This window comes from Hippichthys cyanospilos, chromosome 2 (genome assembly GCF_059441005.1).
Source record: "Hippichthys cyanospilos isolate Australia breed blue-spotted pipefish chromosome 2, RoL_Hcya_1.0, whole genome shotgun sequence".
NCBI lineage: Eukaryota > Metazoa > Chordata > Actinopteri > Syngnathiformes > Syngnathidae > Hippichthys > Hippichthys cyanospilos.
The window spans coordinates 30,564,359-31,099,707 of record NC_142370.1 but is presented as its reverse complement, the minus strand read 5'-3'; the positions used below and the strand labels follow the sequence as shown (position 1 = coordinate 31,099,707).

At 39.3% G+C, this 535,349-nt stretch overlaps 19 protein-coding genes across 37 annotated transcripts; 17 read left to right on the top strand and 2 right to left on the bottom strand.

Moving 5' to 3' along the window:
- The first annotated feature begins 3,886 nt into the window (after positions 1 to 3,886).
- On the top strand, positions 3,887 to 12,676 carry borcs6 (BLOC-1 related complex subunit 6). 4 transcript variants are annotated; one of them, XM_088408877.1, is made up of 8 exons: positions 3,887 to 4,451; positions 5,714 to 5,783; positions 6,570 to 7,108; positions 7,890 to 8,079; positions 8,156 to 8,338; positions 10,497 to 10,660; positions 10,746 to 10,829; positions 11,672 to 12,676. In XM_088408877.1, the coding sequence occupies exons 3-8, from the start codon at positions 6,581 to 6,583 to the stop codon at positions 11,795 to 11,797; spliced, it is 1,275 nt and encodes a 424-aa protein (XP_088265003.1). In that variant the 5' UTR covers positions 3,887 to 4,451; positions 5,714 to 5,783; positions 6,570 to 6,580; the 3' UTR covers positions 11,798 to 12,676. The 4 variants fall into 4 exon arrangements, with proteins under 4 accessions (XP_088265003.1, XP_088265002.1, XP_088265005.1 ...); XM_088408876.1 differs by lacking the exon at positions 3,887 to 4,451 and adding an exon at positions 4,462 to 4,835; XM_088408879.1 differs by lacking the exon at positions 3,887 to 4,451 and adding an exon at positions 4,880 to 5,245 and having other exon boundaries at positions 5,714 to 5,779.
- A 575-nt stretch (positions 12,677 to 13,251) lies between these two features.
- Positions 13,252 to 28,252, bottom strand: LOC148428243 (hyaluronidase-2). Of its 4 annotated transcripts, none has more exons than XM_088436903.1 (7): positions 27,934 to 28,252; positions 20,926 to 21,613; positions 17,804 to 18,052; positions 17,473 to 17,619; positions 16,367 to 16,453; positions 15,604 to 15,786; positions 13,252 to 14,137 (listed from the first exon to the last, which is right to left on the bottom strand). In XM_088436903.1, exons 2-7 carry the CDS (start codon positions 21,520 to 21,522, stop codon positions 13,934 to 13,936), a joined length of 1,467 nt encoding a protein of 488 aa, XP_088293029.1. In that variant the 5' UTR covers positions 21,523 to 21,613; positions 27,934 to 28,252; the 3' UTR covers positions 13,252 to 13,933. The 4 variants fall into 4 exon arrangements, with proteins under 4 accessions (XP_088293029.1, XP_088293006.1, XP_088293013.1 ...); XM_088436880.1 differs by having other exon boundaries at positions 13,259 to 14,141; XM_088436887.1 differs by having other exon boundaries at positions 13,259 to 14,141; positions 20,926 to 21,579.
- Positions 28,253 to 77,361: 49,109 nt separating this feature from the next.
- Positions 77,362 to 85,479, top strand: xpc (xeroderma pigmentosum, complementation group C). Its single transcript, XM_088409132.1, has 14 exons — positions 77,362 to 77,655; positions 78,253 to 78,489; positions 78,882 to 78,978; positions 79,504 to 79,588; positions 79,678 to 79,835; positions 79,991 to 80,111; positions 80,207 to 80,296; positions 80,947 to 81,771; positions 81,864 to 82,024; positions 82,620 to 82,701; positions 83,368 to 83,499; positions 83,650 to 83,819; positions 84,589 to 84,682; positions 84,766 to 85,479. Exons 1-14 carry the CDS (start codon positions 77,544 to 77,546, stop codon positions 85,099 to 85,101), a joined length of 2,700 nt encoding a protein of 899 aa, XP_088265258.1. The 5' UTR covers positions 77,362 to 77,543; the 3' UTR covers positions 85,102 to 85,479.
- Positions 85,480 to 86,424: 945 nt separating this feature from the next.
- arih2 (ariadne homolog 2 (Drosophila)) lies at positions 86,425 to 99,364 on the top strand. Its single transcript, XM_088408476.1, has 15 exons — positions 86,425 to 86,570; positions 89,596 to 90,117; positions 91,679 to 91,746; positions 92,094 to 92,166; positions 92,368 to 92,509; positions 93,536 to 93,657; positions 93,847 to 93,956; positions 94,063 to 94,180; positions 94,260 to 94,310; positions 94,450 to 94,471; positions 95,548 to 95,699; positions 96,360 to 96,503; positions 96,798 to 96,863; positions 97,278 to 97,403; positions 97,762 to 99,364. Exons 2-15 carry the CDS (start codon positions 89,851 to 89,853, stop codon positions 97,831 to 97,833), a joined length of 1,533 nt encoding a protein of 510 aa, XP_088264602.1. The 5' UTR covers positions 86,425 to 86,570; positions 89,596 to 89,850; the 3' UTR covers positions 97,834 to 99,364.
- A 1,002-nt stretch (positions 99,365 to 100,366) lies between these two features.
- On the top strand, positions 100,367 to 111,728 carry impdh2 (IMP (inosine 5'-monophosphate) dehydrogenase 2). The gene is made up of 14 exons (XM_088408623.1): positions 100,367 to 100,685; positions 102,701 to 102,749; positions 103,525 to 103,626; positions 103,763 to 103,837; positions 104,470 to 104,676; positions 105,326 to 105,413; positions 105,669 to 105,868; positions 106,473 to 106,563; positions 106,807 to 106,902; positions 107,246 to 107,389; positions 107,926 to 108,070; positions 109,123 to 109,266; positions 111,119 to 111,202; positions 111,406 to 111,728. The coding sequence occupies exons 1-14, from the start codon at positions 100,585 to 100,587 to the stop codon at positions 111,425 to 111,427; spliced, it is 1,548 nt and encodes a 515-aa protein (XP_088264749.1). The 5' UTR covers positions 100,367 to 100,584; the 3' UTR covers positions 111,428 to 111,728.
- Positions 111,729 to 118,236: 6,508 nt separating this feature from the next.
- dalrd3 (DALR anticodon binding domain containing 3) lies at positions 118,237 to 127,969 on the top strand. The gene is made up of 13 exons (XM_088409102.1): positions 118,237 to 118,683; positions 121,793 to 122,100; positions 123,056 to 123,369; positions 124,202 to 124,260; positions 124,360 to 124,461; positions 124,543 to 124,607; positions 124,779 to 124,837; positions 124,913 to 124,995; positions 125,168 to 125,294; positions 125,987 to 126,045; positions 126,138 to 126,254; positions 126,348 to 126,416; positions 127,725 to 127,969. Exons 1-13 carry the CDS (start codon positions 118,441 to 118,443, stop codon positions 127,842 to 127,844), a joined length of 1,725 nt encoding a protein of 574 aa, XP_088265228.1. The 5' UTR covers positions 118,237 to 118,440; the 3' UTR covers positions 127,845 to 127,969.
- A 21,055-nt stretch (positions 127,970 to 149,024) lies between these two features.
- Positions 149,025 to 223,496, top strand: celsr3 (cadherin, EGF LAG seven-pass G-type receptor 3). Its single transcript, XM_088407514.1, has 37 exons — positions 149,025 to 154,465; positions 167,991 to 168,334; positions 169,114 to 169,402; positions 179,791 to 180,013; positions 183,393 to 183,508; positions 184,160 to 184,248; positions 184,505 to 184,519; positions 186,257 to 186,414; positions 188,733 to 188,896; positions 189,366 to 189,491; positions 191,817 to 191,986; positions 192,077 to 192,262; positions 193,028 to 193,138; positions 193,236 to 193,404; positions 198,055 to 198,196; positions 200,308 to 200,428; positions 200,698 to 200,881; positions 201,064 to 201,165; positions 201,268 to 201,362; positions 201,667 to 201,876; positions 206,141 to 206,336; positions 207,160 to 207,345; positions 207,413 to 207,587; positions 208,528 to 208,695; positions 209,146 to 209,272; positions 209,481 to 209,687; positions 211,520 to 211,694; positions 214,425 to 214,537; positions 214,672 to 214,751; positions 215,730 to 215,856; positions 215,932 to 216,051; positions 218,084 to 218,181; positions 218,585 to 218,676; positions 219,140 to 219,313; positions 220,590 to 220,784; positions 220,932 to 221,973; positions 222,986 to 223,496. Exons 1-37 carry the CDS (start codon positions 149,380 to 149,382, stop codon positions 223,011 to 223,013), a joined length of 11,403 nt encoding a protein of 3,800 aa, XP_088263640.1. The 5' UTR covers positions 149,025 to 149,379; the 3' UTR covers positions 223,014 to 223,496.
- A 4,068-nt stretch (positions 223,497 to 227,564) lies between these two features.
- LOC148428237 (uncharacterized) lies at positions 227,565 to 231,523 on the bottom strand. Its single transcript, XM_088407520.1, has 4 exons — positions 231,229 to 231,523; positions 229,827 to 229,879; positions 229,577 to 229,745; positions 227,565 to 228,325 (listed from the first exon to the last, which is right to left on the bottom strand). Exons 1-4 carry the CDS (start codon positions 231,431 to 231,433, stop codon positions 228,006 to 228,008), a joined length of 747 nt encoding a protein of 248 aa, XP_088263646.1. The 5' UTR covers positions 231,434 to 231,523; the 3' UTR covers positions 227,565 to 228,005.
- A 506-nt stretch (positions 231,524 to 232,029) lies between these two features.
- Positions 232,030 to 239,662, top strand: wdr6 (WD repeat domain 6). Its single transcript, XM_088407515.1, is given in 8 exon segments — positions 232,030 to 232,062; positions 232,120 to 232,208; positions 232,465 to 232,617; positions 233,639 to 236,306; positions 237,045 to 237,122; positions 237,258 to 237,374; positions 238,410 to 239,301; positions 239,303 to 239,662. Coding segments are annotated over 7 exon segments (4,098 nt in total). The 5' UTR covers positions 232,030 to 232,062; positions 232,120 to 232,138; the 3' UTR covers positions 239,423 to 239,662.
- Positions 239,663 to 240,877: 1,215 nt separating this feature from the next.
- LOC148428235 (uncharacterized) lies at positions 240,878 to 242,669 on the top strand. The gene is made up of 3 exons (XM_088436323.1): positions 240,878 to 240,971; positions 241,074 to 241,319; positions 242,294 to 242,669. The coding sequence occupies exons 1-3, from the start codon at positions 240,878 to 240,880 to the stop codon at positions 242,500 to 242,502; spliced, it is 549 nt and encodes a 182-aa protein (XP_088292449.1). The 3' UTR covers positions 242,503 to 242,669.
- A 987-nt stretch (positions 242,670 to 243,656) lies between these two features.
- On the top strand, positions 243,657 to 255,017 carry slc26a6.1 (solute carrier family 26 member 6, tandem duplicate 1). Its single transcript, XM_088407516.1, is given in 20 exon segments — positions 243,657 to 243,862; positions 244,281 to 244,414; positions 244,489 to 244,628; positions 245,417 to 245,527; positions 246,242 to 246,375; positions 246,590 to 246,754; positions 247,213 to 247,365; positions 247,630 to 247,712; positions 248,183 to 248,330; positions 249,401 to 249,514; positions 249,652 to 249,729; positions 250,705 to 250,800; positions 250,907 to 251,013; positions 251,655 to 251,724; positions 251,972 to 252,061; positions 252,129 to 252,281; positions 253,768 to 253,800; positions 253,803 to 253,824; positions 254,047 to 254,171; positions 254,592 to 255,017. Coding segments are annotated over 19 exon segments (1,980 nt in total). The 5' UTR covers positions 243,657 to 243,862; the 3' UTR covers positions 254,616 to 255,017.
- Positions 255,018 to 256,445: 1,428 nt separating this feature from the next.
- slc26a6.2 (solute carrier family 26 member 6, tandem duplicate 2) lies at positions 256,446 to 270,104 on the top strand. The gene is made up of 19 exons (XM_088407517.1): positions 256,446 to 256,588; positions 257,756 to 257,910; positions 258,001 to 258,111; positions 259,047 to 259,222; positions 259,290 to 259,454; positions 260,372 to 260,524; positions 260,617 to 260,699; positions 260,788 to 260,935; positions 261,005 to 261,118; positions 262,238 to 262,315; positions 263,431 to 263,526; positions 264,612 to 264,718; positions 265,664 to 265,733; positions 265,797 to 265,889; positions 266,427 to 266,516; positions 266,839 to 266,982; positions 267,819 to 267,873; positions 267,993 to 268,114; positions 269,178 to 270,104. Exons 1-19 carry the CDS (start codon positions 256,470 to 256,472, stop codon positions 269,199 to 269,201), a joined length of 2,103 nt encoding a protein of 700 aa, XP_088263643.1. The 5' UTR covers positions 256,446 to 256,469; the 3' UTR covers positions 269,202 to 270,104.
- Positions 270,105 to 295,053: 24,949 nt separating this feature from the next.
- mgll (monoglyceride lipase) lies at positions 295,054 to 322,832 on the top strand. 2 transcript variants are annotated; one of them, XM_088407519.1, is made up of 8 exons: positions 295,054 to 295,180; positions 299,108 to 299,246; positions 306,420 to 306,526; positions 309,719 to 309,855; positions 313,861 to 313,971; positions 314,849 to 314,938; positions 317,313 to 317,528; positions 318,819 to 322,832. In XM_088407519.1, exons 2-8 carry the CDS (start codon positions 299,119 to 299,121, stop codon positions 318,939 to 318,941), a joined length of 912 nt encoding a protein of 303 aa, XP_088263645.1. In that variant the 5' UTR covers positions 295,054 to 295,180; positions 299,108 to 299,118; the 3' UTR covers positions 318,942 to 322,832. The 2 variants fall into 2 exon arrangements, with proteins under 2 accessions (XP_088263645.1, XP_088263644.1); XM_088407518.1 differs by lacking the exon at positions 295,054 to 295,180 and having other exon boundaries at positions 298,846 to 299,246.
- Positions 322,833 to 325,922: 3,090 nt separating this feature from the next.
- On the top strand, positions 325,923 to 351,580 carry prkar2aa (protein kinase, cAMP-dependent, regulatory, type II, alpha A). Its single transcript, XM_088407928.1, has 11 exons — positions 325,923 to 326,541; positions 327,289 to 327,572; positions 340,827 to 340,862; positions 344,125 to 344,261; positions 344,836 to 344,942; positions 346,936 to 347,077; positions 347,393 to 347,494; positions 348,097 to 348,171; positions 348,423 to 348,488; positions 349,049 to 349,187; positions 350,126 to 351,580. The coding sequence occupies exons 2-11, from the start codon at positions 327,326 to 327,328 to the stop codon at positions 350,248 to 350,250; spliced, it is 1,176 nt and encodes a 391-aa protein (XP_088264054.1). The 5' UTR covers positions 325,923 to 326,541; positions 327,289 to 327,325; the 3' UTR covers positions 350,251 to 351,580.
- A 272-nt stretch (positions 351,581 to 351,852) lies between these two features.
- naa80 (N-alpha-acetyltransferase 80, NatH catalytic subunit) lies at positions 351,853 to 353,985 on the top strand. 4 transcript variants are annotated; one of them, XM_088408131.1, is made up of 3 exons: positions 351,904 to 351,996; positions 352,645 to 352,707; positions 352,853 to 353,985. In XM_088408131.1, exon 3 carries the CDS (start codon positions 352,866 to 352,868, stop codon positions 353,607 to 353,609), a length of 744 nt encoding a protein of 247 aa, XP_088264257.1. In that variant the 5' UTR covers positions 351,904 to 351,996; positions 352,645 to 352,707; positions 352,853 to 352,865; the 3' UTR covers positions 353,610 to 353,985. The 4 variants fall into 4 exon arrangements, with proteins under 4 accessions (XP_088264255.1, XP_088264257.1, XP_088264256.1 ...); XM_088408130.1 differs by lacking the exon at positions 351,904 to 351,996 and adding an exon at positions 352,027 to 352,329; XM_088408129.1 differs by lacking the exon at positions 352,645 to 352,707 and having other exon boundaries at positions 351,853 to 351,996.
- Positions 353,986 to 354,799: 814 nt separating this feature from the next.
- lamb2 (laminin, beta 2 (laminin S)) lies at positions 354,800 to 394,303 on the top strand. 3 transcript variants are annotated; one of them, XM_088408126.1, is made up of 36 exons: positions 354,800 to 354,891; positions 355,108 to 355,160; positions 366,166 to 366,335; positions 366,933 to 367,068; positions 368,567 to 368,640; positions 368,710 to 368,898; positions 369,161 to 369,224; positions 371,480 to 371,682; positions 371,758 to 371,878; positions 372,654 to 372,842; positions 373,902 to 374,081; positions 375,059 to 375,171; positions 375,825 to 375,904; positions 377,036 to 377,171; positions 377,251 to 377,409; positions 378,241 to 378,368; positions 379,361 to 379,493; positions 379,571 to 379,763; positions 379,997 to 380,140; positions 381,079 to 381,310; positions 382,536 to 382,705; positions 382,906 to 382,935; positions 384,299 to 384,523; positions 384,602 to 384,819; positions 385,459 to 385,555; positions 386,049 to 386,230; positions 387,081 to 387,271; positions 388,211 to 388,395; positions 388,657 to 388,898; positions 388,994 to 389,197; positions 390,936 to 391,080; positions 391,159 to 391,366; positions 392,207 to 392,348; positions 392,799 to 392,975; positions 393,050 to 393,209; positions 393,286 to 394,303. In XM_088408126.1, the coding sequence occupies exons 2-36, from the start codon at positions 355,130 to 355,132 to the stop codon at positions 393,420 to 393,422; spliced, it is 5,388 nt and encodes a 1,795-aa protein (XP_088264252.1). In that variant the 5' UTR covers positions 354,800 to 354,891; positions 355,108 to 355,129; the 3' UTR covers positions 393,423 to 394,303. The 3 variants fall into 3 exon arrangements, with proteins under 3 accessions (XP_088264252.1, XP_088264251.1, XP_088264253.1); XM_088408125.1 differs by having other exon boundaries at positions 382,906 to 382,941; XM_088408127.1 differs by lacking the exon at positions 382,906 to 382,935 and having other exon boundaries at positions 354,801 to 354,891.
- Positions 394,304 to 394,760: 457 nt separating this feature from the next.
- On the top strand, positions 394,761 to 412,735 carry usp19 (ubiquitin specific peptidase 19). Of its 5 annotated transcripts, none has more exons than XM_088408246.1 (26): positions 394,761 to 395,120; positions 396,523 to 396,851; positions 399,343 to 399,471; positions 399,936 to 400,072; positions 400,179 to 400,721; positions 401,354 to 401,741; positions 401,827 to 401,995; positions 402,081 to 402,152; positions 403,035 to 403,150; positions 403,912 to 404,150; positions 404,256 to 404,445; positions 404,646 to 404,779; positions 404,857 to 405,015; positions 405,133 to 405,243; positions 405,324 to 405,434; positions 405,514 to 405,615; positions 405,703 to 405,843; positions 405,926 to 406,044; positions 406,138 to 406,281; positions 406,634 to 407,013; positions 407,109 to 407,219; positions 407,321 to 407,537; positions 407,844 to 407,996; positions 408,081 to 408,247; positions 408,331 to 408,506; positions 410,073 to 410,965. In XM_088408246.1, exons 2-26 carry the CDS (start codon positions 396,647 to 396,649, stop codon positions 410,340 to 410,342), a joined length of 4,683 nt encoding a protein of 1,560 aa, XP_088264372.1. In that variant the 5' UTR covers positions 394,761 to 395,120; positions 396,523 to 396,646; the 3' UTR covers positions 410,343 to 410,965. The 5 variants fall into 5 exon arrangements, with proteins under 5 accessions (XP_088264372.1, XP_088264373.1, XP_088264371.1 ...); XM_088408247.1 differs by having other exon boundaries at positions 396,482 to 396,851; positions 403,918 to 404,150; XM_088408245.1 differs by having other exon boundaries at positions 396,482 to 396,851.
- A 703-nt stretch (positions 412,736 to 413,438) lies between these two features.
- LOC148428227 (uncharacterized) lies at positions 413,439 to 420,229 on the top strand. Its single transcript, XM_088407867.1, has 6 exons — positions 413,439 to 413,785; positions 414,506 to 414,678; positions 415,005 to 415,223; positions 416,337 to 416,497; positions 416,582 to 416,714; positions 418,052 to 420,229. The coding sequence occupies exons 1-6, from the start codon at positions 413,521 to 413,523 to the stop codon at positions 418,226 to 418,228; spliced, it is 1,128 nt and encodes a 375-aa protein (XP_088263993.1). The 5' UTR covers positions 413,439 to 413,520; the 3' UTR covers positions 418,229 to 420,229.
- Positions 420,230 to 459,273: 39,044 nt separating this feature from the next.
- klhdc8b (kelch domain containing 8B) lies at positions 459,274 to 534,000 on the top strand. 3 transcript variants are annotated; one of them, XR_015868153.1, is made up of 9 exons: positions 459,274 to 459,420; positions 477,685 to 477,785; positions 477,894 to 478,131; positions 479,299 to 479,732; positions 510,109 to 510,273; positions 513,475 to 513,699; positions 526,667 to 526,768; positions 529,589 to 533,872; positions 533,906 to 533,965. XR_015868153.1 is itself a non-coding variant. In XM_088436605.1 (8 exons), the coding sequence occupies exons 4-8, from the start codon at positions 479,342 to 479,344 to the stop codon at positions 529,783 to 529,785; spliced, it is 1,080 nt and encodes a 359-aa protein (XP_088292731.1). In that variant the 5' UTR covers positions 459,274 to 459,420; positions 477,685 to 477,785; positions 477,894 to 478,131; positions 479,299 to 479,341; the 3' UTR covers positions 529,786 to 534,000. The 3 variants fall into 3 exon arrangements, 2 of the variants coding, with proteins under 2 accessions (XP_088292731.1, XP_088292743.1); XM_088436605.1 differs by having other exon boundaries at positions 529,589 to 534,000; XM_088436617.1 differs by lacking the exons at positions 526,667 to 526,768; positions 529,589 to 533,872; positions 533,906 to 533,965 and adding an exon at positions 515,735 to 515,977.
- Positions 534,001 to 535,349: the final 1,349 nt, after the last annotated feature.

Genomic DNA, 535,349 nt, shown 5'->3' with positions numbered 1-535,349 from the left:
GGAAAAGCAAACAAAAAAACACTAGGAGGCTAAAATAGTGCAAAGATTGTCAAAACACGACGACTTTCAAAATGCCACGCTGCTGTCCCTTCGAAATGAAACGGGAGGTGTCAAATTTTGCCCATGTTGGGCTCATTTACTGCCATTCAAAATTGGAAATGTTGTCAATATTGGACATATTGAAAACCTGATGTTTTATTATGCATTTCCCCCTATTTTTGCAGCCTTTCAACGGCAACTCGCAAACGAAATGGCGCAATAGAAATATTTGTGTTGACACCCCAAAATAACCAAAAATGGGTGCCGCTTATGACGTTTGCTTACTTATGACATTTGCAAGCCTTTCATGACTTCAATGATCGGCTTAGCCTGGACTCCCGTAATGCAAAAGTCTTCAAACATCCTAATAGTCTTATTATGGCATAATAAATATTCAGATGCTAATTTCATAAATATATATATATATATATATATAAGTAAACAATATGGCTTCTTTTTCTATGATCACATTTTTAGAATTTTTTTTTAGAACCCCTCCCACACTCAAAAGAAAAAAAAATATGTATGGATAGGACTGATGTCACAGAACATTTTGAGGGGTTGAAAATAAATATATATTCATATTTGACGATGTTATGACCCTAGTGAGAAATCCCTGGACACCCAGGGGTTAAACGTACTAAATGTTTAAAATTTCAACAAAAAAGGAACATTTGAGAGCTTGGAAAGATGAGATAATTCAGCGAGTCATACCATCACATGCAAGTGCAGGGTGCCTCCACGGAACTGAATGGATCTGTAAAGAGAAGCATTTGTGCTGCGCCTCTCTAAAAGCGCTTTTGTGCATGTTGACACATGAATGTTGAAAGCCTCCGAAATGAAAATGGTCTTGTGAAGTGTGTTTTATAAATGAGGCTGTGATCAAATACTTCCACACAAAAGACGCCCGTCAACTGTCCACAGCAGGGGTCAGGCCAATATGACCAACGGGCCACACATGGCTCGCATTGGCCCTATAGTGTTTGCTGCTCTTATTTAGCTCGTTTCTCATTATTTACTTTATTGAAATACCAGCACAGTATTTTGATACAGGACAGTTTAGGTTTGTCCTGTGACAAACATTGAACTAACTCCAGGTGGTATTTGAGATGTTAAATAAAAGAAACATGCAAAAATCCTTTGAAAATAATTATTGAATTAATTAGATGTTTCAGGAACATATAAGTTAAAAAACAAATGATGTTCAGTAGGTTATTCAATTTAATTATTGTAAAAAGTTAGATTCTTCCCCACACTGGAATGGTTGGACCCAACTTGTCACGTGCCGCCTCTCGTTACCTGTCACAAAACAACCCCATTGATGAAGCAAGAAATTCCACTAATACACCTTTTGAGGCCAGAGTGTGCGGGGAAAACCATCAAAAAATGACTACCTCTTCATGCTTATGTTAATTCACCATTTTTTTTTTTTTTTGGTTCGTAATGTCACGTGCTCATTCATAGTTTTGATGCCTTAAATGAGAATCCCCAGTCATGAAGGTGTGTCCAAACTTTGGGTTTGTACTGTACCTCTGGATTTAAGTGTACGTATCCTCATGTACCACAACCTAGTGGACATTTATTTTTGTCCGTAGCTTATCACTCATATACCATACTAAGTCCTAGTGTGCTCAGTAGAGGCCTTTCAAGTGATGTCTCATATGTTCGGTTGTTATGAAATTAACTTTGCAGTCCTGCTGAGACAAAATGGACACCGCAGTGACATATAACGTGGATGAAAGCCTTTTGAGGCCTTCCCAAAAGCTGCTGACTGGTCAGACTGGCCACCAAGTGATTTTTTTTTTTTTTTTTTCAAAGGGGAACTGTGAAAACGATTGAGTGAACCTATTGGAGTGTTGTAATTGTGTTTGGTTAATTGTCGCGGTCTTTGAGGCTTGTCAGAGGACTGGAAAGGGAGCAAATGGGATCAAGTGGTTGCTCTCCCACTGACAACGAGCCAGCTACAAAAAAGAGGGAGCAGCTGGGCCGCATTAGACTCCTTCAGATGATCCTTTCATGTGGTGACGGGACGTCCTCCTCCTCGTCTTCCCCGAGGAGCCGCAATGGCGCTCTGTCCATGTACGCCGAATTTCCACTCATTTAAATGATGTCAAGCGCCATTCCATTAAAGGGCTCACCGAGCAGGGACAAGTTTGGGTGATTTGTGGTGCGCACACATGTAACTTATTTCAAGAGGATGAAAATGGCACCGCTACTCTCATTTTGTGCTTCTTATTTATGTCATTAATTTTACTGTCAGCACAAATGACATACACGTCTTTTCATAGATTTTAATGAGACGTGCATGTGTGGGCGTGGTTTAAATGTCAAATTGACAAGTTTTAATGGGGTCATATTGTGGATATTTTTCTTTAACCGAATTAGTTGAGAGCACGTCTGCCTCACTGTTCTGAGAACGGGCGAGAATCTTGGCTTGCGGCTTACTTCCTGTGTGTGCTTTAATAATGGGATAATGAAGCTTCATGAAATCCTCTGGTAATTTATTTTCAGACCTCAAGATGGTGCTCAAGATGGTCGTGGTCAGCAAACGAAGCCTCATTAATGACCTTCAATATATTTTTGTTCTTGTTTTGAAAATAATGGCTAATGCAAGGAAATTGCATTCATTTTTCACTGCATCTTCAAACCAAGTGCCATCGAGAACAGGAGAGTCAAACCCATTTTTATTGTGGGCCACGTTGTCGTAATTTTAAGTGGGTTTTTACTCACATAGCTAGTTTTGAAATTAGAGGCCATCAAAAACTGTTCAACTTTGACAATACTGCCACACTGTGGTCAAAGTTGAACATATCACGGCTGACGAGGAGACAGGCTGGGTACACCTGACGTCTGGGCTGACCGTCACAAATCAATTGTTGCCCATTTATATTGAGAATGTGGTTAGCATGTACATTTCCACACAGGAAGGCTGTTTTCCCCCAGTGTGTAATCTCATGTGTATTTCAAGATCGAAAGAATCTTTTGCCGCTAAGTGAGCAACGAAAGGGGTTTCCCTTTATGTGTTTGCATGTGTTTTTTCTCTATGATTTTACTGTACGATAAAATTTCCACCAGGAATGTTGCAGCCGTATTCTTTTTTGTCTACATGTAAGAGATGCTTAAATTTAATTGCACTGCTAGTTTTTACCAGACGAGGTCACTGTTACTGAGGTTTCAGATACAACCAATTGTCGGCTTGGTTGTAAAATCGATCTCTGGGATTCTTTCACTTGCGAAGCCCTTTGATACTCTATTTTGATTAAAGGCTATGTAAATATATTTGATTTGATAACTTAAACCAAGAGTGTCATATAGAGGACCAAATAATGTTTTTGCTAATAGTGCGTTTTATTTGTCTGCGACGTATTTAATCTCCGTGTGTTTTTTGGTTCTCTTTTGCGCTTGTTTTTCTTGCAAGTTTGCTTCCATTTCGTTTTTGTGATTACACCTATCTTTTGTTTATTGCATTTTTGTATGTCTTTGCATTTTTTTGCAGTTGTTTTTGCAGTTTTTTTTGCCAATTCCCTGTGTCGGTAGTGTTTTGCGGTTATAGCAATCATAACCCCGTCGCCCCCGTAAAAAAAAGAGGCTTCAATATGAACTGCAGTGTGAGTTCCTGACAGTAAAGATCAGTTATAGAAGCTTCATAAACTAAACCCGTTTTCAAATAAATTATCTTGTTGCTTCACTTTTGCCCACCACATTTCGAGCTACTGTATAGTTGCTCTAACCTGTATTTAATATTGTGGCGGACACTAGGACCAGGTCTCTCACCCAGTAGGCATGATGCTATGATCCTTTGATGCTTTGAACCTGTTGGCTTTGTCTTTGCTGTTTTGGACTTTGTTGTACCAGTTTTGTGATGGCATGCGAAGAGTAAAGATCTCCACTAGCACAGCGACGTGTGGTTTCTTCGCCTCGCCACATTGGTGACCCCGGACGTTAGAGTGGGTGACCCCGGATGGGTCATCTTGCCATATTATTATCCCAGACGTTAGAAAGTTTCGTCAGGCTGTCGGAGATGTAGTTTCGCCACATGGGTGACCCCGGACGTCAGAATGTTTCAGCGAGGAATCGCCGCAGACGTCCCACTTCGTGGCATCCCTCCACCAGCCTACTATACGTCAGGTAATGCAGCAAGCTGGTACCACGTCAGCCAGCCAGCACCCCGACAAGGGTCCTCTCACACGTCGCCCAGTCCCTTGGCGCACCAGGGATCGAGCCAGCCAGCAACAGGCTGGTACGGGCGCCGGTGAGAACGGCTGTGCATTCCAATTTCGGAGTCCCTGGCCGTCGACCGGGATCTTCCAGCCGGGCGGCCTCATCTACTACCGATGTCCGTCCGGCCTCAGCAGTAGGCCTCCGGCCACCATCATTCAGCCAGCCGCCCCTCCGATTCACCATGCCTGCAGGTATGGTCCGAGTATACATCGGAGCGGGTCAGCTGGTGTTGGTGCCGCAGCAGGTTCACGCCCAGGCACAGACTGGGACGCAGCCGCGACCGGCCGTCCCTCGGAAGCCCACTGTGCCTGCCGGCATGCGGGTCAGCACTGCCACTCCGGCTCCTGCGGAACTTCAGAACGTCCCTTTGCCAACGCTACCTCATGGTTTTCACGCTGAGCGTCTCACCCTTACTCCCGTCGCACCTGGGGCCCTGGTGTCACATACACCGCCCAGGACCGGACTGAGACTCAGGGTGCCAGACTGGTGAATACCCTGTGGGGTTTTCCGTTATGCCTTTCTGGGTGTTCGGGGGGGAGCTGTGTGGCGGACACTAGGACCAGGTCTCTCACCCAGTAGGCATGATGCTATGATCCTTTGATGCTTTGAACCTGTTGGCTTTGTCTTTGCTGTTTTGGACTTTGTTGTACCAGTTTTGTGATGGCATGCGAAGAGTAAAGATCTCCACTAGCACAGCGACGCGTGGTTCCTTCGCTTCGCCACAATATCTTATTTTTTAATTTATTTTATCTTAAATAGTAGGTTCGTTTTATTTATGCTTTAGTGCAAGTACCCACAGACGCGGCTATCACGCGGAAAAAAAATACAGGGCGGAACGACGAGTGTCGTCTTTTTTCTAGGCGGAAACCAAACCGTTTCTCCTGTGGGGAAGGATTTTCCAGACGGACTTAGTTTTACATCTGTTTTCATGACAGCTTAAAATAGCAGCGTGATTGTTGACATCATCAAGTTAAGCCTCGTTTTGGTATGTGAACAAATTTCAATGTTGTTATAAAGATGATGTGGAATGCAAGTTTCACGCAACTGTATGCAGTTGTCGTTGTGTAGCAGAGGCCTTAGCATCTCTTGATAGCCGCTCGATGCTAACTAAGACCATTGTATTGAGCGACACTTTGTGTTGACAGGTTAGCTAGCAGGGCGGCTAAATGACAGTATTTTATTTTATCTTTCAATGTCAGAATTCAAACTGCCGAAATGCTATCATATTTTCGTTTATTTGCTTTTCACGGCACCATTGGTGATAGTGTCTATGATATGATGTCATGTGATTCTATGTTCGTGTTTTTTAACTTGAGCTTGATCTCGACATTTGCTAAGTTGAACAATGCAACAAAGCTGCTGCCAGATCGATAGCTTGTTTTGATTGAACTCTTAAGAAATGCTCTGTCTAATGACAAATGCATTAACATAATTTCGTTCACTCATGATTTAGGCTGCAGGGGGGGAGTCTGAATTTACGACCGAGTTCTGTTCCTGCTGCAGCAACGTATCCAGATTTGTACGTAAGTAGTACTCCGTACCGTAGTTCCCCATTTTTTGGCTAGCTGGGCTCACATTTTTCCCTAGAAGGCCCTCACAACATACCCCCAAACAAAAATGTCATATCACAACATATCCCCTAAACAAAAATGTCACATTAGCACATTTACCAATGGCTCTCAGCCTGTTAAACAGTTTGAATATGAATGAAAAGTCAATTTATTTCACAAAGTTGCTTCAAAAAGGGGAGCGTGTATGTTGTTTTAGTTCACCTCACACGAAGTGAAATACAGTATGTCAAGGCTTTATTTGTTTCAGTTTTGATTATCAGACCAGAAAGAAGAACAAAAAAAGTATTTTGTAATATTATGAGTGTTTCATGTGACCAACAAAAAGGACTTTCAACTTTTTTTTTCAGAATAATGCCGTGTTGTTTATATTGAGAATCAAAAGCATTGTTTGCCGTAGAGACTATACGACATGTTGTCCCATGACACGCTGCTGGTCTACAACTTCAAAATAAAAGTGTTCCAAGACATTTGTGACCATAGATTATTTGATATACTATGTTTTATTTTGAAGTTGGCCCTCTCGCCACATTTCTGGTGTGCAGATCATTAACAGTTATCGCCACGACATAATTTTGTAATTTTTTTCTGGCGTGTACATTAATAAGTGGGTATCCTAGGCAAGAAAACAATGCCCCGAGCATTTTTTTTGAACCAAGGTACTCCCGATTGCTCGATTACTTGCCCTGGTCAGATTTTAAAAATAAATCATTAAATTTGACATGTTTTTGTCCTCTCCAGCAGGTGGAGGGATGAGTCGCTCCCCTGTGATTGACACAGATGTGCCGGAAATGGCAAACGGGTTAGCGACACCTCCTTCGGAAAACAGTCCGCATATTGCAGGCTCGTTGAATTGCCATCGACGTAAAGAGGACTTTCCCCAGGAGGGGCCAGAAGAGGACTCCCACAAACACACGGACAACCACGTGGGTGAAGAAAGTAGAGTTCGCGATGACCACTGTTTGGATACTGAAACGGGCGACGATGTGAGAACGGGGCATTTTTCTTCACCCCCCTCTCACGATTTGGACCTCTCCCCTTCCGAGGACCCCTTCATCGCACACACCGACTACGCCGTAGTCTGTCCTGCGGTCTCGGATGCTGCGCAGCCTCAGCAGCAGGACTGGTCAGGGAAAGCGCTGTCCCAACAGTCGTCTTGGAGAGGACAGCCGGTTGCCGCAGACATGGACAGTGGAGATGAGGAGAAAGAAAAACAGGATGAGGAGGAGGATGAGAAGAAGTGGCGGAAAGAGTCTGCAGGGGACAGAAAGGAAGTTGAGGTGAGCTTGTTTACATTTATTGTATTGCAATCAAGCTGATCCTCGGCGATATTAACATTTAAAGGGCCAACTACCTTACATGTCAAATCAAGCTCTTTGTCATCCTACCACCAGGGGGCAATGTTTCCCACATGTTTGCATGACAAACACGTCTGCTTTTATCGTCCTAATTTATTATTTACCAGCGTGAAATGGTGTTGTTTCTCACCTGATTCCTAATATATACAGTGCGAGCTGATAATTGAGACCCATTTTGAAAAATTAGCAAACAATTGACCGAACATGACATTTTGACTGCTAAATGATTAAAATGTGCTTAAATGTAAACAATGTGCTTGATTCTAAGAGGGCTTCATTTTTTTTCATTGGTTTGCACTCAGCAAATAAGTTAATTATTTATTTTAGTTTATTATTTTGTGTAGGTGTCAAGCCTTGAAGCCTCGTTTATATACTGCTTGTTTTAAAAAAGGGCAATAAATAGACATGTTTGAACAAACATGATGAATAATTGTGGATAAAAATAATCTTGATTTCAATATTGACGTAAAATAATCGCGACTATTATTTTGGGCATAATTGTACAGCCCAATTGCCACTACCAGTAATTGTTTTTGAGTAGTTTAGCATGACTTTACCTGTCCGGCCCGCCTGAAAATAGATATTGCTCCATGCAGTTCCTGAGCTAAAATGAGTTTGACACCCCCGCTTACGGTATTTGCCCTTCACTAGTCTGACTTTTAACTAATTGAACTCGTTCTGCTTCTTCTCACCTACATGGCAGTCTTTACGTCATTACTCCTCCTCGGCGCCAGGCCCCAGCACTTCCTCCTCCTCTCCCCCGCCGGAAGCAGCTCTTCTCCCGTCTGACGACGCCCCCTGCCCCCCTCACGTCATGGCCCAGGTGTGGGTGCGCAACGTGCGAGGGATGCAGGACAGCAAGAGCCTGGATGAGATCAGCCAAGCGTGCGGAGGTAGAACCAGGATTTCCAAACAACCCTGAACCTTTTTCACGTGAAAACCGAATGTGCTGGTCTCTCATCGCCACAGGGGGAGCGGGGCTCCGCGGAGCGGGCAGAGGGGGCCAATCCGAGGGTCGGCGGGCAACCATCTCCTCGGCCTTGGAGCTGGAGGGCACCGTCAGCCATGAGGGAGACCTCACCAATTTCATCACCAAGAACCTGGAGCAGAAGATTAAGATGAGCTCAAAGCCCAGCCTGGATTGCAGTGACTGTGAGTACTACATTGTAACAAAGGCATATGGCCTCAGCAGTATATTCAAAGAGCTCTGCACTTTCCATGGATTTAAGTCAACACAATGCCAGGTTTGAAAAATACGAGCAAATCGATTTTCTATTTAAATAAAGAACTGCGAAAATGTGTTTGCAGAAGTGTGCACGAGTCTTATTGAGACTGGCTGCGTTCACAATGAAGGAATCGCAAACTACAAGTCAGAGCAATAATCGCAAATTTTACAATCAAAACATTTACAATATGACAGAAAATGACATCATACTATCAAATCATTAAAGGCTATTACTCTTAATAATGCAAGGACACTAAAGAGGTTTTGTGAGTGAGGCAGTAAGGCAAGTAAGGCTGCAACTTGCCGTCATGTATGTATGTCAAATAGTGTTTGTAAAAATAACATTTGATTTTAGATGGTATGAAATCCCCTGCACCCACATTTTTTGCTTTTGATTAATTGATTAAACAGAACGAGGCTCTTGAAAAACGATTTTCAAGCATTAATTGAACCTTTTGGTCCTATCATTATGGTAACAGTAAAAGTATCAAAAATCACATGGGTGTTTATGATTGCATTATTTAGGTCTGATAAGATGAATATTTTTAAAAGGGTCAGAAAGTATCCTTCATCCTTCTCTCTGCTTCTTTTCATTGAAATTTTGCAGGATGACGGAAACATTGCTTTTTCTTTTCTCCAAAATGATAGATCGTTCTGTCCTAGCAGGAGCAGCAAGAATTTAGCCGCCAGATGAATTTAGAGGGAACACTATTCTTATTGAGGATGTGGTTATGTTCAGAGCGGATGAATCACGTTCAAAGTCAACTGATGTTACATGAGTCAGCACACACTGGCCGCTACGATCGAGCTTCTGATCAACCTCAATTCATTTCAGCCAATCTCGGAGGCTTTTCATAAATATATTTTTTTCCAGCCTGGGGTTTTGTAATAATATTAACTGCTGTTTCAGACTTTTATACAGATGGTTTGGCTTTGCTCAAATAGAACATTTAACCTCTAAAACTAAATGTTCTGTTCCGGAATACAAGTCAGTAAATATAATTTGACTCAACAGATAGGGATTTTTTTTATTTTATTTTATTTTAGGTCGATGATCATTTTTGGCCAAAAAATACAGATTACAATTAATTGGCTGCTTAAAAAAATAAAAAATAGCATTTGTTACCTCGCAATGCATTTCAGTATTTGTAAATAATGTGTGGATTTTTATTATTTGGCTTGTTGTTTCCTCGGAATAATATTGTTTCAAGAAAAAGAATCCATCTAAAAACAAAAACATCACACCTTGCTCTGGGCACAGATAACAACCAATCACAGCTTACCTGTTTTTGGTCATGTGACGTTCACAAAGTGAGCCATGATTGGTTTCTACCTGAGGCCGTAGCAACTGTGATTTTATTCTCAGTTGACAGCTACAATTCATTTATAGAACAAATGTACATTTATATTTATTCATTTATAAAATGATCCAAATATCCCCCCCCCCCCCCCCCCCCCCCATCTGGTGTTGTGACTTTTCCCCCCATGTATGGGTCTTGGCTGAATAATTAAACGTGTTGAAGCATCCCGCCCTCTCCTACTTTCCTGACGTTTCCGCTTCATTAAAGCAGCAGCTGCCCTTCATTCAAGACACAAATCCCGTTGGATTTATTCTGCCAATGCAATTAAGATGGCTGACTCACAGCTTGTTTACGATGGAAGGCGTGAAAACAGCCACTGCTCATATTTTGATAGTGTTGACTTTTTTTAGATATAGCAGCACAATCTAACGATCGACCAAATAATTTATAGCATTTTAGCTATATCTAGCGTGAATTAGAGCTAACACTTAAGTGCTCCATATAGGCTGGCGTGATAGATGGAAATAGACAGCAGACTGAACTTTGTTTTTTTCCCCCTTTTTTATAGTTTGTTTCTTTTGTTGAACAAAATAAATCATAGAAAATTCAAAGAAAATTGCAAGCAAAATCACAAGGTAAACCTGCAGTTGAAAATGAAAATTTGTGATAAAATAATGCCACAATAACCGAAGCGCATTCATCAAAATGTCAAATATCGACACGTTAAACCGACATGTCACGTTTTATTTTTTTTCTAATGTCAGCAATGCGAAATTCCTGTCAGCCGATTGTTCAGGTCCCATCTACCGAAGCCGAGGGACGCCACGGCGACCGGCCGATATCCCGCCCATTGATCCCGCCGTCCTCGTGGACCTGCAGAGGCACACGCAGGAAGTGGCCCACAGTGTGGAGATGATGATGCGCAGCCTCAACGGAACCATCCAGAATGTGAGCAGTCGCCATTCGCGGCGACGTGTCGTTTCGTTTTTTTTTCACCGCCAAACAATCCGCCTCTCTTTGCGGCTCTAACCAGATGACGGCTCTGAGCGTGGGCTACATCCAGACATACAGAGACTCAGTGGACAGCCTGGGCGAGTCTGTGGACATGAGTATCAAGGTGAAACAAACATAAACACGGAAGACCAAAAAACACATGAAAGATCATTTAAAAAAAATAAAATTGGACAAGGTTTTCAGAATTATAAACTGGGATTTTAGACAACTCTTTCACTGTAGATAATGGTCAACTAAATGAAGTATGCATTTGCGTCAGCCTGGTTTGTTCAAAAGTGATCAGTATGAACGGCAACGATCAGGCTGTCAGTATGAACACGAGTTATTTGCGTCTATTAAAGCTCCTGTTATGTTTGATTGTAAGGAACAACAATAATATCCTTGGGTCACTTTGACTCTGCGCATATTCAGTCACACAAAATGTCTGAAATGTGTAAAATATAAATATTTGTGAATATTTATCCAAAAGTGTCAGAAACGTTTTATTTTTTTTAAATTGTAGACACCCTCAAAATGTCATAAAGACAATTAGGGTTGTGATCGGAAAATGCGGAAATAACTTCCGACAAGTTCAATAAATTTCTTCACTTTACGCTGTATAAAATCATTTTCCGCTATCCCTGTTTCCATATATTTAGCAAAGTCTAAAATGCCTCTACCTAACTCTAAATTGAGCTACAATCAATTCATGAAAAACCGCGAGAGTAATAACATAATTAACTAAATAGAGAAATAATTATATATAGAAATATAAGATCATTGTATTTAGAGAAATAACTATCAAACTGGAATACATTCGCATTGCAACAGCCTTTATTTTTAAACCAAGAGCACCATCTAGAGGACTGAAAGAAAATAAACAAAGTGGTCCACGAAGCTTCATTTTCCCATCACTAGCTATGACGTAATCGTGTTTGCCAAACATATGCTTGACGCCCCCCGCAGGGCATGTACACGCTGATGGCGCGATGCGAGGAGCTGGACCGCTCCATGCAGCCTATCAACATCCTGGCGGCGCAGATCCGAGACATCAAGCGGACGCTGGACGCGCTAGAGGCCATCTGCAAGTAACTCCAGCCGCCTTCTGCGCACCGACGCCAAGCACACCCCACTGCAAGTCGTCCCACCTTCCTGCACTCTTTCCTACCGAGGTCATTTTTTGGCGGTATCAGGCATGCTGGATTATTTGGCCCTTGTTGGTTATTTAATGAAGACCACGTTCGTATATTTTACTCGAGTCGCTCGACTGCTCCGTTCCAAGACTTTTGAAGACGCGGGTGTTAACCTCCACGTTGAGGAGAAAAGGTATCCGTCCGCTAAGCTTTGTTCAGGTTGCACTAACCTCTCTTCCCCACCGGGGGGCGATGTTTCCCTCTTTTTGCTACAAGGACAATGACCCTTTTTTTTTCTAACTCAAGATAGTCTAGTTTGAATAAAATGCAATAAAGGCACACACATCCTTCACTGCGGGCCAATTGGGGGAAGGTGAGCATCGCGGATAGCTTCTTGTATTTATCTTTATTTATTTCATTACGTTACAAACTTGCGAGTACAGTAAATTGTGACTGAGATGCCAAAGCGCCATTTAATTAAAAAATTGTGATTGATGTTACACTGCCCACTATGTCGGATCTTTTTTCTTAAACTAGTACCCTTAATATCACAGCTGCCTGCCTGCAATTGTTTGGCCTTTTTTATTTTTTATTTTATTTCGGGCAGCCAAGGACATGTCCGCGATTCCTGTTTGGAGGTAATGCCATTAAAGTCTTTGAAGGACATTTCTGTGATGCTTCGATATTTCGAATAGACTACAATCCCAAACCACTACAAAAGTGGATTCACATTTGGATTTTGCTGTTAATCGTCTAAAAAAAACACCTTAAAGTGGTTTCCTGTGATGGAGCATCATATCCTGTATATCATATTTCATTCAATAAATTTTACTTTGGTTATTGACTCACAATTGATGTGATGATTACATTCAGCAGGCGGAATTTTATTCAGCACTTATGTAGAAAGGATCATTTGATATGTAAACTACTTTCAGAGATTAATATTGCATATTTGTTTTTTATCTGGTTACGATAAATCATTAACCTGATTTATATGTTAATGGAGGACTGCCATTATTAATGATAACAGAAGTGGAAGTAATTTGATTTTTTTTTTTTGCCATTAATGTTTATCAAGTAGTGATGGGCAAATGAAGCCTCATGAACCACTTGTGATTTTTTTGGTGCAAGTGCTTCATGAGGCTTCGTTTGCCCATCTGTAGTTAGGATTACAATTTATGGTTAGGGTTTAATGTTAAGGATGAATTTAGTGATTGGGTTTCAACATATGGTCCATTTATCTTACACACTAACCCTTTAAACTATCTATTTTTTTCATCACTATACTGATTGTCTTCATTTGCATATTATGACAAAATTCAGCGATGAATACGCAAACTTATTCACGGAAATAGATGACGTAATTCAAATGTTGCTTAGGCTCAATTGAGGCACTTATTTGTACATTAAAAACAACGAGTCATGATAATAGACTTTTCATGAACTATATCCAAATTTGACTTGTGCCTATTTTTACGGAAGAGGTTGATATGACATTGACGCATCCAAACATTATTTGCAAACACTTGTGAAATAAAAACAAGAGAAGTATAAACTGCTTTTTATTTATTTGGAATCAGTTTAATTGGCAGTGGTTTGATGTCCTTTTTTATTAGTAGTGATGGGAAAATGAAGCCTCATGAACCACGTGAGTTTTTTTAGTCCTCTAGTCTAGATGATGCTCTTGGTTAAAAAAAAAAAATAAAAAGGCCATTGCAATGGAAATGCATTCATTTTCATCTTCAAACCAAGAGTGCCATCTAGAGGATGAAAAAAAAATAATCAAAAGTGGTTAGTGAGGCTTCAATTGCCCTTTACTATTATTAGTTGCACACAAGCAGTTTTCCGGCGGTGGTAAACGTCACAGTCCCGCTGTGCTTTGGCACATTCATAGAACGTTTTCTGCAAATGTTTGCAGTCTCCCTGAAAGGCACTTGGCTTCAGTCCTCAAGTTCAACTTGGCTTCAGTTCACACACAGACAAGCAGTCACCAGCGACAACAAACCGGTGCAAAGGTTCCAGGCCAACGGCGGGGAAGCGCTCGCACCGGGCTCCGCCGTGGAGGCACCTTTAGTTATGGAGTTTGTCGTAAAGGTCACCGAAGTCCCTCCGAGCTCCCCGGACATTTGCTCAAGCGTCCCGCCGACAGAGGTTCCGTCTTTGGGGGACTGCTGATCCGACACGTCCACATCTGTCGTCTTGTACCACTGACACTGGAAGTCTTTCTTCCACATCTCAGCCGGGTCCGGTTCGGCCGCCTTCGCCATGGGATCGGGCTCGTCCGTGGCTTTGGCGGCCTCTGCCTGCCGGGAGAAAATGTTCAGCGGTGGGACTTGAATTCATTACAATTCATTACTTCAGGATCAGATGGTTAAAATATTTAAGATATTGGTGTTAATCAATTTACAATATTATCCATTCTTTTTTTTTTCCAGCATCAAACGGATTCATTGGTCAAAAATGCTCTAGTTTGAATAAGGATTAAGATTGTTTTTCATTTCGGGCACGTTAAAGTATTTTGAGCTTTTTTTTTCAGATTCAGAATAAGATGTTACCTGTGTAAACTAAAGCTAAAAGTTGCTGTAAGTTTATGTTTATGATTTCTTAAAAGAATCAATGGGGAAGAAAACACTAGGGAGCTGAAATTTCCAGGAGATGATTAAAACATAAAATTTCAAAATGCAACGATTCTGACGTTTCTATATGATTGCAGCTGGACGTGTGAGATTTTGTGTACAGAAATCATCATTGTCCAAATGTTGGACCATATAAGACCATTATACGATAATTGCAATTTTTGAGATGCATTTTAATAGGATTTATTGCGTTGATTTTTTATGCAACATTCTGTTGAGCGGCGGTCAAATCATGTCCGCAAACAGAAAATTCTTTGTTGACTTGTGCTTCACCTCAAGACAGTAGGTGGCGGTAGAGACCAGTTAATGCCTATGTCTGTGTTATTGTCACTTCACAGGCTCCAAAGACAGACTATAGCATTTTTCATTTTTTTTTGTGTGTGTTAATAAACTTAACCTAAATCTGTATGGCTAGAATGGAAGCCACTGAAAATTTTGAGTGGTTGGAGGAAAAAATATATTCTTAACAACTTTAATCATGACACCTTGAAAAGCATTTACAAAATTAAAAAAAATGCAATGTGTATAGTTTGCAAAGTGTGTTAATGCCTTTTTTTCTTTTGTTAATGTTAAAAAGTGATACAAGTCTAGGTATACTTATGAAACATTCATTGATAATGATCTCAGTTATAGTCACGGCAACAAGCGGGGGGGGGGGGGGCGTGAAATGTCTTCTCTTTGGGGCTTTGCAAAAACTAATTGAGAAGCACTTTTGAATCTTATGGATGCAATCATTTTTAATGTTAAAAATACATCGCGTGCACAAAGAGTCACAGCAACAACTGCTACGAGCTTTTTTGAGGTAATCGGAATTAGCGATGGAAAAACGAAGCCCCGTGAAACACTTGTGAATGTTATACCGTCCTCTAGCTGGGGCTCGTAGTTTCAAAACAAAGGCTAATGTAATGGAAATGCATTCAATTTCCAATGCGTGTTTAAACCGAGAGTACCATCTAGAGGAACATAAAAATATCAAAAGTGGTTCATGAGGCACCATTTGCCCATCACCGCTCAGTCAAAACCCCAACGCGTTAATGGCGCGTTGTCAACGAGGACGTCATCGTCCTCGTCCATCAAATGCATTGTGTGTGCAACACACATAATAATAATCAATCAGCGCTTCTGTCACCTTCTCCATCATGTCAGGGGACGCCGGAAGGTGGAGATAGGCGGAGCTGTCCGGATTCTGTCGGACGCATCTGCCTTTTCCCTCACAAAGGGATGCTGAGCAGAGCCCGGTTGCCGTGGTGACGTTAATGGAGTACGGTCCCAAAACCTTGCGGACAAACTCTGCCAGGTCCTGACATTCTCTCTGCATATAGACAACAAACCAAAACATTCATGTGTATGTGCACTTTCATTTCCTTATTGTGTTGTTTTATTGAAAATATGTTCATTTTCATTCCGATGATGAAACTGCAGGACTCTGATTGATATAGTTCATATTTCGTTCGAAAACATAAAAGTGGGAACCAGTGATTTGAAAATCAAGCCTCAAGAATCACATTTTTTTTTTTTAAGTGCTCTAGATGGTGCTCTCGGTTTAAAAATAAAGGGTTGTTCTTTGGAAATGATTGACATTTCCACAGGTGTCAAATCTAAGGCCCTGGGGCCAAATCTGGCCGCCACCATTTAACGTGGCCCGCAAAATGCTATTTATGACTTCAAAGTTGTCAATAAAATATCAAATTTGCAAGTTGTCTTCACCTTGAAAAGGTTTTTAGGGAAACAACAAGCGTTTTTTTGTCGCAAATCTCAAACCTAGAAAAACAATCATACTTAAATTGATTTGACTTCACGGTCATTGACAAATCTACTTTTCATTTTGAAATGGTGGAAACATTTTAAAAGTCCTGCTCTTCATCAATCTACTTCCTGAAACAAGGCCTTACCTCTGTCCTAATCTCACTTCTCTGCCAGATGACCACTCCAGCCGTTCCCATGGCAGCGCTCTCACCAATGCTGGTGACCAGGTCTGCCTGGAGGAGAAACGAGAAGCGAAGATACTCTCAAAATATTTCTCATCTTGTATGACAACATTCTTTCTCAACATTCTACTCTTTCTGAAATACCCTAAAATTCCACAAGATGACTACAAAGCCTTGGCTAGAGAAAAACTAGAGCTACGGCGCCATTGGTTACTGAGGATATTTTGAAGTGAGAGGCGGAGCTTCTTGCAGACAGACCATAGCAATGGCTTGTATAAAAGTAGAGCTTTGGTGCAATTTTGTTGATCTATTTGCAATAATGAACATTGTTTTTGTCTTCTTTTCCCTTTTACTTACATTGTCACTATTTTTTTGACCCCTAAACGGTGTAAGTGCGCCAGTACACAACAGTACGTAGTACCAATACTTCTAATATATTTCTATTTTAGCCTTGAATGTTCGGTATAATACATCAGGACTTCACATGAGCCCAAATAATGCCAGTTCATCTGAATATTTGATATTCAATGACGAACAATTGTAAACACAGAAGACCAAATAACACGCCCATTTAAGAATGAATGACCAAATTTGATCAACTACAATAACTTAAACTGAAACAGTGATATTTAGAGACATATCTGGTATGGTCAAAAGTGATCAGTAGCAACTGCAACCGTGTCAGGATGTCAGCAACGAAGTGTGCAGATTTGAATAAGTTTATTCGACTGCTTCTGAAAAGTAATCCGACTGCTCTCAAGGGCACTCATGCACTGCTAGCGGCTAAACTATGCTACATGCTACTATGCTAAATGCGGGGAAACAGGTGCTGTATGTGCTGTGCACGGGATAAGAAATCTCATAGCGTTTTTGTATGGCGAGTCGTATTACTATGATACCAATTTGTTATTTAAATATTTAACTTTATGGTCTGTTTTTACCTTCATTTATCCGACAACAGTTGTTTATTCCCGCTTCAAACACAGCCCTTAACTTTCTTTTAGACAACCTAGCATAACACATTTCTGCTTACGAAAATGTTTTTCAACTGAATATCGCGTATATCTCACCTGAGATAGGAATGTGTTGGTGGAGGCGTACACACTGTTGACAAGTGGAAAAACAGGAAGATCGAAGGATGCTCCGGTCAGAGAAGAAACTCGCAGCGCCTCTTGGAGCAGACTAGACAAATAAAGCTTCCCTCCAGGTGTTCCACCCTGTGTGAAAGTCATCAAATTGATACATTCTAAGATGCGGACAGGTAGAAAACTCCAAAAGATAACACGAACGACATTGGGGAATATCAATAAAGGTTGTGTAAAATTCTCAGCACGCAAGAAGGAAAAGCAGATCGAAACAAGGCTACAAAAATCATTTCGGACCCAAAAGGACATCGCTCACCTGTAATTTCTCCAGGGTGAGAAGAGGGTAAAGGGCAGAGCTTCGTCTCCACAGCCACACAAGCTCGTCATTCAGGGCCTTTTCGGCAGGTGGGCACTGACCGCTGTAATTGGCCGCTGCGGTTTGGGCGGGATCGCCGTTGGAGCAGCTCGGGTAGGGAGAGATGCCCCATAATGCTTTGGGTCGTAGCCGTCTGAGCTCTCTGAGGGTTTCCAATATGACTGACTGGGCAGCTGCCTCAAAGTCCACCTGGCACAAGCGTATCGAAAAAATTGTGCAGTCCAGAGATTAAATCGGTTGATGTTTGGCAGGTTCACTTAGTAGACATTTATTAAATGTGGCTCACAAAGAAAGAGAGAAGGCAAATTATTACCAGCTCATGCATGAGGAGAACGAAGGAGGACCGCACAGAATGCGATTCAATGAATTAAGCTTGCTAATTACCCTCCCACCCGCAACAGAAGCATATCAGGTTATGCCAAACACAAAGAGAGCCAATCAGCAACCACTTCAGGGTGTGATGGACTGTTTTGCAACCCACAACAACTCAAGCACAAGAAGTATACAGCAGAATAAAGTTGAGATTAAAAATTAAACTAGGAATTATTTGATGAACAATTATTCATCTGGAACTTTGACACCTAAGAAAAATGTCAGATTTGGTCTGTTTTTTATTTTTATCCAAATTTGGTATTCATAGTTTACGTTTTTTACCTATTATATAAATAACAAGAACATAAAATTTACAAATGCTCATAGTGTAATATATGCGCTATTACACTAATCTTTTTTTCCAATTAATTTGGTCTGGCTCCCCGATTGAAATGGGAAAAAAAAGTATCCTATCCCCGATTTACAGCTTTCTCACATAAAATGAATTTTTATCTAGCCTTGAGCACACTGGAACACGTTGTTCCAAAAAAGACCCTAAATAATGACTTGTCTGACAACAGTACACGCTTCTATTTTGTGATGATCCATCAGAGTTGCATCTGGACTCAGAGGGAGGTCCACAACAATATTTCACTCTTTTTTTATGTTTCATCTGACCATTAACCCTGCTGAAAAAAAAAATGCTTTTACATTGCTTGGGTCTTTGATGCATTTCCATCTTAGTTTCCATTTTATAATGAAATCTCACACATTTCTCTGCAAAGCTAAATGGAATAGCTGCATTTTGACAGTATTAATAAAATAAAAAAAAAAAGTCCAGTTGACAATAGATTCATTATTATGGTAGAGTAAAAAAATATCTTTTGGTCTGAACTTTTTCTTATCCCTTCTGTTCCAGTGACCTCACATTGAGTTGTGTAGCAGCACGTGGAGCTCATCAGATAACGAGGATCAGTTTGGATTACTCTGCAAGGTGCCAGCAGTACAGAAAGATAGACTTTTCTTGAAATCCCCACAGTGGGTGGACTTTATATACACATACAGTATATAAAGAGTGGATATAAAATGTCTACACACCCCTGTTCACATGCCAGGTTCTGCAAAGTGTCTAGCATCTTCAGAGCCGTGCAAAGCCTTAAAAGAAGATCCTGATGATTATGGAGCGGTTTCTTCTACTGGATATGCTGTGAGGTATGCGGCCGTTCGATAAAGTCATTCAAAGCCAGGGACATCTTTTTTTTTTTTTTTTTAAGAGCCCAGACATTCAAACCCAGACAACTCATTCAATGCCAGGGACGTATTTTTACGTTTTTTTTTTTAAAAGGCACTTAAGTATTTGGGATGGAATGTTTGGACTCTTAAAATACGTCCCTGGCATTGAATGAGTTAAGAATGTTTTAGTTTCCTTTTGAAATAAAATAAAATAAAATAAAATAAAATAAAATAAAATAAAATAAAATAAAATAAAATAAAATAAAATAAAATAAAATTCAGTGCTCCATACCTTAGGTCAAGAATAGGCAACAAAAAACAGTGATGGGCAATTGAAGCCTCAAAAACAACTTTTGGTATATTTTTTTGGTTCCTCTAGCTCAGAGGTGTCAAACTCATTTTTGTCGCCGGCCATTTTGTAGCGAGAACTTCCTTCATTGGGCCGATATGTTGAGGAAACCAAGTCGATTTTAAATTGTCTCATAGTATAATTACTGTACACAACAAATTGATGGTTTAGTTGTTTTGAAATCAGAAGTAAAACAGCCTAGTTTGTTCCCTTATTGTTTACATTACTGTAACAGAACAAACCAAAAAATCTCAACTTTATTTCTCATGATACACGACAAGCTAATGTTTAGCAAGGGTCAGGGAAACTTACAAGATTTGCTTTCGCGGGCCACATAAAATGATGTGGCGGGCTGGATTTGGCCCCCGGGCCTTGAGTTTGACACCCGTGCTCTAGCTGGTACTCTTGGTTTAAAGCCTGCATTTGGATTACGCCGGCCCACAGGTGTCAAACTCAAGGCCCAGGGGCCAGATCCGGCCCGTCATTTTATGTGGCCTTCAAAATGCTGATTTGACTTCAAGTTTCTGGCAAGTTTAAAAAAAAAAACAAAAAAAACACAAGCATTTTTTGCTCCCAATTTCTCTTTTGCACAGAATTTAGCAGCCTCTGATCAAAACTAGGTAAATGTCTGACAACTGAAAAGCTCACAAGTGGTTAATTTTTCCATTCCTACTAGTAAGTAAGAAAAATCTAAATATATGTAAATGGGCATGGGCCAATGGGAGAGGTCCACTTGGTGAAAATTCAAATTTTAACATGGTGTGAAGAAGCCATGTCGAAGACAGTCAAGCAGCGTCGATTCAATTTCCTTTTTTTCTACAAAATTCACAGTTTGAAGTGTCAAATACAGAATATCGCTGAATATTACACCGCGAAACTAACGAAACCCCATGCAAGCCCAGGGGAACCTGCAAAGGTCTCACAGGTGGGTTAGAGCCCGAATTCGAACCCCCGACCTTAGAACTGCGACTGACGTGCTAAATGCCGGCCTACTCTTCCACCTTTCTATACTCATACGCTTTGAATTTTTTCAAGGGTTCTAAGAAGTATGAAATCTATATTGCAGAGAAGTATCACACTGTATCCAATTTTTCCAATTTCTCTCCCACTGCTTCTGTGGCTGCTCTATTATTTGTTTCACAGCTGCCACATTTTCTCCTTTACTCACCCGTGACCACTTCTCCACCTCTTCCGGCGTCCAGCTAGGGAAGAAGGCTCTCAGCAAGTTCCTGGACGCCTCCTGATACACGGCCTTTTTCTCTCCATTTCTCAACCACTGCGGCAGCCACTCGGCCCAGCGCAGCACCCCCAGCCCGAGGTACCTGGGCGTGGGCAAAGCCGCATCTAAGTCCAGCTGGGTTTTCTGAAGGTGTCCGTCCAAGCGGGTGTGCTGCGGAAGACCTCCGTTCACCCTCGTGTCTTTATCGATAAAATAGGGGTAACTTCCCAGCGTGTCCTCATAGAAGACCGCCACGCGGCCCTCGCGCTCCATCCCGAAAGAAGCGGGATCCGGCCGATCGGCGCAGGAGGAGTCGGGGATGCCCCAGAAGATGATGAAAGGCTGTCCGGATAGGAGAGGCGGTCGAGCCGGCTGCGGCGGGGCGGCCGCGCCGAGGCCAGCTAGCAGTAAGACCAGGAGGGTCTGCGGAACCGTCGTGGGTCCCCCGAGGACGGCTGAGCAGCGAGAGGGGACCGAGGGCTTAGTCCTGACTCGAAACAGGGGCCGTTTTGGCTTTAGATTGAGACCTGGCTTGTTCCATGCCATTGGAAGCGCTCGCTGTCGGTCGATCACTCTTTCGGGCTCCGGCCGCCGACCATGTTTCTGAAAAACGGGCGTCAAAAGCGTCAGAGCTGTTCTGAAAAAGAAAATTAATTATAAATCAATATTTGTCCACAGGAAAATAATAAACATAAAGAGTCTGTTTAGGGATTGCAGTCGACGTCTCTCCGCAACAATAAACCAGTTACTTAATTATTAATAAATATTTGTCCCCCCCCAAAAAATAATCAACATAAATTGTCAGACCTGTACTCAAAATAATTATAAATAAATATTTTTCTTTGGAAAAATGTGCTATTTTGGGATCATGGTAGAGATGTGTTCACAAAAATAAATCATTAACTTGACAGGTAACGAGAGGTGGCGCAGTTGGGTCCGACTATTTTAGTAAGGGGGGACTCTGACTTTTTACAATCATGAAATTGAATAACCTACTGACCATAAAAATTGTTTGATTAACTTTTATTTTCATGAAACAATTCATTCAATAATTATTTTTTAAAGATTTTTGCATGTACCCCGAGTACCCCCTGAAGTTTCTTCAGGTACCCCCCAGGGGTACTGGTACCCCCATTTGAGAACCACTGATCCAGCACTGAAAAAAAACATGTACCTCATTTTGAAACAACCTTACTGTTGCACAACCACCAGTAGATGGCAACAATTCCCCATTTTGATATGAGAACAACACAGTTTGAGAGTCCGCAGGGAGAAATTAGAAAAACTTTTTTCTAAAGCTGATTATAAACGAACAGAAAGTGGCAGAAAAGAAAGAGTCAATGCTTTCATTTAGTAGATTTGGAACCAAAACAAAACAGGAAAAAAAAGTGACCTAATGATGTGAAAAGAACCTTTTTTCAAAAATAAATTTCACATATTTTCTTACAGTCCCGTTAAGCTTGTAGGCTAAAGTCAGTTGTAGTCCATTCCGGAATATTCATAATGTCGTGTTCGGGTTTTGGTGTGTCACATGCAATCTTTGAGATCAGGTGCATAAGAAGAATAAGCAGAAGTGTGTTACATTTGGATGGACTCTGATTGGTTGTAAGGTGCGGATTATTAGCAGATGATTTGCCCCAGTGAAATTCATTACGCTCACGACATTATCCCTTAAAATCACCCCCCCAGAAATGACTTTGGACACACAACCTGCTTTTTGCCAATAATGGAGCTTGAATCTCATCCACTTGCATGATTTGGGGTTTCGGGGCCTTCTGCGCTTTCGTGGCGATACGCTCTCGATGAATATGATGAATATGTCGTTTTTATGCCTTGCTGTTTCAACAGGTCTGAAATAAATAGGTGACTGATTGCATAGGATTAACAGATGGCAAAATAAAATATTAATTTTTTTCTTTGGGATCCACACAGTAGTTCTTTTCTTGTTCTTTTATTCGTTTCAAAATACTCACCTAAGCTTCAGTTCCCTTTTTGAGATTTAACATTACCAGGATTCACAAGCATTGAAACATCATTTTCAAATTTGTGAGCGTACCTTTTTTTTCTTTCTTCATTTTACTTGTATCTTGAGGATCGTTATATTTAAAAACAAGTGCAAGGGGAGCGTTTCATTAGTATTGTGCTGAGACAGGAAGGCAAAATTACACATACACACGCATATACACACAAGAGAGTTTTTCTATCGTAGTGGAGACTTCTCATTTTAATAATGCGTTTTCAATCCTAAATCCTAACCTTAACCATCACAACACATTGCCTAACCCAGTGTTTCTCAACTATATTTTGCCAGGCCCCCCCTTGAAAAGAGAAAACTTTTTGCCCCCCCCCCCCAGTCAATGCACTGACTATAAATAAGATTATTATTGATGAAGATAGTTTAAGTATACCTACACATATATCCGTTTTAACATTAACAGAAAAACGCAATATAAATCAACTTTCAACAACTGTTAATTATTTTGATCGCGTTTATACGGGTTACAGCTAAGTCTAAAACGGAAAAAAAGAAGCAAGTGCACCAAAGGGCCTGAAACTAAAAGAAAATGATGAAAATGATTACTTTATTGCAATTACATTCCACATGACAAAAACAAAGCCTTTTTCCTGGGATCACCCCCCCCCCCCCCACACACACACACACACACACACACTGCTTAAGAAGCACTGGCCTAACCTAACCTCAAACAAAATCCAACTTCAACATATACTCTAAAAGATCCCCTCAAAAAGAGGTCTGAACTTGTGGGGTACACTAAAATGGTCCCAAGATCTTCAAGATGTCCTCACAAAGATAGTAAAACCTAGTACCCTAACATGTTTCAAAGACTGAGGGGACACACACACACACACACCTACACACACATGTTTGTACGGCTGTACTTGTGAGGACATCCGTCGACATATGATTGCCTCCTTCACCTAACCTCAACCCTAACCTAGTTCAAGCTCTAAAAGCAAGACTTGACCCTCAAAAAAAGATGTGAACAAGTGAGGATCGGCCTATGTCCGCACCTGTCCAAAACGTCCTCACTATGTCGGTCGAAATTCCAACTCGGTTCTCACAAGTACAACTTTATAGGAACACACACACGCATGTCACCCTGCACTGAAGAATGCTCTCTCCTTGTCCAATATATGCATCACTCTTAAGAAAGGAGAAATTTACCTTTAAACTCTGTTGCAAAATAATCCATATCACACCCCGCACAGAGGAAAAAAAAAAGATCAACTGCTTTTCTTCCTACTTACACTGACGGGTTTTACTTGCAAATGCGAACGGGGGCAACAAAACTGACTGAACATGTCAGTAAAAATGCATCTTTTATTCAGCCCTGAGAGGTTTGATGGAGCATGTAAATGAAAACAGATGAGTGGGAGCGCCGCAGCGCAAGAAAAGACAAGATACAATATCTGAGCTCTATGTGAGTTTGAGTTCATTTCTTCTCATTTCAACAAGCCACGGAGACACTGATGAATCACATCCATTAAAACCCCCATAAGCCTCTGGTACTATTTTTTTTCTACTGGAAAGCCTCCAAAAGTTGCTTTTTCTCTTTGAACTTTTTCAAGTTGCTCCCCATGCTGGGTGGGTTTTGGGGATGCTCTAGCTCACGCTCGCATTCCAAAAAATGAATGCTAAATTCATTGAAGACTCGAAATAGAAATCGCATTTTGCTAGCCTCATTGTTTTGTCCTACTTTTATGTAGGTCCCACCCAGGTGTTCCGTTTCTCCTGGTTTTTGTTTTTCCTTTTGTTCTGCTAGTTAGCCAAGTGTTTGGGATGTATCTGTGTGTGTGTGTGTGTGTGTGTGTGTGTTGCAATCACATAGGTTCTCTAGTTGTAATAGTGATTTATATGACACGCTAATGAAAAACTAATTTTGCTATTGAATTATTGCTTGTTTAATTTACCATTCATGTTTGTATCATACTGGACCTAGAACTATTTTCTGCTTCCATGTCTGAATATATAAATGAAAGAATGATTATATTTTGAACATATGAATGCAGTATATAAATAATGTATAGTTAGTGCATACTACAGAAGAGCTAAAATTGAAAATAAAGCCACCATATTAACAAAAACAAAACATTCCGTTTGAAAAGGAGATTTTTCCCTTTTTATTCCCTTTTTATTATATTTTAGTATTCTTGCATTAATATATTTTATTCTAATATTGCCACACATACATATACAAATGCATGGTAAATGATTATGTATAAATACCTTATATAAATATACATATATAGTGGAGATGCACAATTAATCTAATTTTAATCACGAACACGATATTGGCTGCGATGATTAATTAAGGTGATACTTGGCGATATTATCATTTGAAAATCCCACACGACATGTCAAATCAAGCACTTTATCATACTACCACCAGGGGGCAATGTTTTCACACATATTTGCTTGACAAAAGCTTCTGCTTTTCTCACCCAAATACATTATTTACCAGTGTGAAATGGCATGGAGTATCTCACCTGGTTCCTAATCTATACAGTGATAGCTGTTAAAAGAGACCCATTTTGAAAAATCTGATTGGCAAAAAATTGGAATAAATTCGGTTTGAAATGAGTGAAAATGACATTCGGACTGTTAATTGGTTAAAAATTGCTTAAGAGTAAATAAAGTGCTTGGTTCTAAGGGGGCTTATTTTTGTTTTTCATTGGTTCGCACTCAGCAAGTAAGTTAGCTGTGTTACCCTGTGTGTTTTCCCCATAATAATAATTTAATTAATTCATTTTTGTTTATTGTTGTTATTTGTAAGTATCAAGCCTTGAAGCCTTGTTTATATACTACTTGTTTAAAAAAAGAGCAATAAATAGACATGGTTGACCACACATGATGAATAATCATGATTAATAATCATGATTTAAATTATTGACCAAAATAATAATAAAAAAAAAGTAGTTAATTGATATGATCAATAGGTCCATAGAGAAGCAACTCAAATAGTCAACGCACATTTTGGGTGTGGATCCGAGCTCTAGTATTTAATGAACTGGATCATGTTAACCACGGTGACTCACAGAACAGATGAATAATCTCCCAGATCGCATCCTTGCTAATGCTAAGAGGGTTAAAAGGTCAAAGAATGCATAGTATACTCTAAGTAAAGGTTTTTTTTTTTATCCTAGTGTATATGTAGCAGACAGAGGAGCCCTCCAGACTTTGTGTTCAATCTGCACAAATAATAATAATTTGCCACTTTGAGTTAACTTGGCAGATTAAAAAGAAAAAAAAATCTATTAATCACATTACTTGCATTGTATATTGTACTTGTGTTGTATGTGACTCACACAGTAGAGCTGTACTTGAAAAGCATTATGTAAAGTTCTAAATTTGTAAATATTCACTCGTAAACGCTGTCAAACTTTTCCTGGTGATCTTTAACTGTCAGTTAAAGTCTTTGGAAGCTGCTGTCTTTCGGGCAGTCACTCACGCTACGTCTGAGGTGAAAGGCCAGCGTGATGGCGGCTTAATCTGTTGAGACAAAGCTGCTGGTCTGTGTTTACAAGTCTGTCTGGACTGAAGCTCATCTTGAGACCACCTTCTCCAGTTCAACAAAAAAAATGAATGCATGCAAACATCTCCATATCGGCAACTGCAAATCATAAACTAAAAGCAGCCAGTTAGAAATGGACATTACCGCCGCTGTGGGTGTGTACATAGTTGAGTAGTAAACATTTGTTGGCATGCAGCCCATTTAAATAACTTATGAATATTTGAGTTTTTCTTTTAAAAATCATTTTAGGTTCAACAATGGCTCTGACTGATTACTCAATGATTAAAATACTTGTGGATTAAGTTGAAAATCCACTCCTTTTCGATTAATCGATGAATTTTGACAGCTGTACCGTCTCCTGAAAATGACGTCACAGTTGCTCGGAACAATCACAGCTCAACTTACAAATGTTAGATAGCCTAACTCACAAAAGAGGTGAGCTGTGATTGGTCGAAACCTCAGTCTTGAGCACCCGTGATGTCATTTTCAGGCGACAGCCTGTGACAAAATGGCTGCCCCTAAAACGGATAAAAACAGGGGATTTTGCTGCTTAAAATCATATTCCACAAACACAATATTAATCAGAATTCCATGTTTAGACTAGTGGAGTCGCATAGAATAAAAATATCAAAAAAGCTTCTCTGAATATCATGTCACACAGTGGTGCACAAAGGAGTGATATGTAATTGTCGAGAAGAATGTTTGGGATTGGCTGTTACTTTTTTCATTTTAATTACAAGGGCATATTGTTTTAATATTCTTTTGGACATACGCCTCAAGCACATATTTTCATAGTTGTCACGTGTGAAATGCGCCAAATGCTACCTTTGATAACAGGGTACAATGCATTATGCATGTAGCCAGCTAACCTGAGATTAGCGTTAGCCATTAGCCTAAATATTTGACCGACATAGCCTCAGTTTCAAAGTTCCTTCGGCCTATTCATCCTTGTGGATGTTACTACAATTTCTGGTGGACATTATTCTTCTTCTTAAAAGCCCTTGTTTGTGGGTGGAGTTAATAATTGCAAGATGGATTGCGTTCTCTTGAAGTACGCTAACACACTGACACTTTATGTGGCATTATGTCTGACTCCGACCTGGCCATTTTTTGTTGTTGTTTTTGCTGCTTTTATTATTTTTTTTTCAAATCAAGAAACACATATTTGTAACCAAGCCTTGATGCTTACTATCTCACATGATAAATATAATTGATGGTGTTTCATTTTTTCAGTTTGCTGCTCCCAAGACATAATTGCCCCGAAACTACTTCTGCAAAATTCTAAAAAACTCAGATGACTCCTACTTTGTATGACCAAAATTGTTTTGTTTTTATATATACTTATCCAAATTCACTTGCACAGCGTTACCTTAAATTTAACCACAAAATCCTTTTGGCCAATGTCGGGAGGTTGTAAACTTACCAAATCCAAAGTTGGGTTCTCCTCAAAATTTTGGACATTGTTTCAGCGTGTCTTCACCTGAATTTCCAACATAGTCCTCTTTAGAAAAATCCAAACACACGCCTGGATTAGTGAAGACATGAAAAAAGACGCAGCGGAAGTAGCCTAACACCCAGAAGAGAGCGAGGCGGAAAGGCTGAAGAGTCAGGAATAGCCAAGTGAGATGGATCTCGACGAAACCCGGGAAAAGAAGGACTGGAGCTGGCAAAATTCGCAGGGGTTGTGATAAGCTACGTGGAAAGATGCGTGGGTAGGAATGTGTGTGTGCCAGGCTAAGCCTTCTTCCTGCGAGATGCTAAACAAGTTTAGCAATGACCACACCGGTTCACATGACCATCGACACCGGCTGTAATCCCATAATCCTCTGCTCCACTGCTGCTAGCCTTGTCCAAACAAACACTTGACATGTTGGATTATCTCACCTGGCTTCCTCTACCTGGATATACTCACTTCCTCTTTGACTTCCGCCCTTTGTCTTCTGTAAAGACGTGGATGTGGAACATCTTTTTTTATTCAAATCCATTAAAGGGCCACTTACATTGGCAAATGTAATTATTCGTTAATATAAATGATTTGTGGACAAATTAACTCATTCACTGCCAATGACGTCTATAGACGTCAAAGATTCATTTTTACTAGGCCGGCAGTGAATAAGTTAATTATTCTATTGTCATTTGACATATATCAAAGAATAATAATGCATTCCTTGAAACAAACAACAATCATTTCGCAGATGAACATTTAACTCATTCACTGCCAGTGGCGTCCATAGATACATTTTTACTGGGCTGGCAGTAAATGTGTTAAGGGTAAAAAATCAAAAACAAACAAACATAAAATTTTGCCCCTCGGTTTGGCTAGGGAGGGCCACCATGTAGCTCCACCCCTTGATCTTGATTGAATTTTGTGCTTCACAAAGTCTGATGGTGTAAACAGTGCAATAAATTTTGACAGTAAAACAATTAACCCCGCCATCAGATCGTCCCTATTTTCTCCATCTGCTGTATTCATTCCCTCATTCAACGCTTCTTTCATTGTTTGTGCCTCATTCCATTGGCTCTCATCCCATAATTCCACAGTATTTTCGATTTCATCTCCTTCCTGTCCGTCACTGCATTACTTATCTGATTAGCATCGCACTTGCCATCAGTTTTTCCTATATATCCCACATCGCAGCTCCTTTAAATCTTCACTCAAAATCAATGAACGCAGTGTGTCAGAGGAAAAAAAAATCTACATATTCTTTGTGCGCATTGACTGCTGATGATTCTTATCAGACTGACAAACTTTGAAATGAGCGTTTCCTCTGTCATAGTTCAGCCTCTCAGTTTATTCCCTCATGCTCCTAAGTGCATCACAGCCCCGCAGGAAGTTCAAGATAAAAGAACATGTGGCATGCTAATAGTCTTTCATTGGAATAATAAATATCTCGGGGCTTCTGTGTTACCCTTCCTGCCTCAATGTTTACTGTTATATATGAATGATTGTGTTCAAGGTGACCTTGACTCTGCTGCAGTTGGTTTATTTTGTTACTTTTGTTTGTAGGTGTTTTGGTTTAGTATATATATATATATATATATATATATATATATATATATATATATATATATATATATATATATATATATATATATATATATATATATATATATATATATATATATATATATATATATATATATATATATATATATATATATATTAGAGATATATATTAGAGATATTAGAGATTTTTCAGTACCGAGGCCGAGAGCTGATATTTGCAGTAAAAGTGTAGAAATTGCCGCTAAAAAAAGAATAATGCAAACAACTGAACTTCAGTGAAATGCCTAAAGCATGTTTATTGAACCACAAAACTAGAAAATAATAGCTCAAACACAGAAACTGAAAAGCGTCATCGGCAAAATCGGACGTACTTCTATTGGTAATATATACCTTAATATCAATACTCATATGTTTGAAATATAATAAAATGAAAGGCCTCCAATATTGGAAATAATTGTAAAAAATGTGCAAAAGTAGAACACTATTTGGGCTGCATAACCAAATAAGAGTACACTAATGATTTCAATTGTGATCTGGCTGAATGAGAGCGCTCTCTAATGGCAAAGAGAGAAAAAAGGGACATGCAACGATAGCTACAAGTGAGCAGTTTTAAAGTTTGGCTGATGCTGCGGCTGTGAGCTAAAAGATTTGCTGTGTGAAAGCTCCTCTTTTGTGTTCTCCTGGTGTGACAGTATCCAAATGGAATGCGCCGCTTGCTAAGGCGGCCCAGAGGCAAAGCTGCTTGTCTTGCTGTGCATACGGTGTGATTACAGGCAGATAAAGATTGATTCACATGTAGGACGGGCAATCAAATTATTCAACATTTATTAGCCTGAAATCGAATGCTAGAAAAAAAAAAGATGGTTTACGTCCATGTATCGTACAATAAATTCAATACAGTCATGAATTAAAGAGGAAAAGTCTGTGTTTTGTGTTGTAATTGCCTTTTTTTTGTACATGAGGTTAGTGTGAGCTTCTTCATTGTCAAGAAAGGGAGCAAAGCACTCTGAACAGGATTTGAGGCAGTCCGCTAATCCTCAGGGCTCTTCAGGTGGCTTTCCCCCCATGGGAGTTGTGTGTGTGCAAAATTGGGGGCTCACTGGATTTGAAAGGAAGGGGATGTAGTGGACAGACCATAGAAGCAGAGGACAACTCAGAAGCAATTTAAAAAAAAAAATTGTGCGTTTTGTTTGCTTGAACATTATATATACGTTATATAATAATCCTCTGTTCAAATTTCTAAATTCTGTCAATGGATTTCAACATGTACAGAACACAATGGTGCATTGACATGCAAATTTTGAGCTACAATCCATCGCTTGGCCCATTTTTTTTTTAAACTTACCATAAAGTAAAATATTGGTATACACTTCAGATACCCGCAGGCTTTATTGTGCCAGTAAACCTCACAACATCTGGCTACCATCAATTCACGCTAGTTTCCTAGCAGCGGAAGGACACTAACATTTGGTGGTGATAATGTGCCATTAAGATGATTTGCCAACTGCCAGGAGACAGAAGTTGAAGTACCACTTTTTGTGTGTGAGTGTGTGTGTGTGATGTGTCCTGAAACGGAATGAATGCATTTTTATACATTTCAATGGCGAAAGATGATTTGCAAAATGAGTTTGGTAACATAACAAATGTGAACAAATTTGAGGCATTGGTAATAAAACAAACAGAAATACAACTTACATATTTATCCATTTTCTCACATGCTCATCCTCACTGGGGTCGCAAGTGTACTGGAGCCTATCTAAGCTGTCATTGGGCAGTACTCGGGGTACACTCTGAATTGTTTCCCAGCCAATCATAATCACACCTAACTCGTGTCCGACATACTTACCAAGCATGTTTTTGGAGCGTGGGAGGAAACTGAACCACCCATGAAGGCATGGGGAGGACATGCAAACACCACACAGGAAAGCCAGAGCCGGAATCGAACCAACGACCTCCACATGTGAGCCGGACGTGCTAATTTAATTTCATTACATTTCTAACCTCTAACAGGCCCATTTTATTAATTAAAAAAACATTTGTTTTACAATTTCATTCAACTTTGTTACTGTTGTAGAACTAATAGAAATGGATCAAAACGTGACATGAGGATTGCTGCTTTGGATTGTGTGATTGAAAAACTATTTAGCAGGGGCAAAACTACTAATGTTTCAGAACTTCTTCAGAAGATGACGCCAAGTTATGATTGCCCATTAGAGGCGCGTTAGGTCATTGCTATTAATATCTGTTTACTGCATCTTTCTCAATTGTTTTTGCAGATTCTATTTACTTCAACTTGCAAACCAAAGTTAGAAGGAAATGCTGGACTCTGATTGGCTGCAGTCACACACACGTCTGCTGTTTCTGAAGCAGTAAATGGTCCATCAGTTGATGATGGGACTTTTGACTCTTTGAAAGGAAGCATTCATTCACAAACTGTTCACTGAAAAGAGCCGTTCAAAAAACTGGCACTTTTGTGTTTTTTTTTGTTAACTTTAACACATATATGTTTTGTGTGGGAATTGTGTCGAACATAGCTTCATTTTTACACATAGGACAAGTCCAAAAAATAAACATTCAAAAACGCTGCATTCTCTTTAGAACATAAGTAAATATAAGCATGCGGAATACGCAACGTCTTGCAACGTCCCTGCGAGACTTTTTTTGTACTTGTTCCAGAGCGAACAATGAGAAAAGTGCAGAAAGGCTTCTAACTCAAACCCTATTGTTTACATTGAAGAGCCGTTCAAAAGCCCCGCGTCATTCGGGAATGTCACATCGCCACAATTAATCCAATGGTGTGGAAAATGGATGCTGGTGCCATGTTCAAAATGGAAACACCTGCTTATCGGTACATGACTTCTTCGATTATCATTCCTGGACCAGGAAATCGTCTCGTGACAACAAGTATGAAACGATAGTTACTGTATATAAAGTCGATACACTCAGCAGTTCCTCAAAGTTCACGGAGAAGCGTGTGCCTGCATGTGTGTGTGTGTTGAAGAAAGTTTTGATGGATGTACCCTGAGCCCAGCAAGCATGTCGATGGTTGGACAGAATAATGTAGTTGTAAAGGTGGTTTAAAAAAAAGGAGGCTCAAAGGAAAAAAAAAACTGTGCCTCAGGAATTTACAGATGAAAAGAGAATGTTTTTCTCTTAATGCGATTAAATTATTCCATTTCACTGCTTCCCTAGCCGCCAGTTTGAGCTCCTTCAGAGCTCACAGTGGCAACACAACACTGTTTTCAAGACAAGATGGCAGGGGGCGAGAAGGGAGGGGTAAGAGTATTGTAGGACGAGAGGTAATGGCAAGAGAGAACGTGCACACAAGGAGACCGGAATAAATGTATATTTCATAATCCATTGCCACTTTTTCATCTGACAAATTGCTCCGAGAGCAGCAAATTCATGCTCAAATGAGACTGCCTCATATCCTTAGTGTCAATGGTTACATTTGCTTGTTAAACCATGTAAATTATACGCATATTCACAGTTTAGAATTGCATTCAAGCACATTATCATTTCCTTTTATTTTAGGTTTGGTCATTTTTTCGAGATGCATAAATACGTTTGTCCTCCCGTCTCATCTGTCGTTTGTTCATTCTTTAAGTTTTGCTCATGGTAACATATTGTAAATACAGTTTTATGAACTGAAATTAGCGGCGCACCAAGCAATGTATACTGCAGGCCATGTCATGTCCCTAATAAAGATGCATGTGTTTGCAATGTGGGAGGAGTCACGAGCATGGGGAGAACATGCAAACTGCACAGGATGGCCGGCTGGAATTGAACTTGGGACCCCTGAACCGTGAGGCAGTTATACGGTAAACAGCATTTTGAATTCAATCACTGAAATCAAATGCTTTCTGTAGGTATCAGTGAGACTTTTTCACCTATGAACAGATCTTTTTGGAACGCTCCTAGTGAACTAACTGCTCCAGCTGTGTGGTTTCTAGGGCGCATCCTCCAGATGGTATATTATAGCTTCTTCCAGAGAGAGATGAGAGAAGTCCAATGTTTTACTGTTGGTCCATTCTTGAACATTTTAGAAGACATACGACCTGCAGCGAGGACCAAGTTTTGTAAAACTGGGCAGCACGTTTCTCTCCAAATGCCTTGATAGTCTTGAGAGTTCATTGTACCCTGCTCAAGACTCAAGACATCGTGTTCCAGATGTAGCAAAGCAGCCCCAGAGCATAAGAGAGCCACCTCTATATTTGACAGTAGGAACAGTGTTTTTTTTTCTTATGCTTTATGTTTGCATCTTTAAGTATAGAACGAATTCTCCGAACAACTCAAGTTTGGACTCATCCGTCTAAAGTACGTACTCTCAAGCAGCTTTGTGGATTTATGATTTGGCTATATGTGGAAAAAAAATGCTCACCTTTACCCCTTGAGCAGTATTTTGACCATTTTTTGGGTCATTTTCTTCCACATCATTTTCACAGTATTTTAGCCAAGGGATGAGACATTTTTGGTAGTGTTTTATCTAAGCCGTGTGCCATGTTGAACTTTGATGTGTTGTCACCATATGGGTGAAATTTCAGCTCCCTGATGCCTTTCTTTCAACGCTTTCCATTTGATGTGAAATGCCTTTGATGTAAAGATCAAATAATTCGATAAAATACTACACAAGCGATACTAAATGAAGATTTACGGTTTGTTCCCTATCAAATTGTGTCTGCTGTAAAAGTGATTTGTGGATCTGCAAATCTTTCCGGAACAGTTCCTCCATGGCTCATGCCATGGCGGTAGTACCTAAAAGGAAGTGTAAATAACGCAGTAGGGAATAAAATCACTCACTCATTCCTTAATCCAGCTTTAATGATTGAGGAGCATTTTTGCTTTTAAGAATTGAATCTGACACAGGTTTTCAGCATCAGTGCCATCTTTCTTTATTAAATGAACCATTTCACCCTCCCTGCATGAGCGCCTCTTGTAGTGTGATTCCAGCAGCGTAGACACAAGAGTTTGAGCTCATTGTGTTGCTGAATAGAACATGGCTCTCCATTCCCAACCTTATTAAAATCCACTTTTGGTGGTCAGCAGAAAAAGCTTAGCGCTACTCTGCTTGTACGAGCGACTTTGGCCACTTTTCCCCGGCAGTGCTGCCTTTTGCAGTTTTGGCTTCTGAGTCTACCGCTGCTTCAAGATCGAAGCCATTTATCTGTCAACTACAGTATATTGCTATGTTTAATAGGCAAAAGGGAACCTGGGAAATCCCACAAATTTTCACTTTTCTAGCAGTGACCAGACATTTTCTGTTGGTAAAATACTCCAAATAACAGCAGCTTCACTTTATCTCGGAGCATTTGTCACATTTAGTAGTTTATATGAAAAAAGGAGCAGTTTTCGTTTCTTCTAAAAATGTTCAATATAGACAACAATTACAGCTTCAGGCAGATCTTTTTAGTCGACCTATTTTTTTAGTCGACTACCTGACTTAGTCGTGTAAAGTTGTATACACAAAAATACATTGTAACTACGGCAAGCATCAGAAAACAGAACAAGTAGACTCGGAAACTAAACTCTTAGAAAGAAACTCACTTTGGAGCTAAACTTGAAAACTAGAAACTAATAAAAGATCACGAGACTATAGCTTGAGAGATCGAGTTATCGTTCTGACCCTTTGTCACTGAGAATTTAGATATTAAATACTGTTATGACAATACAAAGCTAACGAAAGGGCCTTAGCAACTTCGCAGAAACAGAAATATCAAAGAACAACCATGTCACAACCTCGCGTTGAACTTTTTGTTAAGGAAAATAAATTGATTTTACTCCTCCTTAGTTCTATCTTCGTGTTTCGTAGCACTTGGGTCCACCACAGTCCATCATGCAATGATGATGAAATAAAATTTCATTAATACTTGGCTTCCGTAATGGGCAGTCAATCTGCACTTATCGTGCAACCTGAGTGTGATGCGGCTCCACCACAGAGATGGGGAAATTTTACGTTCAATTGTGAAGTACATGGGCTGAACGCGCGACGTTTGGCACAAACGCTAGCGTGAGTGACTTCCATCTTGTAGCAGTAGCAGCAAATGTTGTCCGGGAGTTTGGCAGCTCTCTAAAGATTGGATGCTCTTTGCAGCTCGGCGCACAGTGCCCAGTCCTCACTCTGAGGCGCAATCCTCTAATTACAAACAGTCTTGTTTGGTGCCAGAATGCTCTGGCACTCTTCATGCTAATCAGTGTAAGCGCCCACACTTTGGCCTTTGTAGCATCACGCAGCTGCTACAAAGTATTAGCTACAACGTCCTGCTCTTTTTGGATGTTGTTCAGAAACTTCAGTCTCCGCGAGGAGGAAAACACATCTTCGCCGCCAGCCGAGTGTGTACGTTGTTGTGAAATGTTAGCGCGTCTGCTCCCTCGCGTTCGCATCTCTGCAACTGTTGAAACAACTGAATACAAAGCACAGTTTCACCTCACCGAACTGCAAGAAGGGAGAGAAGTAACATTAGCAAACATTTTCAACCTTTACTGGGCCATTGCGTAATAAACAATCAGTGGGGGAAAAAATGCACGAGCAGTCAAAATGGTTAATCGAAAAAATATAATAGAAAATTTAATAGAAAACGAAAATGCAAAAATTCTTTAAAAATCATTATTGAATTAATTGTTTCAGGAAAATATAAGTTCAAACAAATTTTAGGTTCAATTTCATTATTGTAAAAAGCCAGATTCTCCCCTATACTAGGAGAATGGTTCGACCCAATTTGTCATGTGCCACCTCTCGTTACCTGTCAAGTTAATGATTTATTTTTGTGACCACATCTCTACTAAGATCCCAATTAGAAGACACTTTAATTGGAATATTTTTCTGTAGACATATTTATTTAAAATTATTTCTGTTTGACAACAGGTCTGACACTTTATGTTGAATATTTTTAGGGGGACAAATATTTTTTAATAACTATTTTTACAGTCTGAAAAAATTTTTCACAGGGGGTACATCACTGAAAAAAACACTGAGAACCAACGTTCTATGTCATACTCCCCAATGCTTACCAAAACCATTATTATAAGGTTTGTTTTTTCAGGATAGGGAAATCCTTTCTGGTGTGCGACACGGCAAAGTAAACAATTCCCCAGCAGTCAAATCGCTCTTGAGTTACTCTATGTCGTTATTGTCACGAAAAGAGAAATTGTTCTCTCCGCATAATGCAATCTCGCAGTCAAGGATGTACACGCGCACTTTTTCTTTTTTTTTCTTACACAGCACTTGCATCTTTGAGTGATTTATGGCACTCAGATGCACAACACGTCTCATTACCTCATGGAGATCGGCCTCGGTCGGCTCTCGCTGTCAGCATGAGAACATTTTAGGCAGCGCCGACTCAAAAGTGGCCTTTTCAAATAGTTCCACGCCGCCTTTGTACGCTTCCTTATTGTCTGGCTTTTCCGCACCTGCTGTTTTGCATGCACTGGAGCGCCGCAGCCGGCCACTGAGCCAATAAAGCAGCAAGCCGCCGACTTTGCTCGCCTTCTCTTTTCTCTCCATCCGAAAGACAGTGGAGGAGGCAGGCTAATGGTTTATGCTCTGCTCTCCAAGGCTGAAATGAACGGGAATGTTGTTTGCCTCCAGCGCAGCGGGCCATCGCAAAGAGCAACAGATAAAAACAGACACAATCTCCACTATGGGATTCAGGTAATTTTCTTCAAGGGTTAGACACGCCGGGGTAAAAATAATCTCATTGCATCATTCAGATGAAAAATGCTTTATTTCACGCCGGCAAAACAAAACCTGACCAAGTGTGACAGCATCAAAAATAGATTCTGATATAATTCAGGGCACGTTATCTTGGTGTTGTCTTTGGCGCCAAGCAAGACAAGAAATAAACAAACCGTAGATGCTTCATAAATCTACGTGGGATACCTTGTAAAATATTTTTCGCAGGAAGCATGGCACAGTAACTACAAACAGAACAATTAAAAGATTCAAGACTTTTATTGTCTCTGGATTTTTTTATTGTAGTTGGATTGGATTGTCATTTGCATAGTAACACTATGCAGTGAAATTCTTCTTCCATTCACTTCCCTGAGACCTACATAATAGAGCAAATAATAAAGTAGGCAATAAAAACCAGCAATAGGCCAATAGTGATAAACTGGAATGGAGATATTCCAGTTATTTAGCCATTTTCAGCAGTAAAAAGTGAATGTTTTCTCCATAATGCACAGGAATGGACCTTTGAAATCTATGGCTGTCAACGGCACTGAATGTGTTAAATGAAACTGAACTGCTGCCATCAGGCAGACGCTACAGGAGCCTGAGGGTCAGGACTGTCAGGCTGGCAAACATCTTTATTCGCAGGCCGTCCGGATTCTCAACAAATCCCTTACGCACGAATCTGCCTCATCACCAGTCACTTTACTGCATGCACACATGCACCTTACAAACCCTGCACAGTGCAGGAATGCTGCTAAATACATCATATTTTGTTCAAGGCACAGGTGATGACCAATCATGCCTCAACTGTTGGTCACGTGACCTTCACAAGGTGGTTGATTTCACACCTTTCAGTGCTTGATGTCATTTTCAGTCAAGACGAAGTAAGAAGGAAAAAAAATGATATTAAAAGTATTGAGTGTACTTGAGAAATTTAGTAATGAAATGAATTATAGACAAAATATAAGCTTTTTACTTCTATAAAAAAAGATTGGAGGAGAATACTATCCTTTAAATAACACAACTCAGTAGTAACTCGTTTTAAACATGGCTTGTAAACCACTTATCTAATTCTGCCACTTTTGCAAAATCTCAATTTCGTGATACAAAAAATTGACAAAAAAAAAAGGCAAATTCATCTTAGACAACTGGTTTTCAATGGTGTTCATTTGATAACCTTCACCCCAAATTTTAAAATCATTTTTTTCCATATTATTGCCTGAAATCGACATCACCTGTGCTCAAGGCTCGGGTAACAACCAATCACGGCTCACCTGATCACATGACTTTCACAAACACTTGTGATGTCATTTTCAATCCACAGCAAGAGGCAAAAAGAGTCTTAAACATATTTATTTGACATGAAACATAATTGTAATCAAATATAGTATAGGCATACATTTTTACTGCCGAAATTGGCTAAATAAGTCGACTATTCCTTTACGTCAGTTCTATCGACTTGATAATCGCCCAACTGTGACACTGATAGATTTCTTTTCTTTCCAGCCATGGATGGTGGGGGAGTGTGACATTTTGACTCCAGTTGATTTCTCTTCTACTTCACAGTGTTAGAATCTATCAAGCCATTATTTCTTTGTAAAAGCGCTTTGGGCACCATATGGCGTAAATAAAAACGCTGTGTAAGTACACTCTAAAGATGGTAACTACAGTGCATATGAAAAATGTACTCACTTTTTCAAATTGTGGTATAAAAAAATGAGACCAAGATTTTTCATTTCAAAACTGCTTTAAGGCAATTATAATTGTGAGTCAGAATGGACGAGAGTTCGAATGTAGTTCGGTCAAAATTGTGTTTCCTTGATAGACAAAGTTTCTATGAGAATTACACGTTACACAAGAGTCTTTTAGCAAGGTCCAATGGTGAAGATATTTAGCTTTTACGTCAGTGCTTCGGAACCAGGTGACATCATGAAAAATACTTGATTTTCTAATTACTACCAAAGCGACTAACAGTCGAAAACGAAGCCTCATGAACCACTTACTGTATGGTTTTTTTTCCTCCAGTCCTCTAGATCAATGAACAAACTTTTTTTTAGTGTCGTACCTCCTGTGTGATATGTTTTCAGCCAAATAACTAATCAGTGAAAAACGTTTTTCTTTCAAAAAAAGAAATTCAGACTGCACAGATCTACTTTGTTTACAGTTGTATGCTTGAAAGAAATAAATGTTATTTATTTGTTTTAAAATAATGTTAAATGTGTGCACATAGTTGTCAATGGTATGTGGCTCCTGAAAAAGAATAAATTAAATTTGTCTATTTCATTAATTTACTTGTTTTTTTTTCAGTCATTGTGATCCAATGTATCGCAATTTGCTGTATCGCAATATATCACAATTCACTTTTAAGACGCAACACTACTTTGACGCAAAGATCAAAGAATCGGGGAAAAATAAACTTGCTTTGCCGAACCTGAGTGAAAAATGTTGCACTTACTATAATGAAGGAAAGTAGAATAACGCTTTGGTGGTCGAGTAGAGGCAAAAAGCGATAGGTAGAACTCACTTAGTAACCTTCATGCAACCCCTCCTGTTATTTTCATGAATTTATGACCTTTCATAAAAACATTTTCAATATGTGCTTTTGCCCCAAGCCATGATGTTAGTTTAGATGAGCTGATTTTTCATGGTGCAAAATGAGCATGCTGAGAACATTTATTAACTTGATTCCCTCCACTTGTTGACTGACAGGTCATCATCGGGGTCATCAAGGACTTTTTTAACTGCATCATTCCAGCCCCTCAAAAATCAGTCTCACCTCTTTATAGTTCTCCAAGTTATCACTGTTTGTGGCACTCTGGACTACAACAACAGATTGTTGCCTCTGGGTTATGCATTTGTACGCACACATCAGCGCATTTCCACAAACCCGGTCGGAAACTAACCACGTGCAGTTTGGACAGATGGACTGGCAAGCCTGGAATAGTAACATGCAGGGAGAGGCGGTCAGGGCAGGCAAGGGGGGCAGAGGCTCCCTGCCCCCTCCCCTGTCCATGAACTTTCTTTTTCAATCCGATTACGTCAATGATTTCATCATTACATTAGCAGAATTTGTGTATTTCCTGTTTAAATATCATGCTTCTCTTGCCTCAAAGGACAGCACACATCAACGTCACACACATATACAGTGATCCCTCCTACTTCACTGTTAATGAGGGGTGTCAACCCCCCGCGAAGTCTGAAACCCGTGAAGTAGGGTATCAGTTCCTAGATTTATATGCACGCCCTAATATAGCCGCAGTAACCATAAACAATCCTTTTTTTTTTGGTATTTTTTGCGTATTTTATTTCTTTTATCCTATTATTGAAAATTACATTATCCTTATTAACATTATTGTATATTCAATAAATAAATAATATGACTTAGTTTGTTGAGAATTTGTTCTTAGGACTGGTTATCTGCACCAAGACTCCGGTGAGCGATTACTCAAGTCATCACGTTGAACTTCACATCCGTAGTGTTGAATAATAAATCAACAACAATCTTAAAGTCGGTAAACTAACATATAAACGCTTGCCGAACTTTAATTTATGAATTTACTGTATTTTTAGCCGACATTAGCGGGTTAGCAACAACTAACAACAACTACAAACTATAAAGTGCAATCTCTACACAAACAAACACATAAACAGATTAAACAGTCATCGCTTACTAAACATAGGCAGTAGCGTGCGTTATCAACATAAATGATAATAAACGATAAATATGAACTTACGTTGTCATTCACTACATCACCTTAACGAGCCGAATGACGCGCAGAGAACGTAAAACAAGAAACGGAAATGCAACGCGACCCGACAAATTCAAAGCATGCATTTCAAAATAAGATAAAAACGTCACGAACTCCAACGCTTTAAGAATTCTTAACATAGTTATTAACTACTTAGTTGTTTGATGAATACAGTACTGTATAATGTATTTTTTACTTTTTTAAACTTTTTTCCATTTTTGCACATTTTTTAAATTATTTTTTATTTTATTTTATTTTATTTTTTATTTTTCCTGGAAAAACCCTCAAAGTACTGAGACCGTGATACCAGAGACCGAGAAGTAGGAGGGATCACTGTACGTTATATCACAAAACCACAAAGTAACATCAATATTTTGAAAGTGACGAGTAGATTTTTTTTTCTCCAAAACTTTTTGGGAGTACTGTATGTCTTTTGACTACACCAGCCTATTTAGCACATCACATAATTTCTATTTATAGATACAAAAACAAAGCGTAGAGAGAAAACAGCCACCTACTCATTATCTATCACGGTGAAGGGCATACTGCTGCAAGATTTTGCTACCTTCCGGATACACATTCAGAACAGTTGGAAGAGTGCCTGAGAGGGAACCCCCAGATCAACCTTCAACATTCATTAAATCATCAACTTAACCTTTTAGAATAAATGTTGTGGTGTCCTTGCTGGTCAACTAAATATAATGTGTATTACAGAAGAGCTCCCATGGTCATTTCAGGGTTAAAACTACCAAATGTAACGGCGTGAAAGCTATTATAGCCTCAAAATGCAAATGTGACCATGTTGGCGAAGTCCCAAGGTAACTCTGACATTAGCAAATCTTTTGGAATAAAATTAGCATATCTTCTTTTAACCTCTTTGTTGAATTGGCTGCAAATTGCTGAGCGGGATATTAACGCATGAGCACTTTTCTCATGCTGATTATTACCGTAGTGTGAACGTTACAAATTGGATTTATTTTGAGTAAATGTCGATGTTTGTGAGAGCTGTCTTAAAGCTCGAAAGGTTCTATATGCATCTGTTGACCTCCGGCTATTCAGTTTTAACTCAACAATAGTAAGTATAATAGGGTAATATTTTTCCGTGGACACATATTTATTCATAATTATTTTATATTAGAACAGGTCTGACACTTTATATTGATTATTTTTGGGAAAAAAAACTATGAATTAATTTATAAACTATGTTTCATAACTAATAAACTATGAACAAATTTATTCTATGATCCAAAAGAGGACATTTTAGGTTGATTATTGTTTTGTGGACCTTTCATTTTATTAAACCCCAAAATTTAACTCATTCAATGCCAGGGACATATATTCACGTTTTTTTTTAAGTTTGTACATTCAATCCCAGATACTTAAGTATTGATTTAATACTCAAGTATCTGGAAATTAATGTCCTTATAGTACTTGAGATTCAATTTAATACTTAAGTATCTGGGATTTAATGTCCAAACTCTTAAAAAACGTGAAAATCCATCCCTGGCATTTAATGAGTTAAGGGATACATGACTGAAAAGGTATTTCACAGGGGGTAAATCGCTTAAAACACCCAACCTGAAGGACAGGTATTACACATGCATGTGAAAAATCACTTTAACTTAAAATAATGTGTATATTGTATGATATTTTTGCTTCAAAAGATTTATTTGAGCTGACACCTGCCTGGATTTGTTCATGGGCCACTTGCAAAAAAATATGGATGATTTTTGGTTAGTAAAATGCAACACAGCAATGAACAACCCGCTCATTTCTGTGCTAAACACAGACGGATACACGCACACAAAGACAAAAACACACAGCCAGTCACCCGCTTCAGTTGCGTCATAGTTGCCTTTGTTACCCCTCCTCGCTTAATGAACCTAGTTGGTCAAGTAACACTCAACGCAAACAAAACAGCGCGCTGTCACAGACACCGCATGCTGACAATTTTTTTTTAGCCCTTGAAGGATACTAAGAGTAGTAAAGAGCCTACAGTCATTCTGACATGCACACATACACGCACATACACACACACACACACACACACACACACACACCTCTTACCCCCTGAAGAGCAGACACTCACGCCCCTCTGCGACTCACAACAGGACTCATCTGTCATCATGCACACACATACAACATGGGGATAGAAAATAATGATTAAGTTCAGAGTGTGCTCATGCGTGTGTGTGTGTGTGTGTGTGTGCCCATATTGGAGTGTGCATGTGCATATACACAGGCAAACGACATGCACATTCCTTGAGCCGCTGACCCGGGCTCTGTAAGTTACCATGACAACCATTTCTTCACCATGGTTACTAGAGTCCCACTCCTACTTCTTGATCTTTAACACCCCCCCCATACACACACTCACAAACACACACTTTTCCCCTTTTGTATTTCCCCTCTGTCTGCATGATAGTAAACAAACAAATACAATAACTGGTCAAACTTAGATTTGTTTGTTTTTTTAAGCATATTCTCATTGTGATGCAGTTATTTTCTGTATAAAAGAAACACTCTCACCGTCTTAAACACCGCACAGTTTTCGCTACTTCTTATTTTCCTTTATTTGGTTAAATGTACTTGGACTGCTCACCCCAAACTGTCGTAGTTGATGGTTTGTCGGGAAAACTAATAGTAGACACTCTTCACTGCCTCCTATTGTCTGGGAGCATATCAACAAAGCAGCAGGGCCCATTTGCAGAGAACAATAGCATGCATGGATGGATGGATGGATGGAACTATGGCCATTAAGTGGTCTCTACCGCCGCTGAGTGCCTTAAGGTGAAACACAAGTCAACAAAGAATTTTCTGTTTGCGGACATAGTTTGAAAGCCGCTCACATGAATGTTGTAGAAATCGCTGGAAAATCAATGTAATTAATCCTATTAAAATGCATCTCAAAAATTGTAGTTATAATGGTTTCATATGGTCCAAAATTTGGACAATGATTATTTTTCGTACACAAAATCTCACACGGCCAGCTGCAATCACATAGAAATGTCGGAATTGTTGCATTTTGAGATTTGACATGTTTTCATCATCTGCTGGAATTTTTTTTTTTCCCATTTCTTCTTTTATGCTACCAAAAAAAATAAAATAAAAGAATTTCCATAATTTGTCACATAGTGCCACAAGGGTTAAAGCGACAGTCAAAGATGGATGTTCACATAGTTACACTTAAAAAAGTTGCTCAACGGCTCATTGGAAAAAAAAAATACAGTTTAAAAAATGTATTAGTTGTACATCTTTGTCATAGTCTTTTTCTGTTGAATGGTTAAGGAAACATTTTAAAAGCATCAAAAAAACTTTACAACATCCTTCTGTTCAGATATTTATATATGATGATTTTATGTTAAATCTAAACTTATTCAAGTAAATTCCTGTGACACATCAAACTATCTACTTTTCATGTCTTCTTTTAAGGATATTTGGTTTGGTTGGTGTGAATTTTAGGATGTATCACCGGAGTCCCTAATGATAACAATGTTGTGGTTGTGACATCAGGCTTCCCTTTCCACTATGTTCCAATTAATATTAATATGCATTCTGTGACCGATTAGTGATGAGCCCAGATTTCTAATGGACCTCCAACCAAACTCAGGACAGGTTCCAGCTCCATATTCTGTAGAAGATAAGTGAAATGAGCTGATGGATGGCTGGCCGGTTTGGCTTAACTGGGTCACCTTGGATGTAACATTGCGGATGAGCTGATTTACTGAAGTTGTTTACAGTAACGTCAAATAACCAAAGTTTTGTCTGACTTTCTTCTCCAAATTTTGTTTTTATAAGTCCACAAGTTTCCCTGCGAGTTTCCCAGAATGCAGGTGACTGCAAAGTGTTTTAATCAGCGGGAGGATGTTGCGGCTCTCAATTTACCCAGCTGATGAAATTTGTCTTTGGCATAATGGATTCAGCGGTTTATTTTTTCTGACAGGTAATCAGTAACATTAATTTCGGTCTTTTTTGGTGGAGAAGACACTTGCGCTGTTTTTACACCCAAATTTTCCACCAATAAAGCAACAATAAGAATACTTTTGATATCATGGGGAAAAGCTTCGGTATGTGAATGTTTTTATTTTTGGTCTTCTTCGTCTCAGCGCGGCTTGGGACGGGATCGTCCGAGGGGCGGATCGCGGTAAAGATCGGACAGCTAGTTGAAAGTCATGTGATCAAGCACGTGATGGCGCAGTTAACAAGGAGGCTTGGCAAAAGTTAAATGAATGGGGACTAAGAGATGTCTTTCATCAGCTGTCCTCTAAATTGAATTGTTGAGAAGAGTGATGAGCTATTCCTTTGTGTCTGCAGAGGAGGACACCTTCTCTCCTCACCCGCTGTTCGCTGTGCTTTCAAAAAGTCAATTTTTCTGAAATGGAGAAAGGCAGGCTCATTTTAAGATTGATGGCCATGGATCTTTGAAATCTCATTAAAGATAGCGAATGGATTCTGGGGCCCCCAGGGGCACAAAACTTGCTGTAGCTATAAAATAGCCCCCCCACAAAACATCCAAGTTTAAAAAAAATATCAGAGTGATGAAGTTTGTTTCTCATGGCCAGGAGAAAGCAACCTAAGCTCGTACATGTAAAAAAAAAAAATGACTGTCACGTCGTTTAATTCTAACATGATAATCTGCGAATCATAACTGTGAATATCTATGATTTATGGTGGCTGTTTTGATTTCATTGTATTTTCAACTCTCAGTGGCGTACTGTGCAGACATGAACATGTCTCTTGCTACGTTTGTTCTGCAGATGGCCTGGGTGGCCATGCCTTATGTCCTAACTGTCCTCACCAGTCCACACTTCACATCTGTTGTTGCGCCTATTTTTTGTGGCAATATTGTTGCTCTCACGATTATGTGTGAATCCATCAAGTTCAAATTTTAGTGAGGCATCTACTATAAGGGTGGTGATAGCACAATCTAATAGAGGTCTCAAAATTAATTGATTAACCAACAAAGAGTCAATTATCAAGATTCAATATTCAAGAGTTTTACTGTCATATGCATCGTAATACTACACAATGGATTTCTAATTCCGTTCACTTCCCTGAGCATGTGACGTTCCTTAATTGAGCAAATATTAAGGAGGCAATAAAACAAAATTTAAAAAAAGTAATAGAGCAATACATAATTCTGAGTATATTATGGAGTAGATGGAGTGGAAGAAACTATGTACAGATGAGGATGATAGTGCAAAATATTATGGATTTAGCAGCTTTCCTGCACTATGCAGGGTTTGTAAGGCGCATGTGTGCATGCGGTAAACTGTAAATTAATCAATAACTTTTTAAATAACTGGGTTATCGTTTAGAATCGTTGTTAAACTCAAAATTGTCTAAATCCATGCGCTTAATCAAAATTGGACATTTGCAAACATCAATATTTTACTTTTTAAAAGCAATCAGGAAGTAAACTGATTTTAAAAAATGTTGGTGACTAACATCAGTTCCTCTCATGTGATATTGCTAACTAGTTGTCTTTATCACTAAACAAGACCAATAAATAACCATAACTGGTTATTAAACAGTACTTGAGGGAAAATGGCTTTGTATTACACTTTAATGTTATATGCAATTGTATTATCAATTGATGAAAATAAAATAAAAATAAATATAAAATAGTATATAAAATAAATAAATATAAAATAAATAAATATAAAATAAATAAATACAAATATTCAATAGTAATAAAAAATAAATAAATACTAAATAAAGAAAATAAAAAAATAATTAAAATAAATAAATAAATAAATACAAAATTAATCTTCACAAAAGTGTCTGGTTAAAAATAGTTTTATCTTAAAAACATGTATGTTACATGACATACGGAGGAAAAATAATCAACTTTGGTAAGTCCACCACAAATAAAAGGTGATACATATTTTTAGTTCCTCGAGATGGTACTTGAGGAAATGTAATGTATTTCAATTGCGCAAGTCTTCATTTTAAAACTAAGAGCACCATCTAGAGCGCTGAAAAATACTTACAAGTGCTTCATGAGGCTTCATTTTCCTGTCATTTGTGGATTCTTCCCCTCAGGGTGGAATGACCAAAAAGTGTCAAGGGGTGAAATCTGGTGTCACACTTGTTGGATTACAATAACTTTTACACAAGCAGCTCTAAAGTCACAAGTCTTTGAGAGGCTTTTTGTCATGTCCAAAGTCATGTAGAATTCTTGTAAAGAATAGTCTGCGGGATCACCTCTGACTGACTTGCATCCAGCTGCGATTTAATTGCAACGAGCAAATCAAATGAGGAAATAATAGCGGGGTGAGGCTTGGAACAAAGGCGGCTTTGTCAGACTTGTGTCAAGAAATTAAGCTTGTTGTCCGAATGGATGTGAAATTAGATCCTTTTCGGCCCTGTTCACCACGTTGCCCTTGATGAGAGAGGATGTCATGTTCTCCGGCATTTGTGCCACTCATATTGTCCTCATAGATGTTTGCCCTTGAGAGTAAATGAGGAAACAAGCTACTGAACGTGGCTAATTCGCCCCTTGACTCTGGTTCTTTTTCTGCTTTGTTTCCAATCATTTGAAATCATTTTGTTAATGTTGGTGTCTTAAAAAGTCAATGTTTTAGGTCAATAGGATTTTCTTGTGACGTAGGACACTGCTAGGAAATAGACGATTACGGATGCCAATTAAAACACTGAGATGACTGAGATAGAACATCTCCAGAGGAGGTCTTATGCAAAGCAAAACATGCATGGATGGAGGGGTCTTTCATTTGGTATTTTAGCTAGTAATGAGCAAATAGAGCCTCATGAATCACTTTTGAGTTATTATTTTGTGTTTCTCTAGATTGGTTTCAAAATGCAGTGGAAATTTAATGCATTTCCTGTGCACTAACCTTTATTCTTGAACAAAGAGCACTATCTCGAGCAGTGGTTCTCAAAGTGGGGGGTCCGCGGCCTGACAGATGGATGTCCATGAAATAATTTGAGTGTTTTGGAACTGATTTGGTTCATCTTTTAATAGTTGTGCCTCGTTTGACTCAGTCTTTGTTTTTTAGCGCCGCTTCCGGCCGCTGTTGGTAGTGCATTGATCGTGCGCTGTCTTTCCATCTAAGATCTAGGAAAGACACATTGGGTTATTCATCAAAAAAAAAAAAAAAAAAAAAAAAAAAAAAAAAATATATATATATATATATATATATGTTCATTTCATTTTAATGTATATTAAATTGTGAAAGTATTCACGACTCTTCAATAAAGCAACCAATTCAACCAGTTTAATATACTGTATTTTTGAAAATGTAATAATTTTGAAATTTGTCAAAAATGCGTTTTGTGTCTACTATTATGAGGGAATGAAGCCAGCAAAGATAATGCTGTTTTTGACTAAATAATTGGCTGCAACCTTTTAGGGGGAAATTGACCTGGTCTGTTATAAGGAGGCAAGCAATTTGCATTTTTTTTTTCTAAACTTCAATATAGCTTCAGTTTGGCGAAAAAGTTAAAAATATACTTGTTGTCAAATTGAATATGTTGCTGAATAAAAAGATCTCTTATGTTTGGCTTTTTTTTTCCCCGCAAACGTTTCCTAGGAAATTTGCTGTCTAAATGGGGACCCAAACTCCAAAAAGTTTGAGAACCCCTGATCTCGAGAACAGTAAAAAAATCACAAGTGCTTCACGAAGCTTCATTTTGCCATGACTAATTTTAACTGAGTTAGAAAATGGACATCTGCGCCATTGTGAGTGTGTGCATAATTGAGTAGTTTCCTGGCTGATAAAACAGGGTCCTCTCATTCCATTATAAAATCAGTGCATGAGTGGCACATAGATTTAATATTTGCAGAAGCGAAAATAGATTCTCTGGAGTAAATATGGACACAAAATAAAATTTTAACAAATACTAGCCAATACTTATGGATCTTTTGCTGTGTTGCAGCCAAGGGGGATGACTGTTGACTGGTCATTACGGTGAAACATTGAAGAGCAATTTTTCTGGAAGATACTTGGTATAAAAAGTTTGACTATCACTGCTCTTTTAGGAGTACTTTTTGCCAACAACAAAGACATTTTCGAATTAGATAAAATAAATTTTGAGGTTTGGAAACAGCATATGCTGTCTTACATAAATATTGCACCACACCGCAGGCGCCTTAATCTTCCACCGCTGTTGATGATACTTGCGTATTTTTCTTTCATGTTGTCACATTCACTCCGCATCTGCTTTCGCCGTCCCCGTGTTCATCCGATGCCATTTCGCTCCTCATCACCTCCTTTCTTCTTCTCCTGTCAGATGAGCTCCGAGAGCTGTTTGATCCCCAGACCAACTCCCCATTCATATCCTCCTCTGGCAGCCTTTTTTTTTTGGTTTCTTCTTTTTTTTTATCATCCCCTTACACGTCCTCGTCTTCCTCTGATTTTTCACAGGATCTCCTCTTTCATGTCGATTTTTTCTGGCACGTTTTATCAACCTATCTACTGTACCTTTAAGTTACAAAGATCTTCTCTCTGTCACCATAAATATGGCTTCCTAAAGTCTTGTTTTGTATACAAATTCAATTTCTTAAAAAGACAGAAAAATATCGCTTAGGTTTCCCTAATCGCTGGCTCAGGACCGTGGATAAATTTGATATTGGTTCAGGGAAAGGAAAAATATGAATTTATGTTTATGATTTCATCCAAATTATTTTTCAGACTCTTTAATTAGAAAAAAATGACCATTTAGAGTCTCCCAAACTACACAAATACAATAACATCAATGGAACTTTTGGTAAAGCATGTTTGTAAGTGAACAGCATCACGTTATTGTTTGTGTTTTCAGCACGCAGTACTTCTGAATATTTGTTTCCGTGTCTTCATGAGCGTATTATAAATAATTAGTGCATTATATTTAAATATATTATTGATATACTCTCCATAACAGTGGTTCTCAAATGGGGGTACAGGCATCCCTGGGGGTACTTGAAGGAACTCCAGGGAACTTGAGGTTTTAAATAAAACAAACAAACATGCACAAATCCTTTATAAATAATTACTTTATTAATTAAATGTTTCAGGAAAATATAAGTTCATGAAACAAATTTCACGTTCACTTAGTTATTCAAGATTTTATAAAACCAAATTCTACTAGAATGGTTCAACCCAACTTGTCACGTGCCACCTCTCGTTACCTGTCAAACTAATGATTTATTACTAAGCCTTTTTTTTTTTTAACCCAAAAATGCTTAAGCGATACTTGGCTGTAAACTTATTTCACAAGTGGTACATGACTGAAAAAAGGTTGGGAAGCACTGCTTTATAACATGAACAGAGTGGTATTTTCCTTAATGACAAGCACTGCATTGCATTCATTTAAATGGGGAAAGAATATGAATATTCATTGAAAAAATGATTATAAATTAAGTTTGTTTGTCAAGGCATCACTATAATGTATTTTATAGGTAACGAGGCTTTGTAAAGGTAACTCAAGGGAAAGTAGAAGGCGTCATACATTATCTGGTAGAGTTATCATTATCTATTATAAAAGCCTCTTTTGTATTTTGTCTCTTCAGGGCAAACAGTGTTTATTTCTTTCTTTTGTTGTCTGCAGTCATTAGCTCATTGTTTTGTCTCCTCATACCTATTAGTTTTCTTTCATGCTTTTTGATCTTCCTCTTTCTTCATTGTATACATTTCCACTTTCGTTCTACTTCTTCCCGTTTTGTGTAACGTTGAAATTTCTCTTTCTTTTTTGTTTGCGCGTCTCTAGGCCTCTTCACCTTCTCCCAGTCTCCTTGCCTTCCATCCTCCTGCTCCTCAATTACACACACACTGACACACACATACGCACTATTCTCTCCTCATTCATATTCCACCTGTGTCAGTCTCCTTGGGATTGTCAGAGTGAATCAAATCCTCCTTCAAATTCATCTTTTATTGGTCTTTTTACTCAACTGCTGCAGGTTTGCTCAATGCAATGTTTTTTTTTTAAGGTGTTGTTTATACAATGGCAAAATAGTCTGTTCAGGCACAATCGCTAGACAGGGGATGGCATTTCTACATGACATAAAATTGTGTTAGGTGTCTGACGATATCTTTTTATAGGGAGATGCAGCAGCAGACGGGGCCAAGGAGACGTGTGAGAGAAGGAGAACAAACAGAAGAAAAATCCCTTTTGTTTTGTGCTGAGGACAGTCAAGGATGCTTGCAGTTTCCTTGCAGACTAGCTAGTAATGTAAAAAAAACATTTCAGGCGTTATCTGTAGGCTGTTTTTGTCGATGGGTGTAAAATTTTACTTTGCGTAAAAATCTGGGGCTTCTCAGTTTATGTGCAGGGAAGGGGGGAGTGCTGCAAGTCCAGTTGTTATGTCTGACAGACTATGCTGTGCTTTGCAAGGGGGTTATCCTACACATGTCCCAGGCATATCTGACAATTTGGTGACAGAAAGTAGACTTTAATTTAAATATATGGCGAACCACAACATCTACTAGCTCGAAACAGATCTGCGCTATATTTGTTTACAGAATAACCGTGGGAATGAGAGCATAGTGATGTGCAGTGTTGGGAGTAATGCATTACAAAAGTGATGTACTTAATTATTGTAATGCATTGCTTTTTACTGTAACGCCGTAATGTAATATATTACACAGAAAAAATATAATCATTGCACTTGTTACAAATGAGAGGAAAGTAATGTATTACAATGCATTTTCACCCAGAAAGCGGTGTTTTTCTGCCCCCAAATTTGCCAAAAACACCACGAGATCTAAGGAGAAAAGTACACAGCAAAATGTTTACTTGGTCTACCGCAGCTGAGATGAAATGAACAGCTCCTTAAAGACTCTTGGCCTATCTCTCAGTGAAGAGCCATTAAATGACGTTCAACTGTGACAGCTCGCATGCAATTTCAAAATTTGATGGGCGGGACGTGCGCATGCTTCCGTTGACGTGGATTGGGTTTTAAAATGAGCAAATGCGCGTGGACTCGGATCCCACTCCCGCCCATCCTGCCTCTAACAGGCCCCTTCGTCTCCTGGTGAGAGCTGACCTTTCTCCTGAAGGAGAGAGGGAGACGGCCGGCAACCCAAGCGAGAGAAGGAACCATGTGTGGAAATGGGTCAATGACAACTTACTGGAACAGAAAGATGGGTCTGGTGGTGCATGTGAAGATGTGTTTTGGTAGCAGCAGGTGGGTGACGTGGAGCATCAGCGTGTCTATTGATTGCATGTTGATGCCTGTTATCGGGCTCACTGATAATTGCAAGTGGAAAAAGGGTGTGTGTGTGTGTGTGTATAGGAGCGATGTTTATAGAGATACAGTAGACCCCGTCTTCATGTGGTAACCATGACAACATCACTCGATGGGCGAGGCTGTATGTCTCTGTAAATTATGACATCGATGTTACATGCACACATAGACACATGGTGCATTCAGACTACATACTCTCAGTGAATGCAGCTGGTAAACACGGAGCACACAGTTGCTCCTGGTTACACAAAAAGGCATTTACATGGAAATACTGACACAATGCCGAACGGCAGGTGTGCGGCTCTCCAAGTCTCAAGAGGCAAAACATGACCAGCTCTTGTCCTTACACACATACACACACAAAAATATACCGTATTTTTCGGACTACTGTGGAAGCCGTGACTTTTTTCTCATGTTTTGAGCCCTGCGGCTTATAGTCCAGTGCGGCTTATCTGTGATTTTTGTTGTTGTCTTTTGTTTGTTTTGTTTTAGGTTTTTTTTTGCTAGCCACCAGCAAGCAAATGTGTGTATCTGTTCGAGGTGTCACTTTATGGAACAACTATTAGATAGAACTGAAAAGATGTGAATCAATGGCTGTGCTCAAAAAGTTAAAACAATATATTATTAAAAAATTATATGTCTAAATTGAATAAGGGAATGTATAAAATTTTGGGTAAATTTGTGTAAATTATATATGCAGTAAACAGTATATATGATTTTATTTATGTATTTATGATTGTATATGAATTATGTAGAATGTGTTATTATGGTCACTAAAATATACTATCAAACAAAGTAAGACAAAAAAAGATGCTATTGAAGTATTGATTTTGATTTTGAACTGCTATTTAACTAACAGATATCAATCCATTTTCTATAAATATGTTGGGACTAAACATGTGGGCATGTTCAGTCTGTTAAAGAGACAATTACAAAAAATTAAATAATTGAAAAAATGTATAAACTTCATCTTTTTGCGTAAAGATCTGATGTAATTACCTGCGGCTTATTGTCCAATGCGGCTTATCCTTAACAAAAATCATTTTTTCGCTCATAGTTTGCGGCGGCTTATATACCGGCGCACCTTATAGTCCTGAAAATATGGTACTTTCTTCCAGAAAGTCTTCGTTTATCAACACTTTTATTGGATTTCTTTATAACTGTCAAAACATTGCATGCAGAGCAATGTTTTAGGATAGCACTAGTTTAACGCAGCAGCTGACTATTTATATTTCCATGGGAAAAATCTGGCTCACCTAAGGGCCAGGAAAGCACAGCGTTCAACCTCGGACCAGCTATTGTATTACATTGGTGCCTCGTGCTACAAAATGTGTTATATTCTCATGAGGTTAATGGAAAAGTTGGGATTTGTAAAAGGTGTTAAACGGCTGAGAGATTGCAAAATCCATCAGGCGCGGAGACACACGGACAAAAAGTTAATTACAGACCGTGGAATCTATCGTTCGTGGGGGTTGTGAAAAGTGAATCAAAGGAAAACAAAGCATGAACATCTCAGATTGATCATATCGAACGGAGGAGGGAAACGGCAAAGATTTTTTTCTCCCTCCTGTGATGACATTGAGTTAGTCGTGTTTCCAAATACGATCCATCGCCACGATTGTGTGTGCGTGTAACACTGGGAGAATGTGAAGAAGGCAGAGCAAGAGTGAATCATTCCCGGAACAGACCACCTTGGCAGCGTAATATCAGATGCATTATTTGATGATTGGATCGCTTGCTACAAAAGCTGATAGATCGCTGCCTGAAATTGATTTCTGTCTGGATGTGATACACACACACACACACACACACAGACGCAGCGGCTATGAGACAGACAGCCAGGAGAAACTAATTACTAGTTCACAGGCTGTCAGAGAAGCGGACCACAATGAAAACACCTGAAGGACTGGCAGGCTGGCAAGCAGAGACAAAATAAATTGGGAAATTAATGTTCCATTATTGAGCCAAGAGTGTATGCGCGCTGGAATTTTCAAAGATGGATGATTTGATTGCCTGTGGGGGTCACGGCTCTGTCATTTCCAGGGGCAGTGAATATTGAACAGTGTCAGAGGTTAACATCTGTGTAATAAAATAGCAAATTATAACCCGCAACAAGCTCATTTAGGCTCTGCTCTTGAGTAGACTGTAATTTTGCCTCTCTAAATATGGAATATGGAGGCAGAGAATTTATTCATTAGATGTAAATGGCATGTAATGTAGTAGAGTCCTTCTCTATAGTTTCAATTTGATTATAATTAATGCTTTCAGGAGATTTTAAAAAACGGGGAGATTTTCAATGATGATAATGATGATTTTGAAAATATTCAAGGAGAACCCTCAACCAGTTTTTTTTTTTTTTTTCATTTGGATACAATGTAATCCTCTGGCTGATCTGAAGATAGATATATGACAACAAAAAAGACAAAAACAGCAAAAAACAGTCATATATTTACTTCAACGTTCTTAAAGTTGTCACCTTTTCCTTTGTGATGTAGTCCCTAGTGCTGGCTCCAATCTTAAGGTTTGAGGAATGGTGCTGTTTTCTTTTATGAATTGTGAAATAATTAAAAGAAAAACCAACCTTAAAATAAAATGTTGTAGAGTGTTCTCGAGTTTTATTTGGCAAAGACCTACATTAGCATTTTTGTTGGTTTTGAAGCTGCAGTCATAGCTGGGTGCTTTGCATTGATGTAGTAAGCCAAAACTTGAGCTGCTTTTGGGGATTTAAGTTGGCTTTTTTAAAGTTAAATGTAGAATTTATCGGTCTGACGATTCTCAGATGCTCTTCCATTTTCATGTCTTCCTTCTGCTTTGAACTTCAAGTGATCTCAAACACAAGGACAGCCAACCAATGTCCAATTCATTGTGTAAGTGAGGTTTTTTTTTTACCCACCAGCAACAAACACATTTTATTCTGCTGAGTATGAAATGGCTGATCAAAGCAGTCTTTTTTTATTTTTTTTAAATAACTACATTTGTCAATACCTACGCTAACTACTAGGCCAGGTGTGCTCAATGCATTGCCTGTGGTTAACCATTTGACCAACTTGTATTTTGGCTGCCTGCATGACATTGCATAATTAAAAAAAAAAAAAAAAAAAAAAGATTGAAAAACAAAAACTTCAGTCATCCCTTGATTTTTTTTTTTTTTTTTTTGGCACCCTGAATTGACCCTGTGAATGTGGTTTCAGAACAGCACCATGTTGTTCTCATTTCTCACCCTGGGAAGCAAATATGATCAAGTTGGTTGAGTGTTGCTAAAAGCGTTCCATAAGTAGAGTTTATTTTGAAGGATGGCTGGCTATGACTGACCCCTCCATGCTAGGCTAAAACCCTGGATGTGTGTTTGCCGTTACAGTCTGTGTGCATTGGTGGCAGATCCACTTGATAGATTTGTGACGGGGTAAATGCTTGGCCAGTAGTTAGTCCAGTTTCTGCCCTCTTGCCTCATTTGAGCTGTGATAGGCTCCGCCCCCCAGACATGCCCTCAAAGAATCCACAGTAGATGATATTTTTGGTCTACAAGTACATACAGCATGCTGAATAGGAGCACCTGATTGAACATTTTCACGTATGGTGAACTTTATTTACAGTTATTTAATATTGATGAACAAACTTTTTACTTCTGTTTTAGCTAATGGAATGTTTTTTTTAGTCCCAGCCTTGAGTTAAAAAGAAGCTCAGGAGAACCCTCTGCCATATTCTTGCATCTGTCGTGTAAAGCGGTGACACTAGTGGTCATGGCAATGTTGTTTCTGGTGCGTGTGTGTGTTTCAGGTTAGGGCGGGGTGGTGGGTGTTACCTCTCTGTCAGAACTCCTCTGTCACACTCGGTAATGATCAAAGCTCTCACGGGGACCCCCTACCGTACGCACTCACACAAGCAGCCAACTGGACAAGAATTGCTCAGCCATGCAGCCCTCGCTCCACACGGCTCATGCGGGATCTCGCTCACTCTCACTCTCACACACTCACACGTTATACGGTGCACGTTACTGCTTGGTGGCTCCCATCCCACCATCTATTCATTTCTTCCTTTTATATACTCCTGGCCAGGGGTGTCAAACTCATTTTAAATCCAGTACATCAGAGGGCCGGTTGTGAATATTTGTAGGATGGGACTTATTCGAAAAAATGTGTCACTCTAACGTTTGTTTGTGCTTGTGTGAATGATGTAAATTACATAAAATTGATAGCATAATAATATTACTCTACAATGGGGTGCAGTTTTGTGACATTTAATTTTTAATTTTATTGCTCCTATTAGCACAGATTTTTATTTTCAGGTTCAGATTTATTCAAACGGCTTCATTCAAAACAAAACCAGATGATACAGCAAAAGAAAAGAAAAACAAAGGCATAGGATGAAGGTATAGCATATTAAGCTTACACCTTTTTTATACAACCAAACAAATTCCAGTTAAGAAAAACAGCCATAAACTCCATTGCAGATTGATTTTCTCACAGAAGAACAAAAAAGTAAAACAAATAAAATAAAATAATAAGGAGGACACGCACCCTCATCAAGGACAAGACACACCCACAAAACGATTTGTTTGAACTGCTGCCATCGGGTAGACGCTTACAGGAGCCTGAGGGCCAGGACTGCCAGGCTGGCAAACAGCTTCTACCCACAAACTATCCGGTTTCTCAACAAATCCCAAGCACTAATCTGCTTCTTGCTGTGTGCATAAATAATATTTTGCACTACATGATATGTGCACTGTATTATTAGCGCCATTGTTTCTGTTGTTGTTTTATTGTTATTTATTGCTATTTTAATTCCTATTTATTTATTCCTCGATTATGGAATGTAGTCTGCTGCTCAGGTAAGTGAACAGAATAAGAATTTCATTGTGTGGTATGATAATACTATACTGTATATATATGACAATAAATCTTGACAATAAATCTTGAATTATGTTCATACTTGGTTTTCAGACAGTACTTTGAGTTTAAGCATTCTTTTCAATGCATTGAATGAAGCACACATATTCCAGTCATTTACAAACCCATTCTATATATTTACACCTTTGACAAAGGCACATATTTGCTTTATGTTTAGATCAAATCAGATCAGATAGACCTTATTTGTCGTTCTAGTACGCACAAGTGTGTACAGAATGAAATACTGTTACATTGGACCCACACAGCATTTAAAAGAAATAAAATAAATAAGATATGAACAGAACAGAGAAAAATACTACTGTTAATGATAAATATTGCATTATTAGTCCCCCCCCAAGTTAAAACAAGTATCTCTACTTTCAAACAACATTTGGATTCTCTAAGTAAATTTTCACATACTTTATACATTCTTCGAAAGTAGAACTTCTCTAAATCTAAAACTTCAACGTATTTACTCTATAGATTCATAAACTATAGTTTTTAATTAATGTTGGTTCCATATATTCAGCTCGGCTAATAATTCTCATAGCGCTTTTCCCTAGGCTGATAATAGGGTTTTTGTTTTGTAATTATTGCCCCAGGACTCAATGCTGAATTATACTGTAAATTGGACCAATAACTTTTAGTTTTAACTATCTATATGTAGCTTACAACAACGCTTGGCATCAATGATCGTGCTATGCTAGATTGAAGTCATATAGCAATAGTACGGTCCTGCAGCTGAGGAAACATAAATGTAGCACTTTGTCATTATATGCATCATTAAGCTTCTGTTCTATCATTTGACTAAGAAAATCCTAATATTGTTTGACTGACCCTTTAACCCAGACTTAGCTAAATGCAATTAACTACACTCTAAAAGTGAAATTGATTTTGCTCCCCCATGCATATCTGTGGATGGTATTTGTGAGTGCTTGCCTACAGTATGTGCTATGAGGTTGTCACACGAAGCATTTTATGAGTGCAAAAACAGCGTTTCCCCCCCGAGGGGATTTGTAAAAGCTTTCTTTTTCTCAGTCCTGCAGTAACATCGACTTGTCATGTTTTTAGGCGTGTCTATGGAATTGCTTACAGATTCACAGGAATCAGGCACGAGTCTCTTCTCATTAATCTGCGAATTTTTCTACATTAATCTTGTACCGAGCAGCCAATTCAGACACATGTATAACACAATATAATGGTTGTCATCATATTTTTCCTCTTTGCCATCTCCTCCATGGTGACATCATAGAAAAAGCCTGAATTACACAGAAGTAAATCCATATCACAATTTTTGAGTTCATCTTTAGAATATCCATCCATCCATCCATGCTAGGACTAACCCTAACCCCAATTTCAGGGCACACAAAGATAAAAAAGCACTCACACCCACAATCAGACCAAAGGACAATTGCTTCTCAATTATTTTTTGAAAGGAAGAACAAAAAAAGATTCAAGGAAAGCAAAGAAAAAAGGAAAGAAAAGATAAGAAGGAAAAAGGAAAGAAAGGAAAGAAATTAGATTCCCCCCTTTTATTTAGTGGGATATAAATAAATAAAATAAAACTATAAATAAAATCATTATTTATGAAAATTGGATCAAGATACCTAAAGTTGTATCCTGTTTAACATAAACAAAAGGAAAAAAGCCATTTAAGGGGATCTGTGTAGTTTTTTTTTCTTTTTTTTTTTTGCATGCTGCATTTAGGGGCATTACGGTGAATGCAGCATTACACACCCTCTTCTGGCTGTCTGTAGCTATAATAGACATGGCGACAGATTCTGGTGTGATAGCCCCCATGTAATATAATTTTATGATAATGAGACCTGCCTTGTTCGGAACACATTCATTTGCAAGTTTTTCACATTTAAAATCATTTTATTTATTTATTTTTTATGAAAAACAGTCTAAATCTTACACAGTATCACTTTAAATCACTTTTCAGGGAATGTCAGCAATACTTTTTACAGGGGTTTACACAGGTTACAGCTTATTCTGAATCTGAAAAAAAAAATAGCTTAATTAGTTCCCGAAATAAAAAAAGTCATCACCTCATCATTAATGTTATTAAAAAAAAACACACACATCCCCTGCACAAATTTTGAAAATGAGAGTGCCACAGCACCACTTAGAGTTGTAGATGTGCAATTACACTACACAGCACAAAGTCAACCCCCACCCCTTCCCACTCACACTATTTGAGAAAAACTGCTTTAGATGCCCACTGAATAGGAATCTATAAAGATAAAATAACATCTCACACGGACTCCAAACAGTATGATTAAAGAAGCATTGGACTTTGCTCCACTTGATGTGCTATTCGTCTGCCTTCTTCCCAGCCCCCAACAGCTGTCCTTGCCTCCTCCGAGCTTCAACTACTGCATTTGGTTTGATTAATTTTTCACAGTTCTTGAATATTTTGCATCCCAGCATGAAACCCAGCCTGGAAACCGTCTTCAGAGGCAGATGCTTAATCATCGCTTTTCCAAAGGCATTGAAAGATTCATCACGCCGCCGCCAAGTCGTCTCAGGGTTTCGTCAAGTTGAGATATCCACCTAAAAGCCAATGGCGTTTTAATTGTTTTGACTGCGGTTAGTGGAGTCGTTTATCCCCACGCCGCGCTTGTGATGAGCCGCCGATTCATGATTCATGTCTCCTTCCAATGTAAAGGAGAGCATGCCTCTCCTCTCATTTCATCTCCTCTCCGACATACATCCCCTCCTCCAAGCAAACGTCCAAGGCACAAAGAGACTGAAAATGGAGCACGGAGACACCGCGGCCCAGCGTGAGACAGGAAACAAATGGGGCTTCCTGGCGCTTTAATGTGTCAGCGTGTGTGTACATGTTGCCTAACTATGGGTGTTGACCCAGAAATGTAGAAATGTTTCGCTACTTTACTAACAATTCGCCCCGTTAATACATGTTCGCTCTTCTGCTAGCTTCACAGCTTTGCCTTCAACATTTAGTACAAGCGATCCAAATCACGCATCAGGTGATAGCGGTGTCTCCGAAATCATCGCTTTGCATCTTGAAAGACAGCAAACCATTTTCGATGTTTTCGATAGGTCAATTTATGAAAATGACACCCACAAATTCCAACACTTCCTGAAGGTTTTCGATATCTAAAGTACTGGTTGCCTGGGACATTGGAAAGAGGATATTCAAAAAATACTGAAAAATGATTTAGGCAATTATGCTATTTGGCCAATGATAATTCCCTTCAAGATCGATTTTCTTATACAATAATACAAAAGATCCTTTACCTTAATTGTTTATATAGGAGTGTAGTGTATCTGTGAATGTCAATCTATCAATCAATCAAATTTTATTTGTATAGCCATAAATCACCAAAGTCTGAAAGGGCTTCACAGATGAAAAGAGGTCATGTGGAGACCTCTTTCGAAAAAAGAAGTCACACAGAGACATCTTTTCAGTGTAAGGTACACAACAGCATCCCCTGTCAAAGCTCCTGGAAGGGGAAGGAAAAACTCAAAAACCCCAATTAGGGGAAAATCAGAAACCTCCAGAAGGGACCGCAGGTGGGAGGAGCCCCCTTCCAGGCCCACAGGTTGAAGTGGATGCTGCATGTACCAGAGACAGAAAAAATATAAAATTACAGAAAACATATTGTGCTATATAGTGCAGTGATGTCTTGACAGCAGGCAAAGCCATTGGGCAGGAACCATCCCACATTCCAACCAAGTGGACCGCAGACGGCCGATCTCCAAACCCGCCATGGTCGATCAGCGCAGGACCAAATGGAGGCGGTCAAGTCAACCCTCACCATCTAGCTGGCCCCCTCTCTGAGCCGGAAGAGGGGGGCAGGAAAAAGGAAAAAAGAAGAAAGCTGCAGACAGGCTCAACTAACTAAATGCTTTTGAATATAAATGTGTTTTTAGTCGGGATTTAAAGATTTCTACTCTCAATATAATGACTCAATGACATGCACCGCACTGCTGCATTAAATGACAAGTGGATTTCATGACATTTTGTGTATTTTAGTGAATTTCATATGTTTTCAAAAATGTATACCATTAGTCGGTCTACACATTTGGGTGTTATTAATTTTACTTTCCAATAATTGGCAATGGACAAAAGAAACCAGCACTGTTCCTTTGTTAAACAGAATAATTGACTGAGGACACTTTTTTTCTTGTGTGAAAGTGCAAACATGCCAAACCGGATGCATACTATATCAAATAGGTAAATATAATCATTTTAAGGCAATTTCACATTCAAATTAAAGTTATTCGAACAAAGATATGTGGAAAAAAATTGGTCTGCTTTAAGTTATGCGGGCATCAGTCGACCACACCAATATGGGGGTTGAAAACGAGGAAAAAAATCAACTGGTACATAGAGAAATGCAGGAAATTAGAAAAAAGACAGCTCTTCATTATTATTATTTTTTAAATCTTAAGAGACTCTGTCTAATATTGCAAGCATTAAAAATAAATGGACGGGGTCAAAGTTCGCATTAATTTAAGTGATGTTATTCCACAATAGGCAGTGATCCACCTGTAAAACATGTCGATTCCCGATCGTAATGATAATACGTCTAGAATTCTCGATCCTTGGGGCGTTGTGACAAAAACGTACATATTTGTGTCGGTAAGACGCAGAGGAACTGTTTTGTATGACAATAAATGCATAAGAAATGTTATGTGAAAAAACATTAGTAAAATGTCAAATGCGCTTTTCCATTTTTCATTGGACGCCTTTATTATATTCCATCACTGAGGCCCACAACATTCACGGTCATAAAAACAGAATGTTTTTTTTTCTCGGTGAAAAAAAAGTATATTTTCATGATATCCATCTCCACAAAACATTATGTTCATAATCTAAAGTATTCATTTACTGTGTATGGCTTTATTTGCTTTTATAACAATAAGGACATCAAAGATCCTTTCATTGCAAATAATGGCAGCTCGAAATTGTCCCTTGCACACTAAGCAATTTTCTCCAGGATGGAAGCGGGTCTTCTAAAATGTTTCTTTCAAATATGTTGTCTCATAAAAATAATATCACTATAATCTGTGGACCTGTCATCTCATAGAACTTCTGGAGGGAGGGAATTTAAAGCTCATTGTGCGCTAAATCTATTTTTGCTGCACTTTTCCAGACACCGGAAATAGGTGCATCCCTCTGCCCTCAGGCACTGCCAACCCACCCGAAGGAATCTCATTAGAGGCGGATTCAGCTGAACTTGACTAATGTCTGACAGTCGACATGCCGTTTCAGAGGCTTCTCCACGCCGCTGATTTGAAGGGAGCTGCTGTGTGGTTAAAACGAGGATAAGTATGGATTTTAGACTCAACAAAAATAGCATTGTCTACAAAAAGCCGAGCTTTTTACGCCCATTAAGCGAGACAAAAAGGTGAAAATGTAAAGTGCCCACATCAGCTATAATGAGCTTCAGCACATGCTCCGCAGTCGGCACAAGAGCCTGCATTGCTATAACTTGGTGGGGCTGACAAAGCATATAGGCGCAGACAGCACAGACGCACGGGATAAAGAGAGAGGGGACAATTAAAAAAAAAAAGAAAAAAGAAAAAACTAGTAGTCATCGGCTCTGTGGAGCTGAAATCCCCTCTCTCAGCTCTCTGGCTGTAGAACAAGCAGGGGGCCACAATAGCCAGCAGATTCCCCCGGATTTGGAACACAAAGGGTGGGCAGTGGTCCACCCAATAATCCCGAAAATGCCATCTCTACCTAGCCACAAGCACTCCATCCACACAAACCATGGCCCGGGCTTGCTATCGCAACAGATTTCACAAAAACACCGGATTGAGAAAAATACGATTGTCAGAAAACGGCTGCCTGCAATAGCTTCGTATTTACCTTTTGCTAAGGATTTTCTCTTTTTCTGAATTTGCTTATTTTGCTTGCAGTCTTAAATAAATGAATGGTTACCTGTAACCGACACCCACAGGAGTAAGAGATGGAGTCATGAAAAGTCAACTTTTTGGAGCTTTTAATCATGTAACAAAATTGATTTCTTACCCTGAACGCCTCCGAAGTGTTATTTTCCTTCACTGATGCATTTCTAAGCGTTCCTTGCTTATTCTGCGCTCTGATCCTGCCCAAGCAGATAAATATGACTTGAAAAACTCTTATGATGACAGAAGAATTTTATAAATACCCTACATCAGTGGTTCTCAACCTTTTTCGGTAATGTAGGCCCTGTGATATGTTTTCATCTAAATACCACTTAACCAGTGCAAAGCATTTTTAGGTTAAAAAAAAAAGAAAAAAAACATAGTTAAAACAAATGATCAACATAAAGTGTCAGACCTGCTCTCGAAAAGAAATAATTATAAATAAATACTTGTCCACAGAAAAATATTAAAGAAAGTGGCAGAGGTGGAGCAGAGCTGCGGAAGATATCGCATAGACGTGAGTGGCTACAGACTAGATTTGATAGAAAAAAATATTTCAGGTGAAGTGCACATATGTATATTAGCCAGTGTGTGTAAAATATGTGCGAAAAAGAATAAGACATTTATTGACTGTATAGTTTTTGTACTTAGCTTGTACAATATTTTAGGAAAAGACAAGTATGCCATGAATTGCAATGTATCATTAATTCCAGTGTGGTGTTTTGAAATAAACTCAAAAACATAAAAGATCCAGTCCTTTAAACAGCTCTTTTTAGTGAATAAACCATTCCCTTTAGAGTTCCATTACTAGCGTAAAATGTTGATATTTCTGATATTTTATACAGCTAACTATCGTACGGCCAAATTAACCCCTGAGTGAAAATACATACATCATGTTAATGATATGTTTACCCATTTGAACACATTAAACTAGGAAAACTCATGAAATATTTAAACAAAATTAGAGATGTTACCATCGGATGGGGCAAATTGGCTGCAATGATTGTATGAGTATTAAGCTGTTTGTAGGCTAAAAATGCTAATTCCAAAAACAGGACTAACAATGAAAAAATGTGTTTTATGTAATATTTGCTCCTTGTGTTATTTGCGTCTTTACCAAAAACTTCAAAACAGATGCACGCTCATAACTCCCTGTGGGCTCATGGGTTATAAAATTATTCGTGTTTTAATCTTCCTTTGATTGATAGTTACGAACAGTTTAAAACATCCATTAGGATTTGAGTGGATCAGCGCCAACACGAACATAACATCTAGCACTCAAGCCATAGCTGCAAATTGTAGTGTTTGCATTATCCAATCATGTCCATTTCATTTGTGTGTGTGTGTGTGAGCGTGTGTGTATCATATTTAACTCACGCTTGGATAATTTCTTTACAAGAAAATTCAGTCCTCAGTCCATTAAAAGTTACCTGTGGGTGTGACATGACCCTGACCCATTTCAAGTCCACTTAAGGAACTATGAAAGTTTGCCACATCCAGGTGTTTTGCACACTTGAATTTGATAAGATCATTAGGTTACTCACAGTCAATTAAACAATAAGATAATTAAGCTGAATTAATGTCTAGTGTCCCAGGAACGGCAATGCTGGTGCCTGAAGCAAATTTACGGAGATGGCAGCAGGTGGCTGAGTGGTGCTGCTTAGCCAAGTTATAACGATTACTTCGGTTCTTCTGTGTGCGTGTGTGTTTTGTGCGTGCATGCGTGTGTGTACGTGTCAAGGAGTCGCAGACTGATTCTCATCACTCTGATTGTTCCACTTGTGTTTGCCATGACTGATAGTAATTGCAACAGCATTTGGCTCCAGTGCAAATGGAAGTGTGATGAGCTTTCAGCGGTCACTGAGGGCGTTTGGCCATTGAAAGATCTTTAATACAGATATTATGTGCAACAGGAATGTAATGAATGTTTTTGTTATATTTTTTGATTCACCTGGAAAGGGACTGTGAATTGTTCAACAATATCGTTCACCATCAAGTAAAAAAGTCACAAAATTGCCTGTCGCTCATTTGCTATGGATCGGCTTTTGGGCAGACATCTTGGACTTGATTTCAATGGTGTCAGGTTGAGGCAACCTAAAACAAATAACCAACAAACATGAAGGAAGACATGAGCCTTTTATTCACGAGGAGAGCGGACAGAAATCTGCTCCTTCACAGAGTTTCTTCCAGTCAATTATACTTTCTGTCCGCCCCTCCTTTATTTGTGAAAGTTGGCCCTAGCTACAAAACCACTTGCTGCCCTAAAAGGTTAGGGGAGACATTAAGGTAGCAATCAGTTTCTGATAGTGGGGTACATAGGTGAAAGTCCATGTACACTATTAGTCCATGCAATCACCGCTATCGTCTTTCCCAGGAACTTGGCTTTCGACCCCATACTGTTCCATCCTGTGAATAGGTCATCGTGACTGTGATTAGGTCATTGTGCCTGTGATTAGATCATTACGTCATCATGCCAGTGATTCATTACAGCTGCGGGATACATAACAATTCCAACAGAAAAGATCCATGTCTACTAATTTATATGTTGCAGAAATAAATATGGGATAACCTATATACAATTTTTCTAACAGATAGTTGTCAGGCTCAGGCCACCGAACATTTAATTAACAGCACACATAAAAGGAAGACAAGCGCCTTTTGATTCTTTTTGCTCACGAGGAGAACAGACAGAGAGGTGTTCCGCAGTTACAGATCTCCTACCGCTCTGGCAACCCTATCTTGCTGAGCCCTCTCTATTTATTGATTCGAATAGCCCTAGTTATATACACACTGTACATTGCCGCTCTAAAGGATTTGGGGGGAGGATTCACAGGGCAACGCTACAAAATACCATAGAGGTATGTGTGTGTGTGTGTGTGGGGGGGGGGGGGGGGGTATACTATTAGTTATCCATTCACAGAGTGGCAAATATCTTTTTCCCCAAGATTATAACTGCCATCCACAGACCATTCTGCCATGTGATGAGGTCACGGTGTCTCTTTTCCTCTTATGCTTGCTGCTTCCACAGACAACTATCTCTTTCACAATTCAAACTAGGTTATAGCACTGAATAAACACTTTGCTATACAATGAGAGTAAATATGGGATAACGCATGTAGATTTATTCCAACAGTTGTGTTTTGTCAGTCAGTGGGGTCCGAATTTAATCCGAAAGCTGTAATTGAAAATCTGTTGTTGTTTTAGCCCAAGGGTGCTCAATGTATCAACTACGGTCGACCGGTTGCCCGCCCAGGTGGTGTCAGTGGACCGCATGACATTGCGCTTAATGGAGGAAACAAGTCAGCCAAAAACAAGAACGTCAATCGAAAAAAGAAAAAAAAAAAAACACTGCCTTGTTTACATTGAGACCTTCTCTGGGAGGAAAAGATGATCAAGTTGACCATTGTCACAACAATGCCTCCAAGACAAACTTCAAAATAAAAGTGTAACAAGGCTATTCCTGTCATTAATTACTAGTTATGGTACAGTTTAATTCGTAACAATGACGTGCTTTCTCACGTTTGGCTGCTTTACTATAATGGAGAATATAGGCAGTAGTGCCCCCCCCCCCCCCCCCCCCCCCGTGTTTTTCATTGCGCTTATGGCCCTTTTATCATAGTTCCTGTCCAGTAAATGCATCTAGCATGCCTGAGTCCATTGTGACCCAAACTTGTTCAAAAACAGTTCTGGGGTATATTTAGCCTACCAAATGTGATCAAAATTTAGTTTGAAAGTTGTTGTTGAATTGTGTGTGGTGTTTAGCCCATGCAAGGAAGCCCAAATTTTGTAAAAAATGTTTTGAAAATTAAGTAGTGCTTAGCTCATTAAATGAGGTCAAAATTTACTTCAAAACCAGTTTAAAGTTCATCTGATATAATGAAGAGCCAGTGCTTCTCATTGAGAAAATGAAATGTATTAATACCGAGTTTTGAGTTCAACAAAAACAGATCTTAGATGTATGTTGATATGTGCCCTGCCTGCCACTTTTTTTTTTTTTTGCAGCTGGATTCTCCAGTGTTTAAGTGTAGACCACTGATTTTGAAAACAGGGGACTAGGATTCTGTTTCCAGTCAGGGCATACGGTTCTATCCAGTTGAGTCCTTAGACAAGACCCTTCAGGTCAACTAAACAGGACATTCTGCTGTGCATTGGGACACTGGAACAACAATGTGAGTGAAAAGATATCTTTTCAACAAGTTTACACATATATCTGTATTTCCACTTAAACATCACATGTGTGACTACTTTTCCATTCTCTTGACTAATAGCATTTTAAAAATGCTTTTGTGTGCAAATAAAGGCCTCCCACACATCAGACTTTGCATTTTCCCTAGCAGCTAAATAAAAAAGGAGGAGTTCGACATGAAAATGCAATAACTTCTCTATGGTGAGTGGTACATTTTTGTTTGACCTCAAGGCAAAATTATACACATTCGATTGTTATATTTTAACCCTTGTGCAGTAATTTGATCATTTATGGGTCATTTTCATTTTTCACAGTATTCTATCCAAGGGGATGACACACTCCTGGTATTGTGATAACTAATTGGTGGTGCCATTTGGAATTTGACATCTTGTCACCATCTGGGTGAAATTTCAGCCCCCTAGTATCTTCTTTTCTCTTTTGATGTAAAATGCCTTTGATGTAAATATCAAAGTATTGGACAAAATATCACGAAAGGCTTAAATCCACTGTGGAAGCATGTAATATAAATGAAAACTTATCACTAAAAATCAAATATTGTGTATAATTCTTGGGTGAGCAAGTAAGTTTTTGATTGGCAATCCAGCTCACGCATAACTTACCAGAGCACAGATGCTCATTTTCACTCAGATTTTATATACACCCATTTCACGCTGCTCCAAAATATTAAACAGTACCGCACTCACTCTTGCGTTCAGAAATGTCACGTGATTTATTTTTACTGTGATATTATCCGTCAAAAAGTGAAAGGATACCACCTATTTACGGGCATTTTTAACATCACTCCAGACTCCCAACTTTTTCTTTTTTTTTTTTTTATGGCACTTCCTTTCAAGGCCGTATAAATACGGAGGGTCCTTTCAGTTTCTCATTCATCACAGTTGAGGAAGCAAGCAAAGGATCAGAGGCTCAGCAGAGCCACAAATTTAAAAATCAGATTTTCTGCTCTGGTGTAAACGTTCTCAGCGACTCCCAGCGTATGGGTTTGAGAGCTGGATCCCATTTCTAAACACTTTCTGGGCAGCTGACCAATGCTATCAAAGAAAAAAAAAGCAGTTTAATTCCCATGGCATGTTTATTGATCATAACACTGCCTTTTGATATGTGCTGCTAGAAGGAGCGCTCTCCCTGAATATCAATGAAGTCCCACTGACAGGCAGATAGAGCGGGAATATTGCCAAGGCCTTGTTTGTATCACGCATTTTTTATTACAGCCTTTTTGCTCGTGTTCTGTTTTGTCTCGCACCATTCATTATACGCTGTTTTATTTTTTCCTGCCAATTTGTCACAACCTCGTCTCTCAGTCCTGTAATATTTTGCGTATAATCACATCACAATCACCCAGAGACGTCAAAGTCCTTTTTCTCCTTGTGCTATTTCAAAATGCTCCAATGCTGACAGCAACGTAACGCCTTGTTTCAGTGCAAAATCATTTTTTAAGCGCGCAAAGGAACACTGCCATGTAAACGTATCAGATGATGTCGCCATGCGCGGTTTTTGTTTCTTGTTTCACCAAATGAATGCACCAGCAAAGCAGGCAAACTTAAGTGAATTTAGATACACATATAAAATATATATATTTACAATATGCAATGGGTGCGCAGCGCTCCTCAAAAGATGATTCTGTAGCTGTTTTAATACAAAAGATGTGATTTTTTTTTTTAATGAAATGATGTTTTTGTTACACCCCAACAATAAACTGAATAGTTTATTAGACAGGGATAATGCAGTCAAACACTACATTTAAAAGCACTTCATAAAACTTTGATAAATTGATTTGAATTAAATGGATACATTTATTTAAACGTGATTTCACATTGCTTAAACATGGGTTGAGAAGTAGGTTTTAGGTCTCGGGACCACAAGAACATTTGAAATGCACAAGAAACTTGAGAGGACTTGGAATTAAAGGTTTTACAACATTATGTAAAAATAAACAAAGGATAGTTTTATATAAAAATATACTGTCTTCCTTTTTTTTTTCAAATTTTGCGTTTTATTACAACCTTATTTGTACAGAATATCTAAACCAACAATTCCAGGAAATCTACTGTATTGTATTTTTTGTTTTTGTTTTGTTTGTTTATTTTTTTCATATATATATATATATATATATATATATATATATATATATATATATATATATATATATATATATATATATATATATATATATATATATATATATATATATATATATATAAGAAATAAAATACACACTTGTCCATGTACACACACACACTAGGTTTCACATTTTTACGACATTGGCTCCCAGAGTTAAACCAATGTTTAGAGTCCCTCTTACTTGGACTGTTGGTGTATGCTGTTATGCTGTTACTTGTCAATGATTGGGATGTGAAGGAAAAATACTACATTGACTTTCAGTCATGTCCTATACAATTCACCCACCCTGTCTTTACATGTAAATCAATAGAGACCATTTGCCATACATGTGCTGTGTTCTCCTCTGAGCACCAGAGAAACCGTTTTTGACCAACTGGACACATCCTTTAGCATTTAAATGGCGTTAAACCAACGTAATTCTACTCATTTCTGTGTGCTACAGCATTCTTATGCAGAAGCTACTATTAGGAAAAAAAGTGTCTTCAACTTATTACACCACACAGCAGTTTCTCCTCATTGAAATATCTGAGCATGGCTGGGATGTCAATGTTTGTGTTGCATTTCATGGTCATTGTTTTATTAATTGAAGTGTATACTGAACGCAATTTTGTTCAATGTGTCCAATGTACAGTCCTATAAAGTAAAATGAGATGGTTAGAATTAAGCATTAAGAGTTTTTTGTGTTATTTTTGCATTTTAAATGTGATTTGAATGAATAAATCGCTTGCAAATAAAAAAGTGATGGTTATAATTAAGTATTAAGAGATTTTTGTGTTATTTTTGCATGTTAAATACGATATGAATGAATAAATCACTTGCAAATCATTGAGCAAAGCATTCTGAGATGCCGTTACATGAGCAATGGGGTGCCAGCATTCAAGTAACATGGTTACTTTGCAAAGTAATCAAATCACTGTGATTGTCTGTTAGCAAGGTAATGCAAGATAGAAATGTTGAAATTCCCCCAAACCAGGACAAATCATTTAATCTGTATTGTTTTGTGTACCTTTAAAGACAAGAAACATAATCTTTTTTGAGTATTTTAATCCCTTCATAATTTTGCTTCACAGCATAGTGATGCATTGGTTATGCTGTAGGCAAAAACAGTTAGTGCATTTCACAATTTCAATGTTAATATTCAAATTTAAGAGCAGTTGGCTAGATTACAGTCGAATCTTTAGCAGCTAGCCTACATCATTGTTAAGGTTTTTAACGTGCTGTTAGCAGTTATAACCTTGGTTAGTGCTAAACGAATGAAAGAAACTCGCATCTGAGGTCAACAGTTTTAATGAGCGAACAGACCTCCAATGTGGCTTGTGACTTCCATATATTTCAAGTTAAACTGTCCCAGTGTTAAATGTGTCGGACCTCCTGCTCCTTTTCCCAACTGGCTTCTCCATGGTTATCAACCTGCCTGCGTGAGCACGGCGCCAGAGAAGACGAAGACATGCTGGGTCGCTGACTGAGAGCACAAAACTTTGTGTGTGTGTGTGCAAGAGTGTGCGTGTGTGTGTATGTGTCACGTTTGCTACAATAGAGTCAAGCGGCGTGCAAGCTGATGAATCATATTCATATTTTGGAGTTGAATAAAGTTTTGTCTCTTTAAAAAAATTTTCATTAGTCCTACATCAAATCCTCATAGTCACACAGGGATTTTGAAACAAAATGTACAAAACGGTTAAGCTCTTGAGCGTGTGAAATTGACAAAGTGGAACCTTGGCAGTTACACACAATGCGTTCCATGAGTCACAAACTGTATTTTTTCAAATAGAAGTCTTTATTACAATGGGCCTGTTAGAGCTCAGCTATATCCCCTTAAAAAATAAATCTGTGATTTTTTTTTTCCAATTACCATGTAGCAAATATTGAGTGAATTAGAAGCACATACCACAGGTCAAACCTTTCAAACATTTCCTTGAACCATTTCGTTAGCATCATATGCGCAAAGTGCCTCTGACAATACAGTTGTACACATGATTGAATTTGTGATTGCTTATTGCATATTATCATGTAAAAAACATGTGAAAATTACTTAAAAAGAAAATCTGTTTCCCAGTTGTAATAAAACTTGCATCACTTTTTGAAAAAGTAATTACTCGAGGGATGTGATCATTTGCTAAAAATAGCAACCAATTCATCAACAAAAAAAAGGTGTTTTTCTAAACCAGCTCCTCTTTTTTGCAGCCATGAAAGCACTGCGGGTTAGCTTGATCAGAAAATATCATAAAAAAGATCTTGGTAAATAAATTCTGATTCACTGTCCACTAAATGACTCTTGAATGCAGCTTGAGCAGGAAGGCAAAGCTGGAGTGCACTCAAAGTAATTTATTGCAATGAAAATAAAAAGGTAAAAATGGTACTTGGGTGCATCAAGAGTACGGAAAGTCCAAAATAACAAGGTAAAAATATGCATGTGTGAAAAGACTAGATTTGGAAAGAGATAAACAACAAGAATAACATCTACAGCTCATAAAAACGGTAAACTCAACTAGAAGCAGCAACTAAGTAGACAACAAGGAACAGTCAGCTGTTCTAATCCCGCTATTTCCAAGTCATGCCACTGCACTCGCCTTGCCTCCTATGGTTGGCTGGAGGTGTAACATGGTAGCCACCCCTCCAAAAGATGCACATCAGTGTAACGCAAAGCAGTCTACTTTCTGGGACAAAATTGTCAGTCAGAAACCTAATGTGCGCCCGAAATGCGCAGACAGGTCCAACATGTCCTTCTCAATGGCAACTTGAATATTGCAATATGGAGTCTGAATTAAGCAGGAAAATCCACCGGATTTTATCCATCTCAGGAGGCGGCCATCTTGCCACTTGCTATCAACTGAAAATGACATCACAGTTGCTCATCATCTTCCCCCTGAGTCCTGTGATATCATTGTCATTGGCTAAATGACCATTGGTTTATAGTGTGTATGTGCACGATGAATTAACTTTCAATGGAATGAAAGGGACGTACTGTATTTTCCCATTTTTTTAGGAGACCAGACATTCAAACCCAGATACTTACCTGATTCAATGCCAGAGACGTATTTTCACGTTTTTTTTTTTTTTAAGATTCCAGACATTCAATCCCAAATGCTTAAAAAAACGTAAAAATACTTTGCAGCCATTGACTGAGTTCAGCACCTGGGATTGAATGTCAGGATTCGTAAAAAAACGTGAAAATACATCCCTGGCACTAAATGAGTTAAGCAGGAAAATCCACGTGATTTGATCCATTTCAGGGGGCGGAACGTGGATGGTGTAGGGTAGCTACAAATTTCTTCTGTCTTCTTGAGTTTTTTCCCCGTCATATCTACCTGCTTGGGCGGGGCCAATGTGAGTGTAGAATAAGCAAAATATCCTAAGAAAAGGAAAATAACACTTTGAGGTTGTGTAAGGTGAGGAATTAACATTGCAGCATGGTTAAAATCTCCAAAAATGTGACTTTTCATGATAGAGGACCCTTTAAACTTTTACCCAGACAAAAAAGCAGCAGCTAGTAAGGCTCTATCTTCCATTTACATCTTCACATGCATCTGTATCATACATTTACCACTGGATATTGAGTCCATCCAGTTTCCTTGGTACTTATGTGGCCGCGTGGTAAAAAGGCTGGACTACGCCCTTAACTGGTCGCCAGTCAATCAAAAGACATATATAGAGACAGACGACCTCTTAGTGGGGAGCCAAGCCGCCCGCACCAAAGTCCAGCAAGTCAGTGACTCACGCGGAATCTTTCAAATTTATTAAAGCAGACCGGCTAAACCAAATCGTTTGATTCTTTAGTAAAAAAAAAAAAAAAATCCTCTGTATCTTTAATGTTTGCAAAAACGGACCAGAAGGAGTAGGGGTGGCTGGGAAGGGGCAGTCGCTTTTCATCTCCTCTCCTCTTCATCCTTGGTTTCACATTTTGCTCCACTTCCTTCTTTGCCTCCACCTTTACCTTTGTCTTGTCTATCTTTCCATTTCCGTCTCCTTTCTCCCTGCATTTCTCACCCTCTGCTCCTCTCTCATCCCCAGCCACCCCTCCTTCTCCCACCCGGCATGACGTGGGATCACATCAAGGAACTGTTGCTGGGAGTTACGGGGATTGAGAGAGACGCTTTGGAATGCAACTCCAGCGGAGCCCCTGAGAGCATTTGGCGTAGGGAGAGGAGGAGGCTGTCGACTATTTCCACTTCATGCCTCTCAAGTGTTTCACCTCAGTGGTCTGACTGCTCTCTCTCTCTCTCTCTCTCTCTTTAACTTTTTTTTTATCTTCCCTGTCATACCTCCATCCTTTAAGGGCATCCTCAGTGCCTTGCACCTCTTCTTTGCCCTTTTGCTTGACTTTTGGGCTCTTTATTGGTCCTCTGTCAGGCTGTCCAAGCAAGCTGCCTGTTTGTCTATAAGCAATGTAAATGCCAGCTAAACAGACAGTGGCAGAGGCAAGAGAGGGCAAACACATGGAGATGCAAATGCGCACACGCACACACCGTGGCCAAACACACATTCTCTCTCATCAGCAGAATGAAAGTGCTTTCTAGTGTTATTTGAATGAGACAGAAAAGATCCCTATTCAGCCCCTCTAGCCAGCTTTTATTAACACGGTGAGGCGACATGAGCGCCCCCCCCCCCCCATCCTCTGCCCGGCCTCACATCACACACACACACACGCACACACACACGCAGTGAGATTGGTTTCCTACACAGGTACGATCCCATCTCTCCTTTAGTCCCCCCCACTCTTTTGTAACCCCCAACCTCTCTCTCTCTCTCTCGCTCTCCCTCTCTCCCTTTCTCTCTCTCTCCCTCTGCGTAAAGGGACGCTCAAACTCCCGCACATATCCACCACCAGTGGCTGAAGCAGCAGCAGCGGCGGCAACAGTGTTTCTTTGGAGTGGACCAGAAAACAGGACAAGCGTTCTTTCAGTGCAGCATCACGATGGAGTGACATGTGGACTCAGACGGACTTGTCAGAACCCTGCCAGAGGATGGACCACCCGGGTTCTCATGCATGGATGCTCATCTGTTTTTTTTTTTCTCCCCATTTTTTGGTGCAACAAACATCACGGAGAAGCCCGTGTGGGTGGTAGTTTTTTTTGTTTGTATTTAATGACAATGTTGTTTGTATGTTTTGAAAACTAGAATTGAAATGTTTTCATTAATTGTCTTTTTTGAGGTTGGTTTGCAGCTATGATAGTCTAGCAGAAGTTTTTCAATAAGCCTGAGATAGCTGGGTAGTACTGGATTTATTTCCAATCCACTTGACATTGAAGTTGACATGAATAAGTTTAACCAATATAAATGCAAAATGACAATTGCCTGACTTGATGCAAAACCATTGAGCAATTGAGAAATGTGTTTGTTTTCCCGAAAAACAAATCTGCCTTAATTTTCATCAAGTTCACCTTCTGGTCGGAACGTTGCCACAAGTAGCAAATGGAGTCATCAAGTCTTTGTTTAAGCATGGTGTTATTTTTTTATTTATTTACTTATTTATTTCTTGATTAAAAACAACCATTTTTGTTTTGTTTGCAACATGTGCTGCTTTCACAATGTGGGAGCCACTGATGTCATTCATGGCAGAATTGGCCCCTCCTACTTGAAAGAAGACTCCTCACTTTGATCAAATGGTGGCACAATGTTATTCTTTTAACTTACATTTAGTATGGTACTAGCGAATTAGGTCACTTTGTTTTTATTTTAGTCTTGAGGGAGAACTATTTTAGAGGTTAACTCTGAAATAGTAGTTATAACGACAACTTGAAATCATGAAAAATTGGAATACGCAATAGTTCTTTTTTTCCAATTAATATTTTGTGACAACTATATCCATACATTTTTGACAGTAAAAAAAAAAAAAGGTAAAATAATTGAGCAACATTGTGCAGTTTGATTGCTATGTATATATGTGTGTAATTGTAGGTTTTCAACACCTCAAGGAAATACATCCTACTTATTAAAATGATAAGTAGGTCGACCTGGTAACAGAAGTGAATGAAATGTATGAGGTACAAAATGGGCATCACATTGTACATACCATTTTCATGAGTATACCTTCTTATTTGTTTTTTTTTTTCATTTTATTCATGTTCCTCTTTTTTTGTATGCATGCGGGCCTATACTTGGCCAGACAATTCTGTCTCCCCAATGCCCAGTGCGCTTTATGGCTTTTTATTCCTATCTGACTCTACTGATGGTTCATATAGGGATGGAAGCCATGCATCGCGCTGGAAGCACACACAACACACCGGAACATACCCATACATGCACAAATCTGTCATTTGTGTGGAGTATGGATTCACGGGTTCAGGAGAAGAGCTGTCACAGAAAGTGAAATATGGATATACTCTCACATTTATGGTGAATTGTGAACCTCTGAAGCACTTCCTCGCTGCAGATCTGCCACCAAACCGGAAACAAAATTGATATTGATCTCAACAAAGAGAACAAGTGGACTCTGATGAATCCGATCAATTTGAACCTGAGAAGCAGAACTCTTTCCAGGGGACTTGTCACCAAGATAACTCAATGAAGATTCATTTGATTACCAATGAGTGCTTACTCTTGGTCGTTGTAGTATGTTTATAAATAGTGGACAAGATAATTTAATTACTCAAATTCAGATGGGATCAGTCCTTTTTTTGTTATCAACTTATTGTTAACTGAAAGTGGAGTTTAAAACTATTACTTACATGAAAATTAGAGCGACTGTTACGTGGTCCGATACACACTAAGTGGAACAATAGACATATAGTATACTTTGACATATATAAAGAAGCACACAATGTCACAGTCCACTGCAGTGCAAAAGCGCTTTACAGAGGGATCTCACCTACAACATTCCACCACTTAATTCATGCAAGAGACTGGCTTCCAACTGTCAAATAGGCGTCAGCCACTAGTTAATGTTGCCTGGGAACATTGTGTGTATGTATGCAGATAGATAGATAGATAGAAAGATATATATATATATATATATATATATATATATATATATATATATATATATATATATATATATATATATATATATATATATATATATATATATATATATATATATATATATATATATATATATATAAATGGAGGGAATTATTAGGAAATAATGTTATCACTGGCAATGTTGACGCAAACTGCTTTGTAATAATATTTCCATGATAGTTCATTTTATCATCCTTGTCATGTTTTTGTTAAAAATATTAAATGAATAAAGAGAATCATTGTCACATGCTGCCAACTGCATGAATGAAATCGTAAAAATCGCTACTGTATTTTTGTTAGATGTTCTCCTTGTATAGTGCATTGGAAAATGTAAATTTTCATTGTAATTATGAAACTAAACAAGTGCAAAAGCAGTGCCGGTTGTGCTTGTTTTTTGGCGCAAACAATAAACTTTTACCACAACGATGTTAAAACTATAATTGCCTTTTCGTTGCAGAGGGCACATGTTCATATAACTTGAAAGTATTAAACACGATCATACAGCATCGTTGGTCGTAATGGACATTTGTGGTCCTGAGAGACAATCCTCTGGCGCTACCCTCTGGAGAAACTGCGCAATTTAACTCAGTTAATACCATCCTTGGTAGTCACGTGAACAACAGAATCTCCGCTTGATGTGTACCTGTATTTTTTTTGTATTTATTTATTTATTTATTTATTTATTTATTTATTATTGAGAGAAAATGCACAGAAAATATATCGGAAGAGAAAATATATGTTTCCCCCCACAACAGAACTAGAGAGGGATTGACGCGTATTTTTATTTTTATTTTTTGACGGAAATTGTGTTCGTTGGTTAGTTGGTTTCTCAGTAAGAAAAAAAAATAGTCCTATCAACATTACGCACTGAGGAATATACCCGTCATGTTTCAGTGAAAGCTGTTTCAAATGTTCCTTCTGTTTTCTTCCAGTCTGTATAACGACGTTTAATAAAACTTTCATTTATAGTCCTGCACAAAAAATAATTAACAATCATCTCCCCTTAATGAACAGTGCAGTAAAAATCGTCCGTGGTCACGCTTTCGCCTGAGCGATGGGAAGTTCATGACATAGCCTGCAACTCTCTTGTTTATACACTAAGCGGCAATATTCACTCTAAAGTAGACGCGTGTCCGCCAAAATGCCGAGAAGAAAAAGAAGTTAACCGGACGTGACGTAACAGCGCGCTTCCTTCATGAATGCTATGTTATCAAAGAGGGTTAGGGATGTTTAGATAACTTTTTTTTTATGACATCCCGAAGGGCGTGGGTCCACGCGGGCAGTTGTGAGACTTGCCTGGTAAAATCATATTTGATTAAAAACAAAAACAGAAAAATAAATATATTAGCGACGGCAACATAGCATGGCAAAGCGCGGTGGATGTAAAAAGGCAGATGTCAATACAAAGAAGCTGAAGCAGGTGCTGAAGGCAAAGGACGGCGGACCAAAAGACAGAGCGAAGAGGAAAGATGCAGGTAAAATAAAAAAAATAAAAATAAACACTGCATTGCTGTATGAGAACGAACAACAGTTTACAGAACTCGTATGGTTTAGTATCTAATGCAATGTGTATAGTAAGTAAAGTTAACATTCTACTAATCGTTCATTCTTACAAAGCTCTTTATCGCTACACATAGCCCTTATTTATGATTGTTTATTTCCTATTCTGACCTCTTGGTTAAATTCTCTCACTACGTCTCGCACTTTTATGTTCTGTCCGGTCCTACTGTCCACTCGTTGCAATTATTCCTCACAGGGTGCAGCACTGCAAGCCCACGAACAATACCTTCTCAACCGCTTGCCCAAATACTGCACAATTATTGTACTGTTTTTACGCTGTCTGCAAACCCTTCTGTCTGACGGTTAAATATCCATCGCAATAGAAATAATAAAAGGGACATACCTACCTAACTCTCCTGTTGCACAATAATACTGTCTGACATAAATAGATATACAGCATACATCAACATTATGCATTACCAAGCATGCAAAACAGAAATGGTTGAGAAAGTACCTAAGCAATGCATTATTACTAAACTGATTGGTCTCAATTATTTCTTGCTGTCTTCAAGGTGATATCAAGGCAAAAGAGGAGGAGATACTTAGGAGAAGGGTCATCCAGAAGCCGCGTTGCTCAGCAGGAATCATCACCAGCAAACACTTTGGGTCACCTGTGAAGATGGAAGACACGTGTAACAACAATAATGATGATGAGGAAAAGATGAGCTCAATCATTCCGATGACAGACAATGTAAAGGAAGAAGAGGAAGAGAGTGATGAAGAGGAGGATGATTGGGAGGAAGTGGAAGGTGAGTTAAGGAAGATAACATATTCTGGTTACTCGCTACAGGTGATGCAGTGGTTAGCACGTTCGCCTCACAGTTCAAGGCCCGAGTTCAATTGCATGTTCTCCGCCAGCCCGTGTGGGTTCTCCCTGGGCACTCCGGCTTCCTCCAATATTCCAAACACATGCAGGGCAGGTGTATTGGACATACTAAATTGTCCTTAGGTGTGATCGTGTGCGTGAATGGTTGTTTGTCTCTGTTTGCTCTGCAAGAAGTTCAGGGTGTCCCCCGCCTACTGCCCGAAGTCAGCTGGGATAGGCACCAGTAAGCTTATGACCCTTGTAAGGATAAGCGGCTCTAGAAAATGGATGAAAGGTTACTTGCTTTTTAATTAACATGTGTTTGTGTTTTGTGAGAACTGGCTGAGCCTCCGGGTCCAGCAAAAACCCCAGAACCAGTCCTGCCCGCTCAGCCTGTAGAGATAGAAATTGAGACCCCAGAAGTCAGGAAAAAGTAAGTGATCATCACTTGGCATCGTTTTAATTAAGTATAATTGTATAATTAAGTTCCAAACTATTTTAAATGTCAGTTAATGAATGTGATGAGGAAATGAAGCCCCGTTAACCACTTTTGATTTGCTTGTAGTGTCTTAGATAGTGCTGATTTAAAAATGCACTGGATCTTTAGATCATGAGCGCCATCTAGAGGGACAAAAAAATATCAAAGTAGTTCATGAGGCTCCATTTGCCCATCACTAGGCAATAATTGTTCTATTGATTATTCTGCGGATTAACCAAATTATCGGGTAAAATTTAGTTTAATTCGAAAGTGTAATCCAATTTTTTTTTCTTAGTGTTTATTTACAAATTGTCAGTGTTTTATTTGGTGTTGTTGAGTGATGTAAAAAAAAATCAGCTAAACAACAACTAAACAAACGAAAGAGATCGATGTACTCTCCAACCTTTTTGAAGCTGATTCAATTACTGGATCTGTCATTGTTTTCAAAGTAAAAGCAAGTCATCATTTGTTATTATCCAGACAGAAGAAAAAGGCAGAGTTTGAGATGTACCTGAAACGGATGATGAACCGTTACAAGAAGGACTTGCTGATTGACACACATAAGGTGAACAGACATGCAAATGCACTTCTGTGGCTAGAATCATTCCACACTCTTTTTTAGCAGTAATGAGATTGTATTTATACTCTTGTCAGGTGCACCTCCTGTGTCTCTTAGCCAGCGGAATGTTCCGCAACCGCCTGTGCAGTGAACCCGACCTGCTGGCTGTCACGCTGTCGATGCTGCCCCCTCATTATAGCTCGGTCGCCAAGGAACGTAGAGACCAGAACTACCTCTCTGGGTTGCTCAAATGGTGTGCACACACTAGCAATCACAACCTTTAGATTATTGCCTGGTTCCTAAGAATACTTGCGTGGATAGGTGTTTGGAATAAACACTTAAGTAATTTCAGCAATTAACCATAAAACCTCTAAAGGCAAATACACCTGCATTTGACATCTTTTGAAGGTTTCAAGCAACTTTCACCCTCAATCCCAGTCTTCCATCTGAAGAGCGTCCAGACCCCCGCACGCTACTGGAGAAACGTCTCGCAAGCCTGTCTGGAAAGAACCATCAGGAGATGACGCATGTCAGTTGTTCCACCTCCGCTCGTGGAACGGAATGACTCGAAATAATGATGATGTTGATGTGGTTACCGTTATTTTCTGTTTGTGTTTGTTGTAGCTGTTTATGCTCGTCTTGAGGTCTCTGCAGCTTTTTTGCCGGTTGGTCCTTTCTCTGCAGCCCATTCCACTCAAACCTCCGCCAGCCAAGGTAACATCACAATTTCAAACGTTATACTGTATATACTGTGGGTACAGGGTGTGGCGGACGAGGTGGAATTTGTAATGGCAAAGCACAACATTTAAAATTTGCGTTATTTGTAAATATAACGATGACATTTGGGGACTTCCTGCAGTCACACAATCTGATGTGACAGAATGCATCCTGCATTTTTTGGGGGAAAATGTTATTGAAGCTTTGGAGTTTATCTCAGCACTTTTCCTTTTAGCTGATACAAACTGAAAATTTTGTAATGACTGTACTTCTTTGCATTCTTGAAAATGTTATGATATCACTCCAACGAGAATATTGAATGTGGTCCCCTTATTAGGTGTTATATAATGTAAAATAAGGTCCCCTTATTAGGTGTTATATAATGTAAAGTTTAGATACTTTAGTGAGTAATACAGTGTTAGTAATCAGGTGATTTTCTGTATTTTGTTATTGTGTTATCGTGCCTGTTAAAGATGTGCATCTGCAGTTAGTTTTTATCCCTGTTGTTTGCCTGACTCTCAAGACTTTTTTTTTTTTTTTTGCACGAAATCTAGCAATGCGACTTTCACGATTTACCCATTGAGATCCGCTGATATAAAGTATTCATTTTCAATACTTCTTGCTATAATACAATAAATTGTCTCCAGGGCAAAGGGGCCACAACGGCAAAGCCAAACCGAAACCAGGAAGCATCAAAGACCAGCTCACCTGAAGAGAAAGTCTCTCCAGGCTGTAAAAGGCCAGCTGGAGGAGGAAAGAATGCCCGAGACAGGGGTGGGAAAAAAGCAAAGATGACATCAGTAAAGGAAGAGGAAGAAGAGAGGGTTGAGAAGATTGTGTCGCCAGGAGGCCCAAAACCAAAGAACTCTAAACGGCGTAGCATTGCGTCAAAGGTCAGCTACAAAGAAGACAGCAACAGTGAGGGTGAGGAGGAACTTAGTGATGAAGAGTTCCAAGTGTCCAGTGAGGAGGATAGTGAAGATTCCGAGACTGGGACCAAATCTGCCAAGATAGTAAAGGGTAAAGAGAGAAGCAAAAGCAAATCTACAAATAACAGAAATAATACAACACAGAAGAAAGGGAGTGTTGCAAAGAAAGATGAGGAGAATCATGAGGATGCAGAAAAGGGACTTGCGGACAGCAAAGCAAAGCAACGGAGCTTGAGAAAGAACAATGAGGTCGGAGCAGACGAATGGTTGGAGGTGTTTGTCGAAAAATCATCATCTTGGGTGTGTGTGGATGTGGAGCATGGAGTAGGGGCACCTCACCTCTGCTCTCAAAATGCAACGCGGCCAATTACGTACGTGGTGGGTGTGGACGAAGACGGCTTTGTGAAAGACCTGGGCCGGAAGTATGACCCCACTTGGATGACGTCCACCAGGAAGAGGCGGGTGGAGGAAGACTGGTGGGAGGAGACGCTGCAGCCATTCCAGAGACGAGAAGATGAGCGGGGCATGAAAGAGGACAAAGAGGTGAGCTATTATTATCAGATCCAAATTAAAAAAAAAAAAACATACTAAAGTTGTTGAACATATGCTAATACTTTGTTTTATTGTCCCCTCAGATGCAGAAGAAGCTGCTGAACAAGCCCTTGCCCATCTCCATCACAGAGTACAAGAACCACCCGCTGTACGCCTTGAAGAGACACCTGCTCAAGTATGAAGCCATCTATCCCGACACGGCTGCCGTACTCGGATACTGCAGAGGAGAGCCAGTGTACTCCAGGTCAGTCAAACACTCATGATACTTTGTGAGGGACCGTCAAGAACATTACTCAGGATGACCTTTCACGCTATTATTGAAAAGCTCTGAAAGGCTTCTGAAATGCTCTAAAAACAGGACAAGATTTCTCCCGCTGCTGAAAGGGAATTCAGCATTTCCCAAAGAAATGATATTCTGTCAAACTCTTGAGTCAGATTAAATGAGAGCATTTTAATAAAAACATGTGAGAGAGAATTCTGAATTATTTGCACAATGAGCCCTCACAGTTTTCCCTAATCCTCATAGATAACCTTCAGAGAGTCAGATCACAGGCTATTTTACTAAATGTGAGTCTGGCAATAATATGAAAGTTTTGACAGGTTTGAGGAAATGTAGATACTCTGCTTCTTTCTGATGTTTTGTATCTTAATTTATTTTTGTTTAAGTTATGTGTGTGAAATGAGCAATATTGATCTCTTGTTTGCAATTTTTTTTTATTGGAATGTGATTTATTAATATAGTCTTTTTGTTATCATTTTAGATAAGCAAGTAATGCAGTGTCCAATTGTTGGGGTGAATATTATTATTACATGTATGTATTTTTTTTCTTTTCTGCTAGAGATTGTGTGCACACTCTACACTCCAAAGACACATGGCTGAAAGAAGCACGGACAGTCAGAATTGGTGAAGTACCCTACAAAGTGAGACCTTGACTGGTATAGACCAGTATTTTTAATTTTGTTATAGTTTAGGTACAGAGTTTAACAAATGTATCGTATCCATTTATTCAATTTAATCCACAGCAGGTCTACACAAATAGCATTGTTTTTTTCTCGTATAATTAATAAACCTTGATGTAGAAATTCTTAAGATGGAAATCTATCTATCTATCTATCTATCTATCTATCTATCTATCTATCTATCTATCTATCTATCTATCTATCTATCTATCTATCTATCTATCTATCTATCTATCTATCTATCTATCTATCTATCTATCTATCTATCTATCTCTATCTGTCTGTCTGTCTGTCTGTCTGTGTATTTATCTATCTGTATGCATGCATACATTTAAAAATAAATGCTTGGATGGATTGAACAGAGATTAAACAAAGTCTGGAAAGGATGAGCACCACACGGAACTAAATTAAGCACTTTTTTGCATGACTTCTCTGAGCATGGTGATTTTAAATTGGCAAAACACAGAGAGGTCAATAAAGTTGAAAGAGTTTGCAAACTACTTTGTGAGACTGTATGTTGTTTAGTGGACGAATAGTACCTAATTTAGTTCCATGTGGTGCTCATCCTTTCCAGACTTTGTTCAATTCACTGAATGATGGTTTAATGTCATTGTGTGCACATTTCAGATGGTGAAGGGCTTCTCTAATCGTTCCCGTAAAGCTCGGATGATGACCGAACAGAAGGATGAAAATGACCTAGCTCTGTTTGGAGAATGGCAGACAGAGGTGTATCAACCTCCCATAGCTGTGAATGGAAAGGTATTCTCCGATCATTTTTTCCTTTTATTGAAATGCAAGTTACCTATCCGGGTTATAAATGTTGAAAATACATTTTAAAGGATCTATTTGATTATTGTTTATTTTATTTACCCAGTGCTGTATCATTTAAAACTTGTTTGTTGCCTTCAGGTGCCCCGCAACGACTATGGCAATGTCTACTTGTTTAAAGCCTGTATGCTGCCGGTGGGCTGTGTCCACCTCAGGCTACCCAACCTGCACCGCGTGGCCAAGAAGTTGGACATGGACGCTGCCCCCGCAGTCACTGGCTTTGATTTCCATGGGGGATATTCCCACGCAGTGTAAACCTTCAAATTTTTTGTTTTTACATTTTTAAAGGGATATTCCGCTTATTAGTACACATTTCGCTGCTTGCGCTTGACCGAAAATGACATCACGGATGCTGGAAGCTCAGGTTCCTACCACAGTTCAGCTTGTGAATGTCAAATGACCAACAGATGAGCCATGAAAGATAATTTAGTTATCAAATTAATTATTTTTTTACTGCTGAAAATTGCTTCATAAGTGCAATACCTATTTAACTCTAGGCAATTCTACTGAAAAGAATGTTGAGTAATTTTCTAAAAAGGCCACAGTGGCTCCTAACCTAAAATTTTAGAAGCATCAGTAGATTTAGAAATACATACTTTAAGTTGACATGCTATTTTGCCGTATTTTCACTGTTACTTATTAAGGGCTGAAGTGCTAAGCAGAATTTTGCCAATAAAAAATGTTCAGGACTACAAAAAAATCTACAGAAAGCAAAAAAATGAAAATTGTAGTGGCACTGCCACATTCTAGGCGGAAAATGCCAACACTTAGCAGCAGTCCAGAGCACGTAACATGAATTATATAAACAGAATATTCTTGTACAATATGCATGAAAACAGCATGCTTTCACAAAAATCATCAGATAAATCAGTTATATCCCAGCTGGAAAGGAACACACTTGACTGGTCGCCAATCAACCCATCATTTGAGCAAGCCACGATATTAGGGCCTTAATAATTATTAGTACAGGAAAATAGTGCAGTTTATTTGCTATTAACCTGATTCCGTTGTATGCTCCAGGACTGATGGCTACATTGTGTGCGAAGAGCACGAGGAGATCCTCAGAGCTGCCTGGGAGGAAGAACAAGAGCTTCAAAAACAGAGGGAGAAAGAAGTGCGTGGGTGTCTCCTTGTGGGAGTGCCAATGAAAGGTTCTTTATTGTTCGGGTCAATGAACCTTTGCTTTTCATTTTGCAGAAACGAGAAAAGAGGGTGATCTCCAACTGGACTCTGCTTGTGAAGGGCCTTCTGATCAGAGAGCGTCTGAAGCAGCGCTACGGCAAGAAGGGCCATTCCGCCGGGGGCCTTGCTGCTCCTACTGATGGAGACAAATGTGATGGACTTTCATCAGATGAGGGGGGTGTCGGGGAGGAGGAACATTCCGGAGCTAAAACTGCATTGGAGACACTGGCTATGTCTTGGCCTCAAAACAGGCAAGCAGAAAAGGAGAAAGGGGGAAGTTTCAGCGGACAAAAGACGAAGCGGGAAAGGAGAGGCAATGAGAAACATTTGTTCCCCTTTGAGAAAGTGTAATGCTGCAACACTGATACTGTCACTTGGTTTCTGTTCACTCCTTGTTACTCTATACACACTGTGTATGTATACGGTTCAGTTGTGTGGTTTTATGGATTGGTAAATAAAAGCAAATTAATAAAACATTTTTCTTGGAATGTTTTGACTGAATGGAAACAAAGTTTTTGTAATCGTATTTTTGACATAACCACACAACTTCAATTCGTCTGTACAAAAAAGGACACACGCAGCCTCCAATCTTTTTCTCTGTTGTTTCTATAGTGCATGTTTTTTGTTTGTTTTTTACAACGCCGGTGGCACTTGCATTTACATTCTTTTATGATAATAATTTACATAATTATTGGAAAGCAACAAAAATAAATTCTGTTGAAATTAGAAGTCTGTGTGGTCATAACTGCCCAGCGCAAAACATTCCAAGAGCTGAGGTTTAAGGGACAATGTGTAAGATAATAATAATTTTTCATTAAAAATGAATAAATTAAATGACTACAAATTTCAAAAACTTACACGTCACTGTGTTTGTATGTTTTAAATACAATCGTGGGTCTAGTTATCGTTAAATTATATTACGTAGGGGATGGAATTTCTCTGGAGGCTGCCATGTTTGTTATAGGTACGGACAATGGTAAATGCAGCGCCTCCTGCTGTCCGTAATGAAAAACTGTCAAATCTTTCACAGCGCTCAGCCAGTTGCAATTTTCAGCCTGATTTCTTCACCAGTCACAACCCTCAGCAGATCAAAGCTTGTTTGGGGATTACGCAATGATATTTTCCGTTTATAAAGAATTAAAAAAAAAAAAAAACATGTCTTTTATTACTAATGCGCGGAAGGAACACTGCAGGTTACAGTAACCTAATTAATGACGTAGTCAACTAAATTGCCAAAAAATTCTCCAGGCCAAGACAAAAACGTTCTTGAAAAAAAAAACGTTGTTTTTCTAAGAATATAATAATAGAAATTATGTTAACGTAAGATTCACAACATAAGGTGGTCAGGTGGCGTTTACGTTGGACATAAGGTTTTATTTTTTTTAAAAGACGTTTATTTATGGGCCATCATATTTGCCAGTCGACCTACATTTTCATATTGTGTCGTTTTTGGAAAAAAGTTGGCTCAGGGCTAAGTTATTTGATTACAAATGTAGCATTACACAGCACTAGTATTTTACAATTTCACTCTTTACTACACACCTCCAGATGTAGATTGAATTTAAATTTGTTTTACACCCTTTTTCAAAACGAAAACAAAAACAGTTATTTATGTAGTTACACTTCTGTCAAGTGTGTCCAGTCAAGGGTACGTTTCACTCCCCATTTGTACCTCGATAGGGAAGTTAAAAATCCCGACTCCCTTTATGAACATGGAACGCATCATATCGTCCGCCTACCAGCTAACGCACGTAGCGGCTTTGTAGTATAAAACAGACTTTTGTATGTCATCGTGAGCCGAACTGGCGCCGCACTAAGAGGTAATTATGTCTTGACTCACTATAGAACCCATCGATACGTTTGTCGTTCATTGTGTTCGTTTGTTCTCGAGTTACTGGCGGCCTTGTTTACATCTCAATCCACTGGTTTGGGTGGGCTAGAGGCGTATCATAACGATATCACATGCTAACAGGGAGCTAGCAAGTGCGTTAATATCAATGCCGTGAACTCGTATAAAATTGACCTGTCTTGACTTTTGGTCGTTTTATTTCGAAAGGCTTTTTGAAACCTTGTGAGCTTTTGCTTTGTATCGTTGTATGACTCCCATGTAAATGTTTCGAAGCTAATCCAGCTAAGTTAAATTGCCTAGCCGAGAACTGAGCTGGACCTGTGTGGCACATTTGCTAAACAATGGAAGTAAATAAATGACGACGTTCTGTAGAATCGAAGCATGAAATATTTGTTTCACCTCGTCCAGAATATTACAGCCCCTTCCCCCCCATCTACCACATTATGAAACTGTGCTGAGTCGCTGTGATACATTAGCTTAGCAAGATGTGTGTCACCTAGTTTAAAGAGCCTATTTTTAGCTTGGACTAGAAGCGTTTGGCAGGCACCAGAAACACCTAACAGGTTCTTCATGGCGTTTCTCTACCCGTTCCAGGTAGATGTTAATTTTTGAGTAATACTTACGGGCAAGTCACCTTTAAATTTTGAAAATAGATTTTTGCACTTAATTTTGGAGCATAGAGATAACAAAGTGGCTACTTTCCAATGTCACAGGGTCATTCATGGTAATGCATGGCCACTTGTGAGAATTTTCCAAAAATCTGCGATTTTTAATTGGTAGGTTAGGGTCTAAAAGGTAAAAGAGTCAGGGGTCACTGATAGGCAATAAAAAATTGCAGGGTCTTCCGTTTATGACAGGACTGAGTCAATATGCAGTACACAGTGAGATTACAGATGGTTTAACACGTTCTCATGCTGTACAATAAGGCACACTTTATGGCAAAAAATCCCATCGGCATTGTTTGTTGTGTTTCTGTCAGATAATGCACCACTTCTACTTGAAAATGGAGCAACTCCACCTGTTTGTTTTTATTGAAATACAACTATAAATGAAGAGGAAAAAAGCCAATTCCTATTATTCCACACAACTCCAAAAAATAGACCGAATAAGACTTTTTTGTTGTTGTCGTCACATCACTTTTTTTTTTTTTAATTTATGAAATGCCACCGTTTACGCTGAAGTCTTATTGGCAAACAGAGAAACCGTTTACACAAGAGGCACCGTTTTGTCAGTTATTGGGAATTTGTTCAAGTTTGCAGTATCAGACAATGAGCAACAAACAGCCTGCCCTCAAGTGTATTAAAGTCTATTGAAACGTACCCAAGAATGATGATGACAAACAGCCGGTAGGCAATCACAAATTAGATTGTGCTGAACATTGTCAAAGACATGCTGCCATCTTACAACAGTAGTCATTTAGCCACAGACCACTTCAATGGCGGTTGCAGCTGTTATGATAAAATATATGCAATCTGTAATCTAGTGTATCCAAATTCATTACACACTTCATTGAGGTTTATTACCATCAAGTCTCGGGGTATTGATTTTACCCTACCACTTCCGGTTTTGTCACTTCAGAGTAAGGCCATTTGGAAATTCACTCAACAATAAAACATCTTAAAATTCACTTGTCACTGCTAAATTTAAAAAGAAAAGGCTGGAAATACCAACGTGCCACATTTGAAACTGTTGTAACACAAGTATCAAGTTACACAGTTTATACAATGAATCAAGCCCTGTGTTCATGTAATCAATCTGTGCGCAACGGCCCTCTGTTTTCTACTTTAATCGGTTGTGTTACTATTACATAATCCGTTTCTGGCTATTATTTGGGCTTTTGAAAAAAAACAGCAAAAGAAATAATCATTTACGGGGTCAATCTGTCATAATATAAAGTGTAAACAATTTGAGTGCATCCAAAATCATGCATGTTAACTGTCTGCACTATTAAAAGGTGCTTGGCACATTTCTTTTGATAATATCAATTTTCATACTGTAAAAACGTTGCCTACTTTACTATTGTACATCAATAACAATACAGCACAACCAGGCACACAGGTAAAGGCAAACACATGCACAGTTAATGCTTTGATACTAGTTGTGAGTTTGCCCTTTCAACAAGTTTTGTGCAACCTCAAGGCATACTAGGCTAAATATTTTAAACCTCTCCGAGTGATTTGGTCCCACGATCCACACTACTGAAACTTATTCACAGTTGTTGTTTGTTAGCACTTATACAGCCTGGACTGGTCGGGACTTGGCAGCCACCTGCATGTCACAAATATAGAGTGACATACAGTCAAACCGATATTAACACTGTCACTCAGTCAGGCGAGTAAGTTTTCAACTGCTGTCATGGCAACATCTCAAATGCACAGCATTTGTGATGCAGTTTTTGTATTAGATGTCATAGAGCCATAAGCCTAACCCTGTTGCAAATGTAGGGTTACCAATCGGTATATTTCTTAAGACAGTTCAGCTAGACTAATTGGTTTTCTAACCATTTTGGCTGTGGGTGTCCACAAGTGTGAGTCTTCTTATGTCACCCTTGAAAGCTTAAGCATGTTTCAACTAATCCTCTCAAGTCCAGATAGTAAGGCTCAACAGATGTCCTAAGCTCAACACAACATTATTAAGATAATAACAGTAGAAAGTTGTAATTAGGATTGCTATGGTTACACTTGCTCTGGGCATCTTCGTGACAGAATTAGTTTTAAAATTTAACCAATTTTTATGTATTTTTTTCCTTCAAGATTGCACTCATGGTTTAATGTCGTAGTGGAAATTAAATTATTTTACTGTACATTGCAGTGGGCTTTATCTTTAACGAATAAAACTATGGAAAAGCTGCAAATAGGTTAGCTTTTCTGCAACAGGCTGAGAATAGGTTCCCCTGAATGAACGAATGTGTATAGATGGGGCTCACCTGTACTTTATTGTCTTTTCCACATCACATATCTGTCATTGATTTCCCGTTTGACATGCTTGCTCCCCAGTCTCTTTCGTTTTCCCGGATCACCCTCAAACCGGCCTTCCAAATGAGTGACGGGGAGTGTGACTTCTTCTGTTTCTTTCGCTGCTGCTGAGCACGCCCTCCACGCGGCTCAGACACGCTGGACTGCAGGCTGTCTCTGGACAGCGACACACGCTCACGAACTCCGAGGACGGAGAGAGACCATTCTATAGAACCACACAGATCCGACAGGTAGGCGTGCAGTCTACCTGTCCGGGTGGTTGATTCCGTCGACTGGATGTCTGTTGACATGAACAGCCAGGCCTCTGACAGCAATGAGGAAGACTTTGGGGTAAACTCTGAAGAAGAGGAGGATGATGATGATGGAGGGGATGAGGAAGATCAAGGGGATATTGAAACCTACTATGACGGTGTGGCCAGCGACGTTGAGCAACAGGGCGCTGACTCCTTCGACCCAGAGGAGTATCAGTTCACTTGTCTGACGTACAAGGAGAGCCAAAGGGTTCTCAACGAGGAGGTGAACCTTGTGGCAGCTGCACTGAAGGTGGGTCTGTTTTACTCTGCATCTGGTTTACTCCTGCTTTTACACAAATGTTACATGTTATTATCAATTTGAATTCCTAGTCCATTGCTTAATCAGAGTACAAAAGGGGATCGCTTCCCACTTTACAGTCAGCTTTTCAAAACTTAAAAAACGCCCTATTGAGATCACGTCTGACTGGATGGACTGGTGGTCTATATTTCATTTAATCCGTGTGAGTCAGGACCAACTAATGAAGAGTCGTACCAAATGAACCATAACCATTAGTCAACATTGAATATATGATATGTTTTTTGCAGTCAGTGTTAGTGTGCCTCGTAAACTAAAAGTTAGTAAATTTGTCATTTGAGTCACCGCTACAATGCTAGGCATTCTATAGGCCTATAGGGAATTTGCACTAACAAGGTATCCGAAGATAAGTCCCAGGATCTTTGTCGTATTTGTGTTTTTCTTGACATTTTGACTTGTTTATTGCAGTCATACTGATTGTGTGCCTCACGAGCTGCATACAAGCTCATTGAGCTTTAATTGGTGGCTTGAGTGGCAATTTAGAACCCTATGAAAACAGTTAATATTTTTAATATTTTATACCAGACATGCAAATACATTCATTAAAAGTGTCCGTTTGTCTTAATGTTGTTTTCAAAAAGTGGGTAACTGTCAAACATGGCAACACAGAGTGCTCCCCCTCTGTGTTCCATCTTATCTGTGTTAGCAGTGCACACCACAGTGTGATCTTGCTGTGACTGGGAGCTTGCGTCATTCGATAACGTCTTATACACTGGACACAAAACGTATCCGTTTATTTTCTCATTGATAAACGACCAAAACCTGATAGGAAGATACACAGTCTTGAAAGTTACAGTGACAGCAACGAGTCTTGAAGGAGCAACAAAACCAAATGAACTTGAAATGTCTGAGGTGTAGTCACTAGCGTGTCTTCCCCCTTGACTTTGCTCTGCTATTGTGGCTCCTGCGTAGAAAAAAAAAATGGTGAGGATCACTGCGTGATTGTAATACCCACAGTAGTGCTGGCAGCTAACAGCTATCTGGGGAGTACTCCAATATATTTGTTCTGAAACGTTTTAGCCTCCTAATGCGTCACACTACTTTCATGTTTTAATAAGACATTCAAGTAGGTCATTTTCAGGCTTCCTCTGTCGTCCATGCGTGCACTAAGTCGAATTGTGTAGTTTGTTTATCTAGTACGGATTCTGACTAAGTAATTATATAGGGCAGATAGTGATTCACGCTGTTCGGAAAAGGCAACGCAATCCTCTACCTATGTTGTGGATTAACATGTTTACTGGATGCACATATAGAATTTAGTACCCGGTCTTTTTTTAAATCAACACAGTGCTTCTGATGTATTAGAAGCATCTCAACTGTCAATGCGTACCAGAGGCAAATGTCAACAATGTATTATTTTTATCGGATGTCTGTTACTAGTTTGGCCTGTAATACAAGGTGATTTCATCATGTGACATCTCTAGCTTCCTGCCTAACCTCTTGTTTAGAAAAATGAGCTTCATTTCTCTCTCTTGCGTTCTCTTTCTCTGTTCAGGTTTTACCAGCCGTTGCAAAGCTGATCCTTGTGCATTTTCACTGGCACGTTTCACAAATACTGGACAGGTATACCCCTCCCCGGGTTGTTGTTTTAGATTCAATATTTCCCTTTCAGTGTGAAAAATACTTGAACAGCTAGAAAGTTAGTTAATTATGACATTTCACTTCCTATCAAATTATTTGAGGACTTTGAAAGACTGAAATCGGAACCAATGAAGACAAAAATGATTCCCCGTTTTTGCTTTTAAATCATCCTAGGAACCACTGCTAAAAAGTCCTGTAACATTTTGAAAGTGCTTGGATCTGACCTTAGGAAGATCGCTAGAGCTCTTTATTCATATTAATCTGTCTATGTTTTTCTTCACCACAAATGTTAACTTTTCAGTCTCTGTTTTTCTCCTTGTTGTGTGCAGAAATAAGTCTAGTTCGTCTCTGGTGTTGTCAGATGCGCTGGTTCAGCCTAGCAGTACCTGCAGGACAGTCATTGTGAGTAACAAATGGACTAGATACAATTGGAGATTTTTTTTTAATGCTGCTGGATGTCAGTTTAAGATAAAAAAAATTCCTTCTGCATTTCAAAGCAGATCTTTTCAATGTGGGTTTCCATTGTTCAGGATTTTGATATCTGTAAATGAATTCACTTTTGGACACCTTTAATTGAACTTAATCTGCATTTGTGTGTTTTAGGCCACTCAGTCCCCACAATGTGGTGTGTGTCTCCAAGTCGTACGGAGAGACTCCCTGCTGGCACTGCCCTGCCAGCACTCATTCTGCAAAACATGCTGGGAGCAGCACTGCACTGTACTGGTCAAAGACGGTATAGGAGTGGGTAGGTCAATATCTTTTACATACACTTGTAGCTGTTTTCAAAAACAAAATCTTATTTAACAAATACGCTGTTCGCAGAAGTCTTGTTTTCCCTGCTAGCCAGAGCTACTTCATATTTGCTCGGACAAGATTTTAGGCCTTCGTGATGAAGTTTTATGAGTTTTTGCGAAGCGTTATTTCCATAGCAACACACTATTTACAGATTTTCCTAAAATTGTAGATGTTTTATCACAAGATTACAAATGAAAGCTTTTTCATTGGTCAGTTGCTTTTGCTGTGGCGATACGCTGTTTGCCAAGAATGAACACTGATTTTGATGGTCTCAACATTTATGAAATCGTATAAATGTTTGCACACATCAGACTTTATAAAATATCTATATTTTTATAGACTTTTTTGTGATTTTTATTTTTGTGTCTCATTATCTAGACTAATGTATGAGATGTCATATACTTCATTAAAAAAAGAAATCTAATTATTCCATTAACCCACATCCCAATACTTCAGCATGGCCAAAGTTATGAAGGTGCTTTATAGCTGCCCTAGTATTTATGTTTCTTTAATACATCTTCCAGTGTACAATGTGTATATGGGATAGTGTATTTCAACTACCGTATATAAAGTATTTAGGTGTATCGAATGTAGTTTCTTATAATAGAAGACCTTGGTTAATAGTGCCTTTGCCACTTGCCAGTTAATGTTTGCGTGTCTGGGCATGCAGCCAGATCAGATAAAATACTTTTTTTTTTTCAATGCACCACGTGTGAGAAGAATGTTTTCATTATGTGCCATTTGCATGCTCATTTTTGGATGTGAGTGTCTGGGCATGTGTATAAATGGCGATTAAGATATAACAGCAACTAGAAACTTTTTTTCTTTCTCCATTAAGGAACTAAGGGCTTTTTTTGTTCTGCCTAATGCAACAGATTCTGTCTATGATTCAGGCGCAATTGATCACATGTATTTTGAGTAATAATGTAAAAATTACTTTTTTTTTTTTTGGGCCTTTGCGCTTGTCTCTTTTCAGGCATCTCGTGCATGGCTCAGGATTGTTCCCTGCAAATGCCAGAAGATTTTGTCCTGCCTCTGCTGCCAGGAGAGGAGCTGAAGGACAAGTACAGACGCTACCTCTTCAGAGACTATGTCGAGGTGTGTGTTTGCCTGACCTTCTCTCATCCACAATTGATTTTGAAAAGATTAATTTTAAACCGCATGATCTTTATTTAAAAATCCACTTTGGCCAAGTTTTGAGCCACCAAGATGGGAATTAATTTGATGTCCCAATTGTTCAGGGATTTGATTGTATGTTCTACATGATCGTCATTTGTCTGGCAACAGAGTCACTTCCAACTGCAACTATGTCCGGGTGCCGACTGTCCCATCGTCATTAAAGTGCAGGAGCCACGGGCGCGCAGGGTGCAGTGCAGTCGCTGCAGTGAGGTCTTCTGGTAGGTCCACGGCACATACACATTTAAAATATGAATGCCCCAAGTACTTATACATTTAAAAACTTAATTGCTGAATCTCTCCTCTTTTGTCCCATGTCACTCTTAGTTTCAAATGCCGTCAGATGTATCATGCACCCACAGACTGCGCAACTATCCGGAAATGGCTCACAAAATGTGCCGATGACTCAGAGACAGCCAACTATATTAGTGCACACACTAAAGATGTATGAGCCTCCACGTGATTTCTATCTCATAACTTTCAAAAATGCTTGAACTATTAAACAACTGTGTGTCACATTCCAGTGTCCTAAGTGCAATATCTGCATCGAGAAGAATGGAGGATGCAATCACATGGTAAGTCACAGCCAAATGGGAAGCGCTCGTTTATTTGTGTCCACAACACTGATTTTATACCAAATCACTTCTCTTTGCATCTGTACTGTTTGTTTGCTTAAGTGAACATTATTAATTTTATAATGTTTGTTTATTCCAGCAATGCTCCAAGTGCAAACACGGTAAGTGTTTGCCCTCTCTAGTTCAATTCGGTACATAGAATGTCATGTTCAGGCATTATGCTATACAAAACTGAAATATTTCTGAAAGAATTTTAACTGCGGGGAAAAAAAGTGCTGTACATGTTTCTATTTTCACTGCACCACAGTCAGTCATACTGCCGTGATTGTGTATGCCCAGTGGTTTATATGATGAAGCATGAATGTACTGGTAATTTGACGTAACTGTTTCAAATATATGAGAAGTCATCACATGAGAAAAGAATGCTGTTATACTGGAATTTAAATAACACCAGTATCTTTTAAGAGCTACATTTAGACTAAATTCATGTGGCATAGTTTTTTTGTTTTTGTTTTTTTTGCGCTCACCAGTGGCACAATTTCCTATGTGTGTCATGGCAGCATAGAGATGGAAAAAAAATTAATGGAAGCATGTATTTTGATGTTTCCTCGGATGAGAATCAGTTGTTTCCTCATGTTGATGAAAATCTGATATAGTATGCCAATATGAGTGCATTGTAAATAATTTGGGTATACTGTGACATTGTGAGCATGATGTCAATAAAGTACTGTACATTGATTGGTGACATACACAACCACGCCTGCCCAAAACTCACATAGAAATGAACTCTCAATCCAAACTAATAAATTGTGAACATTGTAAATCTACAAGCAAAATAAGTGCCGCCAGCAGTCGGATGAATAATACCAAGGTCATCCTGACATGGATCTGATAGGGCCAACTAAACTCTTTAACAATTTAAAATTTGTATTGTCTTCGAATCGTTTCCTTCCGTGTTGTTGCTGCCTTTTGTAAACATTTGAAATGTTCCTTTGAGCATAATACAGTCAAGCACGTACGTTTTCCTTTGAAATGTACAGAAAAAAAATATATATAAACACTTCAAATTAAGCACTTTACCATCTTTGTCATCTTAAAATTGAAAGACGGAATATAGCTTCTTTTGAAAATGAACTATATTCTCCGACCATTAAGACGTGTGCTCACAACTAGCGTAAACATTTTACCCGAACACTTTGAATTTAAAAAGGCTCATAATCGAAGTTTGCTTTTTCAGACTTTTGCTGGATGTGTCTCGGTGACTGGAAGACTCATGGCAGTGAATACTACGAGTGCAGTCGCTACAAAGAAAACCCCGATATAGTCAACCAGAGCCAGCAGGCTCAGGCCAGAGAGGCTCTCAAGAAATATCTCTTCTACTTTGAGAGGGTGAGCACGTTTGAGCAGGGAAGAAAGCAGTGAGCGAGTGTGTGAGCAAGTGAATGTAAAAACAAATGTATATTTTTTTTCTCTAATTACTAATACATATTTAACATACTTGTATATACATATGCAACCACTTATATATATATATATATATATATATATATATATATATATATATATATATATATCATTAAAGTAATGACATAACAATTTTGCATTCAATTGAGTTATAAAGTGTAGTTTGTCATTATAATATGGCTCCAAGGGTGCAAAAATGGCTATTGCAGCCAGTACTAGTGTCGTCTGCCATTTGTGTGTGCAGTACTTTGAAAGAAAGCCTGGTATGACCCGATCGCAATACTACATTCGCAGAAAACTAGGAATGGTTGCGTTTTAGTTCTAAGAGCACATTTTTCTGAGAGAATGTAGTGCAGAATATCGTTCAATAGTAAAGATGACACTTCTTGACATATTCGATGTATATTACATATTTCAGAATTTAGAAACCATAATTGATTAAATCCCTTACTAGGTGCAACAACCATGATTGCATTTTGTTGATTTGGCTACGTACCAATGTTTAAGACCAGAAAAAATTCTGTAGATGTCAAGTGAGATTTATTGTGGACTATACAAATGGCTTTGATTTGTTTCCTGCACCAGTGGGAGAACCATAACAAGTCACTGCAGTTGGAAGCTCAGACATACCAGAGGATCCAGGAGAAGATCCAGGAGAGAGTGATGAACAACCTGGGGACCTGGATTGACTGGCAGTATCTTCACAACGCTGCAAAGCTTCTCGCTAAGGTATTGTGTCCTTGTTTAGAGTGTTTTTTTTTGTTTTTTGTGAGGCACACTAATACCAAAGTAATACCTTCAAATTATTTGGATGCTACACTTGTCTCCTAATAAGGATTATAACATCTTATGGGAAGACTGCCGTCTTGTATTTTGTTTTTAATGGAACAGCCAGAATTAGTGCTAGCATTACTGTTCAAAGTTGATTCCAGTGCTTGTACAAACAAGCATTTTTTTCATGTCCAATTTCTGTCCAAATATCCATTTTCACTGACTTTTCTTCTCTGTTGTCTTTGCTTTCAGTGTCGCTACACATTGCAGTATACGTATCCCTATGCCTATTACATGTCTGGCCCACGCAAAAAATTGGTGAGAAAGTGTTCTCTTGTTGCCTGATCCACGAACTTCATTGTCATTTGCCCAAAAAACATACCAAAAAAAAAAGTTGCTATCTGTGGTCTCGATCACATTTTTTGTGACTTTTTTTAGTCATGTGGTGTGTATGGTAGGCCAGTGTTACAATTTGAAAAAGAAAAGGGGATAGAAAATGAAACGAGGGACAACAAAGAGCAACAGTAAAGGACATCATCATCAGCGACAATGTGGTTGCATAGATGAGATTTTTTTTTTTCCCCCAAAGTTTTGAACCCTGTGGCTTTTAATGTGCTATGGTTTATTTATGAAATTTGTTTTTTTCCCTACGGTTTGTTTAGATAGTGGGCAAATGGGAAGAAGAGGTACAAAAGGGCAAGCTTGTGTTAATGTGGTTATCCTTTTCTGCAGTTTGAGTACCAGCAGGCTCAGCTGGAGGCAGAGATCGAGAACCTGTCATGGAAAGTGGAGCGGGTGGACAGCTACGAGAGGGCAGTGGTGGGAGGCGAGGTGGATCTCAGTGCCAGCGACAGAGGGGTGAGACGTGATTATTACAGTAATAGGAACCGGGCTCAATTGTGTTACGTAAGGCCACAAGTGTCGCATGCATGTCATATTCTAACAAAGAAAGCAGTAGCAGTATGACAGTACTGTATTCTGTGTTAGCGTTTGCAGTTTTGTTATTATTCGAGAGTTAGTTAATGGTATTTGTGTACCGTATATAAATAATTTTCAGACTTGTTGTAATGATGTCAAACATTGGTGAATTTGTGAAAAAATAATTGATAGGGGTGTTGCTGTAATATACGGTGGTATTCCGTTTTGGGCAATATGTTGAGTTGCGGAAATCCAAAGTCGACAAAAGTTTACAAATTGTTTTTGTCAATGTGACCAGGAGCTGGAGAATCAGATGCACATTGCTGAGCAGAGGCGACGCACGCTGCTGAAAGATTTCCATGACACCTGAAGCGCCATTTAGACTGACCAGCACCAGCATCTCTTTCCTTCTTTTCCTCTCTTTCCTTCCTTTCCTACCTAGCTTCCTTCCTTCCTTTTCCCTTATGTTCCCTCACCCCACTATTGCTTAATTCAGTGACCAGGCGTTCACTTGCTTTCTTCCCCCTTCCGTCCCTTCCTCTTTTTATCTCACTCCTGAAATGCTGCAGGGTCACGGAATGGCACGATTGTATTTCCCCCTCCTCCTCATGTTCTTTCACCATGTTTTGGCTTTAACATCACCTGAATTAAATCTCTTGATCAGAGCACACCTTATGATCAAATGTGTGTTTCAAATATCTCTTCTCACTGTCCGATGTCATACTGGTGACATTAAGAAAAAGAGAAATTATAAAAGGTCAAAGCAGTTCCTAGTTTTCTCTACAAAGATTATGCTATTAATGCTAAGACCATAAAGCCTATGGACACTTTGCGGCCGTTGTATTGCTCACCTTTACATATTACGTGAATTTGTGTTTTCATTTAGTTAGCTAATTTAATTTATAAGTGCAGTCGTCAAAGGTATCTGCACCCTTCTTTAATGACTTGGACAAAATGCAGCATTTCTATGTGCATGATGAGTGTTTACATACGTACACAGCATACTGATACACTTTCCACGGGAGTTTTTTTTTTTTTCTTTGACCACATCTGCCAGTAAAATGCTGCTAGTTCTATGACCTCAGAAAGACTAGTTTGCTCTTAATGTGACTTAAAACAGGATGGGCAACATCCAGACGATGGTGTGCCGCTTGAGAACATTTGATCTGGCCTGCTTTGAAATTGTGCAAACAAAATAGGATCTCAGACGCGGTGTCATAAAACACCCCCAAAAATGAAATTCACAAATTTTCAAAATAAATGTTCTTTTTCAAAATGTTATAAATCCATTTTAAGACTCCTCTGAAAAAATGGCTTGAGTTAACAATCCACAGACCAGCAATTTACAAATTGCTCAGTCTGAACATGAAAAAAAAAAAAAGAAAAACAGTATAGAGTCTGTCCACTAAAGAATGGCATAGCAGAAGATTTCCTTCCTGATAGTGTTTCTCATTTTGGGGAAATAACTTTTCACTATATCGCACACACTTGTCATTTATTGTATATTTTTCCCTAAATCTACAATCGGTTCTCACAGGACATTAACGTTTCACTAAAAGGAATCAGGGTCCCCACCTGTTTGAAAGTTCGATGTTGGCCAAAGCGAATAAATTCTGGCCTTCGTGCTATTAACTGATCTTAGCCATACAACGACATTACAACCGCCTGACATTAGACGGACATGATGCATTCTGTTCTTCTCCCCTCATTTTGGGCCTTTGTTTTCCTCCTCGCTTCCTTGTTCATATTGTTCACATTTCTTCTGGGGGAAAATGGCTGTTGATGTAAAGTTAAAGAAAAAAAAAAGAATAAAGAAAAAGCTACCAAAAAAGTGCTGTAATTTTTCAACAGTTGTACATTAATACAGAAAATAGACTTGCTCAGAGTTTTTAAAACTGAAACCTTGTCTTGTGTGTTCTTTGCAATGTTGTATCACATGCACAGTTCAAATAACTGAAAGTGTCAGAGCCCCGTGTCACCTCTGACTTTTTTCCCACACTTGGCACTTCATAACACAGAGGGCCAAAATGACACCACAGCCAAATGTTTTATTTACTGCTCTGCCAAGACGGAATTAACTGCCCGGTCGGGTTTTATTGTTGTGACCCACTTTCATCCTACAATACAGAAAAGCGTGAATTAATGGTTGTTTAGTTCAAAGGGAATCCCTCTCTCTTATACAAAATTTTAAATACAACATACACCCGGAGGCAAGCAAAGTATAAACTTCAGAACCCGGTCAACTGACTATTTTTACCAGAGACTTCAAATTTTTGCTTGTAGTTCTTATTTTCTACTACACGTGATTACTTTAAATGTTTTATACTTTAACTGACTTTTTTATCAATAGTGAATTGACTAAAAATATTCATAAAACAAATTTGTGTACATTTAACATTTGTGTTTAAAAAAAAATGACATAAGTGTCCTATTATTTTCCATATAACGTCTATGATTTTAAAAGGATATGCTAAAATTGGAACAAACAAATATTTGTTTGTTTGCATATCTGGCAGCAGAGTAATTCACATGAGTGTTATGTTTTGGCACAGAATATATAATTATTAATACCACGTGTCTGCTTTTTTTAAAACTGTATGGCGACCTCCCACCCTTTGACCCTGGATGTCATTCAGGACGTCATCGCGCAAAACAGGTGCCTAACCACATCATATTCCCTTTTCTTTCAAAATAAAAACCTTAAAAAGAAACATACAGGTAAAATAAAACCATACCCTTTCAGTAACCCTCGATGTAAAAAATATAACGAAACGAAATGTGTGAGAGAATCAATAATCGAATAAACAAAATAGTTAATGCGGTTATATATATATATTTTTTAAATGACAATGTCTTAGTTTTGACAGTTTAGTTGGCGGACATGACGTCACTGCAAGCTGTCAGGCAGGAAGCACATGGCGGATTGAGTTCGAACGTCTGCGAGGGCTTGGCCACATTTCTGCATGTCCACTCGGAACCAGTTTGACACTCGGACCTCGCTTAAAGGGAACGCGAAGAAAATTCTAGTTTTATTTCCCTCCCGGTCTTTGTCTACACGTCGACAATAGCCTCCTCGTTTTCTGTTAGCAAAAAACTGTGACAGGTGGTGTCATTGGATCTCATGGCAGAAAACGTTTTTAGCGGGCAGATCGGCGATAGCGTTCCAGAGGACGGACTGACGGGACAGCAGTTGGTCAACGGGGGAGATGGACTCACATACAAGTAAGTTCGTGAGTAGACTCCTGACTAAATCTTCTATCATGCCTAATTTGGTAGAAACACGTTAGAGCAAGACCCTCTATTGCCACAGTGCGTTTATAAAGCAAGGTTCATGAAGACATTATTGGATGAGTTTTGTGTTGGAAAAAAAAAAGTGCTCAGGCCTAAACATAAACAACTCCCACATTTAGGATAAAGAAACGTGAATCAGTTGTAAGTGTGTTTTGAGAATTACTGAAAAAAATGTTCTAAAACAAGTTGCATTGATGGCCACTGTTAATTCTCAAACAGGTCTATTAAATGATCATGTTACCCCAATGTTCTCGTGAATGCTGTAATCACGTGACGTTCATCCTGTATTGAATGAAATAGAATTCTTATGTTCTTCAGGATGAAAATGTCACCACCAGAAAACCTTTGAACCACAAGTGTGAGGATGCTGGCATGTGCACCATGTTGCCACTTGAAACCAAGATACGAGCTAATATTTTCCATTAGCCGTTGTATTAAGTTTGATACATTTTTAAACATAATTTCCCCACCTTTTCTCATTTTTCTGCGTTATTCACAATCAAATAACTCATTATAAACGATCAAAGCTCTATATTGGTTCTGAATTTGTAAAAAAAAAAAAAGATTACGCTTACTTATGTTGTACAAAGTGTAGGCCAGGATGGTACTTGGTGTGAACTTAATTAAGAAATGGCTGCCATCTTGCAGTCGTGGTTGATATTACAATTTAAAACTATTGGCAATGCATAGTTACAATTTAGCGCCCACAAAATCACATATTTTTAATTTCCATCCAATATTTTTCATATTGTTTTTTTGGGGTTTTCTTCTCATTTACTTCCACTTTTAATTGACAAATTATTTGTGTTTTGTAGCAAGGAAAAAAAATATATATTTTTTTCCCAAATCAAGGGTTAGGGCTAGGCAATTATGGCCAGAAAATAGCATTTTGAAGTTTTTTTTCTGTACGATCACAGTTTTATTTTTTAATCAAATGATTATACCCATCACACATTTATTTGAAGGTTTGATTTATTGTAAAAAAAAACAAATCCTGTACAGAATATTCAGACATTTTAGTACACACTTAACATCCATAGCTTGTAGAAAAAAAAGAGCTATTCAAAGCTTTTGTGAATATCTTGCTGAAAACAAAATAATTTTGCTAAAATGGCTAAATAAGTGATTCTCTCTTTAAATGCCACATGAACGTTAATAGTAACCAAGTGCAAACATGTTTTTAAACATTCAACATTCTGGCACTTTTACAAAATCTCAATTTCACAATTTACTTCATTTTCAAATCTTCCACTCTTAAAATGACGAATTCATCTAATTACTGTAATGTCATTTATTGCTGAGCCATCTCTAGGGGCAACTCTCTGTGCTCAGAGGTTGATTGTCTCTAACTTTGAATTTTATAGTAACTCAACCAACCATATTCTATTGCTTGTTTTATGACTGAGTTAATTAGTATGGATGAAAGTGGATCACACCTTCAAAACAGTCTGAGTCATATGCTTTAGCATGCCATTGTGGGCATCATTTCTGTTTTTAGTCTTGCTGTCATCGGGCATCCATGCCACTTCCACTTGGGGCTGCGTGCTTTGAAAGAAGACACAAGGATTGCTGTTCTTTTTTTTTGTTTGTTTTTAATCTCTTAAGTTCCAGTCACAATTTTGTGGCTTTTCTCCTCCATTCCAGCAGGAAACTGTTTAGAATTCAACAGATCCACACTCCAACTATCATATTAATGCTCAAGGCTAGATTAACATTGTTGATTCTCATTCAAGTAGAACGATATGTTAAGTATGGTACATGGTTAACAAATCTATGGTATATGACTCCTGCTTAAAGTGAGGATAAGAGATGCAGAAAATGGCTTGAACTGCTGGCATGTCAGAAGCTTGAACGTTGTGAGTGGAACCACTTTGAGGTGTTCCACTTTGGAAAACTCCACCATAGATTGCTAAGAGCTAATATCCTCCTTGTGTTCTCGCTTTCAGTGACTTCCTCATTCTGCCGGGCTACATTGATTTCACTGCAGATCAAGTGGTAAGTCGAGATGGATAATGATTGGATGTTTACCGACACGGCAAATCTGATTCATGCAATGTGGTGGTATTAAACTGCAATAAGCTGGGTATGAGAGGATGCTTGGCAAGGGAGTGCAGGATTACAAATATCCTCTGACTAAGACTGACTGTGAATGATTCATTACACACTGCAGCTGTTGCAATCTAAAAAAAAATCAAGTTTGATCATTGTGATCGTGTTCTGATTGCGAGGCGAGGCGATGTCAGGGGCAGCGCTGATGACCCTCAGGGGAAATGCTTTGTTTTTTGCCATGTGAAGTGTAATTGCAGTAAAATGAGGATAGCCACTCCCCCGCCCCCAGGCACTTTGATGTGCGTGGTTATTTTTTTCTGTTTTAGACTAATCTGTAACCTCTATAAATGCTGTAAAGGTAAACAGTTCAAAGTTGACTCATTTTGAAAATTATACCGTTTTAGGTATAATCATAGAAATTTTGTAGGTAATAGTTGATTGATTGATTGATAAACTAAATGGGAGAAAAAAATGTGTATTGGGTATTAGGGCTGGAACAAATGACTCTGTCCTTATTAAGGACTACAGAAATCAATTGACTCTTAAGGGGCTGTAATTCTGAAGATTTGTCCAAATTTAAATAAAAATCTGTAAACATTCAATAATCAAATATTTAGCATTTATTTTGAGAATTGATTAGTTGTTGGTTAATCAATTACTCATCGCACCTTTAATAGACATGCAAAGTAAGCGCACATGTCATTTTTCCTTCTGTCCATAGGACCTGACCTCGGCGCTCACCAAACAAATCACAATGAAAACTCCCTTTGTGTCTTCTCCCATGGACACAGTCACTGAGGCCAGCATGGCCATCGCTATGGCAGTAAGCATGACGCCCAACACCTCGAACACTCATAAGTGTTCACCAGCCTATGTCGCATATTCTGTTTTTAAAAGAGAAATTACTTCGACTTACTCTGAATATTGTCTCATTTTCAAGTCGTATGCTCTTCTCCAAGTTAACAGGCGGCATCGGCTTCATCCACCACAACTGCACTCCTGAGTTCCAGGCCAACGAAGTCCGTAAAGTCAAGGTATGAAATTGTGACAGATTTCCATTATTCTTAGACTTGCCACCCAGAGTATTTTTTTTCAAGCATCACACACACATTGTAATGGAAAATAAGTATTAGTATAACTTTTTGTCGTTCACTGACCACCTGGCTTTGTTTGAACAAAGACCCTTTTACTTAACAAACATGAGAACTCTGTTTAGCTAGAATGAGACGACCTTGACGGATAAGTGAGCTCAACGCAGACATATTTTATTTTACGGTATTTGTCTCCCTTCTTGTTGCAATTAATTCTACTCTGCTGACCGATAAGTTGAACAGAGGGATGTTTCTTTGTGTTGAGTGCTGGCTTTCATCTTGTAGGAGTGAATAAGAATCTTTCACTTGTCCCTTCAGAGTCTCACACTTGTGTCTTTGAAGCTTCAAATAAAAGAAACACAATTTGCTTTCATACTGTTTTACAGATCTCGCCTAAATCCTAAAACTTCCACAACAATATACGCATACGCTCACTTACTCATTCACGCCTTATGTTCATGATGTATTGTTTCTTCCCATTGTTTTACCAATCGTTGTTAGTTGTGCACTTAGATATATATCAAGATATACCTTGTCATCCCTTTCCCAACCATGTTTTTCCTCCTCGCTTGCAGAGGTATGAGCAGGGCTTCATCACAGACCCGGTTGTAATGAGTCCTCAGCACCTCGTCCGGGACGTCTTTCAGGCCAAGGCCCGCCATGGCTTCTGTGGCATTCCCATCACGGAGGACGGAAAAATGGGAAGCAAGCTGGTCGGCATCATTTCTTCGCGAGACATCGATTTTCTCAAGGCGGAGGAACACAGCCTGCCTCTCAGTGAGGTGAGAGATATTTCATTCGTTATTCATATTTCATTGAAGATGGGAACAAGTGATGCAGTTTGGGTGAAAGTTGACAGAAAAAAATTGGTGTCCTTACATTAATGAGAACGGTGTGTGTGTAAGAGTGGGGTGGAAGTCGAAAATGACAGAAAACGGAGGCTAGAATATTCCAAAAATGCAAATTGACAAGTTGCAAAGCTTCTTCTTCTTCTTGTGGTATTTGACCCTCACAGTGTTACAAAAAAATAGAATACTAACAAAATAAAGTAACACAATATTTTATACGTATACAATGATAAATATTGTACGCTTACAAGGTACTATGCAACACTGCAAAAGGAAAAATCCAAAATGAACTAGCCATTTAAAAGTATCTGACATTAAGTTACATCATGTCACTGCTTACGATTGCACTAATATTCTCTGATATCCATCAAGTAGCATAGGTTTTTCATCGCAACGCTTCATGAGCACCTGCATACATAAACACACTCTTATTAGTGTGACTAGATTTATTTATTTTATTGTATTTTATTTATTTGTACGATTTGAAATGTGATCTGCTCGGGAGGTGGACAGCGTAAGAATTTCACTGTGTAGTTTTCTGCTATGCATGTGAAGGATTTTTAATTGTGTGTGACCTTGACAGGTAATGACAAAACGAGAGGACCTCGTAATCGCTCCCGCTGGCGTGACTCTGAAAGAAGCCAACGAAATCCTGCAACGGAGTAAAAAAGGTGAATACGATTTGGGGCTTTCTTACGTGTTTCTCGTGTTTTACATACTGCTGCAGCATCCGAACCAGATTTTGTCATTCGGTACGTCAGTGTTGCAACTCTAACGGACACCGGAGCTGCATAGTTATATTACTTTGCTAGAGAAGCATTACAAGCACGGAACAGTTCTGGGTTCGGACATCGTTGTCTTAACTGAACTTGCGTTCTTCGTTTTCATGGAAACCAAAAACAAATGAATCCATGTTCCTCGTCCAGGCAAACTCCCCATCGTCAATGAAGATGGGTGCCTGGTGTCCATCATCGCCCGAACTGACCTGAAGAAGAACAGAGACTTTCCTCTGGCCTCCAAAGACTCCCGTAAACAGCTGCTATGCGGTGCCGCCATTGGCACACACAGTGATGATAAATACCGTCTAGACCTGCTGGTGCAGAGTGAGGTGGATGTGATTGTACTGGTGAGAAAGAAGATACTTGAAGCACATATTATTTTTGCCACGATTACTCTTTTCCACTACTACGGACTTACTCAGTTTGACATGCTTCTACTGGTTTGATTTTCAGCTGAAATGTGAGGTAGAACTCTTTCAATACAAACGTTTTAAGAATTTTAAAAAATCTAGACCTGAAAATTCTGCGGTCAGCATGCACACAGATGAAGAATTCACTTGCAAATGACATCATTTAGCGATGTAACTTTTGACTTTAAAGGAGCCATTCACAGACATCAATGTTTTACTTGTAAAATAAACTCTTGAGATTAGCGATAAATCGGAATTCATGCCCTACTTTAAGTGCTGAAGTGATGGGACATTTAATACATATTCTACTCGGTTGCCATTCTTAAGCCCCCACCTCCACCTTCTTAAAAAAAAAATGCAGTTTTCTTTCTTTGCCTGTCCATATAAGCTGCCCCAAACCAAGGTATAAAGCAGGGGTGATAGCATGCAATCAAAAAAACGCATAAGAGCCTCGAGTTAACGTGCCTGTGCTTTATTATTCTTTTCTTGTTCCCATTTAGAAAGTGTAAGTAATGAATTATGTTACACCCTCCATTTACAGGATTCTTCTCAGGGTAACTCAATATTCCAGATCAACATGATCAAATATATAAAAGAGAAGTACCCAAATCTGCAGGTCATTGGTGGCAATGGTAAGTACACACATATTTCTGTATTCACTAAAAATACATACTATATATTTTGATTATTTTTCTCTGATAAGTATCAAAGCGAGAGAATAGATTTTAAACTCATTACTCGAATCAAAACGAAATGATGATCTCATTGTAAAAAACTAAAACATATAATGGCATTACTGTATTTCAATTATTTAGAAATTGTCATCCACTTAACACACTGTATTTGTCCACCATTTTTTTTGTCCGGTCTTGCAGTGGTGACGACTGCTCAAGCTAAAAACTTGATCGACGCAGGAGTGGACGGACTGAGAGTCGGAATGGGGAGCGGGTCTATTTGCATTACACAAGAAGGTGAGTGAGTGGACAGTGAGGTAGTGGGAAAATGGAGCCTCGTGAATCGCTTGTGTTATTTTTTTTCTGTGCTCTGTATGGTGTTCTTAGTTTAAAAATAAAGACTAGTAGGAAGCGTTACATCACTGCATCTTTAAAACAATTGCGGTGTTGATGAACAAAAAGAAATAAAAGTGGTCCATGAGGCGCCATTTACCCATCACTACCGCAAGGTCAACAAACCACCGTCCGCAATTTGACGAGTAATTCACATGTCAAAAGCAATAAACACAGTCTTAGTGAGACAAGACTTGATGTTTTCCCTCTATAGCTAAATGCTCCTTCGTTTTTATCTTCCTGACAGTACTGGCCTGCGGCAGACCTCAGGCCACAGCAGTCTATAAAGTGTCCGAATACGCCAGACGCTTTGGTGTGCCCGTCATTGCAGATGGGGGCATTCAGACAGTCGGACACATCGCCAAAGCCCTGGCACTTGGCGCATCCACAGGTTAGTGTCTGATAGACCTCCAGAATTGCCTTCTCTGTGTTCGATGGGTGCTCGGCCTTATTCCCACCTTCAAAAAAACGACGAATGGATGGATATGCCTAATGACCGGTTGGATGGATGATGTGGCTAATGACGATGGATGAATGCACGATGCAACGGCTAATGACAGGGTGATGGGTGGATGAAGGGAGGGAAATCCAGTCGCATGAAAAATAAGCTTACCTCTTTATTGTTTGAACAAGGAAACAATAAACATGCTCAAATTTAATGAAGTATGATGAGGGCATAATTAAGATCCCTAATGTGCCACGTGTATTAATGCTTTTTTTTTTTTAACATGAACAAGAACGAAAGTGTGAAATCAATAAATCCCACTTTGAGTCGCTCACAGTTGTTTGTTGTAATTGTTCAAACAAATACAGCGAATGAGGTATTACATTAGGTTTCTCATTTCTGGCATATCGGAAATCTTATGTGTGTTTACAAATGTTTTTTTTTTTCTCTCATGATGTCTAATTTCCCTATCCTTTATGTAGTCATGATGGGATCTCTGCTCGCTGCCACCAACGAAGCTCCCGGTGAATATTTCTTCTCAGATGGCATCAGGCTAAAGAAGTACCGCGGCATGGGCTCTCTGGATGCCATGGACAAAAATCTGGGGTCCCAGACAAGATACTTCAGGTGTGAAAACATACTGAACAGCCTTTTAGTGCAGTTTACAGAGGATATCACTTGGTGGCAGTAATCATCCTTTGCACTCACTCCAAGTGTGCCCATAAAATGGATTCGCTTAATCCAAGATTCTCGTTCATCAGAATCAATCCACAATTGTCATAAAATGTCCCAAAATTGCTTTTATAAATTAAAAAAACAACTAAGAAATCACAAGTCAATTATGCTGTCTTTGTAGCACATCTCCAGCATTAGCATTGGCTCTTATTACTGATATTTGTTTATAGACCTTAGGGCTTTCTGTGTGTTAGTATCTTTTTTCAATATGATAGTTTTTCAGCAATAAACTTTAAAAACTTTAGCTGAGGAGAAAAAAAAAATGCAAATTGTACATTTGTAACGAGATATTTGAGAAAAGGTGGAGGTTCGGTTTATATATTCACTTATGGTTGCAATTCGCTAAGCTCCAAAACCATTAACGTACCCATAAAAAAAAAAAAAATCTTGCTTGAATTATAACATCGCCCCAGATTACCAATTTAACTTGCTTAAAAAGCATTTAATGCACTGGCATTAATTTCAAATGATAATAAAAAATAAAAAGTTGACTAAGCAATGTAACCTGTGTTTATCTGGATGCAAATTTACTGTCCTCAAAAAAACATGAAACTATTGATTTTTATGAGACTCACTCAAAAGTGTGTGTGCTAAATTAAAACTACTGGCTAGCGGAAAAAAAAGGGGAAAACATTTGGACTTTCAGTTTGGGGGTGACACAATGCCCATACAATAAGGAAGTGGCAGTCATATGGTACTTCTCGTTGTCCAAGGCAATTAATAGATATGCTCACAAGACATTTTCATTTTCATTTCAAAATAACAAACGTTGTTTGAAATTGCTTGGTGCAGAAACAGGAGATTCATACAAGCACATTTCGTTGAATGCTCGTCCTTACTCTGAGACATCATCCTTCAACTAGTACTCACTTAAATCCTATCATTGTTTGATTTTTAAGACAACTAACTCTTTCGTGTGCGCTTATGTGTTTTTGCGGCCACAGTGAAAGTGACAAGATCAAAGTGGCGCAGGGTGTTTCAGGAGCTGTGCAGGACAAAGGTTCTATCCACAAGTTTGTTCCCTACCTGCTGGCTGGCATTCAACACTCCTGTCAGGATATCGGCACCAAGAGTCTCACTCAGCTCAGGTACGCGCTCGACGGCGCCACGAGCTGGGTGTGCGCTGTCACGGCGCCACTTTGTGGCATTGCTAGAAACTACGCTTCAGCTTTCTTACTTGTACAAAAGCTTAGAGGAGTTTCCAACATGTGGCATTTCAAGTTTAAAGTGTCATGCAATGAGCTAGTTTGTGCAGTGGAGTAAGAAAATGCCATCATTTATAGAAATTGCATTGCACGGTGCTATGGGGGCGGTATGGCGCTGCGAGGTCCTTCCTCCTACCTGTGATGTACCAAGTAAACGAGATCGTTATTATCTGCTCAGGCGGGGCGGATGCTGATAGCGGAATAAGCAAGGAATGTTCATAACGCGGTTAAGAGTGAGCTATTAAAATTGAAACATGGTTATGGGGGGATTGGTATTTGAGCTCACCTTTAACGCCAATTTAAACTTGTTTTTTTTTGCCGCAAGCCAGGCCCATCTGGGAGCGATGGGAGACAATGACACCTGAAGTATGTTGCTTATATCCTCAATTTCGACTCCATTTAGTTTTTGGCGCGGTCATCGCAGAAAACCTGGATGTCAGGAATCTCGAACTTATTTATAAGGTCGCCGTAATTCACAATCTGCAGCAGTTTGTCATCTTCTTGCACAGCCATGCTAGATTCACCTGGTTTGGCTCGAAAGTAGCGCTTGAATTCCTAAAGCATTTTTTCATGTAGTACTCCCGGTATTGCCTGTTAAAAGCTTTCTTTTTCTTCAAAGTGGTCGGCTCGTCTCCTGTCATTTTTCTGGGTCTTTTCCCCTTCCCATAGACAATTTTTAAAGACGTCTTACTCATTTTGCAATACTCTGTGGGTGAGAGTTTGGCTGTCAAGTAATTGAAACCAATCGAAGCGAATCCGGTTGGTTTAAAAACAAATCTCAAAAGGACTGATAGATCAAATTTTAATCGCAATCACGATATTGGCTGCCCCGATTAATTAAGCTGATCCTCAGCGATATTAACATATAAAAAGTCAAGCACATGTTTTGATTACAAGTCAAATCAAGGACTTTGTCATCCTACCACCAGGGGGCAATGTTTCCCACGTGTTCGCTTGTCAAAAATCTCTGCTTTTCTCACCCTAATATATAATTTACCTGTGTGAAATGGCGTTGTTTCTCATCTGATTCCTTATATAAACAGTGCTAGCTGCCAATTGAGACCCATTTTGAAAAGTCCGATGAACAAAAAATTGGAATGAATTTGGTTTGAAGTGATGGAAAATGACATTTTGACTGCTAATTGATTAATTGATTATTTTTTTCGTTGTTTTACACTGAGCAAGTAGGTTAGCCGTGTTGCCCTGTGTGCCATATTTTTGCCATGAATTATTATTTACTTTATTTTAGTTTATTATTTGTAAGTATCAAGCCTTGAAGCCTTGTTTATCTACTGGTTGTTTAAAAAAAATGGAGGGGGGCACTAAATAAGACATGTTTGACCAAACATGATGAATAATCGTGATTTTAATATTGACCAAAATAATCGTGATTATTATTTTGGCCATTATCGTGCAGCCCTAGACTCAAATAATACATGAATTGGAAATCGTTATTTCTGGCGTGGCCTGGTACCGGTTGATCCACAGACCGGTACCAGGCCCCAAACTGGTGGTTGGGGACCCCTGGTGTGGTGACCGAAAACATTTTTGGTCTGATACGAAATATATGGACACCTCCAGTTATCTGGGAGATCTATCAACCTGTAGATGCATTTTCTAATCCACAGCCTTTTTGTATCATTACCACTAGTGTGCTCCTCAAATCAGCCTCTTGAAATTAATCCCATTGTCTCACTCCGCTGCAACTGTGTGCTGATGTGTCACCTTTTGTCAGAGACATGATGTACAGCGGGGACCTGAGATTTGAAAAGAGAACGGCATCGGCTCAAATGGAGGGTGGCGTCCACAGCCTGCACAGGTAGGCACTTGCACGGGACCACACCCGCAAGCCATTTCGCAAGAGGTCTCCGATATTTGGGCACAGTACAGGTTTTTCATTTCAACGGTTGCTCAGGCTTCCTCTTTAAATAAACACTGGAGACATCTTTTTTTTTGGGGGGGGGGGGGGGCAGGAAATGCCACTATCAGTCCTGTGATTTGTATCTTTTCTTTTCATGACAGTTATGAGAAACGTCTGTTTTGAAGAAGGATATTCAGCTGGGTCATGATGCCAAAACTCTCCAGGTTTTCCTGTTCACATTATTCTATTGCTGATTTTATACACATATGAACATGCATGATCTCAGAGAATTTCTATTCATTAAGTCTTCCACTTACTTATTTAGCGTTTTCTATGCATCCTCCAATAACGTGTGAAGGACATCCAAGCCTTATCATTAACAGTCAGTTCACATGTGACTGTGCACACTTTGCCTTCCATGTCATTGCCTGCTGTACAGCTGTATTTGCTTTTAAAAAAAAAATAAAAGATTGACTTTTTTCAATTTTTTCTCTTTTGTAATGATGGATGGATGGATGGATGGATGTCGTTGTTTTGCGTAATAATAGAATCCAAATACCGTACTGGACACTTTCCTTCTTTGAATTATATTTGATAACTCAAAGAAGGAAGCCAAATAAACCAACATTTCATATATATGGTTCATTATTGTCATACTTGACATACTGTGTAGCGATATGGAGCAATTTTTACAGAACACTCAGTCGATCTTTAAACTCCCAAAAATGCTTTACAGATTACAGCTAAGCAATTGTTTATCATAGTAAGAATGTTGTGATTCAGTTCAATATAAAAGGATGAAATGAATGTTAGTATACAATAATCAATCCTGCCACAGTTCCCGAAAACGTTTTGAAAGTAGGGACACTGCACAATCTAAGGAGCGAAGGTATCTTTAAAATATAACGCTGTAAAGATATGTTATAAACCCAAGAAATTACACAAAACCCTTCCTTCTATGGCCGTTGGGTACATGTTTTAATGGCAGAAATAATGTTTTATTCACCCTTGTATGAATAACTCGTATCTATAATATGATTTTAAATATTTTTTAGTGAACGATTGTGCAGGATTATTTAAATGTTGTGCTTCTTCCTACTCGAAATTGTGCGAAACCATTATATATTGATAGTTCGTTGATCTTGATTAAATTTGTGTTCATATGGTCAATAAATAAATCAGTCCAACCTTCATGCCGTTGAGTTTTGAATGTGTCAGTGATCCACAGACATAACGTTTGAGGCAGGTGAGACTAACAGAGTGTGACGACTACAAATCCCACAGTTCTTCCGACAGTTCTTCCTCGTGTTAGGCCTGGAAAGTCCGGTGGATTGTCGAGTTACCTGATCCTCCCTGGAGACCATCTGCAGGTGAGTGGACTTTGCACAATCAACCAACCTTCTTTTGCCCAAGTAAACACGCCACCGTGACCATTTATTTGATTTGAAAATTTTTCTTGTGATTTTTTTTTTTCTTGTGATTTTTTTGTTATTAATACTGATTCAGTCTCTTCGAATATGAAGAAATTAGCTTGTCTCATTGGACAGTTTGCAATCTGTGTAATTGACAGCTTTGATGTGGTGTGAAAAATAAGTCTTTATATTCTCAGCAGTTTTATCAGAAAACCTGGATGTAATATTTTTTATTAAATAAATACTTATTGGAATTTTGTATATACTTGTTTGATTGTACAGTGTTGAACTGATCCAATCCTAAAGATATTTATATGCTTTCGAAGTCCAAACATTCATTCCTAAGTAATTTATATTTCATTTTTAAAAGTGTTTGGCAAAAGGAGTGACAAAAAAGCAAATTTTCACAGTTCTACTTTAGGTGATTAACTGCTAAAGTAACTTTATTACTTTAGTTGACCCAAGTAATCAACTAGTTTAGCTTACTATGATATCGTTCAGATCATAAACACTGGATTATAAACCATAACAACAAAAATTAAACAGAAATTCTATTTATGTCCAGTATAGGCCACACCAGACTATAAACCGCAGGTGTAACACCAGACATTAATGCAGAAAGATAGTACATGGAAGTATTTTGTATTTATTTTTAAATAAACGGCCTGTTTAAAAAAAAAATCCATGCCAAAACACAATGAACATGCCTACACATTTAGAAATAAGAGCAGTGCCAACATATTTACAACACCAATACCCTCAGGTTGTTAGAAGACTGCACCAACACGACAGTAACATTCCTGCTTGTGTTTATTTGTAGAGGGTGCCCTCTGGTGGTGAGTAAAATTGCAGTTCAAACTCAAGATCATACTTTGATAGCCTCCTTTTGTTTATCAGGAAATGGTTCCCGTGGTGGCCAGTAAGAAAAATAATCTGCAGTTAAGATGCACTTATTAAATGGTAAATGGACTTTCACTTATGTAGTGCTTTTCTACCATTAGTATTCAAAGCACTTTACATAAACTAATTGAGAAAACAAAGCATGAGAAAAAAATAACAGCTCATAACACAAATTTTAGGGCAAGTACTAAAGCTGCAATGATGAATGAAGTAATACTAGTACTTTAGGGCTCTGAGTACTAAGGTAAATGATTACTTTAGGTATTTAATTTAGGTAAGACTAGCATTTTATTACTTAGTGCAGTACCAACTATTTTTAGACCCTACTTTGGCCTCACAGTTAAAAAAAAACATTGAATGTGTTAAGTCAAAGCAAAAGAATAATAATTAATCAATGAATATGGCCGCCGATGTTTCTATTTTTCTGGATTCTGTTCTACCATGTGCTTGGATGAGTTAGTATTACTCCAGCTGGGAGTGGAATCAGGGAGGAGTTTTGCCTTGTGAAATGAAAGTGAAATGAATGTGGAGGGTTTATAAAGAGGAAGTTGTGTGACAAGACGCCACTGCGCGAGGAGGATGAGCAGATAAGGGACGCTGCAATGCCGGTGAGACGCACTACACACACTTACAAGTAGGCTTTCACACAACTTCATCGGCGTGTGTGTGTGAGTGTCATTTAGTCTTTTGTGTGCGACTTATATTCGAGCTTTTAAATCCACACTATCCTTATTTGTTCCTCATCGGCATCCGAGTGAGAAACGCAAATGTACGAGTGACTCCATGCGCTCGGGACTTCCTGCTTCCAGCCTGGAGCCGGCAAAAGCTTCTGTCGAGACTCGCCCTCCATTTGAGTCTTTCCGCTGACCTCCAGTGACCCAATTGAGTTTTACTTTCCTTTCTGAGGCAACAGGTTTTTCAAGACAACGCCACTCCTCTAACCGTATGTCCCCAAAAGAGACATCAGCATAATCTTCAGGCACATCTCTGTTGGGTGTGTGGGTAGGTTACGTGTTGCGTTTATGGCGGATTGGGCGTTTGCATTTCGGCTGGCTGAAAATTCATGTCTTGAAGACTCTGAGGCATGGGCGTCAATTTTTTTTTTCTCCAGAGATAAATGTCCAATTATCTGAGGGCCACATTCCTCACATACGAATTTATTTCTTTCGCTTCAACCAGGGGTGTCCAAACTATGGCCCCGGGGCCGTTTGTGGCCCTCCGTTCACATTTTAGCTGCCTGCAGCCAATCCTACAAAATACATTTTGTCATGGCCTGCAATGGTAATGAAAAAGTTAAGAAAGTTCGATCATTGCCTGTGGCCCGCAAAATGCTAACTCTGACTAAAGTATCAAATTTGCAAGTTGTCTTCAACTTAAAAAAAAACATTTTAGGGGTAACAGCAATCATTTTTTGACACCAATCCCTCTTTGGAAGATTTTTTTTTTTTACTGCCCTCTGATCTCAAAACTAGGTAAATATGTAACTCATATTTCAATTTGATTTGACTTCGCAGTCATAATGGCCCACGAGGTACAATTTGGTTCAGGATTAAATTGGGGTTGACACCTCTGATGCGGTCTGTAATTTTAGTTTATTTTTGTGTCCTCAAAGGACATCCCTGTCTTAAACCAATCTATCATTGTCAATATGACAGTTTGACCTACAACATAACAGGATGGTTCAATGCGGAACAGGAAATGTTGAACATAGGGATTTTTATTATTTCTTTGTTTTTTATGAAAAGAAGAAAAAAAGAACATATCAGATAAAATGGCATCTGTACACTTTTTTTGGTCATTTTGAAATTATTTACACTTTTTTTTTTTTTTTTACAGTTAAGCGAAATGCAGGTGAATATGACTCACATGTATTATTGCTTTCCCTGAGGGGGAATAAAGGGTTTGGTAAGATTTGTTGGTTAGTTGGACAACATACACAAAAAAATTGAGCATACTTACGGGGTCCTTTTATCGGATATGTTTCTTATATGCGAGGTCTTTGTACCAAAAACAATCGCTAAAAATAAATGTTCAACATTTACTATACCATTTAAACGAGTCAGCTTGACCTATAACATAATAGGAGAGTTAAATACAGTCATATATTGATTGAAACCGGTTGATGTACTCCGAGGGCCACAAACTGCAAAATAAAAAAGGGATGCAAAGGCTCCTTCGAAAAAAAATGACGAATAATTACGCTTTGTCTTTAGAATGTAGTTATGTTGACAAAAAAAAAATTCGCTAAGGTTTTTTGTTAAAGGTGATGGCTAGATGTGTCCAAACTTTTTGCTTGTACCGTATACGTTCATAAAACAACAACTAGGTGGAAAATGGAAGATTTTCCAGGATTTGAGAATGTCCAAGACCCTGTAAGCAGTAGTCAAATCTCTACATTGTGAACCAAAACAAGAACAATCTGTACTCAGATGACCTTGACACACAGCTGAACGTGGAACAGACCATCGCAATTCACGCTATTTTCTTCTTAAACCACATTTTTCATCGACGACTCAAAACTAATCCCTGCCATGCACGTCTGTTTTTGTAAAAACGCATCACATGATTGGTTACTTGATTGACTAAAACAGTCAATTTGAGTTCATTTAATATGTAGAGACAGCCACTTCGTATTCATGTCTCTGAAGTTCATGCTCCCCAATCCCGGAAAATTTAACAGCCGTGCACATTTTTGGTGACTTGCCTGGGACGCATGACTTGGGGGCTAGGCTGGGTGAATGTTCAGCTGGAGTCCACAACTCCACTTAAATATTATCATGTCATAATGTGGAGTTACTGAGGGCTTAAGCCAGATTTGTTTTGAATTGCGACAGATGTCTCCTATTTCTATTTAAAGTAATGTACATATCAACTATAGGTGTAAATTATATATTCATATTACAATTATGGAGTTTGTCTTTTCAAATGCAGTTCTGTATTTCCTTCCTTTCAGGGATGCTGTCAGACAAAATGCCAATCTGGACTGGGAACTATATTATAGTGAGTGGGATTGTAACGGAACCCATAATGCAGCTGTGATTGTGACCTCCAGCTGGTTACGGGCTCCGTTTCCATCCCACCATGCATGACGCATCTCTACACTTAAATTACCCACAATCCTTTGCTTGAAAAGGGTTATCTTGGATGATAGTTCACCATGAACCAACGTTTTTGTTTTGTTTTGCTTTTTGTAGTAAAAACAGTCATTTCTATCGATGTTTGAGATGTCCTACTGTGTGATTCGTCATTGAATGTCTCATGAGTGAACACATTACGCACTTAAGATCGTCAAAGGTGAAGACTTTATTTTCTCAGAGGCTTCCTCATTAACTGGAAATCAGTTGGCGCGACATACCTCGCTGTCCCACGTTAAGAGTGCGCAGCCAGAAATCTTTGCTTGCTAAGGTGTGACTTCATTTCCCATGATTCATCAACACGGAAGCAGGAAATAGTTTTTGTTCTGGCATGAGGTGTGCATGAAAGCAAAGTTGAAATTCTTTTTTAATTGGTTTATTGTATGAATTGTTATGTCAGACAGAAAAAATCTCTAAAAATGGAGACAAGCCATTGGGACTGCCTACCCTGTAAAAATTCCAACATTTTTTTTTTCTTGACAAAGATTAATGGGTGATGTTCCTAAATGACACGTTTTCTCCCGGATTGCTTAGTCAACAAAACGCAACCGGGAATTCCGTGTCAGACAGGAATGACACCGATTCAAAGCATTGTTTGGATGGAATGAAATTAAATTGCAATTTGTTGTCTTTGTGTAGGTTCTTACACTTCCTATCAGGATGAAACACGACAGTGACTGGATGAATAATAATTGTAAAGACTTTTACTAACTTGACTAATTTGTCAGTAGATGTAAATGTGAGTTGTATTTATCATCACTGTTGTCATGGAATCCTTGGTTAATTTATATTATTTTTCTTGTTTGCCTGAAAAGCATGAAGTGTTGTGAAGACCCCTTGAAAATGTGAAACCTTGTATTTCATGCCAAGGGGTTTATCAACTTAATAAATAAAATGAAATGAAAAGCATGTTTAGGTTTTGTCTTTTCCTGGTGATAATTTCCTTGGTGCGATTATTAGAGAAAAAGAGCATTATGTGCAACCTTGACATAAACTGTTAAGCAATTATAAAACTTCTATTCCATTGTTTTTTTGTTGTTGTTTTTTATTTTTAAGGTTGTATTATAAGGCATTACGCTCAATTATATTTTCTGTTTGTACTTCTCAGTTATTATCAGAGAACCTTGACATTACATTTTATGCAATTATAAGACTTATTTATGTGTTATTTTTTTATTACATTATTAGTTCTTAGCTATGTAAAACAGTTTATAGTAATGCTTATGTGACATTTATAATTTATTTTCTAATAATTATCATTATCATTATTATTGAGGCAGTTGGTTGGCGACCCCTGAAGGGAAAGACAAAAGGAGAAGCTTATTATATTAATTATAATTATGATTTTTGGTTATTTATTTGATTATATTATGATTATTATTGTGCTTTCAGAGTGAAGCATAAAGCAGCCATTTTACGTTTGCAGATAAATTTTAAAAAGCTAAATTACCTAGACATTCGCAAAACGGTGATTTTTGCTTCATTCCAACGGAAAAACACATCCGACAAGGAACGCAAATTCAACTTTTGGTTCCGTGTGTGAAAACGCAAAACAGTCAACGCTAATGCAGTAATGCACCCTGTCCACTTTAGCCACTATCCGACATTGACGACTCCTCGATTTTTCGTGCTATCCGTCGTCCGCGTCCACGCTTGAATGGACCCGGATCGCCACTCTCCACGACCGCCTATGTATTAGCATGGCGCGGATGCGCTTCTAGCTTGAACCGTTCGCGTTGCTGTCATAACGATGGAGAAGACCGAGGAGTCGTGTGCGCCCCTCCGGATCACTCCCACGGTCCGGGCGCTGAGCTCCGCACTGCGGGCCAAGCGGGCTCATGCCCACGACACCTCGCGAAGGGACGGCGAAAGGACGTCGCCGGAACCCGAGAGGGAGAAGCTGTGGTTCAAGGAGAGCAGCGCCAAGAACCTCCGAAGCCGAGACTTCTTATCGCCGAGTTCCATGCTCAACACGCTCTATGCGGATGGACAGGTTGGCTGCTGGTTCACTTACCCGAAATGAAAATCATACACACCCCAAAACAGTGGGATTTTGTAAAATGCAAATATACTCCGCTGTTAAAACACAACATTTCGTAATTATCTCTTATTATTGTTTTTTAAGCATTTGTGAGTAAAATGTTGTGCTCTATAAATAAATAAAACGCGCTAACGCAGTTATATCGACGCAACATTACAAGTAATTTTATGATTTATTGATTCAATGAGATCTGTAATATCCATCAGTTTAAGAAGTATCTTTGAAAACAAAATACAAGCAAATTTACACCTAATCAAAAATATTGAGTTTTACCACTGATAATTGAATTGTACAAAATTTATAGTTAATTCCCTACTGTTTTCTATTAAAATCTACTAAACAATACATCCATATTTTGAATTAATATTTACCCAAAACCAACATTTATTCACTTCCAAGCATAGTGAAATTTAATGAACTATCCCAAAGACATATTTTAAATGTCTGGAAATTAATTCCTTTTTCACAATCAATATTTTTTACAAGTGTTTGGCTGAAGGCGGGTCTAAAATGGTTTTAAATTAATTAAGTAATAAAGTGGTACATTTCTTAAGTAATTAAGTACTAAAATAATTCATTACTTTAAGTAATCAATGACTAAAATATTGCTTACTTTAGGTTATCAAGTTTCATAATATAATCATAATTACTTATTAATCAGTTACTTTGGGGTTAGTAATTGATAACTTTAGTTTTCAAGTACTTTTAAGTACTAAAGGTAGTCGATTGCTTGATAAAATAATCAAGTAATTTACCACCTAAGTAGATATAATAATTGATTACTCACCCCAAAATTATTGATTGCATCAGTACTTAAGTACCTTTAGTAATCCTTTTAGTACCTAAAGTAATCACTTTAGTTCTTATTTGTCCAAACCCCTCCAGTAATTTAGCATTTTAGCAATTTATTATCTAAAGTAAATAAGTATAAAAGTAATTATTTTTGTCATTAACTACCTAAAATATGTACCTTGAGAAATCAGTTACATTAGATTACTTAAGTACTAAATAATTGCATACTTTAATTCATTTATCACCAGCCGGTTTTAGACTTTCCTTTGGCCAAGCACTTGAAAAAGAAAATTGGAAAATTGCCTGGACTCTACTCACACTATGTGGGTTCCCAAAAATGAAACAAAGAACTGGTTTCAACATGAGTAAGGCTTGGAGTTTGAATACTGCACATCAGTAGGAAGGGCAAAAAAAAAGACAAGGTTATATTGACCAGACCATTACGCTTGAGGCAATAATCGTGAACCCATGAGCAGCACATCACAATATAGGTCAGACAGTCACGCAACACTGTGTAGGCTACATATCCATAGTCAGAGTAAAAAAAAAAAAAAAATTGTCACTTAAAAGTAAAGATAAGTCATTTTTGCTACATACTTTTCCCTAAATAAATTGCACATAACCATGCCATATATATGTGTGCATACGCATGTGTACAAATCCCAAAGCACAAGTTTTGAGATGTTGCAAGATTAACCCTTTACTAGGCACAGTAGTCTATAACAGTCTAAACAGGCAAAAACGACCTTTTAGGTACACGTTTTTCTATTTTTCTGCCTGTTTCACAGTAATTTTCGGACTTACATTTTCTGGATTTTAGAGAGAAATTTAGGGGTACGTTAGAATTTAAGCAATGGCTGTTATGGTAGCTTTTGGCTGACAATTGGCTGAAAGCGGCCGCGATGCCCAGTACTGTAAACGGTTAAAAATGGCATGAAATTTCCTGTGCACAGCATAAGACTTTTTTTTTTTTTTTGCTTTGCTTTACTTTCATGCAGCGTTTTCTGCATGGCAGTAAAACACGCTACCAAATGTTGTGAGAAGGCCAGCCAACACTTCAAAATACACCTTACCAAATAATGACATAAGGACGCAAACGGCTTGGTACGCTTTTATTTTAAAGTTTTTCCTGGAAGCATGCTGCAATAATTCTTCTGCGCAATCTGTTCCTCCCTCCCGGAATGAATTTTGAGTCGCGACTGCCGATACAAACAACATGATGTTCTGAAATCAAGGTCAATAGCTGGTTTAGGGAATTAAAAAACAACTTAAATACCGTGACGTTTTATTGCACACTTTGATGCTGACATCCTGACATGGTTACGGTAGCTACTGATCACTCTTGAATATGACAGGCTAGTCAAATGTGTTTTTTGTGGGTCTGACGTTGCGTTCTATCATCGAAAAAAAATCACAAGAGCTGTCTCAACTCTAAACATTTACCATAATTCCCCAAATATAAGACACATTTACGGTACTTAAAGATATATTTTTTTAAATGTATCCAACATTGTTCGAAGAAGACTGATCTGTCAGCCACATAAGCTGAGTTTTGAGGCACAGTTGTTTTTAAATACTGTAATGATTACAGTAAGTATTTTAAGTAAAAAACAGTGGGCTGTTCCTGTTGCAGCTATCAGCAGCTTGTGTTAGTGGAGGTTGTTACAGTTATTTTCAATAAAAGAAGCGAACAGACTGAACCACTGTCCGAGTCCAATTCAATTAAGAGTGAACTAGTTAGATAACACGGAAAGTTCTTCTATTTGACCCCTTTATTAATTGTAATTTTTTGGCAAATACACATAGTCATCAACTTTTTGGTACACGGATCGTGCGCAACATTGCGTATTTATGGCAAAATTATCTCAAGCTGGATTGCGAGAAGGAAAAACAACTGCTTGGTGCGCACTCAAGTGGCGCAGCATTTAGGGAACGCTCACAATACGGGAAATCTGAAACACTCTTAACTTAGTCCACAATAAATACATAACTTATGGATATGAACACAAGAAAATATGATAAACTTAAAAATGTGAGATTTATTCTGTTTTGTTATAGTTTTTACATTGTGGCCAAACTGTTGGTGCCTTCTATACACGGTAACACAAAAAAATACCACAATTTGACCCTATCCCGTTCCTACAAACTATCCATTTTCTGTATGCAGCCTATTCCAGCTGACTGGGTGAAAGGGTCCCTTCAAAGATGTCTTTCAAGCACCAAATCACTTTTGCAACATTAGCAGTTTAAAGTTTTTGTTTCCACTCAGGTCCCTCCTGCGGTGATGTCCAGGATCCTAACCGTCCGAGGCCGCGGGGTTCTCCCCGTGGCGGGCGGAGAGGTGATGGATGAAGGCTTGAGGGTGAGGGTGGACCGAGCCGCCGCCTTCAAGGCAGTCCTGGAAGGCGGAGCCACTGAGTACCTGGCACCAGCTGCTCGGAGGCAGGGACGCGTGGTGCTCAACTGTCCGGCGTTGCACCCGAGACCCGAACCCCCGACACCTGATTGTCTCACTTTGGGACAACTCAGGACTGTTCTCTTGGCTGACCACATGGGGGCGCTGCTCAGAGGGCAAGGGTGAGTACCTTTTTAAGATTCCTCACATCAGCTTTTTTTTTTAAACAATAGTTTTCATTTGTTGTTTTAAATACCTTTCTTTCTGGCACTGTTATAAATTATGTTCCTTTTAGGGTTGTTAGTATCAAATATTTTTAGAATTGATTGATTTATCAAATAATTGGATTGCACTAAAATCTATTGCAAAACTATTTCCCCTATTTCAACCCCAGCAACACATTGTTTCCCTTGTAGTGTACGTGACAGATGAAATCTAGACAAAATTCGACAGATGTTAATGAAACCATTTTCTGTGGTTGTTGGGGAGGAAGTTATGAATGAGAACCGACATCCACCATTTGAGAGTCATGTAAAGCATAATTAATTGCACTCTTGGCCCCTGTGTTAAACATGTTAGTGTATTGTAGCCTACTAGAGGGTAAACCCCTTAGCTGGCTTTGTTTTCATGTTACACTTGCAGTATAACTTTAGAACCACAGACATGATGTTAACTTTTAAGTGTAAATGCTAAAACAGAAAAAAAAAAAAATATTAGTATGAGTGCAGTCAGAAGTAGACCAGTGCTTAACAAATGACAGACAAAAAAATAACGTAAAATGTCGCCCTCTGGTGGTGGCGGAAAGTTGGGCAAAAATACAGGACTGATAGACCAACAATTGCAATTTCGTCTGACTTGAAATAATGACGGACCAACTATGACAAAAGGGGGCGGGGCTCTGACAAATGGTGAATGTCGAACCAGCAAAAAAATTTAAGTTGTCCATCTCTAGTTTGAACACATAAGATATGTTGTAAATCTTTCACGAAAGACTGCAGAAATCAGAAGATTTTAAGTTAAACGACAGCACTGAAGGATTGTATGAATTTGATTGATATGATTTTGACAGCTCTGGTTCCTTTAAATTAGATAACTATGCCATTTGAAACAAGCTGTCCATTTTGCCACCTGTCTCAGATTTACAGTGTCCCTGTGCCCCCTGCTGCCCGAGGACAGCAGCATTTTTAACTTCCTGCGCACTCTGGGCATCGACTGGCCGACATTCCCCGCCAACTGGACCAATCAAGAGCGAGAGGAAAAGATTCAGGAAGCGCTGGAAAAGTCGTCCTACAGAGAGAGGGAAATTGGGAGGGACAGAAGGACGAGCGGCGGGCCGGGCAGGAAGAAGGCCGACAAGGGCGAGAACGAAGGAGGAGTCTGGATCAACTTGAAACGAGTGTTCCAGGATGAGGGGCTGCATGGATATGATCCCAGCCTGGGAACCTGCACAGGTAGAGTTTGGCCAAATCGCATCAATGGTCCTTCTTAAACTTTAAGAAGACCCATCAAGACTTGAAAATCAAGGCTTGATTTTCCCATTACTAATTACAGGTAATAACAATCACAGGGCGCAAATGTACAAAATAGGGCCAGATAATTAATGGGTCAATAATGCTTAAAGTAAGCGGTCAAATGGATACTGTATTATTTTAACCCTGAACTAATGATTATTTTGCTTAATGATGAAACGATTAATTGTGATATTAACATTTAAAAAGTACAAGTTAAATGAAGCACTTTGTCGTCTCACCACCAGGGGGCATTGTTTCTCACGTTTGCAAGTTTTTGCCATGTCTAGTGAAATAGTTTTATTAGTTAATTTATTTTAGTTTATTATTATTATTATGTGTAGGTAACAAGCCTTGAAGCCGTGTTTATAAACTGCTTGTCTAAACAAAGATGGCACTAAATGGACACGTTTGACCAAACATGATGATTAATCGCCATTTCAATATTGACCGAAATAATCGTGATTATTATTTTGCATCCCGAATTCACGGGGTTATGTTCACAACTCTTTCACTGCCAGCGAAGGCTATAGATATGAATGGTCCATTTTTACTGGGTGGCTCAGTAGTGAAAAATACAATGTTTGTCGATCTTTTAATTACTCTGACGCTTTTGTATTTATGTACAGTATACACCCTGATGCTATGTATTTTGGAAGTGTCTCGCCGATGACTTGTTGATTCGGATGGAACTAGGGGGTCTGACCCTAACCCCGGATCGACGAGTTCATTAAACATTTTGCTGCTAACAGATTATTGGTGCATGTGCGTTCAGTCCACAGAGACAGCGTTTCCCACCTGGCACAATTGGACCTCGCCACAGCCGACTGCACCGTAAGAACGCGATCGCGGGCGCACACCGCTTGTTAAACGGAATGAGCCGCAACGGGGCAATGAATGAGATATCCCAACACATTTGGTAACGTTTCGCAGGTTGCCAAGGCAACCGCCTTGCACGTGACTTCCTGCCAGGATGAGTTCCGCCAGCAGCAAATAGCCATGCTGTGGAGAGCCAGCGGGGCCACGCACACGCAGGTAAGCACGCGCACGCACGTGCGTGTGCGCGCGCGCTCGCTCGCGTTACTATTTTTGTCTGCGCTTCTCGGGTGTTTGCAGAGACATCTGGTGTGTGGGCCTGTCAAGACACCTTCTTCTCAACTCTCTTCTGCACAGTACCTTCAGTAAGATAACCCGCCATCTTCAAAACACTTTTTTTTTCCTCCTCATCACACATTCTCTCCTTTTTTTCTCCTTTCTGCAGTAATATGCACATGCTGGAAACTCCTTTTACATCATTTTTACTTTTCTACATAAAGATTGTGTTTTATCTAATATGTTTGTCCTACCGAAAGGCTTAGAAGAGGTCAAATGAAGGAGGCCTCGGAGATGAAGTATGGAGATCAAGTAGAAGGTGTGTGTGTCTGACTGATAGCGTTCGTCATTAACCCTCGCTGCAGTAAATGAATATTTCCTTCACCTCTTGTAGGTCAGACATGGGATGACATCATCAGGGTCATGAGCTCCGCTACAATCAGATTTGAGCTTCTCTCGACAGTCCACACTAGTCCGGTGAGCCTGCATATTACATTTCATATATATATATATATATATATATATATATATATATATATATATATATATATATATATATATATATATATATATATATATATATATATATATATATATATATATATATATATATATATATATTTTTTTTTTATTTTATTTTTTTTCCCAGGTCACTTTGGATGTGCAGAGAGAAGGCAGCGTATCCACCAAAGGACCAAGAGGCGGCGTGTTTGTGATGTACAACTGCGCCAGACTGCACACGCTGTTCAACAGCTACGACCGAGGAGTGGAGAAAGGTGACAGTCCAGAATTGGAACGAACATAACAATTCACAAAGGTCAGAGAGGTAGCAATACGTGTGATACAAAATCTGTGGCGGCAAGAGAATCCATAAAACTTAACAATGTCGGGCTAGCTGAGCTGTACTTTAAATAACGCTCTACGTTTTATGAGAAGAAACGAGCAAAACTTCCTTAAAGGGATTGTCCATTTTGCCATCAGTAACAAGTTAATATTTTGTCCATTATTCATTTTATAACAAAATGGTCCTTCTAAATTATTATAATCATTTACAATTAATACATTTTTCGACTTGCCGCCAATCGAAAATCGACCAATCATGACTCAGCTCTTGGTCATATGATGTTCATAAGCCGATGATTAGTTGGTGTGTACCTGAGTCTTCAGAATATTTGATGTCATTTTCAGTCATATGTTTTTTCAATGTATTAATTGTATGTTTAGTTACGCATCGATAAATTGTTAACTTTTTACTGCTAAAAATGGTGCACTGTCCCTTTAAATGCCACGGCGAAGTAGTTAGTACCTAGCTTAAATATCTCATGTTAGCAAAATCTCAATTTCACAAATTAGCCTTTTTCTGTTTTTTTTTTAAATCTCTAAAATGAGAAATTAATCAAGTTAACTCAGCCCTAAAGCACCGCAGAAAATGTCTTTTTCCATTTGAATGTTTTTTTCCTGTTTGCAGGTTTGTACCCAGAAATCCCCGACGGCTCGGAACTGGACTTCTCTGCCCTCAAAGAAGAGGTACCCCTTATGAAATTTTTATTGATGAAGTCTAATTTTCGGATTCCTTTGAGGCCACGGAAAGATTGCATTCTGATCGTTTGGATTTGCAGGGGGAGTGGCTCCTCCTCTTCAATTACCTCATTCCCTTCTCCGAGCTGCTGGACCAATCAGGACAAGTGTTGGACTGTGATGGTGGAGGGGCTCGAGTCAATCTTAAAACTGAGCAGGTCAGGGGTCACCGGTGATGACATTTTGCGTAGAATGTCGAGCCATTTACTTCACTCCTGTTTTTTTCTTTATTTATTCATTCCCACGCTCAGATTTGTAAGTTTCTGGTGTCTCTCAGTAAAGACTTCAGCTCGTACTACAACAGAGTCCACGTCCTGGGGGTGAGGCCATATTTGGAGTTTTTAAGTCATCATTTATGCTTGCGTAGTAAAACCGCGAAGGTTCGAAAACGGTGGATCGCAAACTTTTTTCAATCATGTAATCCCTGTGAATGAATGAATGTTTTCAGCCAAGGACCCCTTAACCAGTGCAAAGCATTTTGGGGTTTAAAAAAAAAAAAACTTTACAACCCTTCAAACTTCATTTCTATTGGTCCACAAAAAATAATCAACATTAAGTGTCCTCTTTTGAGAAATAAAAGAGATCTGTTAAAATAACTTTTAGTAAATATTCGTCCACAATAAAATATTAATCATAAAGTGTAATGTTTTGGGATTACAGTAGAGATCTGTTCACAAAAATACGTAATGAACTTAATTATTGATAAATATTTGTCCACAAAAAATAATCAACATCAAGTGTCAGACCTGTTCTCAAATCAAAGTATTATAAATAAATATTTGTCCACAGAAAAATATTAAGTTTTGGGCATCACAGTAGAGATCTGTTTACAAAAATAAATCATTAACTTAATTATTTATTTTTATTAACTTATTTGTCCACAAAAAATAATCAACATCAAGTGTCAGACTTGTTCTCAAAAAGAAAGAATTATAAATAAATATTGGTCATCAGAAAAATATTCAAATTTTGGAATCATAGCAGAGATCTGTTCACAAATATAAATCATGAACTTGACAGGTAACGAGTGGTGGCACGTGACAAGTTGGGTCAAACCATTCTAGCATGGGGAGAATCTGGCTTTTCAAATGAATGAAATTGAATAACCTACTGAACATAAAAAAAAATTTATGAGCTCATATTTTCACTTTTAAAGGCTTTTTACATGTTTGTTTTATTTAAAATCTTGAATACCCTCCGGAGTTCCTTCAAGTAGCCACTTGTGGGTTTTTTTCTCTCCTCTAAATTGTGCTCTTGTTTTGAAAATAAAAGCTAGCGTAGTGGATATATATTCAATTTCAACCGCATCATTCAACTAAGAGTGCCATCTAGAGGACCAAAAATATCAAAAAATGCGTCACTATCAAACCCCTCATTTGCACATTCACCAAAGAAATGAGCAAAGATCTCAGAGGGAAGTCTGCGCCATCCTGGGAGTGATCACAGTCAAGTTCAATTACAGACAAGCAAAGCAATTCCTCTCATTCCTAGTGCTACTTTTTTAGGCTTCCTCTGCAAAAATCTTACTATATGTTGCGCAGAGAATTTTACGATTGGGACCGTACCACCTGAGGGTCCTTCGGCATAGCAGCTTCCACTGTCTGATTTTTTTTTTTTTTTCCACCCAGGAGCCATTGCCTCATCTCTTCAACCAGATGTTCTGCCGCCTGTATTTGTTGAGAGCCTTACGGGAGCTTTACCACAGCGCTCTGGAAACCCTCAACCTTCCCCCCATTCGCCAACTATAGCGTCCACGTCGCGCACATCGCTCAGCCCCGCCTCCCACCCGCCCGTAGCCTCGGATATTACCGTGACAAAATATGGCAACTTTTTCTTTTTTTAAAAGATCAAATAAAAGAGTTTTTTAAACATTTTTTTGTCTCAGCACACCTGAAAACCAAAATATTTGATTTATTGTGTTGCCAAAAGTTATCGTTTTACATGTGCCATGTAGATTGTCTATTCATTCGTTGTCTCAACACAACACCGAAATCTGCTTTTAATGAGCCGTGTCCCAAATTCATGTGATTTACCCACCTTGTGTTTATGAATGCCATATAAAATATATATTTAAAAAAAGTGTACAGATTAGCTATTTAACACAGTATGATCTTAATAACGGTTGCCATATGATTTCTAATGGTCTAGTCAGGCCATTAAACTAATGCACGAAATTGCATGAATAGATTGTATATGAAAAATTTTGTTTTGCAAAATATTTTATTTCTAAATGTTAGGCAGGGAAACGTTGTTATTCATTATTGATCCTCCAGTATTACCAAGTGATTGTGTTGCTTTTTTACCACGTGCCATCACTTGTTTTCAAGCCTAAACTGCAATCAAAATGTCACTTCTCGCTGCATGAAACTAAATGTTGATTGTCCCTACTTGTTCACGCCATCTTTGTTTTTTAAAATGACCTTTTCCTGTTTGTGAGTGGAGGGATGGAAGCAGCGAGGGAATTGACCAAAAAAAAGCGGATTCTTTCACTCTTACTGTTGACTGTGCTCATATTATTAAAACAAGAAATTAATACCGATGCTTCTCTTTTAATTCCACACTAATTTATTAGAACGTATTCTTTTTAATGATCGTGAATGCGCCATATTTTTGGTCTGCTCACAAACGGGAAGTTGCGCTTAACTGCAGTGTACGATATTCAACACGAGGGGGCGACGTGTAATCAAGCGGATGGCTCCAAACTGTAAAGCAATTATGTCCTTACACTGTCCTAGTATGAGTGCGCAGCATTAGTGCTAATGACTGACATGACATCTGTTGATAAATTAGAATTATTTGGTGTAGTTAACAATGGTAGGAACATTGGAAAACAACCGCAAAACAAAAGACTAATGTTACGTTCAAGAACGCACCGGGTTATTTGAACGCCTCTTCACTGTGAACGATAGAGCCGTTCAAACTTTTCCAAACTTCTCACCACGTATATTTTGACATAAATTGAAATGCATCACAATGAACGGTTTCCTCTCAGGTAAAAAAAGTCCCATCACTACAAAGAGAAATTCCACTGGAGGTGGGCGACGTTAAAAAAAATCATACAGGAAATACAACTAAGCCACAGGAAGTAGGCAATTGATAGAGAGGTAGCACCTGTTCGGAGGAAGAAAAAAAAAGCAAGTGAGGGCAGCTTAGCCTTGTGTATTCAAGAGTGAGCGAAGTCAGTAACAATTACCAAGAAAAAAATGAGCCAAAACACAATATTCCGAGACAGAAAACCTGCACGTGTTGTTGGTTGACAGCATCCCGGATGACAGCTGTGTGGAGCACTCACTTTCCGATCCTTGGATCAATTCGTGGCTGTTACCTTGCATGGTGAGAAAAAAAACATTGCTTCCTTAATTACTTTGAACATCCCCCAATCTTCACAATGCTCCCATATTACCATACTCTTTCCTGAATACTCTACATTGACCCACAAATATCTAGTTGAAGGAAAATGCCCCAATCAAAATATTTGCTAGTACAACTTTTTTTCAAGGAGTACAGTGATGTGCAAAGAAAATGTACCCACGTAACAACACATAAGCCGAGAAGTAGAAAAGTCATGATGTCGCGGCAAATATGTAAATGTTGTATGCTAACTACTGAGGTGTAAATAAACAAATACAAGATCAAAATGTCTGGTAACGGGCTAGACGGCAACCCCCGCCCATTGTTCATCTCTTCTGGGCGATCGAAGGATATTAGCTGCGCTTATTAACACAACAAAGGTAATTTGAACACAAATGAAGTGTAACTGCACTTATTAACACAGCGAATGAAGTGTTCGACATTTCGTCTCTTTGACGCGAGTGTTAACTGATCTCTTCCACTTGAAAGTTGCACTGCTCCTCTGGACATTGCTTTTAAAAGTAAGATTTTATTCTGTCTATGGATTATGGACAAAATGGGCTTCATGTTCTTCACAAAATAATTTTGCGGGCCAAATTAAACCTCCCCGCAGGGCCGAATCTGGCCCCCGGGCCGTATGATTTACACCAGTCCTGAATGTCCTCAACCACCAACATAAAATTAAAAAAAATCCTGTTCTTGCCTGTCAGTCTCTCCCCCTCTGGCGATAGGTTGGAGCGCAACAAAAGGGGGAGGGGTGCAAGTGAAAGGGAGAACAAAACGGGGATAAAGATGTGGTGCTTGTGGGGGGTCTGTGAAAGTGGCAGGAATAAAAGACAAAGACAAGGAGATAGTGGAGCATGTGGAGTAATAGTCGATACAGTGTCGTGAAGAGAGATGAATGAATGAGGTCAGGGACGCCCCTGAGAATAAACGCGATGTGGTGGTGCCCGTGCTTGTGTTGTTGTAGAAAGAAAACGAGAGAAAAGAATGAGGGAAAGAGAAATTCCAAGCTCCTAACCTTTTCATCAACTTTTTTTTTTGTTGGATGATGTCATGTGTCAAGGAAACATGAAAAACAGACGTTATCTGCACAGCTATTTTTTTCCAAAAATATGGATATTATATATGATGAAATATGGTTTGGATATTATGGGCAATATGGATATTTTCTTCTTGTGAAGGATCCCTTGAAGATATTTTTCATTGCTTATGGACTTTCCCTGCTCTAACGAAATATAGAGAGATGTTTATAACATTATTTCTGATCTACATAATCCAAAACGTCTTATTTGCAATTATAAGTTAACTTTCTAACTTGCTATCATTTTTCTTTCATCTTTTCTATCACGCAGTTGTATTATTATATTATAGTATATTGTATTATGTAATGTTATGTTATATCATATCATAGCTTGTTAGGTTAAGTTGCCACACTACTTATGCCACAATATACAGCTGTTTTATTTTTTCATGTATGTGCATACACATATATATATATATATATATATATATATATATATATATATATATATATATATATATATATATATATATATATATATATAGCTACTAAAAAGTGATGCGACAGTGTGATTTTCTTGGAATGCTGCAAAACATAATCTAAAAAAAAAAAAAATGTGAACAGTGGCAGAGATTTATAGAAATGGCGCGCTACATATTGATAGTTCTCTGTTTTCTAATATTTTTGTCAGAACCACGATCAGTCCCTCCATATAAAAGAATGTTGATTTATTTTTTTAAATAACAGAAAATAATAGTAGCATCATCGAAGATCATTTGAGCAAATTTGTTATTTTCAGACTCGCGTATGAAACCGGAGGCCCATTGTAATAATCGATACTCAGGAAGTAGCTGTCAGTTAGAAAAAGGTCGCTGACCCCTGCTGTACATCATCTGGATGGCGGAGACAAGGAGAAGAAAAAATTGGGGCCGAGGGGCTGAGGATAGTGTGAGATGGGGGCGTTTGGGGAGTGGAAACAAAGCCCGTGTTCTTCATTCACCGAATAAATTGAATTCAATTAAGTCATTTGAATGAATGTGTGTATTTTTAATTGCAATGGACTGCTGTGTTGGGTTCAAGGCCTGGCAGCAGAGGCTTATTCTCCGCCCTTGGGAGGAATTAGCCTGCAATTATTATTTTTTTTTTTACAGACATCATGATGACATGATGTGTATTTCACTTACTTTTGAAATATAAAATTTGATTCATAGAATAAAAGAGCCGAGACTAGGAAATCAATTTATTTGCGACTAATATCGGACTGCAGGTCTGGCAGTCTGTTTGGTTTTTGTAACTGCCCTAACCCTCCCCGGCCTAATCTTCAGCAGATGTTCCGCTGTACACACACACACACACACACACACACACACACTGGCATCATCAGCCAAATTTAACACAGCACTCATGACAGCAGCACAAACAAATACAGGATCAGGCGCACTCCCTTGTTCTGTCCACCAGTCCGTTTTGATACCTTTTTGACCCATAAGCCGCTTTATACTCTTTTTGCTAGTGACTGTTTGGAATCAAAACTAGTTGCAATCAATGTGCGCTGAGAGTTGTATCACTTGCAGTCAATCTGAGAAGGAAATCAATGACAGTAGACCGCAGGGCGACCTTTCATGACTGATGGTTACGGGAAGGATGCAGGGTTGCAAAGTGTGACGACCACTTTATTTTATTTGTTTATTTTTTTTCAAAATGTCAAGTGATGGGAAAATGAAGCCTTGTGATTTTTTTGTGTACTCTAGATGTTGCTCTTTGTTTAAAAATAAAGGCTAGATGGATGGTGATACATTTAAAGGGATAGTGTGTAAGATTTAGGCTGTTTTCATTATGGACAGCAGGGGGTGCTGCAGGTGCTGCATTTCCCATTTTTCATAACTATAATATACAAACCCGCCTCCGGAGAGTGCCACCCCCCCATGTAATATAATTTCATGATGTCTTTAAGAAAACATTCATTTGCAGGTTTTTGACATTTAAAATCATTTAATTTGTCCTTTTTAATGAAAATCGTACACACTGTCCCTTTAATGGATGGATGGATGGATGGATGGATGGATGGATGGATGGATGGATGGATGGATGGATGGATGGATATAATAACTGAATTTCAGAGCAAATTCACTGTGGAGTGGGTGAATTCTGGAAGAAGAGCAAACTTAGCAACTGTGTTTGTTAAAGTAGAATCAAGTACAAGAAGTGTGATTGTGTATCTGGATCCCTTTGAGGGCACTGGCAGCGATGGTTACATTTTATGGAAACTAAAATCTACTTTATTTAGAAGCTGTCATCCAAGCTTCCTTTTTTTTTAGTTTTTTTATTCCGACCACTATTTGCACCCTCAACTCTCTCTCTGCCACTCATTCCACAGCGTTTCTCCTCAGCAGACCTCCGTGTGTACCGGTGCATGTCTTTCTTACAAAATGACATTTCTTTGTTTTGCTTTGGAAGTTGCACGTAAATAGCTGTCTTCAACCTGCTGGCTTATTGTGCTTATGAACAGGCTTGGCGGTATCTGTCAAGTTTGGCTGTCATGACGTGCATATTTATAGACGGGTTGTTGGCGATACGACTTAGGCTTTAAAAAATAGAGGCTATTACAGAATACGGACTTTTTGAGATGCCAAAAAGTCCAAGGGAACCTGCCTATCTCAGTTTGCCTGCATATGCTTTTTCTACTTCCATAAACATGAAAGGTTCATCGAAGACCCCAAATTCTCCATGGGTGTAAATTAAATGAGATGCTGAAAATTTAAATTTGGCTTTTTAACACACGGTTTCGAATATTATTCGGATTTTCAACTTAATATAATGCATATTATATATATAAATATATATACCATATTTTCCGCACTATAAGGCGCACCGGATTATAAGGCGCACCCTCAATTAATGACATATTTTTAAACTTTTTCATATATAAGGCGCACCCTCAATTAATGACATATTTGAAACCTTTTTCAATCACAATATAGTAATACTCAAAGCAATAACAATAATAACTCAAATAATATCTCTAAACTCTCAATAACATAGCTCAATGTCAATATGAGCAACCTTGTTCAACTGTAAACACGCAAAATAAACAGGTAAAGCTTACTTTATCACTTCATTCCCCATCTACGAATCCCAATCTCAATATTGATCCATATATAAGGCGCACCTGATAATAAGGCGCACCTTCAGCTTTTTTTTTTTTTTAAATTAGGCTTTTAGGCCTTTAGGTGCGCCTTATTTCAGAAAATATGATATATATATATATATATATATATATATATATATATATATATATATATATGTATATATATATATGTGTGTATATATATGTATATATATATATGTGTGTATATATATATATATATATATATATATATATATATATATATATATATATATATATATATATCATATTTTCTGAAATAAGGCGCACCTAAAGGCCTAAAAGCCTAATGTGTATATATATATATATATATACATATATATATATATATATATATATATATATATAATATATATATATATATATATATATATATGTGTATATATATATATATATGTGTTTATATAAGGTATGTGTGAGCATCTATGGTTGTAGTTTGTAACGCTTTATTCTTTATCTATAAAATATAGTTTCTTGATTTAATAAATGAGTTTTTCAGAGTTGACTATCTTTTCTTCCACGCCCCAGTGAAATTAATTTCAGGATGGTGTCTTTGAAGGCACATTAATATGTCCGACGTGACTCCGACTGAGAAGTCTTTTTGAATCCCTCGCAGAAAATAGTCAGAGTTTTGTCAGCTATGCAATTTCCATAAGCGGTTTGCGGAAGTGTTTCCATACTGCTGGCCTAAATGAGAAATTATTAACCAACTTTTCTGCTCTTCTCACTTTGTTGAATTACCGTTTGCATTAGCCTAGTTTTGCTCTCTCCGGTCAGATGACCGTCACCGTGAAAAGTAGTCACATTACATGCACTTGAAGGATAAATGGTTTTTTAAATTAACTTTATTAGCACTGTGAGTTCAATATAACTGTAGCTGTGTAATTTGAGGCATTAGGTCCTTTGCAACAGCCATCTCGCTGTTCAGCCCGCAATTTTCCATTTTATAGAAAATGGGTGGTTGGGTTAAAATAAAACATAACTTCATAAGCATTTAACTCATTCAATCCCAAAGATGTATTTACACGTCTTTACAGTCCAGACATTTGATCTGAAGTACTAATTTACAGATTTTTTTCAAATATTTAGGTAAAAAAAAGGTCTCAACATAGTTTTCCGTATAAATAAATAAATAGAAAGATCTACATATAAATATTTGATTTTTTGCCCAGCTACAAGCAGAACGCCACAACTAGTCAATCAATTTCCAACAGGATATTGTGGAACTTGTACATTTATTCAAAAAACGATGATGGACTTTACAGCCACATCCAGGACAGAACACATTAGCGTAGCAGTTTATCTAAATGTCCTGTGTCAATAGTGCGGCACACTCGTGGAAGCGCTCAATTTTAAAGTGAAAGTAAAGGTTTCTAACAGTAATGCAGTCTTCTATCAAATCATCTCCACACACTTTCTGACAAATAGCAACGTCTGAGATAGATAGCGCATGGTTATTCATAGAAAGTGGTAAACCGCTGATAATTGAGGCTTCCTTTTCTCCGCGTTGCATTCGAGGTACATAATCACCTTCCTTAAAAGGCTTTTGACGATAACGTGATAATCCTTTTTGGACGCTCACCATTCCCGCCGACTGCACTTATGATAAGTGGCGTCAGGCTGGAATGTAAATGCGGAAATGTAAATGTGGCGGAACGCTTGTCTGTCTGCAGATATCCGTAAGGAATACAAGACGGGAACGTTACTCAAACACGTCTCAAGGCCGCGTTCACTATTTTAGCGATTACGTTCAGAGGTCTCGTACGCCGCTGAGCGACTGCTGGGATTAACTCCAATTACGCTGTCAAACCCGGGCTTGTCTTGAATCTTACAGTACTTTAACTGACTGCTTCGAGTGCTTTAATAGGCTGAAGTTTGCATTAAAGTGTTTCATTCCCAAAAAGAGAAGCTGAAGGTCGCAGGGCCTTTTACTGTAACAATGATGTTATTATCCAACGCAGTGCTAGTACTGTCATCCTTTGTTCGGTCCTTGCACTGCTGTATATATATATATATATATATATATATATATATATATATATATATATATATATATATATATATATATATATATATATATATACCGTATGGCGGGCAATCCAAACCTATATTAAATAGCTATTGCGTTTAGAACCCCAGGTAAAAACATCAAAATTGTACATACATTAAAAATTGGTACCAAAACAGTATAGTTAGTGCTAAGTATATTTAACGTACATGTATATAATCAGAAAACATCATAAATAAAAAATATAGAAAGGGTTTATTTACCTTTGAGGGTCCCTTTTTATACTCATATTCCCCAATAGGGGTAGCCTAGGCTAAGCTAGCTACATATTTCTTGATTATCTCCAGCTTCGTTCATCCATCATCTTCTTACTTCTCTCTTTAACATCACTAGTAATCTTGGGACCCATGGCTAACCCATTCAAGTTTGAATTAAGCAATAAAATGTTTTGTAACCACTCGCAATAGAACAAAGCTTTAGCTTTCCGCCATTTTGAAACGAGTGAGGCTGACCAATATCAAACCAGCATCTCCGTGAGGAGACGCCGACCAATAGCAGACCAGCATTGTAGTGATGGTTGCATGGAGGCACTGACTGCAACAGAAACTAAGTGCAATTACCTAAAAACGCCTGCAGATGGAGACAAAACAACACAAATACAGTCAACCCCCTAGGATCATGACAATTGGCGGGGAAAATACCTTAAAGAGAGGATATCTATCTATCTATCTAGCTATCTATCTATCTATCTATCTATCTATCTATCTATCTATCTATCTATCTATCTATCTATCTATCTATCTATCTATCTATCTATCTATCTATCTATCTATCTATCTATCTATCTATCTATCTATTTAATCAAATTTACAAGTTGAATTGTCTATTCAATCAAATTTACAAGTTGAATTGTCATAGTAAATAAGAGCATTTTCCTCCTGCTGGCCCCAATTTTGATCCAATGTGTGAATTCAGACTTGCGCGGTGCCAAGCAGACAGACTGCGTGACAGCCGAGGCTGCCTTCAAACAAAGATGTGCTTTTTGAACATGAATGCAGTTTGACTTGAGTCCAAATCGAGAGAGACATCTCAACTGGATTCAGTCATGAATGTCATCAAATCCCAGGTTCAAGTTTAGAGCTTGATTACCAGTTTTCGTTTTTCGTTTTTTTTCCTTATTTTAATTCACAGGTGCATTTAGTTCACTTCTCAGATTTAACCGGCAGAGGTGCTGTTGAATCACTCTTTGCTCTTTGCAGATTCACAGGGACATAGAACAAAAAAAAAAAAAAATGTACTGGCCATCAGTCTGAAAGAAGTTTTAATTTAATATGCGACGCCAATAAAACAGTGGACATGCATCAATGTATTCATTTATTGATTTAAAAATAAATGTACTTTTGCATGAGAAGGTTAATGCAGAAATATACCTTAATGTTCATTTGCCATCACAAATGAGAAAAAATAAACAGCTGTATCAAGTTTGCAGTGCAATTAAAATAACATAAGTTTATTTTGATGGACAGTTGCTGAAATTTAAAATATTGTGCTTTTTTTGCTGTTTTCATTTTAATCACAGTAATGATGAGGATTTTTTTTCTGCATAGTGGCTGATTGATGCAGATCAAAATGATCAGATGAAATCCGCAATGAATTCAAAATGAGTTGGTTTCATGTTCAAGTTGATTCATTAATTCTCTTCTTTCTTTACATTGATATTTTGATGCAGTATATTGTGTCTGTTATGGATAATTGATGGCTAATTAGCTTCAATTTTAAAGATATGTTTTTTTAATGTCTTTACAGTCCACACATTCATAGGCACTAGTTTGCTATATTTTTTTTTTCCAAAAATGAGTGAAAAGGAGAATTTGAAAATAGCTGGCCCTGAATTATTTAATGTATTGTGAAATCCTGTCTCTTTCTGATCAAATCTTGCGTTTTCATAACTGCAATGGTAACTATGAGCTTCCCACTCTTACTCTGATAAAGGACAAAAATGTGTATTTTGTTGAAGTTTCAGAGAAATGTAAAAGAGGCTAACAAGCTCCGATATTTATACCCGGATAGCTGCATAATTTCTGCTCCACTAAAATCCTCCACCCCATTTAGCCCACAGCTAAGTGTTTGTTCTTCTTTCTTCAGTCTTTTTTTTTTTCCAATTCCTCCCCCTTTCTTCCACGCTGCTCTTATTCTTACCCGAGTCGGAGTTGATCTGCTCACCCCATCATCCCCTTTCACACTCGGGCTTTTTCAACCTCTCGTTGGCTTTTATTCTGTGATTTAGGTCAGCGGCTGAGTAAAAGACGACACACATCTGGCCTATAAAGCGCTCGGCCCTCTTTCCCACCCTTGCCCTCGTTCAAAGTAGTCAGTTCTGGGTGTGTTTACTTTGGACCAGGGTGTGACCGGGGCTCTCTTTTTTTTTTTTTAATCCTCATGGCTGAAAGCTATATTAATCTTTTTTTTTATGGCGTTATAACAATGGAGCATAAAAAAGTCACAAATGTCTTCCAGGATGCTGGTTGAGTTTTGAAGCAATTAATTCCAGCAGAATTTGATTAAGCCAGACTGGGTGTGGGTGGCCTGGGAGGGCATGTGCTTCCAACATCTGCCCAAATTTGATCTGTAAAAAAAAAAAAAAAAGGCACTGACCTCAGGCCCCGTTTTATGCCTTTGATTTGGATTTTCATTTATTGGCATTGTTCAAACAATTGTACAACAAAATTAGAAGTGATACACAAGAAACCAGCGGACCCGAGGGAAAGGAACCAATCAGAGACTGCGCCTCATAAATCATCAAGTCTGATTGCTTGTTTTTCCATGGGCCCTGAGGTTTTTTCTTTATCAAATTAGAAACAAAAGATTGGGCCAAAGATGCTGCCGATATTTTCATAGGTAGTCTTAATCAGGTGCTTCTGACATATATATATATATATATATATATACATGGTATAATAATACATATATACATTATTAGAGATACATTTTTTATTGTCACTTTCCCATTTTAACCCATTCAATCCCAAAGACGTATTTATACGTCTTTACTATCCTGACAGTCAATCCCAGGTACTCATTTACAGTTTTTTTTTTTCCAAATATTACATGTTTTATGTCAAATATGTTCTGTGTGCCCCCACTATTCAAAACACGACATTACGATTAATATTGTTTTTTGTGAAATATTAATGTAGCAGAAAAATCCACCTGTTTATTCCCATCGCTGATGTTTTGCTACTTGCTGTCAATTGAAAATGACATCACAGTAGCTTGAGGCACAAGTAACAACCAATCCCAGCTCAGCTTGCAAATGTCACATGATTAAACTCAAAAAGGGGCGGAGCCATGATGGCTCACCACCTGAGACTTGAGTTACTTTGATGTTGTTTTTAGTGGACCAAAGTGTGGCAAAAACACATTAAAATAGTTGGATTTTGCTGCTCTATTCTTCTTAGACAAACACAATATTAACTCATTTTTTTGCCAGCCATTTGAGACCCTCCTTTCCCCCTTCACTTCATATAAATAAATAAAGTACATAATAAATTCTTAGGATTGAATGTCTGAACTCTGAAAAGACGTAAAAATACATATTCAGGATTGAATGAGTTGACATTCATTCATTATAGAGTGAAATATTAAAATGGATAACAATACAATAACGACAAGAAAAAAATATCCATGGTGGAAATGATTTTGCCTGGTGTTAACCAACAAAGAAACAAAACCAGTTGACTTTTGCATGGCGAATAATATTTGCAAGACATGAATGCGTTTAATTGCATTTGCAGGCATGCTCTCCAATCTAAATCTAATCAAGTGGCCACAAGGAAGAGCAGGCATTGACATGTTCTACAGGCCAAGTTTAATCGCATAATCTCAAATCCCCCAAATAATTAATGACATCATTTTGGGCTGAAGCTGTTACAATGTTAGCCAATTGGGCGCCAGGAGTAATGAGCGAGAGCGAGGGAGAAAGAGAGAGAGAGAGATGTGGAACAAAGAGAATGTGACCGTTTAAAACACACACACACACACACACACACACACAGACGATGATGACAATTCATAGAACTAGAAAAAGGAAAATATTGCATATTCCAAAAACATGTTCATTTTCCAATATTTTAGCCTCAACGTTCCCTTGACTGATGTGTTTTTTTTTCAAGCTTTTCCTGGAACAGAACACAAGACAAAATTAAGCAGAATGGTTCTCCTTACTCATGTTTTTTTCCAAAACTTTTCCTGGAACAGAACATTCGATAAAAATGAGCAGAATAGACTAAAAAAGCATAAATTGCTTAGAAACACAAAGATTTGAAATACTTCATGAAAACTCAATTTCAATGTGTACGTTTTGCAGATCATTTTTAATTTGAGTAAACTTTTTGGAAATTCAAACAAGTTTGACATCCTTCCTAGAAACTAGTGATGGGAAAATGAAGCCTCGTGATTTTTTTTTCAGTTCTTTAGATCAGTGGTTCTCAAATGGGGGTACGGGTACCCCTGGGGTACTTGACAAAACTCCAGGGGGTACTCGAGATTTTAAATAAAATGAACAAAATAAAACAATCAAAAATGCCTTAAAAATAATCATTGAATTAATTCAGGAAAAGATCATTCAGGGAAATATACATTCATAAAACAAATTTCATGTTGTCGGGTCTTCAATTTCGTTATTTTAAAAAGCCAGATTCTTTTGGCGATTTATGTTCAATGTTTTTCTGTGGAGTATTTATTTATAATGAATAAAAAGTGTGCATGGCGGGCCACAAATGGCCCCCAGCCCGTAGACACGTTAGAAACACGTGTTTGTGGCATTTAGACTAAATATGACAAAAACTTGGACATAGAAAAATAAACTCCAATCAATCATAATACTGCAATAAAACTAAAAGAAACAAATCAAAATCCGAGAGTGAAATACTACTTCCATCAATCAAAATGAACACTTAGATCATTGGACTTTCGGACTTTTTTTTTCTTCTCCATCATTCTTCCGAGGTGAAGCTTCCAATTTCGACTATCGCGGCACGCGCCGTCCTGCTGCCGGCGCCATATGTCGCCCTTACACTGAGTGGCTGCATGCAGAGAGGGGCCGAGGTTGGGAGGGGTGGGGGCTTGGGGGGCGCTTTTCCTAGCAAGTGGTTCTTCTGTCAATGACTGCTCCTCCGAATGGAAAGGGAGGGGTGTCTGACGTTCACTCAAACACACACACGCACAAGTGGGTTTTTCTTCCGTAATGGGGACATCTCATTGGCAATAATGTATTAACCTTGACCCTTATAACAGATTGTTAGGCAATAACCTTTGTCGTAACATCAACGCAAATCCAATTCAAAAATCTACTCTAAAAGAATGTCTTGAAGCTCAAAAATGAGCAGAACTTGTGGCGTCCACTGCAATGGTCCCCACCTTGTGGCAAAAACAAACACACACGCACACTCTGTTTGAATATGCATCGCTTAGAAAGCGGACAGATGAGCAGCAGGCCAGTGACCACCTGCTGGCCTGCCGCTCACCATCTCCCCGGGCTTTTCGGGGTGGGTGTCAGGAGGGGGTATCAGGGTTACAGACAGCCCGTGGCAGCGTGTCCCTTCACATCCCCCCTCCATCACTCAGGCTTTTCCCCCGAACCCCACCCACCACCCGGCGGAATGGAGCAACAGAGGGGCAATTAAAAAGGGCGACTACATGCACGCGCAGGGGGCACGCTATCAAAACAGAAGTGTGTGTTGGTGTGTGTGTGTTTCGCTGTGAACTCCCTCACAACATTTGTACTCGTTCTCCATCTTTCGAATCTTAACGCACATTCACACACACTCAGTAGTGGCCATAATCCACCAGCTCCAGTGTACCCCCTTAAACACACACACTTGCACTATCTCTGTTACCATGGAAACCGACGGAACGCACACAGGCCCGTGCCTGCTAGGCTCAAGACAACAAGGAGACTTCCTGTATAAGGAGTCAGCCAGTTATTGATCTTCCTAGTGCACAAGGCCAGATGAGTAGACATGTATACATGAATGCTCTAACACATTGAGAGAAAGCATATTTTGACGTAAAAAAAGCTTCCACTGCAGACCTTTTCGTTCAAATGCAATTTTATTCACAGTAGATGACTCAAAAGTGGAGCTGAAATGTGAATTGCAGTCAACGAAGTTTGCGTGATTTTGTGTATGGTGGGATTGGACACGAAAGGTGACGCAAGATAAACGGAAATATAGCGTGGCCTTCCAAATTAAAAGCACGTATTTTAAAGTAAGATAAAAGTGAACATTAAAAATGACGGCGCTTGAAGAATTCATAACACAAAATGAATGTCATCGTAATGCTCCTGTGGTGAACGAGGATGGACTCAAACATTGGGTCATTCTGCTTGTTTTTTTTCTTGAAACCAAGAACATTTCAAACTTTGCAAACATAAACACCGCAAACAGAGAACAAGAAATAGTGCAGAAAAATGAGATATTTCAAAATAAGATAACACAGGTAAATAAACAACACAAACTGGAGCGCTTCATGTTTTCTTAACATTGAATAAATCTCATAAATATCCCTATTTGTGAATTCGGATGGATTGAGACGTTGGTTTGGTCTGCTTGCTTCTTTTAATGAAAGTGGTACTAATGTGGTACACAAAAGCTATCCACACACACACATATATATATATATATATATATATATATATATATATATATATATATATATATATATATATATATATATATATATATAATGTATCCATCCATCCATTTTCTATAGCCGCTTATCCCCACAGGGGTCGCAGGCTTGCTGGCGCCTATCTCAGCTGGGTTCGGGCAGTAGGCGGGGGACACCCTGGACTGGTTGCCAGCCAATCGCAGGGCACAAACGACAAATCACAAATCAGGAGACAAACGACCAATCACGCGCCCAATCACACCTAAGGACAATTTAGTATGTCCAATTCACCTGCCATGCATGGTTTTGGGGAGCGGGAGGAAGCCGGCGTGCCCGGAGAAAACCCACGCGGGCTCGGGGAGAACATGCAAACTCCACACAGGAAGGCTGGAGCCAGGTGGATTTGAACCTGGACCTTTGAACTGTGATGCGGACGTGCTCTTACAAGTGAGGGAGAAACACAGTGCACACTATTACAAATTCAGAACTCCATCCAGAATAATTCCCAAGTTAAGAGTTAAACCAACCCAGAAGACTTCTTGCTCTGTGCTGTCATCAAGCTGCCACGGCATCCAGTCTCACTTAATACTCCATTCACACTTGCTGTCCCTGGCCTCCACGCTACATTGAAGAGATTGCAATGTTAGCAATGACAGCGCGCATCATCCAGAGCCTTGACATATCCTGGTTCTACCCCACGGTCAATTGGGTCCCTTCCACTCAACGGTTTTGTAACTACCTCTGCAAGTGTAGCTCAAGCCTGTCTGCTTCCACTAAAACACTCGACAGATCAACACTCATTAAAAGATGAAGTTTCCTCTTTAGTAATCTCTCTTTTCAAAAGTGTACCGATAAATGGATTGTGATGCAGACCGCAGCTGAGCGGATCGGCAGCAGACAGGATCCAGCGGCACCACATAACCACGGCGAGACCGAGAATATGATTTGCTCTTTAAAATCATCCGCTCGTGTCTGATTATGACGCACACGCGCGGTCATCAGTTTAATTGCAGTTCTAAGTTCGTATCTTATGATAAGCTTATAGAATGAAATTTCTGAATCTTTGAATGAAATAAGAAGAAACATAAGGGCTTGTCTACACGTAAATATTTAAAACCGGATCATTCTCAGCTCAAAATCAGTCCATAAAGTTGTTTTTTCGAAAATATTTGCCGCTACACAGATCTGCATTGTGCTGGTTTTATTCGTTCACAATCATGCCAAGCCACTCGGCGGAAGTCGTTTACCTAAATTCTGTCTGCTCTATCAAATCTTCGGCGGGAAATAGAATAATGAGGTGAAATTCCGGTTTATTATCGCTACATGCAAATCTGGAGACTTTGGCGTATCTCCTCTTTGCTTGGAATTTTTAGGACCTTTGATTTGAATCAAAAACATAAATGAAAACGAAAATAGGGCAAACCGGAGACATTTATCATTCGTTTGCAAGAACCCCAGTTATGTGTGGCCTAAATCAACAAAATTATGAGTAACGTCTTTTTATAACGCTTCGTTTATTGAAAATATAACCTCAGCTAACACGAGCGACTGTTACTGTAACGGATTAACCTGACCTTCCCCCCAAAAATGCTCCACAAAATTAGAACGTCGCTCCTCAAATGAAGTCAATGATTCACAAATCTGCTCGGCAAAAAAATAAATAAAAACTTTGAGCCTTGATTTGATTGTCTGACATTTGTACCCGCCCCCTTTTCCTGCTCCATTATTAAGGAGTCCTTCTCTGATGTACACGCCCCACGGGGTCTTCTCCTGACTGTCAGTCAGTCACTTTCGTTTAGTGTTTGTAGTCCGCGGAGTGGCTCTGATCCATTATAAATAGCTCCAAGTGGCACAACATAGTCTCAGCGCTGTCACTCAGCACCTCCTGTTAGATTCTCCTACTTGTTATCCTGACCAGGTTCTCAGAGTTGAAATGAAGATTGACAATGAAACATTTTCTATGAGTAACACTTTTGTGTGCCATTGCGGATTTAAAATGAGCCCGTTCTCATCATGTGTTTTCACAGTGCAATTATGGAACAGGAAAATTTCCAAAATGGATATTTTTCAGGCAAAGACCATCGCGAAATTGCTTTGGTTCCTCAGTTAAAATTCTCAGGCCATGGATGTTCTCACACTCAAAAACCCATAGAATTTTATTTATCTGTCTCTATAAAATTTTCATTTGATAGACCATGAGTGGGACCTGCAAAAATGTTATTTAATATTTTTATTATGTTTTTTTTAAATTAATTTATTGTTTGTTTTTTTTCAGGAATTAAAATCTAGATTTTTCTGGAACCAAAATCAAACGGAAAAAACATAATTGGAATTTTCCAACCTAATCAGTCTGTAAATATTTAATTCCGTTTTCGATACATGGGGTGTGAAATGATTAGTTCAATTTTAGTTTTATTTATTTATGTATTTATTTACGTATTTATTTATTTATTATTTTATTTATTTATTATGCTTTTATGCATCTATTTTGTAAAACTGTTCAACTATCAATCGTCGTAATGATGACAATTTGAGTGGAATGGATTATTTTCCGTCATGTTATTTCCAATGGAGAATTAGTTTTGAAATTAGAACGACATCACATCACAAACATTGTGTTCCACTTTAAAAATAACCCCTTTTTTTTTGTTTTTTTTTTTGTTTTAATGAGTTCTGGTGACATAGAAATTATTCTAATCTCACTGAGCTCGTCTGATAGTTAATGAGCACACCATTAAAGGAACGTTAATTACTAATTTATTGCCTTCACCAAAACATTATGCATGTTCATTTTCCATTTTTTTCATGTAAGTTTGAGTTAGCACTTTTTACTTCTCACTTCTGAGGTTTTGGCGTTCAAATTTCAACTCCAGCTTTCTCGTGTGGAGTTTGCTTGCTTCGCTTGTGCTTGCCCTGGCACACGCTAGAAACAGTTGCGTCAAAAATAACCCAATTATGGATCAAATAAGGACCGACTTGATATTTGGGTAAATTTGACCCAATTTTACGTGTTCTTCTCTACAAAACAACCCAATTTTTCAGGTGCAATTTTTCAGGTGCAATTTTTTTGTGCAGAAAAACCCATGATCAATTTGACTGAAATATTGAACGGGTCCTTTTTGGACTCATAATTTGATTATTTGAATCCGTTTCTTCTCAATCATATTCTGCAAAGGTTTGAAAGTTCCTGTCCGCTTTCCTCGCATGAAAAAGTTTGTTGTCTTCTCTCTGTTTCGTTGCTTATTAAATGTTCTAGGTTGCTTGAAGCTAACAGTATTAAAGTGCCTGAATTAATAAAATAACAATATGTGCCCTGGCTGGCATCACCTCACGCCACCACTATTTGAGAAGGACCGTTAAAAATCCAACTGGTTGTTTATCCACCTTTGCTCTGTGTTGACCAATCAATCTCTCAATTTCAGCTGAATGAGGACACAAAATGGATAGATGGAATTTCCTGGAAAAAAAGAACACTTTCCGCACATCTTGAAGAATTCCGGTCCATGCGTCTCTCCCGAGCAAGTCAGTCTTGATGAAACGACCTCATGCGTGACATTGAATGTTGGCGGTGAAAAAAAGGGGGGTAATTCATCCTTCGACTTTACTCACCGTGCGTGGCGGCGTTGAGCAAAAATGGCTTCCTCTGCGAGTTTGAACTTTTTCGTTTCCTCGTTTTCTTGTCTAAACGGCAGTCCGTGGCGTTTGGGTCCGAGGTATTGATTTTTTCGTCAATTTGTTTCGAGTAAAAACCTCAATCAATCAGTGTCTATTTGAATATGCAGGATATGTGTACGTGTGTGATAAGAAGCAACACTGTCTGCCACACTGCATTTTATTCTACACACTGCCTTGTCACACAACTTGACTAGACATCCTCCGACGTGCTCCCCCGACACGCACCCATTCCAAATCCTATTAAGGGCACCAGCCAGTGCCAAGTAACCTACATTCCACTGTAATCACACTGTGTGACCGAGGCGTCCGATGTTATTGCACCCACATCGGGGGAAAAAAAAAATGACAACAAATCCTGTTGGCAAAGCCAAGGGCTGCAGGCATCCTAACGCCCCGAGGAGGAGAACATTATCTTTTGTGTGTTCGAATCGTCTTTAGAAATGGAATATGTGCTTTTGGAAGGACCGTATCATTATGGATATGCTCCAAGTTTCTATTAGCGTTAGCAGAGGAGAGTAAAAGGGAGGCACTTTATCCTTGGTCAATGTTAACTTTGAACTAGTGCTGTCAAGAGAGTAAAGAAGAGAGATTAATTAGGATTGAATTTTAGCCCCAAAAATTCTGAGAAACGAACCCAAACAGATGTTTTTTTTTTATTTTATTGTCGGCCCAAAACATTGATATACAATGGTTTCCTTTTTAAAGATGTATTTATTTATTTTTTTGTTTTAATAGATTCAGTTGTGATGATTTACCTTCTGCTGTATTTGAGACTACTCTTAAGCGCTGCCTGCAACTCTTAGTCTTGACCATCAGAAGGAATTTTTATGTCAACTGTCAAATAATTAGATAATGTCACGATCGCTCTGCATGTTGGTGATGGTTGTGGGAAAGGTAGCTCCAAAATGCAGGAAAGCCATTTTGAGCTGTTCACAACAGAAAACACTAGTAGAGCAAGAATTATTATTTCAAAATATTCTGCCACTTATAATAAACTCTAGGGCTCACCATAAATTCTCATTCTTACTCACGTTTGGTTGCTGCTTGAGTTCTTTTGCGGCTGGCACGCCTTGTATGTTTTCTTCCATCACCCACACAAGAAATCATACACAATTCCACCCGTGTCCCATTAGGGGGAAAAAAAAAAAAAATCCTGCCCACACAGCCGGAAGCATAAATTGCTCTTGACTGTGGGATGGTAAACGATTTCCAGCAGAAAATATGCAGTCTGTGTAATTTGCATATAATATGATTTCATCCCCTTTCCCCAACAGTCAAGAATGGAATCTGCCTATTTAGCCATTGGTTTGCTGTTGAATTGATATATTGCGTGCAGGTACTAAACTGAAAACAGTGACAAACAAATATCTATCTATCTATCTATCTATCTATCTATCTATCTATCTATCTATCTATCTATCTATCTATCTATCTATCTATCTATCTATCTATCTATCTATCTATCTATCTATCTATCTATCTATCTATCTATCTATCTATCTATCTATCTATCTATCTATCTATCTATCTATCTATCGATCGATCGATCGATCGATCGATCGATCGATCGATCGATCGATCGATCTATCTATCTATCTATCTATCTATCTATCTATCTATCTATCTATCTATCTATCTATCTATCTATCTATCTATCTATCTATCTATCTATCTATCTATCTATCTATCTATCTATCTATCTATCTATCTATCTATCTATCTATCTATCTATCTATCTATCTATCTATCTATCTATCTATCTATCTATCTATCTATCTATCTATCTATCTATCTATCTATCTATCTATCTATCTATCTATCTATCTATCTATCTATCTATCTATCTATCTATCTATCTATCTATCTATCTATCTATCTATCTATCTATCTATCTATCTATCTATCTATCTATCTATCTATCTATCTATCTATCTATCTATCTATCTATCTCCATCCATCCATCCATCTATCCATCTATCCATCTATCCATCTATCCTATCTATCTATCTATCTATCTATCTATCTATCTATCTATCTATCTATCTATCTATCTATCTATCTATCTATCTATCTCTCTCTCTCTCTCTCTCTCTCTATCTATCTATCTATCTATCTATCTATCTATCTATCTATCTATCTATCTATCTATCTATCTATCTATCTATCTATCTATCTATCTATCTATCTATCTATATCTATCTATCTATCTATCTATCTATCTATCTATCTATCTATCTATCTATCTATCTATCTATCTATCTATCTATCTATCTATCTATCTATCCATCCATCCATCCATCGTCCGCCTGTATCATCTTCACTCATGGCCAATAACCTACAGACGGTGACGTCACTCTGAGCTGCCTGACATCTCAGAGGTTACGTCACCCTACTGGAATTCACGCTGTGGGTTTCCTGACATCAGGAGGCACATGATATTTCAACGAATCGTGGACGATATGGAAATTGGGTTCATTATATGCGCGGACGCGCCGGGGCGCAGACGAACAGACCACACAAACACACACGTCTTGTGTCTTCTATCATAGGGCAGCTGAACATTCGGATAATTTCAATTTTAGGAAAAATATATGCACATTAAATGAATGAAAGAAATGATAAAACATGAAACGCTCCATAATTTTGAAAGAAAAGGATATCATGAGTAAGATAAAAGTCAAAGAATCCTGCTAACATCCTACCCCGATGAATAAAATAAGCAACAATAACAAATAATAATGATAATTATAATAAAAGTTTCATCAAACCACTGAATAAACTTTTAAAACATTATAAAAGCATCAAGCGGCTTTAGAAAATGGATGGATGGGTGGCTGTCCCTCAAATTTGTTTATTTCAAAATTATTATTATTTATCATATTTAATTTTCTCCTCCAATTGAAAGAAAGGTGCAGGTTGTTGCAAGGCTTTAAGATGCTTTTGGCTAAACGTTCTCATCAGTTTTGCCGGGACCGATAAGGGGGAGGGGAGACACGGGAAAGAGGAGGAGAGTTTGATTGTGTGTGTGTGCGGATGCTGGAGGCGTGCGCGGACGCCAGGGGTGTGCGTGCGCGTGTGTGTTCGTGAGAGAGGCAACCAGTGAGAGCGTGAGCCATGTTGGATGTGAGTGAAGGTGTGGAAAGATGCTGCCGCCGCCGCTGCCGCCGCGCAGCTCCTGACGCACACATCCCGAGCATCGCGCACCACAGCGGGTAGATGCCAACTCTCCAGGCTGAGGAGGAGACGGGGGAGCCTGGGGGAAGGGTTCGGGCGGTGCCGGCGCTCCTGAAAGTAGCGAGGAGGAAAGAGAAGTGACCGGGGAAGAAGGAAAGACGAGAGATAGGTGGAGGAGGAAAAAGGAGGGGAGAGCTCCGGAAAGGAAGAGACTAAATGGCTACACGGCTCCCGGGCTTCACCCCGCTCTCGCCTCTGGGTCTTCACCTGCTTCTCTTCCTCGGCTCTTTGTTCGCCTTTACCCCGCGGACGGTGAATGCAGCGGGGGCTTCCGACCTGGGCCGGCCGTCCCCCCGCCAGAGGGATGCCGGTAAAGCGAGCGAGCGGCGCGAGCGAGGATGGGAGCCGCCGGGAGACAGCGGGACGCAGCCGGAGGGAGGAGAACCATCACCAGCAGCAGGAGGGATGCCGGGGCCACGAGGGGAGGCACGCGAAGGAGTCGGGACGTTTTGGAGGAGCGGGGACGAGCCGCCGATTCCACCTCCTCCTTACGTCCCCCCCGGTGTGACACGCAGCAGCGGCTCTGGATGGGGGTGGCGGAAGGGCGTTGCTCCGCTTTGCACATCGGCCGCCGACACATCTTCGCCGGTTCGGAGCGGTAAAAAACGGACAGTACAAAGGACTACCGGAGCGTGCGCGCTGCCACGGCCACACCTAACGCAACGTGGCGCAGCCTTTGTGCGAGCGTTTGGCCTGCGCGACGCACCCGGAAGTGGAGGAAGGAGTGGCGAAGGGCTGTGGGAGAGGGCTCGTGAGGTGAGGGGACTCGCTGGCCCCTCCGCCTTTCACAAACCGGCACCGGACCCCGTGCCTTGTCGCATCCTCTCTCATTTTGGATACAATCCAACGTGGCTTGAGATTTCTGATCATTCACCAGAGTCACACTCTTGTTTTTGCAACAATCCACTTTGGAGCCATGCATCAAATTTGGGTGACATTTTAAATTCTCTTGCATTCGGTGTTTTCCAGCACCAAAAGGCATGTGATGATGATGATGAAGATGATGATGATGAGGGTGGTGGTGGCACCATGGTCAGGACGAGAGCTGGTAATTGTTCTCATTTGGGCAGGCACTGCGTTATCGACCCGAGCAGCATCCGAGCGGGGGCTGTGGGGGGCTCCTGGACCAAGCACGTTAGGGGGGAGGAAGAGGGCAGATGTAGCGCACCGGCAACGTTTAGGTGCCGAGCCATGGATGAGAGGCGGGCTGGGAGAGACAGAGGAGGGGTAAGCCAACGCAACAAATGCATTAACTCATCTAATTATGCAGATAATGATTTGGCTTTTGTGAGTCTGACTCAACAGCGTAGGGCTGATAATGAGGGAAAAGCTGCAGCTACAACTGGGGGACGAAGCGGTGAAGTCCAGGTAGACAAGAGGGAGGCTACTAGTGGTTATTTTCGCTATTTGAATAGACTAGGACGGTGTTGTGAATTGTCTGCTGCGTTTACGGGCCTCGGGGGAGGGATAACTCAGGGGAATCCCGTCCTCCAATTTAAACTCGGCAACATCAGAGAAACGCAAGGTCAGTCTTTTATATGTAACAAAACGCATCAGGGCTTACAAGCAGGCTGCGATGCCAAAATTGAACCTACTGAACTTTTCCGTATGCCTCCTGAAAAAGTTAAGGCAACTTCAGAGGCAGCTGTGCCAGCATTTTCTATGCAAGACATGTTTGCTGCTCACTCAACCAAGCTGAGTCATTTTTTGCTACATGATTTCGTTTTGGCAAAGCAACCTCCTTTCCGTTCTCAAATGAACCTGACCACTTGGTCTTGTGAATTTCCGATTGTTCCCCTGTCTGCAAGGGACGAGTTTATTTCAGCACTTCGGACAGCTCCCTTGAATGTTGCCGCGTTTCCGTGGCGGAGATACAACATTAACAGTAATAATAACAATGAAGAAGAAAAGAGAGCGAAGGCAACACGCGGTTTTGGTGAATCGGAAATGACTATGTCCAATGAGCATTCGTTAGATGATGTCAGACCATCTAAAAGGCGCCAGATGGGGGTAAAGGGAGGAGAGAGGAGGGAGGGCGAGGCTGAGAGGGACGGGCTGGAGGGCCCTGCTAGGGGAAGAAAATTACAGGTGGGGGAGGGCGAGTTAATGGGAGAGAGAGGACCGTGGGGAGAAGGGGAGGATGAGAGGCAAAGCGAGAGGGGCACAACAAAGCCAGGCCAAGCTGAGGAAAAAGAGGTAGAGGGAGGGAAGGGTCAGGATAGGTTCAGTAGCGCTGCCACCATCAGACAGTCAGATATGGAGAGATGGAAGAAAGAGAGCCCGGCTGATGAAAGCCACGAGGGTGAGAGGGAGCCGGAGGGGGAAGCCGAGGAGAGGCGCAGTTCAAGGGGAGAGAGGAGCCTGGAAAGCCTGATAATAAAGGCAGATGATAAAACCTTGCTGGAAGAAAAGGCGGACAAGGTTTTGATACCGTGGCCTCGCTCTCGACGGGCAGCTAACAAACATCCTCATTTCTCCCTGTATAACTACCAAGTCCAAGTAGCTGAGAATCAGCCACCTGGGACCTCTGTTATTGTCATGTCGGCCACAGACCCCGACGCAGGGGAAGCGGGCAGGGTCAGCTACAGCATGGCTCCACTGATGAACAGCCGGTCATCTGACTATTTCCACATCCACCCCGATACTGGCTTGATCACCTCCACGCAGATTTTAGACAGAGAACACATGGATCTGCATTATTTCCGAATCACGGGAACCGATCACGGCTCCCCTCGTCTCTCGGGCACCACGATGGTAGCCATAACCGTTGCAGATCGCAACGATCACTCACCTATTTTTGAGCAAACAGAATACCGCGAGACCATCAGGGAGAATGTAGAGGAAGGCTATCCTATCCTTCAGCTGAGAGCGACTGATTTGGACTCCCCGGCCAACGCTAATATCCGTTACCGCTTTGTCGGCGACTCCGCCACAATTGGGAGAGCTGCCTTTGAGATAGACCCACGTTCCGGGCTGATAACAACCCGCGGAGTTGTCGACCGGGAAACTAACGAGCACTACACGCTGCAGGTGGAGGCTAGCGACCAGGGCAAGGAACCGGGCGCCCGCTCAGCCACGGTTAAGGTGTTCATCACCGTGTTGGATGAAAATGACAACGTGCCTCAGTTTAGTGAGAAGCGTTATGTGGTGGCGGTCAAGGAGGACGTGAGACCTCACTCGGAGATCCTTCGCGTGTGCGCCACAGACCAGGACAAGGACAGCAACGCTGCGGTTCACTATAACATCATCAGTGGGAACAGTCGCGGCCAGTTTTCCATCGACAGTGTCACGGGGGAGATCCAGGTGGTGGCCCCTCTGGATTACGAGGCCGAGCGGGAGTACACGCTCCGTGTCCGTGCGCAAGACAACGGGCGACCGCCGCTTTCCAACAACACCGGCATCGTAAGCGTCCAGGTGACAGACGTCAACGACAACCCTCCTATCTTTGTCTCCACGCCGTTTCAAGCATCCGTACTTGAAAGTTCACCGGTTGGAAGCTCCATCCTCCACATCCAAGCCATCGATACCGACGCCGGCGACAACGCGCGCCTGGAATACAGATTAACCGGCACCAGTTCCGACACACCGTTCGTCATCAACTCTGCGACGGGCTGGGTCACTGTCAAATCCATTCTTGACAGAGAATCCGTCGAACACTATTTCTTCGGTGTGGAAGCCAGGGATTATGGGATGCCACCTCTATCTGCCACAGCAAGTGTGACAATAACAGTTATGGATGTTAACGATAACCACCCGGAGTTTTTGCAAAAAGAATATTATGCCCGTCTGAATGAGGACGCCGTGGTCGGAACGAGCGTGGTGACTGTCACGGCTATGGATCGAGATGTCAACAGTGCTGTGACATATCAAATAACGGGTGGGAACACGAGGAACCGCTTTGCTATTAGCACCGCAGGGGGTGCTGGGCTGCTCTCCTTAGCCCTCCCACTGGACTACAAACAGGAGAGGCGCTATGTTCTAACCGTCACTGCCTCAGACCGCACGCTCCATGACACCTGTCAGGTGCACATCAACATCACTGATGCCAACACGCACCGGCCTGTATTCCAGAGCGCGCACTACTCTGTTAGTGTGGATGAGGACCGACCAGCCGGGAGCACTGTGGTTGTCATCAGCGCAACGGATGACGATGTCGGTGAAAATGCCCGTATCACATACTTTCTGGAGGACAATATACCTCAGTTTCGCATTGATCCTGCATCAGGCGCTATCACGTTGCAGACAGAGCTCGATTATGAGGACCAAATGACCTACACTTTGGCTATAACAGCCAAAGACAACGGTATACCACAGAAATCAGATACGACATACGTGGAGGTGAACGTCAACGACGTCAATGACAATGCGCCTCAATTCCTCAGCCCCAGATACCAGGGAACCGTCAGCGAAGATGCCCCTCCCTTCACCAGTGTCCTCCAAATCTCAGCCACCGATCGGGATGCGCACGCCAATGGCCGTGTCCAGTACACTTTCCAAAATGGCGAAGACGGAGATGGGGACTTTACCATCGAACCGACATCCGGCATTGTGCGAACTGTTCGCCGCTTGGACCGCGAGAGTGTGCCATTTTACGAGCTGACGGCATATGCCGTTGACCGAGGCGTACCCCCGCAGCGAACACCCGTCCACATCCAAGTGACCGTTCTTGACGTTAATGATAACGCCCCGGTCTTCCCCGCTGATGACTTTGAGGTTCTCGTGAGGGAAAACAGTGCTGTGGGCTCTGTGGTGGCCCAGATTACAGCCACAGACCCAGACGAGGGCGCCAATGCCCAAATTATGTACCAAATAGTAGAGGGCAACATCCCGGAGATATTCCAGATGGACATCTTCTCAGGGGAGCTGACGTCACTTATTGATCTCGACTACGAGGCTCGCAACGAGTACGTCATCGTGGTCCAGGCCACTTCGGCTCCTCTCGTCAGCCGGGCTACCGTGCGGATCAAATTGGTGGACCAGAATGACAACAAACCAACACTGCAGGACTTCCAAATTATTTTCAACAACTTTGTGTCAAACCGATCAAACAGTTTCCCCAACGGGATAATCGGGAGGGTTCCCGCCAACGATCCTGATGTATCTGACCGGCTCTACTACACGATTGACAGGGGGAACGAGCTTCACCTGCTGCTGCTCAATCACACCAGCGGGGAGATCCGACTGAGCCGTAAACTGGATAATAACAGGCCGCTGGTGGCTCCCATGCTGATCACTGTCACAGGTAAGAGCCCACAAACGGGGACACGGAAGGGAAGTGGGTCTGGGAGGCGTACAAGTCGTAGAAGATAACCGACTACTCCACAGGTTTGTTAGCATGGGGCTGAAAGGCTTACAAAGCTTTTTTTTTTTCCTCTCACCTTTTGGATTGAGGAACGGTGAGTGAACAAGCCAGGGAACAATTTCATGAATTGCGTGAAGGTGTAAATGTCAATGTTCATGTAGTTAAACAACTTTCAAACTATGTGCTTCAAAAAAAAAAAAAGAGAAAGGAAAAAAGGATTCTTCGATGAGTTGCTTGGAGTTATCTGAAGTACAGAGTGTGTGCGTGCATTGCGTGTGTTTACAGAACATTCAACTTGCTAATTAAATTCCATTGCTTTTGTACCGGGATCAATGGTGACAACATCCATTTATAAATCCACTATTCATTTTGCTGTGGTTTGAGGAGAGAATAGAGCTGGAAACTCAATGGGTTGGATAGTCAATGAAAAATAACGAGGTACTAAATAAATTCTTTCATGCAACTTGAATCACTTTAATAGCATAACTTTCATTATTAATTTTGCAAGTTTGACCTTGGCTGTTGTTAATTAACAATAATGCATTGTGAGCCAGTTTTAGTAACGAGTTTGATATTGATTCATTCCAGGCCCCTTTAAAATGATATATGATAGATAGTGGTAGTTCAAAAACTGAGTTAATTACAGCAATTTGAATGTTGCCATGTTAAAATCGCTAGTTTAAAGTTTTGGCATGTTCATCTTTCAGTGATTAGCATCATCTACTAATCCCTTATTTTCATACTCTCGGGTTAAAGTTTGAACCTTTTGGCTGATGGGAAATGAAAGTCAAGACCTTAAGGAAGGTTATTTTTGTTGAAATCTCAAAATGGACATCTCTGTTGAAAATGGATGCTTTTGTCAATAACTCAAAACTAATTTCTCCGAGATAATCCTGGTTTTGTGAAAATGCATCACAAAATGAGTAAATATGAAATCTAAACCAATCGCATTATTTTCCACGGAGACATCCACGTACTTTGGCGATTTCTCCGTACGGATCACCGATTAAGTCGAGCGAAACCTGGCCCTCTTGGACACAAACGAACTGTTGTTCAAAAACCATTTGAGACCATCGGTCGGCGCTTGATTCTGAGCCTTATGACGAGAAATCTGAAGAAAGTACCGTATTTCACTGCATGCTTTTATTTCCTTTTCGGCGGTTTACATATACAGGTATTATTCATATTTGATTAATAAGTGGCACATGCTCATCTATTGTCTCATATCCAGTAAGAAACGTGAGGAATCTTCAATTATTAATAGGACTCAATGGATGGAAGACTTCATCACAGATAAGCATGTATGTGTGTTGTGGACTTTTAAATGAGGCGAAACGACGCCCTTCTGACTTGTTCTACAGAGCATTCAGCTTCCCTGAACTGACTCACAGTGTGTATTCATATGAGATTCTGCCACTATCTCGCCCCTCCAGGATGTGACAGTTATGAGATTATAATGAAACTACAGTCAGCAGCAGTCAGGCTCGGAGCAACGCTGTCACTTTCTCACTCTCTCGCTCAATCTGTGTGCGTGCGCTCGTGTGTGTGTGAGTCCTTTTTTTTAATTCTATACTAGTGATGGAACTTTTGGTTCTTTAAAGGGAAACGTTACTTCACAAAGTGTTTGTTTATATAAAAAGAGGCGTTCAAATGAATGGCTCTTATGTTTTTTAGTGTTTTCATTTTTCGTCAAAATTTGGGATTAGTGATTCATCGCAATTCCTTTCCTATTTTAAGAGTTTAAGTCTGAGATGTCAAACTCGTTAGGGTTAAATCAGGTAAAATCATACTTTTTATCTTAGAAACAATTAGTGTCTATGTAGGTTTTTGCACGCCAGCCTGGTCCAAATTCCTGGCGGATGAATAGTGGGGTCAACTGTAAATATGTTGTTCAAAAGTAAATTAAAAATGAAGTAAAATAAATTACTTTTTGGGCCCCGATGTATCCCATGCTATTTTTCCTTGAATGAATGAACATTTTCTATGATTTTTTTTTCCATGTGTTTATAGAACACAAATTTAGTATAGAACACATAATCAGATAAATAAAAAAAAAAATTGATAAATACAAGAAATGCAAATATCCAGAGAGAGGAAAATCTGTGGTTGTACAATTTTTTTGCAAGGAGTGCAGTGAAGTGCGAAGAATTGAACAAAATAAAACAGTGGTGTAGTGTCTCAATTTGGATGCTGGGTGGGACCCACAGAATGATATACATCAGTGGTCTCCAACTCTGTACTGGGCCGCATGGGCCGCACCCGAAATAATGTTTTGGAAGTGATTTAGTTTAACAGTTGATTAATTTGTGATTTCTGTGGCTTGATCTTTGTTTTTTGGCGCCGCCTCTGGCCGCTGTTGATATTACATTTTGTAGTGAGGAGGACGGTGTGGTTTTGAGAGCAGTCAGTCAGTGACGCTCACGTTGTTTAGTCTGTGAAATCTGGGCCACGACTGTTTTTTTTATAATAACACATGGGGTGAACGGCTCAGTAAAACAACTCAACGTTCACAGTGGAGATCCGTTCAAAGGACTCGGTTCATTCGTGAACATCTTATCACTATTCCATACACCTTTGGCTGGATAAATTAATTCCTGTCAGTTGGCTCTTTGGTCTTGCTGCTCTCTCGGTCTTCACTTTGATTTTTATCTCAAAATATTTTTTTTCCACTCATGCGGATACATCTCTGCATCTTTTCTTCATATGTATCCTTCTGTCATTTGAACTCAACTCTCCAAAACTTCACTCTAAACGTCTCCTGGCTCCCTTTTCCTCCATGGCATATGTTTTTTTTTCTTTTATCTTGGCTTTCCTCAACTTTTAGATAGGCTGTACACATGCATGCATGTGCTTTTATGCAATAGGTGTGTGCAGTGTATTTGAGGGCAAGTGGAATTTCTGCATGTTCTTTTTTACACTACGAACAATATTTGTGTGCATTTTTGAAAGCGTGTACTCTCAGATGGCTCAAAAGCTTTGCACTTCAGAGGGCTTTCATGTCTTTTTAGTCAATAGTATCTGTGCGTGGCAGAGAGCGCTGGGGCTGCACACCCCTCTTTTGTCTTGGCATCTCCTCTTGTTCTTTCTATTAGCGTCTATTCTATTGATTCTGGGCATAATTCTCATGTTTCTGTTTCATTGTAGTTTCAATGTGTTGCCCGTTCATTTTAAGCCTGTTTTTACGCACGCAAATATCTTTTTTGCAGGGTCAGTCAGTATACCGTAGACAAATCATGTTGGTATTGTCGTCTGGCACCACAAAGGGCGTCAGATAGAGGTGACCTTGATCAAAGCAAGAAAAAAAAATGTAGTGGCCAAGAGCGGCTTTGGTTGTACTTGCCAACTCTCAGAGGCAAGGATCTGTTAGAGGACAAAAAAAAAAAAAGAACAGTTTTGGGGCCACATCAGTGGTAAATAGTGTTGTCATCAGCACAATTACAATGCAAGGAGGAAATTCAAAATGCTGCTTTTGCACAAATAATGATGCACTGCTTTGATTATATTCATTAAAATAAATGTCTACTTCTAATGGACTTACATAACAGCACATAGGTTAAACAACATACAGTACATGCATGCATTTATCGGAAGGAGTCAAGGTAAATGCTTTCATCAATATGTTTATTTGTTCTCATTGGTTGAAAAAAACAAAACAACAAAATTACTGTCCACCCCTTTGACCATAATACCCAAGTCATCAACTAGATCTTTGCATGACAAGTGATGTGCAATGTCCTAATTGATACACTTATGAGCGCCAAGCCACTTCTTGTGCCATTGATAAGCGGAGCTGAGTCTTAATCAGCTTCATTTTTGAAAAGCTCCACTTAGCCGAGACGACAAAAACCGTGGATGCAATGTGGAATGCAATCCAGAGATTAGGATACAGTACGGCATAATAATAATCATCGTAATCATAGTCATAATAAGAAATTACTAATAATAATATAGACAGTAGCTACACATGTTCCAATCCTATTTTAACCAAGCAGACCCACCCCTGCGAAAAACTTGGTTAATAATTTTGACAATTCATCTCCTGAAATATAATCAGTATAAGAAACATATGTTTTGTTTTTTTTTTTTAAATCTCCAAACTATGTTTAAAACCAAGGCATCTCATTACTGGGAATGCAATCAATATAGTTCTGTTTTTAAATTCATAATGTACATAAAAATCATTTTAAACTATCATGTATCATGAAAAATAAACTTAAAAAAGTTATTTCTACCCTAAACCTATTGGTTTGAGGGGAAGATAACACATGGAAAAATAATGCATTTAACCAAACAAACAAAGAAGAAAGTGATGTTTTTGTAGACACAATCTCCATTAAACCATGCCTCAAAGAAGATGCTGCCATAATACCAGCTGCAGAGCCAGCATTTTCATATCCTCCCACTCATGTTTGTATTGTGAGACATTTTGCACTTTTCTTAACCACTGAGCGAATAATGCATGAATCCCAATCACAAAGCGCAGGCATGTACGGGAAGTGAAGAGTGCAATTTAATGCTGATCCAAATGAGCCTTGTTGACAGCCTGACAGGTTATACTATCCAGAGTTTCTTTCCCGTTTAAACTGCGGTAGTTTCATCCATGGAGAGAATAGCATAATGCGAAAGCAAAAGCTCAAAAGCACGCTGACTGCAACAACAGCTGCCTGCATGCATTGACTATACACTAAACGTGTTGTACAGGTCAAGCTGAAAGAACACCGCTCACTATAGAGCACCTTTACCATAGTTACTTGCCAGGAGTTAAATGTTGCAGGTGGTTAAGTGAGGCACAGCACCCCCACCACCGCCACTACTATCATCTCAGTGGGCCAGATGGCACATTTTTGTGATTGGGTAGTTAGTGGCCAGCAACCATGCCAGAGCCTTGGACCTGTGACCCTCTCAGGAGCTTCACCAGCCTGCATATTTCCTCACAATGCTCAGGGGTTCAGGGGTACACGTTCTCATTGTGTGCTTCAGCAAATGTACACATGCAAGCAGCATATATATATATATATATATATATATATATATATATATATATATATATATATATATATATATATATATATATATATATATATATATATATATACACACACACACAGCAGCTGGTGCTGGAATCATTCTCACCTAAGAATTTCTGATAAATTCTCAACCATTTTTTTCTATTTTTTTTAAGATACATTTAATTATTGTCGCAGATAAAAAAAAAAAATATATATATACAACAACAATGAAAACAGTGGCTTCCGCCATTTATTATCTTGAATAGACCTTAATCGATGCAGTTGTAACCATGTAGCATTTGGCTGTCTCGCTGCCATCTTTAATTAGAATTGTGTTGTTTTCTTTTGTCAATTGCAAAAAAATAAAAATAAAATAGAAATAAAGTAAACTTCATCCATATTTTGCATGACAGGGTGTTCTTGAGTTCAGTTTGGAAAAGAATTTTGTTTTGGCCCGCTACATTAGCATCTTTGTTGCTTTTGTAAGCGGTGGGAGTAATTGCGGCTGGGTGCTTTGCATTTATATGGAAGGCTAAACTTGAGCTGCTTCGGTGGTGAGCAAGCTACTTTTTGTCAAAAATAATGCCTATCACTACATTTGTCAAAGATAGGGCACCACAGCGTTTTTTGGAGTAAAATTTACCATTCATCGATTAATAACTCTCAGGCGCTCTTCCGTTTTCATATCTTCCGTCTGCTTCTGAACTCCCACCCACAACAGGAGCCGATCTCGTAATAGCAAATACATTGACAGTCAATAAGTGTCTACTTCAGGGTGTTGCCCCATGTTTTCCAACCCCCAACAACTCAAGCACAAGAAGCCTGATGCCAAAAAAAAAGATTAAAAAAAATAATAATAATATTCAAGGAAAGTATAGCTATAGTCACTGACAAATCAAAATGGTAACAAAACATTCCGACTTTACTTGATTTACAGCACAAATCAAAAAAGATATAGACGCCAAGCAGAATGTTGCTCATTCCTCCTGCTAACTGCTGTCACGTGCGTGTCAAAGGTCAGAGTTGCTCGGATCTGTGCGAGGCTGCAGATCAACTTTAAAGTACAATAGACACCATGTGCGAGTACGTGTGATACGGGCTAATGGCCATAGACTTAACAGGCGAGATGGCTTTTGTGTCAGGGCAAGTATTCACTTTAATGTGAAGGATTAAAGCTTTTGTTGTAAAAAGCTGCTTTGAACCCTAACGTTGCCAGCCTTGCTCTTTGTGTGTGTGTGTGTGTGTGTGTGAGTTCTTTTTTCATCCGAGTTCTACTTTTAGTATAATGACTGACCTCAGGCCTTGAAAGGCTTTCAAAACAAACAGCAGGAATCAGCAGTCCAGCCAGTGGCTTAGCTGTGTTGCGATGATACGGAGAGAATACATCTCACTGTAAATTGATATCACCCCATAATTGCATTTTAGTGTTGACTGATGTTGCAGAAAAAAACACCACGAAACATCTGAATCTTGATGACGTGAAAGTTAAAAAGACTTCACTTTTAAGTCATGCACATATTTATATTTACTCTTGTTCTAATTGTCCATTTCTTACCATTGTCCTAAAAGAATCAAAATACACTAGGGAGCACTAGAGGTTTCCAGCAGATGATTAAAACATGTAAAATTTCATATTTTTATAATAATAATATAATTTCATATAGAACAGATGCCACTGAACAGTTTGAGTGGTTGAAGAAAAAAAAACTTGAATTATGACGTCTTAAGAAGCATTTACAAAATTTGGAACAAAATGCAACGTGTATAGTATTCAAAATCTGTGCACAAGGGTGAATATTATGAACAAGTTGTTAATATTAATGAGGTTTTTATTATTTGTGGTTGCGTCAAAGAAAAAGCTAAGCCTAGCTAGTCTCTTTCTAGCTTATCTGAAGGGAAATGTCACAGCAGTGTTTTATGAGATCAACCTGCTTGTGCACTTGAGGGCTTTTCCGGCAACAGAGAAGAGAGTCACATGTTGACAACGCAGTGTGAAATGGGATTGAACCCATCCCTGTCCGATGGCGTTGACATGGGCTCTACACTAATGGGCTGAAGGCACCATGACAGACATTTTGTGTATTTCTGAGAAGCAGCAAATGGCTTTTTGTTCACCCTAAATCCAATTTTTGCAGATTTTTTTTTTTTTGTTTTGTTTGCATGCTAGCGGTAATAAATCTCGTCCCTTTGGGCTTTTTACTTTTAATCCCAATCTCTTAAATGAGCAAGAGAGCAGATACTCAACCAGACTCTTAACCACAAGAGTAGCAATGAATATGAATGAGTAAAGCAAAGAGGGGCTTTTAAGCATTTAATCTCGTCTGATGTGTCTTTTACAACTACACCCCATAAACATGTCATTTTATAAAGAGAGATTAATTGAAGGAAAATTGATCGGCAAAGTTACTTCAGAGACCTTATGAATTTGCAAATTGCCATTTTTATTTTATTTTTTTAATTACTGTATTTTCTGCACTATAAATCGCACCGGATTATAAAGCGCACCTTCAATTAATGTCTTATTTTAAAATGTTTTCATATATAAGATGCACCACATTATAAGGTGCATAGAACAGAAGCTACAGTAATGGCTTGGGTTGCATTATGCATCCGCTAGATGGAATTGCACCAAAGAGAATGTCAACAAAACAATCAGACAGGACAGTCAAACTTGATTAATAGACAATCAGGGAATTATTTGTGAAAAGTTCCATCGATGAATGGGGGGACAAATACCTCTTGAATAAAAAAAAAAAAAGACTGTTTAGAGAAATGCTAAGACAAATCAAGAGTTTACAAGAATATAATTATTAAATTAAATATTAAACTTACATTTTTTATCAAATTGCCGACCACAACCTGAACATATATATATATATATATATATATATATATATATATATATATATATATATATATATATATATATATATATATATAATTTTTTTTAAACACGTGTATATTGTTTTTTAAATCATTTTTTTAATTTATTTATTTATTTATTTTTTTTTATAAAATCACACTTTCTTTTGCAAAATCCTGTGTTTTTTGCATCTTGCCCCATACAAATTGCTTCAAAATTGGTGTTTTAAAATTAAATTAAAAATTAAAATTAGTGGTAAAAATATACATTTATAACATAAATGCAGAGGTAAAATTTGAAGAATTTATCTAGTAATTAAATCATTTTATTTTTTCGTACTATAAGGTGTGTCTTGTAGTGCAGAAAATACGGTATTAGTTTTACAAGACTCGTAATATATGCCTTATTTTTTTCGCAGAGCAGTTTTGTGAATCATCTACTTAGTATGTGGAACAATTTTCTAATTTTGTCGAGCACCTTTTGCAGGTTTATCCCTTTATTATTATTTTCACGATTACTAATGCTTAGCGCATCAACGGTCTTTTATTCTGTATGAAGTTGAAATGTCTGACAACATTCGAACGCATCTCGTCCTCACGTCAGCAGCGAAGGGACGATTTGGATGTGTCAAGCTAATCGAAACACGACTAGCACTATGAGGAAAAATGTCAAAGTAAAAACATCACAATGCGATTGCCTTGGCATCCATGTATTATTTGGAGTGTTTATTTTGAAATTGTCCTCCGTTCATGGTATGGATATCTCCCTCACAGCCGGGGGTCCTCAAATTGTTGGTGGTTAATGGTCCATTGCTGAATCCTCTCAAGCTTTGTCTTCACACATTTGCTGAATCAGTTTTCCGCTGTCCACAATCTTCAACCAGTCAATGAAAAATATTATGACGAAATATACGCGATTTAAAAGCACATATTGTACATGCTGCGGATATTCAGTTGAATGTTCGTCCGTGGCAGAGAATAGCAAAAACATGTACTAGGTAATGTCTGAATGAATTATTTATAGTATGGGTGTGATGCTGCGAGTTATTCCGTTTTGTATAAGGATTGGAGCAGAAAAGAACACAAAATGACCTTCACTTTGCTCTCTGACCTAGCAACAACAATCCATTATCCCCCTCTAATGAAGTCTAAGCAGTCTTCTGTAGCGCTTGGGACTTTGACTGACACTGCAAAGAAAATCCGACAGACAATCACACTTGTGCAAACAAGGTCAAACAGCATCTCAAGCGGAGATGTGAGCGTCTGCGGAGTGCAGCACAAGTTGCTTCAAATGTGGAAATACGGAGAACAAAAGCCTGCAACTCTTGGCAACCAAGAGATGACAAAAACATTAACGTCCTCCGATACCATTATTTATTCATTTTGAAATATAAGAGAAGAATTGTGAACCGCTCTTGAGTGGTGATGGGAAAGGTTGATTTTTCACATAAATTCCCTATAAAACATCCAAGTCATAAATAACTCATCTTTAGCGTGCTTGGAAACAATAAAACATGAATATTTTACAAAATCCACAAATGGAAAGTTACTTTGGTATTTTGTTGCACAGCGAAAGAACAATGGATTTTGTAAACAACTCAGGAGAAGCTTTCTTGACCCCTATGGACTTGAAGACATCATCCCGCCCTTTGAAAGTCGGGAGAGCGCTCATGAAGCTTTTAAAGAATGAACATGCTGATGCGAAATCACCGGCAAGGTCCCGCTGGTGCCGAAATACCAGTTTGACATAAAAATGAGGCGGATCCAATGAGTGTTCTCTCGTTCGCTCTAAGATGCTTGGTGGGTCGGCAAGTGGGGATTTCAGTGCTATCTCACTTTAGCAGGTAGCCTGACTAATAGGACGCTGAAAGCTCCTTGAATGTCAGAGCATCCCAAGCTCGCATCCTGGAAAGCTGGAGCTGAAAACTGACACGGAAATATCGTTTTTACAAGGTTACCATGAAGAGAACTTGAACTTCTACCTAACGTGTTTATGAAAATCGGAAATCGGAGGTTATTTGGAATTCAACCAACATTTCGGAAAGATGCATGAGAATTTCGTCATTCTGAATTGTGCTGTTGTTTTTAGTGGCCTGTTTGGGTTTAGTCCTTGTTACAGGTTTATTTTAGTCATGTTAATGATTTCTTTTGATATCAGTTTAGTTCGTGAAAAATAAAGTCAGTGTAATCCAGCTATAGGGAAAATAATCCTGGTGAAATTTCAGCCCCCTACTGTCCTCTCTCTGTGCTTTTTTTGATGTAAACATTAAAGGGCTGGAAAAAATAGGGCACAAGTGTGTGCAATATTTGGACCATTTTTGGGTCATTTTTTTCCACATCATTCTTGCAGTATCTCAGCCAAGGGATTGCACACTCCTATTAGTATGATAACCCCTTTAATCTACCATGTTGAACGTTGACATGCTGACAACATCTTGGTGAAATTTCAGCTTCCTACTGTCATCCTTCATTGCTTTCCCTCTAATGTGAAAAGATGAAAGTTTTGGACAAAATATGGTACAATGGTTAAAATATGCCATGAATGATGGACCGCTAATCCAAGTGTTATTATTATGAGTAAAAAATTGATGTTTTAAAGTAAAAAAAAAAAAAAGTGAACAGTTTATGAATAAACGTCTGTTGAGAGAGCCAAAATAACTGCTAATGATATGAGAATGAATTTATGCTCAAATAAATACACAAATTACAGTGCAAAGACGATGGCATGAGATGACACGATTGTATTATTTAGGAGTATATTCTTTGCGGAAAAGGAATTCTGAATCATAAAAGTACTGTTTTAATGTGTAAAACAGTTAGTGCGAAAATTATAAGAAAAAAAGGTGTCATTATGTTTTAAGCAGGCTGCTTTCTGGCTCTTGGAGAATGACTGAGAGGGAACAATTCCAAAATGACTCAAATGACAGGCGAGAATTTAACATCTACCCGCAAATGTCCTCAAGTTGTTTTTTGTTTTTTTTTCTCAGAACAATACACTTTTCTTCCCATCTTAGAATTCATCATAAACTGGACTGCCTTAGTAGCATCCGATAAACCTGCTTCTTGCTTGGGCCATTCCTCTGGCTCAAGCAGTGGCAATCAAAAAACACATTTTATAGTTAGCGATCAAAGAACACATTTTATAGTTGGCGTGCTCATAAAAACAATCAGATTATCTGGTCATTCTCAAAAATTCTGTTATTCCAATGACAAAAGGAAATCGGCTTCAATTTGTGCTATATGATGTGGAGTGATGTCAGTAATGAACTCGTAGCCCTCGGAAGTCAACGATGATAAACTGTAATTTATTAAATCAGGATATATGCATATTGGTATCAGTTTGTGTATCTGTACTACATAATTGGTCCATGTAGTCTCTAAGTGTTCATCTATTTTTTAGTGTTACTCCTTAATGTCCCTCCTCCTTCTGACTCTTTATTTATCCCCCTCATTTATGTGTGTGTGAGAGTGTGAGTGTCGTGAGTGTGTGTGTGTGTGTGTGTGTGTGTGTGTGTGTGTGTGTTAGAGGTCAGTAGGGAGTGAGGCTCCTCATAATCCGGTAATCAAACCAGCTGCCACCCCAGCCAACCCCCATCCTTGCTTCCGCCTTAGCTTTCTCCATCTTTTTTGTCTTTTTTAGCTCACTCCTTCTGTTGCTTTCACTTATAATATTTTTTCTTACCACATTCATTTAAAATGAGAAATTATGATAAAAGCCCATCAGTGATATTCATGGTACAAATATGCTGTACATATTTGATCATTATGGATTCTCAAGTCATAATTTTCTTATGATTTACTCGTTTTTTCCAATTTTTTTCTTAAAATAATTCAATATTAGCGACCGCGTATATCTTAATTCTCATACTAGGACTTCTGTGTTGTGTGTGCGATTTCAACAAGGTTGCTGCAGGTATCGATTGCTTTTTATTCCCTTGGCACAAATAGTGCATTTTTCTTTGCAAATGAAGAAATTTAATTACTAGAAAATGAAAGGAAGCAACCCTTTGCTAATTGTGTAATGACTCATATTCAAGCAAGCTTTTATTTTGTTACGTTTTATACAACTGTTATTTCAGGGAACAATATAATAATAATAATAATTATAATTATAATTTCACTTATGTGAAACTGTGATTTCAATTCTTTATTCTTTATTTACCATTTTCGGACTATAATCCACAAGTTTTTTCTCATGATTTGAGTCCTGTGGTTTATAGTCCAGTGCAGCTTTTTTGTGTTTTGTTTTTTTTTAGCCACCAGGTTGCAATTCACTGGTAAAACAAATGTGTGTATCTGTTCAAGCTGTCAATTTATGGAACAAATATGAAATTGGACTGAAAAAATATAAATGAATGGCTGTGTTCAAAACAAGTTTTAAAAATACAGCATCGAAAATATGAAAATTATGTTACGACCTGCAGCTTACTGGCCGAAATTTGAGGTGTATGTTATTTATTTTATTTATTGTTCAGATTATTAATTTGCACCGATCCAAGCAACTCTTTCAATTGTGTTGTTTATCTGTGTACAAACACATTTTTTTATACATTATACCCAGTGGGCTAATTTTTTACGGGTTAGCTAGTTGCTAAAGGCTTGCTAGCTGGCTTCAGCACCACATTTCCATCTATGACTTCCAACATTACATCTACTCGTAATGCTTGTTTGTTTAGCTATTCTTATGAAATATTTGTACAGTGGATCCCCGGGTTACAGCGTCCCTGGCTTACATTTTTTTCATGTTGCGATGTGGAATACTGAGTTTTTTCGTCCCCTCTTTAAGGTATTTTCCCCACTTTGTGACAAAAACAACTGTCATGACCCAAGGGGGTTGGCTGTATTTCTGTTGTTTTGTCTCCATCTGCAGGCGTTTTTGGGTAATTGCACTTGTTTTCTGTTGCCGTTGATGCCTCCATGCAACGCATCACTACAATGCTGGTCTGCTATTGGTCTGTGTCTCCTCACGGAGATGCTGGTTTGATTTTGGTCAGCCTCACTTGTTTCAAAATGGCGGAATGGTAAAGCTTTGTTCTTTCGTGAGTGGTTACAAAACCGTATTTATAGTGCATTTTACTGCTTAATTTCAAACTTGAATGGGTTGGCCATGGGTCCTAGTTTACTAGTGATAGAAATAAGTTGATTTATATGAAAACAAAACTGAGATAATCAAGAAATAAGAAGATGGAATATTCTAGGCTACCCTTACTAGGGAATATGGGCATAACAAGTACCACTCAAAGGTAAATAAATCCTTTCTATATTTTTCATTTATGATGTATTCTGATTGTATACATGTATATTATATATACGTAGCACTTACTATACTATTTTGGTGCCACTTTTTAATATTCATGTACAATTCTGATGTTTTTACCTGGGGTTCAAAACGCATTAGCACGGAACGGATCAATCTCGTAACACGGGGGCCCGCTGTATAATATTGCAGCTGTAATCACCCCTCTTGCAGATTCTCATCCCTTTGATGGATCCCTTCGTTTTCTCCTCTTTTGCAGTGTCGTCATTTGTCAACTCCTCCTCTCACACCCTCCTTATTAATGATTAAATGAATCTTTTTTTCCTTTGTCTTTCAGACGGCGTTCACAGCATTTCAGCACACTGCGTCCTACGTGTCCTCATCATTACCGAGGACATGCTAGGCAGCAGCGTCACCGTCCGCCTGCAGAACATGTCCCAGGAGCACTTCCTCTCACCTCTGTTGGGTCACTTCCTGGAGGGCGTGTCGGCGGTTCTCTCGGTGCCCGTCGAGGATGTTTTTATCTTCAACATCCAGCCGGACATGGACGCGGCGCCAGGAGGGATCCTGAATGTGAGCTTCTCTGCGGTGCTACCGGGCGGGCACTTCTTTCCTTCCGAGGCCCTGGAGGAACAACTTTACCTAAATAGGCCGCGGCTGACCTCGCTCACACAGATGGAGGTTTGTATTCCCGCACGCTAACACTTATGCTTCTAATTGACGTTTTCTTTAGTTTCCATGGCAAAATAAATCATCATGGAACGTATGACTGAGATGAGCGTATAAAGAGTTTAACCTTGAAAAATGGCAGCATTCAAACAGCATCTACTTGGCTAACATATATAAGCTGCGGCAGGCACAATGGCACATCTGCCACACAGTACGGAGTTTGCGGATTCGATACCTGCTCCGGCCCTGCTATTTTGAGTTTGCATGTTCTCCCCATGCCTGTGGGGGGGATCTTTTTCAGGTACTCATGTTTCCTCCCACATTCCCTTAAAACATGCATTGTAGGTATTGAACTCTTCAAATTGTTAGTCAATGCGTGCCCTGTGATTGGCTGTTAATTAATTTTACATTAACAGTGAGATTATGGCGCGATGATTTATATGCAACTATCAACGGCAATTATTGCATCATTTTATTCAGTGGTGTCAAGCACTGGCTATGCTACCGTTGTGGTTGCACTTAGTGTTGTCACAAAAACCACATCAATGCATAATTCCTGATTTATTAGAAATTATACATCAATACCTTCATTATTTTTCTTCTTTTGGGGTAAAAGTAAAAACACAGCGCCAGCTTTCAGCATGCATATATTAGTCCATCAATTTGTTCATCGTTTTTATGGAGCAATTTTGCACGGAAGTAAAAATAAAAAATGGTGACCTCGTGAAAGCCAATCTACATGCAATTTCTACATCATTTTTTTCGTCCTTTGCCATTTTCTTCCACCTCAGGTCCTTCCATTTGACGACAACGTGTGCCTCCGCGAGCCGTGTCAGAACTACATGAAGTGCATCTCGGTGCTACGCTTCAATAGCTCCGCCCCCTTCATCTCCTCACCCTCCATCCTGTTCCGACCCATTCACCCCATCGCCGGCCTGCGCTGCCGCTGCCCCTTGGGCTTCACCGGGGACTACTGCGAGACCGAGATCAATCTTTGTTACTCCAATCCTTGCTTGAATGGAGGGGTGTGTGCCCGCAAGGAAGGAGGTTACACATGCATCTGTCGTGAGGACTACACTGGTGAGTTAGCAACTCTTATTTCCACAGTCCAAATGAGTCATTTTATTGTTTTTACTTAAATTAAGCACTTCTTTAGGGTAGAGCTTCTTAAAAGCAAACTCCTTTTGCAGCAAACTAAACATGGAAGCTATTTGCAAAGGAATGGGCAAACTACGGCCCGTGGGCTGGAGCCGGCCCGTTGGTCTTTTTAGGGTTAGGGTTGATGCTAACAGTTAGCATAATTGTCGATTTGAAGCGTAATTTTTATTAAGATAAGACATTTTTAAACTGCTTTTGAATTGGATTTTTGCGTCGCAGTTAAGTGTTTCGGAATGAATGGTTCAAAGCCCTTTTTGGTCTCTGGGTTCATTCAAGGTCATCTTCAAGGTCATCAAAGGTTGGCTAAAACCTTGCCAGAGGTCACCTCTGTTGCTCTTGTTCCAAAAAATTGGACATGTGCAAAATTTCCTTACAAGACTAGATGGTCTTTTAAACACTGATATTCTACTTTAAGATACTGTCTAACCCCGAGTAATTAAAACGATAAACTTTTTTGTTCCGTATTGCAACATTATCATTATTCACTGTATTTGTGGAAAACCTTTTAGAATTTAGCAGCTTGAGAATAGAGTTGCTTCTTTTTTTGCTCTTTTTTTCTGCGCTGCTAATGAAGCCCATGCTACATACATGTTGCTGTTTTCCATTTTCATGCAATTACTCTGGAGTTGGTCCATATGTCAGGCAGATAAAAGTGTGTTAGGCCACTCATGAATTTCACATCTGGATCACCTGCAAACAAATGAGACGGTGGCTTCTTTTTTCTTTTTTTGGGGGGGAGAAATAGAACACACATTGTTTGGAGTTTATGTGAGCTAAAGCTGTCTCCTTTGTTGGCTTCCTACATTGACGTTGTTTTTGATCTGCCGTGTTTTCCGATCTTTTGTCATGTCGAGCCTGACGTACTATTATCTCGTGGGAGAACTCCATTGCAGTCTACCTGCTACTTTGTCATTGACACGCACAAACACACACAACGCGACTACTTCAAACCGGTGCTTTGCTTGCCTCTATACTGTGTCTTTGCTGTGTTTTAAACTTTGTTTTGTATTTGAATTGGAACGATGATGTACAGTGTCTCATCAGAGAGGAAAAGGACTTTCAAACTCCCGCTGAGACATTTAGGAAGAGTCACGATCAAAACAGGACGGAATAAAAATTGAACACAAGTGGTTGAAATATGGTGGATTAATGACGAATAATTTGTTGGCTCACAGCTGTCAGGCTGACATATGAATAACCTGTATTCCCTGTATAATCAGTATTATGAATCAGAAACTATTCAAGTATCCAATTTACTCTTTCAATTGAATTTTAATTCACTTGGACCATATATTTCCTAAAAAGAAATGTTTCACAAAATTTTGCTGCGATCAATTAGTTACCAGCAAAATTATAAAGGAACTTGGCAATTGCAAATTGTACATTTTGTTCCTTTTGGATCCTGAAGATGTGCTACACATAAATAACATTTTTTTATCGTTATTCTACATAAAATACTCCATAAACCAAATTACAACCAAATCCTGGGGCCACGTAATTAACGTGGCTACCAAATACACTGCATGAATAAGGGAGGAAAAATGTAATATGTTGTCAACTTGTCATGTTCCAGCTCAATCAAGAACAACTGACGTTCAGGGCTAAATGGTAATTTGAGGAATTCACTCAAGGTAATTTTCCCTTTCAAAAGTGGGGCAACGCATGACAGTAGATGGTCCAGATGAGGGTACAAATGAGAACAGAGATGCAAATAAATGCAGAGGAGATGAAGGAAAAAGACATTATTATGGATGATGTTGCAAAGGAAGAACTGTAGGCTAAAATGCATTGAGAGATAGTTGATAGATTCTCCCTGTTGTAAAAGCTTAGACTCGAATTGGGGAGGTGGGCCATGAATAAACAGGGAGCAATTGATTTTCTCCCGATTCGCTATGGAACTTTTTCTTTCATTATTACCACCCACGGACATCTCGGTGAATAATTTATGGAACTTAAGGGTCATTGAGCAAAAATATAATATAGGTCTTTTTAGAATTCATATTTTCTTTGTTAATTGTTTTGTAGTACATGTAGGTCAATTTGAGGACACTGTCAAACATAGTCCAAAGCAAAGCTGGGTTTTAAAGATGCAATCAGAGTGTCTCTGAATCTATCAAATCTTGAGGCGTTGCAGGTGTAGTTACTTGATCCACCGCCAGGGCTACCGGAGGCGATGTTATGCTAGCTAGAAAGCAGGCTACACCAGAGCGATACAGCACAAATTCCCATGCGTTAATTCCTAAATCAAATTCTCATTGGGAAGCAATGTTTTAGAATTTGGGAAGGAGAAAAATTCGACATACAAATGAAATATGCAAAAGTAAAGCTATGGTGCAAGTTAAGAGTGTTGGTCCAAGGAAGAAATGTAAGGTAGAAACACCACTATTCCCTAATTCAACTCAGTCACCGGAAATGGAGATTCAAAGATATAAAAATTAGCCAAATCATGAAATCGATGTCTTGCAAATGTGGCAGAATGCTTGACAATGTTTGCAATTCAGCATATTCATTTTCTGATGCTCCTTTACTCTAGTACTTTACTTGAAAATGCATGCATGCAAGAATGAATGAATAACTAGATAAATACTGTATAGGATTGAATGTCTAGGCTCATGAAATAACATAAAAATACGCCTTTGGGAATGAATGAGTTAACTGCGACATTTAAGTAGCCAAGAAAAAAATGTAAGGCTGAAGGAGAAGGATCTGATTCGACACTCAAGATGGTGATATATAACACAGTAAATGCACCTTTGTGAGAGCTGCAAAGAAGAGAGGAGACGAGACACAAACGGGGAGACAGACCAAATTAGTTTGTGGGGAAGGGAGAGAAAACGCAAATAGAAATGAAATCTCATGGTGGTTGTGCAGCGGGCTCTATTTCATACAAAGTGAAGCTGAGACAAAACTAAAGCGATGCGGCTGGTAAATGCAGGTTAGGAAAAGACAAGATTAATTTTGGCAGTTTATGACTGCTAAAGTGAGAAATTGAATCCATCTGAGGAACGAAAACAAGATCACAAGTCAAATAAATATATTTGCTTGGTTATTTGGTGTGTGATGAAGATCGTCTCTTATTTCACGTGTGGCAATAAAATCAGCATTCATCCAGTGCAGTACGTTGCAATCTAATGAAAGCAAGTTTTATAATTGTTCGATAAAAAACTGGATGATGAAATGCTCGGGCATTTGAAACTTAATTTCAAAAGGTAAATTACCTCATCGAAAGATCTGCGGGAGGGGAGATACACACACACACTGTCTTGCGCTTTGAACGTCTCAATGCACTCGTCGGCATGCATTATCGTTATTGCCACACCCTCCTCATGAGAAGGTTGTACAATTAGTCACGCATAGCCTACACTCACTTGTAGCACAGGTAGAAGAATTTCCAGCACAGCACTGTAATTGTCCAAATATGAGCTAAAAAATACAGACAATATAAGAATGCAAATCAGCACGTCAAAACTTATGAGGCTGACCGATCAAATTTTCTCCAATGGTGTCAAAAAAAAAACAAAACAAGCCCATACTTTTGGTCTTCATTTTTTTGGGGAAAAAGAAAAAAAGTGTGTCTTATATTTGGGGAGTTATGGTATTTTTCATTCTCGTGAGGATACGCAGCTACAGACAATGGATGGATGAATGGACAAAAGTACCGCACTATAAGGCGCACCAAAAAGCCTTAGTTTTTTTTAAAAAAAAAGGATCTAATCCAGTCCAATCCAACTTTATTTGTTAAGCATTTTAAAACAGCCTCAGATGACCAAAGTGCTGTACAAAACAATAAGAACATTGTAAAAACAGACACAATCGCTCATGGATATGAAACACTTTGTCTGATAAGACAAATGAGTAAGGTTAAAACAAAGAATAAAATGAAGGATAAAAAAGCGGATGGTGCGTCTTATAATCAGGTGCGCCTTATAGATGGATGAATATTGAGATTGGGAGTCGTAGATGGGGAATGAACTGATAAAGTAAGCTTCACCTGTTTCTTTTGTGTGTTTACAGTTGAACAAGGTTGCTCATATTGACAGAGTTATTATGCTATTGAGAGTTTAGAGTTATTATTTGAGTTTTTATTGTTATTACTTTGAGTATTACTATATTGTGACTGAAAAAGTTTGAAAATATGTCATTAATTGAGGGTGCGCCTTTATAATCTGGTGCACCTTATATATGGAAAAAGTTTTAAAAGTATGTCATTAATTGAGGGTGCGCCTTATAATCCAGTGCGCCTTATAGTGCGGAAAATACGGTATTGTATGATCTCGTCTTTCGGATAGGTGGGTAATTTTAGTTGTACCGTAAGCTATTGAAACCCAGACCATGCAGAACGTAGACCCCAAAGTCCGTTAGGACTTCTAAGAAAGGATAAAGTTTGACATGCAATAAAAACAAAAGAACTCTTTTAATAAAGTCAAAGCTTCCAAAAGAATTGTTTTTATCTTTGAAACATCCGCTGTCAGGTAACTAAACCGAGCAATTGGAAGCTGCCTTTCACAATACACCTATTCCTTGTTAAGAATTAAACAATGACAGCAAAGGTTGTTTATTTATGCAAAAAAGTCACAGATTAAGCAAATTGGGAGATTTGGGGTTCATTATGCATTTCTTCAGGGGCTGCGCTAGGGAGAGAATGAGTTTGCGAAGGAAGATTTAAAAGGGAGCAAGACCTACAGAGGAAAGACAAGAGGAAGGAAAGAGGGATGCTGCGCTGAGTGTATTGGCCTCCAGGGATGTACCATGTGTTGGGGTGGAAGGGGAGGGAGCGACCAGGCGGTGGGAGGCGAGGCGGAGCAAACTAAGACGCCGAGGGGTGGTTGAAGAATATAGTGGCTTTGATGAATAAAACATCTGCATGAATGAAGGGATGGTGTGAATACATTAAGCCGAGCGTGGAGGTGGAAGAAAGGATGAGGAACGAAAGATGGGGAAAGATGGAGAAATAAAAAAATGAAGCAATAGACTGGAGGGAGGTGAAACAAATACAATCATGATGAAGTGATGACTTGTTCTCTTTTTGAGTTTGAAATTACAGTGGACATTTGCTGAATTTAAGTCGAAGCTTTAGAATATAAAACAATATGACAATTTGGTGGCTGAAGGTAGAGTGACATTTACTCCAGCTGAAACCGCACACATCTAAGTTGATGTTTTTCTTGGGGTTCAGCAAGTTTCTGCTTCAGTCATTTGAAGAATTGTGCAACTCTCATGTGAGTGAGGAGCTGCTTCGATTGGCTGCAAGTCAAGGCCACGCCCAAAATGGCGTCAACTTTAAATAATAACTTTAAATGCACAATCACTGAAAGAATGAAACATTGTTGTTTTTAACATGTGCAATATTTTGTCCAAACGTTGGATCTTTACATCAAAGGCATTTCACATCAAAGCATTGAAAGAAGACACTAGGGAGCTGAAATTTCACCCAGATGGTCACAACATGTCAAAGTTTAACAGGGCACAAACACTTATTTATCACTGTACTGGGATTGTGCCATCCCTTGGCTAAAATACTGTCGGATTGATATAGAGCAAAATGACCCAAAATGGTCAAAATACTGCAAAAGGGTCAGTTTTTTGAATGGCTCCTTTTTTGTGAACGATTCATGAATGAACAGATCCCTTTGAAGAGCCTAAAGTCCCATCACTCCTGTTGATCACTGATGGGATGGTGCTTGAATATGCTCGCCATATTTTGTAAATTCTAAAGATAAATTCTGAATAGAACACAATTCAAAAATATGGATTGAAAGAGGTTTCTTCCATGGGTAAATATTTCGGTTTAGGGGAATGAAAGCTCATTGATTTGAGAATAATTTTCTGGCAAAAGCACATGACACCCTGTCGTCACAATTAAAGAATGGAAAACAAAAACATTTCTCTGCAATCACGCTTGCTGTTCTTTGCTTCCTCTAGTAACTTCCTCTTTTTTTTTAATCCATTCTACAATTTATTTCCTGCTTCTGCCTTTCCACCTGTTCCCAACTAGGTGAGAAAAGTGAACCAGAATGTGTGTTTGTCGGGTGTGTGTTTTTGTCGGTGTGTTTAGGTCTTGCTCACGCATTATTCATGAGTATTAATGTCTCTTCATTTATTTTAATATTAATGAGTCTGTGCAGAAAAGGGCTCCAAGAGACAAAGGCACGACGGGTGATTTGCTGCATTAGCAAAAGTGTGTCCTTGTTTGAGAGATTGCCTTATATGGATGCATAGTTATGTTTGGGATGTGAAAAAAGCGATATGAATATAGGGCTGGATATCGACTTTTGTGTTGTTTCCATCTGCAATCTTCCAGAGTAAAAGCGACAGATGTTCCAATTATATGTTTTTGGAGGCCGACTCAGAGTAAGTAAGATGCGCAGAATAGAAGCTACAGTCGTGGCTGGAGTTGCGTAATGCATCCACTAGATGGAGCTGCCCTAAAGGGAATGTCAACAAAACGGCCAGATAAGTCAAACTTTTCAATCAGAAGTTAAGAAGATAAATGAAGTAATACCTCCTGATTCCATTAAAGGACTGTATAGCTCAATACCAAGATGAATCAAGAGTCATGATTCAATCAAGTATTTATTTTTTTTTAACAAATTGCAACCCAAAATCAAAAAATATAATGTTTTGTTAATTTAAAAACATTTTATAAAATCTTTCTATTGCAAAATCTCACAATTTTTGCCTCTTGTCCCCATATACATTCCTTCAAAATTGGGGCCTATTTAGAATATTAAAAGTTCAAACAACGTGTTATAAAATTTTTTTGTATGATACATTTATAACTGAAATGCAGAGGTAAAAACTAAACCCTAACCCTAACCCTAATATATATATATATATATATATATATATATATATATATATATATATATATATATATATATATATATATATATATATATATATATAATTAAAAATACTTTTTAAAAAAACAATATTGATCCAGGCAGATCACATGATTAAAATTGGGACACCCAAGTAAAGATGATGATGAAGTCTTGGAATGAAAAACAAAGAGTGATCCCGAAAGCAAAGTGCAGTAGGAGAATAACTGAAAAATATGCAAAATACTTTGAGGATATCAACGTTCAATAAAAACTATAATATAACAACGATATTACTGCACCACCTTAAAGCACCCACAAATGTTCCAGTGGAATTCCTTTGAAGACCATCTTTCAAGTAGGTGGAAGTCCGTGATTACTTGCCCCCTAAACACATCCTGCTCTTTCTTTGTTTCAACTCGTATTTTATGTCTGAAGATATTTTCAACCCAAGTATCACGAAAAAAGGTTGAAGGTTTCTATTGACTTACAACCATGTATTATGTTCATGAGTATTTGTGTGGGATGTCTTGCTAGCGGACACAAAAAGTGCCAACAGAGACAGTTACACGATCAAACCTGACAGCCTTCAGGGCGAGGGCACTGTTTCTTTTCTGTTTTTTTTTATTTGTGTGTGCGCAAATGAAAGTTGTACATTCAAAATGACAACATACAATGAAATCGCCGAGGTATTTGATGGGAATGCCTTTCTGCCCGCAACCTTATGCGGCGTGAATGTTTGAAAAGCCGTTGTTAGGTTCCGAAGAGAGTCCGTAGTGAGCAATTTATCTGGAGGCTGTTTTCTAACACTGTCTGCTCTTTTTATACGGAAAAGCCGAGGGGGAGCGCGAGTGTGAGCAGCTGCTGTGTCAGAAGATGTTTGTGTCCAAATGGGCTCCGGGAAAGCTAGAAACTGAGCATCGACGTTCTTCATCCTGTGTGTGGTGATGGAGGGCTTATGTGGGTGTTTCTTTTCATGGGTGTCTGGAGACATACTGCCAGGTAAAACTTTATTTTGATTTGTTGTCTCTGCCAAGGAGGCTATTTTCATCTGTTTGTTTGTCCGTCTGCAACTTCCAGGGATGTTTTTATGGTATTGTAGTAATGGCCAAAGTAACAAAAACCCAGTCCAATATCTTTTTCATGTTTTGGGTTTGAGTTGTTCTTAGTGGTTCATGTTTCTGTTCCCTTGTTTGATTGCGTCCACCTGAGCTCCCTGCTCCAATTGTTTCTTGCCCAGGTGTTCCTTGTTGTCCCGTCATGTTTGAGTGTATTTAGTTTCATGTTTTCGGTGAGTTTTTGTCAGGTCATTGTCAATGTTGATGTTGATTCTGTGATTGTAGTTTCAGTCTCCCTTATCTATTTTTTTTTATTGTTTCCTCGCCCGTTTTTCTGATTCCTGTTTCTGAGTTTTGATTCCTGAATTTTTGAGTTGTTACGTGTTTAGTCTTTATTTTGTCCTTCCTCCCCATGTTAAATTGTTATTGTTATATTGTATATGGTTCATGTTTCTGTTCTCTTGTTTGATTGCGTCCACCTGAGCTCCCTGCTCCAATTGTTTCTTGCCCAGGTGTTCCTTGTTGTCTCGTCATGTTTGAGTGTATTTAGTTTCCTGTTTTCGGTGAGTTTTTGTCAGGTCATCGTCAATGTGGATGTTGATTCTGTCTGTGTCTGTAGTTTTGGTCTCCCTTACCTATTTTTTTATTGCGTCCTCGCCCGATTTTCTGAGCCCTGTTTCTGAGTTTTGATTCCTGAGTTTTTGAGGTTGCTCATATGGACATTGAGTTATTATGCTATTGAGAGTTTAGAGTTATTATTTGAGTTATTATTGTTATTACTTTGAGTATTACTATATTGTGATTGAAAAAGTTTTAAAATATGTCATTATTGAGGGTGCGCCTTATAATCTGGTGTGCCTTATATATGGAAAAAGTTTTAAAACATGTCATTGGTTGAGGGGGCGCCTTATCCAGCCTAATCCAGTGGGCCTTATAGTGTGGAAAATGCGGTAAAAGAAACAAGGGCCCTTTGTTGTGTTATTAAGAAATAGCAAACCTAATTGATCCTTTAAAGAGGTCAGATTGCCCTTAAATTTTTTGTCATGTTTTTCCATAATATCCTGTGTTCATCGACTAGAAAGGTCAGTCCTCTACAAAAGAAACTCTTACTCCTCCTTAAGGAATCGGCTCCCCGCTGCGTGTACTCCATAATGAAGGAGCCATTTGCATAAAAAGGAGAGTGTAAGTGGCTGCCTGATTGGGAAGAAAAAACACCAGTCTCCGAGAAGGGTGCATAGTGGAGGTACAATCAGCGTTGTTTATTGCGCTAAATTTTGGTCCTTAAAACTTACAGGTAAAACTTTCTAAAGGGCATCATAGTGCAGCAAAAGGAGAACTACTGCAAATTCTGGAATAAACATGCTTAATTATTCTCACACTTTTAACCCTGTGACTTATATTCCAATGTGGCGTATCTGCAGTTTTTTGTTTTTATTTTTTTTTACTAGCTGCCAGGTGGCAATCTCCCAGTTAAGCGAAGACAGAAGAAGACGCAATTGAACTATTGATTTTGATGGTGCTCCAAACACACTTAGGCATGTTACTGTTGTGTTGTTGCAGTATTTTAACAATCTGAGTGTGTTGGTGTCATGTTGTAAAGAACAATAAAATAACTATTATAAATTTCTGACTTTAAGTACAAAGTAGTGTTACCCTTTTCCCACACTTTGAACCCTGCAGCTTATAGTAGAGTGCAGCGTATCTGTTTTTTCGGGTTGGAGTTTATGTTGTTCTTATGCGGGTTTTGAGATGGACCACCTTGAAGGCATCTTTGCACTGGACACTTCCTGCCTAATGTGGGATAAGGTGTTATTTTTAGCACTCCGCATCTAGTGCATCCTGTTGACCTTGGAAGCTGGCTCCTCCAACCTTCTGAAGGTTTCTTATTTTCCCCAGATGGGGTTTTTGAGTTTTTCCTTCCCCTTCTGGGAGCTTTGTTCTGGGGATGCTGTTGTGTATTTATGATGTTCTGTATGACTTCTTTTCACCTCTGAAGCCCATTGAGACTGGTGATTCAGGGCTATACAAATAAACTTTTTTTTTGCTAGCTACGAAGGGGCAATCTCCGAGGAAACAAAAGGAGCCAGAAGAAGAAGTCATCAAAGTATCGATTTTTATTTTGAACAGCACTTTTACTTGCCATCTGGGGAAACTCTCCATTTGTAAGCACAATCAGGCATGTTATCGTTGTGTTAGAACGGTATTCTAAAAATATGTGTCTTGAAAATACATTGGTGCTGTTCTTATTTCTAAACATGCAGGCCTGCTCAGTCTGTACTGAAGGCATGATGTTGCTGTATCGAGGCTGTGCACCTTATGGTCTAAAAATATGGTCATCTCATATTCAAAAATATGTGAACAACAATACTGAATTTCAATTTCCTAATGTCAAAGGGTGCCTTATGGGTAATTTTCCTGTGTGTCCACGCAGGTGACCAATGTGAGTTCGACCGGCGCAATGGTGGTTGCATGCCAGGCGTGTGCCGTAACGGAGGAACATGTCGGGAACTATCGGGTGGCGGCTTCCGCTGCGAGTGCCCCGCCGGCGCATACGAACGACCTTACTGCACCGTCACCTCTCGCTCCTTCCCCCCGAAGACGTTCGCCATGTTCCGGGGCCTCAGACAACGCTTTCACCTCTCCATCGCTTTAACGTAAGTAGATAAGACTTCTTTTTGTTGCTATCACATGTTTCCTTGGGCTCTCATCTCCCAAAATCCAATTTCCCTCATCCACAGAGCAATAATTAAACCTCTTTGATTCTCATCTCTCAATGCTTTTTTTTTTCTGTCTTTTTTTTTCCTCTGCGCCATCTCATTGATCGATGCCACTAGATTTCCCTGTCTCTTTTTTTCATGCCTGCAGTCTCTTTTTTTTAGTCTAGCTTTCAGTTTTTAGGTGATCTCATCCTTCATTTCTGGGGTGTCGGAGTAACTTTTTTAAGTTTGAGCAAGTTAAATTTGTTGGTTTTCAAATCTAATTTCTTACTGTCATATAAACACGTGATATAATTTGATCGTATAAATAATTACATTCATTTTTTTCAGCAGCTGTCTGACTAAGTCTATTGCATTGTTGCCAACAGAAATTTCTAGAGCTTGACAGATTAATAGGGTGGTCGAGTAAATCAATTAAATAAATTATGGCCCTTCAAACATCATCACAAATAATCATCCAAATAACAGATATTTGCTTACCATTTTACCCTTAGATTCTCTATTTACAGCAGTTGTATGCAAGTAACACTGGTGTCATTTTTTTTTAGGCATAAAACCGTAAAATAATCTTGTCGTCAGAAATACATAATAAAATTTGTTATATTAATTCTGCTGACCTGTCATTCAAAACAAAGCAAATCTTCACTTTTACAAGCAATGAGAAATAGGAGGTTGTGAAAAATAAGACCTTAAGTAGGGAACTCCGGTTCCTCGAGAGCCATATCCCATTTTTCTTCCATGTCTCCCTCGCCTTTCACACCTGGTTCGAATAATCAGCTCATCGGCGAGCCCTGCGGAAGCCTGATAACGATCCCGATCATTTCAATCAGGTGTGTTGAATGTGAGACACATCAAAAACAGGCAGGACGTGTCTCTGGAGGAACCGGAGTATCCTACCCCTGGATTAACTGATGAATTGAGTGAAGTCAGCGTGAGGCAGCAATTATCGAATGTTTGTTAAGAGAGACAGCGGGTAATGCTGGAGAGTGCTTGTTACGCTGGTAATATTGCTTGTGGTTGCCAGGATACATTATGGTCAGGGTATTTTTTTTTTTTTGTTAAATGAACTTGTGGGGATTGTAAGTGGCCAGTAGCGCATACAATAATCATTTGCGTTGTCATGCAATCGATTCGCATGAAAAATATGAATCATTTGTTGATATTTGACTTTGTTATTCTGTGATGTTGTGAATGGATGAACAAGTTTGGGTCTGTGAAGCTCCAAGATTCTTTTGAGGGATTACAGTTGTGTTTATAACTTTGACCATTGTTTGCCTCTAATTATTTGTATAGATAAATTATTTTTAATGTACAGGTGATACAATTTCGAAACTATTATTTACTGATATCACCTGTGGTCTTCGCTCAAGGAATGACAAGGAATCATGGCTCACCTGTTGATCATGCGGCATTCACAGGATAAACTGTGATTGGTTAAGCCCTCCTCAACCTTAAAAAGTGATGTCATTTTCAGTTAACAAGTGATTTTAAAAAAAAAAAAAAAATTTGACAAAATTTAATTATGAAATTAACACATTCCAGTCCTGTCCAATCATTCAATCCTATTTACTTATTATATATTTTTTATATAATTATTTTCTACATGTTATTTGGACTATAACATTATCCCCATGGTTTCTGTTGTTGTTTTATTGTTTATTGTATTATTTTTTATTTTAATATTTATCTGTTTATTGCTCAAACATGGAATGTCATCAGCCACTCGGGGAGTGAACGGAATAAGAATTTCATTGTGTGGTATAAAAATTCTATACATATGACAAAAAACTCTTGAATATATATATATATATATATATATATATATATATATATATATATATATATATATATATATATATATATATATATATATATATATATAATATGTCTTTCTACTGCTAACAATGTTTAAATAAGTGGACAATGCCTTTAAATGACACAATTGAATAGTTGGTACCTATTATAAATAAGTAAACCACTCTTCCAGCATTCCGCCACTTTTGCAAAATTTCCATTTCCGATTCAGCTGTCTATGTTTGATTTTAAAACGGCGATCCAATGAATATATTCCCCATCCTAGTCCCCACTGCTATTGTTACCCTGATCTCCATATTTTATTCATGACCCCTATTTGCTTCTATCAAAAATCTTTTGATTTTGCAGAACACAGCATTGCAGAAATCTTTCCTTTCTCAAGTCCCCTCCCCGCCCCAAACAGTTTTGTATCCCCTTCTTCATCAGTCACCTTCAGAGGTGCACAATTTGTCATTGCCACCGGGCCTAAAGACAGATACTGGGTAAATATACTGTGTTCCCTAGGGCTGCAGCATGCGCGATATATTTATGTGTACAGTCCAGCTGGAGGAGAGTGTGTGCTCTAAAGATGAACAAACACTAGATTGGAAACATCAATATGGTTTGCCATCAGGGGACATACTCTTAATATGAACTAAAACATGTTTGCACACTAAATATGTACAGCATATTTTTGTAATGCCCAAGCACATATTGCATTAGTAAGAGAGTGAAGAAATTGTTTTAGCTGGCTACTGCGCAACTGCTGCTTGGTTTGCAGGAACTTGATAGCTCTGCATAATTGTGGCCACCATGGTGCAGGCTGCTGCAGTGACTGCGGAGAAATGCAAAAATTCGCTATTAAAATCAATACTTGCACAATCAATACTTGCACAATTTTACTCATTGATTGTGGGTCGTTTTTTTTTTCCACATCATAGTCGTCAAGTATTTTAGCTAAAGATTAACTCACAATTGGTAGTGTGATAACCAACTTAAATATGTTATCGCCATCTGGGTGAAATTTCAGCTCCCTAAGGCCTTCTTTCAATGCTTTGCCATTGGTGTGAAATTTTGTGATGTAAAGATCAAAGAATAAGGCGGAATACTACACAAGGGTTAAAAGAAGCTCAAATATTGTAACATTTACAATATTTGAAAACGTACTTTCACACTCTAACAGGCTTAATGATTTTCAAATGAAGTCAGCCTGAATCTGGGTTGCGTAATGATGCGCAACCAAAAATTAATTATGATTCTGTTACTGTTTTGGGTCAGAACTTACGAGAAAATATGCTAAAATATGGTTTGTTGTTTTTCACAGTAAAAGCAAATGTTTTTTATTTAGAATCAACACACAAGATGCTTTTCACATTCAGTGCACAATTTTCTGACATTTTAATAACCTTTTATGTCTCTCATGTCATTGGACAGTCATCTTATGAAGAATACAAATAGGGATTTACTTCTGTGCTAAAATTTGTTAAAAGTAGTGCTTATATTATGTTTTTTTGTTGTCTAGGTTTGCAACCTTGGAGAGCAACGGTCTTTTGTTCTACAATGGACGCTTCAACGAGAAGCATGACTTTATCGCTTTGGAGATCCAAGAGGGTCAAGTAATGCTTAAATATTCCACAGGTAAATTCTTCTTTTTCTATTTGACTCAAATAATTGCTAGGCTTTCAAAGTAAGGTTTCAAACGAGGGTTAGGGTTTCAAAGAATAGATTTAAAATTCAGCTTTAGGCTGTCAAACTAGGGGTAGGGTTTCAAAGAATAGATTTAAAATACAGCTGGGCTTTAAAACTTGGGTTACTGTGCTAGCGTTTCAAGGTAGGGTTTTAAACTAGGGTTAGGGTTTCAGAGAATAGATTTAAATCACAGCTTGGCTTTCAAATTTGGGTTTCAAACGAGGATTAGGGTTGCAATGAGTAGATTTAAGACAATTTAGCTTTCAAACTAGGTTTTAAAGCTACGGCTATTGTTTCAAAGTAGGGATTCAAACTAGGGTTGAGGTTTCAAAGAATAGATTTAAAATGCAGTTAGGCTTTCAAATTAGGGTTTCAAACGAGGATTAGGGTTTCAAAGAATAGATTTAAACTACTGCTAGGCTTTCAAATTAGGGTTTCAAACTACGGTTAGGATAGAAATGAATATATTTCAAACAAAGCCTGGCTTTTTAAACTTGGTTTTAAAACTATGGCTAGTGTTACAAGCAGTGGTGCAGCTTATTCATCAGTTATATACCTAAATCTAAATTTTTGGTGTGTTTTTTTTCACTATACTTGCAGGTGAATCTTCTACCCAGGTGAGTCCGTTCGTGCCTGGTGGTGTGAGTGATGGGGAATGGCACACAGTTCACATCCACTATTACAACAAGGTGAGTTCATCTCAAAACACTCTCAACATCTCTCACATTTGATAGAGTCATGACATCATATCCTTTGGGCTTTCTTCTGGATTTGATTTGCTTCTGTTGTGTCTACACAATTGATTTTAAGATTCCATGCCAGCAAAGCTTTTTTATTGAGAACAAACGCGTTCATATCATCGCGTGGGTGTTTGCGTGTCATTCTAGCCATGCACAGCGAATGCACATCACCTTTAATTTACTTTTGTTCTTTTATTTTCCTCAGCCAGCTAACCGCTATGTGAGTATGACTGTGACAGAGTCCACATATCGTACATGCTGTCTGTCTTCCTCTCCTTCCCTGCAGATTGTGTATGAACAATCAGTTTATTGTGTCTTGCCTGAGCAATACCTCTTTAGCTCTTTCCCTGCTGTGAGATATGAGAAATGTATCCCACTGGTCGGCTATATGTTGGATTGCCTGACTGAAAATGAACTTTTGTGTGAAGAAAATAGGTCATAGTTGTATTTGAAGCGCATTCTTTTTTTTTCAACTGGCCCAAAATTGTGTGTACTTCATTTTTGTTCACTGATGATTGCTTTTAAATTCATGTTATTTGTTAAACTTTGATGAAAAAAATAATGGAACTAAAAGTCAGCTTTCACAAGTGAGACACAAACTAAACAAGATCATTCTTTTCCATTGATCTTTACATTTTTTTTTTTTCCACTCATTTCTTTTGTTACTGATTTCAAACGGAAAACTGATGCAACAAGACCGAAGCTGAATTTGAGCATTTTTAGCAACACTCGGTGGAGGGCAGTCCACTGTAAACATAATATGCTAACACTGGTTACAATTAGCCATAAAGTCAAGTAGCTAAAAATTATTGTTAGCACCACACTGTAGAAGCAACTAGCTTTGCTGTTATCGGGATTCTCTAGAATTGATACCTGACCCAATAGCAATTTGCTAACAAGGCAATTAACAAAACGCTACGCTAGCTAACAGCAACTGTGGTAAACAAGCTACATCAACTGAAGATTAGATGTTTTTTTTAGGTTTCTGCACGTGTGTCCCAAAATTGAATGTGAGCTTTAACTAGTGATGGGAAAATGAAGCCTTGGAAACAACTTGTAATTTCCTCTCCACTAGATCAGTGGTTCTTAACAGTTTCTCACAGATGTACCACAGATGTAGAATTTTTGAGTTAAAAAAAAGGGACTTAAAACATGCCATCAGTGTCTGATTTATTCAACTTTAGAATTTCTCAAATGACCTTTTTATTGATCCACAATAAATAATCCACATAAAGTGTCCTCTTTTTGTTCGGAGAAGAGATCTAATATAAAATAATATAATAATCTTAATTATTAATAGATATCTGTCCACAAAAAATATGGTGTACTGTTCTCAAGAATAAATAATAATAAATATTTATTGTCCTCAAAAAAATGATCAACATAACATGTCTGACATGTTTTCAGAAATAAATAATTATGAATAAATATTTGTCCACAGAAAAAAAATCAACTTGAAGTGTCTTCTTTTGGGATCACAATAGAGATCTGTCCTTAAAAACTAACCTCTAACCAATCAAAATCACTAACCCTAACCCTACTCCCATTTGAAAACCACTGCACTAGATGGTAAGCTTAGTTTAAAAATAAAGGCAAGATCAATGGAAATGCGTTTTGATGACACTGCCATCTAGAGGCACAAAAAAATGGCGATTCATGAGGTTTCATTTGCCCATCATTATATTTAACTGTCCATACAGAGGTTTGTATCACTTTAATGTGGAAATGCTGCATATTTGTGCTTCTTAATTAGCATATCTGAATATGCATACAAACCTCTGGACCGTATCCAGTGGGATACTCTGGTCAACAAATAACATACATTTCTCGTTTATAATCTTTGTGTTTTTTTAATGTGATCTATGTGATTATGTCAAGAAAAAACTGTCACATAGAAAGTCTTAATTAAAAGGGAACCCCACTGCAGTCTTTTAATTTTGCTCCTTTGTTTGTTCAGCCTAAACGCGGCATGGGCGGTGAGGCCCAGGGTCCCTCAGATGAGAAGATTGCAGTAGTGAGCATTGATGATTGCGATACAGCCTTGTCACTCCGCTTTGGCGCCCAGCTTGGAAATTACAGCTGTGCCGCACAGGGAAAACAGACCAGCAGCAAAAAGTGAGTATATCGTATGTTTACACTTACAGGGCTGATGTAGGATATAGGAATGTTTTTAACATTTCTTAATCATGTAGTTCTGCTTCCCTGGATTTCCAGAATGAAGAGATCTTGGAACTAGGATGTTTAGTCGTGTTTCATGAGACTCGACAGTTCATAAGTTTGCTACATGCTCCCTGGTGATTAGCCGTATCGCTTTAATGACCTTATTACCCGTTTTATACTTCATCTTCATTTCTTTCAGCTGTGCCTGCACATATCGCTCTGCTATCTTTAATAAAACCCCGAACGGGCCAATGTGTTGTCATCAGAAATTTGCTGGGAATCATATAGGTACATTAGTATTATTACGAGAATTCTACCAAGTTGCTACCTTGCCCATGCCCACAAATAAAACAGACACAAAAACAAAAATGCTGCTGTGGGACATCTCGTTCAATGAGATCCCTTGAGATTAAGACATGAGATTTCTCATCCATGCCTGTTATTTATTTTTTGCAATGCAGTATAATATATAACACATGAGAATATGTCTGTAATGTGTATCTGTATTAGCCTGTATTTAGTACATGCAGCATCCACTTCAACATGTGGGCGTGGAAGGGGGCTCCTCCCACCTGTGGTCCCTTCTGAAGGTTTCTGATTTTCCCCATTTGGGGTTTTTGAGTTGTTCCTTCCCCCTCTGGGAGCTTTGACAGGGGATGGTAGTGTACCTTACGCCAAAAAGATGTCTCTGTACGACTTCTTTTTTCCAGAAGAAGTCTCGACATGACCTCTTTTAACCTGCGAAGCCCTTTGAGACTTCAGTGATTCAGGGCTATACAAATAAAACTTGATTGATTGATTGATTGATTGATGTGAATCTTGTTCATACTCTGCATTGCAGTACAACACACCACCAAATGTGGTGAGAAGGCCAGCCAACATCAAAATAATAAATCTTACCAAACCAAATAATATTTGGACAATGCCTTGATATGCTTTTATTTTGAAGTTGTATCTATCAGTGTGTCATTACTATGGCAGACTTTAATTCTTTCTACTGCACCAACAGTTATAAAAACAACACAAGGGTTGTTCTGAATTCAAATTTTATCTCCAGTTCAGCTATTATTACATTGGGACCACTGACTTAGCAATCGGATTACTTTTCAAAAGCTGTTTAATAGACTTAAATGACTGCAGACTTTGATGCTCACAGTATGCCACAGTTGCTTTTTGTACAGACCAGTTTTACAATCACACACCTATGGACAATTTTAATTAACACAAGGAAGCCAAAGTGCTCAGAGAAAATCCAATGTGGGAGGATTGAAGCCAAGATTCAAACCCAGAATCTATTGACTGTGGGACATGTGCTAAAGCTAAGCTCTACTGCCCAAATGCTTAAAAAAATGTGTTTGTTATAGTAGTTTATGTGTGGCCTCTGGCTGATATAATCACATTTGCTGTATCATGTAAGCATGAAGAAACCCCAGGAGGATCAACGAAGCACTGTAGAGACCAGTGCCGCCTCTGTGGCATGTCTCATTTTCTTTTATTTAACGTTGGCTTCCAATGATGCTTTTTGTTTATATTTGTCAAAAGTAAAGCTCTTGTTTTTGCTTTAATCTCCCTGTGTTTCTTCTTCATCTGATTCACGGTGTGCTTAAAGCCAGCGTTAAAAAAAAAAACACGAAAAAAAAAACACAGGAGGGCAAAATTGTGGCAGTGACAGAACATGGATTTTTTTTTTAATGTAACATGACATCTTTCTTCCCATATTCCCTCACCTCACCTTGTGTCTTTTCATCCACCTCTACACTTGTACTCTCTTGATATTTGCTATAACGCACAATTAATCTGTTTATTCATCTGCCTCCCCAGCTGCTTCCTGTCATCCTTTGATCATTCTTTTGCCTCCATTATTATGATTATCATGGTTACTACTTTATTTTGTTGTCTCCTTAAAAACCACTCTATTTTATTTCCTGCCCTTGTTCTCTGATTTAGCCCCCATCTGTCTTGTAATCCACTTAATGCCGAATATCACTCACATTCAATTTCTTGTTCCTTTATCTATCGCCTTGTCTTCTTTAATTTCTGTCCTCATTTCAATTTTTTCTTTTACTCCTGATTTTTTTTTAGGCCAGAATTATCCTTTGATTTGTCCCCAAAAGCTGTGCCCATGCTGTCAGTATTATTTCCTTGGACAAGATTTTTAATGGATTTATTTAATCTCTATCTCCAGTTCTTTCTTAGTGTTGCCTACCAGAGGGTGTCTCTGAAAATTCCGCCTGTACCCTAATACCCATAATTTGTATCTCCGTGTTTTCTAGGTCTCTTGACCTGACAGGTCCATTGTTCCTGGGTGGGGTTCCCAACGTTCCAGACAATTTCCCGTTTGGTACCAGGGAGTTTATTGGCTGTATGAAGGAGCTGCATATTGACAACAAGCCGCTGGACCTGGCCGGATTTATTGCTAACAATGGAACGTTGCCAGGTTAGCAATGCTATTCAACCATGGCTAACTTTTGGGGGCTGGTTAGACCAAGTGTTAGTAATTACACAGATTTTAAAGAGAATAGTTTGAGCTAGCTTTCGTGCTTGTATAAAAAAGTGGCACAATGATCCTGTGGCCAGTACTGTATATCAACAAACAACCTAAGCAGTTACTTTCATTGAATATCGAATGAGTTGTCAACTCAAATAAGTCTATGGATTTTATGAATCTATCCCATCTATAACCACTCTGCCACCGTGTTCCTCTATATTTGGGACCTAAGTTCAAATCCACCTGGCTCAGGCCTTCCTCTGTGGAGTTTGCATGTTCTCCCCGAGCCCGTGTGAGTTCTCTCCGAGCAAATGGATGGATGGAAGGATGTGTTATTATAGGTTGTTTAGAAGTTCTGCACATGTTGCAAATACTGTTTGTACTGTATGATTATGATGTTAAAGTATGTCTTTTATAGGCTGCAGCGCCAAACTTCCCTTTTGCAAGTCCAATCCCTGTCAGAACGGAGGAACCTGCCGGGTCAGCTGGGAGACATTCTCCTGCGACTGTCCTCTTGGGTACGGAGGGAAGGACTGCAGCCATGGTAAGAGCTTATTTCATATAACCTAATACATCTTAGTTTATAACTCGATATCAAATAGATTAATGTACACCTTGAAAACTGTGATCACAGAATGAAAGCTACCTTTAGTGTTTATTGTTTTATCAAAAGAGGCTTTTTAGAAGGAAGAAGTCAAAAGGTCAAAGAGTCGCAGTATGGGTGACTATTAAAATATCATTTAAATCATCTAAAAGTCTTTTTTGATCTAGAAAGAAAAAATATCTGAGGCTGTTGGTTCAGCTCGAGGGCGGAACACATCAGAGCAGCGAGCAGACCACAAGGGATTCTGAGCAGAAAATGAAAAGCTGTTATAAGGATGAGCAGAAATGGAGTAGGGGCAGAAGGCAGTCTGGAAAATGCGATCAGGGTTATCAAAATGTGTTAAGTAACAGAGAATCCGCAAAAAGAAAACACAGACAGATGGCAAGTGAAAGAAATTCTTCAACGGTTTTAAAACTGAAACTATTTAATAAAACCTGGATTGCTAGTTTAACTTACACATGGATAAGAGCATTGTATTTAGCATTTGCATGCTATGCAACAAATCCTGGAGCACATGGAGCAAATGACATGAACAAGGTACTCAAATTTTCCCCATTAAGTCAAAGCCCACTTTTATTAAAGTCCAACTCAGTTTCCAAATATAAAGGCCACACAATGTGACATTTTACTTCCTGTTTATAGCATTCAGTCAAGAGACAAGATGCCAAGGTTCAAAATGTTCAGAATGGGTGCTCAAAACACTTAATGGCTATAGCCCAGTTAAATTATTGTTTTAGACAGTGGTATTTACAGTCTCTGTCTATGGGCCCGATTTTTGTGATCAGGCACAAGTTTCGCGATCGGCAGATGTGGTCGGGGTGGGGCTATACCGAGATTTGGCAATTTGCTAGATAGGCGCAGCTCGGCGCTGTTAAACGGAGGCGGTGCGCACCATGTGTGTTTCAAAGAAGTCCGGTCCCATTGCAGTTAGAGCGTCCCTTCCCTAGCTATTAAAATGTGTTGCACCTGACTCACAAGGACTGTCCAGATGGCGGAAAAAGTCAAAGTGCGCTAAGTATACGGAATTGAAAGTAGACCTCCTCGAGGGGTCAATGAAGGAGAATGAAGTAGTTCTCCCACATCACACCGAGAGCCCCGCCCAGTATAAGAATGGGGTTCCATGTTGTTAGACGTATGTTACGGCGGGACGAGGGAGGACCCAAGAGCACGCACGCACTGGTAAGGGCAATGGCAGAGTGTTTATTGAACAGAAGGTGCGGGTAGTCGTGGGAGCTGACGGGAGCGTGGCACAGACGTCTGGGGGGTTCTGGAGTCGGGAGAGCTGGGGTTTGGCTGGGAGTCGGGCAAAGGGAGCGAGACGGGAGGGGGGCTCGGGCATACAGGTAAAGACGGCAGGCTAGCGGGTGGTCAGAGGCAGGCAAGGTCGAAATACCAAGGATCCAGTCAATTCGGCAGGCAATCGGGAGGTCAAGGGCGAACAGGGTCGGACAACAGGCAGGCTGGCAGGAGGAATTGCTGGAAAGCTCGGCGTAGCGCATAGAGACGATCTGGCGGGTTGTGGAGGGAAGTGACCGGGCTTTATACTGAGCGGGTAAATGGTTGCAGGTGTTGGTGTTCGAGGCTGATTAGAAGGAGGGCTGAGCGGGTGTGGTGAAGCTGGAAGTGAGGTGGCTGAAATGGTGGACTGTGACAACGTAGGGAAAAAAACAAACAAGAGGACCTCAGTCTGTAAAGAACAGTGGGATAATTTTGGTGGGGCCACGCTAACTTTCAGCGCTGTTTAAGCCAAGAAAAGTTTGGTTGCATGCAGGTCGAGCACACGCTCCATTTATTCAAGATTATTACGTAATAAACTGGTGCAATAACACTTAATGAAAAGTGCGTCACTAAATAGAGTTGAATAGCGGAGAACTTGTTTGCTTTTCAAATCTCACAAGGACACCTCATTCCCAAGGACAAGCAGTTGCTGCACCTTTTGTGTTTCAGAGCTGTGCTATCGCCAGCTACTGGCCTGGCATTCAAATGACAATATCTTGCCATTATTGGAGGTGTGCATTTTTTTCTACTTACTCTATTCTGACTCTGCCACCGTGGACAAACATGGTTTTTGATCATTTCAATCATTCACAAATCCACTCTTTCCGTCCTGTAGTTTTTTTTTAAACACTCACATCCACACACTAATATTGAATTTATTCTGCTCATATTTCTTCTCGAGTCAAGTGACTCATCTGATGACTCATCAACATCATCGTCCCATATCTCTGACCTCCCGTGCATGATTCCTTCTCATCCTTTCTGCAGTGATGCCACACCCTCATCGCTTCCTGGGAAACAGTGCTCTCTGGTGGGACTTAAAGAACGACGTTACCATCTCCACACCCTGGTACCTGGGTTTAGTGTTTCGAACCAGAGCCCGAGAGGGGACACTTCTTCAGGCCCAAGCCGGCCAGTACACCAGTCTGCTGTTCCAGGTTATGAAACGAAAACTTCATACGTTTGGTCTTATTCATATTTCCTCGGCCTCATGATTAGTTTTACCAATGTGCTCCATCCACTTTCAGGTGACAAATGGTCAGCTGGTATTCTCCGTGACGCGGGGTTCTACCAGACCAGTGAAATTGAGGCTGGATCAGGTTCAAGTGGCAGATGGGCGATGGCACGACCTCCAACTAGAGCTAAGGGACGTTCGCAGTGGCCGTGACGTTCGCTATGTTGCCACACTTCGTCTTGACTTTGGACTTTATCAAGTAAGAGATGAATTCCATTAGACACTTTAGAGCCGAAAGAAAATGTCCAACTCACTGTATATTATTATTATAATCTAGACCATTCCGAATTCCCAAATATTGTATCACAAATCATCTTGTGACAGTAGATTGGCAATGTTTGGAGCAGTCAAATTTGGAGATTATGACAAACTGCCTCCATTAATTAGGCAGTGATTACCTTTGAAATTGTTTGGCACTGACTGTCAGGCAAATATCAATTCTCCCTGCTGAATGACTAACACTGTAAATGGGACCCATTGATTTATGTTTCATGCTTGACGTTTAATGTTCCCAGCCAGGGCTGCTTCACGACACTCTCACTGTTATTACTGAAGCATTGGCCCTGTGTGCATTGATCTTACTTGATTGTTTTCTTTTATTTAATCAAGTCAATTATTCCGTCTGGGGCCCTCCTGCCTTCAAATGCTTTTCGTTTAGTCATAAAGTCAAACGCGGTACTTAGTAGTATGATCACACATTTCTTCAGTTGGTAGCTCAGATGTCTTTATTTGCCTTTTTTATTTGCCCTTATTATTTTTTGTAGCTTTATAAAAAAAAAAAGAGCTTTGACAACCTTGACAGCTTCATTTGTTAAATTTTACTGTTTTACAATGTTACACAATGTAATTCAAATGAAATGATTATGTATCTTTGTTCAGGAATTCGGTTTCTATTTATTATTCATGATTAACGTTTGACTTTTCTATCCCTCTTCGACCTCTCACAATCTTCGGTCACTATTAGGGAACAGCAATAGTTGGAAATGAGATTCATGGACTAAAGGTCAAACATCTGCATGTGGGAGGAGTATTGGGCTCGGGAGAGGTCCAGAATGGGATCAGAGGATGCATACAGGTGAGACTCCATAGACGAAATATTGATGGATGGGTGTGCTCACACGGAAAAGTAATTTGTTTTTAAAAAAAATATTGTAAACTTTTTCTGTTTGTAGGGTGTTCGCTTGGGTGTGAGACCGGATTCCCCCCCTCTGCCGCGTCCCTCCAGAAGTGTCAAAGTGGAGATCGGTTGCAATGTCGGCAACCCTTGCGTTTCATCTCCTTGTCCCGCCCACAGCCGTTGTTCGGACCAATGGGAGCGGCACACCTGCATTTGTGAACCTGGTGGGTCATTAGGATAACAGTTGGAATGTGAAATGAGAGATTAGGGATGCCGTATTAACAAAAGAATTACAATTCACAGCCATTACTAAAGCGTTATTTATTTTAATCCAATTTTTAATCTCAAACTTTCTGATTTACGTTTGTATGCCAATTGGATCTGTTTACATGCATTGGGTTTATTGTGTTTGACACTGATTATATGTCCTTCTGTTTGGCCTGACCTGATAGGCTCTTGTGGGTGGGAGGGGAGGCTCAGGAGCAGCAGGAAGGCATGAAAATGGAAGAGCATATGAGAATTGTCGGTCTGAGTTAAATCTAATTAATATTTAACAATAAAAATAAACCTTCCAAACAATACCTTTGTATACAGGTACAGTGACATGATTTATTTGTAAGAATTAGCTTGTATACCACAGAAGCATGTCAATTTTGGCCTACCACATCAATGCAAAGCAACTACCTGCAAATACACACTAACAATAGCCACAAAGACGCTAATGTAGCTATAACAAAGTTTTTTTGCCCTAGTAAACTTGTGAACATCTTACGTTTGAGCAGGATGCAGGAGAAATAGCAGAAGGTAAATAGTTACAACTGCAACTGCCACTTTTTGTTTTTTTTCCAAATCATCGTTTGAGCCACCACACAACACCATGTATCGAAAGTGGAAAAAAAAACTCCAATTGAGGGTTTTTTATCAGAATTTTTTTGTCGAGATTAAAGTGAGATGATTTTTGTCACTTAATAACAGATCTGTAGAGATCTTACAGATCTTAATTAATCACGATATCACTCCATTCAAAACCCATATCATATCACAAGTCATATGGTTTCCAATATCTTTCCACCCTAGACTGTATATCTACTCTAAAAGATGTTAATGAGACGTTTGAGTTGTTCCGCACATGAAACAGATGAAGAAAGTGAAAGTTTTCAAAGCCTGATGAATAGGCCGAATCTAATGAGGCAGATGAGAAGAGATTAAAGCAGAAGTAATCACAGCAGCAGGAGCAAACATGAAGAAATGAGCCAAAAAGAAAGTTACAGGAATACGAAACAAAGGGAGAGCAGAAGCAGGCGGTTTCAAAATGTTAATGCTTAATTAAATGGAAGTGATGGCAGACAGAAATAATGTAAACAGCTGCGGTTTGGGGCGGTAAAATGAAAGAAAAGAAGAAAGAGAACTTGAGGAAGTCTAATCAAATAGCCTGGAAACAAAGGCAAAACAATTCATGAAGAGACCTGCACTGTTGGGTTACAGAAAAAAAAAAAAAGATTTAAGATTGAATCATTTTAGAAGTACAAAGTGAATTGTGTCAGGACATAAATTCATTTTTAATCATTTTTGGCTTGTTCATATATAACTCTCCAACAACTCATTGCGAGCAAACGGTATTTGAGTGATGAAAAGTTGAATTAGGAGAATGACGTTGAAAAAATACCGTGTTAAGTTGTATAATGGCAATAATGTCAAAATGTGATGATTTACAAAAATATATGGATCAGGTTAAAATTGCAAATCATAACTTATATTAAACATACTCATGATTGTATATTAGATTTGTGCCCTGGGTGCTAGAGGCTTGCATACAAAAACAAAAACTACATATACATGAATAGATCTCATGCCACTGAACATTTTGAGTGGTTTAAAGAAAAAAAAAATAAATTAAAAATATTAGTAACTCCACCGGCAAAAGCAGGTCCCACATTGGTACAATAAACACGAGTCTTTCTACATGAGCAAACTTGAAGAATTAAAGTTTGAGTGGAGTTGCTAAACAATGAAGAGTTGGGGAATGAGAGCAAGTGCTTGCAGCAACTATGAAGGGAGTTAAAGAAGAGTGTGTTTATGTGTGTAGTAGGTGTGTGTATTCCGTGCAGGATGAAGAGGATACACTGTGTTTAGAAGCCTCGGGCCTCGCAGCCTGAGAGAGGAAGCACGGAGGCAGTGCTGTTCCTTTACTACCTCCACCAGCCCTTGAGCTAACGTTAGCACCTTGGCTTATTAACACACAAACACAACTATACACACTAAAGAGAAAAAAAAAGCATCCTGCTCATGATCTTGTTTATTTTAAATTACAGCTCTCCTTTCACCAGCACAAATGAGCATTAAAAATGGAGAATGTTGAAAGATGAGTGCAGCTCAGAGACAAATAAAAGTTTAATAACTGTATAGAGGAAAAATAGGGAGGTGTGCATTTAATAATTCCCTTTCATCTGACAGACCGAACGTTTGCAAATGACTGGGTGTGCAATTGCCCAATTCAATGCAGTACACAATTTCAAACAGAGCAAACTTGTGAACTTTTTACCCTAAAGAAATGTATGTTTTTTTGTATTTTTGAATCAATAACAAACAATACATTACCAACCAGAACCATCCCTAAACTCTGTAGAAACTCTCATTGACAGATTACTTCTGCACACGGTGAACAATGATTGCTATTTTCATCTTTATCAGCATAAGAGGACAAATAATGGTGTAAAAGTGAACCAACAATCAAGACAAGAAACCGAAGTGGCAGTTTTGCCATTCGCAACATGCTGCAATAAATCTACTTTAGCTTCATTGCTGACATTCATATCACTGATAGCTTTGATTAAAATGTCTCTGTACACTTTTTAATAAAACTGCTGCCTGTCAGCCGGTGTTGCAGTCAAGAGATTAGCCAATGCTGCCGGCCTAGTTTAACATTTGACATCGTCCAATCAAACACTCTGCATTTACTGTTAATGTCTACCGCTGATCTGAAACGAAATCTGCATTTTTATAAATATATTCCTCGATGTTTTGTTTTGTTTTGTTTTCTTTCCTGATTGAAATTTCAATTTAGTCAGTTATCTGCACAACTTCTGGCAATAGTCTGAGACTACTATGACATTGAAACCTTTTTCTACTTAGAATTTTATCCATTTTTTTTGGATTAGTTCTTTATCTTTATCTTCTTTATCCAAACACTTGAAAAAAAAAACTGAAAAAAAATACAAAATTACCATATTTTCTGCACTATAAGGCGCACCGGAGTATAAGGCGCACCATCAATTAATGACATATTTTAAAACCTTTTCCGCATATAAGGCGCACCGGATTATAAGGCGCACCCTCAATTAATGACATATTTTAAAACTTTTTCAATCACAATATAGTAATACTCAAAGTATTAACAATAATAATTCAAATAATAACTCTAAACTCTCAATAGCATAATAACTCAATGTCAATATGCGCAACCTTGTTCAACTGTAAACACACAAAAGAAACAGGTAAAGCTTACTTTATCACTTCATTCCCCATCTACGAATCCCAATGACATATAATAATAATAATAATCACAATATTGGTCCATATATAAGGCGCACCCTGGTTTTAAGGCGCCCTATCAGCTTTTGAAAAAAATTAAGGCTTTTAGGTGCGCCTTATAGTGCGGAAAATACGATAGTTACTGATATTGAATGTCTTGATTCTTTAAAAGACATAAAAATACGTCTTTGGGATTGAATTAGTCAATTAGCTAAAGTAATTGATTTATTTTGCACTTACCTAAAGTAATCAACTATTTTAATGCTTAATCACCTTAAATAAACCAATCACAATCTCAGAGAATCACAATTTGTTCCCCATATTAGAAAAATATTCCCTATTTGGAGCTAACATTTCTAGAACAGCCACACAAACTGTGAGAGATTGGACAGTCTGAATGTGACTTCATTTAAAAACAAAAAAACATATTATGGGTTTGTGTGATACACTGTTTTTGCATGGTCTCAATTGTGTCCCCACCTGAGAGCGGATGTCTCTTCCTTCCGCAATATTGTTGTCTCAAGGCCCGTGTCATTAAAAGTGTGCGAACAAAGCCAAGGCCGTCGTCACGGTACTCTGTCAGTTGCCATGGTGAAGGAGTGGAGATGTATTGGGCTGATAGAGGAACGTGCGAGTGTGTGCGTGCATGCGTTTGTGTGCGTAAAAGCGATTCGAGTAGTAGTAAAAAAAAATGTCTGACAAACACAATGCTAACATTGAAGGTGTGTGTATTACTAAATAATCATAACTGCATTTATGTTTGTTTTTGCTCTCTCCACGGAATTCTGACAGATTAAACAAAAGTGAACGGAAAAGGATAAATATTTGTTCATTTCCTTGATGAGGGAGTTTTTGTGCCCTTGTTAATATATAAGACGTAACACCAAGGCAACAGGCTTAAATGGTTTTCTGTTCATGAGCTCCTGAAACTCCATAAGGTTTTTCAGCCTACGTTTGCAGTATCTTTTTATTTACGCTATTAAGATTCTCAATATAACTACATTAATTCACGGTACTGTTTTTGTACTGACTGCGTTGATCTTATTTGTCACACAATGGGATGACAGCTGCTGTGATATTTACCTTTAGTATATCTACAAAATGCACATGGCGAGCAAATTATTCATACAGAACATTTCTTTATGTCTAATGCATAAATAATAGTGCAATGCTTCACGAGAAATATCACCATTCTTGGTTATAGGCAACTGTGTACATTGTCTTCCCATGTGTTTGACAAATTGAGCTCTGCATAAATGTTATGGGTATTTTTGTGTTTTGCTCCTCACATTCCAATGGAACGCAGTGTTTTTCTTTTAATAAACGTACTTTCTCTTTTGCAGGTTACTATGGGAAAGGCTGCACTGATGCTTGTCATCTGAATCCCTGCGAAAATGCCGCTCAGTGCCACAGGAAGCCCAGCTCGTCACATGGATACACTTGTGACTGTGGTGACAACCACTACGGACAGTACTGCCAACACAGGTATATACAATGCTCATTTATTTCTGGAAAATGTTGAATCCCAGTGATTCGCAATACTTAAAAGCTATTTAAAAGCTATTTTCATTCCTGTTTGGTGTCCCAAAAAAAAAAAAAAAATATATATATATATATATATATATATACAGTCGGCCCCCGGCTTACGAGCACCCTGATTAACGAACAATTCGCCTTACGAGCGTGGATCAGGGAGATTTTTGTCCTCCGCTTACGAACAAACCTCTCGCCTTACGAGCAATTCGACATGCCGGCCATTGAGTATGTAGAAATGTTCTCGTTTAATTGCATCAATAAAATCAACAATAGCGACATCATCAATCATCAGTAGATACTTGTGGCATTAACGTGAACGCTATTGGTCTTACAACGTCACACTGACTGTCTCACTCACGGTGTCTAAATATATTACCATTTAAGTGTAGTGTTTGTACAGCTAAAGGGAAAAACAGCTGACATGAAATTAAATGTGCCGATTGCAGGACAAAGAATTGTCATTGGTTTAAATGTGTGTTTTTTTTTAAATTAATTGTCAATACATTCCAACCGTTTAAAAAATAAAGTGCGAATAATTATCAGTCAGTCACGGAGATGCGAATATGCTATTGGTCGATTAAGGTCACCCGGTCTCACTCACGGAGATGCTATTGGCCGGCGTCACACGTCAATCACAAAAATGCCGATATGCTATTGGCCGAACGCCTTTATCTAGCTTGATGGGACAGGATGGAAGGAAGGAGAGAAAATTAGTGAAAAACGGAATGTTGTGAAGACTTTGCAAACTTTATCTGTTAGACATAGCTTCTAAAATTACTAGCAGCGGTAAAGAAAGAAATAAGAGGATGATGTTTTAGTATCTGCGTGATTTGCACCCTGACTGAAAGAGTTACTGTAACACTGTAAGACCAATAGCATATCTATCGCCGTGTTAAATTTGATCGTTGGACTCTGCCCCCCTCTGCTTACACCCAGCTCAAGTCCCGTTGTTTCAAAGGTAAAAGCTATATATCCATTGTATTTATTATATAATGTAAGTGTACAGCAGATCATGTCACTCAATTTTAATATATGTATACAGTGTGTCGTTTTTACCTAAGGCTTCGGCGCGCGTTGCACGCATTCACGAATTAACATGGGTTTGGATTGCCCGCTATACGAGCAATTCGAGATACGAGCGTAGCCGCTGAACGGATTAAGTTCGTAACCCGGGGGCCCACTGTATATATATATATATATATATATATATATATATATATATATATATATATATATATATATTAGCTTGTTTTTTTTTTTTTGCATGAGATGTCGAGAATCCGCAGCCTGTCAGGCCACTCTAATTTCTCATGTTGTAAGGAAGCCAGACAATGCTTCAAAATAAAACTTGGTATCTCAAGTAATTTATGAAACAAACAGCATGGGGACACTTTTTTTTTTAAGTTACTCCCTGAATCAAGGTCATGACACCGATTGACTTCATGATCATCTTTATCTTAGGGTTGGGATTGGATGTTGACAATGCTGTGTTGGTTTCTCTATTGACTTTTTTTTTTTTTGTGGGCGAAATCAATACAAGAATGGTGGACGAATTTGTCAAAAATGTTCATTAAGTGGTCAAGTTTTTCTGAACAAGAGAGTAGTTTGACAATGTTTGATATTTTGATGTCAAAAAGTACACGTTTGAAAGTATAAGTCCCTGTCAAAAATTATGTGTCTAGGATGCGGGGACACAGGCAAACAAGAGTACTGTTTCAGTTCCAGATATCATAAAATCTGAAAATTGTTTCGCTGTGATCAGAATAAGCATGGCAACTGTGTACCTATTTTCTTTAATGTAAGATTAAATGTGATTGGGTAACACTGAACACAGCATCATCTATAGTTATAAGATGGTTTTCAGACATGTTCAATTACACTCATCTCAGTTGTGTAGTTTTATTTCACCTGTTCGAAAGAGTTCAAAAACAAGAGTACAGATTATAGGTTAAAGATGGAAAGTGTTTTTGTGATTTATTGAGGTCCCATTTTTGTTAAATCACAAACATAGAGCAAAAATACGTGTGGAACCAAATTGACTTTCTTGTGTGCATATTTAGGATTGATCACCAGTGTCCCAGAGGTTGGTGGGGTTCTCCCACTTGTGGCCCTTGTCATTGTGATGCCAGTAATGGATTTGACAGCGACTGTAACAAGACAAGTGGACACTGTCGCTGCAAGGTAGGACACACGCACATATGGTTTCTACAAGCCAGCAGAACATTATATATACATGGATGCACACTTGGAAATAGTGGAGCAGGCCCTAGGGGAAGACTTTGTTTTTGCCATTTGGAGTATAATTGCAATACAATAAGGATTGCCATTTTTTTCAGGCGCTTTGATGCACTTGGTAACATTTTTTTCAGTTTTAGAATAATCTGTAACCTGAATAAACACTGTAAAAAATGACTCATTGCTTTGACTAATTTCCCCATATGTGCATTCAGGAGTTTCATTATCGTCCGCGGGGCTCAGACAGCTGCCTGCCATGCGATTGCTACCCCATCGGCTCCTTCTCACGAACATGTGACCCGGAGACCGGCCAGTGCCCGTGCAGACCCGGCGTGATTGGTCGCCAATGCAACACATGTGACAACCCATTTGCTGAGGTCACAAACTCAGGGTGTGAAGGTGAGGTCCGGGTTTTTGTTCTCATATAGTCCGGCATTATATCTTTGTTAATTTCACAATAACTTACTTTTGAAGGCTTCTTTCATATTATCATGATAGTCACTTACGCTTCCATATTTCTCTGAATGTAAAATAAAACCAATTTTCCACATAATGTGTGACTTGTGTTCTTTATGTGCAAGTCATTTATGATGGCTGCCCAAAAACCATCACTCAGGGGATCTGGTGGCCACGGACCAAGTTCAACCTCCCTGCCGCAGTGCCCTGCCCAAAAGGTTCTGTCGGTAAGTCCAATATGTATTGCCATTCAGTCCATGGAGGTTTCTGACCTTTTAGAATGTTGATTCAACAACAACAAATATCATCTTCTTTTTTTGGGCTTGCAGGGGCTGCCATTAGACACTGTGACGTTGAAAGAGGCTGGATGGAACCAGACCTTTACAACTGCACCTCTCCTCCATTTGTGGAGCTCAATGCTGCTGTATGTTTCAAAAAATAGCGATCAGAATATAATGAATGTACATGATATTAACCCTTGTTCAGCATTTTGACCATTTATGGATCATTTTCTTCCACAGTATTCTTGCAGTATTTTATTATGATAACTAAGTGGCTGTGCCTTGTTGGACTTTGACATGTTGGGAGCATCTGGATGAAATTTCAGCTCATTAGCGTCTTTTTTCATTGTTTTCCCTTTGATGTGAAATTCCTAAAAATCTAATGTTTAGACAAAATACCGCATAAGAGTTGCGCGTTGAATCGTCGCTGTTATGACATCATTGTAGTTGGACTCACTCGAACGCAACGAGACTGAGCTGAACACCATCATGGAGAAAAAGCTCGCTCACCAACTCCGTGATGTCACCGAAGCGACCGCTCGCCTCTTCGGGAACGATTTGCTCATCGCGGAACGACTGCTGTCACGCCTCCTCACCTTCGAGACTCTACAAAGCGGCTTCGGACTCACCGCCACTCAGGATGCGCATTTTAATGAGGTAGGAGACGCCAAGCCACGATCAAGTTTTAGACAGACAACGATGCATATTTGCAGTCATTTGGTGATAATTGGAAGGTCAGCATGGAATTATGGTGGAAATGTAGAATGCTTTTATTGTTATTGTACAGCGGGTGTACAACAACATTGGAAAACGGTTGTATACAATACAGTACAGAACAATACATATGAGTTGTAAGTCCAACGAATGGTTAAATCGGTTACCTGGCTTGCTTGTGACATCTTTAAAACTGGAATTTAACGCTAACTGGGTGTCTCACTGTGACTCTCAGCTTTGACTCATTCAGGAGTTTCGCTCTCATTCACAAGGCTCAGGCATGTAAATTTCTAATTATTTGACGATTGGCAAAAGAATAGAGCATCGTTCTTCTTAATGGTTGAAAGTAAATGTTTCAGACAGAATTTGGGATTAGATTGTAACGCAGCAAAAGCTAAATATTGTTGTTTAATAATCTTTTCATCACCATAACAATAAAATAGTGTATCTATATATAAAAAAAACCTCTGAATTTTTAAGTGGGATTAAAAAGATTAATTATTATGAATTAACCACAGATTTTAAATTAAAAAATCATTGTCTGCACATTGCACCATCATTCTGTGTTAAATGATTTGTTTTCCTTTATACAAAATCAAACAATTGAATTCAAAATGTCTGTCATATTACTGTGTTGCATGCTTAATGCTTGTGTATAATTATTTTGTTTTTCGCTTGATGGTAGAGCTACTTTGAAGTTTGTGGAGTAATTACAGAATCTATTTGCTTTTTTGTCTCTCAAAACTAAACAATTTATGTCCTTTATTTTGCAGAATAACAACTATGTTACACGCTCTAGATGAAAATTGGTCATGTCAGAAATTGACAGTAATTTAACTCAAAATCCCCCAAAATATGAGAAAATAAAATGATAAAATTACTACTCTCACAATAAAGTATCCCTAAATAAATTCAATCCATCGTACAGCTTCAATTTTCTATTTTACACCTTATCTCACAAAAATCGCTTTAGGCACAGGTTGTTTTTATGTATGAAAATGAAAACATGTTTTAACATGGGCATTTCACAGTGCCAGTGACGCCTGCGGCATTGTGAAGCGTGACTATTGTATCCCAATCTGACTGTATCATGAATTACTGTATTAAGCCGGCTTCTCTAATCCATGCAAATGAAATCAATTGTGTGCGATTTTAGTTTCACAAAAGGATTACTTCCATGCTACCGATAATTTCGTGTTGACATCATTACGCTAAATCTCTATGTTATAGCTACACATGCAACGGTGCTTACTGGAAGCTCATGACTAGCAGGCGATGTTGCTATCACAATGCATTGACCGTTGCTCATTTAATATCGTAAATATCATCCTACCGTACGACCAAGTCTCATGTTACCTGATATGATTGAAAAAGTGGGAAGTTTAAACACGCTAACAGGCTTTCCAGTCATGCAATCATATTCAGCTTACTCCAATTGTGGTAGTTTGACTTGTTTGCATCTTCATCACATTCATGCAAAGAGGGAGGCTTTTATTTTCAAGTTTTGAGTTTGGCCTTTAAGATTCTACGAAGGGAGGATTTTGAAGCGGCCCTCTTGCACTTGTAGCTGTGGCTACACCTCATACTGTTGAAAAAGCTCGGTTATTGTTAAATTGGTAAAGATGGGTTGCTATAGAAACTGACATGGTCAAAGAAATAATCCTATTAGTGTCAATCAATCAATCAATCAATCAAATTTTATTTATATAGCCCTAAATCACCGAAGTCTCAAAGGGCTTCACAGAATGAAAAGAGGTCGTACAAAGACATCTTTTCAGTATAGGGTACACAACAGCATCCCCTGTCAAAGCTCCCAGAAGGGGAAGGAAAAACTCAAAAACCCCAAATTAGGGGAAAATCAGAAACCTCCAGAAGGGACCACAGGTGGGAGGAGCCCCCTTCCAGGCCCACAGGTTGAAGTGGATGCTGCATGTACCAGACACAGAAACAACATAAATTACAGAAAACATAATGTGCTATATAGTGCAGTGATGTCTTGACAGCAGGCAAGGCCATTGGGCAGGAACCATCCCACATTCCAGCCAGGTGGACTGCAGACGGCCGAACTCCTAACCCATGATGGTCGACCAACGCAGGACCCAATGGAGGCGGTCAAGTCAACCCTCACCATCTAGCTAGCCCCCTCCCCCAGCCGGAAGAGGGGGGCAGGAAAAAAGAAAAAGGAAGAAGGCTACAGACAGGCTAAATTAACTAAATGCTTTTGAATATAAATGTGTTTTTAGTCGGGATTTAAAGATTTCTACTGAGGTGGCTGCGCGAACTTCCATAGGTAGGGCATTCCATAGTACTGGCGCGCGAATGGAAAATGCCCTTGATCCCGCAGACTTCTTTTTAGCCCGTCCTGTCCTCTTGTCATTACAGTTGTTTGATTCATACTTGAAGGAAATTCTGACCTTTTGAAAGAGAAATGTTCATGGTTTACAATTGTTTTTCATGTGGCAATTTTCATACATTACACCTTCACAATGCCCTCGATCTTGTCTTTTATCTTTTGCATTTATATTACATTATATTATATATTTTTTTTATTATTTATTTTTAATTTAATTATATATATATATATATATATATATATATATATATATATATATATATATATATATATATATATATATATATATATAATTTATTGCTTTAATAAGAGGTATATGTGCTTTTAAAATAGATACAGAAGATAATTAAATATGAATATACAGTACAGATAAGATTCTCTCTCGTGAGACATGTTGTAAGAAAAAAGTAAGAAAAACAGATAGCGAGGTGGTGATGAGAATTTTTTTTTCTTAGTTTTGAGATTTCTAAGGTTTGGGCATCACTACAACTAGCTTTTATTACCTTGAATGATCAATAGAGACTGCACAGTTGTCGTGGCAACCCAGTGCCATCTTGAAAGAAATCCTATAGCAAGAGAGAGTGAAATGAAGGCACACCATTTGAGTTAAGCAATTTATTCTATAAAGAATAATTCTATATGTGGCTCCTTTATACTGTATCAAAAAACATAATTACTATGGATGTCTGATTAACAGATTAACTGCTATCAACTAATTACAGTCATAGTTCACATGTTATTTTTTTTAACACAATCTGATTTTATTCCTGTATTGCTTGGAGTAGTAAATTTAGCTTTAGCTTTAGCTGGTAAATTTAGCTTTGAAAAAGTTCAAGTGATTCATTCTTTGTCAGGTGCTTGCTCACCGTAGAAGCAGGTTGGCTTTAGCCTTCTACATAAATGCAAAGCACCCTGCTGCAACTTCAGCCACAGTTGATAATAACAACACAGACTCTAATGTAGTAAGCCAAAGCAAAGGTCTAAGTCGATTCAAGAAGATCCTACGTTTTAGCAAGTCTCTGACGGACATTATGGACGATGATTTTTAATTGTTATTTTTCGTTATATCTCGATTGACTATAGAAAACAGCAAATCTCAGAAATCAGAAAATGTTTCTGAGATAAAACTTTCATTAATTAGCTCAATTAATTACAAATCATAATTCTGGGCATCTTTTACAAGCAAAAAGCACTGTAGTTTACACTATTTTTTTGTTAACTCAATTTTCAAGAGAGATGTTCGCTTCCATTTAATGCGAGGTTTAGTTTTCAAATGTTTTGCGCAAATGAAGATTATGGCTAAAAGTGTTTGATATCTTGCAAATGGATTCTGTCTCTAGAGATTTTTTTTTAATACAGCTCATTGATCAACCTTTAAATGTGAGCTCTCATCTTGGTTTTATTTGACCGTTTCCTACTTGTCACCCTTCAGTAAATATATTCAGCCAGCCATTTTCTTTCTTTTACACTTCATTGCTTTCTTCCTCCAGTGCACTCTGATCTCTGTTACTGTCTTCTCCCCTGAGCATCATGATGCTCCAATACTTTATTGGATCTGGAGCAGTATCATGACTCTTCACCCACATCACCCCACACCCCCATCCTCTCTCATCATATATGATCTACAGTACAAACAGAATGACAAAAACAGCCAAACAAAAGTCTCTTTTATGTGTGTCTATTTACACACACTATAGTTCGTTCCCCTTCTTCCTCTCTGCCATTATTTCAATTTATTTGCATTCTAATGCAAACCTATGCAATGCAAATTCTAATCTCTGCCACCAAGTTCCATGCCAATATTGATGGATATTAGAAAAGCCTAATAGGAAAATGTGAATTGTATCCTTCCAGAACATCCTGCGGGGCTGCAGTGTGCTATTGGGTCCTGGAACAGAGGGGCTTTGGCGTGCCCTTGCCCAGGGTCAGAACCACGTTCTGAGCGGTCCGGCTGAATTGTCAGAGTTGCTGGAGCAATATACGCAGAATCTGGCCCAAAACATGAAACTCACTTACCTCAACCCCGTGGCGCTGGTGGCTCCAAATATTGGTGAGTTGAGTCACACACATAGAGACACGAACCATCAAACACGACAATGGTGAGCACAACATCAATAAGATGCAAATCTTCATAGATGATCTGTGATGGAATCAGCTCGAATGGATCTTATTAAGCAGGGGATGCAAATGAGAGCTTATTTTCAAGTGTTATGTTAAAGAAGTGTCTAAAAATGGCTGGTACTATAACATGGTTAATTATAGACAAAATATAAATTTTGTACTGCTAAAAATGGCTAATTAAGTGGAATATCACTATGACTGCCACTATGACACTTAGTACCTGTTTTAAACACGACTTTAAAACACTTATCCAGCATTTGCCACTTTAGCAAAATTTTGACTTCACAATTTGGTTAATTTTCAAGTCGTTGTTTTTTGAAATGACAAATAAATGGAAATAATTTGATTTATGGCCCAGTCTTAGTCCAAATAATATTCACACACATTGAAACGGAAAGTGAGATGAAGTGATTTTGCCGTGTGTATTGAGTGAACTGAGCTATTTCTGCTAGCAGGGGGAACTGTTCACTCATAGCCACTCCAGATTTTTTTTTTATACCAATTACGAGACAGCCGATTTGCTCTTGTGTGTTAATGGATTTTATATTGGCTTCTCACATGTACTTAAATTATGTCATGCTCACAACTTGTTTGGCTCATGTAGTGATTTTTCTCGCATGAATGTGTATGGATCAGTGTTGGGTTTACAAAATCTGACACTTTGCTATTTTAGGGAGAAAAAAAAAAACTCTGAAAGGTGATTGGACAACCACTTCGGTCCCACAATTTTTTTTGTCCTTTTTGCATTGTAGTGATGAATCTGGATCGGGTGGAGAATCACACCCATGTGCGGCGACGTTTTCCACGTTACCATACCACGCTGTTCCGTAGCCAGGCCGTGTGGGATCCCTTCACCCATGTGATTCTGCCCCCTGCTGCACTGATGCCACGACAACAGCAGCACAATTGGAAGGAAAAGGAGCGCGCAGAGAAAGAACGTGAGAATACACACATGGAAGAGTATCTGATAAAAACATGATACTAACGCAGGATCCTCCCTCTTAGGCGTACCTCCTCCAAACTCTGCTCAAGTGCCAGGCGGCTTCTCAGCCAATCAAACGGAGTACACCGCAGCCCGCCGCACAGTTGAGCAGCCAGTCACCATCGTCATTTTGCTCATCTATCGAAGTCTGGGTGGAGCGCTTCCTCCCAAATATCACACGGACAGACGAGGAGTGAGGTGAGAATCGACAAGCGTCAAAATTGCCTTTTGTGGACTGTCTGCGGTCTCAAATTTACAATGTTCGTGTGACAACTTGATAAAAACCTTAGGGCCAATTCACAAGATGCAACGCTAATGTTACTTTCCGGGATGTCAAAATTAGTATGTGTATTTATAATCTTTGTGCAGTATTTTGACCAATTTCTGGTCGTTTTCTTTCACAGCATTTTAACCAATGAATGGCACACTCCTTGTAGTGTGACAACTAAATAATGTGCCCTGTTGAAACTCGGGTCTGGGTAAAATCTGGGTACAATTTTCAGCTCCAGAGTGTCTTTGCTTTCCCTTTTGATGTGGTTGTCTTTGATGTAAATATCAAAGGATTAAATATCAAAGGAGCAGTAGTGCAAGGGATGGTATGCAGTATAATAATGTATAATGCCTCATATTACCTCATACTGTATTAACTACAAATTGATGGATAACTAGTTTGGAAATCAGGTATTAAAACACAGCAATTTGTTCAACTACTATTCACGTTTGCAATTACAATGTCATTTGCATTTGGACATTTTATCACAATGACCGAAGTTCGCAAACATGAGCTCCATTCGTGAGCCACGTACTGTAAATTGAGGTGGTGAACTGAATCTGACTCCGCCTTGAGTTTGACACCTTTGCTTTGGACAATGGGGACTACGCGCGTTTAGTAGCCAACTAAGTGATGCTCAAGGAGCACCTACTGTAGGGTAAACAAAAACGAGTTGGCATCATTACTTAAATATTATATGAAGGTATGTGATGAGTGAGCTGATCTTGGTGCCTTGTGGGGCGAAAGCTTTGTAGATTTGGCCTGTCTACAGTATTGAGGTGTAATTACAGGAGGATCATCCTGAGGAAGAAATATTGTCTGAATGAGGTCTTTAACCAAATGTACTCGCTTCTTTTTTTTCCCCAGACTTCCCAGACACCCCGTCATGAACTCCCCAGTGGTCACCATCTCAGTCTACAGCAACAAAACCTTTGTGGGCGGACATTTAGACCAACCCATCCTGCTGGAGTTTAAATTACTGGAAACAGCCAATCGCAGCAAGCCGCTGTGTGTCCAGTGGAACCACAGCAGCCAGTAAGCTCACATTTATGTTATTTGTGTCCATTCGTGTATTCTGTCCTCAGTCTGGGCAAATGTTTGGGCTCAAGGAGGAGTGAGACAGTAGTTTTGTTCAATGATTTTATTGAATTTATATACATATATCTGTCTTTGAACAAGGTATTGTCTTTTTTTGGCGTTTTTTTGTTAATTCCATTATCTACCTAAATAAGTATCTGACTTGCTTAACACTAATACATATGTACAAATGGATGATAGATATATGGGTAGATAATGCTGGCTACATATGACTCATTGGCCATTTTGTCAGTAAAATGATTATTCAGAGAGGATCTGACGTCTACATTTCAAGTCAGTGGATAATCACATGTTCTCAAAGCGCAATTACGATCATTTATAATGTTTAGCCGCTCGATTTATCTGGATAACAATTGGATGTGTTTGTTTGTTTGTGTGGCCCTGAAGGTGTGAAATCGGAGGCTGTTGGACAGTGAGGGACTGTATGGTGGTATACAGGAACACATCACATGTCCGCTGTCAGTGTCAAAGGCTGGGTACCTTCGGAGTTCTGATGGACAGCTCGCAACGAGAGGTTCGTGATACCTACTCACTTGTCCGTCTCGATCGGAGAGTTGTCCAAGCCGGAAGCCGAGAAACTTGTCATTGTTTTGCTTTAGAAACTGAAGGAAATAGTGTTGAAAAATAATGTGATGTATTATTGTATATGGTGTATCTAGTATTAGGAACTTGCTCCATTTTTCTCACAATTACTGATTTACTTGTTTGCCTTGCACAAGCAGCAGTTGGAAGGCGATCTGGAGACGCTCGCCCTGATCACTTATTCCTCCCTGGTGCTGTCCGTGCTGGCTCTTCTCCTCACCGTCTTGGTGCTGTCCTGCCTCCGAGGCCTCAAGTCTAACACCAGGAGCATCCATTCCAACACGGCGGCGGCCATGTTTTTGTCGGAGCTTGTCTTTCTGCTGGGTGTCAATCAAACTGAACAACAGGTTGGTTCTTGAGTTTCCGTCGCTCGGTTTGTTTTGAGGAACCATACTGTGCTACCTCTCAATTTGTGTCACCTAAAAATGTAATCAGACTTTAACTGGCATTTACTGGCAGTAAATGTGAAATATGGAGGGATATTTTAGTTGGTGTTCTTGCATCTGTGTTGTGGTACTTTGGCATCAATCCCAAATTGGCTTGCTAGATGATTTGTTTGAGAAGTCAATCTGCAAAATAGCCTTGAAGAAAATTGCTGGCAAGTGGCATGTCTGTCACGTCCATGAGGGGCCAATCAAATCATCGAGTACTGTACATGAGTTAAGTACATCATGCTAACATACACAACTGATCTTTTAGCAAACTAATCAACAACTATTTTCATAATCAAGTATCGTTTCCAGCCATTGTTTAACCGCAAATTGTCCAAATCTTCCAGTTTCAGTCTCTCAATGGTAATTGATCTGATTTCTGTAATACTTCATGAAAGCAGGTTGATTGATTATAAAAAATATCTGCTTCAAACCTAAATCCAACCAACACCTTTATTTGATTGGTCCACTATTTTTCTGGAACAAAACCTCTCAAAATTATTACAATGTCACTCACAGCCTTAATCTTATACCTTTCAAACATTCAGAATCGATTGTTGTGTTTTCAGTTTGATGGCAAATTCCTCATGTTTTCTTAGACCCAGCACCATGTGTGCTGCGCTCGGCTACCATTTTCCCTCCTGGCTACTTCTCATTCCATTTTATCAATTTCCTCTATGCATTTGTGTGTGGCGAGGTATATCTTGCTTTCTTACAGAGGATACGTTGCACATATGTGCTCAGTCAGCATGAAATCTTATTAATTGAAGTGCATCCTTACACAGTCGGCTGTACATCCTGAATAGTTACCTCCAGCTGATCTACTTAATGTGCTGTGTCAATTAATGTATATTGTGCATCATGCTTAGCAGAGCATGTTAGTGCTCTTAGTCATTTTGCTGGATTTGCCATTTTTCTCACTTCTGCTGTTCGGTTTATAGTGTGTGTGTGTGTATGTGTGTGTGTGCCTATATGTGTGTTCATCCAGTTATTATTATATTAATCGCCCATAATCGCACAAAAAGGTCTACACAGGCCCACAGTTAACAGGAGTTATTGGCATTTACCGCTTTGGCAAGGAAAATTTATTGAGGACTTCAGTCATTACAATTCATATGATGACATACATTCACAGCACTTTTATATACAGTATGTATTTTTAAGCCTTGAAGTATGCGTATCGCTGTTTGCTTTGTAGATTTTGAACCTTGCGCCTCATGTAAACATACGGACTCACTGAAATGAGAATGAAACACCCATTAACGGACCTTCAGCGTGCTGCTTGCAATCCTATTAGCTTGACACGTCCGAGTCTCTGTAGCTGCTGATAGGAGGATGAGGCATATGGTGCATTCATATGCAGTTGGACATATATTATATATATTATATATGTATATGTATACATATATTATGTATATTATGTATATGTTTGTACACATGTTGCAGGATCTGCTTTTTTATTGATTGTTAAATAAATTAGATGTAAATTCTGTAGTGTAGTATAAAAAATACAATAAAATAAAAATTATTTTAAAAATGTATTTATGGCTCTCACTTCAATCATACCTTCTTTGCCTCCCATCAAGTGTCGCTGGCAACTCTCCAAGATGGGTAGCCAGCACCAAATCCATTAGAAGGCTTATGCTCATCTCCCTTTCATCTTCGTCTTTACTCTTGTCGTTTTTTTTTTTTTTTACTTCACTTAGTGTCCTTCATCTTTTTGGGGTCTTCTCCATATTCTCTTGCAGTTTCTGTGCACGGTGGTAGCCATCCTCATGCATTACTTCTTCATGTCCACATTTGCCTGGATGTTTGTGGAGGGCCTTCACATCTACCGCATGCAGACAGAGCAACGAAACATTAACTTCGGCGCCATGAGGTTCTACTACGCCATTGGCTGGGGCGTGCCTGCCATTATCACTGGTAAAGTATACTTTCATGCATTTGTTTATGACTTATAGAAACATGTACTTTCATTCAATAAGTATGTTTAGGCTTAAATATCAGGAAAGCTCTCTCTCTCTCTCTCTCTCTCTCTCGCTCTCTCTCTCTCTCTCTCTCTCTCTCTCTCTCTCTATATATATATATATATATATATATATATATATATATATATATATATAGAGTCTGTATGGGTATTCAAAACTTTTTCAATCGCTGTCAAGATGTTTTTTAAATCAAATTAATGCTTAGTGTGATTTAGAAAAAAATCAACACCGTTTTATACAGTTTTTTCTGTTTAATTGTTTTTGTTAATATTCAGATGAAATTCCATTTAAGATATATTCTTTTTTGTTTTTCAGAATCAAATGGTTGAGTTTGTCAAAAGGGTTTCTAGTCTGAAAGATGATTCCAGGCACTTTGGTGCACTTTAAGCTTTTTTCAGCTTCAGAATAAGGTGTAACCAGTATAAACTCTGTAAAAAGTAAAGTTAACAATTGCTGAAAGTTGATTTAAATGCCTTTTTTTGTCGTTGTTTAAAATGATACTTTGAGAATGAGCAAGGAAACTTGCTCTCACACACACAGCTTTGTAGAACGAACGAGTCTCCTTTATTGTTTCAACGCTCGTTTGCATAGCTTTTCGTCTCATTACAACATTGCGTAAAAATATTCCGTTATACTGACGAGACATCACAGGCCGGACAAATCCTCCGCCGGTTATATAACCTTATGTAACCGTGGCTCTTAGTCCAGTCACGTAGGCTACCCAGTTCATCCGTAGTTCAAAAATCACACTTCATCAATATAATTTTCGGCACATTGATCTCACTTAGTCACTGCAGTAAGTGAATGGGGGTTTCTCTTTCTTTGGAGTACTTTGCAAAAAAAATAAATGAGAAGCGCAAATGAATAAAAAGAAGCACGTTCGAAAGAAAAGAGTAATAGTAATTGTATCTATTTTGCAGCCACGTAATTGCTTCCACAGTTAAACCGCGAGCTCACACCTGTCACGACGTCAGCGTCGGTGCATTGCCAATATCCTACTCTTGCACGCGTCCACAGCAGCTGTCTGTGCAGATAAGGTGTCCTACTGCCGTTTGAAGGGAACGTCTTTGATTGACATTTTTATCTCAGCAACAGTAAGGTGAAACGGAAACGGACTCCTACTCACAAGGAAGAATTTCTTTTTGACACATTCTGATTGCAGTTCATTTCTGTCTCCCCTTCTAGCTACCAGTTATTTTCCTTTATTGATGTGCAAATTCACCCACCAAAAATTTGTACAAGAATACAGCTGGGGTGGTTAGATTCACTTGATTTCTAGTGTATGAGAACACTGTAAAGTAACATTTATTATTTTAAATATAAACCTGCTTTTGTGTACGATGAAAAATGTAAAGTGCATTTATTTTAAATGGTCCTCATTTGAATTATTGTTATAGTAAAAATATACCATCGGAAATTGATTATTGCAAAAGGAACTTTTATATTCAATAAATCGGTTTTATAATTTTACTTGGGGTAATAAAATCTTTTATGATTACCTAAGTGGTCGTGGCATGTTGAAATTTGACGTTGTTGCCATCTTGGTGAAATTTCAGCTCCCTAGTTTCTTCTTTCAATGTTTTTCTTTTGACGTGACGTACCTTTTAATGTAAAGACCAAAAGAATAGACAAAATACCGCATTTGGTTTATTAATAAATAACTCCTGTGAAAAATGTTCGGACAACGATAACATGTAATGATTTTGAAGCCATTTTAATGTAAGCTTAACATTCATAGCTTGTGCATAACTAGCTTAAATGTCACAACTATCAGCCCCAAAGATGTGTTTTACATATTTTTCCTGTGTTTAGGCTTTCAATTCTGGGTATTTATTTATTTATGTATGAATTTATTAATTTGTTCATTTTCAAGTGTTAGGCTAAAGGTTAATGGCTGGCATTGAATGAGTTTAGGAGTTAGTAACGATTATAAACGTGTCTTGCATAAACATGTCTGTCTTTTTGCAAAACATAGCTCAGTTTTGAAAATTGGATTCATAAAATGAAGAAGTGATCAAATTAATTGATTCATTGCCCACCCCTTGGGTGTACTCATTTTAATTGAGCACTATTCTTTTTCCCCATGAATATCAAAACCTTTTAGCCAATAAAGATGAAAAAAAAAAAGATAAATTGATACCAGACAAAAAGTTTTTTTTTTTTTTTTACGCATGATGATTCAACCACCACATTATAGAGTATCTCTTAATATCCCGTCTGTTTATAAAAGCATTATTGTTGGTTTATGGCTCTCAATTCCGTTCTTATCCAGCCCAAGAAAATCAACATACGTTGTAGTTAATACCACACTTGTGTTCATTAATCCGCCAGCACTCATCCCCTTCAGAGCTAACTAATGAAATGACATTTATTTAATAACTTATGCATGCGCGATTTAATGGAACGTGGAGTTGTGTGCACAGCTCATGGGAAAATGATGGGCAATATGTGAGAAAACTCTTTAACTGTATGTTTTTTTTTAGTGTGATGGAATTCACTTGAAATATGACAGTAATAAACATTATTACATATGTAAAATGTTTAAATGGGATTTAGTATGTTTTATGAATGTATTATATATACAGTAGGTGATGCAATTCAGCGACTGTACTATATAACAGAGGCTTTTTATTTTGATATGAAATTTTATGTCTTTTTATTGAAGGTCTGGCCGTGGGCTTAGATCCAGAAGGTTATGGGAACCCAGATTTTTGTTGGATCTCCATTTACGACAAGCTCATCTGGAGCTTTGCTGGTCCCATTGCCATTGTCATACTGGTAACTTTTTCATATTTTACTCTTTGTATTTTTGACAAATATCATGCAAACTTTCCTGCTCAAAGATCGACATATTTCGGATAACATTCGCTCGTTCCCTGGCTTCATTTATGTCGTTTCTTGTGCCTGACCAGATGAATGGGGGCATTTTCATGATTGTAGCCAAGATGTCTTGTAACACCTCTCAGAAGGAGACCAAGAAACTTCCTGTCATGTGAGTACAGTAACAGCAAAACAGTGGGGTGATTTTTTTTTTTTTTTTTATAATGCAATATCACATGTAGCGTATTATAAGTCTTGATTGGATTAAAACTTTAAATTATTTGTTTTTTTACCAAGTGTATGAGCATGGCACTGTAGTGACAACTTTCTTTTTTTTTTCTTTCTTTTTTCTTTTTTCTTTCTTTCTTTCCTCACTCCCTTTCCTTCCTTCCTTCCTTCCTTCCTTTCTTACTTCCTTCATGCATTCATTTTTTCTGTTTTTCTTTCTTTCTTTCTTTCTTTCTTTCTTTCCTCACTCCCTGCCTCTCTTCCTTCTTCCTTCCTTCCTTCCTTCCTTTCTTTCTACATTCATTCAATTTTTATTCTCTCTTTTCTTTCCTTCATCCTGGCTTTCATTATTTCTTTCTTTCATTCCTTCGTTCTTTCTTCCGTTCTTTTGTTCATTCGTTTTCTTTCTTTCTTTCTTTCTTTCTTTCTTTCTTTCTTTCTTTCTTTCTTTCTTTCTTTCTTTCTTTCTTTCTTTCTTTTTTCCTCACTCCCTGCCTCTCTTCCTTCCTTCCTTCCTTCCTTCCTTCATTCAATTTTTATTCTCTCTTTTCTTTCATTCTGCCTTTCATTATTTCTTTCTTTTATTTCTTCGTTCTTTCTTCTGTTCTTTTGTTCATTCGTTTTCTTTCTTTCTTTCTTTCTTTCTTTCTTTCTTTCTTTCTTTCTTTCTTTCTTTCTTTCTTTCTTTCTATATACATTTCGATATAGCATTATAATATTCGAAATAAAATGTACCAATAATGATCAAAAACCTACTAGAAAACATTCACAAGGCAAGAGACGGCAAACACGCGTGAACACAAATGAGCACATTTTTTCGATCATGAATGAGAGGTTTGCGTTTAAGTTCAGTTTGTATAAAATCAGTATTGCTCCCGTGTGCTCCAATAGCATGTAACATCTAAGCGGTTTTCCTTTGCAGTGCAACCATCCGCAACGCCTTCTTGCTGTTGATGGTGGCCACCTCCACCTGGCTGTGTGGTTTGATGGCTGTAAACAACAGCATCTTGGCTTTCTACTATATATTTGATGTCCTCTGTCTAGTTCAGGTTTGAACATTCTGTAGGAAATTGCACTCCCATGTCAAGTGGCAGACCCTTGCTTAGACTGGCTCTGTTTCGTAGGGTCTGTCGGTGTTGCTGGTCTTCACTGTGTTCAACTCTGAAGTGAAGGAAGCCTGGAGAGTGGCGTGTTTAGGGAAGAAGAGTCTTGGAGAAGAACCGCCAAGACCAGCGTCAAATGCTGTGAGTTGCGCATGCTTTTCATCAAAACTGTTGGGTTCAGAAAATGACTGTGATCAGGTGTGTGCATTTAAAAAAATAATAATAAATTAGGGACGCCCTGAAATGTAAATGTATGGTCGAACCTGAAGGATTTGATGATTTTTTTTTTCACACATCACCTCAATTCAGCCAATCCTGTGTGACGTGACTTAAGCTAGTTACAGCCATATTCCCTAGCAAGGATATCGATGCGTGTGCCATCTTCGTATTTCTTGATTATCTCCAACTTCGTTTCCACAGTAATCATCTTCTTACTTCTCCGTCTAACATTCTAGCAATCCTAGGACCCATGGCTAACAATTTGTAGTTGTAGGTGATGCTGTAAAGCGGGACAAATGCCATAAAAAGGGACGAAAAACATTCTTATTCCACTTTGTAACGTAAAAAAAATGTGGCCCTTGCATCCTTCGTTTTTCCTGATGTGGCCCTCCGAGGTAAAGGTTTGAACACCCCTCTTATTTATCTTTATCAAGAGGTCAAAATCTTAGACTTTTGTGAACAATAATCACAAAAACAAACATATAGTACATTAGCCTACTTTGAAATGAATTAAGGACGAAAACATAACATTATCTTTCCAATACAATTCACAAATCAGATTTCATTATCTTATGCAATCATCCTAATGATGCATCCAGTGAGGTTGTTTGCTGTTATAAAATCTGTGTAAAATAATCTCATCTACTGTACTGACATTACTGTGCTAATTCCCTCCATCAATTCTCCCATCCATCTCCCCTGTCCTCTCGCTCTCCTTCTGCCTGCGGGACTCGATTCTGACCCAAATAAAATAATATAGGGCCCGTCCTGCATTGTGCGTGTGCGTACGTTTGCTTTCATGCTTTCACATTGTATGTTAGTGACCATGTAGTTCATCCAACCTTTTAACCTCCATCTCCGTCGGATTTAAACCTACTATGCAGTACCGCTATTATTGGATGCGCGAAATGTTGGGCTATGTTTGAAGCGCCACTCTGTCCAATATTGTATGTACATTATAAATGATCTGCAAGCGCTCTGGCTTATTAAATATGAATGGAGAATATACTGTGTGGATAGCTGAGGTCATGTCAAGTTTCAACAAGTCCTACTTTTAACTGCATCTGTCAAAGATGTTTTAGTCTCCTACAACTGAAGAGATTTTTTTTATGGAATCAATTTAAATGGAAGTGTTCAATATTTCTCAACTTCAAAATCAAAGTACGAAGGCCGATGTTCTCATAACTTAATTATTTCTTAATACAAATTGAAAGTAAAAGATCAACCTAAAAAACGTGGATTCACATCTTGTAGAATTAAGTTTTGAACCCCCAGTCAGCTAGTTTTAAAATAACAGGTAATCCATCAACTATCAAATCACAAACGGGGCAATTTGTCTATTTAAATAACTTAATTACTGTATATACTTATACACTGTTTATATCAATAAAAATATGTGAATAATATGCATCAAATAAAGCATTTTTCCCATGGTTTGACAAACATTACCATACCCAAAATTGACCAGAGATTTACAGGTAAAATCATCAATGAGATCAACAACTGGCCACCTACTGTAATTAGATTATTACATTGCAAATAAATTGATTTACAGGACCAAGGAAAAATGGAACTGATGCTTCAGCAAGCATTTCTAAAACTCTACATAATTAAGTCACAAAAATGCAAATTAAAGGTGTAATATAGCCCCTCAAATCACCTGTGCACCAAATCAAAGAAATAAAAAAAAAACAATAAAATCTTGCAGAAAATGGCTAATATCTGCCAATCACGATCAAGCTGATTAGAGCTACGTAAAGCCTAGTCTCGAGTCTCCACAACATCAAAATGACATCCCGATTGCGGGCACGTTTGAAAACTTTGTGCAAAAACTTATCAAGCAAATTTAATGACTCGTGAGCCTCATATTTTTGCAAGCGTGGCCTCCTTGGCTTCTTAACCTCATCTGTAGCCTAACCAAACCATTTTTTTTAATTTTTTTTTTTTTTTACAGGCACAGAATCCCTATCACAACGCTTCGCTGTTGGAGCAGAGCGGCCTGCATCGCATCACCTTAGGAGCATCCACCATTTCCTCTGTCAGCTCCGCCAGGTATAAAAGCACATAAATACACGATGCTGCCTACCTACGGTACATACAGTAAATACACCCCGAAAAAAGACAAAGCATCAATCATTCAGAAGGAACTAGCACTGGTTCCGCGTGCCGTTGGATATGGGGCAGTCTAGCAATACAGTAACTCCAACCATTAAATTTCTGTTGTCTGTTTTGTAGGTTAGTGGGGTAAAGAGAATACACATCGAATACAGTGTAGCGTACCGAATGTGGAGCAACACTAATGTTGCCGGGAGTGTCTTTTTCTTTGTAGCTTGTCTTCTTGCTTGTAAATGACATGCTATATTAGAGTGAATGCCATCTATTAGTCAGCATGAGTAAACACGCGGTACGTGTGTCTCGAAGCGTGTCGTCAAGCCTCTTCCTGTTTGCCTCGTAGAGAGAATCTTTTAGCGCGGCAAACTCTGGAGCAAAGCATCGTTCAAACCGGGGCAACGGACCTGGATGTCGCCATGTTCCACAGAGATGGAGGTAAACAAGCCCAAAACATCTCAAGAAGCAGAGTTCAACCAATATGGTTGACTCAAAGAGTTTACTGACATAAAATGTTTTGATGTTTGAACACTTATTTGGATTCATTCATTTAGCTTTGCGTTCAAGTTAATACAAAAGGAACACCTTAAGTCTCTTCAATTGTGCGTAGCGTGTTTTAAAAGTAGAAAAGTAGAAGTAGACCTGGTACAGAAAGATGATTAACTGTATTTTATGATGATAAGGGGTTCGGATGATGGATTACAATCCATAATTACAACATTGTAAAGAACAAAGCCGAACATTTTGTCTTCTGTTTGATTTTGTGTCGGAGGCTAACATGATGGTGTATTTTTTGTTTGTTTTTTGTACTTTTATTAGTTGCGATGCGCATTCATTCAAAGCACTTGAAGTTTTTTTTTTTTTCGAAAACTAGTCAATTCTCCCTCCCCCTTCCTGAAAGGTGAGGAATCCGACTCTGATTCAGACCTGTCCATGGACGAGGAGCGCAGTCTGTCCATACCGTCTTCTGAAAGTGAAGACAACGTCCGCCTACGCGGGCGCATCCAGCGACGTTTCAAGCGTTCCAATCACGGCGAGCGACTGCTCACTGAGCCTTCCCACAACGGTACCAAAGGTAAACACGTACTGTATATATGTCCCTAATTCTGGGAGCTAAAATCGAGTATTTCATATTGAACACGCTTTACCAAATTGTTGAATAAGAAAAGGTCACAAGAAAAGACAAAAGCAATATATGAATCTATAAAATAAATCAATGTTAAGCCTAATAGACCGTCTGGGTTATCTAGACCAAAAGCTGTTAAATTTACAGAAGAGCACAATATCCTGAACAATCCAGGACAATTTCAATCAATTCATCATTAAGAAAGACCACAACAGCATTGATGGATGTGGCGTTTTTCTGAAAGGTCATTTTCATGGAAAAGATGCGATTTCATCAGTCTTGATGTAACTTTATGGCCTGTCATTGATTTGGGAGATTCACCGAATAGATTTCACAGGATGAATATCTTTCGCAACCACACCTGTGACAAAGAGCACAAAATACTCACCAATACGCAAATGTGATGAAGTGACATTTCAAAAATGTACTTTTTAAAAAGAACCTCCATGAATAATGTAGTTAGGTGAGTATATATATTTTTAGTGCAATGAATTATTCAAATGTAATCTCATTGCTGGTGCGCCTGTTGTGTTTCTGACATTTTCATAAAGCGTTTAATTAAAAAAAAAATTGCGAGCACAAGCAAATATCTTATTGAACATACATACTTAAAAGCCAAATGTTTTGACATACCGTCTTGCATTTCTTTAAGTAATGTGAACCACGCTTTTTTCTGATTGGTTCTTGCTACAATATAAATTTGAACAGTTGTCCATAATATGCAATTGAACAGTTGTCCAACAATTGATAGTCTCAACCCCACTGATAAAGCAACGACATTCCCCCTGATAAATGACATGTGTGAAGTGAAAAGTATTTCAGGTGAGTACCTCTTGAAACTCTTGGCGAAAATGCAGAAAGTTTGCAAAACACTAATCAGAGCAAAAGGGTGACTATTTTGAAGAAACTACATCATAAAACTTGTTTTCAGTTATTTCGCCGTTTCTAGTTAATTCATAGTTTTGCTGCCTTTAGCAATAATCTACAATGTTAACTGTCATGAAAGCGATGATGAATTCAAATACTAAAATGCAATATTTGTAAATGTAAATACAAAAGAATTTGATCCTGACTGATAGTGCTTAATGCTGACTTAACAAAAGGTGTAAGGCAATTGTATGAACCCCATTAGAGCCCTGATTAAGCGATTTTAATCCCCCTTTTTTAGTACTCATGATAATTATGTGAAATTGGTCGTTTAACTGCATTTTTACTGATAATACAGATCTGGATGGCAACGACTTGCTGTCCTATTGGCCTGCGTTGGAGGGGTGTGAGAAGCACACTCTGCAAAAATGGGGCTCAGAGCGCCCTCTCGGGGCCGATTACAGCAAGGACGCAGCCAACAACAACCAAGCCGACGCGGCGCTCACCAGCGGGGACGAAAGCGGCCTCACGCAGCCGCACAGGCACCGCAAGGGTGAGGTCATATTCCTGATGGGGAAAAAATGAAGCTTCATGAACCATTTGTGTCTAGTGCAATCGAAATGAATGTATTATTTGACATCATCGGGCATCATTGCTCCTCCTTATCTCGTGTACCTTTTCGTGTCGCGTTTTCACGTAGGTATCCTCAAGAATCGTCTCGGCTGTCCGCCCGCCCTCCAGGGCCTTTCAACAGTGGGTCGGGGGGCCAGTGAGCTCAACTGGTACCGCACCTCAACCCTGGGCCACCGAGGCGTTCCCGCGGCCTCCTACGGCCGCATGTATTCGGCCTCAGCCGGCGCCGGAGGGGGTACGGGCTCTCTCTCGCAACCAGGTTCCCGCTACTCCTCCAGGGAGCATCTGGACTCGCTGGCCCGGAGGCAGCTGTCTCGGGATCCTCTCGGGAGGCAAACCATCGGGGGCTCCAGGGACCGGCTGGACTCTCGGGGATCCAGGGACAATCTGGACCTCTTACCCAGGAGGAGGGAACAAGGCCAGGGAGCGGGACTGGCGGCCTTGGGGCTGGATCAGCAGCGAGTGTCGTCGTCCAGGGAGAACCTGACCTCCTCCAGGGACAGATTGGACAACCATCACTCCGGCACTATCCACGCCTCGCGAGAGGACTTGAGGGGGAATGGGGGCGCCACGGAGGGATCCTTGAGCGGGTCCAGATCTCAGTTGAACATGCAAAGTCGACGGCAGGCTTCATCTCGGGAGCACCTGGCAGGTGCTCTGATGAGCAGTAAGTCGAGGGAGCAGCTGGAGGCCAACGGGGTGGGAGCGCAGGCCCAACCGTGTCGGGAGTGGCTGCGCTCCCTGCCGCCCCGCCAGCCCTCGCACCCCGACCAGCCTCCGCCATCATCGCCGCCTCCTCCCATCTCAGAGGAACCCCAGCATGAGGGTTTTCCCTCGTCGACTCACGTTAGAGGACGCCTGGGCTCTGCGTGTAGGTACCCTGGTCAGACGGCCGCGCCCGGCACGGGTATGAACCCTCTGGGGAGACAACCATCTAGTGAACACCTGGATATTCTCTCCTCCATCCTTGCATCCTTCAACCCCGCTGTCCTCACTCCGCCAAACGCTGCCTCCAACTCCGGGCCCAATGGCTCGGCGCACTGCCCCTCCCCCTCCCTGCCGCAGTCTGCCACTTCCCACAGTATATCAGAAGTTTCCCCTGACTCCGAGTAAGTGTCCGCTTCATTTGTCCGGACTTGATTCCATGTCATTTTCGAATCCATCCGTCCATTAGCCGTATCCGTCCGCCCAATCGTCATCCATCCATATCCACCTGACTGCCCGTAAATCCAATTGTGTGAAATAAACACATAACGGTCAGAAGGTCGGATAATTGCTCAATTTCCGCCTTTCAATGTACAATTTTAAACGACAAAACGGTAGACGGTTTGTGTTTCTGTTTAATGGAGAGCATCACTGCCCTCTCGTGGATGCAGATGGAACGGGAGTTCAGCCTTATGACAGTCTGAGGACCTGTGTCAAATCTTGCAACAGCGTGACGTTTGTCTCAAAAATAAATGCGCGTACTCGCCGATCCACAAACGTACATTCGATATCTCACAACACAATTGAACATTTACTGATGATAAGTCATGATAACTAGATGCAGAATATAAACAAACAGGTGACTTCCACCTTCTTGTGTGGGGTTTGCCAGAAATTTCTACTCCAAATCTTTTCATGTTCCACATGTGTTAGATTCCTTGAAAACAGTTAATATTCTATTTTTGCGAATGCTTGTTTGTCTGTTACTCCACGTGCCCTTTTTTATGATTTGCCTTTTTTTTTTTTTTTTGGACATAGAAATGATCTTATATCAGCTTGCCAGCAGCTCCACTCTCCATCCACTGGTAATTTTTAACCTTTGTGCTGTACATTGATTATTTTTGGTTCATTTTCCTCCAAATCATTCTGGCAGTATTTTAGCCAAGGGATGGCACACTCCTGGTGGTGTTATAACTAATTGGCCGTGCCATTTTGAACTTACTGTCACCGCCGGGGTGAAATTTCAGCTCCCTGGCGTCTTTCTTTTCCTTAGATGTAAAGATCAAAGGAGGAATGCACAAAATACTGCACAAAGGTTAAGGCATTTGAAGCCGTTCACATTGTCTTATCATTTTTGTACAGCGAAATAATAAAAATGTGATTTAACTGATTTCTTTTTTCTTCTCTCCATTTTAGAGCCAATAGAAATGAAGGACAGTCTTGATGACAGACACGTTTTCCTTTATGCATTCCGAGGACGAAGCCGGGTTTCGGAGGACTAAAATACAGCTTTGGAAACAGGTGATCAAATGCGGAAAAATAAGAAGATCCTGACTTTGATGGAAAACTGTTTACAAAATATCACACTTACAAAATCCATTTAAAAGGCGGGAAAAGACTGTAAATACTAGAACATTTTTATACATTTTGTATCTTTTTCATTGGAGACAAAGATGTCTCTTGTGATGTTTTCTTTTTTGTAACGTCCGTGTGTGTGAGGTTGTTGCGAGCGAGCTGTATTTAATTCACAAAACAAAAACAAAAAAATCCTCAAACGTGTGTGGTGATGTGTAAATAGAGGGCCGGTATTATTATGAGCAAAGAGATTCGAATGGAACGCGATGATTGTAACGAGGGAGACGATGTTAAAGGCGCCACGCCAGCTTTCAGGGTTTGACCATTAAAACTCCGTCCCAAGTTGTCATGAGATTGTGAAGTTTTGTGATTTTTGCGCCGTGATATGAATGTCACCTTGTCGTCTGTCCGCCTTCCGTGCCTGGACCGTGTTCGTGCGTGCACGGCATCATATCCTCAGCGACGCCCGAAGCCACGACCGTTTATGATTATTTACTGTTTTTGCGGAACTTGCCTCAAGAGATAACACAGGCACATTCAAGCCAAAGGGAAAATAACCCCAATGAGTCGTCGGATTCACTTGTAATCGTGACAGTTATTGATGGGCAAATGAAGCCTCATGAAGCATTTTTGATATTTTGATTTGTTCCCCTAGATCAGTGCTGCTCAAATAGTGGGGCGGGGACCCCTGGGGGGTGCTTGCGGATGACCGCGGGGAAAAGGTTTTGTTTTTGTCATGTGAAATGTCACTGCACTAAAATAAGAATTCTCATCAGTTTCAGGCACTTTGATGCACTTGGTTATTTTTTTTCTGTTTCAGACTAAGCTGTAACCTGTATAAATGTTTAAAAAAAATAATAACCGTTGTTGGAAGTTGATTTATATTGCTTTTTTCTTTTGTTAATGTTAAAAAGGATACAGGTTTAGGTATACATTTACAATTTTTTATTATAATAATCTTATTTATAGTCATCGTGTCGAGGTGTGTATGTGGGTGTGCGTGCGTGTGTAGATGGGGGGGGCGAAAAGTTTTCTCTTTCTGCAAAATATAATTGAGAAGCATTGCTCGAGATGGCTTCAAGATGCATTGGAAATTTCATGCATTTTCATTGCACTAGCCCAATCATTCTCAAATAGTGGGACGGGCCCTCCGTCCAGAGAAAAGTTTTTGTTTTTACCATGTTAAGTGGAACTGTAGTAAAATAAGGATTGGCAGTGGGTTGTTTTTTTCTGTTTTAGACTAACCTGTAACCTGTATAAACGCTGTAAAAAGTTTATATAAAAGTTTTCTTCTGTTACTGTAGAAAATGATACACTTTTAAGTACAGTTATTTATATATATATATATATATATATATATATATATATATATATATATATATATATATATATATATATATATATTATTAAAGATAATAAAAATACTATTTCTTTTTAAACCTCGAGTATCATCAGAGGACTGAAAAAAATCACCAATGATTCCTAAGGCTTGAATTTTCCCATCATTAATTATTACAATTAATTTTGGCCCAGAGCTTGGGTACATCCAGCTTGAAAAAATATTGAAATAAAAACATACAAACTCACCTGTGGACAATTTATAGCCTTCAATGACGCAAGCTAACATGTTTATGCGCCCTCATTGTCATTGAATGGGAATGAAACAGCGGCAGTTAAAAGTTTGGAAGCACTCTCTACTGCAGTATCTGGGGTCGCAGGCATGCTGGAGCCTATCCCAGGGATGTCCTTATCATATTTTTTTGCACCTGACATTCAACGTTGAAACATTCCCCGACCCGCTGTGTTTACTTCCGCTGTTTCTGGCTATGTGTGTGTAGTACATCTATTTTTCTTTTCTTTTGGCAATATCTGTGTACTTTTCTAGCTCGTAAAAATAAAAAAAGACAAACTAATAAATAAAATAAAAATGTTCTTACCCCGATCTTTTTTTCCCCTCAGTTCTGATCAGCTGAAAATGACGTGATGGAGCCAATTTCCAATCACGTGATCAGGATGTGAACATCTTAAAATTTAGGGGTTTTCTCTGACAGTTTTATGACGTGGATGATGCTTTATGACTTGTAATGGCTTGTTTTTACATTTTTATCAAGAGCGGCTGGAACTTCTCAATGAATTGGAGATCATCTGAATTTGAAGGTAGTGATGGGAGAACCGACTCATGAACCCGCTTGTGATTTTGTTTTTTCTTCCTCGAGATGGCATGCAGTGGGAACTTAAATGCATACTAATTCAAGAGATTCAAAAGTTTTATTGTCATATGCATAGCACACAAATGCACCCGCCTTTATTTTCAAATCGAGAGCACCAACTAGAGGACCATCACTATTTGGGGTATCCAATATTTTGAATGGTATTTTTTTTTCTTTTACATGAATTACGAGAGAGAGAGAGGGAGAGGCAGTGAATGAGTGAAAAACAACATAACTGGCTTGGATTTCACATTGAAATATTTGTGAATTATTTTACCTTTGAATTATTTATTTATTTTTATTTTTTTTTATGCATAAGCCACTTTGTGTGGATAACCACCATTTTAGGTCATCCACAGATTAGCACACAATGATAAAAGCATTTACAACAGAGTTCGGTTTCCATGACCCACTTGTGTTTATTTTTCAGTCCTCTTAGTGGCGCTCTTGGTTTAAAAATAAAGGCTAGTGCAATGGAAACATAAAATTTCAGCCGAAACTTCAACCCAAGGCTGCCATCTAGAGGAATAAAAAATATCAAAAGCGGTTCATGAGGCTCCGTTTACCCATCGCTACTAGTCACATAACCCAGATTTTTACGTGTACGTCTTTCATTAATGCAGTTTTAGAGAGTTACATATATTTATGTGAAAACACTTCTATTTCATTTACGTATATAAAATAATGGAATTTAAAAACTCAGCGTGCCTTTGTGCAACAGATGACAATGTATTTGTTATGTAGACTAAATCCCATATACACTCTCCGCTTTCGTTTCCCGCCTGATGATTTCTGCAGTGCGGCTGCACCATTTTGCACCGGAGACGATGTCAGTTGTGCGTCTCTGTGCTTTTGAGGCGCTTTTCTCTTTCATCACAGAGGGAAGCACAACACTCACACATCAACACAAAGTCAAAGGAATTCAGAAATCACACCGACGTATGGGGATAAACTTAAGCTTTTCCTTGCCTTGAATCTGAATGGATTTCAATCCACGGTCTGACTTTATTTCCGATGATTCATCCCACACGGAAGCAGGATGTAGTTATAACACCGGTATGACATGAATATGAATGTAAAGCGTTTACATTTTTTTATGATTTAAATCGCAATGAAAACTGTGGATTGAGATACGCATGGACATAAAAAAAATTGAAAAAAATAGAATAAATGGGATGTTGAGAAGCAACCGACGACAAATTGGGATAAAACAATGGAGGTGGCAAAAATCCATCAGGATTTGCTACACGAAGCTGAAAATTAGGACACTCCCAGCTTCACCTTTGTGCAGCATTTTGATCATTTTTGGGTGGTAAATTTAACTCAATAAACAACGCTCCGACAGCTCTTTTAAATTCATTTTTTGTAAGAAGGAACTTGGGTAGGACAGAAGCAGCTCAAGTTTAGCCTAGCACATCAATGCAAAGCACCCAGCTGCGACAGTTGCCCCAGCTAACGATCGCAGCAAAGGTATTAACTCTTTCAGTGCCAGAGTGCTGGTATATTTAGCATTTTCACACATCTTTCAAGGCCAAAGAATCTTGTGTGCTATGTCTATGTAAACATGGGTGCTATCATATGAAAGATTGACTTCCATTCTTCAGTTACAATTGCATGTACAGTAGGTAACAGCTGTGTTATAAATGTGGAAACACTGCCATCCAATGGTCACAGTTATCACTACAGTGCTCAATCGGCTTAACATTAGATAAGCACAAGTTAAGAGTGTCAGTTACCTTCCATAAAAAATAATTTTATTGTTTGAATTACTATTTTAAAAGACGAAAATTCTCGTCCATGACCCAAAGAGTTAATGTAGTGAGCCATGGCAAAGCCATGGCAAAGCTCTTTGCCAAATTGCTTGGGACTGGTCTCACATACAGCAGATAATGATTAAATTTGCATCTGTTCAAGAAAATAAATTTGCCAGACTAACAATATTTAAAAAAAATAACAACCTTTAGTTGAGGTTCTGTAATTAATTCAACTGATTATTGATATATTGATTTAAACACTCAAAATAATGACAAAAAATTCATTAGTTTTTGTTATATATATATATATATATATATATATATATATATATATATATATATATATATGAAAATTATTTAATTTTCATTAAATTCATTATTATCTTTAAAAAGATTCATTAAGATCTGAAATTAATTGATATAAATGATTTGATATGAATCTAGCCTTTAAAAACTGGTTGAGGGTTTGTTACAGAAATGTGTGACGTTAAAAGGAGAATAATTGAATGAATTAGAGATTTGAATCTAATTACAGATTTTAATATAAATTCTTTGTTTAAATTAGATTAAAATGAGATTTGAAACAAGTACATATCTCGATGGATTAATCTGATGAATTACGGATCATAGTTAATCTAAATATTCAAATTGTAGTCGTAAAATTAAAAGGATCAATTAGTTACAGATCTTTATTTACGAATCTCCCAATTTATTTAAATCTCTTGCCATCGCAAAAAAGACACGCAAGCAAACGTCTAGCAAACGTTTTCCTTGTGCAGGAAAGTGTGACGAGACAAAGAACAATCAATAAGCGTTTCGGTACAAAACCATACTGTACATGAAAACAGTTCAGCGGCGTGTGGGACTAGCGCTAAAATGGCTAAAAGCGCAAACGGCTCATCCCGAGGGGCCGGAGCCTCGCTCTTCATCGCTGCTGCTGGGGGAGGATGGCGGCACCTGCTCCCCCATCCTCTTTAGCTTGGCCTTGTAGTAGTTCTTCTTCATCCTGAAGGCTTTGACCTTCTGGCGAGCGGCCCGCGTCTTCTCTCTCACCAGCTCCTGCTCCCAGGCCAGCACCTTCATCCGGTTCTCCCATTCCAGCAGCCTCATGTGCTGCTGCTGCTCCACCACTTCCGCCTTCTGCCGCTGATCCGCCGATTCGTTTGACCGGCCGCCTGCCGACGGGACCAGGCGCTGGGTGAGGAAGCCGGAGGTGCCTGGGGGAGGGGACCGCTATTTTAAGAAATTCATCAAAATGCCATGGACCGATTCTCTTTACATCAAAAGTCTGTCACATCAAAGGGAAAGCATTGAACCAAGAGTGCCATCTAGAGGAACAAAAAATATCAAAGGTGCTTCATGAGGCTTCATTTACTTTAGTATTACTGTACTAAAGTGATTGATGAATTACCAAAAGTAATCCATCAGCTTGGTACTCTATAACCTAAAGTAACTGATAACTTCAGTTCTTAAGTCAGAACTTCCTTTAACTAAACACTTGAATAATAATATTTAAAATAAAAAAATATGAATAAGTGATTGAATGTCTTTACTCAGAAAAAGTAAAAAACATGTCTTGGGGATTTAATCGTTGTGGTTAAGGTAGCTAAACTGTGTCTATTTCAATCCCTGGGTGCTCAGGGATTTTTCACTAACCTGGCCTTATTGTCATATTATATATATATATATATATATATATATATATATATATATATATATATATATATATATATATATATATATATATATATATATATATATTCAATATGGTTTTTCAATGTTTCCAATTTTGAATGGCAGTAAATGAGCCCGACATGGGCTAAATTTGGCACCTGTAGGATGTACCTCTCAACTTCCTGCTTGCAAGCATTTAGAACAGGGGTGTCAAACTCATTTTTATTGAGGGCCACATTGCGGTTACAGTTTCTGTCAGCGGGCCGGTATGACTTTGATAAAATAAATCTAAGGTGTTTTTGTCACACTGCTAACTAGTTTTGAAATCAGAAAGAGATAGAGGGCAAACAAATGCTTGTTTTTTTTTTCCCGTAATAATTTTAAAAGCTGAAGTCAACTGACAAATGTGGTATTTTAACCAGAAACTTGAATGTGTGATGTGGCGGGCCAGATCTGGCCCGCCACATCACATCATCACACCGGGCCTTGAGTTTGACACCTGTGATTTAGAAGGAACAGCAGCATGGCATATTGAAAGTCGTCATGTTTTGACAATCTATGCAATATTTTAGCCTCCTAGTGTGTTTTTTTTTTTATATGCTTTACTTTTGATAACACACAAGAAAAACATCAAAAACCCCAAGTTGGTTCAAAAGTGGTGGAACTAGTTAATAATATTAGATGCTGTGTTTCTGATTTTATGCTATTCTCACGCCATTTGTCTTGTCTGCTGAAACCCACATGTCATGTTGAATATAGCTGATTTGGTGTCAAAGTGACTGGACAGTATCCACCTGCTGCCGTGAAGTAAGCAGCAGGGAAAGATGCATCCTGCAGCTCCGTATTGTGCAGACTGGAGTTTGAGGCGGGGCTGTGTTGCAGGTCTGACCAGTCGTTTCCTGCTAGCCGATCCAGGTTGTGACGCTGCAAGCAGATAGCCACGTGCTCCTTGCTGTCTTCAGCCTGTGCATCACATTGACATTTTATTTCCGAGTGAAATTCAGAAACTGTTGTCGTATAGAACAATTGCTGTTATTTCACTACCTGATTCAAGTTGCCGTTCATCAGCCCCGCAACATTTATCATCCTTAAGCCGCCTGTGTGACAGAACCAGAGACGCGGGTAAATAGTAGCAGGTACAACATACACAACAAAAAGCAATTCAAAAAAAGATACTGGGTAGAAGTCAAGTTCTGTTAAGATTCTATTTCTCACTTTAATTCATATATTGATTACAAAATTAGTAGACTACGGTACATTATACAACTGTTACATATACAGTGTTCCCTCGCCACTTTGTTCGTTTTATGCTTCACTTTTTTTCCAATTAAAAAAAAAAAAAGCTATATTGTGGACAGACACACTGTGAAGTTTTCCTGCATGCCAAACAGGTGAGTTGACTGTAAACGCACATGCCATGGGCACTTGACTGACTAGCAGGACAATCAGCTCACAGGCAATCCTACAACTCAATGATTGGCTCCCGCCATGACATCAACCAATGAGGGCAAGAGTTGTACTTCAATCTTTCCTTTTATCCAGAACTTTAGCTCTATTGTATTGCAACTTTAGGACATTAAAATGTGCAAAAAAAAGGATAGGTTCCGCATATCAAACTGTTAAGTATCATTTGTTTATAGTGAAGCAATAAGCAGGAGTTTAATAATTCTTGTTATCCCGCTATGTCGCAATTCAGTTATTGCAGCTTCACTCACTGAATGCGGATTTTCATTTATGACCATAACTTTTCAGATTGTGGGTTTATGTTGCTGTTTGTCTTACAATTTTCTTCCTTTTAAGTCAGACAGATCAAAAAGTAGCAGTTTTGTTTCTTAAAAGAGAAATCAACCTCTAATACATGGATTTTCATTTATAATCATATCTATTGCAGGTTTACCTCGATATTTTACTTAAAATTCTTACTCCTCGGTTGGCCCAGACAGGAAAATATACATTTTTAATGAAATAAACACACTAAAAAAAGACAACAAAAAGTTGTATCTCTACTTCGCGGATTTCTGATATTGCGGTATTTTTAGGAACGGAACACTTGCGATAAACGAGGAAACACTGTCAGGAGATTTTGACAAACGCGTGCAAAAGACGAACATTTATGTATGCTTCTAAACGCACCACCATCGCCTCCATCTGGAAGGCTATACGTTATGATCTATTAATAAGCGCTACCTCTTTGGCTGTGTACATCTCATTGACCGCCACGCTTAGCATTAACGCACTATTTCTGAGATTCATTGCAATACCTGAAACGCATTCATATTGCAGGGCAGTCTTTTTAATCTATGCCAGCAATATCAAAAATAGCTACTGCGTAGATGACGTTGTTGTTCTACAGCAAACCGGCAGCATATTTAAACACATCGAGGATGCTCGACAACGTCCGCCCGTCTGTCCCCGAGTTTGACAGGTTACGCTTATATTTGTGTACCTTCCACAAGCTTGCGCACAGCCGCTTTGTGGCCAGCTCCCCCTGCGTGGCTGGTGAGAGCCGCCTCGCCCATGGTCTGAAGTTTAATCGATTTTGAACAGGCCCGACATCGGGCGAAGTGAATGTCCTGCGTGTCCTTAACCAACCAGTCTTTGTAGACCTCCTTAGAAAGCCAGGACTCCTGGAATTTGCACTTCCCAGGCATGGTCCGATGGAGAAGTTTTAGCTGGACCGCTAGTCCACCGCTCCACTCAGCCTCTCCTTCTAACGGTGCGTTCGCATTCACTCGGAAAGGACAATATTTAGTTGCTTCACGGCGCCATTCCGTCAATATTATTTTCCAGTATTATTAATATTATTGTTATTATTGCAACGCCGGGTTTTTACACTATTCAGCGTTTGACCGACACACTCAATTTAACATATGAGAAATCACGTTGTGATGGCATCTGTCTTAGTTCTTCATAGAACTATGAGTTTGCCCCTCAAGGCGAATATAAAAATGACAAAGAATACAAAAAGAACAACACTGTGAATTGTTAAAATGTGCCGCATAGTAGAAATATTCGATAAATCCTTTTTAGATCAAGATTCCTAAACGCACCGCACGCTGAACTCTTACACGTGACTCATCAGGTCCAATAGAAATTTAGCTAGAATATTTCAACCACTTAGCAATTCGACAGGAAGCATTGTGAGAAGTCTGATTGGTCGGACCTCGGCACGGGGCGGAAGGCGGAAAAGAATCACGTTGGATGTTATTGAAAACTTGAAAATGTAGATGTTCTGAAACGGATCCTCACCTGTAGTGTTTGTTCTCAAGACACTTTCTGGGTAAGATCCCAAACGTTTTCGTGTAACCAATATGTCGTCTTTAAATGTGTCAACTAGTCCTAGATCGAAGGGACATATGGAGACAGCAGCATTAGTGGCCCCAGTCACAGCTTTGGAGTTCCTTCAGGATGCGTTTCTACTGACAGGTAGACTTTGTTTGCAATATAATAACATATTTCTTTAGTGAATTACACAAGCATACACAAGTTGACAAGACATTGTGTGTATTGTATGTATGATAAGCTTCTACCCATCTTTATGAAAACAACATACAAATAGTGGTCAAACACCACAAGTAAACAGATTCAATTCATGCCATATATGTTTTGAAATCCCAGATTCCGTAAATATTTCTGCAACAGAGCTGCAGTCTTAATATTCTTCAACCATCTTTGTTATCAGGTGAAGGTCCAGTGCTGACGGTGTACAGTCTTCTTCCTGAACCTAAAGCGTGTACCTCAGTGCCTGTGCTCCAACAGCATCGCATCCACGGGATAAGGCCAAGAGTCTGCTCAACTGTTTCACCGCAGGAATCTTTCACGGAAAGTTGCAAAGGTAAGGTGTTCTTTCATCTAGCATTCATGGTGTCGTCACACTAGAGGTGGGCCAATACTATTGTGTTTGTTATATTGTGAAATTTGCCCCATGTTTAGTACAAATTAATAAATAAATACATTAACATTCGCCAAGTTTTTATTTTTGTTGATCTTAGTAAGTCACAGTGCACCCACAAAGACACCCTCTTTATCCTCCATGCATGCCAAGAAGGTTAAAAAAAAAAAGATTGCCATTGACTTATTTTCAAAGGGGCAGCTTGTTGAGTCAACTCATCAAGCACTAGCGATACCGTTTCTGGTTCTATTAGCCGCACTGCACCGTGTTTCCACGAATGTCCACTGCGAGGCACACTAGATTTTGAAAAAAAAATCCTCTAAATAAATATTTTCGAAATAACTTTGAATGTTATTTCTTGTACCCTTTAAAATTACACAGAAACCAAGTTTGTTTTACTAGCATCGACATAAATATGTGTTTTTGATTAAAAAAAAAAAAGCACTTGCTGCCTTTTTGAAGTTGCATTTTGAGAGGCATCTTGTAAGATTAAAAAACACACGTCATAATTTGATTTGAATGGATAAAGTTTTGTCTAATCATCTCCCAGAAGTACCGACATCAAAATTATGTGTATTTATTGATTTGGACGGAAAAACGTGTCATGTCCTCCAGTGTGATGCTTAGGTGCAGAAGTCAAAGAAAAACAAAACAAAGCAGCGGTTTTCGTCTATTTTCAATGAGGATTGTTGTTGAATCAACTTTGCAAGCAAAAAAGAAAAGCACAGTTATAGTTTTGGCAATTATTGAAATCTTAACACCGCGGTAAACCGTCAAACTGGTAATCGACCCATGCGTCTCATAATTGGCTGTTTGGCTACCACTGACTGATCTCTTATGCTCCTTGATTGTCTGTACCATAAACATATGTAACCTCATGTAGTAGTGCGATGATTTGAACTAATACATTTTTGTTGTTGTCTGCTTTGTTTTATGGACTGCATATGATTACCATAATCTCCAGGCCTGAGATCAACTCCTGAAGCTAACTCCTATGACCTAGCTGTGTTTGGTGGAAAGACAGTAAGACTGCTGAGACTTCATTTGGTTCCCTCTGCTGTGGAGCGTGGACGCTTGGAGGAACTGAGTCCCCTTGTGGAACTTCAGGACTGGGTTCTGGATGTTCGGTGGCAATGTGAAGACAAAAAATCTCTTCTGTGTGTGGCTGTAGCCCATAACGGCGCCCTTCTCCTGGACATCAGCTCAGGGAATGTCGTGGCTCAGCGTTCATGTCTGGAAGGATGTTTGCTGTACTCTGCGCTCCTCGTAGTGCACAGATCCTGGACAGACACTGTTCTTGTAGGAGGGACTGTTTTTAACCAGCTGGTTATCTGGAGGCCTGGAGGGGGTGAAAGTAACAACAAAGCTCCAGTGGAACGGCGTTTGCTGGGACATACTGGCGTTATCTTCAGCATCTTTTACCTCCAGGAGCAAGGATGGCTGGCGTCGGCTTCAGATGACCGCAGTGTCAGGGTGTGGGCTGTCGGTGCTTTAGGAGGCCCTGGAGGGAATTGTGGGGACTTGAAGCCTACTTGTTTAAGGGTACTTTTTGGACACCAAGCAAGGGTCTTCTCTGTGTGCCTCTCCTCAAGGAGAGTGTTTAGTGCTGGAGAGGATGGCACTTGCCTAATCTGGGACGGGGCTGGAGTTGGGTCAGTGCTTCGAGCTTTGAAGGGACATCGAGCAGGTGGGATTCGAGCACTGGCGGTCAGTAGGGGAAGACACGACACAGCCAGATGGGTGGCAACAGGGGGAGCGGATGGAGGGGTGAGGTTGTGGAAGGTTGAGGACAATGAAGAGGAAGTCACCAGAACAAAAATGGTCACAGACCTGGAATTTTCCGGTGAGGGAACACCTAAAGTAGTTTGTGTCATAGAAGGCAAAAAGTTGAGCCAGTCTGGGGTTGTGGTTTGCACTGATCAAGGATTTGTATACCAATATGGTGATGGCCACTGGGGGTTGGTCTGGCAAGGTCTTCCTGAGTTTCAGTCTTACTGTGTAATGGAAACTGTGGGTGTGAGGGTGAAAGACTCAACAAATAGAGCAAATTTATGTGCTGTTGGGAGCCTGAGCGGAGTCTTAAAAGTCTTTCCCATCTCTCACCCCCAGAATGGAATTTTCCTCCAAGCTGGGTCGGGAAAGATCCACAGTCTCACTTGGCAACAGTGTGATAAATATGTGTATTTGCTCGCGTCAGGTGCTGAAGGCCGAGTCTACCGCTGGTGTGTTGACGTGAGATTAAATCACACTGGCTCTTTGTCTCTCTGTGTAAAATACTGTCCTACATTTGTGCTGCCTGTTTGTGCAAAACGTTGGCTGACAGCTGCAGTGCGCCTCCCCTCCAAGTCAAAGGGGGCGCTGTGGGTGTGCGGGGACAGAAGAGGGTCCCTTCTTTTGTTTCAGGAAGACCTGGACCACGGGTATGACAAAGAGAGATCTGACTCTATGCAGAAGAAGGTCCATGAGAAGGACACAACTGACAGCAGGCAAACAATCAAAACAAGTCACGAAAATGAATCACTGAGTTCGGAGTTGTCTCCACTGAGCTGCCTGTTTGGGGTGCATGGAAAACAGGGCGTCACATCAGTCTGTGAATATCAAGGGCTTCTCTACAGCACTGGAAGGGATGGCTGTGTGCGTATTTTCAGAGTACGTTCCACACAGGAAGAAAAACTTGAGCCAGGTGCTAAGGGACTCCTGCTGGAGGTTCTGAGAGTCCAACGGGCGTGCAAAGGTATGGAGTGGCTGGAGAGGGTGCTGATCATGGAACCGAACTATTTTGTGGCAAATGGTGTTATAAATGATTTTGGAAGCCAAAATATGATGCGGGAGTCTTTGTCCGAAAGTCCTGAGGACCAAGAAGAAGAGTTCAAGACGGAGAACAAGGGAACGGAAGCCCGGTTTGTCATCTTTGGCTTCCATGCCACCCAGTTTGTGGTTTGGGACCCCGTCAGGCAGGAGAGGTTGTTAACGGTGCCTTGTGGCGGTGGCCATCGCTCTTGGAGTTTCTGGCCGATCCACACCAGGATTTGGCCGGGATACGGAGCGCTGGTTTTCATCAAGCAGGGCTCGGTCCTGGCTTCCGATCCCCTAGAGTCACCAAGCTCCTCGAGCAGGACCGCATGGACTGAAGGATGGAGCTTGAGAGAGGGCATTCATGGCAGGGGGATCACGTGCGTTTGCCGACTGGGGAGTATTCGGGTTCAGAAAGATTCGGCAGCAAATGGAGCTGGACTACATGGGCCAAGTGGGGTTGGGGTTGAGGGTCAGTGGGAAATAATAGTGACGGGTGGGGAAGACACAAGCTTAACTGTTTTGGCTGCACATCCCAATTCTGGTGATATCAAAGTCCTCTCTGTTATTACGGACCACATCTCAAGCGTACGTACTATGGTGGCGCTGAGTGATCGAGACCACTGGAGTTCTACGACCCAATCGCAGACACTCTCGGCCTTGCTAATGTCAGCAAGCGGGCGGGCTCAATTGCAGTGTTACCGGCTGTGGATTGGTTGGAACAAGCAGAGACAGGCGCCCTTCTGCCAGGTGGTGCAAGTTGCCAGTCACCGATTGGACGAACACTGGGAAAGGAAGCGCAACAGACACAGGATGGTGAAAATGGATCCGGAAACAAGGTAAGTCAGAAGACATATTTGGAGTATGAGTGCACCAAAATGAACATTTTTAGGTATTGGAAACATAAGTGACTAGATGGATCATTTCTTGTATATATTATTGGGTTTCGATGTTGGCAGCTCTGAGTCAGGTTGAAGCAATCTCGAACATTTATTAAACAATACACAGGAATGAAATCAAAAAGACAAGATTTTTCTTTGCTCGTGAGGAGAATGGACAAAGATGTGTTCGCAACAGAGCTCCTACTGCTCTGCAAACGCATCTTGTCGAGCCCACTTTTATTGATTAAATTAGCCCTAGTTACAAAACGTCGCTGCCCCAAATGTTTTGGGGGGTGCACACGGCAGCAACGTGACAATCAATACGCGATAGTAGTGTGTGTGTGTGTGTGTGTCCCTGCTATACTATCAGTTATAAGTTCATACAGAGACTCCAAGAACATAACGGCCATCCAACGACCATTCTGCCCTGTGGTTAGGTCACGGTTGTCTCCTTTCTCCTTGTGCTCGCTCCTTGTGAAATTCAGACAGACACATTTTTGCATCATCACAACATGCATTTTCTGACGTATTGTTTTGGTTTTATGATAAATGTCTTTTTGCGAAAAAGACATATTCGTCTGAAATTTTTCTTTGGCTGAATATTTGGTGCATTCCTAATTTGGAGAGTTAGATTAAGCTGGAAGTACTTTTTTTTTTTTTAAACTAATTGTTACCATCATTGCTGTGTGTTCTCAGATACATGTCGATGACGGTGGTTGAGCACAACTCAGATGCTGTTCTTGTGGCTCTCGCCTGTAGTGATGGGGCTGTCAGGTTAGTGATTTTGGCGAAGGACCTCTACGCGACCTGTATGTACTGGTCACCCCGGTGTGTGAGTGGTCATGTTCTTTCTGCTATTTCGCATTTTTTTTTCCCATCGATAATCACTGGCAGTGCTGTCTTTTCTAGATTGTTTTCCGTCAGCGAAGTGAAGCGCCAAATAGATTTGCTGTGGGAGACGTTTTACCACCAGCGGTGTGTGCTCAGTGTTGCCAGTTGCAGCGTACAGGATGGAAAAGGCAACAAGTGAGCATGTTATTTCTGCCTTTCAAACCTGATTGTTTTTGTTAAATGTTACACCGGATAATACGAATGTCAATATCAGAGGTGGGCTATTATGGGGTGGGTATAATGGTTTTGCTGGTCCGACATTTCCGTCATCGTCGGTCCGTCATTTTTTTCAAGCCAGACAAAATTGTAACTGTCAGTCCGTCTGTCTATTTTTGCACAACCTTCCGCCACTACTTTAGGGTGACGACTTTTTTTTTCAGGTCTGTCGTTCATCAGGCGCTGGGCTATCTGCACTCACACTATTTTTTTCTGTTTTCTTACACTTAATTTTAAAAGCATGTCTGGTTCTACAGTTACAGCGCCATTGAAACACAACACAGTGATATAAGTGTAACACGAAAACAAAGCCAGCTAAGGGCTATAATACACCACCATGTTTATTATCCCACATTAGAGAAATGCAGGGGAGCAAGAGTGCAATTAACCATCGTGTCCACTGGATGGCATTATCATGCTTTACATTACACTCAATTCGTGGATGCTGGTTCTCGTTTATAACTGCCTGCCCTACAACTATAGAAGACATAATGTCAATCCCGACAATTACAACGACGGAGGAACATTGCAATCCCAACATTTTTAATTTGCCGTTTTTCTTTTTTTAAGCATTCCTGACATTCGTCGGTCGGTCGGCAAAACATCCGTCCGTTCGGCGACAGACTGACAGACAATATAACATGCGTTCTACTGTAGTACCATCCATCAATACGCTTCGGCTTATATTGTGTGTCGTGAAATAAGCACTTCAAATATCAGTCGCCTACTTTCCTGAGAAAATAAAGACATGTAGAAAATATAGAAATTACGAGAATTAACAAACGAAAAAAAAACGGGCGTGTCCAAACAACTCATGAGGTTCAAGGTACAGGGTTAATGTCAATTTCTCTCCTTTGTGGGTCGCCACGCTCTCGTCATTTGCCGCATCTCCACTAAGTGTTTTTACAGTGTACTTTTTTACTCATTATGACAAATGTTTGTCTTTTTCGCCAGGAATATATTGCTGTTCAGTGCAGCAACAGATGGCAAGATTGCAGTGTGGGATCTGACCCAAGCGGCCACTGGCTCTCGGAGTAGTTCTCAGACTCCACCAATCCCCTGCCTCATCATTGCCGCTCATCAAAGTGGTGTCAACTCAATGGCTGTTTGGGCCCAGAAACAAGTGCGCCAAGATGGCGAATGCCTGGTGACCATTGCAAGCGGCGGGGATGACGGGCAGCTGATGGTGTCCAATGTCACGGTGGGCTACATTGAGCCTTGTGACAGGACTGTGGACTTAAAACAGGACCAGCAACAAACCCATCCTGGTCTACATCTGCTCTCTCAGTTGAATATTCCTTTGGCACATGCAGCCCCTCTGACTGCCCTAAAACTCCTTAGACCAGGCCTGATAGTCACCACTTCCTGCGATCAGCGAGTCTGCTTGTGGGAGATCTGCAGTACTACCATCAACCACAAAGGGGTGCTGTGCTCCCATATTGCTGATGCTGCAGGACTTGCAGCGTGGGAGGAGCAGCTGTTGGCGGATGAAGATGGAAAGAGGAAGGCTGAAGCTGACGATGTCGTTGTTAACGCGAGGACAGAAGGTCAAACAGGCTTAGAAGGAATAGAAGGGAAGGCAGGGGGCGTGGCTTACGAGGACCAGGGGGTTGCCAGCGGGTCATGGGAAACGACAGATGATACAATTTTAAAGAGGGGTGAAGAGAGTGACGATAGCGGGAAAACACAAACTAACAAACAAGATGGAGATGAGACAATTTCAAAACTTGCTTTAAGATCCTCCTGTGAGAAAATAGAAAACATAGGATGGGTGTTGGTGTGTGGTCAAGGCTTCCAGCTGCTGCGAATTCAAAATACGGACAATGAGGAATACGGACAATCATGTAGACATCCGGAGCCGTGAAAAAAGGAAAAGTAAAAAGGACAAGATGAGGACACTGTTGCTTTCCACAGAAAATGAACATAAGTCCGACAAGATGTACTTCTTGCAATCATGTCACAATTGACTGCATATGCCATAATCAGTAAATACATCATTGTTATATTTACTGACTTAAAATACAGCTAATGTATTTTTTTATTTATTTATATAATTGTGAGGCAACTGCAAAGGATGTTAACCGAGGAATCAACAATATTAAACATTCTTTTTATCTGAGGAATATACAAGATTTCCATCTGTCTTTGAAATCAAAATATATAGAAATGCAATTTCAATGATCTTACAAGTGTAGAACATGAGTTGTTGAAAAATGTGAATAATCATGATTAATAATGGAAAATTTTGAGATTAATTTCAAATGGAATCGCTTCACAGCGCTTAACGTTTACTGTAAATTTCTGTTCATAAAAGAACATTTGGCTGTCAGCATTTTTTTTTTTTTCTGGTGAGTATTCTGTCTGCAGGCCACCAGTTGCCCATGTACCTCAAAGTCCGGTACTACCCCGAACCTTTTGCGGAGTTCTGTTATTTGTGTAGGGCAAACGAAGGGTCAGAGTCCATTAAGACTGGCTGAATGCACCATTAATATTTTAATGTATTAACCCCATCTCATGTTGCCCTTTTGTCTAGCACCCATCTCACAAGCTGTCATCGCAGAGAGTAAACAAGAGGAGCGGGGAAGGAAAGTGAATAGTACTTCCATCAAGGTACTAAGCAAAGACAGAAGGAAAGAGGGAAACATAGTTGCATGTGAAAAAATTCCTGCATTCCGAAAAGTGGTGCCAGCTGAGTGAAAATATTGCCGCTGTGCTGACGGAAGGTGAAGGTGAGGCAAGATTGGGCGGGGGGTTACGAGGATATGAGAAGCTGCCTTGAATTATCACTGTTAATGTTACCGTGAGGTTTTTTGAATGTCTACTGAAAGACAGGTGCAAGAGTTTTATTTTCTTGAGTTTTTAATCAAATGTCTTTCTACAGCGTCTGTGTTCAAAAAATTTAACCAGTAGCTAAAGTAAAGCCGATATAATGCATTTAATTTACATACTTTTCTTGTCTTAATCCCTGAACGACTTTTATCGTCATACGCATAGTGATACCACAAAATGAAATTATTACTCAGTTAATAGAGCAAATAATAAGGTAGGCAATAAAACAAAAAAAAACAGTACTAGAGCAATAAAAGCAGTAATAGTGAACCACTAATGAATAAATAGACTTAGATTCTGAACATATTATGGAGTAGATTGAGTGAAAAGACTATACATATGAGGAAGTAATTATATGAAGTAATTAGTCACTTTAATGCTTTATTCATTGTGGAGAAGCTTTTTTAAGTGTTTTAGCTAAACACTGATTTAATATCTTACATATATAAAAATATGGCTTTGAATTTTGGATTATTTCAGGATTGTATTTTTCTATACTTGAATAATTAAACAACAAACATCTTGAATGACTTTCAAAGGGCCCGTAGCTTTATAATTTAAACTTTCCACAATGAAATTCAGAAATCAGCATCATGGTATGGTTAAAATCTTCCTGTCAATTGCAGTCCGTCTCGGTGATGCCACGTGAACGCCTCCCTCTCATTGCGTCTAATGGGAATAAAACAGGTGAGGTGTTCAAAACGTGCAAGAACTTGACGTGCAAGAAAAAAGCTGCAGTGAAAAGTGTGTGATCTTGTCGTTTGAAATGACCTCGTTTTTGTTTGACAGGCAAGCCTCATTTCCCGTCACGAACTCCCCAGCGTAGCAAAGGCAAAAAGCGCGGCCATCAGCAGAGAGCTTCTGCTCATGATGGACATCTTCCTCTCGTCTCTGACTCCACAATGACACCCTGGAGAACCCTCCTTTTCTCCGACTCCTCTTTCGAATCCATTGACGTAGCACTTTCTCCAAAACCGCCTTATCCGTATCAAGGGGAGCAGAATGAAGAGTTAACTTTGAGTTTCAGCTCACAAGGTGTTTTGGGAACCCAACGTTTCCTTTAAAAATCACTTACAGTAATTAGCATTATAGCTTGACTAGGGCAGGGCAATAAATCTATTTAATTTAGTTAATTTGCCCTTTTAAAAATCGAAGATTAGAAAATTAGCTCAATCGTGAAATTGAGGTTTCGTAAATGTATGAATGCTGAATGGTTGGCAAACAAAACATATTTACAATAGATACTAACTACTTAATTACGGCATTCTAAAGGATAGTTGACTTATTTAACCATTTTTAGCAGTAAAAATGATCTTTTTGCTGCTAAAAATGGCCAAATACCAAAAGGTACCCACTGTTGACACTCTTTTAGCCCAGGAAAATTTTTGAAAAAAATATCAATAAATAACTTCATAATCTGGACTCATTTCAAAATGGAAAACTACGTCTTTGTTTTTCAGTTATTCTGCTAACTAAAAATATTTTTAAGTAATACGTGCTTTAAAAAAACAAAACAAAAAAAAACACGTTTTTTCACCTTTTGCTGTCGACCGAAAATGACATCAAATGCGCTGAAGGCTCGCGTCACATGACCAACAGGTGAGCCATGATTGGTCGTTATAGTCCCGTGTACGGATGATGTCAAGTTGAAAAGTGGTTTCAGAGCTATCAATTATACATGAAAAATGATTGCTGTCAAATTAATTGTTGACAAAACAACTTTTTACAGCTAAATAAATTGATTATCCCTTTAACCAAGTTATGCTCATGCTACGAATGTTAGTTCTACTTAAAACTCATTTTAAATCAACATTCATTTCTTTTGATTATTTTCCACTGGTTTTATTAAAGCTCTCTATAAATGTTAAGTTAATTTCTTCCATTAAAAGAGATTAAAATCAAATTCATCCAGAATGATAGAAGAAAATCGAGATGATATATTTATTTTTTTTATTGATGGTAATGTCAATATAAACCCACTCCGATTGATACCGGTGTTCTGTCTTTAGATGAAGCATGCAGAGAATTAGATACACAAGAGAAGATGTCGGTGACACCCGCCTCAAGCCGTCTTCCTCCCATCCGTCCAATCACCAACCTCAGCTTCTCTCGCAGCTTCACCTTCTCTTTCTTTGAGCTTCCTCTGCACCAGTCACCTCGATGGCGTCTTCAACGCATGAGAAACCTCATGCAGCTTTTGAAACAGACACACTATTGACACTCCAAAGGAAAAAAAAAAGCGAATGAGAGCGTTCCTTTTCTGAATTGACCGAATTCATGCAATAATCATGTTTTGCCTTGACCTCTAAAACATGTTCTTGAGATGGGAAACTAATGATGGAGGAGGCCACGTACTTTTAAACCGGAGCTTTTACAAACTGCTGTGTTTCTAAACATTGAATGAGTGACTTTTTTATGCCTTCCTGGCTTATATAAAAAAAAAAAAAGTTTTGAGGTAAAACTACGCAACAAGTTAAGTGATTCCTAATGTGCATTTTTTTTTAACTACATGCAGCTGACTGAATAATTAAATGTTGTGTTGTGCACCTGTTGACATCCATACAGCATGGGCTATGGCTACACTTAACAGGTATGTGTAGTGTATATTTATTTACATATTTGACATTTTAGGCACGAGTAAGTAGTTTAGAGTAAAGTTCCGCAATATTTTTCTTTAATTGATATCTAAAACGTGGTGGTTGAGGTTTAACAGAAAAGGAAGTAACTGTAACCCTGGTTGTGGCCAACCTCGTTATCTGCTTTATGTTCAATTAACGGGGATGGATTTAACATTGTGAGTAATAACATCAATTTGTCAATCATGTATTTAGTCAAAACTTAAAGATGAAATTATTATTTTAACATATTTACATTTAGGGCATTTTTTCTCACGTGCTTTGATTCATGATTAGTTAACGGAAACGCTACATTTTCTCGTTGTCTCATTGGCCAATTGACATCGGGTTGTCAGATGAGTGGGCCGCTACTGCAGTGCATTCTGGGACTTGTAGTAGATATTCAGTGGACGGTTGCGATCCATGTTATTTTGTTCAAAAATAAAGATGAATATCATTGCATCCAAACTTTTTTTTACGGTTACAAGACAATCATTTATAAAATAATATGAATGGTTAAAAAATAATTTTTCCTACTTTGTCACGACAACTGACAGACTTTCTCAAAACGATAAGAAAAGTGGGGGGTTAATAAAATTATAAAAAACATTCTTCGCCACAGATATTGTTCTTTACTTCTACCGAATTACGAGTACTACTACAAGTCGTTATGTTCTGGTTTTAATTTTTTGCGGCGGGGCGAATCGCCCCATGCCACCTACGTCATCACCCCCTCAAGTTTGTTTTGATTGTCGGAAAAGACGGAACATGTCGTCGTGTTTACTTTCGATTCCATATTATACAATTTACTGAGGATTGTAGTAGTTTCATAAACTGTGCAACCCTCGAAATTTTACTTTGTAATTTTGGTTGTGCTTATTTTTTTCGCTGAGATTATTATGTTGCAGCAATTTCGTGACTGGATTTCGGAGTGGACCGGCCGATAGATGACATGAGGAAAAGGTGCGCTTTACACACTCCCCTTCGTTTTTGCATGTTTAGTTTCGTAACTAAAGTGCATTTTTTTAATTCTATGGATGCATTCAGAGCAAGGTAACGGAGGTGGTGGAGTAGGACAAAAGGGGGTCGTAAACCCTGTGCAGTGTGCAGGAGGGTGAGGAACTGCCTTGAACTGTTTCAAGGCAGTTCCTCACCCTCCTTGGCTCACGTGTGCTTTTGTGTGTTTTGCTCCCACTCTCACTTGCACGTGATACCGGTATCACTCACATATGTCCTGTCTCTGTCATTCGCTGCAAAAACGTTCCGGCTCAGTTATGTGGCCCCTCAAAGGCAGAAATGTGCTTTGCACACGTTGAAGACAAGCTCAGTAATACAAGTAAAAGTTCTCTGTTGTGCCAGTAAACTTCAACGTGTTTTTTAGATGGATGAAATTGATCTAAGTCCTGACAATGGGCAGTGTCCCGCTGTGGCCCTGGATGAGGCCCAGCTGGAGCTCATTGGGCATCGAGTTGACAAATCGGTGTCCTTCACGGAGAAGGTCAAACTGCAGTGCCGGTGAGTCAAAGTGGTGCAGCTCTCAACTTGGGCCCATGACTAAATCTATGTGCGTGGCTTTGCATTCCATTCAGGTGTTCGGTCTCCAGGTTGAAGAACGCTCTGCTTGGTTCGTTCCCCATTCTGTCATGGCTGCCTCACTACTCCATTAGAGAAAACGCAGTTGGAGATCTGGTGTCCGGGCTTAGCGTGGGCGTCATGCATCTGCCACAGGGTGAGCGACGTTCAACAGAGCAGAAATGATCATTAATAAAAATATGGAGGCATGGCATCGGTGTGCACTAGTGGTTCGTGGTTAGCTTCAGGGTTCGAAGGTTCCAGGTTCAAAACTCAGCTGCAGTTTTCTTTGGATACTCGTGACTTTGCCTTTTTGTGGATATGACCTTAAAGGGGAAGTCTACCCCTAAATTTGTATTTCACAGTGTCTAAATATGGTATCTTGATTAATATTGTGTTTGTGTTATAAGAACTAAGCGGAACATTTCATCCAATTTGCTACTTGCTCTTGACTGCAAATGACATCACCGTTGCTCAAGTAAAGGCCAATCACGGCTCAGATTGTGAATGTCACATGATCAAACTAAGAAAACAGGTGAGCCAGGGATGTCATTTTAAGTGGACAGCAAGTGGCAGACTGAGATAAGGGAAAACTGTTGGGTTTTGCAGCTTAATTAATGTTTCACAAACACAACATAAATCAAATTCTCGTGTTTAGATTTAATGGGGGCACATAGAACACATGATGAAAAAGTAAACTTTCGTAATGACTTGTCCTTTAACTGGTACCAGAACTTCAATGTGTCCATATATCAAACAGGCATATTTTAACTACAATTTCTCTCCTCCATAATGATTGAAAATACACATATACAATGCTGGAATTGTTTTCAAATTACACCTCAACAAGGCGCTCTTAGAAAATATTTTAAGTTAGTGAATATTGCCTCCATCAAAATTAAGTGAGTTATGGGAGTTATGTTCCTTGTTCTCTCTTCTACGCAGGTATGGCCAACGCCATGTTGGTAGGCATTCCTCCAGTGTTTGGCCTCTACACATCTCTCTACCCGCTGATAATCTACTTCATATTCGGCACTTCCAGACATCTCTCCCTGGGTGGGTGACTGAAAAAAAAAAAAAAAAAATCGATTTGAAATGACCGAAAATGACATTTTGACTGTTAATTGATGAAAATTTGCTCAAAAGTGAATAGTCTGCTTGGTTATCAGTACGCTATTGTTTTCAATGGTTTGCACTCAGCAAGTAAGTTACAGTAACTGTGTGCTAAGTTTAGCCATGTCTTGGGCTGTGAATTTGTTTTAGTTATTATTTACTTTACATTTATTTTAGTTTTTTATTATTATTATTTGTAAATATCAAGCATTGACGCCTTGTTTACGGACTACTTGTTTCAAAAAGGGCAATAAATAAACATGTTTGATCAAACATGATGAACAAGCGTGATAAATAATCATGTTTTTTTTTCAATATTGAACAATATAATTGTGATTCTTATTATTTTGGACATAATCATGCAGCCCTTATATATATATATATATATATATATATATATATATATATATATATATATATATATATATATATATATATATATATATATAAATAAAATAGAAGCACATATAAGTGATACAATGCTGAACTAATCTGCTCGGTAGCCATGTTGCTTTTTTTACGTTTACTGCTATTGATAGCTATATAGGGCATCAATTTGAACTCTTTCACTGGCAGTTAAAAATGAATGTTTGTCGGTTTATAACTGCATGTGGCAGTGAATGAGTTAGTCAGCAAAGAGTAATATGTTTGTTTCAGGAACTTTTGCCGTCCTGGCCATCATGATTGGGTCCGTCCCTGCCATTGTGGAACTGCCCGACGATGATGCTGGTGTGGTGGAGGCGAAAGTTAATATAGTTGTCCAACTTACCCTACTCTGTGGTCTCATACAGGTGCACACACACACAGATGCACTGAATATATATTTTCATCAATATCTGTCACAAAATTATGTCTTTTAAATGTTTTACAGTGTGATGGCACACAAATTGTGTACACTTTGAAAGACATACTGTACTTTATGATGTAAATTTATTTGAAAAGAGATTCCCAGTGTGTGTTCTGTGTTTGGAAAGTGTTAATGTGTGTTTGCGGGTCCTCATCCAGCTCCTGCTGTATGTGTTGCGCTGCGGGGCAGTGTGCCGCTGGTTGTCCGATCCCCTCATCAGAGGCTACACAACAGGTGCCGGCCTGCATGTAGTTGCTATGCAGCTGCCCCTCATGACTGGAATATTTGCACAGAGACATACTGGGCTGATGGCCCCTGCTTGGGTTGGTTGGAATTACACACGCCCGCACACACACATATACACACACACTCTCACTTTTCTTCGTCTTGATGCATTTGTCATAAAAGCCTACTTTTAGTCCCATTTTTTAGCTGGGTGGTTGTCATAGTGACATCAAATCAAAATCCACAAAACTGAGTTTCCTGTTTTAATGGAAATCTGGATAAATAGTGCATTCTAAGCTAATTGAGTTGTTTTTCTCGCGCGTTTATGGTCTGCTACAACTAGGTCAAGTTGGTCATGTACCCACTAGTATATATAGCTCTAGGTTTAAACACGGTATATACCTGTTTCACCCGGGATTGAATCTCTGCACTGTTTAATTAAACCAAAAAAAGAATATCAAAATTTGTCTTTGGAATTTAAAGAGTTAATTGTATTGCCCTTGTATGGAAAGTGTCATTAAAGCATCTTTCCTCTGATTGTGTCCTCTTCTCCCAGACATTACACGATGTCCTGTGTGGCATGACGGGCGCGATACCAGGAACTCTGTCAGTCACTGCGGTTTCCATGGTGATCCTCATCGCCGGCAAAATAGTGAATCAACGTTTTAAAAGCAGGCTGCCATTGGCCATACCTTGGGAAGTTATCCTGGTGAGCATATGCCATTTTTTTCTGCAAATAATTTCTTTTTGTTTTTTTTTTTTAATTCCATGACTTGTTTTTATGTATTATCAGTGCATCTCGTGATGATAACACAATTTTTTAAGTGTTTTTTTATGTTTCATTGATGTGATAAGCTACTTAACTCTACAAAGTGTGTCAGCGCTTCAACTCCTGTTGAACTACTTTGGACGGTATGTCATTATAATAACAAATGAGTGTGTGTTAAATCTGTTTTTTGGGGGGAGCTTACAGATCGTCCTGGGTACTGTGGTCTCGGTGCAGATGGACTTGGCCGGACAACACAGTGTCCAGGTGGTCGGAGATATCCCCTCTGGGTCAGTGCAGTAGACTTATTGTCTTTTAGCGCTTCTTTTTTCAATTTATCGTTCGTTTCTAATGCTATTGTTATTGTGAATTAGCACGAATTACTCAACGTTGAATAGAGATAACGAACCCAGGCTGTATGTTGACTGACCTAAATCTTTTTTTTTCGCGTAGTCAAGATCCTCATCAAAGCAATTTTTGAGAAGGAAAAAAAAAACACCATCACTAAAAAACAAATGTATAATTTTGAACATTAATTGTCTTTAAGGTCTTTTTATTTCAGTTTTACACAATGTTCCAACGGCATCCAGAGCAATGTTTTAAGAATATTCTACTAAATTTAAAACAGAACCATAGATCTTGAAGCATAATAAGAGAATCGAGTATTAAAGTCTTGGATAAAATTGCACTTTTTCTATAAATTTGAATTTAATTCCGTTGTCATTGAAACGGATGTTTTCTGCTGTTGTCTTTTCCGAAGCCTGTCGCCCCCCGTCATCCCTTCTCTCTCCATGGTCGGGGAACTGTTCGTCCCTGCGCTATCGGTCGCTCTGGTGGGCTTCAGCATCTTCTCAGCCATGGGCTCAGTTTTTGCCCACAAACATGGCTACCAATTTGACTCCAGTCAGGTACAGTATGTACTCAGAAAATGGAACATTTATCTCATAAAGAAAAATCTTATTTTTTTAAAAAGGAGATGTTTCCAGTATTCTAGGGTAGTTTTAGGGCAGTGCTTCTCAAATAGTGGGGCGGGCCCCACTAGGGGGCGCAAGGTTTTCTGTTTTAGACGTTGCAGTAACCCGTATAAACACTGTAAAAAATAATTATCAGTTGTTCAAAGTTGATTTCTTCTGTTAATTCTAAATATGATACAGGATTAGGTGTACTTGTATAATTTTACAACGACGATGACAACGAAGTGGACGATGACGGCAACAACAATAACGCAGACGATGATGACGAATATGATGACAACGATGTTAACGATGATGATGACGAAACGATCATGATGACAATGAAGATGATGACTACGACAAAGATGACGATGGCGATTATGACAATGACGACAACGACAATGGCGAAGATGAATGACAATGAAGATGATGACAATGATGACGACTGATGACAATCATGGTGACGACGACAACGATGATGACGATAACGACGATGATGATGACTTTTTTGATGACAGCATGGGGAGCGCGAAAGGTTTTCTCAAAATATAATTGAGAAGCACTGTTGCCTATATATATATATATATATATATATATATATATATATATATATATATATATATTTTTTTTTTTTTTTATTGATCGAAGCCTGAACATTGGTTTTGATGGATTGCTTAAACTCATGTTTTCTTTTTTCAGTGTACGTCACAGTCTGTTTGAGTGCAGTGAAGATAATTAATTTGAAGGGACAGTGGCAATATCAGTACTTGACTCTGGAATGCAATTACATTGGTATGGATAATTTGCTGGAGCTTGAGTTCCAAGTCATTTTATAACAAAGCGATGCAAGTGGTTAATTCATTAACAGCCTACTTATTCAAATAGAAGACATGTTGGCAAGCTGGTTTCTGAACTCAACACAATAGCAGTTTTCCAAATATTAAATGAAACTCTCTTTGATTTAGAAAAAAATAGCTCTCGTATTTTATTTTGAATACAAGCCATCGTTGTTCCTCCCTCCTTAGGACCTGCTGGCTCTGGGTTTGTGTAACTCCATAGGCGCCATGTTCCAATGTTTTGCTGTCAGTTGCTCTTTCTCACGCAGTATGGTTCAAGAAAGCATTGGTGTCAAATCACAGGTATTGTTGCCCTAAAAGATGTTTTTGGTGAACCGGTAACATGAAAACTTCTTTTTTTTTTTCAATCAAAAATGTGTCCTTTTTTTAATACGGGTCGCCATGTTTATTTTGCTTTGTATTTGCACTTTGCTGTTTAGATGTCAGGTTTGATATCCGCCCTGCTGATTTTAACCGTTTTGCTGAAGATCGGTCATCTCTTTGAGCAGCTGCCAAAGGTAAAGTATACTCGCAATATAATTGCAGCTATTTTTATTCCTGGACGGAAAATCAATTCCTGCATTCATGCATACATATTCTGGCTCTGTTGGAGACAGCATGCGTGTCTTTATTTTTGTATTCCTCCTACTACCAATAGAAATAGCTACATTTCAGGTAAATTATTCAGAAAACGGAACCTGTGAAAATCACCATATACACAGCGAAATATAAATGTATTAAACATTGAAAGGAAATTTTGATTCAGCCACAATCTAAGGGTACACCATCTGACAGTCAAAAATGTGCTTTTAAAAGTATTAATTGTTGATGAAAAATTTAATGATTAAATCGCAAGGATGTAATTGTATGTTTTTAAGATTACCGATCTCCAATCCCAAATACTTATTGATATCTTTTGCAAGTATTTTCACTAAAAATTGGTGGTACTCAAAAAAGACAAAACAGGGAAAAAATACTTCTTGATTATATTAAAAGACTATTTAGATCAATGCCAAGATGAATCAAGAGTTTAAAAGAATATAATCATTCGATTAAATATTAAACTTAATTTTCTAATCAAATTGCAACCCAAAACCTAAAAATATATTGTTTTGTCGATTTTAAAATAGTTTCTGGATTCATTTTATAAAATCGAGCTTTGGTTTAACAAAAACTTGCAGTTTGTGCGCCTTGTCCTCATTTAATTGCTTCAAAATTGGAGCATATATCGCGTATCAAAATTTCAAACAGGATGTTCGAAAACATTATTTGTAAAATTATATTTATAACTGAAATGCAGAGGTAAAAACTGAAGAATTAACATGGCGATTAAGTTATTTTTTTAATGTTGTCTCCCAAAAATAAAAAGTTATGTTTTATGCACTGTATAAGGCTCCCTGGAACCATAACACTATGACAGATACATTGAGCATAGTTGCCATTTCAGAAGCTATCATCAAGTAAACGATTTCAAATCTTGCGGTGTGTTCCAGGCAGTGTTGGCAGTGATCATTGTGGTGAACCTGCAGGGAGTGCTGGCCCAGTTTAAAGATGTCTTTTCACTATGGAAGTCCGATCGATTAGACATGGTAGTGTGCAAATGCATATATTGCAGTCGGACTATTATCACACGACTTTCCATTGCCTTTCCCACTGTGAACTTTTGACCTCTGTTCTGGAATCTCTCTTCTCAAGCTGGTGTGGGTGGCATCACTGATTTCAACCTTAGTCCTAAACCTGGACCTGGGTCTGGCAGTGTCCATCGCATTCTCTCTCCTTTTGCTCGTCTACAGAACACAACGGTCAGTGTTTTTGTTTTTGTTGGGTTTTTTTCTGACATTTAATCTGCATAGAACTCTTTGTATTATACAAAGAGTATTCAATTCTTCAAAAACTGAGACATAAAGGGTGGTGCAAAGCACGTAGACAAACAATTCAACAGGACTCACATGCATATTTTTTTAAATTCTATATTATTGTAGCTTACTGTGTCCATGAGGCCATAATGGCTCAATGGTATTTTCATTCATTTTGGTATGAATGGAAAATGAAGCCTCATGAATCGCTTATTTTTTCTCTCAGTCCTCTAGATCAGTAGTTTCCAACCATCAGTCAGCAACTTAGATCAACTGGTACGGGGCCACGTGGGCTGCACCCAAATTAATGTTTTGGAACTGATTTAGTTAAACAGTTCATTCATATGTGCTTTGTTTGGCTTGATCTTTGTATTTTGGCGCCGCCTCTGGCCGATGTTGATATTACATTTTGTGGTGCGAAGGAATAAAATATACATAGTATATAATGGTTCATTCGGTTCCATTTGAACATCACTCCATTTCGGCAAGATCATTTATGTTACCTCTCTGCATTTTTACCTTCTCTCCCAATTAATTTGAGCTATATCTTCTCCTATGACTGTTTCTCTCATGTCCTTATCTTCCAGCTCCTCCACTGTTGTGTTAGGTCAAATTCCTGGTACAGATTGTTACAGAGATGTGCAACTCTACACTCAGGTGTTTTCAGTTTTTTAACCTGTTTGAATGGTTTTTTTTTTAATTCTTTTAATATTATCTAGCGGCATTTGTACTCATGAAAAATGTTTTGCTTTTGTTAGGATACAACCAAAGACAAGTTCCATCAATTAAAATAGCAATATATTTAGATCAACACATAGAATATAAAAAAATGTGTTAATCATGGATTAAAGATTCCGCCATGTTTTATGGGCATTTGAATGATTAATGTGTATATTTTCAACAGGCAAAGGTGGTTCCCGGAGTTACCATCATCCTTTGTCCCAGTCCAATTTATTTTGCTAACTCGGAACTGGTCTTCACTGAGATCACACAGGTGGCATACACACTCCAACAAACACATTGTGACGGAATCGTCTCCAACTTTTCCATTTTCTGTTTAGATTTTGAGCCGCGCTCAGGAAGAGAACCCAGCAGGAGTCGGAACCTCCTCGTCGTCCTCCTCCGCGCAACTGCCGGCTCACGGCCACTCCTTGGTTTTGGATTTCAGCTCAGTTAACTTTATGGACACCGTGGCCATGAGAGCCCTTTGTAAGGTTAGCCATCAGTTATTCCTTTTTTTTTTTTTTTCAAAAGCGCAGTCAAGATGATGTGATGGACCTCAGCCTTATTCAACCCCAACCCTTCGGTGTCAAGGATCATACGGATCCCAAATGTAAACATTGCAATTAAAAAAAAACACATTATCAAGATCAATGGCCCAAATTGGGTCGAAATTCGCACCCTTGATATTAGTGACCCATCCAGCAAACCACACAATTGGTCACAAAAATAATTTATAGGTTATTTGACATCAAACTTATGAAATACAATATTCATAAATGGTGGACCCAAATACCAGAGATAATGATTATAAAATAAATCAATGACCGTTTTAATAATGGAGTAAAAGTTTAGAGCTGTAGACCTTAATATTATTCAAATGTCTCTCAATGTAATTATTCATTGATTTTTGTAGTCCTTCATGTAAAAAGACCGATTATCTGTTATGTTTTGTCTGGTGACCTTTTGGTGACCTCTGGCAACCTTTAACAAACCCTGAGAAGATCAAATGAGCCGCGACCTTCAGGGACACTTGCCAGTGTTCACCCCTCAATGGGTCTTAAGAAAAAATGTTTTTTCACTTTTTACACAAAATTATATTTCATCCGATTATTCAACTCATTGACACAATAATTGATAGCACAATCGATTAAAGAATATTCAATAGTGACAGCCTTATTTGTTAATATATCTTCGTAAAAGGTCAAAAAGTGCACTGTCAATCATATATATATATATATATATATATATATATATATATATATATATATATATAGAGAGAGAGAGAGAGAGAGAGAGAGAGAGAGAGAGAGATTGTATATACAATTTCCCAATTTTTAATCATGTAATCAAGTAAAAAGGGGGGAAAAAAAAAATATAAACTGACTTCCACCGACACCTTAATGAGTACCGTCAAGTTATGTAAATTGTCAATATTTCCTCATGTGCTGATGCAAACTTTTTTTTTAAATCCTAAATGATTTCCTACTGCTTATCCCGTTCAGGGTCATGGGTGAGCACAGTTTGGGAGAGAGGTAAGATATGTGCTGGATGGTAGCAAGATATATCAAAATAATCCCCACTTTATATTTAATTCACTAGGAAAAGACACAGTGTGCTTGGTATTTATTGTAAAAGCTGTTCTTTGTTTTGTTTTTTTAATTTAGAAATCAAACTGGCAGGCAACTACGTGGAAATCTAAAAAGCCATTTGTTCATTTCACTCACATTAAAAATAATGAGTAGCGCCTAAGTGATTTGTTCTTCATTCTTTTGTCGATTGTACGCCGTCTTCCATTTCACGGCTTTTGATGAATGACTAACCAATCTTACTGTTCCGTTATCACAGCTTTCAAGTCACCGATAAGCAAAATAACAAATACACTAAGATAACCCGACAACTTTTTTTTCAGAGTTCGCTTGGACAAAATCGCACATTGACGACATTCATGTGTTTGTTTTGTGTGTGTGTGTCTGACAGCTTGCGGAGAGCTCTGAAGCCCAGAGTGTCCGTTTTTTTTTCTGGCCTCGTGCCCAGGTCAGTTTACGATATGTTTTTCGTTTCTCTCATTCATCGCGACACGTGAAACTCTCGCGCACACCCCATTCGGCCGTAAAGATATGCAGGCACAGTGCGTGTGTTTCATTTTTCCGTAGATAAACGTCAGTGGTGTCACAACCATCTTTAGCTACCGTAGAAATGTGAATTTTGTGCATATGTGAAGTCACAGCTGAGATGTACCGTGCTCTGTGTCAATAGAGAGTCTTTTATCCCAGCTTCGCTATCAGGGCTGCATACCCAACAGCCTGCCCGGCTCCTCCATTTTTCCATCGGTCCATCACGCCGTCCATCGTTGTGTCAGCTCCGTGCCTGTGATTCTTGAGGTGTGTTTGGCTCTACTTGACTGCATAGTACAGTAAAAATCGCAACCACAATACAGGTTAATATATTACATCTATTACGACATCATTACGATGTTTATTGCTTTTCTAACATTTCGCGTTTGATCCGGCAGAAAAAAAATGTCTGGGAAATCTTTGTACCTTAATTAAGCCATATTGCTTTTTGAGGTTGATGCCATAACATAAAAACTTCATATTACTCTTGATCACGTGAAAAAAAAAAAACATAAGCTATTTATATATATATATATATATATATATATATATATATATATATATATATATATATATATATATATATATATATATATATATATATATATATATATATATATAATTTAGGATGACATCACAATCAGAATTGGATTTGATTTTGATTTTTTTTCATTTGTCTCTTCTCAGGAGTTAATTTCTGATGCAAGATGAAGTTGAATTTACAACTTTGACCGCTTTCGCTGTGTTGTACATCTGAAAATTATGACAGCATTATTTTCCTGGAAGGCCATAACCATAACCATTTTGATCTTGTTGTCCAACAATTTCTTCATGCCATTTTGCATTGAGAATTGTCATTAAAACTTTGCTGTAATGTGCTTGAGACATGTTAGAGCTTTTTGAATGAGGATATTTGATCGTGATACTTTTAGGAAAAAAAAAAAAACAATTAAATTTTTGTTGTCTTAAAGTCAGCAATGTAAATTCATTTGAAAAAAAAAAACAAGATTCAGAATGGTATGTGGGTCCCTGAATAAAATGATGTTACTGCATATCACTAACTCTTGTACAGTATTTTGTCCAATCCATGATCTTTACATCAAAACACTTAACATAAAAGAAAGCAATGAAAGACAACACCAGGAAGCTGAAATTTCACCTGGATGGTGACCTTTTCATGCACCAGGAGTGTGTCAGCCCTTGACTAAAATACTGCAAGAATTATGTGGAAGAAAATGACCCAAAAATGATGAAAATTCTGCACCAGGATCAATGTCATCACAAATTCAATTAGAAGACAATGAAGTGCGACCGTGAATTATGACTGCATTGTCACTTCCATTAACATGTTCTACATCTTCCACTTCACTTTACAACACTTGCATGCTCAAACTCTCAAGAACAACTTTGGAATAGGATGATCACGTTATTAAAAACAAAAAAAAATCAACATGAAAATATGATTTTTACATCAAGAAAAAAAGCAATTATAAAACTCTCAGAAACATCTTAGTAGACTACAACTGTGTCTATGTTTTGATAAAAAAAATTCATCTCTTGTCAAGGTGTTGTCAGTAGATACTGCTCATACAGTAGTATATAAACGTGACTTTGTTTACACCCCAATAAAGTGGACTTACAAGTTGATAAGACATAAACGCCATCTGATCGTTAAAAGCTTGAAGGCTCAGACTACTGCAATTGCAGGCATGGATTTTCGGAAGCTCATTTCATGCAAAATGCGTAAACTATTTTTGAACATATAAACATATATATATATATATATATATATATATATATATATATATATATATGTTTATGTTTTATACAATAGGTTTTTGCATGTAACGGCTTGTTCAAATTTGTTGGTTCATCTTTTATGTTAAATTTTTCAAAATAAAACAGCTTTAACTTGATGTCATTTCAAAGGGCTTTTTTTTCAGTGTTTGGGTGAGAGTGTGAGAAGACAGTCGTGTAAAAACATCACTTTCTGTTTTAGTGTTCCTCCCGCTCGGTTAATCGTTATCAGTTTTGAAAGTAATCCAGCTAGCGTCATATTTTCGTCTGTGCGGTGTAATCATTGGACAAGAAAAACTCTTGCGCTGCTCTCCAATGGCTGACTAATCTAATCGCTCACGGATACAAGATATAACAAACGCTTGAGTTAAAAGAGGGAGCGTGTGTGTGCTGGGCTGTTTCTTTCAGCAAAGAAATAGTCAATGAAGACCCGCCCTGCTTGAATCGGATGGAAAACTCAAAACTGCAAAATGTTTGACTGAAATCCTGGGGACTGATTTGCGATTAGAGAGGAATCTTTCGTTGTGAAGCGGACATCATAGGACATAAGGAACTTGATTTTATTGATTTGGATGAGGTGATGTCACCCATGTCATCTGGCTTGGGGAAAAACAATTTGAAGGTTTCGTTTTTGGATTAGATTGTTTATTATTTTTGGGATACAGCAGGAAAGCAAAAGTAATTACCGTTGCTAAAGTGTATTTGTTTTGGGTTTTTTTTTTAAATCAAGATCAACAGGTCTTATTGTAAACTTTATTTGTTATAGTCATGGCGGAGAGGAGGGAACTCGTCCACAGGAAGATCATGGATGAAGAAACTGTGGCTGAACTGGCAGGGAATATAACACCAAAAATGTCTGCATGTGACAAAGCCAAAAGCTTACTCAGGTAAACTGCATTCATCCTCTTCCGTTGATTGATAAAACTATAAAATACATTTATATTTTTTTCATGTGTTTGGTCCGCACAGAAACACTTTTTTTTTTATCAAACTTTCCTTAAAACAGAATGAAAAGCTGTTATTATATATATATATATATATATATATATATATATATATATATATATATATATATATATATATATATATATATATATATATATATATATATATATATATATATATATATTAGGGCTGGGCAACCATATCGACATACTGCTATATGAAGTGACGCAATACGCATATTTGCAAGAATACGAAGTGGCTTTTGAATCATGATTTTTGTCATATTATGAATCGAGTTTTACATATATATCATTCCAAGTGCTTTAAAATCACCACAAGAATAAATAGAATTTGTCGATTTAAAAAAACGTTCTTCTGTTTTTTTCAGTCATTTTAATATACATGCCATAGAGTTTTTTTAATCAAACATTGCCCAATATATCGCAATACTTATCGCAATATGCCATTGCTGTATTGTAATATATCACAATACACTTTTAAGACCCAATAACCAGCCCTAATATATATATATATATATATATATATATATATATATATATATATATATATATATATATATATGTGTGTATATATATATATATATATATATATATATATATATATATATATATATATATATATATATATATATATATATATATATATATATATATATATATGTGTGTGTGTGTGTGTGTGTGTGTGTGTGTGTGTTCCGAGTTTTGAGTAAAAAAAAAAGTTGTAAGGTTGCATTTTAATCTTTCAACAATGCGCATCATTGATTAATCCCTTATTTTCATACATCAATTAAAATTTGAACCTTTTGACTGCTGAAACATGAAATGTTAGACCTTAAAGAGGTTGTATTTGTAGAAATCCAAATATGATGATGACAAGCACTTTCTTCATGCGAATTCTTCAATCTTAAAGACATTCTCATCCATCCTGTCGAAACCTGAGTAAAGTGTGATGTACTGATGTACATAAGTTGTACTGTTTATTACTTTACTATACCACGGAATACAAAGTGTACGGCATGAAAGGAAAATGATGAACGTATGCCATCCATCCATATCGTAAATGAAAACAAATCAAACACGTCACCCCAGGTCAAGTCGCCGTGGATGTTCTCGAGCCAGAGTCAAGAGCTCCCTGCTGGGCAGCGTCCCCATTCTGTCGTGGTTGCCTCGTTACGCCATCAAAGAAAATGCACTGGGAGACCTCATCTCTGGGCTCAGTGTGGGCATCATGCAGCTGCCCCAAGGTGAAATGCGCAGCCAATATTCATATTGTTTTGATCAAAACAATGTATTGAGTTGATGGGGTGATAAATATTTTTTTTATGCCAATGCAGGTATGGCCTATGCCTTGTTAGCTGCCGTTCCTCCAGTTTTTGGTCTTTACTCCTCTTTCTACCCCGTCCTCATCTACTTCATCTTTGGTACATCCAAGCACATCTCAATAGGTTGGTAATTTGATACTCACTTTTTGTCCTTGAACCTTCTTTTACGACTTTTTCACATGCATTTTTATATAGGCTGCATTCTTGCAATGATTACCGAATCACGATAAACAAAAGGGCCGACGTCTGTTTGCTTTCGCAGCCAGAGCCTGGTGCAGCTAACAGCAGCTCATGTTTGGTTGTTACAGCATTATTTATCATAAAAGAAGCGAGCAGACTGAACCAACATCCGAGTCCATCCTTGTTCACGCACAGGAATATTACTAGAAAGGACAGGATTGTGTAAAGGTTACCATGTCTCCAACTGATTCAACCAGTGGTTCTTAACCTGGGTTCAGGGGTTCGGTGGAGCCTCCGGCGCAGAGGTCCACCATTCATTTCGTGCACCAGTGTAAAAAAACATATTTTATTTTTTACTAAAGAACGGTTTGGTGATTGAGCATATGAAACTGGTGGGGTTCGGTGCCTCCAACAATGTTAAGAACCACTGGATTCAGCTGTTGCTGCTGCTGTTGGTTGCTCTAAAACTCACGTCATCCTTCTCACTATGAATGTAATATCAACAGCGGCCGAAAGCGGTAAATCATTTCCAAAACATTATTTCGGGTGCAGCCCACACGGCCCAGTACCAGTTGATCCACGTACCGGTCTGTGGACCGGTGATTGGGGAACGCTGATCTAGAGGACTGAAAAACAGTCACAAGGGATTCATAAGGCTTAATTTTCCCTTAGCAAAATGTGTTGGAGATATCAAATTGAAAAAGGAGAGAATATCTGCAACAAACAACTAACATTTATTAGTTTGAACATCGAATAATCTTGTCTTTGCGGCGCATTCAGTTGAATATAAAAGATGAGCAAATTATGATTATATTTACCCGCTATCTTGGGAATGTACAGTATTTCCGCCAGGTGGTGTAATTTTCTTTCTCTTTCAGGAACATTTGCAGTGATTAGTGTGATGCTCGGCGGGGTTACAGAGCGATTGGCACCAGACTCAAACTTTATGATATGGGACAACATGACCAACGATAGCGTATTGGACATCTCAGCTCGTGACGCGGAACGGATTCGAGTGGCCACCGCCGTTACTTTCGTAACGGGATTATTTCAGGTGCGATGATTATAACCAACCCCGTAGTTCCGTTTATACGCTCACCCTTGCCGTGCAACCTGTGTAGATCCTGCTCGGCCTGGTCCATTTTGGATTCGTGGTGACCTACCTCTCGGAGCCACTGGTCCGAGGATACACCACAGGCGCCGCCATCCACGTTATCGTGTCCCAGCTCAAATACACCTTTGGAATCAACCCCTTGAGATACAGCGGACCCCTCTCCTTGATATATGTACGTGCGGTCTTCATGCTCGTACGGAAACGTCCTCGTGGCTCTTTGGTAGAGTTCGCCTCCCTGCCGGAAGCTTGTTTGTTCAATCAGCGACCCTGCCGACCATGTCAAAGTGTTCTTGAACAAGAACCCTAATTTTCTCTCTGTGATCTTGGCGCCCTGCATGGCAGCTGCCTCCATTAGTGAGTGTGTGAATATGAGCCTTTGTGAAGAGCCTTGAGCACCACATGGTGTAGAAAGCACTCGCTATAAGTCTACTCAGAAATATGACTATTCTCAACATCGCCAGGCAGTTCAAATGAGAAATTTCTCGCTATTTGGTATTCAAACGGAATGTAAAAATAAAATACATCCGTAGCTTTTTTAAATATTGCTTAAGTAAGTCATCCATTTATTTTTATCAGTAAAAGTAATATTTGGATTATAGTAAAGTACATATCATGCACATTTATATGTATATCTATGTCTTGTATATCTATGTCTTGTATATCTATGTGTTTGTGTATATATATATATATATATATATATATATATATATATATATACACACACGTGTGTGTGTGTATATATACATACACACAGATACATAGATATACATACGCATATAGATGTGCATGTAACATCTCAGCACAGGCAAACAATCCCATTCATTTTTTTATATTTTGTTTTTTCTAAAAATTGAATGTAATTTGAGTTGACCTTAATATTGGAACCTGATTTTGCTAACGAACGTATATAACATGTTGTGTACAGACTTTCAGGAACATATGAGTTTGTTAGAGTATTGTGGTTATCGCCAACAATGTGCATAACTATATTCAAGTTTTAAAATGTTTTTGTTCTTGTTCATGCTTTTGCTACATCACATCTACTTTTATCTCCTTGGAACCGTCATATCCTTTATTGTTTTACTACAGACAGTGCTGGAGATATGTTATCTCATTCCGAAGACCAACGTCGGGACTCTGGTGGTCAGCGTTGTGGCCATTATCGGCCTCGTCCTTGCCAAGGAGCTCAATTCATACTTGAGTAAAAAAATACCCGTCCCAATACCTGTGGAATTGCTTGGCGTGAGTATAAAGCTCCTCAAATTGCTTCACTTATAAATATAGAGGCGCTGCATTAAATAATTAATGAATTTATCAACACATCTCCACTCCAGATCACCATAGCAACCTTGGTATCCTGGCAAATGAACTTACAGGGGAAATATGGAGTGGATGTGGTTGGAGAAATTCCATCAGGGTGAGAAACAATGTTTTTGTTTAAAGTAAGGATTTGTCACAGAGATTTTTTTTTTTTTTTTTCTGGTTCCTCGTCTCAATTTGAGCAGACTCCAGCCGCCTGTTTTGCCGACGGCTTCACTTTTCGCCGAAGTTATTGGGGACGCTTTTGCCTTATCTGTGGTTGGCTACGGCATCGCCATTTCACTGGGAAGGATCTTTGCACTCAAATACGGATATAAAGTGGACAGTAACCAGGTAGGACGCAAGCATGAAGACCAAGATGGCGGCATGGCCTAAAACATGGCATGGATTTTTATTTTGAAGGAACTGATTGCCTTGGGGCTCAGTAACTCCATCGGGGCATTTTTCCAGTGTATTGCCGTCAGTTGTTCGATGTCCCGTTCTATGGTCCAGGTGAACACAGGAGGGAAGACTCAGGTAAGCACGATATTTTTTTAAACCAAGACCACCATCTCGAGCAGTGGTTCTCAAATGGGGATATGGGGGGTACTTGAAGGTACACCAGGTGGTACTCGAGAAACTTGTTTGAAATAAAACAAACACACTTGCAAAAATCTTGCGAACATTTAGTAGGTTCTTCATTAGTTTAAAAACCCAGATCCTCACCCAAACTAGACCCAACTTGTCACGTGCCACCGCTCGTTACCTGTCAAATTAATGGTTTCTTTTTGTGAACAGTTCTCTACCATGATCCCAAAAGAGGACACTTTAAGTTGATTATTTTTCTTTGGACAAACATTTATTTATAATTATTTATTTTTCATGTTGATTATTTTTTTTTGTCGTTAAATATTTATTAATAATTAAGTTAATGACTTATTTTTGTGAACAGATCCCTACTGTAATCCCAAAAGAGGACGATTTTTGTTCAACATTTTTCTGTGGACAAGTATTTACTGTATTTATAATTATTTATTGTTGCAAAGATGTCTGACACTTCATGTTGATTATTTTTTATAGTTAAGTATTTATTAATCATTAAGTTAATGACTTATTTTTGTGAACAGATCCCTACTATAATCCCAAAAGAGGATGATTTTTGTTTAATATTTTTCTGTGGACAAGTATGTATTCATATTTTTTTCTTATTGAGAGAAAATCTGACACGATTGTTTTTTTGTGGACAAATATTTATTAATAAATAAGTTAGTGATTCTTTTTTGTGAACAGATCTGTACTGTAACAGCAAAAGACAAAAAAAAAAAATTGACACAAAATCATGTATAATTTCTTTTTGAGACAGGTCTGACGTTTTATATTGATTATTTTTCGTGGACAAATATTTATTGATAGTTAAGTTATTTCTTTTTAGATAATAATTCTCTTCTACGATCCAAAAGAGGACATTTTATGTTCATTATTTTGACGTTTCCAATGTGAACAGTGGAGTAGATTGTGGCAGGCCACAGTTATACTTTTTGAGAAATCCAATTTAAAGAATGACTCCTGAATATACCGTGTACCATCATTAGAAGAAGAGAAGCAGGGTGCGATTGATGTTCTCTCATAATCATGTTGCGTCTCTCTTCACTGCAGGTTGCAGGGGCGCTGTCAGCCATTGTAATTCTCTTCATCACCCTTTGGGTTGGAGCTTTGTTTGAAGACCTGCCCAAGGTGCTTATGTGAATGTGATGTGCATGTGTAACACAGAAAAAATGAAAAAAGGTTGAGACTTCCACAAAATATTATTCTCTCCTGAGAATATATCTTATTCCCATCATAACATCATGAAGGCCTTTATATGTTTATTAAGATTTGTGTAAATACAATGTAAATTTTGTTCTATAAGCTTCTCCTTTTTTCTCACGCGTTGAACCCTGCGGCTTATAGCCCTGTGAATGTTATCTGCAGTTTCTTTTATTAGCCACCAGGGGGCAATCTCCTAGTGAACAAAGGGAGACAGAAGAAGACAATAAGTATTGATTTTGAGATTGAACTGATGTTTTACTTGCCACCAGAGGGAACTCTCCATTAGTAAATACAACTAAGTGTTTTAATATTGTGTTGTTGCTGTATTCTAACAATCCGAGTGTGCGTTTTTTTTTTCTAAACCTTTCTAAATGTTCAGTTTGTGGTGATTGCAGCTGCCTGTAACCAGGCAGTTTGAAAAAAAAGTTTTAAATGTAAATGGTTGACACATCCAAGTCTCTGGTAGCTGCTCACGTGAGGATGACTGTTGGTGCATTCAAATGCATTTAGAAATGTCATACTCATGCAGAATAAAAGGCCATTAAATATGAATAACTGTCATAATTAATATTAATATTATCCTATTACTACTACTGGGATTAACCTGTCCAATCCCCCACTCGAGAATAAATAAATAAAGAAAGAAAGAAAATACTCGATGTATAATACGCCTTGAATGCAGCAACACCACTAAAAATCTTTGCCCTTTTAGCCTGATGTATCACACAAATAGCAACAAAGAACACGGTTGGCATGACGAGAACATGAGTGCACTTCGACAGGTGATTTATCAACAACCTTCAAGTGTAGCGGCAACCACTCCATACAACATGAGTCACACACAAGCTGCTCCTTCTGTTGTTTTACAGGACAAATCATATTCAAGAATCACATGCAGCATGTGTGGTGCATCGTGAATCACCACGCTCCTTTATTTGACTCACTATTTATGTCGTAGACAAAAAATGCAGGTACCTCTGTTTTGATTGGAATTTTATTTAAAACACTCGTGATTTTTTTTTTTTTTTTTTTTTACGCAGGCGATGCTGGCCGCCATTATCTATGTGAACCTGCATGGTATGATGAGGCAATTCATGGACATACCAGCACTGTGGAGGAGTAATAAAACAGACATGGTGAGTCGGAAAAAAAAAAAAACAGGGTAGTCAGGTTGAGTGGATGACATTTTTCAAAAAGTACTGGAAATTTGAGGAACATTTTTTGGGATCAAATTGAGTCAATCCGAGAATGTATCTGTAAGTTAGCCATTCTGAATTTTTGGTTGATGCAAACTTTCCACTCCTATGCCAAATTTCTTTACATATGACTTGGAAGCTAGTTTAGCCACTTCGATGCTACTACACTACATAGAAGGACTATCATGATCAAAGACAAAAGATAAGCAGACCTGCATTGTCACTACAGACAGTTAGCTGTTAGCATAACTGTGCAAGATGTTGGTTGTAAAGTACACAAATTCAACTGTGTATGAAGCTGAAGATATTTAACTTTTAATGACTCCATTAACATTCTTATTCAAAGAAAGTTAACCACTTCAAAATGTAAAATTAACAAAACACTGAACTTCAATAACAAGTCAGAAACATACTGTACACTTTGCAAACTACACACATAGCATTTTCTCCTAATTTTGTAAATGCTTTTAAAGGTGCGGTAATTTAAGTTATTTGTGAATATTTTTTTCCTTCAACTACTCAAATTGTTTCATATGAGTTCTTTTCATACATATCTAGGTTAAATTCATTAACCTCCACAAAAAATTAAAAAATGGTATGGTCTGTGATGAATCACTTTAAGACATAGCCATTAACTGTTCTCTACCGCCACCTAGGGTCTTGAGGTGAAACACGAGTCAACAAAGAATTTTGTTTGGTGACATAGTTGACTCAAATGAATGTTGCGAAAATCGCGAGAAAATTAAGATAGTAAATCCTACTAAAAATGCATCTCAAAAATTGTAATAGTTTTATATGGTCCAAAATTTGGATAATAATTATTTTTGTACACAAAATCTCGCACGTTCAGCTGCAATCACATAGAAATGTCAGAATCTTTGCATTTTGAAATTTTACATGTTTTAATCATCTGCTGGAAATTTCCCTACATTTTTTTCCCATTGATTCTTTTGTGATATCAAAAAATCAAAGTAAATTCCATAATTTGTAACATAATGTCACAAGGGTTAATGTCTTCTTTGCAGATGATCTGGATCGTCACTTTCATCCTCACGGTACTGTTGAACCCTGACCTGGGACTGGCTGCCTCCATTGGCTTCTCAATGCTTACTGTCATCTTCAGGACACAGCTGTAGGAAATATATTATCGTACAATATATCATTATCCATTATTTGTGCAAGGCCATAATGATTCTAAACAAACATTGCAGTCAATTCACAACAGGGCCGGGCGATATGGCCAAAAAATAAATTCTCGATCGTTTTTAATCATTCCAGATTATGATTTTAATGTATTTTAATGGAAAAAATCAAATCAACAAGCATTTATTGAGTTTGATTTTTTTTTAATGAATACCAATTTAAAATGAGTTTTAACATAACCTTGTGCATAACTTGCTTAAAGAGATAATCCAATTATTTTGCCACCTTTATCATTAAAAGTTACTATTTTGTCCAAAATTTGATCAAATTATTTTTGTGAACATTTAACGTCTTTAAAAACACATTTTCTACTTGCTGTTAGCTGAAAACGGCATCACCTGCGCTCAAGGCTCAGGAAACAACCAATTATCGCTAACCTGTTGTTCATGTGACATTTATAAGCTGAACCCTGACTGATTGGTCGGAACCTGAGCCTTCAAACGTGAAGCTATTTTTGGTTGACTGCCAAAGGAAAAAAAAACGTTTTTGAAGGAAATAATTCATTGTATGTGAAAATTTCCTATCAAATTAACTCATTCATTTCTAAAGATGTCGTTTTTCATTTCCAGACATGCAATCCCAGGAACTTTTTTTTTCAATTATTTTCAAGTGTTTGGCTAAAGGATTGTCTAATAATGGATGGTACTAAAATTGATAACCTCTATACAGAATATTAACATTTTACTGCGCAAAATGAGGTAATTAGTGCCTATTGTAAACGTATCGTGTAAACCACCAATCCAGCAATCTGCCACTTTTTGCACAATCTCGATTTCACGATTTAGCTCATGTTTAAAACTCCAGTTTTAAAAATGACAAATTAATCAAATGATTTATCACCTAGTTCTGATTCACATTTTCATGTCTTTTTCAGACCAAAGTACTCCAAATTGGGGCAGGTTCCAAACACAGAAATATACAGGCCTTTGGAGGACTACACTCATGTAAGATATATAGTTTTCATCAATTATTTGTGTTTATTTTAAAAAATGTCTGACTTCTGATAGGTAAAAGAAGTGCCTGGTATTTTGATCTTCCGATCTTCTGCCACGCTGTACTTTGCCAATGCTGAAATGTATCAAGATGCACTAGGCCGGAAGGTGAGCAGACACAAAAAAAAAAGTGGTTTCCACTTGCAAATGACTGTATAGAAGTATGTATTTTTAAGTAAAAATCATTCCAAAAAAATTGTAGAAATCTTAACACTCTTGGCACCAATTTGAAGTTATGTTTTTATTTGCATGTATTTGATCGAAAAAAATGTGAGCACTGTATACAAAAATATGCATAATTGGATCAGAAACGTAAACGTTTTTTTTAATTGTCTAAGTTAAGGTAAGCGTTAAATGCACAATGTGGAAGATTTAGCAACATCTAGTGGGGAACAAAAATGCATTTTAAAAACGATAAATTTCAATAAAATGCATCAACTTTTGTTTAAGAATCGTAGGTCTACTAACTGGTCATTAAATGACACATCACGTTGCACCTACTACAGATACCCAAAGGAGAAAAACTTCACAAACTTTTTCAGCCAACATGAAATATGAATATGAATTGTTTGTGTAGTTTATGCACATTAATATAACAAAAAGAGTCAATTTTACATCCTGTAACTGTTTTGCTGTGTTTTTCAGTGTGGCTTTGACATTACCAAAATCCTGTCAGCAAAGAAGAAACTTGAAGCCAAAAGGAAGAAGTATGAGAAACAAAAAGCCAAAAACATGGTGAGAATACCACAAACAGAATTATTACAGTTACAGAATTGCATTATGGCAACACTCTTACTGGATGGGATGAGCGCTCGCAAGACATATTTTAGAATATATTACAAATTTTGCAAAAATGTCATCTTGTCTCATTCTCGTGGACTCAATCTTGTGAGACATTGTGTCTCATAGAATTTGTCTCATCCCATCCCTACCGCCTAAATATGAAACCAGATGGCAGATTTGCCAACATTCATGCTGAGCACTATGTATTTGTTGTCATTAAAAAATCAAGAAAGAAAGCAAACGTCCTTGCGTTTGCATTCTTCTTTATACTCAGGAATTGAAACCGGAGGAGTGTGAAAAAGATGTAGCCACAATTCAGGTGGCACCTGAGCCTGACCCTTCGCTGCCCAGAGCCATCGTCCTCGACCTCAGCCCTGTCAACTTCTTAGACACTGTGGGAGTCAAGACATTGCGTGCTGTAAGAAAATAACACACTACACACTACATATATATATATATATATATATATATATATATATATATATATATATATATATATATATATATATATATATATATATATATATATATAAACAGCACATGACAAACTTTTATACAAGATCTAATTCAAATTAACAGTTTATATTCTTTAATACTCTATTTTAAAAGATTTTTTTGGGCACAGGCATTTATTCACATCTTTTTGAGTTCAATTTCATAGTTGTTCCATAAAATAACACCTTGAGGATAAACACATTTGTTTTACCAGTGGATTGCCCTCTGGTGGCGATTTAAAAAAAAAAAAAAAAAAACTTTAGATAAGCTGCAGTGGACTATAGACCGCAGGGCTCAAATCATGAGAAAAAAGTTGCGACCTATAGTCCGAAATATATAGTATATCAGTATTTTTGTACATCAGTGGTCAGTTGTTAGTTTCGAACCTGGGCCTTCAATGGATATTTAGTGACCTAATCACGACACAAGTGGTAAAAAAAAAAAAAATTATATAACTAGCTAGATTCGCACCACAGAGCGTGCATAGAAACTTTGCAGTTCACTGCCGATAGTCAATAAACTCCCGAGCACTTTCTTCTGTCTCACACAAATGTAGCGCATCATTTTGACTTTTGAAGTGCAATACTTACAGATGAGCGTTAACTTCAAATGAAAAAAAAAACACTCCCCTTATTTGACTGCCAGGTAAATTTATCACTGGAATAAAGCAGATCATTGAGTTAATACAGTACATCGAATACATAAATTAATCATTTTAATAATATATAAACGCATTCTATTTGCCCCTTTTTTTTTTAGATTGTTAAAGATTACGGGGAAGTTGGTGTGGACGTGGTCCTTGCATCTTGTCAATGTAAGTTTCCTGCCATTGTGAGAAAACCATAACACCGAGCATCCGGCAGCAGACATATTTCAACGCAGCCTTTCTTCTGTTGTCACACTCTTCCTTCACCGACCCGTTTCCGTCTTTAGCTTGCGTTGTAGATAATCTGAACACAGGCGGTTTCTTCGGCGACAAAGTGACGTCTCCTCTCTTCGCCACTGTTCATGACGCTGTGCTTTACTGTCAGTCTGGTCAAACGCACAACTCTGAGGTAATGTAATAAATAGAGCATGACACACAACTGTAAAATAACACATGTGTTATTTGTCATAAAAGTGCATTCAAATATAATTGTTTGAAATGCAAAACATTTTACAGCGATGATAAATGAGGTAAAATAAACATTGTGGGGCTGATGCACCTTAAGTAGACTTAATGAAAGGATAAATGAATACGATCATATTCATCATGATAGGGAATAATCACAGAAATAACATTGAATTTAAAAAACATACAATACATAAATGAATGGTCATAAGTTTACATATTAGGGCAAAAGCATAACTCGTCCATTTAGCCCCACTAAAGAGAATGATAGCACCCTCAATTTTTTACAATGTGATCATTTTTTTTACTTTTTTTTAACAAGAAAGAAAATTAGGCAAACCATACTGTGCTAAGATGAAATGTTATAAAAATAAAACATAAATAAGTAACACATTCCTAAACTTATATTCCATCCATCCAGTTGGATTAAAAAGCAATGTAGGAGTTCTTTTCTCAAATTAACTCATTCAATCTAAAGGCAGTTTTTCATGTGTTTTTTTTTTTTTTTTTTCAAGTCCAAACGTTCATTCTCAAGCACTTCTCTTTCAAGTGTTTAACGAAAGTGGTGGCTAAAAAGGGTGGGTACCAAATGATGATAAGAATTAAAGAAACAAATGACATACGTTATACAGTCACTTTGATAGCTTAATATCGAAAACAATCAATTACTTTAGTACTTCAGTGCCTACAATCATTTGCTTTTGTAATCATTACCTAAAGTGATCAGTTACTTTTTGACTTAATTGCCTAATGCACTCCATGTAATCAATTACTGTATTTTTTACTTGTACTTTTAGTGTGTGTGTATATATATATATATATATATATATATATATATATATATATATATATATATATATATATATATATATATATATATATATATATATATATATATATATATATATATATATATCAGCAAAGAAGAGAGTACTGTTGCACAAAAAAAAATACAAAATTGTTACCTTGGGAAGTATGATTCTAACAAAAAATGGTTTGTTTTCCAGGCAATCACAGCAACACAGTTCTGAGTGTTGTGCATGGTGGGATTCTAATGCACAGCCAAACCCTTGTCAAGGATAGAAACCCAGCGAAAACAGAAACAAAAGACATCAATTCACACTTACAGTATGTCTGTACTAACTGTCCCATTGGAAGGTTTATAAAGTGGAGGGATTGATCCTCATGCAGGACACTTTTTAGTTCATCTGGTGTATGCATTAAAATGTGCCTTTAAGATTCCTGACAGAAAAAAATACTTTAAAAAGATAAAATAGACATCTACAAATATGGATGGAAAGCAACAAAAAGGAAACAGAGAGATTAAGTGGTGGTTTAACTGGTAGATAAACTATTATTTACATTTTACGAATTGCAATTCTTTTCTGGGCTTGCAGTACATGTTTTATTTCGGGATATTTGAATTGTAAGGGTTTTTATGTATGTTTCCAGTTGTTCATTTTTGTCCTGCTTATTTAAACCAAACTCAATCAATTAAAAAAAAAAAGAAAGTCAAAAGTTACAATGTAGTGTTACAGGTTCAAACATGACTGTACTGATTTGACAAATAGTGCTCCTTTGGATTCTCTAATGTCAGTGGATTTAATGTTTTTATCTTATGATTTTTGTTGTTACTCAACTGCATTCAACTGTTTAACAGCAAAGACGTGTTTACAGTATTGAATAATGTGTATCTTAAAAAACCCTTAACTTGATTTTATATGGAAAAATAGCACAAAAAAAATTATTAGTATCCTGTGTATAGGACATACTAAATTGTCCATAGGCGTGATTGGGTGCGTGAATGGTTGTTCCTCTGTGTGCCCTGCAATTGGCTAGTTGAGGGTATCCCCCTCCTACTGCCCGAAATCTGAGAACAAGTTTGGACACAACAGTTTTTTCAAAGTGAAATTATCAGTTAATGTAAAATACAAAAAAAAAAAAAAAAAAAAAAAAAAAAGAGTGGCAAAAAGGTAAAGTACTTTTGGAGAAAAAAAAAATTGAACACCTATGGTATGATAGTTATAATCGAAAGTCTCTTACAATTATCACTCCATCAATTTGGGACCCCAGGGGTACACCTGAATAATTTCAACGTGAAAAGCATCATACTCATCCAGGAAGTTGAAAGGGCGAAATATCCCAGCAATAACCTCATCTGTTTTAAGTGTCTCAAAAATGACATCGCCAGATTCCGTGACAGAACCATGGGACAGATGTGTAGCGAACCAACTATTTTGCCTGTGCATGTAAATAAAGTGATTATTACATTTATTACCAGTGTATGGAAGCTCAATATATAAACATGTAGCGTATCCGTTACAGGTAAGGTCATAAATTGATGACATCACACTGCCCAGTGATGTCGCCACCTCAAACCCATGTGGTGATGCCACACCCTGTGTTTCATCATCGGGAAGACCCCAAAAAGCCATTTTTGAAACCTGACACTGCTTGGCTCTCGTCACGCGAAGCGATTCTTGGTAGATGTTTAAACCAAGCAGATCGAAACAGATTTTCCAAGGAAGCAAATGTCTTTCTTTTTATATGTATTTATGTATACATAAATGGATTCCAATAATCCTTCGGCGTATCACGCTAACAGCCGAATTGAGTGTACATCCAGGTCAGTAATAGTGACAGAGCATAATAACGTCCCACAATGTATAGAAACATATATGACCCATACGACACAAATTGAAGGAGAGGACTTAACAGATATTAAGGAGGTTTCCCTTCACTATGAAGACCAATGGGGTAAGTCAGAGTCATTACCTGTATAAATGAGAGGAGTGATGAGAAAAAAATGATCTTGGTCCTGAGCCACAAATGCAGGTTAATGAATTGGTTCTGAAAGAAAGTGTCAGAGTTAGCAATAATGAGAGACTGGAGAAAAGCCAAAACTCTGAGTCAAAAACGATCTTTTGCAAAAAAGGGAGCGAGCACCAGGGTCTTCCGGTGTTCTCGGGCTCCCCTCTTCGTTTTATTAAAAAGATTACACACATGTCTTAGGAGTTATTTTGTGGCAGTTTAACAAGGTTACAAAGTGAGTGGTGTAGTTAATTGACGAATCAATTGGCTCTATTTATAATATAAATCCTTTGGCACACAACCTACAAGGGGCACCCGAATCCTCAGGTAGATGAAGTCAACCCGAATTGATTTAATACTTAATTTTGTTATTGTTCATGTCTTTTGATAGAAGTACACACAGAGGAGTCTCCTTCATTCTTTGTGTCGAGTTCTTCCAGTGTATCAGTGATATGGAATATAAGGAAAGAACTCCAACTTGAAAAGCTCCCTGAGTCTGACACGCATGACTTCTCCAGACCAGTCACGCCAGCACATCAAGATACACAAGTGGATGAAACGGATAGTAAATCTGGTGTTCAGGATTCATCCGAATCATCAGCATCCAATAGAGACTGCATTCCTCCGCCACCAAAGCACTTGAAGGTCAGTGGAGCGAGTCGAGACAACCTGTCGACATCAGGGAAAAAGGGAGTAAAACTATTTAGATCACAGCCTCAAAGCACGTTGCAAACACATGAGATTTTCAAACCGGAAGCTCAACCACATCGACAGACTCGTGTGTCTGTTCTGGAGAAGACATCAGAACATGAATCAGTCCCAGACTCAAGTGGCTCAACTATTCTGAACCAATCTTATTCTGAGCATAGAGCAACCAATTCATCCGTGACATTTGATCATGTGCCACGACCGCACAAAGAAAATATTTACTGTTTTACAAAGAAGGTGTTTCAAGTTATGCCGCCGCAAGAGCAACAGGATCTACCTGAGACTACAAAATATGATCAAGTTGTCATATCTGAACTATTTTATGAAGAAGAACAACTGTGTGAGATAGAGACAGCTGCTGAAGACTTATCCGAACGTATTTCAAATATAGAGGAGTTACCTGAACCGTTACCGTCATTTTTCGAGGGAAAAACTACAGATGATTCATCAGAGTCAACGCACAATAGAGAGGCTAGTCATGGACCTGTCCTAAAGTCACATGAACAGATTGCACTGTCTAATAAAGAGGACATAGCCAAACCAGTGCTAAATAAAGCAGACATATCTGGAACAGGACCACCACATGAGGAGACTACTGTGTCTGATGTAAAGGATTTTTCTGCCCCCCATAAATATGTCACAGTTTCAGATCTAGACAGTTTTTCTGGACCACTCCAAGAAGCCAATTTGTTGAACTATGACAACGTATTTGAACTACAGCCAGTCACTGGTAACATTTCTGCACAAGTGTCAACACCACAAAATGATAATAGTACTGGGTCCTTTATAAGACCTGGTAAAGATACCCAATTTTCAGAAATAGAGAATTTACCAAGACCAGTGCTACTACCTCATGAAGAGGCAATTGAATCAGATAAACAGAAATGTATATCTGCCTCTCCTTTTGAGGACCTAATTGGACCAGGCCCTTCATCAATCAAAGCCAGTGTTGTACCTGAAACAGACGAATCTTCTGATAGAGTGCCAAATACTGAAAAAATATACGAACCGGTGCTATCACCAAACACAGATGTCCCTTGGACAAGTCCAGATAGCCCATTTAAATTGACTTCAAAATCACACAAAGATACAACTGAGTTTGATACAGCAGAATCACACAAAGATACAACTGAGTTTGACACAGCAGAATTACACAAAGCATCACAACAAACTCAGACCAGAGAGACGATAATAAAAGACGTAGCAGCACCAATACAATCACAACACAAAGAGGAGATTGACTCCGATACGGAAGTCATGACAGTGCCATCACCACAAAAAGAAAACACAGACTTTGATAGAGAAAACATAATTGAATCGGTTCCATCACCGCAAGTCGAGATCACAGAGCCTGATGAAGAAGTTTTATCAGTAGAGATCACTGGCTTAGACAAAGAAGGCATATCCAAAGTATTTCCTTTACCTCACAGAGAGTCCATTGGCTTTGCAGCAGACACATCTGGAGTTGTTCCTCTAACACATGAGCATGATAAAGTTGACATTACAGAATCTGTGTCTTCACCACAAATAGAAACCATTAACACTGTGGAAATATCGGAACCGAATTCTGTATCAGATTGGGGGGCACTTGACTCTGAAACTGAAGAAATCAGGGAACTCGTGTCATCACAAATGCAAATAATTGAGTATAAAATGAGAGACATAACTGAAGCCTTTCAATCACCACCAACATATAAATTTGCCTTTGACACAAAAGACATGGACCCAGTTCAATCATCACAAAAACCTCCAAACCTCCAAAAATATAAGTTTGTCTGTGAGACAGAGGACATTTGTGAACTAGATCCGTTATCAAAAATAATTTATCTCACACCATCACCGCAAAATGAGACCATCTACTCTGATATTGAAGACGTTGCTGAAAAAGTGCCATCACCCCAAAATGAGACTTTAGATTCTGATCCAGAAGTAATAACAGAAACAGTTCCTTTATCACATGGTGAGACATATTTGTCAGATACTGAAGACATCCCTGAACTCATCTTATCACCACGGGCAGAAACCTTGGAAAGTGATGAATTAATGTCATTATCACAGGTAAGATCCATTGAAAGTGATTACGAAGACATAACTGGACCAATTCAATCACCACAAAAAGAGGACATTGACTTTGATATAGAAAAAATTGATGGAAAGAAGCTTTCATCACCAAAACAAACAGCAGATCTTGAGCCAGAAGACATATCTGGACTAGTTCCTTTACATCACGGAGAGACCCCTGAAAATGACATTGAAAACATTACAGATTCCTTGCCTTTACCACAAAGTGAGAATACTGATGCTGATCCAGAAGATTTTACTACAAAACCTCCATCACCACAAAATGAGACATTTGATTCAGATAAAAAAGTAGTATCAGAAGCAGTTCCTTTACCATACAGTGTAGCAACTGACTCAAGCAAAGAAGACATTAATGAAAAAATGTCATCACCACAGAAAGGAATCTTTGAAAAGGAAACTTTAACAATTCAATTCCCACAAAAAGAATGCATTGATATTGACACAGAAGATATTTCTGGAAAAGCTCCATCACCACAAAATGAAACCTTTGATTCTGAGGAAGTGGGAAGATCAGAACCCGTGCTTTTACCATGTGACGAGGCAACCGCCTCAGCGAAAGATATCACTGATGTAAAATCATCACATGTAAGAACCACTGAAAGTGAAACTGAAGATATAATTGGACCGAATCGATCACCACCAAAAAAAGATATTGACTTTGATATCGCCCACATAGCTGAAAAGGCACCATCTCCACAAAAAGAGGCAAAGATACCTGAAACAGAACACCTGTCTGGACTGGTTCCCTTTCATCACAGACACACCGCTGAATATGATATAGAAAACATTACAGATTCTATGCCTTCATCACAAAGAGAGTCTGCCGTTGTCGATACCGATGATATTGCAGGAAATGTGCCACCGCCACAAAGTGAGATGTTAGAATCTGATAAAGAAATAATATCAGAACCAGATCATTTACCATGCGACGAAGCAACTGACTTAGCCAAAGAGGCAGAAAACATTGAAAATGAAACTGAAGATCTATTCGAACCAAATCTATTGCCACGAAAACAGAACAATGACTCTGACATAGAAGATGTACCTGTCATGGCGCCATCACTACAAAAGAAAACAGCTGCACTTGATGCAGAACACATACCCGCACTAGATCCGTTACGTCACAGAGAGACCCCTGAATATGATATAGAAGATATCACAGATTCTTTGCCTCCACCACAAAGAGAGTCCACTGACACTAATATAGACAATAATGCTGGAACGGTAGATGTTGATACAGATGAAATTGTAAAAACAGTGCCATCACCACAAAGTGAGGTCTTAGAATGTGATAAAGAACTATTATCAGAACCAGTTCCTTTACCATGTGGAGAGGCAATTGACTCAGCGACAGATGTCACTGAAGAATTGACAACATCACACGTAAGATCACCAAAAAGAAAGAACACTGATGATGATCATCTAGAGGTAATTGCTGGAATATTGCCATCACCACAGACTGAAACCTTAGATCTTGATAAAGAAGCAATATCAGAGCCACTTCCACATAGCAAGGCAAATTACTTAGCTAAAGACACCAGTGAACCAAAGTCATCACCACAGTTAGGGACCAGTGACAGAGAAGATATAACTGAACTCATTCCATCGTCGCAAAAAGAGGGCCTTGATTTTGAAACAGAAGACCTAGCTGCAAAGATGCCATTACCACAGAAAGAAACAACTGCAGCTGATGCATCTGGGCTACTTTCCGAGGCAACAAACTCAGGCAAAGAAGATGTTAAAGAACCAAACTCATCACCACAGGTAGAAACCATTGAAAGTGATACTCAAGATAAAACTGGACCAATTCAATCAATAAAAGTTGAAGCCAATGATTTAAATACAGAAGACATACATGCAAAGAAGCCATCGCCACAAAAAGAGACAAAGGCACCTGATCCTGAAGACACATCTGGACTTGTTACTTTACCTCATGGAGACACTCCTGAAAGTTATACAGAAGATGTCACAGATCCCTTGCCTTCCAGAAATAGACAGTCCACTGATACTGATTCAGAACATATTGCTGGAAAACTGTCTTCACCACAAAGTGAGATCTTTGATCCTGATAAAGGGCAATCAGAACCAGTTCTTTTATCACATGCCAAGGCAACTGAGTCAGATGAAAGAGACGTCAATGAACAAATGTCACCACCACAGGTAGGAACCATTGAAAGTGAAACTCCACCTATTCAATCACCACAAAAAGAGGACATTGATTTTAATATAGAAAACATAGCAGAAAAGATGCGATCACCACAAAAAGAGGAAAAATTACTAGACGCAAAAGACATATCTGGGCTAGTTCCTTTACCTCAAGGAGAGACCCCTGAATTTGGCAAGGCGACAGATTCTTTGCCTTTACCACAAAGTGAGACAACAGAGACCACTGCAGAAGATATAGCTGGAAAAGTGTCATCACTGCAAAGTCATACCTTAGATTCTGTTAAAGAAGAAATTTCAAAACCAGTTATTTTAACTCATGGCGAAGCATCTGACTCGACTAAAGAAGACATTATTGAATTTATATCACCACAGGTAGGAACCATTGAAAATGATACTGAAGATTTAATTAGAAAAAATCAACCACAAAAAGCCAACAAAGACTTAAATATCGATGACAAAGAAAGAAAGATGCCATCACCACAAAAAGAGATCACAGCACCTGATCCAGAAGATATAACTGAACTCGTTCCATTACCACAAAGAGAGTCCACTGGCAATGATACAGAAGACATTTCTGGTAAAATGCCATCACCACAAAATGAGATTTTACTTTCTGATAAAGAAGGAACAACTGGACCAATTCAATCACCACAAAAAGAGGACAGTGACTTTGATACAGACAGATCTGAAAAGATACCATCGCCACAAAAAGAAACAACAGCAACTGATGCAAAAGACATATCTGGACCAGTCCCTTTAACTTTTGGACAGACTCCTGAAATTGAAAGTGACCTAATTTCTATGCCTTCACCACAAATAAAAACAACTGAAACAAATACAGATGATAAGGCTGGAAAAGTTCCATCGCTGGAAAAAGAGACATTTGATTTAGTTGATAAAACAATATTAGAACCCGTTCCTTTACCATGCAGTGAGGCAACCGATTCAGCTAAAGAAGATGTTAATAAAATGACATCGCCACAGGCAGAAACCATTGAAAGTCAAACTGAAGATTCAACTGGACCAATTCAAGCACCACAAAACCAGAAAATTCACTTTGATACAGAAAACAAAGCACCTGAAGCAGAAGACACATCTGGACAAGTTATTTTATCTCGTGGAAAGACTACTGAATATGATACACAAGAAATTACAGATCCTCTGCCTTCATTACAAAGAGAGACTACTGACAATGAGACAGAAGAAGTTGTTGGAAAGGAACCATCGCCACAAAGTCATATCGTAGATTCTCATAAAGAAGGAAGTGATGCAACCGACTCAGTAATTGAAGATGCCAATGAACTCATGTCATCACATGTGGGAACCATTGAAAGTAACACTGAAAATATGACTGGGTCAATTCAATCCCCACAAATAAAAGACAAAGACTTCAATACAGAAGAAATACATAGAAAGGTGTCACCACCACAAAAAGGGACAACAGCACCTGATCCCAAAGACACAACTAAACTAGTTCCTTCACCAGAAAGAATGTCTAGTGATGCTGATACAGAAGACATTGCTCAAAAAGCTTCTTTTCCACATTGCGAGACAACTGACTCAATTAAGGAAGAACTCAATAAAGGAAGCATTGAAAGTGAAACTGTATCAATTGGATCACTACAAAAAGACGACGTGGAGTTTGATCAAGAAGATATTGGTGGAAAAGCTCTACAACAAAATGAGTTCTTAGTTCCTGAGGAAGAGGAAAGATCAGAACCAGTTCCGTTACCATGTATCAAAGCACACGATTCAGCTAAAAAAGAAGTCAATGAACTAATGTCTCAGGTGAGAACTGTTGAAAGTGAAACTGAACCCATCACTGAACTAATTCAATCGTCACATAACGAGGACATTGACTTTCAAAAAGAAATTGTAGCAGAAAAGGTGCTATCACGACAAAAAGAGGCAATATCACCTGATGGAGAAGATGTATCTGGACTAGTTTCTTTACATTCGGGAGAGATCCCTGCATTTGATAAAGACACAGACCATTTGCCAGCACCACAAAGAGAGTCCAGAGATGCTGCTTCTGAAGATTTTGCTGATAAAGTGTTGCAATGTGAGAGTTTAGATTCTGTTAAAGAAGAACTATTAGAGCCAGTTATTCTACCACATGGTGAGGCATCTGACTTAGCTAAAACAGATATCAATAAAATAATTTCACCTGCACAGACAGGAATGACTGAAAGTGAACCTGAAGCTATAACTGGAACAGTACAATCAACACCAAAAGAGAACGTTGACTTTGATACAGATGAAAGATCGGTAAAGGTGCCATCACAAGAAAAAGAAACAACAGCACCAAATCCAGAGGACATGTCTGGACAAGTATTTCCTTTACCTTATAGAGAAATCCCTGAATATCACAAAATAGAAATCACCGATTGTCTGTCTTCACCACAAAGACAGACCTTAGATCCTCAAAAAGTCCCTTTAAAAAGTGGTGAAGCAACTGACTCAGCGATTGATGTCAATGAACTAATATCATCACAGGTAGGAACCATTGAAAATGATACTGATGATATAACTGAACCAATTCAATCACCTAAAAAAGAAGACAAAGACTTAAATACAGAAGACACACAAAGAAATATTTCACCACCACAAAAAGAGACATCTCCTGATACAGAAGACATATCTGAACGTGTTTCTTCATTACAAAGAAAGTCCACCGATGCTGATACAGAAGAAAATATTCAAAAAATACCATCACCCCAAAGTAGGACCTCAGATTCTCAAAATGAAGAAATATCAAGACCAGTTCCTTTACCAAGTGGTGAGGCAACTGACTCAGCTATTGATGTCAATGAACTAATATCATCATCACAGGTAGAAACCATTGGAAGTGATACTGAAGATATAACTGAACCAATTCAATCACCTAAAACAGAAGACAAAGTCTTAAATACTGAAGAGATAAAAAGAAAGATGTCACCACTGCAAAAAGAGACATCACTTGATACAGATGACATATCTGAACTAGTTCCTTCATTTCAAAAAGAGTCAACCAATGCTGATACAGAAGAAACTGCTCGAAAAATACCATCACCCCAAAGTAGGACCTCAGATTCTCAAAAAGAAGTAATATCTGGACCAGTTCCTTTACCAAGTGGTGAGGCAACTGACTCAGCCATTGATGTCAGTGAACTAATATCATCATCACAGGTAGAAACCATTGGAAGTGATACTGAAGATATAACTGAACCAATTCAGTCACCTAAAAAAGACAAAGTCTTAAATACAGAAGACATACAAAAAGAGATGTCACCACCGCAAAAAGAGACATCATTTGATACAGATGACATATCTGAACTAGTTACTTCATTACAAAGAGAGTCAATCGATGCTGATACAGAAGAAAGTGCCCGAAAAGTGCCATCACCCCAAAGTCAGACCTCAGATTCTCAAAAAGAAGAAATATCAGGACCAGTTCCTTTACCAAGCGGTGAGGCAACTGACTCAGTTCTTGATGTCAATGAACTAATATCATCATCACAGGTAGAAACCATTGGAAGTGATACTGAAGATATAACTGAACCAATTCAATCTCCTAAAAAAGAAGACAAAGTCTTAAATATAGAGTACATCCAGAAAAAGTTGTCACCACCACAAAAAGAGACATCCCTTGATACAGAAGACACTTCTGAACTACTTCCTGAACGACAAATAGAATCCACTGATGCTGATACAGAAGAAACTGCTCAAAAAGGGCCATCACCCCTAAGTCAGACCTTAGGTTCTCAAAAAGAAGAAATATCAGGACCAGTTCCTTTACCAAGCGGTGAGGCAACTGACTCAGCTGTTGATGTCCATGAACTAATATCATCACAGGTAGAAACCATTGGAAGTGATACTGAAGATATAACGGAACAAATTCAATCTCCTAAAAAAGAAGACAAAGTCTTAAATATAGAGTACATCCAGAAAAAGTTGTCACCACCACAAAAAGAGACATCCCTTGATACAGAAGACACTTCTGAACTACTTCCTGAACTACAAATAGAATCCACTGATGCTGATACAGATGAAAATGCTCAAAAAGTGTCATCACCCCAAAGTCAGACTTCGGGTTCTCAAAAAGAAGAAATATCAGGACCAGTTCCTTTACCAAGTGGTGAGGCAACCAACTCAGCCGTTGAAGATGTCAGTGAACTAATCTCATCATCACAGGTAGAAACCATTGAAAGTGATACTGAAGCCGGAACTGGAAAAATTCAATCACCTAAAAAAGAAGACAAAGACTTCAATACAGAAGACATACAAAGAAAGAAGTCACCCTCACAAAAACAGACAACTTCACCGGATACAGAAGACATTTCTGAACTTGTTACTAAACTGCAAAGAGAGTCCACAATTGCTGACACAGAAGTAAATGCTCGAAAAGTACCATCACCCCCAAGTCAGACTTCTCAAAAAGAAGACATATCAGGATCCGTTCCTTTACCAAGCGATGAGGCAACTGACTCAGCTATTGAAGATGTCAATAAACTTATTTCATCATCCCAGATAGGAAACATTGAAAGTAACACTGTACCAACTCAATCACCACGAGACGAAATTGACTATTATAAAGAAGATATTTCTGGAAAAGCTTCATTACCACAAAATGAAACCTTCGATTTTGAGGAAGAACCAGTTCCTTTACAGTGCGGCAAGGCAAGCGATTCAGCTGAAGAAGTCATTAAACAATCATCATTACAGGTAAGAATCACTAAAAGTGAATGTGAAGACATCACTGGACGAATTCAATCACCGAAGAATGAGAACATTGACTTTGAAACAAAAGGCATAGTTGAAAATGTGGCATTACCACAAAAGGAGGCTAAATCTCCAGAGGACATATCTGGACTAGTTGCTTTACCCCAAGAAGAGACAACTGAATTTGATAAAGACAAAGAATCTTTCCCTTCACCACAAAGAGAGTTCTCATGCACTACTGCAGAAGATATTGCCGAAAAGGCGCCATTACTACATGTTAAACAAGGAACGCCTGAACCAGTTCTTTTACCACATGATGAGAAAACCAATGCTAAAGAAGATGTCCATGAACTACCATCATCACCACAAGTAGGAACCCTTGAAAGTGAATCTGCTGATATAGCAGGACCAATTCGATCACCACACAAAGAAGACATTGACTTTGATACAGAAGATATTACTGTAAAAGCTTCATCACCACAAAACAAGACCTTAGATGTTGAGGAAAAAGGACTGTCAGAACTAGTTCCCATATCCAGTGGAGAGGCAAGTGATTCAGCTAAAGAAGTCACTGAAATAAGAACCAATGAAAGTGAACGAGAAGACATCACTGGACAAATTCAATCATCAAAAAAAGAGGACATTGACTTCGAAACAGAAGGCATAGCTGAAAAGGTGCCATCGCCACAAAAAGAGGCAAAATCACCTGGCGCAAATGTCATATCTGGACTCGTTGCTTTATCACAGGAAGAGACCCCTGAATCTGATAAAAATGCAGATTCTTTACCTTCTTTGCCAGACGCAACTCCGGAGAATATTGAGGAAAAAATACCATTACTGAAAAGTGTGATCTTAGATTCTGTTAAAGAAGCAATATCTGAATCAGTTCTTTTACCACACAGCAATACAACTGACAATGTTAAAGAAGACATCAACTCCCTAAAGTCATCACCACAAGTAGGGACCATTGAAAATGAATCTGCCAATATAACAGGACCAGTTCGATCACAACATGAGGTCAATGACTTTGATACGAATGACAAAGCTGAAAAGGTGTCATCACCAAAAAAAGAGGTGAAATCTCCTGATGCAGAGGTCATATCTGGACTAATTGCTTTACCACATACCCCTGAACAAGATGTAACAGATTCTTCGCGTTTACCACAAAAAGAGTCCACGGACACCAGTACAGACGATCAGCCTGGAAAAATGTCATCACCACGGAGTGAGATCTCAGATTCGGTTAAAGAAGAAATACCACAGCCAGTTCTTTTACCACATGGCGAGGGAACTGAATCAGCTAAAGACATCAATAAAATGTCAACACCACAGGCGGGAACAATTGAAAGTGAAACTGACATAGCAGACATAGCAGGAAAGGTGCCAGCACCAAAAGAAACAAGAGCACCTGATGCAAAAGACATGGGTGGACAAGTTGATTTACCTCATGAAGAGCCCCCTAAATATATGCATTCACCACAAAGAGAGATCACTGATGCTGATACGGAAGAAATTGTTCCAAAAGTGCCATCACCACAAACTCAGACGTTAGATTCTCAAAAAGAAGGAATAACAGAGTCGGTTTGCGGTGAGGCAACTGACTCAGCTACTGAAGGTGTCAATGAACTCATCTTGTCATCACAGGTAGGGGAAGTAATGTCATCATCACAGGTAGGAACCATTGAAAGTGATAACAAAGCTATAACTGTACCTATTCAATCACTTCAAACAGAAGAAAAAGATTTATCTATAGAAGACATACGAAGAAAGATGTTATTACCACAAAAGGACACAATAGGGCCTGATTCTGAAGACACATCTGAACCAGTTCCTTCACTACAAAGAGAATCTAGTGACGCAGATACAGAAGACATTGCTCAAAAAGTTCCTTTACTCCATGGTGAGCCAACTGAATCGATTGAGGGAGAAGTATCTTATGAAGTTTATGTAGAAGAAAATGTCAGAAAAATGCCATCACCACAAAGTGATAAAGAAGGCATATCAAAACCAGTTCCTTTATTTTATGGTGAAGCAACTATTTCAGCGTTAGAAGATGTCAATGAACTAACATCATTACCACAAGTAGGAACCATTGAATGTGAAATTGACATAGCTGCACCAGGCCTATCAAGAGAAAAATACTTTGACAAAGACGACATAGATGGAAAGACATCACCGGAAAAAGAGACAAACGTACCTGATACAAAAGATAGAGACGGATTAGTTCCTTTACCTCATGGAGAGACCTCTCAAAATTATGTTGACAACTCTACTTTGCCTTTACTAAAAAGAGAGAACACTGATGCAGACCCAGAAGATATTGCTTCAATTGCTACATCATCAAAAAGTGAAACATTTGATTCTAACAAAGAAGTCATATCAGAACCGGTTCCTGTACCATACAGCCATACAGACTCAGACAAAGAAGACATCAAAGAAGAAATGTCATCACCACAAAAAGAACTCATTCAAAGTGAAAGTGGACCAATTCAATCCCCACAAAAAGAGGATATTGTTGTTGGTACAGAACATAGTGCTAAAAAAGCTTCATCACCACAAAGAATAACATTAGATTCTGAAGCACAAAGTATATCAGAATCAGTTCCTTTACCAGGTGGCGAAAAAAATGAGACAACAAAAGATGTCACTGAATTAATGTCATTATCACATGGACTAGTTACTTTACCTCATGGAGAGAACTCTGAACATGATTTAGAACATATTACAAATTCTTTGACTTCACCACAAAGAGAGACTGCCATTGCAACATTTGATATTGCGGAGAAAGTGCCTTCACCACCAAGTGAGAACTTCAAGTCTGATAAAGAAGAAATTTCAGAACCCGTTATTTTATCCCATGCCGAGGCATCTGACTCAGCTAAAGAAGACCTTATTGAATTTATACCACCGCAGGAAGGAACCATTCAAAGTGATAGTGAAGATATAACTGGAGTTAATCAATCACTACAAAAAGATGACAAAGACTTAAATACAAAAGACATACATAGAAAGATGCCATCACCACAAAAAGAGATAACAGAAACTGACCCAGAAGACAAATCTGAACTCCTACTTTCACCACCAAGAACGTCCCCTGGCGATGACCAGGAAGACATTTCTGGAAAAGCTCCATCACCACAAAGTGAGACCTTAGATTCTGATAAAAAGCAAATATTAGAACCAGCATCCTTATCACAAGCTGAGGCAACTGACTCAGTAAAAGAATACATCAATGAACTAATGTCATCGCCACAGATACAAACCATTGAAAGTGAAAATGAAGATATAACTGGGTTAATTCGATCAAAACAAAAAGAGGACATTTGCTTCGAAACAGAAGACATAGCTGGAACTGTGCTACCACCAAAATGGCCAATAACCACTGGTGTAGAAGACATATCTGGACTTGTTCCAATTCCTCACGGAGAGAACCCTGAATATAATATACAAGCCATAACAGATTCTTTGTCTTCACCACAAAGAAAAAACACGAACGCTGATCCAGAATGTATTACTGCAAAATCTCCACCACAAAATGAGACATTTAATTCCGATAAAGAAGCAATACCAGACCCAGTTCCTTTACCACAGAGCGAGGCTTGTTCAGCTAGCAAAGACACGATTCAACTAAAGTCTTTACTACAGTTAGGGCCCAGTGAAACTGAAATGGAAGAAATAACTGGACCAATTCCATCACCATCCCAAACATGGGACCTTGATTTTGAAACAGAAGGTTTAGCTGGAAAGGTACTATTAGTACAAAAAGAAACAACAGTACCTGGTGCAGAAGAAATATCTGGACTAGTTCCTTTACCTCATGGAGAGACCCCTGAATTTGATATAGAAGATGCAATGGATTCTTTCTCTTCCCCTCAAAGAGAGACCAGCAATGTTGATACAGAAGAAATTGATGGACAACTGCTATACTCAACACCTCAAAGTCAGACTGCAGATTCTGATAAAGGAATGTCTGTACCAGTTCCTTTACATGGTAAGGCAACTGACTCAGCTAAAGAAGACATCGATGAACTCATGTCATCACCACAGGTAGTTACCATTGAAAGCAAAATTGTTGAAAGAATTGAACCAATTCAATCATCGCAAAAAGAAGACATTGACATTGATACAGAAGTCAAAGATGATATCATTGATTCTTTTGCTTCACCAAAAAGAGAGACCACTGATACTTATAAAGAAGACATTGCTAGAAATGAGCCATTGCCACAAAGTGAGAACTTAGATTCTGATAAAGGACTATCAGAACCAATTGAAACCATTGAAACTGAAGGTATAGCGGAGACTATTCTTACTTCACAAAAAGAAGACAATGACTTAAATGCAGAAAACACACTTGGGCAGAAACCACCTGATCCAGAAGACACATCTGTACCAGTTCCTTCACCACAAAGAGAGCCCACAGAATTTGTGTCTTCACCACAAATGGGAAAAATGGATCCTGGAATGGAAGCGATAACTGCAACAGTTCATTTACTCAAAAAATATAACTTTGACATTGATATACAAGACATGACTGAACTAACAAACCTACAACAAATAATAAGCACTGTCTATCAAACAAATGACACTATTGGATCAGCGCCATTACCACAAATAGAGTCCACTGACTGTTTGGAGCAAGTCACTCCTGGAAAAGTGCTAACACAAGGGACTACAGGAGCTGATGTGGAAGAAATTAATGAAAAAACATTATCACACAAAGAGACCATGGATACTGACACAAAAGAAAAAACAGAACAAGTTCTTTTACCACAAGAAGAGCCCATAGGCTTTGATACAGAATGCTCATCTGGACCAATACTTTTAGCCCAAGGAGAGGCCACTGGACCACTTCCTTCACTACAAGTAGAGACGATTGACTTTCATCCAGAGGACATCACTGAACCAATGCCATCACCACAAATAAAAGCTACTGACTGTAAAACAGAAACTATAATTGGATCAATTCAAACACCACAGAAAGTAATTGATGGATCTGATCCAGAAGACATTGCTGAAACACAGAAAGACACCCCAGCGCCCGATGCAGAAGACATATCTGGACTAGTTAACTTGCCGCAAACAGAGACATTTGACTATGGTAAGGAAGGCTTATGTAGACTCGTTAGTTTACCATACAGAGACAGCATTAACCACAGTACTGATGACATCACAGAATCTGTTCCATCACCACAAATCGAAACCACTGAATCTAAAATTGAAGTCATATCTGAACCAGTTCTTCAATCACTCAGGCAGACGATTGACTCAGATAAAATGGTATTTTCAGAAGTATTTACAGAACAAGCTCAATTGTCACTAATAGAAACCACTGATACTAAACTAGGAGGCTGTTCTAGACAAGTGCCCTCACCAGGAAATGAATATTTTGATAGAGAGAACCTAGCAGGACAAGTTCCCATAAAACAAAAAGACACAGTAATTGAAGATGGCAATGGACCAGCATCACAAATTGATACCTCTGAGTCTGTCATAGACGAGATAACTTGGTCAATACCTCTTCCACAAACAGAGACAAGAACTTCTATTACAGAAGACGTCTCTGAACCGGTGTTATCACCACAAATAGACGAAAGCAGACGAATGCCCTTATCGTTCAAAAAGGCAGGTGAAATCATTCAATTTAATAGGAAATATACATCTGGTATATGGCCATCACCGCAAAGAGAGACCTTAGAGCTTGACAAAACAAAAGGCACTGACTCACATACAGAAGACACACCTAAATCAGTAGTATCATCACAAATAGGAACCTCTGAGTCTGTCATAGAAGAGCTAACTTGGCCAATACCTCCTCCACAAACAGAGACCATAACTTCTGTTACAGACGTCTCTGAACTAGTGTTATCACCACAAATAGAAGCCACTATGTCCAAATTAGAAGACATGGGTAGACCAACATTATTAACACAAAAAGATAAAGTTGGCACTGATACAGAAGAGATTGCTGAACGGGGTCCACCACAAATGGAAACCACCATGTCTGAAATAGAAGACGAAACCAGACGAATGCCCTTATCGTTCAAAAAGGCAGGTGAAATCATTCAATTTAATAGGAAATATACATCTGGTATATGGTCATCACACAGAGAGACCTTAGAGCTTGACAAAACTAAAGGCACTGACTCGCATACAGAAGATACATCTAAACCAGTAGTATCGCAAATAGAAACTTTTGGGTTAGATGAACCACAAAAAGAAACGTTTGAATTATATGAACCAGGCACATCATCACAAAGACACACTTCTGAGGTTGAGGGCTTTTTAGAACTTGTTCCACCACCAAGTGAATCTAATATGTCTAGGGATGTATCTGATTTTGTCCGAAGTAAAGATTTTTTTGAAACCGTGACATCACCAGAGATAGATGCTATTTTAACTGACATCGAAGCCCTCTGTGAAGCATTCTCACATTCAGAGGACCTCATTGATTCAAGGGGGCCATCGAAACCAGTTCCAGAGCATCATAAAGGTTCCACATTTCATGATGAAAGAGAGTTATCTTCCTTATTTTCTTCACTCCAGACAAAAACCGGTCTACTTGATACAGATAATAGATTTGAACCGGTCCGAAATTCAGAGGAGATATCCACACCAGTATCGTCATCCAAAAGAGATATGTCAGTGTGGGATACAGAGAGATTTTCCAAACCAGTGCCAGCACCGCCTACGAAGGCTTTATTTGACCCATTAACAGAGGATGTGTGTGAACCGGTCAAACTACCAAATGAAGAGACCCGTGTTTCAAATCATGACTATCCCTTTGAACAAGCCTCGTGGCTACATAACAAATCTTCGATGTCAGATATTGAAGACCTACCGGAACTGGTTCCTTCAGAAGAGACATACTCTGATGCAAAAGAGTTTGCATCATCACCGCCCAAAAAATTAAGTTTTTTTGATTTTGAGCTCTTAGCCACAGAATTGGAGGGTACAGATGAAATATTAAGATCATTGTCATCACCAATTGAAGAGATCCCTTTGTCTAATAATGAGAACTTAGCTCGGGCTTTACCTGACAAAAAGGAACATACGTGTGATGTTGAAAACATATGTGGACACCTGTCCAAATCATTCAAATCTGTTCAAAATACAGAGGTAACACCTGAGCCAGTGGCTTCAACACACAGACGTAGTGCCACTCAAATGAAGGACTTATCCGGATCTTTGCTGTTGTCAGTCAAAGATGATGCTGCATACAGTCATCCAGATCTTCCTGGACCAGTCCAACAAACACATGAATATATTGTTGTTTCTGACATGGATGAACCTGATTCAGCATCAGTTTCATCATACAAAGAGACCACAGCATTACACTGTTACAATAATACAGAAGGGCAATTTGAAACGATCCCAAATATGCAAGGGATATCAACAAGAATTCCCTCGCCAGACAAAATATTAGAGGTATCTGACGTCGAGGACTCAAACAAAGAAGAGCTACCATATGGTGGTATCCTTTTGAATACAGAGAACCGATGCAAACCAGTGCCCGATACTAAGGATAGACTACTGCACACAGATGGAAAGACAACTTTAACATATTTGGAGGATTTCAATGGATCCTTGCCACCACCAGCAGAGACGACTATATCTGATAAAGAGGTGCTATTTAATCGTTTTTCAGTCATTTCATCAGATGATAATCAGTTACATTCAAAACCGAAAAAGGAAACTGCTGCATCTGATACTGATAGCAGTTTTGAATTGGTGCAAAACTTTGATACAGTATCAGGACAAGCGTCATCGCCCAAAAAGATTGGCAAGTCTGATTTTGGGGACTCCACTACTCATGTGCCTTTTTTACCAAACAAAATGAATAAATCGTCTGATAGTGGGACTGAAAGGTCCTCACTATCATCCAAAGGGGATTTTTCTGAACATGTGCAGTCATCATTGAAAGAGACAACAATGTCAGATGAAGAGGACCGACTACCGCAAGGAGAGAGCCCTATGTTTCACATACCTCGACCGGCAACAATGCCCCCGCCACGTGAAGAGCGACGAAAGAGAAGGAGAGCATTTTGTCTCAGGATCCCCGATCAAAATGAAATAAAACTCTCTTTAAAGTCTACAACATCAGATGTACAGTCACGACCATGCCAGGATCATCAAGGCCCAAAACCAGAGGGTTTACGTGCTGAGCTGCTGAAAATGGAAAGCAAAGAGACACAGACTTCTGACCAGCCTAACCAAGAATCATCAGATAGCCTACCCAAAGATTTTGCACAAAAACAGCAAAGGAGGAAAACACCAAAAAATATTAGTTCTACCTCATCACCCAGTGATCACTTTTATCATACACCAAAGAAGTATAGAAGTATTACAAAAAGCAAGGAAAGTGCTAAAGCTGAAATACAGTCTCCTTATAGGCCTAGAAGAGGACAAACTGTTGATCAGCAGAAGTCATCTTCAACAACTAAAACAGCAAAGTCATCCAAAGATTCCAGCAGTAAGAGTGCTCCTGATACATCAAAAACCAAAAAAATACACAATACCTCTAGCTCAGCAACTCCGCCAGATGAAAAGATTCCTGCATCTTGTATACCTCAACCGGAGCAGCAACAAAGACCACTTTATGAGGTAAAAACAATCCGCCGTGCAATCACTTTCAGAATGCCTACTCAAAAGGACACCGTACTTTCTCCATATGCTGTAAGCTCAAGTTTTCTACCTAAAGTGCGTAAAGTGCCTTCTCCGGCACCTAAATCTGCCAATGTCTCCAGAGAGTTACTGGAAAAGGAGATGAAAACGCCTTCTCTGTCAAAAACAACCCACCAACAAGGGCCACTGCCACCACGACCTAAAGAGAATACTGTAGATGATAGAACTCAACCTGGATCAAAGCCATCCCAACAGGAGAGGAAAAAAACAACACGGCCCTCGTTTACAATCAGAGTTCCAAAGCAACAGTCGACAGTTGCCCCCCAGATCCAGAGCAAAGCTGAGGTTTGTCGTGAGCTCCTTCCTGAACAAAGAAAAGGTTCTCAACCCACTGAATCTCCACACCCAGAACACTCGCCAGCTGTGGACAAAGCTTCACAAAAACAAGTGAAAGAAAGCAAATCATCATTGAAAAGTGTCAATTTTCCACCAATTAGTGATTCGTATCACAAGCAAAAGTCGAGTGTTGACAGCTGGTGTTCGGATACTAGAATAACAGATGAAACGCCACTGTCTGAGATTGATCCACTGTCTCCATATAGAAAGCGAGCAACTCCTGTTTCTCCAAGAATTGAGTCCAGGAGTCTAGAAATGCAAAAAAAATATTTCGAGGTCGCACCTGAGATCCAGGCTTCAAACAGCTCTGGAGGAGGACTGCTTGTTGGTCAAGACCTCAATCCACTCAAAACCAAAAAATTCAGTTGTCTGGCAGATAAAATGGAGGAATTAGGGTCTCGATCGTACAAACCCAAGGGAGGGGTGATTGTTGATAGGGAACTGCAACCTCTTAGACCTAAAACAAATTTGAGACAAAATACGCCCGGACGTGGATCTGCAATACGGGCTACATATAGGCCCAAAGAGGGACCAGTAGATGATCAAGACCCCATTGCACTGAGATCCAGGCCTCAACCAAATACGGGTTTAATTCAAAAGGGGCTGGGTCTTGGATCCATCAGATGTGCTCCAGACAAGCTTAGACAAGAAACCAGTTTTGATCCGTTGAAATTTAAGTCGGAAAGTCGGAATCTGGTCCTGAGACAAAATGAACAAGTCTCTGTGATACAGCCATACAGACACAGAGAAAATATGCTTTTTGATAGTGCAATGCCCCTAAGAATCCAGACAGGTTCTTGGAGAAGCAGGACCACAGACTCAGGGAGCCCTCTACTTACCACTGCCGATAAGAACGCCACTATGCCAGAATTGAAAAACACCCTACAAACGGTAGTGTCTATTAAGGCCTCAACAATCACGTGCTCTAACTGTGGACATAACACCTCTATGATTGAATGCAGACAAGACGTGACGATGGATTGTCGAACGTGGATTCCTAGACCACCAGATTGTGGGGATGCCGCTTTGCTGGCACTGAAAAAGATGGCCACGCACCCCCCTCAAAGATTAATGACATGCAACATGGGTTCGGTGGAGACTGACACATTCAAGCAACTTAAGTACTCTCATGTTCACACCTTGATTGATTGATTGGTTTATTTGAGGGAATCGTACAGTTCTACTAAATGAAAAAGATATGATTTAAAAAAAACAGAATTAACCAGGCTACTTTTCAGCGGTAATCCTCAAACCACACAACGAAAATACCAAACACAGCTTTAAAGGGATAGTGTGAAAGATTTGGACCGTTTTTCATCACGGACAGCAGGAGGCGCTGCATTTACCATTGTCCATGGCTATAACAAACATGGCCGCCTCCGGAGAAGTACCACCCCTCATGGAATCTAATTTAATGATCACTAGACTTATGACTATATTTAAAACATACTGTTGGTCATTAAGAACACATTCATTTGCAAGTTTTTGAAATTTACAATCATTTCATTTATTCTTTTTTAATGAAAAATGGGCTAAAAATCATACATTGTTCCTTTAACTTGTAGTGTTGGTAGACATCATTGTGTACAATGAGTTTAATTCTTTAACGAAGGCCTTATGGGGTGGTTTGCTTTTTAACTTCTTATGACATTTTGTTACATTCCTTTGCAATTTTTAATGACTGCGTCATACTAAAATCACTGGCAAAAAAAACCTTTCAAAACGCTATTATGCCAAACTTATTCTAAAAGTATGTTTGTGACTATGGACTTTCATCCATTCATACGATACATTTTTCATATGTAAACTGTTGCTAGGCAAAGAACACCTTTTACACAATGTGTAGTATTTATTTTTATATTTCCTGTGAGCTTTTTAAAACATGTTTTGTTAATAAAACACAATTGCTTCTTAAAGTTATTTCTTGACTGAAATGAACTGGTATGTATGTAACCTGTATTGTTGACACAATCACCTCATTCAACCCCAAAGACATAATTTGATGTTTTTCAACAGTGCAGACTTTGAATTCAAGGTACTCATTCATCTGGTTTTCAATTGTTTTCAAGTGTTTGGCTAAATTATTATTATCCTGTGCTTGATTGTTACTGGATAATTTTCTCGTGATTTTTCATGTTTCATATTGTTACTGGTGAATTTTCTCGTGATTTTTCATGTTTTATATTGTTACTGGTGAATTTTCTCGTGATTTTTCATGTTTTATATATATATATTTTTCAATAACAAGATCTAACCATTTTTTCCCCGCATTTATAGACTTAAAACAATAGTATGCATAAAGCATGATGACGCTGCATACGTCTGTCTTCAAAGAGTGACATTTTATTTTGTACATATTCAAAAACTTACTACACATATGACAATTGAATGAGTCTTATGGCCTTATATTAAAAAATGTTCGAACTCACTTACATACACTTAAATAATAGTATGCATAAAGAATGACGTCAATCTCTCCTTATGTCCGAAGTTTTTTGCTGCAGACTTGCATCTATCTTCAAAGTTTTTTTTTTTTTTTTTTAATCAACTCCTTTATGTGTCAGTAGAGGGAGTTTCTTTTGGTCATTTTCAAATTTATTTCTAGAATACTTTAAAAACTCAACCAGCTCTGCACATATGGATATATATAGAGGGAGTAAAAATCACACATACTGTACAAAGAAAGTGTGATACAACAAATTGCTAATAATTAAAACAGTGAACAACATAAACTGAATGAAAGTGACTAAATTTAAAAAAAACTATATATATATATATATATATATATATATATATATATATATATATATATATATATATATATATATATATATATATATATTTATAATATGTGCTATGCACATTTTCCGCCATTTTGCCAAAGCTGTTAAAAGATAGTACCATCTCATAACAGAAGAGGGAGCCTGAGAGACGCGACGTCTTTGAAGCTTTATCATATGTAAAGAACAATACAACTTAGTACTGTTCGGAACCTAAGGTAAGACTTTAACTTTTCAACTCCTAGAAACTTTATTGTTTTGACACCCTTGTGTAGTTTTCATATAAAAGACACAGTCCTCACTTGTTTCTACTTTTGTGTCCTTGGAACTTGTTTACACTTTATACACACAACAGTACATATACAAAACATCAGCTGCTGAATGAGTTTCATTTACGTCAACGAAAAACTTCTGTGCAAAGGTTTTGCACTTTAATTTCCACATGTATTATATAGCACACTGCAATAGTGAACTCTGCATAATGTGCACAATGTTTATTTTGTATTATTCTTCAGCAGACACTGTAGGTGTGTGAGATCTTAATTTTGTGCGTGTTAGTCAACCAATGTGGTCGTAGAAATTCGAGGAACGTCTCAGATTAAACTTCATAATTTGTATAATTAATCCCAACAGGATTCTGCACTTGCCTAATTTACTGCTGATTTCATAGCCCTTCACAGAAGTTAAATCAGTCCGCGGAATGTAGTGCCAATGTGCAGCTGTGTGATTAAAGGGACAATGTGTAAGATTTAGACGCTTTTTCATGACGGACAGCAGGAGGTGCTGCATTTACCATTGTCCTTAGCTATAACAGACATGGTAGCCTATGGAGGTGTGCCACCCCCCATGAAATATTTAATGAGAAATAGACCTGCGATTATATTTAAAACATACTGTTGGCCTTTAACAATACATTTATTTGCACATTTTTGAAGTTATAATCATTTAATGTTTTCCTTTTCAATGAAAAACGGTCTAAATCTTACACATTGTACCTATAAAATGGTTGAATTCATCTTTTTTTTTTCAAAACTAATCACGATCAATCCTGTTTTTCAACAACTATTTTTTACGGACACTTGTACTAGATAGTTACTTGAATAATATCTTGGAATTAAAAAGAATCAGCAGAGCTTTCTTTAAATTCAAATCTTTTCCCGTAGAATATACCAACTCATTTTTACAAGCATTTTTTATTTTTTTCAAATAATCCCTGTGCGGTGTGTTTTGCTATGATATGGTACAACAAAAATGTACATCCAAGACAGTGTTTGAACTTGGCTTTACAAAGCACACGATACTTTTTCCAATGAGCCGTCGAACAGCTTTTTAAAGTAAAACTTGGTAAACTCCACCTTTTTTCTGTTTTTGCGCTGGTGGCGTTCCTCTGGATTTGGTTACAAAGCTAGCAGGATTCTACTGCCACAAACTCACAATAAGAATCTGAAAATATTTTTGAAAAACTAACACCATGTGAGACACAACTATGGAGCGGAGTCCATATTGCATCTATGTAAAAATGCAAAATTATTCGTGGATTAATCATTTGAAGAACTTCGTTTTGCTGTGATTACAGCTGCGAGTCTTTTTGGATATGTTTCTATAAGAGGTCAGGACTTCGACTTTTCAATTCTTACACTTTTATGTGGTAAGTTTTGACCCATTCCATTGTAGAATTGACTTTATGTTTAGGATTGTTGCCCTGTTGGAAGGCGAATTGCAGATTCCATAAGATTTTCCGCCATAATCTCACTGTATTTGGATTCATGCATCCTCCCATCAACTCTAAATGATCTCCCCCATCCCTGCTGAAAAAAAGCAGCGCCAGACCATGATGCTTCCACCACCATGTTTGACAGTGGAGATGGTACCCTCAGGGTTATGCAGTGTTACTGTTATGCCAAACATAATGATTTGCATTCAGCCCAAAAAGGTTAATTTTGGTCTCCTCTGACTAGAGCACCTTGCTCCACATGGCTTGAGTGTCTCCCATGTGGCTTTTGGCTAACTCCAATTGGGTCTTTTTATGGCATTCTCTCAGAAGTGGCCTTCATCTTACCACTCTTCCATAAATACCAGATTTGTGCAGCATTTGACTAATAATTGTCTGATGGACAGATTCCCCCACTTTAGCTGTGGATCACTGCAGTTCATCCAGTATGATCACCTGCTTCTCTGCTTAGTGTTCTCATTGTTTGGATCGAAAGTGAGATGGCCAGGTTGCTAATATTGGCTCGCACAGTGCTTCAGGAGATGTTCAAAGCTTGCGATATCTTCTTAAATCCCATTCCTGCTTGGAACCTCTCCACAACTGTATCCCAGACCTGAATTGCTCCCTGATGTTCTTCTAACAGACTCTGAGACCAGAACATAGCAAGTGGATTTTATATATATATATATATATATATATATATATATATATATATATATATATATATATATATATATATATATATATATATATATATATATATATATATCCCCAAGTATTTGCACTTTATTTGTTCAGAATGTCTCAGCTGAGCGACAAAACATTTGTCACTGTGTGTGTGTGTGCGCACGTGTGCATGTTTGTGCGCGTGCGCGCTAGTACTTTTGGTTGCTTCCTCCGTAGTCTCCCGCTTCACAGTGCCCCTGGTGAGTGCGGAGAAAGGAGCATCGGACAGCAGCGGGACTAAAGAGGCGACCAGGGTGAGAGACGTTCGGAAAATAAGCTTCCACTTCACCGCAGCCATCCGGTGCAGGTCAGTTGTTTTTTTCTGGCATGCCCATGTCTTCATACAACTTGGCTCCACGTTCCATTTGGAGTGCCAAAACCTTGTGGGATTTTTTTGTGTCTTTCATGTATACAGTAAGAGTAAGCAATACAAGTTGGACAGGTTGTACGTAATCTTTCCATTCTTGATGGAACATGATGATGTCATAAAGGCGTATAAAACGGGGTTAACAATTGTGCACTTGTTGTGTGCTGCAATGGTTTTGTGTATGCACAACATCCTTGGATTGGAGCAGCCTGCCATGTTTTGCGCGTTGTGTTGAGGTACGTATGAACGTTTGCGGGAATGACAACAAACAAACCAGCATGCATGCAGTGTGCTCCATTCCGCGTTTTTATGCACCGCGCATAATGATGCTGAGATGCTTTTTTTTTAATGTGTGGGAGAAAAAAATGATTACTTGACGTTATTTCGGTGGAGATGCGTTTTTGCTGCTGCTGCGTATTGGTTCAGGTATGACTGGAAAATATTCCTACACCGGCATGTGTCGCGCCACTGGAGATGAAATCCGATCATGTTCTGGGTAGGAATAGCTTTACACCGAGCTATTTTTAACCTCCACGCTGGCCACCTCATTGTGTATTTTATCCCTATTGAGATATCCACTGAATGTGAATAGAGTTGTAGTGTAGAGCAACATAAACAAAAAATGATGAATTGGTAGCTCAGATCAGACGTGAATTGATCTAGGACCATTTCAATGTATTATAGTATTAGGTAAGGTTCATAAAATTTCATGGATTTGATTATTATCCCACATTCTCACAAATATTGTCACTTATAGAGCGCTCGATTCGTGGTGTCAAAATCCTGTGGCCGGTTCTGGTCACCATTGTTATTTAATATGCACTCAATAAAAATCCTTTAGGTTTACTTCATCATTGTACATTGATTGCACATGATTAAAATGTGTCGGTCTGATATGTTTGATTATTTGGAGGAAAGCATAAGGAAATTAAATGTTCACTTTTTTTCTAGCCATGTGCAACCAAAAATGGAGTCCTTTTTTTCCCCATTCACCATAAAAACCACAATACAATTAATTGTTATAGACTTAATCATAAGTTTGTTTGCAAAATTACAGCTGTAGAGGTTACAGGGCATCTCATTGGCTCGCCTATCTACGCTTTGATCATGCATACATCGTGTATGGCATGGGTGTTAAAACTCATTTTTATCATGGGCCAAACTGGAGCTATATTATCTGTCGGAGGGTCATTTAAATATTGACCAAAATAATCATAATTATTATTTGGGCCATAATCGTGCAGCTCTATTATATAGTAAATTAACTTGACTTTTTTCTCAACATGCACATTAACCGCAGGTATAGGAAAGTGCTGTATATGAATTATGAAAGACGATCAATTTAAAAAATACAATCGTTAAAAACAAAGGAAATTGTATTTTCTGCTTTAAATAGTCATACAGCTCATTGTTCTCCTCTAATTAAAACTGATTACATTTATTCCCTTTTGTTGCATGTTGTGCCAAAGGACTGCTACCAATGGAAAGATAATCAAATCAAAGCCTCTATGTCAAAAAATACAAAGGTTTTTATTATAGTGCCCCTGCTGGTTAGCTTCACCAGCCGACTGCAATTGCGTAATATGACTGAGCAATTATCGGGGTAATTAGGGAGCAGAATGCACATGAGACATGCTTCTGGCAGAACGCCAAGCTTCTAATTTGAAACAGCATCAATTCAAAATTATAATTGTAAAAAGCAATAATACATGGCATTGCTATTAATTGTAGCATAACATTGCAAATCACATGGTCCAAACTGGCACTTTTTTTGCATCCTTCACGTCTGCAAAAGGCAATCTAATTTAAAATTTTGTAGCTGTTGATGCTTCATTTTATAATTAATTTCTGTTCTATTTTCTCTGTTATATTCTTACTTTTTGTGATCCCAACCAATATAAGCAGCTCAATGAACAAAGCGATTAAATCTCGATTAAATCAAGTTTGGTACCTCTACAGAGTTTAATACACAAACTGTTATTCCATTTCAGTTGAGACAATGCATTTTTTAATACTATATTATACGAAAAGATAACTTGCCTATCTGTGAACATTAAACATAATGTTGTGTATTCAATTGAATATAAAGTACAGGCAAGACATTTGTGCACACCTTCTCATTCAAAGCCTTTATTTTCATGACTATTTACATTGTAGATTCTCACTGAAGGCATCAAAATTATGAATGAGCACATGTGGAGTTAAAGAAAATGCAATAACTGAAAACATGATTTTGTATTGTAATTTCTTCCAAAATGAGCTGATTACTGATTTTCACACTCTTGGCATTCCCTGGATGAATTTCAAGAGGTAGTCGACCTATCTATTACAAAGCCGACAGCCTTATTGGACAACTTAAAACTCATATGATGGACATCTGTTAAAATTCATATTATGGCAAGAACCAAGTAATCTGCTCAGAATAATAACACAAAACAATAACACTATAACAATACAGGCAATGATAATGTTACAAAGTCACATTTTATCCGAATGTAGACTGGGAATGCAACGTCATAACTTACAAGAAATATATGAAACAAGTAGCAATATCCCTCTTATTTGACAAAGTTTATCTAAAAAAATAAATATATAATACTATTCAAAATATAATTATGATTATATTATGTAGAGGGCAGTTGGCAGTTTGCTTTATTAGCCAGTGCCTTTTGCAGCTAACAGCAACTCGTGTTTGCTGAGTTTGTTATGGCCTTATTTTCAGTAAAAGAAGCGAGCAGACTGAACCAGCGTCTGAGTCCATCCTTGTTCACACACAAAAATATTATGTCATGATTGCGGGGTACGTTGGTGATAGATGTACGAAGATGCAGGAAAGCCCGGAGGAGACACGCTTAAAATAAATTGTATAATAATACATAGAAGCAAAATCCAACAGGGGCAAAAATTTGGTTAAAGTAACAAACAAGACTCAGGACCGAAACCAACCTCGCAAGAAACCGAGAAGGGGCTCTTGGGACGGGAACTCGCGACTAACGTAGACGGCAAAACGACGACGTAAGACAATGTTGGACATCGACGACTGGCTGTAACAAAAACCAGCGCTTAAATACCTGGACAGTAATTAATATTAATTAATTATTAATACTAATTGATAACATAATTACGCTGACATTGACAAACGGAATCTGTTGCCAGTATTTGCCGGCGGCTACGGCTCTGTTTTAGCCGTGTCAAGCGTAAACTAGCCGCTAGCTGGCAGCACTCAGCTGCTCGATATAGGCTGGCGTGATAGATGTAAATGATTCTTTGAGTTGATGCTCATAGCATGACAGTTCTTGTTTCCTTATTTGCTACATTTGACCAAACCGTGTTGAATGGATCACTTTAAAAAGCCAAAATTGCCACCACTACTTATTTGTAGGGTAAATGAGAGTTAGCGTTTTCCCACAATGCCACGGGGTATTGGCTTCGCATGCGCAAGACCTCGGCCCACCCGGCCGGCATCTGCCCTGTATGCCAGATGGTTACTCCTGCCCTGATTGCATGACTTGGACTTGACATAACGTAAAAATAAATCATACAGATTCACATTTGTCGTTAGAGTGTATTCGCCCTTTTTTATGTGGTAAGGGAGGAAAAAAAACGCACATGTGGTGTTGTGACGTAACACGGCTGCGCCTGTGCGCGCCTGTGGGATTAGATGAAAGCGAGCGCCGAGCCACCATTTCAAGTGACCACAACAACCGTTTGTTTGTTTGTTTTTTTAGCGCCCGCCACCGAGGGCGTTAACACATCCGCGGGCAATGAACGCCGTAACCGCCGCGACCTGCCTGCTGGCGGCCGGCTTCGGTTGCTTCTTGTACGGCCGCGACGTCTTACTGTGGCCGCTCCGTATTTATCTGACAGAGAAATCCTCCATGCCGGAGCCGGGGGCTTCTCCCAAGCGGAGTCCGCAGGGAGTTCCGTACACCAACCTGAAGCACATCGTCAACGCCGATGGATTGCACCTGTTCTGCCGCTACTGGGAACCAGCCGGGCCGCCAAGGTCAGTCCGTTGCGGGGGTGGGGAGGAGGGGCCGTGGGGGTTAGTCAGTGAGTGGAGACACTCGGGTGCAGCGATTTTGTCGTTATGTTCCTTTCAATATTTAATCTCTCGCGAGTTTAATTGTCTTATAAAAAAAAAACGCATTTCGAGGTTGCTTGCGGTGTTCCAGAGTATAAACAGTTAAACAGTCGTTAAACAGTCTCTTTGTAATTACAAGTGTAGGTATGTTTTATATTATTACAATGAGGAAATACAAATAAGAAAAAGGCATATGTAGATTATACACGTCCTAACATATTGCCATTTAATCAGTATTTTTGTCTTTGCATAAAAAAACATTTCAAATAAAAAGGCAGGCATTGAAATAGACACTGGGGAGCTGAAATTTCACCCAGATGATGACAACATTTCAAAGTTCATTGCGGGATGACTTAGTTATCACACTTACAGGAGTGTGTTATTCCTTGGCTAAAACACTGCCAGGATGATGTGGAAGAAAAGGACACAAAAACGATCAAAACACTGCACAAACTTTAATGAAATGAAAAAGCATGGGTCACATTTTAACATTTAAGTTCTCAAAATGTCTATCATTTTCATGCAGCCTTGTTAATGTTTTTAAAATTGCATTTAATAATGTTACAATCATAGGTACTTCTGCAACAAATTAATTTCATAAGTAGAGGTACAAAGAAAACCATGCTGATACAAAAATATCTCTTCTTAGAGTTTTTTGTTGTTGTTTGCAATTGCTGTTGCTAAGTGATGTCATACTTTTTGTTAGTATTTGTTATAGCTAATGTGGCAGTAAAAAAAAAGACATCACACATACCAGCATGTAATTTCATGCAGCGTAACAGCACAGATGAGAGAGAATATGCAGACGCAAAAAACATCTGGAGTCAAGACGGAACCTTTTCACAGATGGCGCAGCAGCAACTCATTTGCCATTTATTTAAAAGTGCATTTTAATAAACATGTGCAAGTACTTCCCATCTGCAGTTGATAGCAGGTCAGTAGACGTAACATTACAATAACAACAAAAAAGTTAACAAATCAACACATTGAATTACTTGATAACCGGCAACCACACAACACTCCTGAGGTTCAGTGATGTAAATACAAGTGGGCACCGAAATATAATGAATTCATACCTCATCTTTTACGGTGAGTTTACCGAATAATGTTTAGTGATATCACAGTTTAGTAAACACCATGAATGAAAGTAAGAAGCTGAGCTGTGCCACGTGTTCAGATTCGTCCAACTGCAGAGTCTGACTCGCTCAGCGTACTCAGACAAGCAGTATTCATCACTTCTCCTTTCAGCCAGGGAAGAGTACAATGACCCAGTCAGGATAGACACTTTTACCAGGCAGTAACTGTGAGACCGTGTTTTTTTTTTTAAAGATGGTTTGCATGCAGAGAATGCGCCTCTGTCAAGCCGCTGTACCTTCGCAAAACAAACGAATTTTGGCAGAAAGCTAGCCAATGCTTCAAAACAAACTGTAGAATAAGTCATGTATGAAATGAAGGCTCTTGGCACACTTTTATTTTGAAGTTCCTCCCGATGGCAAGGTCATGACAGCGTTCTACTGCTTGATCATCTTGACCTCACAGCGTGAGCAGCATTTGATTGACATTCTTTTTTCAGCTGAGTTATTTTTTCCATGCGGTGTGCGATGTCATGCGGGCGACCAACAATAGCTAAGCGGACCCCTGGTCGAGCGCGATCGACTCAATGCTTTTGACATTTGAAAGATGAATGTGCCGAAATTTTGAAAGCATTTCTCTCAATACTAGGAATTTCAACATGGCAACATCTAAAGTGCTGTAACTTTATTCATTTTTGAGCTACCGCTATTTATTGTGTATCATTTTAAAGGGATTTAAGTATAGAACTAGGAATATATCAATATCTCAATTTTTTTATTGTGGTATTGTGAAAAAACATCACATATGTATTTGGCATGTATTGACAAGGGAGGGTCAATATATGCCAGGTCATATTTTGGACATTATTTGTTCTGTAGCAGTTCAAACAAAGTTTATTTAGGTCAAGCATGACATGTATGCCGTTTCACTTGTACTCGGGGATAGCGGTGACAAACAAAAGATAGGAGGAGGTACATTACATATTACAGCTATAGTTTAAAACAGTGGTTATCAAATGGGGTTCTAGTACCCCTGTACTTGAGGGGGTACTTGACATTTTAAATGAAAACAAACAAACAAACATGCTCATCCTTTTAAAATGATTACTGAATTAATTATTGTTTCAGGAAATAGAAGTTCACAAAACAAATTTTATGTTCAGTAGGTTATTTCTTTTTTAGTAAAAAGACAGCTTCTCAGGGACCCAACTTGTCCTGTGACACTTACCTGTCTTTTTTTTTTTTTTTTTTTGAAGGACAGGACACTTTATATTGATAATTTTTTTGTGGAAAAATATTAATACTAAGTGATTTCTTTTTGACAGCAGATTTCTTTTATGATCAAAAAGAGGACACTTTAGGTTGATTATTTTTTGTGGACCAATACAAATGAAGGTTGAGAGGGTCTAAAGCACAGGTGTCAAACTCCAGTCCTGGAGGGCCGGTATCCTACATGTTTTCAAACCTTTTCCCTCAAAAACACCAGATTCAAATGATTGAGATCATTTTGAAGCTCCCGCAGAGCTTGCTAATAAGCTATTCATTTGAATCAGGTGTTTTGGGGTCGAGAAAACCAGAAAACATGCAGAATGCCGGCCCTCGAGGACTGGAGTTTGATACCTATGGTCTAAAGTTTAATAACTCCGACACGGATGGCATGTTTTAAGTCTTCACAAAAATGCTTTGCACTGTTGAAGGGTACTTGGCTGAAAAGATATTTCACTGACAAAGGTTAGGAACCACTGGTTTAAACAAAGCAAGTCTCATTTTTGTAATCCTTTTCAACAGTTTTTATTTTTGAACTCATATTCCACAACTTCCATTGTTAACCGTTATTAACAGGTTACTATGTGTTCTCTCTTTCTTTCTGTCTCTCTCTCTGTCTCTCTCTCTCTCTCTCATTTATATATAAAACAAAGCAAAACCTAAATAGGCTGGTTAAATGAAACGGGGTCAAAGGTTAGATGCTACTCAAAGCCCCCTTTCACTAGAACTAGGAAGTGGGTGAAAGGTTTTGAGCAGGAGGAGGGGCTTCAACAATGATTGACAGACTCCCAAACAGATGTCCAACAGAGGCTTTGAACCCGAACAAATGCCATCAACAAGTCATACGTGGACGGCGGGTCATGGCGCCGCAGCGACTTTGTAAATAAATTGTAAAAATACAGATTTGTAGACTCATGGCGGCTGGCTTGACTTCCTTTCCTGTTTTGAGTTTGTGTTCCCCGCTGTTAGTTTTATGCTTTGATCTGCAAACAATCATGAAAAAAAAAGACCCGGATTGACTTCTTGCGTGTAAAACGGAGATCATGAATAATGTAGATGTTAGATCTACATCCTGATTGTTGCTTTTGAGTCTTCATTTAGGGTAAGCGTTAGTTCAACGATTGTTTTTTTTATTTTTCCCAGCAGAATGATTTTAACGTAGATAAACCTCTATTCACATGATTTAATCTGGAAATGTGATATTTACATTTTTTTTTCTTTTCCATGCAGAATTTCTCATTGTTTTGAGTAAATTGTACTTGATTGGTATTTAATTCATTAGAGTTGAGGATAGTAGACATCCACATGCATCCAAAGAGAGAATTGAAAATTCGAATTAACATATACAAATAAAATTAATATGGAATACACACAAAACTTTTTTAACAAATAGCCAAATCTACTGTGAGAACTTTTTTATTTAATGATAATTTATTTTAGCGTTCCCACACACCATCCACCCTGTCTAACTCACAAATGTCCAAGACAACTCATTTAAAGAAAGACATAAAAAAAAAAATTGTACCAAAATAATGTGCTTAATTAAGATTTCCTGTTTAAATTGACTGAAGAATTCCTGATTTATGTTGATCATCTGAAATAATTTGGCCCAAAAACATAAACGACACATTAGAATTAGATTCCGATGTCAGCCATAATGCAATAGTCATGTTGACCTGTTAAAATTGTTTACTGTTTGAAAAAAAAAATTGAAATTTGGATCAACACAAAACTACCTATATATTGTGTAGATGAAATAATTGAAATATTTCTAAGGTGTAAAATCCTACTCATTATGTTCAAATTTATACATTTTGAATCCTTGTGCAGTAGTTTGATCTTTACATTAGAGGCATTATACATATAAAGCATTGAAAGAAAACACCAGGGAGCTGAAATTTCACCCAGATGGTGACAACATGTCAAAGTTCAACATGGCACGACTATTTAGTTATCACACTACTAGGAATGGGCTGAAATACCTCCAGAATGATGTGGAAGATAATGACCCAAAAATGATCAAAATACAGCACAAGGGTAAAGTCATTTAAATTCAACAAGAGAGGAAAAAAAAAATCAAACGAGTTCCTTTGATTCAGGTGACAGTGCTGCTGGTTTCATACGACTTTGAATGTGTCTCTCCTTTGTGGATTACATTCTTCTCATTTTACTGTTTTTTTTGAAGCAGTTAATCATTTAATCTTCACTAACCTGAAATTCTTTTAGGTGCATGTTGACATTCCGCATGACATCACCCATCTGATTAGCCTCAAATTACCTTTGACGGTTGCTGAACTTTAAATTTTCTTTGCAACCAACTCTACTTGCCCGAGTTAATAACATATCACGTCTCTCGATGCAATTTATCATCTGGGTGCTTTTAAAGACTGTTATGTAATATTCTCTTTTAGACTGCATTTTGTGCTTGGTTGATCAAAGTTTTTGAGATCCCCCCCAAATTATCTTGAGGCAGCTGGCAGGAGCACATGAAGGGGATTTGGCAGCACTGTGCTTGTTTGGAGTAGCTTTGCGTTGAAGGGAGGACAATGGCTAAGCTCACTCGGTCTCTCTCTCTCTCTCTACTCCCCCTCATTCCTCCCTCCCTGTGTTTTAACCAGACTTTTTATTGGCTTAGGCTCTGGTGTTCCTGCAATTTAAAACATTGTGGGGACCATTGAAACTCCATTCTCTTTCAAAGATGAGAGAGATGGGAAGTTTCTAGCTATTTAACATAAATTTGGATCGCGCGCCATACGTCAGATTCGCTTTACGAGCCCAACCACGGAACGAGTTAATATCGTAAACTGGGGCCCCTCTTTATAAGCCAATTGAACATTGTAGTGCTAACTGTGAACACTGGATGGCAGCGTTTCCACACATACAACACAGCTATTACCGTCATGCAATTCAAAGTAGGGAATGGGAATCAATCTTTCATATGATAGCACCCATATATACGAAGACATAGCACATAATATTTTGTTGGCCTCGAAAGATGAGTGAAAATGCTAAAAATAGTGGCCCTCGCGAGGGTTCCTTTTCCGATAACGCTTGGCACTGCAAGAATTCATTGCTAATGAAATATCAAGTTTTTAGTAGCGATATTTCTAACCAGGAAGTGAAAGGTGTCGTTGACTGAATGAGCGCCCTTCATCGCGAGGCTGCCACGCCCACTTCACGACTTTGTTCTAAAGCCGATCGGTCACGAAAGAATAACAAGCTAATATAACCTTTGTGTTGTGTGTAAATGTATGTGCGTAACAGTGATTTTACAACCTCAAAAAACTCAAAAGTAAATGTAAACTTTGAGAAAAGTAAGAACTCGGTAGCCCATGAAAACAGTTTTTAGGAATTGTGCCAGCTTTCATTAATCTTTTTTTTTTTTTTTTCCTGGTTCTATAGTTAACTATAGATGAGTCCAAAATGAAATAATACAAATCTCATGTGACTTTCTGGTTTTCAGGCGTGTAAAAGATCCAGTCTGTAGTCTGTATGACCATCTTTACAGTACTGTGATTTTACGACGTCAAAAAACTCAAAAGTAGATGTAAACTTTGAGAAAAGTAAGAAGCTTTCATTCTCTTTTTTTTTTCCTGGTTCTATAGTTAACTATAGATGAGTCCAAAATGACATAATACAAATCTCATTTGATATTCAAGTTTTCTGGCGCATAAAAGCTCCAGTCTGTAGTCTGTATGACCATCTTTACAGTAAAACCAGATTAGCCCCATTAATCTCAAACTGCCCCTCACTTTGTGAGTTCAAATCTATTATGCCCTAACAAAAGATGCTATTCATTCTGTTGGATGTGTGCACGCACACACACACACCCACACACACACACTTGTTCATTCTGTGCCAAAAGAGCAGTAGAAGATATTTGAGGCAAAAAAGGAGGCGCACCGAGTGATGTCAGGGTGATTTGTTAATAAGGACTGATGATGAGCAGCAAGCGTTTGTTTATTGGTGTCACTGAATGCATTTCAGCCAATCGTTCCTGATTGACACACCACATGGCTTCTCAGCACTTGTCTTTTGTGAGTCAAGTTTCACAGTTTCTCTGCTGTTTTTGTCATGCACTAACAGAAGAGGTAAAACCTTGCAAAAAAAAAAAATCCATATTAGTATATGATAATGGAAAACCAGTTCCACTGATTCATCCGCGGTACAGTGCTCAATATGCAAGCCACTGGACTCTAAAATATGTAAAAATGACAACTTTGAGATTGAATGAGTTAATTTGATAACTAGATTATTTTTCATGTATTTTTCATGTATAAATATGTATTTTTCGTGTATAAATATTCGCTGTTGGCTGAAAAGTACATCACAAATGTGAAATGCTCAGGTGATGAGCGGTTACTGTTCAGCTAATTATAAGTCACATGACCCAACAGTGAACCATGATTGGTCGTGACCCCAGCCTTGCGCACAGGTGATGATGTCATTTTCAGTTGACAGCAAGGAGAAAAAAAAATTCTTTAACTCATTCAGTGCCGTGGACGAGAATTCTCATCTTTTAAAAAAAGTAATAACAATAAATCATGAACTTCTGGTGAAATACTTTTTTTTGTTTGTTTTTTTATGAAGATCTTACACCTTTGACTAATGCTTACCCCACCTGAAAGTGGGGGTACACCCTTTACTGGTCATTAGGCAATCACAGGGCACATTTTTAAGAATGAATGAGGAAGCCGAAAACATGGAGAAACCCCACCTTTGCGCAGGCATTTATCATTTTGATCTCCTTTCCCAGGGCATTGGTGTTCATCGCCCACGGGGCCGGAGAGCATTGTGGGCCATACGATGAGATTGCACGGAGACTGAAGGAGCTGTCCCTGCTGGTCTTTGCGCACGACCACGGTGAGCCACCGCTAACAGCGCCGCTCTGCTCATTCTTGCATATATTTACACCTCCTGCAATACCCAGCTGACACATGCCGGAACGTGTGCAGACGTTCAGAGAAAACATAGCTCCTCCCTAACCGCAAGGCTGTTCGAAATGTTTCTCCTCTATCCTTATGCTTCGCTACAAACTTTGAATAAAAAATTTGCTTTGTTAGTACTGACAATTTTAACATTTGCCTTTGGAAAGATGGGGATAACAATGAAATCTTTATGATGAACAAGCCCCCAGGTTTCATAGTCTGTAAATAATGGAAAGATCATCATCATCGGGCTCTAAAAACCTTCAGCGACATTTTGTTTTGTGACGTGCTGTGAGATTTCTACTGTCTAATATGTACCTCGGCTAAATGAGAAGAAAATGACGAATCATACTTATCATCATGCGAAATGCAATCTTGATTTTGAGCCTTGTGTCCTAATTCCGTCCCAATGTCACGTTTTTTTTTCCCCTATTCATAAAATTTGGTTTTGATTTTACCCCATCACATTAGTGAACACAACAGACTAACAGTTTGTGGTACACAATTTAGCAGGAACTGACTTCATAACAGAGGAGCAGTTCGGGGTATCAGCGTCATGGTCAGAAACGCCACAACCGGTCTGGGTGGATGTTGAGTGTAGATAGCTGATTGTGCTATCTATCATCGACCTCTGGCTTTTGGGCAAAGCATGCTTTCAATGTGCCACTGATAAAAGTTCTGAAACACTGGCTTGAAGTGATGGAATATTATCACCAGCCTGCTGAATGTCACCCTTTGTTGTTATTCTTACAATGTCGCCTGGTGCTCATATTTCATGCCAGACGGGGACCACGTTAACTCGGTGTCCAGTAACAGTCATTTACACGTTCTTAGAGTAATGTTAAGAAACAACACATTACATTGACCATTACATGCATTTATGAGACTATTTTTTTGCATGATAGCATATTAGAAGTAATTGTGTCCCAAAACTAATCACAATCCTCATTTACCGCTATGCAGAATTGACAGAAAATGTCCCCAAATCGATTTTATAGATAAAAAACTCACATACACGTTTGAAAACTTCAAAAGAAACACACCAAATAGTACATGTACCGCGGCAATGAAGTACATAGTCAACACTCTTATCTGGAGTTACAGCAGTGGTTGCTAACAGTTAGCTTAACCAACTGTTAATACTCACAACTCAGTTTTTATTGTCATCACCTCTCAAGCAACATCAACACAGCGTCATTAAAAAATCATTTTCAATCGCTGTTTAAGTACGCTAGGAATCCTCTAATGAATGATGCTGTAATTATACGATGCTGCAAAACTGTCTAGTCAGCACTAGACTCTAACGACATAGCGTATTCAAATGCACTCGGTCATTCCAAACTCAAACAGAAAAAGTGCAAATAATGAAACAATGTGGACTTCCTCTCCATTTTTTAAAAGCTGACTTATATCAACATGTATGGTGTGGAATAAATTACTTTGATATTTTACTTAATAGCAATAAATAGTCCATCTAGGCACTTGTATTTACATTGTCATAAAATAAAAGGGCTTCTGTTTTGCATTCTGGTGTTGGTATTTAAAAAAAATCCAATAAAGAGTAGAGTAGCAGTTGTGGTCCAGATGCTGTTTTGTGGAAAAAAAGCAGCACTTTTCTTACAATCGCAACTGTAATAAATGTGATGCCTCCGTTTGTCATTCTCTTATGAAAAGCAGACTTTGCGCATCTATAGTTTAAAGGAGAATTCAATTACAACCAACTCATTTTGAATCAAAAATCAGTTCAATAGAATCGCAGACCCAAAAATCTGAATCAAATCAAAATGTGAGACAGTCACTAATTAGCTTCTTAACACATTAGCATGCATACGATTTAGACAGTTTTTCATTAAAAAGGAATGAATGATAGTAAATTTCAAAAACTTGCAAATGATTCCTAATGACAAACAGTATATTTTCAATATAATCCTAGGTCTAGTTATCATTAAATTATATCACATGGGGGTGGCACTCCTCCGGAGTCGGACATGTTTGTTATAGCTTCAGACAACGGTAAATGCAGCACCTGCAGCACCTCCTGCTGTCCATAATGAAAACAGTCTAAATCTTCCACACTATATCCCTTTAAAAGGAAAATTGTTTGACACGGAAACAACCCTATTTTAACACCCAGTAAAAACCTTTTTAGCTATTTCCAGAAGCTGTAAATTATGATCAGAATTAAGTCCGCGCACACCTCTCAGTCATGCCAAGACTTTTAAATGGAATATGCTGGAGCAAAGTGGAACAAGCCCCTGCTGACACTTTATCTTTTAATCACTTAGTCTCTCATATGCACTCACTGCATAGCCAGCCCCAAATTATTAACTTATCATTAGACTGGAGGCTACATCCTCCAAAGACAAAAAAAACGCATATTACCAGAAATATGAAAAAAGGAAATAGCTTTCATTGATCCGCAGTCAGTAATCGTAGGAGCCGCTGGAAAATGATTATTGATTAGTAAGTATTGACCGGAATGTTGAAGTCATCCTTGCCCGGTAATTTATTCATTCACACAGCTTAAAACTACACAAGATGAAGACGACCTCACATGCACGTGACATGAATGCTTAGGGGGCGTTATTGGTGTATCTGGATCAATGGTTGCCATGGCAACCTACAGCACCTCCCAGCATTTGCTTTCTGTGCATACGCTTGCAAGAATGATCATGTTCAGTATACTTAACATGAACATCTTGGCAGTAGTAGGACTCAAAATGTGGAACCAACAACCCCTCGAACACCTGTATTAGTTAACATTTCATTTTTTTTTTTTTCCATAAATGATGTCCAGAAATGGACATTCTTTAACTTTTGTGTGGTATTTTGGCCTATTTTTTCATCTTTACATCAGAGGCATTTCACATCAATAGTAGAGCATTAAAAGAAGACAGCAGGGAGCTGAAATTTCACCCAAATGGTGACAACATGTCAAAGTTGAACGCGACCACTTCATTATCACACTATCGGGAGTGTGCCATTCCTTGGCTAAAATACTGCGAGAATAATGTGAAAGAAAATGACCCAATTATGGTCAAAAACTGAACAAGGGTTAAGACCGACTTTTTTTATCATAAGTTTCATAGCTCATTGCTATTCTGACATGGTTGTTTTACCTCCACAGTTGGCCACGGTCAGAGTGAAGGAGACAGAATGAACATAAGAGACTTTCAGATATACATCCGAGACTCGCTGCAGCACATCGACCTGATGAAGTCCAGACACCCCGGCATACCTGTCTTCATCGTTGGCCATTCAATGGTAGGAGGCATGCAGACAACATGAGAACAATTTTGAAATCGATACAGATACGTCTAGTCTGGATAAACATTGATTTTATTTTCTTCTATTCTACGCTAGAAGAAGCATGAAATATTACTTTTTTTTGTTTTTTTGTTTATTGTAGCGATAAACAGCTCCGCAGGATGAAATGAGTCTACAAGGGATTTAATGTCAATATTTAATTCATAAATAACTGTCTCAACATTATTGTGCTTGTCTTATCTTGAGTCAGATCTAGATTTTGTTTTATTGCTTTTCATAGTCTATAATGAATAACAGTCAAAAGACTGCGCAATCTGCGTCTGATTGTGAATCATTTGTGTGTCTGTTTGTCAGTGCTTGTTTAAAACATTTACAATTAAGTGATGCAAATTGCATTGCATATTTTAAGTGAGTCAAGCACTTGCTTTGTTTTTAAAAAAGTTGCGCGTAATTCAAAGTTCATTCAAATTACAAACTGGCCCAAATGTCACTTTCACATGGCCACTTGCAAATTGTTAGCAAATGTCATGGCATTACTAGGGATGGAAACAGGTAAGATTTTTATGATTTTTACTCCCTTTTTAGCGAGCGAATGCAAGTGTTCGATAAAGTCGTATCAATATGATAGTTGCTGTGTTTTTACAGGCCTCGTATTTCAACTTCCCAGTGTTGTGACTCTAGATCCTGTTGTTGTTAGATTTGGCTGCTGCTGTTAATGTTTGTATGGATTTCTTTTCATCAATGGCCAGGATGACGCACAGAGGAGGAGAAAATGAACAACCACCTGTGGATTTGACAGAATGTTTGCGGGGATGCTGCTGATATGATGGCATTCTTGCGAGACCGCATGGCGTCACCACATCTGACGCTTAGCTACTTTTGTTGCAACGTGCTCGGTCTCAAAGTGCAGTTCAAGTACATAATAATAAGTAAAAGCTAGTGATATAAATTTAACTTACATTACTCCTGATTAGGAGGATAATGATACATGTGGCATACCAGTTTTTTTCAAACCAAGACCAGTCGAGTTCTCGACTCTTGAGTGGATACCGATACCCGGTACTTTTGATGCACAAAATTAGATTATTCTACCAATACCTTGATATCAGGCCAATTTTGGTTCAATACCAATACTATGCATTGGTACTCACCCACCCCTAATATCTGTAGCTTTTGACGTTCAGACAACGCGAAATAACTGGAGACACATATGGTGGGAGGGCAAAGGGGGAATGAGGACAAGCCAAAATAAAGCTTACATAACAGGAAGTTTGAAAAGACATTGTCTTTATTTGTCTGATGAAAAAGGTCCTGTGTAAGTGAACCCTCACTGGACACATGTTCTGAGCATTCTGGCAGAGCATCAAGTTTCTCACAATCCCAAATCCTAATTCTCTATTTTTGATGATGCAAACATGGCTCTGCCGAATATTTTAATTGAACCCACTTTTAACTCATTCAGTGCCATGGATGAGAATTCCTGTCTTTTAAAATAGTAATTAATAAATCATAAAATTCTGGTCAAATACATTTTTTATGAAGAGGAGCTGACACTTGACTAATGCTTACCGAATATAAGCCAATTGTGCACTGCAGTGATAACTGGCAGTGTTTCCACACTTACAACACAGCTGTTACATACATGCAAGTGTAACTGAAGAATGGAAGTCAATCTTTCAATGGCTGCACCCATATTTACATAGCCATAGCACACAATAATCTGTTGGACTTGAAGGGTGAGTGAAAATGCTAAATGTACTGGCCCTCTAGAAATTTCCTTTTCCAATAACGCTTGGCACTTAACGAGTTAAAGGGACACTGTGTAAGATTTAGACCGCTTTTCACTACAGACAGCAGGAGGCGCTGCAGTTACCATTGTCCGTAGCTATAACAAACATGGCAGCCTCCAGAGAAGTGCCACCCCTCATGTAATATAATTTAAAGATAACTGTACTCACGATTACCGTATTTTCCGCACTATAAGGCGCACCGGATTATAAAGCGCACCCTCAATTAATGACATATTTTAAAACTTTTTCAATCACCATATAGTAATACTCAAAGTAATAACAATAATAACTCTATTAACAATAATAATGTCAATATGAGCAACCTTGTTCAACTGTAAACACACAAAAGAAACAGGTAAAGCTTACTTTATCACTTCATTCCCCATTTACGAATCCTGATCTCAATATTAATCCATATATAAGGCGCACCCCATTATAAGGCGCACCATCAGCTTTTTAAAAAAAATTAAGGCTTTTAGGTGCGCCTTTTAGTGTGGAAAATACGGTATATTTAAAACATACTGTTGGTCGTTAAGAACACATTTTTTTGGAAAGGTTAAGTTAAAGGGACGTAGGAATAACATGAACCAAAATGATGTTAGTGAGACTTGCATGTCCGTGCGCTCCTGCATACGTATTTGTCGATTTGTATGCAGGCAAACCCGCGAGTGTGTTTCTTGTGTCTTAAGTGAGATTTTCTGGTGGGAACTACTCAGTGGCTCTTTTCAGCAAGCAAGCCTGTTGTCATCGGCCAAAGCCCTTTGAATGTTCACACAAGTGGCAAGAACGCTCACATAAATAAAGTCGAAGCCAATTAGTTTCCCAAAGAGCTGAATGGATTCACTTAAAAATACTTATTGCGCTTGTCGATGGGACTATTTGTATCTGTGTATGGTATATGCTCATGGGTGGAGAGACCACATTAGTGTCAAATACCGGAGCTAATGGTTGTAACACAACTGTCATCACTATATCTCAACGTGGGTGTGAAAGGTGTGGCCTTGCTTTGTTTTGAGCTCTTCCTTTACTATGCTCAAATTGTCTATAGAGCAGCACTGCACACAAAACCCAGCAGGATGGAAATTCACGCCCACCCTAACAAAAGCCTGATTGTTTTATGGTCTTGTTGGCCTCCGAGTAGTTTTCCCAGAGCCCTTCTCATCAGGACCTCTCACCTACTTTGCTTCCCACTCCTAATAGGAGACAGACAATTCTTCCTTACTGTCAGTCACAATGCAAGCTCTCAGCATCTCTCCTTCGTTGAATCAGTCTTTGTTCCATGTTTAACTTCTTGAGTGTTTTGTGCTTACATCTACATCCTCTGACTAGATCCTTGAGACTCATTTCAAGCTGCGTCAAGTTTCTTTTTATATGGATTTATATAGGGGCAGTTAAGCGTCCCGAGTTCAATTCCAGCTCCCTCCAGCCTCCCTGTGTGGGAGATGAAATTACCGTATTTTTCGGACTAGAAGCCGCAAGTTTTTTCTCACGATTTGAGCCCTGCGGTTTATAGTCCCGTGCGGCTTATCTGTTGTTGTTGTTTTTTTTTTTTTTTTTCCCGAGCCATCAGCAAGCAAATGTGAGTGTCTGTTCGAGGTTTCAATTTATGGAACCACTATGAAATAGAACTGCAAAGATGCGAATCAATGGCGGTGCTCAAAAAGTGTTTTAAAAATATATTATTAAAAAAGTTTGTGTTTAAATTGAATGCGCAGAAGGCATAAAATTTTGGGTAAATTTGTGATGTGTAAATTTATATACAGTACACAGTAGAAATGATTTTATGTATGTATTTATGATTGTATATATGAGTTATGCGCAATGTGTTTTTATGTTCACTAAAATAATCTATCAAACAAAGGAAGATAAAAAAAAAAGATGCTATCTTTGTGTGTAAAAATCTCATGTGCCGCATTGCGGCTTATAGTCCAGTGCAAAAAGATTTTTTTCTCATATTTTTCTGCTGTGACTTATATACTGGTGTGGCTTATACGGTAAGTTAATTTGGGACAACGGTGGGTGGAAATATTGGGGAGGGGGTGAGTGTATCCCTATGGCGAGTATAACATGATATCTACGAGCCACTTTTCCACTGCACAGTACTTGCTAGATACCTCGGGTGGAGAGTTTGCCGCACCCATAATCTATTATCTTGTACATCTGCTTAATCAAACTTCCCCTAAATACATTATCTATGATTTGTTCTATGTAGGGCGGTGCAATATCCATCCTCACAGCCTGCGAGAGGCCTACTGATTTTACCGGAGTGGTTCTGATTGGTCCCATGGTCCAGATGAATCCGGATTCAGCCACACCGTTCAAGGTACATCTCGTTCGTGCTGCTTTTCTGTTCTTTGTTCTTTTTTTTCCTGATTGTCGTCATGATTATAGGATTTAGGCCGGTGATACATTGCATTTATTCCATTAATTTTTCATTTTAATAACTGACGACGAAAGAATTAGCTAAATCGAGAAACTGTTACTGGAATGCTGGATCTGAAGTATATAATGTGGTTATAATAGGCGCTTAACTACATTTGTATAACCTATCAGTGTTAAGTGTACATTTAAATATTGAAAAGCAGTAATTATGAACAATGTATGTTTTTTTTTAAATCAAACTTTTGGATAAATGTCTGTTGACTTTATCGCTCGGATTAAAATCTATTCAAATTGCAGACTGACTGAAAAAAAAAAATATATTTTTGGGCCTTATTGTCCAGCATTAGTAGGAATTGGTTCAGATATTGGTGTTGTTTTCCCTTATCTTTTTTCTAAGCATGTCTTCTTCTGCTGTTCATTTATTGATAATGTCTGACACAATATGCACACGTCAAATATCAGTAAATGTTTCCCATTCATCTATCTCCCTTTCTGTCCGACTGTTTAATGCTTATTGTTTTATGGATACGCTATTTGTCCCCTTATTGGAAGAATTTCTACCAGTCAGATTATTGTCTGTATGTCTGGCTGTTATCTGTTAGATTTTTAACAGGTTCATCTAGTATTACTGGTGCTAGTTTTGGGTTGGGTATTTGGGCATATATGGTCTGGAAAAACATGTCGTAAAAAGTTCAACTCGGGTTGCAAAACGTGTTCTTCCGGTCAGTATGCTGTCCTCATTTTACCTGTATCTGTTGGAGTCATTTTGAAAACGCATTGAAGGTTTTGTTGTGTTTTTGTTTGTTCGTCGTCTGCAGGTTTTCCTGGCCAAGGTTTTGAACCACATCCTGCCAAATTTTTCTTTGGGTTCCATTGAGTCCAAATGGGTCTCTCGGGACAAGAAGCAGGTGAACAATAGAATTTACTTTGTCTCATGGGGAATCATTGCGTGCAAGCGAGCCTCTCTGTAAAAGCCCGTGAGTGCATTTTTGTGTGCGTTTAATGCTTTAATTTTAGCGCATTTGTCGTGATTTAATGTGTCCTTTTGACGTGCGTCACGGGGATAATGTTTTCACAGCTTTTATGTGGATGAGCTGCAGAGTCCGTTAAATGTCAATAGAATTGAATTCATGAATGGTTTGAGTTTATTTGTAGGTTATGTTAGTTAGATTTGACTTTATTGTTAGCCAGTCACCAAACATTATGAACAAACATCAATTTTGAAACCAAATCTCATGTACAGTATGAATTTAAAGGAGGAATACACTGAAACGAACCAAACCAAACAAAGGAAATTGACCTGCAGGGACCTCGAAACCCCAGCCCAACAATTAATCATGTGATAATTGAGTGAAGCATCAAAAATTACTAACGCGGGAGGGTTAACAACACTACTGAGGTTGTCTCTGGTCCCTTATAAAATGGTTATACTGGGGTTTAGAATGGCCTTAAATGCGACAGTGCATCTTAAAAAAAAAAGAATCAATGAAGATTCACATCCATTAAACCTTTAATAATCTTGCACACCATGATCAGCTCCTTCGTTAGGGATTGAAAATTAAATTTAATTATTTTCCGCACTATAAGGCGCACCGGATTATAAGGCGCACCCTCAATTAATGACATATTTTCAAACTTTTACAATCACAATGTAGTAATACTCAAAGCAATAACAATAATAACTCAAATCATAACTCTAAACTCTCAATAGCATAATAACTCAATGTCCATATGAGCAACCTTGTTCAACTGTAAATACACAAAAGAAACAAGTAAAGCTTACTTTATCAGTTCATTCCCCATATACGAATCCCAATCTCAATATTCATCCATATATAAGGCGCACCTGATTATAAGGCGCACCATCAGCTTTTTAAAAAAAATAAGGCTTTTAGGTGCGCCTTATGGTGCGGAAAAACGGTATATAATCAAAGCCAGGCTGTGCATGTTAATAAGCTCAGGTAATTCATTGTCTTGTTTTTAAAAGAGGGGCACGCCTCAGTTGTGTGGTTCAATTCACAACCCACAAGAAAAAAAAAATGTTACGATTGTGGAAGTTAGCAAACATAAGATGGACCTTCAAGAAATCTATTGTCAAACAACGATGCTGATTTTCACTGCTGTAGTTTGTCACTTTTACCGAATGCAGGATGTCATAAAATGCCGTCGAGATTCCGTAAGGAAATCTTGACATTCATCAATCAACAAAATATTTCTGGAGGTCTTGGCCGAACTGGTGAACTTTTCATGTCACACTCATGCATTATTCACAGCAGTGGAGTATTTAGCCGCACAGAAGCTTCTTATATTGCAGTGGGACACCAGCTGAGTACATACAGGGGAAATGGGCGGATATGTGACCATCAGTGTTGCGTGGAACAAAAGCGTGTGTGTTTTTTTTTCAAGAATTGTGTTTCTTACTGTTAACTTCTCCCATTTCATCACTTCTTTGTCCTAGTGATTTGATTTTTTTTCTTTTTTTTTTTGCTTGTAGGCATTAAAAACATACTATTAAAGAGATATCAAATCAAAATGAAGAAATAAAAAATGCTCAAAGGGTGTGCAGCGCAAGAACAAGATTTTGAAAAAAAACATGACTTTAAAACTAGGCAACATGGTGAAACAGTGGTTACCACGTCCGCCTCACAGTTATAGAGTTGCTCCTTTGTGGAGTTTGCATTTTCTCCCCGTGCCTGCATGGGCACTCTGGCTTCCTCCCTCATTCCAAAAACATGCTAACATTTGTATTGAACGCATTACATTGTCCTTTGGTGTGATTGGGTGCATAAATGGTTATTTGTCCATCTGTGCCCTGCGATTGGCTGGCAACCAGTTCAGGTGCCCCCCCCCCCCCCCCCCCCCCCCCCCCCTAAAATAGATGAATAGATGGATGGATTTCAAAGACACTTTGAAAGACCATCATAGGTAAGACAAAAGTGCATCGTTTTTACCCTAGATTTAAAAGCACGTTTTATGTATATGTTTGAACTTTTTATCATTAATTTATTCTTTCATTTATATGAAGAGTAATCAAATAGATATTGGCTATTTTAAGCTTCAGGGGTTTTAAAAGTTATCCTTTCATGCTTAAATCAAACTCAATGGTCTTAGTAGCAGTTCATTACCTCATTCAGTGCCACGTATGAGAATTCCCGTCTTTTAAAATACTGACGTTTTGTGCCAATGACGAAAATTCCCGTCAAATGCTTTTATTTTAATTAATAAGTAGCTGACTTCCTGGAATAATGTGTCTAAGGCAATAGCATGGGTATCTGTTTTCAGGTAGCGGCTTATGATGCAGACGAGCTGAACTTCCACGGAGGGATGCGCGTGTCATTCGGCATGCAGCTCATGGGGGCGGCGGCTCGCATCGAGAGGGAGATCCCGTCTATCAGCTGGCCTTTCCTGCTCCTGCACGGTGACGCCGACAAGCTCTGCGACATCCGAGGCTCTAAAATGATGTTTGACATGGCTCCCAGCTCAGACAAGAAACTCAAGGTGGGGAATCTGGCATGCTTATTTTCTATTGAATGGAATTGCTTCATTGGTTATATACAATACACGAAATTAAACTGTATTCTAGCAGCATCGGACTTTAGCTGCGAAAACTTAGATAAATGTGAAAATGGCCGGAATGATGACGTGAAATTAAGACTACAACCGCAACAACACACAGGTTATGCCACACAAAATTAAGAGTGAGTAACTAGTAACTAGATTGTTTTATTCGCTGTTTGTTTGGTAATCAGTTGAAATTACACATACACTCAACCGATTCCTGCAAAACTTTGTTTAGGTAGTTTTTTTGGTGAAAAAATCCTATTATGCTTGTTGCAGATTTGTATAGAAGTACATAAATAAAACATGACTGCACCAGGTTATGAGTTTTGGGAGTTTTAACTCAGTCCATATAATCTGCACCAAAGTTTTAAGTGAGCGGGCTTCAGCGCTAGAGGCAGCAAAAGAACTTTTTTTTTTTTATTGATTTTTTTTTCCTTTTTTAAACTAAGAGCCCATCTATAGCGCAGGAGAAAAAAATCACAAATAGTTTACGAGGCTTCAATTCCCTTTACTATGCCCAAGCATCCCTTAATTTCAGAAGAAAGTAGATTTAGCAACAGAACAAATAAATTAAACTCATTTGTACCACTTAAAAGTCTGGAAACCTTCAAAATGTAATTCTCAAACGCATTTAGGGGTCGGTAAATTTAAGCTATTAATTCTTGACAATGCATCGCTGTGAAGCAGTGCTTCTCAATTATATTTTGCAAAGCCCCCCCCCCCCCCCCCCATTTCGCACCCCTCACATTTGCCACACCAACCATAAATACGATTATTATCTATAAAAATTGTATACGGTTACCTAAAACTGTATCCTTTTTAACATTGACACAAGGAAAAAGCAATATATAAAAATACTCTCAACAACTGTTATCTTTTTTTTTTTAAACAGCATTTATACAGGTTTAAGGTTTGCCTAAGCCATCAGTGTCAAACATATGGCCTGCGGGTCGTTTGTTGGCCGCAAATGGATTTATTCCGGCCCGCAATATGATTTTGTGAAATTTTTAATAAATAAAAACTTGAAATGCTCCATGACTATTGTAAATGTTTGAATAATGATGTTGAGCTTTTACTATTTAGGACAGTGATAAAAAAATACTAGTAAATTTGAAGTTGTTGTTTGAAAGTTATATAAATATATACCATGATTTTATTGATCTGGCCCACTTGGGAATACATTTTCCTCCTTTAGGCCCCCAAGCTAAAACATTGTTTCTTTTGCAGGTGTACGAGGGAGGCTACCACACCCTTCACCACGACCTGCCGGAGGTTTCGGATTCGGTGCTGAAAGAGGTGACCGGCTGGATCGCAGAGCGCCTTCCCAACACCACATTGCCATCACCATAAGGCTCGTAGACCTCTGGAACATTGTGAGGCCAGTCAAGACTCCAAGGAAACCATTTTTATGAAAATATACCGTACAGTGTGTGGTTCGACTGGCAGTCAGTCCAAACCATACGGGGAAAATGGATGTACAAGTTGAAGTTGCAGTATGCTCAGGTTAGTAGCGCGGTAATGACAATTTTTTTGTTTGCGCGTATAATTGTACACCTCAGCCTCCCCAAACAAATGTTTTACAAATCACACAATAATCTTTGTAGAAGTCACAAATCCTCACCTTCACTTTTCTTAGTCCTAATTATTTTTATGCAAATTTTACTTGAGGCAATCTCCAATTGTTTGTTGATTTGGGAGAGGGCCAAGGAAAACAGTTTGGGGACCTTTTTTATTTATTGCTAGGCAGGGCATTCCCTTTTAATTCCTCAACGAGTCATGCATGAATGGTGATTGTTTAATTTAGGTATATGGAAGTCCATCTAAATTAGGCATCGGTAAATGTCTTGACTGGCGTGCAGTCGGAGTAATTATCGTTTATGGTTCTCGGCACAGGCTACTTTTACCCCGCATTATTTTGAATATATAGGACCTAACATAGAGGATAGTCTGAACTCCACAATAGGAGAACAATGCAGAACAATGCAATTTAATTTGATGACTGAGAGTGATTTTTTTTTTTTTTTTTTCCTCACTGCCCTAAGATTCCATTGTGTCTATTTTTTTTGAGTAATGCCCAAAATAATGACATACATTTCTGGCTCTTGTCACCGTCTGAGCCTTTCATAATAATTATATTTACATGTATCTTTTCACACTGACTTCTTAGCACTCAATGCTTAAAATGGTTTGTTATGTTTATGGCTCTCTTTTGTTTGAGTTGCTATGGTGACCAGCTCTGTTTATCCATTCCTTTAGCAAGGCCCAGTTTTTGCAGTTTAGCCCGACTCATGCTGCCTCTAGTGGTCAATGTTGTGTATTGATTTGCTCACCTTAATCTATTTACTGCCAACCAAAGTTTGTGATTGAAAAGTATGATTAAGACCCTTATTTTTTAAGGTTTTTTTTTTTTTTAACTTTTTAACTTTTTGCAGTTTTTGGGATAATCCGTCCCAGCATTTTCAGTATAATCCTGATTCACTGTTTAAAAACGTCCAACTTATATTGCAATAATGTACTCATTATATAATATTATTACAAACTACAAATACATTATGAATAAATTAGATATTTCAAACACAACAGCTAAATATTAGTTAGGATAAATAATAACACATGCCCTGAAGCGATTACAATAAAACAATGTTTAATACATTTCCATTTTTATTTATGTTGAGGTAGCTCAAAAAATAGGCTCTCTCTGTTAGTTGCATCCACCTTTGCAATTAGAACGCAAAACATGGTCAAATTCGAAATTGAAATTTGATCCCATTCTAAACTGAGTACAACACAGTAAAAATTACACTTGGAAGAAAATAAAATATTCTAAGTAAATCCAAGTGTAAATTTGACTAGGACCAAATAGTTTTTTTTGTTTTTAAATATAGAAAATAATTGCTAACTTATCAATAAGCCCTGTCTGTCTGACATGAGTGCAACATTAGCATAATCATCAGCGTTAGGGCCGGGGGTGATTGAGTGGAAGAAGAGAGAGAATGATATGCTGGTCGTAACCATGGCAGCACCTTTTATGTGCGGTTTTTTTTTTTAACATCTTGTTAATTGTGCGGCCTTTGAGACAGAGGATGCTGCGCTTTCAGGGCATGCTTTGTCTGACTGATACTCGGAGGAGTTTCTTTTGTGTGAGCTTTGACAGATGAAAAAGGATAGTTAGCATCATTGGCACACAGTGTGTAATGAGAGCAACATACACTGAATCCAAATCAGGCTTATGTGGTGTTTGTTGACATGTTCTCTTGAATATATTATTTTGAAATTTCTTCCATTTTTTCCTAAAATTGTTCTCTTAACACTTTTGTATTGATCATCAAAACAAGGAAGAATTCAGCTCACTTATTTTTATGTTCACTTAAACAAATTATCTTCAATTTTTTTCCGAAATCTCTAAAAAACAGATATCAGAGCGACACAGGATATTTCAATTGGTCACTTGTTGCTAGGAAGAATCGGTGGGCTTTGATTTTTTTTTTTTTTTCGCGTTCTGCCACACATTAGTTTTGGCCACAGTTTATACGGTAATGATTAGCTGGGAGGCCCCGCAACATAAAACACTGGTCGTTTGTATCCCGTCGCTTGTTTCTCGGCGGAGTTGTTGCCGGGCAGAACTGCCACAAATGCCTATCTTGGAGGCACAGCAACGCAGGTTTATTTTTTCAGGTTGCATTTTTGAGCCGTCAACTGTCGCTAGGCAGAATGTGCGGGTCACAAACATTTAGCCCGCGAGCCCCCATGCTCAATAAAAACGAATAATAATAATAACGGTCACACTCCACATTCCGTTTCCTTGACAACTTGAGGTCGCAGATACCCCCGGCTAAAAGACAAACAGCGGGCATGGACCCCCAAAATCATTTACTGTATTGTCCATGAAGCTCATGGACACTTACATTTGACATTTGACTGACATTTACACATTTTGCAGTTAAATCTCTATTCTTGGATGGGAAAGCTTGATTTGACCACAGTGCCATCTGCTGGCTCAGTCACAGATCATAAAATGGTGCACATACTGTATGAGAACATGTTAACATCCACTGTAATGCACAAACATGATCTTTTGACATCCTTAGAAATTTTCCGCTCTCAATTACTGTGTTCCATTGTATGTTACAGTGTATAGAGATTGTATGTAGACACAACAGAGGACCCTTTTATATCCAATAACCAACATGACTGTTAAATATATTTATTTAGTCTCCTATATTAGGTAAGAAAGATTATTTTATGTTGGAAATCGCTGAGTCAAGTCATTGCCGGTTTATTTTCGAAACCTTGACTTTATGACTGTTTTGATTTTAAAATGTGCAATTCCAAAATATAATATGACTAGTTTATTCATCTCTGCTATTCCCAGAACATGAACTATAATAGTCTTTAACTTTAACAGAGGGGCATTTTGGATTTTTTTTAAACGGTTGATTTAATTTTAGTGGGTGATTCTATGAACAAATAAAACACTGTACAAAATACGCTCAAAGTCAATATTGAGCGGGTATTACAAATATTTACAGGCTAATATGTACTGATCAAATATTCAGGACATTGCACTTTTTTATACCTTGCATCACAAAGTGTAATTTTTACCTTTTTAATGTTGGAAGTGGTTAGAAGTTGTATGCAGTCCCACAAATATATGACCATGCGTGTCATTAGGTTGCATTTAGATTTTTAATGCTCAGTGTTGAAATCATTTTTGCATTTTACAGATTGTGATTCTAGAAAACCCGAATGTCGAAACGTTCTCTTCTTAGCATGCCTTGCTTTATTCCGGAGTATGCATCTTGGGACGATTCTTTCTCTATGTCAATAAATGTCAATTTTGCAGGAATTGAACACAGTGCATGTGTAATAAACCAGACACCTGATGACTGAGCCAAAATAGTGTAGTAAAGTTCAAAATAGCATCTGATTACTACATTATGTTCCAGAAAAAAAGGACAATTCCGCAACAGGACCTTGTATTGTATTCCTTACAGTATATAGTGTTGTTTGTGCCTTATTTATAAGACACCGTGAACAAGTGCGAGCATGATGGCGCAATAAAGTATGACTCCACCAGGGTGTTTTTGATAAAAGGAGCTATGTAGTATTACGTTGAACTGATTGGTTTGTCTGTTTTTCTTTTTGTCTAACAGTCACAACGTCAATGTATATTTCTGAAGAAATGTATTTGTCTGAGATTCTCTTTTTGTGTGTACTGAAATAAAGAGCACTTTTACTGTCTATTTTTTGTTTGTTTTTTTTTCCATTCTATTGTATACTGCTCTGTGATCCTGGTGTATCACACGATTGCTAACGTGTGCCTCATAAACTTAAAATAAAATGTTTTTGTTCTATGTTTAAAGATGCAGGATTTAATGCAGTTCCATTGTAGTATGTTTATTTTAAAACAACAGCACCATCTAGAGGATAGAAGATGAAAAAAATCCAAGTCCTTCATAAGGCTTCATTTTCCTATTAATAAATCAAACCAGCCATTATACAACACACAAAGGAGTAAATTAAATGATCATACATTTCAAAAACTTTCAAACAAATGTTTTCTTAGAGAACAACCGTGTGTTTTAAATACAATTGTGGGTCTAAGTTGTGGGTTGGCACTCCTGCCATGTCTTATAGATAACGGACAATGGTAAATGCAGCGCCTCCTGCTGTCCGTAATGAAAAAACAGTCTAAATCTTACACATTGTCCCTTTAAGTGTCACACATAAAGGTGCACTCAGATAAAATGTTTTTAGTCTTGGATGTTAAGTAATAAATCAACGCGGTAATTTTCTATTTCGTAACTTGCTCAATTTTCTACGAATGAAACTGTCTTGGAGTTTCTTGCACAGCAAAAAATATACAAACAGCATTGCAATACTCGTCCACTACTCTACGCCCCCTCCCCAATAGTGTGATATTTCAGTGCTTGATAGTTCGGTGCTGCTTGAGGTCTGTTTTTTTCACCAGCATATAATATGTTTGTGTGACATTATTTCCCATTTTGAATGTGATGACTTGCTCAGCTATCTTCTCAGAGAATGTCTGTACTTGAGCCACGCTGACACTCTTGGCCCACTCAAGAACCCCCCCCCCCCCCCCCCCCCCCCCCACCTCCTTATTTCTTTTCAACATGTCCACTCAAAGCGTGCTTCAATTAAAGCCCCTTTTACTTTGGCTCATGCTTGATGATCAGCACTTCAAATCATCCAAAGCATCTTTTCTTTCAGCTCATCACACTCCACTCTGTGGATGGCAGGAAAAGGGGGTCGTGGAACGTTTCTCCAAAGGTTTACAGTGTTTTTCATCTTACTAAAAATGTTCACTGCAGATTAGGTACGAATAAGAAAATCATATTCATAGCTCAACACACTAAAATGGATGTCGAAAATACAATACGCCGCTTGGTGGCAGTATTGCTTGCACCGATTTATGTATTAATTGACCGATAAGCAACCCGTGGCTTAAACCTAAAGGCAGCCATCTTACGTTGCCATAGAGAACTTGCATTCTGTCATCGGTGTCTTTTATTTGTTTGTATTGTTTATATTTCGCAGCAAATATTGTTCCGATGGGATTTCTTACGATGTACACGATGCAGAGGAATTTATGGCACTTATATCTCATAATAAAAAGTTTTAAAATAACCTTAATTCGGATGAATTGTGCTAGGAGCCCAAAGTGCTTGGTCAAAACAAACAAAAACAAAAAACACATGAGGAAAACACGCTTATTTCACATAGGTGGGGGGCAGCTGAGATTCGATCCTCAAACGTCACAAATGTAAAGCAGCCATGCTCAACATATAGTCCACCTTGTTGCCTATTTTGGTTGTATTTAGTGTTATAATATAAAATCATCTTTACTTTTCCCTTTTTCTGTACGAGCATCATAATGTTGCTTCAAACATTATCTCTGCTGTTTAAAAAACACACATATCTGAAAATCTGGAATGGATTCATTTACTTTCAAATTCAATTTAATGCCACCAGGGAAATTTGTAGGGATTTTGTAAGCAATTAGTGTCAAGAACAGAATGTGTTAAGACGGCTGGTGTATCACCCACCCCCACCCTTTATGCAACTCAAGGTTCCTGAAAGTCCGTGTTGTCCGAACAAAAACAATGATCTCAGAATAACAAAACAAGTTTGAAGAATTACACATTGGCCTACCGTGGCCATAGCAACAGCTTATCCTGACTGCGTGCTCAGGAATGGAATTAAAAGAATTCTACTCTTGACAGACATAGTGTTTTTGAAAAAAGGAGTAGATGTACTTGAATAGAATTTTGTGATTCCCAACCACTGTGCAGCATTTATTACAATGTGTTTTATCTCCATTTCTCTGTTTATGCCAAATATAAAAATACACCAAAAGTAAAACAACAACAAATACATACTGTATATGTATAAGTTAAAAGTCAAATAAAAAATTCTAAGCATGGTTACAACAACAACAACAAAATTCCTTTAACCACTGATGTTCTCCAACAGGCTGTTCTACAAACATGAATAGTGTATGCGGCCATGCATATTTGTTGGCACCCTTGATTAAGATATCAAAAGCCTTAATGGGGCCTAGACCAGGCCTAGAAAATCAAAACACTTCCACAGTCTGGCTTTAGCCACAGGTACTTTAACTCAACTGCTAGGTTAACCGGGTCATTTGATTGTAGGTTTAGTAGAAGCACCTGTGGCTCAAGCCAAACTATGGCAAGGGTTTTTACTTTCTGGACCCGGATTTCTCATCTCTGATTTGAGGGTGGAATATGAGATATTTTTCTCATGCAAAACATGGTAAACATTAAATTTGGTAAACATGAGAATAAACATTATCGAACGATCAATTTTAGATCAGGAACCTCATGAAGCCTCATGAACCACTTGTGATTTATTTTTTTATTTTTTTATCAGTGCTATAGATCCATTAAATTTCCATAGTGTCTTTAGCGTCTATATATATATATATATATATATATATATATATATATATATATATATATATCTCAAGGAACAATATATATATATATATATATATATATATATATATATATATATATATATATATATATTGTTCCTTGAGACGGTACTCTCAAGACGCTATGGAAATTTAATGCATCTATTGCACTGATTAAAAAAAATTACAAGTGGTTCATGAGGCTTCATGTTCGCACTATTACTATCCATGCTTACCACTGTCATTTCCGTGGATGCGGCGCAGCTTGTGTCCCGCCCCTTTCTCGTCAGCCAATGAAATCCTTGTCAAAATGTGATTGTCCCAACTTCATGTCAATCAATGTCACTTCATCTCACTCGCCACGCCCACCACGCTTCGTGGAGGTCCATTCGTGCGTGACTGCTTGTAGTGGAGTAGCTGGTCGTTGTTTGTTCTGTGCACTTGTCTTTCATAACAGTATTAACATTATAAGCCGATTGTTTTATTAGGCAATGTATGTTGTTACAAGGTTTTGCTTCGCTTACAGGATTTGCCCTTGCTAGTAGGAATTCGTGTACAGTAGTGGCTAACAGGCTGTTAGCTAATTAGCCGGATAGCTTGTTGGCTAACCAACTCCCCACAATTCTCCACAGCAAGTCCCACCCTCCACGGAGTGCGTGGTCGTCGTGCGAAGCTGCAGCGGTGAAGCGCTCCTTCCCCACCCCCCTACCCTTCAACTCGCCCGGCATCGTTGTGACTTGTTACACCTCCGACTGGGCTACCAGCAAAGCTAAACCATTAAGCCCCAGTACGTTAGCTAAGTGACGCCAACGACATTGTTGGCGCTACGTGGGAGAGACGTGCCTTCTAAAGGGGGATACGTTCGCTGTTCTCATCCTCCCCGGCTAAGAGGGTTCGCTTGGAGAAGCGGCGGAAAACAAGAGCGAACGAGGAGGAATACTACTCGGCGAAGGAGGGGACTGGCTAATTTAGCCGGTGAGATTGTATTCGCATGTAAGTGCACCGTCCGTCGCTATCTTTTCCCGGCGGATTATCGGAACCGGTCGGCTACTCCTGTTCGCTTGAACTTCTCCGTCCGTTTCGCGGTAAAACCTCGAAGGATCGCTTCACTAGCTAACATAAGGCTAGCAAACGTCTTGATGGATGGCGAGACAAGAGCCGTCACACAGCCGCCTATTTGTCCGTTAGCATTTGTAAGTTGAGATCAACTCTCTGCCGGCTATCTTTTTATCTGAAAGACGCCGTCGCCTTAGCGCGACTGTCACGAGTATTAGCCTCTTTGCTAGCACAAGTTGACGGCTCTTGCGTGCGTGTATACACTCTGGTAATGTTTGTGAACGCTAACGACTGACCCTATTTATCTGATGTACCCTCCCGCAATTGCAAACGTTGGTCTCATATCTGCTCAATGCAGCTGTGGGAACTCCGTGTTCCTTGGCTCAACTCGAGATAATGCAGCCGTTCAGTGTCAATGTCAGACCGCAACACGAATCGTCACTGCATCACACACACAGCCTTGGATTGTCGACTTTTAAGTTGATCATCCCGTTGTTGGCTTGGCAATGAAATTCCAGCTGTCAAAATCCACAGCATGCGAAAAGTGTCGTTTTCGGCTCGGACGCAGATAAAAACCTACTAAGCAAATTTGTAGCGGAGTACCCTTTAACCATGTGACAGTTATTTTGATGCTCAAATTGGTGACCCAGCAATCAATCTTGACTGTGACCTTTCCTACCGCAGACCGAGAACAAGCACTGCCACTGAGCCAGACTCAACCATGAGTATTGAGATACCGTTGGGCTTGAAAGAACTACTCGAGGGCTACACGGTGGAGGTGCTTCGGCAACGGCCGTCGGACCTGTTGGAATTTGCCGTCCAGTACTTCACCCACTTGCGGGATACCAGGAGTCAAGACGGGGGCAGCGAAGGCGGCAAGATGGGAAAGGGGGTGATGTTCGATGGAGAGCCCATGCAGACAGAGTCCAATGGCGACGATGAAGAAGATGATGACTCAGACTTTGAACGTAAGTGTTATTAGTTCCAATTCCCGCTACACTACCGTCATTTATGGGCTAAAGAAATTGAGCACATACCCCAGTTCCATTGTAGTATGTTTATCATGTTCAAACTTTTTTTTAACATAATTATTGTTAGCAATTCATAAAAATACCTTCACACTTCTCACAGAATTTGCTCTAAAAATGATAGTTTGAACAAATTGACATATAATCCAATATAGCATTTTCCCATGCAATTGCATGAAAACAACGGCAATTTTCTGTTGCTGTAATGTGCCATTTTGAGTTCCTAATCATAAAAAGACTTTGAGAGCGGTTGACACCGCTATCGGCTTCCATGGCGAGTACCAATACCTTCAAATAAGGTCAGTTATCACGCCAATACTGATATTTGGTATCACCCAGCCCTACCCGTATTTTTATTTTTTTTTAGCTTTTCAATTTCTATAAAAATTAATTGCAAAATGTCCTACTGGGTGCATGGATATTATATCAGATTTTTATGATTTAACTATTGCACAATTGAAAATGTTGAAATTGATGATATAATAATTGAACATACCCATGGTTGATTTATCGGCCACCGATCATGACCGACTTATTTCTGCGGACAAGTACGTGAACGGCATAGCCTACAGTATGTTGATCAATGCCTTTCATTGCTGGACACAGAAAACCATCACCTGCACGGCTCATACTTTTCATCCTGCAGCTGGTGTGCAGTGTCTCCTCCTGCTTTACTTTACATTGTACAGTACATGCTACTGATCACACCAGCAACTCCGTCGATAAATTAGTGTATTTTCTGCACAGTTGATTTGAGATCATGTCCTGTTTTGTATACTAAAAGGGATGGAAATTCGGATGGAATGTTTTTTCACCTGATTCATTCATTAGTGGAAAAACAACTCTCATATTACCCACTTTATGAAAACATCCATGAGCAGTTGCAAAACTGAAAAACGTGCAGCTCATACATGTGATTGGTATCCGAGTGAGCTCACTCATGGATGATCAGTTTCTAATTTGCCACCATAAAACCCTGATCAAAACATAACAGTATTTTTACATCTTATGAAAAACTGATGATTTTGGACATACAAGGAATTCTGCCTGATACCAGTGATACGGTGAGCAGTTCTTGTAAATCTGCTTTTGATTTCATCTGTAATGAGTGTAATCAGCAGATGAGTTGGTATTTAATTATTTGTAGTCTTAATGGGTGCCACCAAGTAGTGAGAATTATCAACTGCTTTGAGATTTATCAGACTGCATAACATGACATGATTTCAAAATTTCAGTAGTCACCCAAAGTTACAACCACACAGAGTACGTCTTCTGATCTGGAGTTCTCTCCTGAGCGTTGTGTAGACTACATGAGATGCAAGCTGCTCCACTGTTTCTCCTCTGCATATGCTGCGCAGAGCTGTGCGGCCTACATCTGTTTGGCTGTGGAGCCGGTGTGTGTGTGTGTGTTGTTTTGTGAATGAAGTTTCAACAATTCATTTTCTCAGTGGGTTGATCATAAAGGACTATAAATCAGCTAACGTTATACATATCTTGAAGCTACTAGGAAATTATAGGGTTGGATTTATGAGTTTTAGCCTGTCGTTTGTCAATTACCCGAATTTATTAAGCCCTAGAAACTTGTGCAATAATAGGTTAATTAAACATTATGAGTTTGGTTTCTTGTCGATTCTTGTATCATTATCTCATTAAAAATGTATTAACAAATTAATTAGTCGTTAAGGTTCAACATAATATGTCAAGGGAATGTTTCCTACTTCTAACCCATATAACAAGTGATGACGATTGCCTAGCTTTGCGAATTGGCTCAGGGTAAAAGATGGATTACAATTTTTGTCTGCCTCTCTCTCTCTCTTTTTGTGTAGGTGTGCACGATTGTATGTGTGTGTCTTTGACACATGTCTAGCTCACCCTATACATGAGTCAACTGAGCTGTAACTACTATATTTCCCATTCAAAGTCCATCCAGAACAAACTAGGTCTTTTTACATCATTAAAACAATTTCCACATTTCGAATTTTCACAATCCAACGTACCACTAAAGAACACAGCTTGAAAGTGTTACGCTGTCTTGCCTGAAGCACTGTGGATTGCACACATGACATCCAAGGCATGAGATTATCCAGCCAGGCTTGCAACACAGCCCCAGGGCATATCACACGAGGTGACAACACGGGCCTGTATAGCTGTACACATCATGTGCTATAGCCTGACCACTCTAATGCATGGCCTGTAGACACAAAGTAATATATGCTCAAACATTGAATCGGTAGCCAGAGGTCAACTTTGTGAAATTATTTTTTATGGTTTCTCTTAAAAATAAATACATTAATATGTTCTTGGTTTGGTAAATCATTTGTAGAAAAGTACCAATCTAAGTTGTTCAGAAAGGCTTTTTGTCTTTGATGATGAACTGTTAATGGTTGAACAAATGAGTGGTCCTTTTCCTTTTTTATTTATTTTTTTTTGATCAGGTGACCTGATTTGCAGGCAGTGTTTTGTGTGTTTGCATGCTTTTAGTTGGCTGGTTGGCATAGCTAAGTGGAAAAGCCCTCAGAATGCCCATACTCAGTCCTAGCTAGGTGATGTGAGTGTGTGTGTGTGATATATATATATATATAATTTTTTTTTTTTTTTTTTTTTTTGGGTGATGGTGGTGGGGTAGGATTATTCAAAATGTTCATTGTTTGAGATTGTCAGCCCTGACTTTTTTTTAGCCCAATTATTGGGGAGATACACGTTTAACACATTGCACCTCACACTGCAAAAAGGTAATCTCATGAATCAATATAATACAACAAAAGATTGTCGGGTGTCGTCCTTGGTCGGGAAGGGACAAAACTGCCACCAAAGCAGCCTGTCTATATTGCACCTGGCCTTTGGTGGTGAAGCTAGTTTGCTTGCTTTCACTGATAGGCATCGTTTGACCTTTGGTACTTCCTCATTCTTTCTTCCTTAGCTACTGCAGAAAAATGAGGACATAGTTGTGTGATTTTTAAGTACTAGAAGTTTGTAATTCCCACATCCTGTAATTTCCACGCATCATGACATTTAACTAGTTATTTCTAATATTAATTAAAATTGACAGCTTCTTAGTTTTAACTGTTTGACTTTTCAACATTAAAAAATGAAGTTAAATCAAAGTGTTCACACAAATACTTTTGTTTTTGGTATTTTCTAGCTGTAACGTTAGCCACCCTTTATATAAAGATACCACAAAATCAAAGTGCTGTAATTCTGATGTCAAACTTCACCGCTCCATCCCAGCTTTGCCAGTCCTAACTGCTTGAATATTATTGGTATGTAAGGACATGTCTTTCATCCCCCAATTCCATGCCATTTAAGCAGATCACGTTGTTGTCACGTCTTCGGGGCGAATGTGAGATTTTGGAGGTGTTGATTATTATTTTCTTTTTATCTGACTTTTAAGTTGCACAAGGCAGGCTCGTGACAAGTCATTTGGGCATTGGGTTTGGATTCTTTTCTTGTTTCTGCTGACTGTTCCATCTTAATCCAACTTTTCCTCTGTTTTATGCACATTTTAAAAGACGTCTCTAACCTGTTTCATATCCTTGTATTAAATGCAAATTCATCAATCAATTTGTTGTCACGGTGATGAGAGCATGTGTCTCATGTTTTAAGTCCTCCCATTTTGTGGTTGCTACACATCCACTTAAGTGGAAAAAAACACAACATCAATACACTGCATATACATTGCTTATTTGGATCCTTTTTTTTTTTGCAATAGTGTATTACAAAACTACTTTTTCTCATTCGGTTTATTTATCAATTATTTGGTATAGTTTAAGTGATAAAAAAAACAACTAAACAACATCCACATCATATTACACAAGAATGATTGATTGCGTCCACTTTTTGTCACTGGTTCAATCATTGTTTTCCCAAAGTAAAACCAAATGGCTTATTTGGGTTAGAAATGAAAACTAATCAAATCAAATTTTCCCAAGGGACCACAAAAACAATGAAAATAATTACTGTTGAGAGGCTGCAATTCAAGGATTTTGATCATTTGAAGTTAAAGTAGCGTTAAACAACGACTAAAATAATCGATAATCGATTATGTTGATTAATCAGTTAATTTTGAAAGCTCTGCCGTTCTAGCTTGTTGTCATAATGAAGAACAAACTCACAATCTTTCTTTCATTCCCTGTCCCAGTCACCTTTACACGGCATGTGTTGACCTGAATGTATGAGACCAATCTAATTAGACAAGATGGCTTACAGGGAGAAGAGATTATTATAGGCTTTAGCAGAACTGTCTTTGCTAAGTCAATAGAATTGACAGGTGGAAGCTACTCCAGTGAAAATTCTAACTATGAATGGACAGAAGCCGCTGAATGAAAATCTATTCATTCAAAGTCATTGTTAATTTATGAAATCATCATGAATGTGTTTTTAAGGTATTACTCAATTCAAAGTTGCCCTTGGTTTTGGAAATCCCTCTCAAAGCCTGAACAAGCCACCCATTTAACTTAGTTGGATTGGGTTTTTGTGATTTGTGAAACTCTTGGTTAACAAGAATAAAGTACCGTGGATGCGCTGTGCTCAGCTGGGATTTTCCACGTCGAACGCTTGAACAGCAAAACATGCCCGTGCATTCAATTTCCACATTAAGAGGAGTGCTTCTGATTGATTCCGTTGTGGAGCAATGTTAAGCATGCCGAGCCCAATGATTCAGGATGAAGCTCAGCTTTTGTTACCGCGAGTATGGAGAGAGGTTGCTTGAAGGTGACAATGGCCTTTTCCAAGATGTTTCCGAACACAAGGTTGTTTTTTATCGATACAAATTAGATAGGTTTGATTGACCAGATTTATTTCAAGTACTATAGTACTTAAGGTGTTTTTTTTTTTTCTGTGGTAGAGCTGTCAAAATGAATCGATTAATCTACAACTAATCAATTACTAAATGAATCAAGTATTTAAAGAATCAAGTTGTCGTTTGGAGCGATTTTTAAAACAAAAAAAAATATTCAAACGCCTTGTCAGCTGCGTCAGTATTTATTCCTTAATTTTGTAGTCATTCATGAAAACAGACTGATTTATTTTTGTGTTTAATTAAAACATTAAACATGAATCCCTCGTGTGATATTAGTTACTGGTAATTGTTTTTAGTTGCTTTTTAATTACAAGTAATAATCAATAAACATAAATAATTGGTTGACTGTAAATTCGGAAATTTTGTTTTGTAATTCACCTTTTGAGAAAAATTAAAACAATGATCTCATTAATCTATGGAATGATCAATTCTAAATGTATTAGATAGTGTCAGCCCTAGTTTGTGGCTTTGCGGAGCCCAAAAAATGTTTCTCGTAGAAGTGAAAAATAACAAATGAAATTTAATAAATAAATACAGTCGTTTCCAACTGTGCTTCGTACTCAGTTTTGTTTTTATGAGCTGTCAGCCTTGGCCTATGGTATGGTTCGCATTGTACACAGTTACAGTAAACTCAAGTCAGAGGAATGTTAGTAATCTTGTGCACAGCCTTATTACAAGGGCGAAGGTAAAGGAAGGCAAGGTCCTCATCCACTATTAGAGCTTTTTAAGCGGCATCAGATGAAAATGAATGAAGAGTTGAGTATTTACTAGCTAACAGAGTATCTAAATAATTAATCTCATTGGAAGTTAATTTGAATCCTGTCGAATGTGTTTGGTGCAGTCCCCATAGCTTGTACAGCTACCGTTGTCATAGAAACTGCTGGCCTCGAGCAGCTCTGAGCCAGTCCCTACCGCCCGTGACTGTGATAGGCCGTAGCCTTGTTTCGTTTTTATTTATATAGTCAGAGGTCATGACTAGTCCACAGACCTTCCTTTTCAAACGTTTCTTTCTCTGGCTGTTTGCAAGGCCTTGATGTGATGTCATTGCTAATGTATGAGGAAAGTTTTTGCGTTCTTTTTTTTTTTTTTTTTCAATGAAACAGAAGGTATGCAGGCAACTCCAAGGCTATTGAATTTCATGACTCAGCTGTAAACATACGCTTAAGATTGAGAAGGTTTGGACTTCTTTTTGACTGTAAATGGTCATGTAATTGGAGAGCAGCTCGGCCTTGTTTATGTTTCACCCCAGTGGTTTGACCAGACCTTGTTCCAATTTCCTACCCACTGACTGCTCACAAGTCTATTTTTTCCCCCAGCTTATTTTGTCGCATATTAAGTCTTGTGGTCAGATTTTCTGTTCTACTGGTACATGTTACGCAATCTTCATCCTGGACAATGAAATGTTTCCATTATTATGTTCTCAACTACTCTTTCAATGCTAATGCTGTATTGAGCTGAATAATGCAACCCTGATTAGTTGTGCTTGCGGGCGTTTACGAGAATGCAATTCACACAGCTACTGTCACATGTTCGGATGAGAATTAGATGAGAACGACATCTTAGATGTTGACATTTTGCCTTAAGATGCGATAAATCAATCATTCAAATCAGGACAATCTCCAGACCTGTCGTTTGATGATAATGCTAATCCATAGTCTTATTGAATAAAATTATTGACATCATTTGTATAAATCTGCCTCATGTATTTGTAACTTAATCAAAGAACTTTTTTTTTAACTTATACTGATATAGGAATTCAATTCTGATACTGCACCTGCACTATATGTCAGAAAGGTTCCAGGAATGATGTCACAAAAGATGGAAGTAAAATCCAAACTAAATGTGCTTCCCATTCAAAGTAATTCCCCTGAAGTCTGACAAACTTTCCCAGCCTTCATGCACTCCAGGAAGGACGCTTCCATGAAACCCCGCAGCTTTGTCTTGTCTAATGTCATCTGTCTTCACAATGGCCTTGATGACTTACTTGATCTTGGGAAGGAGGAAAGGCGAAAACAAATCACATAGAGCATGAATGGATGAGTAGGGAGCTTTCTCCAGCATGGCGATGTTCTCCGCAGCCAGTAACGGTTAGATGCTCAGTTCATTATGAGCAGATGATTTAATGATGAAGCAGCATCAAGTTTTCTGCCACAACACAGTCTTTTCGAGCATGAACGAAGCAACTGACATGTTCACCCCTATAGACGTGCTGGTTGATCATCTATAGTACATCCCAAGCTCCTACAAATTACAAATTACATTATTACTGGCTCTTTTCTGAGACTCCTTATATATTGCTCGCAGCCTATATCTTTGACACACTGCCGATTTACGGTATGTTTTTTAAAAATAAAACATATATAATACAGTTTGCTAGTTTTGCTTGCTTTCCACTCAACTGCATTGAAATAGCTACTTTTCATGTGCTGTTTGAGAGGATCCCTGAGACAAAAGCTCTGGGAGCAGCAACCCATATTACAACTATTGTATGATATTGTATTGTGCAGTGCGTTCTTTTAATCTGATATCATTTTTTATTTAAAGCTAATGAATTGGATCCTTCCACTCTAAAAAATGCAATATTTTCTCCTTTCCTAACTACCATATGCTGTAATGTTATATACTATATATTATGTACTAAAAGTAGAAAATGTATGGTCACAAATTAAAATTTGACACAGTCCGAGAGCAGTGCCTTTTTTTTTGGCAACCATCTCTTGTGATAGAGCTAAAAAAATTCTAGTTACGCTCCAACGATTGACTGAACGGGAAAAAATGCCAAATGCTGGCAAGAAATGCATCGTGCTTAAGATGGATTAATCACTTATATCATCTTTCACACAATGCTAATTTACATTTACTGACATTATAATAATGCATGTGAACAATCATGGTGATTGTTTATTTGTGCCTCTTTTCTTCATAATTACGCCATTTCAAACATTGTGATGTGTTTTGATGGAGGGTGGAGCAAATTTATATTTGGAATTCTCAAAAGCTGTTTGATTTGTGACAGTGCTTTTTTTGTAGAGGGGTTCTCCGCTGTTGTGTAACATTGTGACTTTTTTGCTTGAAAGCAACACATGATAACAGTAAGTTTTTTTTTTATTTTTTAATTGAAATTCCATTTGGCCTTTAAAATGAAATCTTGATTAAACATTGACCTGGAAATGTTGTATAATGCATTTGTTCCTCCTGACAGTTATTGTTGATTATCTTGCTAATAGCAGGGTTAGGGTTAGAAGGACAACTAGAAGGATTTGAAAAAAAAATCTTCAAAGTTAGCAAGGGCACAGAGTTCTTCAAACCATATGTGTGTAGTTTCAGAAAAAGTTAGGTATTTCATTTTTGCCCTCTCCCAGGCATGTTTTATAAGACAATTTCCATTTACATGTCAAAATGTTAGCAATGGAGAGCCCAACTGATTTTCCTTATTTGTGTTAGCTGATTCAGGAGAGAGGTGAGTTACGCCCTCAAATAGTTGCCTGTCAATCATAGGGAAAATACAGACATTCACATTGAATTTCATACCTAAAGCCAATTGAACCTTCAATAACCCTTCATGCTGTTTTTTTTTTTTTTTTTTTTTCAAATGTGTGAGAAAACCTGCAGAAAACGCAAACAAGCACATCACGCTAACGCCACGAGGAAGGCCAGATCCCGAATTGTAACTACCAACATCCGAACTGTGAGTGGGGGTGAACTAACCACCTGTCGACTGTACCCCCAACTGATTATAAAAATTTTAGGACAAAAGTCATACCAATTAAGATGTGTCTATTTTTTCGGGCTCCAAACCCTCTAAAGGCTGTGGTGGCAACTGAAGTGAGACTTTGAGAAAGTCGATGAGCGTGATAAGTGACCAGTGGAGAATGAGTGGGAGAGAGAGCACAAGAAATAATCTGTGGTTGGGAAAAAGATAAAGACAGTAAACAAGAGGGAATGTCTCCCACCATTATTTGTTATAGCCCTTACTGTTAAGGGTCCCTTCGGGGCTGGAGCTCCTCCCAGATGGTGACCACTCAATGGTCCCAGTGGCTGACCATTAGATTTAAACATCTTGTCACACCAAATAGCGACTGGGCCATATTCTTTTTTTCGTTTCTACAAAAATAGATCAAGCCGCAAAGTGTTATGGAGTCGAATGTTACGGCATTAGACCGTTTTCTACAAATCTTTTTTTTTTAATCTTGCCTGTGAACAGCTGATGCAGAGCCCGGAAACATTTAAGATAAGGGAAAAAATGTCTTCTAAATGACTCCACGTGCTTATGGACTCATCAGCTGCATCTGTATTTTCACCACTGTTTTGTCATTACTCTTTTCAAAATAACCTCCCCAAGTTGTTGTTTTTCAACCTCCATTTGCCCATCGTATGAATCTAACAGCTGCTGAAAAGAAACAGTTATGCTATGGAAAACATTACACGGCAAATGATTGTCTCATTGCCCTCTAATGATCCTAAAGTACGGTTGAACTATTTGTTAAAGATGTCCATTAGGCTGACCCAAATTTGTTGCACTTGTAGGAAGTGATACAGTGCTTGACAGTTTGCTATGGTGGTCCTCAGGGATGAATAAAATACAACGTGTTAAAATGTTATAACCATGCTATTCAGAATCATCAGTCACATTAGGTAGATGTAATTTGTGAACATTAAACTGCAAACATTTGCTGCACAACATTTCCCTGCTCCATTACGCCTCTAGAAGTGAGATAGTGAAGGGCTCTTTCAGGGGGGTGTAAAGTCAAGTTTCCTCTGCTCCGTTGTGTTGAAAGCAATTTTCACTGATAAAAAAAAAAAAAAAAAAGATAATGTCACTGAAGACTCTGCTACATGTAAATTCACACATCTAGTTATCATAATCTGCCAATTGGCAACATTTTGAAATTGGCTGGCAACCAGTTCAGGGTGTCCCTCACCTACTGCTGAAAGTCAGCAGGGGTAGGCACCAGCATGCCTGCATCTTTTGTCAGAATAAGCGGCTCTAGAAAATGGATGGATGTCCCAATCAGTTAACCAAACATATTAAAAAAAAAAACAAAACAAGACATTTCACATTGTTTTGCAAACTTGTTTCTTGCCAATTTATTAATTTATTTGCTTATTATTAATAATAATTATAATTATTATAATTATAATAACAACTATACAGCAATCAGGCATTGTCACACAAAAGGAACTAATGTACTCACCAAACAGTTTGAAACTGATTGGAGTTCCTGGTCTAGTGATTGTTTTCTGAAGTAAAAGCAGACGTTTACAAATGTCTTATTTGATTAAATTCAAACAATTATCTGCTTTCACAAGTTAGGAGTAGGTTTTTTTCCCCCTCTTTGCTTTTCCCCTTGAACTAATAGTTTTGACATCCTGCAATTATTCTTCCTTGTGGTGTCTTATTGTACTCGTGCTTTCAGCATTTTCACGCTATACAGTACAAATTTGTATTCTCGTCCTTTGCCATCAGGCGCTCATGTATGCCAACTTAATGCTATCAACTATCATACCGTCTAATGTGTCACATTTCCATAAATCTCAGTCTATTAAACCTTCTGGTCAGTCGTTTGTTTCTCCATCTGTGTGAACACCCCGCCACCTTTTTCTTGGCTCCCACGTCTTCTTTCCATCTATCAGTTCTGATATGGCACATTGTGAGTGTACCCTGCGGGAGGGGAAGAGACAGCAAGATCTTGCGAGGGGGTTGGCGAGGAAGGGGGAAATGGAGGGACGGGCTGCCACTTGTTACAAGCTAGTCATTGGAGAAGGGAGTCGGATGTGGCTAAGAAGGGATGCGGGGGGGGGGGGGGGGTGAACGGGGTAGGGTTGTTATGGCAATGAGATCCTCTTTGTGTTAGGTTGCCAAGGCAACTTCAGGCGTACATCTAAGACAGCCACCAGCATCGACACCCTGCCACCAACACCACACAAACACATGACAAGGGAGAGCACTTCACACTTTGCACGCACAGACTTATGCACCCACACAACTAAACACGCATGCATGTGATCAAAAATATTTCCTGGACTGCATTCATGCGATACAATATACAATGCGTGTTCAATGCCAGGCCTGAACATTGCGGTGCTCAGATGACTGATTTTCATTAGTTACGCTGGTTCCTGTCTGTAGAACTCTGTGTTTGCTCAACATGTTTTTTCCATCTAGAATACATAACTCAGTGCTACTGTGTTCTTACTTAACTAAATTATGATCCAATGGGATTAGACAACAGGCAAACACTTATATATAGTGCTACTGCTATATTCTGTAATCCAACATATAATTCAAGAGGTATATCTGCTTAATTCTCAAGTTTCAATTCTGACATGCATCAAGTGCAAAAAAAAAAATTGCGAGTGCAAGCATGACTGATGTTTTTACAGTTGTTGGAATATGAACATGGAAGCGCTCCATGAGATACAGTAGGTGGGTAGTTATGGGGAAAAAGCAGAACCAGAAGCTTAATTGCCACACTGACATGTGTGCTAGTGTTAAAAATACCTCACTTATAAGCATGAACATTTGTTTCTCTTTTTTTCCTCTTCCATTTCTATTGCTTTTTTTCCATAGACGTGCAATGAGTTGTAATGGATTAATCGACAACGACTGGGTTATCTTAATCGACAACCATTTTTGATAATCGATTACCGGTAATTTTTTCCCGACAAGGTTATTTAAATTTTCTAAATCATTGGTATTTCAGCCACTCTGCAGAAAATATCAGAATAACCCTTGTGAGCAGTCTTGTTGTATGTATTAGTGTTGAATTAAAATATTTGCGTGCATTTACTTTTGAAAAGATAATAAAAGAAAATAAACAATTTTGCCCTTTTTTTTCTGACGGACTAAACCAGTAACTGAATTTTAATTATTGGTTTGGCATGTTTGGCACCGTCAATTTGATATAAAGCTAATCAATATAAAAAAAGATGCAGTATATGCAATATACAGTATGACGAAGGTGAATCTAGTTCACCTCTTATATGTTGAATGGTGTGAACATTGTGAAGAGCTGTAGAAAAAAAAAAGAGTGTGAGACTCTCACCCTTTCTCAGGTGGCTGAGAAAAGTGGCACATATGTACGATTATCTTCTAGTCTCTCAGCTTCACAGTCTACATCTAATGGGCTGTGACAGGATAGTGATACAGTAGCGGCACACTTTATGTGTGTCTGTGTGACCTGTGTTGCAAAAGAGAGCCACCCCCATCTGGCCTGCTACAATCTCGGCATTATTAAGCAGGTGCTCGCTTGCCATGAGGATTAATTGGCACCAACTCGTCCTAATGCAATAAAGCGTTGTAATGATATGAAAAATAAATGCCCATTGCGTATTTACATGGCCTCATATACACAAGCGCACATCCTGTATCCGCTTTTGAATCTCCTCTTAATTATTCTTGATGCATAATAATATGCAGCAGTATCCACTCCAGGCAGCTTGATGAATACCGCGGTCAAGGGTGCAGCACTCGTCACGAGCTCGACATTTGCATTTCCTTAAATAACGGACAGTGCTCTAACGGACGCAGTGCTCTAGGTCAACAAGAGCCGTAGCCAAGTGGCTAAAAACGCCTCCTCCTACGATAGGGATTTCTTTTCATATCCATTGGTGTTGTGCCAAAACTGCTCCCAAACTGCAACAAGTTCTACTGTGTTCCACTTCTCTGACCATTGTCAATTTTGAATATTGAGCGTGATTTTTTTTTTTTTTTTTTTTTGGGGGGGGGGGGGTCCATCAATATTCTATACCACTTGCCCACTACAGAGTTTCGGAATGAACAGAATATTGAGTGTGAATTTCATCTGTTAATGAGATTGTGCAGCCATGGAAAAATAACGTTAGTTATAGTGTTTTAATTAAGTGAAATTCTCTGTCAAATCATGGCGCCCCCATAAAGGTCTGTTTTGCTTTGCCCTGCGTGTTCAACTTTCAACCCTTCACCCTTAGAATTGCAATGCTTTAAATAAGTGGTTTTGCATCGCTGTTTGCTAGGTAAATTCAGGACTTTCATCCTAATGTGAATGTGTGGACTCAGAAAACCTGTAACCGGTCCCAAATGGTTTTTGAATGACAGTTTATGTTTGTTCAAGAGTGCCAATTTCGTTAGACTTAACAGGTGATCCATACGAAATAATCACCTTGGTTCAGGCTACTGTCGGAGAACGAGGAAGGACAGTTGGAGGATTAGTCATGCCACCATTGCACTTACATTGGCCCGGTTCCTCTGAAAACTGTTGGGTCCCCGGAACTTGCAATCCTAAAAAACTATGGGTCCCCACAGAAATGTGTGTTGTCCCAAAAAACATACCACACAGGTAACATACTTGATACTCTTGATACTTGTTTGATTAAATTATGTTAATTTGTCCCTCCCCATTTTTGTCTGTTTGCAGCCCCACCACCAAGCAGATTCAACAGAAGAGTGTCAGGTGAGATTCCTGTCTTGAGTGTGAGTGCATGCCTGTGGGTTCACTATTGTATCTTTGACGTCATGTTCCTTTCGGGCTATTCACACAGACTATGATATTGCATACTTGATTGGGTAACAGGCTCTACTGCAGTTTGTGCATCTATTATGTTGGCCATGTACGTCAAACACAAGTGGCAGATATGCTGTCTGATGACATCACAGGCCCCTGACACAATGTCTATACTTTATACTTTAAGATGTGTTGTTCTGTGGAGCGTAATTACAGTTAGCTGTAGAGGTATTTGGCTTGCAGGATTTTTGTCCTCATATAGTAACACAATGTGTTTGAAGTGATGATTCAACAACGGGGGTTATCGCTTATTTAAGACTTTGCATTTAAAAAAAAGCTTTCTGTTTTGTTTTAAGTAATGGACAATATTGGGTAAACTAACAAATATAGCTGTCATTTTTAATTACTGGATGATAATTTTGTTAGAAATTATGAAATGAAACATTTGAATAAATAGTTGATGGGTTTATTTCTTCCACAAAAATAAATGAAAATAAACAATAAATAAATAAATAAATATATCAATAAAAATATATAACTATATAAATAAATTGTTAGTTATGATCTAAATCTATAATTGTGAAAATTGTATTTATTTCATTTATTTCTATCACCCAGCTCTTAATATGCAGCATACCATAGGTGTACAACCTGAATGCGCACTAATGTAGAATTAAAATTCTGCACTTTGTTCTCCAATATTTGCGGCAGTGAACTGTGATTATTTTAGTCAAACAATCTACTTCTGAACTGTAAGTGCCAGTATAGTGACTTTGGGTTTGGTGTCAATGCTGGTGTCAGTTGTCTGTAACGCTTGTTTTCTCGCATTTCATTCTCCTGTCTAGTGTGTACATTTGAGTAATTGTATGTTGTCAGCCTTAGCAGAGAGCTACCCTTTGCTTAAGCAGTTGGTGCGTCACCAAATGTTTATCTCTACTACTGTCCTGCCTTTTCTGTTGACTCTGCAGTCTATTCCTCAGCTTTATGAATACTGACTATTGGCTATGTGGTTTTAATTAGACTGAGTAAACCTTTTTTTGTAAACCTGTTTAAAAAAAACAAAACGAAACATAATTAAGTAGCCGTTTCAAAGTAGAGCAACAGTAAATATTTTACCTAAAACCCATCCACCAAAGAGTAATTAAAAAAAAAAAAAATTCTGTTTTATCTACTCCGAACCTGCGTTTTTAGAACTCATATGTAGCCATATTTTGAATTAGTGTTTATTGCATTTACAAAAAAAAAATACACAGGTATATTGAAGGCCACTGCAATATGTTTTGTTTGTTTGTTTGTTTGTTTCAATGACCAACAAACTACCATATACTTAAAAATAATTAAATTCCATGCTAGAGAAAAAAGATAAAAATATGGCTATCCTAATCAGAAAAATGTATACAGTAGATTATGGGTGATGTTTCCTCAACTCTTCTGGGCTCCTCAACGGTGGTCTATTGTGAAAGTCTCACGTCGTGGTGGAATTATTAAAACTGCATTTCTCCCTTCCGCATCCTCATAAAAATGCTGACCATTACCTATAAAATGGAATCATAAATTCTTAATATGTAGTCATTTTTTGAATTAGTGTTTAGCGCATTCACAGCCCACTTGTATAATATGGCTCATTTGAGGCTGATTTTGAACCAAAACGAATGTACTGTAAAAACGATAACCAAATACTGTTGTTGTCAGGGGAAATCTTTCCAAGCTGTGTCTGTGTTAATGATCTGTCACCTTCAAAACTAGTGTATAAATAGACTGGACAGAATTTTCTGAGTCATGTCAAGAGTCAGAATCAACAGATTGGGCCAAGAGTTTAGTTTGCATTGCTACTGAGAGAAGAGGGCCTTGTTCCGGCACGGCTTTATTTGTTTCCTACACGTTCATTCTAATATGTTGAGAGTGAGATGCATGAAACCACCTTTCAAAATCTGATTTTCTTTTGTATTCATGTATTAGCAGTACTGTATTTGCTCTCCTGAGTTGCTATCATCCATGCTCAAAAGTTGACGAATGACAGGCATACTAATCTGATAGATTGGGGCGTTTTATGGTCTGACATTTATTTGTTGTATAAAGTGAGGTTCCCGGACCTAGTTCACACTTTCGGCTACCGATGCTTGAATCTTCCTCAAAGCTGATACCGGAAGCCCTGTCCCATGACATCACAAAAAAAGTCTAAAAAAAATTCAGATATCTGCCAAGTAGTGGGAGCATTGTGGCGAAAAAGACTTGTTTTGAAAAATACTTTTTGCTGTCTGGTAAACCCACTTTTATACAAAATAGAACATGGTGGAAGGCTCTTCTTTCTTTTTTTTTTTAATTTAAAAAAAAAAGACTTTTTTTCTTTTCAACTGCTTTATTCTTGGTTCAGGACAAAATTTACACACAATTTACATAATTGTAACATTAAATGTTACATCTCAAATTGGAATATGAGTACACATTTTTCACAAAGGCCAAATATTGGTAACAATTTATGCAATGCAGCACATGTTTTGTTATTTTGCATGTGTTGTACATTTATATGTGTATAATATGACAAGTGTGTATAAATGTATGTAGCTCAGCTCGCCTTGATTTGTTTTTTTTCTTGTAAAAACATTGTTCTCCAGAATAATAGCTCATCTTTCATTGATCTCCAGCTAAAGTAACATTGATTTCAATCCAAATGTGTGCATTTTAGTCCAGAGGCCCACACCCTAATTTGACAGCAAAAAAAATACAAATCCAGTCATACCTTAGTAAGATTGATTAAAACTTTTAATTACATGCAGGAATGAATGCAGTGCAAATGTTTCTTTGGGTGGTGATATCCCCAGTCACCTGATGTCAGATGACTGTGTACGCTAGATGATTATCTAAAAAAACGCAGACACTTGTTATTCACTTAGGCACAGGTGTCAAACTCCAGTCTTCAAGGGCCAGTATCCTGCATGGAAACAATCCTATTCATTTAAATTGGGTGTGTTTGTCCACAAAGACAGAGTTTTGACACCTATGCACTTGGGCATTATTTAATTAGCTTGCTCCTTCTTTTTTACTAGACATCTGTTTCCCATGCAAATGCTCCATAAAGGCTAAAAAAAAATCTTATTTGGTTTTATTTCTGTCATAAGGACATAACAAAAAACGGATGGAGAATCTTTTTTCTGAAGTAATTAATATTTTGGATCCTAGTACATCTAATGAAAACTGCATCTCACTCCAGTGTGTGCAGAGGCATTCAATCCAGATGAGGATGATGAGGACACAGAACCGAGAGTGGTTCACCCAAAAACAGATGAACAGCGCTGCCGACTGCAGGAAGCCTGTCGGGACATCTTGCTCTTCAAAACACTGGATCAGGTAAAAAAAAAATACTTGTACGAAAGATGATTTATCATGCAGGCACGTTGGTGAGAAAAGTCTAGTCCCCTAAACCCCTGGTCTCTTTTTTTATCCTTCATTATTAATGATGTCGTAGAGTTCCCGTGATCTGCCCATCTGTGGGATTTTCCAACAATTCCAAATGTGTTCTGTGGAAGTCCCTCCCCATGATTCCTTGATTTATATGCATCTGCTTTGGCTGAAAATGAATGCGAATGTGTTTCCCATCGTGAACCACTGTGGTATCGCAGTGGTATATCTCTGACATTATGTTCAACTTGTAACCCAAGGGAGCTTGATAATGCATATTCTGATGAAACGTGGAAAAGTGTCCTCCCTAAATGTGAACAAAAAGTGGCTTCTCTCTCTTCTTTTACACGCTTCCATCTTTGAGATTGCGATTGTTTTATTTCGCCTCCCTCCAGGGGCCTTACTCACATGAGCGATATGCCTTTTTTTAGCTTCCAGTTCAGTTCCGCTGTTGCTCCTTGTTTGTTGTATTTTCTAGATGTGTCTGACATGCATTTTCTTGTTCTTCCCATTCTCACTTTAGGAACAGTTCTCTCAAGTGCTGGACGCAATGTTTGAATTACGGGTGCAACCCCAAGAGCATGTGATTGACCAGGGAGACGATGGGGACAACTTTTACGTCATAGAGCGGTAAAGATACCAACAGCTTGTTTTGCTTTTCACAGGTTTCTCTCTTCACGTTAATGCAGACTATATCTGTGAGACTTTATGGCACCAAGGCAGCACATAGACCTCTACTGTATAATGTGTGTGTGTGTGTGTGTGCGTGTGTGTGTGTGCGTGTGTGTGTGTGTGTGTGGGGGGGGGGGGTGCAATGATTAATTAATTCTAATGAATTTGTCATTTTGAAATTGAAGATTTGAAAATGAGCTAAATCATGAAATCCATGTTTTGCAAAACAGGCAGAAAGCTGGATGAGAGACATGAATGATAAATAAAAATACATCTTTGGATTGAATGAGTTAATTGTGACATTTATGCAAGTTATGCACAAGCTATGTGTCGGATTTGAAAAACTGTTTTGAAATTTGCATAGCTGCGCATTATCGTCTAAATTCTCCATAGGATTATTTTTAAATAAATAAATGAAACATTTAAATACATGTTTGTTGAGTTTATTACTTCAGTTAAAATAGATTAAAAACCTAATTCTTCAGAATGGCCGGTGAAAGTTGAGAATATATTTTGGCTCATATCATCCAACTAGTTAAATGGGTAGAGGACCTGGCAAAAGAACAAAACCAAAACTGTCAAAAGATTATTGGTTTTCCCTCACAAGCCTCTAATTACTTATCATTACAGTTCAGTGAGAGTTTACTAATTATTATTTTCCCATCGGCCTAAACACTATTCTAAACCTTTGTTTTCTGTATTTCCTCTGCACGAGATGTGTAACGATGGCCTTTACTAGCACCACACAAGCCAAGTCATACTATCATAAAATATAAATGTTATATCACTAGGGATGCACTGTGGATTTTCAGACCAGTGTGAGTGCTCCATGATGCGCTCCAGCGTTGCATACTTCTTTCATTGTTAATCTGCGTATTATAGATAGCCAGAGTAACCTAAAATGAGTCACAGGAAGTGGGTGTAATGCATTGGATCATTAAGTTATCCATCCATCCATTTTCTCTCCTGTTTGTTCTAATTAAGGGTGTGGGTGAGCTGGAGCCAGCTGACTTTGTGTGAGAGGTGGTTTACACCCTGAACTGGCCACCAGCCAATCACAGGGCCCATACAATAAATAACAATTCACATTTACACCCAAGTCCTAAAGACAATTGGCTCTTCCATCAAACTAAGAAACGTGTCTTTGTAACGTCGGAGAAGACTTGATTACTCAACCTCAGAACTTCTTGATGAATGTGCTAACTACTAGCTCGATGAAGTACTCAAGCACACAGTACAGAAAAGCTCGCCTATACGTGGAAAAGCTGCACTTAAAGCACGTTCCTGTCCTGTAAACATATTATACACACTGATCCATTTTTAATAGTGACATTTTTTTCAGTCCTCTAGATGACACACTCGGTTCAAAAAATAAAGGCTAGTGCAATGGAAAAGTTAAATTTCCACTGCATCTTTAAACTAAGAGTGCCATCTAGAGGCACCCCAAAAAAAAAGTGGTTTATGAGGCTCCATTTGCCCATGACCATTTTTTAACATTATGTTTACAAATATGAATTTGGGTAGATGCCATGCCTGCAAGTCACAGCAAGATTCTCACCTTGGGCCCTCTAACTCTCAGTCAGAAATGATTGGCTGTGGAATGTTATTAATCACCATATAAGCCAAGTGCCATTTTTAGATTTGACCCTGGGAACGGCAAATGATCCTCAACCAACCGACCTGATTGGTCGGCTCTGTTCATGTAGAATTAAGAGGTCAGATATGCGCGGCTTGAGCCATGCTATGATTTTGCTGCCCAGTAACAGAAGATCTTTTTGATAACTTGTATCTAATATACAGTAAAACTGTGATCATCTCCTAAACTTCTGAATGTTCGGCACATATCTAAGGGCCAATAGTTTTCACTTGACTGAATTAGATAAATCACATAATTTCACTGTGCATGAACTGACTGAAGCTTTCTGTCCTTGTTTGATCTCTCAATCTCCAGAGGTGTGTATGACATTGTGGTATCAGGAACATGCGTGGGCCAGTATGACAATAAGGGCAGCTTTGGGGAACTGGCGCTCATGTACAACACACCGCGTGCAGCTACCATCATCGCCACACAAGAAGGGTCGCTATGGGGGCTGGTAAGAGCATCCAAATATGCATGAATCCAAACATGAAGCAGTAGTTGAGATAAAGTTGATGATGGCGGTTTTTAGAATATTTTGGCACCGATCTGGATTGTCATGTCAAATTCCTTGGTGATGTCTAGTCACAGCGTCAGCAAAATATGTGTTGTGAATATATTGATGGTGAAGCCAGCAAACCTTAAGAATGAAACGAAATTTTCCTTGGATGGAAGAATTGCTCTGCTGTTCCCCCTCGTGGGCAAGCAGAGAAAGACAAGTCTGAGACTGGGAATCCAGTACTGTATATGATTTCTTTTTCTCCCCCTTTAGGATCGCGCCACATTCCGTAGACTCATTGTGAAGAACAATGCCAAGAAGCGAAAGATGTATGAGTCTTTTATTGAGTCTGTGCCCTTACTGAAATCCCTGGAGGTGAGTTCAATGCCTGAGAGAGTGGACCATCAATAAATCTGCAAACATAATGTTTGCAAACAATAGGCGGCAGCATAATGGCCGGCCTGCTTGTTAACATCAGCTAAACAATGCGCTGTCTGTTTTTAAGCGTCAATGGAGCACATCTGTGCCGTTAGTCCATTGCAGGCAACAGAACAATAAATTCATTAGCGAGGCTCTCATTGGCCAGTCCGTGTAAATATGTCTGAATTTCAAACATATCATTTTTGATCTCTTTAACACTTGAAATCGATATTATAACCAGCGTGCCATCCTCCTTGGAAGCAATTTAGCTCATCTAATACTTCCTTCCTTCAACTGAAAAGGGCTGTAGTAAAGACGGGTAAAATCACCGCTTAAGCCGTTTGCCTTGTTTTCCCAGTCACTCGGCTTCGGTCAAATGACAAGTGGTTGTTTAGATGTGGCGTTATCGGCGCTATTGTCACATGAAAATATGCATGTAGTCATGGTGAAAAGGTTTCGATGTGGACATGTTTGCATTATTAGTGAGAGAATTCTGTATTGAGCTTTTCTCTCATTATCTTTCTTCTCTTGCCATCCACCTCGTTAAATCTTTTCAGGCGACAGAGAGGATGAAGATTGTGGATGTATTAGGAGCAAAGCAGTTCTCAGATGGTGAACGCATCATCACACAGGTAAGCTTCATCACACTTGTTTACCTACGTCATAGGAAGTGGAGTCTGGACTTCAGCTCAATGCTTTTGAAAATTATTTAATTGCAATTTTCTTTATTCCTCCACCCCATTGATTTTGCTGTTGCAATTTAATAAATGGTCTCTTTCCATGCATTTTTTGAACAAAGAAGAAATACATGGAATGATTTTCTAAAATTTGTTATGACAATTGTCAATTTTCCTCCCAAAAAACACACTTCTTCTGTTTACAGGGAGATAGCGCCGACTGCTTCTACATTGTTGAATCTGGGGAGGTCAAGATCATGATGAAGAGTAAAGTAAGCAATTTGCACGTCACAGTTTTCGGTTGATCGGTTCTGCTATATTGTGTAATAATCGTATCCTACCCAGGTATAGTGGAGTCATAATCATTTTCCATAAGTATTTATGCGCATCTGTTTGCACCATATCAAAATGATTTAAGCTTTAAAATGACTTTTGTTTTTTCAACCAAATGGTTGCTTTAATCATATTTGCGCTACAAAAAAAAACAAAAGAGTAGATGCTTTGAATGTGTTCTTTTTACAACGTTCGGGTTTCATAATTTATGGTAGTATATAGCGTATGATGCAAAGTTGTGAAAAAAAAAATGTTCGATTCATTGTATCGGCTGACGATTGCAGTCTAGCAGGTAGTTTCTGTATGAATCATTTTGACAATAGCAACCCACACTCCCCATTAAAAAAAAATAAAAAAAAAATTGCCAAGCAACAGAGGGAATCATGACAGTCGACTCAGCTGCCGAGTGCCTCTCCCGCTTCAGGGGGATGGGTTGGGGTGTTGATCCTCTTGCTGGTTGCTTACCTTTAATCCTCTTCCCTCGTCTAACTCCCTGCAGACGAAGGCAGACCATGCAGACAATGCGGAGGTGGAGATAGCACGTTGTAGCAGGGGTCAGTACTTCGGGGAGCTGGCCTTGGTCACTAACAAGCCCCGGGCTGCTTCAGCCTACGCGGTGGGCAATGTCAAATGTTTGGGTAAGATCAAATACATACAACACTCCATCTGATTTGAACACATTTGTCAGCATCAATTCTCGTAAAGTGTTTGTCTCTTTTCGTTCGCTCGATGAATCCCTTTTAAAGGCTAGATTAAAATCCTTTATTATAAATGTGCACGGCGTTAATCGAGCCATTTCCACTCAAAAGTGTTAGTGATTATTTACTTGCTAAATTCACCCAGGTGATAAGGAAATGCACCTTACAAACCTGCGCAGTGCAGGTAAGCTGCTAAATACATAATTTGCACTACATTATATTTTTCTTCCTCATATGTATGCAGTCTTTTCACTCAATCTACTCCGTCATATGCTCAGAATGTAAGTCTATTCATTTATTAGTGATTCATTATTACTACCCTTATTACTCTATTACTGTTTTGTTTTTTTTAATTGCTTACCTTATCATTTGCTCGCTTATGGCATGTAGTCTGCTCGGGGAAGTGAACAGAATAACAATTTAATTGTGTGGTAAGCAAATGTCTCAAATTTAAACATTCTAAAATGTGCTAAACTGATACAGTGCCCATTAAAGGGTTAAAAGGCATACAACAACGTGCATGTGTGGGGATACGTGCGTGTAAGAGACTTGTCATATTTTTTTTTTTTATAAAAGCACTATTGCTAGTTTTGTTATATTTTTATATTTTGTAGTATACCACTTTTTTTCAACAAGGGGCATTTTTTCCTTGAGAGGCTGAAATGGTTTTATAGCACTTTTATGTCATCTCTGTGGGCAAAACGTATTTGATTTAATGTTGTAAGTCAGGGTACCACCATTTAGTTTCCCCGAATTCACACCCGCCAGGGTGTTGGCGGCAAAATGAGTTTAGTCAAACGGTTTTTGTGTGGCTGGACTTGACGTTTGATATCTGAATGTACTCCACACTCACACGTGTAATGCGCTCCTTTTCGCAGTAATAGACGTGCAAGCATTTGAGCGCCTGCTGGGCTCCTGTAAAGAGATCATGAAGAGGAACATCGCCCATTACGAGGAGCAGCTGGTGGCCCTGTTCGGCTCGAGCATGGACCTGAGAGACTGAGCCTCCCACTCCACCCTCCGTGCCTTCTATTACACACACAGATACACACACACACACACACACACTCACACACACATTGGCAACACAGCCCATAATAAGCTTTATCCATAATGTCCAACCACCGGAATTGTAAAGAATTGTATTTGGTTCACATGGAAAGGAATAAAATAGAATTTTCTTTTGCATATATACACTGACACAACCACTTAAAAATTCTCTTACAAATGCACTTCTTGAAAACTTACACACTGGCAGATAGCTGTAGGCCATTTTTTTTCTTCATGCCAGCTTCAAGCTTTCAGGACTATTGTCTTTGCTCCATTCACCTGTATTCAGGTAAAGCAGCAGACATGCAATGAACACACACACATTCGTGATAGGAAAAAGAAGCCTCGTGAAACAGTTGTGACATTTTTTCAGTCTTCAGGATGGTGTACTTGGTTTCAAAATAAAAGCTAGTGCACTGGAAACACATTAAATTCCAACAGCATCTTTAAACCAAGAGTGCCATCTAGAGGAACAAAAATACACTACGTGAAATGTGAATCATGAGGCTCCATTTTCCCATCACTAACACACCAACACACACTTTATTCACGATGTCGTCCAAAATGCTGCATCACCCACGCTTTGTATGGCAGTCGTCACAATCACAAGAGCATTTTAACAACTCTTGAGTTGCCTCAGCCAAGGACACAAACACACACACACACACACACAAAAGGGGTTACACATACTAAACACAAACCGCATTTGCAAAAACATTAAATTGAGCTGACAAACTTTAAAAAAAAAAAAGACTGTAAAAAAAATCAAAAAAACTTTAATGAAGACAAAACATTTTAGAAACATTTTATGAAGATAAAAACAAGCTTTGATAAAATATTATTTAAATATAAATATATATATATTAAAAAAAAAAAACAAGTGTTTCTTCCTTGAGAGGTTGGGGTGCAGAACAATGTGAGGACACTCCATTTCTTCCTCGACTGTTGTTGAGTTCAGTCCGTGCTGGTGATTATTACAGTACCACCGAGGAAGTGGTATAAACAGTAACAACCTCCATTTCTGGGACTTTGTTATCCAATCGTTGATGCCACACTTCATTGTATTGAATTAATTATTAATGTATTGCTATCAAAGATTCAATTGTTTTTTTTTTCGTTTTATTTTGTCCAATTTATAATTTCACCCTCAATATCTGTAAAAACATAGAAAAAAAAGCTAATAAAAATATTAGTGCATATTTCCCCTCGATTATCCTAAATGAGTTGTCCTGGATGGAAAAAAAAATCAAAAAGAAAAAAAAATAAAGCAAACATTTTGTTAACACGCTTGTCTGGTTAATATTTTGACTAGGGCAATTGTTCGGGTTTTCTTTTAATGCGCTTTTGAATGAAAATGGACCGATACCGTTTTACTATTGGAATGCTATATTTTGAAGCAAGGATTTGCGATTCGGTAAATGAATGAATGAGTATGAATTCAATGAATTGTTCAAGGCGTCAATGGACCACTTGTACATGCAATACCACTCCTATGCGCGTGGTGGCAGGCGAGGATAGCGCAAGCGGGAAATATGCTGTTCAAAGCACGTTTCCTCTTTGAGCAGTGGCAGCAATTATAGAAAGAAGCTGATCCTGGAGCGGTGTTTAGTAGCAGTCACTCGAGGCAGAAGTGAAGCTAACTTCAGACTAGCTGCTTCAGGAGCGAGCCGTCTGGACGACCGAGCGCAACACAGAACATGTACGTAAAACTCGTGGAATAAAAGCCAAACTAATATGTTGTATCAAGCTTTAGATATCGTCAATATTTACCATAAAATTGTAGGCGTTAACCCTTCCCTTCCAAACCATAATGAACGCTAGCATGTCAAGCAAACGATTAGCTTCACATTTCGTCACTTCCTCCTGTTAGTAAGGGCAGGCGAGGAGGGACATCCCACGTGTTACAGAATACGTACAGTAATACCGTATTAGGGCTGCAAGTACTCTGAACACTAATACTGAAATAACAAATTTCGTGCCTGAATAACGACTTCAAACTCCATTTCGTCAGCGTATCTATAGATTAAACGCGGTAAGTAAAGTTGGAGACGTTCATTTGACGAGTCCTCGTCAATTAGCCATTTTATATATATATATATATATATATATATATATATATATATATATATATATATATATATATATATATATATATATATATATATATATATATATATATATATATATATATATATATACACACACACACGCACACTCTCCACTATTTTCATATTTATTTGACACTAACCCGTTTTAGGGGTTCGATGTCTTGCTCATAAGTTACAAGTATTGAATGAAAGGTAACGGGTGAATAAAAAGGTTAACTGTACCTTTTGCTATCTTTTAGAGGGGCATTTAACATTGCTGTCAATCAGAATATGTCGCTGCCATGAGAGGGCCAACCTAAAAGGTATTTTCCTTAGAAACCTTGGGTCACTGAAACGATCAATCTTGTTAGTCAAGGTTCTACTGTAGTTTCTAAAATCCACTATGGGCCAGGGTGGACATTTCCTATAATTGAAGAAAGGCTAACTTTCATCAAACAATCAATACAGGGCTGAGTCTGGAATGCCAGTGGCTGACACTGAGCCTTCAGTGTTGGAAGATGAAAGCGGAGCGAAACATCACACGGAAACTGAATCGGCAGAGGAGTTCCACGTTATTCCGATCCACCTGCGACCGGATCTACTGATTCCCTGCGCCGATCTGGTCAACTCGCAGTGGCGCAGGAGCCAGGCGGCTCGAGTTCACATGTTGCAGAAATCCTGCCAGGAGTTCCCCATCTGTTTGGTTCTCCTGCAGGGTCCACGAGAGGCCGAGAAGATGCTTGGCCACGTCCGGCTCTCAAAAGTATTAAACCACTCTGACAGTCTGTTTGTAGAGTCGGTGATCGTGTCCAAGGTGGAGAGAGGGAAAGGTTACGGACGAATTCTGATGGAAAAGACTGAACATTATGCCAAAAGGCGAGGGTTCAAACGATTGTGCTTGACCACCCGTGACAAACAGCACTTTTACGCTCACCTCGGCTACACGCTGTCGACGCCGGTGCAGAACATCGGAGCCGTGACATCGTTTGTGCCTATGGAGATGCTTTTCAGATTCTCCAAGATACCTAGTGAAGAGGCTACCATACAAAAACAAACCCAGAGGGTCGAAAAAGAAAATCCAAATTGCGTTATTGGTCCACCTCCTCCACTACCAACTTCTTTCACCCGTCCAACTGAAGGACCTCCCATCATTCAGACTCTCACACAAACTCCCTACAAAAATGTGAATGGACAGCCCATTTTTTGGATGCACAAGGACCTCTGAAGGATACTTTGAGGTAAACAGTTTGAAAAGTACTGTTGATGATAATAAAAGAGGGTTAGAGAAAGAAATTTGTTCTAAAGTCACGCTATGACCGTGTAAACAAATGTAGGTTGTGATAAACAGCGATTAAAGAGTTAATAGGGAAATTATTGTTGGATTAAATTCACAGATCGTAGCTTTTCTACTCAAAGTTAATATAAAAATTATTTTTATTCCTGTTTAATGATGTTTTTTGTGAAGAATGCAATGCAAATCCTCCAGGAGAAATAAAAAAGAATGACTTGATATAATTTGGTTGCACGTGTGCACACTCTTAAAACTGATGTCCAGTTACATTCAAACTCATGCACACACACTTTGAATAAATTTAAGATGTTAAGAATGCTTTTCCTGACTTTTTTTGTTTTTTCATTGTACAAGCTCAAAGGTTTTGTACAAATGTTGATTTGCTTTTTCCAATTTTCTTCATTTGTGTGAGGCCTCACATCTGGCAGAAGAAATAAAGCCCCACAACATTACAGTAATTGTTGGTAAGGAGATGAACAGTTATGTTTGCACTAAACACACCATTTGGAATTCTGTCCAAAATTATAATGGGAAAGGAGAATTACAAACACACACACATAAGACTCAAATTTCAGTTTCTACTTTTTTTGTTGAATCTTTATTCCTACAATTATTACATGTTATTTCTAAGCGTTTTGCTTCAGATAAGTATCCATATGCTCCAGTTTTTCATTACCGACAGCAGGAAGTGCTGCAGGTGCTGCATTTACCTCTGTCCTTAGCTATTACAAACATGGCCGCCTCCGGAGAAGTGCCACCCCCCTTCCATGGAATATATTTTAATGATAAGTAGACCTACGATTATGTTTGCCAATAAGAACACATTCATTTGCAAGTTTTTGAAATTACAATCATTTGATGTATTCCTTTCTAACGAAACACAGTCTAAATCTTACACACTGTCCCTTTAAGTACATAGTAATTTCTCCTTTTATTCTTATAATTAATTGTTTTGAGGACTTTCGCCCCCTGTGCCCCCGGAGGTACCACCCGTGTGGCTCCTCCCTGTCTGTAAGTGCTCTGCTCCATTCCAGGAGGAATTCCAATCCGGGTTTTCCCCACGCAGGAGCAGAGAAGTTATCGCTGGGAGCTGCTGCGAGGCGACGCAAGCTCCTCTTGTCGGGTCCCGCAGCTGCGCAACAAGTGGACCCGAAGGAAGAGCAGTGGGTTCGAACAACACCGGTACCGGAGGGTGCTTCTGAAAGGAACCAACGCGGTGAGCGTCCGCCTCCCCGCGGCGTTTAAAGACCGTGCGTAAATGGTAGTATTTGGCTATTTTAACAAGTAGGGATGTAAGCGAATAAATTCAACTGAAACGATCGCCGCGTGCTTCTGTAACATTCATACACTTGTGCATGTTTTCTAAATTAAGTGTAAAAGTACTGCAAAGTTGGCATGGGATGATCGAAGTTTTCGAACTTTCTCTTTGCAGGTTGTCCGTGTGCAGCTGCGAGATGCGAGCGTCACTTTTGCTGCTGGTTTGCGGTGAGTGCACCGTACAGCCGCACCTTTTGAAGTCCATCCATGGTTTTTGATCTTTAAGAAATCCTCAGAAGTGGTGGGCTTGCCGAGGCATTAATGATTGTCTTCAGGTCACTGGGTTCTCATTGGTCAAGTCTCTCGAGGGCAGCACATGAACTTGTTCATGTTGGCTGCACAAAAACAAGTCGAAAGTCAGATCAGTTAGCAGTGGGACAGAATGTATGGAGCAGGGCAATAGGCCTACTATACTACTACCGTATCCGACTTTAGAGTCACCCTTTTCATGCTTAGACATCACTCAAAAAAAAAAAAAAACACTTTATTTCCATTCATATAAATCAGGGATGCCCAAAATCCGATTTGCAGCCATTTGCAGCCTTTTTTTTTTTTTTTTTTTTTTTTTTTAACAATCCCTAAACTATAAAGGTAACAACAAAGGTAAATCTTGTTTGGCATTTTAACATTTTCATGAAAAAAAACAGATGTTTATCAATGTTTTAAATTTGAACAAAAACAAAACAGAATTCCAGTGCCCTCTGTTAATAATTAACGAGCCATTTAAATGTTCATTTGATTTATTTTTTGTAAATAAAAACACAAAACACATTTTCTTTATTTTTTATTGAATAAAATAAACAGAAATCCCCACCATCCCCGCGCTTTCTCTTGCGTCCATCAGTTTTTCAGTAAGAGGAAAAGACAACTGGAAATTTGTGGGATACGAACCATTTGCTGCAGTTAATGACATTTAGTGAATGTGTTGTCTCGTTAATTTCAAGTAAAAAAAAAAAATAAATAATCACATATGGGCAGCCTGGTGGCCTTGTGGTTAGTATGCCCGCCTCATTGTCTGAAGATCAGGATGGGAACATCTTTGTTGGTTTGCATGTTTTCATTGTGCTTATGTGTGTTTTCTCCACAGTTCTCCCATTTTTAAAAGCATGCATTTTAGCCCTTGTGTATGATTTTCATATTCACATTTGAAGAATGAATGTTCAAGAAAGAGTGTTAAGGTGAATGTATGGCAGATTTAAGGATTGAAAAATGTCAAAGTCAAGTGTTTGTTCGAGTATTTGTTTATAAAATCTATTTACGTGTACTCAAGCTATTAAAATGGCTACTTGGGAGAGACTGATAGCAAAGACCTCTGTGGGTGGTGTCCCTCCTGTTTATGGTCTTCAGCTGAATCCGCAGTTAGATCCCGGCTGTGTGTGTGTGTGTGTGTCTCATCCTAATGTGTCTCATCTTTAACAGAAAGTCTTTGTAGTTTTTCTTTAAATAACTGAAATCTATAGACAATGTGTAATGGATTTTTTTTTCTGTGTTAATAAGTTAAAGTAAAAAACACTTCTGAACACCCTTGGCCTAGTGGTTTCCAATAATGCCTGTAATCAAGAGGACCACGTTTGATTTCTTCCTCAGTCAGTAGAAGGTGGTGCGCAAAGGGAGTTTTAAATTCAATGTCAGCTTAGATTTGAATCCTTAATCACTTGTGAAAGCCTTGCAGGAAGTAAAAGCTGAGGAGAAAATGGCGGTGTAGAATTTGAACAAGTGGGGGTTTGAAAATCCCACCCTGTCATAAGACACACTGACAGACAGCGGAGGATGGAGACTTGTGACGCCTTTCAGGACAAGGTGTAAGGTCAAAGGTCATTTCCAAACCCTCTGAGCCACAGACGTTAATTGCTTTGTTAATGTGCATGTGTGTCTTTGTATATGGGGTGCAAGTACCTAGTGTCTCCTCTTTTTCTATTCCCTTTCTGCTTGTGTATTTTTTGGGGGGATGAATGTCTTTGTGTTTATGTCAGTGTTTCTCAACTATATTTTGCCAGCCCCCCCCCCCTAGAAAAGAGAAAACGTTTTGCCCCCCCTGTCGATGCCCTGACCATAAATAAGATTATTATTGATGAAAATTGTTTAAGTATACCTACACATGTATCCTTTTTAACATTAACAATAGAAAAACACAATATAAATCAACTTTCAAAAACTGTTAATTATTTTGATCACGTTTATACGGGGACCAGCTTAGTCTAAAACGGAAAAAATAGAAGCAAGTGCACCAAAGTGCCTGAAACATGTATCCTTTTTAACATTAACAACAGAAAAACACAATATAAATCAACTTTCTAAAACTGTTAATTATTTTTATCATGTTTATATGGGTTACAGCTTAGTCTAAAACGGAAAAAAAGAAGCAAGTCCACCAAAGTGCCTGAAACTAAAAGAAAATGATGAAAATGATTACTTATTGCAATTACATTCCACATGACAAAAACAAAGCCTTTTTCCTGGGATCATCCACGCCCCCCCTGGCATCACCTCGCGCCCCCCCCAGGGGGGCCCGCTCACTATTTGAGAAGCACTGGTTTATGTATGCCTGTGTGCACGTGTATGCGAAAGAAACATCAAAGTGGATTTGAGGCAAAGCAAATCCTCTGTAATTCAACTTTTCCTGCGTGTAAGAACGGGGCTTCTCAGCGACTCCTCATTGTGTGTGTGTCCGCGTGTGTGTGTGTACAGCGGTCCCAGGTGAAGGTGGGTTTTAGTCAGTGGGAGATTGGGAGTGTATGGCACCGGCCTTTTGTGAGCGGCAGCCTCCGGAAATGTGTAGATATCAGAACAATGGTGCGGTAAAGCCCACGGAGCTGCAGAGAGAGAAAGGCAGGAAAATTAGAGGAGCAAGAAAGGCTCGGATAGAATCAGGAACAAAGAACAAGGGGGGTGGGCCTTAGGGGTGGGGGGCAAAAGGGAGGGCAGAGAGAGGGAACAGGTTGGTTTATATGAAAGGGCCGGTGAGTTGGCTTTTTCTTGGCAGGAGCTTTTCTGACTGAAAACTCGAGGTGGAGATAAAGGTGGGGGAAGATAAAATGAGGAGTGGATCTGGTCTCATTAAAAAACAAAGACCCGGCCGGCTGAACCCAAGTCTTACCGACGTTTTGCTCAGGAGGGAACTGTTTGACATTAGAACCCAGAAAAGTTTTCATTTCTGGTGGCAGCAATAGGAGGCACCGTGAAGCCCAATCAAGTAGCTTCTTGAACCAAACTCGGAATTTAAACAACCAAATGTTGTTTACGGAAGAAATTGGACAAACAGTCTTGCGAATTAGACTTTTGTTTGTACCGATCAAAAGGTCATCATCATGCGTTGAAGCATTCGTACGTGTCTTCAGATTAGTTCATGATTTCTTTCAATTGTCCAAAACTTTCAATACCAGCGACATTTTTTTTTCTTTTTTTTTCATGCGGTAAGAGGGTCTGAAAATGACTTCTGTAGATTATCTAATCAATTACTTTACTACCTAGTCAATTACTTGAATTCTTTATGACCTAAAGTAATGACTTTACTACCTATTACTTTAGGACCTAAAGTAATTACTTTATTACTTTTGTACAAAAGTAATTGTGACTATGGTACCCAAAACAATGTATTAATTCCTTGCTTAATCACACAAAGTAAACGATTACTTATTGACTGCCCTTTTTTTTCCACTTTCACTCTTTGGGATTGAATGATAAATATGTCTTTAAAAAACATAAATAGGGCTGTCAGTATCTGATCTTTTTAAAATCCATTATCCTATTGATCCTTTTATTGAATAATCGAGTAACCCGATGCCTTTTTCAAGATGCCTTTTAACAATTTGAAAAATCTGACTTTTCAACCATCACTTTCTGATGGCGACATATTTTCAATGTGTTTTTCAACCAATTTTTTTGCTGGATGAGTATTGTCCAAACCGGGATACAAACAAAGAACTTCCCAACTGTGAGGCAGATGCCCTAACAACTACCGTATTTTCCACACTATAAGGCGCACCCTCAATTAATGACATATTTTAAAACCCTTTTCCACATATAAGGCGCCCCGGATTATAAGGCGCACCCTCAATTAATGACAGATTTGAAAACTTTTTCAATCACACTATATTAATACTCAAAGTAATAACAATAATAACTCAAATAATAACTCTAAACTCTCAATAGCATAATAACTCAATGTCAATATAAGCGACCTTGTTCAACACACAAAAGAAAGAGGTAAAGCTTACTTTATCACTTCATTCCCCATCTACGAATCCCAATCTCAATATTGATCCATATATAAGGCGCACCTGATTATAAGGCGCACCATCAGCTTTTTCAAAAAATTAAGGCTTTTAGGTGCGCCTTATAGTGCGGAAAATACGGCAATTCAACACGCCGCTGTCTAATAAATGATCAATATAAAAATACCAACCCTTAATACTAATTCCTATTAGATGAAAAACTGTACTTTCGTGGTCAAATAGTGCAGCTGTGAGCATAATCTGTTTGTATGACATTGTACTAAATTTGAGTGACAAAACAATGAGTGTAACAGCTTTCCAAATGACATGCCTGTTTTCACTAGCTGTGCTGGCTCAAAATCGACTCTGACATTTAAAATTGGATGAGGTCAGTATTGTTTTACTTTGGTATGTGTAGTACGTAATGCATAGAAATATTTTTTTTTAAAAAAACAGCCTTTTTTAACATTAGGCGATAGTGTGTGTGCACCATGTTGGAACCATTAAGAATAGTTGCTATAATTCACTACTGTATTTATGCTACTTTTTTAGCTCTATAAAAAAAAACTTCACAACAAACTTGAGACTGCAAATAAACATTGACAAGTTCCTTATGTACTGCGGGGTTTTCTCGGAGCTTTCGCCTCTCAGTGACATCGCGTTTTGGTCATCAGGGCACTAATTAGCATAGACGGTGAAGCCAACCTGCAAGCGCTGCTGAATGAGAAGCAGAAGGCAACATCTGCTGGCCATGTGTGCCTCATCATCTGTTCTATTTAGTCTGTGGTCAGTAACTGCTTTTTCTGAGATACCATCATCCTAATCGTTTTCATCTCGTGGCCTTTAAATGCTCTTAATAAGCACCCCTTTTTGCCATGCGCAGTTTTTTTGTTTTTCTGTGTGTCGTTTTAAACCAATTGCACTGCGGCTGCGTGATATGGCCCAAAAATCAAATCTTGACTTTCATCAATCCTTCCAGACAATTAAAATGTTGATAGAAGATATAAACCCAACAAACATTTATTTTAATAAAGCTGTAGAAAATAGCTTGACAAAAATAATTTTGATTCAAAATCGCTTTTAATGTAAATTTAAGATTTAGAGCTAGTCCATTTATTTTGCTATTTTTAGAAGTAAAAAACATTAACATTTTGTCTCTAAATAATTTAATATCTTATTTAATTTTCACATTCAATTAATAAATTTAAAATACTTCTTCTTAAATTGTGGGTTGTGCCACCGCGGGAGGTGCAGCTGGCTCTTTTTTTTTTATAGGCACTTGGTAATTTTTTCAGTTTTCGACTGACTTTTAACCTGTATAATTGCTGTAAAAAAGTAGTTATCATATTCATATGTTAATATATGAATATTTTCCATAATGTTTTTGAATAGCCATCAGTGGAGCACATGAAGAGTGAATATTTGACGTTGCTCATTGTTAGTGGCACAGAATGATTATTTTCTACGATAATTTTTACTTCTATAGCTGTCATTGGAGCCCAGTAAAAATGGATCTTTGACGCTTATAATCGTCAATGGCATTGAATGAGTACGTCTTTTTTTATTCATTTTCTACTTCTTTCTACTTGCGGCCCACGGGACGGTTCTGGAACGGGTTTAATCTGGCCCACGAAATGATTTTGTAAAGTAAGATGATGAGTTGAATTGTTTTCAATAAATGAAAATATTGAAACGTTTCATGAGTAATGTTAATGTTTTACGATTAATAGTGATTTCAGTGGTGCCCAGTAAAATTGCATCTTTGATGTCTATTATAATCAATGGCACAGGATGAATCATATTTTCAACTTCTATAGCTATATCACTAAATCTGTAGTCATAAATGGCACTTTCCTCCAAAAAGATGTCTTTTCATGATTGTAAAATTGCGCTTTACTCACAAATCGAACACATCGCACTTGCTTTTACAAGCTCCTCTTCGACACTGCGTTTGAGACAACTATTCTTGTCTGGTGTGGTCTTTTGTTCCCCTCAGCTGTTTCTGAGTTGGAGAGCGTTTGTCTTTCTGTCTGGAAGTCTATAACACTGTCTCTCAGTGAGTGGGCCCAGATGCTGTCATTACATACTGTGTTAGATTAGCAGGAATATGGAGACAGCTGGAAGGAGCAAAGCGAATTCCTGTGTCGTGGGCGACACGTCTGAAAGGAGAAGTGTGTTGTATCATCTGCAACAGGTGGGCAGAGCGGAGGGGCACTGTGAATGGACGTAATGAACGTCGAGGTTCAGCCTGCTTTCTTTGACCTTCGTAAATTTGCAGCGAAGCGTCTTCTTTGAACACTTACACGAGCGCCCTATAGGAACAAGGTACAGGGTATTCTTACAAGTGAAGATAATAATGGGGCTGTAACCGCAGCTTGTTTACAAAATCACAGCCAATGCTGACAGTGTAGGGACTTTTGTGATCGCTCTGGTGACAATTGACAAACATAGCATTTATGCACCTTTTTTGCATGTAAGGATAAAATGAGTGCTAGGCCTATGTGGGGCCTGTGTGTGTGTTTGGATTGCAGTTTAGAGAAATGAAGTACCGTATTGTCCGCACTATAAGGTGCACCTAAAAGCCTTGATTTTTTAAAGAAGATGATGGTGCGCCTTATAATCAGGTGCGCTTTATATATGGATTGAGATTTTGAACATTGCCACGGATAGGAATAAATTGCAAAAACAGGGTGGGGGTGGGAGCATGAGCTGCTATGAGAAATGGGATTCTGACGAGGAGAGAGGAAGGAGAGCAGCAGCTGGTTATTTAGTAGCGAGTCAGTTATCCTTCAGCTAACTGCTGAGCAAAGAGAAGATACACACAGCAAGCATGTACATTAATTAGCTAGCAGGAGGATGTTGACTTTTCTCTGCTACCTGATGGCAAGGGCTGCAGCTGGCAGATAAATGCTGATGTTTTTCCGTCCTCTGCCATTATTTACAATCATCAGTTGTCCATTTGATTGTTCCTTGCCTTTTGGTTCAGTCATTGTTTACCTAATGTGGCGACAAACACTTTGTGTTTTCCTTTCCCCGGTCTGGCATGATCCGTCAGAATTTGTCATGGTGACGCCACATCCTCTTCGCCACGCTCCTTTCTACCACTCCCTCCTCGGCCAATCCATCTGACTGACAGCTTCCATCCTCATCCTAACTTCGACTTTTTTTTTTTTTTTTTATAAATCATACATCTAAATACCACCCGTTATCCTGCACGTTTTCTAGGTTTCTCTCCTCAAAACACATAATTCTAACTCTTGAATTTCAATGATAAATTACTCAAATCAAACAAGTAGTCCGCGGCAGTTTGATGGTGTTGGAGTATTTCCTGCTTTTCTGGGCTAATTGACAGCAATGCCCAGTGAGCTTTGAGCTTCTCATACAGACACAGCGGCTCCTTGCTCAGCTGTCATCCAGCATTCCTCCATGCCTTCTCTCTCCATGTATGGGTGCAGGGGGGGAGTGGGGGGGAGATAACGTGGCCTTTTTAATCCAAAGTACTTCCCTGTGACCCTTCGTTTCCAATTTTCACACAAATGAAACCTCAAATCCATTTTACCTGTGTTGCCACAAATATATAAATTACTTTTCTTTGTTTTGAGAGCAGAGGGGCACGTGACACAAAGGTCCTCATTCTTGGCTCATATTTCTTTAAGTCGATGTGCCTACCGATCACTTTTTAGCAAACCAGGGACTGTTTATTTTTTCGCTTTGTCTCATTGATCAAAATTTATGGGGAGTGTCTAAATCTTACTATTTATATTGAATATATATAGTGGAAATGTGTTGTTCGGTCTTCTGTGTTGTAGTTGTTTTTCATCTGTATTTTTATTTGAATACCAAAATACTCAAGAATGTGGACATACAGGAGAAAAACAGGATGCTACGATTACGGTATTTTCCGCACTATAAGGCGCATCCTCAATTAATGACATATTTTAAAACTTTTTCAATCACAATATAGTAATACTCAAAGTAATAACAATAATAACTCAAATAATAACTCTAAACTCTCAATAGCATAATAACTCAATGTCAATATGAGCAACCTTGTTCAACTGTAAACACACAAAAGAAACAGGTAAAGCTTACTTTATCATTTCATTCCCCATCTACTGATCCCAATCTCAATATTGATCCATATATAAGGCGCACCTGATTATAAGGCTCACCATCAGCTTTAAAAAAAATAAAAAAATAAAAATAAGGCTTTTAGGTGCGCCTTATAGTGCGGAAAATATATATATAAGTTGGTCATTCATTGTTAAGTGGAAATGTGTTGTTTGGTCTTTTGTCTTGTAATTGCTTTTCATCTTTATTTTTATTTTAATACCAAAATACTCAAGACTGTGGACATACAGGAGAAATACAGGATTCTACGATTACTTTCAAATCACCTGTGAGGTGATAATTTGGTTTTCTAGTTGAAGAAAAGGATGGTAGAATTTAGGCAGATAAGACAAAGATATTTGGTAAACACTGCAAAAAAATTATTCCATATACTGCAGCTATTATGGGATGTATGCATTCCGTTAAACTATTCAGTCAGCAGAAAAATCTCGGCTGCAGCTAAAAAATGAGCCTGACTCTTTTTAAGTTTACATGCTAGATGGTTGATTTCTTGCAGTCCGCATTTTGAAAACTGGACAATTTATAATCAGGCATGTTTAATTTTTTTTATTTTTCATTACACATTTTGTGGAACTCTTGTCACGTCTCATGGACTCCCACTTTTTCGACATCTCGTTTCTATACATGTTTTTCTTTCCATCATTACTAATTACATTTTCCTCGCTTGTAGACGTGAAACCCTTTCAAAGGGGTAACACAATCAGACAGAAATGTACGGAGATAAATGTGACAAGATACAGTATACGTCTGCTTTACTCCCCTCAACTCCCTGCTCCTTCTCACACACGCGCGCGCACACACTTGAGTCGTTTTTTGCAAAACAGATGTCAACTCACTTCCGAACTGTCAGATAAGAGATAAGTGGACTACCGCACCTCTGGCTCTGTTGGAATCACTCACTGTTTTTGTTGGTAATTACTTCCATACAAGAGGTTCCGTCCCATTTGTTAATCTGTTCTGCAGAATTTCACAGGGCCTAGTGGGAGGGTGGAACCTGTGCCGAGGAAGGAAAGAGAGTTGATCCATTCCAAGTCTCAAATTAGATTCCACCTTCTCACTTGAATGGGTTTTTACTGCCCATGTTAGCACTGCGTGTTGTATTGACTATCAAATAACATTCAAGATTTTAAAATCAGTTGGATCAGAAGACCTACTTCCAGGGCAACATTGGTCTATGAATTTATGTCAACATCAGACTTTCTTAAATGTGTATCTCGAAAGGTTGGTTTCACTTTTTCGACTGGCTGTAGTATGTTGAATGAGTGGTACAGCTTTTTTTCAGGGCTACCGAGTCCGGTTATCGGTTATCAAGGAGGTTGATAACCGATATTTAAAGTTGATATTCATTTCAAGGAATAAATGAATATTTATTCCTGTAAAAGGTAAAATGTTTGAATGATACAAACTTTATTTAAATTGCTTGGGATCTCTCAAAGCAACCTTTCCTGTGGTTTACGCACACTTTGATTGCCTTCAAACTTAATTTTGCTCAACTTCTCATCAATCGGTGTTGAAAAAAAATGCGCTCATAAGTGCTCATATCCGTATTTGTTTATCTTAGTGCTATTTGGTCCCTTGTAGAACATCCACTGTAACATATTTCCGAATGGACATATAATGGAGCCAGGATTAGAACCACCTGCTGCGGACTTACTTCAGACTTGACAGATAGACCCATGGGTCTCCACTCTCCTGATAACAAATTAGCCGTAAAACAATATGGAGACAAACTTGTCCCAGAAGCGTGGAAATAAAATGCAAAAAAAAAAACTCCCAAAGGGAAAGTGAGGCGCCTGCTGCTGGTTGTCAAAAGTTTTATTTTAACCTCCACGCATAGCATGACGGTTCAGTCACACCAGCATACCTTCAGTAGTGTGTCACGCTATCGCTCCACTTCTCCATCATAAAAATAGGCCTAAACATTTGTCACCACCAAAATCCAAAAAGGAGACAAATGTGGAGTTGGTCTCATAAAATCCACCGTACTGTTGAAATTAGCACATAACAAAATGCAGTAATTGAAGTAATATTGTTATTTTTATTGTGGCTCAGTTATTTAAGGTGTTTGTGTTTCTAATTGTAAATGTACACAGTAAATGGCGGTTGAATAAAGTTCAAGTACTTTGGCAGTAAATTGTCCAACCGATCCTACAAGCACAACAAGACAAGCGCAACAAGACAAACGATCAGGTTTAATAACAATGACATAGCATCTGAAGTTGGGCCCGACCAATATGAACTTTTTTTAGGCTGATGCAGTGATCGTTTTTATTTATTTTTTAATATATATTTAATAATCGGGAGATGTGTAAATTACCGTCAAAGGAGTTTCTTTAAAAAAAAAAATGCAAATATACTCAAAAGGTCGATTGGTATCTTTCAATCAATCAATCAATCAAATTTTATTTGTATAACCCTGAATCACCGAAGTCTCAAAGGGCTTCACAGATGAAAAGAGGTCATGTCGAGACTTCTTTCGAAAAAAGAAGTCATACAGAGACATCTTTTCGGTGTAATGTACACAACAGCATCCCCATCTCCCAGAAGGGGAAGGAAAAACTCAAAAACTCCAATTTGGGGAAAATCAGAAACCTTCAGAAGGAACCACAGGTGGGAGGAGCCCCCTACCGGGCCCACAGGTTAAAGTGGATGCTGCATGTACCAAGTACAGACAAATAGATACACATTACAGACAAATACAGGTACACAATATTGATTACAGAAAACATATTGGGCTATATGATGCAATGATGACTTTCAATCATGTTCTGCCTGCTGCTTCCTGCTCACTGGGATTCATTTCCTGCCTCCTTCTTCTTTACCAACAGTCTTGGCTGCGGCCACCGGCCAGGAGCCCGACCGCAACCACGGATGTGCCCATGGTAGCTGTTACCCGGCTACGGGGGACCTGCTGGTTGGACGGGAGAAGAACTTGAAGGCCTCGTCCACGTGCGGCATGAGCAGGAAGGAGCCCTACTGCATCGTCAGTCACCTGCAGGTCGGTGTGGGTTTGCGATGGTGTGACAAAATATATCCTGAAGGTAATTTAAGTACTAAAGGTGATTTATTAAAGTACTTTAGCCACAAAAGTGCCAAAGTAATCAATTGCTTTTTGTAACTAACTACTAATACCACATTGCTTAATAAATTATTACTTTAGGTAATCAAGTAATAAGGTAATCCATTACTTTAATGACTAAAGTAATGGATTACCCTAGATAACTACATACTAAATCTGCAATGATTAATAAATTAATAAATCAATCAATAAATAAATAATTCCTTTAGATAACTACAGACTAAAGTAATTGTTTTTTAGGTTATTAAGAACTTAATATAATCAATTACTTAAGGTGATAGACTTTAGTATCATCAATATCTTAGATATGTATTTGAACTCATTCAATCCCAAAGGCATATTTTTACGTTTTTTTTCTTTTTCTTTTTTTAAGTCCAGACACTCAATCCTAGGCATACATACAGTCTAAATCCTTTTAAATGAATGATCACATTTATGTCACACTTTTTGTGTTGTGGCCCCAAAATCTGTCACCTTTTGACCCCTCAAGCCTAACATCTTGTCCGGTCGATGCAGGAGGAGAAGAAATGTTTCGACTGTGACTCCAGAAGGCCTTACGATCCTGTCTACAACACCATCAATCACCGCATAGAAAATGTGATCACCACTTTCAAGCCTCATCGCAAGAAGTCATGGTGGCAGTCCGAAAATGGTAAAAAAAGGACAACACTGCATTCACTGTAATATTACGCCCACCAAGAAGAATTGTGGCTATTTGGAGTCACAGATGCTTTTATGTGTCCTTGACAACTTTGCGGCTTCTTGTCTGTAGTGGTTTCCCCTTCAGTGCCTTGAAAGGTCATTTGCTGTGTTAATATGCATGCTTGTGGCAGGGGGAAGGGGGGGGGGGTTCATCCTCTGTGTGCACTTTTTCCATTAAAACTGAATATTTACTGTAGATTAAAATGGGATCTCTCGCTCTCTTTCTTTCTTTCCTTCTTTCTCTACTCTCTGTATGGAATTATGTCAAATCCTTCTCCCTCCTTTCCTTTTCATCAAAATGTTGCTTTCCTGCGCTTGTCCTTCTTAAATTAGAGGCTCATTATCAAAATCAAAGCTTTTATTGTCACATGCACAATGTAGAAACAAGCTTCTCTGTTCAATGACATTCTTATTTTGCCGTGTGCGCGAATTTTGTCAAATAAATACTGAGTTACGACAAAGAGCAAGGTATAAACAAAAAAACAGGTAACAGAGTGCAGGTATTGATCGTAAGTGGGTAGATTATGTAAAGATACCTCCATTAATGTGCAGGATACCTACAGTCATGTGCAAATGTGCAAGGAGATTCAGATAATGTGCGCGTGTGCAAAAAGGTGTGCAAAAGCAGCTGTATAAATAGTGCAAACATTCAGAAATAAGGTCCATGGTCTTGGCATAGTCACAGCTGTATGAGATTTATGATAGGAGCTGAATTGTGATGTAGCTGTGCACATATGGGTGGTATATGAAAGATTGATTTCCATTCCTTACTTAGAATTGCATGTAGGTAATAGCTTTATTATACTTGTGGAAACATTGCCGTCCAATGGTCACAGTTATCACTACGGTGTTTAATTGGCTTATATTAGGTAACCATTTTAAGGGTATCAGCTACCCTCCATAAAAAAAATGTATTTGATGATAATTTTATTGTTTATTATTGTCATTACTATTTTAAAGGACAAGAATTGTCATCCATGGCACTGAAAGAGGTGACATCACCGATATCGGCATCTTTGGCGGGAAATTCAGTGGAGCGATGGCGTAAATCTCTGGTTTATGGTTGCTATATGCAATTTGGCAAATTTCCACTTTGGCCGGAGTTTTTCGGCCCTTCGGTTGTAATCCCCCCAAAAAACCCGGGCACGTATAGCAGATACGGCAAACCAGAGACATTTACCACCCGTTTGAAAGAACCCTTGCTATGTGTAACCTATGCCTAAAGGCTAAAAAAAAGATAGTAAAAAAACAATAATTGGTCTAAGCAGGCCACACCCAGGTTTCCTCGTGATAGACACGTCCACCAAGTTTTTTGTTCCTCACAGAACTATGCTTGAAAATGTCATGTTTATAATGGATTTTCAAAACTCTTACAAATACTGCCGTATGAGATGGTAACAACCTCTGTGTCAATATGTAAATGAAACACTTGGACCGTTGTGTTGTAGGAAAGTCAAATGTGCATATCCAACTGGACCTGGAGGCGGAGTTTCATTTCACTCACCTCATTATGACTTTTAAGGTAATTTCAAAATTAATTGAAAAAAAAACTGCAAATGATTGATTTTATTCCTCTTGGTTTTTCCGGTAGACGTTCCGTCCCGCAGCCATGCTTATTGAGCGTTCGGCAGATTTTGGCCGCACGTGGCAGATCTACCGTTACTTTTCCCATGACTGTGCCGACAACTTCCCCGGTATATCCCAGGGTCCGTTGCACAGCATCAACGACGTCATCTGCGAATCGCGTTATTCCGACATAGAGCCATCCACAGAGGGAGAGGTGAGTGAGAAATGCCACCAGCTTTCATTTGCTGTCTCCTGAGTCAGGATTCGTTGAGAATCTAACGCCTCATCAAATAACTGGGGTGTGGGCAGATAGAACAGAGATGACCTTTAATTTGGAAATGGGTGGTGGGGAGCGGCAGGGGGGGGCATTAACCAGGAAAAATGAGCAAACACTGTATTACTGTATTATTATAATTCCTGCATTATTGTTTTAAATTTCTGCAATAATCTTGGTTTAAATGTTTATCCCGGTCTAGGTCATCTACAGAGTTTTGGATCCAGCCATCAAGATTGAGGATCCATACAGCCCAAACATCCAGAGTATGTTTGTTTGTTATTTACGTTTAAGACAAAAAAAAAAAAAAACTAGGATTTTGTTCCATTTATTTTAAGATCAAATGTGTGGGCTTGCTAAGTCGCAATGTGCTGAGTAGTGATGCGATTTTTGGCTCTATAAAGGGAGCTGTTCATTCAAGAACCGTTGAGTATAGTGATAAAGTGATGGGGCATTTAATATCAATATCTTGTCAAATATTGTAAGACGTAAGTCCTTTAGGCATTGGAAACCGTGCCAAACATTGCTTCATTTTCACGTGTGGAAAAGTCTTGGGAAAAAAAAAAAACATTCAATAACTTTTTATTCTTTTTCGAACATAAACACGGGATCATTTACACACATTGGCTTGCGTATGTGTGTAGACTCCCACTCTTCCCTCTCCAGTCCGTCCCTCTGTGACTTTTTTTTTTTTTTTTGGCGCTTGCACTTGTAGTTTTAATGGCACCTTTAAAGACTCGAATCCCATCTTTTAAAAGACTTAAAAAAATATTTCAATCAGTATTGCTGCGGTGCAATAATATCTTAAAAATTCCCAGTCAGGTTATTGTATTTCAACGTAGCATTGTTAAACATGGACATATTTTTAATTGTTTGTTTTTGTTATCAGTGCAAGAATACTCCATTTTAATGGCCAAAATATAGATCATGTCCATCATTTTTTTTAATCACAAATGGCTGCGATAAACATAAATTAAAATCACATTTATTTTAATTTAGCATCTACCTTTTTTGTCTTACCATTGACCACCTTGGAGGAGATACAAGTAGCTTTTCTGAGCCATTTGCTCTTCCTGGCTATGTGAACCTTGGCTCTGAGTAAAGATGGGAAAAGCAGCTGTTTGTCCCCCACAAAGACTCGTTGTCATGGACCTCATGTTGACGCTGCACACAGCATGAGAGTCTTTTTCTGAAGCATGACATCCAAGTTGAATGCATGAGCGGCATTTGTCTTCTGGTACAATGTTGAGTAATAAATAAGCGACCTAAGTGACCTTGTGACCTCCCTTTGTAACTGAATATCTCATTGTCAAAGTCTGTGCAGAAATGAGAAACTTTTTTAATTGCTGTCAACATTTTTGCTCTAAATCACATTAATGATGATGGTGATTTAGGGAAAAAAATGCCAGTTTCATACCTTTGTTCCAGATCAATTTTCATTTCTTCTTATTTTTATTAGTCTCAAATGTTTCAGTTGGTCATAAAGGTTTTTAAATTGAATAAGGATTGACATGTTTTATTTAAGGCACATTCATGCACTTTTTTTCTATTTTTTTTTCAGATTTAGAATACGCTGTAACCGGCATACTGCAGTATAACAAGTGTGGCAAACTCATTGTTATCATGGGCCACATTGTAGTTACAGTTTCAGGCAGACGGCCGGGATGACTGTGAAGTCAAATAAATTTTAAGTGTTGTTTGTCGGTTCAGAAGAGAGATCGGGAACTAAAACACCTCCAAATTTCTAAAAGTTAAAGACAACTTGTAAATTTGGTGGTTTAATCAGAAAGTTGAAGTCAAATCAAGATTTCGCGGGCCGCATAAAATTATGAGGTGGGCCGGATTTGGCCCCCGGGCTTTGAATTTGACACCCATGTTATAATCCCTGTAAATAGTAAACATCTGCTGGAAGTTGATTCAAATGGATATTTGGGACCTTTTGGTAATGATAATCAAAATACAATTTTAGGTGTACTTATACATTTTTCATAGATAATGCAATATTTTCTCTTTCCTTGATGGGCATTGCAAAAAAAAAAAAAAAGCACTGCTCGAGGGCCAAATCCTTTTGATTAAACCAGTGGTTCTAAAAGAGGGGTCGTGGCCCGAATGCAGGGGTTCTGTGAAATACTTTTATTATTAATAAAAAAAACATATATTTGTGCTAAAAAAAATGATGATTTGTGTTTGTGTTTATATACTTGAGCTATACATGTTGCTGACAAAGTGGGGACAACTTCATATGTCATTTGCGATTTCAAATCATTCCTTTCACACTTTGTGGACTAACTAGTTCAGAGAACAAACCAGTAATTAATTAACTTTTTGACCGAATGCCACACACTCAGCCCCGTCATGCTCTGTTTGCCCTGACCTCCTCTCAGCCGGCCACAGAGGTTGTCATGCATTCATCGGCCCTTTCATGGCTTGCTTGTCACCATCTTTACAAATACCGTAACGCGTTCGGTCCCCAAAAAATGTCGAGTTGACGTGTTGGCTTCATCCTGTTTTTGCTCAACAGACCAGCTGAAAATCACCAACCTGAGGGTGAACTTCACCAAACTTCACACACTTGGAGACAATCTGCTGGATCCCAGACCCGAAATCAAAGAAAAGTATTACTACGCCATTTATGAGCTGGTTGTGCGTGGAAATTGCTTTTGTTATGGCCACGCCTCCGAGTGTGCCCCAATTGACGGCATCAGGGATGATATTGAAGGAATGGTGCGCATTGATTTATCTTTTCAAAACTTTCACCTTTCTCAGCGGGTTGTAACTTTCCCTGGATGGTTATTGCAGGTTCACGGTAAATGTGTGTGTAACCACAACACCAAAGGTTTGAATTGTGAGCGCTGCGAGGACCTCTATAACGACATGCCTTGGAGACCTGCCGAAGGACGCAACACCCACGCATGCAAAAGTGAGACCGCCGCTGAAATATGAGTCTGAGACTAAAATATTCAACTTCTAGTATTCATCTTGAAAGTCAATGCCTGAGGGGATGTTGTGTACTCTACAACAACTCTTTACTTTTTAGCACCTTAGGTCTTTCATGATCAAATGAAATATACTTATTTCTGTTTATTGTATTTAATTTGAACTATATTTCAAACTCTTGATTCCTAGACTGTTCAAAACCTTTTATGGTTGCAGATTGTTTTAATTGTAGAATAGCAAATTCATTTTTCCGATTTAGACGCAATTCTATTGAATACTTATTTTATATGTGTTTTAAAATACAGCATTGCTAATTAATAATCAGATTATAGTATGTATATACCAGGGGTCTGCAACCTTTAACATTCAAAACGCCATTTTGACCTGGTTACCATGGATAAGACAACACTGGAAGCTGCAAACACTTTAATACATCTGAAATGGAAGAAACCAGGTCAAAATGGCTCTTTGAATGTTAAAGGTCCCCAACACTTGGTCTGGACTCTTAAAAAACGTAAAAATACATCTTTGGGATTGAATGTACTTAAAAAAAAAAAAAAATCCCTTTCATAAGGCGATACAAGTCTTGAGTCTAAAGTGAGATGAAAATGCTTCCAGTATTTATGAAGGCTTGTGATGATTCAAACTTTTAAAAAATCCTAATACGTTTTTCATTACTATATATTTTAGAAAAAAATGTCATCTGCATACATAATCTAGATGAACGTTTTGGCTTCACGAGAGCATTTGTGTTCCAGAGTGCAATTGCAACAGCCACTCATCCGTTTGTCATTTTGACATGGCGGTGTATTTGGCCACGGGCAACGTCAGCGGAGGCGTGTGCGATGACTGTCAACACAACACAATGGGCCGAAACTGTGAATTGTGCAAGCCTTTTTACTACAAAGAACCCTTCAAAGACATCCGGGACCCTCGGGTCTGCACAGGTGAGTGCAACTTCTGCAGCGCTATACTGTACAGACAATAACCAAAACATACTCTACACTGCAAAAAGTGCCAAACCAAATACAAAATATACACATATAAAAAGGAGCCAATATTTTCTTGTTTAAAGCAAATGAATCTGTACACCGACTACTCATTTACTTAGTGATTACACAACATCAGAAGCAACTTGCTGTTCAGTGTCTTACTCAAGGACATTGAGACAAAGATTCTTTTAGTTGGCCGGTAACCACTCTGCTGCTGATCCATGCCACTAGTAAAAATCTGTAAAAAAAAAACAAAAACAAAAAAACATCTCTTTAAATTCTTCAAATGGAGCTTGAGCATTTTTCTTCCCTCAAGCAAATGGTCCTAAAGAGTAAGTAATATTTTCTCATCAATTTGAAAATTTAGGCCTGTGTTTACCTAGATGAGTTTTCTTCAATCAAACATAATTATAATATTTTTCTTAAAATTATACCAATGCAACAAAGTAATTTTAAAACAAAACAACCCCAAAAATCTTTCTAATGACTTTATTAATGAAAACAATGACTACAATGAGGCAGATTTAAGTAAACATAATTATAAAAAAACATAGGTGGCTTACTGTAAATGTTTCAAACAATGTTTATGAATAAGTCCATTCATATCATAATTTATAATGATTTTGTTTATACCATCATTTCCTAAATTAAGAAAAATGGAATTGGTTTTAAGATGAAGATCATTCAAAATCATCTTTTTATCTTGTTATGCGAAAATATTTGAATGTTTTAAGCAAAGAAATACTTATAAGAGAATGCTAGATTTAATACCAGGAAATACGCATTCTTTTTAAAGATTTTTTTCGAAAAAATATTTCTTATATAATTCGTTCTAAGACAAAAAAATAAGAATATATATATATATATATATATATATATATATATATATATATATATATATATATATATATATATATATATTTTTTTTTTTTTTTTTTTTTGCCTTCTTAAAATGGACTTTTTGCAGTGTAGGTGTCTTTGCGTATTAAACCCATGTGGTTTTGCCTCCCACAGCCTGTGACTGTGACCCAGACGGTTCTGAGAACGGGGGGATGTGCGACAGCCACACAGCGCCGGCGTTGGGCATGGTGGCTGGCCAGTGTCGTTGCAAGGCCAACGTTGAGGGCCAACGCTGTGACAAGTGTCGTACGGGCCACTTTGGCCTCAGTGCTGACGACCCTCACGGCTGCCAGCGTGAGTACGAACAGGTGTTGCATACCGTACATGCTTTGAGCATGTGTATTATACTTGTATATAAACCCCCTGGAAGCCGAAGTCAAAAGGTTTTGCGTTAACCCTTAACGGTCATGTAACAATGTCAACATCAACGTCTGAACTTTATTCTGCTAGTTTTCCACCCTCCACCATTAAATATATGCATATAAATTACATTTGGATCATTGGCGATTTTATTTTCTATTAAATTTGAGTTTTATGGTGCCGATATTTCTAACCAGAAAGTAAATCCCCTTATTTGCAGAGATTGCACTTACCGTGTGGCTTCCTTGCCCCCTTCGTGACTTCGTTCAATGCAGGCAGGCCACGAAACGTGCATCCATCCATCATCTTGACCTCAGGAGACTATTCTTACAGTGTGAAAAATGGGGCCAAAAACAGCTGTTTTACTGCCATTAAAATGCAAAACGGCATTATTATACCACTCTCACTAACACGTGTTTTTTCCAACAAATCAGTCCCCGGTGGAAATTGACGTTGAGTGAGTGCTCCCAAACACACATTTTCATCCATTTCTACAGTGAACGTTTACTAATAAATCAGACGTTGACGTTTACTTGGTCGACTTGGTGCAAAATCTCTCCTCCTTAGCTCCGGAACTAAAATGAAACGAAGAGGGGTGGGTGAATAACATTGATGTGTATTTTTACTCTTGCACGGACAGTTCGGGGACAGTGTAATGATGGTATGAATTTCTTCTGTAATAAACATTTCTCCAGTCATGTTTTCCTGCTTGGACGGGGTCAGTGTGAGAGCAACACTCTTAGAAATGCAAAATAACACTTGGTGTTGTTTAAGGTGAGAACTCAACATTGGAACATGGCGAAAAGCTCCAAAATGTTGCCGTTTCATCTATGGCCCCTTTAAAAATGTACTGTAAGGCAATATTCCTCTTTCAAGTACCTTTTTCAAAACATTGCTTTTCATTCCTGCAGCTTGCCGGTGTGACCACAGGGGAACGGTGGCCGGCAGCACCCAGTGCGACCCGGTCAGCGGCGACTGCTACTGCAAGCGACTTGTCACTGGACGAAGCTGTGACAAGTGTTTGGTAAGACGCTCACTCTCATGCTTACGTTATAAAGATCCCAGGTTTACAACAGGGATTAAACTCTGCTTCCTAATGACTACATTTCTTAAATGAAAATTGCATTATAGTCACTTTGAGTTTTACCCTATTACTTAACTTATTATTTCCATTCTTGAAATGCTTCATTATGCTTTCTGTCCTGTCCCACTCACTCAGGAATAGTGTGAGCAGGAATTTGAGCTCCTGCCTGGACTCTGTGTCTAAATTTAGTTGAGGCATTTTAGTTTAGTCCGCTTCGTGTGAGTTACCATCAACATAAAAAAAAGTGGCCAGGTCCAAAAATAGATTTCATTATCCATCAAACAAGAAGGTCATGTGAAAGGGTTAAAAGTACTTGGCCATATAATGAAGCAGCCTTGAAAGTTTAGTTGCTGCATCATCCAAAACACACCCGCACTTTTGGAAGGCAACTCACTATGTTAAATAACAGGAACCAGACAGTGATGATATACCACAAAGCTGTGAATGTTAGTCTTTGAGATTACAGGGTTGGCTTCAATGTGTGTGACTCATTCGCTTCTTTTATAGATGACGGATGATGTTTTGGGTTGTCACTATTTCCCCTCTCTCTCCCTCTCTCTCTCATCTTCTCTCTATTTTTCTATCTATACCAGGCAGAACACTGGGGCCTGAGTCTCGACCTTAATGGCTGCCGAAGCTGTGAATGTGACATCGGAGCTGCTCTGGATAACCAGTGAGTGACATTCACTGTGCAGATTAAACTAAATAGCCCGTCGTTGGCCTCCTGTTCAGTCTGTGGCCCTTGAGCTTTGACGTCCTGTTATTTATACTACAAGTATACTACTGTATATTTGGCATTAATTTCACATATATATATATATATATATATATATATATATATATATATATATATATATATATATATATATATATATATATATATATATATATATATATATATATATATATATATATATATATATATATATATGTGTGTGTGTGTGTGTGTGTGTGTGTGTGTGTGTGTGTGTGTGTGTGTGAAATTTAATCCAGCGTTTATATGGGTTACAGCTTAGTCTAAAACCAACTGCATCAAAAAGCCTGAAACTTAAAAAAAAAAGAAAGAAAATTCTTATTATATACACATGAAAAAACAAAGCCACGCCTCCCCTGGCATCACCTTGCGCCCGCCCCACTAAAAATTTACATTTGACAGTACTAAAATGATTGAGTAGCACTTAAATACGTGAGGTGATTGATTACTTGAGTTCAAGATTTTCTAAAGTAATTAATTACTTTAGTACCTAATTACTTAATTATAAGTCAGTAATTAGTACCTGAATATGTACTTTAGGTACATAAATACAAATGTAATCAATTACTATAGTGCTTAACTAATTTATTTTCAACCATTTTTAGACCTCGCTTAAGCCTAATAATAAAAATACTTCAATGGGTATTGGCAAAAAAAAATAAAAATAAATATGGGCCAACTTACAGTAGGTAACCACTTAGCACTGTATTTGTAAATTTATCCACTAAGATATTGGAATGGAGATGTATTCTGTGGGGAAAATTGCGATCGTTTGTTCCATGGTGGCATTAATATTTATTCATTTTTTTATTTGGCTGTAAAACAGCCACCACACATTGCCGGTGAAATTCATGACTCTTAAGATAATGGAGCCAACTGACATTGGCTGAAGTGGCGCCATCAGTCTCCATCAGGCTGATGTTTGTCATGTGAAGCGGTATTAATGGTATAGTAATTTAAAAAAGAAAGAAAGATAGGTTTGGAAACGTTTTTTTTTCCAGTTGCTTTTTTGCAGCCAAGTAGTTCATGTCAAATTCTGCGTTCCCACAGCTGCCTCACGGATAGTGGTCAGTGTCACTGTCGCAGTCACATGACAGGACGCCAGTGTACACAGGTGGAGTCTGGCTATTTCTTCATGGCTCTGGATCACCTCTTGTATGAAGCCGAGTTGTCTAAAATGGGCCAGGTGAGACACCGATTGTCAATGAAAAAAAAATACATATTTCAAGATACCATCACTAATGAACATGTTGATATTCCATCAGGGCTGCACACTTGAGACCAGGGAACACCAGGTTGGTCGTATGGCCACATGGACAGGTACTGGATTCGCCCGCGTCCCTGAAGGCGGCACCCTTGAGTTCATCATCAACAACATCTCTTATTCCATGGAATATGATCTTCTCATCCGCTATGAGTCACAAGTGTGTGCATTTCTTTTTGCTGGACTTCTACCTCAAGACAAATGTTTTAGGCACACCTAATCAATTAAACCATCATTAGGGACTTTGCATATAGCTGTTCATTTTACTCTAAAATTTATGTGCACATTTTAGGAATCACTCATGTTGTCTTTAATCAATCCCAAAGACATATTTTTTACATTTTTTAAGAGTCCAGACATTCAATATTTAGATCGTTTAGATTTTTTTTCAAGAGTTTGGCTCAAGTAGTGTCTAAAAATGGCTGATACTAAATTAGGTAAATAGTATACTAAAGTAAGGAATGACGATGGGTAATTCAGTAGTAATATAGTAATTAACTTCTTTAATATACATTAACTGATTACTTTAGCTCCTCAAGTAACTAATTTATATACAGTGGGCCCCCTTGTTACGAACTTAATCCGTTCAGCGGCTAGGCTCGTCACTCGAACTGGCCGTATGACGGGCTATCCAAACCTATGTTAATTAGTGAATGTGTGCAACGCGTGCAAAAACCTTAGGTAAAAACATCACGACTTTATACACGTATTAAAAATTAGTAACATAATCCACTGTACAGTTAAATTTAATTACTTTTTTTAGAGATGCCTTTAATGAAGCTTTTGAAAAGTTTGGAAAAAAAAATACATTTGTGTAACGACCTGGGATTGGATGTCTGAAAAAAAAAAGTGAAAATACGTTTTCGGGATTGATTGAGTTAATAAATGGAAAGACATTTTCACAGACACACTAATTCAAAACTTTTACTCGTATCCCTATTTGAGAACGGCTGACATTCATCTAACCTTTTTTAATATTCATCCATTCCAGATGCCCCGGGACTGGGAAGAGGTACGAATAACAGTGATCCGTCCAGGCCCGATTCCAACCAGCAGTCCCTGTGGAAACACAATACCAGATGATGACAAACTGGTTGTTGCTCTGCCGGCTGGGGCCAGGTTTGTTGCCTTCGTGTACATGCACACACACACACACACACAAACACTCAACCACAAAAGCTGGAATGGGGGACAAACAGTTAAACCTACTTATGAGCAAAGTTTTTATGTAATGTTGTTCTCACATTCACATCAGCATACCGCATTTTTCAGACTATAAGGCGCGCCAGACTATAAGCCGCGCCAACGAAAATTCCACAGTCAATTAATTTTTGTCATGTATAGGCCGCAACGGACTATGAACTGCACGTTGTAACGTCAGATATTTACTGTATGCAGAAAGGTGGTCAATTTAATTTATTCATGTATTTTTTTTCTTAAACTTGTTTTTTTCATACTGCCTGATTACAGCACAAACATATTTTCCACATAGCACCGACACATTTGAATTGTTAGAATACTTCACTAACACAATAGTAACATGTCTGTTTGCATTTACTAGTGAAGAGTGCCCCCTGGTGGAGAGTAAAATAGCAGTCCAAAAATTAAAATCTATACATCCATAGCATTTTTTTCTGTTTTCTTAAGTTTACTGGGAAGATTGTCCCTGGTGGTTAGTAAAAAAATTGCAGATAAGTCACACTGGACAGTGTGAGAAAAATGTTGCGGTTTAATGTTTGTTCACTCGTACTCGTCACACTGTTGCTTCTCATTTTGCTCAGTGTTATTGGCTAGTATACAGTATACTGTAAGCATTGATTTTTTTTTTTTTTTGTGCTGCTACTATCAACGCTGTTGCAGTAAAATTTGGATTTTCTTATTGCCTTGCAATGCTAGACTAATTCTGCTCTTGTGTTCCATTCCCAAAAAGTTTCTTAGACTTTTTATGATTGGCAGATGTAAAACAGGAGATTTACAAGTCAACAGAGCACTCTCGGCTCTGATTTCTTACTGATACAAAGAAACTAATTTCAGTTTGGAATTTCTTGGGTGCATATCCCTGAATGAGAGATGACCATAAGATATCTTCAGTTTTTCTTCATGTCCTTTAGGTTCATGGTCCCCACTCAGTCCGTGTGTCTGGAGAGAGGTTTGACTTACACCATCCGCTTTGAGTTCAGACGCTATCAGGACGCCAACGCTGTCCTCAACGGAGCGGCCAACGCCGTCCTTCTCGTGGACTCTGTGAGGACGATCCCTTTGTCTCATTTGGCAAAATGTTTCCCATAGCTCTGTTGTGAAGCCATTCTCCCTGGATCTAGATTGCCTTGATGCCTCGCCATTCTTCCATGGAGCTTTTTAACGCCGGAGACCTGGCCTCCAGCAGCAGGAAACAAACCTACGAGCGCTACCGCTGCCATGAGGGCGCAAAAAGCGTTATTCGCACATCCATGAGTGACACCTGCGCCAAGCTGATCACAAGCATGTCGGCTGTTATTAACAACGGGGCTTTGCGTGAGAAACACACTTTATTCCAACATTTTTCTCACATGCAAACAATCATATTGCAGCGGTTCCATAAATTCACCAGCTTTTTTTCTCTGAACATATCATTGGGTGTTGAACAGCATCGATTCTGGTGATATATTGTTCATACGTTCATATATTATCAGTTATCATCACATCAACATTGAAATGAGCCTCGACCCATCAATGGTCAGTTTGTGTTTTTACCTGTTTTCCTCCAGCTTGTAAATGCGACCCCCAGGGATCCATCAGCTCAGTGTGCGATGTCCGCGGAGGTCAGTGTCATTGCAGGCCCAACGTGATTGGTCGGCGGTGCGAACAGTGTGCCCCCGGAACGTACGGCTTTGGACCCTCAGGCTGCATTGGTGAGATAAGATCTTTTTAAATTTAGCTTGTGATCCAGAGGTTTGCTCATTATTGGCAGTTTTACTAGTTTTGGACATTGAAACATTTTAATTAATTGCCGTAATTTATAGGCACAAAAATATCATATTAGGAAATTCTTTAGTTAATTCCATTTTATTTGAAAAACTCTTTTCCAAGGTTTAGGTCTTAGATAGCAAAGCCAAAACGTTTTTAGACTTAGCCATGAATTGTTTTAACAGCATGAAATCAATGTTTTCAAAATTCACAGCTCTGCCTAAATAAATGCAAACACATTTTGGAAATTAGGTCTTTAGTTGTTGAATGTATTGTATAACGTCTGTAAAATGATTTTTCCAAGACAAAAACATTATTATTATGATTCTTTATATCCATTACAGATAAAATCCCAAATAAATAAATAAAACCCTAACCCTAGGCAACTTTGAGCATCATCTAGAGTAGGGGTGCCCAAAGTTTACACTTTTCACTCACAATGCAATAATATAAAGCTAGTAATGAATAACAAAATACTGAAAATCAACTGATTTCTACCACTATAGTTCTTATGAAAGCAGGGGTGTCCAAACACAGTTCTTTAGGGCCTTTCCTGCATGTTTTTGATGTTTTTGCCCTTATTGAAATGATCAGCTCTTCAGCAAGCTCAGCAATAATGATCCTGATCCTTTAAATCATGTGCTTTGGAGGACAGAAATATAAACAAAACATGCAGAGTAGCAGCACTCGAGGACCGCGTTTTGACACACCTGCACTGAAGCTTCTTCCATCCCTTGGCTAAAATCCTGTGAGAATGATGTGTATGTAATAAAATGACCCAAAAATGATCAAAATACCGCACAAGTGTTAAAGACAAAACCAATCCACGTCCATCACCCATCATTTACTCACTTAGTATATCCACCTTTTTCCCTCTGCGCAGCCTGTGGTTGCAGCGTGGAAGGCTCCATCACTCGGATGTGTGACAAGTACACGGGGCTGTGCAAGTGTCGGCCAGGAGCGTTTGGCCAACGGTGCGACAGATGCCAGGCGGGCCATTGGGGCTTTCCTAACTGTCGCCGTTGCCAGTGCAACGAACACTCCGACGAGTGTGACCAGAGGAGCGGCGCATGCATTAACTGCAGGGACAACACGGGAGGAGACAAGTGTGACAGGTGACAACTTCCTGTTTTATTTTGGATTAGCGGGGTTGCGAAGAAGAGGACGCTTTTCCTTGAAGTATTCCAAATTTGTTTCAGCATGCCTAATAATCCAACAATATCACTTTCACGATGATAACAATGGTTGTGGAATTTTTTTTAGGATTTAGGCGAGATCAGTAAGAATAGCTGGAAAACAAATTGTCTTTTTTTTTGGGTTTGTTTTGTTTGAAGCTTCACAGACAAACGTCTTAACAGAGAAGTCTGGTGGTCTGTAAGAGAATGTGCAGGGTCCGGGAATTTTTCACCAGCCTGGGCTTATTACCACACAACTTGGGCTGACTTTGAAAGGGTCATAACATTGTCAAATATAAATATATCGGGGGGACTGCCTGCTAATTTTACGGACAAAAAATGCAAATCTAACCACACAGAATATCAAAATATTTATGAAATTGAAATATTAACATTTATTATGTCATAATTAGAGTATTGTGACTTTTAAAAACTTGCATGATGGGAGTCCTGGCTAAGCCAATCATCTAAGTCACTGAACAGCTTGCAAATGTCATAAGTTGGGCACCAGCACCACCCGGTGGTTTTGGGGTGTCAGTGCAAAAATTCATATTGTGCCCCGTTAGCGAGTTGCCGTTGAAAGGATTCATGCAAAAATTGGGGGAAATGCATGATAAAATATCTGGATTTCAATATGTCCAAAATTTACAATATTTCCAATTTTGTATAGCAGTAAAGGAGCCTGACATGGGCTAAATTTGACACCTTTAGGGTGTACCGCTCGACCTCCCGTTTGAAAGTATTTAGAATGAACGGCAGTGCGGTATGTTGAAAATCATCATGTTTTGACAATCAATGCGACATTTTAGCCTCCTAGTGTTCAATTTTTGTATGCTTTTCCTTTGGTGTCACACATCAAAAACATCAAAAAGCCCGAATTGGGTCAAAATTTTCCCCAGGGGTTTAGGAAATAACTACAAGAAGGGTGTCAAATACAAAATGATTTATGTCTGTTGTTCACTCTCTTATCTGTCAAGGTCGTATCATTATAGCTACGCAGATTTCTCGAGTATGTCAAGTGAAAGGGTCTTTGTTCGAACAAGAGCAACAAAATGTTATGCCATTACAACAGTTTCATTTTAATGGTCATTTATTCAATTAATCGGGTATTTTCCAAACTCTGACTGATGAGTCTCATCTTGTACGGACTTAACTGTCTCAATAGGTGTGCCAATGGTTACTATGGTAACCCACTTCTGGGCGTAGCAGCTAGCAGCTGGTGTCACCCATGCCCCTGTCCAGACGGCCCCATCAGCGGACGCCATTTTGCGGCATCCTGTTACCAAGACAACCGCAACCGGCAAATCGTTTGCAACTGTAACCAGGGATACACAGGTAAGCGTATTTATGATGATGTGCGTGAGTGATGAGTGTTTTTCAGGGTTTTCTACTTATTGAAACAGGAAACTTAAAATTAGCCAATACATCTTAAACTAATGGACCTACTTTGTCCACAGAGCAACAAATGAAAGCCAATTACTTAAAATCTCTAACCTTTTTTGTTGTTTCCTCCCTCCCCTGTATTACTGGTACAGCGATTGTTAAACGATCCAGGCTGTCCTTTTGTAAGCGTGAGTAAAAATTGAACCGATTCCCGAGCACTTTCAACACCATCACAAGTCTCTTTTTATTTTCCGGCAGTACTGCCCGTGCATGCATTGCTGTGGTCCAAAATGCTCAGACAGCGCTCCACACTTTCTTTTTCTTTGTGAGTGGCTGTGTTAGGCACTATGCAGTACAATTTACAAAAATTGCAAAAACGTGTGTGTTGTATGAATGAATATTTTTGTTTCCACTTGAAGGATCTGACCCAGAAGTCCTGCTTTATTTTAAGTGAGAAATAAAAGGTCCGTTAGACAAGTCTGTGATTGATGACAACTCGAGGTCAGATACTGTTTGAAGAACTTTATCTCTGATTTAATAACATTGGCAATCACCTCCAAAATCAACAAATGAGCTGATACTCCTTTTCTTTTCTCACTCACGTCCAACTTTCATCTTTTCTCTTCTGATGTATTATGAACGTGACCGCTTCATCTTTCCCCACCTTCTCATTGCCTTTTTCTCTAATTTCCTCATGTACTCCTTCCTGCCAGACTCAAATATGCCAGGTATTTTTTCAATCATGCAGCGGAGTGCAGCACACAATTGAGTTGCATGGCAGGAGTCTGAGAATACTGGCACCGAAACAAGGTTGTTTTGTGTGGTGGCGAACAGCAGTTGCGAGATTTATAGAGAACAGGTTCGAACAGCCTGTTATGGCAAGGTTACAAGGGCTGGTTTTGCTCAAGTTTCAATCGCATGATGTCAAATCAAATTAGCTAATTGTCTAATTAGCTTAATTGTATGTATTTCGCCCCGGCAGACACACCTCTTCTGGTCTTACCAAGTCAATACTCTTTAACTTTATGTTTTCAGCATATCTATCTATCTATCTATCTATCTATCTATCTATCTATCTATCTATCTATCTATCTATCTATCTATCTATCTATCTATCTATCTATCTATCTATCTATCTATCTATCTATCTATCTATCTATCTATCTATCTATCTATCTATCTATCTATCTATTATTTAGCTAGCTAGCTAGCTATATTGCTAAGTGTCTGTCTGTCTATCGATCTATCTATCTATCTTTCTATATGCATGTACGTCTGTGTCATCTGTACTTTAAGCTTGAGATGAGGTCATTTTGGGGAACGGTTTTTGTGACCTGTGTCTTCTGTACTATATTTCACATTATTATTTCATATTGTAAAATGATTGTGGTCAACAAGAATGTCAATGTAGCATATTATATATATATATATATATATATATATATATATATATATATATATATATATATATATATATATATATATATATATATATATATATATATAATATAGCAATCTTCCAAAGTGCATTTTCTCTCAATTTAGGCACTCGATGTGAAGAATGTGCTCCGGGCTACTATGGCAACCCGTCTCAGCCAGGAGGGAGCTGCCAGCCGTGCCAGTGCAACAACAACATAGACATGTCTGACGTTGACGCGTGCGACCGGCGGAACGGCGAGTGCAGAAAATGCCTTTACAACACAGAAGGACCCGACTGTGGCATCTGCAGAAGTGGCTATTTTGGAGACGCCTCAAGACGCAACTGCAGAAGTAAGTCACTTCTTGACCCTTCCTACCCTCACAGTTGTTTTTCCTCATTTAAATTGTTATATGCTTGTTCCTCTTTAGAATGTATATGTAATTTCCTTGGTACGGAGCGTAGCCAGTGTATGGATCGCGAGGACTGCGTGTGCCAGCGGAATACAGGCCAGTGTCAATGTCTACCTAACGTAATGGGTCAGACGTGTGACCACTGCTCCCCCGGACACTGGAACCTGGCGAGCGGCAAAGGCTGCGAACCCTGCAGTTGTGACCCCCATAACTCAATCACCTCATCATGTAACGAGGTACATACACTATACATTAAACCTAAACACTGCTGCAGAAAGTCAGTCCGGTTGCTAACCAAAACGCAGAAATGGGAGGTGAAACAAAATATGAGCTGAAGGGGGTTCTGGGCTCTACCCTTGAGCAGGGCACCGGAAACCAAATAGGTAATATTGCAACCTGATTGGGAACATGTTTATTTGTGGTGCGCAGTGGAACATCGTAGGACCATCTGCTCCGAGACACTGGTCAACCTAATGAGATCATTAATGTTCAAACTTATCTTTTTACTTTATCTTTTCTTGGTTTGTTTGCAAATATTCTCACATTTTGAGTTTGAATTTCGCTTTTTTCCTCATTTTTATAACTCATTCACTGCCAGCCAGTTTAGAGGATTTGAACATTTCCAATACCCACATGACATTGTGTTCAATGATTTTAAATATATACAACGAATCCACCAAATGAAAGCACAGACACTCCTCTTTGCTCTTTACCATTCTTTTAATAATCAACGGTAAAAAAAAGGTAGGTTTACAAATTCCATTTATTTCTTCCAGTGGACTCTGAAATTGTATTGATTGCATTGTTAATTTGTCTTCTTCCATTTGAAGGACATTAAATGATTGTTCTTTTCCCTCCATTTTTGTCATGCTCAGTTTAGTGGACAGTGTCAGTGCCGCGATGGATTCGGTGGGAAGACCTGCACGGACTGTCAGGAAAACTTCTGGGGAGACCCACGGACACAGTGCAGAGGTCGGGATTGATGCCTAAAATAATACACTTCTTTTGTTCAGTATTACTGCGACGCAAACACATTTCGAGGCTGTTAATGTCTTTATAAGTTATAACTTACTGTAGTGTGCCATTGGGGGCACCTAAGGGATACATGTTATTCAATGTTTACATTGTGTGTTCTAGTAATTGGAAACAATACTTGAATTCTCAACTTTGACTAATTAACGGCCCACCTTAAATTTTGGTGACTGACTGGAGATGCCACAAGATGACGTTAAAGAACTACTTTTTTCTAAATGAAGCTCTGACTTATTTCAATATACTGTGGGTCCATGATACCCAAGGTGCCACAAGATGGTGATTAAGTACTACTTTTGTCTTAACAAAGGCTGGCTTTAAAAAACAAAAACCGTCAAATATGTGTGTAGAAAAAAAACGTATTTAATTTTTTTGTCTTTACAACAAAATGTTGACTATCACGTATTTTTTTCCTTCTCTGCCCTTCTTACAGCTTGTGACTGCGACTGGCGAGGCATTGAGACGTCTCAATGCAACCGAGTCACAGGACATTGTGTATGCCAGCAAGGAGTGTCAGGTGTCCGCTGTGACCAGTGTGCACGAGGTTTCTCTGGTGTCTTCCCCAACTGCCAGCCTTGCCATCAATGCTTTGGTGACTGGGACCGCATTGTTCAGGTACAGGGTTTTCTTAACCCCTCTGTGTTCATTTCAACCCAATTTGGGCCATTGATTTTGATACATCTAACAAAGCATTAAAAGACAAACACTAGGAGTCTTGTCAAAACAAGTAGAGGTTCAAAACGGCACCATGCGTTCATTCCTAAATGCTTGCAAACGGGATTTATTACCACACCAGGGTTCTGCGAAGGACACACAACCTTATCAGGGACAGTACTCACCCACAACACAACATGTTTGAACTGCTGCCATCAGGCAGACGCTACAGGAGCCTGAGTCCCAGGGCTGCCAGGTTTGGCAAACAGCTTTTACCCACAGGCCATCCGGATTCTGAACAAATCCCTCACGCATTCATCTGCCTCATCTCCAGTCACTTTATCGCACGCACACATGCATCTTACAAAACCTGCACAGTGCAGGAAAGCTGCTAAATCCATCATATTTTGCACTATCATCCTCATATGTCTACATATGCTTCTTCCACTCTGTCTACTCCATAATATGCTCAGAATGTAAGTCTATTCATTTATTAGTGGTTTCATAATTACTGTCCTTATTGCGCTATTACTGTGTTTTTTGTTTTGTTTTATTGCCTACTTATTATTTGCTCAATTGTGGAATGTAGTCTTCTTGGAGAAGTGAACAGAATTAGAATATCATTGTGTAGTATTATTATGCATATGATGATAAAACTCTTGAATCTTATTTGATTGCAAAGTTGACAAAAGGAACCCATATGACCATTGACACCGAGGGGTTAATGTAACAATAAAAATGTTTACATTTAGATCAGGCAAGGTGAAACGTAAACTCACCGATAGAGTACAAATATCTTCTCTTGCAATAGGACCTGGCGGTGCGCACCAGGGGTTTGGCAGAGCGCGCCCATGAGATTCAAACCACTGGTCTTACTGGGCCATATGAGAGAGCTTTCAGGGATCTTGAGGAGAAACTGGCCCAAGCGCAGAGCATTGTCAACTCCCGCAATGCCACCGCTGCCGCCATTACCACTCTGATGGAACTTATTGAACAGCTGAGGTACATGTTCCTTCATGTCTTCAAATGTTTGTGTAATGGTTTATGAGCAAGCTCTTGGGTTTATTGTGTGACAAAAAAGAACATGCAAACTGTATTTACTGTAGAAAAAAGGGTTGGATTACAAAATTCACCTGTTTCACCCAGTTGACTCTCAAACTGCGTTGATCTCATACTTAAAATGTTGCTTTTGTAATTGTTGTTATTTACAGGTGGTTGTATATCAGTAAAGTTGCTTCCAAAAGAGACATTTTCAGTGAAGCAGAATCAGATACTCCCCCACCTATCCCCATTGCGAAAAATTTAATCCACAACTATACTTGTCATTGGCAGTGAAAGAGTTTAAAGTCACGATGGCTAAATATAGCCATAAAGACATATTTGTACGTATATTGGCCATTTTATTAATAGCCACACATCTGCACTTTGTCAAATGGGATTTTTGCCAAGAAAGAACTCTAATTGATTTTTCAAATCCTTTATTTACTTTAAACACCACTCCCGTCTTGTCTCTTTCTCTCGCTCGATGCACGCTCTGTCATTGGCAGTCAGCTTCTGGGTCACGTGCAAGCCACAAATAGCGGCTGAGTGCTGAATATTCAGTAAGAGGGCGGACTCTGACAAGTTCATTGGTCCACTGTGCCATCTTCGGTAATTTCATTGGTCAGATGTGACGAGACTGGGTGAATTCTGCTTGAAGTGCTGCAGTAAAAATACATAAATAAACGTCTCATTAAAGCCTCAGGGTTTAAAACATGGGGAAAAATAACTTACTGTATGCTTATAGTAGTGTATGATATGCTATATTGCTACAAAGGGATAAAAAAAAAGTCCATGTAGCTTGTATTTTGCGTAATTTGGGGATTTTTCATAAACTAAATTTTAAATCAGATCATTTTTATGACTAATAATCCATTTACAACAACATGCCTTTTTCCCTAGATCTCAGATCGGTGACACCACAGACACATTGAACCGTCTGGAAGGAGATCTGACCGCAGTCCAGGACAGCAGCTCGGAGGCAAGCAAGGAGCTGAGTGCTCTAGAGCGAGAAGCCAGAGAACTGAATCTTACTTCAGAGCAGCTACATCACCAGCTTGATATCCTAAAAAACTCCAATTTCTTAGGTGAGCACGTGAAGGGGATCCCTTATTATATCGTCACAGTATTGATTGATTTTTTTCATTCTGCAAATGTGACAACAAATTGTGTATGTATTGTAGCTGCACGTTAATATGTATTGTTTATGGATTTTAAAAATTGGTGAGGTGCTAATTTGCTAATTTTTGTTACTCTATATGTCGCCTGTTTTTTTTGTGTCGTAATAGTAAAGTCAAGAAAGTAAGTTCATCAAATAAATCCTTTTCATCATCTCTTTTTTTTCTCAGGCGCGTATGACAGCATTCGGGCCTCTTACAACAAGTCCTGGGATGCTGAGCGCCGTGCCAACCAATCAACAGTGAGCAGGCAAAGCACAGTCAGCCAATCGGCCGACACCCGCCGTCGCACCGAGCGACTCATCTCTGCAAAGAAGGATGACTTCAACCGTAAAAATGCGGCTAACAAACGCTCGCTGGGAGAGCTTAAGACCAAAATCCAGGATCTGGAAATGCAGAAGCTTAATGAGAAGGTATGCTCCTGGTCTAAATTAATAATAATAATAATAACTATATACTATATTTTCTATCATGGTATTATATGATAAGCAAACTTGCCCCACAACAGGTTTGTGGAACAACAGGCGATGCTCCATGTGCAGAAAGCCCTTGTGGAGGTGCGGGTTGCCGTGACGACGAGGGCAATCGCCACTGTGGAGGTCTGAACTGTGATGGTGCTGTAGCAGCAGCTGATAATGCTTTGGAGAGAGCCAAGCATGCAGAGAAGCAGCTCAACAAAGCCATGGGAGAAGTGGAGGGCCTCGTTACCAAGGTATGGAAGAAGCACTATCGTTAGTTATTCTTATTTGTGCTGCCATCCAAGTGGATTCTGTGTAATAATATTCTAGAGATGGGTCAATGGAGCCTCATAAACCGCCAGTGGAAATGGAACGCATTTCCATTGCGCTTGCCTTTATTTTGAACCCAAGAGCACCATCTAGCGCAGTGGTTCTCATCCTTGTTTCAGTGATGTACCCCCTCTGTGAAATATGTTTTCAGCCAAGTACCCCTTAACCAGTGCAAAGCATTTCTGGGTTAAAAACAAACAAACTTGCCATCAGTGTTTGAGTTATTCAACTTTAAAGCCCTTCAAACGTCATTTGTATCGGGCCACAAAAAATAATCGACATAAAGTGGCTTCTTTTGCATCATAGAAGAGATCTTTTAACTTAATTATTAATAAATATTTGTCCACAAAAAATAATCAACATAAAGTGCCAGGCCTGTTCTCAAAAAGAAATAATTATAAATAAATATTTGTCCACAGAAAAATGTTTAACATAAAGTGTCATCTTTTGAGATTACAGTAGAGATCTGTTCATAAAAATAAATCATTAACTTAATTAGTAATAAATATTTGTACACAAAAAATAATCAACATAAAGTGCCAGACTTGTTCTCAAAAATAAATCATTATCAATAAGTGTTTGTCCGCAGAAACATATGAAACATAAAGTGTCTTCTTTTGAGATACAATAGAGATCTGTTCCCAAAATAAATAATTACAATAACTATTAATAAATATTTGTCCACAAAAAATAGTCAACATAAAGTGCCAGGCCTGTTCTCAAAAAGAAATAATTATAAATAAATATTTGTCCACAGAAAAATGTTTAACATAAAGTGTCATCTTTTGAGATTACAGTAGAGATCTGTTCATTAAAATAAATCATTAACTTAATTAGTAATAAATATTTGTACACAAAAAATAATCAACATAAAGTGCCAGACTTGTTCTCAAAAATAAATCATTATCAATAAGTGTTTGTCCGCAGAAACATATGAAACATAAAGTGTCTTCTTTTGAGATACAATAGAGATCTGTTCCCAAAATAAATAATTACAATAACTATTAATAAATATTTGTCCACAAAAAATAGTCAACATAAAGTGCCAGACCTGTTCTCAAAAAAATCATTTGAATTAAATATTTGTTCACGGAAAAATGTTAAACATAAAGTGTCCTCTTTTGGATCATAGTGGAGACGTGTTCACAAAAATGAATCATAAACTTAATAGGTAACGTGAGGTGAGCCATTCTAGTATGGGGGAGACTCTGGGCTTTAAAAATATGAAATTGAATAACCTACTGGACATAAAATTTGTTTTATTAACTTATATTTTCACGAAACATGTAATTAACTCAACTATTATTTTTAAAGGAATTATGCATGTTTGTTTTATTTAAAATCTCGAGTACCCCTTGGAGTTCCTTCAAGTTACCCCCAGGGGTACCCGTATCTCATTTGAGAACCACTGATCAAGCAGATCGAAAAAACAAAAAAAACACAAGTGGTTTATGAGGCTTCGTTTTCCCGTTGCCACCATTATTACATTATTTGTAACGGTGAAAGTAAAACGACTTTTAATACTATTTAAGGGATTATAAGGAGGATAATGAATGATGAATTGAATTCAAGGTTAACATGTTGCAAATTTTAAATGAAAGACAGTTAATACAGATGAATTATTACAGTATTAAGTTGAAGCGATTGCATATTTTTGGTGAGGTGGCGGAAGCTAAGACCAAGGCAGAGGAGGCCAAGGGAAAAGCCCAAGCAGCTCTTGAAAAAGCCAAAGTCACCAAGAACCAAGTGGAGCGCTCCAACAAGGACCTGCGAGACCTTATCAAACAAATCAGGGACTTCCTCATGCGTGAGTCACCTCCAGTAATGAACAACCATCAATGTAAAAGACCTCTGAACGTCAAGGCATCTTGTTTCTTTCTCTCAGAGGAAGGAGCAGATCCCGATCATATCGAGGCGGTGGCGAACCGTGTGCTGGAGCTCTCCATCCCCGCTTCTCCTCTCCAGATCAAACATCTTGCGGACGAAATTAAAGAACGCGTCCGCAGCCTTTCCAACGTGGATGCTATCCTGGCTCAGACGCAGGACGATGTCCGCAAGGCGGAAAGACTACTGCTGGATGCCAAGAAGGCAAGGTATCTGTCAATGGTCAACCAATCGACCACACTTCCTTTTTATATGCAGTGACTGACATTATGAGAAAATGAACAGAATTTAAACAGAGAAAAAACGTAAAAAAAAATTAAAAGGATGAGAATTCTCAATATGCCATATTCATTACCAGCACGAAATCCATCGGAAGTCCCACGGCTGCGTTTTAAGCTATAGCCCAGTGGTCCCCAACCACCGGTACGAGGCCCGGTACCGGTCCGTCGATCAACTGGTACAGAGCCGCGCGGGCCACACCCGAAATAATGTTTTGGAACTGATTTAGTTTAACAGTTGATTCATTTCTGATTTGTTTGGCTTGATCTTTGTTTTTAGCGCTCCCTCTGGTCGCTGTTGATATTACATTTTGTAGTGCGAAAGATGGTGTGCTTTTGAGAGCAGTCAGTCGGTGACGCACACGTTGTTTTGTCTCTGTGAAATGTGGCCCATGACTGTAAGTTGTACTTTCTTTGTAAGAATCTTGATGTATGATAATAAGGCCAAAATGTGTTTGTTGATCCAACAACTTGCGACTGTGGATAACATGCTAACTAAAATTAATTCTTATGTTCTTATTCATGTTATATAATGCCAGTAAATTATTTAAATAAATCAATATGAGACCATGTCTGACATAAAAAAAAAAATATATATATATATATATATATATATATATATATATATATATATATATATATATATATATATATATATATATATATTATTTATTTTTTTTTTTTTTAAGAGCCTGGAAGCAAATTCTGAAACTGATGCCACATTTTATGTGCTGCTATTATACACATATTATACACTGTGCTGCTGTACAGGCACCATGCTGAAGGTGTGAAGACCATCACAGAGACAGTGAAGCAGGCCTTGGCGGATGCTAAAACGGCTCAGACATCTGCGGAAAAGGCCATTGCCAGAGCCAGAGCTGACATAGATGACACGGAGAACCGCCTGGCACAGGTAATCAAACGTTTCTTTTCCTGAATTTTCATTGTTCCGGAATGCTGATACAGAGGAGCCACCAAAGTCAGATATAATCAATTTCACAACACAAGTTGTTATTTATCAATAAAAGTAGGAATGAAGGGAATTGCCGCATTTGTCGAACTATAAGCCCTTTTTATCATGATTTGAGCACTGTGGCTTATAGTCCAGTAGAATTTTTTTTTCCCCACAACTAGAAGACAATCCACTGGTAAAGCAACTGTGTGTATCTGTTCAAGGTGTCAATTTATGAAATAACAATGAAAAAGAACTGAAAAGATGTCTCAATGTCAAGCCTTGAAGCATCCTTATTTACGTACAGCTTGCTGCGATTATAATTTCGACCATAATGGTGCAGCCCTATTCCTTACAATTTTAACAGATTGACTAAATGCGGGCTCATTTTCTGGTGCGTGAATGCCGCAGATAGAGTCAGAAACATCTAACAGTGAGCGGCAACTAAGCGAAGCCGTGGAGCGTCTGGGCAGGCTGGGCCGCGAGATCACCGTGCTGAAAACCAAACGTGCTAACAATAGCATGGCAGCAGCCCGAGCTGAAGAGACAGCCACCATGGCGCGAGACAAAGCAAACGAAGCCAAGCAGGTATGCGCGCTTATCCCTCTTGTCATGAGACCGGTGATGTCTCATTAATGACACTCTCGTTTTTTGATGCCCAGATTCTAGACGGGCAGCTGACCGATAAGTACCATGAGGTGAAACAGCGCGTTGGTACCAAGGCCAAAGCTGTTCAAGATGCCAAAACGAAGGCGGAGAGCCTTAGGGACGAAGCCAAACAACTGCTGCAGGATGCCCAAAACAAGTTGCGGAGACTAGCAGGTACACTTTGTTTGTGTGTGTATATATTATATATATAATGTAAAAGTAAAATACTGAAATGTTTTGTTTTTCGCAGAGCTGGAGAAAAACTACGAGGAGAACGAGAGAAGGTTGGAAGGGAAAGCTCGTCAGCTGGACGGCTTGGAAGACAAGATGAAAGCCATCCTCAATGACATCAACAAACAGATCCAAATATATAACACGTGCCAGTAGTAGCCATATCTTTTGCTTTTGCCTTGCTCTTCTGCACACTGCATGTCAGGTGGAAGATACATGGAAAGCTGTATGTGTGCAAGTTGTATTGATTTTCTGTGTTTTGAAAAGAAGAAAAAAACAATCTGGAATTGTATGCGTTTAAATGTGTGCACTGAATATCAAAAATGTGTTTATAATTCTCATCAAATGTGTCAATAGTCCAAAGATATGGTGTAAAAATGTCATGTTAACTATTTTTATTATATCATATTATTATTATTATTATTATTATTATTATTTTAGTTAATTGTAGGCAGCGGGTTAAACAAAATCTTTATGTTGAATAAAGATTCAAACAAAAACAAAACACAGCTGCAGGTGGATTGGCAATGAACAGATTAAATTAAATCCTTCATGATGACACCTTTTTATGGTATATAAGAAGTAATAAGGAAACTAATGTCTAAACATGCATTCTTGTAATCAACCCTTGCAAGATTAAGGGTGGGATTCGGAACTGGTGAGTTGAATGTACAGAATGACATTTGACAGTTTTCCATTGCAATGGACGTTTTCATTTTACCAGGCTTATCTTTTTCTATTCTCATGATAGTTTCACTTTTACAGTACAAAACGATTTTTGGCCATGCAAAAATCATTCAATAATTTAGTTGTGAAATTATGCAAATTGGTTAAAATGTAGCCACCAGCAAGCCCACGACCTTTGTGAGTACAATCAGTTAAGAAAATGGATGGACAGCTTTTGCATCATCACTTTATAATCTGTTAAACGTATGCTTTACAATATGAGAAACCAAAGATGAGCACAAAATGCCAAAGCATTATTGTACTACGGTGCCTTAATTTTGTGAATAAAAGTTGGACAGCTGTCATTTGTATTTCACATTTGTATTTATTTGACGTTTCCAAATGTTTGCGGAGGAATTGTCATCAAGTAAAGGATTTTTTTTTCTTTTAATGGGGGGTGTACACGTTGTTTTAAACTATAAAAACTGCATTACTTCCGCAGTCAATTTGGAGATTGCTTACTTTATTTTGACCCCAAATAATTTGCCATACGTGCGAAATATTAATCATGAAAAGTAGTCCGTCAATTAAATGTGTCCATGTAAATAAACACCGCCATCAACGTGTGCACTTTTACACGTCGCGTCAGCACTTGAAGCCTTTCAGACTCTTGAAAGTCAACACTTTGATGCCTCTCAAAACCTTGTCACGAATCGTGTTTGTCGAGCGTTTTTGTTTGCAGTTTCGACCTTGTCGTATGCACACGCGCAAAGAATTGGCAACAGGTCACGTGGTGTTGACATCCAGGAAGTGGCTAGCCCTCTCGAAGGCTTGGCCCGGCAGGATGTTGTGCTAAAACAAAGTAAGACTTATCCCCTGGATTGCACACTCATCAGTGGCACCAACTGGCTGAACGTCTTTGAGTTATCGTTATTTGGTTAAAAACACATACTCAGTTGCCTGTTTATTTTCCTACGCAATGGCTCCTGGATAAAACGAAAGAACGTTCCAGAAGCACCGCGGAGTACGGGCTTGCGAGTGCGGCCAGGAGCTAAGCGGCCTGCAGTCGCGAAGAAGGAAAGAAGCGAAGAAAGCTAAGCGGCCGGTCGGGACGCACAGCAAACCGCCGGCGTGTTTCATACTCGCAAGACGACAACAAAAACACAATTCTCTTCACATTGACGCTTGGTGAGTACGACGATTTGTTTCCACCTCTTGTCTCCAAATGACGCGAAACGTTGCCCTAGTAGTTGTAAGGGAAAACGGAGGCTAGCGTTAGCTTTAGCAGCAGCTAATGATATTAAGCGATTGATTGTTTTGCCATTGCTGCAAAATCGAGGCGTTGGCAGTCTGATAAATGCGTTTAGGTTGAAAGTTTTGGGCAACTAATAACACAGTTCGCCTGAAGAAATCAACGGTTGTCATCATTTCATGCAGTGTGTTGTATCGCTCCTAATAATGACGCTAATGCTTCTCTTTACGGTGACTGCTAAGTCATGTTTCCAAATGGTTCCAAATGGTCCATGGTTTCCAAACATCTCTTATAAACATCAAACAGAATGATGATATTGTCTCCTTAATGTTGTGCTTGTTGGAAGACAAACTATGGTTTCAGGTGGATGCACATGTTAATTGTTTATTCGAGGACCTTCTTACTCTTAGATCCATATATTTTTACCAGCATAAATTTATGACCTATATGTGACCCCAGGTACATTATTTTAATTAGTAAATATAGTCAGATCAAGTCAGTGACCAAGTAATTGACCTAGTAAAAGCATTTCCATGGAAGTATATCAACTTCACATGTGTATAGTTTCTTCCACGCCACCTACTCCATAATATGTTCAAAATGTGAGCCTATGTCTTTATTAGTGGTTCATTATCACTGCCCTTATTGGCCCAATATTATTTTTTTGCTCACTTTATTATAATGTCTATTGTGTGGAATGTAAGTCTGCTCGGGGAAGTGAGCAGAATAAGAATATCATTATGTTCCTATGCATATAACAATAACACTAATCTTCAAAAGGACACTGTGTAAGATTTAGACTGTTTTTCATGGAAAAGGAATAAATTCTTGTGAATTTCAAAAAACTTGCAAAAATAGTTTAAAACACTATGTTTTAAATGTACTCGTAGGTCTAGTTATCATTAAATGTTACTACATAGGGGGTGGCACTTTTCACAAGGCGGCCATGTTTGTGGAGTGTCCATGGCCTATAGGAGCACAAAAATAAGTTTATTTTGAGCAATAATTTGGCTATAGCCTAAAAAAAATAAAAAATCGTAAATGTGTATGTGTGTCACCAAACAATTATGGATTGACATCTTTCAAAGCCAGCAGTATTTATTTATTTTTAAATTGTATCTTATTTTTTCTGCAAAATATTGCACAAAAACATTATAAGGCAATGTTGAACATGGAACAAATTTAAAGTTTTTTTCTCTGATATTTGACGAATGTTTTTAAATAATGACGTGTCATAAAAGAGAAGTACAGCGTCTAGGTTGCATTATTTTGTATGTTTCTCTTCCTAATGCCCAAGGTTCCCTTCCCCTTCACCATTCCTGATTTCTGTTCTGAAAGAGGTCAGACCAGTATCATCGCCAAGATAGCTGGGCCAGGCAGGAAGCGGCACACCTCAGATCCAGACCCCAGCAGCGGAAGTGAATCCGGCGACGGGCGGCCCCTTAGTGCCAAGTGTCTAAAGATGTCAAGCGGCAATGGTAATGGGGCCGCGGGCCGCCGCGGCGGGGCTCCGAATCAGCAGAGGGGAGGAGGTGACCATGGGTCCGAGCTGTCTTTAAGTACCAGTAAGAAGAAACAGAAAGACAGGGCAAACCAGGAGTCCAGAGAGGCTAAGAGAGCTGCTGCTGCAGCGGGAGTAGATGGAGTCCTTGCCGAGGTCAAAAAAGGTCAGTGGCCCGGATCGTTGGGGGGGGGGGGGGGGGGGGGGCATTCTGATTAATATTGTCTTTGGCAAAAGAATCAAGCAGCAAAATCTATTTTTACCCATCTGGGGGGAGGGTCATTTCCTATCGCCTTAAAATTACATCACGGTTGCTATGGGTTGGGGTAACATCATGGTTCAGCTTGAAAACAACAAGTGAGCTATGGTTGGTCATTGGAGCAACAGTAATTTATTTATTTTTTTGCAGATTAATCAAAATTGCCATCTTTAGATAAGTGGGACCGCATCGAACATATAAAGGAAATTTTACTTGACTGTCCCATTACCTTATTCATTCACATCCATAAGTTAACTGTTTTTTTTTTTTTTTTAAAGTAATTGAATGCTGCTGTTATGTCACAAAAGACAAATGCTAGAAAATAACTGCAGTGGCAGCATAAATTGCTAAAGATTTGCAGCCCTTTGAGTGAAAATTTTTGGGGAAAAAAATTGAAAGTCAGTGACCAAGGTAAAGAAAAAAAAACAATCTCTTCATACTATGAAGATGTAATTTCTGTGACGTGATTATGATGTTGTAGTGTGTGAGCACTGCTCTTTTCTAATTCTCCCTCTCGCTGCTCTCGTGTTTGATAACTAATTTAGAGGATTTTCAGTTCAAGTGTTTTTGTTGAAGAAGCAGATGCACTGCTTGCTTATTTGACACGCAGCAAGGTCGTCAAGGCTAAACTACTGAAAAGTCATGGTGGAGCATTGAATGCTTGGGTCAAAAGTATTAGAGGAAGAAGTCTGCCTCAAACTCTTCCTGTAAAACATGCAATTGTCCAAAATGTCTTCTCATGGGGTCTATTTTGGAAGGTAAACAAAATACAGCATTGTTTAGTTATTTTCTCTCATTTTTGTTTTTTTTTTTTTTCTTAAAGTTTGACCCACACCACTACTTTTGTCCATTTATTGTATGTGTGCGTGCGAGCGAGTATGCCTATGGAAATTTGATGTGACATTAAGCATTGCAAGCAGCCAGAAAGGATAGAGTGTTGTTCCTGACATTTAGAGAGAGAGAGAGAGAAAGTGAGGACGAGAGAGGCGTGAGAGAAAGTCAAGGCTCTTAAGTTGTATTGCGCAGACTAAATAGAAAGAGGAGCACACTGGAAACTGACACTTCGGAGATGATATTGGTCTTGAAACACTTCCAAAGCGCTGCCACATGGAAAATGGTACAATACTTTTATGATTATTTTGCTTGATTTAGATTTTCTATTGGATAAGACGCTAATTGTTATCTTTTTGAAGTATTAAATGTGCATGGTTTATCTTTATTTAGTTGGCATAATTGCGCGTCAGAAGTTATTAGTTTTCACTGCCGTTGCTGTGTTCACTGCTCTTTGTCATTGTCGTGAGAGGACGGCCTGCGCATATGAGTGCAGTGGCAGGGCCTAAAAGAGTTTGAGCAGGTGCGCCTCATGACTCCCGACTGCAGGGTAGTTTATTTGTATCCAGCCTGATTCCGCTCGTCTCGTCCTGCCAGTTTTATGCACATGGCTCGATGCAATGTGTGTTCCGCTGAGCAAAATGAAAGAATTCATCACATGTTTTGATAGGTAATTGTATTTGCTTCCTATACTGTTTGCTGACAATGAGGCAAAATCCAACCACTGGGAGGCTCACTTTTCAATAGCCTCTGCTAGGACAGGGCTCTATTTATTTGAATATTTTGTCATTTAAAAAAAATAACCAAAGCTATGACTAGGTGTTTTATTTGCACAAATTATGAATGCTACATTTCATGAAAACATTTGGGGTTTTGTGTAGAAAAACATAAAAAAATAGACATTTTTTTTGGACATATTGCCAAGCCTTAATCTTTACCATCAATATAACATTCCTCTCAATAGAATTCTGTGTTGTCGATATGTATGACGGTCACTTAAGGCATCTGACTAAATGCATAGGCCTCAAACTCCAGTCCTCGAGGGCCACATTCCAGCATGTTTTCCATGCTTCTGTCTTAAAGACAACTGATTCAAATGTTCATCAGCAAGCTCTGCAGGATTTTGAAAATTATCCTAATCATTTGAATCAGGTGTGTTTATGACAGAAGCATGGAAAACATGATGGAATGTGGCCCTCGAGGACTGGAGTTTGAGGCCTATGCTAAATGGGACCAATTAGCAGAGGTTGCAAACAATTCCATGACCAACTTAAGAAAGTGGCCAGCCAAAATGTCATTTTGTCATCATGTGTTGACAACTGAAGTTCATCTGCATTGTCTTACTGGGCCACCAATTCAGGCTTTTTATGATGTGTGCAAAGTGTTCTGCTGTATGACTATATATTACATGAAAAATTTAGCAGTTTCGTCCTTATACCAACTTTTTTTTCCCCCCATGAAATAATCTCTCATCTCCATTTATTTATTGTAACATTTTATATAAAAAAAACAATGAACTAAGGAAATGTGAATAAAATGTACTGGAACCCAACTTGTGTTGTTTCAGATGTTTTTGTGGATTGGAAACAAAATGCTAATGAAGTGATCATCAAGTTGCGTTGTGGAGAAAGCGTGCAGAAGATTGAGGATGTCAGCACAACCTTCACTGATACACACTGCCATGTGCACTTTTCAGGTAAGGTCTTGTTTCCTCAATATGAACAGGATCATCTGCAACACAAAACCCCTTTTGAATAAGCCCTTGATAAACAGGGGTTTTGTTTTTACTTTTGTATGAATGTTGAGATGATTATAATTGAAATCGCATTTCCAAGCCTGAACAAATTGTGTGTTTTCCTGGGTTTCTGAATTTATTGTGTGTGATCTTGGCAACAAATTTCTACACCATATGAGCCTTTGCACGAATTATGATAGTAGCCTCCGGTTTGAATAGAAATAGGTGTAACATCCTTCCGGTAACTTCAAAGTAAAAGCATACCAAAGCTTGGGAGAAAGGAAAATGACTCAAGCATTTTGTTTAATTGAGGTGCTCGAATTACTCGAGGACTCATTTCGGCCCTACTTCTACTATATAAAGTATTTCTCCCCAAAATGCATTTTCATACATTTTTTTTTACATCTATGTGTTTAATTATTCAGATGGTCGTGAGTGGACCTGCCACTTGCAGGAGGAAATAGAGGCCTCATGTAGTAGAGTGCAATACAAAGAGAAGGGAGGATTTCTGTTGCTCATCCTGCACAAGAAGATCCCCATTCACATTTGGCCTTCACTAAAAGTGAGTTGACAATTTTTAAATTGACTAAAGCTTGTTCTGTATTTTGCACCCACTCTATCTTCCAATCTTTTTTTTAATTATGACAACTTTTCCCTTTATGTTTCAGTCCAACAAAAAGGAGAAAGAGGTTGGACCGGTTGAGAAAAAAAATGTCAAGGTGCCAGAAACGAAGGTTGTAGCCTCAGAGTCATCCGAGCCTCAAAATTTGTCCTCCCTGCTGGAACAGCATCACTCTCAGGCCCCCTCCTCCCCCTCGCGCAATACATCAAGATGCAGCACCAGCAAAGCTGAGCGCGCTGTCAAACGCCATCTGAAACACAAACAACCGTCTGACAGAACCACCATGGACTCATTTGGAGATGAGGATGGTGCGGCCTCGTCACCTATGCCCGCCCTTGGGAAAAAAGGCAACCAGCAGCCCCAAGAGCCCAGTGTGAAGCGCATCATCGCACATCTTCCCAGAAGCACCTTGGAGGACGATTCTTCTACTGAAAGAGACATGGACTCAGCCCAGACTAGAACATCGCATTCACGCTTGTCTGCTGTAGAACTCCTTCAAACGCCACACAGAACTGGAGACAAGAGCAGAGAAAGATTAGTTACCGAACATGAACAAGGCAGCACTAGTGCAGTTGTAAACATGATTCAGGTTAGTACAGACGCTTGTTGAGAAACGATCACACACGAAAACATGATTCTTTTACTCATGTTGAGGAAAATGGTGTCTTAACACCATTATTAAAGATGAGATTTGTTTTAAGATAGTGCAGCAAGACAAAAAAATGATTGTCCCAAGCTAATATTACATTGTTCTTTGCATGAGTTGATGTCTTCTTCATTATTTTGTGTCTTCGGGCCACACATCAAAACTGACTTGTCGTGACATTGTCCAAAATGTTGACAATATGTCTAGCTCCTATTATGTCAGGTGTAAACCCCATAAGTCAGAATGTTGGTGAACTTAATATGTTTCCAAATAGCTATTCTGTCGGTTAGTCCACTTGTGTGGATGCTATCTTTATAAAGTTTGACCAATCTATTGAAAATGGATGGCTCTTGTTCAAGATGCAACACAAATGGTTGTACAAACTTGCCAATTTTGGGGTCTCCTGAACAGTGATGATTTTGGAGGTTTGAGGATTCCACCTGCTGCCAACTATAAATCGCTATTGTAATCATAGTATGCCTAATTATTGCTTGTTCACTAACGTGTTTCCAAATAATGGGCAGTTGAGTTGAATATGCAAAGTATATCTGATATGTGTTCTATTTTCTGTTTAGGAAGCAGATAAACCATACAATACCCCAGATATACAAGACAGAATCTCTGAAACTGAGCATAGTGAACACCAGCCAGCACTTCCTCCAGGCACAAGTGGTTCCCGGAAAACTTTGGCTTTCAGCGACCGTGTTGACTCAGCCTCTCATGAAAGGAGCACAGACATAAGCGATCCCTCTCCAGAGAAACCGGGTCAGCGGCACAAATCGCTGCAGGATACTCAAATTTACCAGCCGCACCGTTCAAGAGGGGCCACCCCAGTGCCCCCTCGAGATGATTCTTCCAAACAAGAGTCATCAACAGGTCTGACCCAGATTAAAAGTAGCAGTGACGAAGAAGAGAAACGTGACCAGTCCAAAGAGGAGCCAGTCCTCGTAAAGCAACAGGAAGGTTTGTCTTGGCAATACCGCTGAAGCTGTCTTGTTTATACTGGTCTTGTAAATACTTTTTCTTGGTACATATTACTTTGCCGTAGTGCCGGCGCCCGTGCCAGAGCCCATGGTAAACCTGCTGTCTGTGAAGAATGATTCGTATGAGAAAGGCACAGACCTGATGGTCGTGAACGTCTACATGAAGGGCATCTGCAGAAATACATCCAGGGTCATTTTCAGGGAGCAGGATTTCACCCTTATCTTCCAGACAAGGTTTTGCCCTGCAAATTTTCCCCCAAATTACAATCTATTTTCCAGCCAATGACAGTTTTCTGTGTCGCCATCTTCCATTTCATAGTGATTCTAACTTTCTTCGCCTTCACCCGGAATGTGGACCAAACACAATCTTCAAGTGGCAAGTAAAACTCAGGTACGCTCTCCACTCTTACATGGCAGAAGCCATAATTAGTTGTTTTGAATTGTTTTTTTTGTGCTTTAAAATAACATAAGCATTGCTTTCTGTTGTGCAATATTACATTAGAGAAGCACAACTTTCATTGATCACTTTATAGAATTTATATTTAAAATGTGCAGCGACAAAACAAAGCCCAAATTGCATTTTTTTTAAGTACAATTTTTTTTTTTATCAATCTCCAGGTTAACAAGCTCTCCTACATAAGCAATACATATAAAAGTGATTTACAGTATACAATTTTAGTAATGACATTATAAATTATGCTTGCAGTAAGAGAATTTGCATCATCTGGAAAAAATTAAACTACATCCACCACATTTTCACTTAATCATTACTGAAGTTGGTAGACTGGTATAGTTGTTATTTGCAGTGTTAATGACACAGTTGCCACAACGGTTCAATGTTATTCAAGGCACCAATTTTGAAACTGCTTGTTTACAAGACACATCTATACACATTGTGTTGCACGATTTGCTGTTGCTGTAAGAAGCTTCCTGTTGACGCTTTGACTCAGCGAAAAAAAAGCTTTGCTATTGTACAGCCCTCAGGTGACAAAACGAAACTTGTTGCAATCACGTTACAACTTTTTCTACCAGTAATAAACCACGTGTCTTCTTTGAGTTGATAGTTGTCCTATAAGCTGTGAAGAGGAAAAGTAAAACTTGGTGTACATGTTTCGTTTTCAAATGAACATGATGTAATGTTTTTTCAATTAAATTTGCTACCCTTTTGTCAACTTTCTCTTGATAAAAATATCTCATGCTCATATATGTCTGTTTGACTCTTCTGTCTCCCAATCTGACAAGTCTGTTTTTCTTTGCCCCGTTTCTACTTTAGGAACCTGATACAACCTGAGCAGTGCTCCTACTCCTTTACTGTATCCCGAGTAGACATTACCCTGAAGAAGAGGCACAGCCAACGCTGGGAAGGTCTAGAGGCCCCCGCCACACAAGGTCTGATGCCAAGCTTCTGCTTGACAGTGTATGAACATGTGTCCCCTTTCTTCATAAGTGGTTCAACACTTTCCACTGGCTCAGACGTACATGGACAAAAAGAATAAGTAACTTTCTGTGATGGTACCGTCCTGTAGTTTGCATTATCCCAAAAAGTGTTTGAAATTTGTAGAGGACAATGAGAGTTTATTTACGGGTAACCCGTATACTCTATTTCTTCCTAATGACTTATCGTATTTTCCACACTAAAAGGCGCACCCTCAATTAATGACATATTTTAAAACTTTTTCCATATATAAGGCACACCGGATTATAAGGCGCACCCTCAATTAATGACATATTTGTAAACTCTTGCAATCACAATATAGTAATACTCAAAGTAATAACAAAAATAACTCTAAACTCTCAATAGCATAATAAGTCAATGTCAATTTGACCAACCTTGTTCAACTGTAAACACACAAAAGAAACAGGTAAAGCTTACTTTATCACTTCATTCCCCATCTACCAATCCCAATCTCAATATTGATCCATATATAAGATGCACCTGATTATAAGGCGCACCATCAACTTCAATTTTTTTATATTGGCTTTTAGGTGAGCCTTATAGTGCGGAAAGTACGGTAATTGGTGAACAGGTCAGCGATTAAATGGTTGAATGGCACTTGATGTAAATATTTACAACACTTTCATTCCCATTTCATTATTGCATTATAATTATCTCCGCCTCTAACCACAAGGTCCATTCTCCTCTGTTTAAGGTGCAGTGGGTGGCGCCAAGGTGGCTGTGCCCTCGAGCCCCGCCTGCACAGAAAAGAGCCAACCAGGCAGCAGTCAGCACAGTCTGCCGACAAAGGAGGAGCCCCCCAGGGTTGGTGAGGAGAAACCAAAGGCCCCCAAACCCCCACCCAGAGTGGAGACCAGTGGTCTGGAAACTGTGGCTCCTCGTACAGTCTCCGACCATGTTGCTATCGCCAAGCCAGAGCCCCCTGTTATGACGGTAGGTTGGAAAATGCCCATGTGGGGGGGGGTGTAAATTTTTTAAAACATGAAAGTGACCAACTTTAAAAAAATAAATAAATAATTGTTTTGTTTTTAATTTTAGCCTAAGCCGACATGCATGGTGCAACCTATGACACACGCACCCCCTGTTAACAATGAGCACCACGAGGAAGAGGAGAAGAAAGTGTGCCTGCCTGGTTTCACAGGATTGGTCAACCTTGGAAACACTTGCTTCATGAACAGTGTCATACAATCCCTGTCCAACACCAGAGAACTCCGCGATTACTTTCATGGTGAATAAAGATTTGAACCACCTCAGCTATTTTTTTGAAGTGATGATTGCTTTTGTTAATTGAAAATACAGCCAGTAAACACTCTGTCACAAAGTAATATCACTTTTCAAATCCACTTTAATCCCAAGAAATAAACAGAACATTTTACACAGTATTGCTGCCTATCCCAAACCATTTTTCCTATTTTTGTTCTCTTTCAGATCGGGCGTTTGAGTCAGAAATCAACTGCAATAATCCACTGGGAACCGGAGGCCGACTGGTAATTGGCTTTGCAGTTTTGCTCAGGGCTCTTTGGAAAGGAACACACCATGCTTTCCAGCCATCAAAACTCAAGGTATGTGCGCAATTTGTGTTTTGGAATTCAGAGAAAATGCTCAATTTCAAATGTATGCTTCAAATTCAACTTTGCAGGCAATTGTGGCCAGTAAAGCCAATCAGTTTACAGGCTATGCCCAGCATGATGCCCAGGAGTTCATGGCCTTTCTTCTTGACGGCCTCCATGAGGACTTGAATCGCATTCAGAATAAGCCATATACGGAGACAGTGGACTCCGATGGTCGCTTGGATGAGGTAGGTGTTGTTTTTCCCCTCCTTAAGAGACATGCAAAGGATTGAAATAAGAATTCTTCATGTCGTCCACCTAAAGTTTGCTGAACTTTGATTTAATAGTGATCTTGTTTGTACCAGGTGGTAGCAGAGGAGGCATGGCAGAGGCACAAAATGAGAAATGACTCATTCATAGTGGACCTCTTCCAAGGCCAATTCAAATCCAAGCTTGTCTGTCCTACATGCTCCAAGGTAAAGCATGTACTTTGCACATCTGAATTTCAGGTAGCAGTTGCTCCTCATTAATCTTGTCTTCTCCTCTCTTCTTTCAGGTGTCTATAACGTTTGATCCTTTCCTATACTTGCCCGTCCCATTGCCACAGAAACAAAAGGTGCTCTCAGTTTACTACTTTGCCAAGGAACCGCACATAAAACCCGTCAAGGTAAGATTTGAAAATAATTGCCTGTCAAAAGATGACTATTTCTCACAGCATTAAATGTTTTTCCACTCGCATGCGACAGTTTTTGGTGAGTGTGAGCAAGGAGAACTCCAGCACCGCAGAAGTCCTTGAATCCATCTCCAGGAGTGTTAGAGTCAAGCCTGAGAACCTCAGGCTTGCAGAGGTTGAGTCCCTTGTGTATTCCAAGTTTTATACTTTTTCAGAATGATGATTGTTAACTGTTTCTGAGCTTGTATTTGCTTTGCCACAGGTGGGGAAGAACTGCTTCCAGCGAATGTTTTTGCCCTCTCATTCCCTGGACACGGTCTCGTCCTCAGACATGTTATTCTGCTTCGAGGTGCTTTCCAAAGATCTGGCCAAGGAGAGAGTCGTGTTGCTCCGAGTGCAGCAGGTAACAAAATGTTTTAAAAAGGCATTTCTGGAATGTTTTTCGGCATCAGATGATGATACAATTTTCTTATTTTACCTTACAGAGACTACAGGTTCCCAATATCCCCATCTCAAAGTGTGCCTCCTGTCTGAAGCCTCCAGTCTCCGACGAAGACAAACTGAAGCGTTGTACTCGCTGCTACAGTGTTGGCTACTGCAATCAGTGAGCTGTCTTTTCATATGCTGGCACATCACATGTTAAACGTCCATTTTCTATTACAGTTGCTAATTTTATTCTAATGCTTTCCCCTGACAGAATGTGTCAAAAGACCCACTGGCCCAATCACAAAGGCCAGTGTCGACCCAACACCGAAAATGTGGGTCTGCCGTTCCTGGTTAGTGTACCTGAGTCCAGACTCTCCTATAGCCGCCTCACTCAGCTCCTGCATGGTTACTCCAGGTACAAAGTCTTGACTCTAAGCATCTCATCATACAAAACACATCGTACAAGGGATGTTTTTTTTATTTATTTTTTTTTATCCGATTTTTTTGTAGACCAATAACAATACGTGTATGCAACTCTTCGGTAATTACAGATACCAATATTAGGTGACAATTTTGATATAATGGAGAATTTAAGTTCAAAGTCAAACACAAACTATTCCCTCTAATGTAGGGTTTACTTGTAGTGCGCTACTGATGTGGAAAATAAAACTGCAAGATGTCTAGTCTACTACTGCATGAGTTTTCAACATCCTGCAGTCGTGTCCCAATTTTTGATCTACTAAAATGCCATCTCTAATCTTGTGCAGGTTTTCAGTCAATGTGTTCCAGCCTCCTTTCCAATCAGGGAGGACATCCCCCGAAATATCTCCAGTAGTCTCGACACCACCTGCTGCTTCTCTAGGTGCTCCAGGTACAGGAGATGAGGCCATGGGTGGAAGCAATGCTGCGGAATTAAGTGACTGTGGACTCGAAAGTGGCACAACGATGCTTGACACTGCAAAACCACACTTACCTTCAGCCCTTGATGCTGGTGATGCTCTTCCCCTTACTTGCCCCCAGACGTCACTCCCTACCACACAGACTTCGGACTCCGGCTTGTCAGAGTCCATCTCCTCCACTTCCTGCTGCTCTCTGGATACCCATGTTGAAAAAGAAACATCTTGTGAGAAAGCAATCCGACCAGAAGGTGGTGGTTTAAAAAAAAAAAAAAGTATATTTATATTTATGTATAAATATATATTTTGCTGTCTAATGCTCTTCTTGCTGTTTCCTCTTTTCTAGCCGCAGTCGCTGGGTATCAGCAACCTAGTGATCCATCTTCAGGGCACGCTGGTCAGTTCTACATCATTCTTGTGGATTCCAACAACAAGGAGCACAGACTGGATGAGAAAGGTTGGGACTATTGTGTAGAATGGCCTCTTTTCATGATGTTTTAATGAATTACTAGTATGATAGACGCATGGCAACTCAATCTTTTCAAATCCTTTCCGTAGAAGACATGCTGGTCGACCTCCCCGATGATGCAACTGTGGAGCTGGTGTGGAAAAACAACGAGCGTCTGAAGGAGTATGTCTTGGTGAGCTCAAAGGAGTTGGAGTATGAGGAGGATCCCAGTTCTTTGAGTGAAACAGCAAGGGCTGGGCACTTCACCCTGGAGCAGTGCCTCAACCTCTTCACCAAGCCAGAGGTGTTGGCTCCTGAAGAGGCATGGTAAGGCTTTTTCTACTGCTATTTTTTTTAGCTAATGTGTGTGTTGTCAAATTTAGGTTATATTTTATGATTTTGTGTACTTTATGTCCTTACTGGTTTTGTTTTATTGGTAAGCCAGCCAAATCCACATAACAGTAGTATAACAATTAGATTCATGGCTTTGGATAAATTATCACTACAAAGGCAATTTTAAAAGTCATCCAGTCAATGCAAACTTTAATTTTAACATTAGCTTGTGAATGTCACATTTTTTGGCTTTACAATGATGATTGCAAGCTGTATGATGCTCCGTTTCCCCATCTAAAGGTACTGTCCCAAGTGCCAGCAGCACCGTGAGGCCTCCAAACAACTGCTCTTGTGGCGTCTACCAAACATTTTGATCATCCAACTAAAACGCTTCAGTTTCAGGAGTTTCATCTGGAGAGACAAGATTAACGACATGGTTGAATTTCCCGTCAGGTAAATAAAGGCCTATTGAAAAATAGTTTTTTTTTTTTTTTTTTTTGCGGTGTTCATCCAATTCCAAAACCTTTTGTCTTGTAGGAATCTGGATCTTAGTAAGTTCTGCATCGGTCAGAAAGACGAGATGCAGCACCCGCCCATCTACGACTTGTATGCGGTCATCAACCACTACGGGGGCATGATCGGTGGCCACTACACCGCCTATGCTCGCCTGCCAAGTGATAAAAACAGCCAGCGTAGTGATGTTGGTGAGTTCATTTCCAAATTACATAAATCTTAACCCTGCGCACATCGGTTTCCGTTTTCCACGCTAACGTGTGCCCTCTGACAGGTTGGCGTCTGTTTGATGACAGCACTGTAACGATGGTGGAGGAAAGCCAGGTGGTGACGCGGTACGCCTATGTCCTTTTCTACCGTCGGCGAAATTCCCCCGTGGAGAGGCCACTACGCTTCCTCAGGCCCGTTGGAGCAGACTCCCCCCCTGCAATGGGAGCTACTGCCAGTCAGGTGAGTTGAACTTTACCGTATTTTTTGTTATAAAAGACTAGACAATCTCCTAAATCATTATCGTTCATTTTGAACAAAATTGTAATTTGCACCGAATGGTCAAAGTCTTCCGGTAAAATTGTTTGAAATCTTTTTTTTTTTTTTTTTTGCTATGCAATGTACCTATATTCTAGACAATGTATCTTATTTTATAGACTGGATGGGTTGTACTTATTCAGAGATTTTTTGTTTTGTTTGTTATAGGCTTGTTAAAATGACACTTGGTCAGAATTATTGTCCTGTGATTTGGTATCACTCATTGCACTGCATCATCCTTTTTAAACAGTCCATCCGTGGCTTTTTTGATGTGATTATGGTAGTAATGTGCGTGCTGCATCCATTCTGGCAACATTCCTTTCATGTATAGACATTTTTGTCACATTTTCCTTCTGACAACCTGGTTTTAGACCAGTGAAATTGTTCACACTGCACAATGACTATGCGATGCTGACCGTAACAGACAATGGTGCTCCAAGTCTCAGGATGAAAGAATCTTTTTATTTTTTATGTGAGCCATTTTAAGTCTTGTTGTCCTGATCTGATTGTATGACACCAGCAGTAACTGAAACATAAAGTTAAAATATGTTGAGAGGGTATATAATGTCAGGGATCACCAACCTTGAAAGCCATTCTTGGGTATTGATAAATATGAAGGTTTACGAGTTTAATACAAAGTTCTCAAACTTGTCCTAAATTGTTTTTATTATATTTTAATAATAGTTAATTCAAAACCCCTTTGTGGGCTACCTAGTTCCCATGGTTACCACGTTGGTGACCCCTGAACTTGGTAATTGCTTTGGCTGTGTTTATTTTGATCACAAAGGTTGGGGTCAGATGTGAAATTACTCCTGTCCTATTTGCAATCTTGAAGTGATAGGGGAAAAAAAAAAAACACTTCTTTTTAGCTACATGCTGGTGGTGCAAATGGTCAAGTTCAAATCCGTTTCTAAAAACTGTCTGCACTCGCACTAAAGAGCGAGTAGATTTGGGTGCGACCATTATGAACTAAAGATCTTGGAAGCTTCTGGAATTTGTAATACTATACTGCAATTTATACACCTACGTACCGAATACGCTTCACCACTGCAAAGGTTATTACGTAAATACCACTACATCGTTGGACGATTTTAGTTCTTGGACTGAACTCATCTGGGGACTTTCAATAATTGACAGATGTATTTATCAACAAGAATCAATAAGCTGGCGATTGTTACTGGTACAGTTGACTTGTGTGTTTGAACGTGATCAGGCTCCATTTGGATTCTCAGGGTTCATTATTTTGCTCTTCTCTGTATCACCTAGAGTCTGAATTACAAATCTGGTTCTAACTGAATCTTAAAATCAGCTGCACACCAAAGTGTTTTCTGCCGTTTCATATGACAAGTGAGAATGGATTTCTGTGACCATGATGAATTTCCCACCCGAAGCGTAAACAGCAATTCCACTCAATCCGGCAAATCATAATGACAGTGTTTGTTAGACCGCGCCTTTTTCCCACAAGTTGATACCAGTTTCCGCCAATCGCAGGCCTCTCTAATATGGCGGGAACTGGAAGAAGACGAGGAGGGTCTTGATGAAGGCCCGCGCAGACCTTTCCTCTCGGGGCTGCGACGGCGACAAACACAGAGGACAAGAGATGAGGACAGAGCGGAAGCGCACCAGCAACGCATGGGGACAATGTCAGATTGTCCTGATGATGATCGCGTGCGCTATTTTGTTCTGGGAACCCTGGCTGCTCTGTTTGCACTTTTGGTCAACTTGGTCTATCCGCTCCTTTACAAATCCAACTGGGCCTGAGTCGCACCTGGTTGATGAATTGCTCATGAAGTTATGCTTGGAAACGTGGAAGCCATTCCAGTTGTAAAGCTGTATTGGGAAAAATCCCAGACAGGAGAAGAATCCGAAATCTGAGGAGTCGGTGATGGGATGGAACGCTAAACACTGCTAACTAACTGACTATATTGGGCCTTTTGTTTTTCACGCACAGCACCTTTTTACCTTGAAATCAAACTGCCATTTCCATGGCTTGCTATGATGTCACTCCATTTACTTACCTGATACTGCGGTTGCGATCCTCGTCACCATGCCCGTCTGTGTTGGAAACGCAGGCCTGATCATAACGAAAAAAAGACAACATTGGATATATTGGGGAATAAATGCTAACTTAGCGGCATGGGTTCCTTTTCGCACTTAAGTTGTTTTTTTCTTTTCTTTTTTTTTTTAATATGCCTGACTTGCACACGTTTTAGTTGCAGCGATTCTCCCGTCCAGACTTCTGACACACACACACACACACACACACACCACGAGCAAACTGGAAACGTTTCCGCAACCATCAAATCTTGATTCGATGAAATATATTTTACTACATTATTCAGTTGTAGGATTGCAAAAATATTTGTCCTTGAAATTGAAATGGATTTTTTGGGGGATGGGGGGGGGGGGGGGGGGGTTCTCTTTCTTTCTCTCTCTCTCTGTCTTATCTAATATATATATATATATATGTATATATATATAACTGACAATGATGGCAATTTGGATTGTTAATCTGTAGAACCAGCACCTTGAATGTCAAGTCAGAATGCAAGGGTGACTTTTGACTGAGTATCCTCTATGCATTTAAAAGTACTGTCAACATTTACTGTGTGTTCAGTTTTAGTTTTGAATGCTTAAGCAATACCACAAAATGGTGGCCATGTTTGCATTTTTGTAGAATGTTCAATTCTTCAATATCTTCAAGTAACTTATTTAAATTCTTTTGTCAATGCTATTCGTTTGGATCTTTGTCTTTTGTAATTGATTTGTTATTAGGTAGATAGAACTTTTTTTTTAATCTACCATTTTTTAACAAGTGTCTCTTGTATCTTCAGTTTAAGACGTAGTCTATGGATTTAAAGTTGCCTTTCACTTAAAACCATCCATTGCTTTATCTGTATTGATTTACAAACACATTTGTCTCTAAGATCTGATGTTAGCTTGAATGTAAAGAGCACTTTGGATTGTTTAACACTTGATTTGGTTTATTTTGTAATACGGTATAAATGAATGATATGATGATCATTTTTACAAATGTTGTACTATCGGACAAATGGACATTTAAAGTCTGCATTATGGGCGCTATGGTGGTTCTGATTGTTTTGAAATGCAGGTCTCAGGGATTTTCCACTGCAACCTTCCTGTTAGCATTAGTCCAGACGTAAATATACCCGTATAGAATTTTACTTTATCTGTACTGTATTTTAATTCTTTTTCTGTTCTTTGCTGGAATGTTGCTTTTGTTTAATGTAAATGGGCAAATTCGAAATGTTCTTACAATCTGTGTAATTCCTTTCAAACCAACAGTTGCTTCCTGATTTTTTTTTTTTTACAGAAAAAAATTGTAGCTTGAATATCCTTTTCGTATCTTCATCATGACTATCGAGAGGAAATACAATAAAACGGCTTGATTTATTGTCATTACTGGTTTATTTTACAGGCATCAAGTCAGTCACTGTTCGGAACTGACTTGAACTCTGAGGGACCGCCTACGTTGACCCCGGAGGTGCCCTCTGGTGTCTTTGCGCATTCTGGAGACTGTGCAACAGCATCCTACAGCAACATGGAAGATGTGGACTAACAGAAGGGTCGCAAAGGTGACCCGACTAACATCTTAAGGGGACACGTTGAATCGGAGTTATGGCCGACAAAAATGGTGCTCATCGTTACGTCAAAAACTCCCGAACGGGGCCACCTGAAGCTGCGGTCAGAAGTGTCGGATTTGGAGTGCTGTCGTGTGGAAGTACTAAAAATGCGCTCATACTAATCACACTTCACGTGGATTTACACAATGAGCATGTTGAACAGCTTCAATTCTCCGGGGATGTTTGTCTACAGTTTAGTGGTTGATGGAATGGTCTTAAGTGGGTGTCACCGGCGACTTCTCTTCTTCATACAACTGGTTTTTCAAACCTCAAGTTCTTCCACACAAACTATGCTCGATGAATATAGGGTCCACTTAGGGTGATAGACATGTTGCTAAAAAATAAACCCAACGGTCATGTTCAAGTAACGCATATATAAGCGCCACAGGCTTGCCGAAGCTGCTGTTGAAACTTTTCCAAACCTCTCGTTTGAATTTGGGCGTCTCCAGGCTCTTAACTTGTCAACGCACCTTGTGATATGTCTAAATAAAAACTTCACTGCTGACCAGTCATGTTGAGTTGTGAATGTGAATTAAACGTGCATGTGTCATTTTGTTTGCTTTGCAGGTTATGGCCTGTGTAGGTTTATGTGTTTCTGGTTTGCATTGGAATTGTAGCAAATTAAGATTGGTGTTGACATAGGCCTACTTTTTGTAAGACTGCATTATTATTCTGTTATCACATTACTTAATTTGACATCTGTTGCCTTTTAAACTTAATCATGTGGATGTCATTGTCAGATGCTTTATTGTGATGAAACGTGCATGTCTGCAAGTTCTTATAACAAAGTTATATTTTTTCTGTTTCTGATAAATTGCTACTAGTTGCATATTATGAACGGTTTGTCTTGACACGTGCAAAGCTCGATTTACTGCTGTCCATGTCCCTTTCGGTCGGAGCTTCGGCCTTTTATAAAATAAATTCATAGATAAGAATAATTCATTATTTTTATGGTTTAATTATTCTTGCATAGATAAGAATTATTCATCATTTTTATGGTTTAATTATTCTTGTTATTAAAATTGAGCGGGACAACAAACAAGAACAATTTACCATTTTTATTGGTTACTTTTTTTATTAAAATTGAAATTACCGTTTATGCCGTGAGCACGCATAACTGCAATGCTGCATCAATTTGTTGCCACCACGGGGTGGCGCTCGGGGCATGCTGTATGATAATAATCCACCGAAGAAGAATTTAACTGGATAAGGAAGTATACGTGGGGAACTTTCAGGTTGAGGGGAACAAAATTGAAAGTGTTTTCAAACAAATTACCTCCCGGAGTGCGGTACTTATGGCCAACATCAGTGGGGACAATTGCTGCCATGCCGAAGACAAAGACGAAGACACCAATTGCGGGGTTGTCTATGAACACGCGCCCAGGACATACGACGGATCACCGGTGCCGTATCCAGTCAGTCACGTTCAGAATAAGAAAATAATCCTGCATGTGGACCTCAACAACACAATTCTGGTGTCCGACGCCGTGACTTGCCAAGGGACGGTGGCTGCCCTCGATTATTTTATGTCGACTGTCACATGGGGCAAAATGAGCAAAGGTAGAATGTTTTCTTCCCCCTTCCCCCGCAAAAAAACGCGATTGTTTCAGTTATGCTGACTCAGGTGATGCGGAGAGAGGACATCCCTCCGAATTCATTTCAATGATCTCTTGACCATTCACCTTCACATTATAAACAAATGATTCCGTGGTGTGTAAACGATGCCAAATGTTTGCTCTGCCCGAAATTGTGTTCCCCGAATCCCAAACATTTGTGAGCCTAGGAACAAATTGAACACAATTTACGTTACTTTAATGGAAAACTCATGACACGCCACCGGAAATGTCACACAAATTACATGTATAATGTAATAATAAATATCTCACGAATTCACTCACAGTTCTACATAGAATAGAATAGGGGCCTTATTCTGACCGAATTTCATTGTTAATGGCATGATTGGCAACGTGGGCACACGGGTCATTGGATCTTCTCCCATCAAGTGTAAGAGTTAGATCGTTCTGCCTGTAACTGAACTGTATGTCTAAATGAACAAATTTGCATCGTAAATAAATATAATATGGACTAATTAGTTCAAATTGGATTGTTTCCCACAGGATGATGACTCACAGCACACTTGAAATTGACACAAGGGTGATACTTATTCTAAAATTTAGGCCAAAACAGTTATGATAGTGGCAAATTCTGAAATCCTCAAAAACAGTCTTATCTATATCTACATCTCATATGCCCCCCCCCCCCCCCCCCCCTTATTTACAGGCAAGTGGGAATGGTTGAGTGACTTTGCGTCTCTGCTTCCGCCGTGTGACGATGCCATCAGCTACTACTCTCAATTTGGAGCAACCGCCAGGTTCACCTCCAATGCAGGTAGACGCTTTCGTGGGCTTCTGGAGGAGCATCTGAACCTGCTCCGCTGGCCTGAAGGTCTCAAGGTAAATATATATCCGCATCAAAAGCAATGGACTATTCCAATTCAAAATGTTAAAATCACAGTGGTCTTTAGCAGGTAAACCATGGATAATTGGTAGATTATTTTCCTACCCTCATTAAAATTGTTCTCGACCAAAGTGCTTGGAGAAAATGGAATTGTTTTTTTTGGGGGGCCATATCGCGCAACCTTATTATCTATTGTAATGATGAATGAAAAATTAATTAATAAATAAATTGTGAGCCCACATTCAGACCTCGAACAGAATACTCGATAGTTTCTCCATACACGATCTTTGACGTGTATTACCTGTTGATGACACACCCACAGGGAGACCGAGAGCTGACAATAAAGGCAGAGGATGGACGGCTCTACCACTGGATCCTTCCATCCTTCTTCCACTTGCTCAAAGACCTGACGCAGCAAGGGATCCAGTTTGCCGTCCACTTTCGTACATTTGGAAGCGACCTACCTCGTCTGCTAAGTGCTGTATCCAAAGCACTGACCCAAGGTGCTCATCCTGTGTTTCCTGATCTCCCTGAACTCAAGGTGAAATATTCACACTCAATCTTCATTTTAATGTTGGCTCTCCTCAATGATTACAAGTGTCAACCTAGATTTGCAAACATGACCATCTTCAGAAGACTTCACTTCTTCAGACTTCCACAAAGAGGAGCACATTAATGCAAGCACCTCTAGATCATCGCTAAAAAATACTTTTGGGGAATGTTTGGGAGACCGGACACTTACAGTTATATCTAGTACTATATGAAAAAAATAAATAAATAGTGCACTGAGGACACAGTAGGGGGCGTGAAGTAGCGAGCGATCGCTGTGTGTGTATGGGCGCACGATTAATCAAATCTTAATCGTTATATTAATATTGGCTGCCACAATTAATTAAGCTCATCCTTGGCAATATTAACATTTAAAAAGTCTAGCACTTTTTTGGATAAATCAAATCACTTTGTCATCCTACCACCAGGGGGCAATGTTTCCCACATGTTTGCGTGATAAAAGCGTCTGCTTTTCTTACCCTATTAATTTATTTACCAGTGTGAAATGGTGTTGAGTTTCTCACGTGATTCCTAACATGTACCGTGCTAGATGTCAATTGTGGCCCATTTTTAAAAATCCGAATAAAATCAGTTCGAAATGACCCAAATGATGAATTGACCGCTAATTGATTAAAATTTGCTTCAAAGTAAATAATGTGTTTGGTTCTAAGTTGGCTTATTACTTTCACTGGTTTACACTCAGCAAGTAAATTTGTTTTAATTATTATTTACTGTATTCATTGATTTTAGTTTATTATTTGTAAGTATCCAGCCTTGAAGCCTTGTTTATAAACTGCTTGTTTAGAAAAAAGGGCAATAAGTACACGTCTGACAAAACATGATGAATAATCGTGATGAATAATTGTGATTTCAATAATGACCAAATTATTGTGATTCATGGTTATTTTGGCCATAATCTGTGTATATAATATGCATATATAATGTATATATAATGTGTGTGTGTGTGTGTATATATATATATGTATATATATATATATATATATATATACACACTGTATATGTATATGCGAGTTCTCCCAGTTAATTCACATAGTATTTCTTGTGAAAATAAAACGTATTATGACTGGACTTCTCTCCTGCTCAGTTGAGTGTGAATATGACACCCGGGAAGATCCGCTGCAGCTCAAAAGGGGTTCTTCTGACCAGAGGCGCAGAGCGGCTATCATCCCGCAACGGAGAACGAGGCCTCTACCAATTCTTTAGCAATGCAAATGGGCTGGGAGGCTTCCAGGATGACTACGAATGGTAGCCCTAATTCCCCACATGCCAATCAGGTGACTTGAATCTTCTGGGTGTATCCTCATGCACGTTTTTTAAATGAACCCAAAGGTGGGTGACTAAGAAGTCCTCCATCTATGGTGGGAAACCGCTGTGGGTGGACCCCTTTGACAAGCATGTCCAACACATCTTCATCGATGACAACATACGGCAGAATGATAAGGATACCGTGGTGCATCCCAAGGTAACTATGAGCTTTTCACACATTTTTTTCCAACAAATGATTCTTCTTCCTATTTGGAGGATTTCTGTGTATATTCTCACCCTAAGCCTCATTAATGTTGAGCTTATTCATTCCCAAATAAATATTTTTACACTTTTTAGGAGTCCAAATATTAAATTACCTAATTTTACGCACTATAGGTAGGGCACACCTAAAAGCTATCAATTTTCTCAAAAGCTGACAGTGCGCCTTATAATCTGGTGCGCCTTACAGAGTGCATAAAAAATTTCATTTTTGGGGGATGTAAAAATAAACAACTTAAGCGCTATGTAAATCTTTCAATTTTTACATCTGCATTTCAGTTCTGAATTTTTTTTGCAATTAGGTTTTTTTTTTTTTTTTATAAAACCCCGCTTGAAATGTTGATATGCTATATATGCTCCAACTTTGAAGGAGTTTATTTGGAAACAAGGCGCAAAAACACAAATGTATGCAAAATAAAGTGCAAATTAAATGTAAAATAAATCCAGACACTTTTTAAATCAACGAAACAAGATATTTTATGGCAATGTGATTAAAAAAAATATTTAATTGAATCATAATTATTTTCTTTTCAACTCTGATTCATCTTGGCATTGATCCAAAGAGTCTTAATGTGCTCAAGAGGTATTTTTCCCCATTCTTCAGATAGTACTTTCCACAAATCATTCTTATTCTTAATTTCTTATTGTCTATTTATAAAGTTTGACTGACTTAGCTGAATGTTCTGTTGATATTCCCGCAGCTCCATCTAGTGGATGCATCATGCAACCCCAGCCACTACTCTAGCTTCTATTCTATGCGCCTTATAACCTATGCGGTTTTAAAATCGACCATTCATTGAAGGTGTGCCTTTTAGTGCGGGAGATACGGTGCTCATTCTAGTTTACGTGTATTTCTTTTTATTTTTAAGTGTTTTGCTTAAGGAGGGTTTAAAAACTACCGCTACTAAATAAGTTAAGTACTAAAATAATCAAACATTATCGGTAATTTAGTACACAAGTAATCAGTTACTTTTGATAACCACCAAAGTAATCAATTATTTTCGGTAATTACGTTTTCAAGTAAATGATTTGTTTAATTACAAAAGTTATCAACCAGGCTTTTGTTCATTTCTCTCATTTCTCACAAAGATCATTATCTTGAGGCACAATTTTCCCAATATCATTTCTTTCTTTCAGAGCAAAGAAATCTCAATCTAAGTGGGACTTTGAGTAATCCTACCAATCCCTATCAATCTTTAAATGCAAAGCAGCATCTGGCACAGTTGTTTGAAAACAAGAGGACGAGAACGCAACATGTCTTTGTGTATTGTCCAGGTTTTCGTGGAGCCGGGCGGCTCGGACACTCGCACGGCCTGCATCTCGGAGCTTTACGACATCGCCTTGATCCAGACCGACCTCCTCAAGGCCATTTCTGAGCCCGACTACTTCACCCGACGCGTCCAAATCTGCCTGGAGAACTATGAGAAGAATATCCAACAGGGGTCAGGCTAGAGCACAGCTGAGCGGCATCTTAAACCATGTGACTGGTCTTGAGGAACTCCATATCAGGGTACCACTATCTCAGGGCTGTTGCCATCTTCTTATGAATGACTTTGATGTGTTTATGTAATGAATGAATGATTTTATAAAAGCAGTACATTGAAGAGGGTCTAAACAGTATGAAGAAAGATTTCCAATCTGGACGATATTAATCATTACGGTTATTCAGTGTGATGTGACACCAAAAAAGGAAGAAAAAAAAACAGTCTGCATGAAAATTCTTCCACAAGATGTCAGTTGCATGAAAACTGTTTACATTGTAGATTCTCACCCTAGGCAGCCAAATTCCGAATGAACACTTGTACGTAACAAAAAAGGTGCAATAACTGAAAATATGTTTATATGCTAGTTTCTTCAAACTAGCCACCCTTTGATTATTGTTTTGCAAACTCTTTGCCTTCCCTCCATGAACATCAAGAGGTAGTCACTCGAAATGCTTTTCACTTTGCACGTGTGCCTTATAAAGGTTCATTAGAATAGAATACCTTTATTGTCGTTGTACTATGAAAAAAAAACATTTAACAACAGAAAACATAACATAAAACTGCAAATTAGTGCAATCGCTTGCTATGTGAATAGGATCGTGCTGTGCAGAGGTCATTTTAATACACAGTCGAAATCCCTATTGGACAGCTATTAAATTAAGGTGAATATGCCAAGAACCAATCAGCTAACTTAAAAAAAAAAATGTTACTGCCTGCCGCATTTTTGCCTCCGCATCATGTCCTCTTTCATTTATTTATTTATTTTTTTAATATATAAGCAGTGTGTCGGCAGGAAATGTTTTCAGTCATTGATGTCACTCAGCAACATTTAAAAATTTTGGAACTCGCTGCACACGTACGATGCATGACATCATGAGACGCCTCATTGATTTTGGCGATAACGTATGACTTTTAATGCGCGTTGTGGTTGCGAAAATAGGGTACTTTTAAGAAATTGATGCAGAAGGTGTGTGCCAACTTTTTTCTTTCCCCAGACACATTTTAAATAGTAAGCTACCAAATTAAGAGAAACTGACTTGCAGCTGAGCGTCTGCAGCTACTAAATAAAGCAGCTAGGCAAAAATTACTCAAACAATGCTTTTTTTTTTTTTCTTTTATTTAGTGGCGGTCGTCAAATGGAGTCAAACAACACTTTAGTCACAGCTGTTTACATTCATTCAGACCTGGAAGGCATTACTTGAATTTCCTGACTTTTACGATGAGGTTTTTAATGTCTGGACCTGTGCAATCACCTCACGGAAATTATTGCAAACCTAAACTTATCGACTGGGCTTTTCTTGTAATGATCTTTGCTAACGCGTTATGCACTCCCCTGCTCATCCCTATTATTGTACGATTGTGATTTGCGATGTTAAAGGCACTGTTTCAAATTATTCCCTTAAACATGTGTTAGAGACGGGTTTAAATAAGTTTACCTTTTATGTCTTTAGTGCGCATTTAATATTGATTATAATGCGATAGGATAATTTATACCTAGAACAGGGAGGTTGTTTTATTAGCGGTTTTATTTCATATATTGTTGAATAGTGTGAGTCCCAACAAAAGATACCCTGCGGTGTAGAGCATTCATGCTCAAAGAATATCCAATATCCAACATTTTTTTTTTTTTTTTTAATATTTGCAACATGTCTATCGAATGCAGGACAATTGAGGTGTACAATTGAGTACTTATTTAAATGAGGGTTGTTTGGCCTTGGCTCAAGTCCATTCTAGTACAAACATTTTAATTTATATTTGGTATACCTCTAGATTTTGGAACAATTTTGTTGTTGGTCATGAAGTGGATAGTTATTTATAACAGGTTGAAAGTGCAAATATACTGTATTTTTTGAATGATGGGCTTAGTTCTGCGTGCCCGTCAAAATTCAGGACACTGTATCTCATCCAAAATGTATTGCTATGCCATGACACAGACTGAATATTAACATTAAATTGCATTAAACATCAAGTTGACTGCTTCAATTATCAATTTTTATATATCAAGTATATCAAACAATCTACTTTATCATCAACCAATGTCAAATATCAATTTGTGTTATTTGTCAATAATTTTTTTTAAGTGTGACCTCCACAAAATGTGACCCATCCCTAACCTTAACCCTGACCCATGGAGCCTCACGAAGCATTTTTGATCTTTTTTTTAATCCCTCAAGATGGCACTCTTGCATTAAAAATGCAGTTTTTTTTTTTTTTTGTCATCATCAGGACAGTATAGCCACCAGGAAATACCCTTACACCCTTTGTTTACAAACACTAATAAAACGTATTTTCCTGTCAGGCTTATGAGAGCTCATTGGACAGAATTCTCCCCTGTTAAGTTTGAGAGCCCTGGAAATCTGCAGTTAAAAGTAAATAAGAAGCGCGAGTGCAGCGCCTACTTTGACCGCAAGAGGGCAGCAGCGGCCTTCTCACGAAATGGAGCCAGCTTCTCCAGGTGAGTTTAAAGATTTTTGGGGGGAGCTAGAGAAATGGACACAAATACATTCTAAATCCTGCTTTTCTCCCTGAACACTGTTACCAACTTCTTAAGAACCTGTATTGGTTTTCACCCTACACATTAATCATCATGCCGCAGGAAATTTCTCCTGAGGAGGAAGGAAGATGCAAATAGCAAATCATACAGAGGTAGCAAATCAAAGCACAGAATGTAATAACCTTTTCACAGTTTGATTTTAACCACAGGTGCTTTTTACTTAACAGGAAGGTAAACAAGTTACCAGGTAGCTCGCCAGTTTCCATTTGCACGTCATCAAATGTTGTGCGTGCATCATTTTCTGGCCCAAAGCAAAAGGCGCGTTCAGAAATATGCACTGAGCACACGCTGTTTCATTCCGATCGTTCAGTAATTGAGAGCATTGCAGAAATGCGCCGTTCAAATTTGGTGAGCAGCAAAAATGGAGTTTCGCTGCGCGCACACTGCGCTCGAACAGTTGGAGTGTATAAGGACCGGGCCGTTTTTTACTGTTGTTTTACAAAAGTGTGTATGTGTACCCCTGAGAGGATGTGAAGACCATTATGTGAGATCTTAAGGTTAATTGACAAGGTTTCTGTCAGTCGGGCCTATCAGCAAATCTATTGGATGCTTTTTAATTCCATGGCAGTAACATTACATGTTGGTTTTTTTTTTTTAATTAAGAACAAATGGATTGGAACAGCAACTTGCCTGTTATACATTTTTTAAATTACAATAACTTGCAATGCTACATATTAAATAAATACAAAATATTGTTCATATTTATTCGATGTGCACCAATCGCAGCAGCACTCGCAATTTTGTTGTATGTCACTAAAGTATTCTGTACTGACGCCGATGCAAAACGTGTGCGCTTTTAAGTGTTATACAAATGCACATTGTTAATGTTCTTACCCACATTGTTATCCACATTCTTACCCCTCTGTTTCATATATAACTAACATAAATAAATAACAGTCATCTATTAATTTGGGGATACAGTGATCCCCCCTACTTCGCGGTTAATGGGGGCTGTCAACCCCCCGCGAAGTCTGAAAATCTGAAGTCAGTCAACTAACATATAAACACTTAATCTATGAATTTACTGTATTTTTAGCCGACATTAGCGGGTTAGCAACAACTAACAACAACTACTATAAAGTGCAATCTCTACACAAACGAACACATAAACAGAATAAACACTCATCGCTTACTAAACATAGGCAGTAGCGTGCGTTATCAACATAAATGATAATAGACTATAAATATGAGTTTACGTTGTCATTCACTACTACGTCAACGTAACAAGCCGAATGACGCGGAGAACGTAAAACAGGAAACAGAAATGCAATGCGACCCGACAAATTAAAAGCATGCATTTAAAAATAAGATAAAATACGTCACAAACTCTAACGCTTGAAGAATTCTTAACATAGTTATTAACTAATATTACTTCGTTATTTGATTAATACAGTACTGTATAATGTACTTTTTTGCTTTTTTTTTCAATTTTTGTACATTTTTGCACATTTTTTAAATGATTTTTTTACTTTGAAATATTTTTTATTTTTCCTGGAAAAAAATCGCGAAGTACTGAGACCGCGAAGTAGGAGGGATCACTGTATTACTATTTACTCTTTTGGAGAACTTGATTCATTGGATAAACACGTTCATTCTCATTTAATCTTTTTTTTTTTTTTTTTAAACAATATATGTAATAGAATAAAGGACACTTGAAGTATTCCAAAAACTTTGTTAAATATTTACATAATTAGCACTTTGACTACACACGAAAACGTCCAAAGCTGGGTGGAACTCTCACAGTAGTCTCTTGTCAGAAGAAATCCACCTATACACGTAATTAGGTGACTGCTTCAGATAAAGTAAAAAACAACATTCTCACTGAACTAAACATACCTGTACTGTCAACATTACTTGTAAGTACTTCTTCGCTCTTTGCAATCCATTTTTTGCTCCCCAGTAAAACACGCTGCTTGTCATGTTTTGATGGTAACTTGCAGCATCGCTTGGGATGGGAATCCAAGTTTCCGCATTGTCACCAAACATTTGGATGACCAAATTAAATTCTATTAAAAGTTAAGCGTCTGCTTAACTTCATGCAATTTCATCCTTACTGCCGCTGAAGCAAGATTTCTGTAAAACGAGCTTGCATGTCTTGAGCTTATGCAGGCGTCGGTAACCTCTAACATTCAAAGAGTTGTTTTGACCCGTTGTGTTGTGCAATCTACAATCTGATGAAATTAAAAACAAAACCATCCAACAATGAAAAAAAAAAAAAAGCCAAATCTACAATAAGCATTAATTGTCATACTTATATCATTTTCTTGCATAATTTCTTTCACTTTTCTTCATAGATAGATAGATAGATGGATGGATAATTACTCAGCTAGATGGATGGATGGATGGATGGATGGATAGTCAGCTAGCGCTAGCTAGCTAGATAGATAGATAGATAGATAGATAGATAGATAGATGGATAATTAGCCAGCTAGCAAGATAGATAGATAGATAGATAGATAGATAGATAGATAGATAGCCAGCTAGCAAGATAGATAGATAGATGGATAGATGGATAATTAGCCAGCTAGTAAGATAGATAGATAGATAGATAGATAGATAGATAGATAGATAGATAGCCAGCTAGCAAGATAGATGGATAGATGGATAATTAGCCAGCTAGCAAGATAGATAGATAGATAGATAGATAGCCAGCTAGCAAGATAGATGGATAGATGGATAATTAGCCAGCTAGCAAGATAGATAGATAGATAGATGGATAATTAGCTAGCTAGCTAGATAGATAGATAGCCAGCTAGCTAGCTAGATAGATAGATGGATAATTAGCTAGCTAGCTAGATAGATAGATAGATAGATAGATAGATAGATAGATAGATAGATAGATAGCCAGCTAGCAAGATAGACAGATAAATGGATAGATGGATAATTAGCCAGCTAGCAAGATAGATAGATAGATAGATAGATAGATAGCCAGCTAGCAAGATAGATAGATAGATGGATGGATAATTAGCCAGATAGATAGATAGATAGCCAGCTAGCAAGCTAAATAAATAGCTATATAGATGGATAGATAGATAGATAGATAGCCAGCTAGCAAGATAGATAGATAAATGCATAGATGGATAATTAGCCAGCTAGCAAGATAGATAGATAGATAGATAGCCAGCTAGCAAGATAGATAGATAGATGGATGGATAATTAGCCAGATAGATAGATAGATAGCCAGCTAGCAAGCTAAATAAATAGCTATATAGATGGATGGATGGATGGATTTATTTATTTATTTTATTTATATACTCCACTCCCTTGGCTGCGGTTCACCAAACGACATGATAACCGCATGGTTCAGACTACAAAGGATATGGAGCTAATGACATAGCAGCAAACACACCTACATAGGTTTGGCAGCTGTAGTTTGCACCTGTTTTCCGCACATGGCACAGACAAATACTTGTTTTGCGCCAAGACCACAGCGGTTGCGATGGCTGTGAGGAAGAGACTCTTTCATTTAAACCTGTTTTCTTAACCGGATGTAATTGTTGCTTGGTCCTTTTCTTCGCTTTATTATTTTTTCATTTCTTCTTTTATGACATTTATTTTTTTCTTGAGTGAATGCGAGATACGGGACGGACGGGGCTATCGAATGCCAAGAAAGGTGCCTTTGGATGATGATGATTAAAAAAACAAAATGATCCAAACTTGAGTACTTGTTTGAAGAGGAGTTCGAACAAGACTGTTATCAACAGTTACCAAAATCCACATTCTCACTAAACAAAATCAAGCTTTATTGGACGCTGAGTTGAAAAAAAACGACATTACATTCATTCCTTTAATGTCCATAAAATCCCAAATATTGGTGCGATCATTTTCATAGGTTTCAAACTCCAGTCCTGGAAGGCCATTGTCCTGCATGTTTTCCGGTTTTCTTTCCAAAAACGCTCCGCAGGAGCTTGAAAATGATCCTAATCGTTTGAATGGGGTGAGTTTGAGAGAGGTGGTTGGAAAACATGGAGGATAGCGGCCCTCAACGACTGAAGTTCAACGCCTGTCAATTTGAGATGTTTTAGAGGTTTTGTACAGCATACGTACATGCATGGGAATTTTTAGAATGATTGGTTGTAACGTAGACCTCTGACAGACACTTTTTTTTTTTTTTTTTTACATGCAGGGTAAATTCCTTAGAAGGGCGCTAATTTTACACCATTTGCATATACAGAAGAGAGATTCCTTTGTCTTACGTAGGGGACACCGGGACTAGGTGTTGCACTTTTTACACTTGGATTTGTTTTTCGGAATCAATACATCGCACATAAACAAAATGTGCAGCGGATGAAAGAGCGGTGTCTTGTATTTGTAAAATATTCGTGTTTTGTGTCATTGCAGGGTGATCAGCCATCAAATAGGGAATGTGAACATGTGACATGTTGATTGCGACATGGGGTAAGTTGTCACATTACAAGGCGTAAGATGTCATAATCGGTTTTGCAACACATTATACAAGGACAAAATTAGGCTCTAGCATCCTCGAAGAAGGGGTCATCTAAAGTTTCTCTTTTAAGACCGGCCCATTTTCATTCCCGAGCATCGCTTCTTTTTTATTTTGCATTTCGATGCCTTGCATTTTTTTAATAAGCATATTTTACTGTCACATGTGACAACTTACCTTAAAACAGGGCTTCTCAATTATATTTTGCAAAGGAAAAAGAAAACATTTTGCGACCCCCAATTGCCACGCTCACCATAAATATCTATAAAAATTTGTATAATTGTACCTAAAACTGTATTTTTTTAATGTTGACACAAGGAAAAAGCAATTAAAAAAACTTCAGCTGTTAACTACTTTCTTTACAGCATTAATAATGGATAAAGGGTTGTCTAAACTAGGGGTATCAAGCATACGGCCCGCGGGCCAATTCTGGCCCGGAAATGGGTTTGATTAGGCCTGCATGATGATTTTTGAAAGTATAAAAATACAAAAAAATACAAAAAAAGTACAAAAAACAGAATTTTTTGAAAACATGAAAAACTTAAAATATTTTATGATTATTAATAATGTTAATGTTTAATGGATAATAATGATTTTGTGTTTCTACTATTTTGGACAGTAATAAAAAAATACTAATTATATTTGAAGTTGTTGTTTTAAAGTTATATAAATCTACATCATGATTTTGTTGTTTCGTCGGGGCCCACTTCGACATTGTATTGTACTATATTATTATATATTATATTATATTATATTATATTATATTATATTATATTATATTATATTATATTATATTATATTATATTATATTATATTACAGGTTTTTCCTCCATAAGGTTAAATTAAATTTAACATCCCTGGTCTAAGCAGAAAAAAACCCAAGTGCATCAAAGTGCCTGAAAAAAAAAATGCCAATCCTTATTTTATCACAATTACACTTCGCATGGTAAAAACAAATCCCTTTCCCTGGGGTCATCCATTTTAAAACAAGACAACGGAAGAAAATCTTTTTACTTTCCCAAAATGGACTTTTTTTTGCAGTGTAGTATTGTTTTTTGTAGTTGGTGGTAGAGAAGATAATTGCAATTTGACCACTTTACCCGTGCGACAACTAGCCCTGGTCTCCCTATTATAATTCATGAACCCATAATGAGTTGGCTCATCTGTGTCGTGCTATTATTTCCTCAATACATGTACATATTCTTCACATCCAAAAACGGGATTCCTTTTGAGGGCTTGTTCCGTCTTTGGAGTGTACCAGCCTTCAACTCACTCAAGGTGTGGCTGCCTTTGAAGTGTAAACAAGGAATGTTTTTTGGAAATTCCTTCTGAGTTTCACGCAGTAAATCTATTTCTTTGAAAATAGTTTCGCTTTTGTCGCCTTTTACTTTCTCAGCGATTTTGCTTTTGTCTGTCTGGAAATTCATGTGTTTGTCACAAACAATCACATGGGCTGAGCGCAGGCTTGTTTCATCTGCATCTTCTGATAATTGGCCAGAGTGTGTGGCTGTAGTTGGATCAAAAAGCAAGTAGCGCAATTACCCGAATATATGATGATATGTGTATGGGACGAACCCTTAATTTTATTCTCAAATTCAGTTATTTTTGGATGATACCATTTATAGGAAGACCCCGTAAAAATTATAGCACAACAGAATAGATAACATCTTTGTAAATTCTCCATATTTTCTTGTGTTTGTATCTGTAAGTTATGTATTTGTTGCGGGTTAAGTGTGTTTCAGATTTCCCACAATACGAGCGGTCAGTGAACGCCGTGCTTGTGTAACGTTGAATGCGCTCCGAGCAGTTGCTTTTCCTTTTCGAGTTCATTTTGCCATAAATACAACGTTGCGCACCCTCCTTGTTCCATCAAGTTTATGATTGTGTGTTAGGAATCGAATTTTAACCGCGATCACCATATAGGCTGCCGTGATTAATTTAGATGATCCTCGGCGAAATGAACATATAAAAAGCCGGCTACGCTACATTTCAAATCAAGCACTTTGTCATCCTACCACCAGGGGGCAATGTTTCCCTCATTTCAGCTTTTCTCACCATAATACATTATTTACCAGTGTAAAATGGTGTTGAGTTTCTCATCCTAATATATACAGTGCTACCTGTCAATTGAGACCCATTTGAAAAATCTGAAAATAATTGGAATTTCGGTTTGAAATAACCGATTGTTTAAATTATGCCTAAAAATAAACAGTATGCTTGGTTCTAAGTAGGCTTCATTTTTTCATTGGTTTGCACTCAGCAAGTAAGTTTGCTGTGTTGCCCTCTGTGCCAATTATTACTTTACTTTTACTTTGTTTATTTATTTTAGTGTATTATTATTATTTGTGAGTATCGAGCCTTGAAGCCTTGATTATATAGTGCTTGTTGGAAAAAAGGGCAATAAATCGACATGTTTGACCAAACATGATGAATAATAATTATCAATAATCGTGATTTCAATATTGACTAAAATATTTGTAATTATTGTTTGGCATAATCGTGCAGGCCTATTGTGTGTGTATGCCAAAAGACCACAATTGATAAACGAGTCAAATGGAATACCTTTCCGTGTTCTCTAACCGGCGTGCACAGCTCAACACCTTGCCACTTCTAATTGAATCAGCTGTAGACATCATAACCTTTACATGATCCTCTCCCTTTTAGTCATATTCCTGTGTGTGAAAAAAGGGTGGACTCGGACGGTGGTTCAGTCTGCTCGCTTCTTTTATTGAAAACATTGCCGTAACAACCTCAGCTCACACAAGCTGCTGTTAGCTGCAACAGGCACCGGATGCTAACAGCCAACTGACGTCCGCCCTCTTGCTTGTCCCGTTACGATCATTTTTGTAAGTAAGAATATGGCCGGTATAAAAATACAAATCTGTGCATCAAAACTCGGCTTATGTAGCTGACAGAAAAAAAAAAATCTAATCATTAAGTTACTGTTTAAAGGCTGCACCCATACTTTTAGTCTTCTTTTTTTTTTTTTTTTTGGGGGGGTGCATATTACATTTAAAGAAGTACGGTACGTACCCAAAATGGGCGGAGGGTGGGGGTGAGGTGTCGGAGGGGTCTTCACTGATAAAGGTCAATGTTGAAGCCCCAACCTCATTTAAAAGAAGAACTTTGCTTCACTATCTGTCCAGATTCGTATTTTGAAGTAACTTCAAACACAATACTTGAATCAGTTTCACTTTCTACGAAATGAAAGCCTCAAATAATAATAATAATAATACATTATTTTTGAACTAAATCAATTGTATTCAATGCAATAAACACAACACACATTAATGAAAAGGTTTGAATCATTAAAAAAAAAACTCTCTGTGTTGTTTAGATAACTGTAATGAATATCTTGTACAAAAAACACTAAAAAACAAAAGAAATTTTTAGCTTGTGCCTAACCTGTTTGAATGTCACAATGAAGTAGTTAGTAACTATTGTAAACCTGTCTTGTAACCCTCTTTGCATAAAGAGTTTCTGAAGACCATATGGAGACTCCGAGTACAACCAAATGAGATTCCATTGTTATGGCTGCGTACACACTTCTTCTTTTTTTTTTTTTTTTTTTACCTGAGTGGCTCCATTAACTGATAAAGAAGAAATGTGGCTTGACAAGACCCGCCTAATTGAAACAACTATAATCGAGGGATGTTAAAGGAAAGATAATTAAATGACTCACCTTAACAAGAGCCCCACCTTGCAGGGTTTAAAGCATAGAAGTTGAGTCCCTGCAATGTTAACGCTGCAAAGCAACAGATGAGACACAGGAGGTCACACGCTCAAGTGCCGTAAGGCACTCGATGAGAGAAGCCTTGATTGAATGCGGTGAGTAGTTTCTCCAGCTTTGAATTTTCTCATTGGGCAACAGGTCCACTTTGGACATAATCGCTATTGCACTTCATTGAATCAATAGAGTGATTTGGGATGCCTTCAGGTTGGAAATTCCTTCATGTCCTCGAGGTCGCTTGTGCGGTGGAAGTGCCGAGTTTGGACACAGAAAACTCAAAGTTAAAGAAAAAACAAAAACGGCTTTTTGGACGGTTACGATATTAATTGATTTAAATCAAAAGTCACGAATCCATCAAACGTTTATTCAGAGGAGTGTTGATTCATTGAAAGGACAAAATCTTCAGACAACAATAATGTGAAGATACAAAATCACTTAACATTAATTACTTGTACAAAAAAATATATATATCTGGAAATAACCGACTTGTATACCACAACTATGAAGTTAATAACAACTATACATGTCTTCTAAATCCAGCTTCTTTTTCATCTTCATTTCAGATGTGCCTAAACTTCAATTCATAATTTTTTTTCAATGATGAATTCATTGAATAAATGCAACCACAAATGTATTGAACATAACAACCACAAATGTATTGTGCATAAAAGACAATTATCAAAAATAATTATACGAACAAAAGCTAACAGCAGCTGAAAAGTGCTCCAGCCACTTTTGCAAACCGGCCAATTGAAAAATAATTCTCTAAAAACTTTGTATTTTTTTCTACCAAGCCTGAAGTGGGTATAAAGTTTCATCAATTTTGTAAATGTTAAGCTGTCCATAACTGTCATTTTTTCTTTGCAAACAGCGCATTGCCACGGCAACAGCGTGCTACAAATAACATTCCATCTTAAACATCAAATGACGCACCCAAAATTTGAAGCCGATCAGATAAATTCTCAAGGAGGAAGCAGCCTCTGGAAAAGGCCAAAAAATGGTCGCTGTATTCCAAAGTCATTCAAAATTGGAACATTTTTTTAGGTTCAAATTATACTTGTGTACGGAGAGTTTGTAATGTCCCATTTTCCAACTGGTCCTAAGTATGTCCAGTGTTTGGTGAGTTTTCGTTTATGTTTAGGATTAGGCCCTCAAAACAGTGATTCTCTATAAATAATAGTAATAATAATAATAATAATAATAATAATAATTATGATTTCTACAGGAAGAACTAGAGCCCTTGCTGTGGTCTTTACCTAACACGTGGCCGTGTGTGCGCTCTACGGTCTTAACGAGATCCAAATAATACCATGCTAAGTGTGTCCTAGAGCTGTGGTTTTCAAATGACCCCCCCAAGCCCATTCCCTTGTGCCCCCGAGGGATACCTGAAGGCAACTCATGGGTTAGGTGAGATTTTACCAAGGTTTTGGTAGATAGTGATGAGAAAAGCCACATAAAACAGTTTTTTTCTGTCCTCCGGATCACAAGTGTGGAACTCCAGTCCTCGAGGGCCGGTATCCTGCAGGTTTTTCGGTTTTCTCTCCTAAACACACCTGATTAGGATCATTTTCAAGCTCCCCCAGAGCTCACTAATGAGCTAATCATTTGAACCAGGTGTGTTGAGGAGAGAAAACCGGAAAATCTGCAGGATACCGGCCCTCGAGGACTGGAATTCCACACCTATGCTCTAGATGGTGCTCTTGGTTGAAGAATAAGGGTTAGACCAATGGAAATGCATAAAATTTCCACTGCATCTTTAAAGGGACAGTGTGTAAGATTTAGACTGTTTTTCATTCAAAAGGAATCAACCAAATGACTGCAAAAGTCAAAAACTTGCAAATGAATGCGTTCTTAATGACCAACAGTACGTTTTAAATATAATCATAGGTCTAGTTATCGTCACATTATAATAAATGGGGGATGGCACTTCTCAGGAGGCGGCCATGTTTGTTGTAGCTACGCACAATGGTAAATGCGGCACCTGCAGCACCTCCTGCTGTCCGTAATGAAAAAAGCTCTAAATCTTACACGCTATCCCTTTAAACCAAGAGTGCCAGGGAAAGAAATCAAAAAATATCAAGTGACTCACGAAGCGCCATTTGTCCATCACTGTGGATGATATCAAATGGAAAGCTTTTAAACTCATTCAATTCCAAAGAAGTATTTTTAAGTTTTTTTTTTTTTGTTTGTTTTTTTTTTAAGCTGGAATATTCAATCAAAGGTATTTATTGTTTTCATCTTTTTTTCTAATGTTTGGCTAAAGGAGGTTAAAAAAAGTCTGGCACCAAGTAATCAATAAATATGGGTGCATAAATACTTAATTAATTATGTTTGGTACTTAAGTACCATAGAAACGGTTACTTTCTTACTGAAGTTATAAAGTAATTACTGTAGGTAATAAAGCAATTATAACATTAGACCATAGGTGTGGAACTCCAGTCCTCGAGGGCCGGCATCCTGCATGTTTTGCGGTTTTCTTTCCCCAACACACCTGATTCAAATAATTAGCTCATTAGCAAGCTCTGCGGGAGCTTCGAAATGATCCCAATCATTTGAATCAGGTGTTTTTGAGGGAAAAGGTTTGAAAACATGTAGGATACCGGCCCTGGAGGACTGGAGTTCCACACCTGTGCATTAGACATTAAAGTCATTACTTGAGTACTAAAGTAATAGACCTGTATCAGCCATTTTAGAATTTCCTCGAGCCAAACATTTGTAATGAATAAATAAACAATTTAGCTGAGATTTTAGAGTCTTGAACACTTACAAAACATAACATGAAAACACTTTTCATCATCATCACGTTACTGATCATCAAGCTATTTTTTTTGTTAGGCTTAAGTGGAAGTTCATTGTTATTTTTATTTTTTTTTGGGGGGGGTGATCTCTTATGATCTATTATTTGGAATTCCTGAATAATTGGACATACTAAATTGTCCTGAGGTGTGATTGGGTGTGTGAATGGTTGTTTGTCTCTGTGTGCCCTGCAATTGGCTGGCAACCAGTTAGGGTGTCCCCTGCCGACTGCCCAATGTCAGCTGGGATAGGCACCAGCAAGCCTGCAGCCCTCATGAGGATAAGCGGCCCTAGAAGAGAAATTGACGAACCCTTTATGGAACTCCATTAAATCTCCCCCAAATTACTTGCTGTTTTATTACTGTTCCTGTAGCTGATAAAAACATGTTCCGGTAGTTTACCAATTGTGCCAGTTCTACTTATTCTACTAAACTCACTTACATTCAAATATATATATATATGTGTTTCTCCTTCAACCAATCCCCAAATCATTCCAATGTTATTTATTCAACAAATTGAGCAAACTATTATCCATAAAGTTTCAACGGTCCACCGTCAGGTCCGCCACTGTAGTAAAATAAGGATTAGCATCTTTTTTTCCAGGCACTTTGTTTTTTTCTGCCTAGACGAGCCTTTAACTTAATACATGGAACTTTTATAGATAATTATCTGCTTGATGTTCAGCATGGGATGTGGGGGGGTCTCTTTCCTGAGGGGGGGCTTGGCAAAATATAATTGAGAAGCTATGTTCCGGGATGTCCGACTTCTGGTATTCCACACTAGCAATTTCTATTTAATTAATAACACACACAAGGAGTGTCCTTATCCCCACACAGAACAATCCCAAATTGGGCGAGAATAGTGTCGTGACAATTTCATCAAAGACAAATACATGCAGCACATACATTCAGCATGCCTACCATGTAGGCTAATTTGACTGGACTAACGTCAAGTGTAATAACATTCTCTTACAGGATATACTACTTGGCAAAATGAACAAGTTGTCTCTCAAGGTGTTTACCATTGTACTGCTGGCTGGTAAGTAATCAATCTATTTATTAATAAAGAGCAACGTTTATCATGCAAAACTGACTACTACTTGTTTCAACAGGGACTAGCAGCATGCCTATTAGAAAAAATAGACAACTGTCTCCTGGTCCACCATCTGGCCTACCAAGTGGACCAGCGCAAGGTCCATCACCTGGGCTGCCACCCGTCCCACAATCTGGTCCACCCTCTGGTCAACCATCAGGTCAACCACCTGGTCAAATATCAGATCCGCGACCTGGTCCACCATTAGGTCCTCCACCAGGTCCACCATCTGGCCAACCACCTGGACCACTGCCAGGTCCACCATCTGGTCCTCCACCTGGTCGACCATCAGGTCCACCACCAAGTCCATCAACTGGTCCTCCTCCTGGTCCACTATCAGGCCCGCCACCTGGTCCACCATCAGGACCGCCACCGGGTCGTCCTCCAGGCCCACCGTCAGGCTCACCCCCTGGTCCACCATCTGGTCCTTCACCTGGTCAACCATCAGGCCCACCACCCGTTCCACCTTCAGGCCCACCACCTGGTCAACCATCAGGACCACCACCGGGTCGTCCTCCAGGCCCACCATCTGGTCCTCCACCTGGTCCTCCACCAGGTCCACCATCTGGGCCACCACCAGGCCCGCCACCAGGTCCACCATCAGGTCCTCCACCAGGCCCACCATCTGGCCCACCACCTGGTCCACCATCAGGTCCTCCATCAGGCCCACCATCTGGCCCACCATCTGGACCTCCACCTGGTCCTCCATCGGGTCCTCCACCAGGTCCACCCTCTGGCCCACCACCCAGTCCACCTTCGGGCCCACCACCTGGTCAACCATCAGGACCACCACCGGGTCGTCCTACAGGCCCACCATCTGGCCCATCACCTGGTCCTCCACCTGGTCCTGCACCTGGTCCTCCATCGAGTCCTCCACCAGGTCCACCATCTGGCCCACCACCAGGCCCGCCACCAGGTCCACCATCAGGTCCTCCACCAGGCCCACCATCTGGCCCACCACCTGGTCCACCACCTGGTCCACCATCAGGGCCGCCCCCTGGTCCACAACCTGGCCCGCCACCTGGTCCACCGTCTGGCCCGCCCCCTGGTCCACCGTCTGGCCCGCCACTTGGTCCACCATCTGGTCCTCCACCAGGCCCACCATCTGGCCCACCACCTGGTCCACCATCAGGGCCGCCCCCTGGTCCACCATCTGGCCTACCATCTGGCACACCACCTGGTCAACCACCTGGTCCACCATCAGGCCCGTCACCTGGTCCACCATCAGGTCCTCCACCAGGCCCACCATCTGGCCCACCACCTGATCCTCCATCAGGTTCTCCGCCAGGTCCACCATCTGGCCCACCACCTGGTCCACCACCTGGTCCACCATCAGGGCCGCCCCCTGGTCCACAACCTGGCCCGCCACCTGGTCCACCATCAGGCCCGTCACCTGGTCCACCATCAGGTCCTCCACCAGGCCCACCATCTGGCCCACCACCTGGTCCTCCATCAGGTTCTCCGCCAGGTCAACCATCAGGCCCACCACCAGGTCCACCATCAAGCCCACCACCTGGCCCTCCATCAGGTCCTCCGCCTGGTCCACCATCTGGCCCACCACCTAGTCCGCCATCAGGCCCGCCACCTGGTCCACCATCTGGTCCTCCATCAGGTCCACCATCAGGCTCACCACCTGGTCCACCACCTGGTCCACCATCAGGGCCGCCCCCTGGTCCACAACCTGGCCCACCACCTGGTCCACCGTCTGGCCCGCCACCAGGTCCACCATCTGGCCCACCACCTGGTCCACCACCTGGTCCACCGCCAGGGCCGCCCCCTGGTCCACCATCTGGCCCACCATCTGGCACACCACCTGGTCCACCACCTGGTCCACCATCAGGCTCGTCACCTGGTCCACCATCAGGTCCTCCACCAGGCCCACCATCTGGCCCACCACCTGGTCCTCCATCAGGTTCTCCGCCAGGCCCACCATCTGGCCCACCACCTGGTTCACCATCAGGGCCGCCCCCTGGTCCCCCATCTGGCCCACCATCTGGCACACCACCTGGTCCACCACCTGGTCCTCCATCAGGCTCGCCCCCTGGTCCACCATCTGGTCTTCCACCAGGCCCACCATCTGGTCCTCCATCAGGTCCACCATCAGGCTCACCACCTGGTCCACCATCAGGGCCGCCCCCTGGTCCACAACCTGGCCCACCACCTGGTCCACCGTCTGGCCCGCCACCAGGTCCACCATCTGGCCCACCATCTGGTCCACCACCTGGTCCACCGTCTGGCCCGCCACCTGGTCCACCGTCTGGCCCGCCACCTGGTCCACCATCTGGTCCTCCACCAGGCCCATCATCTGGTCCACAACCTGGTCCACCATCAGGGACGCCCCCTGCTCCACCATCTGGCCCACCATCTGGCACACCACCTGGTCCACCACCTGGTCCACCATCAGGCCCGTCACCTGGTCCACCTTCAGGTCCTCCACCAGGCCCACCATCTGGCCCACCACCTGGTCCTCCATCAGGTTCTCCACCAGGTCCACCATCAGGCCCACCACCAGGTCCACCATCAGGCCCACCACCTGGCCCTCCATCAGGTCCTCTGCCTGGTCCACCATCAGGCCCACCAGCTGGTCCGCCACCTGGTCCACCATCAGGGCAGCCCCCTGGTCCACCATCTGGTCCACCACCTGGTCCACCATCAGGGCCGCCCCCTGGTCCACAGCCTGGCCCACCACCTGGTCCACCGTCTGGCCCGCCACCTGGTCCACCATCTGGTCCACCACCAGGCCCACCATCTGGCCCACCACCTGGTCCACCATCAGGGCCGCCCCCTGGTCCACCATCTGGCCCACCATCTGGCACACCACCTGGTCCACCATCAGGCCCATCACCTGGTCCACCATCAGGTCCTCCACCAGGCCCACCATCTGGCCCACCACCTGGTCCCCCATCAGGTTCTCCGCCAGGTCCACCATCAGGCCCACCACCAGATCCACCATCAGGCCCACAACCTGGCCCTCCATCAGGTCCTCCGCCTGGTCCACCATCTGGCCCACCACCTAGTCCGCCATCAGGCCCGCCACCTGGTCCACCATCTGGTCCTCCATCAGGTCCACCATCAGGCCCACCACCTGGCCCTCCATCAGGTCCTCCACCAGGCCCACCATCTGGCCCACCACCTGGTCCACCATCAGGGCCGCCCCTTGGTCCACCATCTGGCCCACCATCTGGCACCCCACCGGGGCCACCACCTGGTCCACCATCAGGCCCGTCACCTGGTCCACCATCTGGTCCTCCACCAGGCCCACCATCTGGCCCACCACCTGGTCCTCCATCAGGTTCTCCGCCAGATCCACCATCTGGCCCACCACCTGGTCCACCACCTGGTCCACCATCAGGGCCGCCCCCTGGTCCACCACCTGGTCCACCACCTGGTCCACCATCAGGGCCGCCCCCTGGTCCACAACCTGGCCCACCACCTGGTCCACCACCTGGGACACCGTCAGGGCCGCCCCCTGGTCCACCATCTGGCCCACCACCTGGTCCACCACCTGGTCCACCATCAGGGCCGCCCCCTGGTCCACAACCTGGCCCACCACCTGGTCCACCGTCTGGCCCGCCACCTGGTCCACCATCTGGTCCTCCACCAGGCCCACCATCTGGCCCACCACCTGGTCCACCATCAGGGCCGCCCCCTGGTCCACCATCTGGCCCACCACCTGGTCCACCACCTGGTCCACCACCTGGTCCACCATCAGGGCCGCCCCCTGGTCCACAACCTGGCCCACCACCTGGTCCACCGTCTGGCCCGCCACCTGGTCCACCATCTGGTCCTCCACCAGGCCCACCATCTGGCCCACCACCAGGTCCACCATCAGGCCCACCACCTGGCCCTCCATCAGGTCCCCCGCCTGGTCCACCATCTGGCCCACCACCTAGTCCGCCATCAGGCCCGCCACCTGGTCCACCATCTGGTCCTCCATCAGGTCCACCATCAGGCTCACCACCTGGTCCACCACCTGGTCCACCATCAGGGCCGCCCCCTGGTCCACAACCTGGCCCACCACCTGGTCCACCACCTGGGACAACGTCAGGGCCGCCCCCTGGTCCACCATCTGGCCCACCACCTGGTCCACCACCTGGTCCACCATCAGGGCCGCCCCCTGGTCCACAACCTGGCCCACCACCTGGTCCACCGTCTGGCCCGCCACCTGGTCCACCATCTGGTCCTCCACCAGGCCCACCATCTGGCCCACCACCTGGTCCACCATCAGGGCCGCCCCCTGGTCCACCATCTGGCCCACCACCTGGTCCACCACCTGGTCCACCACCTGGTCCACCATCAGGGCCGCCCCCTGGTCCACAACCTGGCCCACCACCTGGTCCACCGTCTGGCCCGCCACCTGGTCCACCATCTGGTCCTCCACCAGGCCCACCATCTGGCCCACCACCAGGTCAACCATCAGGCCCACCACCTGGCCCTCCATCAGGTCCCCCGCCTGGTCCACCATCTGGCCCACCACCTAGTCCGCCATCAGGCCCGCCACCTGGTCCACCATCTGGTCCTCCATCAGGTCCACCATCAGGCTCACCACCTGGTCCACCACCTGGTCCACCATCAGGGCCGCCCCCTGGTCCACAACCTGGCCCACCACCTGGTCCACCGTCTGGCCCGCCACCAGGTCCACCATCTGGCCCACCACCTGGTCCACCACCTGGTCCACCGTCTGGCCCGCCACCTGGTCCACCGTCTGGCCCGCCACCTGGTCCACCATCTGGTCCTCCACCAGGCCCACCATCTGGTCCACAACCTGGTCCACCATCAGGGCCGCCCCCTGGTCCACCACCTGGTCCACCATCAGGCCCGTCACCTGGTCCACCTTCAGGTCCTCCACCAGGCCCACCATCTGGCCCACCACCTGGTCCTCCATCAGGTTCTACACCAGGTCCACCATCAGGCCCACCACCAGGTCCACCATCAGGCCCACCACCTGGTCCACCATCAGGGCCGCCCCCTGGTCCACCATCTGGCCCACCACCTAGTCCGCCATCAGGCCCGCCACCTGGTCCACCATCTGGCCCTCCATCAGGTCCTCCATCAGGCCCACCACCTGGCCCTCCATCAGGTCCTCCGCCTGGTCCACCATCTGGCCCACCACCTAGTCCGCCATCAGGCCCGCCACCTGGTCAACCATCTGGCCCTCCATCAGGTCCACCATCAGGCTCACCACCTGGTCCACCACCTGGTCCACCATCAGGGCCGCCCCCTGGTCCACAACCTGGCCCACCACCTGGTCCACCACCTGGTTCTCCGTCAGGGCCGCCCCCTGGTCCACCATCTGGCCCACCACCTGGTCCACCGTCTGGCCCGCCACCTGGTCCACCATCTGGTCCTCCACCAGGCCCACCATCTGGCCCACCACCAGGTCCACCATCAGGCCCACCACCTGGCCCTCCATCAGGTCCCCCGCCTGGTCCACCATCTGGCCCACCACCTAGTCCGCCATCAGGCCCGCCACCTGGTCCACCATCTGGTCCTCCATCAGGTCCACCATCAGGCTCACCACCTGGTCCACCACCTGGTCCACCATCAGGGCCGCCCCCTGGTCCACAACCTGGCCCACCACCTGGTCCACCACCTGGGACAACGTCAGGGCCGCCCCCTGGTCCACCATCTGGCCCACCACCTGGTCCACCACCTGGTCCACCATCAGGGCCGCCCCCTGGTCCACAACCTGGCCCACCACCTGATCCACCGTCTGGCCCGCCACCTGGTCCACCATCTGGTCCTCCACCAGGCCCACCATCTGGCCCACCACCTGGTCCACCATCAGGGCCGCCCCCTGGTCCACCATCTGGCCCACCACCTGGTCCACCACCTGGTCCACCACCTGGTCCACCATCAGGGCCGCCCCCTGGTCCACAACCTGGCCCACCACCTGGTCCACCGTCTGGCCCGCCACCTGGTCCACCATCTGGTCCTCCACCAGGCCCACCATCTGGCCCACCACCAGGTCAACCATCAGGCCCACCACCTGGCCCTCCATCAGGTCCCCCGCCTGGTCCACCATCTGGCCCACCACCTAGTCCGCCATCAGGCCCGCCACCTGGTCCACCATCTGGTCCTCCATCAGGTCCACCATCAGGCTCACCACCTGGTCCACCACCTGGTCCACCATCAGGGCCGCCCCCTGGTCCACAACCTGGCCCACCACCTGGTCCACCGTCTGGCCCGCCACCAGGTCCACCATCTGGCCCACCACCTGGTCCACCACCTGGTCCACCGTCTGGCCCGCCACCTGGTCCACCGTCTGGCCCGCCACCTGGTCCACCATCTGGTCCTCCACCAGGCCCACCATCTGGTCCACAACCTGGTCCACCATCAGGGCCGCCCCCTGGTCCACCACCTGGTCCACCATCAGGCCCGTCACCTGGTCCACCTTCAGGTCCTCCACCAGGCCCACCATCTGGCCCACCACCTGGTCCTCCATCAGGTTCTACACCAGGTCCACCATCAGGCCCACCACCAGGTCCACCATCAGGCCCACCACCTGGTCCACCATCAGGGCCGCCCCCTGGTCCACCATCTGGCCCACCACCTAGTCCGCCATCAGGCCCGCCACCTGGTCCACCATCTGGCCCTCCATCAGGTCCTCCATCAGGCCCACCACCTGGCCCTCCATCAGGTCCTCCGCCTGGTCCACCATCTGGCCCACCACCTAGTCCGCCATCAGGCCCGCCACCTGGTCAACCATCTGGCCCTCCATCAGGTCCACCATCAGGCTCACCACCTGGTCCACCACCTGGTCCACCATCAGGGCCGCCCCCTGGTCCACAACCTGGCCCACCACCTGGTCCACCACCTGGTTCTCCGTCAGGGCCGCCCCCTGGTCCACCATCTGGCCCACCACCTGGTCCACCACCTGGTCCACCACCTGGTCCACCATCAGGGCCGCCCCCTGGTCCACAACCTGGCCCACCACCTGGTCCACCGTCTGGCCCGCCACCTGGTCCACCATCTGGTCCTCCACCAGGCCCACCACCTGGCCCACCACCTGGTCCACCAACAGGGCCGCCCCCTGGTCCACCATCTGGCCCACCATCTGGCACACCACCTGGTCCACCACCAGGTCCACCATCAGGCCCACCACCTGGCCCTCCATCAGGTCCTCCGCCTGGTCCACCATCTGGCCCACCACCTAGTCCGCCATCAGGCCCGCCACCTGGTCCACCATCTGGTCCTCCATCAGGTCCACCATCAGGCCCACCACCTGGCCCTCCATCAGGTCCTCCACCAGGCCCACCATCTGGCCCACCACCTGGTCCACCATCAGGGCCGCCCCCTGGTCCACCATCTGGCCTACCATCTGGCACACCACCTGGTCCACCACCTGGTCCACCATCAGGCCCGTCACCTGGTCAACCATCAGGTCCTCCACCAGGCCCACCATCTGGCCCACCACCTGATCCTCCATCAGGTTCTCCGCCAGGTCCACCATCTGGCCCACCACCTGGTCCACCACCTGGTCCACCATCAGGGCCGCCCCCTGGTCCACAACCTGGCCCGCCACCTGGTCCACCATCAGGCCCGTCACCTGGTCCACCATCAGGTCCTCCACCAGGCCCACCATCTGGCCCACCACCTGGTCCTCCATCAGGTTCTCCGCCAGGTCCACCATCAGGCCCACCACCAGGTCCACCATCAGGCCCACCACCTGGCCCTCCATCAGGTCCTCCGCCTGGTCCACCATCTGGCCCACCACCTAGTCCGCCATCAGGCCCGCCACCTGGTCCACCATCTGGTCCACCATCAGGCTCACCACCTGGTCCACCACCTGGTCCACCATCAGGGCCGCCCCCTGGTCCACAACCTGGCCCACCACCTGGTCCACCGTCTGGCCCGCCACCAGGTCCACCATCTGGCCCACCACCTGGTCCACCACCTGGTCCACCGCCAGGGCCGCCCCCTGGTCCACCATCTGGCCCACCATCTGGCACACCACCTGGCCCACCACCTGGTCCACCGTCTGGCCCGCCACCAGGTCCACCATCTGGCCCACCACCTGGTCCACCGCCAGGGCCGCCCCCTGGTCCACCATCTGGCCCACCATCTGGCACACCACCTGGTCCACCACCTGGTCCACCATCTGGCCCACCACCTGGTCCACCATCAGGGCCGCCCCCTGGTCCACCATCTGGCCCACCACCTGGTCCACCACCTGGTCCACCATCAGGGCCGCCCCCTGGTCCACAACCTGGCCCACCACCTGGTCCACCATCTGGCCCGCCACCTGGTCCACCATCTGGTCCTCCACCAGGCCCACCATCTGGTCCTCCACCAGGCCCACCATCTGGCCCACCACCAGGTCCACCATCAGGCCCACCACCTGGCCCTCCATCAGGTCCTCTGCCTGGTCCACCATCTGGCCCACCACCTAGTCCGCCATCAGGCCCGCCACCTGGTCCACCATCTGGTCCTCCATCAGGTCCACCATCAGGCCCACCACCTGGCCCTCCATCAGGTCCTCCACCAGGCCCACCATCTGGCCCACCACCTGGTCAACCATCAGGGCCGCCCCCTGGTCCACAACCTGGCCCACCACCTGGTCCACCGTCTGGCCCGCCACCTGGTCCACCATCTGGTCCTCCACCAGGCCCACCATCTGGCCCACCACCAGGTCCACCATCAGGCCCACCACCTGGCCCTCCATCAGGTCCTCCGCCTGGTCCACCATCTGGCCCACCACCTAGTCCGCCATCAGGCCCGCCACCTGGTCCACCATCTGGTCCTCCATCAGGTCCAACATCAGGCCCACCACCTGGCCCTCCATCAGGTCCTCCACCAGGCCCACCATCTGGACCACCATCTGGTCCTCCTCCTGGCCCACCTGGACCCCCACCTGGTCCTCCCCCTGGCCCACCTGGACCTCCACCTGGTCCGCCTCCTGGTCCACCACCTGGCCCACCTGGACCTCCACCTGGTCCGCCTCCTGGTCCACCACCTGGCCCACCTGGACCTCCACCTGGCCCATCACCAGGTCCACCTCCTGGTCCCCCAACAGGACCTCCGCCTGGCCCACCTCCTGGCCCGCCACCTGGCCCACCACCAGGCCCACCTCCTGGCCCACCAGGACCTCCGCCTGACCCACCGCCAGGTCCACCTCCTGGTCCCCAAACAGGACCTCCACCTGGCCCACCACCTGGCCCGCCACCTGGCCCACCACCTGGTCCACCACCAGGTCCTCCACCGGGTCCTCCTCCTGGTCCTCCAACAGGACCACCACCTGGTCCTCCCCCTGGCCCACCTGCACCTCCACCTGGTCCGCCTCCTGGTCCACCACCTGGACCTCCACCCGGCCCAACACCTGGCCCACCACCTGGACCTCCACCTGGCCCACCTCCAGGTCCACCTCCTGGTCCTCCAACAGAACCACCACCTGGTCCTCCCCCTGGCCCATCTGGACCTCCACCTGGTCCACCTCCTGGTCCACCACCAGGCCCTCCACCAGGCCCTCCACCTGGACCTCCACCTAGTCCGCCTCCTGGACCACCACCTGGACCTCCACCTGGCCCACCTCCAGGTCCACCTCCTGGTCCTCCAACAGGACCACCACCTGGTCCTCCCCCTGGCCCATCTGGACCTCCACCTGGTCCGCCTCCTGGTCCACCACCAGGTCCTCCGCCAGGTCCTCCACCTGGTCCTCCAACAGGACCACCACCTGGACCTCCACCCGGCCCACCACCTGGCCCACCCACAGGCCCGCCACCTGGACCTCCGCCTGGTCCACCACCTGGCCCTCCACCAGGCCCTCCGCCTGGACCTCCACCTGGTCCGCCTCCTGGACCACCACCTGGTCCTCCTCCTGGCCCACCTGGACCCCCACCTGGTCCTCCCCCTGGCCCACCTGGACCTCCACCTGGTCCGCCTCCTGGTCCACCACCTGGCCCACCTGGACCTCCACCTGGTCCGCCTCCTGGTCCACCACCTGGCCCACCTGGACCTCCACCTGGCCCATCACCAGGTCCACCTCCTGGTCCCCCAACAGGACCTCCGACTGGCCCGCCACCTGGCCCACCACCAGGCCCACCTCCTGGCCCACCAGGACCTCCGCCTGGCCCACCGCCAGGTCCACCTCCTGGTCCCCCAACAGGACCTCCACCTGGCCCACCACCTGGCCCACCACCTGGTCCACCACCAGGTCCTCCGCCGGGTCCTCCTCCTGGTCCTCCAACAGGACCACCACCTGGTCCTCCCCCTGGCCCACCTGGACCTCCACCTGGTCCGCCTCCTGGTCCACCACCTGGACCTCCACCCGGCCCAACACCTGGCCCACCACCTGGACCTCCACCTGGCCCACCTCCAGGTCCACCTCCTGGTCCTCCAACAGGACCACCACCTGGTCCTCCCCCTGGCCCACCTGGACCTCCACCTGGTCCGCCTCCTGGTCCACCACCAGGCCCTCCACCAGGCCCTCCACCTGGACCTCCACCTAGTCCGCCTCCTGGACCACCACCTGGTCCTCCTCCTGGCCCACCTGGACCCCCACCTGGTCCGCCTCCTGGTCCACCACCTGGCCCACCTGGACCTCCACCTGGTCCGCCTCCTGGTCCACCACCTGGCCCACCTGGACCTCCACCTGGTCCGCCTCCTGGTCCACCACCTGGCCCACCTGGACCTCCACCTGGTCCGCCTCCTGGTCCACCACCTGGCCCACCTGGACCTCCACCTGGTCCGCCTCCTGGTCCACCACCTGGCCCACCTGGACCTCCACCTGGCCCACCTCCAGGTCCACCTCCTGGTCCTCCAACAGGACCACCACCTGGTCCTCCCCCTGGCCCACCTGGACCTCCACCTGGTCCGCCTCCTGGTCCACCACCTGGCCCACCTGGACCTCCACCTGGACCTCCACCTGGTCCGCCTCCTGGACCACCGCCAGGTCCACCTCCTGGTCCACCACCTGGCCCACCTGGACCTCCACCTGGTCCGCCTCCTGGTCCACCACCTGGCCCACCTGGACCTCCACCTGGCCCACCTCCAGGTCCACCTCCTGGTCCTCCAACAGGACCACCACCTGGTCCTCCCCCTGGCCCACCTGGACCTCCACCTGGTCCGCCTCCTGGTCCACCACCTGGCCCACCTGGACCTCCACCTGGACCTCCACCTGGTCCGCCTCCTGGACCACCGCCAGGTCCACCTCCTGGTCCCCCAACAGGACCTCCACCTGGCCCACCACCGGGTCCTCCACCAGGTCCTCCTCCTGGTCCTCCAACTGGACCACCACCTGGACCTCCACCCGGCCCACCACCTGGACCTCCACCTGGCCCACCACCAGGTCCACCCCCTGGTCCCCCAACAGGACCTCCACCTGGCCCACCACCTGGCCCACCACCGGGTCCACCACCAGGTCCTCCGCCAGGTCCTCCACCTGGTCCTCCAACAGGACCACCACCTGGACCTCCACCCGGCCCACCACCTGGCCCACCCACAGGCCCGCCACCTGGACCTCCGCCTGGTCCACCACCTGGCCCTCCACCAGGCCCTCCGCCTGGACCTCCACCTGGTCCGCCTCCTGGACCACCACCTGGTCCTCCTCCTGGCCCACCTGGACCCCCACCTGGTCCTCCCCCTGGCCCACCTGGACCTCCACCTGGTCCGCCTCCTGGTCCACCACCTGGCCCACCTGGACCTCCACCTGGTCCGCCTCCTGGTCCACCACCTGGCCCACCTGGACCTCCACCTGGTCCGCCTCCTGGTCCACCACCAGGCCCACCTGGACCTCCACCTGGCACACCACCAACTCCTCCACCAACTCCTCCTCCTGGACCTCCACCAGGTCCCCCTCCTGGTCCACCACCTGCACCTACTCCAGGTCCCCCGACTACTCCCGATGAAAATGACCCACCAGGTCCACCACCTGGACCTCCAATTACTCCAGATGAAATTGACCCAATCAGTCAATCTGAGCCTCCACCAAGTACACCTGATCCCTCCCCTGGTCTACCACCTGGCCCACCTGGACCCCCACCTTCACCTCCACCAGAACCTCAGATTACTCCTGATGAAAATGATACACCAGGTCCTCCACCAGGTCCACCACCTGGACCTCCAATTACTCCAGATGAAATTGACCCAATCAGTCAATCTGAGCCTCCACCAAGTACACCTGATCCCTCCCCTGGTCCACCACCTGGCCCACCTGGACCCCCACCTTCACCTCCACCAGAACCTCAGATTACTCCTGATGAAAATGATACACCAGGTCCTCCACCAGGTCCACCACCTGGACCTCCAATTACTCCAGATGAAATTGACCCAATCAGTCAATCTGAGCCTCCACCAAGTACACCTGATCCCTCCCCTGGTCCACCACCTGGCCCACCTGGACCCCCACCTTCACCTCCACCAGAACCTCAGATTACTCCTGATGAAAATGATACACCAGGTACTCCACCAGGTCCTTTACCTGGGCCTTCAGTTACGCCAGATGAAAATGATCCAATAGGTCCACCTACTACTCCACCTGATCCCCCTCTTGATCCACCGCCATGCCCACCTGGACCTACACCAGGACCTACAGTTACTCCAAATGAAACTGATCCTCCAGGTCCACCTGGTCAATCACCTGAACCTTTAGTTACTCCAAATGAAAATGATCCAACATGTCAACCTGATCCTCCACCGAGTCCACCTGGTCCCCCTCCTGGCCCACCACCTGGACCTCCACCAGTACCTCCAATTACTCCTGATGAAAATGATCCATCAGGTACACATGGTCCTCAGCCTGAACTTCCAGCTACGCCAGATGAAAATGATCCAATAGATCCACCTGTTACTCCACCTGGTGCCCCTCCTGGCCCACCACCAGGCCCACCTGGACCTACACCAGGACCACTAATTACTTCTGATGAAAATGTTATACCAGGTACAACTGGTCCTCCACTTGAATTTTCATTTACTCCAGATGAAGATGAAACAGCGGGTCCACCTGGTCCTCCACCAGGTCCGCCTGGTCCTCCTCCTGGCCAAGCACCTGGCCCACCTGTACCTCCAGTTACTCCAGATGAAAATGAAAATCCACCAGGTCCACCTGCTTCTCCAACAGGAACTGTTGTTACCCCAGATGAAAGTGAACCGCCAGGTCCAATAGTACCTCCTACAGGACCTCCAGTTACCCAAGATGAGAGTGGTCCACCTGTACTTCCACCAGGACGTCCAATTATTCCAGACGACTGTGGTCCTCCAGGTCCATCTGTACTTCCAACAGGATCACCAGTTACTGCAGATGATAGTGATCAATCTGTGCTTCCAACAGAACCTCCACTCACTCCAAATGAAATCAATCCAACAACCTTATTACCTGAACCATCACCAGGCCCATCTGTACATCCAGTTACTCCAGGTGAAAGTGATCCAGCAGGCCCTCCTCAACCTCTACCAGGACCTCTTATTACTCCAGATGAAAACATTCCATCAAGGCCACCACTCGGACCACCACCAGGTCCACCTAGTCCTGCACCAGGACCCCCTGTTACTCCAGATGAATATGATCCACTAACACTACTACCCAGTCCACTGCCAGGCCAACCTGGACCTCCACCAGTATCTTCAGTTACTCCAGATGAAAACGATCTGCCAGGCTCTTTACCCAGACAACCGCCATGCTCACCTGGACCTTCACTAGGACCTCAAAATACTCTGGATGAAAATGATCCACCAGGCCCACTACCTGGATCATCACCAAGCTCACCTGAACCTTCGCTAGTACCCTCAGTTACTCCAGATGAATATGGTCTACCAGGCCCACTACCTAGACCACCGCCATGCTCACCTGGGCTTTCACCAGGACCTCCAATTACTTTAGATGAAAATGATCCACCAGGTCAACTACCTGAGGAACAGTCGGGCCCTTGTGAAACAACACTTGTTACCCCAGATGAAAATGATCTGACAGGCCCACCATCTCAACCACTGCCTGGATCACCTGGACCTCCACCAGCATCACCAATTACTCCAGATGAAAATGATACACTAAGTCCACCACTTCAACCACCGATTACTCCAGAGGAAAATGATCAACGTGGACCTCTAGCATCACCACCAGATCCAGCAGTTACTCCAAATGAGAGTGATCCTCCAGGACGACCATCAGAATCACTTTATTCAACACCTGGACCTTCACTTACTCCAAATGATGTGGATCTTCCTGAACTATTATTTACTCTAGATGAAGATAGCCCTAATCAATAGTCACCTGAAACATGTGGACCAGCAATTACTCAGAACGATGATGAGCTACCTAGTACATCACATACTCCAATTGAAAGTAGCCCAGCACAACCACTACATGACCTATGTGGATCCCCTCCTCGGCTGTCAGTTACTCCAAATGAAAATAACCATTCTGGGACACCGCATGGGCTGCCAACTGACCCGCTTCGATTACCACCTGGACCATCGTATACACCGAATGAAAGCGATTCGGCCGGACCATCACCTGAGCCACCACCAGGGAGGACCCCTGAACCATCTTTTACTCCAAATGAAAATGATCCACTTTGACAACCACCTGAACCATCTGCACCACCACTTGAACCATTGGTTACCCCAAATGAAAACAATCCACCTGGACCATCATATACACCAGATGAAAGCGACTCAGCTGAATCATCACCTGACCCACCACCAGGAACGGCTTCAGAACCATCTCTTACTCCAAATGAAAACTGATCTATTTGGACAACCACCTGACCCACCTGTAACGCCGCTTGAGCCATCGGTTGCTCCAAACGAAAACGAAGCTGGGCACTCAATTACCAGTCCAGACATTGAGTAAGAAAAATGTCCTGAAATTCCCGATGGTGACCGCATTCCCGATTTCTCTTCCTGCTCCCCTCATTTTAATCCAGTCAGACATCTACTGGTGGAATATTTGTAGTGATTGGGGATATCTGAAAGTGAAGTAATACTAGAAGAGTTTTCTAACGTCAGTGTGGCCGGTCAATTGGCAGGACAATGTAAATATTAGCCATAAATGCGTATTGTTGTGTTGATTATTTAGATATTGTGCGTAAGGTAAGACGCGTTTTCGATTTTTCATAGTTTCATGACAATTAAATAAAAGAGCAAAGCAGGGCTTGTGCTTTTAGATGTGCAAAAACAAATTGTGCAACAACTATCACTTCTATTTTTTAACCACTCTGAACAAAAACTTATGTTTTCCATCAAAGATCCCATTAATAATACATAGGACCGACGTCGTTATCCGCATATTGATGAATAATGAATAAAGAAAAAACAGGTGGCTTCTTTGGTTTGTAGCTTTGGGCGGGTGGATCATTTTGAATTGGATACAATTTCATGAATAAGAGAATTTAAGACTTTAAAACACTTCATCATTTTATTTTCAAAGGAATTTTGTCCTCTCTTCAGATGTCAAAATGTATTCTGACAAAGTGTTTTTTCCCTGTGGGAGACAATAAAAATGGCACTTGAAATATTCACGGTTGTTGATCCCTGATGTGGACCATCTGGTGTATCAAATGAAAACGCTTCAACTGCCCCGACATTCTAACCCACATGGACCACCACCTGGTTCATCAGTTATAGCAATCCACCTGGACCACCCTAATGAAAACAACCCATGTGAGCCAACATTAAGACCCGAACTATGAGGACCTCCACCAAGACTATGTTCCTTCAAAATAAAATGACTCCCCTGGACAACCACCCGGGTCCATCCGAAGCGCCAAGGCTTCTGCCAAGACCACCTGGGCCACCATCTGGACCATTATTTACTCCAGATAAAAATCACCAACCTTGGCTATGGCCTGCACCGCCTCGACCGGAACAACCAGGGCCATCACATGACTTATCTGGACCACATATGAAGCCATCACGTCTTCCAAATGAGCACTACCCACCTGTGCTACCAATTACTCCAAATTAAAGTACTACGCCCGAAACACTGGGACCACGACCACCTGATAAACCACTTGGACCATCGTTTGATCCATCAGTTTTTCTCACAATGAAATCAGCAGTCCTGGACTACTAAGAAGACATCTGAACCACCAATAGACCCATCTGAACTAACATCTGAACCATTTTTTCCTGTAGTTGAAAATAAATCACCATGGTCCACTTCTGGACCACCAAAAGCATCTAGTCCACCTCCAGAACACCTCGAGCCACCATATCCACCCGGACCACCATCTGGATAATGAACTTGGGCCACATGCAGTGGGAATGCATTCGATTTTTGCTTCTTCCACCATCAGCCACACCGCCAGGGCTACCACCAGACCAACCACTTGGATCACCTAAAGACTATCGGCACAACCTTCTATAAGCCAACAAGATGGACCGCCATGACAACTTCAGCCAACACCTGGTCCACCAAACGGACAACCAGGGCCACCATCTTTGGACCATCTTTAAATGCAGATGAAAACAACCCACCATTCCACCACTTTGGCCTTATAATTGATACAACAACATCAAAAGTGCCTTATGAATAATAGCAAGATTATATTTTTGTTTTTGTCGATTTTTTTTTTTCTTGTCTTTGTGAGTTCATTATCAAGACTTTTCTGTTGCTTGTCGACTTTGTCAACCATCAATATCACATTGGTGTGATTTAGCACTTTTCTTATTCGCGACATGCGTGTTTAATTGCAAGTATTAAAATGATTTTCCTTGAAGCTCCCTTGCTACACTTGCTCCTCTTTATTAATGCTATTTTGGTTAGAATATTGTCTGGGTTGAATATGCCCATGATGTCATTTTGAAATCCTTTTCAATCGGTCTTAAACGCTTCAGATATGAGACAATTTAATTTCTCATGGATATTCATTGTGTGAATCAATTTTGCTGTTATTGGGGCCTCCTTTTCCTCAATTTAACCCTTGCGCACACATTTTGCAAAGCATACACATTGCATTTTCCCCTAATTTTGTAAATGCTTTTAATGGTGTAATAATTAAAGTTATTTATGAATATTTTATTCCTTCATCCACTCAAATTGTTCAGTGGCATCACTTCTATCCATACACATGTAGATTAAATTCATCATCACCCACAAAATATTAAATAACAATATGGTCGGTCTTTGTAGTCTGTGACGTGCTGACACTTTAAGACATAGCCATTTACTGGTCTCTACCGCCACCTACTTTCTGGAGGTGAAACACAAGTCAACAAAGAATTTTCTCTTTGCTGACATAGTTTGACCGCCGCTTAACGAATGTTGCAAAAATCGCAGGGAAATCAATATAATAAATCCTATTAAAATGCATCGTAAAAATGATAAGAATTATAATTTCATACGGTCCAAAATTTGGACAATTATTATTTTTGTTCACAAAATCTCGCACGTCCGGCTGCAATCAAATAGAAATGTCAGAATTGATGCAATTTGTACTTTAATCACCTACTAGAAATTTCAGCTCCCTCGAGTTTTCTTACCCGTTGATTCCTATATGATATAATAAAAAAAATTCAGAGAAGTTTCCACAATTTGCAACATATTACCACAAGGTATAAAAAAGCGCTGTGATCTTAGATCAAGGAGTACTGAAATGTAAATGTACTGTGGCCACTTTCACACAAATACAGTGTTGATTTTTATGTAATCGACAGCCACAAACCTATCTGCAAATTTCACATGATTGTTAATGTTGTGAATGCATTTCTCATGAATTTCCATTTGGTAATGTTCACCTGCTTGCGAGTTGTTCAATGTCCTTTTTTTAGACAGCTGTTCATTCCTCCTCCATCCACGAGAGGGCAGTGTTGCTCTCATCATTCAACATGAGAAAAACGGTATCCCGTATATCATTGAAAATTTGAAATTGCAATATGGAAAACGAGGTTATAATCCACCTTTAGGTATATATTTATTTAACACGTCAGAAAACAAAACAGTCAAAAGACCCTTTTCATCCATTGGCCGTTCTCTTTAATTGTTGCTGCTCTAGCAGCGTAGAAGTAGTAAAATTAACGGTAGATGAACCTCTTCTTGTCATGGCTACGTAAATACATACATAATGATAGATCGGATAAAGACTTGTTTTCCATTTTTCAGTTACCAATTTCTGACAGGAAATGTGATACCTTTAAAGCATCTGTCCAATGGCAATAGCAACACTGTGTATAATGTATAAATTGTAGGTATATTTGGGAATCTGAAAAAAAGTGAAGACCTGAAATATTTTTCTATATTTGGTTCTGAAAAACACATGAAAATCATGTTTGACCCCCTTAATAATGGGAAAACGAAGCCTGATGAGCCACTTCTATCCATCTATCTATCTATCTATCTTGATTTATTTAGCCAGCTAGCTAGCTAGCTAGCTAGCTTTCTATCTATCTATCTATCTATCTATCTATCTATCTATCTATCTATCTATCTATCTATCTATCTATCTATCTATCTATCTATCTATCTATCTATCTATCTATCTATCTATCTATCTATCTATCTATCTATCTATCTCTCTCTCTCTCTCTCTCTCTCTCTCTCTCTCTCTCTCTCTCTCTCTCTCTATCTATCTATCTATCTATCTATCTATCTATCTATCTATCTATCTATCTATCTATCTATCTATCTATCTATCTATCTATCTATCTATCTATCTATCTATCTATCTAGCTTGATTTATTTAGCCAGCTAGCTAGCTTTCTATCTTTCTATCTATCTATCTATCTATCTATCTATCTATCTATCTATCTATCTATCTATCTATCTATCTATCTATCTATCTATCTAGCTCGATTTACTTAGCCAGGTAGCTAGCTAGCTTTCTATCTATCTATCTATCTATCTATCTATCTATCTATCTATCTATCTATCTATCTATCTATCTATCTATCTATCTATCTATCTATCTTGATTTATTTAGCCAGCTAGCTAGCTAGCTAGCTTTCTATCTATCTATCTATCTATCTATCTATCTATCTATCTATCTATCTATCTATCTATCTATCTATCTATCTATCTATAACTTTACTTAACGTACCTGTTTACTGTGCTTGCCTTTCTTTTCTTTTGTTTTCTTTTCTTTCTTGAAAGTTTGTGCTCCTTCCTTATGTGTCCCAGGCCAGACCTAAGGCCAAGTGCTAGCTGAGGAGACTTTGAAAAACACCAACATATAGTCCCAAGTTTTCAGGTCATGCTATTTTTTTTTTATTGGCATTTAGTGTTTGAATAATCTTATGTTTAAATGCAAAACATATATGCAATCTCTGCATTAATACACACATATATATTACCAAATACATTTAAATAAATTTTGCAGTTGTTTTTATACTTTCTCAGAAAAAAAAAGAAACGTGACAGTTACTGGTGCTATAAAAATTAATGTAATACTTGACAGCAAATGGTATTTTTATAGCACAACACAGACATGGCGCCACAGGTGAGATTTTATTTGGCACCTCCTTTCATTTACAAATTCCATACACTTCACAAGTGAAGTTAGTTTTAATGTTGCTGTTAAAATGATGTCACGCAACTTAAAATAAAAAATGGAATATTGTCTTCGTTTCATGATCGTTTCGTCGAACAAATCACGCAAGTAACTTTCTGTTGCGACATCTAATTGAACAAACCGAAATAGCAACCTAATATCTTTATCGTCCCGCCCCTTTTTCTCTTTCCATTGCGCTTAGATAGTTTGGGTAATTTTCTTTTGTTCACATCTTAATCTGCTATCATACCAAAAAACTTGAACCTCACCCACGCAGAGAGACTGCAGCACACAAATGAGTTTGTAGATTAACATTAAATCATGTATTTACATCCGTGCTACCCTTTGATGTTTTTCTTATTCACATTTTTTAAGTAAAAAAAAAAACAAAAACTGAAGACTAGTCCACATGAAACCTGGAGCTTGGAGTGCCAAAATAAAGTTTAAATGATTTAATTTTCTTATTGATAAGTTATTATCCATGCATATGCAGCCATATGTATAAGTGTAGCTTGTTTATAGTTGCATAGGTGTGTTATTAATACGACCTTTACAAAAGACTACAAAATGACATTGGATTTGAAAGTATATTTAAATTAATTGACTTTCTGTTGGGCTGAGATAATGGGTCTCCTCCGAGCAAATATAGAGGTAGATCTGGTTACAACTGACAAGGCAAAGGAAGCTTCAGATTAAAAAAAAAAACATATTTTATACATTAGGGGATGTTTCATGCCCAAAAAAAATCGTTTTTTTACATGGCTGGTTCAAGTTTAGCTGGTTCAAGTTACACCAGATTTTGTCACAACGATGAAACGTTTGAAAGAAAACTGATTTCCTGTTAGGTTTTGGATATGGCTCCAAGAAACTCGATATAGCAACTGAATCAGAGGTGTCAAACATGTGATCCGCAAATGGGTTCAAACCAATTTTGTGAAGTAAAAAAAATGAGAATTTTTTCATAAATGAAAAACTTGAAATGTTATATGATTAAAAATAATGGTAATATTTTGTGAGTAATAGGTGTTGTACTTTATTACAGTATTAAAAACGAATAATACATTTAAAGTTTTTGTTTTAGATTTTATTGTTCTGACACAGTTGGGAATAGATTATCGTATTATGTGGCCGGGAGGATTTTTTTTTTTTTTTTTTGTGGGCCATATACATACTCTATATTTCCTTTGACATATGCTAATATTTGTTGTTGTTTTTTTGCTCACTTTTGCTTACTTTGTCGTTTTTACTGCGCAATTTTTGGGACTCCGAACATTTCTGTGGGGACCCGAAGTTTTTTAGTCTTGCGAGTCCCCGGGGGCTCAACTGTTTTCAGGGGTGAAATGATCACTGATACAGGTCAATTAAGGGCACATCAACCAACATTACGTGCGGTTGTTTTGAAAACATCCAATTGTACCATCTGTGGCCTGTTAATTACTGCAGTCAATGGCAGCCCACACGTACCGTACAAAGAACAAATGTCGCTCGACAAGACCTGCCTAATAGATAGTAGGAATTGTAGCCGAGCAAAAACAAAAATGAAAATCAATTAAAAGGCCTCACCCAAATGATGACGGTCTGACACGAAGCCAGTTATGTCTTCCTTTTGTGACTGTGAGGCGACGTGGAAAGCATCGGAGCGGGACCGGGCCAAGCGGCGCATTAAAGGCATACTTTTAGGGGTGTGGTGACTGCTTTCGTTCTTTTGATGTCGCTCTCAGTCAACGCAGCGTCCGAGTATATATTTAAGTATATGCAGGTATAAGAAATCTACACGCTACTGCTTCGAATGCCGGCTTTTCGTCATTCACTCGATCGATTCCAAAGTACATTTTTTAAGAGTCCAGCTACCTTCCAATCCAATCCAATCCAATCCAATCCAACTTTATTTGTTAAGCACTTTAAAACAGCCACAGCTGACCAAAGTGCTGTACAAAACAGTAAAAACATCATAAAAACAGACACAATAGCTCAAGGATATAAAACGCTAAGTCTGATAAGACAAACGAGTAAGGGTAAAACATAGAATAAAATGAAGGATAAAAACTATAAAATACCTTGTTTTATATATATATATATATATATATATATATATATATATATATATATATATATATATATATATATATATATATATATATATATTAAACACTTCATTACTCAATTAACTAGCGTAATTGATTACTTAAAGTCTTTTACTTTAGGCCATTAAGTACTAATCAATTACTTTAGGTACAAAAAAGTATAGTACTTAGTAGTTATAGGCAGAGTAGTTATTTGTTACTTTAGGGAAAATACTTAAGTGTAATTGATTGAATGGTCAGTGCTTCTGAATAATTTTTCAAAAAGCCCCCCCCCCCCTAGGAAGAGAGAATACATTCTGGTCAAAGTAGAAAAAAAACCCCAAGTGCATCAAAGTGTCTGAAAAAAAAGATGCCAATCCTTATCACAATTACATTTGACAAACAACCCCCCCCCCCCCCCACACACACACACACACACACACACACACAGCAGAAACACAGCTGTAGGTCAAGTATTAAAAAGTATCAATTACTTTCCGGTACTTAAGTGATAAAGTTCCTTGGTACTTTAGTACATTTGTAACTAATTGATTACTTTTAGCACCTTAGCGCCTAAAGTCATAAATTCCTGAAACTAAAGCAGTTATTTACTTCAGTAACACCTGATTTTAGACACTGCTTTAGCCAAACATTTCTAAATAAGGAAGCAAATAAATAAATACCCGGATCATTCAAAATGGCAGTCTCACCCACGAGAAAACTTCGCGGACGGCTGTGTAAAAACCAGCACATCTGGATTTTCACACGCACACGTTCGTTCCGTGCGCGGGCGTCTCCGAAACCAGTCTTCATTGGAAATACCCAATGAGCCAAAAATGGTCAAAATACTGCACAAGGTTAATCCCTCGCTGACAGAAATGCAAAGATCAAATGTAAAGTTACTCCTTGTAGCTAGAGATGAACCCAATTTACAGTATTTTTTATTATTAACCGTTTGTTAGTTTGTGACTTTTGCGCGGAAGGTGCACCATCATTTAGGATCATGTCAGGAACGCTGGCACAAGCTGCAAAATTAAATTTAGTCCATGTACAATCCTCTTGATTTTTATATTTTTTGAACATTTTCCTCACTCAGATTGCTGGCTTGCTGATGCCTATCCCAGGAGACAAGCAATCATTCACACTCACAATCACACCAAGGGCAATTTGGCCCTACCGTGCATGTTTTTGGATTGTGGGAGGAGACTGGAGTGCCCGGAGAAGACTCACAAGGGCACGGGGAGAACATGCAAACTCCACACTGGAAGGCCGGGTAAAGCCGGAATTGAACCCAAGACTTTTGAACTGTGAGCCGGACGTGCTAACCAGTCTTTCACCATGTAGCTGTGCTCATTATTAAGATATCTTAAAATGGCGAAAAAATCATGCCAGGAAATTCCAAAAAATGGTCAATGATGCGTCAATCAAAAACACAATGAAAGTGACAACTAATATAGATTGCAGTACACGTCATCAATAAACACTTAGCACCGCTGTTATCTTTGTAAATGTTTTTTTACGGACGTTACTAAAACAACTTTGACAAACTGAAAGTCACGTAGTGATGACGGAAGTTTGGTTAAAAAAAATGGTGGCGTGACATACTGACGAGTGATGGAAAGGGCTGACCTGAAATAATGACGGATTATTGGCAAGTGATGAATAACAGGCCAGCACAATTTACCGACGCACCCAGTTTTTGTAAATTAGCCACTATGAATTCCCAAAAATAGAACATCACAAGAAATGGATTAAAGGCTCCATTAAAAAAAAAAAAAAGATTCTAATTAATGATAATTGTGGGTCATCCATTTGTTCGTTTAGCCTACTTCAGGGATGGGCAACTTAAATGCAGGAAGGGGCGAAAACCAAAATAACCGCTTCCTGATATTTGATTTGATTTTTTTCAATATAAAGGGCTTTCTTGCATAAAATAATATTTTAAAATGACTTCAAAGATGGCACAAAACTGCTGAACAAGAAACCAATGCAAAAAGCACTATAGTCTTACTATACTATACTATATTTGTGCTGCATATCGTTGACAGGTAACGAGAGGTGGCACATGACAAATTGGGTCCGAATAAACAAAAATAAAAAACAAAATAAACTTATTAGGCCTGGATACATTGTAGTACAGGGCAGTAAAGTAATACACTGATCCCACTTTGGAAGTCCGGAAGATTCTATGCGCCGGTAAGCGCTGTCTGATTAGCTCAAAAAAATAAAAATCATTGTTACGTTGTAGCGGCGCATGGAGGGACATTTTTGGCCCATTCCTCATGTTGACCAACATGACATTTGAGCACTCAGTTTAGCTGTTAGCAAGAAAATCAGAGCACAGGGCAAAAACAGGAAGTGATGAAAGCGAAGAGTAAGCGAAGGAAATCATTGAAAATATTGCTCAGTTTGCGTATCGTCACCCTCTGTATTTCAATGTACAATCTCTGGATGGAAAAAAGGAAAATATGCCTTACTATTATTGCAAGACCATGATTAATATTATTATTATTATTATATTTCTTTGTCCTTGTATGCGCGTTGCCAATGGAGAGGGTTAGGCCTTTTTGTTCCGTAAGTCAACAGTCCAAATTAGAATCAATCATAATCATCATCATTATGTTGTAATTAGTTTATAATCATATGCTTCCCTTCACAGCCACACATGTTCACCTCAAATCATTAGGTGAACATGTGTCTCAGTTGCTGTGTGTTTTTAATGTTTTTTTGTTGTTGTTTTTTTTAAATAATCTGGGTTTGGAAATATCCATAATGCCATTTTTAATGTTATTTTAATTGGACTAGATAAGACAAGCCGATGTTTTTCAAAAACCGGTGTCAAAATCGTATACAAAATTTGACAAGTTTTGATTCACGTGTGACTATAAGGGATTTCCTCGAAGAAGACGGGAAAGCTGAAAAGGGTGCGATTGTTCCAAAAATTTGTCACCAAAATTCACGTTCTCCTCTATGTTTATACTCACTTCAACCTGTGAAATGATCAAACTGATCGCCGCATTATTTTGAGTTTTATAAACATTTAACAGTTTCTTCATCAAAGCTTAGCAAATGTCGATGGAGATCAGGATGCTAGGGTGACCTCACTTTTACTGCTCTGTTTATTTTTCAAAGAAATGCTCAAGACCCAGCTTCTTGTTTTTAGCATTTGGGTGATTTGATATGATTGAGTTCTTTTCGTGAAAATATTTTATTGATTAATTTTACATTTATTTTATTGTTTTGCTTCACACGAAGATGTCCCCTTGCATTTTAGACCAGTGCTTCTCAAATGGACGTACTTGAGGAACTGTAGGAGGCACTCGAAATATTTAAACAAAACAAACAAACATTCAAAAACCTTTAAAATAACTATTGAATTAATTAATTGTTCAGGAAAATATAAGTTCATAAAACACATTTTATGTTGAGTAGGTGATTCAATTTCATTATTGTAAACCCCAGATTCTCCCCGATCCTAGAATGGCTCGACCCAAATTGTGTGCCACCTCTCGTCACCTGTCAAGTTAATGATTTATTTTTTACATCACCGAAAAAAGGTTGAGAACATTTCTCAACATTTTAGAACATTCCTGTGTTCTTTATATAGTCTTTTAGTTGTTTTATACTACTATTATAATAATACTGTCTATTATTTATACCATTATTACCTCCATGTCATTCTCTGCTTCTCCCATGATTGTTTTTGCTTTCGCATGATCTGTTTTCATTATGTTTTTTTAATCATACTCAGAAGATTAAAGTAACACAAAGGGATTAACATCAATGACTGGCACCACACGTCATTGTTTGGAGCAGTGAATCGGTTTCACTTTGTGTGGACGAAATATTCTCAAAAAAAAAAAACCCCACTACTGAGTCAATAAACAGACACATTTATTTTTTTCAATAATAAACTTGTGACATAGTGACTAAATTATTCCCGATGCATTTAGGGATGAACTTGGCAGGAATGTTTTACTCGCAAATGGCAGAAGATAAGGCTTTACTCTTGTAAACAAAGCCTTTGACTGATAATAATTTTGCCAAGAGAAAAGCAATAGGAAACACCTCGTTTTCATGATGGTTTTAACACTCTTAATGTATTCCAGGTTTTGAATGTTTAAAGTTAAGAAGATGATGTGTTCACGTCAAATGCCTACCAGGGAGACACAAAGTTGGCTGTAATTTATATTGTAACAGGTGATTTGGATCAAAACTACAGTGCGCGTGGTGGAAATTCAGCCATAACGATCACTGCGGGATTGTCCGATTAATTGGCGTTTTGTTGCTCGGTTTAATGGCACAACGATACCGTTTCAGCGGCGTAATTCATAGCATGCTCTCGGTTTGACGTAAGCAAGCAGGTTATTTTGTAAGTTTAAAAACAAAAGAGAACGTTTTATGAAAACTGAAAAAGCAAAATCTTTTTGGATTTGATCCAGCACAAATTCGTTATCATCATTTCCAGAATCGTACTTTTCTGCCTCCCAGAGGTAGACTGGCACATTTGAATCACATTTGTATTTGTGTTATGAAAAAAAAAAGAAGTTGGCGAACCCTCGAATTCTGCATTTAACCGGAGCGCCAAGTGCATAAATGAGTGCAGCTTCTTTTTTGCCCGCATGAGGGCAGCAGCACCCCTTTTGTTCATTTTACCCACTTCTTCTCAGGTGAGTTACCTGATTTGATTGGTGGTCGCCGAAACGGACGCAGTGGAACTCTCTATCCTGCTTTTCTCGGACGGGAAAGTATTTCGCACTATTGGAACTTAAGGACGACGGAAAGTGCAGCTTGCTCGCACTTGACGTTTGCATCAATTGTGCGCACTGGCGCACCACAGAGGAAAAGAGAGGGAGGGAGGGAGGAAGAGGAGCGAGGAGGGGATCACACCAAGGGGGCAGCTGATTGCTATGAATGTTGCAAGAAATTGTTGGATGCCGGCGGTTTTCATGAGCCAACAATGGGCAGCTTCTTTCTGGGAACATGTCGTGACTAAATCGGTACCTGTGGATACGTGGCGTCATCGCTGCACCTTTGGACCGAACTGCCACGATAGAAAGGTACACGTACAACTTTACGCATATTACGCTTGCGTTTGCTTCTCGAATCAGAAAAATGCTGCTCTGATCGGGATAGTAGTTTGCGCCAGGGTCAAGAACATGTGCGCTTCTGGGAGGGGGGGCGTTGCGGTTGCTTGTCAGCTCTGACTTCCAAAATAGCTACTGACGTGTTTTTTTTTTATGTTTGGCGTGTGCAATTGTGCATGCACGCGTGGTTTATGTCGTAACAGTTTGAGGCAGAAACCCACTTACGAATTTACTGTACTGTACTGTACTGCACACTCGTTCTACGATCACTCCATTGCAAAAGCTTATCTCCAATATCTGTAGTGTGTCCTAAAGGAGTGATGGAGTCTAATATTTTGAATTTCATGCTACGTAACCGTCTCTGTGTCGCTGTTTGTGTCCACCCTGTTTTGGCTGTTTTCATGTACACTCCTCAAGTGTGTGGATCTCTGTCAAAACTTCAAAACACTCTTTAGCAGTAATACTTTTTCCATCCCATTGTACTTTTTTCGGCTTTGTTCTCGCCACTTTTATACATTTTAAGTTATTGGACTGAATTCTAGAAAATGGATGGATGCATGAATTAAACTGATAAAAATGGAGTTTCAAGACTCAACACTTGAGTTTTAAAAAAATGTTTAAAAAAAATAGACAAATCACGTTTGTGGGTCAAGAAAAGATCTACCTCTTGATTCAATACATTTATACTTTCTCTGATGACTTAAAATAACTATACTGTTGATATTATTTGAAAAAAATGACCATAAAGATAATATGACAATATATAAACATTTTATTTTGTTTTCTCCCCCCAACGTGCACTGCGGAAATAAAATGTAATTTAGATGGCCCAAAAGTTGATATTTTACATTAATAATTGATGTTAATCACTTTAAGTAGAAGTACAAGTTTAAATAAAACAATGTAAAAACAATCTTTGAAATTTTACATTGCCTGTGACGAACAAGGATAGAGTGTTGACAAAACGACTATACTGGAAACATCTCACAACAAACAACGTCAGTCGAAAGTAAATACCTTTCTGATTATTGATCAGAACTGAGCATAATTATCTTTACGAGGTTTTCTTTATATAACTCTTGGAATGGTTGCGATTTTGTTTTGTATAAAACAGCTTTTGATAGGCTATCGAGAGAAACATTGTTTTCCTGTTTCCTCAGAAGTTAATATCAAACTACACAAGGAGAGCCAAAAACATGAACTCAATGCTGACCTTGCACATACAATTTATTTGCTTGGGAAATGATTATTTCCTTTTTTATATGGGTGAAAACGTCTTAAAATTGAAGTCGGCCGCTGACGTCGTCTTAACTTCCTGTAAAGCACTCAAAGTGTGTACCTCATTTGTGCTGTAAACAAAGACAGCCCTGATGACTTTGCCCTTCATGCATCCCTTAGTTATGTTATATGTGCAATTTATTGATTGCTTCACCCTTCCTTAATCTTCTCTGTCTTTGCAACATGGGCCCTTTTAGTTACAGTTTCCTCATTAAACAGAGAGGTATTGTCGATAATTGGTCAAAAGGTCATTGTCAGTCTCTTTACTCAAAACACACAATGGTTCCTTGTTTACTTCTCTGCAGAAATTTTTACCAAGAGTGCCAAAATAATGTTTCTATGATGGAATTCATTAAATTAAACTGAGTTGAATGTCGTAACTTTTATGATAGATTTTTTAAAATTAAATAATGGCAGGAATATCTATCCATCCATCCATCCATCCATCCATCCATTTGTCTGTCTACACACACACGCGTCACAATCATATGGAAGTTGCAGCTGGATGTGTGAGATTTTGCATACAAGCACAATAATTGTCCAAATTTTGGACCATATAAAGCCATTATATTTACAATTTTTTAGATGCATTTTAATCAAATGTATGACATTGATTTTCCTGCGATTTTTGCGACAATCCGTTAAGTGGCGGTCAAAATATGTCAGCAAACAGAAAATTCTTTGTTGTCTTGTGTTTCATCTCAAGGCAGTAGGTGGCGGTAGTGACCAGTTAATGACTATGTCTGAAAGTGTCATACTGTATCTATATAGAATGATTTTTTGTGGGTTTTTTGTAAAGTATTCCGGCGCTTCTCATACTTCTATTTTCTACACACTATACCGCATTACAACAATGTGAAAAAGGTTTGCTGATGTTTACTGGGCATTTTGAATCGCAGGGTGGAGATTTCAGGATGAACGGATACATTCCATGACAAATAATTGTAATTGTTTATTTTATTTTATTTTTTCGAAGAGATTCGGATTCTATCTGTTGCCTCTTCCTCAATCTGGATCACCAGAATGGGTTCAGTCTCCAACCTGGAGAAGAACCCATTCACCTTTCCTCCCAGCTTTTCTCAGAGTCCTAACACACGGGCAAATCAGCATAATGAGGATCACAGGTGACGAGGAGCATCAGGGCCTGTCTCATCCTCGCTTGCACGGTGCTTCGGCGGCTCTGGTTGTGCCAATAAAACGCCACTTTCAATCAGAAGGACTCACAAAGGCGGGCAGTCAGAAGGACGTGCGCTTGTACGAATGATGGATGACATCATCAAGTCATGCATGTCTTAGGTCATTGGTGTCAAACTTGTTTTTGTTGAGGACCATGTTGTATTTAAGGTTGCCCCAAGACAAGTGTTTATAATGTATACTATAGGGATGAAATGGTACGTCTAATTTTGAAGTCTTATGTTATAAAAACACCAACTAGTGGTATTTTTTATTGCTTTGGAAATCTTTGTCACGATGCAACGATATCCACTTTGGTGTGGTATCATTTCAAATGAGACTCCAAATATGTTTTGTTTGGGAGCCCTTGTAATGGCGCTGTTGTATCACATGATCGCCAAAGTTTGAGTTTTGCATTGCAGGAGGAGTTAAAAATTTGATTTTGGCTTTTCTGTGCAGAGTAAGGTACAGTATATTATAATAGACCTTTTTTAAATGCTATCTAATAACTATGAAAGGAGTGATTGATTGATGTGTTAGTGCGTTGTGGTCGGGCTGGGTGGAGCTGAGATTTCAAAGGTGAGCATTCCGAGTATAATTTCAAACTTGTGTAGATTCCCTTGTTGTGAAACTAAGGAGTAGTCTACACATAGCCCGATTTCTTGAAAACGGGAGGTAAATGTGTTGCCCTACTTCGGTTAATACCGAAGGTCTCAAAAACTCAGAGCAAAGTGGAGATTTGCCAAATTCTACTCATCCGCGTTTGCAGCGGGTTAACCGTAAATTGTCATAAGGTGGGAATACTTGTTTGTTTGCATGCGCCCTGTGATCGCCTGGCAACCAGTCCAGGATGTACTGTGCCTCTCACACAAAGTCTACGAGGGTAAACTCCAGCTTACCTATGAGCAAAATGTGTGCTTCGTATTCATCCCACATACACTTAAACACTCACACACATGAATAAACACACACGGGTCGGCGGTGCAGACATCAATTTGGGTATATGAGCGTGGAATGGAGCCAATTTCCCCATCAGAGGATTAAGTGGGATGCATGCAGTGGATAGTTTGGATGTTTGAAGCTGTCAATGCTGACTTGCACACCTGCATGAGATGTCTGCAACAAGGAGGCCATATGCAGCCAAATAATACTGTATTTATGATATAGTCTCAGGTTAATCAGATTTAAAGGCACTAGTTTCTATCTATGCATCCATGTTATACAGTACTTGTCCTCATTAGATTCTGTGGCAAGCTTTAATCTGTCCCATTTGACTAAATACTGTACTTTCCGCACTATAAGGCGCACTGGATTATAAGGCGCACCCTCAATTAATTACATATTTTAAATCTTTTTGCATATATAAGGTGCACCGGATTATAAGACGCACCCTCAAGTAATGACGCATTTTAAATCTTTTTCCATATATAAGGCGCACCGGATTATAAGGCGCACCCTCAATTAATGACATATTTAAAAAAAAATTCAATCACAATTTAGTAATACTCAAAGTAATAATAATAACTCAAATAATAACTCTAAACTCTCAATAGCATAATAACTCAATGTCAATATGAGCAACCTTGTTCAACTGTAAACACGCAAAAGAAACAGGTAAAGCTTACTTTATCACTTCATTCCTCATCTACAAATCCCAATCTCAATATTGATGCATATATAAGGCGCACCTGATTATAAGGCGTACCGTCAGCTTTTTCAAAAAACTAAGGCTTTTAGGTGCGCCTTATAGTGCGGAAAATAGGGAAAAAAGGAAGGATGTACCCTGGATTAGTCACCAGCCAATCACACAGCACATATATCATTTAAGTCAAATTTGTCAAACAAAAAAAAAATCCTACATATAAAGTTCAAAAGTATTAGAAAAAATATCGCAGATAAACCGCATTGGACTATAAGCCGCAGGGCTCAAATCATGAGAAAAAAAAGGTGAGGCTTATATACAATCTCTATATCAGGAAAAGGGGTATGACATGCATGACAATACAGCACAAACTATTTTTATTCACACTTCAGAATGGGATAACTTGTTTTGCATGTTAAGGATACGTATTTCAGTGACTTCTCATCAAAGGCCAGCGTCAGGGAATCATCTCTTGCTTTTCAAATTTCCCAGTGGGCTCATCCACATTCAAACAAAACATTCTCAGGTCCGCGCATGATACTTCCAATTTGCTTCAAAGTCTAATGAAACATCCACTGGCCCTCGAGGCTGTAGATGGAGATATTATGCAGGAAATCAAGTCTGTAGATGACTAACATCCATCTTCTACGGGGTTTAAAACTCTCACTTTTCTTCTCCAATTAAAGTGGTAAAAAATACCAAGTTGGAATTATGCAGGGATAACAAACGGGACAATGCGAATCTCACCTTTTGGAGCAGTGCATGATGATTGGCATGCACTTTAGTGCTGTGAGCAATTTAGGGGGACACCAACAACAATCCAACTCTGCAGAGAATGACTTTACGATTATTTTCCAACCATTGCTTCCACATTCGTGTGTGCGTGTGAGAACTCGGCTGTGTGACACTTGCCTGCCATTTGGAATCGTGGGCTTTATCTCCACTTTGCCAGAGGCACAGCGATGCATCAGTCGGTGGCACCTGTGAGTTCTTTGATGGTTTCTTCTGAGCGCTGCCACCACAAAATGCATACTTGGGTTCAGGGCGGCGTGATGCCACGGCAGGTTCTAAAACCTGCCAAAATATGGCTGACAAGATTGACTTCATGCATATAAAATGAAAGTCACACGGCTGCATCATTAGTGTGCTGAATTGTCTCAAACCTCGACGGTAAATCAAGAGTTTGATTGATTTGTCACCTAGCAATCTATCATTGATGAGCAGTGGCCTCAACACCATCAGAAGAAAAAAAAGGAAACACTTGTTGCTTGATTTGTGAACAACGTTATGACTTTTTTTTTTTTTTTACTGCTCCTCAGATTCCGTATATGCCTTGGGGTCGAATTAGATCTGATGTATCACTTTGGAGAAAAAGGACAGCAGCAACAACAAATCAGACCGATACCTGAAAGTAAATAAAGTAGTAAATGCCAAATCCACATTGGGATAATAAAATACTCCCCATGATCCACAATGAGCATTTCCCACTTCCTTCATTTTACTTGGTATAACAATGGAAAAACTGCAAGGTGGAAAACTGGTTAGCACGTCTGCCTCACAGAGCAGAGGTCGTGGGTTCAATTCCAGCTCGCTCTGGCCTTCCTGTGTGGAGTTTGCATGCGTTCGCAGGGGGTCTTCTCATCTAGGTGTATTGGACAATCCAAATAGCTCTTAGGTGTGATTCTGAGATTGAATAGTTGTTTGTATCTGTGGCTGGCAACCAGTTCAGGTTATCCCCCGTCTACTGCCCGAAGATGGCTGGGATAGACACCAGCAAGCCAGCAAGATAGGCGGCTATTGAAAATGTATGGATGTATAGGCACAATACAATACAGACACGCTTTGAGACTGCAAGTGGAACACGACATCAAAAATTAGGGTCAGATGATCGACTAGTGGGCTGAGACGCCCCACTGTTGGTTGCCTAGCAACCAGCACATGCTGAGGCTGCGGAGGTAAAGAGGCCGCAGAGCTGAGTTGATCTTTGAAAAATTGGGTAGTGGCCCTGATTAACGCCATCATAAATGATTACATTTTAACCCGACTAAACAAGTATGATCATAACTTCAGAGCCATCACAAAACACACACAAAAGTCCTCGTTTGTTGCTTTTTACCAAGTAAAATGAATGCTGTTTTCATGGCCTAAGATATTATCTATCTATCTATCTATCTATCTATCTATCTATCTATCTATCTATCTATCTATCTATCTATCTATCTATCTATCTATCTATCTATCTATCTATCTAGCTAGATATCTTTATTTAGCTAGCTAGCTAGATATCTTTATTTAGCTAGCTAGCTAGATATCTTTATTTAGCTAGCTAGCTATCTTTATTTAGCTAGCTAGCAAATTATTTATCTGTCTATCTGTCTGTCTTTCTGTCTGTCTGTCCTGTCCTGTCCTGTCTGTCTATCAGAAGCTAGTGCTGTTGGCTAATGCTATATATGCTAACGCTTAGACAGGCTAGTGCTTTCATATACTGTCGTACTGCCACTGCTTGAAAACGACAGATCTTCAGCTAGCCTACCCCCCAGTCATTTGTGGGCACACCTAATGTGGGAATTAAGATATTATTGAAATATTTATGTACAGTAAGTATAAAGATGAAAACAGGAACATCTGCATATAGTCATATTTTCAGAAATAAGCCACAAAATAAGTCACAAAAGGTTTCGTTGGAGGTTTATTACCTAAAAAAGTAATTAGAAATACACATTTTCCATTTCTGAACTTTGAGAAAATCTTTATTATTCCCTCTTTTTTTTTTTTTTTTTTTTTTCTATTGGCGGGAATGTAGACAGTCAACACTGCCAGCCTAATATGCTCTGGCACCTCCTTTAATTTTTTGCACAACCCCCCAGACCTGTTTGTTTATTTTCCCTTTCATCATCTATCCTCCCTTGTGGTGTTTCCTCTTTTTAATATAGTGTTGCCGCCCATCTTTTCAAGGAAGATTGCTGCTAGGAATCTGCTGAATCACGTGTGGGGAATGTAGCTGAATGTCCCCGCACGGCCTTTCGTGCCTCATGCCGCAGTCAGGAAATATAATGCAACATAGCAAGATGTACTGTGACAGACTGGCTCAGAGTGAGGGCAAGAAGAAGAAAGATCAAATGTTTACACTCAGTAAGGAGGCGAATGAAACGTTGAATTAAGAGTTCATGGTTTGAGTGAAACATCTTTTTCATGTCGCTAACTTTTCACAGATAAGCACGGGCCAATATTTGGGAAACACTTGGTGGTGGAAACACAAATTTTACAGGGAAGCGAGGAAAGGTCACAGCCATAGCGGTTTGGGTTTATTTTTCATTCAAGTTTAGGAAATGCACATTGATTTTCTCATCATGGGAGTTCCCGGCAAAAAATTGTAGGGGAAAAAAAAACAAAAAAAAACGAAACAAGATTTCAACTGTGGGTTTTCAACATATTGTTTCTTAATTAACAAAATAAGCACAAAAAAACAAACACAAAAAAAAAATCAGAGTGGTCGCATTTTATCGACTCTAAACTGAAAATTAGCGCCATGAAAATTATGGTCCGATTGATTTTCAGTTATATTTGATCATAGATGCTTGAAGGCACTTACACACTACTACAATAGATGATAACAATATTCAGTTTTGATCAACACTGCAAGTAAGGTAAATATTCATTGAAAAATATATTATACGTACATAAACTGTGCTTACACTGTATCATTTTGGAATAAAGTCAATATTTTGCCGCACTCATCTGACTGAATAAGACCACCACATTGCTTTAGTAGTTTGACAGGCACTCTTTCAGTTTTACAAGTTTTATGATTCGCCACCTCTTCTTTTCTTCGTCACTTCAAGCCATAAGTCCTGATTGACTCCTTCAGGATGAACATCATTTTTTCCCCCCATTCATATTACAACCCATCTTTCCTTCAGCGCACCAAAGCTTTGATGTCGCAATACTGTACGACCTAAATTCTTGTTTTCTCTTTTTTGCTAAGCAAATGTTTATTTTATTTCACTCAGGGCATTATTTATCTTCTGTTTCTGCGAGAACAACAGTGAGCTGTTTCTCTTCCCCCTCAGCCTTAATGCATAAATGAAAGACAAAATGTGCCCACTGGCAAAGTAGGGCATGTGTGTGTGTGTGTGACCTGTGACATACGACCCTGACTCTGCTGTGGATTAAAACTTGGATTGATTTGTAGTATTACCAAATCAACAGATGGAGTCAGAACACAGAGTCTCTTGTAGCCCATCACATACAGTCTACGGATGTTGCATGCATTTTGTGTGAAAGGACATCTGCCCACATATAGTCTCTTTAGCCCTAAGTAATAAATCCTACACTGTTTGAGGATCCAGTTCGAACATTGAGCATGCATATAATATCTTTTTATTTTGTAGTTAAACCCACAATGAAAAAAAAAAGACCTGCTGCTGATTACATGGAGTGCTATTCACATAGCAAGGAATATTGTAATACTGCTAAATACTGTACGATTTGTTTGTTAGCTTGAGTTTTTTTTCTTTGGTGAACTTGTATTTATGTTTGGCAATGTTGTTGCAACGGACATAATCACACTATTTTTAAATTGGTGATGAATAACTTCCTCTGGGAGTGAAATGCAATTTTTTTTTTTTAACCACACACTAAAAAATTGCTGATGTTTTTGTTGCTTTTGGTATTTTTGATGAAAGCTTGTGACTGACAGCTGCAATTGTTTGAAATTGTGAACAATGTCAGATTTGCTCAAAACCCTAATGACAATTAGTGGCATTAAAAATGCATAGACAAACCTCCTTTTAAATCAATTTTTTTCGAATGGAGCAACACTGCAGCAGCATAGCTTTTCAAAAGATAAATGACATAAAAGTGTCATTGTAGGAGGAGAGTTAGTGTGGTTCATAATTAAAAATGAATTAATATCAAAGGAGTCTTGACTACGTCAGCCTCCTCTTTTCACTTTGTACCCGCAAATCAGTGCGGGTCCTGACCTAAGAGAGAAAAATAATCTTACTACTTCTTGTTAATTTAAGACACTGCTTCTCAATTACATTTTTCAAAGCCCCCTCCAGGAAATAGAAAACCTTTTGTCCCCCCCGTCTATAAATAAAATTATCTATGAAAATTGTACAAGTATACCAAAAACTGTATCCTTTTTTTAGATTAACAAAAGTAAACAATAACTTCCAACAATTGTTATCTACCTTTTTACAGAGTTTATACAGGTTACATGTTAGTCTAAAACTGAAAAAAAGGAGTGCATCAAAATGCCTGACTTAAAAAAAAAAAAAATCTTTTTTTATTGCAATTACATTTTCCCATGCCCAAAACAAAGCAATTTTCCCTGGAGTCTGCGCCTTCCACTTTATCACAATGGAAAATTCTGGTTTAAAATCTCAGCTCTCATCTTTCACTTAAGCAGTTAACGAAAGACTCTTGGTAATTCAGCACCAATTTGTGTATTTGTATATTGTCCTTTTTTGGCTATACAGTTCTGAATTTTTGTTCTGCTGCAAAGTGGTTTCAGGCAAATGAGGTGTTGGCACCCTTTTAGTTTGACTCCTGCTTTGCCAGCTTTGAAGGCAATGGATGACAGCAGCGGTGATCAGATTACACACACTGTCAGCCGCAGGTCAGGAAGTGATGCATGATGGCCACACGTTTGTTGAAACACAAGGAACAAACTATTTCACCTTGTTCTTTTGGATCGGACACTTTCGGTGATGTCTCGCAGTTGGAAAACCGAGTTCAAATGAAGTCATTTTGAATTGAGCGCTGCTTTTTCTCAGATATCATCCATCAGTCTTTACGAGGCCGACAAAGCTGAATCCTGTCGAGGAGATTAACCGTTTCGCGTTTAATTGAAACAAGCGGCGCATGGTTCCAGAAACATCAGTGAGAGTACGCCGTTGTCAGTTGATGTCAGAGGGGCCGTCTCCGTGGCGACAGACATAATGGAGCAAATGATTGGACGCTCAACCTCGCGGGCATGGTGTTGCCTTGTGGTGGCGCAGATGGGAATGTTAGCCCAGCGGGAAACAATTTCATCTCGAGTGACCGTGCGATGAAGTGAAAAAAAATGTCATTTTGTTTTGTTGTTGTGTACCTTGTGACTGTGACCGTTTTGCATAGCTCCCATTCTAATGCAGCCTCTGTACAATTTTCTGGCTCAGTTGTTTGTTTGCTCTTCTGTCTTTGCGTTGCCATGGGGCCAATGTTGTCAAAATCATCCAAGTGTGTTCCAAACTCTTCCCCATAGGTTTGAAGCTGCCAAGTTCAAATGAAGAGATGTTTCCAAATAAACGATAAATTCTAAATAAACAAAAAAAAAGAACAATTTCTTACCCAAACCTGCTCATTTCACATATGTTTAATTTTTTAGTCTTTGGTGACTAAAAAATGCACCAAACTAATGGGAGCCCTCAGCTTTTTTTCGTTTTTCACGAAGATGGGATGTCAAGAGTATTGAACATACTTTTTTACACTGCCATGCTAGATTCAACTGGTTTGTTAACAAATATGTCGAAGATCCATTCCTTGCCAGTTTGTGGGTCCTTTTTGGCTGGAAAGTATTGTTCACAATCATTATTTGAAATAGGAGTCCTGGTATTGCCTGTTTGAAGCTTTCTTTATCATCAAAGATGTAGGCTCGTTTCCTGTCTTCGTTAGGCCTTTTCCCCTTGCCAAAAACGTCTGTTTCTTACTCATGTCATATAATTTAATAACTAGACCTATGATTATATTTAAAACATACTGTTGGTCATTAAGAACATATTTATTTGCAAATTTTTAAAATTTATATCCATTTAATCTATCCCTTTTTTTTTTTGAAAAATTGTCTAAATCTTACACCGTGTCCCTTTAAATACAACACTTGCAAACACCTGCTTCTGCGTCAGAAAACAATAACTGGGTGTTGAATCAGTTTCAAAAAGGCTGGTGAGTAAAACGTGTGTTTAGTTCCTTTTTTCATCACTAAACGGTACTAAATAGCAATATTTGGTCAATAGGCAGTAAATGGGGGGTAATTGAATTTTAATATATTTTCATACAAAATCAAATTTTATCCAACTATTCAAAAAAATGATAAAATAATCAGTAAAATAATTAGTTCTAAAAAATATTTGATAGTGACAGCCCCATTACATATACAGCAAAAAGTTCAAAGTCATCCTTAAAGATACATTCTCTTTTCATTTTTTTTTTTTTTTTCCAATTGAACTGATAAGCCAGGACACATATACTACTTTACCTCATACCTGCAATTACCTTCATGATTGGTGTGAAGCGCTAGCTAGTGGTTGTGTAATCAGGGAGCAGACTGTTAATTATATTGGGAAAAGAATGATCATCACGAGGTAAATCATTTGTTCCTTCCTCTCCCCGAGTGCACGGCATCGAGGTTATGCTGCCTGAAGGGAACAAGCCGGCCTGCCTTTGTCTAATTTGATCACGCAGCCAATTACAACAAAATTACAACCGGTTGTTGCCATTAAACATATACCAGGGTTAGTTACATAACTTATTCCAGTTAAAAATTGGCGTCGGTCTAAGCAGGGGTGTCAAACTCATTTTTATGGTGGGCCGCATTGCAGTTATAGTTTCTATGGAAAAGTTAAAGTGATTTTAAGTAGAATCTGATCTCTGAACATTTACCAACTCAGAGGCCAGAAAAAAACTGTTCAAAAGGGGGATTTGTAGCAAAAAATGCTTGTTTTTTCCTTTTTTGTCTGTTTGTTTATTATAGATTTTTTTATTTATTTTTTAAATCTTCATAATGTGTATTTCTTATTTTAATGGATATTTTTGTGTTTTTTATTTAATTAATTATTTTTTTTTGTGACGTTTATTTATTTTTATTTTTTAATTTTAAATTCTAGCAAATTTAGTCAGAAACTTGAAGTCATCGTTAGCATCTGGCGGGCTACATAAAATGATGTAGCAGGCCAGATCTGGCCCCCGGGCCTTGAGTTTGACACCTGTGGTCTATAGTATGAGATTTTTGTTTTTGTATATTTCATATTGGGTATTAGTTCATGTTTGACTTCAATTTTGGTCCCCCTTCGATGGTATTTCAGTTGCCATGGACACAGTCATCCCATGGCAGAAAGTTGGAAAAGCTTCAGTCATAAAGCAGAAGGCATATGTCCTGCATCTTTTTCTTCCAGTTGGACCGGTGGTGGTGTTTACCCTGGAAGCAATGTAGACAGGCGTTAAGATTTCTTTTTCTGTCCTAAAATACCTTTTGGGGTCACGTGGAGACGTTATGCAGCTGTTTACAGCCATCTTTGGCCAACGTCCTAACACTTCAGACAGGACACATATCTCCCGCAGCGCATCAGTGTAATCATACTCAGACATGTTGGATTATGTAACACAAGTAAAGCCAAGTGATTTTTTTCCCTCCCTCGGGACAGATACTGTACAGTATGTGATGAAAAATCCAGATAAAAGATGAAATAAAATGTTTCATGGATGACTATGCAATAAGAGTCGGTGGTGATGCTAAGGTATGATCACAGCGCCATGAATATATAAAAGAAAATCTCATTAGCGCTCTTAGGCAGATATCAGTAAGGTCTTCTCTTCGTGTGGGTGGAGGTGAATGCGTATGTTTGCATGGCAACCAATCTCGAATGCTGCTCATCGCAGTATTTTGCTGCTCTTTCTCTCTTACCTTGATGTGTTGTGTAATGTAATTGTGGAGAAAAAGCGTGCAGCGCCACCACAAATCTTATTTCGGAGGATATCACAAAAGAGATATTCGGCCAAATTCCAAATTTTGATTTGGAGGTCAGACGGAAGACTCAATCTGAAACTGACCTCCCTGCTCTTAAGTCAAAGACAGAACCTTATTGATTTTGAAGGATATCTTGCAGCACACCAAAGAAGAGATTTTTAGAAGATTTTTCCCTGTCTATGTATTGTGTACGGGGAATACACATCATTGTCTAATTGAATTCAAAGGGACTTCATATGTCGCACAAGCTTTGTCCTTTGGTGTTGTGATTAAAAATCCGACTTCACATAGCATTGAGATGGAGCTGAATAAAGTCGAGAAAATTCTGGAAGATCTCAAGAGACTCACGACCTCAAAGAGAGAGACGTTGAAGTTGATGCAATTCTCAATGGAATTATGGATGATGACATTAAACTTTCACTTTTAACTGTGGCTAGCAGAAAGTAGTGAGGGCATAGTCACTATTGTCGAGTTCGAAAACAGAAATCATGACCACTGTATATGAGTGGATTCATGATATTTGCATCATTGGACCAAGCTTTCTATTCCAAAAAACTTTCACTATTTTAGGCTGCAGAGACTCTACAGTTCTGAGTTGTGGGAAGTGAAATATAAACAAATGTGACCTTTTGTTGCACAACACATCTCAAGAGTGTGCCACATTTCCTATTTGGAGATGAGATCTGCTCCCATGAGTCAGCCGCTAACTTGGCCTCTTAAAGATGTTTTGTTCACTATTTCTTGGCCATCTTGGAGATATATTTTACAGTTTTTTTTACACTTGGGTTGACAGTGAGATGGAAACTTTTAACTGAGGAAATAAGTTATAGATCTTCTGGACTTGTTCTAAAAAGAACGTTTGTGAGTGTCGGCGAAGATCGTGGTTGTTTTGAACTCGTCAGAATTTGCAAGGTGGCAAACATTTATCAGATGGTCGCCAGACGTTCGGCCGTAGTCCTCTTGTACCAAGGAAATTTTGAACATTGACAAAAGCTGATATGAGCAAGACATTAAATCAATTTCATGTTTCATTGAGTGGCTTCTTCTGTCTTGACTGTCATGTGTTTAGTACAGTGGGCCCCCATGTTACAGCGTACCTGACTTACGATTTTTTCATGTTGCGATGTGGAATACTGAGTTTTTTTTTCATACCCTCTTTAGGGTATTTTCCCGATTTTGCGAAAAAAAACAAAATAAAAAAACAAAACTGTCATGACCCTAGGGACTTGGCTGTATTTGTGTTGTTTTGTCTCTATCTGCAGGCGTTTTTAGGTAATTGCACTCATTTTCTGTTGCCGTCAATGCATCCATGCAACGCGTCACTACAATGCTGGTCTGCTATTGGTCGGCGTCTCCTCACGGAGATGCTGGTTTGCTATTGGTTGGCCTCACTCTTTTCAAAATGGCGGAACGGTAAAGCTTTGTTCTATCGCGAGTGGTTACAAAACCGTATTTTTAGTGCATTTTACTGCTTAATTCAAAGTTGAAAGGGTTAGCCATGGGTCTCAAGATTGCCAGTGATGTTAAAGAGAGAGTTAAGAAAATGATTTATATGGAAACGAAGCTGGAGATAATCAAGGAATACGAAGCTAGCCTAGCCTAGGCTACGCTTACGAGGGAATATGGGCATAACAAGCGCCAATCAACGGTAAATAAATCCTTTCTATATTTTTTATTTATGATGTTTTCTGATTGTATACATGTATATTATATATACGTAGCACTTACTATACTATTTTGGTAGCAATTTTTAATATGTATGAACAATTTCAATGTTTTAATCTGGGGTTCTAAACGCGACAGCTATTTAACATAGGTTTGGATTGCCCGCCATATGGTGAATTCGTCTTACGAGCCCAACGGATGAATCTTGTAAAACGGGGGCCCACTGTACTAGATGGCTTTTGCATGACATTCAAACTAGATCTCAGCAACTAAGTCTGGGAACTTAATGTTATATCTTTCACTCTTCTTCATTACCTAATATAACAGTGATACGACGTAGTGTTAACTCTTTACTAGCATAGCACATACTTGTAACAAGCGGTACAATGCAACCCGGAGGCGGGGTTCCTATCATGCATCGCGTGACAAATTATGAGTAGCATTAAGGCTCAAAATACATCACACTTAGCATTCTGTCCTATTAGCTAAAGAGCATATAGTCATTGTGCATTTTTCTCCTTGTATTGACTCCTGGGGGGTGGGGGCTACACTGTCTCCAAGTTGGAGCTTCGTGCTGAGAACTCCAATAATCATCTTTACCATCTTGCTTTCGTTCTTTCGCTTCCTGTTGTGCAGCTATTCAGCCGGAAGCTTTCATTCCCGCTGTTAAATTTAGTCTCGGAAAAGTTCATGGGCACCTTAAAATAGCGTAACCTCTTTCCTAAATCTCTAAGCTTCTTTTTGTGTATATAAGTCTGTGTACTTTGCCTTTTCAGGGGTGCTTGCTTCCTATTCATAAAGACCCCTTTTATATAAAAGTGGGATTGCCAGAAAAAGGCTCCATAGGAGGATCAGCGTGAGCTGATGGAAAACAGCTGATGGAAGTCGTTCTATATTTCATTTTTGTGCCTCTAAAGAGTACAATGTGTGTGTAGAGTACAATGTGAAAAAAACCAACAGTGTGCTTGGGCCTGTCAGAAATAAAACAAAAATAGAACTACAAAATACAAATAATCTTGAAGCTGATTTCACAAACAAGTTCAACGAATCAATGCTGTCATAGTCCTAATCTTACAAGAAAATGTAATACAATGAATATCCGGTATTTTTAGGAAGTAAAATGAAGGACATAAGTTAAATTTTGGTCCTTGTTGTGCATACTTTAAAATAATTCATTAAGGCAAGCTATTTGTTCATACCTAATACTTCTATTCTCAAGGGTTTGTGGCTAATGAGGCCGATGGCTAAACTTACAGCATCTATTTCACTTGTGTATTTTGGCACTATAGCAAAGTAATAATCCAAAAGCAAGCTGTCTTTCTATCTCTTTGTTTTTCATGAAGATTAACATCCTGAACATGTGGGCAAGCATATGAAAATAATGTTTGTGCCAGTAATTTTTCCATTAGTGACTCTGAATAAAGTAGCTTAATTCATCACTCCCCCCTATGTAAAATTGCAACATATTGAGAGGTTGTTATTATATCAGTATGTAAACTTTTTGTGAGTTTGTCGTTTTTGTTTTGTTTGTTTTTTAGGGTTTTTTTGGGGGGTAGGGGAGTGTTGTGAGATTTTTATAAAGTATATTTTATCATTTAATGTCCTTGGTTCAATAAAGTTTGATAAACAAACTTGACTTGAGATCAGGACCTTGACTTGGCCATTTCATTGTTTTCAAAATGTCATAAGGTGGATCCAGACAATGTTTATCGATTAGCAATGCCGTATCGTATCGTATCGTATCGTACCGCACCGCATCGTACCGTATCTTACTATGTCGTATCATATCATATCGTACCATATCGTATTGTATCGCATTGTATCATACCACATCATATCATATCGTACCATGCCGTTTCGTATCGTATCATATCATATCGTACCGTATCGTACAGTATCGTATCATATCATATCGTATTGTATTGCATCGTATCATACCACGTCATATCACATCATATCATATCATACCATGCCGTTTTGTACTGTATCATATCATATCGTATCCTATCGTACCACTTTGTACCGTTTTGTAGCGTATCGTATCGTATCGTATCGTATCGTATTGTATCATATCGTATGGAATTGTATCATATATCATATTGTATTATCATAAATCATATCGTATCATATCATATATCATATCATATATCAGTTTAATAGGATTTTTATAAAAATAAATGTTTGAATTCCAATAGGTGCTGTGGTTGTACAGACCAAAGTTAACACTGGCAAAACAGAGCACTTTCTTCTTTAGGCAAACTCACTGTAAGAATAAGAGTGTTTAATTATCTGCGGAGACACAATGGTCAAGCTAAGGAGACTTATTGGTCAAGAGCCAATCCCACCGCACCTCTGCTAACAGTGAATTAGAAGGCATTCAGTTAATTCTTGCAACTTCCCCAAAGTCATGCCCACACTACAAAGTGACTCGACGGCAATGTGGGCACCACAGAGGAAGAAGGATTTCGTTTTTTTTTTCTCAAGCTTCTTGAGTTTTTTTTCTCTCAGCTGCACCTGCTTCCTCTGCTCTGCCCAATTTGACATCTAACATCTCTATATAAAGATAAAACGGATAAAACTGCGCGCCACAGCATCAAACAATCACATCAATGGTTGTTAATGATGCAACATGTGGTGATGAAAGCAAGATTTTTAAAACATTACTCAAGCTGTGAGGCTTCAACATGGCGAGAAGAAAAATCTCAAATTTCTACATGAGAACATGTTAGAAGTAGAAGTGTCAAAATAACAGATTGATTGCAATCAATTAATTACAGTCATATTTAAAGCGATATTTATTTTAAACACATACTTGTTCTTAATCTCTAATTTCCTGCTTTCCTTATGCTGAAAAAATCACATTTTTGTGCATTAGGCATCTTTGTAGGGCTTTGTAGGGACAACCAATGTCAATCACACCCTGAGGTGGGCACTGATTGGCTGTCATTGTCTTTGCCATAACGTGATAGGCTCCTTTGGAGGTGAGAAGGCAGAAATAAGACATGAAATTGAAAGAACAGAGTTGTTAGTCCGACGAATGGGAAATTTCAAAAATATCTCAAAGGCACCCTTGACAAAGATAACAGGATTCTTTTTAAGAAGGAGCTTGCTTACAACTGAAGCAACTCAAGTTTAGTCTACTACATCAATGCAAAGCATTCAGAAGAAAATGTATCTTCACTTATCGTATTTTTTAGACTATAAGCCGCTACTTTTTTCTCATGATTTAAGCCCTGCAGTTTACAGTTCAGGGCGGCTTATCCGTGACAATCATTTTTTGGATCATATTCATTATTTTGCTTCTAGATCGTTGCGGCTCATAGTCCGGAAAATACGGTATTTAAAGAAGAATGCTATTTGCTCGCTTTGAAATGTCACCGTACAGTTTTATGATTGCATGTCATTTGGTTTTGTGCAGTTTTTTTTCCCCCCCATTTGGAAAGTATGTTGCAGAATGACTTTTGAACACAGCTCAGTTGAATTTCGCAAATATCTCAAGTGGCCCAAACACAACACACAAACAATGGTTCGTGGGTTGCCTTAGTAACCGCATCGGGGAGGGGATGATCAGCGGCGAAGCCTTGAGGTCATTTGCATTTGCGATTTTGGGATCCATTTGCATCAAGTGAAAACACGCCCACAGTCTTTCCTGTCGACTTCAGATCCCTCATGTTTTGCCATATCATTTTAAACCATTTTCTATACGGTGACTCATCATTTTAAAGTACATTTCTGTTTGTTCTTGCAGACTGGGCCTCAACGAGGGATCGTCTCCAAAGCTCTAACGTGCATGTGCTCTTATGAGTCGGAAGATATTCCTTCAGGATATGGAGATGCTGACTAATTAAGGCAAGAAAGCTTTTTTTTTGGATGTCCAGGGAAATCTTTTAGGTGCTCTTGTGAAGTTTTCATTTTGGTCTATGGTTTATTTACCCTCCCCCGCTCTGTTTTTTAAAGATTTGTTGCTGGTTGAAGATTTTTTGTGGGATTAGGTGTTAAACCTGAAGATACCCTTCTTAAAGAATATATTGGAGCCCAAATAAGATCCAACAGGACACACTGAGGGAGCCAGAGAAAATCGTTTTTTTTTTCTTCCTTTTTTGTGCGCGATGGGAAGATGGCTTTGCTGCTCACAACCGAAAAGCGAAATGAATAAAACATTTATATAGGAGGAGACGTGACATCTGGAAGAGGGGTGAGTTTCACACATTTTTTCCACTTTCGCTCTATCCTTCACATTTATCCTTGTAATTCAATACTTCCTCTCTTGGATGCTAACATGCGTTTGCTTTTAAGCTACGCCAAAGAAAAATGGTTACTTTTTGGTTGTCTAGTGATTCTTAACTACTTAGTCTTCTTTGAGAAAATTTGATATTGTATTATAATTAAATTTTATTTTTAATTCAACTGTATCATAAAGGATCATCCGCATCATACATCTGACTGAAAAAAAATACCAAGATGTGCAAAAGCTCTTCTCGGGGGAAACGTGCTTACTTTGAAAAATTGAATTTGAGTTTTGATTAGTTTTGTTTCCTTTGCGGGGTGGTTAACATATCCGCCTCAGAGTTCAAATCCACCTCGTTCTGGCCTTCCTCTGTGGAGTTTGCATGTTCTCCCCAAGCCTGCGTGGGTTCTCTCCTCCTACACTCCAAAAAACATGCATGGCAGGTGTTTTGGACTAACTGAATTGTCCTTCTTTGTGATTGTGTTTGTGAATGGTGTTTGTCTCTGTGTGCCCTGCGATTGGCTGGAAACCAGTTCAGGGTGTCCCCCGCTTACTGTCGGAAGTCAGCTGGGATAGGCACCAGCAAGCCTCTGACCCGTGTGAAAGTGGATGGATGGCTGGCTGTTTCCTTTGCGAAACAATGCCAGCAATATTTCTTTGTAACGTCAAAATGGCTGAAGTGTTGAACGTGCAAATCAGGATATTTTAAAATATTGAAAGAACAGAGAATTAGAGGGTGTTTCCAATTTTTTTTTAGTGTGTGTGTATATATATATATGAAATGTATGTGTGTTTGTGATGTCACAAGCCTCCTTAAGGTCCTTGTCTGTCATTCCGCAACAGGCCTGAGGTTCAAATTGTATGGAAGTGTATGAAAGTTATTAGTAGATGAAAACTTCAAATATATTTTTCTCAAATTGAGTGATGCTCTGACCCACCAGCCGATGGCGAACACCAGCAGGAATTAGCGTCACCTGCTGCAACAGTGATACAGCATTGCCGGGATTTGCCTTGATTATTTAAAAATCATATGAGTCAGGTGGATGGTTTCTGATTGTTTGACTGGTCGACGTTAAATGCAATACTGATGCAATATTGATTTTTTTTTTTTTTTTTTTCACGTCCATCCTTTAGCCTGGTGTGTGATGGTGTCCCCCCTCCTCTCAGTTCCGGAGACATGCCCGTGCAGGAGATGGCGGTGAGTCCTGTCAAGTCCCTGTACTGGGAGAAGTTCCCCCCCATGTCCCAGCGCAGAGTCTACTGCACCCCCGTCTACCACGAAGGCCTGCTGTACGTGCTGGGAGGCTGCAGTGAGAGCGGCATGCCCTTGGACAGCGTTGAGGTGCTCGACGTGGAGAGCCAGACGTGGAGCCAGCTGCCGCCGCTGCCCACGGCGAGGGCGGGCGCTGCGGCCGTGGCGCTGGGGGGGCAGGTCATGGTCCTGGGAGGCATGAATCAGCAGCAGACCCCGTTGGCTTCGGTGGAAGTGTATCACCCGGATGAGGGCAAGTGGGAGCCCAAGACGAGTCTGGGGCAGCCGTCCATGGGCATCACCACTGTGCAGAAAGGTATGATGAATGTTTCACTGAATTGAGAGAACGGGCGCGGCTTCACGTTGCCGCTTGACTTTTCTTCTCAAATGGGAATCCTCAGCCCACACTCTAAAGTGTTTCTCAATCATATTTTGCCAAGATCCCCCCCAAGGAAAGAGAAAATTTTCGCCCCTCCCCCCACCCCCCAACTGTTTAATTTTTACGGTGTTTATACAGATTACAGCTTAGTTTAAAACAGAAAAATATTACCAAATGCATCAGTACCTGAAACTAAAAAAAAACCCAAAACAACTTCTTTTATTGCAATTATTATTGTATCTGCACCTCCCCTGGTTTCAGGGTGGGCCTCCCCCACTATTTGACAAGCTTTGCTCTAATAAACAGTCGCATGGAATATTACCTGTAAAAATGTACCAACCCAATATTTGGGTTAATTTGACCCATCATTCTGGGTTTTGTGAACAATAAAAAAAAAACATAAATGGGTTGTTTTGTTCAAAACAACAAAAGTTCTACATGATCTAATATCATGTCGTCCTTTTTGACCCAGCTGTTTTTAGAGCGCAGTACCTAATGTTTAATATCCCCCCAAAATTGTCCATTTAATTCCCAGGAGAAGAGAAAATGACATACCCTCTCTGACGCATTTTTAAATAGTGCAAAGGATTTTTCAATGGAAAGCAATGACATAAAACAGAGTGCTGTTTCATCCGTGTTTGAACTTTTGAAATAGATTTGCAGTTTCCCTCCAGGCATATTTTACTCTGCAACTCCAGAAGGTAAAGGTGTATCATTATCTGTTTTATTTCTTGCTCGTCTGCTGGAAAATTGTCCCTAATGACAATATGCATCCGTATAAATCTTTCCAAACTTTGGTGAAAGAGCCACTATAGCACAATTTAGCAATTTCATGTTCCAATTGCTCTTGATTTGAAAATACAAAACAAAGCATTAAATTAGACTCACTGATAACAACAATAACTCTGTTAACGCTGTCATGACACAAGACAAACAAGGAAAAATAGCTACTGCCTCAGGGCCCTTCCTAGAAAGTAGCAGTCCTAATTAATTAGATGTGTTGGTTTTTTTTTTGAGAGGGAAAAGATGCTGTGTTGATTGACTGAGAAGCCTTCTCGGCATCCCTGGAGTGGAGCTTGCTCACTTCTAATTAAAACTGAGTGGTGCTGAGATCAATGTCCACTCTTACAAGTCAAGAGGTTTCTCCTTAAACAGGATTTTAATTTTCATTACATTTGGTACAGTACAGTACAGTACAGTAAATGCGGGATATTTGTATTGTGTGTTGTGTGTGCATGTGTTTGTATATCAGCAGGATGTCAAACTCCATGTGGAGAAGAGTTGTCACACAGTCCACAGCAGATGAATAAACATTGTAACGCTTCTGTTCATTCTTGAGACTTGCGTGTGTGTGTGTGCGTGTATGTTTGTCTTAGCATGTCGGAAGTTGTGTGCATGACAGTTGAGTGGGAGGAGGAAGGAGAAAATAAACAGTTTACACGCTATAGGAAGGCAGCGGACGCCAACAAAAACATAAAACAAATTCCTTGAATTTCAATGCAAAGAAATAGTATGGAAAGAAACAAGTTTTCCCCATCGACTTTTCTGTGTTTGTGTGTATCTGTGACTAACCAAAAGACTTTTTTTCCTCTCACTTATACACACAATAAACCCCTTATTATTATTTCCCCTGCCACATGTTTGCAGTCAAATTAAAAGATTTACATGTCTATTTAAACCTGTGCTTCTCAATTATATTTTGCAAAGCTCCCCAAGGAAAATGCAAACGTTTTGCAAACATTTGCCTCGCCAACCATCAATAAGATTATAATAATAATATAATAATATTATGAACTCAAAACCGCCATCTGGGGAAAATAAGAAACCTACAGAAGGGACCACAGGTGGGAGGAGCCCCCTTCCAAGCTCAACAGGTTGCACTAAACAGAAACTATTCCAAGTGCATCAATGTGCTTGAAAAAAAAAAAATCGCAATCTTATTTTATCATGATTAATCTTACATATGATGGGAAACAACACTGATGTGCTAACAAATAGAATTCGTGTAGCTGTGTTATAACAAAAGCGGTGGAGCAACCCCTGTAGATAGGTACAATAAAAATAATCAAATTGAATGTTTTTTGTTATCACTATTGTTACAATGTTTCCATACTGTCAATTAAAATTCAATATTATCTTTGTGGTTGTAGATTCTATGACAAAACTCTTGTTTACAGTCATACCTGCTATTTCGCCTTAAAATAAATGAAGCACTGACATCAATTTTAAGCTTGAAAGACTGACTTGTGATATTAAACGTTGAAACGTCCTATATTTGATGATACAGTATAATGAGACTGTGAAATCAGTAGTAGTTATAGTCCTGCAGTCAGAACACTCCCATAAATGATGTGGCTGTCAAAATGCTTCACATCAACAGCTCAAGTGCTTGTGGTCTCATAGTTGACTGCAGCACAATCAATAACAGTGATTAGCCAGCACCCATCATTGAGTTTCTGTGGGGAGGGGGAAACTAATGCAGAATCATCATTTTTTTTCAATTGCCTGCTAACTTTTAGAGTAATGAAAGCGTATATTGTTGGGTGGTGAATTACCCAATGCGGGTCCTGATTTCAGCTTCAAAAAATACAGTAGATATAGGTACTAGATAGAATGACATTAAAGTGTTTTTTTTTTTTACATTTGTTAAATGTAAAAAAGACATTTTAATGCCTGCGGCTCGGTGGCGCAGTGAATAGCACGTCCACCTCACAGTTCAAGGTACCTTGTTCAAATTCCTGTGTTGAGTTTGCATGTTCTCCCCGAGCCTGCGTGGGTTCTTTCCGGGCTCTCCAGCTCCCCCCCACACTCCAAAAACATGCATGGCAGGCGAATTGGACGTAGTAAATTGTCCTTAGATGTGGTTGGATGCGTGAACGGTTGTTCGTCTCTGTGTGCCCTGCGATTGGCTGGCAACCGGTTCAGGTTGTCCAGCATTATACAAAAGTATAAATGCACTTGGCGAGAGCCAGCAAATCTATTTCTCTTTTCACAGTCAAGCATTGTATGTGCTTCGACCACCCTGATTTTATTGGACACCGCTACGACTGGCCTGAAGTCGCCAACATTACAACGGTGCACAATTGCACCAGTATGCCCAACTTCACCTATATTTTGCATCTAGGAAAAAGAAAATTGCACCAGTATGCCCAATTTCACCTGTATTTTGCATCTAGGAAAAAGAAAACCCTACCCATGCACACAGTTAGCTTGCACTTTGCGCTAGACTTGCACAAGGCATGAAAACAGGCCTTGTCATATTTACATGGCGTGTGTACTGATGATCTAACACAACGCCCACACTTGGAGTATAGTAGAGCCTCCGGTAGTCGCATCCTGCCAAGCTGTCAGCACGTTTGCATTTGTATGAAGGGATTGTGTTGGCATAATATGTTGCCATTCATCTGGTGTCTCACAAAGTAAACTCTCTTTGAATCGCCATGGAACGAAGATTACGTTTGGATATTTTAAAAACCTGCTCAATATACAGTATTTTAATTTGAGCATTTTCCATGTTTTTACGATATACCGTGTGCTTCCCAGATTTGACATTCATGAGACGTCCTCACTCGAAAGACACTGAGTCACGTGTATACGAGGAATCTCTCTTCATCTGAACCCTTACAGAGGACCCATTAACCCCAATGGATGCCCACAGAAATACAATAAAACGTACAATAAAACATCAAAGTTTAAATAGAGCCACGATTGAGGTTCCTTTAACTGTGCCACTGTATTTTTGACCCTTATTTCCCTTAACGTACCCTCAGTTGCCTCCTTCTTGCCGCTGGATGAAAGGTGTCAGAAAACTCCAAGTACAGGATGTTGTATTTTGCCAAGCTCTTTTCAGGCAGCCCACCAGTGTTTTTTTTGCGTTTCCTGCTACCAGCAGGGCAATAGAAGGGGTATGAAGTACTTAACAGGACATTAAAGTAGTAAAAACCCGTTTCGTTTGATTTGCTGTGCCTCACTGCCCGCGCTTTTTCCCCAGTCGGCTCGTTGGCAGATGATAGTTTATCCGTAGTCATTCATGTAATTTAGTTCCTTTGTAGCGCTGTCTAAACACTGAGGGCTTTTAATTGTGTTGTTGTGGTGTTTTCAATGGTACATCAAGTAGGTTGATTATTGCGAATATTTCTAAATGCGGTATTGCATTTAAACAAGAAAATGCCTTTGATGAAGTTTTAATTATGACACGGAATGATTTTGAATGGACAAAGTAGGCTTTTGAAAATGGTGTGAATTTTAGTCAATGGGTCAGGTTAATTATTATTATGATTAGTTGTAGTAATAGTAGTAGTAGCAAGCAGTAGCACACAGGAGGAGTAAAAGGAAACAAAAAATAAAGTTGAAGGTGGAGAATCACGTGTGAAGGGCTCAGCTGTCTCACAATTATTTTTCGGATCAGGGGGCAGTCACCACTTTCTGGGACAACACACATGAACAAATTGTTTCCTCCTAAGAGTCCAGCGCCAGAGGCTCTGTAGCGATGGCTTGATGTCAGGCCCATTGCTCTGAGCTAAATTCAGGAGACAATATTGGCACTAAAAAAAAGACTCACTCATTGATACTCCTTGTCATTTGTGATTGCCACTGGCTGACACTCTCTCCTTCTCTCAACTGGCATGATCATTGTCCAAGAGCAAGATTATGGAGTATCATTGCTATCCCGATGCCAGAGTCTGAATGTGCATGGAGGATTCATTATCTCGAGGGGCCGCTAGGCAGGCTCCCGCTGTTCATTAAAGTAAAGAATGATGAAACCAATAAACTTAATTCAATTGCTCTTTCAGGTCTGTTAAGTAACCAAGATCATCAAGACACTTAATAATGATCTTTGTGTCATTACAGTGGACACCTGTGTTACAGCGTTCCTCGCTTCCGTTTTTTTCATGTTTGATGTGGAATACTGAGTTTTTTTGTCCCCGCTTTATGGTATTTTCCCGGTTTTGCGACAAAAACAACTGTCATGACCCTAGGGGGTTGGCTGTATATATGTTGTTTTGTATCCATCTGCAGACGTTTTTATTTAATCACACTCATTTCTGTTGCCGTCACATGACGGAGATGCTGGTCTGCTATTGGTCGGCCTCACTCGTTTCTAAATGGCGGAATGGTAAAGCTTTGTTCTATCGCGAGTGGTTACAAAACCGTATTTATAGTGCATTTTAATGCTTACTTCAAAGTTGAAAGGGTTAGCCATGGGTCCCAAGATTGCTAGTGATGTTTCACAGAAAAGTAAGACGATAATTTATATGGAAACGAAGCTGGAGATAATCAAGGAATACAAAGCTAGCCTATCCTAGGCTACGCTTACGAGGGAATATGAGCATAACAAGTGTCCCTCAAAGGTAAATAAATCTTTTCTATACTTTTTTATTTATGGGGTTTTCTGATTGTATACATGTATGTTATACATACGTAGCAGTTACTATACTATTTTGGTACCGATTTTTAATTTGTATGACCAATTTTGATGTTTTTACCTGGGGTTCTAAATTCATTAGCTATTTAACATTTGGTTTGGATTGCCCACCATACGGTGAATTCGTCTTACGAGCCCAACCGCAGAACGGATTAATTTAATAACACAGGGGCCCAGTGACTTATCTTTCCATTGGGGGTACCTAAAGGATTTCTCAAATATTTGAGTTTTTGTCTTTGTCCTCCTCTTGATACTTCAGGTTTTGGCTGCCAAGCTTGCCATCCAATTTGCATGGAGTAGAATGGTATGGATTAGGTGTGTTGTCTTATTCATACTTGGGCTCTCTCGTCCCAGTAGAGACTGTGCTTTGGGCTTGTTTTCACATTTTGAGTATGTTTTCTTAATGCTGCTTGAGGCAAACTCACCTGGTCCCCAACCAGTAAAGATGAGTTCTTGAAATTTCCAACATCCTGCATCACATTTACACCGATTTCACTGCATTGCTTCACAAATAAAAATAAAGTAAAAAAAAAAAAAAAAAAAGCAGATTCCCTGAGATAGGCACTATATTCAAACTTTTAAGTGGCGTAAGAAATATGGTAAATATTGTAACTCATTTTACTTTACAACACAGTGAGCAAGAGTTACTGTTGGTGTTTTTAAAGCGATGTAGATAGAGAGCATAAATACTGTAACCCTTAAATCTTAATTCTTAAAATATTTATAAATATGTACTGGCTCAAAGATGCGCATTAAAATGCTAGCGCATGATATTAATCCAGCACACTTCTGGGGAAAATGATCATCAATAGAGATTACATTCTGCCTTTTGAAACAGGATTTTACACACAGTTTGATTCAGCAATTTACACACTGGCGCTCTTGGCAAGAAGAAGAATCGATCCAAATTTCAAATATTACATTTTTTATTTGAAATATGTGAGTGATAACTGTGGCACACCACCAAAGAAAGTCTCAGCCTTCTGGTTGACTGGGCAGAAATTGAAACATAAACGATTATGGAATCATCTTTTGCCAGATATCCGTCTTAAAGTATATTAATATAGTATTAACGTTTTAAATCAAATGTTTTATGTGTTTGTCTTCACAGTAGTGTTCTTATTTTGACTTTTTAGGCCACAAAAGCACACTAAAACTTGGTTGAAAATCTACAATTTGAAAACTCATAATATGAAAAATAGAAACAATTGTTTAATTGTTTGTTGTGCTACCATATTTTCATTGTTTACCAAAAATTAGCTTCAAAACCTCGGAATTAGTCTGGGAAAAAATGCTGCACAAAAATAGAACGTTGCTATTAAAATCAAGTCAATGATAGACACTAGTTTCTTTGGAAATTTTATTCCAGCATAATACAGTAAATATAGAGCTAATTTCTGCTTTATATATATATATATAATATATATATATATATATATATATATAATTTTTTTTTTTTTTTTTTTTTTTTTTGACTGAAAACAAAAAAGTGCAGCCATTTTACTCTACCTGGACTTTACATCCATCAACGTTTTTTCTGTCCTCATCAGTTTCACCTGATCTCCCATTTAACTAGTTCCTCTTAGTTTCCGCCCTCATCTCATTTTCATCCACCTTAATCTATGTCTCAGTGTAATGTAAGCCCTGTATTTTTCCTAAATCTTTTTTTCCCTCATGGGGATAACTGCAATGTTAGCCTGTGAAAACTAATAGTGCAATCATTGGGTGGATCATTTTTCAATGTATTGCATTTACATATCAAATGATGGTTTGCGACCTTTAATATGATGGAGTTCATTCTTCCGGTTCAGTCATCAAGTTGAATTTAGGGCACATTTGAATTTACAGTGAACATACATCCCAACCAAGGTTACCAACATTTATGAAGCATGTATTTTTTATTACATCTCATTATTTGTCCACCATATACCCTACCCATAAAAATGGAAGTTGTCAAACTGGGCTAAAAAGAGCAGAGCAGTCAATATATTAAATTAAAAGAATTCTTGTCATATATGTGTTGCAGAAATGGCATGAGTTAGTGATGGTACAGTATATGATTTTCTATGTATGTGTTGAACTTTGAGAAGCTAATCAGATGAATAATGGAGGAGCCCCGGTGGATCGGTGTGTTGGAACGATTAAATGCTCTTCTCGCTGCTGCATTGAACTCTTGCATATGCATGATGGAGCTGCGCATGCTTCTGTATGCACGGAAGCAGAGACAGTATCTACTGCAAAGGCTTTTCAAGAATATGACATTTTATAAACCTCGGCCCTATCTGGTCATATTAAATTGCAACTCTCTTCATCGTATAAAAGTAATATTCTCTGTACAGAACACACACACACTCACACAAATGCTCACATCTTACATATTTCAATGCTAAGCTAGCATTTTTGGAGCTATTTATCTCAAGGGGTGCAGGTTCAGTCATATAAAATTGAAAGATATCCATGTAATGAAAAGAGGCATCGCTGCACGGTATTGCAATTCCAGAGCTCCTCCTCGTGAGAATTTGGTACAATTTCTTATGACAAGCATGTAAATCCAATTATTATTTTTGTATCCTGAAGCAAGAAAGTTGGGAGCAAGGAAATACTTATTTTAAAACATGTCTTTATTGGGTATTTGTGGTAAATCTGTTGCTGGTAGTGCTTAAAGGGAAAAAAAAAAACAAAAACAAGCAATCACAATGTAACAAGTCGGATCTGCTAAATTACTTTGTAAATAGCCTGAATTTTTAAAATTCCTTTTATCACAGCATGTCTGATTAACATTGATTTACATTTCAATATATCGGCAGTTAGTGATATACATTTTGTCACTCAAAAATAAAACATTATTTCAAACATCCTTTACGTGTAATCTAATAGTTTTCCGCGTGATTGCTTAGTAAAAGAACATTTCATGCTTGCACGAAATACATTTTTCATTAGCACATCCATAGTATAAGTAATGTAAAGCAATGTGGAATACAATCAAAGCGTAGAAGAGATTCAGAGCTTGCGCAGTCTTTAAGTATAAATGAATTACTCTGAAAAACAGGAAACGTATAGGAGGTCTGTGAAAGGGAGGCAGGGAGAAAAGATGTGAACAATCATTAAACATTACAATGCGTAGATGCCATTGGGCATTATTTCAATACTCCCTTCATAAACGTTGTTATCATTGGTTTGTTTCTGGGGAAATATATATATAAATCAATGTGAGTAAACATCTAAAATTTCCACTGTGCAAATGCTTTAAAGTGTTTTAGTTGGTTCCATCCGTGTGTGAAGTGCAGCTTTCGAAACTCGCAAAGACTTGGTGAAAAATCCTTCTTTTGACTGAATTTAAGACTGGCTCACCTTGAATGTTTTGTCAGCCGTTTTGATGAGTTATTTAAAAAGAATCAGTCAACAGTAAATTACAATAAAGCATGCCTTATTCAGCTGATGGTGTGATTCCCATCACAGTAACGAGCATGTAATTGTGAATTTAGCTGCTTTGTGTATCATGTGAAAGAGGATTTTATAGTTTTAAAATGTTTTTTTCATATTGTGTCCTTTAATAATAAACCTTGTGTGTAAAATACCATCTTACGCACATGCTTAAGATCTCCATTGTGTCCTACACCAATTTTTTGCATCTTTATGGCAACATAACATATTTACCATTTTACTAGAGGTGTTAGATTATCAAATTAATTGTGATTAATTACAGCCATTGTTAATGCATTTTAATCACATTGATGAAAATCTTAATCTCTAAATTTATGCTTTCATTATACTGATTTGGTATTTCTCTGAAAATTTTAGGTGAGATTAAAACATGATTAATTAGATCAATTATTACATATAATGAATTAATCCCACTTTTTTTTTTTAAAATCTCATGACACACTTGATTTTACCTGCGAATGCCCTCTTGTAACAGCCCCTGAAATGTAGACACGTGTTGCATGACTCCCCCTTTTTTACAGGCCATTCTGACACGTCTTTGCAAACCAAATACAAAGTAATGAGTGGAATCTTGCCCAATGTAATCCAGTAAACGTTTCTTCTCCTAATACGTACTCAATTTAAAGTAAAAAAAAAAAAGGATGTAGCATTAATGTACAACTTATCCAAAACGCTACTTGAGTAACTATAATTGAGTAAATGAGGATTATTTGCCACCTCTGTTGATATGGTAAATGTATTTTGCAGTGGCATTTAATAAGCACCAATGCCCTTTTCTAAGAACACACTACCAATGGCATATTGAACGATACCATGGATGTACCGTTTTTAGCTTCGAAGCCACTAACAATCCCTGTTCCTGACCTGCGCTTGTACCTGTGCCTGGCAATGAGAGAGGCAGCTGTAAAATGTCAGGCAAGCTCAAAATAGCTTCACTTTGATGTGATCTCTGCATCTGCCAGTACAGTTGTTACAAATATGAACTCTTCTGTGTTTTTCACTATAGAGGTTATCTGTAAATCAAAAAGCCACCATCTAAATTTTGCTGGAAATAAATATTCTATCCATCCATCCATCCATCCATCCATCCATCCATCCATCCATCCATCCATCCATCCATCCATCCATCCATCCATCCATCCATCCATCCACTTTATATTGTATATATTCTATTTTCTTTCAAAAATTTAGTCAGACTTGCCTTTATGATAGTTAATGTGCTTGTCCTTTCTGAATTGCATGCTTTTGATTCCTTGTTGTTTTTGATACAGTTGCAGTTTTAGCCATCAGGCACGCCAGACGACATTCAAGACTACCCGGTAGTATTATTTAGTTATTTATTTTTTGTCAGCATTATATTTCAATGGTCCTTTATTGCCAGGGTGGTCTGTCCCCCGGGCAAACAAATGTGCTTACGATACGGTTTTCTTGGCAACTTCGGCCGGTGTGATCTAATTTGCGCCACGCAGAAAGGGCAGTAAACCTGGCAGGAAAACTTGGAAGTCACACAGAAACTTTGAGTGGAGGACAAGGAACCTAGCAGGAAAACTGATAAATCACACAGAAACTTTGAGTACCGTATAGGATTACAGTGATCATTGTGTGAATGCTTACATGAATTACAGAATTAAATCTGTCATTTTGTTGCCATGACAGTAGTCTTTTGCATACTGAAAAAGCATGGGGCAGTCTGTTACTCTTCATCATCATTGTAAAGCTATTGTCAAAACTGGGAAACGCCTCGCGGTGCGTTCGTTTGATTCCGACACATTTTACTGACTATTTAAAGTACACAATCTTGCAGCGGGGCATACGCTGCCACATCACCACCTGAATTCAAATGCCCGACTGAGTTTTCATCCAGAAAGAGTGTCGACAGCCCCTGTTGGGCTTGTGTGTGTGTCTGTGTGTGTTTGTGCTTGTGTGAGAGAGACACATGACAGCATTGCGAGCTTCCTGCGGGAGTTAAGTTGAGGTTTTCCCCTTTCTCTGACACAGCAGAAGAGGTGAGAATCACAGCAACTTAGGGCGATGAATTGTGAAAAGAGACGAAAGAGGGAACGAAAAACACAAGGTGTGTGAGGTGTGCAATGAATGTGTATTTGAAAAGCGTGCGGCATCAGAGAGAAAGAAAATGCAGTGGACAGCTAGTGGCTTTCTCTATTTTGCTGCATTGGCCCAATTTTTTTTTTACAACTCCCTTAACTAATAAACACAATTGCACTTTATTAAAGAAGTTATTAAACAAAATAAAGGTGGTGTCTTGATCACTGTTTCAGTGGTTACTATAAGATTTTTTGCAATATTGGCGGTGTAAACAAATGAAATAACTGTAGTTTAGTGCTCAACTTCTTCTCCTTTTGGCTTTTTCCCTTCAGGGGTCACCACAGCCAATCAACTGCCTCCATGGAAGCCTGTCTCCTGCATCCTCTTCTCTCACTCCAACTTCCGTATTTTCTGCACTATAAGGCGCACCCTCAATTAATGACGCATTTTAAAACTTTTTTTCATATATAAGGCGCACCGGATTATAAGGCGCACCCTCAACTAATGACATATTTTAAAACTTTTTCAATCACAATATAGTAATACTCACAGTAATAATGATAATAACTCAAATAACTCAAATCTCATTAGCATAATAACTCAATGTCAATATGAGTAACCTTGTTCAACTGTAAACACACAAAAGAAACAGGTAAAGTTTACTTTATCACTTCATTCCCCATCTACGAATCCCAATCTCAATATTGATCCAATATAAGGCGCACCCTCAGCTTTTTAAAAAAAAATAAGGCTATTTAGGTGCGCCTTATAGTGCGGAAAATACAGTGCTTTCATATCTCCTTTCATTACATTTAGGAACCTTCTCTTTGTACTTGAGCAACATTCATTCTGTCTATAGTTTAAAATCCGTTGTTGTTTTCTTCTTTATCAGGCAATAGTAAGACGTAAAAACTTCAAAATTTAGAAACCTTTTAGAAATTTTCAGATTTTAACGTTTTTTTTATTTCGAATTTTAAAGTCTTTAAGTCTTGTTATAGAACCTTTTAGAAATTTTAAGATTTTAAAGTTTTTAAGTCTTATTACTGTCTGATAAAGAAGAAAACAACATAACCTTCTCTTTGGTCTTCCTCTAGGCCTCTTGCCCGGCATTTCCAAAATCAGCCATATTGTTTCACTATCTCGTCTCTGGACATGTCTGAATCATCTCAGTCTGGCCTCTCTGACTTTATCTCCCAAACCTCAAACATATTATTCATTTCTGACCCTATTCATGTTGGTCACTCCCAAAGAGAACCTCAGCATTGCTCTGGACTGTTGATCCTAAACCCCTAAAATCCTCCACCTTCTTTATCTCCTCTCCCTGTATCTTCACTCTTCCATTCGGGCCCTTCTCATTCACACACATATACTCCGTCTTGCTGCGGCTAACCTTCATTACTCTCTTCCCCGGGGCCAACCTCCACCACTCTAGCTTCTCCTCCACCAGTTGCCTACTCACACTCCAGATCACAAAGTCATCTGCAAACATCATACTCCATGGGGATTCTTGTCTAAATTCATCTGTCTGTCTGTCCATCACCATAGCAAACAAGAAGGGGCTCAGAGTTGATCCCTGATGCACTCCCACCTTCACCTTGAACTCTTCTGTCAAATCTACTGCTCACCTCACCACTGTCTTACTATCCTCATACATGTCCTCCCGTACAATACCACAGATCATTTTTGGGCGCACTGTCATAAGCTTTCTCCACATCTCCAAACACACAATGCAGCTGCCTCTAACCTCCTGTGTACTGTACTTTTCTATCAACATCCTCAAAGCAAATATAGAATATGTACCGTAGTGCTCTTTTTTTGGCATTAAACCATATTGCTGTTTAGTTTATTGCTGTGCAGTTTAGTGCTCAACAATGAAAAAAAAAGTGAACTGGAAATAAAAAAGAATTAAAAAAAATTTTTTTTTTAAATATTAATGGGCAAATTTGCACTTAAACAGCTTGAGAAAAAAAACAAACCTCATACCAATGATGGAAATTTATTGCATGACCTTTTTAAAATTGTGGTCAACAGCCAAGACCATAATTTGCTAATGCTTAAATTATGAACACTGATACTCTCTTCCCATTATTGTGTGCTTTCCCATCATTAGTCTGGGGCTATTTCTCTTAACAACCAATCTACATACATCCCATACAGATCCCATACAGCTACTGTATTATTTACTGCATACTGTACATTCAACAGCTTGGAAATATCCTCTAATTCTTTTTCTTTTTTTTTGGTTTTGGTGATTTACAATCTCCTGATTTGTAAGTTAATAAAGTAAAAAAAAAAAAAGATGGGTTTGTTTGTTAAATAAAAAAATGGACTATTTATCATTTAATAATAACAGAAAGTTTTGTAATTTACATTGTTCAAAGAGGTCACATTTAAAAGAGTTAATTCTCGAGTGAATTTCTTGACTTATTTGTGTTTGAGACCAATTGAATTTGTAACTATTCCAATATTTTGACTGGTACTGTATTTAAATGTATTTTTTTATATAAATATCACTGCTTGAGGGCATGATTGCTACATGTCCTCAATATCACCAAACTCTAAAAAACATTTGATCATTTAAAAAACTAGCGGTCACCAAAATTCCCATTTTGATCTCAAACGCTACCTGTACGGCAAGAACATGTTTATATCACACCTTAAGTCATTTGCGCTCGCTCCAGCACACCCAAAGGACCCCGATGAGGATAGCTGGATGTTTGAAGTTTCCTTTTCATGGTCGTATCACATCACACGAGCCTCATCATCATTTTTCTATCCTTGGCCGGCATTTGCCTTTCATATGTTTCTTTGTGATGTCACCCAACCCGCTCTCTTCTCATCACCCTTTCCCTTACCTCCTCTACACATGTCATATTTGATCACACAGCCCGCTGCTTTACCTTTTGGCTGCTCAGCTTATTTTGCAGTCACTGAACACTCAGTGGACCGCCACTCAACCTGTAAAAAAATTCCTAAAGCGTCAATAAATAAGGTGGCCCTTTTCCCCCTACTTGTTTCCCCCTTGTCATGCTCTGTTCACCCTTGTAGCTCTCTCTTGTTTTTGTCTTTCCATTATCACCCCGTAATGCTTTGCGTTGTAATTCTGTTAAACATGAGCTCACTTCGTTTGAGCACTTGGGATCATTACGGTGTTTGTTTAGGACTGCAGGAGCTTAGCGTATGAAGATAAACAGCTGTGATGTTCTGGCTGCCTGACTTAAGGGTGTGTGGTTAATGTCGCACACACATTCAATTCTGGCAGGAGGAAATTAAATGCGCAGTCAAGCAGGCAAAGGTGCTTGCAAGAAAATCACATGGATAAATTACCGCAGACGAATTCCTGGATGCTCACCGAAAAGGTCTTGTTCACTCATTCAATCTTAAAGACCTATTTTTACGTTTTTAATAATCAATCCCAGGGTAATTTTCTTTTTCTTTCATTTTTTTGCTGAACCCTAAAATTGCTGACTCTAAATTAATTAGTTGCATTCTAAAATAATCAATAACTTAAAGTAATTATGTACTAATTGAATCGATTACTTTATTGGGCACTCTGACAAAACACATGACTGGCTCCCGGCGTGACCGTGGGAGTTGGGGTGGAAGTAGATTACCACTTCTGAATTTATTGGTCAATGATAAAGCCGGGAGCCAATCACGTGTCTTGTAGGAGTGCCCTAGTGCTGCGCTTTCTCATGAAACTCACAAGCTGTGAGACAGCGGTGGCCATGAAAGGAATTGCTGTATATCTGTTACCTATGTTCCTTTTGTAATAAATTAGAATTTCACTTATAAACTCTGATTGTTATCATGTTTGGTCAGCTACAAGTTTCACCCTATTTAGACTTCTGGGCACCGCTAATATAACTGCGGCTCTCCGTGAGACTATAGAATCCATCTTTTAACCCTTGTGCAGTATTTTGTCCTTTATCTTTAAATCCACAGCATTTCACATCAAAGGAAAATCAGTGAAAGAAGATACTAGGGAGCTGAAATTTCACCCTGATGTCGACAACATGGCATGACCACTTTGTTATCATACTACAAGGAGTGTGGCATCTGTTGACTAAAATGCTGCCAGAATGATGTGGAAAAAAAATACACAAAAATGGTCCAAATACTGCACGGTTAAAACAAGCGATTCTAATGATTCAGCACGCTTGACCCATTCAATCCCAAAGACATATTTTTACGATTTCTAGGGTGTCCAGACTTTCAATTGCAGGTTCTTAGTTTAAAAAAAAAGTTTTTCAAGTGTTACACGAAAGGAGCATCTGAAGAAAATGAGTTCATCTCGACCTATTTTAATTTGAAATAGTCAGATTACTTGGAATATGTGTTTTTTGCAGTCCTCCACATGTGACTGAATAAATAAATTAATAAATGATTAAATATCTAGGCTTGAATGCTTAAACACACCAAAGATATGTAAAAATATATCTTTGGGATTGAATGAATTAAAACAACTGCTATCCCCATCACTGTTTTTTTTCTTTGATACATTGGCGTAGGTTTTTTCTTCCTCCACTCATTTTCATTCACCCATCTTATTTTACGAGGTCGGTAAAGCCATTCAATGCTACACTCAAATACGTTATTGATGTCGGATGGGACGAAGAATGATGCATTGTGTGGTCAGGGTGCCAATTACTGGATTGTCCATGTGTGTGGCTTTATCTCATGACTGTGACACCCACCTCTGTCTGTCTAAATCTCTTGCAGCCTCTTTCTTTCCCTCCTCGTCATCCTGCCCTCTACCCAAACCAGGGACACTTGAGCATTATAACGAAGTTCCATTTCCTACTTTCTTGCGCAATAATGAGACACCCTCTATGCAGGAATACGGATAGAAAGACACATGTGGCATACCGAAATAATGAAAGGTCCCAACTGTGGTCCCTGAAGACTCAGCTATTCACATACCTACATATGGTAATCACCTCTGCAGCAAAGTCAGCTGTGCACGCAAAAACATAATTTATTGAGGCGCGGTTATAACATAATTATTGAATTTAGGCCGGAGGCATTCATTATGCTTTAATAATTATGCTATCACCTGTTCAACACTTGCATAAATAATTGACTAGAGACCTCAGTATGACATCGCATGTGTGACTTCACAGGTTTGCATTTATTATGAATGTGGGTGCTTGGCATGAAATGTAGGCTAGCATCTACTGGAGATGGAATATATGCAACTCATTACCTTGTCACTCTCACTCTCTCTTTTTTTTGTCAGATAATGCCAGATATTGCTGTAGGCAAGAGTGGGAAGGGTAAATGTACAAGGGCATGTAAAGGTAATGATACCATTCATTTTGAGATGAAATGTGACACCGACGAGAGGGAAGTCGAGCCGTGAGAATAGAATGTTTATTCATAGGCTGGTGCAGCAGTGCATGCTGCAACAAGCTGCCAGCCAGAAAAAAAAAAAAAAAAAATCTTTTCCCAGTGTGTGATGTGGCTCAGGTGCACTGAGGAAAAATGATAACATCTTGACAGTCACATTGCTCTTTTTTTTCTTTTCTTTTTCCAGCCTCTGTAGCTTATTACATTCATTTTAAAAAGGATTTACACGGATAGTGGAGCACTTGATGGCAGCTGAGCTCTGCGACAGCTTGATTCATTATTGATTGCTTCCTATTCTTAGACTTGTGCTGCAACATTGGTCGAGCTGCATTTGAGCTTGTGTCTAAATTGGCAACCTACAGGTGATAAGGCTGAACGACACAGGTATCACTTCCAGGGCTGCTATGCAACCTTCCTTTTTTACTGAACGTTGTTGTTTTTATACACAGTACTTATATATATATATATATATATATATATATATATATATATATATATATATATATATATATATATATATATATATATATATATATATATATATACGATATATATATATATATATATATATACTATATATATATACTATATATATATATATATATATATATATATATATATATATATATATATATATATATATATATATATTATTATTTTTATTTTTTTTTCTAATGATGAATTGCTGTCCAGTGCAGGTAAAACCTCAGCCATTAAAACCCTCTTTTCAAATGATTCCCATTTTGAAGTTAAAGGTTCCAATCACGGCTTTGTCTTTCTTGTGTCAAGTTTTCATGTTCTCTCTCTGCTTGTGTCTTTCTACTGGTTCTGCATTTATCTAAATATCTTCTATTAAGTTAAGAGAGGACTCTAAATTGTCTTTTGTTTGTTGTGAATGGGTGCTTCCGTATGGCCTGTTATTGGCTGGCCATGACATCGCCACTCACCCTAGCACTCGTGGTTGGATGTCTCAATTATTTAAAAAAAAAAAAAAAAAAAAAACACTATCTCTGACCCATGAGTAGTAAATGTAGACTGACCCTTGAGGGACCCCATGCATCTTTTCCTGAGTAGTCTGACTTTTATTATGAACTATTCATTGAGAAGCTTTCATTTTAGTAGCTTTGCTCTCTTTTTATTTTTTTCAAGACTTAACCCTAGGAGATATAGCCATTGATGGTTTCCTGGGTTAGCAAAGGGTGGTAAACTAATCATTTGCAGCAGACTGAGTTAAAATGTTTTCAACATTAAACTGTTCCCATAAAATGCTTAAATTATACCATGTAATGCAGAAAATTAATCCTAAACTACACTGTAATTTTGTGTGTGTCCTTGTTTAACTTTGTTGTGCGTGGACGACTGCTATAACCACAGAACTTCTTATCATCCTAGATAAATCTATCTGAAAACACTAGTGCACACAGCAAAACCAAAATAGCACAATGCTGAGTGCATGAAACGAAAAATAATATATTCATTGAGGTGTAAAAAAATTGCATTGAGAACTTTTTTTTTCTCTCGGCTCTCTGTGCCTGCAGCTACATGTAAAAATCTTTGAATTATGCCTTCAGTCAAAAAATTAAAAAATGACTTAGCGGTGCTGTTGGGACCATACAGAAGAATTTCTCCCCCCCCCCCCCTAATGAGACCCTTGAATCTACACAATTCTGGTCTGCTATTTGTCATCGTCTCATCACGGAGATGGTGGTCCGCTATTGGGCGGCCTCACTTGTTTCATAATGATGGAACGGTGAAGCTTTGTTTGATTGTGAGAGGTTATAATCCGGGTTGTAGTGAAAGGATTAGCCATGGGTCCCAAGATTGCTACTGATGTTAAAGAGAAGAAGTAAGAAGATGATTTATAAGGAAACGATGCTGGAGATAACCCTTATTAGAGAATATGGGCATAACGATGCTCAAAGGTAAACAAACCCTTTCTATATTTTTTATTTATGATGTTTTCTGATTGTATATATATATATATATATATATATATATATATATAGCACTTACTATACTATTTCGGTCCCAATTTTGAATATGTATGTACAATTTTGATGTTTTTACCTGGGGTTCTAAACGCATTAGCTATTTAACATAGGTTTGTATTGCCTGTCATATGACCAATTTGCCTTACGACCCCAACTGAGGAACGGATTCATGTCGTTACACGGGGGCCCACTGTAATTGGTATGTTTATGCTTTTTGGTAAGATAGAGATATGAAACATGATATTTTTTTAATCAAGTCCATTTTTTTAATGAAAACTCAACACAAAGCTGCACTGTTGTTTTTGGCTATAATTGGACCTGTCATGCAGACTGACTCATGAGTAACAAAAACCAAAAGACGTCACATCAATGTTCACAATAATCCTAGTCTTATTTGAAGATTGTGTTTTGGGGATGGGCCACATTGTTCTAATACTTTCTTGACAAGCGAGACTTCCAAGAATTTATGCTTCCGACAAATGACTCCCACTTTCACCAAATGAGTTTGGCCAAGAGCCAACGAATTCTTAACATCATGTCTTACGCTAATGGCCCATTGTCAAGACTCCTATCACCATAATGGAGAATAATTTCTTATTTACTGTCCAACTAGGAGTACCTGCTAGGACAAAGAAACATAAGTAAGATGTGTTTTATTGTGTTTTTGTCTGGCAGTGGATTGATAATTTGATCTCTTTCTAAGAAAGGCTTTGTGTCTTATTTACATCACTCTGGGACTTAATTATGTCAATATGACAACCACAAAAGACAATATTCTTCCCTAGCTAAAGGCGTCTCATTATATTTAGTGTTTTCCCCCTTGTTGACCTGACTATACCAGCTTGATTGTTAGTTGCAGCTCTCTAGGGTTTCTCTCAATCGAGATATTTTTTTTCTTTTGTAACCATAGACCAAGTGGTAGCTTTTGCTCAGTAATTTGGCAATACTTTTCTTGAACGAATGTACGACACGCATGGAAGGTTGAAGCAGGGAATTGTGCAGTCAATTTGGTGGAAGAGATATGTAAAGCTAATTGCTCTTCATTTGAATACGATCTGTCTGACTCTAACAGCAGTGAAAATTCATCCTACTTAAAATTCGCCAATATTGGTTGAACGTTTCAGTTCATTCGATTCGGTCCGCTTTATGAGATCCGTGACACCTCTAATGTTGTACACAGAAGTCGAATGATCACTTATTTGTTGAGGCATTGTGTTGTTCCAACACATTCCAAAAGAATGCACTGAATCTGGGGGGGTATTGAAATCTGTGAAGATTTGAGCCCTATGCTATGAAACAAAATAAAGATTTTGCACCATTTTGCACTGCTCACAGAAGCAACACTCAGCAAGGTTATCATGTTTAAACAACAATGAATTTTTACTAAGGGGCCCGTGTGTGCAAATATCCCCATCCCTCTCACACCACCATCAAATGCTGTTTTGGGGGTTGCAACACTGTGTAAGTAATGAGCATGAGTCCCAGTCATGTCTAATTTGCATGGTACCGCTGAAGCATTGATACTTTTCTTTATTCTCGGCAGAATATTGTCTAATGATCATAACTTGCATTGTTTCTTTTCTGGGCATAACACTGTATGGTGCCAAAGAAGATTAAAATATATTGACTGTTTGGGTGCATATAATCACACTTACTGGCCATTTGGGTGAGTGTATGTACGGTATCATCCTAATGTAGCTTCTGAGTATGAATACGCGGCCACTGTTTGAAGGGCTTCCAAGACGGTCAGCCATTTGCAAGAGTAATTCTCAATTTGTTTTGTTCTGATAATCAATGTGTGTTTCACCTCATTTCTGTGCTCGCTCTGATGAAGCATCGGGATGCTTCGGGGAATTCAGAATATTTCGCAGGCGTGCAAGCAAAGCAGAGGAGTCTACTATCACGGGGCTGAATCTCATGTTTGTGGTGGGAAAAAAGTCGTAAAATATATCGCTCCATACAATTCTTTATAATTTTCACGCAACATACCAATTACTTAGTCTTTTCATGTTTTCATGTTGCCACGTCAACTGACAAATTAGGACAGGTCAGGACAATTTCAAGCTTATTGTCTATGTATATTATCATCATCATCATCTTCATCATCGACACTGTTATAGTGTTACCTAAAGCACAGGCAGATTATATTATGCTTACAGGGTTTATGAATTAAAACCGCAGATACCAACCCCATCACACATGCAAACAGCCATTTCAATATCCTGTCACCCTCGATTTCGCCTCTTCATTTTGAAATTAGTCAAGTGTCAAATTGACATTGACATGAAAATTAATTTGAACATGCAGTATTCCCCCATGCCAGTGAAACGGCACGCTTAAGTAGTAATGCTAATGTGGATTACATCATTAAAATGTATGCAAATGTATACATTTTTGCACTTTTTCTTGGTGAATGTAGCAAAATTGCTTTTCAGTTTTCTTCAACACAGTGTAATATATTGTAGCATACCCGACTAGCCAAAAGCGACATTTGACGTCCATTCCAATGTATTGGCTGCCTCCAGAGTGACTGTGGGCGATGATTGCGCAAGAAAGGAGCCAGATAACCGAAGTCAGTGTTAGCGTAGGTGGTGAATTTCTGACGTGGACCTTCAATGGGTATTTAGTGACATAATGCACTATTTAGTAATGCCTTCGTATCACAAAATTATGTAAATAAATGCTATAAAAATATAGCTGGATTTGCACTTCAGTGCGTGTTACTTTACTGTTACTAAAAACATCTTTGCAGGTTTACTGACAATTGTCAGTAGACTCCACCAAGCACATTTTGGCTTTTGTTGGTGTACGGTACTATTTACACTTGCACATATATGTTTTTTCTATCCAGGTGTGAAAGAGGCCAACATGTGTCATAAAAGAAGAGATACTCAATATTTACAAACTTTAAAATTGTTCAATAATCACATTGTAACGCAGAACCTGTCTGTCTCTAACAGTTCCGTTCATTCGTAGAGTCTACTCTTAAAATGGCCAAAACAGAAATATGCCAGGATGCAACAGTATTGGTTGACCCAGCCTCGTAAATTCCAGTTTTTCTCAAAAAGTGAAAGCGGATTTTTAACTCTTTCGTAGCCTTTGACGGCTATGGACTTCAAAGATCTGTTTTCACTGGGCCGGTATTGACTGAGATAATTATTATTCTGCTTATAATAACTAACTATGTACGTCACTTTCATTTTTATGAAAGAACATGGATTACTAGCAATAGATAACTGATATAGTTTGCAATTTCATGGGAGACTATTTAACTAATCCGCTGCCAATAACAGCAATTGACATCCAAAATCCATTTTTACTGGGTTGGCAGTGAAGAAATTACTCATGGTCTGTTCCAGCCTGGCATTGAAAATTAAACTTTGATGGACAAAACGCTCAATCAATCAAAAGCTCTAGATCATGGAATGATGGGATTCAGAAAGGCTGTGAGAGATGAATCTAAAATCTCATTGGCTAAAGAAGACCATTTGGTCTCTTTTTGGATGCGTATAGAAAAATAACGTGAATGGCAACACATGGAGGCTGGAAAAAAAAAAGGGAGCCACAAACATGGTCAAGACAATGAAATGAAGATAAGAGACAGTTGGAATTAAATGATTACCAGTGCTCTGGAAACTATTGTGTGCCCGGGACTCGCAATACTAGAAAGCAATGGTTCTCATTCATGTAAGTTGTAAATGTAGGTCTGTGCCAACACAGAAGGCCTTGAGGGCCCCGATGACACACCGATGCTATTTTGACAGGTAGCTTATGCATGAAATTGCAGAGAACAGATACTCTTGCCGTTGTTCTTGTCGGGACCGGAGGAACAACATTCTGGACTAAGTAGAAAGACTTTGATCCACCCAATAACACCTGAGGTTAGAAAAAAAAAAAAGAAACATGCACAGACATTTTTTCCACATGAGCATACCGCAAATATGCTAATGTTGTGGTTAGTCACAAACAAGGTGTGCTGAAATGAGTATCATGTTAAGAAGGAGAAGCTTCTTTGAGGTTGCATGTATTTGCCTTCATCTGTCATGTTTGATTTGTAGAGTTAACCTTGTGGTACAAGTTTAGCTCACTGCACGAGCACACATTCTTTTATTTTGTTTTCAGACCTGATACCACAATAAATTAAAATAAAAATGCCTTCTGTGTGTTTGCAGCGATAAAACATACACGCTCAAATCAAATCTATCCTCTTTTGATACAATGTGCAGCCAATTCATTTTAAGACTTATTGACTTGTAAGTGCATTTTTCTGGCATAATTGGCACATTTTCACGTGATAAAGATTGAATTATGTAAATTTGGGGCCACTTGGAAAGTGATTGTATTAAAAAATACAGGAATTCACCAGGAAGGCCAACTTTAAAAGGTAGTTGAATGTGAGGACTGCAGATGTTTTTAGGATGTATGTATCTTGTTAGTGTCATGAAATCATACTTTCAGATTCATTCTTAAAATAATATTTCTTGTACCAACTCTGTGCTGCATTGCTGCGACACAAATTAAACCCACCAAAGCTCAAAGCAGATAATGATGAAATGCCTTATACAGTTTTTTTTACTTCTACTTTTAGACTTCATTTCAACAGATTTAATTAACACAGAATTCCCCTACTAGCACACTCAAGATTAACAAGAAAAGTCTTTGCCTTCTTTTTATACATTTGGAGACCTTAAAGTTCCTTACCAGCTAATGGGGGGAAAGGGGGACAAGATCTTACTGCTGCCATCTTCCCAAATTAAGTACAATCTTGCACTTTGAGATGTTAGGAGAGGAGAGAAGTTTTCTTTAACACTGATGCGGTATTTTGTCTAAATCTTTGAGTTTACATCACAGGGATTCCACATCAAAGGGTAAGCATTGAAAGAAGACAAATGGGAGCTGAAATTTCACCCAGATGGTGACAACATGTCAAAGGTCAACATGGCTCAATCACTTCAGTTATTACACTATCAGGAGTGTGCTATCCCTTGGCTAGAATACTGTGAGAATGATGTGGAAGAAAATGACACGAAATGGTCAAAATACTGAACAAGGGTTAAGCCCTCACTGACAGAAATGAAAAGGTCAGGACCGTTTTGAATTTATTATATCGAGTGTATCGGTTTTATCAAATGCAAATTTGTACAAGTAATAATGAGCAACCGCTCATTAAATTAATACAAATTCAGGCTTTTCAAGTAAAGAAATGGTTTGAAAATCATGTGCAAATAAACAGGCATTTTTGAGTTTTACGTACATTGTCGTTTCTCAGCAAAGCCACCAAAACTATCAATGATCACATGGGATTATGCACAGGAAATTTTACAGCTTGGCCCACTCTTGGCATTCTGTGGATGAGATTCTAGAGCACAGGTGTCAAAGTCAAGGCCCAGGGGCCAGATTCGGCCCGCCACCTCACTTTTTGTGGCCCTCGAAATGCTGATGTGACTTCAGGTTTCTGACTAAAATACCAAAAATTGCAAGTTGTCTTCAATTTTCAAAAATTTGGAGGAAGAAAAACAAACATTTTCTTATTCTCCAAATCTCTTTTGAACAGTTTTTGCCAGCTTCTGATATCAAATCTTGGTAAATGTGTGATCAACACACTTAAAATGTATTTGAATTCACAGTCATTCCGGCCCTCTGACAGAAACTATCACTACAACGCGGCCCAAAATAAAAATGTGTTTGACACCACTGTTCTAGAGGTAGTCATCTGAAATGATTTTCACTTCATATCTCTTAGCTGCTGTAATTAATGAATTTACTTGCTTTATCAATGGGGTTGAGACCATCAATTGTGTTGCGCGCGTGTCATGTTAACACACAGCCGACAGATCTACTGGACAACTTACAATTCATATAATGGCAAGAACCCGCTAAATAAAGAAAAATGAGTGGCCATCACTACTTTAAGAAACTCAATGAGTTGTGTCCAAACTTTTGACCGGTCAACTTCATACACTTCCAAATAAACTCCACATTGCGCCCAAGACTAAAGAATTCGAATTCATATCAGGATATAACACACACTGGGTGAGACAAACAAGGTAAATTGAATCCTTGGTGATGGATATTAGCGGTGCATTTGCAGGCAGGGTCATGGGCTAAATTTGGAAGCAATTTAAAGCCCATTTAACATGTCCGCACGCCTACATAGCTGTCAAAGATCTTTAGATTAGGTTGTAATTTATCATGTTCATGTGGAACCTTATTACATTTAGCTCCCTCAAGAAACTTCTAGCCCTTCTCTGATTGAATTAACGTGACAAACGTTTAAGCCTTGATTGCGCTCTCCCATTGCTCTTGATCAAGATCCAATGGCTAAATGCGGTAGATGAACTTTTTACAATTGAATGTGACAGCAATAAACAATGTTTGTGCAAGTGACATTTACCATGATGGTCTCCATACAATCAACTGACAAAATGGCTTTTCGTCCTTTTCATTAAGCAGGTGAAAGGAAGCCGCGTTCATTGATGCATGTTCTCTCTCCTTTTAGCCTATCTTACTTGAACTCCCTCTCCTCCTCTTCCAGTAAACTTGCACCCTTTTTTAGTAGACAGGTGCCGGTCCACTATGCCTAAAAAAAAAAGGGTTCACAATTAGGTGCCGAGTTTTAACACTCAATACAGTAGATCTTCCAAAATGGCATGCTCCCGGTGCATCTGGCAATTTGGTGGCGGAAAGTAGACGAGATTTTAGACCAGCTAAAAGCAGGGCTAAGTTGTGGCGCAGGTGCCGTAAAACTCTTGCGGATCTGATCGAGGTGCCGGCTGACAGTTTTGGAGCTGCGCTGACCTGAGTGCTATACATCATCGTATTTCATTCATTAACATCATAACAATGCGGGGCAGTCTTTGTGACTCCTTGTAGAAATCAATTAATCTAATCAATTTATCATCATTATCTTCTTCAAATAGTCGGCCTGTGATACACAGACAATACACAATCAAATGACCAAGTGGAGATCTTGCATTTCTTCGTAGATGTACTTTTTATAGCGTTCTCACTAGATGGGAGTCGCTTCAATGGACTTGGAGTAAACTGTGTTCCCTCCCACAATGGCGCACCCCCCCCCCCCCCCCCCCCCCCTCCTCCTGTGTTAGTCCAGGAATATACCAAGGGGAAAAACTCCAACCATACACATTTCATGCTATACTTGGAAATAAGGCTCCTTATGTTGAGTCAGTGAATTCACTTAAATATGTTTTCATCTCGCTGCAAAAGATTGGACAAGGCTGACTAGAAGTAAACCCATAAAATCACGGCAACTCACATTTGATTACCCTTGAGGACTGCCAACAGGGCACAAGAAGGAAAATTCAAGAAGTGATGGACGGCCGGAGAAAAATGTTGAACGTCTCTGTTTTCATGTCCTTAAGATGATAATTGATCCTTCAAAAAGGTGAAAGCGGTTATGCTGCCGCCCCGGTCTCACCATCCTTCAAAGGCACTCTGGGGGTCTTCATTGATCATCTATTGGCAAATTGTCAAACGGATGAGTGCAGTTAACGGAGTTCAACTGAAGTTTATCTTTAACAGCTAAGCTACAGTAACTCATTCTTGCCCTTTTTTTTAATGAAATGCAAAGTATATTTAAATATATTAGGCAGCTTTAGGCATTTTATGATAAACAAATATATGCACTGATAATCGGTTTTCCTTTCTTTCAATATTTGCCTGGTTTTAGAAGATATTCATATATATCATGCTTGTCTTTCATAGTCATTTTCTTCTCGGGTAGCTGTTAAGCTTATCGCCTGTTCACAGGTACAACGTAAAACTAAACGATTTTCTGTAAAATGATGCATATAAATGTTTGGAAGGTTAAATATTCTTACAATTTTTTTGCTCAGTACATAGTATATGAATATACAGTATCGCTGTATTTACTCATGATAATTGAAACATATAATTTCATGGCTTGCACAAACTCTTTACCCAAACCTAAACATATGTGCCCCATTTGGTCTTATTTATAAGTTAGAGTCAACTTGCATATTCTGTGTTCCATACAAGACAATTTTAAAGATATTAAGGCTTTTTAAAGATAATAATGCTCACCCCAACCAATGACAGTACTATTTAAATTATTGTGTATTGTTATTATTATAATGAATTATTTCTTCTTATTATCGTATATTGTTCTCAGTAGGATGCACCACAGTTTTAGCTAATATTCCTACTGTTCATTTATGCACTCTGACATTATCAATTCAAAATGATCACTGTTTTATTCATAAAGGAGGAATTTTCAATTGAACACATGAATTTGGTGACTTTATACTAGGGCTGGGCGATAAATCGATATTGCAGTATAAAGTGCTGCAATACGCAAATTACAAAACGACATTCATTTTCCAATGTATCGTGTTTTGAAATGCCTTATTTTCATTATATTTCTTTTTTTTTTTATATTAATCCGCTCCGATGTGGCTTTTGTATCATGATATTATGAATCGTGTTTTAAATATAAATCATTCGAAGCACTTCAAAACACCATATTAAACCTTACAATAGTGTTGCAACAGGATAAAGTTTTAGGTATACTTTAACAATTATTATAGATAATAATCGTATTTTTAGTTTTATTTGGAGTTTTGTCTTTCCTGGGGGGCTTGGCAAAACATAATTGAGAAGCACTGATCTTGTGGATGCATAAAGAAACCCCAGCCACTACTGTAGCATCTATTCTATGCACCTTATAATCCGCTACGCCTTTTAGTGCGGAAAATACACCATCCACTAAGTCTCAAACTCAATATATTTGGTTTCATTCATGCTGTTTTAAGAAATATATGGCAATTTTCTCCCTTTACAGGGGCTATAACAGAAAATGATGTGTTTGTGTATGTCTTGTGCTTTGTTTTGTTGCACTTTAATAATTTTGCACAAACTCTGGTGGATGGGTCAATAACTTGAAAAATATACGAATAACTGCACTACTTTTGATCCAATCTCACATGAATGACACTTTTTTGTTTTCTAGCCAGACAAGTATAACCATTAAAAGTCACACCAACTATTTGGTAACAATTTGTCATTTTCTGTCAGTTCTTCTTTTCTTTGCTCTACCCGCCACAGCTGCAATAATGAATCCTCACAATGTGAGAAGCATACTTTTTTTTTTTCCTTATTTTCTCCCTTCAGATAAGAGAAGATGAACTCACAAAACAAAAGGGATGAAAAAGGAGGTTGAGAAAAGGACAAATGGAGCAGCCAATTAAGCAAATAGTGGGAAAAACGGGCATCAAAGTGCAGTTCTAAATATCCAGGGGGATGATGGTGGGAGTGACAAGACAATAGTGCGACGCCACTGATTAAAGATGTCGAGGGATCAAAGCGTTTGATTGTGTCTTCTCAAGCTTCGCAGCTTTGGAGGAGAAGCAACATGACAAAATAGAAAGCTGCACATTTACACTTTGCCGTGACTCACTGGTCTGCCTCTTGGTGATAACGGATTTGGTCGCCAGGCACCGCGTTGTCAAACAGCCAGACCATAATAAGGCTGTAGGTTACGCTGTGGTTGCCATGGCGACTCCCTGGGCGATGAGAAAAGAATCGAGCCCGTTTTCCTTAATTACAGGAGATGGCACATGATTAAAACAAGCACAAACACACACACACAGACGCATATACGTTTTTGGATCATAGTGGGGACTTTCAATTGACATAATGCATCTCCTGGCCCCAAAAAATAAGGACACACAAAAACAAACATGCGCAAGTATAGGTTATGTAGATACAGTATGCGTGGATGCTTGTATGTCAAGCATGTTCATTTGAATAAATCAAAAGAATCCAAACTGTCTTTATATCACAGGTGTCAAAGTCAAGGCCCGGGGGCCAGATCCGGCCCGCCACCTCACTTTTTGTGGCCCTCGAAATGCTGATGTGACTTCAGGTTTCTGACTAAAATACCAAAATTGCAAGTTGTCTTTAATTTTTAAAAATTTGGAGGTAGAAAAATAAACATTTTCTTATTCTCCAAATCTCTTTTGAACGGTTTTTGCCGACTTCCGATATCAAATCTTGGTAAATGTGTGATCAACACACTTAAAATGTATTTGAATTCACAGTCATTTCGGCCCTCTGACAGAAACTATCACTACAATGCGGCCCAAAATAAAAATGTGTTTGACACCACTGCTTTATATCATGCTAACAGCTTAATTCTAATATCCTTATATATATATATATATATATATATATATATATATATATATATATATATATATATATATATATATATATATATATATATATATATATATATATATAAATATATTTATTTTATTTTTTTTTCTCATTATTTGAGACCTGCGTCTTATAGTCCAGATGGGCTGATTCAACCCCCCCTTTTTCTTTTTTTGCCACCAGGTGACAGCCCAGGGGTAGAGCAAATGTGTGTATCTGTTCAAGGTATCAATTTTAAAGGATAGTGTGAAACATTTAGAGCCATTTTCATTTCGCACAGCAGGAGGCGCTGCTGGTGCTGCATTTACCATTGTGCGTAGCTATAACAAACATGGCCGCCTCTGAATTGCCTCACCCCATGCAATATACCTATGATTATATTTAAAACCTACTGATGGTCATTAAGAACACATTCATTGGCAAGTTTTTGAAATTTAAAATCATTTAATTTATTCCTTTTTAATCAAAAATTGTCAAAATCTTACACACTGTCCCTTTAAGAAGAACATATGAAATGGAACTGAAAGGATGTGACTCAATGGCTGTGGTCAAAAAGAGTTTTTGTTGAAAATATCCACTCATCTATCAAATTTTGTGAATCTGTTAGCGCTAAACATGTAGGCATGTTCAATCTGTGGAAGATCAGATGTTGCTGTAAGCAGACAGTTAACACAGTAAAAAAAAAAAAAAACTTGAAAAAAACTCCTTATCCCATCTTTCTGCACAAATATCTGATGTTATGAGCCGTGCAGCTTATCCGTGACAAAAATATATATTTTTTTGCTCACTTTTTGATGCTGCGGTTTATAGTCCAGAAAATACGGTACACATATTGTACTGCTACACATACGTTTTTCAGAATGTCTCTTGTGAGAGAAAATAATGTGTAATTTAAGGTGCGGCGTATTTGCCTAAAAGAGCAATTCATCATACTCATCTGATGCAAACACAAATCATGCAAAATGTACAATACAACGCAGCGGATGCTTTTTATAGAATACTTGTTACAGTTTGCCACTTTAAGTGTATTCCTTAGAAATTATGGCCTGCTCAGCCTCTCTCCACTCCCTGGTGAGAGGCGAACAACTAAAAGTCTCTAAAAGGTTTTCCGGACCGCGAGGCGTTTTCATCAATTCCCAGCTTGCTTCACGTGCGAGCACCTGAGCGTGTCATGAAACTAACGAGGTGTTCATTTATTGTGTAACGGTGGGTTAGGAACTCCTCAATTGTAGATGCAAATTTTTGCGGTCATCACACTCATGGTGAGTGACAGATTTATTAGTGCTGAATTCTTCACAGTTTGAACCACAGCTCGGTGGCTGTGTCATCCTTCTGCGTGACTGAGCAGTCTTCCTCGCCGTCCCAGAGTGACTCACTTTCTCGCATTTGGAAAATCACAACTCTCCAAGCGTTAATGGGCCGCTAATCTGGAATGCGGCAATCTCGTTTTTTTTTTCTTTTTTTTTCTACCCTATGCTCTTTGGCTTCTTCCCGTCCGCCCCTTCGGTTTTCCGGCCTTGCGTTTCTTCAACAGGCTTACCAGATTTTCTTGCTCAGCGTTTGGCTCGCCCTATTTTTAAGTCTTAATAATAACTGACACTGCAGTTCCGGAACATCTTTATGGTTCCCTTGGATCCCTAATAGAATGATTAGTAAATGCTATAAATAAGTTAACTAGGCATAAGGGCAATTGAGGAAACGGCATGGTGCTTGTGAAAATGCAGACTCTGTTTTACATGGTTATTGATAAGAAATTTTATTTAGTTTCATTGATGCATCACACTGTCATGCAGAAACATTTTTTTTTTCTTTTCCCATGAATTGTTTTGTAGTTACCCTCATTATGTCTGTTTCACTGCAGATGGCAAGGTGTACGCGTTGGGGGGCATGGGGGCGGACATCACACCGCAGGCTCTGGTGAGAGTTTATGAGGCAGAAACCGACCAATGGCAGCCGCTGACTTCAATGCCGACGCCGCGATATGGAGCTATGCCCTTTGTTAAAGGAGACAAAATCTACGTCATGGGTAGGACATTTCCCCTACTACTGTTTTATTTCACTTATATTTTACATCATTTCTACCAAACGGTTGACTTTATGAAAATGTCACATTCTCCATTTTTATGTCAGATTGTCTCCCATGCTAGAATGGTTGGACCCGACTTGTCATGTTCCACCTCTCGTTACCTGTCAAGTTAATGATTTCTACTACGATCCCAAAAGAGGACAGATATTAATTTATAATTATTTCTTTTTGCGAACAGGTCTGACACTTTATGTTGATTATTTTTTGGGGGGCACCAATATTTATTTATAGCTACGTGAATTATTTATTTATGTGAAGAGATCTCTACTGTAATTCCAGCACAGGAGACTTTATGTTGAATATTTTTTTGTGGATAAATATTTATTTATGATTATTTCCTTTGAGAACAGGTCTGACACTCTATGTTTTTTTTGGACCAATACAAATGAAGTTTGAAAGGGTCAAAAGTTTAATAAATCAGACACTGCATGTTTTAAGTCTTTTTTTTTTTTTTTTTTTAACCCAAAAATGCTTTGCACTTGTTACGAGGTACTTGGCTGAAAAGATATCTGACAGGGAGTACATCACCGAAAAAAGGTTGAGAACTAGTGCTATAATGTAAGCAGAATAAATTTTACCTATGAAAGAGGACTAAATGTGACATAAACAAGCAATCGGGAAATAATCATGTGTAATGGGATTTGAAAGTAGAATACATTTGAGGGACTCATGCATATCAAATCCAACACCACCACCAATGTTGATATCACTGTGTTTGCACAACATTTTTGAGGCAAGGTTGTAAAGGTTTGTTTGCAATTGTGCAATTGCAGTTTTATCTGTTTACGTTTTGGTAAACATTAAATAAGGGCAATAATGGTTCAAAAATCACTGGAAATTTGATATAACGCATAGATTTAACATCCATTGAAATAACGTGGATTGTAATGAGTGTGGGTATGTCCAACCTGGTACCCATCAACATGTGCGTTGTAGTTATTTAGTACGCCAAGCTGCAACAGTTTAGAATTTGCAGCATGGTTGTATTTTGAACTTTAACATGATGATATAATTAGCGTGGATTTTCAACTCCCTATTGTTTTTCTTTCAAAGCTTTCTCCTTCGATTTCACAAAGAAATCCTCAAAAAGGTCCCACGTTGGCACCATGTATGCGTGAGGGTTAAATTCAATGAACGCAGACGTGCGTTGGAATGTGTTCTTCAAGTGAGCAGGTGGATATTTGATCATCACTAGCTCCCTATTGGACTAATACTGCTACAGTACACATTTTATTTGTTCTTTGCTTCGTGAGTTTGGCTGCCAAATCCAAGCGTGCTAATGGGTTTCTAATCCCAAGTTGAAACCACAGAACACATGCGACAATAGAGTGTCACGCAGTGGTGTAAGTGAGTGCAGCAGAATGATGGATCCGCGCTTATGTCAGCAATTGTGCTTCAAATTGTCTGCCGCCATGACAGGCCTCTGAAGAGTTGAGCAGCGGCTGACAGAGAGCAGCAATATGCCCACGCGAGTGGAACAGCTTTGTCAGGATAGACTCCTTCAACCAAAACGGATCAGTCGTGTGAGAGAGAGAGATGACATAAGGTTCATCTTATTGATGCGCAACATATAAGAAACATTGTAATTACGCTTTATCAAGCCCGGATTTTCAATCTTTTCGGCAAAGGAGCGCCGCCATTCTAATCTTTCACATCTTTGACTGTAATCCTTCCCACTCACTTCAGACTTGTCTCGCTTTTCGCATTCAATCTCTTCCCACTCGGGTTGACGTCGCTCTCTTGCCTTCGCAGCCTCTCGCTTCTTTTTTAGATCATCACTTTACATGTTCCCATGTCCTTGCGCTCCTCTCGGCTCTTGTCTCGTTCGAAAGCCTCTGCTCCCTCCATTTGTTGCCTGTCACCACTCAAATGATTTGTAGATGCAAACCTGAGAGGAGCTGTCTAAATGAGTTAGTGTAGCAGTGATGGAGTCGCTTATTGTATTGCTGTGAGTAATGCTGTCACTGGCGAGTACTCCTAGAATCGATTTTATATGTAGTATATATAGATATATATATATATATGCATTAACGTGCATCGGAAAACCATTTTCCTCATCCCAATTATTGTTTATTAACCAATTGATGTTTGGTTGGTGCAAAAAAACAACAACCAAACAACATGTAAGCAATACCACGAAGGGGATTTGACTCACCAATCATTTTGAAAAATTTTCAGTTAGCTACTGGTTAATGACTGTTTTTAAAAACTGATCTTTGCAATTGTCTTATTTATATTAACCAAGTCAGAAATCAGACAGTTATTACTGCTGGGTGGTTGAAATCAGATGATTTGGACACCTTTGAGTTAAACAATAGCATCTATCAATCCATCCATGCATTTTCTATTGCCGCTTATCCTCACTAAGGATCACAAACACCCTGAACCAGTTTCCAGCCAATCGCAGAGCACACCGGGACAAACAATCGTCCATGCACCCAATCACACCTGAGGACAGTTTAGAGTGTCCGATTCACCTACCATGTATGTTTTTTGGGATGTGGGAGGTAGCCAGAGTACCCATAGAGAGCTCATGTGGGCATGGGGAGAACACGCAAACTCCACACAGAAAGGCTGGAGCCATCTGAAATTGAACTCGCCTCGCTGAACTGTCAGGCGAACGTTTTTTTTTTCTGCCTTTTTTTTCAGCAATTCAGATATCAGCAGCCTGGGGCTGTCACTTCCTTTTCCTTTCTACATGACTATAGTACAGTATTGCTATAATACATTTGTTTTTGATTGACCGGCCACCTGTCCTTGTTGCACTTGCCTGAAGCCACCTGGGATTGGCTCCAGTGCACCTTCCACGACCCTAATGAGAAAAGGCAGCATGACAAAATAGAAGAACGGATATTTAGTTTTTCTCTGAAAATGGTCCCACACAAAAAAATTACCTTCATGTTTGTTGCCAATTTGCGTGTCAGCCAGGAGTGAACTGATTTGGCCTACTTTAAACGCACCATTTGTTATGGAGCCGATACAAATGTCACAGCCATTAAACTCGATGCAATTGACAAAATTCCACACATTTTTGCACCAACATCGTTATTGTAACGTGTCCATCATATTGCCTACGAGGATTTTTGAATCGTGTGCGTTCAAGCTTTGAAGCGATCCGAATGCTTTCCTTGCTATTCCCAGGTGGTCGTCAAGGAAAGATGCCGGTGACGGCGCTGGAGGCTTTCGACCTGGAGATGAAGAGCTGGACACGCTACCCCTGCATCCCGAGCCGGAGGGCTTTTTCCTGCTGTGCAACAAATGAGCGAAGCCTCTTCAGCCTGGGGGGCCTCCAGCAGCCGGGACCGCATAACTTCTATTCCAGACCTCACTTTGTCAGCACCATGGAGGAGTACGATCTGGATCAAGGTAAGTGGAGCACCTTCGACACGACTTTTAAGATGGGAAGAGCACTATTTGCCTCTCTGATATAGTATGAGTTTTTTTAAAACCCCCGAACATCCCTTTAGCATAAATACCTGACTCTTGAGCTATGAGAGTGATTATATGAATTTGATCATAAAGAATGGGAAGAAAACTGCTTTGGAGAATTTGATTTGAATGCAGAAACAGAAGCAATTAATTGAATGCAGTTAAGACACAACCTCCATACAATGTTGTAGTTGAGGCTAGTGGTACTTTCTGTATTGTCATTGCAATTATTGGAATAATGAAACACTCTGTTTGAAAATGCAAAGCGTGCAATGTAGTCATTATCTACTTACTAAATAATTAAACACTGTAAAAATCAATCAAGCAAGCAAGTAATGGTAGGTTTTCTATCGTCCATATATGGTCACATAGTTGTTCAAAACAACTGTTATGTTAAGGCTTTCTATTGAAAATGATTAGGCAAATTCAGATTTTTTTTCCACACTACTACTGTGGTCTGCATTTTCAAAACATAATTTAGCTTATGCCATGTGGAATCAAAAAAAACAAATCACGTTTGTGAAAATCCTGACATTTTCCTGAAATCCAACCCCTTGACTGGGGAACAATTATAGTTAGTCAAGTTTATTTTTATAGTCCTGATTCACCACAACCAAAGGGCTTCACTGTTGATATTTTTCAGGGATTTTGTCTCAAGGATTTTTTTTATATATCTCAATATGTAACATGTTTACACATTAAACGGTGTTTAAAAGTTGCCTCATTTGAAAGGACACTTTTAAATTTGAAATATTTCATGAATATAATATTGATAAGTATAATACACCAACAAATCTTTCTCACAAATTCTATAATTTAGTTATAAAAATCTCATCCTCTTTTCAGTTTGTTGCTGACTAACTGGGCTATAGTAAAGAAAAAGAAACTGAAAAATTCCAGCTTGATGGTCATTGCATGATGCTTAAATAAACCTGTCACATCAAGAACACGCTAACAACAATTTAGTGGTTCTTGTGAGCACCCCAAAAGAGTGACAAGTGGCATGCAGTGAGTCCAACAACGGAAAACGTAGTTACCGTAATGCAAAGACTGGTTCAACTAATCACGAAATCAATCTCTTCACTTAGCAGCTCTAGCGTTGCAATTGAGGGATCATTAAGTGTTGGATTCAATGGCATTGTTTATGGCTATTTAAAGTAGTTGAGCATAAACAATTATCTCTCCAGGAGCAGGACAGGCAATTTTTTCCTACAATGGTTCAAGACATTTCTGCAACAATGTTCGAACATTAATAATAAACGCAAAAAAGTATAGAATGGACCAATTCAACATGGCTGGACTTGAAACGCTGTCATTTTTGTGCAATCATTTTAAGAGATTGTCTAAAAAGCCAAACACTGCCAACAATTTTCTATTGTCATGCATATTCTATTGTCAGAGCATCAAAATGCACAAAGGAAGGAATGATAAAAGAATCCAAGGTTTGAAGTCTTCCATGGCATTGTGCCTGCTGTGCAGCGAAAGAGAAAACCTCTTTGTACCTTTAGTGTCAATTAAACCATGTAAAACAACCCGGGGAGTTGACATATTGCAAACAGTGTCAACAGATTAAAATGCTTTATTAGTGCATTTATGGAAACCCCACCTTCAATGTACCAATTGAGACCAATGATATATCGAGTGATTATGTGCATGAATAACAAGTGGGGGTAAATTTAGAACCAGCCTACACACTTTTATGATCTGTGGGCATGGATCTAAATGTGTGAGTTCATGCTTAGGATGTAAATGGAAGAATTCTCAGCAGATATCAAAGAAACATCAATATGCTTAGCTGTGTGTTTACCTGACATAGATTATTGCTTTCTTTTGTATACATTAATAGATAATATGCTGAATTCAATTTGCATTGGAACTAGACATGTTTTTTTTATTTTTTTTGAGGAATTCTATATTTATAGGTGTGTGTATTATGTACAGTAGCATTCTTAATCAGTGACTTTATGTTCAGGGCTCCTGACAGATTGTGGCAAAGTTTCATCAGTGCTATTGTTACCACTGGGGAGAGTGTCCCCCCCGAACTCTCAAGCAACTGGTCGTATAGTGTGACATCATGGCAATTCAAAAGAGGAACATTTTCAGAACCGAACAAGTGGGTGACCTAGGTCTCATGGCCTTTTGAGAGGAAAAATAGCATTCACACAGCAAGGGCATGACTCAAACAGGCAGAACTGCACAACTGAAAAGAAATTACTCCCCCTTATATTGGACCTCTGAGCAGCAAGAAAAGTTTTCAAATATCACATTATTGAATTGCATTATGTTGTACATTGAACGATTGTCAAGAAAAACGGGATTGTCCTGGTCATATGTATTTAAAATGCTCACTGTCTGCCCCCCCCCCCCCCCCCCCCCCGACCTTTGTGCATGCAATCTGATCTTCCAATGAAGATCATCCAATCTTCAACCATGCCCCAAATAGAGGGCTTGGTTCAAGTCTGAAAAAGAAATCCCTGCACATGCATCAACAAAAAGACACTACAACATTTCTCGCACAACATGTAGATGACTGGGGAGGGGTAGTGGTGGAAGTGCGGCCATGACGTAAGGAGAGAGATCTTTCCCTTGTAAGCTAAAGGTCTATATGGCAAGTTAAGTTATAGATTTAGCTATAGATTAGATTAGTTATGGATTTTAACTTGTGGGTGTGTGTTGTATATTAGTATATAATATAATACAAGAATACTTAAAAAGGGGTAGGAATTTTTTTAAGTGTTTTTCTTCTTCTTTTGTTGTTGTTGTTGTTATGTTTGCCTTAATTTTCTATTTTTTTGTGTGTCTACAAACCATATTTTTTTATATACAGCGTATATGTTCAGAAAAAAAAACTATTCTAATTTTGGAAGAAATTCTTATTTCAAACTTTTTCACTGACTGTATAAAAGACACTGAAGTACTTTTGAAATCCCTGAAATGACCTTATGAATTTTTCTAAAATATTTTCACACAAATATTCACTAAATAAAAAAGATAATGTTGAGAATGAAAAGAACAAAATTTATGAAGTCTATGGTCCTTTTTCCTCTTCTTTGTATTACTTTACCAGGATAAAGATGGAGGCTTAGAATCGATTGCCTAAAATCACACTGGGATGTATTACTGCATTGTCTAGCAATCTTCTGCTTTTGCTTTTTTGTGTGTTTGGGTAATATTGCGACAGACGCTAAGTGAGCTTTATTGTTGCCGATTAAGAGAGTTATTTGTCGACATTACAGTAAAAGGCGCGTTTGCTCTCGAGTGAAAAGATCATTTCGCATTCATGATGAAAATAAAGCCAAGATTTTGGTAAAGACTTTTGCGTCTTCCTCTGCCTTATGGCAGTTGATCTCATTGGATTTATCGTTTTGCTGTTTAATCCTCTGTCAGGTTTAATGTGCACAGCTTTAAAGGATAATTCTTCCACCAACTGACGAGCTCCTTTCTCATCTTATCTTTGACAGGGAGCCCATACTTGTACCTCAAAGCTATGAGAAAATATTAAACATTGCCTTTTTGCACATTACTGTGAGTAGTGATTGTGCTTTGGTGGAGCCATATAAAACGGGTAGCCAGTAGACTGTGAATGATGACATTGTTTCCGAGATGTGTATAGGAAAAAACGCTATTCATATTCAAATCTTCCAATTCTGTATCCCGCCTGCGAAACATTGGCCGTGAGGAAAGGTCGGCTTTTTCTCCAGGAAAAAAAAAAACACCCTGAGAACTTGGTGGAAAATAAACAAATGACTTTAATAACAAAGTATGCGACAAACAATGCAGCCTTTTAATGTCCTTTCAGCCGTGCAACAAATGTGAACCAGAAATAAAGAAGTGAATATGCATAATTCAGAAAGCTCAATACAAGTCAATGTCATTTTTTTTTGCTCAATTCACTTCAAGCAATTTTCAATTGATATGCATATTTGTGGAACATCAAGTCTTCTTAACAAGAAAATTATTTGAACCCTGCTGTTATTTCTGTTTGAGGTAGAGGTCAAATCAGATGATGCTCTATTTTCTATTTCTCGTTGCAGTAAAGCCAACAAAGTTGGTTCAGTTCAGCATTAGTAGAAAAACAAAGTGACTGTAAAACTCTAGCACCTTCCCGAAGTTTTCGGTCATGTTGCGCAATCATACTGCAGAAGGAAAATACTGCAAAGGGAAAATAGTATGCATGTAGACATCACAGCAAAGTCGAAAACTGTACAAAATATCTGAATACATTTACATAAGTTATCACATATTTACTCATATTGTATTGCAAAAGCATTTATTCATCAGTATAACCTTGTTTGAATCATGAAAGACAACGTTGTCTGAGAAAGAAGCAAACATGAGAAGTGAGCAGAAATAATCTCATGTCTCTTGTCTTCCTTCCTTGTGCATTGTTTATTAAATGTTCAAGGTTGACGGAACCTGACAGGAAAAATAAATAAGTGGACACACAAGCTATGAAATGAAAACAAAAGACAGTTGTAAATAAATTCGTAACATTTTCTGTAAGCTGTAAACTAGGTATGTGTTTATGATAATGTTTGGGCCTGCGGCGTAGGCCCTGACAGTGAATCACTGCAGTAAAATTTCAGTTTGTTATCTTCCATGCTTTTAAAACCAAAAAACATCCAGAAATCAGCCATCAAGTTTCACAGCGTGTTGATTTGATACGCTGCTGTTGCACAGTTCTTGCATGGCATGAACATGTCACGTGAATTTGGGGGACACACAACATTTTAAAAGAATGGATTCATGTTTTTTGAATACATATTTGGCTCTGCAAAGGAAAATCGATTCAATATTGCTTAGTTATAATAAGTAATTATGTAAATTACTGAAAGGGACACTGGGTACAGCCACTCAGTTAATCTCCCTTATACAAATGAAACATTATTATGACATTTGATGAAAAGTTGAGGCTTTTGCTATCACATGTGAAGAACTTGTGACCTTAAGACAAGCGAGACGGCAAGGACAGCAGTTCTCACCAGGACGAATCTTTTATTACTCAACATGGCATCAGCTGCTAAATGAGAGGAACTGCAGTTTAAAGGTCAGAGAACGGGGCTTGGTAGCAGAAGGTCGGCACTTTGATGCTTCGGATTGAAGGAAAAGCGCTTAAGTAGGATGCGAGTCAGCAATCACAATTAAATGTACCCTGCAGTAAGACACGGCAAATCTAAACCCAGCTTTCTGCCTCTTGATTAACTTTAGCCGGAGTACCCCACTAGCATATATTGAATAGTACCTGGCCAAGTAATGAATAATGTAAAAGAACAGGGTTTTTAGGTTAATTTAGTAAGTGTGATATACTGTAGTAGCAGCTGAGGCAACATTACCCGCTGCGAAAGAACAGTCGATTGTGATTATGGACTTTAGTGGAGGTTATAGCCCCTTCTTTCATTTCCTATTACTGAGCAGATTCATTTTAACAGTGTCTGAAATGTAATCAAGGTGATTTGCATTTAAATGTTTTCTCCACTGGCGGTCAGTTTAGCCTACACTACACGCTTGTCATCTCATTCCAAAAACAGTGAGGAATAGAGCTTTGAATTTTACTACAGTAGAATTATTGACATGATTTTCATGGTAGAGACGCACCTCGAAGAACAAACAAGTTACATTCCGAGCGCCTGTTGGTTTGTTGAATTGGTTTGTAAGTTGTTAGTAATAAACCTCTGCCAAAAACAAAAGAAAATTAAGGGCAATCCGAAAAACAACACTGTGTTGTTTAGTACATCGAAAACTGTTCTGAGAGGAAAAGATCAAGTTGACCGCTGTCACTCTACCATGCTTCTGGAAGGAAATTCAAAATAAAAGCTGTCCAAGGCTATTTTTCTCATATACTCTTGCTATGGTACAGTTTATTTTGAAATAATAACTGGCCTGTCAGAACATTTTAGAACATCTTACAATATTTCCTGCTTAACTAAAAGGGAGCGGATTGGCACGGAGCGCATTCTCTCTGTGTTTCCTATACTATTTAAATGTGTTTGGGTCATTTTACTCTTCGTTCAGGGTTATCGCTGCAAAAGAGCTTAGCTTTATTGGGCATCCCTGCGCTAAAAAGTTTCTTTATGATAGCAGAAAATGGCTAAATACAAAATCTGACTTACGTGCAACCCCATTCGTAAGCCTGAATGTTTGTAAATCGAATGCTCCCAGGAAGAGGAGCGTGTGTATTGTATTTTTTGGCAAACCTTGCCATCAAATAAATTCTATTTGCAAGCATTTAGGAATGAACACATAGTTTGAACCACTACCTGTTTTGAGACGCTTTTAGATATATTTTGACCAATAGCCCAAATCGGGTTGAAATTGACACCAAGGGGTTAAAATAATCTTTTAAAGGCGTCACCTTACACTGGCTTTGATGAATAAACAATTCATATATTGTCTTTTAGAACAAACTGATCCACAAGTAGATGTCCTTCAAACCTTTGTTGTCATGACATTATTGTTTCATATAACATCAAGTGGCCTTGATTGTTTGTTGAAGGGCTCGTAATCGATTTTATTTCATTCCTTTACCAGAGATGGGCAGTTCGTTGGTACTGACGGACTGTCTTTCAGCTAGTGAGTGCTTAGGGTAGAAAAGTGCTATATAAGTGAAAGTCCATTTACAATTTACCAAGCCCTTTAATCTGCTACTGTCAAAAACCACCGTTAAATTTGAAAAGGCAGCTCTATTTGACTTAAGTATAAGAATCCCAAATTTAGAAATGCTGTCAATGAGGTGCTATTTGCGCTCAAATGTTCCCCTGCTAAGTACGTAATACATACTAATCATGCTGTCTGTGCTGAATACAAATGTAAGAATGACCTTGAGTTACTGCCTCTTTGCCATTAGTGTCAAAAGAGGAGCACCGAGATGAATAAATCACCTGTTCTAACACAATTCTGAGGCCTCGTTCCAAGATGATACAAAGAGGACTTGACTAGACAGTAAAACGCCATAGAAAGGATAATGTTTTCCAATACAGAGTGTTGCTGCGACAGTCAGGCTATTGCGGGCACATGAAGCTGTTTATTGACCCCTAAGATTGCAGTTACAAAAGCAGTGTGGTGATCGACTTGTCACCAAAGAAGAAATACATATTCAGAAAAATGAGTAATCATAATAATATGTAAAGTAACAATTCAATTCAATGTACAGCTGAATTTCGGCCAAAAGAGTCATGTGTTTAGCACAACACGACATATTCAAAATTCCTTGATTAGCAGACCTGCGTACACACACACAGGAAAACACATATACAGGAACATACTCATGGACTATTATGAGCTGTGTGGAGTATACCGTATTTTCCGCACTATAAGGAGCACCTAAAAGCCTTAATTTTTTTTTTGAAAAAGCTGATGGTGCGCCTTATAATCAGGTGCGCCTTATATATGGATCAATATTGAGATTGGGATTCGTAGATGGGGAATGAACCGATAAAATAAGCTTTCCCTGTTTCTTTTGTGTGTTTACAGTTGAACAAGGTTGCTCATATTGACATTGAGTTATTATGCTATTGAGAGTTTAGAGTTATTATTTGACTTATTGTTATTACTTTGAGTATTACTATATTGTGATCAAAAAAGTTTTAAAATATGTCATTAATTCAGGGTGCGCCTTATAATCCGATGCGCCTTATAGTGCGGAAAATATGGTAATTGTCTAGAATAGAGAGGATAGAATTTGGTTTAGATAGAATATGATATTCTGAGATGATATTTTATAACTGGCCTTATGATGCCAAATCAATGAAATGAATACTGCACTTGGTAGAAAGACCCTTGATTTTTTTTTCTTTTTTCTTTCTGTCTGTCTGTCTTTCTTTCTTTCTTTTTTTCTGTCTGTCTGTCTTTCTTTATTTTTTTCTGTCTGTCTGTCTGTCTGTCTTTCTTTCTCTCTCTCTCTTTCTTTCTTTCTTTTTTTCTGTGGCACAATCAGCACCATTCATGCTTGCCGGTCTTGGTTTCATCAGAGTAAGTGCTGGCATTATGTTGATTAGGGAGAATATCAAACACGTTCTTGCTGATTACATCGTCTGCCTACCAAATAATTACGACGTGAAAATCAGCGAGCAAAGCGACCGAAGAGGTAAATAGTGTAAGCAGCGTGCAAGCCCCTCAGCTGCTGTCAAACCTGCACAGGTCTAAATTGTCTGCTCTCTGTGGATCGGCACATTTACGCTCTCTCTTGGATGTCTTGTTTTTGCAACGCATTTCTTTTCGTTTTTTTATTGGTTCCTGTTCCCCCTGCTGCGGTCACAGCTCTGTGTATATTTTGTTTAAAAAGGGGAACTCAAGTTGTGTTTTATTATTATATTGCCTTGTTGGATGTATGCTAGGTATCGATTAATGTACTGTATTTGGTTTAGGCATGTTATTTTCAACATATATAGGAAAATGCAGCATGATTATTTTTCATTCTAGTAGCACACCTAGCGACAAAACCGCTTTTGCATAGCTTGTGCACTTGACAGATTAAACATGTCTCAAATATCTACTGAGATCGTGACCTCGTCCACTGAGCGCAGTAATAGCTTCAAGCTCTTTTTTTTTGTTTAACTCTAAATTTTATCCTGTGTGGTGTAGTTGGTATTTCTTGAAGAAATAGCTTCAAGAAAAGACTAATCAGGAAACAGTTAAGAGTGCTGAAATTGATTTGATTTTGCTGCAGACATAATGGCTTGTACTGTGATTTTATCGAGAGAAAGCGAAGGTTTGGGTAAGATCATTTCAAACTCGAACATTTTATGGATATAAGATGTATGTGATGTATAAATGTGTTTTTCAAGCTTGTATTGGACCAAGTGTTGTATTCCTTTTTATCAGACAGATAATGAAGATAACGCCGAAACATGTCAGCTAAAACCTCTTAGAAAACCTCGTAGAAATTTTTCATTCTTTCACTGTCTGATGAAAAGGAAAACAACAGGTGATTCTGAACTATATACAAAATGAAGGTTGTTCAAATGGTACTGGACCAAGGCACACGTTTGACTATACATTAGAGCTGTGCAATACTTGAGGCTGGTATTGAAGTAAATACTGCTACCGGTAACATAGATACCAATATCAAATATTTTTAAATAATTATAGTATTCTGAAATATATATATATATATATATATATATATATATATATATATATATATATATATATATATATATATATATATATATATATATATATATATATATATATATATATATATATACATACTTTCTGGTAAATTTAAACTGGAACTGAAAAGATGTAAAAATCAATAAATTTGCTCCGAAATAGTAATAAACAACACTGAACATACAAATAGTGTGGTGACACGGCAAATGTGTTCTATTCGCATGCACTAAAATGAGATTGTGTGAGGGACCCATGAGAAACATAAATTAAAAAAAAAAAGATCAATATCTACCCTGTGATATTAATAATATACATCACAAATGATTCCAGCTTTAGTATCGATTCTATGGATACTTGGCTGGATCTCCACAACCCACCTCAGAAAAAAAAAAAACAATAAACAATGCCTTGGCCCACCACCAAACACAAATATCAAAAAAAGTAACTTTTTGCTTTACTGTATGAAATCTCTGGCTGTTACATTGAACAAAAAGCAATTACGTTGAATAAGGGGATAAAATATTGTTTTTTACATTCTCCCATCTGTGTGTAAATGTGTCACCAGCATAGAAAAATGAACAAAGTTGCACTATATGTACTGTCGTGAATAATGATCTTCTTATCAGATCATTGAAATTGGTTAATTTCCCTCAACACAGTGGCGGTAAATCACCGGCATATATTTGCAGCACGACGAGAGTGAAGCTTCACTACTTAAAGTCAGAATGCCAGTACATTTGCGTAACGCTCAATTTTGGGACTTTTCGAGCTTGTGTTTTAAGTCTCATCCATTGGCGAGCTTCTGCTTCTCAGCAAGAATCAGTGGGTCGGAATTACTTATATTTTATTGCAGTCGGCTCATGCATTTGAATGAGGATTAGCTCGGAGGCTCAGGCATCATATCACCAAGAAAACCATTGGTGGGATTCAACTGTAATGTGTTTGCAGTTCTGGCTTTGTGGTATGCTTATGACAGTGGAACAGATTAATAGCAACTTGTACTTGTCAGGCTAGCCTGAAGACAAATTGAAGTGTGAGGCCAAATGGAAGCATTAGCCAAGTGGTGCAGCCCGCAGATTTTGCAGACCACTGTTCTTAAACATCGCCCACGGCGCCGCTAGATACGACCTAGCGGCAATAACCGTGTGTCAAGGATCATCTGTAAAACAAACATCTTTCGACAAAAGTAGTTTCGATCTGGGTCTTCTCTGTGGAGCTGATGCGGTGCTTAGACACGCAGGTTAAAATGCAGAGTGCCCATCTTGCAGGAGTACTTTGAACACTCTCAATTCTTATAAGGGGTGCAAATTAGGGAATTGATCACAGGTGGATCGATAGAAGAGAGGCATTAATCACGGCTGCAATGCAGCAGTTGTCTAAAATCGTGCTCACAGGAGAATGTCTGTGTGTGTCGCGGTTACTGTCTCCTAAGCATTTATGCTATCATTTATTTCTTTCACTGCCATTGACAAGTTTACCTGTCAATTATATATATATATTTATTTCAATAAGGATGGGTTGGCGAGTATCTGATACAACTTTATTGATGCACAACTTCCAGTAGATGGCAACAATAACCCGATTTTGATATGAGATTAACTCAGTTTGAGAGTAACGGAGAAAAAAATGCTTGATATTGACTGGGAGTGAATAGTTAAAAAACTTGTATTCATTGGACTAATTCATGCTGGCTGCAACATGAGGGATGGTACTGTTTTCGTTTGTCAGCGGTCAAAAAATTAGAAATTCAAATCAAACTTTTGTCCATGTTTTCCTTTGAAGAATTGCTCAAATGATGCATGTTTCTGAGTTTAGTGAAGAGCTTTGGTATCGTTAGCCGTGGGTGCTTTGCTTTTATGTGGTAGGCTAAACTTAAATTGCTGCTGTAGTAATCTAGTTCCTTCCTCCAAAAAATATGTATCACTCTACTTTTACCAAAGGGACATTTTTTTTAAGTTAATTTACCATTTATTGGACTGACGACTGGGATATGATCTTTCCTTTTCACGTTGCCCCTCACCTGCCCACAAGAGCCTATCGGGTTTAGACAAACTATGAAATAGAACTGAAAAGATGTGAATCAAATTAAAAATGATTACATTTAAATTATAATAAAAACATAAAAATTATGTCTAAGTTGAATAAAATCTAGTATAAAAGATTGTGACTTGTAAATTTTTTTCATATATATATATATATATATATATATATATATATATATATATATATATATATATATATATATATATATCATTGTACATTACATTTATGGTTGTATATATAAAGGATGTGGAATAAGTTTATATGTTCTCCAAACATCCAAAATCAATCAACTAAACAAAGGGTGATGGAATAAGATGCAATTGAAGTTTTGAATTTGAGTTTAAACTGCTATTTAACTGCAGTATTATGTTGGTGTTTATGTTGAAAATAGCATCATTCTGCTTAAATGTCCTATGTTATGATCTGTGGCTAATCCATAATTTATTTATTTATTTATTTATTTTTGCTGCTGCGTTTTATATACCGGTACGGCTAATAGAAAAATATGGTAAACGGGCTTTTTAGCCATAATAACATGATGAAAATCTCTTTACAATAGGCACCCACACTTTCTCGATCAGAATGGAATGGGTTTATGCATAAGGGAAGTGCCCTTAACCTTGAATGCAAAAAATCTGGCTTGGAAATGTCATCAACATATCAATGCACTTGTCACATTTCAAGAAGTAAAACGGAGCGAGCGCGCTCGTGGGCTCCGATCACACCCAGGGAGTGGAGCCATGTCTGAAATATTTAATGCATTTGCACAGTCTCCCGTCATTATTACCTATGTTTTCTTTGCAATGACATTTTGGAAAGTTAAGATTTTCGTCTGCGTTATTTGACATCAAACATGCTGTGTGCGAACAGCTCAGATACATCCGACCGGACAGCATCTGCTGATTTGTGTGTCCTTCTGTTTCGATCTTTTATGTCTCTTTGAGTGTGTGTCATATTGAGCCTGCGCTAGGGTGCTGCTGCTTGGAATGGCAAAACAGGGGGAAGGAGACGATTGATTTAGAGCTTTAAATACACATGCTGTCCTTCAGCTGAATCCACCAGACACGTATCTGCCCCCGCACATCACACATACTGTATATATTTATATATCTATATTGATATATTGATATATAAAATCACGCTTATTTTAATTTGGCCGTTCTAATGCTAGAATTTTCTTGGTTTCAATTGTTTCACCGTTTTATTAGTAATGTTAGATCAGCAATTCTCAAATGGAGGTATGAGTACCCCCGGGGGTACGTCGAGGCACTTCAGGGAGTATGCAAAGACACTTCGGGGAGGATGTGATTTTTTTAACAGGGTTTCTATAGAGTTTCTATGAGATAATCTAATTTGATACGTTTTAACTGAAACAAAAACAATGGAAGGTTTGAGAAAATAACTAGCGATTGTTGTTAGCGTTTTGTGTTTTTTTGTTTTGTTTTTTTTTAGAAAAATTAGCATATCAATGGTTTCCCTACAAATAAAAAGCATAAACCATACTCCCAAAAGAAAAAAATGACGAATGCATGGAAATCCCTGTTGCTACTACAGGCTCCAAAACTCAATGAGTTGGTAAAGTAGCTGATCTTGTGTTGGTGAAGTAGCTGGGAGAGACTCGGGCTTGCCGTGTCCCCTTCAAGAACAAGTCTTAGACACAATACTGTCTCATGATCATATCTACAAAACATGTTTATTTGGTATAAGATGAGTCAGGCATAATCTCTTTGTCCTTTCTGTCACATTTCAGGTATCTGGATCAAACCCAGTCGGACGTCAAAGATGCGAGAGAAGAGGGCGGATTTTGTAGCGGGTTGCCTTGGGGGACGGGTCATTGCAGCTGGTGGTCTCGGTTAGTACTTTTTAGTACTTTTTTTAATTTCAGGGTTTTGCCAAAATGTACTGGTAAGATGAAGAACAGTTGCCTTGTTCTGGAAGAATTTTGATATTGTTGTTTGCATAATGAAAGTACATTTTACAGCTGAGAAACACATTGACCGGAAAATGGATCATGTTAAAGGCAAATGTCCCACTGCTTTTGAATGCACCATGGGGATAGTCCGGCTAGTGTCAATGCTAGAATCTTGTGCGTATCATAGAATGGCGGCATAAATGACTAGCGGTTTCTTAGCGTCCTTAATCAACGATTGAATATGATGTTTTTTTGTTTTTTTTTAACGGCGTCATGTTGATGTTGGTCGAGACATGATGTGATGGCCGCAAAAACGGACTCACTAGGAGTAAAGCTAGCTGATAGAAAAGCTTGGCAAATAATTTATGGCGTAACGGTTACAGATCATTCCCTCAATCTGAGTCAAATTAGTTTATGATACACCAAAACAAATTTCTCGCAATTGCTATGGTGTCTTGAGACTAACATCCAGCAGTCCATTTGGTAAAGCTACTATGTACTATTTTTAATGGCAATTCGCAGTTCCTATAGGAGGAAAATTGTGCATATAATCATGAATCATATTTTACCTACCTACCTTACTTCAGCCAGCATCTCCCTCATTTTTCACTTCATGGAAAATACACAGAAAATAACTCATCAAATTTACTGTTCCCCTCTACAGACACATTGTAAAATGAAATAAATTTTCCATCAGCTTATTTTCTCCTTGGCTGAACAAAATTTGTTCAAGTAAATACAGCGTAAGCAATAGTGGCAATTAATCTGAGGGTTTTTTTATGCTGTCAATGACATGCTCTTCAAACAGAAATTGCCTTTTTGATGGGCAGGTAACATCACTCACAAAAATTGTTACAGATTGAATTTAAAAGCCATTTCTTCTTGTTTCTTTGTAGAGCAAATAAACACACCACTCACTTCTCTCATCGCTTTTCAACATGATGTAATCATTTGGTTAACACTGATTAATAATTTGAGTTATAAATATACTATTGAGATCTTCATCTAAAAAAGAGATTTTAACATACATTCTTGATATAAAAACAAGTGGAATTTATTATTACTTTAGGCTATAGAAAAAAATTATGGCTTTTTTAGTGAGTGGTGGTACGCCATCAGGCATTTTATTTTATCATGTAAAACATGTGCCTTGGATCAATAAAGATTGGGAAATGTAGTTAAAAAAAAGTGAAAAATTTAGATTTACATTTAGAACAGATTTGTGTGCTTATAAAAAACACGTAAAAGGGCATAAAAGAAAAGAATACGATTGAAGCAAATGAAAGATAGAAAATGAGAAAGAACAACAAAGGGCAGATGAGAGATGGGATTATCGAGGGGGAAAAAAAAAGCAGCTCGAGAACCGACATGACATCTGTGGGCTGACAAATCAAAGCGATGACGGGAAGCCTTTGAGCAACAGGGGCAGCGTGTCTGTGTGTGTTTTCGCAAAAGCAACGAATAAAAAGTAGTGACATAAGCCATCCCATCAGTTTAATGCTGTCACTCTCGCACAATAAAGCTCACCTTGTAATGCAAGTCTCCAAGGAAACGGAAAAGACACGATTCTAGGTTGATCTATAATGACATCTTGCATCTAAGCTTTGAGGAGGAAAAAAAGGACAAAAGCAAAAAGTGTGTGCACTCCTAAGAGAATCTTACCATAGATCCAAAACGTGGCAGTGTCCCATCTTCAGCTCTAAAGTGTGCTTCTGTTTTTGGTGTTTTTATTCAAGTGAAAACTTCATGGAGTCAGTCTTGCAAGTGGTACATTAAGTAATGAACATTTAATGACTGTTGTTTGCATTTGCATTTTAATTTATTCTACTGCTAAAAAGGTGAGTCCAGAGTAATACAGGACGACAGCTTCACTGATGCACTTTTCCCAAATGTTTTTTTCACACTAAATTGCTTCTGTGTCTTCTTTCCTTTTTGTTTTCATACTTAAATTGGAAAGCTGCCTTTGGGGCTACTTACTGCTGTTGTTTGGTTTTATATCACAGCAGTAGGTTGTATATATATATATATATATATATATATATATATATATATATATATATATATATATATATATATATATATATATATATTTATATTTAGTGGAGTGTACTTCATGAGCAAACTAAGTAAAAACTAAATAGGTATTAGCCATTACAGAACAAACAATGCGCCACAAATAACCCATGCAAAGGAATGTGCATCGATGCTAACATTAGCCATTGCAATGCTAAACAAGCATAGTCACAATCTTTTCATATGCTAATTAGATCGTTGGCAGGAGTTAGATGCATATGAAAGGTGTTCAAAGCAAGTGTCAACAGCATGTGGCAACAACGATGTCCAAAACACATAAAAACATAATTGCTTGTTGGATGAGGGAGTCATCCGAATGAGCACGGCCTACATGCTAGCCTTAACACACAGCGACTTCCTGACTGAACCTCCAAAATGGATGCTGCCCTCATAAACTAATGTTTGTGTTTGTAAACTCAAAAACACCATACCTAGCGTAAAACTTACCGTTTTGAAATGAACAAAACAATATTTTTTAAGGTTTTTTTGTTGCAATTTGATTAAAATATTTAAGTTTAATATTTAATCAGAATTATAGTCTTTTAAACTATAGGCATTGATCGACACAATCTTTTAATGTAATCAAAAGGTATTTTCCCCATCTTTGTCCCTGTGCTGATTGTGTTTGGTCATTGCTGACTAATATTTGGAATTGCTTTGTCCTAATTGCGGTGTATGTCTCTGCAGGCAACGAGCCATCACCCCTGGGCTCGGTCGAGAGCTACAACCCAGTAAAGCGACGCTGGGAGTACGTGGCATCCATGCCGACCGCACGCTGCTCATCTGCTCTTTTGCAGACCACCGGCATGTTCTTCGTAATTGGCGGTGTGGCGCAGGGACCGAGCAATGCGGTGGAAGCACTGTGCTTGCAGGAGACGGTGTGACATTTACACAGGCGTTGGTATTTTGTCCAAGCTTGTCTGGAAAAGGCCTAAACACATGGCTTGGATATGGAGGCTATCATCTTTACAAACTTCATGTGTGGCTGATGGATTCTTCTCGATAGTCCACACATTCAGCAAGCATTTTTTTTTTTTTTTTTGAAAGAAAAAAGGCACCCAAGGGCATTTTCTGACAGAGCTGGAGGAATAAATACAAGGACGGCTACGATTGCTGTGACTGATAAGGGGAGCAAACTGACAGCTTGTCTTCCTTGCAGATGTCAGGGGAAGATAGAAAAATGAGCAAAAAATAGACAAACACACTACAGTAGCTGAAGACTTCACATGCCTTTGAACTATTGAACATTTCTCAGAATCCAAGCAGGGTACTTTTCTGGACATTAAAGGAACATAGGGCCATATCTGTGTCAGGCGCCCCTGCTGCTGCATCAGCAATCTGACATTTTCTATGATTCTTGTTTTTTCTAGTAACTGTGGTTGTGGGACTTTTGGTCTTTAGCTTTGACTTACCGTTCTTGGCGATTGTCATCATTTCATTAAGGTCAGTGACTTTAGAAGTGATGTTGGCGTAATGTTGTTTAATCTTGGACAAAGCAAGTGTCGTGACCCCTGTAGTCGAACAGAGCCTTTTTTGAGTTAGGGATCATATTTAGTAACTGAAGCCCCTGAAGGTGCAGGAATATCTGAATCTGCTCCACTCTAAATATCTAACGTGGAAACAACTTTATTGATGCACAACCATCAGTAGATGGCGACAATGCCCTTTTCTGATATGTCACGGTTTGAGAGTCCGCATTTATTTGTTTATTTTTTACAACTGCTGATTATAATAGAAAGGAAAAGGGCAAGTTCATGCTTTCATTTGGTGGATTTGGTGTATACATAATCATTCAACATAATATCACATGGGTATTGAAAATGTCAAAATTCTCTTAAATGGCTGGCAGTGAATGAGGTAAAGATCTGGTACGACACAACTAGGGTCAAGGTGATTCTCCTCGCACACTTTTTTTTAGTTTAAGTTTAAAAAAATACAGCCATAAAATCATTAAGGACTTGCATGTACGACATGTACACATAGGATGTTTCCTAAATTAAATTTCGCCCAGCACTCATCTCACCCTGTGGTACAGCACTACATAAAAATGTCACAAAAAGGGTAGAAATTCTGAAAAATGTAACTTTTCATTTCACCCACATTAGATTTCTTCCTGGTGAATTTTGGGCTTGTTTAATTGAACACCACGCTGATGTAAACGCATGATGCAATGGCTATTTTGAAAGTATGAAAGACATCAGGTCAATGCACAGGTTACTTCTACCTTTTGCCATCGAATGGAAGACTTAAAAATCTTAGCCTGACAGTATATGAGCGACTGCATACAAAGATATATTTGTAATTAATAAATAGTCATTTTCAGACGAATTTATTAAAATTGGACATTTTTCTCATGGCACATGCCAGACTGGTTCAGAATCATTTCAGAAGTCCAAATAAATGCACGCAATTGTCTCAACTAAAGCATCCAGGTCCATCGCAACATCATTCAGTATTGATCACAGTTACTGTACTTCTTTTCAGTCCAGCCATGAGCAGTATCAACACTGACGCTATTTGTCACACTCGGACACTTTGCCGTTAAGTTTTTGTTTGCAGACACTCAATCATAGCTACCGCATCAAATTTGCTCCTCAGCCATCTATACTGACATGTTGGTTGCATTTTCTCCATCCACCGCCGCCACCGTCTCAGTTTAATGAATGAAGGCAACGCGGTGTATTTATTACCTCAGCTTGACATCAAGCACATCTCGGATTCAAAAGATAAATCATTTCAAGTTGATGTAAGCGAGGCAAACTTTTGCAGCATGAGATTGAAACGGAAGTATAGCACTAAACACGTGTTGCTATATCATGGATTGATGTTTGCTGGGTAGGTCAAAGGTCCACTGCTTAGCTTTTACCCAGCAACATAAGCACGGCTTTGTTTTCTGCAAACCTGTATGTGCTTTGTACACCCTGACAGGATTTATGATTGTTAGACCACTTTCAGGGGAACACATTCACTCAAAATCACTCATTCTTAAGGTTCAAGTGAAGCTGTCCAATTCTGTGAGTTTAAACATCGGTGACCTATACAAAGATCCGTTTTTTTCTATGCGCTCGGTGTAAAGACAGGAGGGGTTTTATTGTTGTGCCGGCACAAGTCTACACTTTCTGGTCGTTCTGGCACATGGAGCTGCCTCGCTGCCAACACATCTGACAATTCGGTGACAGAAAGTAGACTGCGCACAGCTTTAAAAATCAAAAGCAAAACAAGCAAAATAATTGCCGCCAGGGGAGTAGTCTTGTGTGTTTGTGGATTTTGTTCATGTGCTATGCCCTTCCCACTTGGAGCAACTGCAAAAGGAATCACAGTGGACCCCTGTCATACGAGATTACTCCGTTTCATAGTTGGGATGGTGAGGCGCAATCTTCGTATGGCGGGCAATGGAAAACTATGGTAATTAGCTAATGCATATAAAACCCAAGAAAAAACATCAAAATTTTATACTCCCTTCCATCTTGTTACTTCTCCCTTTAACCTCACTAGCAATCTTGGGACCCATGGCTAACCAATTCAAGTTGGAATTAAGCATTAAAATGCACAATAATTACGATATTGTAAGCACTCACACGAAATCAAGTCTTTTCCTGTATCTTTGTGACACCGACCAAAAGCTGACCAGCATCTTAGTGTTGCCGACCAATAGCAGACCAGCTTTTTAGTATGCAGTGACGCATGTAGCAACGCACAAACGTGGTGCAACTCACAGTCATACGCACGCATTTTGCAATGGTTGTTGATGCCGTAAAACGGGGAAAATGCCGTAAAAGGGGATGAAAAAAACCTAGTATTCTACTTCTTAACATGGAAAAAACATAAGACAGGGGTGCTGTAACCCGGGGGTCCACTGTACATTTGACTTCAGAGTACTTAAAACCAGGTCTAACTGTGGTGCAGGTGGTGTGATGTGATTTTGGTGTAGTTAACAGACACTCAGCTTTTGGGTTACTGAATGCAAATTCCTCCATTGTGAGACTTCTAAAGGCTACCTTGTCATTTCTCATCGTATGAGTACAATACTACAGCCCATATTTTCTGTGTGGCGTTTATCTTACCATCAAATTTGACTCCATGTGACTCACACATCTGTGTTTCACTGTTTGAACGGTTTAATTTACATCAAAAGCCTTGTTGATTCCTCTTCAAATGTATAGTTTATCGTCGTGGCCTTGAAGTTCCATTTCGGTGTATATAAAACTTAGTGTGAGAGTTTTGACAGTTGTTTCGGTGCTGTTCTTTCAGCAGGCTGCTTTGGGGCATTGATGGAGTAATAGCTTGACCATGGAGCACATTTTTCTTCAAATGCCTCCTTATTGTTCACCTTGAAACAAAGTAGCTGTTGCTGTAGTTATTTGTGGCATTTCTTTGTGTTCTGAAATTTTGACTGTGGTTTGTTGCTGCAGAAGCCCACACTTTTCACTCGGGGCTCTGTTTGATAAAGTTCAACAACCTCCTCCTGTAGATCCTTTGATAAGTCTGATAATTGCTTTGCCCATGGCTAGGGATTCGGCAGCCTGATCAGCAGTGGATAAAACATGCAGGGTTCAGTTAGGAACCCAGATGGTCATTGAGTTTTCACATGCAAGTGCACCTAGTACAGTGAGCCTCCACTAATCGCAGCGTAGAGGGAGCCCTATGGCGATTACTGGATTCGACCACTAAAATCAAGTTGTCATTATATATAGATGCCAAACATGGTGGAACCGATGATAAAGTATTAACGTCATGCCTCATTGTACATAATCATATCCAAGCACTGCCACTATCATTAACACGTTCGAGCCCAAAGGCACATTTTTATGTGTTTTTTTTTTTTTTTTGTGCATCCATGCATTCAGTCTGCTTTTGCATATTTTTTGTTTTTGTTTTTGTTTTTTTGTTTTGTTTTTAAGTTTGGGGCAAAATGATTTTCTAAAAATGTCTGTTCAAAGAATTAAGTAACAAAATAATCAATTACTTTGGGTACTTAAGCATTTACACAATGAATTACTTTAGGTAACTACAAAATTGACAAATTACCTTATATACTGTAATTAAGTACCAAAGTAATCAATTATTTGATGTAATTAAGCACTAATGTTTTATTATATAGCTACGTAATTATTAAAACTGATTAGATTCAAGTAAAAGATTGCAGGTATTCACTAACATGTGCTTGTATATATATATATATATATATATATATATATATATATATATATATATATATATATATATATATATATATATATATACATAAAATCATACTTAAATCATTTTTTAGGCTAATTACTTTGAGTACTAAAATCCTAAAGTAATTCATTATTTGAGGTGCTAAAGTATTAAGTAATTAAGTACTAAAGTACTCAAATAATTGATTGCAATATTTACTAAAGGATAAAAGTGATTGATTACTTTAAGACTGCATACTAAAGTACTCAAATCATCAATTGCTTTAAGTATCAAGGTAATCGATTACTTCAGTACTTTATTATTTTGTACTTTTGGATTAAATGTCCAGACTCTTAAAAAGCAATGTGTCATCAGGAGGTAAATATTTGCACTCCGAGGTCAGCACATCGAAACTAAAATCAAAGGGGAATTTCCAAATGACAGGAGTACGCTTCAGACGGAAGCGGCGGCGCACTCCGAAATCTGATGTAGCGTTTGTTTTCGATCCATTCGATGCATCAAAGCAACAAATGTAAATCCGAATAAAGAGTGGTCTGTCTGATCACACGCGAGTATATTCAAACACACTCATGAATACAAAGAGGCAGGGAGAAAAAAACATGCTTCAGATGAGTGCAAGATAAGCGCGGGACCGCAAACACACACATGCATAAACACACTCACGCACGTTTATCCTTGGCTGCTGCAGTTTCAATTCCTGGACATATCTTGTTATCTCTTTTGAGGGAGCATATGAGGCTGGTGCCAATAGACAGTTGGTTATTTTTGGTCTTCGCCATTTGCTTGTGTTGGGCGCAGGTCATATAGCGCAATGAAAGCACGCACACACCTACCCACACACACTGGGCGTTCATGGCGGTGCAAATCCATTTTCCACTCTGTTACGATAACACAGTTCTATCTAGGAACAACCTTAGGAAAAAAAAAAAAAAAGGGTAGCAGACTGCGGAGTGAAGGAATGCTTCGCCACATTTTGATATTGCATAGGATTGTTGTGTTTTGCTGCCAATGTTAAAATTAAAATGAACACAGCTTTAAAAGGTTTGCTATACAGGGCTTTGCCCAGATTTGCAATTGTGAGACTGAGACGTGGGCGGTTAGGAGACTGATCCATTGTGACATTGTGCGAGCATGGTGTTCACATTTCTGACATGTTTCTCTAATACATCAGCGTTTGTCAAGCGAGCCATCGGGACATTGTAAAAAAAAAAAAAAAAATCCCTCGAAAGAAATCTTAAGGCTTTACTGAGTAGCTACATTTTTTTTT

Bases quoted from the DNA above. Each gene is read 5' to 3' on its own strand.
- borcs6 (XM_088408877.1), top strand. From the start codon at position 6,581: ATGAGTCGCTCCCCTGTGATTGACACAGATGTGCCGGAAATGGCAAAC. The intron at 7,109-7,889 runs GTGAGCTTGTTT...CCTACATGGCAG, and splicing joins GGGACAGAAAGGAAGTTGAG to TCTTTACGTCATTACTCCTC. The intron at 8,080-8,155 runs GTAGAACCAGGA...TCATCGCCACAG, and splicing joins GATCAGCCAAGCGTGCGGAG to GGGGAGCGGGGCTCCGCGGA.
- LOC148428243 (XM_088436880.1), bottom strand. From the start codon at position 21,522: ATGGCATGGAACAAGCCAGGTCTCAATCTAAAGCCAAAACGGCCCCTG. The intron at 18,053-20,925 runs GTGAGTAAAGGA...CGCTTGTGCCAG, and splicing joins AGGTGGAGAAGTGGTCACGG to GTGGACTTTGAGGCAGCTGC. The intron at 14,142-15,603 runs GTGACAGAAGCG...TTCTCCCGGCAG, and splicing joins CCCCTGACATGATGGAGAAG to GCAGAGGCCGCCAAAGCCAC.
- xpc (XM_088409132.1), top strand. From the start codon at position 77,544: ATGGCAAAGCGCGGTGGATGTAAAAAGGCAGATGTCAATACAAAGAAG. The intron at 79,589-79,677 runs GTGAACAGACAT...TACTCTTGTCAG, and splicing joins TGCTGATTGACACACATAAG to GTGCACCTCCTGTGTCTCTT. The intron at 81,772-81,863 runs GTGAGCTATTAT...TTGTCCCCTCAG, and splicing joins GCATGAAAGAGGACAAAGAG to ATGCAGAAGAAGCTGCTGAA.
- arih2 (XM_088408476.1), top strand. From the start codon at position 89,851: ATGTCTGTTGACATGAACAGCCAGGCCTCTGACAGCAATGAGGAAGAC. The intron at 94,181-94,259 runs GTATGAGCCTCC...GTCACATTCCAG, and splicing joins TTAGTGCACACACTAAAGAT to TGTCCTAAGTGCAATATCTG. The intron at 96,864-97,277 runs GTGAGAAAGTGT...CCTTTTCTGCAG, and splicing joins CTGGCCCACGCAAAAAATTG to TTTGAGTACCAGCAGGCTCA.
- impdh2 (XM_088408623.1), top strand. From the start codon at position 100,585: ATGGCAGAAAACGTTTTTAGCGGGCAGATCGGCGATAGCGTTCCAGAG. The intron at 103,838-104,469 runs GTATGAAATTGT...CCTCGCTTGCAG, and splicing joins ACGAAGTCCGTAAAGTCAAG to AGGTATGAGCAGGGCTTCAT. The intron at 104,677-105,325 runs GTGAGAGATATT...TGACCTTGACAG, and splicing joins ACAGCCTGCCTCTCAGTGAG to GTAATGACAAAACGAGAGGA.
- dalrd3 (XM_088409102.1), top strand. From the start codon at position 118,441: ATGGAGAAGACCGAGGAGTCGTGTGCGCCCCTCCGGATCACTCCCACG. The intron at 124,462-124,542 runs GTAAGCACGCGC...GGGTGTTTGCAG, and splicing joins GCGGGGCCACGCACACGCAG to AGACATCTGGTGTGTGGGCC. The intron at 125,295-125,986 runs GTGACAGTCCAG...TCCTGTTTGCAG, and splicing joins CGACCGAGGAGTGGAGAAAG to GTTTGTACCCAGAAATCCCC.
- celsr3 (XM_088407514.1), top strand. From the start codon at position 149,380: ATGGCTACACGGCTCCCGGGCTTCACCCCGCTCTCGCCTCTGGGTCTT. The intron at 183,509-184,159 runs GTAAATTCTTCT...CTATACTTGCAG, and splicing joins AATGCTTAAATATTCCACAG to GTGAATCTTCTACCCAGGTG. The intron at 214,538-214,671 runs GTAACTTTTTCA...GTGCCTGACCAG, and splicing joins CCATTGCCATTGTCATACTG to ATGAATGGGGGCATTTTCAT.
- LOC148428237 (XM_088407520.1), bottom strand. From the start codon at position 231,433: ATGCCTGGGAAGTGCAAATTCCAGGAGTCCTGGCTTTCTAAGGAGGTC. The intron at 229,880-231,228 runs GTACACAAATAT...TCTGTCACACAG, and splicing joins TGTGCGCAAGCTTGTGGAAG to GCGGCTTAAGGATGATAAAT. The intron at 228,326-229,576 runs GTGGATACTGTC...CCCCTCCCCCAG, and splicing joins TGCTTACTTCACGGCAGCAG to GCACCTCCGGCTTCCTCACC.
- LOC148428235 (XM_088436323.1), top strand. From the start codon at position 240,878: ATGGTATGGTTAAAATCTTCCTGTCAATTGCAGTCCGTCTCGGTGATG. The intron at 240,972-241,073 runs GTGAGGTGTTCA...TTTGTTTGACAG, and splicing joins GTCTAATGGGAATAAAACAG to GCAAGCCTCATTTCCCGTCA. The intron at 241,320-242,293 runs GTGTTTTGGGAA...TTCTGTCTTTAG, and splicing joins TTTGAGTTTCAGCTCACAAG to ATGAAGCATGCAGAGAATTA.
- slc26a6.2 (XM_088407517.1), top strand. From the start codon at position 256,470: ATGGCGGAGAGGAGGGAACTCGTCCACAGGAAGATCATGGATGAAGAA. The intron at 262,316-263,430 runs GTGCTTATGTGA...TTTTTTACGCAG, and splicing joins TGTTTGAAGACCTGCCCAAG to GCGATGCTGGCCGCCATTAT. The intron at 266,983-267,818 runs GTAAGAAAATAA...TTTTTTTTTTAG, and splicing joins GAGTCAAGACATTGCGTGCT to ATTGTTAAAGATTACGGGGA.
- mgll (XM_088407518.1), top strand. From the start codon at position 299,005: ATGAACGCCGTAACCGCCGCGACCTGCCTGCTGGCGGCCGGCTTCGGT. The intron at 306,527-309,718 runs GTGAGCCACCGC...TTACCTCCACAG, and splicing joins GGTCTTTGCGCACGACCACG to TTGGCCACGGTCAGAGTGAA. The intron at 313,972-314,848 runs GTACATCTCGTT...CGTCGTCTGCAG, and splicing joins ATTCAGCCACACCGTTCAAG to GTTTTCCTGGCCAAGGTTTT.
- prkar2aa (XM_088407928.1), top strand. From the start codon at position 327,326: ATGAGTATTGAGATACCGTTGGGCTTGAAAGAACTACTCGAGGGCTAC. The intron at 327,573-340,826 runs GTAAGTGTTATT...GTCTGTTTGCAG, and splicing joins TGATGACTCAGACTTTGAAC to CCCCACCACCAAGCAGATTC. The intron at 349,188-350,125 runs GTAAGATCAAAT...TCCTTTTCGCAG, and splicing joins GGGCAATGTCAAATGTTTGG to TAATAGACGTGCAAGCATTT.
- lamb2 (XM_088408125.1), top strand. From the start codon at position 355,130: ATGCGAGCGTCACTTTTGCTGCTGGTTTGCG. The intron at 367,069-368,566 runs GTAAAAAAAGGA...GTTGTGTTGTAG, and splicing joins ATGGTGGCAGTCCGAAAATG to GAAAGTCAAATGTGCATATC. The intron at 388,899-388,993 runs GTATGCTCCTGG...GCCCCACAACAG, and splicing joins TGCAGAAGCTTAATGAGAAG to GTTTGTGGAACAACAGGCGA.
- usp19 (XM_088408246.1), top strand. From the start codon at position 396,647: ATGTCAAGCGGCAATGGTAATGGGGCCGCGGGCCGCCGCGGCGGGGCT. The intron at 405,616-405,702 runs GTTGAGTCCCTT...GCTTTGCCACAG, and splicing joins AGAACCTCAGGCTTGCAGAG to GTGGGGAAGAACTGCTTCCA. The intron at 407,014-407,108 runs GTGGTGGTTTAA...CCTCTTTTCTAG, and splicing joins GAAAGCAATCCGACCAGAAG to CCGCAGTCGCTGGGTATCAG.
- LOC148428227 (XM_088407867.1), top strand. From the start codon at position 413,521: ATGGCCAACATCAGTGGGGACAATTGCTGCCATGCCGAAGACAAAGAC. The intron at 413,786-414,505 runs GTAGAATGTTTT...CCTTATTTACAG, and splicing joins ATGGGGCAAAATGAGCAAAG to GCAAGTGGGAATGGTTGAGT. The intron at 414,679-415,004 runs GTAAATATATAT...ACACACCCACAG, and splicing joins GCTGGCCTGAAGGTCTCAAG to GGAGACCGAGAGCTGACAAT.
- klhdc8b (XM_088436605.1), top strand. From the start codon at position 479,342: ATGCCCGTGCAGGAGATGGCGGTGAGTCCTGTCAAGTCCCTGTACTGG. The intron at 479,733-510,108 runs GTATGATGAATG...GTTTCACTGCAG, and splicing joins CATCACCACTGTGCAGAAAG to ATGGCAAGGTGTACGCGTTG. The intron at 513,700-526,666 runs GTAAGTGGAGCA...GTCACATTTCAG, and splicing joins GGAGTACGATCTGGATCAAG to GTATCTGGATCAAACCCAGT.